This window comes from Talpa europaea (assembly GCF_964194135.1).
Source record: "Talpa europaea genome assembly, chromosome: 2".
Lineage (NCBI taxonomy): Eukaryota > Metazoa > Chordata > Mammalia > Eulipotyphla > Talpidae > Talpa > Talpa europaea.
In genome coordinates, this window is record NC_140068.1 from 68,148,724 (window position 1) to 68,725,439 (window position 576,716).

The 576,716-nt window shown below is 36.6% G+C and overlaps 2 protein-coding genes and 1 pseudogene across 7 annotated transcripts; 2 read left to right on the forward strand and 1 right to left on the reverse strand.

Moving 5' to 3' along the window:
• Nucleotides 1-3,358: 3,358 nt before the first annotated feature.
• Nucleotides 3,359-482,583, reverse strand: KCNQ5 (potassium voltage-gated channel subfamily Q member 5; the record flags this gene model as incomplete). 5 transcript variants are annotated; one of them, XM_084228520.1, is made up of 15 exons in its annotated part: nt 3,359-4,321; nt 5,169-5,295; nt 7,561-7,692; nt 24,607-24,715; nt 54,127-54,347; nt 57,835-57,891; nt 62,523-62,549; nt 66,789-66,883; nt 75,943-76,038; nt 82,791-82,901; nt 95,160-95,285; nt 95,553-95,728; nt 128,456-128,582; nt 166,032-166,122; nt 482,183-482,583. In XM_084228520.1, the coding sequence occupies 15 exons, from the start codon at nt 482,581-482,583 to the stop codon at nt 3,359-3,361; spliced, it is 2,859 nt and encodes a 952-aa protein (XP_084084646.1). The 5 variants fall into 5 exon arrangements, with proteins under 5 accessions (XP_084084646.1, XP_084084647.1, XP_084084648.1 ...); XM_084228521.1 differs by lacking the exon at nt 62,523-62,549; XM_084228522.1 differs by lacking the exon at nt 57,835-57,891.
• On the forward strand, nt 140,995-141,974 carry LOC311167503 (small ribosomal subunit protein uS2-like; annotated as a pseudogene). Its single transcript has one exon. The product of its transcript is annotated as a small ribosomal subunit protein uS2-like (transcript).
• A 10,069-nt stretch (nt 482,584-492,652) lies between the features above and the next one.
• Nucleotides 492,653-493,253, forward strand: LOC311167505 (small ribosomal subunit protein uS19-like; the record flags this gene model as incomplete). Its single annotated transcript, XM_084228527.1, has 1 exon — nt 492,653-493,253. The coding sequence occupies one exon, from the start codon at nt 492,653-492,655 to the stop codon at nt 493,088-493,090; it is 438 nt and encodes a 145-aa protein (XP_084084653.1). The 3' UTR covers nt 493,091-493,253.
• Nucleotides 493,254-576,716: the final 83,463 nt, after the last annotated feature.

Below are 576,716 nucleotides of genomic sequence, written 5' to 3' on the forward strand. Positions count from 1 at the left end.
TAAAAACAATTCACACTCACTGTTTACAGATATCTTTTTAATGTTTTACTTTAAAACAAATAATCCCAGTAAAAGAGAGCAAAGAAAATTACATTTTAATGGTAGCTTGAAATGGATACGATATTCCTGATCTATTTGTTTTCAGGAAACAGACAATTGCATTGTCATACATGAATTTTAGAACTGCTCACTTAAATGCACATAATTATATTAAATAAATTTCTCTTACAAAAACACAGCCATGTCATTTAAGGCAAAATATATCAGCTTCTGGGGAGATAAATTAACATTTATGATATTTTCAGATTGAATGAAGTGATCAATTAATCTAGTTGTTCAGGTTCCATCATTCCTTAAGTTTTGTTTGTAAATGGGCTTGAGGATTAGTCATTTTGTGCCTGATTTCCTCCTCTCAATTATGTTTGGTTTACCTGCAAATTAAGGACTTTCAGAATTACTGCGTCAATGGGAGGTGAGAAAGGCACCTTAGAACAGGAGAAATTGACTTAAAAACTCAATGAAGTATCTTACTTTAAACAAAACTTGTAATCTACAGATATTAATTTAGTTGAACAAAATGCAAACATTTAGATCAGACATAGCAATTTTTTTTTAGTCAACCTCATACAAGGGATGTTTACAATTAAGTGTTAGTTTGATCAACCCTACATATTGAAGAAAGCAGGAAAACTTGAACTGAGAAAACACGTGGCTCCTCAGTGCTCAGCTAAATTGTGCTTCAAGACACCCTTTGGGATTGACCAATGGGACTTTGCTAAGTATAAATGGGAGACCCCTCTCAACTGCACAGAGGGACACAACAGACAGAAGCCTACAGTTTTCACACAAAACAACTGTCTTTTAACATCCAAAATTTTTTGTGCTAGAGTAAGTTAGACACAAAATGGTCATGGCTTCAATGCAGAAAAGTTCTTCACAATGTTGTTTATCGCATTTTTCTATGATTAAGACCTCAGTCATGTGCTTACGTTTTGTTTCTGAACCTTCGGTTTTCAGCAACACTGGATGAACTGTTTTGTGTTTGAGGCCTAAAGAGGCCTATGGAGGGGATCTCCAATACATTCAGAATTCCTGCTGCCAGTGGGGTTTGACCCAGGACAGAGTATGTCCAAGAACTGGTGCTGAGTTGCTGCCTGCTTCCTCTTCCTTAATTTGTATTTGGAGAGAGCCTGCCAAGCACGTGGCAAGTGTCTGGCTTTAGGTCAGTGGAGGTGTGCGTATGTGTGTATGATCTCCTTGGGGTCACTTCGGATCAAGTGGAGACACGGTGGATGAAAACCCACCGTTTACAATTTACTGTTTTGTTTTGAAAATGAAAATAATTATTTTAGAAGCTTGTTAAAGTTTTTTTAAACTGGTGTATAAAATTTAGATTCAATCTTCTGGGTATCTCCAGCAGCCAAGAAGATTTTCTGAATGACACACTCCAGGGGGGCATGCTAGAATACAAGCAAGGCGAGAAAAGGAAGCTTTTAGAATCTCTGTGTTTATCAAAAGGGGCAAGGATTTTAAAACACTGAGAAGTAAATTTTAGGTAGACTGTAGAAATTGTTTATGTGGGGACAGAGACTGATTAACATATGGTGAAGTTCAGAAACAAAATAGCAGGAAATGGATAAACAGCTAACAGAGAAGAAAAGTGGAGGTAGCAGCAGGGATGGAGAAAGCTGGCCAGTGGGGAGTACTGGGTGAGACTGGCAGATTTCAGGGTCTCTTTCATTGGCTAGCCGGTTGAAATCCCTGCTCATTCTTTCTGGTTGCTGGAGAAGTTTTTCTGTAAGCAGCACTCTCTGTCAAGGAAGGAAATATTCCTTAAGTTCTCCTGTGCTAGAGTTTAACAGATTTGAAGTGCTATTTCTTTTCTCATTGCCTTTTAAAGCCATGGCCTTGGCTGAAGTTCTGAAGTTCTGAGACAGCTAGACTGGTTTCTAACAAGTGGTCAGTGCTGCTTGCTTTCTGGCTCCCCTTGGAGTTTTTGCCGCCATGCTGTATTTCCTCTGATTAGCAGACCCTGGTTTCTAACTACAAATGTTTATACCAGGAAACAAACCAATACTTTCAGATTTGGGGCAAAATTCTTGGGGAGAATAAAATATGTTCACTACAGTATAAAAAGTAAAGGAGGTTTAGTTTTAGCCTTTCATATGCAGAATGTACTACATAATAGCAAAAACCATTCAGGGCATTTTAAAAATAAATACCTTGCAAAATTCTGTTTATATATAAGAATGGATGTCTAGGTAGTTGAATTCCTTAGCAATAATGATTTTTCAAAAAATCGAGTTCTCTGATTTTGGTTTATTTCTCTCCCTCTCATTGCCCTTTGGAGGGAGGTGGGGGATGATTTTCTTTAACTTCACTTACTTTCTGGTGTTGTATCTGGATTCTTTTCGAGCCTTTTCCATCTCGGTCTCATTCAGACCTGTCACTCGCTGGGGTCCTGCCTGTCTAGGAGCTTAGCCGGAATGGGTGCTCACGTTTCCCCCTTTGAGGGCAGTACTGACAAGTCTGGAAAGGCACCACCGCAGAGAGATCCTCCCAGCCACACTGGTCTCCCCACTGCTTGGGTGGAAGTCAACCTCTTAGAAAGCTGACGTTGCCATCAGGGAATATGTTTCCATGAAGTTGAATGTGTCAAATAGTTTCTTCGCCCCACTGGCCCTGAATTTTATTATTTGCACATTTTCTAATTGAAGAACATTCTCATCATAAAGAACAACATGAAAATGATGTGCAAAATTGCTTGCTACAGCGGCAAATCACCAAAGCACACAAATTGACATTCAAATTACATTAATAATAAAATGGCTGAATAAGAATGCGTTGGCAAATATATCTTGAAATAAGCAGCCATTTCTATTATTCCCAAATTCTGCTTTACTCAACACCTTGTTAGCAGTTGTTGATGATAGTCATTGTGTTTAAATATACATCATAGCCGAATTTGAGAAATGTATTTTGTATTTAATCACAAAGCAGAAATGCCTGAAATTTGAAGGTGTTTACTCTCATAATTTAAAAATACAGAGTCAAATCTTTGAAGTGACCCAATCTGGACATTTTCACACACCCCATAGCATTAACAGTGTTTGGTTTCTCAGGATTTTTAATTCAAGGTACGTTAATAAACGACTGGGTTAATGTTGATGTACCTTGGAATTTCAGCCATCCCTAAACATGCATTTTCATGCAATTAAAAGATAACGAGCTTATAAACTGCCTTTCATGTTCTTCCTGACTCTTGCAATTTCAACTTTTTAGAAGGACTTTCAAAATAGTTCATGCAATGATATGTATGGCTAAAGGAACTGCTATGCCTAGAAAGGAAATGAGGAACTTATTTCAGTTTGACATGAGGCAAGCTGAGGGCATCTGTACTTTCTCCTGCCTTACAAATGCTCTGAGATGATCGTGACCTTCCAGTCCTTAGTGAGTCTGATGCAAAAGCAGATTCCCTGGCCGGCTGTGGCAAGGTGTCGAAAGTGTCTGTCTCTGTCTCTTCAGGACCCACTTCTTCATCAGTTATAAACAATTTGGATTCCCTCCATTTGGGATAAAAATCTTGGCTGCCTCTGGAGCCACTTGACTCACTCCCTGAAAGCTGTATATTCAGTTCTTCTGTTGACCTGATCAGGTTTTGAACAGACAAAGATTTGCCCAAGTCCTTGGGCACCACGGGGCGGACAGACAACAGAGTTTCTCCTCCCATGTCAAAGCTCTTCCTCAGAGAGCGGTCCTTTGTCAGATTTGACTGTGCAACCTGAACCTTTTCCTTGGAGGCAACAAGGCAGGTGGTGACATCAGAAATGCTTTCCTGTAAGCCTGTGGGGTTTGGGTGTAGTGTCTCTGGCCTGGGCAGATGCTTGATGGCTGGGAGAGGAGGCGGGATCTGTAAAGTTGTTGGGGCTGCTGGCTTGGGTGCCACATTTATTTGGTTTGCAATGTTGTTGCTGGATGCCATGGCAGAGCCATCACCTTGACTCATGGCCGCCTGCGGTGCTTGACTGTGCATAGTAGGGCTAAGTGTGTAGAAAGTCTGAGCACTGAACTCATTTGGTGTCAGAATGAACTGCAGGCCTCGAGAGATGTTGGCACTCGCTGATCTGGATAAGCAGCCACTGTTTTGTGCGGAATTGGACAGGTCTTTGCTGTCCACAGGGCTTTGATAGTCAGATGTCTGTTCACATTCAAAAGGGGGGATCTGGAATGAGGCCAAAGTGAGGGCTGAGGCTGAGCCTTTCCGGAGGACTTGTTGATATATGTCTAGCAGGCAATCCAGCTTTGATTCAATGGACTGTACCTAAAAATGGAGAAAAGAGTTACATGTGAGTGTAACTGTTATTAAGAATGGCTTCACTTGGATTAAAAACAAAGTCAGGGTGTGTCAATACAGGTTAATGTTGAATATAAAGTATAATGCAGTCCTGACCCTTAGTATCTTCTTAGAACACAACATCTAGCTGTGGTAGGGGAAGGGGAGGACTCAGGAGGGGATGGATGCTTTGATCTCTACATAATCTCCATCAGCAACCATTCCCTGCATTCTTTAAAATGGATAATTAACGTCCTCAAAGACTATATAAGCACTATACAAATGCAATTCGAAGACTCCTCAGTGCAATTGGACTGCCTTTCCTAACCCTATTTTGTGAAGATATTTAAGGGCTCTAATGCACTCTATTAAGTTCAGGGATTCTGAACTTAAAAATAAAGGTACAAAATGCTCCTGAATTAATACTCGGAATATTTATGAATAACCTGGAGGAACAATTTGATTTCTGGAAAACTGTCTTTGTATGAGAAGACAAAATCTCAGGGTTCACAAACATTCGGTATACTAGTGAGGTTTTTTCTTTTTAAAGAATAACCTAAAAGAGAGACAATGAAAACAACCAAAACACAAAATGAAACATAGACCTTTGTTATTTTACTGTTGAAAATCAAGTATTAATGAGATAAAATTTTCCATTTCTTATATGCAAATCCAAGTGTTTAAGAGAATACTGTCTATACAGAAAGTTCACCTTAATTCACTCTTTCTTGATTTTATTACCTTTTCTATGTATTATTCACTCACATGCATCCAACTGCCTCAGATCAGTTTTGGTTGAAAAGTTAAAAATCAAATGAATACAATTGAGTTGTACCTGTTTTTCAACCTTGACCACTCGGCCGAGCATACTGAGGTCATCGGTGGTCTCATGTTCTGCTGTTATTTTCTCTCTACTCTTCTTATCTGATGTGATTTGTCCTTTTCCAAGAATTTGATCAACACTATCAGAGAAAAAGGAGATCTGATTATGAGTCTGATCAGGGAGATTGCCCTAAGACAGAATGAAGTGTTTTGAAAAGAAGATTAAATACAATTATCTTTAATTTATATAAGCAAAAATAAAAATCTACTTGTTCCAGTTGATGTGCTTATTTTCTTAACATGAGAATTGTACATGTGATTGATTTGCTCACCAAGATCCATGATTAAATCACTGTGGATAATCTTCTGGAGGCAAACTTGACCTAAACTACAAAGTAATTGGTCTATTTCATCTCCCACTAAGCATTTCCTGAATTCAGCTACTTGAAATATCACAAAATCATAATTATGTTCATTTTATGTTAATAGAACAGATTATTCAATGAACATTTGCTGTACATTTGATAGGGGGGAGATAGGCAGTTAAAAAAAATCTATAGTTTCTCATCCATTCCAAAGAACACCTGCACCCCTATGTTTATAGCAGCACTATTTACAATAGCTAAGCTTTGGAAACAGCCCACGTGCCCAAAAATAGATGACTGGATCAAGAAGATGTGGTACATATATACCATGGAATATTACTCAGCATTCAAAAAAGATAAACACATGCAATTTGCAGCAACATGGATGGCGCTGGAAGGGATCATGCTCAGTGAAATAAGCCAAACAGAAAAAGAAAAATACCGGATGGTCTCACTCATAGCAGGAATCTAGAAAACTTAAATAAGGGACCAGGAAAATGAATAACTATAAGAAAGTGAAAATCAAAATCAACAAAAAACTATGAACCAGAGACACTTTTTGGGGGGTGAGGGGCGGGAGGGGAGGGATTGGGGTCAGAATGGGGGGGGCTGCAATTGTATGGGGAATATAAAAATAAAATTTATTATTTAAAAAAAAATAAAGTATATGATAAAAATAAAAAAAATCTATAGTTTCTGTCCTTTGGAATTCCAATTGGACAATATACGCAATATGAAGTAGAAACTTAAGATTACTTCTGCAAATTCTGAAGCAATTCAACTTTCTCAAAATCTTGGGAGCTGTAGATAGTTCTATTTAAGGATTAGCCACCTAGGCAGAGATTATACCATGACCACAATGAGTTAAAAACAATTTCCAAGGAGAGTTGAACAGCTTAAATGAGAATTATTTTCTTTTTTTTTTTTGGGGGGGGGTGTGTGTTTTAGAACAAAATTATCAAGAATATTGATTCAACTTTCCAGATAACTTTGTCTGCACAGAAATACAGGTAGAACCTACTTTCTGCCATGACATCTAATCAATTAAACTTCAAGGACTATTAAACCCCCCAAGGACTGGGGTATGAATTTCTGGATGTCCACAGTTCCTGGCACACATAGCATGGTCTATAATTATGAACAAATTGTACTTTCTATAATTGATGAACAAGCATTTTACTATGTATATGCCTCACATTGGACTAAATGTGCTGTGAACATACAAACAAATGTTTAAGATTCAGTTCTTATATTTTTAAGAACTATTCAATCACAAAATCACAGTGATTTTTGACTGACACAAGACTTTTAAGAAACTGAATTGACTAAATATTTAACTTCAAGGTAACAAAATCAAGAATATGGTTGCACTAACAAATTGAATTCCTTTCTTTTAATGAAGCAGTAAGATGCCCCCTAGAAAGGTAGTATGTATCGAGCAAGAAGGAACGGCTCTTTCTTAGTCAAGAACAAGGAGAATAAACTTGCAACCAGAAACAATACAAGAATAACCATTCATTTTGTTGGTCTTGACTCTGGCACAGCATACCAAGATTATGAGTGCTTTTATGGTCTATAGTAGACTCTAGAGGCTGTAGAAGCTCTGAAGGAAAGGTTTGTCTTTGGGGGTGGATAGTTGGGTGAAGTTTATGAAGGAGAAAGACTAGCTTATTTGTGAAGGATGGAAGGATTTAGATAATAAAAACCAAACAAACAGCAGCAGCCATCATTCACATGACATCAGCACAAGCATTAGCACTTACTGAGCATTCAGTTAACTCATTCAGTCTTCACCACAATTCTATGAGGCAAGCACTAACATTATCCTCATTTAATAGGTAAGAAAACTGAGGAAACTGATAGAAACTTTTAATGTCTGATTTATAGTCTGAAATAAAAACAGTGTTATAGACAAAATAGTTGTTTATTATAAATTAGTAAGAAATATGGAATTCAAGCATTTTCTCTACTACAGAAAAGTCCTTCCCAGATAGTTTCTGTGCCTATTCCTTTACAACAAATAACACTTTCATTGCTTACCGGGTTTGAAGACTTTTAATTCTACACAACATGTCCAGATGACCAGCAGAATATTGTTCAATGACATCTTTTACATCATATGGGCGTAATGTTTCTTTAAATTTCCGTTTTGCAACATGAAATTTCATAATTCTGTAACAGCAACATATTTAATATTAAGTTCCATAGCTTCACTAAAAGAAGTTAGCAAAATAGTTTACTGGTAAATGTACGGAGTCCTGGGGAAAACAAGTCATGTGCCAAGTTATTTTAGACTTTCTAGAAATGCAACATGAAAGCCTAGGAAATGAGTAGATGATTAAAGACTATCTTGGGTGAGGCGCATCTTGAGGGTAGGACAGCACACCAGAAAAAGGACTAACTACCAAGTGTTGCATCTTTTTAATGTCTGCTGAAATCCTGAACTGAAATCAAAGTCAAGAAGATGCAATCCTGCCTTTTCCATGTGTCCCCCAGAAGTCCAAGATACAACACCTAATGAGTGTATCCCTTAAAAAACACAAGTTGTTGGGCCTCCCTGGTGGCTCAGTGGTTGAGCGCTGGGTTGCGAAGCTGCCCGCAGCCTCTGCAGCGCCGGTTCGATCCCCGGCTACTCCCCAGCCACAGGAGGAGGGTCCCACATGGCGCGCAGACCTCTCCTGCCGCCCGCTGCTCCCCTCAGCAGTGTACTTCGGTCCTTCTGCCTGCTCTGCTCCCCGCTCTGGCTCTGGTGAATTCTCTCACCCTCCCGCCCTTCTGACTGTACCCAGTGCTTGCATAAATAAATAAAAAAAAATTAAAAAAAAAAACACAAGTTGTTAACATGGTTCTTAATGTAACAATATGCATTTTTTGGAAATGCAGATGTGTCCGTAAACCGCTCTTATTCTCACTAGAGAAATGTACATTTGTAAAGAAATTTATGAAAATTTTGTTTCATAAATCATTTCCGTGGAATACTGCTCACCTACTAGCTAAGTTCCTTCTGTTTCAAACATAGCATATTCATTAACTAAGCTTAGATGTGTAAGATTTTCCAGAATCACAATCACTTGTTACAATGTCTCCCTCAGTATGTACCCTGTGCTTTATTTTTTTAAAAAGATTTATTTTGTTTATTTATGCATATAAGAACTGGGGTATAGGCAAGAGGTGCAGGGGTGAGGTGTGTCTGAGAGGATTCATCAGAGACAGAGTAGGGAGAAAGCAGAACAGGCAGATTGACTGAAAATACTGCTGAGGGGAGCATCAGGCAAGACAGGAGAGGTCTGCTGTGCCATGTGGGTTAGCTCCCTGGCTAGGGATCGAACTCATGCTTCATAGTGCTGAGCCTTAACCCCTTGAGCCACCAGGGAGGTCTTGTATCCTGTGCTTTAAAATAGTATTTTTTTCAATGAATTCCATGCTGCCATAAATAGCTAAACTGCCTAAGATGACTAGTTACTGCAATAATTTGGTATCACCCCTGATGACAGCAAAGAAGCCCAAGATTTTAATGAGTCTGAGCAGCCATACTGTGGGTATAAATGTTAAACCAGTGTCTTTTCAATTGTTTGATCAACATTTATGGATCCCAGACTGTGAAACTGTCAACTAAACCCTAGAAACCAGAATTTATTTTCCCTTAGTGGAAAGTAGGACTATTAGGAGCAAATACAGAGTTTAAAAAGTAAATACTTATGACCTAACCTAAGTGATAGTCCCTGGCAAGGAATTCAAATTGCTTTAATGGTTAAAAAGTCCCAAACTCTATCCTGTAATGACATTGATTTCAAAGTAATTATATCCTAACTATTTCTGAATTCATAAATTCTTACTCTCTCTCTCTACCACATTTTCTGTACCAAATCTCTTCTTTATTCAGAGTACATTTATTTTTTGTTTATAAAGAAGAAGTAAAGTTATTAAGTGACAGTAGGCAAAGGAAATTTGTGTTTTAATTTAACTTCTTAGTATTTAGTTTTGGTCCCAGATCTGTCGACCAACATTTCGATTGGATCTCAGTCTCCAATGTGGAAAACCAAGGAAAATAGTGAAATAGGTATCCTGTGAAATTTTTGACTGTGAGTTGTTATTTTTTAAATATCTGTATCCCCACACTAGTTATCAGCTACATGAAGGTGGAATGGAACGGGCCTTTTTAATTCAACAATCAGTGCTTAATAAACCTTAGCAATTACTACTCTATTTTAACTCATAGTAGTTACTAGTATTATAATTGTATATAATTTATGTGCTCAAATCTCAGCACAGTTCCTGAATCACAATTGAGAGAAACATTTGTTGAGTTAGAGGAAGAAAAAAAAGAGAAGATCCTTGAATCTTGGTAATATTAAGCTTAAACCAAAAGAGCAAAGCAAATAGCCCACAACTCTTCTTTGCTTACCTTCAAAGTAGATAATGGTGCCTGGAATGGCAGGAGAACAGGAAATCATCTTTACTTTTCCTAAGTGGTTTTGGTTGTTTGTGTTTTCAGTGCCATTAACACTTGTTTGTAGTGACTTATCTTCAATAGCATTTGATAAGATATTCTTATCTCCCTTTTATACTAGGGAGATTGCAGTTCCAAAACTTAAGTGACTTTCCCCCAAACAAATAACCAATATGAGCAAAGTCAGCACTAGTTCTGCTTGGTTCTCACCCCAGCATCACCACCTGATTGCCTGCGGCATCGTTTCTGGAGATGCTGAGAAGTTTGACAGCCAACGCTTCTGCACTGGTAGAAGCCCCCCTCCATGTGGAGGGGCAGGCTTTGGCATAAGTCAGAGTGTTCCCACTGGCTGTATGTAGCTCAGGCATCTTGGCAGGTGGGATGCTTTCCCATAGGTGGACCCACATACTCCCAAACTGAATGACCTCTTTTGCCATAATAGGCACTTGGCCTTGTTTCTTGTTAGGGAGTTGAGTGAGGTCTCTATGGTAACTTATTTCAAAGTGCACACTGCTTTACTCTTTTAACAAATATCTTAACAGAAGGAATGATACGATGTCATTCAATAGATAATATTATGTACTAACCCTTACGCAGTCATAATTTATACAGACATATAATTTACTCTCTGTGAGTGAGCAAATTAAAAGAAAACACATGTTTTATAATTTTGATCAATATTAAACAGGAAACTCATCTTTATGTTGTTTCAGTGTGAACAGATGATGACAGATATGCAAAGTAGGGTAGATACAAAATTATTTTTTTTAAAGATTTATTTATGCATACAAGAGCTGGGGTACAGGCCAGAGATGCAGGGGGTGAAAGGATTCACCAGAGACAGAGTGGGGAACAGAATAGGTGGATTGATTGAAATACACTGCTGAGGGGAGCAGCGGGTAAGGCAGGAGAGGTCTGCTTTGCCATGTGGGTTTCTGTCTGGCTGGCCGGGGATAGAACTCGCACTGCAGAGGTTGAGGATTGCTTCATAGTGTGGTGCTTAAACCCTTGTGCCACCAGGGAGGCCCTAGATATTAAATTCTTAATAGGTTTACCATTTATATCTACACATCATATTATTCTTCAGGTGGTATCTCTTTCCTTCAGAGCTTTATTCATACATTTTTTACTGCTTTCATGCATCAGAATTAAATAAACAGTGAAAATTGGATTAATAAGTATCATTTAGGTTATCTGGAGGAGTTCACACAGTGATTATCTGGAGGAGTTCACACAGTTCACACAATGAAATAATTATATTAAAAACAAAAGTAATACATACCTAAAACTCATGACTTCCTAATTATGTTACACGTGTCACTCTCTGTTTTTGAGTTATACTCATCTGTACAGTGGAAAAAACTATTTAACAAAGTTTTACGGTACATCTCTCCCCAGCCTTTTACAGTGATGTTACATCAGTAGCTTGAAATCAGCTATAGTAGAGTATTTATACCACAGAAATTGGTAAACACAACAAATCAGGGCTTTTGCCTTGAGGAGAGCTGGTTGTTAAGCATTTACCAATGCACTGCTGAGTGTATCAAACCATCTTATCAATTAAGGATTGTTTTCTAAAGTGGAGATCAAACAGATTTTCTTAATTGGATTTGCTGTGCATTGAAAAAGAAAACAGCAAAAGGGTCTGATATGAGATATGAAAATCATAAGTCAGGTAATATGCTTTACAAATGTGAAGACAATTTTTAAAAGCGTAAGTAATTTGGAAATCAATAATACATAAAAAGAATGACAATAGTTATTTTGCTTTTGCTTAAGGGCAGCTCAAACATGTACTGGTAGCTCTCAAATCTTTCCCTTCTACTATAATATTACAAAGAACAAACCTTTCAGACTGCAAGTAAGAGCATATTAACTCCCTCCCAAAATCCTTCATTAGTTTCCCATGGCCTATGGGGTAAACATCACATTCCTTAGCACATTCCATGGACTGGCCTCTGCCTCTCTCACCTCATCCTCTGCCACTTCCTCCTTGGAAGTTGAGATTCCAGCAGCAATAAAATATGTGTAGGTCTACAAAACACCATTCAAGCAATTATGTACCTCAATTATTTGCATGCATTCTCTCCGCTTCCTGAAATCTACAATATCTTTAAGATTCAACTCTTCAGTAATTTCTTCATTGGAAATTTCTGTGATTCCTCTAAAGCAGTCAACCACTTGTCTGTTACCTCTATTTTATTACCTACAGACCATGTTGTAATTAGGAGCTTATCTATCAGCCTCCACAGGTCGTAGGAGGCAACCTTCAGGGCAGGGTTAGGTTTTCTCTTTTAATCCAACATTTGGTACAGAGTTCAGTGAGCATGAACAGTTTGTTTACTTTTCTAATTAATTTTTTTTTTTAAAAAGCCGTAACATTTATTGTGTGACTAACTGTTTGAAATCCTTAAGATGAGATGGATGTTGCTACAGCTGCCCTTTGGTGTGGAGGTATCCTCGCTTCACTGAATCCATGCCTGCATCTGCCATATTCAGTTTTTAGATGCTTCCCTTGACAAGCCCTGGTGGTATTTCATCTTTTCTGCCTTTTAGCCAGGCAGCCACATCTGCCACAGGCCGACTTATGAAGGAGGGAGACACAGCAGCAGCACGATAGGAGAAGCTTGTTGCGGGGCTTCCCAAATGATGACGTTTCGTTCCCACAGAGCCAAATACTCCCAAACCATGCCTTTTCCTTCAGATCCCTGGTTTGTTGTTTAAAAGCTCTGCTAAGAATACAGGGTGGGTAACTCAGAGGGAAGGGGGAACGCCCACCTTCTCGCTCCAGATGCTCATCTCTATTCGTTCTTCTGCGTGCAGCCCACACTCCAGCCTTCCTGGATTTTCTTGTTACCAAAATGCTCACTTCTCAGGATTCAGTCTTTGGACTCTACCTAGAATGCTATCCATTCCAGCTTCAGTTCAAGAATTGAGTTCTCTAGGAAGTCTATCCCCACAGAGGTAAATGGCCTTACTCAACTCAAATACATTTTCCTGTAGCAAAATCTGTGACACTGTATCTCACCCAGTACAATTTACTGATGTCAGGGGCTGTGTTGTTCACCCCAACATCTTGCACAATCCCTGGCAAGTATTAGATTCAAAAATACTTGCTGAAGAAATGAATGGGGCTTAGTCACTCTTTAGTTGTTCCAAGGTGTTCTTCAGGCACATTGCAGGGAGAACATAAGAATTTGACTCTCTTCCATGAATACAAAAAAGTTTCTAAAGTAAAAATAAATGCTCATTCATTAGTAGTCAGGATTCTGCCTGATCTAGAAAAGAGTCATTTAAAATAGAGCTTCTTCTGAAAATCAAAAATATAACATTCTCTTCTCTTCAATTATGAGTAAAATTAGAACCCCACAAAGCAACGAAATCACAAACAATAGGATATCAATGAAGAAGGAAGTAGAAAGGCAAAACCACTGATATAACACCAGGCAGGAGTTTATAGTAGAACCTTGTGAGAAGATGCTATTGTCATCTCCATTTTTGCAGGTAAGGAAACTGATTAAGTAACTTCCCTGAGGTTAAACAGCTATTAAGTCAAAAATGGAATTAGAACCAGTCTGGTTGATCTCCTGTTGTTGTTAATATTAAACAAAATAACAACAGAAAAGACATGTTGATATGATACTGCTCTTTCATTCACATGTGCCTGGCACATAGTAGGTGCTCAATAAAACTTTGCAAAGTGACTAACTTGTTCTTACTGGTATTGTTGGAAGGCCCTTTGGAGGACTAACAAAGACTGAGGAGGAAGTTACACTCTTTTCTGTTCATGAGGTTAAATGGCATCATTGGAGCTAAATAGCAGCAAAGAACAAAAACGCTTTAGGATCAGTTTCCTCTGGTGCGTCCCTAAGAGGCTAGGAGCCTAAGAGGAAGAAACCTATGCACAGAGCTGACATGCCCCAGTCAGACCACTAGAGGGGGGAAAAGATTCACCAAAAACTTAGTAACAGCTTAAAACTGCAGGAAGTTGCTCATACAATTTTCTGAGCAGGCAGAAATAACTAACTCAAAGTTAAATGCTGGGTAGAATATATCTATATTTACACACAAACACATGTGCACTTATATGGAAATGGAGGTGCATTTGTTGTGCTGCCATGAGTTATAAAATCTTGCAGAAGTTTTATTCCAGTCCTCCAAGTCAGGGTAAAAACATTGCATATGAATATGCAGAGATAAGAACGATTAGAAAACAGAAGCAGCAGTGACTGCTGCCACCACCAAACAGATGGACGCCCCGGCCAGCAGCCAAGCCTTGTGCGGGGCGGAGAGGGCTCAGCCAACTGTGAACTGAAGCAGCTTGATTGACTGTCAAGACAGCAGTACTTCTCAAGCTTGGCTGCTCATTGTAGTTAGCTTGGGAGTTTAAAAAATACCGGTGTCTGGGTCCTACCTCCAGAAATGTTGTTTTAACTGATCAGAGACTCTATAAAACTCTTCAGGTGGTTCTGAGGTGTGGCCAAAATTAAGAACACTGAAATGAAGGCAGGATAGGAAGGTGGGGGCAGAATGATCTCCAGAATCCCAGCCTCCATGCAAAGAGGTGATGGTGGGTTTTGCTAATCAGTCTTTTAAGTCACAAGTCAGACACATAAGGCAGAGTCAGTGCACCTTGTGTCAGGTCTCTAATCAGAACTCAGATGCTCCCTGCTCCACCTTCCCTGAGCAAAGCCTGAGGTTTCAGGTAAGAAGTAGTTAAGAAGTGCCATTACTTTTTCAAAGGACAACTTTGAAGCGAGCACCAGTGTGGTACATCCATTCATTTATTCATGCATCAGAGATTTATGAATTACCTACTATGTTCCAGGCTCTGTCTAAATGCCAGGGATTGATGATGAAGAAATGAACCCTGTCGTTTAAGCACTTCCAGTTTAGTAGGGCAGACAGGCAAGCAGGTAATATATTCTGTTTTGTGAAGGGAAGGTGGTGGGAAACAGGCTGATGTGGGAGCAAAGAAAAGGGCTTAATCCAGGTTGGTAGAGATGAAAGGAAATGATTTCTAGAGGAATGACAGGCCTCTACCTACTTTGCCCCCCACCCCCATTCCTAGGGATATGTTACCAAATTTCTGCAGAAACAGTCCCTTTCCCCACATCTTGTTTTTGGTGTGGGTGTGTGTTTCTCTTCTCTTAGCTGTCTTTTTAATTTACGTTGCTTAGGTGGATCAGTTTACTGACTTGCATTCCATATCCCCCCTCTTTCCCAATTTGGAAACCCCTGATTTCTGACTCTGTGAGAAGCACAGCATCTATCTGTCTTAAAAGCATGGGATCTAGGGCTCATTTTTGTGGTAGCGCAGAATCTTTTGATCACTGACTCTCTCCCAAGGCATCACTGTCTTTCAGAGATTGGTCAAGGGGTGGTGTTGATCATGCAACAAACTCAGCAGATGACTGGCACTATGGAACTTGATAACTTGGGCCACTACGGAAGGAACATGTATTACTTATTTGGAAAATTTATGTATTTTCCTGTTAATACATAACCATGACTCAATAATACATATTTTCATTTGTGTATACAGTATTTAGACCTTGAAAACCCTTTAGAACTAGCCACAGAATTATATATCCCAGACTCCTGTACCCTATTCTTATCTTAGTTTGGCTACTGGTGTTTGGCTAAGGAACCCCAGTTTCATTTTCTTGCTTTTAACTCTTGATAAAGACTTGTAAATTAGTTTCACTTATATACAGTCTCTCAGCCGCCCTAACTGCTAAGAGTCAGCAAATGGTTAACTTTCCTCCTCGATTTGTGGCGCTGATAAGGTAACTAAAATTTTGGGATTTTGTTTTCCTAGAAGTATAAAATCTTATATAAACTTTTAAAGTGTGAAACAAATAAGTAAATAAACAAAGTGCTCATACATGTTAATTGCTCTTAAATAGTTTTAGTCATGGTATTGAATAAGACATTCAGTTTGAATTACAACCAAATAAAAGGTTAAAAATTAGATGCTGCAAAGTAAGTGAATTTTAGTGAAAACATCATTTAATGCAGCCTCAGAGATATTGTGGGCACAAGCAATTATCTTTAAAACAGAAACAAACAAAAAGAACATTTCAGGGAATATATTAGCTGATTTTAAAAATATGTGCTAAGTGATCCATAAAATGTTCTTCTAGCAGAGTCCTTTACTGTAACGTGTCATTGACTTGGCTGTCAAGGATGTCTTACTAGTGACTTGCAAACAAAGACTCATCACCTCTGCTAAAATAGCAGAGATGCCATCAGCAAAATTAAGAACTGGTGATGATTAAACAGCTTGTAAATTTAACAAAAACCCACAACGGCAAATATGTGCCTCTTCTTCTCTATTTGTGGAGTGTTCTTGTCTGAAGTGAGATTTCAGAAGGATTCAGAGTTGAGGATGCATTTTAGGGGATGGTCAAGAACATTTCCACACATGTCTTTCAGAAAAGGAAGAACATGAGGCAAGCCATTGGATAACCTTTTGATCCAACCCAGGGTTACAGAGAGGCCTGATTTGCATACCCACCTCAGAAACGCTGACATATCATCTGTGGTTTTTCTCTTTGCTGATCAGATCTGAGCAATTTTAGAAAAGTTGATGAATCTTTGCTAGTTATAAAGATGTTTTTGACACCTGTCTATACTCCTATTGGAGTAGAAGTGTCGGATCTCTTATTCAACAGTGTGCTGTTGACAATTTGTCTTCAAATCCTTTTGCTCTATTGCATTTTCCTCCAAAGTCACTGATGACTTCCGTGTTGCCATTTTCAAAGGCTCTCCTTACCCTTTGTCTTCTTGACCTCTGAGCAGAATTTAACACAGTCAGCCATTGCCTCCTGCTTGATTCTGTGTTGACTGTTTTTTCTTATTACTTCCACACTCTCCCTGGGGTGAGACTTGTATAAACCATTGATTTCTGTACTAATGACTACTATTTTGTCCCCATTCCAGGTTTTTCTCCGGGGCTTCAGATCTAGGGATCCTGCTGGGCCCTGCTGTGACCCCTCAAATTCAGTGCGAGGCACCATGCCCGGTGTCTATCTAAGCCAGCTTCTGTCTGAGCAGGTGCCCAGATATATCTTCCTTAATTCTTTCTGCTCTTTCACTCCATTGTCTCCAATCAGTACATTTCCAAATCTTATCATTTTTTGCCTGAAGAGCTCTGAAATCCTTCTTCACAGTCCTTTATCATAACTCCTGGCTCAGGTTCCCAGCAGATCCAGATATTGTAACATGAGTCCTCCCTTCCTAATTAATCCATCCATTACTCTGCAATCAGAGTCATCTCTCCAAGTTTTGAAGAAAGCACCATTCTGATACATTCACTTCTTTAACACAGCCAATGCCTCCATACATTCGTGCTTGTTATTATGGTTCCTGCTCCTATCCTCAGCCTCACCTCTCCTCCCCTTATCCCTTTCTATCACATACACTTTCTAATACTCTTACCTCTGGTTCCTACCACCTACACACACACACCACCAATAACCTATGTATCATACATATCATGTCTACCACACCTCTGCTTGCATATCCCTTCTTCCAGAAAGCCTTCCTGGATGCCACCTCCCACATAAGTGCTGACATTTTATCTGCCCAAGTGTCCTGGATTTCTTTTATTATAGTGATATGTTGCTCTGCACATTAATTAACTTTTCGGGGAACACCTTATGACTCTAATTAGGGACTCATCTTTCTTGTTAATGTTTGTCCCCATGCCTAGTGCAGAACAGAAGCTCAGTATGGATTTTCTGAGTGTAAGGCCCTCTGGGAGGAACTTTAAAGAGTCTGTTGTCACGCCTCTGTATGGGTAGGGAGAGAGAGGAGAGGTAATTTCCACCCCTCACAGTTGTCTTATTTCTTGGGAGGTTTCCTGGAAGGGCAGCAAACTCACCTAGAGTACAAGGGGGAGAGGTCTAATTGGAACATTGCTTCATGGTTGGGTGAAAACATTGTTTTCCCATCCCAGGTGGCAAAACTTTGAGTAATTCCTCTGACAGGTGGCAAGGAAATTACTGACAGTGTTTCCTGGGGAAGGAGGTGCAGGCTGGCAAGACTGGTTGGAACTGAGCACCCCTCAGATGAGAGAAAGAAGTGCTCCTGTCTTGTGAGGTACCATGGGAGCAGGTGGAGCTTGGGAGAAGGTCTGGCCAGAGCAGAGGAGGGGAAGTGGAGGCCACAGGCTGGGAAGGCACTAAGGAACTCTGACAAGTGGAAGGTTACAATAGCTGACATCTGCGTAGTGCTCACTCCCTACGTGCTCGGCATTGTTTGATGTGCTCTGAGAATGTTATTTAATCCCACTCTAATCCTACAAGGTCAATACTATTACCACCCTCCCTTTATTAATAAGGAAACAAGGCAGAGGGAGGATGTTGCTCAAGGTTGCAGAGACTTGTTTCTGGGGTCATCTCTCTTGAGCAGCTCTAGGGAGGGTGGGGTCAGGGCCAGAGTTAGCTAAACGGTGCCAGGAAAGTTGGGCTGCAGCTTCAAGTGAAGAGTTCTTTGAGTTTTCATCCCAGACTTTATTTATTCATTCAATCCTTTAGAAGGCTGATTTGGCGTGGGAAATAAAAAGTTTCATATAGGGCCTCCCGGTGGCGCAGCGGTTGAGCGCTGGGTTGCAAAGCTGCCCGCAGCCTCTGCAGCACCAGTTCGATCTCTGGCTGCTCCCTGGCCACCGGAGGAGGGTCCCACATGGCGCACAGACCTCTCCTGCCGCCCGCTGCCCCCCTCAGCAGTGTACTTCGGTTCTTCTGCCTGCTCTGCTCCCCGCTCTGGCTCTGGTGAATTCTCTCACCCTCCCACGCTTCTGACTGTACCCAGTGCTTGTATAAATAAATAAATAAATCTTAAAAAAAAATAAAAGGTTTCATATAAGTGAAGCGTAGCAGGTCTGGGCTTATTACATAGAGATTTTAAGAGAAGTGAAGAACATGATTCAGTCAACAGCTTCTCAAGGTCATTTCTCTTCAAAGTAATGAGTGATCTCCTCAGGTTGTTTTGGGTCTCTTCACAAAAAACAAAAAAAAAACAGAAAACAGGTATGGTGTTCTGATCCATTTCTCGATGAGTGACAGAAAACATGTTTATAGCAACGAGCTGACTAGAGAACAATTGCTGTTGAAGATCTCATTAAGAGTGGCTTTGATTCTGGATGTAGAGATTCTATGAAAAAAATACTGGTAAGAAGAGGGAAGCTTTCCACTGTAACATTTCCACTGTAACATTTATATATAATAGAGCTTTCCCAGGTTGTCCAATCCTTTATATGGCACTTGGATGCTGCCTTGGTGAATGTATATGAGAATTTAGTCAGTTCAGTACAGAAAAAATATTTCTTTTGTATTTTGATTTTTTTATTAATTTATTCCTGTACATAGAAGTGAAGTGATGTTACAATACATAAGTGATTTACACTGTGCAGTAATGTGTTATGAAATAATTTATCTAGAAGTCTTCTGTGTTTTTAAAAATTATTACTCTGTGACTCTAAGTATAAAATTGTATTGAATATGACTTTCACATTTATTTCAAATAAACGAGCGTTTGTTAATTATTGTGTGAAATTTTGCCCAAGATTCATATTTACATAGTGTTTACATGCCAAGGGCAAGCTTGGAAGTTAAGAGTCTATCTCTTCAGATATTCTCAAGTAATCCAGATGTTTGCTATTGTGAAGTAACAAATCCAGGTAATTTATGGGCTGATTTTAATTAAAAATTTTTAAAATCAAATTTTATTGACTTATAGAACTGTGTAATTTGGGAGTATGACTTCCCACCTCAGCATGTGTACATGCTTCCCTTGGCTTCCACCAGACCTCAGCGTCAATGCACCATCACGTTACCCCCAAGTCTCATCCCTCTCTTTTCTGGTGACCACTACATTTATCACAGTCATTTTTGTTGTGTTTTGGCAGTTTTTTTCCTTTGGTTATTTATATTTCACAAGTGTGTAAAACCATCTGGTTATTTTCTTTTGCTCTATGACTTATTTCACCTGGCATAATCACCTTACGATCTACCCATTTTGTTGGACTTATTTTTAACCCAAAAAATTATGTTGAAGTACTTTTTGAACAGCGATAAGAAAAATGGTATCTTACCATGTGATATGGCTGAATTGTATACCCCCTAGTGTCATATGTTAAGACCCTAATCCTCAGTATCTCAGTGTGTAACTATATCTGCCTTTAAATGGAGCCTTTAAAGAGGTAATTAAGGTAAAATGAGGTGTTATGTGAGGGTGTCTGTACAGTCTGACTAGTGTCATTACAAGAAGAGGAAATTTGGCCACACGATGTGTGGGCGGCACAAGGGGAGGCCGCTGAGGACACCACTACAGGTGGTCACCTGCATGCTAGGGACAGAGGCCTCAGAAGAAACCAACCCTACTGACACCTTGATCTTGGACATCGAGGCTCTAGAACTGTGAAAAAATACATTTCACAGTTGTTTGCTTAAGCCACCCAGTATGTGTTATTTTGTGATGGCAGCCCTAGCAAATGAATACCTCACAATATAGAAAAAATGGCGTGTGTAGAATATTCAAAAATTTATCATTTTATTTTCTGACTTCTTTACTACCTTGCCAGTCTTATCTTCCTATTTAGAAATTAATTTCTGAGTGGATAAAAAGAAGTCTCACATTATTTGAATTAAATCATTAACAAGATATAAACTTGTTAAAAATAAGTAGTCTTAGGCCTCCCCAGTGGTGGGTTGAGTGCCATGCTGTGAAGCTGTCCGTAACCTCTGCAGTGCGGGTTTGATTCCCCATCGGCCAGGGAGAAACCCACATAGCGTGGCAGACCTCTCCTGCCTCTCCTGGCCTGCTGCTCCCCTCGGCAGTGTCTTTGGTCCCTCTGCCTGTTCTGCTCCCCACTCTGTCTCTGGTGGATTCTCTCACCCTCCCGCACCTCCGACTATACCCCAGTTCTTGTAAAAATAAATAAATATTTAAAAAAAGTAGTCTTTATTGTCAGAGATGAGTTTTAAAACACATTTCCAGTAATTTTATGCACTTCCACTAAATATTTAGAGAATAATCTGAGGCATGTCTAAAAGAACTATACAAAATAAGTTTTCTTTTGTCTTTTAAAACGACTTTTGGAAATGCCTAAGAATAGCCATTGTTCATCACCATAGAAATTGATGTTATTCATTTAAAAAATGGCTTATAGTACATTTGGGTCCAGAATAGTACAGAGATTGTCCTTAACTATCTCATTGCCTGAGAATCTTTCATCTCACAAATAACTAGAAACTAAAAATGACAGATGATTAGAAAGTGTTAATAGCCAAAAATAAGATTTCCTAGCTTGCTCCTTGTGAATGTAACAGTACTATTTTCCATACTGTCATCATTGAAGTGGATACATATTTTCTGTTACAGATTTTACTTTTGATTTGACTCTTAAGAAGAACTATTATTATTATTATGAGCTACTGAAAGACAAAAGACATGTTTAAATATTCATATTAAATCATCAAACAATAAAAAAATAACAGGGAAAATGCCAAAACAAACTTGCTATTTTTGACATGAGCAATAGATGGCTCACACCTACAATCAGTAATGTTACTATAAAGCACCCTTTCAGGTGAGCTGTATGATGTGGGCATGTTCTGGCAAAAATCATTCCAGTCAACTGATGTTTAGCTTATTGATTTTATTAAACTTAGGAAAAGGAAACTTCTGCATCATGCTCCCTGTAAGATTTAGTGATATATATCTGCAAACTCCTTTCTAGAACTAATTTTATTGACTGATCTCTTAATCATGTGTTTTTAGAAATTAAGTACTATCCCAAGTTAAAGAATTTCCAACTAAGTTACTACTGAACGTAGTTCTATGCATTTCTGGAATTCAATCATTGAAAATGAAACTTAGAAGTGATTAAAAAAACCCCACTAAGTAGAAATTGGCCATGGGGGGAGTAAAACATCCCTCTAAAGTATCACAAAGGAGCAAGCAGAAAACTTCAGAGGTCCATAAAAAAGGAGAGACATACATAATAAGGTTCTATTGAAAATAAGACCCAAGAAGGAACTGAAAAGTAGGAATTCTGCAAAGGACTTTACAAGAATCAGTCAAGTTTGTAGAGGAAGTTATAGGAAAGTAAATCTTAAGCTGCTGCTAAAGTGCTTAGCTCGCAGAATAAACCTATTTCATATATATTTTTTTTCAGCTTACAATTCTTTTTATAGGGAGTGAAGCAAAAGCAGAAAGCTTCAGAAGTCTTGGGAAATGACACAAATTGGGTTAAGTATGACTTTATGAAACTTAATCTGTTCCCATTAGATAAGATTTTACAGCGCTTGCTGCAAGTCAGACTAATATGTGGATGAATGGTACCATATTCACTTTAGTGTCTCTGATAGACAAAATTAATGAATGCAAAGAATTTCAAGGTAACTCCTAGACTAGCAAAAATCAGATTTTTCCAATAGAGTCCTGACAGAACATTCTACAATGATGGAAATGTTCTGTATCTTTTTTGTCCAATACAATAGCCACTGTATCTACTGAACACTTTAAATGTGAATAGTGTGATGAATGAATGAAAAAAATCCTAATTTTATTTAGATTTAACTTTAATTAGTTTTCAAATTTAAAACCCTCATGTGACCAGTAGTCACCATACAGGACAGTCCAGTTCTAGATCCTTCCTACCCCACTTAACTGAAGGCTTCAGGCATTATTTTCCAATATAGGCTTAAGTTTCCTAGGCTAAAATATTTCTCAAGTCTTTTGGGTTTACCAGCAATGGGCTGATTATAAAATCTTCCAAACTGGGATGCCCTCAGAAAGACAAGGAGTGTTATTAACAACTACAGGGAGATAAGAGGTATAATCTAGGATGGTCCAGGGCATATAAGAAGGTATGGTCCCCCTACCTGTGGGGACTGCTGCTTGAAGATTCCATTGGGAAGTGGGTTTTATTTTCCTTTTGGGGGGTTTCTGTTACAGATAATGTTTAAGTATCTTCTGGGATACACACTTTCATCATACTATTGAGACAGGAAGGGTACCAGGACAAAAACAGGACTAGACAGAACTTTGCTGTCCCATTGTTTTTATTGAGCTGGTAAATAAGAGGTTAAATAAATCTGACTCCAGGCCCAGACACCTGCTACCATACATTTCCTTGGCACATAATTTAAATTTTTTTTCCTCTAGTCTGTGGATTCATGAGCTCTCTCTAAAGACCTTGAGACCAGAACAGTTCAAACTAGAGCTGTGGGCACAGTCTCTATGAGATGTCCACCCATGAGATGGTCATGAGCCTTGGAGGACAAGTAAGCTGCAGTTGATTGGCGCTCATAATTAGCAACAAGTAATGGACCACACTCCAACAGACAAATGCACTTTGACCAAGACCACTTTCCCTGCCCTCTAAGCCAATAAAGTTGAATTCCTTTGTTCTCAACCCCCAGCCCTAAAATCTATGTAGACACTTTCCCTGAGCCCCTTGGGGAGCCTCTTTTATTTAAGGAGCTCTCACTGGAGCTCTATTTCTTCCTCTGTCACTTTTCAATATTTTTTTCCTTTAACCAGCATCTTGAGTTCCTCAGTCTAACCTTAGGTTAGAGGAACTCAAGGGACTGGGTTTATTCTGGGGAACAGGGCACCAATTTTTCCAGGTGCCCCTGGATATTCGGTCTGGACCTGGACTTTTGGGTTCTCAACAGGTGAAATGGTGGGCTGAGGAAGCACCCTCATCATCTGGGGCCTGGGTGAGACACTCCCCAGTTATGCTATGATTTTCCTTGCCCCCACACTTATTTACCAAAATCTGTCTAATTCCTCCATATATGCTTTCCCAGCGATTCTCAGCCCTGGAATCATGATGTTAAATGACCAACTGAAAACAGAAGTAAACAATCAATCATACTGATAGCTTAGATTAGACCAAGTACCCAATCACAAAACTGGTTTGGGTATTTTAAGTTTTCCTGTGCTTTTTTTGGGAAAGGGCAGAAATAGCCAAAAAGATGAGAGGTATTTCTTTGCAATACAGTCATTCAGCATTCCTGACAGACAAGAATTCTCCCAAAGGGATTAAGCTGGGCAGACTGTGTATGCAGTAGTTTCTTTAGTCAAGATGCTAAATTTCAGGGGAGGGGGTGAGTGGATCCTGGAAATATAAATCTAAGTTGCTTTGGGCGCTCTCTTAGATTTCTGCCATCAGTAGAAGCATATTAATATCAGCAGTTACATTTCAGCAGTTAGGAGCAACCCACTGCAGAGTGCTTTAGTTTTCCCATTTTCAGAACTCAACCTGTTTTGAAATAAATGAGAGGGCCTTTTCTTTAATACAAAATATAGACTGTGGACTGGAGTATCAAGGCATAAAGATAATTAAAAAATTCCAATTGCAGCTACACACTAAATGTCCTTAAAGCAACAAATTCACATGGCAAGCCACCCACATTTTATAACGTTCTTTGTGTTGAATACAGTAGAGTTTTGTATTAAGAAAAAGATATTTCAAAATGTAATAGACATGTGGATGAATAGGAAAAGGGAAAGTAATTATTCCAGGAGATTTACCTGCAAGAAAAAGAACTTAGCAGCAGTAATTCAAATAAGCAGAGGTAGATCTCTGAATCATTTTGTCAAAGGTTTTCACCAACCTGATAGCTCGAATGACAGTTTTAAGTGGTGGGGTGAGGTCTTCTACTGATACATCACACTGGCATCCTTTTTCATCATATACATCATCTGTGCCAAGCGCTGTGTCAGCTACAAGAGAAAATTGCCAGTTAAATACCACCACCACCAGCAATTTGAAACATGCTGCTGAATTGCTCACACAGGAATGGGATGGGGTGGGGGAAACTCACAGACTAATTTATAAATCAAGATATGTATACGGTCAGCCAATAGTTTCCTCAATATTACTGTCTTCTTTTTTTATAACCTCAACAATTTGATGTGATCAACATGGCTGCCTTTCTGAGCTGTTTCCCATGGGGAAGATGAAGCTGTTGATACAATGACTTTCTGATAGTGGTGATAGAATTGTGCTGATTCACCCATGCTCTTTTGCCCAGTTCATTTGAAACTAACAGTCAGCATTTAAAGAACAGCTGTTTGGAGTTAGGGAAACAGTCCTTGGACATTTAACTGAGTGAGTTGTATCATAGAGCTTGAAGCCCATGACATTGGCTGCTACTAGCCCCATGCCCTGAACAAGTGTGCAAGTCAGATCCAAGAACACTGAGTACTTATCAGCTACTGGATACAGGCAGCTCAAGAGAGCTTGCTTAAGGCAATATAGTCAAAGCTGAGAGCAAACTGGATAAGAAAATCACTTCCTCATAAATTAAGGTTTGGAAAAGGGGTAGGGTTACAGCACATATCAAATTAGTAAGGATTTATAAAATTAATAAGGAATAAACATATCATTACAGCTTTATTTTCAGCAACAGAATATTGCAAATAAGTTAATATTCCTGTAATGCAGAATTAGTTAAAGAAATATTGGCAGGTTTATAGAATGGATTATTAGAAAATGTTACAAGTGAGGTTGAAGACGAGTAACTAGGAATATATCACATTGTATTACAAGAGATAAAAACTTGTACTATGTCTATCTGAGATTAAGAATGATTTTATTCTTTTTGCTTGGCTATATTTAAAAAAATTTCCATAATGAACATGTAGTACCTTGGTAACAAAGTAAATGAAGCAATAAAAATGTACTCATGGGAGATGAGTTTTTAAGCTTCCAAATATTGTTTAAGCCTCTTGAAATGTTGACATAACACCAAAGGACTAATACTGCTTTGTGCTGCCTTTGCTCTGCCCAGTGCTCACTTGCTATGTCATGAAAGGGAGGAGCTTTGCCATGGGCTAGTTGGGTCCTGGTTGGGTCCAACATCCTGAAAGGCTGTCAGGGATCTGTTCACTGAAGCGGTGCTTGTATTTAGAATGCAGTTAGTACATTTAGTTAAACTATATTACTGTGTTTATTGTGTACTGGGAGTGGAAGTGGTGATGGGGAGAGACATGATGAGACATGCAGGTTCTTCTTCACGGACCCCTGGCTTTCATACCCTCAAACCTAATAAGTGGGGGAGATAGAATTACTATCATTACGTCACAGTAATGGTACTAATAGTGTCGCACATTGAAATGTCTGCCAGGTACTTAGGTGAAACGTCTGCGTCTTAGTTTACTTACTACAACTCTACAAGTTGGTGTGATATAGTGCCTGGTTTTTACAAGTCAAATTGAGGCTCAGAGAAAGTAAGTGCTTTACCTGAGGCCATAATGATGGTTAAGTGTAGCTGGTAAGTCACAGAGCATGTTATCAAAATCTATTTCCCTGTGGCTCCAAAGCCCTTTACATTAAATTACCTAGCATCAGAATAAAGTCAGGGTTCAATAGTGGGTTAAATCTTGGCAAGCAATGTGTCTGGAAAGAGCAGGAGAAAGAGTTCACTACACATGCGGTCCTCTGGGTGCAGCCTGTCCCTGCTGGGTGCATTCACTACTTTACAGAGGAGTTTGCCACAGTTTAAATGAACATAAATTCATTAGCTTTGACTTTCATTCTGACTCAGTGATAACCTTGAGGGTAGCTGGCTTATTTCGCTTAATTGACCACCCACACAACACAACCCTATAGGTAGGCTCTAAAGCCAAAGAAAATGCCCTTCTAAGACAGAAAAGGAGAAGACATGGGAACACAGAAAAGATGCAAACAAAGACTGCAGGGGGCGGTCTACAAGCTAAGAACACCTAAGATTAGTGGCAACCACCAGAAGCTAAGAGAGACATGGGGTGGTTTCTCAGAGACTCCAAAAGGAACCAACTTTGGTGATACTGTAACTTTGAATTTCTGGCCTCTTGAGCTATGACAATATACCTTTCTGTTGTTTCAAGTCACCCAGTTTCTGGTAGTTAGTCATGGAAGCCCTGGAAAACTAATACAATTGGGAAAACTCTTCTTCATAGTTTTTAATTCTTCATTTGGGGACAATGATGACAAAGGTAATAATTGTAATAAGCAGTTTTAGAGGAATCTAATTATGTGCCAAGAACTTTGTTTTAAAATCCATGAGATGTGTATTATTATTGTTACATCCTCTTTTATAGATTATGAAAAATAAGGCATATAAGGCTAAGAAACCTGCCCAAGGACACACAGAGAGGAAGAGACAGAATCAGATATGAAATTCCAGCACTTGGGTTCTGGAGCTGCACTACTGAACTCTGCCTGACCCTGAGTCTCGCTCGACTCCTAGATTTACCTTTCTTGCCTCTCTTGCTGCATCTGGAGCCCTTTCTCCTGCACTGCATTTTCCCTTCACATGGCTGTGGGTGCTCCTGTCTGTCGTGGTCTCAGGTGAAGTGATTCCACAACCTTGAGTAATAGCAGGATTTGGAGCAGTGAGGTTACCATGGCCACGTGCTGTGTCAGTCCATTCCCCAAAGGAGACGTGGAAGTAGACAGATCCTGGAACTGCAAGAGGTGTGCATGGGTGGGAGAGCAGGGGGTGCTAACACACAGGCTGGGTGGCTGACAGGAACCTGGCTTCCATTTTGGAGCCGTATGACACATCAGATGTTAATTACCCAAAGGAAATATCAAATAATGCACTTTGTCAGGATTCTCAGCACAGAATACACAACAGTACTTTATGCCACACCTCAAAAGAGCATGTGACTGCTTTCCTTAACCTGAACTCTAGTGAGAGGTACTTCTAACACAGTCCCATCTCATGCCTCTCAGAAGATTGGGGACACTTCAGAAGTTAAGGGAAGGCTGATGGGGCAATGCTTGTATCAGTGATTTATTAAACACACTATAACATCACGATGATGCAGGCCCAAGAAATTAAGTAGCATAAAATATGGGATCTTTTTACACTGAGGTTAATGGGAAACTTTCCCAGCAGGTGTTTACTTTCACAATAAGTACAAAAGTAAAGATAATGAAACTACAGTGTTTGTACTCGTTGTAACTGGAAAAGGTTCTGTCCCAAATGATTATAAGACAGTTTCCACCTAGCCTAATGCTGTCCCTCCTCACCCTCGTCCTGAACCCAGTGAGAGCTTCAGGCTATTCAACTGGTTTGGGAACAAGGCTGGCAGAAGGTGGGAGTTAGTCACCAACTACATTATGTTCAAATGCATCTTATTGTGGAATTTTATTACACCACTGATAACTTGATTGTTCAAGGCATAAATTAAACTATCAGTCTTAAATTTTTTTTTTAAGTTTAGTCAGAGCAAATGAATGGGAAATATAACCTTGCTGGCAAGTATTGAAGCAAGGGCTGAATTAGGGATTTTTTTTCTGCTTCAAAGCCACAAAAATGGAGAAAATGCCATCTTTCTGCCACATTAAGTATCTTGAGATGTCAATTTTCTTTCAGTGAAGTTAATAATACATTAAATGCCTTTCTCATGATTCCTAGAAGCTTAAACCCTTGGTGAACTCTAAGGCACCTGGGTGGGGCTAAATTTTCAGCCAAGGCTGGCACTGCTTTCCAACCACATATCTGGCTCTTTGCCCTGGCATTTCGGAAGATGTGGGTTTTGGGGACATAAATTTATGTAAGCACTTATCTGAATAAAACCTGGTCACAAATGGCAAAATGCTCATGCACTGAGGTGCTTGCTAACATCGAGTTTCCTGTGGGCAATCAGCCTGGGTATGGTAGGTCTACCCTAGAGCATGGTCCATGCTTGGAGAAAAAAATAATACACTGCTTCTTCCTATTAATTAGCAATTTCAAGACTTGCTTTCTAATACTTTGTTTCCCTATGTTTTGGAAAATCTATCTTATGGTATTTGGAAAGGACTGCTTGGACTTTAGATGTGAAGAGAGAGGAAAGAACATTCTGGAAACTCTTACTATGCCCTAAGACCATTTTTCTGATCTCACTATGAAATTTTGTCATCAAGAAGGAGGAATTTATGAAAAAAAACAAACAGGTGGTTTCTAGTTCTCTCTCTAGGTCACCTCTTCTTACAGATTATATTTATTTTAATGTTTCTTGCAGAAACAGTTATAATGTATTTTGAACTTGGCAGCACATTAGAAACACCCGGGGACTGTTAAGGAAAATCTCAATAACTAAGATGCCCTCAAGACCAGTAACACTGGGAAACTGAGGCCTTTCATCCATTATCAAATTTTATTTTTTAAAGCTCCCCAGAAGGATCAAATGTGCAACCACAAGTGAGGGCAACTGATTGTAAGTGAAAAAGGATAATTTCTGGTTTCTCTTAGGCAGAGCTGAGGAATGTGTTTGACTGACCCATCATTAGGTTTGGACTCATGCTCCATGTTTCCCTGGGTAACACTAGTATATTTTGCACAGGAACAATTTGAGCCAATATATGTGCATCATAAGACAACAGGATTGCATGAAAAAAAAAAAAAAACAAACAAACAGGAAAAAAAAAATCCCTTAAGAAACAAGTCTTTAGGAACAAGGTTTGGCCTCAGCTTTCAGAATTCCAGCTATTGTCTTCTATCCCTTAGCCATCTGAAACCCACTTTTTTCAAGCCTTCACATTAGTTCTCTCATGAAAGCACTCACTACTGCTTTTACATATAAGAAGCTTACATGTTCACAGACCAGAATAAAATCAAACTGTCAGAGCCTAGCAGAAAGCATTTGTTTGGTCTGTGGAGGAATGATAATGTCCTGATGTTTGGGTCAATAGAAGAAATTATAAAAGAGGCAGCTGACAGCTTTGATCAAGAAGATGGAAAATGTTACTGCCTGAAATAACTAAATTACAATGCAAAGAAAAATGCTTGCTTAGGAAACATGGAAAGATATGAAAAGACTTAATACTTAAAATGTATAAGAAGCTTATCTGAATGGATCATAATCCAAAATATAAATATACAAAGAAGTCAGGAAAATGAATGATAATTATTCAATTGTACTAGAAATAAAAAATATATATAAATTAAAATTACATGAAAGTATGGACATACCTATGTAATTAGCAAAAGAAGAGTAACTAGAATTAACAAATTTGAAGTCAATCTGGTATGCTTAGACATTACTAGTGACAATATAAATCAGAACAAAACTTATGGCAATGAAAAAATTAAAAATATTATAATCAGCAATATTATAGTTTTATACCAGAGAAATTTTCTTTGGAAAATAATTTCAAAAAGAAAATAAGGCTGGTTTAATGTAATCATGTTTATTGCATTATTGCCTAGTATAGAGAAATAGTTACATAAATTTCAATGTTCCAGTGTAGGAAACTGCAAAGTATAGTATTTTACACTTTCCATAACAAAAATAAAATATCTTTTTGAAGTAAAGTATTTGAAAAAATAGAGAAGCAATTAGAATGAAAAAAAAAATTCTTCCCAGGTTCCAGAACTCAAAGGCAAGCACTATTATAATATATTTCTAATAGGAAAACTATAAGGGTTAGAAATTCACAATACATTTTTATATTAGGCATTTAAGAGAAACAAGCAATGCTTCTATTCCCTTTTGCTATGGGGAAACCACATTTAAGTGGCCAATATTAGTGCTTGTGATAACTAATTTGTTCCGTACTGATATGAATTATAATTTATTTTCCAAGGATTTCTTCTTTCTGCTGCTGGCTGTATTTTAATGAGCTTTCCCCTACTATCATTTTCTAACACCTTAAATATCACCCTAAATTTAGAGGTCCCATTTGAGCCATGTGCTAGTACAAAGGTAATTCCTCTAATCCAACTGGAATTTAGAATAACTGCTTGAGTCCTGTGTAGATGCACAGTTTCATTTCATTATGTCCTTGGCCACGGCCTCTAATTTTCTGTTCTGTGATAGATGCTGCTAGGTCACCAGGAGACGTACTACTTGCATCTCCAAAGCATTCATAAGGCACCCAGAAAAACACTCCCAATAATATTATTGTCCTTTAGCTTTTTCCTTTACAAATACTTTTCATTTTAACTTTGTTTTTCTCTCATTATGATAATAACACTTATTCACCATACAAACTTTGAATATTTGAATTTTTAATTAAATCATCAAGGATGCGAAAAAAATTCATTTACAGTTCTAATGTCCTGAGACAAATCCTATTAAATTTGTCCCATTCAGCCTCATCTAGCTCCAGATACATCAGACTAGCAACAGTTTCTTGAGGTGCTTTTCAAGCATCATCTCCTTTGGATCTTCTCCCAAGGGCTACTGTTTACACATGCTTATCCATTCTCCTTTTCTTTCCTTTATTTTTGGTTGATATCACTGGGTGTTGAATTTGCAGTGGAAAGCTTATTATTATGCATAGGGTTCCATAGAAGCAAGGGGCACTAAAAAATGGGAAGAATGTGAGTATATTTAGAACCATTTAAATTTCAGCACACATGCGGCTTTCATGTAATTTTGAAGAGTGGAATTTTATTTTGCAGTTTAGCAATTACTTTTAAGTTTTCCAGAGCAAAGAGGATGAGTTGTGGAGGAAGTATGCCAGAATTTAGAGCCAAGAGCCATCTCTGCAGTTATATGCCCTTTGTTTCCTACCTCCCTGAAACAGGAGGCCTGATCCTCGAGACTGACTCAGCCCTGTCTTCCTGTGTTGTGGACACAGATTTCTTACCACTGTTTCATTTTTTATTAAAGATTTTATTTATGCATACAAGAACTGGGGTACAGGCCAGAGGTGCGGGGGGGCGGTGAGAGGATTCACCAGAGACAGAGTGGGGAACAGAACTGGCAGACTGACTGAAATACACTGCTGAGAGGAGCAGTGGGCGAGAGAGGAACAGGCTCTTATTCTCTGATGTATCTCAAGCTCCTACATCAATGCCCCTGGAACTTGGGTAAGCAAACTAGTATTTACTGTGGGAACCAATAAGGTGAGAGTGACAGCCCTCCACTCTGCTCAAGCCTCTTGATTACAAAGTGTTATTCACTAGCTAATGTCTAGATTTTTGCCTTACTCTCTTCTTTTGTATGGTGCTTTTTTCTTTTTCCTAAAGATGATCATTCATACCTAGACAAATTTTGAAATCCTACTGTGCAAAAATCACTTTTTCCTCATGTTTAATTTTTATTGGATTTTAAAAATAGAATTTCCCCTCAGTGGCCTATGAAAATGTTTAAGAGGCAAAATAAATTTAAAGTAGAAGAAGAATGAAAAGACATAATGACCTCTATAAGAGAACTCACAAAATATCTGTTGAATATTGTTCACAGCACTTATTTTTAGGTTGAAATGCAAATTGTAGCCCACTTTAAATTCTTGGGTCTATAATTTTATTTAGTATATAAGAATTTTAATGTCAGCACAAAAATTAAAAAGGGATTTCTATCTCTAGTTGTCCATATTATTCATATTAACATGGAAAAAGGCAATTCAGAGTTACATGAATGGAAATGTAAATATATTGCAGAGAGATAAAGTGTAAATACATGTGTTACTTTTGGATATTTCACTTCCTTGTACTTTTTCAAATGTGACCTTTCTCCCAGTACCTTATCTTGTTAGAATGGTGGGGACAAATTGTGAAATTTCAGTCATGTGACCACTGTTTACTCAATTCTGAATCTTAGGAGATTTGGAGTAGATAGCTTATAAGGGAGTTCTTGTTAAGAATTAGGAAATTATCTCATTGAATTCCCATAGAAAAAAAAAGATAATGATAAAAGAAAATTAGTGATGAATCTTTGACAAAGGAGCAATGAATATGCAATGGAGCAAAGAAAGTTTGTTCAATAAATGGTGCTGGGAAAACTGAGCTGCTACATGCAAAAGAATGAAGCTTGACTACTACTTCACAACATGCACAAAATTCAACTCAAAATGGATTAAATAACTACATATAAGAACTGAAACCAAAAACAAAAGCCCAGGACCTGATGGATTTACAAATGAATTCTACCAAACATTCAGAGACGAATTAGTGCCTATCCTTCACAAACTCTTCCAAAAAATTGAGAAGGAAGGGACAATACCAAACACGTTCTATGAAGCCAACATTACACTAATACCAAAACCGAACAAGGACAACACAAAAAAGGAAAACTACAGGCCAATCTCCCTAATGAACACTGATGCAAAAATCCTCAATAAAATTTTAGCCATCAGAATCCAACAATGTATCCATAAGATAATTCACCACGACCAAGTAGGATTCATTCCAGGGGCACAAGGATGGTTTAACATCCGAAAATCAATCAACGTTATCCAACACATCAACAAAAAGAAATATAAAAACCATATGATAATATCAATAGATGCTGAGAAAGCTTTCGACAAAGTGCAACACCCATTCATGATAAAAGCCCTTGAAATTCTTGGGATACAAGGAACATACCTCAACATCATAAAGGCCATCTATGACAAGCCAACAGCCAGTATCATTCTCAATGGTGAAAAGCTGAAAGTACTTCCATAAAGAAAAGAAAAGAAAAAAAAAAAGAACTGAAACCATAAAATATATAGAAGAAAATACACACGAAACACTACATGACATGCACCTCAGTAACATATTTAAAGACACATCACCCAAAACAAAGACAGTGAAGGAAAGCGTAAGCACCTGGGACTACATCAAATTAAAGAGCTTCTGTACAGCAAAAGAGACATTAACCAAAACAAATAGACACCCCACTAATTGGGAGAAAATTTTCACACACAATACAAATGATAAGGGACTGATCACAAAAATCTACAAAGAGCTGACAAGATTCACAAAAACAAAGTAAATAACCTAGTAAAAAAAATGGGCACAAGAGCTAAAAAGAAACTTCTTCAAAGAGGAAATGCAACAGGCATATGAAAAAATGTTCAACATTACTTGTAATCAGGGAAATGCAAATCAAAACTACCATGAGATACCATCTTACACCAGTGAGAAAGCACATATTAAAAAAACTAGCAACAACAAATGTTGACGAGGATGTGGAGAAAAAGGAACTCTTCTGCACTGTTGGTGGGAGTACAAACTGGTCCAACCACTATGGAGAGCTGTGTGGAGGTTCTTCAACCTGCTAAAAATGGAGCTTCCATATAATCCTGCAATTCCACTCCTAGGTATCTACCCAAAGGACAGGAAAACATTAATCCAAAAGAACACCTGCACCCCTATGTTTATTGCAGTACTCTACTATAGGTAAGCTATGGAAAAAACTCAAATGCCCAAAAATAGATGACTGCATCAAGAGGTGTGGTATAGATATACAATGCAATATTACTCAGCAATAAAAAAAGATAAGCTCATGCCATTTGCAGCAACATGGGTGGAGCTGGGAGGGATCATGTTCAGTGAAATAAATCAGAAAGAAAAAGAAAAATACCGGATGGTCTCACTCATAGGAGGAATGTAGAGGATCCAAATAAGGGATCAGGAAAGAAAAAAATAATAAAGTAAAAATCAAAATCAACAGGCAACTATAAACCAGAGACATTCTGCCAGGCAGAGAAGGGAGAAGAATCAAAATAAGGTTGGGAAGAGCACAAAGGACCATGGTTATAGTTCATGGGTGAATGGGTAGTGGGAATTTCACAGGGACTATAACTGAGGTGAAAATGCATACATTGAAAATGATGGGAAAAAAAAAAGATGAAATGATGTTAAAAAAAGCTTAAAAAAAAGAAAATTAGTGATGTATTTGGGGATATATTTCTGTTAGATTTTTCCTAGGCTATTGAATTAAAATTATACCGTATTTTTAAAAAATCATGAAAAATAGACTTGCTTTCACTGACAAAAAAGCCCAGTTATTCATATTTGCAACATAGATTGGTTTCAAAATACTCTTGAACTTTTATTTATTTATTTTTAAAGATTTATTTATTCATACAAGAACTGGGGTACAGGCCAGATGCATAGGAGGGTGAGAGTATTCACCAGAGACAGCAGGGAACAGAAAAGGCAGAGTGACTGCAACACACTGCTGAGGGGAGCAGCACACAAGACAGGAGAGGTCTGCCCCACCCTGTGGGTTGCTCCTTGGCCGATGGGGATTGAACTGTCACTGCAGAGGCTGAGGACAGCTTCACAGAGCAGTGCTCAACCGCCTGCGCCACCAGGGAGGCCCTACTCTTGAACTTTTAATAAAGCAATATACCAGTTAAAAAGCCCATTTTAACATTTTGAATAGGTAATTGCATTTTCCTATGTATTTTTACTGAATTAGATGTAATTTATATAGAAATGTTAGCACAATTACAGACAGGTAGAATGCAAAATTTAGCTATACTTATGGCTTATATTTTATTTTATCTTACTTTTTGGTATTATGACATACTTAATATGAAACAGAAAGTTTGGGACCCAGAATAAACAGCCTAGTACCCAAAACAGAAATGAAGAGGTACATTCAAATACACTATAAGAAGAAGTGCAATTTACTTGTTTTTCTAAAAAGAAGTCTGTATTTCCCGTAAATATCACATTCTGAAATGTAAACCTCCCTCAGCTTGATGGAAGACTCAAAGAAAAGAGAAAATACAACTGGTTTTTGAGTGGACTTGATTACTCTGTTGCTGGCATGACCTAGTAGCAGTTTTCAGTATCTTTTTACTTTCATCCACAATAAGCAACATGTTTAATATTGGGACCTGTGAATGTGTGGGTGTATATGTATGCTCACAACACAAAATTAAGACAGAACTTCCCTTCTGGGTTAAGGTGGTAAATAGAACACAAACATATAATCTTCATCCCTCTGAAAAGCCCACTAAAGCTATAGTAATGAGATGCTTAAAAAAGACTTTTTCTCCATCTATAAATGGAGAAGAGGTAGTAACAAAATAACGTTGGAAATCAAAGCAGATGGATAAGCTAGGTAACTGACTAGCTGATATCAGAAAGAAAACTCTATGCGAACACTGGGAAAAGATAGGAGATAAGACTTACACTTCGGAAAGCTTAAAAGGCTCAGGAATCGGCAGCACGAGGCACCTCTGGGGTAACCAAGACAAGAAAGGTTGTGTGTGCAATCTGTTGCACACCTCATAGGCATATGCTCCTTTCCTTTTCCAGCAGGAGACTGACTGGAAATCTCTGGATGAAGATCACTGGACACTGTTGGAGGCTGCACATTATACTAAAACTGGAGTATCAAGTGACCATATATAGTTTAAACTTTGAGAAGCCACTGCCACCTGTTGCCATCATAACAATGGAAGCAAGGTAATTACCCACCAGATAGGAGTTTGGATAAGTATTCTTTGGGGAATCTGACTAGTCTAAGAAAAAAGAGCTAAAGATACTGACACTAGAAATTTCTCAAGAAATGACTGACTAAAGTCAACTTATGTGGAAGCTCAAAGGTGAAACCTCTCACCTCCCTGCACCTCTGGCCTATACCCCAGCTCCTGTAAGCATAAATAAAAAATAAATCTTAAAAAAAAATCGCTCTCCTTGTACTCTTTTTTTAGGAAGATAGTGGAGGATGTGCTTCATCAAAATGGAATGTTAATCAAGAGAGAAGACTCAGGTACAGAAGAAACAACATGAATCACAGAGTAATAGTGAAGGAGAACACAGTGTGATTGCAGAATATCACGTAGAGAGGGTAACTGGTTGAGGTAGGATGAGTGTGACCCAAAGGGCAGGCACATTGACAGCTGTCAGCTTTCTTACCTTTCCACTTCTTTATCTTTCTGTTTTACTTTTTAGGAGTTTGGGCCAGCTTCATCATCCAAACCTCTTGATGAGATTTATGTTTCTGCTGTAATTTCTAAGGTTCCTTGTTGCTGTTATTGTTGCTTTGTTGATGTTTATTATATGTCTATTCTGTCATTCACCAGTCTCTCTCTCTCTCTCTCTCTCCCTCTAGCCTTCCTCCCTACCTTCCTTTCTATTCTCATACCATTTTTTTTTTACCTGAAAAAAATATAGTTATGCACTGCATAACAATGTTTTGGTCAAGATGGACACATATATGAGGGTGGTTCTTCTGTATAGCCTAGATGTGCAGTAGGCTACAACATTAAAGTTTGTGTAAGTACAATCTGTGATGTTCACACAGCAACAAAATTACCTATTTTTTTTTTTTTTTTAGGACCGGTATCCTTTTATTTATTTATTTATTTAATTAAAAAAATTGTTTTATATAATTCTTATATCATTTTTCATTTTTGTACAATGTATGCATTTTCATTTTGGTTATATTCCCCATACAATTGCACCCCCCCCTTATTTTGACCCTAGTCCTTCTTCTCCCCGCCCCTCCTCCCCTCCCACCCCCTGTAGTGTGTCTCTGGTTTATGCTGCTTGTTGAACAAAATTATCTATTAATACATTTCTCAGACTGTATCCCCACTGCGAAGTGACACATGACTATACTAGAGTTTTATTTTCTGTAATAAGGGAGTAAATCAAAAAAGAGAAAAATGTGAGTACTTGTAGACTGGGGATTCAATGTAGAAGAACATCAAAAGGAATTAAAAAGAAAATGGCTGGGCAGCAGGCTTAGAGAGTAGCCAGATTAGCTAAGAGGATGGGATTTCCAGGATGTATTCTCCAAAAAAAGTAAAAATGAAACAGATCAGTTATCTGATGCAGTTGACTTTGTGGAAATTTTACTGAGACATTATTGGAAGTTGTACGAAGACTATGAAAGCAACAGCAATAAACTGGGCATTTATTTACTACAGGAAAAGCAAAAATAAGAAACAATAGTACTACAACATAATACGGAAGCATAATGTAGACACCGGTTTTGACTTATTAAAAAATTACAAAACCTAGATTAGAAGGGCAGGAGTTTCTACAGAAGGGAAACAGTGGGGGAAAAATAAGCTAAACTTTCATCTCCTAGAATATGAAGTAAAAAAAAAATGCTAAAAACCAATTAATTATAAATAAGTCACTAATATACATAAAATACTGAAAAATACAGAAAGTTGTAAATACCAGAAAAACTGTCAAAAACAGGAACAGTTCTTTCTGGAAATGAGAACCTTTTCAGGTAGAATCGGGAGTTGAGGCAGGAAACCATCATATTCTGTTATAGAGGGCTTATATTATTTGGTTATTTATTTTAAAATTTGTAGGTTGTAATAATAAATTCATATTTGTAATAATATATTAATATGCAATTGTAAGAAATAATACTAAGGTCCTTGTACCCTTTACTCAGTTTTCCCCAATGATAAGATCTTATAAAAGTATAACACAGTATTACACCCAGGAGGTTAACACTGATACTGCCAAGATACATTCCATCTCCACAAAGTTTTTTTCATGTTGCCTTTTTAGAGCTGCCCACTCTTCACCGGTGACTCCTGGCAACCACTAACCTGATCTCTATTTCTAAAATTTTCATTTTGAGAATGGTATGTAAATGAATCTTATAGTATGTGACCTTTTGAGACTGGCTTTTTTTTTCACTCAGGATTAATTCCCTGAAGATTCATCCAAGTTGTTGTGTGACTTGTTCACCATTATTGCTGAACCATATTCCATGGTATAAGTGTACCACAGTTTGTTTAGCTATTTACCTGTTCAATGATATATAGGTTGTTTCCAGATTTTAGTTAGTATGAATAAAGGTGTTAGGGATATTCATGTACAAGCTTTATCTGAACATAAGTTTTAATTCTCTGGAATAAATGCTCAGGAATACAATTGCATGCTTACTCTTACAAGAAACAACCAAATTCTTTTTTCATAGTGACTTCACCATTCTACATTCCTCCCAGCAATGGATGAGTGATTCAGCATCTCTGAATCCTCCACAGCATTTTGCGTTGCACTATTTTTTAAACAGTGGCATTCTGATATGTGTGTGGTTTTATCTCCTATAGTTTTAATTGGCACTTCCCTAATGGTTAAACATCTTTTCCTGTGCTGATTTGCAATCTATAATATCCTTTCTGGTGAAGTATTTGTCTTTTGCGCGTTTTCTAATTTTATTTTTAATGATTGAATTTTAGAGTCTTTATATGTTCAAGATACTAGTATTTTGTTGGTTATGTGTTTTCACAAAATATCCTACAAATGTAGTCTCTCAGTCTTCAGCTTGTCTTTTCATTCTTTTACCAGGGTAGTTTGCAAAGTGAAAGTTTTAAATTTTGATGAAGTCAAATTAATCAATTTTCCTTTGCAGAATAGGCTTTTGGTACCAGGTATAAGAAATTTTTTGCTTATATCTAGATCCCAAAGATTTTCTTTCATGTTTTTTCTATATGTTTTATAGCTTTATGCTCTGCACTTAAATCCATGATTCATTTTGTGTTAATCTTTATTATTTGACTTTTAAAACAAGCTGTATATATTACTTTGATAAAGTAAACATTCTTTAAAAAAAATCTAACAGGCTCATGAAATAATACTTGTTCTTACAACATGTGACACTTTCTATCTCCTATTTTTTTTTTTTTGTGGGACCCTCGCCGGTGGCCGGGGATCAAACTGGCGCTGCAGAGGCTGGGGATCGAACTGGCGCTGCAGAAGCTGTGGGCAGCCTCGCAACCCAGCGCTCAACTGCTGTGCCACCAGGGGAGGCCCTCTATCTCCTATTCTATCCTACCCCATACCTTCCCATCTTAACCTATAACCTTACACTCCACCTTGTTCATTTCATTTTAAAATGCTCATGGTACCATTAATCCATTTTCATGGCCTTCTACCATAGTTTAAAGCACTCTATAGACAGTCTTTCCTGTCTGCTATACATCACTCATCTTTGCTTTTCTTCAATATTTCTTTCTCTGACTTCTCAGTCACCATCTGCTCTTCTTTGACATAAAAGATAAAAAAAAACAACCTCTTTTTTTTCTTGTCCTGAGGTTTCTTACCTGCTTCTTTTCCATGTGTTTTCCTACTAGGTGGCCAGAAATGCACATGGTCTTGTAACCGCTAACATAAAAGTTCTAAAGTATAAGTGAGAGCACCTGTAAGTTCAGTGCCACCTACAGTATCTACAGTCCAGGAAAATGACAGGCACTCTCTTCTCTTTCTCTTTCAAGTTTTGTATCATTCTCTAGTCACCTCAGAATTAGAATACCTTTCTCAAACAACTAAAAATGGATCTACCATATGATTAAGGGATCCCACTCCTAGGAATACCTAAAGAACACAAAAATAGTGATTCAAAGGGAAACCTGTACTCTTATGTTTATGGCAGCACTGTTTACAATAGCTAAAATATGGAAAAAACCCTTATGTCCGTAACCAGATGAATGGAAGATGATGATGTGGTATTCCATATACACAAAGGAATACTAATTAGCAATCAAAAAGATAAACTCATGCTTTTTGTGGCAATAGAGATGGAGCTGGAAGGTATGATCCTAGGCAAAATAAATCAGTAGGAAAAAAAGAGAAATATCAGATGGTTTCATTTATATGTGGAATACAGAGAAATCAAACAAAGGGTCAGGAAATGACAAAATGTGCAAGCTGACCATAGATCTGAGACAAACAGCAGGAGAGGGGAAGGGGTCAGAACAGGGGAGTGGAGAGCACAAGGGACTGTGGTGATGGATCATGCGTGCTATGGTGGAGGGAGAACTATGGGGACTACAACTGAAGGGAGAAATCAAATACTGTGCAAAAATGAGCAATGATGTAAGAAAATAAATAAAATAAAATAAATAAAAGTGCCTCAGCTATTATTACAAACACTTCGCACATGGTCAATTATTGAAAGGAAGGTAAAATAGATTGTGCACAGTGTCTGCCAACCACAGGAAACTTGGCTGCTGGGGGATTCAAGCAAAATAGTAATCTAACTGTATTTGCCAAATACACAAACCAGCACTCTTGTAACTTGGCAAACTTGAATTTTATTGTGTTTGTTCTTAGGCTTGCTAATTAGCAAGATTCAGAAATACTAATTCACACTAATGGGAGATCTATTATGTAAGATACTACTGAACTCAAACATTTTCCTTTAAGATCAAAGATCCCATTTACACTGATTGAATTAAAATAATTCCTGCATTATCAGCATCTTAAATTATGTTCATTTTGATACAGATTTTGCTCAGATTCTCTATTAACCTTGCTTATTGGCTAGCAGGATTGCTGGCAAAATTCCATGGAATAGTTCCTGACACCTAATTAAAAGGAGTCATTCTGATTTGAATGATGATATTAAACACTAGAGTTTTCAAAAACAATTAATATGGTCTGTACTGCTAAAACTGCTGACAACACTATAATAATATCTTAATAACTGCCCATAAGGTAAAAAGGAAAAAAATGCAGTTTTTCCCTTTCTTCTTTCTAACATGCTACTATATTCATTATCTTTTTTCAAATGAGAACACTGGAGTATGTTTTTATGTGTTCTTCTAAAATTATTGCAACTACAAAGCAAGACAGGAATTTCATTATCTTTTTAAAAATCACTAAAATATCCACTTGACTGAATGCTTCAGCATTCTGTGATTTACCAATAAACACTTTTAATAATATCACTCTACGCTTCACTGATGCATGTCATATATGGTTTTTTTTTTACTATTCCAAAGCAATTTTTATCAATAATGTTTAATAAATTGACTTCTGAATCACTTACTGATTCTTACCTATTCACTATTCATTCACCAAGTAAACAATAGTTTCTAAGGAACCATATGTGCCAAGCACTGTGCTGTCATAGAGTAAACAAAAACCTTTCTTCCAGAGCAAATGAACTATTTTTGTCATCTTTAATAAAGGCAACGATTCTTGATAAATTGTAATAGCATGAGGTATAAAAAAGATAACTTCATTCTTCCTGTGATTATATAAATAATTCAACAGGATTCCTAAAACTCACTCTAAGGAATAAAGGAATAAAGTTTGTATGAATATATAACTTTTTTTTTTTTCCAATAGAGGCATGTTCTATTTATTTATTTGTTTGTTTGTTTGTTTGTCTGTTCTGTCTATACATGCACTGGGTACAGTCAGAAGCGCGGAAGGGTGAGAGAATTCACCAGAGCCAGAGCAAGGAGCAGAGCAGGCAGAAGGACCGAAGTACACTGCTGAGGGGAGCAGCGGGCGGCAGGAGAGGCCTGCGCGCCATGCGGGACCCTCCTCTGGTGACTGGGGAGCAGCCGGGGCTCGAACCGGCATTGCAGAGGCTGCGGGCAGCTTCGCAACCCAGCGCTCAATCGCTGCGCCACCGGGGAGGCCCTGAATATATAACTTTTAAACTCCACCGATAATGTTGCAAAAAAAAACCCAACTTCCACTAACCATACTTAGGAATTGTGATCCTAAGAATAGAAAAAGGGAAGATGAAAACATGTGAATTTATCAAGCATTGGAATTAAACTCATTAAAATTAATGTAGAAATTAGCATTAATGAATTGACATAAAATACCAATATACTCAATTTATTGAGCATCTCTTTTCTGTTGGGCATTATACAAGGATTTCACATACATTGTATGTCATTTTTATATACATAATTCTATTAGGTAGGTATTAATCCTGAGAGAGAGAGAGGAACACACTCACAAATGAACTCAAGGGCAGTAAGGTGAAGTCACTTGTTTCATTTCACCCAACCTAGTGGAAAAACTAGGATTTGAAGTAAGTTCTGATTTATTCTAAAGCTGTGTTTCTAACCACTGTGTTGGATTAATTCAATTTTTATAAAAATTCCTTTTGGAACTCACATACTCAAGGAACTGTGAGTCTTGTCAAGTGAAAACAAAAACATGAAACTCACAAATCAACCTTTTGTAGTCCCACTAGTAAATTATCTAAGTGTTTGTAATAAAATCAAGGTAAATTCATAGTCTAGCAGGACTGCTCTTATTAGAACAAACATCCAGGTAATCCCAGCAAAGCTAAGTGATTATAGCAAAAGAAAGGCCACCACATTCACATAATGTCAGACAGGATCCTCGAACAGTCAATAATTGAACTAGGTTAAATTAGAAGAGATTTATGGATTGCTTTTCCCATCCTAGATTAAGGTAAACAGTACTTCACCTTAGGTAGAAACATTCTGTAGCCATGGTAAGTGACTTAGAAAAACTTAATTAATCTTATCTCCAAAAAGATAAAATCTGTCTCCTTTGACTCATATTCAGACATCTGACCTCAAAGAAGTCATCATTTACAATGGTTTAATGAAGAATTACAAATCTGCTTATTCATTAATCAAATCTGCAGGGGAATTTTAGAGAGACTGGCCATTTTTTTTTTCCAACTTGCAACTTTCCAGTTATACTGCCTGAAAATGCCAATGCGCTAACCTGGATACCATTTGAACTAGCTTAGTAATGGATGGCAAAGTTTAAGTGTTGCTTTCAAAAAATAATGGTGCATTACTTTAATTGACATTTGCAGGCATCAGGGGAGAATAATTATGCATATAATGACAAAGGGACATGACTCAGATTTGCCATATTAATTGAGAAAGATGATAAATCATTTAGCTAACACTAAATTTAGAGCTGACTTTTACCAAGTTCCTTCCATCCATCCATCCATCCATCCATCCATCCATCCATCCACCCACCCATCTATCCATCCATTAATGATGTGACTTATGTGAAAGAAAACATATAAGCAGCATGGTAGAACATAAAGAGCTTTTGAATATTCTCTAAGTACAATTTCAGACCTCCAACACTGGTGTTAAGACTCAGCTACATGGGCAAGTTCTTTACATATCCTGGGTCTCCATTCTGGACTGAAAAATGACTGGGTATATATCAAATGACCCAATAGAAAATACCAAGCGAATGCCTGCTATATTCTATGTGTTAACACTATTTTCCTTCTCCTTCCTTCTTAAGCTCTGGAAGTGAAGGAAACTGCAGGGAGAATACAAAATGAATCAGACACTAACTTTAATAACTAACATACTGGTTCACAGAAGCAATAGGATACTGCAAAGAATAAAAATGAAATAAGCTACAAAAGACTGGGATGGTAGGTTCTGATACTTGCATCTCCTCAGCTTATAAGGTAACCCTGTCCTCATCCCTTGCATTTGGGTTGTCCTTGTGATTTGCTTTGACCAATAGGATGCAGTGGATGTTGAATTGTGAGAATCTGAGCCTAAGTGTCAATAGAACTTGCAGGTTCTACTTCCTTTTTTGGGGGGTGGGCAGTTATTATGCATTGAACATGCTGGTGTACTTTTTAGCACATCCTAGGTCAAAATACAAGATGTCATCAGGTATAGAGCATACAGCACCGCAGAAAAAGAATTAATTGTTCAGTGCAATAAATCTCAAGCTTTGAGATTCAGTGCACAAATAATTTTTTTAAAAACTGAGATATAATTGACATATATTATGTTAAATTCAGGTATACAACATGATTTGATATGTGTACATATTGTGAAATAATTATCACAATAAATCTAGTTAACATCTATCACCAAACATAGTTCAACATTTTTCTTGTGATGAGAACTTTTAAGATCTACCATTTCAGGCCTCTCTGGCAGCCTGGGGGTTAAATCTCAGAGCTATCACTGCTGAGGCCTGAGTTCATTCCCTGGCCACATGGCACAGCAGACTTCTCCTGTGTCACTTGCTGCTCCCCTTGGCAGTATATTTCAGTAAATCCTCCTGTTCTGCTCCCCAATCTGTCTTGGGTGAATCCTCTCACCCCCAACTCCTCTGATCTAAACCCTAGTTCTTCTACTAAATAAATAAATAATAACAAAAGAAAAACTTTAAAAAAAATCTACCATTTCAAGAATTTTCAAATATGCAATGTGGTGTTATTAATTATAGTCACCATGCTGTGTATTACATCTTCAGGAACTATTAGTTTTGTAACTGGAAATTTGTACCTTTTGACCTTCTTCATCATCCCTGACCCTACAGGTTCTATTTTTATTGTTCTTGGGAACCCATCACCACCCTGAAAACCACCATCAACCTGTTGAAGACTGACAGAATACATGGAGCAAAGGTAGGTTGGCCCAGATGAGGCCTCTTTAGCCCAGTCAGCTTACAGGCAACCCAGCAGCTCAATCATGAATGAACCAGCCAAGAGCAGAACAACAGTGGGTTAAAGGCATGGTTGCCATTAGATCTGAAGGGGAGAGTTTTGCAACAGCGGATAACTGATATAAATGAAAGAAGACATGAAGTCATGACATTTTTCAACTAAAACACAAAATCATGGGAATACAGGTTCAAAATAATTTTGAAAAAGATTAGTCACCGACTGACAATATGATGTGGTACACCAATTGCTACTATATTAGATTAATGAAAGATGCGAATTCTCTCTATGTAGGAATTAAGGGTTTCCTGTGTAAATGAATCTTTGCCACTGGAGGTACAGAGATTAATTTTCCCCAGGCAATATTCTTTTGAAGTTTCTATATTTCTATATTTCAGGAGTCCAGAAACTGTTGTTATGCATGGCAATAGAGGAAAAAAGGTGACAAGAGAAGAAGAGCTGGGAAAATTTAGATTTGAAAATAAAATAAAAGGAATTTGGGACAACGTAAGTGAGTTTCATACTGCAGCTAGCAGAAGGTGAAGCCTGGGTAACTTGCCTTTTTTCTGTGTCAGTCACCGTCACAGAGAAAGGATGCTGGCCTTTACCTAACCTTTTTTTCTTTACTAAGTAGAGCATACCATGAAAGTGATTAAATATAATTTTAAAACTGTGTCATATTGGTTTCTCTTTGTGAAAATAAATGTGTCTTTGAAGAAAATAATTTGAGAGATGTGAATGAAAAATCACCATGCATCCGAAAAGTACTTCTCAAATATGGGTTCAATTTTGTGATTTGTGCAATGGCTAACTTTGTGCTTATTTTGTTCAAATTTCAGAGGTCATCTACAGGTCATATCTGAAAAGTGTGAAGTCAGAAGATAAGAGAGATGCCTTTTGTTCCCCCCAGTGCCAATCGGAACTGTAACTACAGTGGGGCTGGGATGGTAAAACTTAGACAAATGATGAGTTCTTTGAAATGCAGTCATCATGCCTACCCTCTTTGCCCCTTTCATTGCTCAGGATAATGTCAGCCCTGAGCCACAACCCCCAAGTACTTGTTGGTTTGAATTGAAATCTGCCAGTTGAGGACTTATCTAAATTCTGTGGAGTGTACAACTACTCGCCATAATGGTCACTGGGCACATTTCTCAGGAAATTAAGGGATGCAGCTGAAAAGGGGGAAAAAAAGTGGACTCTTAAGAAAAAAGAAGCAATGCAAGCTGTTTTACTGTATCACAGAGAGATGATCTGAGGGTCTGGACAGAAAATGTGTCTCTGGCGTTCCTCAGCCAATCCTCTCCTGCCTCCTCCTTTCAGCATGAAATTGCCAGGGAGGAGAGAGGTAATGATTAAGGAAGTGTCAGAAGAATAGTTACAGAAACTCAGGTTTGGAAGAAGATTTGCTAGGGGTTGTTTGGCTTGACTTCCTTGAGGGTGCACATATTCATCTAAATTTGGTTTGAAGGTTTCCAGTGAGGGAATCCATTTCATTGAATGGAGGTTCTAATTACAAAACTGTCATGTTTTTGAGCTAAAAATTGGAATTTCACTCATGGTTCTGGTTCTGCTCTTTGAAGTAACCAGGGACATATCTTCAACCTCTCGAAGAAATTGAAGATGGGCCAGCATTCTAAAAAAAGTGCACTGGGTTAGAGGTTAGAACACTTTGGTTTTGCTACTGAATATCTGGTTTCCTGCTTCCTCATCTTCAATGCTCAATATTTTGTTAATTTTAATTTTGGAATGTTATACTAAGAATGGAATAGCCTAGATGTAATATGATCAAAGCTGAGGGCCAGACTGTGATTTTCTTCTTGAAATATAACAGTAGGACACTGGACTAGTGGTCATAAACCCAAATGCCTCTAGAGATTAAGCAGGTGTGGAAATGCTTGAAAAGGACAGGGGCTTGTGGTTAGTGTTCCTGCAAAGACAACAGGGAATGGTGGAAATCTATGACTTGAAAGGTGTAGCTAATTTTTTTTTTTTTGTGGGACCCTCGCAGGCGGCTGGGGAACGAACCAGCGCTGTAGAGGCTGCCTCGCAGCCCAGCGCTCAACCGCTGCGCTACCAGGGGAGGCCCTGAAAGGTGTAGCTAATTTAAAAGCATTTGTGAGAGCCAGTCTCTAATATGGTTCCGAGTGATACCCACCTCCTAGGTATTTACCCCTTTGAATAATCCCTTTCCATACTATCCAGGCTCTGTCTGTACAGCACTGGCATATGGAGCCAGTGAGGGTCTATCACTTCTGAATGAAGCTTCAGTTTTGGGTAATTCCTCCCTCTTGTAGTGTGAGCTCTCCGCCAGGGATATGTCACAAGGACATTCAGGTAACCTGTAGAGTGACTGATGTGGCAAGGAAATGAGGTCTGCTAGCAAATGCTCATGTGAGTTGGGAACAGATCCGCCTCCAGGTGAGTCTTGAGATGACCTGGTGCCCAGCCAGAGCATGACTGCAATCCTCTGAGAGACTGAGCCAGATGGGCCCAGCCAAGCTGCTACTAGATTCCTGTCCATAGATGATGAGGTTGTAAGTGCTGTTGTTTCAAGTTGCTAAGTCTGGGGTAAATTGTTATGCAGCAATACATAATATAGCGTTCTAGTTCATTTTAAAGCACCATCTCTTTTCTCTCCCCTCCCCTCCTCTCTCTCTCTTTCTCACACACACACACTCACAAACACACACACACACAGCTGTGCCAGTGAAACAAAAATTCAGAGCTCCAGACAACCTTGCATTTTCTCAATAAAACCTAGATATGTGGAAGCTGAAAAGATTTGGTTTAAGGAGGTCAGCTGGCAACTTAGTTTCTGCTGGAAGGGAAGAGGTGGTATCCGTTCAAAGCTCTTAAGTAGGGAGCTATTTTTTCTCACTAACAGGAAGAAAAAATAATTTTCCTTATCAGTATAGGGTGACGACAACATTGGGGCAGAACCTAGAGAAATATGGACAGAAATCCTGTTCTATAAAGAAAAGAGTACTTGGATTAGAATAGAAAGCCGGGGGGGACTCTAGTTTAATCAAAACAGAAACCCACGTCCCTAGTAATTAAAAACTAGGACGAGGCATTTTACAAAAAGTATTGGAAAAGGCAACCCTCATTAAAAATACAATAACTACTTAGTAACTCAGAGTCTGTAAACAGAGGCTGAGAGGTCATGTCCCCTTCCTACCCCCAAAAGTGAAGAAGAACTTTGGAATACAGAAGTATTGGGGGAACAGGAATAGGTCACACAGGACTTGGATATATCCCTGAGTGAAGAAATGACTGAGGAATTGTTAGGGGGAAAAGGCTGTCCTAAAGCTAATTCCATACAGGCTTTGTGGACTCCATCCCCACCCCAGGCCAAAGCCAAAGACACTGGGAACTCCAAATCCCATCACCACCAAAGGGAAGGTGGCTGGGACCTGAGGGTGGGGTTAAGCAGCCAGGTTTGGTATAAAGCCAGACATGTGGGCTTTGGAGGGGATCCCCCATTTTGGCTCTCCACCAGCTCGCAGCGTCTGGCCAGCTCGGAGAGTGCCTTTGGGTTTCCAAGTCGGCGGATCGGGTAGGACGCATTAAAGACTTTATTTCCCTATTTTCTTCCTGATTTGTACATTTCCTTAATTCCCTTTCCCTTGTAAAGAAACCTTTTATTAACCATTTGTGTGTGCCTGTAGTGGAGTATTAATAAGTCCCTTTTAAGCGCGTGGGTGAGGACCCACAGCCAGGCAACCTGTTTTATATCGGGGCTGCCCTATAACAGAATGAATGAGGAACCTGGACAACAAAAGAAGAGACATAAGGACCCGAACCGGATAACCCCTTCAGGTAACAGTTTTTACCAATTTCTTTAGTGAAGAAACTTACAGGATATTTCAGAATCCTTCAGATACTCTCTGTAGACTTTTGCATAAATTATGCTAGCCATTAAGGTGGTATAGAGTATAATTTATGAGGCATAGAGTATAAATTTCTAGAGTTTAGATCCAATCATTCTTAAAAACTTCTTTTGTTCTGATCATGAAAGAAAACCATCAGGTTTTGTCACAGACAGAGCTTACAGGAGTGGGCCTGCCCCTCTGTTAGAACACCCTGCCAGGATGTGTACAAACAGGGTAAGTAGGAGCCCTAATAGAATAATCTTTAACAAGAGTATTTTGTCAATACAATGCAGAGTCATTATCAGGCAGTTTCAGAAAGTGCCAGGAAGCATCATACATTGTGGAAAATTTGAATCAAAATCTAACTGAAGTTGGGTCATCAATATGGCAAATTAGGAAAAAATGTTAAGTGTAATGCAGTGCTTGGCATTTTGTAGGAACACCGAAAATGTCAACTGGGGAGACTGAGAAAAACATGAGGGAAGAAGATGTCATTGGGAAACAAGTGTAAAAGAGGATTACTATACGATGAAAGGCCCATGCATAAGTTAGTCAAATATAAAATGTCGGTAGAGTGTTATTTACGCTGTTTGGATGAAAGTACCCCACTGTTGGTACAGGAGACTGTTAGTTCATGACAGTTGACAAAACCATTGCATAAAATGTATCCTTTTTGTCAGTTTTCTTGGCCATCTTAAATGAATAATCTCAAGCAGAGCCTTAGGAGACCGGTAAGGCTGAGATGTGGAAGATAGAGGTTAAGAAGAGAAGGGGATTCTTATCTTCAAGAGTTGCTGAGAGTTCTGGGATCTCATGCTGTGCATTTCCACTCTTTTGCTATTTTTAGTTGAGACCCAGTTAGTCATCACTGGCCTGCGAGGGAAGGAGGAGTCCCAAATGCAAACAGCTTGCAGAGCGAGGCATCGTGGGGCTGGTGAGGAGGTGGTGAGGAAGGCACCGGTTTCCCTTGGTGGTGGTGATGGGGAACGTATGGCTGATTGTATGTGTGGAGGGATTATATTATCTAAATGCGAGTTTTAAAATTTGTCTCTAGGTTTTCTTTTACCCACTTTGTCTTTCTTTAGACGTTTAAAGAGTTAGGACAGTCTACGCTCACTGTCTCAAGGAAATGATGAGACAAGAGAAAGGAGAAAAAGAATTTTAAATCTGGTCTTTATGTTTAAAAAACAGACACACAGAGGAAATGACACAAGACAGAATGAAACAGGGGCCCCTCAGCGTGGACTGCAGGGGAAGACTGGAGTTTTCACACAGACGCCTAAGCAGTGGGAGCCACTGGAAAAATATGGTGGTTTTCCCTGTTGCCAAAAGTTGCCACCTATGGGCAGCCTTTCCCTCTGGCACCAGTCAGGTTAAATGGTCCAATCAGGCAGGTATCAACTAGGGTGGGGGACCCTAAATGAGCTAGAAAGCAGGGCAGGAGCCATCTTGAGACTCCCAGAATCCTCTGACTTGGTACCTGGCCTCTGAAGAAGAAGCAGTGGACATTTCAAAGAAAGAAGCCGAAGAGCTTTCCAGCAAGTGACCAGGCGGCATTCCCTGCCTCCAGTCCTGCTGCTACCACCACCACCTGGAAGGAGCTCTAAAGGTTTGGGCCTGGTGTCTCAAAGAGCTGCTGTGGTTGGTATGGGCCAGAAACTCACAAAGAGCTGTATCTGATCATCCAGCACCACCTTCCAGTGCTGCTGCCTCCACTGCTGTCTGGTCCAGCATAGGTACTTTTGTTTTCCCTCTACAGTATCCTTCAGTTACAGGCCCATTATATTACAAGTGTAACTTGGTTTTTAATTTAAAGGCAAATCTGAATTTCTATTATTCTCTCTGCTATTCATCCACTCTCCCTGAGCATGTTAATGGGCAGTGAAATGCCTAAAAAGAGAAGTAGAAGAAAAGGGTCCCAAAAATAAATGAGCAAATAGGTCTGGAATGATTGGGAATTGGCTCTCATGTTATACATTATTTTCTATGGGTGGTAAGTGGATTTTAGAAATACTTAATACCTGGAGAGGTACTATAAATACAAATGTATAATTGAAGTCTGAATTTATTTGAGAGCTACTTTATATATATTTTTTCTATAAAAAAGGAAACTTTTCCACAAGAAGAAATGTTGCGTTAAATCAGAGGTAAAGATTCTGGACAAGTGGATAAAATGAGTCAGGAGTCATGATCTCTTGCAGGTGGGAAGCAAACAGTTACTTCAACAGAACAGTAGTCAGACCTCCTGTCTCTTAGGGGTTTCAGAACTGATTGAGACAGGCATCAACCAGTCAAAAGCAATTCCTTTCTAGCCAAACAGAACTGCACTTGTATGAATGATGTAGAAGACAGATGGCAGGAGACCTTTCCAATTTGTGATCTCGTGAAGAATAGGACTTTTGTTTCTATCCGTCTGCCCTCTGAGACAACTCAGCAGTACCTGAAAACACTGTGATGGATGGTGCTGATATTAAGAGTCTTTGAAAAATGACTTCCCTCTGGTCAAACATCCAAGTAGAATTAATTTTCAAAATTCAGAATCCAGATACTATGAATTTCATATCTAGATGTGCTCAGCCAACTGCAAAGACTTCACAACACAGAGTTGAATGCTTTTTTGAAATCCAGTTTTAAAGAGTATGAACCCATTGCTGGTAGTGCCTGGGTTTCCAGACAGTGTGAATTCAGGGCTAGGGCTAAAGATAAGCTCACACACCTTGCCCCCCTCAACTTCCCCCTTCCACTTGGCCCAGGGGTGCTGTGATGTGGGTGATTAGGAGCTCTCTTATGGACTCAATTGTCCCTCTGAAGTTCATATATTGGAGTTCTATCTCTAGTAACTCAGAATGTGACTGTATTTGGAGGCAGGGCCTTTAACAAGGCACTTAAGTTCAAATGAAGTCATTAGAGTGGACTCTAATCCAATGACTGGTATCCTTAGAAGAGGAGATCCAGACACAGATACTCATAGAAGGAAGATGATGAGCAGACACTGGAAGAATGTGGCCATTTACAAGCTAAAGAGATCATGGGCTTCCAGTTTCCAGAACTGTGAAGAAATGTTCTCTTCTTAAGTCATCCAGTCTGTGGTTCTTTCTTTTGGCAGCTTCAGAGACTAATGCCGCTCCATTTGTAATGGAAGCTGCTAAACATGATTAGAGACTTGATGCTTACACTCAATGAGACCATTTGGAGGGGAATCGGCCTAAGGGGAAGGGTTTAGTGACCCCCCTCTACCCCGTTAGGCTGAGGGATCCTAGTATGGATGGAGGGGAGAGGGCAGGGTGTGAAAGGAAGGCCTAACTTTTTTAAAATATAAAATCCTCTTTTGCTTTCTTATTACAACAACTTTATATGTTCATTTTGGATATATTATGAAATCCAGATGAACAAAACGAACAAACTATATCTGAGTCTCACCACTTTGAATCACATATTGTAAATATTTCCAGACCTTTTCTTTTAGATCAATTTACACATACACACACACACAAGACACACACACGCACACACGTGCACACACAACAGCAAAGTAGAATTTTTTGTGATCATCTTTCTATGTCAATAATTTTTAACTTGTAACATCATATCTAATGTTTGATATTACTTTGTTATGTTAATTATATCCTAGAAATGGAACTGGTGGGTGGGCTGTGTCCCAACTTTGGCATATGCAAAGACTTCAGATATATATTGCCAAATTGTCCTCTAGAAAAGATATCCATTTATAATCAGAAAATCAATTTTGAGTCACCACTTGGTACATTACATTTGCATGACATATTTAACTGGAAGCTTGTGTCTCTTGACCCTCTTTACCCACTTCACCCCCACCCTTTATATTTGTCAAGCATGGTGACTACAGTCAACAATACTGTAGCATATACTTGAGAACTGCCAAGAGAGTAAGTCCTAAAAGTGAGTTTTGTATGGTGATGGATAGTAACTAGATTGCTTGTGGGAATCATTTTGTGATGTATTCAAACATCAAATCACTATTCTGTACACCTGGAACTAATATAATGTTATATGTTAATTATATATTCCTCAATAAAAAAAATGAAAAAAATAAAGTTTCAGTGTACCACAAAAATCCTGTAACTGGAAACTTTTCACTTAGCTGTTCATGGGTTTTCAGCTAACTTCTTAGGGAGAAAAATGTGGAAACCGGTGGCCATTGAAAATCCATGCCACCAGGGACTCAGAACAGAGGCAGGGTGGAGAAGAGTCCAGTCTGGTAGAGGGGGCACTTCCCACCTTAGCACAGTGACAGGTGGAGGGAAAGCCTGGTAGAATGAACATGTCCTGTGCCCAGATGGGAGCTGCAAACTCCCTTAAAAGGGGCCACAATGGGTCAGCAACTAGGAGTCCACTCAGTGAGTAAGACATCCACGGGGTTGTGGAGAATGAAGAAATGTGAACAGGGGAGTCATGTTGCTCACTAGAGAGTGGGAGAGAGATTGTCAGTGATCTCTGAAAGCATCAGGAGGGACCTGTGAGCTGAGGTTCCAGAGATTTCCCTGTAGAGAGCCTGAGAGCACTGTGATTATGACCCCTGGCTGTTAATTTTATCCCTTAGGCTTTCAGGGCCTGGGAAAATACAGGTTATGCTAGGGAATAAGAACAGAAGGACTGATGGGACTTTTGGAATTTTTATGTATTAATGGAAGATGCTATTTGATTTTGGTTCTTTGCCCAGTATGAGATCCCAGGGGGCATACTTAAAAGGAAAGCCAAGCTAATCTTAAATTAAAAAGAAAATATTTTATAAACATCAAAATTATGTGGCACTCAATAAAATGTGTTGGCAAGTAAACTTCTGCTACATAATAAGATAAATAAAATAGGTTAATTCCTTTTGGAAGAAGAACTTCAATTCTACTTCTCATGGATATGCACTTTCAACAGGAATCTTCCTAAGGAAGATAAGCAGTGGTCTCTGATTTGGTGGTAGGTGGCTCAAGCATAGTGGGAAAAGAGACTAGCACCTTCTTTGTTGTCCGGAAAGGTGCTACTGCCCTGATTTGTTTCAAGACATTCACAGGCTCCTGGTCATCTTTGGGCCTCGACCTTGGCGTATCAGGCATCACCTATCCATCAGAAGGATGATCATGTTGATCTCTATATGGACCTTGTCTGAGAAATAATAATATGTTGTAGATACCAGTGAAGAATTAACATTTTGTCTGACTTCTCTGAAATGTAGATTTAGCTGCCAAAGTTGCTTCCAAAAGTAAACTTATGTTCTGTACATTTGCCCAAGGCAATGAATAAATTTCCAATAAAACAAACAAACAACTCTTCCCCTGGGGTTGTTTCCTTCTATCTTCAAATGGTTCCATGGAGAATTAATTACTTCATAATCTCACTCACTATAGCCTAGCAAATTAAAAATGGTTATGGAAAAACAGGCCTTACCGTCCATCACTGGTTTTGGCTGAGAGCTTTTGAGGCGCAGCGAGGGCCGGAAGCGGGTTCGGTCGTTGAAGCTCCAGCTCTTCTGCACTTTGGTGGGGCTGCCCTCGGCTGTGATGTCAGTGCTTGGGGACCTCCGGTCGCCTACTGAGGCTTGTCTGCTCTTAATACTCTGGCCCCTTGGGCTAGCCATGCGCACTCGCTCCTTAAAACTTAGCTTCTGACTGTGAACAACAGAGGCATGATTATTACATGTCAAACAATTTCTTCCACTACACTTGGGTAAATAATTTGATGAAACTATATATGGTCATATATTTCAACAGACAAAATGTTTTCAACAAGTAAATCATAGTGATGTATTTTCCCATATTGAAAATTTTCTTTATTTAATTTCTCTAATTGCATTCATTTCAAGTCAACCTCATTCTACAGGTATACACACCCTTCCTGGATTCATCATAGAAAGGACAGAGATCCAGTACAGTAGATGATACACAATTACACTGGAAATAACCAAGATCTGGTTTGGTATTCAATTTTGAAGCTGATTAACCTTAACCTCAACTTTTGAGATTTATAAAAAGCTACTTTTTATTTGGGAGCATGTCTCTTTGTAATTCCTTAACATTTCTACAGGAAAACAGGGATGACAGTTACAGATATATCTACATTCTGCATGCAGTTTATAATCCAGGCAAGATTATGATATCCATAAATTCATGCAATCTCACAGCAGTTGATAGCACTGCATACATAACATTAAAGACACAACACTTAATACCACATTTCTTTTATGCTTACATTCATTCTTTTGAGACAAGAAACACACAAGGTAGAACAGCCTCTACGTATAATGAATGTGATGACTGATTAATGGGATGAGATATTATGCTCACTAACACAATTTCCTGCTATAAAACAGGTTATTGATTTGCTGTGGCAGCTACTGGTAAATTATATTTATTCAGACATTCACTTCTCAGATGCCAGCTAGGATTGAACTGTGGGTTGATAAAGGAAGTATTAACCACAACAAAATCTAAAGAGCCTCCCCATACTTTCCTAATTCTGAGATGTATGAGGTGGTGGGAGGGGCAGGTTGGAATAAGAGAAACTTGGGGTTTGGCATTCTCAGCTCTGTCATAGAGACAAAAGCAGCAATAGAGCCAAGTGATTTTTGTGGGAATCAAATGAACCATAAGAAGCTTTTGTACCCATTTGTTTGTTTTCTTGTTTCATTTATAAACCACAGTGTTATTCATCAGAAAGTGACACTGTTATTGAATGAGAGACCCAGGATGCTTCATGACCTAGGGAACTGAGGGGTAAATGGCCTAGGGGAGCCCCTGGGAGCAGCTACTCTGAGATGCTGCAACCTGTAGCCTTTGGGGGTGTGAGGGTGTGTTCTCAGGGACAAGGATTTTTTGAGGCAGGGCGAAGGCCTTGTCTTTTCCACTTACCGCATTGTCCACTGTCCCCAACTGCAGCATGCCAACAGCAAATGTGTTTAGTGGATATGTGTTTTGTAGCTAACAAGAGACAGTAACATTTATTTTTCCATGCTTAGTTGCTTAACAAATGATGTTCTAAAAAGACATCACATTTTATGTGTGTTTATATGAAAACAAATCTGATAATGAACTATGGTGATCAGAAAGTCATGGTAACAGTAAACAAATTGATCATGCAACTGACAGTTCCCCTCTGAAATGCAGACATAGCTAAATACAGCATGGCTAGCTGAAGGCACATGCAAAGAACAGGCTGGGCAGTTTTGTGATGGGGTCAGGTGGGTTCAAAACTTCTTTAAAACAATCCCGTAAGTTGAAGGATTTCTCTGTACCTGGCAAAAATGTGTTTAAATGGTAGATTACATTAAATGTCAGCAACAATAACATCATAAAACTGCATCTTCTTATTTTCAGGCTAGTTTTCCATGTCATCCAAAGCCTCCAAATTATTTAAACAAATCTTCAAAGGGGTAGTACTCAAAATGTCTACTTTTCTTTAATAGCAAAAATTTCAATTCTTTTTCAGGTCAACTCATCTGTTTCATCATTTAAATTTATGATGATCTGGTTCAGGAGCATATGCTCACTGTTGCTCTTTTCTTTAGATTCATGAATGGCTAAAGTCACTATAGCTGCCATCACAAGTGTCCTCACTCTATTTAATCTATTACCTTTTCTGCAACTAACAGATGTTAATTATTACAGAAGATTGGGTTTAGTTAATATAATACTGCTTTCTCAAACTTTCAAGACATATCACTTTCCTATGACAATTAAATGAAGAAGAATGATTAAAAACATCATGAAACCATTTAATGTCAAATTAGTTTCTCTTTTTAAAAATTTCAATTACTGAATCAGTAAAAAATATCTAAAATAAGTTTCAGTATCAAATATACCATGGTTTATTTACAATAACAAAATATTTAAAAATTGGTCCTATGAAAATATTAAAAAAATTACCTTATGAAATATTTTGATGTTATCTCTCTAAGAATTAAAGGGAAGTGAACATAATTTGAATCTTGGTATCATTTAAAGCACTTAATGTACCGGAATTCTAGGTTCCATTGTCCTTTTAAACTATTAATTTCTGCCAATGGCTAGTATTAAAATAATTCTCAATTACTCTTGTAAAGTGAAACTCAATATATTACATGGTAAATTAGAAAAACAATGTAATTTTTTCATCTTCTTTTGAGATAATTGTATTAAAGTTAAGACTAAGATCCTAATCCAGAACTTTTTAACCAGACAGAATTTTCCTTTCCAAGGCAAATACTTATTTTTGTGACCTCTTACAAAATCTCATTTTTATTAGTTTTCTTACTGCATTTCCCCTTTAAAAATCAACAGCATATCTTGATTAGATGACTATTAAACTGATTAACTGATTAGGTGGTTGTTACTGAAAACACACATTGATTAAAAATATAGGCTCTTCACTGGCCCACTGACATTTTCATTATTTTCTTGCTTTTTAGTGACATCTATAAACATTATCTTTGAGGAAGATTTATATATGTGCTTTTAGGAAGAATCCCAAGAGACCAACAAATAGGTCTCTCTTTGGAGAAAGTAACCAAAAGGTCGCTGTGGTCATTGATTGCAGCATCTTTCTCAGTCTGCAGCCCCACATCACCAGCTGAGAACCATACACAGGGGAGCCTCCCACAACCGGCTCAGTGAGGGAATTCTCCCCTGTACAAGTTGACCCAGCATGCAGCCTACTATTGCATGTTCTCTGCCAGGGAACTGTGTGACACCATCATAACTCCACAGTAATCCTCTCGGACTTAGGATGCGGTAGTTTTTGTTATACTTAATTAGGGTTTTAGCCTTTCATAGGATAAGCTTGCTCCAAATTCTCGCCCCAGGCACAATATGGCAACTGAGCCAGAACAATCCAGCGCGTGCAGCAGCTCAGCGGTTGCGTCACCACAAGGAGGCGCCAAGGGGCTGACTGCCAGTACTGCGCGGGACCCTGCCTATTTATTTGTCTCTGGGGAAGTCAGTATCAAAGCAGGCAACAGGCAACAAAGAAAATTTACAAGCGGGTTGAAAACCTCATTCAAGAAGTCCTTAGGAAGAGTGAGTCCTGAGTAGGGCTCAGATAGGGCGGCGGTATGGCCTGGTCATGCACCTGAGGTTAGTTGGCATTCTCAAATTTCATGTCAATAGCCGGGATGCTGGGTACCTCTGCTTCCGTGAGGTGTACATTCTGAAGAGCTTCTGCTTATTACTACAGACCTTACTAGGAGTGAGGGAAATAGAGCAGCACATTACTAAGCATTTCACCACTAGGAAAGTGCTTAGGGATTTTTCTTTTTTTGAAAAACAAAGCCATTTGACTATTGTTTTCATACAGAAGTACACAGACTGTTTAAACACTAAGCACTATTTTAGTCGTGCTGCTCAAAATATACCCAGTGCTGTTAATGGTTAAGTTGAAATAATTCGATTTGAAATAGGCATTATAAATAATGGTAGTCTATGTGTTAGCATCTGTTTTATATGAAAATAAGGAAATAAGTATTTTAGAATATAGCAACCCTTTTTTGCGAGGCTGCCCGCAGCCTCTGCAGCGCCAGTTGGATCCCTGGCCACCAGCGAGGGTCCCACCAAAAAAAAAAAAAAAAAAAAAGAAAAAGAAAAGAAAAGAAAAAAAGAATATAGCAACCCTTTTAATAAATAGCAATGTAATATAAATGGTTGTGGAATAAAGTCTTTCAGAACTTTAAAATATTTATAGGAATCAATTAAATTTAACTGTATTGCAATTAAAAAAACAAGTTCTTGATTTGTATGAAAATCTGCAATTATAGTTAATATAGGTAACCAATTGCCAGAATACATTTTCAAAAAGACAGAAGACATGACTTTAGGTTGCCAGTTTTACAAAAAATATTTTTTATTTTAAGTCTTATGATGTATTTTTAAAAGACTAAATCCTTTCCCCCATCAATAAATGTGAACAGAAGGAGAGACTATTTTGAAAAGATTGTTTCTGAAACATTTTAACATTTTGCCAATAAGAACACACATTGCTGAAAAAAACTATCTAGTCTCACTGAATTTAGTTCAGCAACACATGCAGATCATTCATTGCACAGAGAAGAAAGTAAATGCAAATAACAGGAAATTAATGCAGAAGAAATATAAGAATGCAGTCTTTTCTGTCAGTGTTCTAGAGTGCTCTCTCACATGTCTCCTCAGAACCCAATAAAGTCAACCACGTGGGGCAGTTCAGACAAATCCCTCAGTGGATCACAGCACAAGATTGTAATGTAATAAGATAATTTCCTTTATGCTTTAACTTTTAAGACATGCATCTTTATAACAGCCTCACAAATACCTGTTCAAGCAACTTTAGATTGACTAGTAAGAAATATGACAGGTTTCTATTAATTCCTTATAAATTTAGATTCTGGCAGCTTAACTGTGAAGCAGGTATTGAGTCAGGGTGACAGTGAGATTTACTGATAATCCCCAAACCTGTGATGGTTTGGTTAATTCTTGTAGCAATAAAAATGTATCAGGTAGGAAGAAGTAAAAGCCTCTTGTACAAGTGTGATGAGTTGAGTCACAAGTGATTTGATGGCTAACTGACCTTGTCAAGGAGGAAGGGAGGTGGATGTAAGAGCTCAGGATGAGAATACTGCCTTAATCTAGATAGATGGGTGTATAGGTAAATTTTGAAAGTGACAATTTATACCAATAGAGAAAAACTGTCGAGTTTAAAAAATGAGTTGGAAAAATTGCTTAATGGGATGATTTTAGAATAAAATCAATAAACACATTTGCCACCACAAATGAAACTAACATTGTTTTAGAGGGAAGACAGAAGAAAACAAATGACTGACTAAATGATGCTAAAGAAGTAGTATTTGTAGCCTAAGTAGAGGAAGAACACAGCAGGTTCAGTTGAGACCAACAGTAATTTGTACCTGACCCTGCACCAAAAAGAGTCAAAGAAATATTATTCTCACTTTTGTTCAGTAGAGCTCTTCATGAAACTGAGGGTTTGTCTTTTTAAAGAAAACTTTTAGATCTGTCACAGACAATACAATACCATCTTGGATCTGGATGTCTCCCTTTGTGGCCTAAGATATCACAGTTGAATTTTGTTTAAACATAGCCCCAACCTTGTAGTAGAAAGACACAATCTTCTCTTTTTAATAAGAATATTCCAGACTAGGGAAGCCAGATAATTAAGAGTGCATATGAAGGTGTGACATCTGATTCATTCTGCAGAGAGAAAAGCCCCTCTGGATCTGGCCTGGTTTACAGTGGTGGGCCTTTCCTTGAGGAGAGAGGGATCACTACTGTATCGAACTCATGTATACCTGGATTACTTCCAGTTCTTAACACAATGAAAAATCATTAAGAAGGGCTTAGGAGAATCCAGGCTTTAAAATACCTGGGAGATAACAGGTATTTTGACTCAAGTTTATCTATTCTGTTTATCTGAATCACTATCAATAACCCAATAGTCCTACACAGTAAAGGACTCTCACATGAGAGGAGTTAATTAGTCCATTTGAAATTGGGTCAAATATCAACCAGCAATATTCTGGACCTAGATCTGCTCTTCTCCAAGGGAGAACACTCATTTAAATGTGTTTCCTTTGGGCAGATTTTGCTGGTGTAAGGACAAATTTGTTATTTCCTCAGATGGTTCTATTGTTATTACAACAGTCTTCCTGCATTCATTATGTGGTATTATAACTTCCAATGACTGTGGACACAGTAAGGTAAAAATTAAGACAATATTAAAATGGGAGCTTCTGCTTATTTCCCTCATATTGTGGAATATTTTAAATTTTCTCTCCTTTTATATTTCACATCTTTCCCATTTTTATTGATGTTTGAATTTTCTTTATACAAACTACTTGAGCTCAAGAGCATTTTATTACTCTATCCAAGAATTACTCATTAAGGACATTTTTTGTTATAGTTTCACACAGGATGATGTCATCTATTGTTGAAGGATAGAAGACCTGAATGGGTGAAGTATGAAGATTTAATTCATGAAGTCAAGAATACCTTAAAGCAATGCACGATGTGTCTCAAGGTGGACATTTGACCAGAGAGAAGCAAGAAATCTCTGTGTGATTCTTTAAATCAACAACATAGCTCAGTGCTTCTGTATATATTCAAATGAGTTATCTTTGTAAACCACAGTCACAAACAGACAGAATGAATTTTAATGTTTTACATGTATGTATGTGAATATCATGAAATTTAAAACATTTGTTGGGTTGTCTTTTTGAATCTTAATAGCTGGCTGGGAGGTTCATTTGGGGATTAAGGAGCAATATTTATACTTCTGTCTTTACTTTCTGCCTTGCTAACATTTGGAAAATGTAATCTCATTGTGTCATCCCAAAGGAACCCCTCACTCAGGACTTCCACAGAGGTAACACTTCTGCAAGCACTGCCACATGATTTACAAACCCTCCTTCAGGTGTTCTTCTCCCTCTGCCTGTTTAGGATGATGAAACAGTAACAGGTGATTTTATTCTCATGTAGCTACAAAATTTGTGACAAAGATGGTCTCTTTGTTAGAGACAACTCACTCTTTGAGATAATTTGTAAATAGATCACTTCTGAGCCAAAGAAAGCTTTTAAATATCATCAAAGGGACTAAAACAGCTTATAATAGTCACAATTTATTTCATGTAACTTTTTCAAAGTAGAGTCACAAGAGAAGGATGGTGTGGTTCGCATGAATTCTAGACAAAGGAGGGCTAGAGGGTCAGAATCAGTCAGATCGACTGAGTTTCTATGCAAAGAATGTTCTAATGACCAGAACCTCTCTTTGGGCAGAAATATCTCTAAAGAAAGCAACTCTTCAGTCTACTGAAACTATTTCTATCCAGGAATATCCAATGCCCTTTGCTCTAACTCTCTCTATACCAAATAGGAGAAGCATTTCAATGTCACTTCCTGGGAGAAGTGACCCTGAAGGAGTGCTAGATGTTGCATCCCTACCCCATCTTATGTCCCATCTTAAATGAATGCATTTATGTTTCTGTTTGTGAATCCTTTACAGTGGTAATTGATATAAAGTAGAAATGGATGACCTGTAGCCTGATCACCCCAAATGAACTTCCAAAGTTAGTTTCAGTATGTAATAAAAACATATGATTGATGTCAGTTCAAGAGTACAAAGTTAAGGGAACAATCTTGGGACCCACACTGGCCTTCACTCAGGGGCCAGTTCTGGGCAGGATTTTACTCCCAAACCAGACCCTTACTGACACTCCCTGACAGAGATCAAGTGTTTTCTTTCAACTCTTATCCCCTCTGGTTCTAACTCTGCTATTTAATCAGATAAAGCATTTCCTTCTGAGGCATGAAAGAATGACTGTAAATTATTTGGTAACATTTCTGGGAGATTAACTTCTTCCTAAAGGATGGAGGGGACTCTTGTTTTGAAAGTAAACTGGAGATGTCACAGAGCACTTGTTCCTTTCTGTACACAGTGTTTCTTATGAGACACAATTTCTTACTCTAAGAGAAGGACCTTAATGAATGAGAGCAGAAGTAATTCTTCCAAGGATTTTAATACTTGGGTAAGACTTCTGTAGGATAAATGGTAGCAAGGAATAACCAAAGGCCGTAATTATTATTCATTTCCCCTATACCTCCAGAATGTTCCATGCCTTGCAGATTGTAAAAAGCAGTGAGTCAGAGGAAGACACTTTGCTTCCATGGGGTGTGGGAAATCAATAAAACAGCAACCTTTGCAGGCATCCTGTGAAAGGTCACTTTTAATCATCTTGAATTTGTTGATCGATTTTACTCACATGAGACACATTTAAAACATCTGTTAGGCACCAGATTTATAAACAAACATGTAGCAGAAGAGAAATCACAAACCTGCTTGATGTTTCCCCTTGTTCTTTCCTTCAGGTGCGTGCAGACAGAAGAGAAATGATGATAACTGGTGAATACATTTACAGTACTTGATAATGACCAAACTGAAGATAAGGTAATCAAGTACCTTAACTAATCCTTTTCTAGCAAGATCCATAGAAGCAATCCTCCTTATAATAAATGTGCCCAACTTTCTAACACATGTTCTTTGTGGAACAGACCTGACATAGCACAACATTTACTTAGCAAAACCATTACTGCTGACAGGTAACAGGAAACTATGGACCCTTCATTAGCCAAAGTTACCTAGTAGTAAAAGAAACTGGTTCTGATCTAATCACTGTCAACAAAGACTGAGAATGGCACTGGCTACCTAGTAGCTATAATCTTTGTGCTTTAGGCAGACCTCTGGATTTCTTAATCTTGATTCATTCATGACTGTGGTCTTGTATTTTAATCAATTGTGGAGGCAGATTTGGTTTTCACATTGTATAAAGTATGAATGACTTTGAAGTAAATTAGGCATGCAGAAAATCTATCAGAACTATTTGAGCCTGGTGTTGTGTGGTATTTTTTATAATCCATTTTAGCGAATTCAGGTCTGTGCAACATCATGTTGGATCCCTACTCCATAAGCCAAAAAGAAAAAGAAAAATACCGGATGGTCTCACTCATAGCAGGAATCTAGAATACTTAAATAAGGGACCAGGAAAATGAATAACTATAAGAAAGTGAAAATCAAAATCAACAAAAACTATGAACCAGAGACACTTTTTGGGGGGTGGGGGGCGGGAGGGGAGGGACTGGGGTCAGAATGGGGGGATTGCAATTGTATGGGGAATATAAAAATAAAATTTATTAATTAAAAAAAAAAGAAAATGAGCGGGATGTCTTCAGACAAGCACCTTAATTTCTTGTGGACCTTGATTTTCTTATTAATAAATTAAAGGTATTAGATAGATAATCTCAGTTCTGACATTGCAAACTACCCATGGCAAGCTCAGAGTTTGAAAATTTGCCATAGCTTATAAAATATCTGACTTATTCCCTAAAATATGCTATTTACCTGTTTTACTCTTTGCATATCCTTCAGTCCCTTTAAGAAAATCGAGAAACATATGTGCTTCTATAAATCTTTTTGCTATTAAAACAAATTAAATGGCAACTTCTAAGACCTCTAAAGTGTTTGTAACAGACAAACCAAACCAGAAAGGAGCAAGTAAGAACCCGCTGGGTTGTATCCCTGGTGGTTTCGAGCAAGTAAGGCAAGCATCCCCCTCATGCTGTCCCTCTCTCTCCCACATTGTTTCTCACACTTAGCTCTCCCACCCTACTCTCAGGGATGAGGTTGTGGACTCACAGCATCCCATTGTGTCTCTAAAGAGATATTGGCTGGTGATTTTCAATGACAATTATTGATGCTGTTGATGATGCTGTTGATCTCTCCCCTGATCATCTATTTGAAACTGCAGTCCCTAATGCTCCCTAAATCCCCTTACCTACTTAGCTTTTCTGCTTAGCATTTATTACAATCTAATCTATTATAAATCTATTATGTATTTATTTTTATTGTCTTTACCCAGTATCTCTTAAGTATGTACTTCCTGTGGGCTGAGACTCTAACATATTTGTTTTCCCTCCAACTGTTGTGTTTCTAGTGCGTGGAACCGTGCCATGCACATAATAGATGCTCAATGAATACTTGTTGAATGCATGCATAAAATGAATGAATGAATGATCTCATCTCTCAGAAATTCTGATACTCTGAAAGTTATAGGGAAATACATGATGTAAATAAAAAATGTTTCTTATTGCATTACTCTCCATTCAGTAAGCCAGTTAGTTATAAATATAAAAATATCCTTCTAAGTCACTGTAAATTATTCTCTTCACAAAAATGCAAAACTTTAAAGCTGGCTTGCTTTCTAAAACAAAGGTTTTGAACTTGGCTTTAGGGAGTCTGTGAACAAATTAAAATTGTAGGCAAAGGTTAGATTTTTTTTTGTGCACTGAATGGTTTTCTTTTTTTTTGGAATGAGTCCACAATTACAATCACATTCTCACTGTTTTAACACAGAATAAAACTAACAACAACAAGAAAGATTACAAACCACTGCAATTTGGAACAATAAGATATCCATGAAGGGAGAAATGTTAGGACATTCAGATTCCCCTGAACTTTGCTAGTTACTGCTGTGTCATTCTAGACAAATACCTGTTCTTCAGTAAATGAGGCTGCGAAGCAGAGGTTAATGAGGTGCAGGGAAAGGAGAGTAAGGGGGGGGTGGCTGATAACCACAGGGGACCAGGATGCAAGTAGGTGTTTGTGAAAATTCCCCACCACCACCATCTCCCAATTTTAAACAGGGAAATATTAAAGGAAAAGAGAGAAATTTTTTGAATAAAAAAACAGTTCATGCACTAGGGAGAATTTGACTTATTAAACAGTTTTTCAGGTTTCAGAATGACCTGCTTCTGTCACTTCAGAAACCTCTTTTGGTTTTTCAACTTAGTCGTCCCTAATACACACACACACACACACACACACACACACACACACTTAGTCTTCCCTATGTAATATATACATAGGGAACTTTCATAAGCACAAGAAGTGCAATTTCTGTATAATTCTCATTTCTCATTCCCACATAGTATAGATGGCAAAAGAGTTATGTCCCTTTTTTAATACTCTATCAAGTTCTTATTCACAGTAAGAAATATTCAACTAAATTTTAAGATGTACATGAAAGGAGGATTATCATCCCATGTTCATGCAACAGCTTCTCGGCTTCTATCCTTGCTAAGATGCTGTCCTCTTAAAAATTCTGGGGCTCTATGATTATCTCTGTCATAGGTGATAAGGAATCTTCTAGGATACATGTCCCAGAGGAGTTACCTTGCTCAGCTCTTGTTCTTCATTTTGTGACTGGGAAAACAGGCACAAGACAGCAAGATTCTACCCATTCACGATGGACCTGCTGTTCCCTGGCCACTGCATTTTGTAGCATCATAGCCTTCCTTGGCAGCTGTAATTCCAGGGAACAGTCATGGAGATGTGCCCAGCTTCTCCTCCACATGAGCTAGAGGTTTCTCTGACTTTGTCAAGTTAGGTATCTTGAATCTTGGGAAGCTACAAGGATGGTGGTTTTGTTGGGCTCTAAGAGGGAACAGCAGGCACTTAAAAAATACTAATCAGATAAGCCACATTTGAACAGCCTGTGGAACTGACTGTTGTAATCAATGCTGGTGACTCACAGTAAACCTTTTTCTGGTCTTATTTACTTTGGTTGTTTCGCTGAGGATTTCTTTAATTAGATAGTGATTGATTTAATATGTGTTGTTCAATTTAATATGAATTGGCGTCCATGATTCTGGGACTAAGGAATTTTTTTTTAAATTAAAGCTCATTGTGGCAATCATCAGGACTGTTCAAAACTTTTCAAGTTCGGGCCTCCCCTGGTGGTGCAGTGGTTGAACGCTGGGTTGTGAGGCTGCCCACAGCCTCTGCAGCACCAGCTTGATCCCCGGCCACCGGTGAGGGTCCCACAAAAAAAAAAAAAAAAAACAACAAAAAAAAAACTTTTCAAGTTCTCCTTTCTTTCCAGGCATGTGATGGCACTACATTTCCCCATCCTCACTGAGCCGCGGCATGAACAGGTGATTTGCTTTGGTCAATGAAATGTGAACAGAAGTAATAGTACCATGAAATTTTGGAAGCTGATTCCAAATTTTAATTTGATTGTTCCCATCATCTCATTGTAAACCATAATCCCATTAGAACCCTGATTCTTTTTTTACACAGCTACTGATATTAGTTTGATCTGCAAGTAAAAACTCAAGGTCCATCCTACAAAGGCATCCAGACTTTGAGGGACTTAAATGTGCAAAGACAGATTGCTCTCAAAGCCCTCCCACTTGGAGTCAGCTGATGAATGGAGCTTAACTAATCAAGAGCCATGGCGCTTACCTTTAGCATTCTGGTGGGCTTTTTGAAATGAGATATGTAATGAGATACACAAAATAGTAGAAATTTATCTCTATAAAAGTTTAGTTCCTTTCATCTTTAAGCTCAGTCTGCAAATGCTGAGGAATGCTATTGAGCCCATTTAGTTTTGGACTAGTCACCTGAATTGCGACTAAGCAGCTTTGAATCTCTCAAAGAGCATCAGAGAAGACAAGCCCCAAATCAACGCTTGTGTGTGCATGTGTGTGTGTATGGTTTATTTTCCAAACTTGAAGGACTGGGTACAGCATTGTACTGATACCTACTTGGTAGGGCTGCAGGTATGCAAGGCCTTCAAGTGTGGCTTCCAGGTTGCAATGGAAACAGATTTCTCATCAGCTGCATAACTACGCCAAACGCACTGCACAAGGACATGGAAAAGAAAAGAGAGAAAAGGAGATAGTATGAAATGAAAAAGGAGTATTAATTTAAGTTAATATACATTAAGTTAATATACATTAGGAATATTTCTTTGTCATACTTAGCTCTGATATATGCCCTACAGTGAAGAAGAAGACTTGGCGTGTTCAGTCAGCAGTTAAAATATTCTGTTACAGCGAGAGAACTGCCTGTGAAACAATGCCAAAAACAAAAGTACTAAAAAGTGTATCATAAAGTCAATTTTGAATAAGTTAGGGAAAGACATGACATTCTCCCAGGTAAACTACTTGAGCAGAAACATGCATTCAAATCTTTAATCACTATTTGCTTAGAGGCAAAGAACCACTGAAAATGGATAATGCAACTAATAACCTAACCTATAAAATAACTAGTAAACTAATGGTCACCAGGGCATGTTAATAATTTAGTGAAATTTTCTGAGGTTGAACTACATAGTACTTCAAATGCTAAAAATGAAGACAGAGATTAACAAAAAGCAAGTTTAAAACAAGATGGGGAAAATGTATTCTAGGGTACAGTTGGAAAACAATGATTTACTGTTATGGTCTAAGAATGTGTTTACAGCTCTTTAATGTAAAACATAAACTTTGTCTACTTCATATAATTATATCTCACAAATATGATACAAAGTATCTCATGCAATTCTCACAGATTGACTCCTCTTTTGTAGATGAGAAGATAAACATTCAGATAAATTAAGAGGTTTATACAAGGATGGTAGTGTGGAGACAGTATCTCAGAGATCAGCTTCTAAGACCTGCTTTTAATCTCAAAAAGCAAGAGGAATCTCAAAATTCCTCTCCTGTCTTTTACTGACTGCTGATGACTGGTGTTGGAAAAGCCTCTCTCTAATCTTTCCATTTGAGAGATTGCCTGAACTTCCTTTCCATATAGATTTTGGTGATTTTCTTCCTTTGGAATAAATGTGCTAAGTCTAATGACCAAGTGTTTAATCCCCTGACATAAATTTTTTTAATTGTAATTCATAAAACAAAGCATTCTATTCATTTACATGGATCCTCTACTACATAATCATCATTCATGATTTTGAAAACTACAGTGAAGAAAACAGTGATCTACTCTTAGTTTTCTTGAGAATATCACTGAATATATGTGTGCTGAACAGAAAGAGTTAAAAATGAATCTAATTATTTTGAAAAGCTGCTTGGCAGTATCTATTAATCTGAATATACACATATAAGTTGAATTCTCTGTAACGGTTACACTCCTACATATATACTCACCGAAAGATAAGAATTACAATGTTCAGAGCAGCACTATTCTTAATAAACCCAGACTGGAAATGATCAAACACCTATCACCAGTAGAATAAATAAATTTTGGTATATTAGCCAAATGGAATCGTATATGGTAATAATACATTAGTAATTATGCTCAAAAGAATGGATGACCTTTCCATGAATAATGTTGAGTGAGGGAAACGAGACACAAAAGAGTACATACTCTTTTGTGTGATTCCATTTCCATAAAGTACAGAAATGAGGGAAAACTAATGTGTGCTGTTAGAAGGCAGCACAGTGTTACCCTTGGGGGACAGTAATGGAGAAGGGTACTCAGGAGGTATTGATCATGGTCTGTTTCTTTATGGGTGCTGATTACCCAGGAGCACTCAGTTCTCTTAGGAAATGCGCTCTTTTCTGTATGCACATTATATTTCAATAAAAAATGTTCAAGAATTGACACGAAATACTACAAAAGACTAGTACCTGAGGGTTTTTTGTATGTTATTAAGAAGATTTAAATAATTGAAGCAGGATTCTTTGCCTGGAGTCTTGCTTACATGACTTACACTGATTTAACCTATAAATCTGTGAAAACTTATGCTAAGCATCCTGGCAACTTTATAGAGAATAAAATAATTATCATAGTAGCATCTCGAAATGTTAGTTTTTGTAAATGTTATTCAAACACAATTTATAGAGTGATTTAGAATAATAAATGAAAGCACATGGATTTATCATTGCAGCTTCTGGAGTGAGGCCAGAGAATATCTAATACTGTGATGGCATAGATGGCTGTTTAAATGAAATGCTTTCCATAGATGGCATCATATATATGTGAATTTAGGTATTTTGAAAGGAAGACTCATGTAGAACTAGAAACACACATCAGGTTTGTGCACTATCAGGGAGCAGTGAAAAAGATCCCAAACAACAATACCATAAAACCCAGGAGCAAGACATTACCTAACAATGCTATAAAGAATAGGGGGCAAAAAACCCACTTAGAAAATTGAAGTTTTTCTTAACAGTGAGACCTGGTTTCTTGCCCTTTTTCTATCAAATTGATCTTACAGTTAAGCTCTTATTCCTTTTGTTTTTGTTCCCCTAAAAATGTCTTATGTGTTACAGAAGAAGCAAGTAGCATCTATCTTAGGACTGCTATTAGTTAATAATCAAAATGCAAGTGGAAAGTGCAACTTTATTTATTACTATTATACTTTAATAACTTTGTCCTATCCTTCACATTCTCTCTCTCAGCTAATTGCTTCTGGTAGTTGAACCTCAAGGCCATAGCCATATGATCGAGTAACTGATGTTACTGTATTTAAAGCCAAAATCACATAGCGTTGGCAAGAGAAAAATAATGCCTTAGAGGAATTTAATTTGTATGGCATATATACTCCCAAGTATAAGTCAACAAAAAGAAAATGAAAACCACAATGAAAGCAGCAAGAAGCAAAATGAAAACCAAATTTATCAGATGACCCTGGAGCTCTAGGCAGCCAAATGAATTCAAAAGTTGGTCTATAATTATAAATACAATGTCAGTGTAATTAAGTTCTTAGGGAGTATTTAGTTTGTATTGTCTGGAGTATTACAGCTATAATACATTTGACCCTTTCTGGAAATTTTAATTTCAGCTGACCATCCAAAAGCATAATTAACTTGGAACTGATTATTTTCAAGGAGCAGAATTCAAGAAGTCAGAGAACTAAAAGACTTAGGGTGAAACCTAGCAAAACCTTTCCCTCTCTTGCTTCTCATTCATTTTTGTTAGAGGCAAAGCCTTCAATTATGATAATTGCTATTTCCATTCTTAATAATCCTTATTTTTAAAAAAATCTATTATTTTTACTGAGATAACAATGGTTTACAATACTGTATATGATTTGGGAGTATACATTCACACCTCTTCAGATGTATGTTACCACCAAATTATCCATAATCCTTTTCCACAGCTCATTTATACACTTGGTTCCCAACTACTTTGTTTCTATCCCACACTTCCCTTCTGGTAGTTTATTTTTAGATATGACTAGAGCACTAAAAAAGAGGTGTAAGCTCTGTATAGGTATCCTGAGTTTATTGACTGCTAGCTCCGCTTCACGGCAATCCTAAGTTACTTCACTAGAGGAAGATGAAGTTTCAATATGTAATTTTTCTCTTTTGGGTCGGTTATCTTCCTCATAGCAGAATCTTTTTATCTCCTCCCTTCAGGAAAATAAGCATACTTTAAACATTCATTTCACAAACTTTCACTTGACTCTCCCATTTCTGTTTCTAGTAATGCATCTTTGGCTCAACCCCGAGTTGGTCCGGCCTCTCTAGAAGTAAACTCCTAACATGGAGCTTTTGGAGTATTTTAAATGCTAATCCTATGGCATTAGTGTGTGTGTGTGTGTGTGTGTGTGTGTGTGTGTGTGTAGGCTGTACATGCACAACTGTTGCTATTTGAAAGGAACAACAGATTCTGATTCAGACACCAAGGATCTGGGACTCAAGTGACATAATGTATAAGAAGCCCTTTGCAACTAAAGAGTATTTCCCAAGTTTTAGGCATTATTAATAAAAGTTGTGACATTTAGGCAGGTATTCAAAATGTTACTGAGAGCACTTTCCTTTTCCAGACTACTTCACTTGAAATGAAAATTTAATTTAAATGAATCATGCAAAGATATTGACACAGCTAAATTTGCTGCATGCTGCTGGGGTTTTAAACTACCCCCCCAAATTCTGAAATGGTAGTTAATTCATTTGTCTCACCAATTGAATGACAAAACAATTTGGGCATCTCAGTGTCCTTTTAGAAAGTTAGTGGCTCAAGATTAAAACAAATGAGATTGTTTTTGATGCTTTGTGGTCAGCAAATCAAGGCAGGTTTCTTGGTAAGAAAATAAACTGAAAAGCAAATAAGGCTTGCTTTTCAATCTAGTGTGTCAATAAAAATATATTTCTATGATATATAATCAAGGCTTAAAGCTCTGAATTCTGGCTAAGGTTACAGCAAGGAAGAATATGGCCATATTTAATAATTATTATTCTTACATATTAGTACATTTTGATGGGGGGACAATTGCTTTTCAAATTAGTAGATTCTACTTTGATAAATGAAACCCTGATTATGATTTTAAAGGTATTCTTCAACATTTCAAGTGTTTCATTTCATATTTTATTTTGTTTAGAAAAACACATAGGCTAGAGATTTAAGTAAAAGAAAACTAATGATTTCACTCCATTAAAATCTCTTAACTGTACAGGTTCAATTACTGATCATCATAGCTGCTTTGTAATCCAGACCCATAAAATAAAATTTCACAAAATCCAAGCAGAACTGTTTAATTAGTCTTTTCTCTTGTTGGGTTACCTGACATGAAGTCCCTGCCTTGCTTTGATTGTGGACCTATTAATGCGTTGGATTCACTGCTTTGCTGCCAGAGTAGTAATCTATTTTTAAGTTCAGCTGGAGATTGTTTTTGCACATTTGATAATGGTAAGAGAGTTCCTTTTATTATTCCCCATGTCTGCCTTGTGCAGTGTGATACTCAAGAACCACATATTGATTATTGAATGCCTGACATATGACTACTACCACTGAGGAACTGAATTTCCTATTGTAATTAATTTAAATTTAAATAGACACATGTAGTTTGTGGCAGTTAACTACTAGGCAGCACAGCTCTATATTATCACAACAAATATACATATAAGAAGTTCTTCAAAGGAATTCACTTTCCTTTTTAAAATTTTTTAATTATATTTTATATATATTTTACATCATTATTACTTTTTTTTTTTAATAATGTTTGCTTTCTTTTCTCAGGTAGTCCCCCTAGAATTTCCACCACCAATTCACCTGAGCACCATCACCATAGTCCCTTATGTTCTTCCTGCCCTTGCCCTGGTCTTTTTCCCTCCCCCTCTCCTGCAGAATGTCTCTGATTTATAGTTGTCACTTTATTGTTGTTCGGTTGTGTTGTGTTTTTTTCACTGTTATTATTTTTTTCCTTGGTCCCTCATTTGATTCCCTTATATTCCTCCTATAAGTGAAACCATCAAAAATTTTTCTTTTTCCTTCTGACTTATTTCACTGATCATGATCCTCCTAGCTCTATCCACGTTGCTGTGAATGGCATTATTTTATCTTTTTTGATTGCTGAATAATATTCCACTGTGTATATATATATATATATACCTATATATACCACAACTTCTTGATCCAGTCACTGTTTTTGGGCATTTGAGCTGTTTCCATGTCTTACCTATTACAAATAATGCTGCAATAAACATAGCTGTGCAAGTATCCTTTCTAACAGAAAAACCAATCTAAAATTTTCCCAACAGTCCCCTTTCAATATCCAGAAGTATCAAGAGTCTGTACACCAAAGTGGTTGTGTTTTGAGTACATGTTGATTAAGGAAGTATACATTCAAAAGATAATAAATAATTTAATAAAGATTTCAAATAAAATATATTCATGACAACAGTATCTCCATTCTCCTGAGGTCAACTATTCTAGATATATTTAAGATGTGTTGATGGCACACAGATGCTACGGTGGTAGGACAACAACAGGGACTACACCAGAGGGGAGAAGTCAAAAGCTATCCAAAAATTAACAAAGATATAGGAAAATAAAACATTTTAAAAAAAAGATGTGTTACTAGTTCCATATGTAGACAGGACTTGGTGCCTGGGCAGATGCAAGAAAACCATGGAGTAAGTCCTGTATTCACAGGTTGGAAAACATTATTTTAAAATTAAAAGATAATAAATAAGTTAAGAATAATTAAAAGATAGAAATAGTAAGGAAACATCTTATAGTTGCAAACATCTTATAATTGGTTAAGGACAGAGGACTATCATTTCTGGGCCTCTGGGTATTTTGTGTGTACAATAAAGAGTGTGACACTTTTTTTCATTATGGTGATCATTATTTGGCTACAAATTTTAAACTTCAGGGAGATTTTCCTTCAAGAAAAAAGAGCTTTATCTTTGGTGCTCTTTTAAAACCTAGAAATTTAAGAAATAGAGACTCTAAGTGGTTTATATAAAAAGTCATGCCCAGTGGTTGATTTCTTTGTCAATACTACAGAATAGTTTGATTAAAAAAATTAGTATCTTCATTAATATCTTTTTTTTTTACTGTGTAACTATTTTATTTTTTTTTCAGGAAGGAAAACCATGTAATATACGACATCATTGTGTTAAACAAGATCATCTAAGCACTAGCCAAGATTGTTGAGAAAGAGGAAGGAAATTTTAACATACAGTCATAAAATATTCAAGTGCAGCAAATAATTCAAAACAGTGCAATCTCAGTTATGGATGATCAGGTAACATTGGACTCAAAGTGTCATAATTTTCCCCACTGGTGATTAAAAGAATGGACTTTTACCCTCTTTATTATTTTCTTTACTTAGAAATTTCTTCTAAAATTAAAAAATGGCTGAACAAAATGTTTTCATGCCTGCTTTCAAATTCCTTTTCTAGAGCTAGGTTTGGGAACCTTTAAGGGACACTGTGTTTTTCAATCCTTCACACCTCCTCTTGTGTGACAGTAAGAATAATTTACTGTACTTAATACCTCACATTAGCCAAGAAGCTCAAGAAATATTTCATAGCTTCAACCTTGATGTGGCGAAAGCACAGTCATAAAAGATAAAAGGAGCGCTGCAGAAGCCCTTAGGTATTTAAATTTGAGAAAGCATTGGCTTTGCATGTCTGCATCTACCAAGCCATGCTGTGGTCTTTAAATATTGACTTTAGCCGTGACATTGAAAGTGACCGTTACTTCATTAATATCTTAAGCAAGCACACAAATAGATGTTCATCATCACTTATTATCAGGGAAATGCAAATAAAAGCCATAATAAGCTATCACCTTATACTTGTGAAAATACTTATTATCCAAAATACAAGTGTTGGCATGGATATGGAAAGGGAATCCTTGTATATTGGTGAGAATATAAACTGGTGTAATATAAACTGGTGAGAATATAAACTGGTGCAATAACTATACAAATAGTATGGAGATTCACCAAAAAATAAAAAAAAAATAGAACTATTGTACTGTATGATTAAGCAATCCCACTTCTGGGTATACATTTGAAGGAAATGAAAACACCATATCCAAGAGATATCTACATCCCACATTCATTCAGTGCTATTTACAATAGAATAACCAATGTATGGAAATTAAGTGCTCAGTGATAGCTGAGTGAATAAAGAAGACAGGATATACACACACACAGACACACACACAGACACACACACACACAGGAATATTACTCAGTTATAAAACAGATGAATCTTGTTATTTGTGGCAATGGATGAATCTTGAGTGTATTATGCTAAGTGAAATAAGATGGAAAAAGACAGTGTATGTATTTGTGAGTAGAATATAAAGAAGCAATTATAAATATAAATCTAAATATAAAGTGAGAAATTGAAAATAAAGCAAGAAAACAAGAAGAAACTCTAAATGCAGTGAAGGCATTAGTGATTACTAGAGAGGAAGTAAGTTGAAAGGGGTGGATGAAATGTGCAGAGGGAGTTATTTATAGGGTGCTGGATGGAAATGGGGTTTTCTGGGAGTGAGCTTGATGTAGTCCAGATGTCAAATTATAATATATTGCACCTGACATTTACATAATGTTATAATGTGACTTCAATTGAAATTTATTAGAAATTCACTATCTTCTTTTAATCTTCAAATAAAAACAAACTCCTCATGATATAACTGAACTGCCCTCATCTACTTCTTTTGCTTGTTCTGATTCTATGCATATCACAGCCATCGGTGATCATCAATCATCTTCCTTACTCAATCCCCTACTCAAACCTTCATTTGAAATTAAAGCAATGTGCTTCTTACTACAGCATGAAGAGAAACATCCTAGTACTTGAGATTGCCACCCCAAACCACTAAGGTTTAGAAGGACAGGATCTTCCACTTCCTGAAAGGATGGGAAGAAGCTTTAGATTGTATAATCATCTTGTTTGTACTTAAATATGAACTCTACAGTATGGATCTGGAGAAAAACATATTCGTGATTCTAAGAAGGTTGTACTGCCAAAAGATATAGATGACAAGAGAAACATTCTTTTTAGTGCTAAAGCAAATCCTGAATTATTGAAGATAAAATAAAAGGCCAAGTGATCTATATATTATGAGCTAGCTTTAAATAATAAGCTTATTATTTCATATTCTTAAACACTGATGTATTCCATAACCCCACCAGTTTTTAAGATAGGATAACCAAGTCAAGTCACTGCTTCAGATGTCATTAAAAACTATTCTACAGGTACTAAAACTTAGCATTCTGAACAAATATGTTGTTATTCAGAGCAGGGGCATACAGCTGGCTGGAGAAAGTGATTGTAATGCAGGGAACAGTGCTGTGTTCTGCTCCATCACTTAATGATCAATTATGTTTCACCAAGTAATTCATAAGACATATTAGGTCATTTCAGGAGCAATACAACCGCTAACCTTTGTATGGCCTTCCTGGAAAAATTAATTAATCTGAACAATGCATGGACCATTTGGTGAAAATATATGCTATTTTTCTGTATCGAAGGAATGAACACTTGTTCAAATCCAAGACTGTACATTAAGATCCAGCTCCATTTTCAAAAACAAAACAAAGCAAAACAAAACAGAACAAAACAGAACAAAACAGTAGCTCTACTAAGCAACAAAGCACACAGATTGGAAAATGACCCAGCAAGCATTTACAGAGACAGGTGTTGCCTTCTACCTATTGACATTTACCTGAATGAGGTTGGCAGCTGGGTTCCTTCTTTTTTCAAAGTGTTTCTGTCGGTGCTGTTCTTGTACTTTTAATGCAAAACCTGAGCCAAGAATTCCCTTGAACAAAATACAAAGACCGTACTTTAAAAAAAAATTTTATCCTCATGACAAGAAAAACGATTTTTTTGGTAAGTATGCTTGGGGACAGATGTTAACTAGTCTTGTTGTGGCAATCATTTTGCAATATATACAAATACTGACTCATTATATTGTACATCTAAAACTAACAATGTTATATGTCAATTATGATTCAATAAAATTTTTTTTCAAAAGCACTGTACACATATTAAAAAATCCCTCTAAAATGAGTCTGAGAAAAGGCAAACCATATGTAACTTGTCTATAAACACATTACTTACTAAAGCAAAGATTATTTACCTCTATTATAATACCATGGGATATTGGCAAGTTGTTTGGCCAGACAGACAAGGAATATAACAACTTCTGTTCTTTCATAAATCAGACATTGTTATTTATTCTTTTTGGTACAGCTAGTGGTATCGTAATTACAAATAAAGATGATTTTCAGAGATTTAACTGGTCTTATTGAAGGGTACATGATTTGGGTGACAACCCATCTAGCAAGCAGAAAAGCACTGCAAGGATTTGCACAAAATGAAGGTTTTTATAGTCAGAAAGTAGATGGGACAGGATTATTGGCAAAAGAAAAGAAAAATTATTTTAGGCAAAGCTACCTTTTTTCAGGGGAAGGCAGAGTGAGGTATTTTATGCAGATTACCTCAGTGGTGCTAATCAGGAAACTCCAGTTTGATTTGTTTAAAGTTACATTTTGGGGAGAGGTTGAAACTGCACTCAGGTTAGGGATTAAATCTGGGTGGGGTTGTCATGAACACTCCATTTTGGGTCTGTTTATTTATTTATTTAATTTTAACTATTTCCCTTTTTTTGATCAGACTCAGTCTGACAGAGCTGATCAACATTTAAGGCATCAGCACCATTCCAAGCTACTCTTTCTCATATTTTTCAGTGATCCTTTATGAGATATTCACAGGTTATTTAGATCACTATTTCAAAAACCATAAACTTTAAGATTTCTTTTGTGTGGATTTCTTTGTCACATTTCTTTATACCTATGTTACACAAAATGATCTTATCCAGTGATAGAATTTGGAGGATATCATTTCTGGTTTGGGACAGAGGTGGATTTTAAATTTAAGACAGCTGAAGGGCTTGCTGCTGTGGGCATAGGAGCTTTTCTAGAACTTTGATAAAACTACTGAATTTTATATTTTCTGTTCTGAAGTAGTGGAAGAGAAATGTTTAAAATCAGTTCTAGCATAATCCTCCTTGATCCTAGAATTCTACACCTTCCAAAAAAGGACAAAATGGGAGGACAATTATCTAGATGAGACAAACAACACTCAGGTTTGAAGACAGAATGTTTTCCATTCTTTTTGTTTGTTATAGTCAAGACAAGAGCATGGGTCATTACAGAGCACATTCCTATTTTCCCAGACTTTCAATTTCATGCTTTCAGCATTCCTTATCTTTTGTTTTTGGCTCACCTATTCATATTTTGGGGTTAGTTAGATTAGTATGTCCCTTCAGAGTTTATATTAGTTCTTCGGCTGATCTGCTTTCTTCTGCTTATCATCTTGATCTGCCAAAACTCTGCCTCTTTGATATGCCCGTCTCTTTTCTCTTTGCTTTAGTCTAACATTTGTGTGGAATCAAGATGCTTTGTCTCAGCCTTCAGTTGACTTTTGGAGTTGCTAATGCAACCTCTGGGCTTTGTCTATAAGTGTCCATTTTAGTGGCATGGAATGTGGAGCTCTACTGCTTTCAAATCTGTGGACTTAACTTGGTAGCTACAAATTATTAGCTCTTTATTAAACTTGAAGAAGTCTAACCCTTAGGCTAGAGTAGGCCTCTTATAAGCATTGAGAATATTTACTAGAAGTAGGAATGGTTTTTCTTTTCTTTTTACTTTCAATGTAGCTCAAAGACAGTATAGGCGGTCTGGGAGGAGGTGGGCTTGTCTGCTTTAAGAGGTGTTAAGTCTCAGCTGGGTGACAACTTGGTCAGGGTATTTTTAGGCTCTAGATAACCTTTCACCTTCCTTCTTATCTTGAGGTTCCACAACTTTGAATACATCTGTGAAAATAACCAGATAGCCAGCAATGCAATTATGCTGAAAACACAATTACATGATAATACTGTTTGCTATTAGTGAGCAATGAGCTACTCCATTATTAATTAGAAGGCTACTATGAGATTAGATGTTACATCATAGGTCTGCTTTTTCATTGACTGTCTAAGATCTCATCTCACACAGGTTATGGCTGCACAAATTAAACTTCACAAAAACCTGGTCTGTATGACCTTTTTTTGAAAAAAGAATTTATTTATTTATTTATGCAAACAAAAGCTGGGATGCAGGCCAGAGGTGTGGGGGGAGCGGGCGTGGGGGCGGTGAGAGGATTCACCAGAGACAGAGTGGGAGCAGAACAGGTGGATTGACTGAAATGCACTGCTGAGGGGAGCAGTGGGTGAGAAAGAAGAGGTCTGCTATGCCATGTGGGTCACCTCCCTGGCTGGGCTTCAAACTCATGCTGCAGTGGCTGCAGATTGCTTCATTATGCTGTATCTTAACCCCTTGTGCCACTAGGGAGGCCCCTATATGACCTTCTTTGTAGATTTAAACGTTTCCTTCTAATTAGGACTTGTAAAAACCACCCTTCATTTCCAAATTCAGATCAACTTTAGTCATTTATAATTCCTAAATTTTTTCCCTGCTATTTAATATCATTTAGGAAAGATTTTTTTCTTTTCTTTTTTTTAATCATTTTACATGAAGCATAAAGAGACAAAAGAATAGAAAAATCAGAATTTAGAGAATATATTTAGTATGTGTATTATGTGTATATACATTATTATATATTGTGTATACTTCATTCATTTGAAGCCTACTTCAGATTGTCTACATTGAATTAACAGCAAAGCTGCCATTTTTGAGCACTTCTTATGTGGATATGAGGTCAAGGGTCCTTTTGGAAAATGACAGGCTCTACATAGCACAAACTTAGCATCTGCCAAACAAACTAACATGTATTGAAAATCACATTGGCATCACTTAGAAACATGTACTAGTGGTTTGTAAATGTTTCCTATATATTTTTGTGTCAGACTATATAACAGCTATTAAACCAGGTCTGCTCATCATCTGATTATGGATCCATTCCAATTTTCTTCCACCTCTCAGTACATAGTGCAATGAACCTAAACAGACATCCATTAAAATAAAGTCTAGTATGTTATTTATATATAATCATGGGAGTTAATATATACATGTATTATATTCATGTATGTACATATACATATATAACTGCTATTATTATATATGCTATATTTTATATAGGTAATACATACACACATACACACATATAAAATTTACATGCCAGCCCTTCATATGGCACACCAGGAGGTGAAAACTTAGAAACTGAGTTTTTAAAATTCATTTTCTAAGGTCACATGACTTAAATTTTTGGGTTTTTAGTTTTAGTTCTATGCTAAGAACAAACATCAAGTTGAAAGGAAACATGTTTTCATAAACATTTTTCATCTTTACCCACACATGACAAACAGGCTAGACTGAAAAATACTTTTAGCAGGAGAATCTAGCAGGATGGAAAGGACTGTCCTATGAGGGACCAGCTTGGTTCTCAGGGCACTGGGGAGGAGCTGGGGTTGTCTTTGCCAGCCCATCAGTCTGATGGTAGAAAGGGCTTCAGGGAAAGCGACACCCCCATTCCCACTCCGTGGTGCTTAGGAACCAGTAGGCCATAGGACCCTGTCTGGTGCCGAGAGTTCTGCTTTGGTGAAAGTCTATTCTCTTTCTTGGTCCTTGGATTTCCTGGGTGGGAGGAACCCCAAACTAGGATGGCCCACAATCCACCTCTATCTTTCTTAGCAAAGTGCCCATGCTCTCTCCTAAATCTCAGACAACACTGTGGGCAGGTCAGTGCACAGACACACTGGCATTTCCAGCCATCTTGCTTTTTAAAAAAGGTGTATTTGGACTATTAGTTATTCAATAAAGGGGAATTTGGCATTTTTTGTGAGACTTCATAGACAGTAAAGTCTATTTTTCTTGGCATTGTTAGAAAATATTCTCTGTGAGCAAATTTTTCAGATTTCCAACATATTTTAATTTATATTTGCATATAAAAATTATCGTTATCTCATTGGGAAATATTTCAAGACTGGCAAGTTAGCTCTAACCTTTAACCTAACAGGAAACACAGTAGAAACTCCACACACTGATCCAGAGTTTCATTATGGGCATGGGGTATTTCACGTGCTAGATGCAGCAGTTACCAGAGGTCGGTTGACCGTAACACTATTCCCAGGTCCTAACACATTTTGAACACTTATGTCTACAGATTTTCTTTTGCTCCTATGTTGCTATTCATTTACCACCTCTTTCTGCTGTAGTATTTGTTCTATCAACCTATCTCCACATTTTCTGTTCATAATCTTCAAAGAACTGTTAAACTATACAATTCAGCTTATCAGAATTTTATCTAAATTAAAAAAAGTTTAGGGCCTCCCTAGTGGGCAGGCGGTTGAGCACCACACTGTGAAGCTGTCTGCATTCTCTGCAGTGCAGGTTCAATCCTGGCCGGCTGGGGAGAATCCCACCTGGCACAGCAGACCTCTCCTGTCTTGCCCACTGCTCCCCTCAAGAGTGTATTTCAGTTGTCTGCCTGTTCTGCTCCCTGCTCTGTCTCCGGTGAATTCTCTCACCCTCCCGCACATCTGGCCTGTACCCCGGTTCTTGTATAAAAATAAATAAATCTTTAAAAAAAATAAAAAAGTTTATAACCTAGGCTTCAAGTTCTCCTCTGAGGACAGTGCTTTCATTGTCGTCTATTTAATAGTCCTGAAGTTGCTTACTTCCAGTTCATGGTTTTTGTTGGATCATAGAGACTGTTATATGTGAGGAATAAAAAGTATATACACAAAAAAAGGCAGATATTTTTTCATTAGTTTTTGGGGAAAAGAAAGTCCAAGGTTGCATTTTATGGTTTCTAAAAGTATTTTCCTACAGGGAATTTAATTACTGATTGACTCTGTGCTCTAATCTAGATTGTTGAGGTTGCCAGAGAAGTTGACAAGGTGCTTTTTGACTCTCTTTGATTTAGTCATTTCATAACAGGAAGCACATATATGTAGATTAATACTGGGAAAGGAAGTTACATTTCATGGAAATTTTCTTCATGACAAGCACTTGACTTACTTATCACATTGGTTTTCACCAAATTTCTCTGAGAGCATTAATTCTTCCTCCATTACATTGATGGAGAAACATAAGCTTTCTGTTATGAGCTGAATTGCCCCTGCTTCCTCCTCCCCTATTCACATGATGGAGTCCTAATGCCTAGAATCTCTGAATGTGAGCTTATTTGGAGATAAGGTCTTTATAGAGGTGATCAAGTTGCTATGAGGTTATTAGGATGGGCTTAATCTAAAGAACTGGTGTCCTTATAAGAGAAAATCTGCACTCACACATGTGCAGAGGGAAGACCATGTGAAGATACAGGGAGAAGATGAACCATAATAAAAGAGACTTGGAATAGATTCTTTCTTCATGGATCTCAGAAGGAATCAACCCTGCTAGCCCCTTCCAGCTACCAGGACTGTGAGAAAATAAATTTCTGTTATTCAGGCCACCCAGTCTGTCGAATCTTGTTGTAGCAGCCCTAGCAAACCGATATAGTCACATTGGTAGCAAGTGACAAAAGCAAATAGTACCTGGTTTTAATTTTAAGCTGAGGTCTAATGCTCAAACTAATGCAAGTTCTTTTCAATCTCTTCTCCACGATTTTGTGTGGTTTAGAGCAGAACCAGTCTAAGTACTGGCCACAGAAGGACAAGAGGGTCATTTGAACTCATTACCTGGCAGAGCAGGAGTCTTATGAGCTACAGACTGGGGATAAAAATCACCACTCCCTGGGCTTAATTTGAATGCTCTGGGTTCTCTCTGTGCTTGACAGGGGCTATGAGGTGAGTCAAATTATGTCTAGAACAAGACTGAGGCTACTGTTCCTTAGGCATAACTGCTGCCATATTTTAACACACCTTTTTGTTAACTCTCGTTGCTCCATGGGAGGAGAACTGAACAAAAATGAGAGTTTGGGGATATAGGCAAATGTAGTATTTTGACCGATTGCCTTTAAAGAAACAAGCATAAATGGTTAGGAAGGCAAGTCTCATCCATTAAGGAGAAAATAATCAAAAGCTTAGGAGAAGATAAATGTGCTCTTCATTCTGATAAGATGCAGAAACTGCTCATTAAGAAACATCAATGATGATGATACAAAGAATAAATCATCTGACACATTTAAAATCCTTTCAGGTAACATGTGCCTCACTCAAATCGATCTGAAGAGGTAAATATTCCACTTGTATTCATCTATCTCTTCAGCGACACATTTGACAAACTAAGTTGGAGGGAAAAGTTTAAAAAGATTATCTTTAAATATTTACAAATATTTTAAGTCAATTAGTAGCACGCTTACTGAGAGGTGATACCATCTGAATGACAATTTGGTCATAAAGACCTAGCAGGTAGAAAACTCTCAGGTTAAGTGTGCTTAAGGGAATACCATATTTCATAAATTATCTGATGAGATAATACATAGAAAAATCAGAAAATTTATCAGAAAAATTATATTTGTAAATGATACAGTTATAGATGCTCCCAAGCATATCAATTTGTGAAACTGCACACTAATGAACCTCTAAGCTCTAATTTAAAACTGCTTGATTTTTGCAAAGATACTCACGGCAGGAAGTGCAAAGAAAGAAATGCCAAGGAGTGCAAAGCCTGCAGAAAGCAATCTTCCCAGCCAAGTGAGGGGAGTTTTGTCTCCATAGCCAATCGTTGTCAATGTAATCTAAAAACAAAATAAATAGAACATGCAGCTTAAGTACTTGAGAGGAAAGTTAGGACCTACGAACAGGAGGCAAGCAACGTTTCCACTAAATCATTATTCAACAAGTCTTGTTGACGCATTTTATTACTGTGCTTTAATTTTCCATGACGCATAACAGAACTTGTCTTTGTTTAAGGAAGGGAATAACCTACATACTTGTTCCTCTCTTATAATGCAATTTTCCATCTTTTCTAAGTGTATTCAAAGAAAGAGTATTTATGAAAGTGGATAACCATCAGTGATACAGAAATGATAGCAACATGGATTTAGGACTGAATCAGTACACAAAACAATAATTTATGTTAATGAAGACTGTCCATTTATTACCTTGGCAGGCATTTCCTGAAGGCCTGGTGTGTACAAGGTACGTGTTATGATTTGCAGTGGAAAAATAAGAGCGGTACATAGTTCTTGTCCTACAATATTTACAGCATGAGAGGGGAGCCATGTCACACACAAATCATTAATGCAACAAAGTAGGGCAAGACAGCAATTATGATAGATGACAATTTGCTGTGAGAATTCAAAGAACAGATGGATTATTTCGCATTGGGGAGTTGTCATTAGACTTTGGAGGGGCGATATTTTGAGAGGGAGAAATGATAAAGAAAGTGATCCAGGGAGGGGGATAATTGGGTAGGTTCTGGAAAGTATAAGTTGCTCAGTTGGCCTGGAACATGGTGGATCTAAAGAGAATTAGTTGAAATGGAAGTTAACTAGAGATGCTAGAGATAAATCAGGGAATATTTTTGGAAAAACAATAATTAAATCATGTCTTGCCAACAGTCGGGCTGTTCCAGGGGGTCTGTATCCCCTTTAGAACACAGTCCCTGCTCCTCTCTGGGGCCCATGAGGTTCTGTATAATCCAGCAGGATGATGGGGTAAGTGAACTGAAATAGTGGGAATGGGACTATATGGGAGTGGAGAGTAAAGAGATGTGTTTAAGAGTTTTAGTAGATCCAGTCATCTATTTTTGGGCATTTGGGTTGTTTCCATAGCTTAGCTATTTTAAATAGTGCTGCTATAAACATAGGGGTGCAGGTGCCCTTTTGAATTAATGTTTCTGTGTCCTTTGGGTAAATACCTAGGAATTGCTGGATCATATGGAAGCTCCATCTTTAGCAGGTTGAGGAATCTCCACACAGCTTTCCATAGTGGTTGGGCCAGTTTGCACACAATGGAATATTACTCAGCAATCAAAAAAGATAAACTCATGCAATTTGCAGCAACATTGATGGAGCTGGAAGGGATCATGCTCAGCAAAACAAGCCAGAAAGAAAAAGGAAAAATACCGGATGGTCTCACTCATAGCAGGAATTTAGAAAACCTAAATAAGGACCAGGAAAAAGACTAATTATAATAAAGTAACAATCAAAATCAACAAGCAACTATAAACCAGAGACACTTTATGGGGGCGAGGGAGGAGGGAGTAGGATCAAAACAAGGGGGCTGGGAATTGTATGGGGACTATAAGTAAGATGAAAATGCATACATTGTGCAAAAATGAAAAATGATGTAAAAATATATAAAATGAAAAAAAAAGAACTTTAGTAGAAATACAACTAGTAATGGGCTGGGATGAAGGGGAAGACTACATCAACAACAACCTGAGAATTTCCAAGAGAAGATGGTTGTACCACAAATAAAAATCTGATAATGAGAGAAGTTTTGGAGCAAAGATGAAGAGTTTGGATATGCAAATAAATTTTTTAAATGTCATTAAGACCCAGATCTAGAAATGGTGAGCAGGAAATGAATGAGAATTTGATTCATGAGAGATTGATTCTGGCATGAGATTTGTGTTTTGGAATCAGGCATAGGGTGACTGTTGAAGGTTGTGAATAAAGGAAATTTCTTTCTTTCTTTTTTTTTTTTTTTAAAGATTTATTTATTTATTTACTTAAACAAGCACTGGGTACAGTCAGTAGTGCAGGAGGGTGAGAGGATTCACCAGAGCCAGAGTGGGGAACAGAACAGGCAGACTGACGAAACACACTGCTGAGGGGAGCAGCAGGGCAGCAGGAGAGGTCTGCGCGCCATGTGGGACCCTCACTGGGAGCCGGGGATCGAACCGGCGCTGCAGAGGCTGCGGGCAGCCTCGCAGCCCAGCACTCAACTGCTGTGCCACCAGGGGAGGCCTGAATAAAGGAAATTTCAAAGGGTATAAGGAAAGTGTTCAAGGACTCCTTACAAAACAGTCATTTAAGAGATGGAAGGGAAAGAAAATCAGAGAGGAATAAATATTTTTAAAAGTTAGAGAAGTAGGAATGCATGATATAAATAGAAATCCAACGAAGAAGACAGTATCACAAAGAACCAGGTGATCCCTCATGTCACAGGCCCAGAGGAAGTAAAGAGAACGAAGATTGTGAAAAGATACTGGCTATAGAGAGGTGGTCACTAGTAGTTCATTTCCAAGAAAGTGGTTACTTTGGCTGTGCCCTTTGACCTGAACTTTGGAGGAGGGGTAACATTCTGAGAGGTAAAAAACACAGAGGGAGAAAAACTCAAATCTTTCAAAAGCACTCAACTCAGCAGACCAGCCTAGAGGCTTCTCTTCATGCCTCACCTTCATGACTTTCCCTTACAGATGGCCCCTCACTGATAGGATGGCTTGACTTACAGATTTTTTTTTTTACTTTATGATGGTGAGAAAGTGTAACATGTTCAGTAGAAAATCCTCTCCTGTAATGCTGGGTAGTGGCAGCTCCCAGTCAGTCATGCTATCTTGAGGGCAAAGAACAGATACTGTACAGTGTGCTGCAACACTAGATTTTTTGGATATTGTGCTTTTGCAGCTTATCATGTCTACAACTGTAGGCTAGTGTGAGTGTTCTGAGCCTGTTTACGGTAGGTGAGGCTAAGCTGTGTTCAGCAGGTTAGGTATAGTAGATGTATCTTTGAATTATGATATTTTCAACTTATGATTCATTTATCTGGGTACAACCCCAGCAAAGTCAAGGAAGATCTGTGTATCTTTGGTGGCTCAACCTACTCTATTCAACATTTGAATATTTAATTCCTACAGTTTGGTTCTGGGTCTTTTTATTTTTTTTTTTAATAATGAAATTTATTTTCTGACATTTGTTAATTTTTCTTACATTTGTTAATAGTATTTGATTTCTCTCCTTAGGTATTAGTCCCTGTAGTTTTCCTACCATCACAGCACCCATGATCCATAGCACAGTCCCTTGTGCTCTTCTCTCCCCTGTTTTGACCCTTCTCCCTTCCCCTCGCCTGCTGTGTGTCTTAGATCTATGGTTTTTTTTTTATATCTTTGAAAAAATTTTATTCTTTTCCAACTTTCCTTTTTCTTTTATTCTTTTTTTTTCTCTCTCTTCCTAGGTATCTTAGAAGTTCTAAAGGATTTAAATATTATTTTAATGTTGAACACACCAAACTTATACTTCCAGGTCAGACTACTCTTCGGAGCTCTGGATTCACATATCTGCAGCTGATGTTTCTATCTGTATGGTACACCATCACTTAAACTTAACGCTTAAAACAGAACTCTGATTTCCACTCAAGTGGTCATTCCCTCCCATCTTAATCAAAAGCACAACCATCTGTGCAGTTGCTCAAGCCAGAAGCCTCAGAGTCTTCCTAATTGCTCCTTTCTCTTACTACTCTCACTGAATCTACCAGCAAGTCCCATTCCATCTCCCAAATATATTACAAATTCACCCATCCCTTTCTTCCTGTCTTCACTGCCATCATGGTAGATCAGGCTGCTGCCACAGCGGGTTAAGCACACTCTCTCTGCTTTTGCTCTTGCCTCCCTCCAGCTCCTTCTCTATACACCTGCAAGTGGTATCATTTTCTTTCCTCTTTATAGAAATCAATCAATGTCTACTCAATGAACTCAGAAGCTCCTAACTATAGTTCCTATGCTCTGTTCACAACCTGCCTCTCCAAGATCATCTTGTTTCACCCTTGCTCACTGCACTTGAACCACCTGTTTGCTCAGTATCTCAAATAGATGATTCTATTTCTTCCTCAGGGCCTTTGCACATCCTGTTTCTGCAGACAGAATTGTTCTCCCCATTTTAACAAGGTTCCTTCTTACCTTTCAATCCTCATCCAAATGCTAACTTAGAGCGGTCATCCCAATGCACTCCATCTATAAGAGGGGGTCTGGTCACTCTAATTCAGCTTCTTGTTTCTTAAAGCACTAATCATAAGTGGCAGTTGACTTTATTTATTTATTTATTCATTCATTCATTCATTTATTTATTTATTTCCTTTGCTAGAAAGAACATGTCTTTAGCTTTGTTATCATTCTAACATCTGGCATGATGCTCACACCAAGTGTGAGGAACTCAACAAATGTTTAGTAAATAAATTAAGAATCTTCTCAAGAACATAGATGACAAGTAGAGAGAAAAATACAGGGCAAGGCCTTCTGGAAATCTTTCTTGAGACTTTCTTGGATGGATTTATGTGGGTTTGCAGAGAGGATAGGCTGAAGAGGGGAGGGATGGTGGCTTTCTGGAAGGGTAAGGTATACCCAAGGAAGCAGAGGAACTGGCACCAGTGGGATGGCTGGAGGGGCTTGTCTTGCACTGTGAAAGGACACTTCTTCCAATGTGTGGGGTAGAGGTGGGCATAGTGTAAAAGGAGGGCAGTGAAAGAAAAGGTGGGGTGCCTAAGCACCTCATGAAAATGCATGAAATGCAGGCAAGGCTTGGGGCTATGAAGGTGAGAAGGTAAGAAGGTGCCAAATACAAATCAGCAAGAGACCTCTGGGTGGAGGAGGGAGAGGAAATGAGTAGAACAAGTAAATCTAATGTCATGAACAGTCTCAGTAAGGGGACTCAAAGAAATTCCTTGAGATTGGAGAAAAAAAAATCTCAGGCTCATTTATATTCCCATCAGATCTTAAATATGTGGGGAAGATTCACCTACTATACTTTTCTTTTTTCCCTGCAAAACACCTTAATCCTTTTATAGCAGTTTATTAGTGATAATAAACTGAAGGAGGAATTTCATGATCTGGTCACAGCAATAATGTTACATATCATGGTTTGCCTTACATTCTGAGGATACATTCAAGTTATTCTCCTAGGCCCAGTGCTCAGAGTGGATTTTATACAACTGCCTTGATTGTTAAGAGTAAGACATGGTGAAATGACTTAGGTGCATGCCAGTGTTTTCTCTGAGTATAGAAGAATGTCTGGTCTCTGGCCCTCTGACTCTAAGGCTGCCCTTCTCTGGGTGGGGTGGTTTTTGGGGGAGGAGAGTGTAATGAGCTTTGAGAGCCACACCTTGGACTCCCTCTGGGGTTGTCAAAGACCAGCCATCTCTCTCACATCTCTGGGTGAGGCTTCTGATGACTGAATTTCATTGCGGGCAGGAGACAGGAAAGACCACTTCCTCCACTTTGATTTCAAAGTTGCTCTGAACAGTGTTTGTTTGAAAGCTTTGGGACATTCTGTTGCCAGGGTAGACTTAGAAGGATCTAGTGGCAGGGTGGCAGTTTTGTCTCTTCCAAGCTAGAGTTCGCAGGGGTTTCCTTTATTTTGTGCCAAAGGGAGCATCATTTGACTTTTTGTGGCTGCCAAAAGGACAATTGGGTCTTCGGATGTGAACAGAGTGGTAGCACCAGAGAGGAAATGATGGTGTTTCTAAGACACACTTACAATAAAAAGACATGAGCCTTTCCCAAGAATTCTTATGACCCATCTCCTTGATGTAGCTGCTGATTTTCTAAGGCAATGATTGGGTGTATTTAATAAACCATCCTCAGATGAGGCCAGCACAAATACTCACTGATTTTCTGGACTTTCAGGTCAAGCTGCTCTTGAAATCCCAGTGTATCTCCTTGGAACACAACAACTGCATTATGGTTTTCTTCTCCTAAGACCTGGAATGCCCCGCTAATGTTTATCATATGCATATGAGCTGAGGTACAGAAGCCCTCTTGGTGCTCACCGTCCACACTTGTGCTAACAATAAGCCCATGTCTGTTAGATCTTGTAAGTCTTTCAGGGTCTGAACCCAGTAATGACCCATTTCATTTTGATCCAAAGTCAGAGAAAGGCAGGTTTGCCAGAATTCCAAAGACACCAACTCTTCAGGGAAACTGTGGAACAGCAGCTTGTTTCTGGGAAACCTGAGGGGCTGTATATGTGATCTTCAGGGGACTGGAGGAAATCACACCTGGAGGAAGTCCCCTGTATTGGGCATAATTCCATTGTTTGACCACCTTCCAGAGAGTCTAAGAGACATGCTGGTTAATGTGATGGATGGAGTAAACTTACTTTTCCTTCCCTCTCTTCCTGTGTTTATTTGTTGTTAACAATATTTCTACTCATTGTTTTTTGATTAATATTTACTATACCATTTCAAAGGTTACAAACTTTTGAATTTACTTAAAAATTTAAAGGATAGGGCCTCCCCTGGTGGCGCAGTGGTTAAGCGCTGGGCTGTGAAGCTGCCTGCAGCCTCTGCAGCACCGGTTCAATCCCCAGCTGCCGGCGAGAGTCCCACATGGCGCACAGACCTCTCCTGGCGCCCGCTGCTCCCCTCAGCAGTGTACTTCGCCACTCTGCCTGTTCTGCTCCCTGCTCTGGCTCTGGTGAATTCTCTCACCCTCCTGCGCTTCTGACTGTACCCAGTGCTTGTATAAATAAATAAATAAATCTTTAAAAAAAATTAAAGGATAAATAATCTTGCACTATCTCTTTCAGGACAGTTTTAGATAGAATATATGTTCATTAATTGAGAGGATGCCATTTATCATTCCACTTTATGACATGTGGGGGCAGCTGGCAGATACATTCCCAGGTTGTAGCCTGACATACAGATCAGGACCTGAGGGGGCTGGCCCACTTCAACCTGTTGCTCCACCTCAGGAATCCTGGAAATCAGCACAATTTCTCTGGTTGAATCACTTTCTTGAAGGTGATTTGGCAGATGGCAACAGCTCAGATAAATTCTTTTGCTCTCATATTCCATATGTTCAGTTGCAGTCATGCAGGTGAGAAAAGATATTTTCTGAAATTCTGTGGGTTGAAAATGTTGGCATAAAGGTGTAATTGTGTTAGCAAAGTCTAAGGTGGACTGGGGGCACCTTACTATGTCCAGCAATCAAGATGCTTCCTCAGGAATAAAACTGAAAAACAAATGCAAATTCTGGTCCTAGCTTTCTTGATTTTTTTTTTTTATGGGATAAAAGATGTGTTGTGGGACTATAACCTAGAGGTCACGTTGCAGGCTTTCATTTTTTTTTTTCCAATAGCAATATCAATTCCAGTCCAGGAATCATAAACCCTTCCTATTTTCCTTCAAGCAGCAAATTAACCAATAATATTTATTTATTGGTCTGATTTTGAGGATACGGTTATGCATAATAGTTTATAAGTAGTGCACTCATATGAACAGTTAAGAATATATTATTTATAGATTCCCACAGCACAGCATAACTTCCCCGTAAGGGAGTCCTTAGAGGAGAATGACTCATGTTGGCAGTTTGTTAGCATGCCTCCCCCCTTTCTTTTTCTCTGTTTCATATTCTCTTCCCTTTTCTCTTTTTTCTTGAGGCCACTTCCTGAGCACCTAGTTTCAAGCAGTGGGTTGTCATAGAACCTGTGTAGTTAATTTTGAAGTTGGTCAGCTTGAATTAGGAGATCAGAAAATTTTTTGATCTTCAAACAGCAGAATCTCCTGTGGGGGAGGCATCATGAGATTTGGGTTCTGCTGTGGTGACTAGCCCAGGGAATTAGCACTCCATACACTCTTCTAGCTCCTAGTCAAATGTAATAATAGTGGCGACTATCATTTGTCATGTGCTTGATAAAGCATGTCTGCTTCACCTAATCTCATTTAACACAAGCAACAATTTTGTGTTTGGGTAATATCATTTAATCAATTGTACAGAGATACTAAATGATTGCTTAATATCATACCTCCACTAAATCATAATGATGGTGGAGTTAGATCCCAGGGTTTCTGACTACAATTCTTCTGTTCCTTTCCATATAACCTGGGCTCACTGCTTATGAAATACTGAGTAAAAATGTAAGGCACGTGTGAAATGACATTATTAAAGGAAATTCTCCTTAGGAAAGAATTCCTTAAAGGGGCTTATGACCAATATGCTTTATAAACACAAGCAATATAGGTTGTGCTTATAGATTTCATAATAGCTAGGATTTGTTTTTGGTGAGTGAAGTCTGGGATATTTGTGTCTCAGGTTTTACTTGATAATTGATAATGTTCTTGACCAACTGGGAACTGAGGTGTTGATTATCTCATGACCGACTGGGAACTGAGGTATTGATTATCTCATGACCAAGTAAAGCTTTGATATCATTAACTTTTATTTAATATACAGAGACTGAGTTAGAAAACAAGAGCTTGTAAGAGTGCAGAAAACATTTTGTGCTGGTGAACTGAATGTAAGGAGGGTTGATTTTCTGAAGGGTAACTGGTAACTGGTATTATCAATAATATTTTTATTCATTCCACTCATTCACACAATTCTTATTCTTAGGTATTGTGAGGGGATGAAACACATGCATAATCTTGGGATGTATGATCTGCTGAATGCACAGTAGACTATAGTATACATGGACACTTCTGTGTTTTACTTAGAGAAAGATTGTCAGATTTTCAGGATGAATTTTAGGACCAAGTCTGGCTGATCCCAAGTTATTCTACATGCCAGAAGTAATCAATTCAAGCACATGGTCTCAGGTGGAAGCTGTATTCAGATGCTTATTCAAGAGTAGACTTATGCCATCTGTTGCTGGATGTGGCATGGGTTTTTTCTTTTTAAACCCATAATACTATCTTCATAAAAAAAGTAACAGTAAATAGGAAGACAAGATGACCTTCAAGAACAGGTCATTACCAGGAAAAGTTACTCAGGAAAATCAGATATTAAGTTCTTTGCTTCAGAATAAATCTAAAGCAAATCAAAAGGAAAAAAAAAAAAACAGAAAATAGAGCTAATAATTAAAACCATCTCCAAGAAAACCTTTTTTTCTTTTATTAAAAAAATTATTCCAGAATAAGGCTAAAACAACTAAAAACAAGGAAAATAATAATAGGAAATAATGTTAAATGGAGCTCTGCTCAGCAATCAGAAGATCCTCTTTCCCTGTAGCTGCCAATGGCTCAGCAAGGAGAATTGCCTCTCTTTGCCCCTCCTCCACTTCCTCTTGAGTCATCATGCCCCTTTGGTTGCCACTTCATCACAACCCGATTCTCAAACCCCTTATGTGCCTAAGCTGTGGGTCCTCGGTGAAGCATACAGCTCCTTGTGTGTTTTTTTGTTGTTGTCAGAAAGGTGCCTCTATCTCTCTCTACACTAATAGTAGCGGACACCTCTGACTGGGCACCAGCTGTGGTCTTAGCCCCAGGACCTTAATATCAGTTATCCCACTCACTCAGTGAGCAAGGTATTGGTATTCACTAATATGGAATTGTTCTCAAGGGTCAAGTTTCTCTGAATTGTTATGGGCTTTGAGCACTGATGATCACATCTTGGTATCCCTCGAAAAGTTGGAGGATAGCCAATAGCTTTTTAATGGAAGGAGCTTAGTAGTTAGTATTTAGAGTTCACTGGGATACTGTAACTATGGACTCTAAGTTGCACTTTCATATTTAATGTTGATACTTTGGGTTTTATAAAACAGTGGATTCTTTTTATTCACGAAAGCCTAGCACTTTAGAACACTCAATTCAGGATGTTTTCACTTCCCCTCTTACTCTGGATACTTCCATAGTTTCAAGACATTCATTGAGGAGATTTTTAACTAAAAAGTATCCAGTCATATATTTCACTAAACTCTTGATTAATATATAATCAGTGGTATTAATATTCACACTGGAGACCTAGTATATGTAATGGATAAAATAGAAAAGAAATGAATAGAAATATTAAGCCTTCTTGTTTGCTTTTTCTATTTTTTTAGGCTTCAGACAATTGTGTTAATCAGTCAGTTAATATCAACAAACCTGCTATGGACCAACAAGGCCTTTTTTTTCCCTCTAGAAACTTGACTTCTTAGAAGATTTTTACTTTCATATTCAAGATTAGACCAAAAAAAAACAGAGACATAATTAGGCCATTCAAGGAAACTGTTAAGTACAGGTTAAACCTCAGTCAAAACAGCACTACGAAAGGGGAATCAATGAAAGTCGCAGATAATGACCTTTGAAAACCTGCTAACGTGGGTTATTCTTGCAAAAGAAACAAGCTGGTGACTAAGTGAAGGGTATATTAAGAGTTTCCCACACACTGTTTAGCACACAATGCAGCAGTTCATATTAGTAAGAAGGAGGAAAGGAAGACTAATGCAAGGACAGAGAGCTGCCAGGCTGAACTCACCAACACCTGCATCTCAATGGGAAAAGATGTACCTAAGTGCCTCAGTAATTTAAATGTTGGCATTATTCAAGAGAAGCAAAAATTAAACCTAATTCAAATCATTGCTCTCAAGCCTGGAATAATAAGCTGTTTTCCCCTTGCAGGCTCGAAAAGGCTCCTGTGTTCTCAGTTTACACAGTTTCTCTCACCATGAGTCAGAGATTTTCATTTGCTCTCTACATATAAAAAGTATTTTAAGAATGTCAGATGACTGCTTTCTTTTGGGTTTCTACTTTCTTCCTTTCAAAATATCCATTATTGCTTGTGGGGAGTATTGTGTATATGTGTGTGTGTGTGTGGGGGAGGAGTTGGAAACCAAATTATTAAACAAACGGAATGTTTTATTACCAATGGCACAATCTTGTAGACCTATAATGATTTAAGAAAAAAGTCATAATCTTCAGGTGAATATACTTTCTGTTCTTACTCATTTTATTGCTGGTATGTAACCAGCAAAGATACCAATTTCTGCTTCATATAAGCCCTGACAAATTTTTCCTTGCCCTAACAAGAGTTCTAGTCCTTGTTGATGAGTTTTTGATGAACAATGGCCAATGCAACAATTTTCACTTAAATCTTGTCAATGTTTTAAACACAGTTTAAGAAAGTGATATATTTTTATTTTGACAACAACCTAGCATTTAAGAAGTACTAGTGTTAATTTATAAATTAATATAATTTTCTTAAACCAAAGAGATAGGGAATTTATAAATCTCATGTATTTTCATAGTATGTTTTTGGAATGCCTGAAAGAATAATATAAAAAGAAATGTACATTGTATAAAGTGCTCCCCTATTCCATGACATTCTTATTAAGGTACATGTTCCAATGACTGTTTTATAAATTCTTCACAATGTTGAGAAAATATTTTTCAGTGGAAAACTGTGTGTTGGTTAAAGTACACTCTTTCAGGTTATTGGATTCTGGTTTTAAGATGCTCTGCACCTTTCTTGGTCTTTGAGTTATTTTACAACTCTTTAAGCTGTGGGTAACTGGTATTAATGCAAAAGAATTCTTGTTTAGGCATGTAAATAAGTTCTGTCTAGTAGAGGTTTGACTTCCCTTACATACTGTAGAAGAAGCCAATTTTGCTTCTATTTGCACATTAATTTTAGTATTCCTGATTTTGTATTTTTTTTTGGTGTTCCTCATTTTAGCATTTCTGGTTTTGCTCTTTAGATAGTCCTTTGAACTGGATGTAATACCTCACTGGTTCCCTCAATTTTACTAACTTACATTTAAAATAACAATTAAATGAAATCTTTAGCATGTGTTTATTTTCTCTCTATTTGAGAGTTATGATTTTATTTTTATATACTTGGAAAACTATCCTTTCACAAGTATTAAAGGAAATGTAGGTTTTGAGTGTTAAGTTTTGAAAGTAGGTTTCTATAATTTCTGATCTTATGGATCTTCTCTTTTACACTTTTTGTGCTATAATTTTGTTCTTCTAATTTACATTCAGCTACAATTCCTTTTTTAAAAACTTAGATAAACTTTGATGTGTGGCTAACTGTTTCAAAGATAGGAAATTGAAATCTGTGCTCATCAGGTGAAAACAAACAATAAGGCTATCAACATTGTAGAATGTTGACATGTAGAAAAATGACATATTTTAATATTAGCAACAATCTGGTACTCAAGAAATACTACCGATGATTTATAAGAGAAATTAACTTTGTCAAACCAAAATGATAGATAATTATTAGTGCTGTATATTTTCATTCAACTTTCTTTTGGAAGTTAATATTCTTATTAAGTTCATTCATAGGAATCATTATATTATATTCAAACGAAACATTTCATATCATCCAATATATAAAAACTGACGTTTATACTTACTGTGCCCCACCAGAGAGCATCTGCATATGTAGAAAACTCTTTATTGGCATCCTTTTCCACCAGGTAGACAAGGAAAGATGAAAAAATAAGAACCAAAAATCCTATGTACCAAGCTGTGATCAGTTCCTAGATATAAAAGGAATGAAAGATTTTTAGATGTGAAAAAATGTATGAAAAAAGAAAACATCCCTGCATGATTCCATTCATTTTACAACTTCTTGGATATGTATGATGACTTTTAAATAATTCATTTGATATCCTGTCCCCAAATTGTTTTAACCAATTCCTGAAATTGACTAAGCTATCTTGTGAGAGGTTTATACTAGTATAGCCATCACTGAAAAAGTAAACAAAAACAAAAACCTTGTCTATAACTCGAAAAGCAAATCTTACCTTGCTGTGAGCATAAACCACTGAACCTAGTAATTTCCAAGTGCCGCCCCTTCGGTCCATGCGCACCATACGGAGGATCTGTAGGAAACGGAGACTTCTGAGTGCGGACGTTGCAAAAATATTACCCTGAGTTTTTGCAGAAACAACTGCTATTGAAGCAATAAGAACAATGGTATCTGAAAGAAACAGGTTGGAAACAGTCATAAGTAGCATGACAAGGAATTTTTACTTTTCAAACAAAATATCAGTAAAGGCTCACTTGGGTCTCTCAGGGGATCCCCAATCTGGTATATGTAGTGCTACTCGGGCTTTATGATGCCTGAATCTTGAGAAACTGAGAAGAAGACCTACCTATTCCAGGCTTTACATATATAATTTTGAAACATTTACTATTTAACTTTCCAACAGGTGGGCAATGAGCTTCAGAAAGTTCAATGTTAGGGGAGCCTTGGGGCTAGGGGCAGCCTTGCACAACTTGTATAATAGTTTTGTTGGCATTGCTGTTCTTTCCTCCACTTCCCCCAAAAGGGGCTTCTGCCAGGGCCCCAACACCTGGCTTCCCAGTTGATGGCATGAGTACCACAAGCTGTCTAGCTCTGAAAGTGCCACTTGGTAGAGTCATGTCTCTTGCTTTCTTGTCAAGTCTGTAGCTCCTTTTTGCTAAATATTCCCTTAACTTGAGGAGTCTGCAACCTCACATAAGGTTTAATAGAAGTGTCAACTATGCTGCGTACTCTGGGTTCTCTGAGTAGAGTACTCTTTATAACTGGTCAGTCAGTGATATGCAAGTGTTGTACACAAGTTAAATAATATTACATTTGTTACAACAGAATATGTAATTATGTACAGTGTATCTTGCATGAGAATGAATATTTAATATTTGACATATTTACATTTGACTTAAAATGGTCTTTCTTAAGCTAAAAGAGAAAAAATAGGTAATAAAAGCACAGAAAAGACAAAAGAGGAAGTAATTGCTCCAAGGGTAAATATCTGAGTGCTGGAAAGTAGACTTTGAAGTGGAAAGAGTGAACGGACACCTGTGAGTTTTAAAATGAGTTGCTTTGACCTTAACATCTTCTAATAAAATTTCCTTCTGGCTTTACTTATTTTTTTTTTTTAATTTTTTCCTTTTTTAAAAGATTTATTTATTTATTTATACAAGCACTGGGTACAGTCAGAAGTGCGGAAGGGTGAGAGAATTCACCAGAGCCAGAGCGGGGAACAGAACAGGCAGACTGACGAAATACACCGCTGAGGGGAGCAGTGGGCACAGCAGGAGAGGTCTCTCATGCCATGTGGGACCCTCGCTGGTGGCCGGGGATCGAACTGGTGCTGCAGAGGCTGTGGGCAGCTTCTCAGCCCAGTGCTCAACCACTGCGCCACCAGGGGAGACCCTCCTTTTGGCTTTATATGGGCTTTGTATGGCGGCATCCAGAGCCTGAAGAGGGGTTCCACTTCAAGGGTGTTGGATTTATAATGTTTCTGTTAATCTTCTGGATAAATTGCTATATGACTGTGTGTTCATTCATCCCAGTCCTTCTCCTTGCACTGAGAAAGCTGGGTCCTGGTGTGGACTGAGAGGACCTTCTGAATCACTTTCTTGGTGCTCCTTTTGGGTCAGGATTTGGAAAGGGGAATCAGCGATAGGCAGTACAAGGGGCTTTTTCTAATTGAATCTCAATGCTATATGACTTTGTGGTAGGGAGAACAGAGTCACAATGCATATTGGAAATGAGAAGGAAGTAAGTATGTTGACACAGTCACCAAAGTCATTATTTAACCAAATAAAAATCACTTACAAAGCAATATGTATAATGTGATCTTATTTTAATGAAAATATGTATTAACTAGAAAAACATGTGAGACTTTATATAGATTATTACTATTAATTATCTCTGGGGGGGTGAGAATTAGGGAGAATATGTAGATACTGGTACATTTCTTTTTCTAAGCTATTAATTTATGTAATTTTGGAATTATGTAACAAAGACTATGTTTTTTTTGGAATTAGAGGAAGAAGCTTAAAAAAGACTTAATTTTTTAAAAATTTAACACATCCCTTGGTTTATATCACTTGGAGGGATTTACCACTGAGTCAGTTCATAAATATTCCTTAAATGGCCCTGCTGGATATATATTTGCTTTGAGTTCTCATTGTAATTCTGCTTCCATCAAAGTGTATAAAGAGAGGAAGAAGGTACAACACCCCATTTACTATGTTAAAATAACGCAGCTAGTAGAAATAAGTAAACTACTAGTATGGATACAGAAAATACAGCCTAGAACTTTATAGTTCTAAGTGCTTTTCAAATGCTATATTATTTAATCCTTATAATAACCATGTAGGTGGTATTCTGCAGGTTCCATCTTGCAGGTGAAAAAGCCAAGGCACAAAGAGCTCATATGTGTTAATTTATTAAAACAGCTATAGATCTGCTAGACTGCAGCACAAAAATTCTGTTCTGAAGTTGGTTCATTATAGAAAACCTAGAACAGGGAAAAGGGACACTGCTGACTTGAGATAATTAAAAAAATTTAGCACATAATCTAAATGTTTGAATCATAATTTAAATGTTTGAAGTCACAAAATATGCAAAGGTAGACACAGATGTGATTTAATGCTCTTATGGCAAGTCAGATCAGATGATTAAGTCAGAGATCAGTAAAATGAATTCATAGATGAACAGCCAAATGGCACACTATGAATGCAATGCAAAAAATGCTCTGGTGGGATTCTCAGTGGTCCCCTAGAATTTTGCTATCAGTTCTACCTGGAATATTTCTTAGGCTAATATTTTAGAAGTTATAAAAAATCTTAACTTTTATTTTCAATTCTGTGTTATATTTGTAGTCTATGACTTTATAGAGTGGGGGTTTCACAAGGTTAGATACTTAGGTCCCAAATATCTAAAACAGTGCCTGAAACATGGCAGGCAATCAAATATTTATAGAATGAACTGAGATTAGAAAAACACTTAAAAAGTAGCATGAGCTTTGTTCTCTTGCCATTTCAGTGGTTTGATAACTGGGTTCTGATTTAAAATATTCAGAAGTCAATGAAGCCTGAATGCTCCCACAGCACTAGTTCATAGGTAAAATGCCTTAAGTTTTATAAAAAGCAAATTCACTAAAATTTGCTTTTTCCAAAATTGAGTAGGGCATTCTTTAAATACTCCTGAACTCCCCTCTTGCCATGGACAAATTAAATGAATAGCTCACATGAATTAATTCCCTGTGAAGGAAATTCATGAACTAGCTGAGGGACTACTATATTTTGGGCAAATGAGAAAATACCAACATGGAAACAGGAAGGAATGGCTGAGACACACTATTACCATAAACCCTACACCCATCAGGAGAGAACCCTCAACCCTCCATTATTCCCTAACAAGCAAAGTGTTTGGTTCCCACCTCCAGATCTCAACTTTTCAGACTTCCATTTCAGTGACAGTCCCCAATATGACTGTTTCCGAAATCCAACAGCCAGCATCTGTGAGGCCCAAAAGATTACAAAAAACAATAACAACTATAACAGAACCAGTTATAAAGGGTGTGCGCACTCGCTATAGCTGTCACTGTAGGGCTCTATGCAGACAAACAAGCAGAAATGTCATTTCCCAGTCTGTCCATGAAAGGACTGTGCATATTTTAAAAACTGCAGTCTGAGGGTCAGTTTTTTTCTTCCAATTTTATTGATTTGACAATCCCTTACACAGCTACATAATTTTGAGATTACAGCATCACACCCATATGTGCACATGCTTCTCACCCTCCAAAAAAGCTCTGGTGCCAATAGCCAGTTACCTTCCTCCCATATCCTCTCTCCCCCAACCCCATTTCCTCTGGTAACCATTGTATTTTTCAGAGTCTAAAAATTATTACTTTTTTTTCTGGCCAGTTGCTTTCCACTTTAATTTTGTAGCATCTAGGGTGCCTGCAACCCTTTCAGAGATAGGAGGAGCCTTTAGTCACCTACCCTGCCTCTTCGGCCACTCTACTCCAAGTTATCAGTATCTCTCTGGATGGAGCTTGCACACATATCTGGTGCCCCAGCTTTTGAGCTTTTAAGGTTGCTGCCTGGGGGAAGGGTTCCTGGAGCACTTGGCTCTGACAGACTTTGGGGCTTGCATTCAGGAGGTCCATAGGACTATCCCAAATCAAGAAGTCCTTAATGGTCTCAGGAGTACACCTCTCTTCTGTAGTGATACTATAACTATAAACCCACTGCTCAGGGAGCAGGCCAAAATGCCCCACTTCCAAGTTTTCTAGAAGGAATCTCACTAAAAGCTTTCCCAACTGCTGCCTGAGGGTCCAGATTCCAACTGGCCTATATCTAGGTGTGGACCATACATAGTCTTCCCTTTGGGGACATTATGTGCCTCGACACATACTCAACCAATGTAAGCCACTAAGAACAAAGAAGGTACACAGACAATCACTAAGGATTTGTGAGACAACCAGAAGTGCAGGCCAGGCCAATTGACAAGGTTCATCTCCTATACAGGACCATCCTGTCAAGACTAGGAGAGGTGGCCATGTTAGCTAATACATGGAAAGCAACACAGAGTCAAAGAAAATAGAGGAACATATTCCAAACAAAAGAATAACACAAAACTTCAGGAAAAGAAATAGAGATATGTTCATTGAGGTCAGAAGAAGAATGCATGAACAGAGCAAGAAATGGAATGGACAGAAAATATTAAAAAGTATCCAAAAGAAATCAGAGAGCTGAAGAATATAACTCAGAATACATTAAAATCTTTAACTTAAAACCCAAAACTGTAAAACTCCTAGGAGAAAAGATCTCTGATAGCTGTCTTTGAAGTGAGTTTTTTGTATTCAATAGGAAAAGAAAAGACAACAAAAGCAAAAACAAATAAAGCAAACCACATTAAACTAAAAATTGTCTGCACAGTAAAGGAAGCCATCAACAAAATGAAAATGCAATTTATAGGATGGGATAAAATATTTGCAAATCATTTATCTGCTATGGAGTTAATATCTAAGACATAAATAACATATACAACTCAAAACAATCTAGTTGAAACATGGGCAGAGAAACTGAATAGATGTTTTTTCTCAAAGAAGACATAAAAATGGCCAATGGGTATATGAAAAGATACTCAACATCATTAATCATCAGGGAAATGCAAATCAAAACCACAATAAGAGATCATTTTGTACCTGTTAGAATGGCTATTATCAAGACAAGAGATCATGAGTGTTGAAAAGTATGTGGAAAAAAGGAAACCCTTATGGACTGTTAGTGGGAAGGTGAGTTGGGACCACCACTGGGGAAACAGTATGCATGTTCCTCAAAAAATTAAAAATAGAATTACCATGATCCAGCAATCTCATTTCTGGGTACATATCCAAAGGAATTGAAACAGAATCTGAGAATTCTGTACAATGTGTTCATAGTAACCTTCATCTCAATAGCCAACATACGGAAGAAACTCAAGTGTCTATTAACAGATGAATAAAAAAGATATATCTACATATCTATGGCTGTATCCATAATGGAATATTGTCCTGTCATGAGAAAGAAGGGGATCCTAACATGGACCTCGACGGCATTATAGTAAGTGAAAGAAGAGAAAGACAAACATCGCATGATGTCACCTATATGTGGAATCTAAAAAAAAAGTAGAACTCATAGAAACAGACTAGAATTATGATTGCTAGAGGCTGGGGGTTGGGGGAAATGAGCAGATTATAAACTTCAATAGCAATAAGATGAATAACTTCTGGAAGTATAACCTATAACATGATGATTATAGTTAATAATAATGTATTGCAAGTTGCTAAGAGAATAAATCTTAAATGTTCTCACCACAAGAAAGAAATGGTAATTATGTGATGTAATGGAGATGTTAGCCAACAATCATTTTACAATATATAAGATCAAATCAGTGGGTTGTACAACTTTAAACTTGTAAAATGTTACATACCAATTATATCTCAATATAGCTAAGGAAAATTGGGTAGAGTTGCTTAAGATATGCAACCAGTTAATCATTTGAAATGCTTTTTGAAATAGAAGACTTGAAAATGAAGAAAACATATTTTATTATAAAGTGGGATTTATGGGCAGCCTTTGAACTTTATTGGCTTCAGATTCATTTGTTTCCAACCATGTGTTAAGCAGTTCATTGAGTGTTAAGCATTAAATACTTGTATTAGAAATGAATACTCATCCGATAATCAATCTATCAGAAATATTTATCAAGTACCTACTATGTATCAGGCATTGTGCTAAATGCTTTGGGCATATCAGTGGTTCTCAATGGAGACAATAATGTTCCCCAGGGGACATTTGACAATGTCTGGAGACATATTTGGCTGTCATAACTGAGAGGGTTGCTGCTATTGGCATCTAGTGGTAGAGGTCAGGGAGAAACATTTTACAATGCACAGAACAATAGCTAGAAAAAAGAATCACCTAGTTCCAAATGCCAATAGCGCTGAGGTTGAGAATACCTGATGTACATTGTTTATGTAATCCTCCAAACAACGCTCAAGGTAGGTAGTATTATTACCAAGTCCTTCTAACAAGTGAAGAATTAAGGCTTATATTGGCCTTAGTTCTAAGTAACTAAGGTCATACATTGAGTCATACAACTCAAGTGGCTGAGTTGGTCTTACTTGACTCCAAAGCTGTCTTTGAGAGGTATGCTGCACCATTTCTTGGCTAAAGAAAATCCAGGGTGAGATGGGGGTGTGCGTATGGAAGAAAGGGATAGGCTGCAAAAGTAGGTGGGTAATAAAGAAAGAATAAATTGTTATTGAATAAAGCATTCAGGGAAGAGAGAAGTGTAGGGAGGATGAAGCAGAAATAAAACAACACTAAAAACAGATGGAACTTTTATGTATACATCGAGAAAATGGGGCTAGAGAAAGAAATAGAATTGCTAATAAAAGAGGAGCTCCAATTACATGAAAAAAAGCATGTCATCCTGAGCTCTTAAAATCTACCTCTCCCTAAGGAAAGATATGTGAACAGTTGGGAAGTAGTGAACAATTATTGATTACAAGCAGTCCACGAGAAATGTGAAATACAGACTTACAGGGTATAAGCAAGTTAGTCCACATACTTACTTAATCACTTAGAATGACTTATGAATTCTTCAGATTTGAGGAGACTAAGAAGATTTGTATGAAGTAAATGCTGTAATGATATTTGAAACGCATAGGGACTATAAAAGAGTTTATTATTAGACTCTACTGGAACTTTGCTCCAGAATTATTTAGTCAGCAAAATCAATATAAATTGATTACTAATGTCTTAAAGAGATTAGTCACTGAAGTACTAAAAAAGCCCTCATTAGAAGGTGGATTCACATCAAACACTAACCTATCAGGACCTAAAGATTGGGTTAAAGCAAGGACAATTGTATACCTGAACTTTATCGACTGTTTTGTTTTTCCAATTAGAAAGCATATTTTGCTAAAAATAGATGACTGGATCAAGAAGATGTGGTACATATATACCATGGAATATTACTCAGCATTCAAAAAAGATAAACACATGCAATTTGCTGCAACATGGATGGCGCTGGAAGGGATCATGCTCAGCGAAATAAGCCAAAAAGAAAAAGAAAAATACCGGATGGTCTCACTCATAGCAGGAATCTAGAAAACTTAAATAATGGACCAGGAAAATGAATAACTATAAGAAAGTGAAAATCAAAATCAACAAAAAACTATGAACCAGAGACACTTTTAGGGGGGCGGGGGCGGGAGGGGAGGGATTGGGGTCAGAATGGGGGGCTGCAATTGTATGGGGAATATAACAATAAAATTTATAAAAAAAAAAAAAAAAAAAAGAAAGCATATTTTGCTATACCTAATTTAACATAGAAATCATTATGGAAAAAACTAAACAATATGGAGCAAACACAGCATGGCTGAACACTTCCAAATTAGTAATTGCAGGATAAAAAAGTTTTCTAGAGGTAAACCACACAGTGGGTACATTTTGACTTCTAGAAACTATCTGGAGAGTTTAGGCTTTTAAAATTTTTTGTAAATTATTCTAGAGTCTCAGAAAATTGTTCCGAAAAGTTAACATAAATTTCCTTTCTTGCACTTTAAACTCATTTAATTTTTTTATCTCTGGGAAAAACAGGATAACAACTATGTTATTACTCATGATTATATCTCCACAACTTTTTGTTTCCTTTCTTTGAACTATGTTCAATGGCCATACTATAAACCAAAACATTATAACTAATATATCAAAATACTGGGTGTGGGAATAAGGTTAAGAAGTACATTTACTTAATTAATGGATGACTTGTTAATGAATTTTAGGTTACTTTAAATTTTGCTATTATGATGCTGCTGAAAATGAACACCTCAAATATTTTTGTAGGTTTTCTTTGTGAGGATAAATTTCTCGAGATTGGATTGTTGGGTTGAATGTTGGCACATTTTGATATCAAAATGCCTTCCAAATGGTATTTACCAACTATCACTAACAATATATGAATGTACATGTACTTATGTTTTTCCTCTCCTTGATAACAAAGAGTAATGCAAACAGTGGTAATAGTAACAGCAAAGTTTACTATTTTTACTGTGAGTGTTCTAAGCATTTTCATATATTACATGTGATATTATAAATTTTGCAAATATGATGGGCAAAAATACCACTTCTGAAAAAAAACAGATTTTGGATTCCATGTCATTTAGAAATCATAGCAGTTAAGACTTTGCCCAAGATTATAAAAGTATTTTCATTTATTTAGATGCTCACTTAGATAACATAATTGTTTTTGTTATTTAGAATGCTTTACATGGCAGAGAGAGCTAGCTGTCCACCACAGATGTATTCCTCTCTTCTGAGATGCAGAACTATATTTGGGTCTCTCATCTCCTGCACCGCTGGCCTGCACCCCAGTTCTTCTACACCAAAAAAAGAAAGAAAGAAAGAAAGAAAGAGAGAATAAAATAAAAGAACTATGCCTGGGAAGTGGCTGTTCATCCAGTGACATCCTTTCCCAGGTCGGCTTGCCTTTGGGTGGGATGATGTGACTAGTCATATCTAACAAACGATGTGTGCCTCTTCCAGACTGAGAAGCACAGAGAGAGCCTTATTTACTCTTTGTTCCTCTCTGCCTGCTGTGTGTTGGCACTAAGGATGTCCTCCGGAGTCATTTGCTGAAGATGGTAGTGCCTTTACCAGCCTGGATTCCTAAATAACTGCACAGAGCAGAAACTTTCTTGAAACTCCAACCCCCACCTTCATTGGACTATTTGGTGAAGTTACTGAAATTTGGGGATTTGTATGCCATTACAACTAGCATTAGTCTAACTTATATAATGTAGCTTCATCCAATCCTATAGGATGGTCAATTGTTTCAAAATACTATCTAAATAAAAAGTCCATCCTTTTCCAAATGTTTCCATACTATACTCATTGTGAAGTCTATTTCTGGATTTTATTCTGTTCTATTGCCTATTGCTGCAGCAGTGTGATACTGGGCATCAGTAGAATACTATCCCTTCAATGTTATTTCTTTCTTTTTTTTAAAGATTTATTTATTTATACAAGCACTAGGTACAGTCAGAAGCGTGGGAGGGTGAGAGAATTCACCGAGCCAGAGCGGGGAGCAGAGCAGGCAGAAGGACCGAAGTACACTGCTGAGGGGAGCAGCGGGCAGCTGATGAGGTCTGCGCACCATGTGGGACCCTCTTCAGGTGGCCGGGGAGCAGCTGGGGATCAAATGAGCGCTGCAGAAGCTGCGGGCAGCTTCGCAACCCAGCGCTCAACTGCTGCGCCACCGGGGAGGCCCCAATGTTATTTCTTTAAAATATCATCAATTATTCTAAATGTATCTATTTTCTCAGGTGAATTTCAGAATAGATTATCAATTAGAAAACCCAGAATTTGGCTGGAGATTGCATAGTGAATTTACTGTCTCCTTCACATGCACTGAGTTGTTCAGTTCTGTTGTTTCTGTCTCCCTATCATTTCCCACTGCTACCTTCTTCCTTCCATTTGTCATGTCTCCTCCCTAGTTCAGTCCTCTGCTTCCTCTCTTCTGACCATCCCTACATCTATAATCTGGTCTTTGCTCTCCTATCTTCCTGTAAACTCTGCTTTCTTCTATTGCCAACCAAAATGTTAGTGATTTTATCATTTATTTAATCAAAAACTTATTCAATACATTGAACAAAGATCATGTTATGCTGCTTGGCATTCACCGTGCTCTATGCAATGCCGCTACTCGACCTGCAAAGCCTCTCCCCTCCCTGCCTGGCAGACTCTGACTTGCTTCAAGAGCTCAGCAGTAACATCAATTTGTCAAAGAAGCCTGCTTTCACACCACTAGTACCCAGGGCTCCAAGGTGCACTTCTATCATAATACTTAGCACCACTTTTACAGTAACAGTCTGTTTACTCGCTGGTCTCTTCCATCAAATAATTGAAGGTGTGCCAAAGGGCTTATTTTTCTTTGTAACTTCAGTGTCTAGCTCAGCACTACTAAAGTGTAGATGTTCAATACTTATTTGATGGACAATTATATGATAGGTTATTTGCTTATAGCAAGCAAAGAATTAGAATAAAATTATTTAACATCAAGGGTTCTAGAAATCGTATAGTTAATTAGCCCTCCTTTTGCAGTTGAGAAGCTGAGACATATACAAAAGTTAAAAATTCCATGTTAGAAAAACAACATGCCTGCTATGAGCTAAGCACTGGAGATAGAGCAGTGAATAAAACAGAAGAAATTTTCTGCCCTCAGGAACTTATGTTCTGCTGGGGAAGGTTGACATTAGGCCAATAAATAATACAATGTTGGGCAGTAACAGGGCTCTTGAGAAATGAAAAACAGGGCAGGAGCAGGAGTGCTCTCTGGGGTGAGATGGTCAGGGAAAATGTCTAAGCAGAGGACATTTGGGCCTAGATCTAATGATAAGGGAGACCGTGACCTTATCTAGGGGAAAGTGTTTCAGTTAGAAAAATACAAATACCCTGACACAGAAGAATGGTTGTGCTTTGAAGAGAGATGACGAGGTCAATTTACCTCGCGTTGTATGAAGAAGGGAAGGAGTGGTCTCTGGCAAGATCATGGCGGTTTTGGTAAGAGCTTGCCAAGTCCTTCTAAGTGTGATGGGTTTTATACATTAGAATGAAGGATCGGATTTGTATTTACAAAATCATTTCTGGTTGCCTTTGAGAACATATTAGAAAGGTGCTAGATGTAAGAGTGGAAGGTGGAGGCCGAAAAGAGATGGCAGCAATTTTGTAAAGTAAAAATCAAAATTAACAAGTAACTATAAACTAGAGACACAATGGGGTGCGGGAGAAGGGAGTAGGATCAAAACAAGGGGGTGGGAATAGTATGAGGACTATAAGCAAGATGAAAATGTATACATTGTGAAAAAATGAAAAATGGTATAAAAATTATATAAAAAAGAACACAGCATTATTAGCATATTAAATTTATCCTTAATTTCAGTGTCAGTCCCTAAGTATGAAGCATTTAATTAAAAAAAATTAAATACCAAAAAAATAAAAAGTTGAGGAGGAACCCAGAGGGGTTGGATTTGGGACATGTGATGATGGAGATGTCAGGACTTGCTGAAGAATTGATTGTGGGTGTAATACAAAAAGGGAGTCTATGGGTGACTTCAGAGCAATTGTGTGAACGAAGTGCTATTTACAAAAATGGGAGATACTATGGTGGTATGGAGGCAGAAAGGAGGGCTACTGTAGGAATAAATTTACAGTTTCTTTTTGGCTGTGTTCATTTTGAAATGCCCTCTAGATACCTGGTAGAAGTGGGTGAGGCTGAAATTGTGGGGTAAGGTCAGGACTGCAGAGTGAGGCAATAGAAATACAATTATTTTTGGTGCCATAGAAGCAATCCTCTCCAGTATTAGTAATCTACTAAAACTATTGTTTCAGAATTTGATCACAAATGCTTAGTTTCAGATGTAGGTTACAGGTTGGTAGATGTAAGGAAATTGCATTTTTGTATTTATAAAACAGGAAAGAAGCATTTGTGAGTTAGCAGGCGGCAAACACATTCTATTTAAGGCAAACTATAGTATCTTGAGTACATTATCTAGGTGTAATCCCATCAGTCCTCAACGAAGGTATGAAAAGTCACATGTATTTTTAGATGATTCAGAACATGTTTTAGGGCAATGACATAGCAACTTTATACTATAGTCCTTTTTATAGAAGTTACAAGAAAGGCTTTTAGAAACAGCAGTTTTGTACTTTGATGTCCTCAGATGTTTTGAATTTTCTCCTAGGACCTATTTTCATATATACCAAATGGCAGACTTATAGTCAGATTCAATTCAACAGAGCCCCATAACAGTATTTGACTAAAGCTCCAAAAAAAAAAAAAAATCTGGATTCCCATCAATGGATGATTAAGATTGAAACTTCTGCTGTAAATCCCCTACCGTCCCACAATGAAATTCAATGCTTCAATATCTTGTTCAATGTTATAACTTGAAGGTTTATATACAACAGTCAAAGAACTGTCATTACAGGTTTAAATTTACAGAGTAAGAACAAAATACCTAACTTCCTAACTTTCAATACTCCCTTTTTACACTTATTCTAAGCAGTTGAATCTTGGCAGCAGGTTATGGTTAACAGTGCCAGCATATGTCTTTTTTTTTTTTTTTAAAAGAAATGATATTTATTTTCAGATGACATGCAGGTTATGACTAATCATCACCTATTACTAAAAGTTTTTGAGAGGATATCTTCAGGAAGTTCTTTGAATAAGTTCTGCTATTTGGATTTTGCAGATGGAGATGCCACTTCAGCTAAAATATCACTAAGAAAAGGGACACCTATGGATGGGAATTCATTCTAAGTATTATCTGGGGAAATTGAGAATTATCTGGCACACCTGGCTGTCAATCTTTCTCAATGCACAGTTTCTTATTTTTAGAAATAAGAAATGGATATAGTTTAGGCTCCTGGATAATCCTTAGGGATAAACACTGGGGTGTGAAAATGGACTTTCCCTTCTGTGAAGAAAGAAAAGATATGCTTTAAAGGAGTGAATTTGAGTAAACACAAGGCAGAAATAAATACTTGACACTCATTATAATTTTGAAAATCTTAGTTTTTAATCAACTAGTTTTACAACTCTTTTATAACTATGTGCATGCTTGACTTTCTCTGTTCCTAAACAAATAGATCAGATTTAATAGCACATCTGAGGATTTAAAAATCCTTACCAAAATGTGCATTCATTGGCACTAATTAAAGGATGGTTTTTAGGATTTTTTTAATTTCATATTTGATTTAATTTGTTATTGTTTATAAATCCTGTTCTGATCTGTGCTTAAAAGGAAAGAAATAATGTCCCAGAGAGGCTTGTACAAGATAATACAGTAAGTTATTTCCAGAGACAGGATCAGAATTCTTGGTAACTGACTCCCAAAGTTGCAGCTCAGACTGAAACATAGTAATAAAAAATCCTCAGGTTATGAGGAAAATTCCTACTTTGGATTCACTTTCTGTTCATTATCAATTCCTTTCCTACTATCATGAGTTTTCTGAATAAGACATGCTCTGTTTAAAGGAGAACAAAAACAAGGTTTATTGAAAACATATGATGATACAACCTAAGAATCCTTTATAAAGAGGCTGGAGATGGCCTAACAGAGTTCAATACTGTTCAGGAGCCAGATGTTTTCCCACAAACTAAATATGGAAAAATATCAAGAAAACGTAAGTCAAAAATAGTTTCAGATGTGCACATTTTAACATTATGACCAGACATTTTAACATTATACTCCAGAAAAAACACAGAAACTTGATAAGAAAAGGATTCGTAAGTCACACGATGGCGATGTCCTAAGGATTAGCTACGGTATTTTGATCTCCAAATTCCAAACACAGATTTGGAGTCTGTGGTAGGGGCTAAAATCAGATATTTAAAACATTTGCAAACAGCAGAGTAAGAACTTGAGAAAAAGGCACAGTGGGGGCAGGAGTGCCTCCTCCTGTAAAGGAGCCTACAATCACAAACATGCACAGTAAGTGTTTTATTAAACAAATATCTTACATTCACCTGACCCAATTAAAGTAGGGAACTAAAAGACAGGCAAAAATTACTCTTCTGAAAACTCCTGCTAACTTAGGTAAAGGTGCTATTTTTCATCTTGCATTGCTTAGAAAATTGTCGTTATGTTTTCCTTTATTTTCTCACATTATTTTTACTTTGCGTGTGTACAGGGTGCAATAAGGGGAGAATGAATGAAGGTTCACACATGAATTTCTGCTAGTTTGCAATTTTTGACATTTTTATTAATTCAGTGCACATTTCTTATTGTCAGAATCTGCTCAGACCTGGGTATATAATAGTAAATTGGATGGACAGGACATGGATGGAGCAGGTAAGACAGATAAAAGGAGCATTAGCAAAGAAGACACTGAATCAAGTAGCCACTGTCATGGGTGATGAATGCTATGATAGGAGAAACACAGAGTACAGTTAACCTAGTGAAGGAGTCAGGGAAGTCCTCCTGGCAGAAATGTAGTTAAATCGTAATTAATAACTAGTGAAAAACAAAGCTGCAAAACCTGTCGTAAGTAACTTCACCTCCTTTAGATATTATAACACAGCAGTTTCTGAAATGATCACATCCAAGGAGCTCTAGAACCAAAAAGTATCTGTTTTGGTGACTCCAGTGGCTCAGTTGGATAGTGCGAGGTATTTATAAAGCAGTATGCTCCTGAACAAACAGGTATTTATAAAGCAGTATGCTCCTGGTTTGGTTCCTGTGCCCTTACTCCCCAAATAAAATTTATTCTTGGTAAAGATACACAGACTAAAATTTTAGAATGCAGCATTTTTTGAAATCAGATTTTACTGATTTAGCATTGTTTACAAAACTACTTAATTCCAAGAACTTCACACCTCCATAGGGGTATATACATCACTCACCCACCACCAAAGTTCCAGTGCCATCACCTCTATCCGTTGACCCACCCCTCTTCTCCTCTCCTCTGGTAACCACCCTGTTTTTCACAAAGTTCTAGAATTATATTTGCTCTGTTTTCCCAGTTTGTTTATTTGGTTATTTATATTTCTCATATGAGTGAAACCATCTGGAAATTGTCTTTTACTTTCTGACTTATCTCACTTAGCATAATTACTTCAAGTTCCATTGATGTTGTCATGAAAGAGAAGATTGCAGTGTTTTTTTTTAATAGCTGAGTAGTATTCCATTGAGTATATATGTCATAATTTCTTTATCCAGTCATTTGTGAATGGGCATTTAGGTCTTAGCTATTGTGAATAATGCTGCTATGAACATAAGGACGCATATATATCTTTTAGAATTAGTATTTTCATAACCTTTGGATAAATACCTAGAAGTGATATTGCTGGATCATACAATAGTTCCTTTTTTAAAGGACTCTCCATACTGCCTTTTATAGAGCCTGTACCAAATTACACACCAGTCAACAGTCAACAAGTTTGGTCTTCTCTACACTCTTGCCAACACTTGTAGAAACTAAATATTGATGGAGTTAATTTGAGGAAAAACAATCAACAAGCACATATCAAGAGATATTAATTATTTGATTGTTTTTTGTATCTATAGATTCTAGAATTTTTTAAAATCTCAGTGAATGTTTTCATATACTTTGGGTTCTATGTCATTAAAAATATTAACAAATAAGATGAAGAAATGACACTTTCAGGCACAAAAATTGTGTGTGTGGTTGCTGTCATATGGTAGCAAAATGGAGTTAAGCAGTGTAGGAGTCTGTCTGAGAGACCCAGAGCCCATGTTTTGGTAGGTTCTCTCTGCTGAGGTGGAACAAAGGGCAGGAGACACAAGGCCGGGGAGGTGCTGTTCCTGATCTCGCCACTAGAGGACAGGCGGCTACCGCTTCAGGTTTGGAAGACCTTCCCACAGGATTGGTTGGTAGTGGTGTTGGGCCAGGTGGAGATCTGGGAGGGAGGTGGGATGAGGTGGATGCAGTGCATGGGGTGACTGCCTGCTTACTGACACCTGACTTTGGAATGACTTCTTTTCTTGGTGCTCCAATTCCCATCTTTGTGGGACTGATGGATCAGCAGAAAGATGACAGTTTGGGGACAAAGGCAGAGCTGATATCAATGAACTTTTTCTTTAATAGAAAGATAATCTGCAAAAAAAAAAAAAAAAAGAAAAGAAAGAAAGATATTCTGCAAGGCACACAGAACAGTGCCAAGGTCCTGGTAAAGGCTCTATTACTTGCTGGGGTGCCACAACCCACACTTGGGCTGGCTGTTTAGAAGACTCTCTTCCCAATCTGTCCCTATGATCATGGACAAAGGGACTTCTTTTTGGACCAAGTCTACCCATTTATAGTCTGGAACGGGTTCTAAGAATTCTTGGTTATTTTCCCAGCTGAGTCCTGTATTGACCCCTTTATTTGCTGGGCCCCAGTTTCCATAGGGAAGCTATTATAATTTTCTTATTGTAATTAGTTGTATTAGCTATAATTCCTTCTAATTAGGAAGTTGTACTAGGGAGGCGCACAGTCTCTTCTAGCTTTGCCATTTAGTATTTCCAAGTCTTTGTAGAGATGCTGTGAGGCCTTCTCAGAAGGATGCCCTCTCAAAGGCAAAGCTGATACCCAGATGGTCCCTTAAAAATAGACCATCTTTCACCTTAGACTCCCACGGGTCCTCCCATTCCAGCTATATCCAGAAAAGTGGGGCAACATCTGGCCTATAGGCACCTCTGGGGAAGTCCACGTCTGGGGTATGAATGATTTCAAAGCTATTTAGAAGGTGAGGTAGCAGGACAGTGATGAGACTCCACCTCATAGTGCATCTGAGTTATCAACTCTTCATCTGAGTATCTCTGTTGAGCCCCTAGCAAGAGGGAGGGAGGGGAATAGTAAGCATGACCCCCCTAGACAAACAGCAGATGTGGCAGTAGGAGCACTTTGGTTTGAGTTGTGGTTCACCCTTCCCCAACTGACCTTGGCAAACTACTCTCTGAATCTACGTTTCCTCCTCGTTAAGTAGGGATGATAAACCCACCTCCCAGGGTTGTGAAGATTCATGAATAGCGTGTGCAGTTGTAAAGCCCCACCAAAAGTCCCCAGGTACGGTGAGGGGCTGGAGTCTTTTTCCCTGCAAACTGGGAAAGGATTGATGGGCACTTGGGATTTGTGTTCTCATTCCAGGCCTGGGATGTTGATGTGCTTTGCGTTTGTTGCAGAAATTCCGACTCTCTTGCCCCGTGAGCTTACTACTCAAATTAGCTTGGGGAGGCAGCAAGCAGGGGTGGTGCCCCAGGTAGGTGGCTGGCAAGACTTCTGCTATGTGAGCTTAGTACTCTACTTCTACAGAAGTGTGGTGTCCAGAGCTCTGGGCAAGGGGTTAGATTCCAGGATTGAGCAGAGATTATACCAAACCCATTACTTAATGATTTTTTTTAACCAATAACAATGATGAGTGTTTATTACATGGCAGGCATTAAGGTAAGCACTTTATATAATTATTTCACATAATCTTTTAAAAAATTATTATTGAGGCAACATGGTTTATAACACTGCAAATGACTGAGAGGGATAGCATCACACCTCTTCAGATGCATGCTACCACACCGCACCCACCAAGGCACCTACGGTCCTTCACCATAGTCCAAAGGGTCCCCTCCACACGCCTTGTTCTTCACCCTAGCTCTTCCCTCTAGTGGCCTCAGTTCTACAGTCAGATTTCTAGGGTTTGTTTTTGATTTGATTTTGTCTGATCATTTGTTATATTTTCATTTACCTTTTTGAGCAATTATTTTAAGGAAGGCATAATTAAAACTACCAGTTTAAATTGTGTGAGGGCATATTAGGACAGAGCATAAAACATCTTTTAGAATAGGTTTTGTTATGAGAGCTATTCTGTGTTATTTCCACCTAGGGCTGAGGATAATCTCCTGGAAAATTGTAAGGTAAGTGATCTTTGGTGTTGTGCTTCTTTGCAATCACAGAAATATCTTGAGTGCAAGTGAGATTCTGAACAACTGTATATAACATATGAACCAGTCACTCTACCCCAATATTGCTAGGCAATGATAATAATTAATACAGCCGACAGTGACACTGTGCCTATTATGGGCAGTCAACAGTTCTTTCAATCTAGTTTTTGAATAGCTACTATACTATATGATTTAAATATCAAAATAATAAAAAGAGGTAAATGAGAGAAATCTTGTTCTGACCACCATCCCCATTCACTTTGTCTTTATTCATTATCTTCAGGTGACCATTTTTATTCTCAAAAAAAAAAATCCTCTGATCTTTCTTATTAAAATTGAAAAAACTGCGTTGTAACAGCTGCAAATCAATAACAATCACCATGTGTGTATGTTGCATAAAGCTCACCACTGAAAGTCCAGTTCTCTCCACCATGCAATTGACTCCTTTTATCCAATTTATCCACCCACTTTCTCCTGCATTGTTTCTTTACTCAGGTAAAAGCAACATGAGTACATGCTCTTATTTTTCTCTTATACAAAAATAGCACTGTTACTATATGTGCAGTATTATAATTTTTCCCCTTACTTAATTTATCTTCTTTATTGTATTCTATGTATTATATTTTTAGTTTGTCAAGCTATACTGAATACTTACTATAATTTGATGGGACTAATAGAAAGTAGAATTCCCGGGTTAAAGAGTAAATGCTATGTAACTTTAGTAGATAGCAATAATTTTCCATGAGGATGATATCACTTTGGACTTCTGTGGAGTGTAAGTGCCCGCTTCCTTAGAGTCTCCCAAAAAAGTATAGGATCAGATTTTGGATATTGCTAATATGATGTGTGAGAAAATGCTATTTGCATTTCTCTTTATTGAATAAGATAGACTATGTTTAAAAGGCACACACATGTTTAAGAGGCACACACATACACTTTTATTTTTCTGTGAAGTCTCTGCTCATATTCATTTCCCATCTTTTATTTTCTACTGGGTAGTTGGATTCTTCTGACTTTCTGGAGCTCCTTACGGTTCAAGATGATTAACTTTTTGTCTCTGATAGTTACAAATATCTTCCCCACATTTGCATTTGTTTTTTTGACTTTGCTTGTTGTTTAATTTGCTTTTTAAGATTTATTTTTATTTATTTATGCACACAAAAACTGAGTTGTAGACCAGGTGGATCTACTAAAATACATTGCTGAGGGGAGTAGCAGGCAAGACAGGAGAGATCTGCTGTGCCATGTATATTATCTCCCTGGTTGGGATCAAACTGATGCTGCAGTGGCTGCCTATACCTTGATAGTGCTTTGTTTTATCATGCAATCTTTTGATTTTATGTAGTCTAATTTTATCAATTTTTAATCTTTATGTAGCTTAAATTTATAAATGTTTTCTCCTATGGCTTCTATATTTTTAGTTATGGTCAGGAAGGTCTTCCTGGTTTCAAGCTTACAAGAGAATTTACCAATGCTGCCAGCCAGCATTTATGGTCTTACTTAATTTAAAGCTTTGATTTATTTGGAGTTTATTTTAGAACATGATAAGACAGATATGGATACAACTTGATCTTTTCTTGAATAACTAGTTATTCCAAATTACTTATAACCAGAGTTAGGATAAAATTCATGTGTTTGAGAAAAGGACTTTTCTGGTGGTTGTGATAGAAGACTTCATGGGAAACAGGAGAATTAGGAGAATCTTAGGGAAAAGTTTAAAGAACAGGGAGATTTTTGTGAGTATGGGATCACGGAGGACAAATGCCCCTTTTTTAGATTTCATTCTAGAACCATGGCTATTGGGCCAGGTTTGTTATAAAGCACCATTGGGCCTTGTGGAAATTTTAAATATCTTTATCCCTAAGGGGGTCTTGTTTTGAAATTTTAACTATTATGATTATATATATTCTTTGGCAGGTAAGCTTAATTAATATTGGTCTCACTAAAGTTTGCTTAAATAAGGATTTTCTACAAAGTTAAGTTAGATTTAAGTAATGGCCCTTCAGGAATTTGCATACTTTTTACATTAATTGGTCTCTCAACACTTTATCTATGAAACATCAAATTTACATTCATTTATCAGAGCAAGAAGTACTGCTCCTTAATGAGTTATACTATCATTTGTTTCTTGACCCAAGTGGTTAAATATGAATTTCAGAAACTTCTGCTTATTAAAATAATTTTCATAGACACAGAGAGAAAGCAGAAAAAAATATTATTTTGAAAAAAATTATTATTTAAGCCAGCATGGATGTATTTTACTACTGTGCTATATTCTAGGCATTGCTGTATTTCAGAAGGAATGGTCACACTCTGGAAAACAGTTTGTCAGTTTCTGGTAAAGTTAAACACTTACCACATGACCCAGTAATCCCATTCCTGGGCATTTACCCTAGAGAAATAAAAACATGTTCATACAAAAACTATACGTGAATGTTGACAGCAATTTTATTTCTAAGAAATCTAGAAACAACCCAAATGACCTTTAACAAGTAAATGGGTAAACTAACTATGGTACATTCATATCATGGAATATTATTCAGCAATATAAAGGAGTATGTGTATGTGTGTGTATATGTATATATACATATATATACATACAATGACTAGGAAGGATCTCAAGAGCATGTTGAATGAAATAAGCAAATTTCTAAAGATATTACTGTATGATTCCATTTATACTGCATTCTAGAAATATTGAAATTATAGTAATGGAGAACAGATTAGTAGTTCCCAGGGATTAGGACCTGGGGGAGGGCAAGACTTTAAAGGAATAATAGAGAGGGACAGCACCATTAAGAGTTTTTTGGTTGATGGCAAAGATCTGTATCTTGATTGTGGTGATATTAATCTATGTATGTGCTAAAATTTGATCATAATACACATAAAAAATTAAATGCTTGCAAAAACTGGTGAAATGTAAAGAAGATCTTCAGTTAATAATAATACATGTCCTTGTCATTGTACTATGCTTATGTGAGATGTTGTCCCTGGGGGAAGCTTGGTGAAGGGGACATGGGTACGTGGGTTCATGGATACATAGGACCTCTGTACTATTTTTGCAACTTCTAAATCTGAAGTCAATTCAAAATAAAAAGTAAAATGGAAGTCCAGATCTTAGGAAAATGACTGCTGGGAAAAGGGATTGCACTTTTATGATACAAACATCTTTTCTTTTAGATTTTACATTAGCTAATGCATCTATAAAGTAGGATATTTAACTCAATGTGGTGCTTTCTTTTAACCAAGAAGGGGTATAGAGGGGTATTAATGCATTCTTTTCTTTCATGCATATTTTTAAAATTGATTAGTTTTAATTTTGACAAAAATGATGAATCTGCAGAATTTTCAATTGGAACCTTTATGTGTCAAAGTGAGGAAACTCAAAAAAATTTTTTTGCCAATTATGGTTGGCAGAATCTGGATCATCTCTTTCATGGCATCAGACACCATCTAGAACATGCTGAAGATACGGATTCTGAAAAAAAGCTGCTAGTCTATGTAACATGGTTTTCCATAAACCTGTTAATAAATTCATTTTTCCTGCTCCCTCATCATTCTTCCATGTGTAGATTAAATGGATTATACTGTAATTAAATATGACTCTCACAAGAGGCAGTGCTTTAGAGCAGTGAGCTTTAGGGAGTCTGGTGTTCTATTCCTAGCTTCGCTGCTGACTGGCTGAGCACAAAGCACCCCCACTTCACAGAGCCTCAGTTTTTCTGTGTATAGAGTGAGATAAACAATGTCTCAGAGGGATATGGTGCTGCTTTATGAGCTCTATATTCTAATTGAGCTCCAAATTTCTTTATAGAAAGGTGCTCTTAGAAAAATTAAAGATGTATTTACATTGTTGTTGTGACTCTTAATGGGAATGAGGCTTTACAATCTAATTTTAAAAGCCTCCTACTGCATAGTACATTATCCACGTTCTTAAATACGGCAATCAGCTGTGCACCAATTCACTCTGTGGTATTTATTAAAAAAAAAAAACACTGCAAAGACATACTTTTCAAAGCCATGTGCAGCGGTTTAGCTGTAGGACTTCCACTGAAGTTAATGGGACTCATACTGGCAAATTCCAAGCACCACTTTGAAAATTTACCCCATACTGACAATTTAATGCTTCTTATTGATCATAAGTCTTCAGATAACATCTCAAGGCAAAAAGGACAATTTCTCAAAGGAAATAACCTTTAATGAAATAAATCTGCATTACAGTCATCATAACTGGGAATATGCAGCAGATGACATGATGATATACATAGAATATCCTAAAGATGCCACTAGAAAACTATTGGAAACAACAAATCAGTATAATGAAGTGGCAGGCAACATAACCAGTTAAGAAATCTATCATATTTCTAAACACAAACATGAGCTAGAAGAGAAAGAAATTAATCCTTTTTAGAATCACATCAAAAATAATTAAGTATGTAGGAATAAATTTAACAAAGGAGATGAAAGACATGAAAATGAAGCCTGTAAGAAATGGTTAAAATAAACAGAAGGACACACAGAAATGGAAATATCCCCTGTTGGCAGATTGGGAGAATTAACATGTTAAAAAGACCATCTTAGCCATAGCAATCTATAGATTCAATATAACCCTTATCAAATTCCAAGGACATTCACCAAGGAAACAGAAAAAAACATTACTCAACTGATATGGAAACGCAAAATACCCCAAATAACCAAAGCAATCCTGAGAAAAAGAAGAATGGAGGTATTATACTCCCAGTCTTCAAATTCTACTACAAAGCAACAATAATCAATGGTATGGTATTGGCATAAAAATAGATACACAGACCAATGGAATACAATTGAGAGTCCAGAAATAAATTCACACTTACATGGATAGTTAATTTATGACAAGGAAACTAAGAACATTCAATAGAGAAAGGAAAAATCTCTTCAACAAATGATTTTGGGAAAATTGGACAGTCACTTGCATAAGAATGAAACTAGATCACTACCTCACACCATACACAAAATCTAATTTAAAATAGATTCAACAATTGTATTTAAGATCTGAAACCATAAAATAGACAAAAGAAAATAAAGGTATTGCACTCTACGATTGGCCTTAGAGAGGACTTTGGTAATTTGCATCCCTGGCAAGGGAAACATAACCAAAAGTAAACAAATGGACTATATCAAATTAAAAAGTTCTTGCACAGTGAAAGCAACTATAATTAAGACAAAAATAGACTTTACTGAATTGGATAAAATATATCCAACAAGGGTTAATATCCAAGATACATGAAGGAATCATGCAATTCAATCAAAACAAATAACCCATTCAAAAAATGGGCAGAAGAACTAAATAGATACTTCTCCAGAAAAGACATACAGATGGTCAACAGGCATATGAACAAATGCTCAACTTCAGCTATTATTAGGGAAACAAAAATCAAAGGCACAATGAGATTATCAGCTCAACACATGTAAAAATGGTTATCATACAAAAGACAAGAAGCAATATATACTGGTAAGGGTGTGGAGTAAAAGGAAACCTGTATACCACTGGTGGGAATGTGAATTGGCAAATATGAAAATACTATAGAAAATAGTATGGATGTCCCTCAAACTATTAAAAATAGATCTACCATATGATTCAGCAATCCTTCTCCTAGGTAGCTCATGAAGAATACAAGAGCACTAATTTAAAAGGATGTATGTACCCTTATGTTCATTGCAGCACTATATAATAGATGTGATATGGAAACAATCTAAGTGCCTAACAATAAATGAGTGGAGAAAGCAGATGTGGAATATATACACAATGTGATACTACTCAGCTCTCACAGTCTGACAATACGGATGGAACTGGAGGGGATTATGCAAAGTGAAATAAGTTGAAGGGGAAAGACAAATACTGGATGATTTCACTTATGTCATATAAAGAAATAAAGTAACAGGTAAAACCAAATCAACCAAACCCTTGAATTTTGACAGCAGAACAAAGGTTTCCAGAGATGAAGAAAAAGATGGGAGCAAAGGATAGAGGAAATCTAATGGGCTTTGGTGAAGTGTTACCAGTATGGTGCTAGAGTGGGTGTGTTGTGATAACATACATTTAAAGAGATGTAAACCTCTCCTTAAATATAGGCAGTGTAATAAACCAATATTACCTCAATTAGAAAAACCCCACAAAAATCCAGAGTCTTAAATCACTATACTTTTTATTGCCTGATCAATACATAGTTTTCTTAATTGAAATTTTAAGTATTAGGCTTGCCAAGGGCCTATTGGATCTTTTCCTTGTTCAGCTTTCCTTAGAAGCTGCCTGCTATCAGCAACTACATGCCCTCAAATGGCCTGGTGTCTCACAGGGTATGACTTCTGTCTGTTGCCTCACCATCTCCTACTGCTCTTGTACTGCTCAATGAGCTCAGTCACAATAAGTTCATATCTCTTGTACAAACTAAGATCATTGGGTCTCAAGAACCTTTGCAATTAGTAGTCTGTGCCTAAATCTTCTCATGAATGGTCACCTTTTAATATTGAGGTCAACCTGAGCATCTACTCATTAGAAAGATTCTTAGGCCACCCAATCTAAGATAAGTCCCCACCTTCTATGTTTTATTTTCTTCATTGTCCTTATCTCTAGTTGACATTATCTTGTTTTTCAAAAATATGTCTGTATATTTTTTTATCTGTCCATTGGAATATTGGCTGTATGAGAAGGAGGACCTTGCCCTTTAGGTGCAATGCAGCCTCCCCATCTTCTAGAACCACGTATGGACATGGCAGACATTGTATGAATGTCTGTGGGATGACTGTGCCCAAAATGCTGGGCTATCTTTCACTCCTCTGCCATATACTATGGTCATGATGTTCTAGGTCCTTCTTTCCATTGCTACTTCTACTGCCATCATTTTTGTCCTATACCAACATAACTTATTCTCTTCCTCCAGCACATAGAAGAGTATATTCTTACAGACATGGACCATGTTTTACTCATCTGTGTATCCTTTTGATCATGTTTGGCACATATTATGTGCTGTCTCTGTGAATGAATTTTCTTACATAGCTTTTGATAGTACAGAATATTAGTACAATGTATCATAGTGCTCTGCTGAAGTTTATACGAATAGGAAATCATCTTAGTTATTCATTTTCCTCTAAGGGGATTCTCTCAATGGTGAAGTCATAGTAGCTAATCAAGCTTCTTTACAAGTTCAAATTTGTGCATCAGGTTAACAATTACTTAAACAGGTCTCCCAATAGTGTGTTAATATTAACAACCATTCAAAGGCATTTCCAAGAATAATATCACTTAACCTGGAGATGTTTCCAATAGGGAAATATCCAGGAGACTTCATGGTAACATTGCTCAAGAGCATATGCAACTTGATACAAGGCAATTTTGCAGTTCCATTCACACTTTAGGTAAGAAAGCAGCAATAGGTAATCTGATTTAGCTGATACAATAAAACTCACACTACAATTAATGTTATTTTGTAGTTTGGCTTCTCATTCTAAGATTTTGGATTACTAATAAAAATATAAAATTATCATTATCTTTGTAAATTGATGACAACAGACACAGTTCAATTAAATTTAATTTAAAAATATCAATAAATAATAATGGCACTCTTTTCACAGTTTGGGATATGCTGCAATTGGAAATAGGTAATTATCTTGGGTTCTTGGCACACAACTCTTAAAACCTTTGGAGTCTCCAGAGTCATAAGTGTCTTTCACATGCCAGTAAGATGACTATGGCTGGGACCCCCTAGATAACTTCAAGATATTGGATGACTATGCTCAGGTGCCAGAAATAGTAAGGCATGATTAGACAGTTGGAACTTTCAGTCATAGCCCTGGACCTCTGGAAAGGAATGAAGACCTAGGGATTGAACTCAGTTACTAATGGCCAAGAATCAATCAAGCCTATGAAAGCTCCATGAAAGTCCCTAAACTGTGGGGTTCTGAGAGTTTCCAGGTTGGTGGACACATTTTGGTGCTGAGAGGGTGGCACACTTGAAGAGCATATGGAAGTTCCATATTATTCTCTTCACCCCAATACCTTGCCTATGCATCTCTTCCATTTAGCTGTTCTTGAACTAAGTTTTTATAATAAGCCAAAAATATTAAGTATAGCATTTTCCGGAGTTCTGTGAGTCACCCTAGCAATTATGGAGGATTGTGGGAACTCCGAATTTATAGTCAGTGGGCAGAAGTGTGTATAACTTGGGCATATCACTGTGACTGGTATTTGAAGTCAGGGGACTAGAGGGTGAGTCTTGTAAGACCAAGTCCTTAGCTGTGGGGTCTGCACTAACTCCAGTTAGTGTAAGAATTTAACTCAATTGCTGAATATCCAGTTGTTATCTGAAGAACTGGTTGCTGTGAGGAAAATCTGTACATTAGGTATTGGTGTCTTGTGGGTAAAAATGGCTCATCAGGTAGGGATATTTTTCTAGAATGAAACAACAAGCAATAAAAACTGATTCTTTCACCTGCCATCTTTCTAACGATGAACAAGTTTCTTAAGTCCTATCTTATTTCTTCATCTATAAAATGGGATAATACTTACGTAGGATTAAATAAGACACTATATGGTGCTTAAAGCATATAGTGCATATAGCAAGTCTCAGTAAATATTAGCTCATATTAACTAAAGGAACTGAAATGGATTTAATGTTCAATGATCAATCAGTTCAACAGGATTTGTCCTTGCAATGCCAAATAATTATATGGAAGGAGTCTATATGTGTTGAAGAAGTTTGAACACTTAGAATAAGGTAGCATGAGAGTATATGACTGACAGGAAGTAGCTTGAGAGAATATAATTTCCACTAAAGGAGAGAACAGATTAGAAGATGTAAAAATGGTACAATTGAGAGCATGTTTCACAAAACAAAAATGGAAAAAGAAGAAAGATTGAGAAGCAGAAAAATAATGTATCAGATTTTTAGTTTAGAAGCCAGTGGCAGTTTTTGGAGTCTTTGATTTAACTTTTGGATACCTTAGCAGCTTAAGTTGCCTTTTTATTTTATTTTTTTTTTTTTTAATTTTTTTTTTTTTTTTAATAGAGGCATGCTTTATTTATTTATTTATTTATTCATTTGTTTGTTTTGTTTATACATGCACTGGGTACAGTCAGAAGTGCGGGAGGGTGAGAGAATTCACCAGAGCCAGAGCGGGGAGCAGAGCAGGCAGAAGGACCGAAGTACACTGCTGAGGGGAGCAGCGGGCGGCAGGAGAGGTCTGCGCGCCATGCGGGACCCTCCTCTGGTGGCCGGGGAGCAGCCGGGGATCGAACCGGCGCTGCAGAGGCTGCTGGCAGCTTCGCAACCCAGCGCTCAACCGCTGCGCCACCGGGGAGGCCCTTAAGTTGCCTTTTTAAAAATTGCTTTTTATCAAGATGAACTCAGAGATATAAAAAAGTGACCTTGATTATGTGTATGATTTTAATAAAGGCTTTGATTTTGTCTAGCCAAATAAGAAACTGGTTATTTTTTCTTATAAAAAATATTGCTGGCATTTTCCCGAGTGACTGTTATCTCATGTCAAAGGCATATATGCTCAATTCATGGGGGAAACATCTGCGGTGTGGTTTGCCACTTTTGTTCTCTGTGGAAATATTACACCAAAGAAAAACTGTTAAAGAAATAATAAGAAATCAACTTATATTTAGCATCAAATACAGATTCAAGATTAATAACAGCCTGGTTTTTCTGCTTTTCTCACATGTACTGCAAGATTGAAAAATTGGGCCCTGTTCTGTGTCCTTAGAAAGGGTCACCAAGAAACCCAAAAAAGTCATTGTTAGAAGTAATTTGTTGACTTCCTGACACATTAGCTTCATTATCCTGATGTAGGTACTAGCCTTTAGTGCCGTTTGCAATTTTCAGGTAAATCATTAATGAAAGTTAGGAAAAAAATGAAATCAGTCTTGGAGGCTATTTCATACATTCTCAATAACTAAGGTCATTGGGAGAGTGATTTATATTTGAATAAAGCATCAGTCCAGGTAAATGAAGGGCAACTCATTCCCAAATATTCTTAAGTTGGTAATGCAGCAACTTAAGCTAAAGGTATATTATTATCTACAGCTGAAGGTATATTACTTCAACAGCCTTAAATGTAAATTGAACACACAAAGATATGGAAGAATTTTTTAATTCAATATAATATTTTACTAGTTTCCAAAGTGAACTCCCAAAACCAAGCAGAGACAAATCATGACAATTGAGTAAAAATGGTGAAAGACATGACATAATTAAAAAAAATTAAATAGATATTTCTCCTTTTAGAGTGCAGTTGTTTAAAATATACTTTCCAAAAAAAAAAAAAAAAAAACCTAGAAGGTAACCATAGATCTGAGGCAAGGGAAAGGGAAAGGAGGGGTCAAAACAGGAGAGGAAAGAGCACAAGGAATGGGGGGAATGGATCACCAGTGCTGTGGTGGGGGGAGAATGACGGGTACTACACCTGATGGGAGAAATCAAACATTGTCAAAAAATTAACTACTACATAAGAAAATAAATAAATAATTAAAAAAGTAAAATTGGAAAGAATAAAATATGTAAATTAGAAAAGAACTTAAAAAATAAAAACTAAAAAATATGTGCTATCCAAATATAAGTATATAATGATTTGATGATTTTTTAAAAAACCAACAAGTTTTTCAAATGCTCTTGGTTCCAGCTAAAGTGAGGGGTTAAAGAGATTGAACAGCCCAGGAGGAAAATTCTAATCTTCAGGAATCAGCCCACAGGGTATCAGTCAAACTGTGTAGTGTGTAGAGCTCAATTAGTGTGTAGAGCTCAATACTACGTGAGCCTTGCTAGGATCACTGTAGTAGTTTTAGTCTGTTTCCAATCAGAAAGAATAACATTGGTGTACTTACAGAACGCATTTCCCACATTGAAGCCATAATCTCTGTATTCTTTCCCTGAACCCTCAAAACTTATGAAAATATTTGGGTGTATATTTGGCACATTCAGAGTAATCACATCTTACAAATACATGAACAAATTGAGGGATCTAAGCTACATTCCCAAACTCAGAGCAGTTATGGACAGATGAAAGATGCTATTCCTTTTTTCATTTCACCATGGAAAATTAGGTTGAACATGGAATTACAGGGCTGATGTTATATTGCCTTTTCCTGGTGACATTAATCATTTTTATGGACTTATTAAATAGGCCTAGAAGGGGGTTCAACAGTTATTTGGTGCAGTCTGCTGCCTTCAGGCAGGTGACATTTGGTTCTTCTGAGTAGATTAAATTTTACTGACCTCATAATGAACAGTCATATTTAAACATGTTACATTATTATATCAATTCAGCTGGACCATGGATCAAACTATTACATGTACATTAGATAAAAAACTGAAAAAAAATGCCTAGTTATCCAAACTATATGTATAAATCTTGTCTTTGTTCGAATGGGAATTCATTATATATTTATTCATGAAATTTTCTTCCAAAGTAATTAATTTACTAGAGGTAAAATAGCCAAATGAAGAAAAGGCCTGAGGAGTTAACTGCAACTATACTTAAACCATATTATACTAAATTTGTAAGGTCACTATTGATTGGTCCAAAGGTGACTAAGATTACAGATACCAAATCATTTTTAGAGACACATATCAAGAAACTGAAAGTAGGGCATCCTCGGTGGCGCAGCGGTTGAGCGCTGGGTTGCGAAGCTGCCTGCAGCCTCTGCAGCGCCTGTTCGATCCCCGGCCACTGGAGGAGGGTCCCACATGGCGCGCAGACCTCTCCTGCCGCCCGCTGCTCCCCTCAGCAGTGTGCTTCGGTCCTTCTGCCTGCTCTGCTCCCCGCTCTGGCTCTGAATTCTCTCACCCTCCCGCACTTCTGACTGTACCCAGTGCTTGTATAAATAAATAAAAATAAATCTTTAAAAAAAAAAAAAGAAACTGAAAGTATCTGGAACAGGAAGAGAAAGATTAAAGGACTAAGATGTACTGATATATCCATATAGGAAACAGCTATCAAAAGGCAACAGGCATCTGGGAAAAACCTGTCGTTTTAGCTTGGAGGCCAGAAATACACTGGCATTGCCACTGGAATTTGAACACAACCAATTTTTAATTGGTTTTAAAATCTGGAATGGAACATTCCTGCAGTCATCCATGACCAACGTTATCCTGTAGAAGCTGAGTGAATCTTGGCCAACCAGCTATCTGCTTTGTTAGTTGTTTTGCTTAGGGCCTTTATAGGGCAGAAAGTACTGGTTGTGCAGTAGTTACACATCAGGTTACAGTCCTTCATGATGCTGCTTGAGCAGAGAATACAAAAAGAGAAACAAAATCAAAAGCCTGCATGAATATGCTGTGGGGCTGGGTGGGCCTGCAAAGCTGAGTTACCACCTACTTTCCTCCATACCTTATGGTAATGGCTTCCAAAATGTGCAGCCTATTCTTGGAGAGGAGAGGCAGCTGGACAAGGAGATTACATTAGTGAAGGCCAAACAAAGTATTTTAAGATTGATTTAGCTTATATTTCCACTAGATTTACTATTGTAATCCAATACTTCACATACAGCCAAATTCCCTTAAAGTCTGGTTGAATGAATGGTGACTCTTAAAATATGCTACTATGAAATGACCTCAATGGCAGAAAGTGTGTGGGGATCCCACTTATTTCCAAGATAGTGCTCTGCTGTAGCAAAGATGGAATAAAGGACTTTTAAGAGTGTCCATGGTTGGGAGATACTTTCTCTACTTTCTCCTTAAATTGGCCCTGCCCCTCTCATAGGAACAGGGATAAAGAGAAAACTAAGAGGATTACTCAGCCATTTTTGGCCCCTAAAATAAAATGAAAAAAACTATTTTAGATGAAGAAGATATTCTTTTTTTTTTAATGATTTATTTTTATTTATTTATACAAGCACTGGGCACAGTCAGAAGCGCAGGAGGGTGAGAGAATTCACCAGAGCCAGAGCCGGGAGCAGAGCAGGCAGAAGGACCGAAGTACACTGCTGAGGGGAGCAGCAGGCGGCAGGAGAGGTCTGCGTGCCATGTGGGACCCTCCTCCGGTGGCCGGGGAACAGCTGGGGATCGAACTGGCGCTGCAGTGGCTGCGGGCAGCTTCGCAACCCAGCGCTCAACCGCTGCGCCACCGGGGAGGCCCAAGAAGATATTCTTGACTACTTTATAAATAAAAAGTACACTCTCTCACTTTAGAAATAGGTGAAATAAGCAAGCACCACCATGAACTTTAGCATTTGGATTTGAATGGCTGCCAAAGCAGTGAGAAGGAATAAAGAGCGAGGAAATCAAATGCTGATAAATAATAATAATACAGTAATAATAATAATAGATTTTATATATAAGGTTTTCATTTTTTTCCCAAAGGGAAGGACATTCTATTTTAAAAAATAGGCTATGTTCTCGAAAAATGTCTTAATAAAAGATAAAGAGAGGCGAGGAACTGCTCTAGGTTAAAGGAGACTAGAGAGACACAAATACTAAATGCAGTATGTGATTCTTGATGGATCCTGTGCTGGAGAGGAAAAAACGCTGTAACAGACAATTGGAATACAGCCAGCACATTAGGTATTACATCAATGTTCAATTTATTGAAGATAATATTAAAAAATCCTTATTCTTAGGAAATCAAAATTGAAATTTTTAAGGATTAAGGACAATGGTATAGGTTAAAATCTTAAAAAGTAATTTTTATTGAAATATAATTTACTAGTTTTTAGTTTTAAGATGTACTTTTAACTATATTACTGGGAAATGCAGGATCTTAACTCCAGAATACTGTATGACATCTTCATTAAGAAGTATAATTTGGCACAGCAGACCTCTCCTGTCTCGCCCGCTGCTCCCCTCAGCAATGCATTTCAGTCAGTCTGCCTGTTCTGTTCCCTGCTCTGTCTCTTGTGAATCTTCTCACCCTCCTGTGCATCTGGCCTGTACCCTGATTCTTATATGCATAAATAAATAAATCTTTAAAAAATGAATTTTAAAAAAGAAGTATAATTTCAGGGCTTTCCTGGTGGCACTGGGGTTAAAAGTCAGCACTATGAAGCTATCACCAGCCACTGTGGCATGAGTTTGATTCCAGGCCAGGGAGCTAACCCACATGGTGCAGCAGCCCTCTCCTGTCTGCCCACTGCTCCCCTCAGCAGTGTATTTCAGTAGATCCACCTGTCCTGCTCCCCACGCTGTCTCTGATGAATCCTCTCACGCCTGCTCAACCTCTGGCCTAGACCCCAGTTCTTGTATGAATAAATAAAAATAAATAAATCATAAAAAACTATATAATTTCAAGCTGTTATCCAGGTGAGGGAATTCTTCTAAAACCACAGCAGTGAGGGTGGTGCAGAGATGGGGGACTTCAGGTTGGAGGGACTCATATTTCAGAGTGTAAGACACATTATCAGGGCTAAAGTGACCAACTCATAAATTCAACCATACTTGTAATCATTCTTGAATCATGCTAATTAATCTATGTTACCAAGGCTAATAAAACATAGCTATCCACTCCAGCCAATCAAGAGAATAAAAAGGGTATTACTCATATTGTAAACTACTAAGGGGACTTTTACATTTATTGTAATCTATGCTTTCCTAATTGATGTACCAACATTGGTGGCCCACATATTTCAGCATAACTTAATTGCTACAAGAGAGTGTTCCACAGCCAGATCATCTGACTCAAATCCCAGCTCCATTCACTGCCTATAAGCACTATGACATTTTAGCAACTTCACCACTCCTTGCCTCAGTTTCCTCATTTGCAAATGGGGATAATAAAAATACTTGCCTGATAGTGCTGTGGGAGGATGAACTGAATCAATACTTTTAAGACGTAAGACTGCCTGGCCCATGGCAAATAGTCCACGAATGTTAGCTTTTACTATTAACTGTGGCAATATAGGAGACAGAAGAAAATGATGTTGTGTCATAAATCTAGGTGTCTAGGACATTGATACTCACCTATAACACAGAAGGGCTTTCTGGCAAACCTCAGTCTTCCCTGCCATCCTCTATACCGACAACAGCAACCTGCAGACCAGATTCGAATGATGAACTCCAAACCAAAGACGACAATCATCACGAACTCCTAAAATATCCAATCAAACATGTTAGAGAGAGGTACTAGGAAACAAAGCACAGCAAGAAGCTCTATGGATATTTCTGGACATTTAAGGACTTGATCTAAAAACATCTAGATGTTCTTTAAAAAAACTATGTTTAATGAGTTAACACTTATTTACAACACCGTATGTTTTAGGGATATAGTTTCACACATCTATAGTTATATGTTATCACACTACATCCACCACCAAAGCACCCATAAATCCTCCAGCATAGTCTATTTGCAACCCCCCCCCCCACTTGCTGTTAATCCCCTACCTCCCACTTCTGGTAGTCAAAATCTAAGGGTATGGTTTGGGTTTGTTTTGTCTGTTCATTTGCTTTGTTTGTTATATACCACACATGAGTGAACCATCCAATATTTGTTTTTTCCTTCTGACTTATTTCTGCTTGTCAAAATCCCATCTAGTTCCATCCATACTGTTGCAAATGGCAAGGATTCATCTTTCTATCACTGAGTAGTATTCTATTATGTATATATACCATGTTTTTCTGATATACTACTTTGTCCTTAGATACTTAGATTGTTTCCCCAAGTATACAATAACTTGGCTATTGTAAATAGTGCTACAATGAACACTGGTGTATGCATATACCTTCAAATTAGTGTTGTGGCATTCTTCAGGTATATAAATACCGAGGGGTGAAACTGTTATATCATTTTTTTTTTTTTAATATTTGAGAAACCTCCATATTGTTTTCCATGGAGGCTGGGCCATTCTACATTCCAACCAATAGTGTAAGAGGGTTCCATTTTCTCCACATTCTTGCCAATGCTTGTTGTTTCTGGTCTTTCTGATACAGGCCATTTTCAAATGTGTGAGATGATAGCTCATTGTGGTTTTGATTTGAATTTCTCTAATAATAAGTAAAGGTGAACCTTTTTTCATTGCCTGTTGGCCATATGTATGTTTGCTTAGGAGAAGCGCCTATTTAACTTTCTGCCCAGTTTTTTAAATTTTTTTTTATTATTTTATATATTTTTTACATCATTTTTCATTTTTATAAAATGTATACTTTACCATCTCAGGTATAGTCCCTGTGGAATTCCTACCACCAATTTACCTGTGTACCATCACCATGGCCCCTGACTCTTCCCACCCCTGTTTTGATCCAACTCCCTCCTCTCCCCCTGTAGAGTGTCTCTGGTTTATAGTTGCCTGTTGATTTTGATTTTTACTTTATTAGAATTAATTTTTTCCTGATCCCTTATTGGATCCCCTACATTCCTCCTATATGTGAAATCATCCAATATTTTTCTTTTTCTTTTTTGCTTATTTCACTGAGTGTGATTCCTTCCAACTCCACCTATGTTTCTGCAAATGGCATGAGTTTATCTTTTTTGATTGCTGAGTAATATTCCATTATGTATATATATTACATCTTCTTGATCCAATCATCTATTTTTGGGCATTTGGGTTGTTTTCATAGCTTATCTATTATAAATAGTATTGCAATAAACAGAGGGATCTGCCCTGTTTTTGATTGGACTTTTGCTTTCTTGTTGTATAGCTGTATGAATTCTTTGTAGATATTGGATATTAACCCTAGTTGGATGTGTGATATGCAAAAATTTTCTCCCATTTTAAGGTGTCTTTTGGTTTTAATGACAGTTTTTTTTATTTTGCAGGAAGTTTTTTAGTTTAATGTAGTCCCATATGTTAATTTTTGCTTTTGCTTCCTTTGCCATTGGAGTTGAGTCCCCAAATACATCACTGAAGCCAGCATCTCAGACTGTTTTACTTATGTAAAATACTAGTTATATATGTTGGACATGTATAACATATCCTTTTCTCCAAATCAAACCAAACCTGGGAAACATCTGACCCTCACATTGTCTGCATTTACTATCATGGGGTGTTATTCCTTATATAATACTTTACAAATTTAGGAGTTAGTTTTAATACATTGCAGGCTGAATTATCCATCTGCCTTATCTGGAATATACAGCATAGTTAACTCTAGCTACCTGGTAACATGTGAAACATCTGAAATGAAAGACTGGACTCTGAAAGTAGCTTTACAGAAAACAAAGGGCTTCATTTTGTTGAAAGGAGTGACATAATTCCCAAGGCTTTATGAGTTGATCTCAGAGAAAAAGAAATAAATATTTAGAAGTATTCTAAATTCTTTTATTACAGTGTCAAAATATCCCTATAAATAGAAAGTCTCAAAAACATTACTCTCTCTGTGTGTGGCATATATTTGTCATATACAAGACCCTGAATTCTCCAGATCTGAAGCTGATTAATTATCTTGCTGGCCTTTGGTAGATGCTGCTTAGAAAATAACACCTGTTTCAGCAAGATGACTTTGAGGTTATTTAGGAAGAATTGTGAATGAACCTTGGGAAAAGGCCAACTAAAGTGGCTCATTAAGCTGCAAGTCATAGAATGAGAAACCAAATGGAATCTGTAAGAAGAAAGCATCTCTGAAGTAAGAACACCATAGACACTTTGTTGCCCCTATAGGGGTAGGCAGTGAGCTTATTAAAATCAATTTTTCTTTAAAGAACGATTTCTCCTTCTTTTGTTTTAAATGAGGGTTGACCCAGCATTTATAATATAGAATTATTTATTAATGATTTTTATTTTAATTGCTTAATTGTTACAGCGAGATGAGGTCTTTATTAAAACATTCACATAACAGAAATATAGAGCTTAGAAAGTAAAGGTCCTAATGCATGTCCCATTTTCCCACTCTGGGTCCAGGATAAAAACTGTTATCAAATTTAGAAAAATGGCATTTTTGTTGCAAGTTTCCGGCAAAGGTCTGTTTCTTTAGATAGAGCATGTGATGATGTGTTGCACTTTTGAAACGCCTAGTAGAGATTTATGATTCTATCCTTCTGTTATTTTGCTCCAAGTAATCTAAAAACATTTCTCATGATGGGAAATAAATCTCCAATATCATTGCTGCCTACTTATGGTGTCTTAAAAGTAACTATGGGATAAATCTCTGACGATGACTTCATATACACATAGCCAAAACTATGGCCACCATACACTCATACAAGGGTGTTGGCTTCATTTTGGTTTTGAGAATATATTTAGGCAGTCAATCCATTCATTAAAGTGGCTAAGATGCCAGATCACCTGCTTTTAATCCAGCACATATTTCCAGATATAGAAAGCATGCTGAAGCCTTAGATGCCCATGCAGTTGTGTCTGTGCCCAATCCAGACTTAATGGAAGGTCTACTTTTTTAATCCTGGCCTCTAACTCCTACTTGCGCCAGGAAGTTTGGTACTCTAACGCGAAAGATCATATTATAAAGGATACGCTGAAAGTCCCAAATGTTGCCAAAGCAACCAAATACTACCAAATAATGATTTCTTTTTTCTATGGTAACAGATGCCACCAATGAGATGGATGGCCAGTCTCCTAAAGGTGGGCTGTCACGTACCATTTCTGTGCAACTGAGGCAGAATAATTGTTCAGAAATATTGCTTGCTACAGTTTTTTTCCTTTTCAAGAGGTTAGAAAAAAAATTCTTCATTTCCAAATAAAGTAAGAGGAAGTTGTAATTGAATTTCATGATGGGGGTCACAATTTCTGCCTTGGGGGAAGCAATACTAGGGCCAAAATTTTCCTCTCATTACTAGACCATTGCTTAGTATTCCCTCTGATGGTTTGGTTTTAGACTGTGTGAAAAACAACCTAAAACATCTCCAATCATTGAACAAGCAGGAAGAAGAGATGAGATCTCAGAGGTCAGCAGATGATTGTGAGGGCTTCCTTTAGGCCCAGAGTGGCGGAGTGTGGGATGCACTCCCCCAAGACCTCAGGTCTAGGTGATAGGGAGCAAAGGTATGAAAATTACTTTGACCAGTTTCAGTCTTTCCATTCCTGAAATTTCCATCTTATTTCAATTAAATGGAACAAAGTTCTACTGAGCAGGAGAAGGGAAAAGTCTCCTTAACCTGACATATTTAGAACAGGTGAGGAAACCATCTTTTCTCTTTTCCCAGCTTTTTTTGAGGTATGACTGACAAATGAAAATGCATAAACTTAAGGTTTACAATGTGGTGTTTTGATGTACATTGTAAAGTAATTACCGTAATCAAGCTAATTAACATAACCATTCCCTCACATAATTAATTATTTTGTGTGTGCTAGAATACTTAAAATCTATTCCCTTTGCAAATTTTCAGTATACAATACAGTATTACTAACTATAGTCAACAAGCTGTACACTAGATATCCAGAACATTCATTTTGCTTAACTGAAACTTGCAGAATTGAAACTGAATTAACTCCTCATTTTCCTTAGCCTGCAGTCACTAGGAAGCACCATTCTACTCTGTGCTTTTATTAGTCTTTTTTTTTAAATGATATATATATATAACATGCTATTTTATTAGTTTCAGGGGTACAACATAATGACTTGATTCTTGAAAATGAAGCTTACTATTACTAAAACAAATTACATTATATTTTAAATAAAATAATTTCAATTTGCTCTATAAGTAACAATCTTAAAATTTGTTTTTACTTGCAGTACCAAGTACTGCAAGTACTGTTTTTCTTATCTCAACTATGCAAAGGTTTATTAAAATTTAGGCTAATTTAAAAAATTGAGCTCTTGAAGAGTAGTTTTATAAGGTTTTAAGATTTTTTAAAAAATGACATTCTACTTTTAGGTATAAAACACAATCACTAGAAATAGGTATATATTATAAAATGATCACCACAATTAGTCTAGTCAACATCAGTCACCATACAATTTTATAAAAAATGTTTTTCCTTGTGATGAGAACTTTTAAGATCTAATGTTTTAGCAACTTTCAAATACACAATACAATATTATTAATTATAGTCACCATGCTGCATGCCATACCACCATGACCTACTCATTTGTAATTTGAAGTTTGAATCTTTTGATCCCATCATCCATTTCACTAAATCAAAAGGGTTTTTAAGATTCCAAATATAAGAGGGATCAAATGGTATTTGTCTTTCTCTGCCTGACTTATTTCATTTATTACAATGCCCTCAAAGTCCATTCATGTTGTTGCAAATAGCAAGATTTCATTCCTTTTTATGGATGAATATTCTATTGTATATATACATATACAGATATATGAAAGAATAGAGCATATTTTCCTTATTCATTGGTCTATTAAAATTGATGCTTATGTTATTTCCATAACTTGGCTATTGTAAATAATGCTGCACTGAACATGGTTGTGCAGTGTATTTTTGAGTTAGTGCTTTCATTTGCTTTGGACAAATATCCAGAAGTGGAATTGCTGGGTCATATGGCAATTCCAGTTTTAATTTTTTGGAGGAACCTACATAGTACTTTTCAGAGTGGCTGCATTCCCATCAATAACACACAGTTTCCTTTTCTCACCACTGCTTGTTCTTATCTTTTTGATAAAAGCCATTCTAGTAGAAATCATCATCCAGATCAATGTCAAGAAGTCCTTTCTCTCTGTTTTCTTCTATAATTTTATAGTTTCATCTGTATATTTATGTTTTTAATCCATTTTGAGTTGATTTCTATATAGGTTGTGAAAGATCTATTTTCAGCATGTGGATATTTAGTTTTTTCATTCATGAGGAAAAAATCAGCAAATTAGGAATAAAGACTTATTACATCAATTTGACAAAAGACATCTACAGAGTTTATAACTAACATTCCTTAATCAAGAAAGACTGAATGCTTTCTCCTAAAATCAAGAATAAGGCAAGATTTTGTTTGTAACACTCTTATTCAACGGAGTTGAATAATATAGTCACTACAATAAGGCAAGTTAAAAAAATAAAAGGCATAGGAATTGGAAAATCAGTCCTTTCAGATAATATGAATGTCTACAGAGAAAGCCATTAGGGATTGAAAAAAGGAAGAATCTCTTAGAACTGATAAGTAAGCTTCCAAGATACAAGATCAACATAACAAAAATAAATCACATGTCTGCATACTAACAATGAGGATGTGGAAACCAAAATTAAAAGCACAATATTATTTATAACCACTCTAAAGAAAATAAGGTGTTTATGCATTTAACAAAACATGTATAGTATACACATGTTGAAAATTAAAATCTTGATGAAAGATATCAAAGAAGACTTATTAAATAAATGAAAAACTTTGTTCATGATTTTGAAGTCTTGTAGATGTTGATTCTTATCAAATTGATATGTAAGTATAATGAAATTTCTATCAAAATCTTAGCAAATTAATCACTTCTCAACCTTTTGGCCAATCAAGTGCAAAATCTCAGCAAGCTTCTTATATAGAAATAAACAAATTTGCTCCAAAATTTATATAGAATGGCATAAGCCTTAGAAGAGCTAAAAACAATTTTGAAAAAGAATGAAGTGTGAAGAATCACTCTATCTGATATTATGGCTTATTATATAGTTCTAGTAATCAAAAGTGTATGGTATTCAAAACCAAACAAGGACAAGACAAAAAAAAGAAACTACAGGCCAATCTAATGAACACTGATGCAAAAGTCCTCAATAAAATTTTAGCTAACAGAATGCAACAATATATCCATAAGATAATTCACCACAACCAAGTAGGATTTATTCCTGGGACATAAGGATGGTTCAACATCCAAAAATCAATCAATGTAATTCAACACATCAACAAAAAGAAATATAAAAACCATATGATACTATCAATAGATGCTGAGAAAGCTTTCAGCAAAGCATAACACCCATTTATGATAAAGGCCCTTGAAACTCTCGGGATACAAGCAACATACCTCAACATCATAAAGGCCATATATGACAAGCCCATAGCCAATATCATTCTCAATGGTGAAAAGCTGAAAGCATTTCTATTAAGATCTGGAACAAGACGAGGATGTCCATTCTCACCACTGCTTTTCAATATAATACTGGAAGTCCTAGCCAGAGCAATAAGACAAGAGAAAGACATACAAGGAATCCGAATAGGGAAGGAAGAAGTCAAACTATCACTATTTGCAGATGATATGATAATATACATACAGAACCTCAAAAACTCCACAGAAAAACTAATCAAACTAATCAATCAGTTTAGTAAAGCAGCAGGATACAAAATCAACACACAAAAATCAGTAGCCTTCCTATACACAATCGGAAGAAGAAGAAATCAAGAAAACCATCCCTTTTATCATTGAAACAAAAAAAATCAAATACTTGGGAATAAACCTACCAAAAGAGGTAAAGTACCTATACAAAGAAAACTATAAAACACTGTTAAAAGAAATAGAAGAAGACACAAAGAAATGGAAAGACACCCCCTGCTCATGGATTGGAAGAATTAACATTACAAAATGGCCATCCAACCAAAAGCAATTTACAGATTCAATGCTATTCCAATAAAAATTTCAATGACGTTTTTCAAAAAATAGAAGAAATATTGATGAAATTCGTATGGAGCCATGAAAAACCCTGAATAGCCAAAGCTCTCCTGAAAAAAAGAAAAAGAAAGCAATGGAGGAATCACACTCCCAGATTTCAAATTATACTACAAAGCATAATAATCAAAACTGCATGGTATTGGAACAAGAACAGACACACAGACCAATGAAACTGAATAGAAAATCCAGGAAAAAAACCACAGATTTACAGTCAACTGATCTTTGGCAAAGGAGCAAAGAATATGAAATGGAGCAAAGAAAGTTTTTTCAATAAAAGGTGCTGGGAAAACTGGGTTCCTACATGCATAAGAGTATGTTTAAATTCTTGAGGGGTACAATATCACATGGATTCTGTGTCCAATGGCTTTAGCAGGAAGGTTGTGTTGGAATTTGGTGTGAACCATATCTCTGTGTGCATCGGCAGGCATTACCTTTCTCCTGATTATTTTATTTTGTTTTATATGCCACCTGGGGTCTTCATCTCAAATATAAACACCTTGCAGTTTTACAAGAGTTGTGTGCTCCCTCTGGTTCCAAAGATCCCTCTTATATCTAGCAAAGATGGCTTAGACCACAGCCTACCAAACATGCTTGTCATTTTAGAATTACCTTTCCCAGCATTGCTTCACAACCTCCACAATGGAGGAAAGAGCAATTTGGCAGTTTATTATAAAATTAATATGCAAATCCATATGACTTAGTAGTCATACTTGGATATTCAAGCAGAGAAATGAAAATTTATGTTTATACAAAAACCTGAACATGGATGTTCATAGCATACTTACTCATAATGCTCAAAACTGAAAATAACTCAGATGTCCTCACTATGTGAATGGTTAAACAAATTGTTGTATATCCATACTGTAGAATACTACTCAGTAATAAAAACAAATAAACTATTGGCATATACAAGAACTTGGATGGCTCTTAAGGGAATTATGCTGAGTGAAAAAAGTAAACCCTGAAAGGTTACAAACCATGCTATTCCATGTGTGTAACATTTTTGAAATAGAAAATATTTTAGGAATACAGAATATGTTAGTGTTGCTAGAAGTCTGGTATTGTGAGAGAGGAGTGAATGGGTAGGAAGGGAGGTGGATGTGTATTAATGGAAAACTAGAAAGATCTTTGTGATGATGGAATTGTTTGGTGTCTTGACTATTGTGCTAGATTATAAGCAACTCCACAAGTGACAAAATAACATAGAACGGAATATACACATTCTACAAATGTTTACAAGCAAACCTGGAGAAATCTGAATAGATCTGTGGATTGTATCTATATTAGTATCCTGATTATAATATTATCTTCCAATTTTGCAAAATGTTACCATTTGAGGAAAATGGGTAATATACAAAGACATGTCTGTATTATTTCTTACAATTGCATGAACAACTCTCTCAAAAAATCCATTGAAAAACAAGTCAGTGCCCATCATTTAGTCAATGGGGTGGGCTCATAAAAGGAAATGTGTTCCTCTTCAAATCCAGATGCTTAATCTGATATCACTGTATTTTGATTTAATGGTGTTTTCTAAACGACTCTTTGGATGTGGTCTCCTTATTTTATTTTTAAATGAGTAAAAAGTATACAAATCTGTTATTCTCAGTTGAAATGGTTTAGATTGAGGATGGTTTTTCTGACCCTTGCTGGGCCAACCTTGAGACAGATTTTATGCCTTTGCTGCCAGATAAATCAGCTCATTTTCTGTTTGTTTTTAACTGAAATAAAATGCCCAGTTTTTACTCAAATGGTTGCTAAAGAGGTCAGGGAAAAAATAAGCAGAGTACCAGACTTATTTGGAGGATATGTAATGTACTATAATGTAAAAATGGTGTTACTAACAATGTTTCTGTCTTTCCTACTGATGCCTTTAGAAGCTTGGTTTTGCAGCCCTCCACAGAACCAAAGGCGATGTTCATCATATTTCTTGCTATTCTTGAAGGAGTTATCTAGTTTTTTTTTGTCATTTGTCCATACAGAATTTTGGTAAGACAAAGAGCACCTTTCCTATTCTTAAAGACTAAAGAAGTGAATATAGAAATTAAAAAACCCAAGAAATGGTGGTAGAGATAGTTCTAGATCGTATCTAGAATATTGGTTAAGAATACTAATCTGGTTGAATCCTCTTTTCTAGATGTTAGGGAAGAATCTTCACGAATCACACAGAGAAGTATGATATTATTTCATCGATACATATGACTTTGGTGCTTAGTTTGAGATTTAAATTCTATTTTTTGCAGTTATTTTGTTTTTGAGTTACTCAAAGTGGTTTTAGATAAAGATTGATTTTTTGGGCACAAATTCACAAAGCCTACCAGCTCATGTTCTAGGTTTTTTTTTTTTATTATTAATTAACAGCACTGTTCATTAAAACATAGTGACCTTTATTTAATCTACAGGCTGTCTGCTGGGACCATTACTTTTTTCTGGTTTTATGCCATCAAATAGCATTTTTGTGAAGATGAAATGCTGACATTATAAACCCATGACATTTGCATCAATTCTGGAAGAGCTGTGGCTAATTAGACATACAAAATTGGAACTATTGCCTTTATTCATAATATCAACATAATCAATTTCCAGCTATTTTTATTCCCTTTTTTTGTGTGTTTAGACTTAAAGTAACATAGGGCTGGCAGGCCAGCATGCCTCCTCACATAATCCCTGCAGGAAAAGGATTTGTGACGTAAACTGAGTCGTAAATAGCAAAGAAAAGCATTAGTGTGAAGGCTTGCAGTTATAATTCTCTGAAATTTGGAAAGTTCTACCAGTATAATACATATTAAGGAAATGAAATTAAGATCTAGAGATGGCTCTACACTTAAATCAGAATGTGGAAACAAATATACAAAAATAAATAATGTGTGTTTTCAAAGAGCAGACAAAGATCATAACTGCAGGCTTATGAACCATTACCTAGAGACTATCACAGGGTATCATCAATGTAGCCAGCTTTCACCTTTTCCCTTACTTTTTAGGAAGTTACGTTAACTATTAGTATTAGAATAAAATTTAAGGGGATGAAATTTTTTTTTTAACCAAAGAACTGATTTGATCTGCAGTAAAGAAAGACACATCAAAACTTTCAGAATCCTGCCTGCATGGGGGTGATGTTGAGAGTATGACAGAACCTTACTCAATGGCTTAGTAGATATCGTGTCAGGGGCTGTGCAAGGAAAGGAGGCATAGAATTGGGAATGGCTCAAGATGGGGGAAATCAGAACAGGGTGTGAAGGGGAATTAATGCTCCCTGCCTTGGGAAACAGTGATTGAGATGGTTTTGAAAGCTAGTGTCATTGGCCTGGTCTCACTGGCTGGAAGACTTAATAAGATATTGAGCAATAAATTAATTTTAGGAGCACCAGGAAAATCCAGTGCCTTTGGTTGGTTGACTCCTGAAATTTCTCTAAAAAAAATAAAACCCCTTATTTTTATGAGTTTTCCACAGCATGTTAAACTGTAAATCTTCTGAAAAGTAATTCATTTTAACAATGCTTATATGATAATGTTCATTTATCCCAGAGGATTTTTAGAAGGACATAGGATGGGAGTACTTTGAAAATATTCCATTTCAAATGACTGATTTATGCTTTGTCACCATGGAAAAATCAGGGGCAGTTTTTCATCAGGTGTTGGGGAAACAGGTTGAGAGCATATGGTCAAGGGCAGGAAGTCGGTGATCCCTTGTTGGGGAGAAAAGGTCTAAGTAAAATATAGCTCAGGTCTTTCTCTCCAGTGCCTCAATAGTGTCTATTCATGGGGCAGAACTGTAGAGGTGTTCTTTGCTGGAGTGTTCAATTTAGCAATTCACACTGTAGGGCTTTCCTCACATTTTCCTCTTCCTTTGGTTGGAAACAGAAAGCAGGCTCACTGAGAGTTTTTTGGTTGTCTACCACCCCTCTCCCCACCCCAAACTGAACTACATCTTAATTGGTCTGAGGTTTATATATGGAGGTGTGTGTATGCAGCCACATGTGTATATAGCAGGGATTAGAACTAAACCTCTGAATCATAAACTCCAAGCTGGAAGATTTGAAAACAGTTTGCTGCCCTTTGAATATCACAAAGGAACCAGTTCTACTTGGAATAAAAGCTGAAAGCCCTGGATCAGGAACAAATAAGAACACCAACAGTCTATAAGAGGAATAAGCCAAACCAAGTTTTCATTTGATTCAATTCATAACTTGTCAATTTCTCATTATCCTGTAGGCTTTCTTTTTTATTTTTTTTATTTTTTTGTAGTTTCTTTTATAAAAAAATTATTTATTTATATATATTTTTACATCATTGTTCATTTTTATTTTTTTATTTATATATATTTTACATCATTGTTCCTTTTTATTTTTTTTAAATTTTATTTTTATATTCCCCATACAATTGCAACCCCCTTATTTGGACCCCAATCCCTCCTTTCCCTGTCCCCCCCCATAGTGTTTCTCTGGACTAGGCTTTCTTTTTTAAAGAACTGCATAATCTTGCTCCTAAACAATGATGTCCTGGCCTTGATCAAAGAGATTGCTCTTATCCTTTTGATTTTTGAATGAAGAATACTTCATTTTTAGGTGTTCTGCTTTTCAAGAATTCATTTTATAAAATATTAGAAGGCCCTCACTAGTTTGTTGAAGTTTTCTTTGGTTCAAACTTCAAGTTCAGAAAAAATTAGCTGCTTTATCAAGCCATTAAGATCAAAATTCTGCAAAAGAGTAAGTTAGCAGTAGAAAAAAAGAAATAAGTTAATTGGCTTATAGTATTTTTCTCACCTCCCTATTTAACATTATTGACACTAATTGCTATTGGAGAGTGAATGGTTTCTCACCACAGATGTTTTGGTGTCAGTGTGTGCTTATTTTGATTAAACTAAGTTGTAGGACAATAACAATAATTACTTAACTTCACTCCTATGATTTTTAGCAGTCAACAATTTTGTTTTCATTTGGGGTCCTCTGATGCTATCTCGTATATTAAACTATTTTTCCAGAATGATAGGAATTATCACTATTGAACAGGGAAGGTTTTTAAGACAGGTTGGGGAGCCCTTTCCGCGCTACCCAGAGAAGGGTCCATATGGCATTGTTCCGCGTTCTGGTCGTAACTTAAAAGGGGAAACTTTCACAATGTCTGGAGCCCTTGATGTCCTGCAAATGAAGGAGGAGGATGTACTCAAATTCTTTGCAGCAGGAACCCACTTAGATGGCACCAACCTTGACTTCCAGATGGAACAGTACATCTACAAAAGTGACGGCATCTATATCAAAAATTTGAAGAGAACCTGGGAGAAGCTCCTGCTGGCAACCTGTGTCATTGTTGCCATTGAAAATCCTGCTGATGTCAGTGTCATATCATCCAGGAATACCGGCCAGCGAGCTGTGCTGAAGTTTGCTGCTGCCACTGGAGCCACTCCTATTGCTGGCCGCTTCACTTCTGGAGCCTTCACTAACCAGATCCAGGCACCTTTCCCGGAGCCAAGACTTTTGGTGGTTGCCAATTCCAGGGCTGACCACCAGCCTCACAGAGGCGTCCTACATTGACCTGCCTACCATTGCTCTGTGTATCACAGACTCGCCTTTGTGCTATGTGGACATTGCCATCCCCTGCAACAATAAGGGAGCTCACTCAGTGGGTCTCATGTGGGGGATGCTGGCCCGGGAAGTTTTGCACATGCATGGCACCATCTCCCGTGAACACCCTTGGGAGGTCATGCCTGATCTCTACTTCTACAGGGATCCTGAAGAGATTGAAACGGAAGAGCAGGCCGCTGCTGAAAAGGCTGTGGCCAGGGAGGAATTTCAGGGTGAATGGACAGCTCCAGCTCCTGAGTTTACTGGTACTCAGCCTATGGTGGCAGATTGGTCTGAAGGCATGCAGGTGCCCTCTGTGCCTATCCAGCAGTTCCCTACTGAAGACTGGAGCACCCAGCCTGCCACTGAAGACTGGTCTGCAGCTCCCACTGCTCAAGTCACTAACTGGGTGGGAACTACCACTGAGTGGTCTTAGGCTGTTCTTCCAGAGACTTGAACAGAAAGTGGAAGTAAGGATAACGGAAAACAGTTTGTAAAATAAACAAACAAACAAACAAATAAATAAAAAGACATGCTGGGGAAAGAAAAAGAATGCATAGGGCATTATTTTATTTGAGTATATATCAGGCAGAATCCTCAATATTTTGGATTTTGAAAGGAATGGAACTTCAGGGTGGGAACAAAATGGCTATTGAAGGCTGAGAAGAAGCAGCTGGTGTTATTATTTATTCAATAATGAAAAAGGCATAGGCTGTATTGCTCTAGCAGCAGAATTCTGAGGACCTCAACTGTTGAGCTGTCCTATAGGGATGATGCTCTACTTGTTGGTAGACTGAAAACAGTGAGGAGAACCTGTAAAAATATAGAAATGTTTGGGGCCATGGCTCTTGGAGGCTATGATCAGGGTAGTGGTGGGGTTTAGCTAAATCAGATACTATCTTGCTTTCTTACCTATGCCAACAGGAGAAATCCTTATGTTTTCTTGGGTCATCAGATCTACCTTCCTTGTAGACCATCTAGTAGAACAACTTCATTTTCATTTGAAACAATCTTGAATTTCTCCTTGCCTATCTACGATATTTCTCCCTTATATGCATCAATGTGCATTTTATTATCTAGGATTGTACATTTTTCCCATTTCTGCAGCATGTGTTATTGCTGGTAGTGTACTATGTGGCAACAAGAGTACTATCCTCTAGAGAATGATGGAAGAAAAAAACATATACCTCTCTACATGTTCTTCTCAAGTATATATGGAACATTCTTTAGGATAGATCGCATATTATGTCACAAAACGAATGTCAATAAATACATGAAGAGTGAAATAATATCAAGTATCTTTTCTGATCACATGGTATAAAACTATAAAGGAACCATAAAAAGAAATCATAAAAAGGAACCATAAAAAGAAAGCTGGAAAAACCTTACGCATGTGGAAACTAAACAGCATACAACTGAATAACTATTGGATCAATGAAAAACTCAAATCAAAATTAAATACCTGAAACAAATGAAAATGAAGAAACAAGCTATCAGAACCTATGGGTTGCAACAAAAGTAGTGATAAGAGGAAGGTTTTTAGCAATACAGGACTACATAAAGATACAAGAAAAATATCTCAAATAAACACTGTAAACGTATGCTGAAAGGAACTAGAAAAGGAGGAAAAATGAAAGCAAAAATTAATAGCAGAAAGGAAATAAATAAAATGAGAGAATAAATAAATGAAATAGAAATCAAAAAGAAAATACAAAAGATCAATGAAACCAAACTGGTTCTTTGAAATGATAACTGAAATGACAAACCTTTAGCAAGGCTCCCTAAGCAAAGAGAGAGAAAAATTTTAGAATCAGGAATGAAAGAGAAGTAACAAAAGGTACCACTGAAACACAAAGGATCATAAGAGACTACTATGAACATCTATGTACTATTGAATTTATTAAAATTCAATAACCTATGAGAAATGGACAAATTCTTAGAATTGCACTACTTTCCAAGACTAAGTGAGGAAGAAATAAAAATCTGAAAAGACCAATCAAAAGCCAGAAATTTGAAACAGTTATCAAAAGTTTCTCAAGAAATAAAAACCCAGGATCAGATGGTTTCAGTAGTAATTTCTACCAAACCTTCAAAGCAAACTAATACCTAGCCTCAATTTTTTTTTTTAAATTGAGGATGAGGGAATGCTTCCAAACATATTTTTAGAGAATAAATTACTCTGATACCAAAAGCAGACAAGGACATCACCCACACAAAAGAAAACTACAGACCAATATCCCTGATGAGTATATATGCAAAAACATATACCAGATGATTTAACTCATATTTGGGCTATAAAGGAAACAAAGCAGAGACCCAGACCAAACCAAAACAAACCATTGGATTGTGACAGCAGAACTCAGACTTCTTGAAGGGAAGGGTGTATGTGGAACCAAAAGGTGAACAGGTCCAATGGACTCTGGTTCAGAGTTATTATTACTTTGGGGTGGTGGGTGTGGTGTGGTAACATGGGTTTGAAGAGGTATGAACCACCTCTCTTAAAACATAAAACAGAGTTTTGTATAATAATCCCCCAATGATTTCAATGATTTCCCCCCCCCCTCTCTCTCTCTCTCTCTCTCTCTCTCTCTCTCTCTCTCTCTCTCTCTCTCTCCCCCCACTGCACATGCATTTGTACATTCATTATATGTTCACTTGCACAAAAGGTTTCACAACTGATGTTGGGACTCAGTCAACTAGGTTCATGCAGAAGAAAACTAGAGCCAAAATTCTAAGAATGAAAATCTACAGAGGACCATGTTAACAGAACAGACCACCACTAATAGAAGGTGCATATCAATTCTCAGTACAATCTAAGATAAACATACAATGTTAACTGTCCCCAAAGTATGCAAATTAGTGGCATGATAATATCCCATTAACAACACTTTTTCAAATGAAGGAAAATTTGAGGTTTTCTTTCCTTTTGAATATTCAGATCACAAATAAAAACCAAATATATTCAAGATTATTTATTTAAATAGTTTCAATTTTATTAACCATGTGAATATTCACACTGTATACTTTATGAAGTCTGTCATAAGTCTAGGCTATTTTTGTCTCTAATTGTTTCTAGTTTCCCATCAAAATCATTTGAGACTAGTCATGCTATAAATCATGCACACTCTTAAATTGAGTAAGATGAAGATGTCTGTTCATGGATGATCTTGAACTAACTTAATGAGCTCCTCTTTCTGTTATTCATTAGAATCATTAAACAACATATTAAGAACGAATATGTCTTCTATACTTATTGGCTTAAAAAAATGGACTAGGGTCAAAATAAGGGGGGTGGGAATTGTATGGGGAATATAACCAAGATGAAAGTGCATACATTGTGCAAAAATGAAAAATATGTAAAAATATATAAAATAAAATAAATAAAAAATGGAGATAAGGATAAAAACAAGAAAGTTACTTGAGAAATGCTGAAGGGTTATAGCATACTAGTTCTTAGAATCCCTAAGCGTAAGAGACATAGCACTTGGCAAATATTTATAGACTTGATTTAATGGTGAATTATTCTGATGACTGAATCCAAGGAATAATTGGGGATGTCCATTCTCTCTACTACAGCCCATTTCTCTGTTGTGTTATTCACCAAGCCATGTTCTGATTCCCATTTGCTTTTTCTTAAGTTTCCATGTGAAAGAAAAAAAAACCTTTTCTAGATGTGGCTAGCCTTTATCTCAGACAAAAATGGTTCTTATTGTATATAAACACTCCTATTTGTCCATAATAGTATTTGGAATATTAATGCTGCCAAACACTTCTGCTCACATCATTAACATATCTTAATTAATGTACCACGGCCTGCTTGTCCCATATTATGCAAACCTGCCAAGTAACCTCTGATGGGTAATGGCTTCCATCCACAGGATGAATTGTCACCACTTGGGCTGATTTGGAAAATCACTTAGTGTAGGAAGGAACTGATCTGTCATAGTAACTGGAAACCCTGCTGGGCTCTCCTGCTCTTTTATTTGGTTGTAGACTCATTCCTACCTGGCAACATGACACTTGATTTGGAGACCAAATGGCAGTAGTATAATGATGTATAAAAGGATTGATTCACAACTTTAATTAATAAAGCATCCTATACACAACTTAGTTACTGACACCATGAAAATACAAATCCATACAATGGCTTTACAGGACACGAGCAAAAAGGCTGTGAGCAAAAAGAGCTGTCATTCAGAATAAGGCTCAGCCCCAGAAAGAATGTATTGGGGAAAGCATATTCCTTAACCATTTTCCAAGCAGCATGGAATGCCTGAGTAGATGTAAAGTGATATAACCGTGTCAAGTTGACCTTTTGTAGAATCTAGACAAAAGAAGTTCTGGAGCAAGGTGTGCTGAAGTTGATTTACTGAGTGTGGGAGGGAGGGGGCTGGTGTGGTTGGGCTCGAGGGAAAAACAAGGAATCCACAGAGGTGAATTCTCCTGTTGAAGCAAGGAGAGCCCTGGGAAATTTCCTTGGCTAAAAGGGAATCATCTTTCTTCTCTGTTTTATCTGCATCCCTTCTTTTCATCCTTGCTTATTTTCCAGACCAGTCCATGAAGCCTCCAGGAAGGATATACTGACAGGTCTACTCAAGGTAGCCTGACTGAGCAGTTGTATCCATCACAACCTCTTGCCATGATCAAAGTTCAAAAGCCTCATTGCAGGTATAGTTGAGGGAAGATGTCTCTTCTGTTCCCCCTCCTTGCAGCCTTGTGTCTTGACAGGCAGGGAACAGAATTCTATTAAAGCAAGGATATTCTGTGCCTCGCTCCCCGCTCCCCCCTCCACCGCCCATAGAGTATCTAAGAACCACTGAGTTTTCAAAGGTTAGCATTATATATCCAAGACAAGTATTTTTATCAGAGTTTTATTGTTCATAATGTTGAACGTTCTCATTTTTACAACTTCCATTATTTTACTCTGTTTGCTTACATAGGAAATGCAGACTCGTTAGAATAATGAAGATAAGAATCTTCTTCAAGAACATAAATACAATTCATCACTTCCATTCAGACTCCATTAATTCATAATTTGTGATAATTTCACTATAGCTTTTTGGGTAATACTGATTTTTGTATCATTTACTAAAAGGATTTATTAGGTAAATTAAGAACAGAAATGAGAGGACAAGGGGGAAGTTTTAATATATCTTAGAGAAAATACTTTTCAAGATCCTTAATAGCACTTATTTGCATTTAAACAATTAATGGAATAATTACCAAGCCATCTCATTAATTAAAGAAAACCCAGCAGGATCTTTATTTGGCAACAGTTTGTTAGCACAGATTTCGTAAGTATCGACTCAACGGAAAACTAGTAAGAAATGTGCCTCTTCCCAAATTCTAATTACACCCTTTCAATCATCTTGAGTTTCCCAAACACTGAGGTAATTGTTCCTAAAAGCTATATCTAGCTGCATAAATTAGTATGCAAATATCTATCAGTCTGACCCACAGGTAGCTTTAGATCTGGTAGAAGCAAGACAAGGTACATCAGAAGGAAAGGAGTACAGCTGATCCAAGAGACTGGAAACCCATTTCCTCAGTCCTGTCTACATTAGTTCCTGGCTCTGAATTTGCATGTTTTCTTCTGTCCCTTTTTGTATTTCTCCTGTGACCTGCCCTAGAACAAGTAGACTAACTTGCCCTTCTCTCCCTGATAGTAGCCCCTGGATACCTAATAAGCTACCAACTTCCCTTCCAGGGCTGCAGAACACCAGCACAGTCACTTGATTAGATCAGTGTTAAACACCGGGATAACTTATTTGATCATAGTAGAAGACTCAGGTCACAGGGCAGAAAATGGAGATTCCTTCATATTTCGTTCATTTATTTAGCAAAAGCAGGGTTCAGGAACAGGGGGTTCCTCTGTCATTTACTAGCTATGTGACTTTTGGCAATTCAACTTAACTTTTCTTACCTAAGTTTTCTTTTATATAAGATAGGGATTAAAAACAACTTTGTAGGGTGATTACCAGGATTTAAATGGCTTAATATTTGTACAGTACTTCAAACAGCATCAGTTATACTTTATAATTATGAAATAAAATAAAAGTAATCATTCAATATTTATTGAGTGCTTACTATAACCAGGTGCTTTTCTAGATACTAGAGCTAGAGAAGTCAACAAAGAGTAAAACATCTCTGTCCTTTCTTGATGCTTCTAGTGAGGGAGGTAGAAAATCACTCTAATACATTTTGGAGAACATTAGAAGACAAATGCTATAAAGATTAACAAAGAAGGGCAGGATGTTGGAGAGCTTCAGCAGGAGAGTCAGGGTATGCCTTCCTGAGAGAATGGAAGTGGTGAGGAGAGTGAGCCCTGCAGAGATTTGATGGAAAAGGGATAGCTGGTGCAAAGACCCTGGGATCTGGAGGAGGTAAGGAGATGAAGTGGCTGAAGGAGACTGTGTAAGAGGAGAGAAATAGCAGGTGAGGACAGATGGGAATGGAGAGCCAGACATTGAAAGGTCTTTTAGGTCATTTTAAGAAGTTTGGCTTTTATACTGAGAAAAATGGGGCTGTGCTTCAAGATGGAGGTTTAGGAAGAACCAGCTTGGCTTCATTGTCTCCTCATCATAGCTACTTTGATCATTCATGGGGTTTGGTAAAGTGGGGAATCTTGCTGAGAAGTACTTGGCACCCACATATGATCCAAGAAGCAGGACACAGAAACTGGGACAGGACCCAAACATATGTCTATTCTAGGCAAGATGAAAGGAATGAAACTCTAAGCTAAGAACAAGGCTTTCCTTTACACGTGCTAAAAGCAGTAACTTCAGAGTCTAAAAATATGATATCATATTCTCATTAGATGATTTCCCAAAATTCTAAGAACCTTCAAGTGGATACTATTCTGTTCATTGCCAAGTGCCAACCCACACCTCGTCACTTCTAGTCTTCACTGTGGCCTTAAACTGACTAGCTTCCAAGAGTGGCTCTGAGGATATGAGATACAGTGTTAGATTTGCTATCATTCACTGGAGGGAAATGAATACTTGAAGTGTTTTTATTTATAGGTTTGTAGGCTATAAAACCCTAAAATGCTAGCTTTATCCTTTCTTTTGTTCCAGTTCTTGCTGGTTATCAAAAGCATTCATTATGTTGCAACAGTTTTGGTGAAACTGCCATCTTATCCTACAAATTTGATAACTGTCTGGCTTAGAAGTCTCTGGGATAATAAAAAGATAATGAGATTCAGATCATCTTTTCCTTCTCTGACAGCTATGACAAAGATGGGTGGAAGAAACTTCAAATTTTCTCTTATTCTCCGACTTTGGGATGACATATAAAGAAGTGCCCACAAAGTGAGAATTTTATTATGGAGGTTAGGGACAAAATAGTAATACTGCCCTCCCCCCCACTCCCATTTTTCTACCAAAAGCTCACGACGTTAAAAGCATATGTTTTATAATTGGTACTATTAAGTGTTGAAATCTTTGAGTGTTGAGGAGGCTGTTTGAGCAATGCTGCGCTGTGTGGAGGAGGGTGGTCGGCGGCAGATGGGCATGAGTGCGCCCAGCATCTCTCTCCTCATGCTGGGATCTGATCTGTACGAGTTGAGTTAAATGTTTTGGTGATTTCTTTTTTCATTTGTTTGTTGGGAAGAGAAGCTACTTGCATATTGTTTTTGTTCATCTTAAATGTGATTCTTACAAAAAGTGGCTTGTCACTATAGTGGTTAGAAATTTGCATCTTATAAGTTAAAAAAATGTTATCCATTGATAGAAACATAAAAATGAATTCTGGCTCTGATTAGGGTCAAATTGTGCTGAGACTTTATTTCATCCCTCTAAGTTTCTGAATATTACTGACTCAAGAGAAGGAGTATAATCCCTCATTTCAGATGGATTTATCTTGGAGAGGTTCCCAAGCAATTCATTCTTCTCCTCTCTGGCTTCTCTATTCTCTCCCGACAATCCCAAACTTTTGTCAGAGGCTTAAGGCTAAGAGTTGACTTCTTATAGTTCATAGCAGCTTAGGCAAGTGGTTCTTAAAGGGGTAGGACATTACCTGTGAGGTGTTAGAAGGCAATTTTGACTGATCCAGTGCCTACTGGAAAGAGAACTGATACATGGGGAAGATGCTAGATTCCTGCAGAGCACTGATCCGCCACAACCTTGGACATTTATGTAGGGGAAAGGCACTAAGCCTGCCAAGGTGTTCCATTTCTTAAAGCATCCCATTGCCTACATCCTGTGGAAAAGGGGGAAGTGGCAGGTGATTGCAATTACCCTAAATCTTCATGACTTTTTTATTCTAGAGTTAGATCTAAGAACTGTTATCAGAGATCCCTTTTAAAAAAATTTGCTTTTTAAAAATCAAGCAATTCCACTGGATCCTCACTGCAATGTTGATCCATAGGTCCTTGGAAGAAAGAATGTTCCGTCTATACTTTTGTTTCCTTTATCCAGGACCACCAATTTCGAATACGCAAACTTTGGATGAGACTTTGGATAGGGACTGCTGTAAGCTAATACTCTAAATACTCTAAATGTTGAAGATGATGTAGAGAATTGACCCAGTGGTAAGTCACATCCTGGGAAGACACCTAATGAAATGCCTCGTCTGAATTTCAATAAAAGAGTGCATGGCATTAAAGCTACTAGGGGCACCAAACAAAGAGAAGAGTTAATACTGATTCTGATTTCAGAGTAGTTGCTTATCATAATGGTGACTGCCATGTCCTTATACAGTGTTCTCCCTGTCCATTTCTCAAGTGACTTCATTTTTCTTACACACCCATAATTTCTAAGTCTAGACATCCACACATTTTGGGCTACTGATAAAAATTTCCAGTATTTCCTGATGGGTCCTAAATGAATCAAATGTAATATATTTAAAACTAGCCTATCTTTCCTCTGAACATGTTGAATATCCTGTATCCTCAGTCTTGGGTAATGCCATCACTCTTTGACCACATTTGAAAGTCAGAAAGTGCGGACATTCTCTCACTTCAAACACCACGCTCTGTTGGATACCCTATTAAATGTCCCCTGGAATAAACGTTTCCTCTCATCCTACCTGATTATGTTTTAGTCATTAGACGACTCTGGGCCATGCAGCAACCTCCGCTCTTCCCTGTCCTCCATTACTCCATCTAGTTATCCTCTGACAAGCAGCCAGAACTATCTTTCCCAAAGTCAAATTTGATCATTGTGTTACTTAAAGACCTCCATTCTATGAAGAAATTCCACTTTTGGGAATATGGCTGAAGGAAATGAAAAGAGAGATCTGGACTCCAATGTTTGTGGGATTACTTGTATATAACCTAAGTGTCCATTGATGGATGCATGGATATCTGTGACAAATGCACAATGGAATATTATTCAGTCATAAAAGGAACTCGTGCTATTTGTGACAACATGGTTGGACCTTAAGGGCATTATGCTAAATGCAGTAAGTCAGGCAGAGAATCTAAAAAAATAAAAATAAACAAACCCAAACCAGAGCTGGGGGAATTGAGAGGGTAACCAAAATATAGAGACTTCTAGTAGAAAGATAAATGAGTATTAGTGATGTACTGTGTAGTAGGGTGACTATTGTTAATGCTGCTCTATGGTATATTTGAAAGTTGTTAGGAGAGAAGATCTCAAGAGTTCTCATCATGAGAAAATGTCATTATGAGACGATGGACAGTAGTTAAACTTATTGTATTAACCATTGCACAGTACATGTAAGTCAAATAATTTTGCTCTATACCTTAAATTGATACAATGTATATAATGTCAACTATATATAAAAAAACCTAGGAAAACAAAAATGACCACCTTTCAATTTCTAGCATTTTCACCAAGTGACATAACTTAGAAGACTAGGTGCCTCTCACTGTGGCCCTAATCTTCCTCTGAGATCCTAAAAATCTAGCCAGGTTGACTCAGACCTCTGTGATTCCAGATCCATCTACAATGTTCTCACCCCTGAAAGCTTTCTCAACTCACAGTGGAGAATGAGTCACTCTCTCTGTTGTAAGCAATTGTTCTTTTCACACATTTCTATTATATCATCATATTTCTGGATCACAAAGTCTCTAATTCTACTTTTGGTTCTTTCATTCACTTTTGGTTCTTTCTCTCAAGGTAAGGAATTAGATCTTTTTTAATTCAGAAAATTATTTAGAATTTTACCCTAGGTTAAAAATGGAGGAAAGTAGAATCATTCAAATGAGACTGGAGAAGAGGCAAGAGCAAAGAGCCTAGAACATAATAGGTACTAAGGAAATGCTTGTTCATTTCAAGGTTTAAAGTAAAATACGTGTGAAAAATGAAGCATAAAGTATTAACTGAGGCCTGAGGAGAGAGTGTTAACTGTTATTAGTTTGATTAGGCTCAGTTGATATAAAATGCTATCATAGGAAGCTATTTGGAGACATTAGTATCTATTTCTTTTGCCTCTAGAGATCATTAGTGAATGACTCAGTCATTACTGAATGACTTTTTAATTAAAATATGTTAGTGTTGAATAACAGGCTAGGTCATTGCAGTAATTCTCTCTTGTTATATGACCCTATTCATTTTTAATGTTGGCTACAGACTCATGTGATACTATAATTCATTAATGTTAATGATCAGCCTGCTTTGATATTATGTAAAATTATTTTCTTTAATAATATAAGTACTTCATTAGCCCAGATTCAGAAAATGAGGATGAGTGAAAACAAAAGAGGTAAAAGTTAGCAAATAATCATTTTATTTTAAGTTTTGAAACTTGTGCTCTACACTTCTTAATTATACTTGCCTTCATAGATCTTCCAAATGAATGAAAAATTGTTTTTGGAATTTAATATTTCTAAAAATTAAAGATTAATTGAAACCAGACTATGTTAATGACTCCATAGAGGCAATGAACTTATATACCAATTATTAAAAATCTTGCTGCTAGTAAAGGAGAACAAAATCTGGAGTTAATCATTCATTTCACAGTTTAGTTCTATCTTGCACTTCTTTTATTCCAGGCATTGGGGCTAAAGTGGTGAGCAAAACAACTTCTGGGTCACATAATATTCTGGTGAAAGAAACCAGTAATGAAAAAGAGTCACAAATAGGCAAGAAAATGTCAGTGACAGAAGCTAGAGGGATAACAAAACAGGCTTACTGCTTGCTTTTTGAGATTGGTCACGCACTTAGTTTTTACACATCTACCGAACATCTCCTATGTGGTTGGTACTGTGATACACAGTAGGAAATACAAAGACTTCTGACACAGCCTCTATTCTTACATAGCTTTCAGTCTAGCAGAAATAAAATTTATTTGGATGCTAACAATCCTACTGGAATGTTATGAAGTTTGTTATAGATGGTCAGCTGCTATAGATCATGCCTTCCAAGTAATCCTGGACCCCAGAACACAGAGGAAGGGGGCATTTCCTGGAGGGCCAGGGAAAACCTCTAGGATGAGAGGAGATAAGCTGAGTCTTAAAAAACAAAACAAAACAGGAATTACCAAGGTGGAGAAGTGAAGTGACAGAATGGTGCTTTTCAAATAGAAGGAATATCATTTATAAGGGGCACAGCTGCATTGTGTATGGAAAATACCAATGGTTTAGTATTGCTGGAAAGTAGAGTGAGACTGTGAGGATGTGTGCATGTGTGAGTGTACATGCACACACAGGTATGCATAGATGCATTCTGTCTGAGTGGGCAACTTGAAATTGCTGCAGAGAGAAGTTTAGACCAGTAGGGAGACCAGCGATATTAGAGAGACCTATGGGTGGCAAGGTAAGGTTTTGGTTTAGGTTAAAAACAGGAAAAGACAGAATAATCCAAATATCATAGGTTTTACATATTGCAATGTCATAATATTTCAAATTAAATAAAGTGGAAAAAGTTTACAATAATTAAACAATTATCTTACATTTCAAATAAAATATTCTCAAATTATTCTAGCAGTAACAGTCTTAAAATTTGTTTCTTCATGCTGCACAGCATAAAGTTTTCTCTCTAGACTATATGAAACTACATGCTAGGCATGATGTAGTTTTAAAATTTAGGCTAATTTAAAAAATTGAACTTTTGATGGAATGACTTTTAAACTTAAAAGATTTCTTTAACATAGCTTGATAAAGGGGAAAGTGAAAAGTTTGAGTGAAGAATAATCCAAACCATTTTCTGCTGATAGGTTTTTATCCTTTTGATTTATTTGACCTACAGGTGACACTTTCTGAACTTGGTGCTGCTGATGAGTTTCACTTCAAAGACCCTATTATTAAACAGAAAGCAACACGTTTCCGAATAGGCAGAATGGAGCAACTCCTAACCATTTAAACGCAGACTTTTCTGCTACGATGCAACAAATGCATTGTTGATGACATGACTAGTTTTAGGCAAGATTGCATACTATAAATGACAGGGCTTATGATAGAGTTAGGTCAAACCACTCAGAAGCATAGAACTTTATACACAGAGCTCTAGCAAAAACAGGCTTACTGTGTTCAGCAAGGCTGATATGTATTATACTCAGCTGCTTTTATTTGGGAAAAATTATCTCTAACTTCCATGCTGCATTGACATCATTACCCTATGTATAATTGTGTATGAGGTAATTTGCATTATGGAAACAGGAGGCAAGAGAAATGATGGCATATGGGAGGATGCCCAAAATTCTCCACCTGATTTAACTAGAAAAATAATTTTAAGGAACCAGCACAGACAGGGATGGGCAACATATGAGTATATCTGAGTACAGCTGGTATGGAATGAGTTCAGTGCCTTTGGCTTACAGCATATCTAGCACATATCTAGCAGGTGCTTAGTGAGATCTGATGAATAAATAAATGAATGAATGAAGCAGTGAGCAGATCAAGGTAAAAACTATATAGTCTGCAGAGGAGACTGAAGGAAGCGCTAATCCTCACAGCATTGTGTCTCTGGGTGCTGGGTGTTTACCATTTCTGACCTCCTGCCTAGGGCTCTCCATAGCTCTTTTCTGCACTCCACAAAAGATTAGCTTCTCAATCTGCTCACACAGTCTACTCGCCTCGTCAGTCTTCCCTGATCTTAGGACTCCAAGTCTGCCATTATCCTCTGCTCTGGACCACAGATCAAAATCAGAATGTGATCCAGGAGGAGCTTACTGGTGAGAAGCAGATGGCTTGGTCAACGGAGGCAGACAACCCTCTACACAATCATTAACTCACAAGTCCTCTAGTTATAACCATGAAGTCAAAGAGGTAGGGGAAGCTTACCATCCCCTTGATGTCTGCATAACACCTCTCCAACTATGTTAGAATTTCCCAATTCTTTAATATTACATTTCATGTTGATTTGTAGTTGGTTTCACCCTATTGAAAAAATAATGCTCATATTTTTAGAATAAATCCTTCAGAGATATTGCTGAATCATATAGAATTCCATTTTTAATTTCTTGATAAATTTCCATATCATTTTCCAAAGAGGCTGCACCAACTTGCATTCCCCTCATTAGTGGATGAGAATTCTTTTTCACCACATCCTCTCCAATTCTAATACAAAAAGACTGATGTAGGCCTATGTAACATAGCAGCACCATTCACAATTTCCAAATCATGGAACCAATCTAAGTTCCCTTCAACAGAAAAACAGGTAAAGAAATCGTGGAATATGGAATACTATGAGAAAATTGAAATAGTGGCTTTGGGGCAAACTGGATGAACCTCAAGGTGATTATGTTAAGTGAAATAAGTCAGAAAGTGAGAAATAGATAATAGGCCATTTCGTTCATCTGTAGAATTTAAATAACTAAAAACAAACAGAGGCAAAATGCTGTGGGAATAAATCTTGGACTTAGCGAGAGAATTTAATGGTTCCCAGAGGGAACAGGAAGGAAGGAGGAGGGAATGGGAGAGGTAGGTGGGGAGGGAGGAGAGGAGGAGAGGGACTCTAGGCATGCATGGTTTGATGAAGGGTGAATGGAACATGTACATATATGAAAAAGCAAATATGTAACCCCAAAATTAAAATTAAAATAAAAAATACCATCTGATATTTTTCTTCTTCCTTCTGGCTTATTTCACTGAGCATAATTTCTTCTAGTTCCATCCGCGTTGCTGTGAATGGCATGAGTTTATCTTTTTTGATTGCTGAGTAATATTCCATTGTGTATATGTACCACATCTTCTTGATCCAGCCATCTATTTTTGGGTATCTGGGTTGTTTCCAGGTTTTACCTATTGTAAACAGTGCTGCTATAAACATAGGGGTACAGGTGTTCTTTTGAATCAATGCTTTTCTGTCTTTTGGGTAGATCCTAGGAGTGGAATTGCCGGATGGTTTCACTTATAGCAGGAATATAGGGGAACCCAATAAGACATCAGTGTAAAAAAATAGTAACAGTATAAAACACAACAAAGCAGAAACAGACAATTATAAATCAGAGATATACTGCAGGGGAGGAGGAGGGAGGGGCATCAAGGGAGGAAGGGAGGAGCACAGGGGACTGAGGTGATGGTGCACGGGTGCATTGGTGAAGGAAACTCTATGGGCACTACACCTGAGGGGATGGGGGGAAGCAAATATTGTCTAAAAATAAACAACGATGTAAAAAAATAAAAAAAAACCCTTCCTGACAAAAATAAAATAAAATAAAATAAATAATGTTCAAGAGGTTCAGGGTAGGGGAGTAAGAGAACGAGTCCTGCCTCCCGTCTGCACTCCAGGATGGTGTGGAGTGTTTGGGCCTGAGAGTGCTTGGGGCTGCGGTTTGCATGCACTTGTTAAGGCAGTTTTGCAGTGCTGCTCCCTGAGGACTTTCCAGGTTTTTCTAGTATGCTGGGATCTTGCAGCACAGAACGTCCCTCAATTAGTCTTCAACCAGCCAAGGCCGGAAAGCCTGCCACAGTCACAGTCTTTTTCCTGTTCTCCATTTTCCAGTAACATTCTGTGAATTCATTGTGATTTATGGCTGTGGTGGAAGCCAGGTCTGCAGCATTTTCATTGAATCCAGTCTTTAATATTGTTTGTCAAGCTGCCATTTCTAGTTTGGAATTTTTCTCCAATCTGCTCTGCAGAGGTATGATGGGTCCTGCCACTGTATTTGTGACCCTGATTCAGGCCTGTGTGGGGCTGGGGATAAACACTCCATAACTTCCAGCTTTTGGCTCGGTACAGTACCAGATTAACATTCTGAATGTAGTTAGTATGACCCATATTAAAATAGTTTTTGATAAACTCATTTGTGATTTTTCATGAGAAAGCGATGACTTGAGATAGATCTGTTCTTTCATGGGCATATATTCTTAAAGTGCAAATTTAAAAAATGACTAATTCCTCTTTCATCTAATTTCATCAGCTATTCTCTATAAACCCATCATTTCAAGCTTTTAATTTTTTTCTTAGACATAGCCAATGGCTGTAGACAATAACATGCTTCATTCTGCTTCCAGGTTAATTCTACATCTTACCATATTTAGGATTCCAATCCCCAGCACAGAGGCTGGAAGATAGGAAGCATTTAAAATATATTTAATTAAAACTGCAGTGAGTTAAAAGATTGAGCCTAGAAAAATTAGAAGAGGGGGCACACAGGATCTGGAAAAATGTGGAAATCTGTGGGAATACATAGAATCAGAGACCAGCTGAGAAATGCACAGCTAGAATGCAGAGGTCAGAGCAAATTGTGTATCTGAAAAAACATAAGCAGTGAGGACACCAAGGACAATTGAGGTGTATAACCAATCTACAAGCTTTCTAGTCATTATCATGAAGTCAAAGAAAGTCCTCTCCCCCAACTCCCCTTTCACATCTGCATGGGAGAGAATCTGTTATATCGAAGAGATCTGAAGAGTATCTGAAATGAGGCAGGAGACAGCAATTTGGAGTTATATAGCATACAAGGGGCAGGGCATCTCAATTCTGAGAACACTCTTTCTCAGACTTTCTGGGAGCATATAGTAATTACGTAGGATTTACAGTTTTGATTTACTCTCTAAACTATCTACATTGCTCCAGAGTATCCCCCTCCCCTCCTTCACACTGCTTCTGTTTTGTTTAGGGATTCATATTTTTGCGTATGAATGACTGTGCTTCTTAAATGCCTTCAATCCTATGATTCCTCTACTCCAGTTCATTCTATAGTCAGACTCTGCAACTTGTTCTAATTTTGTTGCCATATTCATGATGCTAGGAAAATTTCAAAATTAATGCTGTACAATTAAACAATTGGCCAATATTCTTTCATCAAATATTTATTGATAATTTGCCACCAGATACCACTGTATTGAGTGCTGTTGCTGAATCAGCTTTGGGTTCTATTTTCAAGAAATTTACAGTGCAACTAGTGCCTCATTTTTCTCCCCTCTCCCCTTTGATTTACTATTCTTCAGGGGTTCTGGCCTTGCTCTCCCTTGGCTCAGCAGGCATGCTCCTGCCCAGGGTTTTTGTCTTGGAAGTTCCATCTGCCTGGCAAGTTCTTTGTCCTAATCACTGCATGTTTTATTGCTTCACTACATTGAAGTTTCTGCTACAACACTCCTCTTTCCAGTAGACTTCCCTAAACACATTGCGTCCTAGGGCAAATTAGGGATAATTAGGCAGCTTCAGGGGCAGTGCGCTTAGGCAGGGACTTCAGGAGAGTTAAGGAAGGCTCCAGAAATAAGGACAACAAATTCCAAAGGGGACTAATTAAACACTCCAACTAGGGGTAACAGGGCATTCCGAAAAAAGGATGATAAAGAAAACTATGCTAAGATAAGGGCTGGGACACAGAGACTTAGCTCTGGGCACAGAGACATTTAGGCAGTGAGTGAGACCACCGAGAACTAACCAGTCACAAAGAAACTGGTGGAGCTTTAGAATAATTAGAGAAAGAAGGTACATATTCCTAAGGCATGACTCCACTTGGGCTTCCTTGCCCCTCCCTGGCCTGGTTCCACCGGCCTGGGAGTCCCACTTTATTTCTGTCCCCTTTCTCCTTAATAAACTTTTTCTTTCTCTAAACAAATCTGCCTCTTCGCTTGCCTGAGCTTCAGCGAAGTTCCTGCTGCAGCTTCTTGAGACACCATGGTGGTCTAGTGGCTGGGACTCAGCGCTCCCACTGCAGCCTGGGATCCTTTCCTGGCTGGGAGACTAGGCCTGAAAACGTGAAATTATGGTATCAATACTATCTGAATACTCCTTTATTATCTATTCTTTTTCCTGCTTTACTCTTATCTATAGCATTTAATGTATTGATTTGCTAATTTGTTTCCTGTATGTCTTCTCTACAAAAGTATGAGTTCCATGAAGACAATGTTTGTCCTTTATGTTCATTGCTTTATCCTCAGCTCCTAGAATGCCTCATCCATAGTGGGTACTGCATATTGTTAAACAAATTGAAGGAGATACAATATCAAGCAGACAGTGCAGAGCAAAGTCACAGGGAAGAGACACCTTATTCCAGGAAGGAGGTGGGGGGGGGGGTTTGACCCAGGTCTCCAGTGATGTAAATGATTTAAGGATGCAAAGATCATAAGGGAAGGGGGGGTGCGTCATTCTATCACCCACCATATTGAATCTTTTATTTTCAATAGACCCTTTAATGTTTATCACACCACCTTGATTGAATATATTTTTGTGGCACTTCAAAAGGGCACAGAAGATCATCAGTGTGGGCCTGATTGTGTGTGGCAGTGACAGGGTAAAGGTGTTGGTTGGGCAGCTCATCAAGTCTCAAAACAAAATTGCACAGAGGATTTCTGTGGTATAGACAAAACCACTTGGTTAGACAGCAGTACTTGCATCAAAAATGTGGAAAGTGCTTTCTTTCCTTAATTGTACATAGAGAAATGGTCTTTTTCAGGCACAATTTCATTATCTTTAACTTAAACAACTATTTCTTTTGATATCTGAAATGCTTTTCTCAGGGCAACTTACTTACTATATTATTATCCCTTAGTTAAGATTCAGTGTAGGTGTTTTAACTATTCCTGCTTTTTCTTTTCAGTCATCAGCAGATTGATGAGGGTCGTCAGTCCCCATGAATCATTTTAAAATTTATTTGCATTTTCTTTGATGAAAGACAAGTCAAAGAAAATAATTGCAGTTTTCAATGCTCATTGGGATATTCTAAGAACTTTCTACAGTAAATTATAGGGATGTGATAAACATAAAGAACAACTGCTCATTCCTCATATCTGATTGCTTAATATCTCACACTGTATCACTTCTACCACAAACATAAAATTTAAATTCTCCAATGGATTCTTATCCTTACTCTGTTACCCTCTCTTACAATGTTTAATGCCACACTTTTATATGTAAAGACTTAATGTAACCTTAGTCCATGCAAATCCATGTAATTTTATGCACAAACCTTTTTACCTTGCAAAGAATAATAAATGTGTTTGTGGTTGATTCCCCTCCCAATTCTGACAGATGGGAAAAGGCAACAATGTCTCTAATTCTTCAATATCATGTTATATAATAGATAGTTATATAGCAGTTTTAAAAAAAACCCACATACACTCATAATTTAAAAAAAAAAAACCACAAGCACCCACATTAGAAAACGAAAACAGGCATGTAACAGATTAATTATGTAGTTGTTATTAGCTCTTCAAGGGGACTCTTCACTTTCCAAAAAAGGATTCACTACAGATTTTTCTTTAAATAGTAAGCTCCACTAGTGTACTTTAGATATAATTAGATCCGCCTAATTGGATTTGTACACATTTCAGGAACTGATTCATTGTGCAAAGAAATGGAAAACCCATGTTTGCTTTGCTACATGAAGCAAAACCAGCAAATATACATATGCTCTATCTAAAAGGTGCCAAACACCCAGATGTTTGGGAAAACCTGGATATTTGACCATGTGTTTGAGTAATATCCAGATGCTTAGCACTATCCTTTGTGGTCTGGAATCTCTCTAACAAAGTAGGGGGAGGGGGTGCAAATTCACTCAGACATGCTCTCCACTGCTAAAATTAATAATGACATTCCTTTCAGTCCTTTGGGTAGGCAATTTAAAAAATGACCACCTTCAATGAAACTTTTGCCAATGATACGTAATTTTCCTTAAGTAGAGGTTGTCTATTTTCAATGTGTTGAACAATCCACATTTAAAGGTCTAAAATGAATACTTTAAAATTAGTCTGGGCAGCTCCCTGCCCACCTGTGACTATGCAGGTGACTCTCTTTTTTCTTTCTCCTTTTCCTAATAAACCTGTCCTTTTAAAATGTAAAGAAACAAGTAAAATGTGGAAGGCAAAAAAGTTATCCAACAGAGAGGAAATGAACTCTGAACAGTATTGTTCTTATGAAGATGGGCTATGAAATGCTAAAACACATGACTGCTGGCTAATGAGATCAAAACAAACCAAAACAAAACTTTCCACGACCATTTCACCTGAAATAGGAGAATATGCCCTTCACAGCATGTTGCTAACCTAACAGATACCTCTGGCACTATAAGACATACCGTAATGCTTGACTACCCAATGATGATGGGGTTGATTGTTTTCACAAAATAGTATTTGTAATGTTTGATACAAAGAACTTCTAGTGGTCTGAATTGATACATTCATCTGTAATAACTTTGTATGTGGACACTTTATGAAAAAGAGACTTACTTATTTTAGGTAAAAGAGCTGTAGGCATCACTTCCATATGTGGTCCATAAAGAAGCCTAGACATGAGTGCTCCCTGGGTGGTGGTGCTTTGGTAGAATTATTAATCTTGACTAAGAAGAAAGAGAATGTGAGGTACCTGGATTACCTGAAAAATTCCAGTCTTATAAGTCAACCAGGCCAAGGATGGACTTAAAAAAAAATTGTATTTTTTTTATTGGGGTAAAGTTGATCACAACACTTTGTATGATTTAGGAGTATAGGTTCCCTTATCTTCAGATGTATTTGCCACACTATACCCACCACCAAAGCACCAGTAATCACCCACTATAGTCCCTGGGTCTTCTGCCTCTTTTGTTTGTTTCCCCCCCCCGCTCCTTCTGGTAGCCTTGATGATGCAATTAGATTTCTAGGGTTTAGTTTCATTATTCCCCTTTTTTTTTTTTTTTACATCTCACACATGAGTAAAATCATCTGGTGTTTGCCTTTCTCCTTCTGACTTATTTTGCTTATCATAATTCCCTCCAGTTCCATACATGTTGTTGCAAATGGCAAAATTTCAACTTTTTTTTAAATAGTTGAGTAGTATTACATTGTGTATATATACTATAACCTCTTAATCCACTCATGTTTTTGACCACTTAAGTTATTTTTAAGACTTGGCTATTTGTGAATAGGAGCTGCAGTGAATATAGGAGTGCCTATATCCCTTTGAAATTAGTTTTTTTTTTTTTTGCATTGGGTAGATAATTAGGTGATAAATTACATAGTCATATGTTAGATCTACTTTTAATATTTTGAGAAGCCTCCACACTGTTTTCCATAAGACCCATAAGATTGGGTCTACAATCCCACCAACTGTGCAAGGGTTCCTTTTTCTAAAGATGGAATCCTGGCTGTTTTATGCTCAATGCATGCTTATATAACTTAATTAGCCATTGTAAAAATTGGGAGGAATAAAGTTGATATTGTAAGTTCCTTGTTTTGTTTTAATGAGAAATACATAGGGCTTACAAAAGAAAGGTAATTTAACAATTTTAGCTCCCTTTGAGTTTTGAAAAATTTATAATTTACAGAAAATTAACACCAACTTTAAATTGTGCTTGGCTTTTAGGCATACAAGCTTTGCATCATTTTCTTGGTTTCCTAAGTGTTATCTACAATGAAGGCAGAATAAACAATCCTGTTCCATCTGGGGTTATCCCTGTCTACTGCTCCACTCAGCAGATGAGATGCTGAGAAAAGAGCTTATAAAGCCCTGAGCCTGTTTTCAGATACATTTCCCACAGAACTACAACATTAAAAATCTGTTTCATTAGTCACTAAAAATAAGTGGTTATTATGAACACATGCCACACACTCAATGTATGTTATTGGGTCTCTTTTAGCTGGATGAACTTGTTTGGGTAAAATGCTGCCATAATTAACAGTGTTTGTAGTTTAAAAAAAACAACTCTTACAAAAATACACGTTTTATATTAGAAAAGTATGATCTTCTTAAATGTAGCATCTTCAAATAATCCACAGGTCACTTGTTCTTGCATCCCTCAGGACCCCGTTATATACGGAAGAGCCAGTGATAACTTCTGCTAGCTTCTTAATGCTGGGTCCAGTTCTAAGCACTTGAATTTAACTAATCCTCCTGACAACTCTATGAGGTAGGGTATATTATTATCCACTTTCAATAGATGAAAAAAACAAGACACAGAGAAGTGATTTCCCAAAGTTACACCCTAAAGAAAGAGTGACAGAAGTATAACTTCTGGTGCCTGGTTCAGTCACCTTCACACATTCAAGTCTGTGCTCCTCTGCTCTGTGGAGAGAAATAAGGGAAGCTGGCGTATGGTGTGATACCTCAGTTCACAAATGAAAAGAATAAAAGAGCAAGTTAACACAGCTATCCACTTAGCTTGTAACCAAGGCCCATGTTTCAGAAGTTTATAAGTAGCTTTGGATATGCAATTCCGGATGAGAATGATCGGGGCCATCCTTTGGGGTGGAGGACAGAGAGCTGAAGCCTTCTTCAGAGACCTAGAAGATAAACTTAGTCCAGTCCTTGGCAATAGACTACATCTAATATGCTAGTGTTCTCAGGAAACAGAGGAATATACGTGTCAAAGAAAGCCCTGGGAAACTTGTCCAGGGGGACTGTTTGCCTACAGTTGTTCCCTGTTAGAAGTATGGGTGCCCAGAAATAGAATGAGAGTTAAGGTATATCTTTTACTACTAAAAATGGGACAGTTATTAAAAATTCTGCAATTACTATGCATGATTTACATATAATTCCTCCAAATTTATTCTTCTGGTGTATTTACGACCAAAGGAGAACAAAACTCTTCTGTAAATTTTTGTGAACATTTGAAAAGTTATTCCTGTTGCTATTTGAATGGCAACTCATTAGCTATGCCCCATCTTGGGAGCAAAAAACACTACTGGTCAGAACTATGTTCTATTCTGTTTGATTAGATATTGGCAGGATACACAGACTTTGAAATGGATTGTCTTAAATATGCATGTTAAAAGAATAAATAAGACATTCCTAAATGATTAAGGTATTTCTTGTTTTTCCCAATTTTCTACAACTGATTAAATTTTTATGATATCCAAATGAACTCATTGTTAAAAAATTAAAACATGCATGCTTTCTAATTTGCTAATTACTATAAAAGAAAAAGAAGAAAAACATAAAGCTATATTTGAAGTTTTTTGTTCAAATGAAAGTTTTGTAGAAAACATTAGTGAAAAGAATAACATCAGTAAAGTCTTAGTCCTGCCACACTGTCTGCATATTTCTAGGTAGGTATAAGAGTACAACTTTGGTGTAAGACTTACACACACACACACACACACACACACAAATATTATTCGGCCATGAAGAAGAAAGAATTCTTGCCATTTGGAAGATAATGCCTTGAGGGCATTATGATAAGGGAAATAAATCAGACAGAACAGAAAAATACTGTGTGATATAATTCATATGAGAAATCTTAAAAAGAACCCAAATGCCTAGAAACAGATGGTACACAGGGACTAGCTGGGAGAAAGGGAGGAATGGGTGGGGATGGATTGTAGTCAAAGAACACATTTCTTATTAAAAGACAAAAAGGTTTTACAGATCTAAGTTAACTGGTGACTTCAGTTAATTAGACTGTTGGAAATGTGAAAGTTGTTAGGAGAAAATATCTGGAAAGTTCTGATCCCCAAATGGTATGTTAGGTGATGGATGTTAGCTAACCTTATTATGCTAATCATTTTGTAGTATATATGAATATCAAATCATCACATTGTACACAAAATTATATGTTATATGTCAATTATATTTCCATAAAGCTTAAGAAAAAAAGACTAACTCTAGTTATTAAACTTTCATTAATTGGTCACTGCTCAAGAAGGTTAAAAAATCAAGATACTAATCATTTTGCATTTTGTAATAACATGAGCTTCTTAGGACTATTTAGAAATTTACTAGAAATTACTAAATTTATGTTTCAGAATTTTGGGAGGATATAAACCTAACATTTTGGTTATGGAGAAATCTTTTCATAGGTATTTTGATGCTTGATTTATTCATAATATATCTCATGGGTCATGCAGCAGGTCCAGTTTTTCATGTTCTGGAGTCGAAAAATCACATTTATATTTCAGTCTAAAACCCCTACTCATGGTTCTGTATATGAACCAAAAAGCCAGCTGTGCCTCAGACCTTGGGCTCAGATCATTTGCTGTTATTAATGGGGTGCATAAGGCTAAAAGCCCACTTGCTGCCCAAATGGAAACCTTGTAAAAGAACAAATCCCCAGTGTGCTCTTTGGTCTATCTGTTCTCTATCTTGGGTTTCAAAACAGAACCTTAGCATTAGCAACATACTGCTGAGCACAATTTGTATGGAAACAAATTGGGATAGATTTGTTCCAAGCTCAAAAATGATTTTTCCCTAATGTTGGTCTAAAAGACTTGATGAAGTCTTGGTAACTTCAAGCACAAGCTAGTCATCTGAAAGTATGGACAGAAAGAGCAGTTGTTCTGCTCAAGTTATATGAGTTGACATCTTTCAATTTCCACCTTCAAGGTAAGGATAATTTTCTCGTATGAGATGCTTATTGCTGTATACAACCAATGTGTTTTTTAGGGCACATAGTCATTTACCCCATCCTCTCTTTACCTATCTCTTCCTCTGTAGTCCTCCAGGTTTTACAAAAGGAATGAGTTGTTCCCATTTATTGTTCATTCAGAGAGTTCTGAGACTGTCAAGTCTGATATTTTTGGACTAAGTGAGTGGGTCAAAATGGATGTAAATGAATCAAACTTTCAATCAGATGTGATTTGAGTATAGAGTGCTATAGTTTAGTTGTAATAGGAAGTATAAGAGCTTAAAAGGCCCAGAATAATTCAGACTAAAATATCTTGGGGTCTTTTTCCATTTTAAAATGAATTGAGCAATTCTGTGTGGTTGAGGATTGACAGCATAATGGAAACAACAAACTGCAGAATTTCTCACCAGGTAACTGCATTAGTAGCAAAACTCATAATAGTCTGTTGGTTAAAAAGAATATGAAGGAGCCTTCTGTTTTCTTATGAGGTGCTATATTCTCAAAGTTTTTAGTCAATTATATTTAGATACTGCCAATTGTAGTTATTAGAAAATGCTCTCTGTCCTGTAACTTTCAGCAATATAATGAAAGACTAGATAAACATTATTAAAACTGCTTCCAAATAGTGCCTTCTATTTATGATGCAATTATAACACAAAATATCACTATGCATTAGCAATCCTAAACATTTCCATATGTTCCTCAGGACTGATTAATGGTTCAAAGAGTGGGCAAAGGTTTCAGTGGTCTTTGAAACTTTTATACTTCACTTATTTCTGGATACAACTTTCTGTGGGATAAAATGTATAGCATACATATTATAGACAGTTTTAAAATTATATAAAATTTATGAACATTTTTGCTTATATGTTCCACTTACCAGAATCAAGAGGCAACTGGAGGCCAATTTTGTGTGCTCAGGGATGGTAGAAAACACTGACAAAATCAAGCAACCAAAGACAAGGAGAAAACTGTAAAACAATAAAAAAGAGAAATCTCATAAGAACCTTGCCTTATCATGATAGACTCAAGTTCTTGTTTCTAATGAAAAGGCATCAGACCCATTTAAATTGGCATTGATTAAAAGTTCTGAGAGGGACTAGCCATTTTGAATATCAAAGTGCAACATGATCTCTTGTGCAAATGGGCCTCCTTTGCCTCTTTATTGATGAAGACAAAGAAGGTTGCATGTGCGTGCATGTGTCTGCATATTGCATTTAAATGTGTGCATCTAAGAATTTGAATTTTTCATAAAGTTATTTCCAAAGCAGGAATTCTGAGAAAGTTCTGGAAAGTGTGTTCTCAATCTTGTATCCTGGGAACGCATGCCGAAGCTGTTCTCCTTTCAAAGAAGCAGAATCTGCCTCACATTTGGAGCATGAACTATCAAGTGTTCTAAGTGGTTATTACTAAAGCCACTGCTATTTTGAGAGTCTAATATTGTTCATGAATCCTCATTTGTCATTCATTTATAATAATCATAAGAATAGAAAGGAAAGGAATGATTTCCTCTGCTACATGTATACTGTCCATTTTCTTCCAGTCAAACTGCTACAGAAATGACCACTTAGCACTGATTTTCATACTACAAGGGTAGGGAACAGAAGTCAGGGGCAGCTTCTCTACCAATCAATCTACAGACATTTTTATTCCCAGGAAATATGGAATTTCAGATTTTAGAGGGGGAGTTGAGTTCTCATAGAAAATGATTAATAGAAAGGGTAGGTTGTGGTTTAAAGTTGAAGCTACTGATCCTGAAATGTAAAATTTAAACAATGATATCTGAACTATTTGCTCTGGGTTGTATTTTCCACTTTTGCTTATTACTAAGAAGTTTATTCATTAATCTCCCTTAAAATATCAGTTTCTGTATTCCTTAACATGGCTATAGATTTCATCCCTGCTTTCTCTTGGTTTGCCCTGACTAGCATGCAAGTCTTTGTTATAGATTCGTAAGTCTCCCAACCTTGACGGGGAGTTTCCAAGGGCCTCTAGCCAGGGATTGGCAAATTATGGCCTGGGGAATGAATTTGTCCTCTAATGCCTGCTTTCGTAAATAAGGTTTTATTGGCACATAACCACATTCATCTGTAACACAATGTCTATGGCTGCTTCTATGCTATGACTGCAGAACTGAGTAGTTATAACAGATAGTATGACACACAAGATTAAAAACCATACTCTGTTCCTTTAAAGAAAAGGTTTGCTGACATGCTGGTAGCATGCATTCCTTTTTAAAAAAGTATCTATCTCAACACACAACCTAAGTGAAAGTTCGTAAATGCTTATGTTCTATATGGTGATAATAATTATAAAAGCGGGACATGGTGCTAACCCCACCTCACATGCATTATCTGCGTTATTCTCACAAATTGATCGAGCAGAAAATCAATATTCATGTTTTACAGACACAAAGACTGAGGACAACATTTTGTGACTCATCCAAGGCTTGACAGTATTGTCGACTGAGCATGCATAGATGAGAGTGGCAATGACATTCTAGACTCAGCAAGGCTTTTGGGGAAACTTCTCTATCCCTTAGAACCTAGAAGGAAGAAGTTATTCCAGATAGAAGAAATCTCCATTGGGAAGCAGTTTACTAATTAAAAGACCTCGTACATGATGTTAATTATTCATAATACTTTGACTCATGTATAATGATTCAAGATAGTTTGAATTATACTTCAAATTGGTTCTAATGGACTGAAAATTGTACATGAAAAATCAAATTCCAGTGCAATTACCCACCTACTTCCCAAACTTCTAATGAAAAAATGAAATTTAGGGATCATTAAGATATCTGGGAGGATGATGCAGCATTTAAATAAAGACAATGGCAGATATATCCTCTCTGGTGAGTGGCTTTTAGATATACCCCGAGTCCAGGCTCACCAGAACACATTAAGAAGAGCAAACAGGGGATTAGCTATTAACTAAAACAACTTCCCAATGGTTGTGTCCTGATCTCTGTGCTCAAAACATATCTATACTGTGGACTATTTTGCTAGTTCCTGCACTAATCTTTGGGTGTTGTTTAATCTTTTGCCTTCATGTCACTGTTTTGCCTATTTTCTTCCTTGAACTAATTTTACCCTCCTTTCTAAGAAAAGTAGTCCCTGCATTAGGATTTTCTTATTTCTACAGAAGTGCATTTAAAGACTGCAAGTGGAAGACATTCACTGCTCTGGTGCTCAGGGGACTATGGATGGATAAATACATACCTTCTTTCTTCCCTCCTTTTGTGCTCCCTCCCCTCCCTTCCAATTCTCAACCATTCATCCATTTTTCCATTCAGCAAATACTAGGCTGAGTCCTGGGGATATGAAAATAAGCAAGAGTCTTTTTCTTTTTTATCTTCATGGAATTTAAAGAAAATCGAAGTATACAGAGTAGTAAACAGAAAATTAAAATTCTGACCCACATCATGGTGGATAAAAAGGTTAGGATCACCTTCTCCCCCTTCTGATTTAATTTGATTAAAAGCTTTGCTTGGGCACATCATGGATGCTTGTAGAGCAGATTACATCCAGTTTCCAAAGCCGAGGCTTCAAGCACAGGTTCATTTAGCAAGAATTAAAATGAAGGGAAAGAAAACCATTCGGATAAGTTCTGCTAGCTCTGTCAAGTGTACCATGACATGTCACACTATTGTCTGTCACACAAACACACAATCCCCAGCCACTCATAAGAATAATGCAATGATGAATAATGCAATGAAGTAAGGGATTTGGAGCTGATGTATAAAGTAGATGTCTCACAGAGCTACGCCTGGGCGTTGGCAAATTAATGACATGGACCTTGGGGATGGAAACAACTGCACATGTCCACCTAGGAGATACTTTCTGTAAGCACTTTATAAGCTTTTCATGTTCTAACTGACCATTTAAGTCAAGCACACTCATTAAGAAAGCTTTGGTGCAGGGGATGACTTAAAAAGAGTGGAATCATCAGTTTAAAATAAAAATTGCTAATAGGAAGCAGATAGAGTCTTTTAAAAAAACTTTCAGAAATAACTTCAAAGAAAACTCAACTCTGACTATGTCTCCTTATAAATTGTAAGGTTTTGCTTTAGGAAGTGTGCTTTTCAGTACATTTGATGGAAGACTTTGCAAATGCATCATGCATTATGACTGGAGCACACGTGTAGCATCAGTGACCAGAGATGGCCCAAGCTGACCCCTGCTTGGAGGACAGGCTGCCCAGTAAAATCAAAGCCTCATCATCAGAGGAAATGCCTGCAGCCCATTCTTTTCTTCCAGCATCCTAAATTTACCTTTCTTTCTAAACTTGGCACTTTGTAATATGTCCTTTATGTATAATTTTTCCATCAATGAAGGGCATTTTGCATATGAAATCTATCCATAGCACACCCCAGCTTCTGTTGCAAAGAAATAAGAATTAAATATGATATTTCTAGTATCTTTAAAGGTGATTTGGAATATTTGATTGAAAATACTGCATGATTCTGCTTTCCAAGTGCAATGAGGCTTAAATATTAATAAATACCATCACTGTAATATATGCAAAGTTGCAAAAATTGGGTCATCATTTAGCAGTTTTAAAAAATGAAATATTATATTTTACATGTGTATAAGAGGAAACCAGATAGAGGAAACAGCAATTTCTGCTGTACGTACTGAGTCTCTTAAAAGGACTATAGCTAATAAGAATGAGCTATAAACAAAGCAAGAGAATCCACTGGCTGTTCAAATATGTAAGGTTGAAAATCCTCTCCTGGGGCCTGGGGATAACAAGATTCGTACTGCTTGAGTCTTCAGATTAAATACACTTACATTAAAAAAAATCCTTTTTCTTGGACTTTTCTCCCTACCCCCCCCCCCCCCACTTTGTTTTCTTTGGTTAATCTCCATCAGTTGGGTAGTCTTCTTACTCAGAGTAAAGCATCCCTTGTGAACCTAAAGGCTCCATTGTGGAGTTTCAGGCTTGTGGCCTCCCCTTCGAACAATTCTCACACTCAAACAAAGAGGCACTGTTCAGCCTGATCTCACCGTAGGATTAGGGAATCCTTGGGTTTCTGACTGAGTCTTCTCCTCCAGACAGGGGTCATTTTTAAAAGTTATGGCTACTGCTGTTGCTGATTCCCTGCAACTTGAGAAACTGAACCTTCCAGCTGGCAGAGCCCTCTGGGCACTCTGAGGCAGCACCGTAATGTACAGGCCACCAATGTTGGAAGACTGTTTTCCATTTTGAGTCAAGTCTCCTTATTTGGGTCCTGAACTCATCAGTCCTTGTTCCTGCTCTGAACCGTGGAGGACACACATTCCCTCCTCCTTATGTTAGTTCCATATTGGAGGTTGGTTTTATCATTTCCCCGTCAGTCTTCAGATTAAACACCAAATTCAGGTTTTTGTCTACTTGGTATATGAAACAATGTCCAGATATGTCACTCTCCTTGTCAATGTTTTATAAAGTATGCTCAGTCTGTTATTATATATATATCTCAAAGTGGGAAACAGGACCATCATTATCTTTCATTCTAAGCACATGATTTAGCATTTCGGTACCACCATAAAGTGTCTGCACTGCCAATTCTTTCCAGGGTATCCAGATTCAAACATTCCACTGTCCAATTATTAGCAAAAGTTTGCTTTCAAAAAGGACTGTCCTGAGGATATGCATTTGCTTATTTTCCTGTGCCTTTCCTGCCACATCCCACCTCTCTCCACCTCACCCACCCTACAATACCACACCACAGAGCAAAACTGACCACTGACAACCTGTGTTCTTGGACCTTATTGCCTAGGTCCTTCATGGAAATACTTTCACTAAATTGGGTTTAATTTTCTGCAATCTTCTTGACAAGGATTAAAAAGCTTTCAACCAACTTACTTTAAGAGTTTCTCTGGGGGCCTCCCTGGTGGCGCAAGGGGTTAAGCATCAGCACTATGAAGCTTTCCACAACTACTGCAGAATAAGTTTGATCCCCGGCCAGGGAGGTGATCCACATGGCATAGCACACCTCTCCTGTCTCAACCACTGCTCCCCTCAGCAGTGTATTTCAGTCAATCCACCTGTTCTGCTCCCCACTCTGTCACTGGTGAATCCTCTCACCCCCCACACCTCTGGCCTGTACCCCAGTTCTTATATATAAATTAATCTTTTTTAAAAAGCTTCTCTGTACTTCACTATGTATTCACTTAATGAGTATCACATGAAAAATTTCTCTCAGGATTTTACTGCAAGAAAAATATACATTGCTTCTGGACAAAATGATGGGGCTTTAGTGTATGGAATCAGTGATCTTTTAACATATTTTCCTTCTTTCTTTGGCTTCTAGGAAGCTCAGAGGTGAATATGTGACATATGTGAATAATGGCACAGATCTTTCTAGTATGCATGTTTATGGATTACTTCCTAGTTGACTCTTTTATAGCCGCATGTTATTTTAGACACAAGCATTTATAGGCATTGGGAACTTAGGCATGGTCTGAGCCTAAGAAGGCTTTCATTTTAGTGGGAAGACAGACTTTCAGTTACTTTCATTCACTTATACCTTATGAATTTTGTTAGCAGCTGCAAAATCTTTCTGGATGATATAAATTATTTGGGGTAAGCTTGACTAAATATGAAAGCAATAAAGATGCCTATCATTATTTTCCTTGAAATAAGAGTACTGATACAGCCGGAAGTTGATAATTTTTAAAAAAGCAAATGACACCAGTGACTAAAATTTATCTTAACGTAACTAACCTGTGGAATTGTTTTGTATTTGTTACTTTTACATTTTATGTTAGTCTTGATTCATTTATTCCCAACATTAACTACCAATATCTTATTCTAAGAATCTCCAAATGTCATACAACTGTCTTCAGAGTTTTCTTTCAAAGACTGTGGCTCATCTTTGGAATTTCTCACAAGGTAAAAATCCTCCCGAGTTATATCATCCTGACTGAATTTCTCCTTTCTCTCAAGGATATTATAAAAACACTTTCCAGTGCTTTGCTGGAATCAAGACATTTTATGAACTCTATTCCCCGATAACCTAGACATAAAATATAGGCTAAGTTGGTAACAGATATGGGAAATATAGAAGCGGGAAATAAACATACTTTAGTGCTTTTTGCCTCGATGAACTTCTGTTTGCTTTCTAGTCATCATAGTTGTTTTTCTGAATTTATTAAAAATAATTAGATTAATATTTGATGTGGAATATTTCTAGGAGTTTTTATTCCAGCTCATAATATACAAAGCACAGGGGTCCCCTACTTTACTCCTTTTTGCCACCCAAGATATTTTGGGTGCTCATTTGGCATTATGACATTAAAAAATTTACCATGGGGCCTCCCCGGTAGCGCAGTGATTGAGCGCTGGGTTGCGAAACTGCCTGAAGCCTCTGCAGCGCCGGTTCGATTCCCGGCTGCTCCCCGGCCACCGGAGGAGGGTCCCACTTGGCACGCAGACCTCTCCTGCCACCCGCTGCTCCCCTCAGCAGTGTATTTCGGTCCTTCTGCCTGCTCTGCTCCCTGCTCTGGCTCTGGTGAATTCTCTCACCCTCCCACACTTCTGACTGTACCCAGTGCTCGTATAAATAAACAAACAAACAAACAAACAAACAAATAAATAAATAAATCAATCTTTAAAAAAAATTACCAGTAAAAGTAGTCCAATTTCATGCACAAATACTTTGATGCTTATAAGTCAAGAGCTAGCAACATGATCGTATTAGAAATGACTGATTTTCCCACCATGTATTTTCACTTTCTCTGAATCATATTTGAAAAAAATCACTTTTGGCTTGAAAATTATTATTTTCAAAATACAATAATAAAAAGTTGGTTAGTATTTTAATTGTTTTCTCTCAGTTATTGTAACAATGCTGGTCCCGAGCAGTACTATATTGTTTCTATTTCCACTCCCCCCCCCCAGAATAAAAGACCTTTATGTGTGGTGGCATGTTCTGATCTATGAGTCACTTGAAATTGTTCTTAAAGATAGTGGTTCTTTTCTTCATTTAAATGTGTTCTTAGTTACATGTCTTCCATTTGAAAATAGAGAGTAAACATCTGAGTTCTTTGGAGGATTTCTGGCTAGACAGATTGGTTTCTTTTGATGCTTCTTTCTAGCTCCTCTTAGAGAACTGTGTCCAGGGTTTCAAATCTTTTGTTTTTACTATTATTGAAAATTGTTTCCCTAACTTCTAACTATGTTTCTTTATTTATATTCTGTCTGCTTTAGTCTGTGCATTTTATAAAATGAATTGTAACCTCCTTGAGAAGTGGCCACAAGAAGGGGAAGTTTACACTCTTCTTAATTGCTGTCCCATCTCGGTTCACATCATAAATCTGGAGTCCTTAAAGATTCTCCCTGGGTCTGGAAGGAATGATGTGCTATCAAAATGAAATAGAAAAATATCTATTTTACAATTGCTGTCAAAAGGTATATTTTCATCTTAGTAGATGAAGGCAGTCTGTGATTGAATGGAATGACTGGGAATGATCTTCCCAATAGAACAAGGCAACAGAGCCTGAGGTCTGCATTTTAGAAACACATCAGTCAGGTTCTTGCCTCTGCAATTTATGTTTCTAGGTCCTTTCTTTTTTTTAAGATTTATTTATTTATGCATACAAGAACTGGGGTATAGGCCAGAAGTGTGGGGGGTGAGAGGATTCACCAGAGACAGAGTAGGGAGCTGACAGGCAGACTGACTGAAATACACTGCTGAGGGGAGCAGCAAACGAGTCAGGAGAGGTCTGCTGCAACATGTGGGTAGCTCCCTGGCCGGCCAGGGATCAAATTCGTGTTGCAGAGGCTGCTGATAGCTTCACAGTTCTGTGCTCAACCCCTTGAGCCACCAGGGAGGCCCTCTATGTCCTTTCTAGGAAAAGATAACTGAAACTGAAAAACAGTGTATAATGTGTAGAGAAAATGAATTTAAAATAACAAGCAAGCAAAAATAGTCTTTCCTATTAACATATATTCAATGCATGTAACAGGATAGTGTTCTATTTAAGATTTAATATTTAATATTTTGTTATATTTTCCCCCATAGAAAACAGCACCATCTGAAGTTATCATTTGCTTGTTTATTTCTATCTCCTCTGCTAGAATTTAAGCTCCATGAAGACAGAAACCTGTCTCCCTTATTTGCCACTTTTTATTACCAGCAATCACAATCAACATAAATACTAATAAATTCGTTTATTCATGCAGCATGTATTACTCAAGTATCTGCCATGTACTAGACCATGTTCTAAGTGTTGAAGCTATATAACAGTGAGTAAAATGGACAGAATTCCATTTCTTATAGAGCTTACATTCTAGTAGAAAGATAGGTCATAAACAAAGCAAGCAGATAAGATGTATACAGAGTGAGAGACTGATAACTGGATGAGAAAACACACAACAGAGAAGTAGGATGGGAGGCAGATGTTGGGGGTTTAAAAGTTTGGACAGAGTTCCAGGGAAGGCCTTACAAAAAAAGATGCCATTTATTGAATTTCAAAAGTGAAATCCCAAGATCCATCAAGCCAAAATAATAGTGAATTTGGAATTTAGCCTGCAGAGGCCTTCCAGGCCCTGTTTCCTAAAATGGGACTGATTTTATCATGCTTATTTCCAGTTTTAAAACTTATGGTTCCTCTCTCTTGCTGTCACATTCAAACTACTTTCTGCCTTTTAAGATTCCCACTAGAACATTAACTCCCCCATTCTTCCAGAGAGACCCGCTGGGCAGGCCTGTCTCCTTTCTATTTTCTGTACAATATCATGCTGTAATATAATAATGTGATATAATAACAGAACTTAATCCTTCTGTGTGCTGTGTTCACTGCCTGCAGCCATAGTCAGCAAGTCACATGTCAGCTGGTCCCCAAGCTTATGCTTTCTGTCCCATCTGGAATCCTTTTTCCATATTTCTGCTTGCTTCTCTCCTGTAGTTGCTCTAAGCATAAAATGAAATTGTGTCAAACTCAGAATGTTTGTTTTAACATAACAGGTAAATAAGTACCAGATTGAATTAAAAGTGCCAATTGAGTATTGCACTAATACATAATTGCTACCTAATTTCTGCAAGTTTTCATTAACAAGGATAACAATCATGACAAAGTTAAATTAATTTAGCAATTAAAATCTCTGCTTATAAAGGAAAGGTTTTGAAAATGTAAAACATGAAAAAATGCCCAGCAAGTTATGAGGTGCTCAAATAATTGGACTGTGTGTCTAAGCAAACCCACTTGAAGAATGAGGATGTATTCGTTGGGTTTAAGCTTGTATGACAATGTTCTAATGTTCTCAACGTTAACTGGTGACAGTATCTTCTTAACATCCAGAGCTTTGGCGAGCTGGACCTCAGTGTTCCATCCCTCACTACTCTAGTTTCTGGGAAATGACTTGAGGCTGCTACCCTAAATAATCAGTAGTAGCACTGTGAAACTGCTGGGCTGCAGTCAGTACGTGGAAATGAGCCGCAGTTGAATTGACCAGGCAGAGATTCATCATTACAATGATCACTAATGACTGCTGACTGAGGCTGCTAGGCTAATGACCAGGCAATCTGCTAGTCCAGGATGGAGAAAGGGGCCACAGCAAAGGAACGTGCTAATTATAGCCAACATGAAACAAAAGTGATCCGTAAAGGGTGTAGAGGAGGCAGCATTTGTAAAATCTATGTGAATGTTCCTTTTAAAGTCACCTTTTTAGAGATAATTTCAGTGCTGACACTATGGAAAATAATCCAGTCTAATAGTTTTGATAATATGAACTCAGGTGGATTAAATTTTCCACGCTTTGTTTCAAAGGGTCTGTTTATGCTAGAAAGTGAGCTAAGGCAAGGGCTAAAAACATATGTTAAGACGTGTTTGACAATAGTTGCCTGGCCTGAATCTTTTTTCCCACAGGAAAGGTCTCAAATTTATTGGGCAAATAATGATTTAATCATTGTAATTTTCTGTGACTATATGACAATAACCACTATGTTACCAGAAAATGAAAAATAGAAGTTCTAAAAGAACATTTATTTGAATAGTATTATTAATAGGGAACAAAAGTAAAGGGGTGTAAAATTATTTTCCCCTGCAAGTAAAAAGCAATTTTAAAGTTTTATAATTGATAAAAAAATCAATTATGAATTTGAAAAGCAGATCTTCCTTGAAAAGTTTTGAGAGCAGTCATATTTTGTGAGAAATCTTAGTGCACATTTTTGGTTACATATACATACAAGAGGACTAACTACTTCTTATGCAATGACAGTTTTAAAGATCTCAGGGAATAAAAACATGCAACCAAATGGAGCCACAGGCTTTGCTGTGGTGGCTATGGGCCAGGGAATTGCTACTGATTTTCTCCACTCTATTTGGTCTACAGAAATAAAGTAGTCAAGTGACTAAAACAGCAGAAAACAAAATCTTCTTGGCAGTATACCTTATGATGTGGTACAACACCAGGAAAAAAATAAGCCCAGCAGCAGATGTCTCCAGAGAGTAATAACCATAAACTCTGAAACTACTACACATGTAAGTACCTGCCCAAGGCATGTGGGAGATACACCTTTCTCTTCTCATTGACCTAAAATGTACTTGGTGTTCTTGGTGACTGAAGGGAGCATAAGAGGCTGTGTTGTACTGGTGGAATCATTGAAGTATTTTATAAACCAGCATCGCTGGCAAGCAGTGGACAGACTCTAGGCAACCCACACTTCCGCCTCCAAAATATCTTTTCAGTTAGTTTTAAATGCTGTAGATACTTTTGAGGTCCAGTAAGCAATTGAAAGGACATGTTTTCTTTTGCTGCTGCTCTATAGGTAGAGACAAAAATTTTTTTTTTGGCCCAAATATTGAAGTTGCTGATTCCATGTAGATAAAAATACAAAAACAAAAGATGAGGCAAAAAAGTGGCTCCATCTACTACATTACCTCTGAAAATTCTATAGATATTTGCTAAAATTTTGTTATTGTTTCAGGTACACAGTTAAAAATAAAGCATGTTAAAAGTGATGGAAGATGTAAAAGTAGAAAGTGGCATTACGTGGATATTTTCCCTAAATCTTCAGTTTCCATGGGCACTCTTCCTTCTACCTTAAAATGAAAACATCAGTTTGCTCATCAGTTAGGTTACAGGAATGCATTAAACAACCCTTACATCCCCATTAGCTTAAAATTCAGTTGCTTCTGGATATTCTGATGTCTCTGCTTCTGTTCAGAGAACAATGGCAAGAAGGCCATTCCGTTGAAGAGCCAGAAATAGCTTCTGATTCCTGGGCCCTTCAAAATGTTTTAATGGAAAACATTGTTCAATTAATGAGACTGGCAGGGACCCAGAACTATCTGCACAATCTAGGGGAAAAGAACTACTTTCCATTTGTTGCCAGAAGAAATTCTAGGCTTTGTCCTCTCCCACTAGTTATTGTCATCTGCAGGAGAGGAAGAGAAAGAAGATTTACAGTAAGGATTGGCAAACTTTTTCTATAAAGGAAGAACAGTAAATACATTAGACTTTATAAGGCATATGATTGGTCTCTCTTGCAGCTACTCAGTTCTGTAGATAAAGTGTACAAGCAGAAACACATTATATAAATGAATGGGTATGGCTGTGTTTTAATAAATCTTTATTTATAGAAGCAGGTGGTGGGCCATTTGGTTCATGGGCTAGAGCTTGCCAACTTGATTTAGAATTAAGAGACAACAATGTGTTTTTTATTCTTAACTACAAGACTACTTTAATTCTCCTGCTCAATAGTCCATCTCCCAGAAAGGTTTAGTGAGTCTCCTTCTAATCAAGTCTTTGTGATAAAGGGCCCTCATGAATAAATTTCTTCCAGAATTTATTTCATGTTTAAAGGTTATCATTCAAAATAAATTAAAAATTGGAAAAAAGATTATTTTTATTATACAATGCTTTCCCCCTCTTTCAATTTAAAAATAACCAAAAGACAAATACATGCAGGCAAAGTGATATCATATACCTTGAAACTTTTTGGGAAGGACTGAATTTAATACTATTTTGAGATTGATAGAACTAAGAGAAAGCAGTTTCCTTTATTCTTATTTTGTCATTTGTATTAGATGAAATCAGTTGATTAGAAGACTATATATAAACTTTGTCTTTTTTAAGTTTTGCTTGTGGAAAACCATAATTGAGAAAAAAGCACTAGGAAATGAACTAGGTACTACTATCTGTAATGGGTATCGGACAACCTTTTCATTACTATAAAATTCCAAGAGCTTGAGAAGTTTCCCAGAGTATATCTCTTTGCCATGAAGCTTTGGGAAACAAAGCCATTTAGTGTTCTCAAGCTTCAAAATGATTTCTATAATAATTCAGACTTTTAAAAGATTTCCACAGAACCCTTACATTCCAATAAAAAATGCTTTAGATGCATATATACATACATACTTTAAAAAATAACTCTCTAACATTCAATGTTTAAAAAATCCATGGAAACTCTAAAATGTACTATAGACCCTAAGGCAAATTTTTCCTTTCACTGAGTAAAATACAAAAATTTTAGACTTGGATCTCCTTTATCTGACCAAATAACTAGAATCCTAATAATATAATATGGCTGTGATAACCAGTAACCTATGGCCAATAAAGTATTAATTGAAGGCCACGTGTTGTAGAAAGTGAAACAACTTTTTCTACTCACTCAGGACATCAGTGAATGAATGAATGGATATTGTTTCTTCTGCTTGCCAAAATGCTTGCTTTTCCGGTTGATTTAGTGAGCCGGGGAGATTTGGTAGAACTAGCATTGGATTAGATATTAGATGGCCTGGATTTCAGTTAAGCTTCATTACTTCCTAGTTTGGAATCTGAGATGGTTATTTTATGTGTCAACTGGATTGGCCACATGGTGCCCAGATTAAGCATTATCTAAGTGTGTGTGAGAGGTTCTTCCCAGATAAGATTAGCATTTGAATTGGTGGACTCAGTAAAGTAGACTGTCTTCTCTAATGTGGATGGGCATCATCCAATATATCGAGGGTCTGAGTAGAATAAAAAGGTGGAGAAAAGAGGAATTTACACCTTTTATTTTGCTTCATGCTTGAGCTGGGAAGTCATGTCATTGTCTCTCAACACTGAACTGTGATTCATACCATCTGCTCCCATGGTTTTGGGGTCTCGAGACTGAATTATACGAACACTGGCTTTCATGTGTCTCCAGTACAGATGGTGAGCCTTTTCACTCTCCATAATTGTGTGAGCCAATTCCTGATTATATAGAATACAGTTTATTTATATATATGTATATATAGATAGCATTTATTGAAAATATTATGAGAAATTGGTTTCATGCAATTATATATAATGTATGTATATATGTATATATATATGCAATATAATATTCATATCTCTTATTGGTTCTGTTTCTCTGGAGGACTCTGAGCAATACAGAACTCTTGGTGAATTCCCTGATATTCTCTGAACTTTGGTTTCCTCATTTGTAAAATGAGAAGTCTAGTACTTGCCGAGCACAGGTAAGATTTGTTTGTGTATATGATGAAATAAAAGCATTACACAAGCAAAGGGTGCTCTTGTGAGAGGATTATAAAGTCCTTGAGAGCCGGGCTTTGTCTTACATTGAATCTAAGAAAAAGTTACTGAACACCTACCTACTAGGTACCAGCATTACTTACCAGGAACTTATACAAAAACAGCTCAATAATTACTCATTGACTTGTATTAGTTAATGGCAAATAGATATTTACCTATTTCAATAGAAAATGCTGGTCCTTCTAGGATGGTTTATATTTCTACCCTAGATTTCTGAAAGGAAGAATCTGAAACCTGCTTTCACCCAGGGAAGTTTATGATTGAATTGGCAGTGATTTGCAGAGGTAGAGGCTGTGCCAAGTGCTGATATGGCTAGACATTCTCTTTACCAGTTACTAGGAAGGCAGTATAGCCTTTGATACCATGGAAAATCCATAACAATTGTTCCTATTTCTACAAAAAAATGCCTGTCACAAAACTCATTAGAACATATTTAATACCTCTTATAAAGTTTAATTCTTCTCAACTGAGTGATTAGATTTGGTATTTCTAAAATGCATGTGGAGAAAAGACTCTGTGATTTTCTCTTTTCAGATCACTGTGTTGATGTTGTGTACATGCGCATAGGTAACACACACATGGTGCTAATCAAACTACTAAACAGTCACATCAAGGTTTAGATATTTAATTCCAGGAACTTAATAGTTATTTTGCTTCTGTAATCATAGTGGGGGAATCAATGGAGTATAAAATATAAGGAGCAAAATAGAATTAAGCATGTTTGAATTTAGGAGGAATATTTTCTTGATAGCATTTTTCCCATAGCATGTCCACTATGCAGGTTGTTTAAACTCCTGCTAGGCACATATATATGCAGCAAAATACAAGAATACTAATTTAATTTCTGTAATGGCAAAAAAACCCCTTTAAAATGATCATAATTAAAGATCTCATTATAACATAATGAGATATTCATTATAACATAATCAGATATTCAGAGGCTGACATCCAGAGTCCTTGCTCACGTACTTGAATTTCTGAAATTCTCTAGATGCCCTTAGACAAAATAAAGAAAAATAAAAATATGGAAATATATATAGAGGAACAACAGTTGACTAATTTTGTGGATGTAATGCTGAATTCAACATACAGGGACTTCCTTTGACCTTTAAGGTATGAGGCCTGAGAATCTGACAACCAAGAAATAATTTATCATTTAGAAATGCAATAAGTTATCAGTCTTCTCAGCAAGACACAGAACAGAATGACACATAAGTGGGGGAGACCTGAAAAGGGGAATTCTGACACAAATTGGGGGAGTGATGAAAGTTAAAACAATATTCCAATACTATTTGTGAGCTGTCTTCCCAATGGAGGGGCGACCACTAATCAGCAAGCTAAGTTACTATGACAAACTATGTGAAATTCCCATTAATGTATTTCAGAAAGAGTCAAATTTCAGCAATTTTATATGGTTCAGTCTTACAGGTTATCCCTGCATTATGCTTATACTTTGTTGCATATTTAGTTATACATTGATACACATTCAACACAAAGTTCATATATATCATATCCCCAGATTCAAGAATAATTTCTTGGGGAGATGAAAGAAAAACTGACTTTCAAGCTAACAATAGTCATAAAACATTTTCTCTGTCTAGAGGATTTGTAGTTACTTGTTTATATTTTCAGATAGTCGTAGCTTGTATTTTAGGAAAGGTAGCTTAGTAAATATTAAAAAATACCTGGATTGACCATTTAAAAAATAAATATACTTAAAAATGAATACATTGAAATTGAGAAGCAACTAAAGTTTCTTAGAGAAGCCACAGTACAGTTGGAAAGCTCAGATTGGGTATTTTCTGCTTACTCAATTCAGTTTTAGGTTAAAACTCAATTTCACCTACTGACTGGATGACCAGCCAAAAGGAAACCTAGCATAGAGCTCACATTATTTATTCTCATCCCTGAAGTCAGTCATATTTGAGATATGAATAAACAATATGTGCTGCTGAGTTTGCAACACAGGTTCACCTCATGCTTCCTTATGTCTAACCAAGATATTATATTTGCACATCAGTTTGTCTGTATGACACATGAATGTCTATATGTGAGTGTGTGTGCCCTTGCACTAAACCTAAATTATGGAAGCAAAGATCTTAAATACATTTTTATTCAACCTTATAGGAAAATCTTAATGAGTTTTAGGGGAATATCTGATTATAAGAATATATAAAAATTATGACATTGCATTAAAAATATTGTAAAAATAGGGGCCTCCCTGGTGGTGCAAGGGGTTGAGATGCAACCTATGAAGCTGATTGCAGCCACTGCAACATGAGTTCAATCCCCGGCCAGGGAGCAACCCACATGGCGCAGCTGACCTCTCCTGACTCGCCCGCTGCTCCCCTCAGCAGTGTATTTCAGTCTGCGTGTTCTGTTCCCCACTCTGTCTCTGGTGAATCCTCTCACATCCCACGTGCCTCTGGCCTGTACACCAGCTCTTATCTGCATAAAAATGAATCTTTAAAAAAATTGTAAAAATAAGCAAGCAAATAATAAAGAAATATATAACTTAGAAAAAGTGCCTAGTAGTCAATGTTTGTACCTTTGCCTCCTTCACTCCCCCAAATAATCAATGTCAATAATTTGGGAGATATAACCTGAAATTCCCTTTCCTCTCCTCAGTGTTATACTTTTTCTCAATTACTTTCATTTAAGACCAACTTCCTCTGAGATTCTTTTCTTCATCAACTGGTATCATAATGATATATCTCTTCTCTATACTCTCAGTGCTTTGAGTTTGCACTTAAACCTTAATTAGAAAGTTTTAAGTGTCTCCCTATTCAGAATTACCCACGCTGTGTTCCATGGAGTGCCAATATCCCAAGACATTTTCATAGATCTGACTCAAAAAAGGGTTTCTCTCTCAAATAGATCTAGGGAATGCTTGGCTCAATGAGAGTAACTAGGTTTCTTTATCACAGGATTTCTGTGCTATCTAATGTGAATGGGGAAGTTCTGGGGGAGACTTTAGTATACCATGTTTCTAATCCTTGGACCAAAGAGCACTAGTCCTACCCATTTTAAGTGACACTTGTAATTCTTCGAACCCGGTACAGCAAACATTACATTCTTGAAAGCAGGGAATGTGTCCTTTATTATTTTTGAGACTTTTTAAAAAAGATTTATTTATTTATACATACAAGAACTGGGGTACAGGCCAGAGTTTTGTGGGGGGTGAGAGGATTCACCAGAGATATAGTGGGGAACAGAACAGGCACCTTGACTGAAATACACTGCTGAGGGGAGCAGTGGGCAAGTCAGGAGAGGTCTGCTGCGCCATGAGTGTCACCTCCCTGGCCGGGGATGGAACTTGTGCTTGTAGTGGCTGTGGTGAGCTTCATAGGTTGCATCTTAACCCCTTGCACCACCAAGGAGACCCTGCTTTTTGAGACTCTTGTAAGTGCATAGCATAGTTCTTAAAACATCAAAGTTCCCAATAAATATTTGTTGAGTGTTTCATATGGCTAAAGGAAATTAAGAAAAAAAAGAATGAAAAATGTTGAAAGGGTAATATGTACTAGAGACTCCCACCATACACTTTTCTCATTGACTTTTTTATCCTTAATGATAAAGGGCTGCCTTTTGGTTTAGAGGTACATCTTAAAATTACATAACATCAATAGCTATCACTATGCTGATCAAAAGTCATTGCAGAGAGAGGGTAGAGGGACTGGTTATCAACTCAATGTGAGAAAGAAAAAATTATTAACTAAAACTTTTGCAGGGCAATAAATATGTTTCTATTCTAAAGAGGGTTATAGAAAGGAGGAAATAAAATCCTAAAGTTAATACTATTAAGTATGTAACATTTAATTTTCTATGTATGAATAGGGTTTAATGGGAAATTTCATAATTGTGGACCTTTCTCCTTCAGCACTGCTGAAAAAAGGCCAGTGCTGAAACTTTGTTCCATATAGTAAAATGCAAGGTGGAAGAAAGTAGTGTACCTTAAATATATCTCCACCTTGTATATCAGTTTCCTCTATTACAAGATATAAAAAAAAACCCATTGTCATCCATTTTTTCCCTCCAAAAACAAATCTTCAAGGCACAACTGAGTGGATTTAATTAAACTCAGCTGTTGGCAAACACTTCCAATCAACCTGTGCCAGATTTTGAGTCATACAGGAAGTACTGGGATCCCAAACATGGCTGTATAAAGTAAATTCTTCTCCAAGAATTTCCTTTGTGAAGTTATCCTATCCCACAGTGCCTCTCATCCTGACCTGCCCAAGATTCAGTTATTATGGGTTTCAAATTGAGTTTCTATTTTTCTACTGAAGGTTTAACCTTAATATAAATATTTGAGTGTCATCACAGATTTGAGAGAAGGGTCCTTTTAAAAATAGGGAGAGGATCAGAGGGAGGGGAGAGGAGCACGGGGGACTATAGTGATGGTTCATGGGTGCATTGGTGAAGGAAACTCTGTGGGGACTACAGTTGAAAGGGGGGGAACAAAAATTGTTTAAAAATCAACAATGATGTAAAAATATATAAATAAAAAGAAAATTAAAAAATTTGGTTAACTTTTTAAAACGAAATATATCTTATGTTCATTGCAGCATTATTTACAAGAGTCAAGACTGCAAACAATGTAAGTACATGAGTGCCCATTAATGGATAAATGGATAAAGATGTGTCATATTCATATACATGTATCAGATATTACCCAGTCATAAAAAAATGAGTAAAATCTTGCCATTTGTGACAACATGAATGGATCTTGAGAGTATTATACTAAATGAAATGTCAGACAGAAAAAGACAACTACCATACCATTTTACTTACATGTGGAATCTAAAACACAAATAAATGAGAAAACAAAACAAAATGAAATCAAATAAAACTCAATAATACAGAGAAGAGAATGGTGGTTTCCCGAGGGAAAGGGATTGGGGGTGGGTGGGTGAAAGGGGTGAAGTGGGTTAAGAGTTGCAAACATCTAGATATATAATAAGCCATGATATTGTAATGTATAGCATGAAAATTAGTGAATAATTTTGTATATATGAAAGTTGCCAAGAGAATAAATCTTAAAAGTTATCATCACAAGGGCCTCCCCTGGTGGCATAGCGGTTGAGCGCTGGGCTGCAAAGCTGCCCGCAGCTCTGCAGCACCGGTTCGATCCTAGGCCGCTGGCAAAGATCCCACATGGCATGACAGACCTCTCCTGCCTCGCCCGCTGCTCCCCTCAGCAGTGTATTTCGTCAGTCTGCCCGTTCTGTTCCCCGCTCTGGCTATGGTGAATTCTCTCGCCCTCCCACGCTTCTGACCATACCCAGTGCTTGTATAAATAAATAAATCTTAAAAAAAAAAAGTTATCATCACAAGGCAAAAAAATTGTAGCTTTGTGTAGTGGTGGATTGTAATTAGAATTATTATGATGATCACTTTACAGTATATACAAATATCTGATTATCCTATTGTACAACTAAGGCTAATAGGTTATATGTCAATTTACCTCAATAAATATTAAAAAAGAAACATAACATTTCAGTTTCTAAGTTAGATATATTTGACTTCTAATGATAAATGTGTTTAAACTAATGAAGAAGAAAACATGTATTAGGCTTGTGAGGACAAAGTGGTGAAAGTGTATTATCTCTTCAGTCCCTTCAGGACTTCACAGGAAGGGCCATCTGATGGGTGGACTCAGTCTCACAGGACTGGAAGGCAGCACCTCCCAACTTTATCCCATAATGCGTCATTGAGGAGACCCTTAAACACCTGCTTGGCAATTCCATTTTGTAAAACCAAGAGGTTGATCTGCCCAAGTTCAAACATCGCTTCCAGCTAAAACCAAACCCATGACCATTTTTTTTCATGTGGTGAAATAATAATAATAATAAATACATAGATGAAGTGAGTTATTCTCTACTTACATAAAGCATTTTGTTACATTTTGGTAGCTATAAAATGATTAAATTCTTTTATACTTATCCTAGTCATGAGCCTTTCCTAAACATTTAAGTGACAGTGTCTACACCTAATAAATTAAACTTTAATAGCAACCTGATTGTTGAATTTGGATTTAAGAACATATAAGCACTGTTATTATTATTTTTTTTAATTTTCTAGAGGCATGTCTTATTTATTTATCTATTTGTTTGTTTGTTTGTTTGGTTTATACATGCACTGGGTACAGTCAGAAGCCGGGAGAGTGAGAGAATTCACCAGAGCCAGAGCAGGGAGCAGAACAGGCAGAAGGACCGAAGTACACTGCTGAGGGGAGCAGCGGGCGGCAGGAGAGGTCTGCGCGCCATGTGGGACCCTCCTCTGGTGGCCGGGGAGCAGCTGGGGATCGAACCAGCGCCGCAGAGGCTGCGGGCAGCTTCGCAACCCAGCGCTCAACCGCTGCGCCACCTGGGAGGCCCTATAAGCGCTGTTATTGAAAGATGGTATCAGAGGAGGCTCTACTTTGCACTGGGGAGAATAGACTGAGAGAAGTTTAGATAGGCACTAGACTCAGAGGATCCCTCATAAATGACAAACCCACAGCTGAGCGGTGAAAAAAAAAAGGTTTTCCACTAAGATCTAGTATAAGACAAAAATGTCCACTTTCACCACTACTATTCTACACAGTATTAGAAGTACTAGGTAGAAAAAATTAAGCAAGAAAAGGATATAGAAGGAATCCAATTTGGGAAAAAAGAAGTAAAGGTATCATTATTTGCAGATGACATGATAATATACATGAAAAAACCTTAAAGACTCTGATAAAAAACTAATTGAAACAGTAAATCAGTTCAGGAAAGTGACAAGTTACAAAATTGATACACAAAAATCAATTGCCTGTCTAGAGATAAACAATGCGGTAGAAGAATAAATCCAGGGAAAAAATCCCATTTCTAATTGCATCAAAAAGAATTAAATACCTAGGGGTACTTAACAAAGGATGTGAAGGGTCTATAAAAAAGAACTATAAAATGTTATTAAAAGAAACAGGAGATTCAAGAATGGAAAGATATTCCCTGTTCATGGATTGGAAGAATCAACATTGTCAAAATGCTCATCCTACCCAAAACAATATGCAGATTCAATGCAATACTTATAAAAATTTCCAATGGTGTTCTTCAAAAAACTAGAGCAAACATCACTGAAATCCATGTGAAATCACAAAAAGCCCCAAATAGCCAAAGAAACCCTGACACAAAAAGAGGAAGAATGGCAGTATCATACTCCCAGACTTCAAACTACACTATGAAGCTATAACAATCAAAAGTGTGGTGCTGCAACAAAACCAGACACACAGGCCAAAAGAATAGAATTCTGAGGTAGAAATCCCCCACACCTATATGTACAGTTAATCTATGACAAGGAAGCCAAGAATATATAATGGATAAAGCTTCTTCAATAAATGGTGTTGGGAAAACTGGCAGCCATCTGCAAAACAGTGAATGTAGACCACTCTCTTACAACATACACAAAAACATCCCCAAATGGATAAAAGACTTGGCTATAAGACCTATAACCATAAAAGGCACAGAAGAAGACATAGGCAAAACACTCTACAACTTAGCCTACAGAGATGTGTTTGTGAATTAGTCTCCAACAGCAAGGAAAACCAAAGTGAATATAAATAATTGAGACTCCATTAAACTAAAAAACGTCTGAGCAGCAAAGAAACAGTTACTAAAACAACAAGACACTCTGCTGAATAGGAGAACATATTTGCACACCATACATCTGACAAGGGACTGCTATCGAAGATCTACAAAGAACTCACACAAATCAATAAAAATAAAATAAATAACACAATCAAAGATTGGGAAGAGCTATAGGCACTTCTCCAAAGAAGACATAGAGATGACGAAGAAGCACATGAAAAAATGCTCATCATCATTTGTGGTCAGGAAAATGGAAATCAAAACCACAGTTAGATATCAACTCACAAGTGTGGGAATGGCCCAGTATCTAAAAGACCAGAAACAAATGGTGGCAAGGATGTAGAGAAAAATGTACGTATTGGTGGGAATGCAGAGTGGCCTAGCCCCTATGGAAGACTGTATGGAGGTTTCTTAAAATATTAAAAATGGATCTACCATAAGACCCAGAAATTCCACTCTTAGGCATCTATCCCAAGGAAACAAAAACACTAATTTGAAGAGAAATGTGCACTTCTATGTCAATTGCAGCACTATTCACAATAGCCAAGCCATGCAAATAACTTAAGCGCTCCAAAACAGATGAGTGAATTAGGAAGATGTGTTATATATACGCAATGGAATACTACTCAGCTATTAAAGAAGATAAACTCTGCCATTTGTGATAACATGGAAGGAATTTAAGGGATTATGCTAAGTGAGATAAGTCAGAAGGAGAAAGTCAAATACTGGCTGGTGTTACTTATATGTGGAATATAGAACAACAAAACGAAGGGTGAGATAAAGGCAAACTAAAAACAAACCCTAGAAATATGACTGTAGAATTGAGACTACTAGAGGGTAAGGGTGAGGGATATGAAGAAAGTGGATTATGAGGATAGACTATGCGTGCTTGGGTGGTGGGTATGGTATGGCAAGAACATCTGAAGGGGGAGGTCCTATACTGTTAAAACACAATGTTGTAAACCCCTATTACCTCAATAAAAAAACAAATAAAATAGTAAAAACATTTGAGCAGTGGTTAATGAGTTTGGCTACTACTGGGTCACTTTCCTCCTGCAAATTATTTGCTGATGGGATCAGTGGATAGTGCAACAGAAATGGACAAAAGATCATCTACTCAGATGACACATTTTCTATTCACAAACAGGCCATAACAGTTCATGGTGGAAATGCTGGGTAAAGGTCCTTAGGAAAGAGAAAAAAAAACAGAAGATAGCCACTGACATTCATTATTTGCGGTAGCTATATGGTCTGCAAAGTTACTGCAAACACTGATTGAGTGACCATCAAACTCTTTTTTTTTTTTTTTAAATAGAGGCATGTTTTTATTTATTTATTTATTTGTTTGTTTGTTTGTTTTGTTTATACATGCACTGGGTACAGTCAGAAGCACGGGAGGGTGGGAGAATTCACCAGAGCCAGAGCGGAGAGCAGAGCAGGCAGAAGGACCGAAGTACACTGCTGAGGGGAGCAGCGGGCGGCAGGAGAGGTCTGCGCGCCATGTGGGACCCTCCTCTGGTGGCCGGGGAGCAGCCGGGGATCGAACCGGCGCAGCAGAGGCCGCGGGCAGCTTCGCAACCCAGCGCTCAACCGCTGCGCCACCGGGGAGGCCCCCATCAAACTCTTGATAGTAGAGAAAACACAGGGTTAGGTTCCCGTGACCACATGGCTGCAACAGTTTTTTCAATCATTCAATTCATAACTATGTTTTATGTGTGTTTCTGTTTAAAGACTTCTAAAATTGTTGGTTCATTAACAGTGAACTCACAGCTAGTAGCATTATAACTGATGGCTGAAAAAAGCTGTCTAACACACATATTTTCTCCAGAAGGCACATCTCAGCTTTCTAGTGGTTAGGAACACTAGACAGAACTTTCACCCTACATTAAGGTACCATTATAAGTAGCGAATCATCAACAGAATATACAAAAAAAGGTGGCAAAAATGTGGCTGTGAAAAGACTAAGAAAAGGACCTTTGTTTACAAAGTGGGAGTTAAAATAAGAAGATGATTCAACTGGATGCATGTACGTGGGAGACCGAAATTTTGGATTGCTCTGGTAATGACCACAAAAGTCTCCTGAGTATTGAATTTCATCTCACAAATACATTTAAATGAGTTAACAGATTTGTAAATATGGAATCCATAAATAATGAGAAAGGACTATATGTAAAAACTGCATATAAATTTTGAATGTAAACATCTAAATTCCTTTATCTAACAAGCAATAAATGGTATTGCTATGATCAAGTCATGTAAAATATAGTTTCAGATAATACTTTCTTATAAATACAGTGTGCAGACATCTCTCTGAGGGACATTTGATGTATCTGAGGGTAATTAGTTTCAAGGCTTCTGGGAATCCCAAAATCCAAGGGTGCACAAGCACTTTATATAAAATGATGGTGTATTTTGCATATAACCTACGCACATCTCCTGTGTACTTTAAATAATCTCTAGATTACTCATAATGCCTAATACTATATAAATGCTACGTAAATAATTGTGCTGCTTTGTTTAGTGAATAATGACAAGAAAAAAGTCTGTATATGTTTGATACAGATGCAACCATTGTAGGTCTAACTACATAGCATGTGTTTTCATGGTTAATTGAATTCATTGATGTGGAGCCCCAGGATATGGAGGGCTGACAGTATACAAAATCCACAAATTTTTTCTATTCAACATAGAAATAAGATCTTTCTGTATCCTACTGCTTATTTTCACTGTGGATGAAGGTTATAGAATCAACAAACAGGAAAAACTATGGCGGCTGCAAGCACTATCAGGAATTTTAGAATAATGAGGTTTGCTCCTAATATTGATTAACACCATTTGGCTGTATCTCTAACAATAGCCCACATTTAATTGTAAGCTTATAGAGCTAATGCTGTCATTCTTAATGTTTCCCATCTTATACTTAGAAGCCTATCAGAGCACAATTGTAATTATTATGCCCCTTGATTGAATAAATACAAAACTACAAGGCTCCTACACTGTGACTTGAGAATTACTGTAGTAAAAGTAGCCAAGACATTATCATTGTAATCCATTTAAGTAGATATCCATTTAAAAATTCCCCACCCCCAAAACAATGGACAATTTCGGGAATTCAAAGGAAGCACTGAAATGCATCCTGACTGATTTGACACGAAATATAAGCTTGCCATCTTAGAATGAAGGGACATGATTAACAGCTACAGCAATTTAATTGAAGGTTTCAAATGATCTTTAAAACAAATGCTTTCTACTTTCATTTAAGTAATGTATAATGTATATTGCTAAACAATACTCTTACAGTTTAGGCATTGTTATGCTTTTAGTAATGCAGATATCAACTGGTTTCCTATGGCATTTAGTACGAAAGATGAGTCAGTCATACATTCAAGTAATTAAGAAATTGAATTCCAGTAAGACTGAAGTTTGTTTTGTGAAAAATAGGAGTTAAAATAAGTTAATAAAATCATATCTTAGTTGCGGGGGGAAAAGGATGTCCTGAACAAACTCCACAAACACAGGTTTTATGGTCCCCACCCCCACTCCAGACCAAAGAGATCGAAGACACCAAGAACTACAAACCCCATAATGTCATCGTCACTGAGGGAGGATTGCTGGGAACTGAGGGTGGAGTTAAGCAGCCAGGCCTGGTATATAGCCAGATTTGTGGGCCTTGGGGATCCTTGGTTTTTTGCCGGTTTTCAGCATGCTAATGGGGGCCCAGCTCAGCAGAGCTGGCAGGACACATTCACCAATTTATCTCTCCCTTTTTCTCCCTGAGTTATACCTGTCTTTATTTCCCCCTTTTTGTAAAAAAACCCTTTATTAACCTTTTTTGTGAATGCCTGCAGTTGAGTCTCATTATAAGTCCTTTCTAAGCGTGGGTGAGGACCCACAATCAGGACACCCCATTTCACATTGGAGCTGCCCTGTAACATTTTCACTCAAACTTTAAATAGATCATTCACAAACATAATTCCATATATGTAGCACATGTATTGCACTGGGATCAAGAAAATAAACTCCCCCCCATCTCCATTAAATAATTTCCTGCTTTTTAATAAAGGAGAACTTTCAGCATATTTTCCTTTAGAGCTACAGTTTAAACAAGTATCATTGCTTCCAAAGGAGATTGACTCCAAAATGTTTGAAAATACCTCCAGTCACTGGAACTCAAACAGAATATTTTCTTTTTCAAATATGTAAATTAATCTAGGTGCTTGGTTTGTGTGTTTGTGTGTGTAAACTGTATAAAGTTTTAGCTGGTTAAGTATTAGAATTTGGATGAAACTGTTTTTCCCTCAGGAAAGCATAAGATATAAATGTCATCACTTTAGAGGGGAAAAAGAATTAATATCTTTGAAAGAAAATCCTCAGGTAATAAAATTTCTGAATATAAGATAGCTGTTGGTTATAGCTGGGTATCACATAAATAACAAGCTTAATGTCAGTTGCAGGGGGACAGTAGTGACCCTGAGAAGCAATAAAATTGACTCCATCTGGTACAGACTCTGAAAGCCTCACCACTGGATGCTGCCACTGGCTCCTCATTAGTCTTTCAAGCTCCACTTTTTCTCTGCTGCCATGTAGTCTACAAACTGCTCTTAAATCCTCCTTTATCAGTCAACTTTTTCCTCTCAACAACCTTCACTGCTTTTCCATGACCTCTTCAACTAAAGAACATTTTGCATTCCTTCCAAGTCTATCACACATGACCAGACCTGGTCTTTCTGTTCTCTGTCAATCGCTGATCTCTACGCACACTCACAGACACACACACAGACAATTACTTGGGTGTGGCTCCCCATTTTCATGCTCATTTGGCATCCTTCCTCAAGTTCATACCTAAAATACATAATCTTGTAATCTCAACCCATCCAAAATTCCAATTCTATCTTTTCCAGTCTGCTCTACTAAGCCCTGACCCACAATGCCTAGTCTAGTCTTACACAACTTTACACATGATTATATATAGTTGCGTGTTGTTATCTAACTTTTCATTGATATAATTCTGGTCCACAAGCAGATGATGAAGGTCAGCATCATTCTTTCTACTATTTTGGCTTACTGAATGTCGTCAGCTTTAGAATTAAATTAATAGTTTAATTAATAAGGAGAGTCACTAGTCACTTGTGTTTCATAGGATGATAGCATTTTTGTATAAAAATAACTTATGGGGCAATGAAGTAGAATATTGAATGAAACATTTAATATTTATTAGAAAGGTAAGAAAAAGGAATAGGAAATCTTGATAAATATTTTTATAAATTGACATCATGGGTGATTTGAAGGTTGTCTAAGTGACTTTGTGTTAATCTTGACCATTTTTGTCTGTGATACTGTGATTGAAAATGGATGGTCTATTTGGACACTTCCTTTTACCTCCTCCCAGTCCTCAGTCTAATGTTGGTATCTCTCAGTGTTTGACAGGCTCAGAAATCACAACGCCTGTAGAAGGATTGTGTTGCTAAGCTTCTTTCATTGTGATCCTACTCTATTGCAGATGAAAACTTACCATACATAAAATACTGTGGGTCAAAGCATTCCTTTTCATTCTGGTCCATTTTTGGCAGGTTTTCAAAAACTCTTACCAGCAATAAAATCACTCCATGTTATATTTATTTGTGTTAGGATGTTACATGAAAAGAGCTACTGCTGAAAGTTTAGTTAAAAAATTAAACACACTCAACACACTTCTCAAACTTTTGTGCTCTGGGGTATCATCCCTGTGATTAGATTTAAATTGTATTGGGAATCTTCTAGCTCCTCAAGTTTATAAACTTTTATTTACCAACACTTTTGCTTTGTGTTTTTCGCAAAGCAATTTAAAAAATGTTAAAACTACTACTTTGTATTCTCAACTCTGAAATGAGAAAGTGTGATTTAGTCATTCCCCCTATATATATGAGGAAGAATTCTTGTTTTCCTTAACAGAGCTGAGGCATCAGATTGCTCAGATTACATAATCTTGTTACTCCACGGATTCTGATACACTGTTTTAAGCCATGTCTCCTAATTTATTTTTATGACATCCTTAATTGGTAGCTCAAGTCTAGAATGAAGGGTGTACATTGGATATCTCTGTAGCAAACTTACATTGATGCATGTTTCCCCCAAATACGGAAATCTGAACCTTGATTAGGAGCTATATTCCTTGGAAAGTTCTTTGGAGTTTCTTAACTCCATCAACTTATAAGAATCTTGCCCAAATATGAGTTAGTGTTAATTTTATGCATGTAAATGAAATAGCAAATATGAAACAGCAAAAATGAGAGCCAAAAAGCCCCTGGGCAAGATTCCCAGGCGGAGCATCTAGAATTCTAGCTCTGATTTGCAGGATCATTATTGTCCAGACCTAGCCTGAAAGCTAAATACATTTTATTCTGCTTATCGATGCAGGCTGTGCCTCATAACAAGACCAGAGATTACTAAACTCATTTTCTCCTGCAAAAAATCTGATTTAAAGTTCACATTTTCAAAAGGGAAAGCAGAAAATACTGGCTGGCTGGTAACAGCCTAAGTATTAAAATATAACTCAGAAGTATATGGAGGAAAGAGAAGGATAAATAATTTCCAAAACCTCCTCTTTACTTTTACTGCAGTAAACAGGTAGCACATACATAGTCTCCCATTAGGTTGTGTATTCATTGTTGTTACCAGTCAAATGGGTCCTAGCTGTGACAGAGGAACATTAAACATCCTTACCTAATGGTCAGTCACCAGATGTTTCCTTGTTTTCAGATGATATGTTGCATTTTGAAAATGTAAGAAATTTTGTTCCTCCGGTGCCAATTAGGGCAATTCCTGCTTTAGATTCAATGCAATGGTTACCTGACCTTTGACCTCAGTGTTAGACCTGTTCAACATCAATTGAATATATATTTATTGTATATCTCACATGTGCGGCCTCATTTGATTTTTATATAGTACTGTACATTACATATCTAAATTCTCTTAACAAATTGTTCAATATAGAGCCAATGATTCAATTTTAAAAGCTTACAGTCATACACTTAAAGTGATAACCTAGAAAATGTACATACTTTTGAAAGAGGAGGAGAGTGCTTTGTGCCCGTGGGAGTGTTGGGAGTATAAAGTGAATTTCAGGGGGTAGAGAGGCAAGATAGTATACCTCATATAAAAAAACAATTGTGAAATAGCATCCATAAATTGAACAAAATAACAGTTTTGTACTCTATATTCAATACGTAATTCCATCAAATCAACCGGTCATCTCCCCAATGGGTAAGTATGGAATGGAGATGAGGATGCACATAGTACTCCAATTGTTCATTTGCTTTATATTACTTCAAACTGCTCTCTTGTAATGGGTAGTCTCAGGTTTTTTGAGGGAACCATATTCATATAACACCATTCAGTTTTCAAGATTCTACTGACTAGTTTGGATACCTTTTATTACTTGTAAAGACAAAAACAAAGCTCCTATCAGGTGCCAGACACTCATTGCAGTAGGCAGTGGGTACACATGCGTCCCTAAAGCCTGTGAGGCCCTAAGAATCTAGTGAAACAATGTAGTCATCCTCAAAGAGGGCTCAGATTTTCTCTTTTCACAATTTGTGAAACTAAGCATTGAAATAACCTGGTAAAGGAAAAGGGGAACAAGAGTGAACTCTTTTCCTGAGATCCCCTTAAATGATCAGGTTTCTCTCAGATTTTCTGAAGAAAAGGTCGATCATGTGAAAAAATCTAGTTTATGAGTAATATACACACTACGTAAAATTTATAATGAAGGTTTCTTAAGCTACTGATACCATGGTGTGGGATGGCTGAGACATTTAAGAATGTCCTCATTAGCATTTCAGTGATGGCAATAATGGGTTTAGGAATAGGAGGACATGGAATCATCCAGACTTGTGGTCCTCCACTCTGGCCACACATTAGCATCATTTGGTGAGTGTTTAAATAAATATTCGTATTCAGACTTCCTCTAAAGATGAAAGCAAAGTGGAAACCCTGGGGGTGGGTCCAGGAATCGGAATTTTAAAAAAGCATCCTATGTATAACCTATGTATATCCTGTGTATAACCAGGGTTAGATCTACTGCTGTAGGTCAGCCTCACTCATCCTAAAACTTAGAAAACCCAGATCCACAAAACTAAGTGACGTACTCAAGACTCTGCTGTAGTCCATGTGGCCCCCTCCTTTGTTCCCTACCCTCTCCCTCTGGTAGCCTCCATTCTACAGTCAGATATCTAGGGGTTTTTTGTTTGTTTGTTTGTTTTTTTGTTTTTGAATATTTGGCTTTGTTCCTTTGTTTTGGGTCTATATTCCACATGTGAGTGAAAACCTCTGGTATTTGTCTTCTTCCTTCTGACTTCTTTTTCTTAGCATAATTCCCTCTAATTCTATCCATGTTGTCACAAATGGCAAGATTTTATCTTTCTAAAAATTGTTGAATAGTACTCCATTGTGTATGGTGGGTGTGGTGTGGTAGTAGACATCTGAAGAGATGTGAACCTGTACCTAAACAATTTACCTCAATAAAAAAAAATACAAAAACAAACAAAAGACGATAAAGCAGGGGCAGGGCAGAGCATGCATTATGTCTGGGACCCTGTAATTCAATGAGTCTGAATACCCTGTGCTCTAAACATCTGCTTTAATCTAGGCTGACTTTGAGGAATCAATGTTGGATAGTCTACCAACCATAACTCTATTAAATATTCTATAACATCTGACATTACTGAAAGGTAATGATGTCAAAAGTTCATCTTGGTGGGAGAGGAAGAAAACCAGTTTCTGTTCAGCCTGCCCTGAGCTTCCTCTTGTGTAATCAGAGTACCTCAGTTTTTGGGTTTGCTATCTAAGTGTTCATGTCAAGGAAAAAACTTAAAGATTTATTAATTTAAAAAAATTTAATTTTTTAATTGAAGTACCATTGTCTTCATCCTTGTCAGTGTTTTGACAGTATAGGATTAAAAAAAGCCTTAAAACACCAATTTAAAGTCTTTTCTCCACCCTCAAGGATTATAAAGGCTTGAGTTTTATTTAAATATGGTTTAAATTACACCTCCTCTCTTTGAAAGAATATTTATGCTTGAAGAAGCGTTAGGCATTATAGGCAATATAATTGTGAGGTTGCTAGATGATTTGGCTCGATTTGGATCTGCTTTCTGGTCTAGTCAAGGCTGTGTAGCTTTGAGCAACCTCTCTGAGCCTCAGTGGTGTTTTTTCATATATGAAATAAAGAGATTTTCACTGGGTTGTTGCAAAGATTAGTTGAAATGATGGCTCTAGTAAAGGTAATAAATGAATATAGCATTTTACATGAAGTATGTGTTCAAATTTATACTTTCATTCTCTTCTCTTAGTTGATAGTAAAGGTAAAGTTTCTATTAAATGGTGACATTTATCATCGGTGTCACCTCTTATTAGGAACTTTTCCTCTGCTGACAACTACAAGAGACAATAATAAAATAAAATAAAAAGGCAATATTTTATTCATAATATTTCAAAAATATTTTAGGGCTGGCCTTGATTTGAGGACTACTGGTTTTGTAAAATACCCTTTAAAAATATAATCTCGGGAGGCCTGTTTTCATGGTACTTTGATACATCACAGTGCTTCCAAAGTAAAAAAAGACAAAATAATTCCATTTCAAGATTATGAATATCCGAGATATTATTTAGGAATCAGGCTTATTTTCTTCTATATCAACCTGCATCACTCCTGAAGTAACCCACCAATATAAAGTGGGTTACATCATCAACATCTTGTTTTCTTACAAGCACGAACTCTACTTGTAGTTATAATATACTAGAGTGAGCCCACATTTTGGCAACACTCACAGCAATTAAAAATGATTTAAAATGCAAAAGGGCAAAATTACCATAGATCTACCAAAGTTATCTAGTTGCTCAATTTTTCACTTACTCAAAGTCCTCAATTTGACTTTTTATATTAACTTTAGAGGTGTAAACCAAACTATTCAGAGGGCTTTTGGATGATTTATTTGTGCTCTGCCATAATGTTTATGTATCCAATTTAAATTTAAATTTCACAATTACTCAGGCTGCACAATGATAAGAATGGACAAGCAGGTTCACCATTGGAATGATGGCTGTGAGTGATTATGTTAACTGCTAAAATAAAGGATGAAAAATCATGGAACAATTGCCTGTGAAAATAACCTAAACTAATGTTTAGATCGGCCCTAGTTCTCAACTTGCTGCCAAATTTCCATGATGCTACTGACTTAGCTGCCTTTGAAGAACTCTGCCAAGAGACTTCTCCTATCTGTAGGAAGAAAACAAAGGGAGACCTTTTCCATAAGCTAAGAACAAATCTCAGTTAACAAGGTCCAGATAAAAAGGTAGTAACACTTGACAAGACTGGGAAACTGTGAGCTTATGAGGTCGAGCACACACAGCACTGTAGCCCCCAGATCCCATCACACTCAACAAGCAGGTTTGCCCGTCCTTGCAAGTGTCGTGTGCTCATTCAACAGATGTCAGACACAATTTTACCACACATATGAAACCAACCATTTAAACCAACTTACTGAGCGAAATCTGCCTGGGTAAGCATTGCATATCTAGAAAAGCACACTTTGTGCCGTATCACATTTTCAACTTAAATTCTTGCTGCCCTTTACTACAGTGACATTTTCTATAACCGATGAAACATGAACAAGAAACAGCTTGTTCCAAGTTTACTAGAAGTGAGAGTGCTATCAACACACACACACACACACACACACACACACACACACATGCCTTGAAAAATCTTTTGAGAATACAATTACCCTAAGTTAATCCCACATCAACAAAGATATCTGCATTAATAACTTTTCCTTTAGTGGATTGCTAAAGGAAAGGTAGTGGATTGCTAAGGTAGCATTAGAATGCTACCTTAGAGATCTTAAATTACTTTCCTTCAGTATTATTTTAACTCATCCTTCATCATTGACTTCTGCTCCACCAAGCCTCCTGCTCTTCCTAGCACCCCACCTCCCTACTTTCCTCTTTAACACATCACTGAACTCAGACAGATCTGAATATGGTTCATTTGATTTTTCAGCTGAGTCTCTCTAATACAGGCCTATTTTTGGAACCAAAAGCTTGGTGTGGTCTTAACGAATCTTACATGTGTCACAGATAAAGAAGCTAGATAAAGCACCCCAAGATGAACCCAGAGACATCATATTTTCCTTGGTTGTACAGAGATCTGCCAAAGAAGAACTTTGAGAGGTTGCCAAGAAATCTGAACTTCAGCCATCTGTGTCTTTTTGTTAACTCAGTTTTGCTCCTGTTTTTGTTGCTGGATGGTAATTATGATTGGCGTCTCAGATATTACCCCAGGCAAATATCTGAGGTTCGGAAAGATGACATAAAGTATACTGATTGGAGGTAAAATATTGGCTGTGTTGCCTTTAATCATTTGTATTTTGTTACTATTCTTCCTGTCTATATTTTCCTTACATTTTTTCTTTTAATTTTTTTCCCTTTTGTTTTGAGGACTGGAATGGTCTTATGATTCACAATTTGCCAACTGAAATTGTTATTCATGAGAAGAAAATCTAGGTTTACAGCCAGTTGGCAACAAGTCAGACTGAAATCCACTGGGAAAATACTAATTAATCAGTTTTAGCAAAATATATGTGTCTTTAAGGGATAAAATGTGTGTCAGGAGAAGTTCTCATTATATAAGTTTCATTATTTCACTATAAGATCATGCCGAGAACACTTGGAGTATGTAGAGCCTAGTAGTAAGCCTGGCATACATTGGGTGCCCGACATATAATTGCTGAATGGATGGACGATAGAATCACATGGAACTAACCCAGGGCAAAGTTGTTAGTAAGCACTTACTACATTCAGGAGCACATTACTGGGTCCTCAGAAGAAACAGAAAGGTCAGGAAGGAGAACAATTTCTGGAATTTACAATCTGGATGTAACACGCTAGTCTGTGATTTTTAACTTAAAATAACAACATTGAGTTATTTAAAGAAATAAAACTTCAGTGAAGGCATGATTTTGGCAGGATGATAAAAGAGGGATGAATGTAGAGAAGATTCTTGAGAACAGTCTTCGAGAGCTTTGCTAATTAGTAAATTACTAAGGAAGGAAGGGAAGGACTTACTATCAGAGTGGAAAAGGGAATTTCAAAGCAAGTGGAATCTGATAATTTGGCTTTGAGACTCACAGTGCCTAAATTCAGTTCAAGCTGGAAAACAATTTACAAAATGGATTTATGTTTAGAATTCAGCATTGGTAAGGAAGGCAATATTTTTGCTATATTTTCTATTTTATGAGAGTGATTTCAACCACTATAAAAATATTTAATCTCTAAAATTTTAGAGGGCTTCTTGAAGCTATTGAGACAGACAGATTCTAGAATACTGTGGTTTAGCAGATGTCTGAGTAATATATGTTAAAGAGGCGTACAATGAATGCAAGTTCTTAAACTGGATCTAGCAACATGTCTAATAAAATTTCTTTTCAATAATGCACATGATGAGCCATCTCAAAAAAGAGAAAAAATATACTAGGCCAAATAACAGTGAGAGAGAGTTCTAGATGCTTGTGTTTTCTTTATGTGTATATGTGTATGTGCACAAGTGTGTCTTCTTGGAAAGTTTTCTTTGAGGCTGGTGCCTTTTTGTGACCTAGCAACTATCCTTATTCAACAATACTTTATTTACTAACCTCACTGACTTCTTTGTTCCCCTTTTTTTTAACCCATCCTTCTAACTTACTTCAACTTGGCAAACTTTCAATGGCCATTTTTTTTCCCACATGGACAAATTGTTCCTAAGTAATAACTTCAGTTGGGCACAAACACTATCCTTTCACATCTAACCACAGTTACACAAGCCAAATGATTTAATTTCAAAGACATGACCCCTATTTTATTTGGTGAAATGTTAACTAATTTCCATCAGCTCCTTCAATCTCTCTTTTAATTTAATGGATTTGGATAGAATATGACATTCTAAAAGTACATTTCTCTACACTCTTCAGGAATGAGATCAGCTTTGTCTTGTATTAAGAACTAAACTTTGCCTTTTGGTCTAGGTGCATAATTCTTATCCCTAAAAGGTATTTGTCTTGGATGTTCTATAGAAAATGGTATTGGATTAGGATAAAATAAAAACACTAACACCAAATAAGGTAAGAATAGGTACATATTTTCATGATTACTGATAGGTTACACATCTTAAGGGAGCATACAGAAGGCTCAGGGGTTAAATTAGTGCAAGAAGATTTTTTGGGGAAAGAGGATCTGGGAAGTATGAGAGAGAAAATTCAGATGATAGGGGGAATATTCCCATTCCATGTTCAAATGCTTCCTCTGCATGTGAAAATATTCAAATTTTTAACATTGAGTTTTCAGGACTTGCTAAGCAGCAGAAAGAACTGGTAATCAGGCTCCATATCCTCAGAAAAATGAATCTACATTCTCAGAATAGAGAAGCCTAGAGAAGATGGTTTTAAGGTCTTGGAATCAGATATCTAATTTAATCATTAGTTGAAACTTGATTTCACACGACCTTTTATAGAGTGCAGAAAGCTATATTTGGATAATTAATCTTTATGACATCATCATAGGCAAAAAGAGTCAATATTTGGGTTTCCCCCTTCCATGATATGGACTTCTTCCAAGTTATGAAAACATAGCCTTAGAATTCAAGAGGCCCATGTTATACTGGGATTGTTCTATTGCTCCAGCCCTTGGCATTTTCCAATCCTTCCCCCACACCTTCTGATACAGACACAGCTGTGGACTTACTGCCTACATTAGTATGGTCATCGCTGCAGTTGGTGCAAGAGTTTTAATCATGAGTGTCATCAGGTGAATACAGGGCTCAGTAGTTGGCTCATCCACTGGAACAAGGCAGTGAGATAACTGAGGGCTCTGGGACAACCCTGTGGTTGCTGTGATTGTGAACAGAGACTTGAAGTTAGAGTCTTAGTGACCAGTTGGGTTTTTCTTTTATTGTATAAACTGGTAATAATCAGTGAGGATTTTCTGCCAATTTTTGACAATTAAAACATTTTTTATGGGAATGGATGTTAAATAGACCTGTTGTGGTGATCATTTCAAAATATATACAAAATCTTATCACTATGTTGTATACCAGAAACTAATATAAAATAAATGTTAATTTTTTTTTTTCTTCTTGGGAAGAGATAGCATTCATTCAGTGAAGCAAGACTGTGCCCTGATGCCAGACAAGTGAATCACTACAGAGGATGATGAAACACTGGGTGACAGATAATCTTTTAATCAGTTTGTTTACTGCAACTGACTGCCAGTGGCATGTCATGAAGAAATGATATTGGATACTCTACCAGTTTTTAATACCATCTACTACTATCAAGACAGACTTAAAAAAATGGCAATAAGGGATCACGTTTCTTGTGGACCTTGGGAGCACAGTTTTGAGTGATTTTTAGCTGTTTCATTTTTTAGTGATCTGCTTTACCATGACAGTTGTTGAAAAAATATTCAAGAGAAGATTTTGTGATATTCTTATGCTAATTCTGCTCCTGAAAGAACAAAAGCAAATATCTTGCATCTCCTTTGGGAATTTTGAAAAGATAGAAAATTTTGAATAAAAAGATTGTGCAGGAGAGTTTTGAACAAAAACAATTTGAGAGAGTAGTGTTTTGAAAAAAAAATATTTTTCTTCCCTCATGATTAAATATAGCAGTGAGTGGATAACCATTTTTCAAAATAAATTTTGTTTATTCAGGTATGGTCAGGGTAAGGTCAATATTACTCTTGCTTCCCGGTATAACTTTGGTGGGAGTAGCAAACTAGACTCAATGCTATTATGATTAATAAAAATGAATAGTAAGAATGATTGTAGAAATGTTCACTCTTATTCCACTAGGAGAAAGTACCAAAATTGAATATGGAAAAATATTGACTTGAAATACATATAAAATGAGTGTAATATGAATATTCTTAAAGATGAACCAATGTAATTTTTTTGTATAGTTTGTAATAGCGACACTATCACATAAACACTCAAAAAAACTCACATTGATCATTATTGATGTTTAGTAATCAATTTTAAAGAAACTGGAGAGACACAAAAAAACAAGGGTATTTACAGCTGTTCTTGCCCATCACTCTGCTCAGAAGGCTCTGTTCCAATATGGTAGATCCAAGAGTCCTGCTCCACTTACACGGTTGGAAATGTTATTTGCCAGATATTATTCTATTCTGCACTGTTGGACTCCAGAACATGGAAAACAAGTGCTATGATATCTCCAAGAGAGGAAATAATACTTCCACTGTTCACATTTTCTATGAGACAGCATGGACAGATGATTTGTGTAATATTGTAGAGAATTAATAGTAATTGAGAGCCTCAACTTTCTAACCTAGAGTGCCTATTTGAGAGGACCAGGCTCTTAAGTCTGTATTTTACTTTAATTTTAATGAGTTAAAGATAAAAGTAATGTTTCCTGTTTTTTCCTGAGTCAATATAAGTAAATATGAACACTGCCAACCAAGGAACAATTTTGATCCGCTAGCAATGCTAGCCAGAAGAGAGTAAAAAAAAAAAAAATAGTTAAAAGAATAGGTGTGGGGGAGTAAAGATTGGAATGAGATATCCATGAAGTTATATGCTCTTTAATATTTCCTTTGGTTCATGTATCTCCTGTCATCCTCTCCTATATAATTCAAGAAGATAATGCTGTTAACATTGATTATTAAAGTCATCACATATAAAACCTTCATCTTTGCTTGAAAAACTCAAGCTCTTTCAAATCAAGCCTTCCTTTTAAATCCATTTAAAGAAAAGTAAAATGAACTATTGGTACAAGTTAATCTGTTAGTATAATAACTAACCTAAATACTTAAATACAGATAATAATGTAAGGGAAAATTTTTTCATAAATATAAAAGCATACATTCATTATATTACTTGGAGTAGATTCAACTTTCAGATAACTGGTAACCTTAGTAATTGCAGGGGTATAAAATGGTACAAATCAATCTCCACTTTTTCTTTATTCATCATATAAACCTTGAGAGAAAAAAAATTGGTATTTATATAAATCCATTAAAAAGAATAAAAGAAACATCCATTCCATGGGAAAAAAGAAGCCAAAGCCTAATAAAACACTTTATATTTTAATCACAGAAGATACTCGCTGCTCACACTGTTGAGGGAGTCAGCCAGAAGATTCAGAACAAGTTGTTCTCGTGATTCTTAATAGTGAAGTATGGTAATGACAGGTCAGTTGAATTTGTAAGCCAGCTGGTTTTAGAAAGGTGTTGGCTGTCTGTAAAGTTAATCCACTTTTTTTTTATTCTCATAAGAATGTCCTCAAGGAACCTTAACAAACTTTCAAATTTGTGATACTGTTAATCAAAGTTCAGTTCAACAGTTATTTTGAAATTAAGTTATCTGACCACTATGAAATTTGACCCTGAGATGGTGGGAAAGTTGATAATTGCTTTTACATTGACGTGATGCCACATTAATTGATTTTTTGGTGTTCTGGGAAAACACCAAAATTGGCATCTTCTCATAACATCATATAATTGGACCCCTAGGACTTCTATTAAGTTTTTTCCTAATGGTTGTTTATATTTCTACTGTATCTAAATTGTACAGAAGCCAAAGTTCTAGTTAAAGTGTTATCTATAAACAAAATTAACTGTACTACCTCCACGTAACTTATATGTATAACTTTCCAAGTTTATATGTCCACTGTGGCTGCAATAATAAATATCATTATTTAATATTTGACAAAATAAATGTCAACATTAGAGATAGTGAGACTGATAGACTGATAGAGACATATGACATAGGAATTCGTTATAAGATAAATCACATTTTTGGGGGATTTTTGAAGAACCAAAAGATTAACAGTTAATGTTTCTGGATGTAATACAATTACATCTATTAAGATTTTAAACAAAGAGATTTGCAGTATGAAACAATGCCTATTTCATGTTAAAAGCTTGGAAGAAACACCATGTCAAGTGGAATATATTTATTACTTATTTTATTAGTTCCCATGTTACAAAATTATTTTATTTTTCTCTGAATATTATTATTAGCTATGATCCATAAGCGTCTACTTACAAGGAAGGCGCTGGAAGCTCAGTAACGCAGTTGCAGTTAATATTGAGGTTCAAAGGTTATTGTGGGTTTTAGTCCTTTCGAAAAATAGTTAATCATAGTTTGAAAACTAAAAGTGCATAGCCTAGAAATATGAAGAGTTACAAAACTATGCTGGCCTGAAAGACCATTAAAGCTCAACTCTGTGAACTGAGCATGGAGACACAGCTCATAAAGGACTCAGAGTATATCATCACCCTAAGCTTCACTTTCATGTGGAGGAAATAAGAAAGAGCTCTTCCTTCCCATATATAGCTGAGACAAATATATCTGAAAAACCTGAAGGTTTCCATATGCAAGTTGTCCTATAGTCAAAATATAATGAAGAGCAAGATCAAGCACTTTACCAATCAGCAAGCCCATTTTTTATTTCGTTTTCTCCTGTTTTCCCAATTAGATTTAATAGATACGTAGGTGAGGAAGAAACAAATGTACTTGGAATTTTAGAATAAATAGCTATATTCAAGGATTCAGAATGGCCAGTAAACCAGGTAAAGAAGTTCTCTGGTTCTTCATGCTGTCTCTTCCTACTGGCTTTATTCTGCATTTGACTTGAATGTTTCATCAAATCCTTTCCAGATTTCCACTTGATTTCAGGAGACTTTGAACATGGATCATCACTCTCATTTAGATTAAATTCTTTGAAGAGGACTTTATTTTTGAAGTAAGGATTTTCATCAAAATAAAAATCTATTTTTTAACCAGACTTATTATCTTCAAGTCCTGTCACTTCAACTCTTGTCAAATAATATAGCACCTCTTCATTCTCTTTCCCAAGTAGTGCAGATACCTGTAGATGGTTGACGCATGTTGTTACTCAAAATCTGGGATTCTTGTGACCAATGCTCACCTCTTTTATTTATTTATTTTTAATATTTGTTTTATTTATTTATGCATACAAGAGCTTGGCTGTAGGCCAGAGGTGTGGGGGAGGGGGAGTGAAAGGCTTCACCAGAGATAGAGCGGGGAGCAGAAGAGGCAGATTGACTGAAATATATTGCTGAGGGGAATAGCCGTCGAGACAGGAGAGATCTGCTGCAACATGTGGGTTACGTCCCTGACCAGAGATTGAACTCATGCTATAGTGGCGGCTGATAGCTTCACAGTGCTGAGACTTCACCCCTTGGCCATTAGGGAGGCCTTGCTGACCACTTTTAAAATGATTGGTGGAGTCTGTTAGCTTTCCCCCTTCCTTTCTCTTTATAGTGGACTCAGACAACACTTTCTATGTGAATACGGACAGTTAGCATTTACCAACATGTATCTGTCTACTTTCTCTTAAAGAAAAAAATCTTAAAAAATTGGATTATAGAAGTTCAGCAAAGGATTGTTTTGAGATGTCTCGGTGGGTTAAATGGGCATTTCAACAACAAGGAAGGGCTTCTTCCTTTAGCATGTGTTAAATGTGGTGTTTAATGGATACACTTGCAATTTAAGATGATAATTTACCAGCCAGGGAGATTCCCACATGGCTTGCCAGACCCCTCCTGTCCCACCGGCCGCTGCCCTCAACAGTTCTGCCTGTTCTGCTCCCCACTCTGTCTCTGGTGAGTCCTCTCACCCTCCTGTGCCTCTGGCCTACACCCCAGCTGTTGTATAAATAAAAAAATAAATCTAAAAAAAATAAGATGATACTTTAAAAAGAAAACTGTCTCCTCTTGATGATTTAGGTCCTGCCACTTTATAGGAGAATCAGCAGAACCTGCAGGATCATATTTGGAATTGACATTCTCTGCTGTAATTTTGTTCTTATTGAAAATTTTCTATTTCACTGGATGCTAAATTTTAAATATTAAAAATGTACAAGTTTCTTTGTTTCAATAAAATTAAATGTGTATACACAAAAACAGGAATGTTAAATGTTAAAATAAAAGAAAGTCAGACAAAATATTTAGAGGCTTTCGATTTGTTTCCACTCTTCACAAATGTAGATGAAGATTTTTCTAATCAGTATATAAGAACACAGCACTTTTATTGTAGATAAATTGGCTCATGACCATTTAAATAAAGAGCAAGTCTTGCTTTGCTTGTGTCTAAGTTATAATTTCCAGTCCAAACCCTGTTCTTATGGGAATTACAGTGTTTTATATTATTTGAGGATGATGATGACTTTAAAAGTTAATAATAAAAGGAATGGGAAAGGTGCTAATCTCTTCTATGCCAATTACATTATTTTTATTCCTTTTAATGGATCATTAAATAATTTGTATAAAATGCAGCACTTCATCTGAGAGGTGTAATTGATTAATAATCATTGCAGATGGTTATTAATTCAATGGTTTTGTGGTAGGTTACATGAAATTATGTAGAGATGGTTCTTCATGATAATATTAATGTGATATACGTAACAAAAGAATCTATAAAAGGCAGTGCAAAAACTACTTTCTCTTTTGAATAGCAGTGGTCTTACAGCTGCATGAGCTCTGCTCAAGTAAAATACTGTATTTTCATGGAAAGGGCAGGGCCTTTGGATTGAACTGGTCTAGTCGTGGCCTTGTTTCCTCACAGAACTTGGGTCAGAGACAAGGTTTTCCTGAATCTCTATTTCCACTTCATTAAATGTAGTATTAAATGTATTTAATTCCAGCACTGCTGTGAGAATTAACTAAGATTGTGTCTGCTAAATTTGTGAGTTGTTACTATATGTAAGTTTCCTTTCTATTCTGTTATTTCTTAAGCATAGGCCAATAGATCTGCAGAATAAAGAAACACATGTGCTCTCCCCTTAAATTTTTAGGTGATTAAATTTTCTATAGACTCATGTTTTTAATATATATATATATAGATATATATATATATAAACTCATATAAATCAGAGACATCCTGCAGGGGAGGAGGAGGGAGAGGGATCAGAGAGAGGAGCACAGGGGACTGTGGTGATGGTGCATGGGTGCACTGGTGAAGGAAATTCTACGGGGCCTACATCTGGGGAGGGGGCAGGAAGCAAATATTGTTTAAAAATGAACAACCATGTAAAAAATTTAAAAAAATTAAATAAAAATAAAAAATGTGAACTCATGTTTATATATTAAATAATATTGAGTATTTTTCAATAGTTGGAATAGTAATATTGGTATAATAATGAATTATTTTTCTTTGTATAGTCAAAACACATAATTTCATATGAAAATCCTCCACTAATATTATCATTTCATGTGATATTGATAGTGGTAGAAAAAGAAAAACATTTTTAAAAAGACAAAGTGCAAGAGAAAGCAACATAAAGGAAGAAGATGAAGAGTCAAATTCTGTTCTGAGGAATCTGAAACTCTTAGTTTCTATTTGGAACTCTGATGGCTTTTCTCCATGCAGTAATGAACAGAAGAGGTTGACTATAAGACACCCACACATATACCAAAGGAGAAAAACATGGGCATTGCATTCTTTCCCAATAGGCTTCATTTAAAGATGCAGTTCCCAGAGATTCTGGAACACCTTTTCATCTGCGTGGGTAAAAAAAGCCAGTGACATAGAGAACTGTGGCCTGTATAATGTATCACCCTGCTAATGTCACAAGTGTTTAACAATATAAGATTTCAATATTAGTGTGGCACTGTTTCCCAAGATTAAAGATTCAAGTTGGAAAGGAGTTAATGACAATACGATTTACTAGGAGGTAAGTTTTGTGATAGCCAGGACCGTATCTGTCTTGCTTTTTGTTTAATGCCCTAAACTAGGTCATGGTATAATGCTAGGCATATAGTGAGATGGTTTATTGAATTATCAAGCATATTTACTAGGAGGTAAGTTTTGTGATAGCCAGGACCTTATCTGTCTTGCTTTTTGTTTAATGCCCTAAACTAGGTCATGGTATAATGCTAGGCATATAGTAAGATGGTTTATTGAATTATCAAGCATATTGACCTTGACTGTTTTATACTTTGGTGTGTAAAATTTTTGAAATAAAAAATGTGTGATGGAAAGGTTAATCCCAAGAGAAATAGATCATATCCCATAAAAGACAGAGTAAAAATTTTTAGTGAAAAAGTATTTAGTGAGATAAATAAGATTGTATGTAAAATATGGTTATAATTTTTATAAACCAACAATAGTAATTAATGCTTGTTAAATATTTATTAGAACCAACCAATGGTCTAAGGATTTAGGTATGTAATCTTATTAAATAATAGACCTGTATCGATGAGTGCATCAGATATTATAGGATAGTTGTTAAGGAAAGTTGTTTTACTTCTAGGTTTCTTAGTCTTCTGATCTGCAAAAAGGAGAAAAGAATAGTTCCTACCTCATATAGTTGTTGTGAAGGTGAAATGTAATTGATACTAGAACGTTATAAGGTATATAACCTCTCCCTCTGTCTCTCTCTCTCTCGAGTGCCTTTTACAAAGGAGGAGCTTTATAAATGTCAGAGATAATTTTGTATTATTATTATCAGCCCTACTTTATAGAAGAGAAAACTGAGGTACAGAGAAATGACTTGCTGAGGATGAAATAGCTAATAGGTATTGAAACTAAGATTGGAATCTAGGTAGTCAACTCTACATGAAGAGCTAACTTAATAAGTCTAATAATGTAAGAGTTTGTCCTCTTAAACTCTGTGCTACAGTATCTCCCCAAATGAGTGTGCTAAAATGTAGTTAATTCACTCTCAGTAATAAACTGCTCCTAGAATGTATTCAATACTTTTCAAATGATAACTTGACACTCCTTGACTAGCATACCATTTTGAAGATTTCTGATGAATAAGTACAGGTGTGTCTGTAGGTTATTAATAAAAATATGCTATTATTAATCCAGTTGCCTGATTAATTTTAAGAGCTAAAGCACTAGAAAATGATTGCTATTTTCTGTAATTTAGTCTTCAAATATTGTTAGTAACTAAAAATAAACTTCACCTAGTGAGACCAGCTTTGCATTCATTTGACACTAGCAAATTCCTAATATTCAATTCCCATATGAGGTGATGAATCCGCAACAAGTTACACATTCAACGACAGTTTTAGATGCATTCATGCAGATTTTATATAGCACAAGGAAGGGCAAGAATTTGTTTTAGTGAATGTATAAGAAATTGGTGCTTTTGTAAAACAATAGAACCATCCCTTTCATTAAAAAAAATTAGACAGGGCCTCCCTAGTGGCGCAGATGGTTGAGCACAGCACTATGAAGCTGTCCACAGCCTCTGCAGTGCCGGTTCGATCCCTGCCGGCTGCGGAGCAACCCACATGGTGAGGCAGACCTCTCCTGTCTCACCCACTGCTCCCCTAAGCAGTGTATTTTGGTCATTCTGCCTTTTCTGTTCCCCGCTCTGTCTCTGGTGAGTTGTCTCACCCTCCCGCACATCTGGCCTGTACCCCAGATCTTGTATAAATAAAATAAATCTTGAAAAAAAATGAGACAATAACATATATTACTAACAATGCAGACTACATTAAAATAGTAAATGAAAAGAAATAGTGTTTAAACATTGAATTGCCTCTTTAGTTGCATCAATGGTATGATCCTAAAAGAGAATTAAAAAAAAAAAATCCACCATCTAATTTCCAGATCTCCCCTCAGTGTGGTTTAACTCTCTAAGTATAAATAGCTTACGAAACCTGGCCATGTCAACTACTCACCTTGAAGAGAGAAAGACTGAAACTAAAGACTGAAACAAAAAGTCTATTTTCTATTAAAAATTTCAGCATTTTCCTACCTGAAATCAATGAAATTGCCTTATATGCACAAATGCAGGTCAAGGCGTAAGTGATTAAATTTCTGGCTAATTTAACTGGTTATTTCAGTGTCCAGCACTATCTACCTGGAGGCTCTACAGCTCCATAGTGAACATCTGAGGAAAAATTAATTCAAAGAAACCTGAAATTGTCTTTTTGAAACTTCAATTCTATATTCAAAAATTTCCCATACACTCAGAAAAGTCTGAAGGCAGTTAGTATACTGAAAGCACAATTTCTCTGCAACTCAGGTTATGATTCCTTCAACTCTTTTATCTGTCAATCTAATTTTTTATTTGTAAAATATATTTTTGAATCTATTCTGGATAGAATGGATAGACATAACTGACAGTAACAGAGCTGTTATTATTACTGATAACTTCCCTTCTCAATTTTTATGATATAAAACCCTTGATAAATATTTGTTTTCTGTATGTGTATGGGACTAATTATTGCCAATTATATGAAATTATATTAAGATAGTTTATGCAGGATAGGAAAAATAGGTTTAATTTTAATATTCCATTTCAATCAGTAAATAATTTTTATTATACTTCTTAAATGTATGACTGGAAAAAATTAAAAATGCTTGACTGCAAATGCAAAGGTAACACTTATTTAGAAACAAATCTCAATGGTTGTCTGTAAAGCAAAGCAACTATTTACTAGATATTGTGATATCTCCCTTAAGTCCATCAATCTTGCACCTCAGCACCATTGTTATATCGCTCTCTGAGTTACAGTGTCATCCTTGAAGTGGCTGCTCGGGTCCCAGGTCCTCTGTATGAGCTATCGCCTCCTCTGAGAATGCTGTTCCCTGTTTCAGACAGGTAAACACCTTCATAGTGTTCAGATGTAGCAAATGCCATGGTTAACTTTTTTTGCAGGTAAGGTGTTTCCAAATATCCTCTTATAAAACAGCTGACCCAGGACACTTAAGTATCAATACATTTGTAATTACACCTTCATTAGTGAGATGATCTGAAGAATACCATTATTCCTATTAGACAATAAGAGAGTCTGAACCAAGTTGGTTTGGACCCCAGAGTCCCTGGGGATAGAAAACCAGTGGTCATTATTGGAAAGAAGAGAGATAAAAAAGTGTGTGGGGATGGAGGAGGAGTATTAATGGGAGAGAGAGAAAGGGGATGAGGAGGACGAGGAGAAGGAAAAGAGGAGAAGAAAGGAAAGAAAGAAGGGAGGAAGATTAAAAAAATAAAACAAAATTAAAGACCTTGGGTAAAGGAAAGGAAATCATTTTGGTCTCATGACAACCTTACAGAACAGGGATTTTTTTTTTTTAATGATGCCCACACCCATTTTCCTATGGTAATCACCAATATTAGAAAAGGGATTTTTTTAAATAAAATTTTGTTGACTTATCATTGGTTTACAATACTATGTAAATTTTGGGCATTCAGCTTCCCAACTTTATATGTGTCTATACCTCACCAAACCTACCACCAAAGTTCTAGTGCTATGCACATTATCAAACTGACCGTGACCTTCCATCCACAATTCCCCTTCCACCAACCACCTACCTCTTTCCTTCTGATAACCACCATATTTTTCACAGAGTCTGAGAGTTATATTTGTTGTATTTTGTTGGTTTGCTTCGGTTATTTATATCCCACATGAAAGAAATCATCAGTGATTATCTTTCACTTTCTCACTTATTTTGCTTAGCACAATCTCTTAAAGTTCTATCCATACCCTTTTTCAATTGTTGAGTAATATTCCACTGACTATATAAACTACAACTTCTTTATCCATTCGTTCATGATTGGGCATTTAGGTTGTTTCCAGGTCTTGGCTATTGTGAATAATGATGCTATGAACATAAGGGTGGCATATATCTTTTCAAATTAGTGCTTTCATATTATTTGGATAAATATCTAGGGGTGGTATTGGTTAATCATATGGTATTTTTAAGAACCTTTGATAATTTGACAGAAAAAAATAACCATTTGAGTAATAAGGCATGAGTAATTCAGGTCAATAAAATGTTTCTTCTGGTAGATATGGCCACTTTTGGGGGGAAACAGCCCTATTTGGTTCTTCTTCAAACCTTTACTTCTCACTGTGACACTAAGGGCTGGCTTTTTGGTATGATTCAGAGTGTCAAAGACTGTAGTAGCTTAAAGAGATCTTGGAGATCATAAATCCAGCCTCCTTATTTTATAAAGAGAAAATTAAGACCCAGGGAGACAATTTAAAAATAATAAATATTTTTTCAAACCTAAAAATGACTCAGGGAGAAAGACACCAAGGAAAATAAACATTTTTCATGTGCTGCCCTCATTTGTAGTTATAAAATTGAGAAACCCAGTAAGTAAATAATTGTTTGCTATTAAACTGTCTACTCATTTTTCAAATTTTACTCATCTTCCACAGAAGTAAATATAAAGAAAAGCCAAATTTTCTCTGCTAAGTTTCCAGGGACCAAATACAAGGTGCCTAGTTGTGATAGACATCCATGTTGGTTTATGTGGTTTTGTTCCAGAGACACTACTGATTTTTTAAGTGTAGATAAACTTTATATAATAGATAATAACTTCAAATAGACAATAAGGTCTGTTAAATGTTTGTTGAGTGAATGAAAGAATGCATGAATTAATCATTGAGCATGTATGGTGCTCCTCTCATCTAAAGTGTACAGATTGGGGTCAGAATGGGGCATGTGCAGTTGTATGGGGGAATATAAAAATAAAATTTATTATTTAAAAAAAAAAGCCCGAGAAAGCCAAATAAATAAATAAATAAATCCTATGCTCTCTCTCTACCAAAAAAAAAAAAAAAATAAAGCGTACAGATCAGGCTAGAAAAAATACCCAGTATCTGTCAGGGAGGCAGGCACTTTGCTGGGAGAGGTTCTCACGCAGCATTTGTCTATAAGTAGTAAAGGAGTGAACCTTAGTAGTCCTTAGGACCTTAGGACTGAAACTATTGGTAGGGCTATTGATGGAAATACAAGAAAATTTAGGAGAGGTATAATCCAGCTTCAAACCAAGAACAAGAAAATCCTTTATGTTTTCATAAAGTGAAAAACTGCCTATGGAGACAGACTCTGGGATCTCAAACTCATTCCTTCTGAGTGGAAGAACTCCCAGATGTGGTGGCTATAAGGTGGCTGTTGTGCACATCACCTTCTACCCTGTCTGTTTCATGAAGATCTGGGAGACCTGCCAGGCAGTGTTCCCTTAGGCCAGGTCAAACAAATGAGTATGCCAGGGCAACAGGTCCTTAGCCCAGCTTCCACTTGCTCTCCAAGTAGCACTAAGCATTCTGTTATGCTCAATGAACATCAAATTGATATTGTCAAAAACATTTCCAGACATTTCCAGACAAGTCACTGCCTTGTTTCTTAAACTAAAGACATCTACATGCCAAGTGCAGAACAAGAGTTAATGAGTGTTTCCAAATTTTAGATATTGTATGTCTCTCAATAGAGCTTGAAATCTGTTCTGGATTTGAAACAGTATTAATATTAGGAGTACTATAATGTTTATTTTTTAATACTTAAATCATTTTAAGTTTCCCTTATGTATAACTGCAGACCAAGAGCTCCCACATTTTACCAGCATGTTGTAGCACTCTTGTTTTTATGTCAGTTTTCCCTATAAGATTAAAAGTTTCCTGAGAATAGGGACTATGCCTTATTTATTTCATAAAAACACTGTATTGAGATATTATACACATATATTTAATATACATGAGGTGTATACATACACCCCCCCCATGAAATTAATCTGTTTGATTCTATGATTCTTAATAAACTTATAGACCTGTGAAACCATCATCACAATCTTATTTTAAATCATTTCTATCAACCTAGTCTGAGGCAACCACCAATGTACTTTTTACCATATTCATTTTTGAAAGCCAGTGCTGCTAAGGAACTAAGCTTTATTGTCTACTAGGTACTTGGCATTAATGTATCAGTCATCTAGTAAGCATTCAATAAAAGTTTGTTCAATCAATGTCTCAATTGATTAATTAATTACTTGGATACTAGGGACACAGCACATTCTGCTAAGGAAATCTGACCTGTTGTATTCAAGTAATTTAATTATGGCACTGCACTTCATCAGACAACTTGTGAAGTTGGGGCAAGATGATGCTTCTTGAAAATGACAAAACAAACCTAGGGAGGATAAATTATGTGCTCAAATCACCTAATTGCAAGTGGTCAAATAAAAGTGATAGAATATTGAGAAAACTTGTGACCTACGTAAATATATTTGGACTTTCAAAGTGAGCTTAAAATAAAACTGCCCACTATCTTTAACCTTGAATTTATTGAATGTAGTACAATAAAAATATTTTTATTTTAAAATAGGTTTACAAATACAAAAAAAAAACATGGAGAGCTGAATAAATAACTTAGGCTTTCTAAAAACATTTTTTCCTGTTATTTGGCTAATTAAGAGCATGCAAGCCTCTTTGAAACACTTTGTGTGACTGGTCAGTCTTGTCTATTTTGGATGAGGAAGTATGATTCATCTCTTTTAATATAACCAAAGGAATATGGGAATTATTAAAAGGGATACAGAAGAAAAGGAAATTACTTTTTCATTAAAACACACTTTAATTTGATCACTATTTTTTTCAGTTTTCCTAATGTATGATGGAGTTTGCAAATGTTTGATTCTGTGGCAGAAGCAGACCTAACTTTCCCTGAAAAGTGGCTGTGGTTGATGCATGGCTGTGGAGGTTTGTTATCCTGTCCCTCAGGGAAGATTCTAGATGGTTTCAAGCACAGGATGGCATAGTTGCTGACCCAAACTGACTTGGGTTTCAGCTTGGAGCTGAATTTATTCTGTGCTTATAGAATTTCATCCAGGACCTTGAATAGTCTGTCCTGTTGCCTGGGAATAGCCAAAAGATGAGGGAATGGTAAATTTCTCTAGGGAGCAACAGTTCTAGTTCCTTTTTTATAGAGTATTATTTCTAAATTACCACAGTTTTATTTTACACCTTTAAAATCCCACCTTATGTATATAACCTATCTAAATGAATAACTGTTTTTATGAATTAGCTTATTTTGTTTATAGTCTCACCTCCTTGGGAACTCTTAACAGTCCCAGTTAGATTGTAGCTAATATTTAATACCAATTACTCAAAATGCACAATTGAAAACATGGGGAAATTATAGAGACAAGTAAATACATGAAAATATTTGTAATGCTAATATGGAGTCAAGAATTTGAAAACTAGAAGACAGTAAGCCCAAGAATGAGGAAACTAAGGTCTAGTATAATTAATGTGTGGGAATCGAAGTTGAGGAAGAGAGAGGCATGGTTTTGACAAGCCAAAACTGCTATAGAATTTATATTTTAACAAGCTGAGTAGATATAGCAATTTAAACATCATACTAATTTAATATCTATTAATTTTGGACCAAACTAAAGAACACCAAATATAATGTTTGCCATGGTAGGAAGAAGCTGCAAAAATGATCAGTTCAAAACTTCGTATGTGACTCATTGTAACACAAACTCTAAATTCTATGCTATCATTTCTAATTTTAGGAAAATCTTTCGCATAGATTTTTGAGTGAAATTTAAGGTTAGAGTTGAAGTATCTAATCATTCATTCATCCATTTTATAGTACATATTTCTGAGTATACTATGAGTCAGGCATTGTTCTGTACTCTGGAACTAAAGCCTGAATAAGTCACACAAGTTCTCTGCCCAATTCAGTGCGAAGGCATATCACTGCAAGAAAATCAATGAGTAAGAACTTCTTTTGCAGAATTTTAATTTTTTTTCCAGTTTTATTGAGTTATATAGTTGGCAAATAAAGTAGCAAGGATTCTCTCCATTTAGTTAGTTAACACATCTGTTATCTCACTTAGTTTTTTTTTTTTAAGTGGGCCCATTTAATTTCTGCTATCTTAACAATTTTCAATTGTACTTTATGGTGTTGAAAACTATAGTACCATGTTATACATTAGAAGTTTACAAGTATAATTGGGCCTCCCCAGTGGCGCAGCAGTTGAGCGCTGGGTTGCGAAGCTGCCCGCGGCCTCTTCGGCGCAGGTTCGATCCCTGGCTGCTCCCCGGCCACCAGAGGAGGGTCCCACATGGTGCGCAGACCTCTCCTGCCACCCGCTGCTCCCCTCAGCAGTGTACTTCCGTCCTTCTGCCTGCTCTGCTTCCCGCTCTGGCTCTGGTGAATTCTCTCACCCTCCCGCGCTTCTGACTGTACCCAGTGCATGTATAAACAAAACTAACAAACAAACCAGCAAACAAATAAATAAAGCATGCCTCTATAAAAAAAAAAAAAAGAAGTTTACAAGTATAATTAAGAATTTCTGAGTGAAATGCCCAATGAAGAAAATTATGAAACACAATGGGACAGGCCAGTGAGTGGGGAGCCTATATTAGATAAGATGGTCAGGAAATCTTTTATATAGAGGGACATTTTAATTGCGACCTGAATGGTAAAGACAGTTTTAAGGAAATCAAGGTAAGAAGGACCTTCTGTATGTAGTCTCTAGACAAAAGGGGAAGAGCAGCATGTCACTGAACTGGAGTCTAGTGTCCTTCACCTGTAATTTGGGAAGTGCTTAAGGAGAATTCCCATAAGGATATGCCAGTTCTTTAAGAACACCTTTGGTATAACAGCCAATGGTCGAAATTCAGGTTATGTTTTAAGTTTCATTGTCACTAGATATTTTGGGTTGGGGCTTGTCATTTACTACTGTGTGATCATGGACATTGTATTTAGTATTTTTGAATTTTATTTATAAAGAATATTACTCAGCAATAAAAAAAGATAAGCTCATGCAATTTGCAGTAACATGGATGGAGCTAGAAGGGATCATACTCAGCGAAATAAGCCAGGAAGAAAAAGAAAAATACTGAATGGTCTCACTCATAGCAGGAATTTAGAAAACCTAAATAAGGGACCAGGAAAAAGACTAATTATAATAAAGAAAAAATCAAAATCAACAAGCAACTGGTTTATAACCAGAGACACACTACGGGGGTTGGGGGGAGAGGAGAGGAGGGATTAGGGTCAAAATAAGGGGGGGTGGGAATTGTATGGGGAATATAACTAAAACGAAAATGCATACATTGTGCAAAATGAAAAATGATGTAAGAATTATATAAAATAAAATATATTAATAAAAAAATAAAAGCATTAATGAAGTAAAAAAAAAGAAATTACCATCACTATTGGTGTTGTTATTATCACCTATTTCCTGCTCCTCCATACCATTGTCATTTATTATTATTATTGGCATCATCATCATCATCCTCACCATTATCATTGTCCTGATCCTCTTCCTTCTCCTCCTCACTATCGTCATTACCTTCATTGTTACTGTTATCCTCTTGCTCCTCATTATTATTGCCATTGTTATCATCATCACTGCTTTACATGGGTCTTTATAAGTTATTTAGGGCTTTCTTACTGACCTTGCATGGAACACTCTGTCCCTAGATCTTTGCTTAGCAGGTTATTCAGACTTCATTTCAAATGTCACCTTTTCAGAAAAGTTTAATCACTCAGATTAATGGAGGACCCCACCCCAACCTTCTGATACCCTCTACTCCTAAAACATCCAGTTTTATTTCTTACTGTACTTGAAATTATCTGGAGTTATCTTTTCAATGGGAGATATTTTATGTTTATTTGTTCATTTGATTATTTATATTTTTGTTTACTTATTGTTTCTGTTGCCTCTTTCAAGACAAAATTCTGTGAAATCAGAAGCCTTGTCTAAAGATTAGAATAAGGACTAATTTATAGTAATAGTGAATAAAAACATAAGACTAAAATTTTCTACAATTACTGTTATTATTAGGAGAAGATTCATGAATACAATGCAATCAGTTTTAAAAAAAGGTAGTTTGTAACTTGAAGAGAAAGCAACTGATTTATACGTGGTAATTTTGAAGCACTATTGTTATTTATTTATTTTTTAAAAAACTTCCAAGGCTTAGACGTAAGGAGCGGAAGACAAGTACTGTACAACTCACTAAAGCTAATTTAAAATAATGAAGTAGAATTAATTACATGTGAGAAATGGCAGATCACGAATTGGTACACACAGCACAGACTGAACTAACATAATGTGGTCAGAGGCCAGGTGCAAACTTTAGAACGATACGGGGATAAGGTGTTATCTGCCAACTCCCACCACCCCAGAATGGACTACTCATCCTGTAAGAATTATGGATAAGATCTGACTAGAAGGAAAAGCATCCCAATAAATGGTAAAAACTAACATGATATAGAAAGGTGAAACATTCATCTACTTCAACTGCGAGAATAATCTCACAGCTCCCCTTGACTGCCATTTATAGTTCTCATAATACCTCTCTAGGTAGATACTAATCTAATAGGATTTTTAACTTAAATATTAAAATTCTTAACATAGCACATTCTGTTCAGAATTCTTTCCTATCTGAGCATCTGAAGTTGACTTTCATTTCATACTCCAAAATATATTGGCTTATAAAAATTCATATATTTTCCTTCTTGCTGTTTTATTGAGGATGAATAGCATTCAAGAATGGCACTGCATTTGTTTTTTCATGATCAAACTTGTTTTAGAGCAATATAATTAGTTTGTGTTTCATATAAATCATAGTCAATTGACAGACATATTCTTAGTTAAGAAAAACAACATTATACATTGGTTCATAAGACTTTCAATAAACATTTCCCAGGCATTTTTAAGAACAGTTTTAGTGCAAAATAAAGCATAGGAAAGCTGATAATGCTAACAAATAATGAGTGAATTCCTTGAAATAATAATTTAAAAGCAAAATTATAAAAATCTGCTTAAAATTTATACCACATATAATTTCTATTTAATACAGGACATGGATGTATTTTAAGCTATTTGATAGGATGTAGGATAGGGCATCTCAAATGATAATTATGTGTGCTATGTCAGTCTCAAAATGATAGGCAAGCATAAGGATATACATGAAAAAAAGTTATAAAGAACAAACACTGGGAAATTGGTAAAGAAAGAATGATGGCGGTCTCATTACAGAAAATGAGAATGATGTATGCATCTGTTGTATTTTTAAATATAGTTTTTATTTTTATCAAAGTGATAGATGCATTTTTTTTGAGGTAACATTGGTATACAATGCTGTATATGATTCAGAGGTACAGGATCACACCTCATCTCATGTATGTAACCACACCACACCCACCAACAAGGCCCCCCCCCACCATAGTCCTCCACTGTATTCCACTGGGCCCTCTGTACATCCTGCTCTGCACCCTTATAGCCTCAATTCTAGAGTCAGATTTAAGGATTTGCTATTGGTTGGGTTCTGTCTGGTCCTTTATTTTGTTTCTCTATACTCTACATATAAGTAAAACCATTTGGTATTTGTCTTTCCTTCTGATTGATTTCACTTAGCATTATCTCCTCCATTATTGCAAATGGCGAAAGCTCATTTATGTATTTAATAACTGAGTAGTATTCCATTGTGTATATATACTACAGTTTTTTTAAAAAAACTTAATTTTTAATTTTTTAATTTATTATTTACATCATTGTTCATTTTTATTTATTTTTATTTTTTTTAAATAATAAATTTTATTTTTATATTCCCCATACAATTGCAACCCCCCCATTCTGACCCCAATCCCTCCCCTCCCGCCCCTCACCCCTCAAAAAGTGTCTCTGGTTCATAGTTTTTTGTTGATTTTGATTTTCGCTTTCTTATAGTTATTCATTTTTCTGGTCCCTTATTTAAGTTTTCTAGATTCCTGCTATGAGTGAGACCATCCGGTATTTTTCTTTTTCTTTTTGGCTTATTTCGCTGAGCATGATCCCTTCCAGCGCCATCCATGTTGCTGCAAATTGCATGTGTTTATCTTTTTTGAATGCTGAGTAATATTCCATGGTATATATGTACCTTTGCTTCCACCCTCCTTCTCAGGTCACCACATCTTTTTAATCCACTCATTTGTCCTTGGGAACTTAGCTTGTTTCCATAACTTAGCCATTGTAAATAGCCACAATGAACATAAGAGTGTACATCTCCCTTCGAATTAGTGTTTTTGTATTGTACATGAATATAATTGAAAGAGTCAAGTAGTTTCCTGATCCTATGACAACTGCTTTGAAATCTAATTGACTCAACTAAATCTAAATAAGTTGCTCATTTGCTGCTTCTTGGTTTTTCAGGCATTACCTACTGACTTCCTCTAAGGAAGACCATGGAGCTTCCTTTTCCTTAATCTCCTTGCTATCCTTACAACACACACACACACACACACACACATACACACATGAGTTGGGACATATTTTTGATAGAGTCCATGTGTAGTATTTCTCCTATCAAAACATACAGTTCCTATTCTCAGTGGAGCTATTCACTGAGGAGTAAAAGTTTATTGGGAACTCTGACAGCTAGGGGGCTTCAGCATCTAGTGACAAAAACTTCACTTTCTCCTCCTCCCTCATTTCTGTGGAGCTCATTCTTTGTGCTTAGGCTTTAGAAATTCTCCATAGAAGTTTCATGCAGTGCCTGGTATGTGTGTGGTATGTGTGTGCATGCATGTGTGTGTGTGATCCTCTTTGTCAATGTTTGGTGTAGGGTATACCTGTAATAAATTAACATTATTTTACCTGCCTATTTCCAGTACAATAGTCCTCCCTTAATTTTGACTGGGACCACTCTCCAGAAAATGCACCCCTGCAGGATGTGGGAAAGTGAATTACCTGTTTACCTGGAGTTGAGCAGGGACTCTGGGGTTCAAATGCCTCTTTAACAAACTTGCAAGAAGCCTTTTGTTTAAGTCTCCCTTTACTTCCACTTCTAGAGGGCCTAGTAGCCCAAGACCTAAGCCTTTTGGTCTGCAATATAAATTAGGTTGCTTCTTGGCTTTCCTTGCTGCTGACTAAGGATTTAACTTTCTAGGTTCGGCTAAGTCAGTTACCATTTGTTCATATGCTTTCCAGGGTTATTGTTTGTGTTCTCTCTTTTATTGCCTGTAACCTAGTGAGTTAGGATTTTTTTTTTTAAACTATACTTATTTGGTTGGGATTTCAGAACGGAATCAGAGGTGAATGCATGCTTTCAATCTACTATCTTTAACCAGACATCCTGAAATTTCATTTTTAACAAAAGTGATTGAAATAATATTTAAGAAAAATACAGGTTTTATATGAGATATTCTAATAGTAACTTAAATGACATGCAAGCCAACATGATACAGATATAGGGAAACAAACTGATGTAATAAAAAGTAAACTTGTTTTAATAAAGGATGAATTATATTATCTAAAAGTGTTACTTGTCTCTACAAATTATTTCTTTAAAATCAAACTTTAGTATTCAACTAAAAGTGGGTCAAAAGGACAGCAGATATGACATAGTTTATACATTTCTGTTTGAGGACAAGTGTATGTTTGTATGAAAGTACAATTGCCACAATTAACATGAACAACAGTTCATCATTGAACTATGGTTCAATGATGAACTGTTCAACAAACTACAAAGCGCAGAAGACAGAAAGAAATGTAAAAGTTAAAGACTTTACTACTTAATTAAGTATAATAGATATCTAAAGTGATTACAACAGGAATTACCAGATCATTACCACTTCCCAAGTGTCTTTTCTAATGTATAAAGACACAGGACAGATTGAGACAGCAGACTTAGCTTAAACAAGTAAATCAATGGTTTATTCATTTATTGCCTTCAATCACTTTCACAGCTGGTAGAACATTTGTTAAGTTTCAAATGAACAGAAGCCAAAGTGTGATGTAGTAATTAAATTATGAAAGCAATTAATGTAAGCAACATATGCATGAACATTATCATGTAGTATTGCATATGGTTAATAAAAGTTAACACAAATCATCTACTTAACCTTATTTCAAGGACCATGGCACATGCATTTTGCATAATTCTCACATGTCTTAACTAAGGTGATTAACCGCATTATATTAATGACCTCAAAAAAGGAACCTAAGTCCTGTGATTTACTACTTGGTTAACAACATGGCTCAAATGCTCTGTTTTCAAGATGATTTAGAAAGTTAAGACTGGCTAAAAAAACACAAAAAACAAATCAAGGATCAGTGTTTCTGGAAATACCTGATATATTTCATATTTAAAGAAAAGCTTCCCTGGGCCTCCCTGGTGGCATAAGGGGTTAAGCTCTGCACTATGAAGCAATCTGCAGCCTCTGCAGCACGAGTTTGATCCCCAGTTGGCCAGGGAGCAACCCAAAAGTTGCAGCAGACCTCTCCTGGCCTGCCCACTGCTCCCCTCAGCAATGTACTTCAGTCAATCTGCATGTTCTGTTCCCTTGTCTCTGGTGAATCCTCTCATTCCTCGCATCTCTGGCCTGTACCCCAGCTCTTGTATGCATAAATAAATAAATCTTTTTTTTTTTTTAAAAAAAGCTTCCCTTTGTAAATTTTAAGGTTATAAAACACCAGAGTTGTTCCTCGCAGATGAATTTGAATTTCTTTTATTAAATTCTTTGATGTCTTTTCCTCTTTATTTACCTTGTTATTGAGAGACTCCATCAATAAACAATGTGGCAAATGTGTGTTAAGCTGCTTCTCTACATAAGGAATATGCACATATTTTTTGTATGTGTACAAAGGCACAAAAGCACATAATAATATATACTGTGATATATTAATTCTTTGTAAAAATGAATTAATATAGCTTATAAAAATAGCCATTCATCTAGTGAAATCAAAACAGAATAAGAAAATCAAATATACAAAAAGGAGAAGATGAATGATTTCTAGTTACTATGTGCATCAAATCTTACACAAACTTCCTAACATATATGGCAAAAAAAGCACAACACCTTATGTTAAATTACATTGGCTCCACGTAGATAACAACTGAACTGAATAAAATATGGTACCCATCCTTGGTATTTGCAGACACAAGGCTCTGTTTAATATTAACTTCCAAATGACTTCCTTGATATTTTTCATTGATTTCATCAACAATTATGTCTAATAAATTGGACACAATTTAATGTATCCTGAATAAAATGAACACTATTAATGTTTTAGATTTTCTATGTTTTTATGGTAAGTCATTTTCCCTTATGCTATTAAATTTTAACCTAATGTACCCAATATATGGCATAACCAAATGTCTATAAATTGATTACTTTCAGCTTGAAATCACATGAAGCATGATTTGGTTTTGTAACTCAAAAGATAAGATTATTAATTAATGTATTACAGATTTTAATAATCAACAGACTTTGCCTAATATCTCCTGATGTCCAGACAATTAAAAGTGCTTTTTCTGGCAGTCTCTGTATGTGCCTGCGGGAGACTTACGAGGTTAGAGCTGTTCATACTGTCCATTGGGTCTTATTCCACAGAATTTTATTTTTTCTTCCCTTTGGTTCTCTCCTTTCATCTTTCCTCTCCTCATTCACTTCAGTGAGATATTTGACTAGTGATCACTTTTAGCTCAAACTTATAAATACAGAAGGGATCTTAATTTCAGTATCATTTACAATTCAAACTTCTCAATTCAGTGGGAGATTAAGAAACTTGTTTATGGCTTTCCAACTAGTAAAATCGCCTCAGTTATGAGTCAGCACTTATGAGGTTAGTGTTTTAAAATATCACTTAGATGATTAATTATATAATCATAATGATGCTCTTGAATTCAAATCCGTGTGATCCTTTTATACTCCTCTATACATGACTCAGGATTGGAAGTTAGTTTCTTTCATTGCAAGGACCAAATTTTATGTCTTTACTTCTCCAATCTTAGTAAATTGCTTAACAAAAAATGCCTAATAAATATTGGTTAACTGAGTGAATAAATTAATGAATGAATAGTTCAAAAGTTTATTGGTGAAGAAGTGGGTTGGGTGCTCAGTGGCCTATGGTAGAGGACTGTGGTTGTTTTGGTTGTGGATGTGGTGTGGTAACAAACATCTTAGCAGGTTTAAACCTATTACCCTAAATCATATACAGTGTTCTAAATCAATATTACCTCAATTAAAAAAAAAAAGAAAAGTTTTCTGGCAGTACACTTTTTAAAAACATATATTTTGTCTAATTTTCTTCCTTTTCATATAAATTTATTCCTGGATCAAGTTTTCTAATGGTCATATTTTCTTCCTTCTCTAGTGCTTTGAAGGTATCAGAATAGAAATAGAGTCCAGTATTTGTTGAATACCTGTTATGACCAGAAATAATAACTAGACACCTGTAAGTCCAAAATTACTCAGCAAAAATAAGTGGAAAAAACCCTCTATTTGTTACCTATAAATAACTTCAAACAGATATTTATATACTTAATTAAAAATACAGATTGATAAGCACAATGCAATTCTAGATAGAAAATTCAATTAATGAAAGCAATGGAGTATGCAATATTAAAGAAAAGTAGAGTATGGTTGATTTGGCATTCATACTACTTATATTATGATCTTTAAATATTTTCTTTTCAATAGGAAGAAATTGACAAGATTCTCTTCCCTCCCTCTCTCCTGCACATTCTCATTTCACCAAACTAAAATGACTGTATAATTTGAGACACTGAAATTATTTGAAATTCTTATTGTGTTTTCTTATTGTTACTCAGTTGGGTGAAAAATCTTTGCTTGTGGAAATTTCTAGGATGTTCAGAACTCATGAAAATAGAAGACATCAGAAAATAAGACATGATTTGCTTTTTGATTTGTAGTATAAACAAATTGAACGGTTTTTCAAAATGACATATGAACAAGTCATATTTTCTGAGAAAATTTTTTTTAATCTTGTCATAAGTTGAAATATTTGAGAAGCTCAGTGGGACATAGTCCAGGGATATTTGCCACATTATTAAAATTACAGAATTCTGGGTTGTAAAAGTTTTAGCATTTCCACATAGTTAATAAAGAACCACTAAGTACTACTGAAACTACTAAAAACTTCCTGCTGTGGGACCAAAATTAGCCAGTTCTGTAAAATTTAATTCTCATGTCAATGTTATGTGAGGCTTCAATTTTTTTTTAATGAAGCCTCCAAGTCTTGACTCTATAGAAACATTTACCAAGGAGTAAAAATGATTTGTTGAACTTAAAAAATAAGATGTCACTATGGTAATAAGAAACTTGTTGAAACACATCACTTGTCCATATACATTTTTAATAAAAACACAAGTCTAATATTTCAGTTGAAAATGCTATATGAAAAGGTTTTAAATTTTCACAATTAGAGGTATTTTTACTCTTCACAGAATTAAATTGGAAAATCTAAGGAACGTTAGGGTTGTTTGCATTACCTCAGATATTGCTCATTATCTTTTAATTTAATTTGAGGTTCAGGGAGCAATCATTAGATACCATTGTTTACATAACTATAAGATAAGAAATAATAACTATAATTAAAAATACACTGACTTCGAGAAACCAGAATACAATGCCAGAGAGAAAGTAGAGAAATGGAAAGAACTGATGCCTCAGCAGACACTGTGGACAGATGTTTCACATAAACAATGTAAGCAGTGCAACTTTTCATGAGCTGATAATTTCTTGCAGCAGTAATATTAATTAATCTTTTTCTATTCACTTTTGTGTCCTGAACCAATAAAATTCTGTGGGAATGAGCAGTTTATCATCTTTCTGGCAGTAAATGAAATGAATGAAAGTGCATCCCTGAAGGCAAAAGAGAGCAAGCCGACTTTCAATCTCTGCTTTCAACTTCCGCCTCCCATCAGCAGAGGACCATTCCTGGGTTCACCATGTTGCCAAGTTGCAGCCTTTTATGGCTACCTCCTATTTACCTTGCCTTCCCATGTCTGTTCACCAAGGTAGACAGGATAATCATTATAACAACATTAAGTGGACCACACATCCAAGCATCTAAGTGTAAAACCCTTAAGTGGCTTCTTACTATATTTCATATAAAAAGTTATGCCATAGCCTCAGCTTACAAAGTTCTATACAATTGATCATTATCACCTTTAGCTTTATTTTCCCTTTGCCTGCAAAGTTCCCATTGGAGAATCTTTCTCAGGTTCTTTGACTAAGGAAGCAAACTTCTTCCTCACATGAATTCTTCTCTTCACTCAGAATCATCCTATATCCCTGGCTGTATGATGCCAACTTTCAGATTTCAGTAAGGTTACCAAACTTTTTTTAAACTGCAGTTGTATTCCTCTAAAGTCCACAGCATGAGTTCTAATTTTATATTTATCATTTTCCCCCTGTACGCTCAGTGTATTATAAACTCCATGAGTCAAATACTGTTTTGCATAGAACATGTCCAGAAGAATTGACACATAGTAGGTGTGCTTAATTAAAAAATAGAAGGATTCATAAATAAATGATTATTTGTAGATCTGCTTTGACAATGTTGGCCTCTGAAGGATATAATTACAAGATATAAAAGAACTAGTTGAATTATAAAACATAAAAACATCTGAATAATTAATTGATTTATGTTAGACAGCTGTTTTGACTGATTTTTACAAAATACCTTTACTGAGTTGACAACTGTGGATTGAAGATCTCTATTTGGGACCTCATCTAGATTTACAAAACTCTACATACATTGATATTTTGTCATTCTCCCCTTCTTATCTGTTGAAGGAAGCTGAATGAGAACATCCTTATGAATGTTGGACACAGTTATACCTTTTCTGAAAAATAATCATTAAACTTATTCCCTTTATTAAGAGTTGTTAATCTTTTACTGGAAGATAATTTCCAATGGTAGGTTCACATATTTATACTACATATTATCAAATAAAAATAAACATTTTCATGGTTTATAAACCTTACAAAGTTTTTCAGAAAACATATGAATGATATTTGGAGTCAGAAGATTTTACCCTAAAATGATAAATGATGAAAAGAAATAATTGAATAGCAAAGCATCCTTTCTTTTTTATATATGTTAGGGAACAAAATTAAAATTTAGCTCAGATTGTGAGCACATGTCTATGTGATCTTAAAAGCAAAAAAAAAAAAAGCAAAAAAAAAAAAAGCAAAAAAAAAAAAAAAAAGAGGGACTTCCAGGGACCTCCCACGACTTCTCTTGACAGGGCTCTTCACCTATGTGACTAAATCTCCTGGTTTAATACAGAAAATTCCTCCTTCTAGGAAACTCTTTAATTACAAGTACTGATTGAATTATATTAATATCTTTTTCTAAACTCATATTGACCTTAAATAGAAGCTACTGTATTCAAAATTATCTCTAAAGACAAAGACTGTATTTATAGTCCTCTTTTATCATATAAAAGAATAGTATATACTAGCTAACTAAAGCACAGCTAGAAAAATAATATGCTTTTTATTACATAATCCATATAGCATTTGTTATATGCTTAGATTTGTTAGGAAGATTATACATAAAATATAGCCACAAGTGGAAAGTTAGTTTTAATACAGAACTGAGACTGGCACCTCTCATAACTTTTGAAATAATTGCGAGGTACGTAGCATTACCATTATAAATGCTAAGTAAGCAAAATTTTTTTGATATTGTTCCCTGTGGCCCTTACCTCCCACTTTTTGGAGGTATCAAGAGTTTTACAATGATGGAGCCATATGTCTTGAATTTTTCTTTATATCCTTTACTCACAAAGTTACTATATTAAGGGTCACAAAGGCTATTTAGGTTTAGGTTCAGTGATTCAATAAGTTGGAATTATTAATATCCTGAACTGATTTGATCTCTTGTCAAAATGTTCAAGTCCAATTTCTCTATGACAAAAGATCATATGATAAATTTTGAGAATTTAATATGAATACTTATTAATTATTTGTAAAGAATTGAGCATCATTTAGTTCGGGCAATCCTTACACCAATCTGGTGGAATAGATTTTCTTGTTGTTCCCATTTTATAGAAAAGTAAAAGTTAAGCTCAAGTAAAGTTTCTTTAGCAAGTGAGGTCATAGAGTTAGTAAGTAGCAGAACCAGGGCTCAAACCCTAATATTCCTGGCTCTACTGTCTGGCTCCTTGCCACTCACTACATACTAGGGATTTGTAGAAATGCCCCTGGTCTGCTACCTCTGGCTTACTGCTCTTCCACACCTAACATTCTGTTGAGCCCAATCAACCTTCACACCATTCTCTAAATATGTCACCTGTGTTGCTACTTATATGTCTTTGCTCATACACATGACCCCACTGCTCCACTTATTCATATGTACAGCAGTGTCCTCCAATGATGGCTTTCCTGTATATTTTGAAACAAAGATTATTGCTATTTTCTTTCATACTAATAACATGAATATCCTTCCTTATGTTATGAAGTCTGTGGAACTTGGGGCTGCTTACCCCAATATGTGTTTAAGTCTCTTTCCTCCTCTGTGTCCTCACCCCAACTATTCACAGATAATATGCTTATATGGGAGAGCATTGTTCCCTATACTCTGAGTCTGTGGGGCAACACCATGTTTTTCATTTCCGTTTTAGGTCAAATGCCTGTTGACTTGTGAATCAAAACACACAATGAAAAACATTTAAAGTAAATGTTTGCTCCTAATTGAATGCAACTCAAATGGAGAGCTGAGATTATTTCTACTGAAGCAAGATAAACACTATGATAACAAGCAGAACTCTTTGACTCAATGGTTAAAGAGGATGGTTAAAGTGTGCAGCGAAACCAAAATGTTACCCAAAAATCAGACTAAATATAAATATAAAAAACAATTGGCTAAGATTAAGTAAAAAATGACTTCAATGGCTTCTAAAAGACAGACTGCAGTTAGGCAAGGGATTAGAACCATTAACATCATTCTAGGCAAAAATGTAGAACATAGAAAAAGAAAAGAACATTGGGTTTGTCTTCACTGAAACAAATATCAGGAAAAATTTTAAAGTTTCCTGATTGTGAAAAGATTCATGAGTGGCAGAAGTCTTCAGAAAGTAGCTCTACTGACCAACCAGTGATCAATACCAGGAGTCATGGGGTCTACAAACGATATGCATAAGGACACAGGTTGTCCTGGGAGGACTGGGTGAGCATCCAGGTTTAGAATGCTCTGTTATATTTACAGGAATCAAACTGTTCTTTTGATTAAGCAGTGAGGAAGAGAGACATAGATCATAACACAGGCAGGCACGCTGGAATGTGAGGAGGGAGGCAGGATCCCCACTCTTAGAGAGGTGCAAGTGGAGCTGCAAGGCAGCTTCAGTAAGCAGCTCAGCTTCAGCCCTGACTGGTGAACAGTCCCTGAATTGTAGGCTCTTGGATCCAGGCAACAGGCCCACTTCAGCACTGTAAATTACTAGTGAGTGCTCTTAGAACACATCCATCTTGGACATGAAAATTCTGACACAATTTATATGAATTCTCTCTAACCAAAGGCAGTTTCCTTTAATATTGACCAATGTTGGACCTCCCTGGTTGTGCAAAGGGTTAAGACACAGCACTATGAAGCTACCTGCAGCCACTGCAGCATGAATTCCATCCCTGGCCAGCCAGGGAGGTGGCACACATGGCACAGCAGACCACTCGACTCGCCCACTGCTCCCTTCAGCAGTGTATTTTGGTCAATCCGCCTGTTCTGTTCCCCACACTGTCTCTGGTGAATCCTCTCACCCCCTTCACCTCTGGCCTGTACCCAAGTTCTTGTAGGCATAAATAAATAAATCTTTAAAAAATAATATTGACCAATGATTTTTTTCTGAAATAACAGCCCAACCAGGACAATTTTTTAATTGTTACATTCTCATTCTCCTCATTCTCCCTCTCTTTCTCTCTCTCTCCCTCTCTCTCTTTCTCTCTCAATTCAGTAATTTTTTAATTGTTACATTCTCTCTCTCTCTCTCTCTCTCTCTCTCTCTCTCTCTCTCTCTCTCTCAATTTAGCAGAGTATCTACCCCTCTGGCCAGACTGAGCCAGATGCATAGGTTTGAATCATGGTTCCATCACTTATGAATTGGTTAATTTAGAGAATTTGGTTACTCTTGTTTTGTTTCTTCACCTATAAATGGAAAAATAATTGCCTTTACCTAATATGTTATTCTGAGACTAATATAAGGGAATGATCAAAAGGTATTAGAAAAGTACTTGACATACAAATAGCACTCAACTCTTCAGCAAATGTGACTTGCTATTATTATGATTTGTTAGTGCATTCTTGTAAACTAAACATAGCAATGGGTTTTGATAGTTATATTTTGGGATTTCTGTTTCACCCAAAACCTCTTTCTTTGAGGGTTGGCCTGGTCCTTACAATCAGTGGAATAGGCAGGGAGGGATAGGTGACCCTACAGGTGACCTCTTCTGCTGCTCATTACTGGCCTAGAAGCCAACACCAGAGCCAAGTCGTCTATTGGAAACTGAGTCATTTAAGGAAAATGGGTGGCAGGGGGATTGCTCTTGCATCTGGCAGAGACCAGGGATGCAGCTAAACAAATATCTTACAATGCACAGGGTCAAAATCAGCACTAAGACAAATGAAAGCCAAGAGTCCACTGAAGGCATGAGAACTGAAAGGGGGAAGGAGCAGAAGGCTGTCTATAGAGAGGAGGATGGAACTATTATTCTGTGGAAAGAAAAAAAATGAGAAAAACATGGAGAGAAACGGTGGTGGGGGTAGGATTGGAGGAAAGAGGGAGAGAGGGAAAGAAGAGAAAGGTAGGGAGAGCACTTGAGTCTTTGAAGTCCTCCCAGCTCCCAGCATTAGTCTCTTTGAATCCTTCTTTCTGCACTTCCCTAACTTTTCCATACTTCCAACTTATTTACATGACTTTTTGTTCTGTAACTTATGACAATACCATAGAAGTATATACAGCATAGGAGTTTCCAATTAACAGACGGGATCAAACAGACACCAAATTTTTACTGGATAGCTACTTAGAGCAGGGTAGTGTCATTTACCCATCACAAAATACTGGTAGATATTAGTGGGAAACAGGGGTACCGTGCTTAAAAAATTAGGCATGGATTGAAACAAAGTTAAGCAGGACTTCTGAGACATTTAAAAATGCTAATATGTAGTAAATATCTTTAAGAAGGGGAGGGGCAGAGAGCTTGCAACAGAACCCAAGATATCACTTTGTCATGAAGGCCTCTGACATGAAGAGCCAGTTTGGTTTTCAATTGGAGACAAACCCTCATCCTCTCCCCCATATTTCCTAGGAACTCTTGGCAATGTCTGGAGACATTTCTGACTGTCACAACTCGGAGAGTTGGAGTTGTTATTGCATCTAGTGGGCAGAGGTCAGGGATGCTGCTAAACAGCCCATGATGCACAGGACAGCTGTCTACAATGAAGAATTCTGATTTCAAATGTCAAGAGTCCCGAGGCTGAAAACCCCGACATAGCTTATATTAACTTGATCCAGTATTATTACCAGGAACTGGAGGGGTAAAAGGAGAAAAGGTGGGCAGCAGGCTTCCTGGGGACAGGCTTCCTTCCCAGGGCAAATACCTTATGAAAAGCTCTTAAGTTTCCCAGAATTTGTACAGGAATACATTCTCTGCAGATCCCTCATGTTCCCCCTCCAACAAAAACCTTTTCATGTCTCTTAGTGTTATTATAGTCATTCTTTTAAAAACTATTTCAAATTTACAACATAAAAGAGAAAGTAAGGGTGAAATAAGTATTGGTATTTTTTTTTCTAGCCTCATGCTTTCTGAAGATTGACTTCGTCTAATTTATTTCTACCACCTGCCATAGAAGATAAGCATGACAAAGGTGTCCATGGTTACAACTACAAGGATCATCCCCTCCCTCTCTTCTTTCTTCATCAGCAATTCCTTCTGCACTCTAGGCTCTTCTGGAGGTGCCCAGTCTCTCTTCCCAGCTGGCAAACTCATATCTATGCATGTAAGAACACTAATGCCTTATTCATTTATGACCAAGGAATATGTTCATGGCGTAGGAAGAGGACAAAGAAATGAACATACTCATGAAAGTATTAGGCATCTGTAATGGGTCCTTCAGGGCATGGTCTGCCTAGTGCCTCCCCAATCTGTCCTGGAGAATGTTAGGAGTTGAAGACGCAAGCTAGTATCAGCTTCATCTTAAAGGATGCCTTTCAGAGGCATTATTCATCATCATGAAACACCATTGCCAGAGACAGAAATGGTTCAGAAGGCATAGGGGTGTGGATTCTTTCCTTTTACCCAATAAAGCACTTTGGGACACTCCCCTCCTCTAGGGGACTAGTCTTCTCAACTTCCACAGAATTTCACTGTTTTTCTTGGAATGGTAGCACTGAGAGGCCTAGGAAGGACACCTTCACTGGGGTGCAGTGGGTGGCCTTGACCCAACATAATACTGCTGCCCATTTCTTCTGGCCCTTGGCAGTCAATTGTTAACCACTAGAGCTGGCCAACTGTATACAGAGTAGCTATACTCTCAGAGATGAGAGTACTATTGAGAGGTATTGAGAGTTTAGATTTTTTTCCAAGCTTAAACGAAAAAACATTTTTTCAACCTGCTCCTTAAAATGTCACTGTTAATATAATGAAGTATTGGGCCTCCCTTAATATAATGAAGTATTGGCGCAACGGGTTAAGAAGCAACCTGTGAAGCTATCCACAACCTCTGCAGCATGATTTTGATCCCCAGCAGGCCAAGGAGCAACCCACATGGTATAGCAGACCTCTCCTGACTTGCCCACAGCTCCCCTCAGCAGTATACTTAGGTCAATCTGCCTGTTCTGTTTCCCACTGTGTCTCTGGTGAATCCTCTCACTCCCCTTCATCTCTGGCCTGTACCCCAGCTCTTGCATGCATAAATAAATAAATCTTTAAAAAATATATAATTAAGGATTAAGGTGAATGGGGTAAATGAGGGAAGGAAAGAAAAGCTATTATATTGCAGAAGACTATTGAAAGGTACATCAGATTTACTAAGAGTGAGGCAAGAAAGGGAAGAATTCACTTCCACTGCCATGGAACCGGCAACAGGGAATTTGAGAAGGTTTACTCCTAAGATCCACAGCAGATCTGGAGAATCGGGCTGAAGGCAAGCATGCTCCGATTCCCGAGTGCTTAGGAAACAGTGGTGTCTTCACACAGTCTGAAGGAATAGAGAGCTGCTTCAGCCTCTCATTACAGCAATCTATTTTTAATACATATAATATTTTATTTTCTTACATCATTGTTCATCTTTGTATAGTTATTGTTCGCCTTTGGTGTGGCCCTCCCATCCATAGTTCACCCGGCTCCCCACTCCGATCATTGCAGCTCCTCCCTTGCTGCACACCCTAGATGGATGGTTGGCCCATGAGCTTTGTCCTTTTCCTGCAACCTTGTTCTTGTTTTTGAACCTTGTCTTTTCCTGGGAGAGGAGCTGTGCTACCGGATTGCAGCAGACTAGGCTGCTCAGGTCCCCAGGAGCAACTGGGAGGCAGTTGGCACGGCAGAGCCGTTCAGGAACCTACTGTAGGGCAGGTGTATGGCGTCGTTCCCAGCCTCCTTGATTCTGGAACTTCCTATGGAATAGGAGACTGTCCTGTTTTCTCCAGAGCAGTGTGGTCTCTGGGTTCTGTGCCTCCTCATTCACAATGATTGTCCAATTCCTATGACTGTCAAGTGATGTTGCTTCTGAGTCTTATAATTCTGGCATTGGGAACCTAACTTGCAGTCAACATCGGTGGGGTAGTTTCCGAGTTCCCCAGTGGGGACAGATTCCAGCAGGTGGTCAGTCCAGCTCCTCTCAGTTCCTTTTGTGTTTTCCAGACAAGCTGTATTTTATAAATTCTATATTGGCTCTTAGATTTTCTCCTGATAGGCCTAAAAGAACATGAGCTAGTATCAGCTTCATCTTAAATATTTTCAGGAAGGCATAAGAGATGGAAATTCTGGGTTATGGCTAATGCTAAGGCTAATGCTAAGGTTATGTAATGCTAAGGGTGAAACTGGAACTGTTTTTGCTTTGTGTTAGGTTTAATACCCATTACTAATCCTGTGTAAATAATAAAGTGGCTGGAAAGAAGACATGAGAAATTGCTGCCATAGAAACTGCCAATGATTCTGTCACTCTGTCACTCTGTCACTGCAGTGTTCAGAGTTGTGTAGAGTTCAGTTTTAATAATTTAATATTAAAAATAAATTACTTTTCTTCATAGGCTGATTCTATAGCTATGTCTCAATTCCCTAAGATTATCTATCAGGGATAAAACCAAAGCCACTCAATATCCACAGCCTAGGGAGGGATTGGATTCACATGTGGAGGTTTGTTTTCAAATTTCTGTGCAAATTCTGGTTTAGATGAGAACTTTGGAATTAATTACGATGGTGGGTGATTTTTTGTCATGTCTATGCATTTCATAGATCTTACATTTCAAGTCAATTCATTTTATGCGTTAATATTCAAACGGAATCTTACATAACTTATTACACAAGATTAGACATGAAATCTGAAGTACACGAATGAGTCTGTGATTTTTCTAATGGTTGGAGATTTTTGACAGCACTTAAAATTTAGTCAGTGTGTGTATATATGTGTGTGTATGTGTGTGTGTGTGTGTGACTCAGAGTGTGTATAAAACACAAGGTGAAGTACATCACACAGGAAAGGGTCTGCTATCCTTCGTATTTAAGGAATGTTTCTTTTGGAGGAATTCAGGAAAATAACTCAAAGAAGGGAGTCATTTGATTAATTTTTCTGATTTTCGTGTTCACTTTTCTTTTAGACAAGCAAAAGCAAAAATGCCCATATACAGGCAAAATAACCTAAATGGATGATTGGATAAAGAAGTTGTGCTATAGTCAATATAATACGACTCCGCTATTAAAAAAGATGAAACAATGCGATAGGAACTTGAGGTAATTATGCTAGGTGGAATAGCTCAGAGAACAATTACCAGGTGGTTTATCTCCTACGTGGAATATAAACAATCAAAGCTAATGAACTAACAAATCACACACACACACACACACACACAAGACTCAAAGACTTTGAAAAATAGGTGATTACCTGCAGGGAGGGGAAAGGGGATGATAGAGAGAAGGCTGAAGGGATCACTCTGATAGTGGGAATCAGACTGGTACTTTGATGATAGATGAGCTGAGGCTTAGTCACACATAGAGGTGAAGATATACCCCTGAAAATCATATAATATTGCAAATCAATACAATTTTATTTAAAAAATAAGAGGAAACACATCTTTGAAGTCAGACTGTCTCATAAATAGCCAAGTTACACCTTTAAATCAGAACAGAAATTCCTTATCATCTAAAAGTTCTACCTTATGTCTAACCTAAATATATCTTGCTGCCACCTCTGGCTACTTCTTATTTTGTTTCAATGGTTAAAAAACAATAGATTTACATGTTTGCTGCAGTATTTTTTTTCCCCAAAAGTCATTATTTTTTTTAGAGATTTATTTATGCATACAAGAAGTGGGGTACAGGCTAGAGGTGTGGGAGGTGAAAGGATTCACCAGAGACAGAGCGGGGAAGAGAACAGGCAGATTGACTGAAATACACTGCTGAGGGGAGCAGCTGGTGAGACAGGAGAGGTCTGCTGAGCCATGTGGGTAGCTCCCTGGCTGGGGATTGAACTCATGCTTCAGTGGCTGTGGATAGCTTCATAGGTTGTGTCTCAACCTTTGCACCACCAGGGAGGCCCTAAAAGTCATTATTAAGTCGCTCCTCTGGCATTTCTTTTCTTGACTAAATAACCCCATATCCATTACCTTTTTTAAATTAATATGTTCTTTTTTCTGGTTCCTGTATTATTCTTGTAACTTTTCTCCCCACATCACTTTTTAAAAAATGTACAGTCATGGAAAAGGCAGCATTCTCTAAGGAAAGCAGGGGGAGGGAGCCAGAGACAGCAAGAATGTTTATTTGGTCTGGGTTTTGCAGGTTTCGTTTGACCAGGAGACCTGCTGAGCCTGCATTCTTCCAAAGGCTCCCCTAGCTATCTCCCCCAACTCCCACCTTGCAGGTATATAAATACACAAATTCTCAAGTCCCTGGGCTGAGGCTTGAGTGTAGGCTTAGCCAATGGCTCTCTCAGGGAAAACACAGATTGGAAAGCCCCACCCCACAACTAATCCTCATAGACTGATCTCCCTGTGGAGAAGTCAAGATTTAGCTTGATTTAGGGTCTTGATGTTTCTTTCATCAGAGCCACAGGAGTTTTTCTGTTTCATTTTATGCCCCACTTACCACTGCTTTTACTGTGTTTTATAGATATATTTCAACATTCAAAAAGGGGCAAAGGAGCCCTGTAGCATGGCAGATGTGTCGGTGGGAAGCTGCTGCCTCAAAACGTGAGATCAGCTCTGGCCCCCATCTTGCCTTCTTATCTACAGTGAAAACATTGAGTTCACAAAGGCGACTTGGTCCAGAAAGTCACCTCTGTTGAGCCAACCCCCAAACACTTACTGCCAGTCATAAGACAAATTAACATATTTACAGACTAAAAATTACATTGCTTCCCTTTCTCATACTAGTAAACTGAGCTCACGCAGACTTACTAGGTTTTCTTTAGTACTTTTATTCTTTTATTTTATTCTTCCCTAGCTGGACTGAGTTAGTAGGCTCTCCAAGTGCCATCTGGACATGCCATCGCTTCTCTGTTCCAAGTTGCTATATTCCGAGTCCTTGGCCTTCAAAGTACACAGACCCTATGTAAAATGTCCCAAGGCTCTACATGAGAACAGGGGTACTTTGTGCAATTAATTGAGAATGCACACAACAGAACATTTCTCACATTCGGTAACACTTTTGAGTGGGTTTTTTATTTTTCTAAACACAATAGCACGTGTACAACTTTGAGAAACAACTGTACACATACAGAAGATTCACACTATCACAATATGGAAGGAAATCAGTGGACCCATGGGTTCACATATCACTTGCCACAGCTCAGTTTCCCAGTGGTCCCAGAATGCACAGTGGCCCCTTGTTTTATGCAGCACCTACATTGTCATGGTGTCACTTAATACTCTAAACCCTCATCATAAGCCCATGACCTTGAAGGTCAAATTTAAATCTGGGGCCTCCCCGGTGGCACAGTGGTTGAGCACTGGGTTGCGAAGCTGCCCGCAGCCTCTGCAGCGCCAGTTCAATCCCTGCCCGAGGGTCCCACATGGTGCGCAGACCTCCCCTGCTGCCCGCTGCTCCCCTCAGCAGTGTACTTCATCACTCTGCCTGTTCTGCTCCCCGCTCTGGCTCTGGTGAATTCTCTCACACTCCGGCGCCTCTGACTGTACCCGGTGCTTGTATAAATAAATAATCTTATTTATTTATTTATTTATTTATTTATTTATTTATTTTTGATTTATTTATACAAGCACCGGGTACAGTCAGAAGCACGGGAGGGTAAGAGAATTCAGCAGAGCCAGAGCGGGGAACAGAACAGGCAGACTGACGAAATACACTGATGAGGGGACCAGCAGGCCTGGCAGGAGAGGCCTGTCATGCCATGTGGGACCCTCACCAGCAGCTGGGGATCGAAATGGCACTGCAGAGGCTGCGGGCAGCTTCACAGCCCAAGCGTTCAACCGCTGCACCACCAGGGGAGGCCTATAAATAAATAATTGTTAAAAAAATTTAAATCTGAATTTCTATAATCTGACCACAGAGCTAACCTGAGAGTTCCCCACGCTGTTTTGACATCCCGAAGTCAGCTAAAACCCCAATCATGTCAAATTTAGTATTTTTATCTAAGTTAAAGCTATATATTATGAATGAAGAAATCAGAAGTATGTATTTTCAAAGAATTTCATGAAGTCTTCCAATGTAATATACAATTCAATACCACCAGTTTGCTTAACTTGGAGCTCCTACATTACAGTATTTTTAGTTCATGTAATGTTTTCAATATGACAAAGATAGCTCTAGAGAAGTTTTTCATTTGATAGAATGGCCATGAAGGCATAAATCATCTAACTTATTGATGTCTTTTTAAGTGTGCTAGACTTTTAAACATAAACTATCTAATTAAACTGCTCAAGCACTTCTTTGAGATTGTTATTATTAGCTGCATCATAGAAAAAATCAGATTCAGAAAAATCTGATGATTTGCATGCAGTTGCTAAGTTAAACTGTCCCACAATTTGAATTTAAACCTAAATTAGCATGAAGGATGGAGCCTGAGCATTCTGCATTATGTGAGGCTACAAATCTCTCTGATAAAATGAGCAAAAAGGACTACAGTTTGGGAAAATCACAATCAGCTCTGATACTAAGTAAGAAGCCTAGATTAACAATAACAAGGAGATGGAAAACTTTACACTCAAGTGGAAGTATCTACAAATTTAGTAAAAAATCTAATCCATTAGTGCTTATTATGAAATGTCATAAATAAATCCACCAGTCTTCCCTTTGCCTTCTATGTGCGTAGTCTTGTGTGGCTTGCAACATGTAAATTTACCCACGTCTCCTCCTCTCAAAAATAAACTATTTTCAGTAGCAGTGAGTATTTTGGATCCTACCCAGTCTTCATCTGTCAACATTTGGGATGATAATGCCATCAATTAATAGAAATATTCTGCATAACTCGCCAGGTGTGCTTCTGCTTACTCTTAGGATTATGCTCCAATTTCTTCCTCTCCTAGATGTTAATAATGAGAAAGTTCATGTGTTTGAACTTTGCTGTGAAGAATGAGAAAAGAGGGCCTTGCTGGTGGTGCAGCAGTTGAGCGCTGGGCTGTGAAGCTGTCCGCAGCTTCTGTAGCGCTGGTTCGATCCCCAGCCAGCCGGCGAGTGACCCACATGGCGCACAGACCTCTCCTGTCTTGCCCTCTGCTCCCCTCAGCAGTGTATTTCATCAGTCTGCCTGTTCTGCTTCCCGCTCTGGCTCTGGTGGATTCTCTCACCCTCCCGCGCTTCTGACTGTACCCAGTCCTTGTATAAAATACATAAATAAATCTTTTAAAAAATTAGAAAAGAAATGTGCACTACTAAATGGGGAAGAAGAAAATATACGGGCAAGGGGCCTTCCCGGTGGCACAAGGGGTTAAGCATCAGTACTATGAAGGAATCAGCAGCACCTGTTTGATCCCCGGCCAGGGAGGTGACCCACATGCACAGCAGACCACTCCTGTCTCACCCACTGCTCCCCCTCTGCAGTGTATTTCAGTCAGTCCACCTGTTCTGCTCCCCACTCTGTCTCTGGTGAATACTCTCAATCCCCGCAACTCTGGCCTACACCCCCAGCTCTTGCATGCAGAAATGAATAATTTTTTTTTTTTAAATAAAGAAAATGTATGGGCAAGACATTCAAAGCACAGGCACCATCAGCAAAACTGCCAGCTCAGAATGTGGCTTTAGTGGTAAAAGAGTGCAATGTCTTTAAGGAAAAGGAAACTGCTAACAAGGAAAAGCTCTTTTGTCAAGCAAAATCTAGAACTCCTTCTATGCTCTGGATTCACCATATAACATAAATACGCAGTTTGTTCTTAGATTTGCAGACTTTCAGTGGGCAATTAATCATAATGCACATTCTATGACAAACTACCATGATGATCTGGTAAATCTTTCTCTTGCCTGGACACACTATACTTACTTATCAATCACTCATTTGCCAGGCACCATTCCATTGTAGGCATCTGTTTTACTCAGCCATCACCTGAGCACTCTTTCTCCAAGTTTTATTTTTTAAGTCAGAAGTATTTTTAAAAATTACTCTGTTTTTTTTTTTAATTTTGGAAATAATTTACTTTATCACTAACTTTTTAAAACTGGAGTAACATTGTATTATAACATTATATTCATGTGTATGTACTTCCTTAAGTGCACTGCTAAAAGTCTAAATCTATCTATCATAATATTGTCCCCTTTTTCCTGATTTATCCGCTCTCTTTCCCCTTTTCTTCTGGTAACAACTAACTGGTCTTATAGTCTGAATTGGTTTATTACATTAAACATAATCCACTCTAGGCCCATTTGTCTTGCTGTAGATGACAGGATTTCAGCCTTTTTTTTTTTTTTTTTTTTTTTTTTTTGCTAGCTGAACAGTATTCCATTATAGTATATTGAGGAAGCTTCCTTCTATTCTCATCTTGTTTAGAGTTTTTATCATAAATGGGTGCTGAACCTTATCAACTGATTTCTCTGCATCTATTGATATTATCAAATGATTTTTCTTTACTTTTGTTGATATGATGTATTACAGTGATTGATTTACATATGTTAAACCATCCTTGCATCCCTAGGACAAATTCCACTTGATCACGGTGTATAATCCTTGTGATATATTGTTGAAGTCAATTTGATAGTATTTTATTAAAAGATTTTTGCATCACTGTTCATCAGGGATATTGGTTTATAATTTTCTTTTAGGTACTGCATCTGGTTTTAGTATTAGCGTAATGTTGGCATCATAATGTACTAGGGAGTGTTCCCTCCTCCTGTGTTTTTAAAAACAATTTGAGTAAGATGGGTATTAGCTCTTCTTTAAAGGTTTGATAAAATTCATTTTTAAAGACATCTAGTCCAGAGCTTTTGATTTGGGGAATCATTATCAGGGACAAAAACAAAAATGGAATAAAGAGAAGTAGAGAATTAAAAGTAAAAAAGGAATCAAGAAAGCACAAAATGGTGGGTAGCAAGCCAGGGACAACACCTGCAAGTGTAAAGACATAAAGAACTACAGTCTAAATTTCATGGCATTGTTGCTGCACTGGGAAATGGTAAAACGGAAGCTTTGCTAAGACTAATTTTAGGATTAAGGGAACTTCCTAGGAAATATTTTTATCTTATTAATTGATAATACCTTTAAAATAATGAGACTGCATGTGTCCTGTGTGCACTACAAAAACCCTATCTCTCCTGTTCACACCCTTTCTAGAGCAAGGCAGGAATATTTTCCTTGTATATTTTGTTTCTCTTCAATGATAAATTTAAAAGTTCAAGTACTAAAAACTTTCCATGTAATTTAATATTTACTCTCTGGTATGTTTTTATTATTACATATTTATTATTATGATATTGCATGACATTAACTATTATACTTTATATTTTGATAAAAAATAAACTGTGAAAATAGCTTATTATAGGCCAGGATAAATTATCTGACTTCATTTGGAGTAGAAATTCTGAACTTCAACTTTCATGTGCAAGACAGGTTAGTTCAGGGTTCTAAGCCATCAAAGATTTCTAATAGTAAGTGAGTTTTAGGTATACTTTTCTTTAAGGGAAGGGGGTCACTTAAAAGATGTAGCTCCAAACCCATGTGATTAAGAGAATAAAGGCTTAGTGGTGCCTTTCTCTGTGAATTATTTCTAACAACATTTTGTGCTGTGATACCAATGCAGATGTAAGCTTTGTCTTTCCTATGTGATTTTCTATGTGATTAGTATATCCAACAAACCACAAGTAATTATCGTGACCCTGGAAATTTTAATAGATGGTAACATTGCAGTAGTGTTATTTTTAGACAGAGCTCCCCAATTGCTTTCTACTTAATATTTTCAATAACGTTCTTCAAGCAGTTCACAGCCTTCAAGTTAGCTCTGAACCTACCTACATTTCACCATTGAGGAAGCATCCTGTACTACACCTGTCCATCTACACAGATGGAGAGTCCTAGTCTGAGATGGGCTCACATGCACAAAGCACTGGTAACTAGGCCATGGCTTTAGTTTATGTCTCCTGAACACCATTTCTCTCCCAACCTTGCTCTCATAACTCTCAGATCTTTCCAGGCTATTGTTTTACTGCCTCACAGAATCAAAAATTGCAGTGATTCATCCTCATTCAGGAGGGATATGTGTATTTGCTTGTATTCTAAAACAAAAGTACCACATAGCCCAGTCTGACCTAGTAATATTAATAGAAATGTGAGCAAACATTTCCTACTACAAGTGTCCTTATCCGGTGTGTATATTTATTTAACATTTCTATCATCAAGAATATGGAATTTTGATCTTTATTTTCCCCTAGACATTTGAAAATACGTGAAAGAATACACTTTACCCATGGACAAATTTTCCATATCCATCTATGTCTACAGAGAGCATTTATCAACAAAAACTAAGCATATAGACTTTCTAAAATTAAGAAAATCATTTGGAACTTATTGCTGGATGCAATAAGCTGTAGTGAATTATTCAAAAACAGGAGATCAAAAAGTGGAGGAAACACTTTTGCACTATAAAACCAAAGCTCTGTAAGTTAATATGTGATGATGAAATATGGAATTATTTAATTTGGTGACACGGGAAAGAATCAGATGAAGAAAATACAAATTGCTCTCTCTGCACCATAAACACTTTTGTAGACCAATGTTACTGCAATAAAAATCTTTGTCTTCTTTTTAAAATTAAATATAGCTGCTAATTTGAATATACAACCAGTGCTTTCCCCTCCAATGTTCAAAATTTTTTTATAAACTAAGAAAAATGCCTCTAATTTCATAAGTAGCCTGCATTCTACACAATTAGAAATATATGTATATATAATTTAATATTCATATGAAATTGAATATATAAAGTAGAAAAATCCTAAACAGACCTTACTTTATGAGCATCCTTGTGATATTTTAAATACTCAAATATTCTAAAATTGAAACAATCATATTTCAATGAGGAAGTTTTCAAACACAAAAGGTAAAGCTATAGAGGAAGAGTCTGATCTTAAATCACTTGAATGAAAAACATAGGTGTAAGAGAAAAAGTTACAGGTAATAAAATTTAATGGTTGTGAGAAATATCAGACAAAAACTGATAGTGTTCTCTAGAGAAAATAGCTTTGGGGCAGATAGAAGAGAAATGAGGTGTGATATCAAGTGAAGTTTTTTAAAATACAGAAAGCAGAACAATAATAGCAGAGAAATGAAAGCAAGAATCAAAGAGAAGATTAAATCAGAGGATCCCAAAACTTTTCCTTGATTAATCTGATTAAACATTAAAGCATAAATAATACATTTTTCTAAAGAGGAATGATAACTTTGTCCAACACCAGAATGAGGAGAGGTGATGGCTATGGCAACTCATGGGGGTAAACAACCCATTTGCACTGTGCCTTGTCCAGAGTTAGGGCCAAAACAACCATGAAGAGGTATTACTCCTAACTGGATGTTTCTTAGCCTCCTAAATACAAAAGAGAGTTACATCTAAAGGAAAATCTGGGAATTTGTAAATAGATTGTGGAAAATACAAAAAAGAAAAAGTTCCAAACTGCTGATAATCAGGAGTATTTTGTATTAGGTAAAATCAAGATTTAGAACATTATCAGAAGGACTTAAGATATCATGGTCATATTTAATGTATAATTTAAAAGATGATTGCTAGTGAGAATTATTACAGGCTATTTCTTACTTTTAAATGTTACTGAGTTCATTTAATGCAGAGTTCTATCATTGGTAATAAAATGTAAGAAAATATATGAATCTCTATCAAATATGATTCAGTGTTTTTACTGGTTTCTGACCTTCTGAGTCTGAACTTTGCATTTGCATTTTAAACAGGTTTGTCAGTTGCTCATTAATCGCTATCTGAGAACCACTACTCTAAATATTTTTTCTGGAGTTTAGTTTCCAAGCCGCCTGGTAAGATCTCACTGTATTTTTAAATACGTAACTAGATTCTCTGGACTAATGCAAAAACTTTCTGAGCTGTAACATTTGATAAGTCCTTTGACAATTATTGATTACTTTGGGGTCTGATTGCTTTAGAATTTGGGTTTTAGCTTCTAGGGAAATATATAATTCAAATACCTGTCTGACCATAAGTAGTAGTGTGACCAAGCTATATTCTCTTTGAGACTTATTGATCCTCTGAAGTTATTATGCCAGATTCAAAATGTTATTTTTGATAGTCAAAAATAAGAGAACCTCACACCTCTTAGAATGACTATTATCAAAAAAGACATGAAATAATAAGTGTTGGTGATGATGTGGAGAAAAATAAACCCTTATCACTATTGTTGGGAGTGTAAATTGGTGTGGTCACTATAGAAAATAGTATAGCCCCCTTGAAAAGTTAAAAACAGAACTTCCACATGATCCAGCAATTCCTCTTCTGGGTACTTAGCTGAAAAAGAAATAGAAACACTAATTCAAAAAGATATCTACACCCCATCTTCACTGAATCATTATTTACATAAGCCAAGACATGGAACTAACTTAAGTATCCATCAATGGATGAATGGATAATGAAAACTTGGCATATATAAACACATAAAATAGACTATTACTCAGCCATAAAAAGGAAATTTTGTCATTTGTGACAATCTTGAAGATTGATGAAACTTGAGGGCATTATGCTAAGCAAATTAAGTCAGACAAAGAAAGACAAATACTGTATGATTTCACTTTTATGTGGGATCTAACAAAAAATAACTCATAGATACAGACAATGAATTGGTGATTGCCTGAGGCAGGGTAAGAGTAGGTGAACAAAATAGATGAAAATGAGAAAGTAAAGAGCTTGAATTTCCCCGTATGTTTCTTCCTTAGCCTCTAAAATGAACAATTTAATATGAATAATATTCTTTATACACTTTATATAGTCTCCTCAAGTTAGTTTTCACCTTATCAGACAGATCTGACAATCTCCATGAAGAACCATAAAAATAATCAGCCTTATCCCAGAAGAATTGTCAACTAAGACAAAGCTAGAGGGAAATTAATTTTTAACGGTCTTTTAGTATTTGATTTTAAAAGAAAATTGGTTTTGTTCTTTCTTGTTTTCAGAATAAAAGCTGAGACATAATCTCTTGTAACAATTTGCATATCATTTCTGACAAAGATGCCATGACTGACCATCTATCAAAGCTCAGTGCCACTCAAGTTGATTTGCAAGAACCAAACTGTCACAGAGATAACAGTGATAGTGACTAGGCTGAATGATAGCAGAGAAACAGGGAAACTCCAGGTACCGGGTAACTCTGTGTATTGATGGCTGTTTTTTAAATCACTTCCTCTTTGAAAGTAATATTATTGACCCCATTGGAGGGATAGGAATGTGTGTAAGATACGTTTCCTGGGAAGCATCAAATGTAAAATACCACGTGTCAGAATAATTGTTTTGATCCATTTAAATTAACAGAGATGACGAATGTAAAAGGAACCCTGCTTCTGCCTGGAATAACTCTTCTTTAAATATTTGCGTGGCTTCTTCATTGTCTTTGTAATCTAGTTCAGATATTTCCTTCTGGGGAAGGCCCCCTTGAATATTTACTTGAAATTATTATCCCTTTTTTGCTCAGGCACAGTCCATCTTTTTACCTTTTATTTTTCCATAGTACTTATCACTTTATGTTGTGCCCTATAATTTGCTATGTTTAGTGTCTATCTTTCTCCATGTACACAGATATATACATATACACAGAATGTAGGTTCTCTGAAGGCAAAGATTTTTTTTGTTTTGCTCCACTGTATCCTGAATGCTTAAAAAAAGCATCTTGTGGGCTTCTTGTATAGATAAATAAATCTTTTTAAAAAAGCATCTTATAATATTAGTTAGTTGCTAGTTGCTGAATAGAATAAATGAATAAGAAAACAGGTGAATGAAGGACTAATCAGGAATGCAATGTGGTAGCAAAATAGGACATCTCTATCTATCCAAATGATGGATATTCACCAAGGTTAGGTTGTACAGGAAACCGTCATCATGAGAGAAATAAGTCCCATATTATATGGATTGACATAACTTCATTTTAGAGTTTCTGTCAGTATTTCATCATTCTCTGATTCTGAGATCAGAAACATGATTAATGACAAACCCAGTCTCGACCCTATCAAACTATTATGCTCACTGACCCCCAAACTGATCTCAAATCAAAATTTGATCATGATTCTCATCTGCTTCATGTTCTTCACTGATTCTCCACCTTGAAGACAAAGTTGAACATAGTATACAAACGCTACTTGTAACTCTTTTCTCAATATTGTTCACCCTCTATGGACTGACTCATATCTAAGGACTTGCAACTTTCCAAAAATGTTAAATTGTTTGTGTCTCTGCACTTGTTTTCCTTTATTAGCTCTATCTTGCTTATTTGGCCAACACCTGGGATCTTTTGAGTCCCATACAAGCATCATCTTCCTTTCTTTCCAGAGCCCTTCCCTGAATTGTCTAGGATGCATTATTATCCTCTACTTTTTGGATATGACAATCTTTGTTTTTCTAATTGTTAATGTTTACTTTACATACTAACCATCTTTATCTTTCACAATATTTTATTATTTGTTTTTTTTTTTTTTGAAGATTTATTTATTTATACAGGCACTGGGTACAGTCAGAAGCCCGGGAGGGTGATAGAATTCACCAGAGCCAGAGCAGGGAGCAGAGCAGGCAGAAGGACCAAAATACACTGCTGAGGGGAGCAGCGGGCGGCAAGAGAGGTCTAGCACGCCATGTGGGACCCTCCTCTGGTGGCCGGGGAGCAGCCGGGGATTGAACCGGCGCTGCAGAGGCTGCGGGAAGCTTCGCAACCCAGCGCTCAACAGCCACCGGGGAGGCCCTATTTTGTTTGCTTTTTTTTTTTTTTAATAATAAATTTTATTTTTATATTCCCCATACAATTGCAGCCCCTCCCACCCCCGCCCCCGCCCCCCTAAAAGTGTCTCTGGTTCGTAGTTTTTTGTTGATTTTGATTTTCACTTTCTTATAGTTACTCGTTTTCCTGGTCCCTTATTTAAGTTTTCTAGATTCCTGCTATGAGTGAGACCATCCGATATTTTTCTTTTTCTTTTTGGCTATATCCACTTCCTTCTTGTTAGGGCTTTTCTATGTTTCTTCTCATAATTTATCTTTACTATCACTATGTTATATTTTTAAGTTGGCTTCTTATAATATAGGTAGTTTTTTTAAAAAAGGTTTTTAAATTTTTATCTTTTAATTGCAGTATTTAGTATCATTTCAGAGATTCACTTAACATATGTAAAGGAGGTTGAGGAGGGAACCCTGAGGATGAATGTATTAATAAGATCTTGGTTATATCTTGGATCAAAGAGTATCTTCAGGCAAGAGCACCATTCCAATCACAGCATAAAATCTATTGCTAAAAGAATTCAAACCTTTGCTACTTTACATGTATCAGAATTTTTAACTGTCATACCTTTCAATGCCTGCTTTGTGTGGCAGAACTTTATCTCATATAAATTCTGAGAAAAATGAAGAAAACATATTGTAAATGCTCTTAATGGTATTGATTTATAATGTCAAGTGATGACAATAATAATTATTATGTGATATATAGTTGGATTTAATTTTGCTAATGAGCTTCTCTTAGCAGTAACTTATACATTATTTAGCCTCACTTGTGCTTGACATGTTAAGTCTCCTCCACACCACTTAATTTGCCTTATTTTATTTATATTTTAGCCTTTTGTATTCTTTGTTATGTACATCTCCTAATCTTTGATGGCAGCCCAGCAGACTGTATCCTCTTATTCTCACTTCTTATTTGCTGTGTGATGAGCTAGGCATTAGATTTTTCCCTCAGGTAGCAAAGGGAACTGTTCTGTTCAGTTCTCTTGCACTCCTAGCCTCTATGCACGCACAATGCTCTTTTTGATGTCACTGCTCTCCACTGCTTAAAAATACTCTATTCTTATTACTTCTTTCTTCTTTCCTAGTCAACTCCATTGCAAAGTGGATCTGTTTCACATTGGATTCTTCCTTCTTTTCTGTTTCCTATATCCTCTAAATATTTGGTTGTGAATTTTCAAGAGGAGTCCATAAAACCTATTGATAGATGCTTCAGGGATTTTTAATAGAACATGAGCTCAGCAGAAAAAGTAGTATTATCAGAATTTTTTAAATTAAAATTTCTTACTTTGTTTTACAAAGACATTATTACATCTAGAAAAAAACACATTGTTCATTTAAAAAACTGGAGACATCAACTGTTCTAGAAGGAAATGGTGGTAGAAGTAGAGGAAAACAGTGTCAAAAGAAAAATCATCTTATTTAACATTTTGAGAAGTGCAGAGAGCATAGATGCTATTCTTATTTTCATCAGCTCTCATCTAACAATGATGACCTTGTACACCTTAAGAGTAGAGAAGGAAGACTTGTGATCCTAAGGCCCACAACTGCTAGAAATCTCACAAAAGAGTGGGTTTTGATAGATCTCAGGCTGTGATTAATTACAGACCAACAACTGTGTGAGTCATAACTTGTTAGTCACATTAAAACCTCTCTAAATCAGCTGAAAATAAAATGGGATATAGATCTATTTCCTCCACACGAAAAAATAAAAGTGGTTTCCAACACTAAAGACCATAAAGCTCCTACAATGATGCATTCTGTTGTCAAGCTTCCCTTAGTACTTCAGAAAAATATCTCACAATCAACATAAACTCAAGGAATGCAAAGCAATGAGTTAAACCATCCTTAGAATGTGTGGGATGTGTGCTGATAAGGAGAAAAGAAAAGAATAATAGTAATATGCCCAAGATGCATAATTACCCCCAAACTCTCAATAGCAGATTTTAAAAGTACTGATTTTTTTTAAAAATGAATACCTGAAAGTTAAAGACAAGCCAAGTAAAAACATCAACATTTTTGAGCATTTAAATCGGTTTCTCTTAAGAACCTTATATTTTGTTGCGTTTTTACTGAAGAAAATAACTGTTTCAGATTCTCTCATTTCACTCTACAACATTTCACAGCATTTTTCTTTATTTTTGTGACATCTTGTGTATTGAGAAGTTCACCCAAGATTTGCTTATGCAAATTCAGACCTTTTTTTAAAAAAGTACTTCCTAGTTGATGCCTGTACCTTGCTCTGTATTACTAACAATTATGCAAATGAATCTTAGAACCACCCACATGCAATTGTAACATGAAGCTCTCTCTGTACAGTAGGATTAAAAATCAGAGATTAAATATATCTGTAATAGTGCTGGACTTTCAAAATATAAATTGGGATATTTTGACATTTTGAGTTGACACTCTTATATCTTATGAAATTGCTACTTAGTGGGATGATACACTACCCCCCAATTCTGTTTATTAAAAATTTTAGTGCATGCACAAACCTCCATAATAATTCACCTCTCTTTATCTTCTTTTATCAGAGATAACATAATAAAAAAGCTGAAAGTAAAGACTAAATTGCAGAATCACCCGCTAGAAAGAGTCTCAGAAGGTAATCTAATCTGTTTCCTGGCTTTTATTCCCAGTAGCATTTTGCTTATATCTTCACTTATAACACTTCTTTTATTCTGCCTAAAATTACCGTCAGTCACATCATCCTTTGTCTCCTTCAGCATACTAAAATCTCTTTGAAGAAACTGTATTTTAGCTTTTTTGGAATGTTTCATCCTGCTTAGTACATAATTGGTGCTCAAAATTGTTAAGTGGATCTAGGAAACATGGGTTTCTATATTGTTTTTTAAAAGCTTCAGAGAAAATAATCAGAGACACATTTGAGAAGAAAGTGAACATGAGCTTAAAATAATTTATGCTCGGGTTCTGTCTATTATTTCTATTTTTGCTCTTCACAGAAGTGAAGAAATTTATAAAGGGTATAAAGTTGTGGGTTCTAAGTGAGCCTGGATCTGTGTCCTATATCATCAGTCCCTAGCTGTTTGACCACGAGTAAGTCATTAAACTCTAGAACTTGTTTTTTCATCTCCAGGATGGTAACAATAACAGTAACCTTCCTTATATGGTTCTCCTAAAGAATAAATATGATTTAAATATAAAATATTTAGCAAAGTTTCTGATATGTAGTAACACTCATGAAATGTTGGCTATCATCATTATTACCATCCAACTGGATTATTTGTTAATAGTTTCAAAAATAATCTTTAACTCCTTAATTTCTTTTTATTCCATCATCCTTGAACCAACCCAACTGGTCTTTTTCTTCCTTTCCTTTTTTTTTTCTTTTGCTATTTGTCCTTTGTCTGCTTCCAATATTGCATCAGAGGTTATAGTCAAAGCAATAAGACAAGAAACTGAGTTGGAAAGGTAAAGAAAAAAGTTGGCATGACTGATGGATTTGATAATTTATATACAAATCTAAGATATATAAAACTGCCCATTAAAACTAAATTGGTAATTCAGCAAGGTGGTGGGATGTAAGAATGATACATAAAAACCAGTAATTTTTCTATGCACCATCAATAATCAAATAGAAAATGAAATAGAAAAAAATACTACTCACAACAGCAATAAAACCTACATGGTTCTGGACCTCTCTGGTAGCGCAAGGGGTTAAGCACCACACTCTGAAGCAATCCATGGCCTTTGCAGCAGTAACTTTCAAGTTCAATCCCCGGCTGGCCAGAGAGAAACCTACATGGCACAGCAGACCTCTCCTGCCTCGCCCATGCTCCCCTCAACAGTGTATTTCAGTCAGTCTGCCTGTTCTGTTCCCCACTCTGTCTCTAGTGAATCCTCTCACTCCCCACATTTCTGGCCTGTACCCCAGCTCTTGTATGCATAAATAAATACATCTTTAAAAAAAATCTACATGGTTCCCAGGCATAAATATATAAAGACAAGCACATGTTTGGGCTATTTACTGTTAAGACCAGAAAAAGAGTGAATGTCAACATAGGACAAACACATAGATATGAAGATAAATCAAATACCAGTTCTTTCCAAATTTTCTGTAAATTATGTCAATTTACAAACAAACCCTAATTGTTTTTTTGGTGGGAGGGGGGAAAACTAACAAAATGGTTTAGTAATTACATGGGAGAGTAAAGATCCAAAATTAGAGAAGACAGCTAAAAAAGAGAAAACAAGGAGGGAAGAGTTGCCCTTTCAGATGTTTGAAACATATAGTAATGGAGAATATTGGTGGGGAGTAGTAGTACATCTGTGTAAAAGAACAGATAGCTCACAAGACTACCTGAGTATACACAGATCTTAATTTGTCAAAAATAGAATGCAATCATAACAAAATGTTCATTTGTTTATTGGTGGCAGGTATACTGGCAATTATATTATCCATTATAGTTTTAATTTTTCTCAATATTTCTAGTGTAATATAATGTAAAAAATCAAATAATACAAGAAGAATCCCAGAGAACAATAAAAATAGTGAATTGGACATAAATGGGTTATTTATTATCTTTCAAATTTATAAATTTATTTTCATTGGGGTAACCTTAAGATTAGGTAACATTAGGATTCCCCCAGATCAGGTATTACCAATGTAGTGCACCCCTCTCTGAATGATCCGTGGTCTACCACGGTTGTACTTCCTTCCCTGTTTGCTCTTAGCCTTCCCCTCTCCCTCCTACCTCTGGCTGCTTCAGTAATGGGTTATTTAAAAAGACTGAATGGATAATGGTTGACTAATTAAACTTAAGAAACAAAACAGGTTAAGAATGAAAGAAGTAACATTGGGGAAAAAAGAATGAAAGTTTCTGCCAAGATGTTTCATAGATTCTTACTGATGAAAAAAACATCCTAACTTGAGATATGTGTTCTTTCAAGTAAAGTGGACAAAACAATGTGCATCTGAGAATGACAGTAATTGGTGATGAAATATGCTGCTTTCAATAAAACCTGGAATCAAATCATAAAAGTCTGCAGTAGAAACTCCAAATGGAAAAAATTTTACTTGCCAAAATCTAAGTGAAACAAAGGATAATTTATTTTTGTGCTATCAATAACAGTATCATGGGAAATTCACATTATTAGGTAAAACACCCAATTACATTTTTTACAATGGAAGGCTCATGATGCATCAGAGAGAGAGATGGTATAAAGCAAAATTAAGGGATTGAAGGGCTGCCCATGACTTCACTGTGATGCTATTGTCACAATGGACTTTCTGTAAAAGATTTTTTGAGCAAATACTATACTTACTGCCTCAATCACCTACCATACGCATAAAACAAGGTTCTAAATGCTTTCTTATAGCTTCTAAAAGTGAAATCTATTTTTAATGGACAAAGATTTTAATTGGTGGAAATAGTCCAAAAAAATGAGCTGCATGATGATATGCAGGCAATTCCAAACCAGATTCCCAAAACTATTGTTGTTAATGGCAACATTACTAAAAGAATTGTAGAATATTGTTTAAAGAAAATATTTAACTATAAGCTTTAGTACGCTTTTTTTGAGAAATTGTTCTATTTTGCACAAATAGTATTTTGTTTTTTTGTGAACTTATAAAGATAAATATTTCAAGGGATATGTAAAATAATGAAGCACATGAGCGCTGGATTCAGCTAGGGATTGAATTCGTGTCCTACCTGTTAAGTAGGATATGAGACTCAGTTTATACATTTGTAAAATGGGAATAAGTGAACTGTGAGGCATGGCAATTGTGTAAACTGTCTAGCATGGTGCCTAGTTTGTAACAGACACTCAATCAGAGGTAGCTTATTATAATTACAAGTGTTAATTTTATGATATTATTACTCATTTGACAACAGATCTGTTGACATTTTTCCTTCTCATTATATTATTCCCATCAGACTTGAGAAATATTAAGCTTTTCATTTTGATTGAAGTGAAAATAAATTTCACTGAAAGATCTCACTGTATGATTGTCAAATCATTTGCAATAAATAATTGAAGTATTCCAGTTAGGTCTTAGATCTATATTTCCCACTATTTCTACAACTTTATCACCCCTTTACTTTAAGATAGTCAGTATGCTGATAATTACTTCTTCCTGGTAAATTAATATGTTCACTTAACATTTTTTCCCAAATAACAACAACAATTACAACAACCAACCAGTGTTTAACTTATGTAACTAATTTGGTAAACTTACTGATAGTGTGTTTTCAAGAAAACTAAAACTACTATTTTATTGCTCTGAAGATAGTAAAGGTGGATCATGTTTTTTATTATTAAAATTTTTTTAATCAGTTTGGAAAAAGACATTCTTATTTATGTTAAATATGATTTTTAATGCTCAGGAATATCATAATTAAAATATTAAACATAGTATCAGTTGACTTTAGATTTACTCACATGCAAAATGAGGAGTTTTACCAAAAATACATTTTTGGAATCTATATGAGTGTCAGGGTTTATGTAGTCTTTTCTCAACTATTTAAATAGTTATTAAACTTTTGTAAGGATATATATGTGTGTATATTGGAGATGCACTTCCCAGTATATGCGTGCACCTATTAAAAATAAATACCTTAGAATGGTTCTAGTTGAAGGACCTTCACTCATCTCACCACCTCAGAAGCAAAATGGAATTTTTCCAAATTATTTTTAATGTGTTAAAACACTACTCCTATGAACATGCTTTGGAAATGTAACTAAATACTAAGATGGCCACTAATATGATTAAAGAGAAAGTAGAGCTTGGCTCTTCTAAGGCAGTTAAAACCATTGTGTGGCTGCCTTACTCAGTAATAAATCACATCTGATATCTGGAAGCAGAAATATCATGTAAGCATTTCTGTTCTTTTCTAGTCCATAAAAAGTCTGAAGATTGCATTAGAGTAAGACTTGTAGTGGGATCAAATGAATCTCACCCACACTATGCAGATACCTGCAGAACTGCTTTATTTAGTAGGGTTTGAGGTTGTTTTACAAAATTGATGAGGCACTTCAGAAAGGCCATATCATGTTTATGATATCTGTAACACAGAACCATAAATTATAATGATTGTTCTTAAATTACACAAACTGAAGAGCATGTTTTACAAGTTCCAATAAATAAGTATAAAAACAACAAATATTACATTTGAAAATCACCTTTTAATTGGTACATTTTAAGTTAGCTTTAGTAATATTAATGCCAGAGAGAAAAGGTAAATAGGAAAATCTGTTTCTAAACGATGTGCAAAAAATGAAAATCTGATCTCATTGATTAAAAATATATTAAAAGTTGGGCCTCCCTGGTGGTGCAGTGGTTGAGCGCTGGGTTGTGAAGCTGCCCGCAGCCTCTGCAGCGCTGGTTCGATCCCTGGCCACCGGGCGAGGGTCCCCATGGCGCGCAGACCTCTCCTGCCGCCCGCTGCTCCAGTCTGCCTGCTCTGCTCCCCACTCTGGCTCTGGTGAATTCTCTCACCCTCCCACACTTCTGACTGTACCCAGTGCTTGTATAAATAAATAAATAAATCTTTAAAATATATATATAAAGGCAATCACTTTAAAAAAATATTAAAAGTTATAGTAATTCTAGGCATGTTTACATTAAAGGAAAGCATATTTTTCCTCTAACTCTACAAGGTTCTCTAAGAAAATGGTGACTGCTCTCATTTCTGGAGACTTTAAGAGCAGAAAAATCATACATATCTTTCTGTTTTAGTACAGGAGCTATTTGTATTCTGTATTTAAAAGAATGTAAAACATGGACCAAATTTCAAGATTTTTTTTTTTATAAATTTTATTGTTATATTCCCCATACAATTGCAGCCCCCCCATTCTGACCCCAATCCCTCCCCTCCCGCCCCCGCCCCCCTAAAAGTGTCTCTGGTTCATAGTTTTTTGTTGATTTTGATTTTCACTTTCTTATATTCATTTTCCTAGTCCCTTATTTAAGTTTTCTAGATTCCTGCTATGAGTGAGACCATCCGGTATTTTTCTTTTTCTTTTTGGCTTATTTCGCTGAGCATGATCCCTTCCAGCGCCATCCATGTTGCTGCAAATTGCATGTGTTTATCTTTTTTGAATGCTGAGTAATATTCCATGGTATATATGTACCACATCTTCTTGATCCAGTCATCTATTTTTGGGCATTTGGGTTGTTTCCAAAGCTTAGCTATTGTAAACAGTGCTGCTATAAACATAGGGGTGCAGGTGTTCTTTGGAATTGATGTTTCTGTGTCCTTTGGGTAAATACCTAGCAGTGGAATTCCTGGATCATATGGAAGCTCTATGTTTAGTAGGTCCAGAAATCTCCACACAGCTCTCCACAGTGGTTGGACCAGTTTGCACTCCCACCAACAGTGCAGAAGAGTTCCTTTTTCTCCACACCCTCGCCAGCATTTGTTGTTGCTAGTTTTTTTAATATGTGCCATTCTCACTGGTGTAAGATGGTATCTCATGGTAGTTTTGATTTGCATTTCCCTGATGGCAAGTGATGTTGAACATTTTTTCATATGCCTGTTGGCCATTTGCATTTCCTCTTCAGAGAAGTTTCTTTTTAGCTCTTCTGCCCATTTTTTGACTGGATTATTTTCTTTGTTGTTGTTGAGTCTCATCAGCTCTTTGCAGATTTTTGTGATCAGTCCTTTATCATTAGTGTTGGGTGCAAAAATGTTCTCCCAGTTGGTGGGGTTTCTCTTTGTTTTTGTTATTGTCTCTTTTGCTGTGCAGAAGCTCTTTAATTTGATGTAGTCCCAGCTGTTTATCTTTGCCTTCACTATCACTGCTTTGGGTGATGTGTCTGTAAAGATGTCTTTGATGTGCAGATCACGTAGTGTTTCGCCTATATTTCCTTCTATATATTTTATGGTTTCAGGTCTTATGTCTAGTTCTTTAATCCATTTTGAGTTGATTTTTGTGTATGGTGTGAGGTAGTGGTCAAGCTTCATTCTTTTGCATGTAGCGACCCAGTTTTCCCAGCACCATTTATTGAACAAACTTTCTTTGCTCCAATGCATAGTCTTTGCTCCTTTGTCAAAGATTAGTTGACCATAAATCTGTGGGTTTATTTCTGGATTTTCTATTCGATTCCATTGGTCTGTATGTCTGTTCTTGATCCAATACCATGCAGTTTTGATGATTATGGCTTTGTAGTATAGTTTGAAGTCTGGGAGTGTAATGCCTCCATTCCCTTCTTTTTTTTTCAGGAGAGCTTTGGCTATTCGGGGTTTTTTGTGATTCCATATGAATTTCATCAATAATTGTTCTATTTCTTTGAAGAATGACATTGAAATTTTGATTGGAATAGCATTGAATCTGTATATTGCTTTTGGAAGGATGGCCATTTTAATAATGTTTATTCTTCCAATCCACGAGCAGGGGATGTCTCTCCATTTCTTTGTGTCTTCTTCTATTTCTTTTAACAGTGTTTTATAGTTTTCTTTGTATAGGTCCTTTACCTCTTTTGTTAGATTTATTCCCAAATATTTGATTTTTTTTGTTTCAATAACAAAAGGGATGGTTTTTTTGATTTCTTCTTCTTCAGATTTATTGTTTGTGTATAGGAAGGCTACTGACTTTTGCATGTTGATTTTGTATCCTGCCACTTTACTGAACTGATTGATGAGTTGAATTAGCTTTTCTGTGGAGTTTTTGGGGTTCTCTATGTATAATATCATATCGTCTGCAAATAGTGATAGTTTGACTTCTTCTTTTCCTATTTGGACTCCTTGGATGTCTTTCTCTTGTCTTATTGCCCGGGCTAGGACTTCCAGTATTATATTGAAAAGCAGTGGTGAGAGTGGACATCCTTGTCTTGTTCCAGATCTTAATGGAATTGCTTTCAGCTTTTCACCATTGAGAATGATACTGGCTGTTGGCTTGTCATAGATGGCCTTTATGATGTTGAGGTATGTTCCTTGTATCCCAAGAATTTCAAGGGCTTTTATCATGAATGGGTGTTGCACTTTGTCGAAAGCTTTCTCAGCATCTATTGATATTATCATATGGTTTTTATATTTCTTTTTGTTGATGTGTTGGATAACGTTGATTGATTTTCGGATGTTAAACCATCCTTGTGTCCCTGGAATGAATCCTACTTGGTCGTGGTGAATTATCTTATGGATACATTGTTGGATTCTGATAGCTAAAATTTTATTGAGGATTTTTGCATCAGTGTTCATTAAGGAGATTGGCCTGTAGTTTTCCTTTTTTGTGTTGTCCTTGTTCGGTTTTGGTATTAGTGTAATGTTGGCTTCATAAAACGTGTTTGGTATTGTCCCTTCCTTCTCAATTTTTTGGAAGAGTTTGTGAAGGATAGGCACTAATTCGTCTCTGAATGTTTGGTAGAATTCATTTGTAAATCCATCAGGTCCTGGGCTTTTGTTTTTGGGGAGGTTTTGGATTACCATTTCAATTTCGCTAATTGTAATTGGTCTGTTTAGGTGTTCTATTTCTTCTTTATCTAGCTTTGGGTGATTGTAGAGTTGTAGGAATTTGTCCATCTCCTCTAGATTGTTAAACTTGTTTCCATATAACTGTTCATAGTAGTTACTGATTATTCTTTTGATTTCTGCTGTGTCCGTTATGATTTATCCTCTTTTATTAATGATCCTGTTTATTTGTGCTTTCTCCCTTTTTTCCTTTGTGAGCCTGGCTAGGGGTTTGTCTATTTTATTGATTTTTTTTCAAAGAACCAGCTCTTGGTTTCATTGATCTTTTGGATTGTTTTTTTAGTTTCAATTTCATTTATTTCTGCTTTGGTTTTTATTATTTCTTTTCTTCTACTGGTTTTGGGGTTTTTTTGTTGTTCTTTTTCTAGATCTTTGAGCTTTGAGATTAGGTTGTTTCTTTGCGTTCTTTCTTGTTTCTTGATGTGAGCTTCTATTGCTATATATTTTCCTCTTATTACTGCTTTTGCTGCATCCCATACATTTAGGATATTGGTGTCCTCCTTGTCGTTCAATTCAAAAATTTTTTTAATTTCTTCTTTGATCTCCTCATTAGTCCAATGGTCTTCCAGTAGTGTGGTTTTTAATCTCCATGAGGTAGGAAAGTTCCTTGCCTTCTTTTTATGGTTTATTTCTAGTTTGATGCCTTCATGGTCAGAAAAGATGGTTGATATGATTTCAATCTTGGTGTATCTGTTGATGTTTGTCTTGTGCCCCAGTATGTGATCGATCCTGGAGAATGATCCGTGTGCGCTTGAGAAAAATGTGTACTCCGTTTTTTTGGGGTTTAGTGTTCTATAGATGTCTGTTAAGCCCAAATGCTCTAGGTCCTTATTTAGAGCTTTGGTTTCTTTACTTATTTTTTGTCTTGTTGATCTATCCATTGTTGATAGTGGTGTGTTGAAGTCTCCCACTACGTATGTGTTTTCTCTGATGTCTGTTTTCAGAGAGGACAACAGTTGCCTGATATATTTTGGTGCTCCTTCGTTTGGTGAGTATATGTTAATGAGTGTTATTTCTTCTTGAAGTATTGTCCCCTTGATCATAATGTAGTGACCATTGGGGTCTCTTTTTATCTTTTTTGTGTTTGAAATCTGTTTTATCTGATATAAGTATAGCTGTTCCTGCTTTCTTTTTTGGCCCATTTGCTTGTAGGATTGTTTTCCATCCTTTAACTTTGAGCCTGTTTTTATCTTTTTAGCTAAATGTGTTTCCTGGAGACAGCAAAAGGTTGGGTTTTGTTTCTTAATCCAGGCTGCAACTCTGTGTCTTTTTATTGAAGAGTTTAGTCCATTTACATTTAGAGTTAATATTGATATGTTAACATCTGTATTTGCCATTGTGTTTGTCTTTCCTTTGATTTTATTTATTTATTCTTTTAATAACTTTTTTTTTTTTTTTGGCCTTCTTTCATTGTTATTCGTCCCTCTGAGGTTCTGGCTTTAGGACTCCTTGTAGTATTTTTTGGAGTGGGGGTTTAGTTGCAATGAAATTCCGGAGTTTCTGTTTGTCTGGGAAGGTCCATATTCTTTCTTCAAAGAGGAAGGAGAGCTTTGCGGGATAGAGTATTCTTGGTTGGCATCCTTTTTCTTGGAGTCTGTTGACTATGTCCCTCCACTCTCTCCTTGCCCGTAGTGTTTCTTCGGAGAAGTCTGATGTCAGCCTGATTGGTTTTCCTTTGAATGTTATCTGTTTCTTCCCTCTTGCCAGCTTCATTATTTTTTCCTTGTCCTGGATTCTTGGGAGCTTTACTATTATGTGTCTTGCTGTATTTTTCCTTTCGTCGTGGAAGTTTGGTGTTCTTCTTGCTTCTTGTATATCAATTTTCAGCTCCTTCTTCACATTTGGGAAGTTCTCTTCAATTATCTCTTTGAATATTTTCTCTGTTCCTACATCTCTCTCCTCTCCTTCTGGTATTCCTATAACTCTTATATTTCCTTTCCTCATGGAGTCAGATAGTTCCCGAAGTCTTTCCTCGTTCTTTTTCCTTCGTACTTCTCTTTCCTTTTCTGTTTTGGTTCTTTTTATTTCTGTGTCTTCAAGATTACTTATTCGTTCTTCCATTTCATCTATTCTGCTTTCATTGCTTTTCTCAGAATTCTTTAGTTCTTCCATTAATTCTTTGATCTCCTGCATTTCTTTTACTTCCCTCTTTAGGGACTCAATTTCTTTCTTCTGACCATTGTTTTCCCTCTCTAGGGACTCAATTGCATTCTTCTGATCGTTGATTATTTTCCCCTTATCATTGTTTTCCTTTATGACTTCTGTCAGTTTTTTAATCACGGCAATTTTAAATTCTCTTTCTGGAAGGCTCAGAAATTCTTCCAAGTTATTGTCGTTGCAATCTGGGGGCTGGCTTTCTTTTTGTGGTGTGCTTTTTCTCTGGAGAGTTGCTAGGTTGCGTGTGGTTCTTCTCCTCCCTACTGTCTGTTTTCTAATTTGCCGTATGCGTTGGGACACTGTGTTGTTGGGACTGGCCGGCATCTTGGGTGGGCTTCTCTGCTCCCCTCTGGTTCCTCCAGGAGTCATCTGTCAGTTTCAAGCAGTCTTTACTGGAGAAAGGTCCCTGTTCTAAAATGCCGATGTGGGGACACACTCCCCTGTGCGCCTGGTCTTCCCCGGCGGTGGGTTCCTGCTCCCCCTCTGGGCTTGGACTGCAGGCCAGAGGGGGTCTGTCGTGGGTGAACTTCCCCCGCTCACCTCTGGCTCCTGAGGAAGCCTTCTGCAGGTAGTCTTTACTGAAGAAATGTCCCTGTTCTAAAAAGGTGATGTGGGACACACTCCCTGCGCATCTGGTCTCAGGCACACTCTTCTGCGCGCCTGGTCTGCCCCGTCTGTGGGTGCTCGCTCTCCCTGTGGGCTCAGACTACTTGTTCGGAAGGGGCCCGGTGTGGGCTAACTCCCCAGCTGGCCACTAGCTCCTTCAGGAGCCTCTGCTGGCTTCAAGTCGCTAGGTGGCGCCAGAGATCTCTCCTAGAGCCCTTGGGGAGCTGATTTTCCACCCCGTGGGACAGGGAGCAGAGCGGGGATGGTAGGGTACACCTCAACGGCTTTGGGGTGCTGTGTCTGCTTTGTGCCCCACCGTCGTGGGGAACCCACGCCCCTAATTTCGTGCCCCGGGTCTCAGTTCCAAAGCCCTCAGTTTCAGGACGTGGGCTGTAGCCCAGATCAGTGGCGCGTGAATGGCGCCTTTTGAATCCCGCTTCCCTGCCTGGGCGCCTTGTTCCTGCTCACTCAGGGAGGGCCTCCGAGGTCTCCCTGCAAGCCTAGGTCGCAGGCGCGGGGACCTGGGCAGCTGCGATCCGATCTGGATCAGCGCGCTGCTTTCTGAGCAAGCTTACCGGGTGGCAGGGGCTGTGTGCTGGTGCTGGTCTCCTCCTGGGGGGCGGGGCTCTCTTTAATGGCGCCTGGAGCTCACCTCCGCAGCGGATCCTGCAGGGTTCTCCACAGCTCCCGTTCACGGGGTGTGGTGGCTGAAATAGTTCCTTTCCACTCACAGTCCCACTTGCTGCGTCCGTTTTTCTTGTTGGCCGTTTTGGTTTGTTGTTTCCCTCCTCTCTGCCGGTCGGAGAGTGCCGACTTTGTGGGCGGGGGAGGGGAGCAGGGTTCTGCGCTTCCCTCCCTTCTGGTCCTCTTTTATGGCAACTTTCTTCTTCGGGCAGTTTGCTGGAGTCACCCGTTTATCTTCCGTGTCCCAGTTCTCACTGGGACCTGCCGCTTTTCCTCCCTATTAACTTTTTTAATGGGAGATCTTACTCGCAGCGTCTCGTCTCCTCGCCACCATGTTGCTCCGCCCCCAAATTTCAAGATTTTACTTTTCAGTTTTGGTCATGGAATACTCAATTTAAATACTCTGCAGACATGGTAGCAATAAGTATTTCATTGGGGTAGCTTTTAATATAGATTTCCTTATTCTCACACAAATCAGAAAATAAAAAAAATCCCTAATTGTTAAGCAGTAAAGCGAAGGTGTTGCTATATGGCTTGGATTTTGATCATGATTCTATACATTATTAATTGTGTGACCTTGGTCTACTTCCGAACCACACGTAGCTATAATACAGTAGCTAACAAAGCTTTTTTGGTATTAAATGAAATAATACAAATGAAGCACTTGAAAAAATAGTTGGCACCTATCATCTCTTGAGTAAATATCAGCTAATATTGTTATTTGTAAGCAGCAGTGCCCAACATTTGTTTTCGCTGAGACGCACAAGACACACCCTGTGATTGATTTTCTACTGAGTAGCCTTGCTTTTGCTCACATAACAAATATACTGGAAGTAAATAAGCAAGAGTGACCTTATTACAGAGATTACTGAATCTGTTCTAAGTTAAAATAAGAAATAATTTAAAGACCTCAGCACTTAATTTCAGTAGCAGATTAGTAACAACACATGTCACATTAGATTATGACACAGTATTGCTGAGAACACTTTTTTTACAAAGTAAAGGGAAAAGAAAGAAGTACCTGGAGAAATAGAGGCTATTGTTTTTAATAAGTTTAGTCGATTAAGTCACTTCCTTTTCCTTCCATCATTCCATCTATCCAACCATCCACACATCCACCCGCCTATCCATCCATCCATCCAAACATTTTTCTACCTAGCAAATATTTATTGAAAATCTGAATGGAGTTGAAAAGACTGAAGTAACTCTGTCAAGAAGCTTGACATGCTCCCCGAGTCCTAGGCTTATTTGTTTTGCTATTGTTTCTTTGTTTTTTACTCTTTAAGGGAAGTTTGAAACCTATGAGGAGGGAGCAAAGAGTAAAATTTCTCTTAATACTCTCAGAATGAACATTTTTTTCTTTAATGCCCTTTTTGAGAAAAAAAAGTGTGAGATTGCAGATAAATGCCTGCCCAATCCCAGATTCTGCTAGATGGAGAATATAGTTGGATCAAGAGAGGTGTGGAAGAGTGGGAAAGGCATCTTTACAAATAATCAGAGTAAGGTACATGAAAGACCATTTGTTTCATTTTTTTTTTCTCCCTGGCATTTATTATTCTGCATTTAATAGACCAACAAGGTGGCTTTTAGTTTACATTTGGGTTAAATACTGTTCTGTTTGGATTAATATAGCAAGTATGATTTACATGATTTTAGCTAATTTTGCTTGTAACTACTATAGGGGAGTTATATTCAAGGTAAAATAAATGTTTTTAACTTTAGGGAGTAACTATTTAATGGTTGATTGTAGCACATATTTATTCAATAAATGATAAAGGAATTGGAATCCAAATCATCACAGCATTTTCTAGATAAACATGTAAATGTATATATATCAAAGAATGTATACAACAGAAAATGGGAAAAGCTAGAAATACTATTCTACTTGTCTCCCAGAATTTCCTGTGAGGTTTTATATAATCAGTAAGAGTAAAAAGTTGGAAGCCAAATTATAGAAGTGTTACGTACTTAAATTACCACTTGTTCCAAATTAAAAGTAATTTAATTGAAAAGTGCTGTGGGTTTCTATTAAATGGGTATACTAGTTTTTCTTGAAAATGTGTGGTGATGATTATGGTTACAGTTGGTGGAGTTCTTAGGACTGCATTTAGTAGAGTATACCCACCAACACTGAACATTATTATGGGTGAAGTATCATCAGACCCTCACTGAGTTGATGTGTGTGAATTCTTAGGGTATGCACTTGGAAGATAGGAAAGCTATTATTTTCAAGAATATTGCCCTTAAATGTTAAAACAAAAGAAAAATTAACACAAGAAAACCAAAGCAGCAGAGAAATAACTATTGTCCTAAGACATCTATTGAATGTTTGACTTTTAAAAATATAAATATAATTTACAGTATAAATTACAATTATTTGTATGATCTACACAAAAATAAATATTAATGCGTTATTTGTATAATATGATTTTTCCCCTGGGTATAAAATTTCCATCTGGTTACATATTAGAAAAAAGAGCACTGATGAAATAATTTATCTTACTTTCACAGAACTATGATACATTGGTCTAAAAGTGAATGATGGCTTTAAATATTCAGATGATTTTTAATAGTGATGAGGGATTTATTGTAGTTTTTACCAAATTTTGGGACACATCAGCATAGAACTATCAAGTGTCATAAAATACATCACCAGAGTAGCAGAGTTATCCTGATGTCATTGTAGTCACAATAAAAAGTCAGTTATCTCATTATATAATGCAGCAATTATACCATGATTCCAAATTTTAACATTTTAAAAATGTAGTCAAACAAAATTATAATGAAAGTCAGAAATTTGGAAATAGCTATGCTTTACAGCATGAGCATGTGCATGCAAGTGAAATTTTGATATGGCCATTTTTATGCCACATATGCAGCAATTTTGGCAAAGTAACATTTTTATATTAAATTTTTAACTTCTTAAAATGACAAGTTCTTTGCACAAATGTTATCTTTAGTCTCTCTCTTTCTTCCTGACTCTTACCAAATCTCTGGCTTGTGGATGTCCAGAAGTCATACTGGAATCCATTTGTAGCTTTAGCTTAACTCAGCCTCACATACCATGAAGAGAAAAGATGAAGGATGGCAGAGTGAGAATGACGTCTCTTATGCTCATTAAATTTGCCCTTAAATGTATTTTTTTTTAATTTTACTTCTTGAAGTGACAGAGTGTCAAAGAGTCTATGTCAAAATGCTCTGTCTTACAAGTGCTATTCTTGTAGAAGATGAACAAGGAAACCTACAGAAGAAAGGACATACATGTAATTACCTACAGTAAGTGGAAAAACTAAGTATAAAAAAGTCTATATATTATTATGAAATAAGACTATTTAAAGATTGGAAAATACCAGGATATTTAAAGTGTTATCTAAACACTGACCTGATACTTGAATTTTCCACATACTGCCAGGTTCTCAGCTCTCACAAGTTTGCTCTGTGGTCAGGTAAGAGTCACTGAGACCTCACCTGAAATGTTCAACTGCTTCAGCTCAGTTCCCCAGATGGTAAGGCTAAAAGGAATTCTAGTTCAATACTTGTAAAGATTTGATCCATTCTATAGGTGAGTATTAATTCTAACTGGGTATTGTTCTTATATCTGAGACTAAGTGCTGACTAGAAACTAGCTCTTGATGTTGTTTCTTGTGCTTGAATTTCTATTTTCATTATGTTTCTTTGTCCCACAGAACACTACCTTTTAAACATTTTTATTTTTTAACTTCAACACCCCATTTCACCATAGATAGATCAACTAGACAGATAATAAACAACACAACAGCCTTAAACAAAGAATTAGAACACATGGACTTAACAGATATTTATAGGGCACTGCACTCCAAGAAAGTTGAATACACATTCTTCTCTAGTCACATGGGACATTCTCCAGGAGAGACGACATATTCAGTCACAAAACAAGCGTTAATAAGTTTATGAAGACTGAAATCCTATAAGTATCTCCTTTGATCACAATGGTATCAAATTAGAAATCTATCAAAAAAAGCTAGCAGGAATATCCTCTTACATGTAGAGCTGAACAACACATGACTAAATCACTTTTGGGATGATGAGGAACACAAAGAAGAAATTAAAAATACTCTGAGACAAATGAAAATGAGGACACAATCTACCAGAACTTAGGGGACAAAGAAAAACACTGTAGTAAGAAGAGTGAGCTATATAGCAATGCAGGCCCAAATCAAGAAATAAGAAAGATCTCAAATAAATAATCTCATCTCTCACTTTAAGGAACTAGACAAAGATAAACAAACAAAACCAAAAGCCAGTAGAAGGAAGGAAATAATAAAAATTAGAGCATAAATAAATGAAACAGAAATAAAAGACAATTCCAAACAATAACAAAACCAAAAGCAGGTTCTTTGAAAAATAGACTTCTCACTAGTTTACACTAGTAAATAAGGGAGAACACTCAAATAAAATCAGGTTTGAAAGAGGACAAGTTATAAAAGACACCTCAGAAACACAGAGGGTATTAGGAGATTACTATGAACATTTGTTCCAGTGGATGAATATCTGAGAAGAAAAACACAAATTCTTAGAAATATACAAGCTTCTGTGACTGAGGCAGTAAGACATAGAAAACTTGAACAGACCAATTACAAACAAGGAAATTTAAAGTCATCAAAATTCTCTCAAAATACGAAAGCCCAGGACGAGTTCCATTAGTGAGGTCGACCAAACTGTCCAAGACAAACTAAAACTTATCCTTCTCAAACTTCCACAAAATTGAGAAAAAGGAAAAGCTGTCAAACACATTTTTTTGAGGCCAACATTATCCTGATACCATAACCAAAGACATCACAAAAAAAGAAAACTGCAGACCAATTTCCTTGATGCATAGATTAAAAAAATCCTCAAAAATATGTTAGCACACTGAATTCAACAATATAATGAAAGGATTGTACCTATGTCAAAGTGGGATTTATGCCAGAGATGCAAGGATGATTCAACCTCTGAAAATCAATAATTGTAATTCACCACATCAACAGAAGGAACCAATATTACTTCAATAATACTTATAAAGTAAACCTGAATAAACATTTAAAAAATTTAAAAATTTTTATATATTTTATTGAGTTAATATACCCATCACCTAACATATTACTATTTTGGGGGTTGTTATCATGAAAAATTTAAGATCTAACTTTTCAGAAAATTTCAAATATATAACACATATCATTAACATAAGTCACCACGTTGTACATTAGATCCAGAACTTATTCTCATCACCTAAAGTTTGTAGCATTTGATCAACACATCCCCAACTCCATTTGATCTTAGCTCTGGAAACTACCATTCTAGCATCTGCTACCATAAATTCAGTTTTTTTATTTTCTACATAAAAGTGAGATAATGCTGTATTTGAGGTTACCTGACTATTTCACTTAGTATGCATAATCCCCTCAAGGTTCACACATAATCCCCTTCTTCATCCATCAATTATCTTCTTTATCCACTTATCTATTGATAGATATTTAGGTTGTTTCCATGTCTTAGCTATTGTGAATGATGCAGAGAACACAGGAGTGCAGATACTGCTTTCAGATCTTGACTTCATTTTCTTTGGACATATATTTCAGAAGTAGAATTACTACTTCATATGTTAGACCTATTTTTAATGCTGTGAGGAACCTCTATACCATTTTCTCTAGGAACCATACCAATTTATGTTTCCAACAAAAAAGCACAGTGTTGTTCTTTCTCCATATCTTCACCAGAATTAGATCATTACCTTCACATGGGAGCTTTGCTACTTCAGACATTATCTTTCTGATGTAGATTATCATCCATTTTGTTGTGTCTCTAGAGATTGCTGTTTCCTGTTTTTCCCACAAACGTGTTCCACCTGCCTATTTGCCTGGTTCCTCCTGATGCCAGTTCCAACTGCAGTCACCTGCTGCGTGTCACAACACTCACTGTATGCTATGTGGCACTGCCTGGATTCACTTCTTCCATTCCAGCTAGACATACTACCTCAACAACCACTGCTAGTGCTGGAATCAAGACTCAGGTCCTGTCTTTCTCAGACTTTCTCTGATAAAGATGCTTCTTTGTGTTGTCATTAGAATTTAATTTCTATTAGTTGGCCACCAAATTTCTTGACAACTAGTATTTGAGAAAGTCCACTTTATCTAAGGACAACTAATGACTAATAGCAACATTTTTATTATATGAACTTGAAATCAGGAGCTACATAACACGCATATTGCCTTTGAGCAAGTTAGAAAGGCACCAGTCTCAACACACAAATTTCAAACAATGGTCTCTGAATCCCACAGCTTATTCCATATAGAGGATTTGGCTATCACAAAGCATAGGGAAATTTCAGTTCTCACTCCCTTAGCTGAGTATCCTTATGCTGAATATAGTCCAGTTTACTGTGTGGTGGTGCATGGAAAGTCCTGATTCTGCTCCTTCAAGTCTCAAATAACAAGATGTAAATGGCTCTTTCCCACAAGAATTCTCCAATCATTTGGCAACAGCCACTTTATTTCCTCTGCAATTTTTCTTCTTTGAGTTAAATATCTCAGGCTTCTTCAGTTATTCCTATTCAGAAATATTTTCAAGTCCCTTAGCCTCCCTGTTGACTCTATTTGGAACATGCTTCCTGCAGCTCTATATTTTTTTTAAGTACACTCAAAACCAAACACAGCAATACTCCAGGTTGGTTTCATCAAAATGGAGAGGTGTGGTATTCTAATTACTCTTGTTCTACAACATTCTGTGCAGAGTTGGAACAAGCTGGCAAGAGAAGCCTTTAAATATCTAGTATTTTAAATCAAATAACTAGCAAAGAAAACAAATCAAAGTTTCATTATCTTAACATTTTTTAAAATGTTAAAAGATGTATAAAGCAAAAAAACTAAGCTGATTTTGTGTTATAAATCTACTGAAAACTTAGTAACATTTCTCTCCAGAAATCAAATGCTGATTTACATACTATCTTCATGTAGAGGGGGAAGGGGGCCTAATGAACTATGGTGGAGGATTATGGATGCTCTGGTGGTGGATGTGGTGTGGTAACACATCTGAAGAGGTGTAATTTTTATACCTTTAAATCATATACAGTGTTGTAAATCAATGTTACTTAAATAAAAAATAATGCAATAAAAATAGATTTAAAAAAGAAAAGAGGAAAAAATATAAATTGTTTTATAAGCAAATAATTTGAGATCATGCAAAAGGGAAATGGTAAAAATAAATAGGCTGCATGTTTTCCATATTAAAGAAGGATTTTCAAATTGTGCCTTCAGTAATACTCCTCATAGAGATCATGAAGTTCAAGGCCCTTAGGCAGTGTAGGTAGAGCACAGCAGTCTGAATCCTGAAACTTCTTTATGATTCTAAATTAATGAACTGTTTGATGATTTGGATACATTGCAAGGATTGCACTGAACTAAAAGATCTAATCAAAGCATGAGTTGCAGGCAGAATAATGTGTCTATTAAACACAAAGGTATCATTTTGGGGGGCTATTTTCGTAAAGCAGACTAAAATATACAAGAAAGAGAACCAACAGAGAAATAGCTGGAGAAAATAAAGTGGGGGAATCTGCGGTCAGTATAATGGAGAAATTTTGAGGTGGCATGATAAGTTCGTAAGCACGGAGACTCCAAAGTCAAATGGATGTGGTCTTAGTCTTGATCATTTCATACCATGTGGTATCTATCCATATTATATGATTTATCTGAGTCTTTGTATTACTGTTTTTAAAAATGGGCTTAGTAGTAGATATTTTAAAGCACTGTTGGAAGAATGAATTAAAATTACATCATATAAGCTCCTAAGGTATAGTATATCTTTAATAAAATGATTTATCTGTCTGCTAAGAAAATTAACAAGTGATATGTTACCAGGAGATAAGTAAAAAAGTGGCTAGGTGGATTCAGATGCTAAATTAGTAATTTTTGTTTGGTTCCAAGCTGGTTAGAAAGACCAGCGTTCACTTTAAGTGGATGGGCAATATAGTTTCCACTCACACAGAGTAGCTGTATACAACAACGCTTCTCTGCAGAAAAACAGACTTTCTCTTTCCATTGCTCTGCATTAAAGATTATGGGGACTTAAAAATTCCCCATGGTCAGGAGTTAAATAACTGCTACACATTGATATGACAATTTGGAATCCTCGTGGAAGAGGGTACATACGCATAGAAGACATTATTAATAATCTCCAGTTGTCAGTAGTAAAGTATGTAGCCAGGAACTAAGTAAATGATATGTCCTAATTTCAACACACTGTTGGTTTTGGAATTGGGGCCAACTTTTCATGACATGTCTCCAGCTGGCATACCAGTAGTGCTGGTTTTCTAGATGGCAAAACATCCTGTTCAGGATCCCTTATGATCAAAAGAACTCAGCATGGGGATTAGCCTGTCAAAGAGATAATGCACTGAATCTTTCAGAGAGTAGGTTTGTGACAGGGCCATTAGGACCCTGAGACAGGTTCAATATTTTATAGTGAATCCACTAATTGTGCTTAGTACCTTTATTACGGTAGATGAGGGAGAATATATCTGAGGTAATTTCCTATTCTTTTTCTGTATTTTGGTTAAGTCTATCTTTCAATATACTTTTCATGATAACTTTTAGACATAGCCACACTTCAATGACTACTGAGTCAATAGGTAGAACATCAAAAAACAAAGGGACTACATAATGACATGGAAAGAAATTATGATTCAGATCCAGAGGATTTGGGATTCAGGTGCAGGATTTACATATTTCACTACTTCAGACTCATGGTTCCTCCAAAGATACTGTCAATATTAAGTGAAGGACTATACGTAATATAATGCAGACCATAAAGGTAGACGTTTCTCAACAAGCGTTTCCTGGATCAAAGGCATGAATAATTTCTTAATTATTCTCATGGAGTGATTTTCCAAATAGCAGAAACTTCACTAGTTTATAATTTAAACAATGTTGAAAGTCACTCAAATGTGGAAAATTTGGTCTAATTCCTTTTTTTAAAAAAGATTTATTTATTTATTCATACAAGAGCTGTGTTACAGGTCAGAGATGCAGGGGGTGAGAGGATTCATCAGAGACAGAGTGGGGAGCAGAACAAGCAGACTGACTGAAATACACTGCTGAGGGGAGCAGTGGGCGAGTCAGGAGAGGTCTGCTGTACCATGTGGGTTGCTCCCTGGCTGGCTGGGGATCGAACTTGTGCTGCAGAGGCTGCAGATTGCTTCACAGTGCTGTACTTAACCCCTTGTGCCACCAGGGAGCTCCTAGTTTGGCCTAATTGTTAGCACTCTAATTTTTCCATTTCCATACAATATAAATCAGTCCCTCTGACTGAAAATGTCAAACATCTGAAATTTAAAAAATCAGGCTGAAAATTTTATTATTCAAAATTTATAAAAGTAAATGAAAAGGAAATACAAGTAATCAAATTATTAAACACATATAGATTTATACAGTTTTCATAATCTATATGCATATAGTCTAAATACATATTTATGTAAATCTATAGCATTACAGCATTTCTAATTTATTTATTTATTTATTTAAAAAGATTTATTTATTTATTTATACAAGCACTGGATACAGTCAGAAGCGCGGGGAGCATGAGAGAATTCACCAGAGCCAGAGCGGGGAGCAGAGCAGGCAGAAGGACTGAAGTACACTGCTGAGGGGAGCAGCGGGTGGCAGGAGAGGTCTGCGTGCCATGTGGGACCCTCCTCCAGTGGCCGGGGAGCAGCTGGGGATCGAACCGGTGCTGCAGAGGCTGCGGGCAGCCTAGCAACCCAGTGCTCAACTGCTGCGCCACAGGGGAGCCCCATTACAGCATTTCTAATTTAGTTAACACAAAAACTTCACTAAGATATTTGGGACAATGTGAGTGAGTGTGTGTGTGTGTGTATGAAACTAAATTACATATTAATGTCATTACTGACAGAAACTAGCGTTTTCAATTACCTCTGCATGGTTTCATAAAGTCAAATTCATTCAAGTTTTGGCTCCTGTTAACATTTTTAATGTCTAATGATATTACCTTATTGCAAAAACATCAGACCTTTTTGCAAATAACTAGGCTAATACTGAAAAAGAAAACAAAGTTGAGATAAAGACTTAACTGAGGTCAGGTACTGACCCAGATTTTCCAAGTAAGCAAACGTTGCTTCCGGAGAAAGTTTGGTATTTTAGAATTGGCATTAAGTTAGTAAGGCTACTAAGACAGTGCTTATTTAGTAACGTGTGCGTGTGTGTGTGTGTGTGCGCGTGTGTGCGTGTGTGTGTGGTGTAGTAAGTATACAGATTTGTAGTCTCATTGGTCTATTAATACTTTACTGATGATAAAAAGAAAGGCAGTAGCACAGAGAGCCAGGTAGCACTGGAAACAGAATTCAGGTTACAGAGACCAGGTGAGCGCGCATGCTGCATTTCAGGCACTAGGGAAAGAGAGTAAGAATGAGGCCAGTTTAAGTAAAAATAGAGAATAAGGGAGAATGATATATAGAGACACAAGAACTTATGACATGGGCAGCAAGATCTAGGCAGCTTTGGTACTTGGGCATTGAGCTGCCTGCAGAGGGAGGCTGCAATCTCTCCGCAACGTCAATAAGGAAACATATGGGCTGAGGAAAAAAAAATGCTGCTACCAGGCACCTATTATTCCCCTGCTAGGAGAAAGTGGTCAAAAGAAAGCTCATACTTCTATTGTTTACTTACAGTACACAATACTCATAAATTAACTGTGTAATATGATTCATTTTTATTAAATTATCAGTCATTTACATGTCTACATTACTTTGGGGTGATATTTTTACTCCTCCATATGTGCACTTGTTTCGCTTATCCCTCACCAAACCTCCTGTGTCATAGCAAATTAAATATTGACATTTTTACCTGTAACTTTTTATGCTACCCATGTTCCACCACTGTTTTAAAACATTAATTTTCAGAATATATAAGACATTCTAACAAAATAGAAAACAAACTCTAAAGAAGTATTTATTACAGATATACCCACATCAATAGGGAACTAATTACTTGCTTTATTGTCCAGGTAAGAATTTGTCAGTCTTTTCTTGGGTCTATCTATTTCCCTTTACCTACTATTGAACTGTTTTTAACAATTAGTTTTTTTAAATTTTTTAAAATTTATTTATACAAGAACTGGGGTACAGGCCAGAGGTGCGGGAGGGTGAGAGGATTCACCAGAGAGAGAGCGGGGAGCAGAACAGGGACGACCAAAAACACTGCTGAGGGGAGCAGCAGGCGCGACAGGAGAGGTCTGCCACATCATAGTTTTTATTATTTCTCAGAGTGGTTGTCAACCTGGCTCTTTCTTAGCAACTAAAGTTGCCCTTCCCTAAGTCCTTTAGAGTCTTTTCAGTAAATTGCACTGGGTTTAATAAGAAAAGTAATTGTGCAATCAAAGAAAAACAGGAATCTAAAATGTGAATTTCAGGGATGCATTATTGAGAAAAGGCAATTGCATCAAAGACAAACTTATTTCTAAAGTGGTATGGTTATTAGTGTTAAGATAATACACCTTACCTCCTGAGAACAGACTTGTTTGACTGTATAGAACTGTCTGGTAATTTGCTCACAAGGATCAATGTATTAGGGAGGGTCTGGAGAAACTGGTCACTCTGTGGCTTTATAGTGTGGGCATACAAAGCAGGTTTCCTCATACGTGTGGGATCATGCCTTTCTTATATTCCCATCGAACACATTTAAGATTTACCTGCTTGCTAAGAAATACATTCTTTGCCCATTACAGAATATATTTAAAGCAATTGAGTCAATTAAACTGCCATAGTTGCTTCTAGTTTTTTGTCTATGTTCTCCAGAAAAATCACACAATTTATCTTTTTTGGCTGTGCTCCTATGAATAGAAGTGCAAAGGTATTTAACCTAGAGGAAAATAAACAAGTGTTACTATTTTTAGATGTAAAAAAGACATTGGTTAGGCATTTTCCCTAGCTTATCAGTCACTTCAGGGTGCTATAATATTAGAAAGAACTTATGAAATATTTTGAGAATTAGTAAAAACATCTTTTGAAAACTATTTGCTGAGAGATTTGAAAGTTATTAAAAAATTTAAGAAGACAGTAGGAAAACAGAGGTTTCTGAGTACTCTGAATCACAGTGAGAAAACAAGTTATTTGCCATTGCCCTTCCTTGTTCAGTTATTAGTATATCTTAAGTAGATTGAAAACACTGAGTCAACTTCCTTTTAAATTCAGTAGACATGACATTCATTCCAACCCACTCACTCCTCCTTGGAGAGTTTGCCTTCCCACTCTCCCAAAAAACAGTTCTCTTAGAGAGGATCTTCCCAGTGAGCCTAATACAGCTGGGTGCATGGAGGTGACAACTGACCTGGGTCGAACAGCTGGATCCCTCTTTGAGGAATACGGAATTGGAGCATAAAGACAAGGGTCAGCTACTTGCATGTGGAAATTTGGTTTGACAGTTCATATAGAGTTGGAGCCAAGTTTAGCACCACTGCTAGCCAGAACTACACCCAAATTCAGAGATCTAGTAGGGCCTGGAGGCCATGAGCAGAGAGAACTGTTTTATAGAGAGTTGAAAAATAGAGTAGACACGGTGAGAGAAGTAGAAACAAGAAACAAAGATCCTATGTTTTGAGTAAATTGAGTTGTTTTAAATGAATTTCCGTATTTGACAACTAGAGAAGACCCATGCTTGTGGGTCTGAAACATACACCATTTTAGGAACCTATTTCAGAAGAAAAATTCAATTTTTCAACAATTACAATAGAGATTTCTGTACAGGACCCATGAAACTTTAGTTGGGGGCCCTGAAGCTTAAGCTCAATTACCTTACAGTCACCCCTGGTTACAATCAAGCAATTTTTGATGAAGACATGTGAGATTCCATTAAGAGTGCTGTTTTGTACTAGGTCAGGAAGAGTAGGGTTGTTTTTATAAAGGGATATTTTTAAAGACCCTTAATAAGGGACAGTCTGGGGAATCCTTTCCTTGGTCCCTCCTTCTTTGGAAGCCTCATGTCCTCATGGGATTCTGAGGGCAACACTCACTAGTTCATTCTCTAACTCCCCACATACCTCATTGGTCTTCCCACTCTTTCAAATTTTGCTGCTGATTTTCTGGGGATGTACTTGTGTTTAAATTATTCTTTAAGGGGATCTCTGTGGTTCATTTTCTGTATTTGGAATTTTGGTGATTGGTTTAAATAGTTAAAAACAATTTGCTTCCATTCTGAGTCATCATTAATAAAAAAAAAAAATTCATGAGGTACATACCATCCCCTGTCTGAATGGAGCTCTATTCTAGTGCCTTTCTGGCCACTCTTTTTAATCTCAGGAGACTTGGTAGCAATGCTTTTTGCTACCTGAACATGTGAGCTCTCAACCCCAAATATTCAGAGGACACCTTAGATAAATGTTATGGTATTATGTATGTCAATACTAATCTCTATGAAAATGGGGAAAAATTCAATTAAAGGGAAAGCTACTCAGAATAGAAGGTCATCTCTCTTCCCTCCTTCTATTCTCCCCCCCACACACGGAGAGGGTAGAGAGAGACTGATTAGAGGGCCATCAAGGGGAGCAGTAAACCAGAAATACATTAACACTAAGCCAAAAAAGAAATAAAGATCACAGGAATTAAATTCATACCCCAAAGTGTATGAAATATAACAAATTTGTTTTGAAGGAGGTCTTTATCTAGAACAAATGGATTCTTACAAAGAAAGTGAACACTGCTTGATCAATGTTTGGACAGTAGAAAATGAATAAACTGATTTTCTAAAAATCACTGACCTTGATAATTAAAAAAGAGAAAAAAAAAACCAAATTCATGGTGATATGCTAGCAAATTTTTTGGTATTATACTAAGTGCTTTCCATTAGTTGTCCCACATAGTCCTCACAACAGCTCTGTATTATTATATATTTTATAGATGAGGAAATGAAAGCTTAGTAAAGTTTAAATAAGTAAGCCAAACTCATACATTGAGTGAAAGTGAAGGCAGCATTCCAATTGCTTTATATTAAGACTTAAACTTTTCCCAGAGAAAGACTGAGAATTTTGTTAAAATCTTGGTGAAGATCAGATTGGACTAAAGTTTAAACAACAGTGGGATTCGAGTATTTGCTATGTTCTGCTAACTTGCAGTGCAGCTTCTGATAAAGACAGAGGAAAAATGGACAGTCTGGGAAAGGGTCACCGCATTTGTGAAAGGGTCACCGCATTTGTGAAAATTTATAATTATGAGTCTCATATGACTGGTATTAGATACTTGTCTCTCCACTAGGCCTTGACTTCTTGGAAAAGGCATTTTCTTCCCTTTACCTCTTGTGTAGTATCTTACACAGAGAAGCAGACCAATGACTACGTAGTAAGGGCAGGGACAAAAAGGGAAAGAGATTTTTTTATCAATAAGAATATAAAATTATAAATAACAGGAAGACAAATAGGTATTTAAAAATCAGGACTCTCAGAAGGAGGAAGTCATAAAGATACCAAAAAATGAGTACAAAGTTTGAATATTTTAGAAGCAAAGATAAAATCATATTGGAAGGAATAATGAATGATACAGTCAAATTGAAGGAAAAATATAAGGAAAAATAATTATAAATTATTTGTCAGCTATTTTGACACTGGAGTAAAATTAAATAGCTTTTTCTATCTATGCTTGTAAAAACACAGTATTATTTCTACCAGTAGATTTGCTAAAGCCATTGATTGATAGGATTTTTTTCTTATAACATTATGTAATAGGAGGATATATGTGGTTAAAAGGGAAAGTCAACTATTATAATAGGACTCTATTATCTTAAATAAGAATTTATGAAGAAACTAGCATTGGCACAATACAATTAACTAAAACTACTGACCTTATTCAGATGTTATCAGTTTTCCTACTCTTTTGAATGTGTGCATAATTTTATGAAACTTGAACACAAGTGTAGCATTGTAAAACCACCACCATAACCAAGATAGGGAACTGGAAAACATCTTTGAAAATGGCAGATTAAGGGGTAGAGAGAAGCCATATATTAGGAAGTTATTCTACAGATGACAAAAAAGAAAGAAGACCAGAATATTTAAATAAAAAAAGTCAGAAAATTAAATATAAAGAGGAAAATATGAACTGAAAAATATAAATATAAAAGTTGATGAGCAACAGTATAAAAATCACATTTTGAAAGTTACTAGTTTCAGAAGATTTGGGAATATAAATGCGACATGCTACACAATAAAGGAATGGTCAAATGAAATAAAAATATGCATATGTCAGAAAACAGCCTTTCGTCTTGAAAATAAAAAAGGGGTTGACAGAAACATAGGAAAATCTAATGTTATTGTGCAAATGCAAAACAATTTTTGAAATAAATTTCTATGGATGTAGAGATATAGATGTTAAGAAAAATGTTACAGAGTCATTATTAAAATCAAAACAAATGGGTAATACAGCTATAACAGGGATTTATAAAAGTCTTATGGAATTGTATATTTTCATAGTTGGTAAAAATGTTTATCTTGATGCTGCAAACAGTCTCTATGCTTCAGTCTCCATGCTTCTTTCTAACAGAGACCACCTCCTGTGACAAAAGTTGAACATCTCAACCACCTTCGCAACTAGGATTTGAATGTACTATCTACCCCTGGATGATGAATGTTGGGTGAAAGCTTGCTAGAAAGTATTCCAGGGAAGACTTTCTTCATGGATTAAAAAAGGAGAGTCAGAAAGAGGGTAAAGGGATATCAAGACCCTCTCTCCCCTCCTACTAAGAATATTCTGGTAGGGACAAGATACTCAAATCTGCCATAGATCTCTTGCAATTGTAAGGTGATAATAAGAGTTACAGAGAAGCTGAAACAAGTTCTTGCCTCTGAATTAATTCTGGATATATTATATCATTGGACTCATTATTCGATTAAGAAAAATCCTCTTGTTTTAGTCAAGTATATCTGAACTCTTCCTTCAGGCCAGAGTACCCTGATTCATTCAGGAGGCAAAGAATCACACAGTAATGCAGTAATCACTTTCTAAATATCTACTATGAATGAAACACTCTACTAAGCCTTTGACTTCAATATCTCTCTGAGTACATGGGTTCATAGAGAGTTATCTATGAGTACATGGAATAGAAATGAGCAAAAGCCAAAAGTAGACCAAAGAATGAGTTTCATCTTGGAGGTGGAAAAGACACATAAGACTTGGGGCACAAGTCTGTTCTAGGTCAATAAAACCATTATTGTTTTCTCACCTTGTCTTGTAAACATGCAATAAACACAAATTATTCCACCGGGCAAATGCTTATTCATACTCTAATTTAATTTAATGCTTAATTCAAAGGTTGACTATCAAAGTCAATATTGAGAGAATTACAATGATCTCATCTTGTAAACTTGTTCGGTGCTTAATACTGTTCTTTCTGTAGAAAATACCAACATTAGAAGTGCACAGGCAATCTTCGCTTCACACAGTAGTGTGGGGCTGTGGAAATGAGCAAACCTCATTATGCAAAGTGATCTTAATAATCAATAGGAAAGATTATGATTGACCCATTATCTTTAAAATTGTCAAAACATTAAACACTCTTTTATTGTGAGCTATAAAATTATGGGGAAATGAAGAAGGATAAAACATATTTGTAATATAACCTCAAACATAACATTGATATTAACTTTTTTTGTATATTAAATATTACTAGTTTGAATAGTGCTTGTTTCCTTCTTCTTATAATGTAATTTACTGTTTGGAAAGGCAATCATATGCAGTTTCTCACCCCATGCACGGAGTCATAAGAGTGTCCTTGGAAATTAACACATCTGTCACCTGATATAGTCAACACAGGTATATGTGTGTGTATGTGTGTGTGTGTGTGAGAGAGAGAGAGAGAGATGTTGACAATGTTTAAGATAAACGCAATAAAGTTCCAAACAACATAAACAAAAAGAGTGGCCTTGGTTCCCAAACATTTCCTATTTGAAGATAAAGAGCCTCCAAACCTGTGACGAGCTTGCTCTGCAGAGGTAATATCTTTCACTGTTCCTTTGTGCTGCTTAAGCATATATGTCAATGTCCCTTAAACACAGGCTTCTGTATTTAAAGCCCTATGGGAAGGGTCAGTATAGTGTCCTTCTATTGCAGCATGAAGTCAAATGTGTGCAACTCTAATGTCAGATATGGAGTGAATCTGCTAGTTATGAGAGGTCGATGTCCTAGGAGGGGCTGGATCATAAGCACATTCTCTCCTCTCTTGCCATAAGTAAATGCTGAGCCAGCACCTATTATTTGGGTTGTCTTTTGTCAGAATCTTGAGTCGTATACTAGTTTCATCCCTGAAGAGCACTTATCTGCCTTTTAACCTTGGTCGCACAACCTGAATACCCAATGGACTGTGAAACATAATATGGAAAAAACGCCTTTTTTTCCTAGGTTTAGATCCACTTCCAACAATTTGTACTTTTCATGGCATGAAAAACCTGAGTGTTCCTTTAATGTGACTTTTTTTTGCTACTGCCATTTCTCTGGGAAATATTCATCTACATGAAATCTGTCACTTTCTTCATGTATGTCAAGAAGTTCCACAGGCTGCAGTTCAAATGGGGCAGTATCAATATTCCCATAGTCAGCTGTTTCTTTCACACCCCATTTATATTTGATTTTAATTATGCTTCCAGAATTACTACTTTTATATCTTTGCTATAGTTTCATTTTTGTTGACCAATTCCTTCTTTGGATTATTCAGTTTTGTAAAATGTCATATGGTTTATCACTGGGAGACAAGAGGCAACAAAATTACATTTTTGCTTTCTATCATGAACTGATAACAGATTAGCAATGGCCAATCACTGACAGCCTTGAAAGAAGTGACCTGACTGGTGACTGAATATGATATGAATCTCTTATATAGTGACTAGTAGATCAAATAACTAGCTGTGAGTTTATGTCCTACAGAATTGCTCACAGTTAATACATCCTGGTTATAGGAATTTGAACCTATTTCTTGGGGAGTGCTGTTAAGTCACTGAGCTTTGGCGAGTGAACTTTGCATACACCAAAACTATACAAAGTGAGGACCACCAGTAGTTTTGCATGTTAATATTCAGAGTTAGTTATAAGAAACTGAAAGGCAGTTTATCTCAAGGAAACTGTGAACTAGAATCAAAAGAATGTCCATCAATCACACTTAATATATGAATAGTCCCATGCCATTAGATAAGTTTTTAAAGTATTACTATATTAAATATCATACAATCAGTATTCTTCTATTCTGTAACTGTCAAAAAATTTCCATTACTAGGAAATTATGAGGATTCAATGAGGGGAGGGGGGTCATGAGAAAAACAGCATGCACCACGTTCCTTTCCCCAAGTTCTCTATCATGCTGACAGTGTTTTTATCTAAGGAATAATGAAAAATATATAGAGACACATATGTACATGTACATAAATTACATGCATTATAATAATATGTTAAGTTTATAGATCATCTGATATCTATTTTATTTATTGCTATCAAGGACTTAGTAAAATTTTAACTGACTTACTTTTATTATTAAATATTTCTTAAAGCACAAGATTTCTAACTATGTAAAAACCTTTATCTAAGAAGCTGAAATTCACACAGGGGATGTTTGCATCTCTGACTCTTTTTTTCTTTTAAAGATTTATTTATTTATTTATCTATTTATTTATTTATTTATTTATTTATTTATTTATTAAATTCACACAGGGGATGTTTGCATCTCTGACTCTATTTATTTATTTATTTATTTATACACGCACTGGGTATAGTCAGAAGCACGGAGGGTGAGAAAATTCACCAGAGCCAGAGCGGGGAGCAGAACAGGCAGAAGGACCTAAGTACACTGCTGAGGGGAGCAGCAGGCGGCAGGAGAGGTTTGCGTGCCATGTGGGACCCTCCTCTGGTGGCTGGGGAGCATCCGGGAATCGAACCGGTGCCCCAGAGGCCATGGGCAGCAACCCAGTGCTCAACCACTGTGCCACCACGGAGGTCCTCTCTGACTCTTTTTTAAGAGAGGAGGTTCCCTTGAATGATGTCACTGTCAACCTCAAGTATTATTGTGAGAAAACAATTAAGCATGATATACGCATGTTGACTTCTCAGAAGACCTCTGAGGGAAAAAGTCAGTGACAGAACTGATAGGATATTTAACAGAACAAAGCCAAATTAGAAATACTTTATATAGCTATGTCTAAAAAATATTTAAATTGCTCACTCAAAATGTAGAGAGTAAGAGTATATACTTTGTTCAATTCATGAGGAACAAATCCCTCATTTTAGTTTCTTTCAAGAGGTATGGATATGAATTACAATGTCTTACACAGGATCCCATATTTTACCATTTGCTTAGTTAAGTCTCAAGGTAAAGTCAGATATACTGACAAATTCAAAGTAACAATTTTAGTTAAGATTTTTTAGGAGATAAGCCTTTAGAGAAATTTTTTTTTAAAATCTCATCAATACCAGAGGCCTGAAATATGCATGGTGAATTCTATAACTCAGATGATAGCAGAAAGTATTTCTATAGCTTATTATGCTCTTGACTCATAAACCACTTACTTCCAAACCCATGAAGTCTGTAACAGTGATTTTTCTCCCAGTCTGACATTAGCCAAAATTTCACCAGTACCTTTCTGGACTACACTAGGTATAATTTGCTTGGTGTCTTTTCAGAATGATTTGAAATACTTAACCAGGCTAAATGAAATATTTGGATTCTAGCTTTGTCTGCCAATATATGGACTACAATATATATAAAACCTTACTCTTGCTTAAATTACTTTTTGTGTACGTATATGTGCTTACTTATATGGTCAGAAGCAAAGATTACCTTTCTTCATTTGTATTGCTCTTTGATTTAATAATTGCATTTTAAAAAAACCACCGTTCTAGAAAAATAATACATATAATGTAACTAAAAGTTGAAGCATTCTTCTAGTTTCTAGTACATTTTTAAAAGGATTTTCATATGCCTTAAAATAAAGTTTCAAGTAGTTTTATCTTGTTTAAAATGATAGACCTGATAAAAATATTTTGGTCTATCATGGCATAGTTTCTTATCTTCCCATCAAAAGCATGAACTTAATTTGAATGTTTAATACCGGGTGAGGCTTAATGAGAACATAATAATTTTCACTGGGTGAGGTTTAGTGCTGTTTCTTTTCTAATGTGTGATAATTGAAGATAAAACAATGACCACTGATAAGTGAGTGCTTATATAGCACTTCTTGTTCCTCTGAATGAAGGAAGAGTATCATTATCCATGGTACAAAATGTCAATATCAAGAGCCGATTGTTCAATGAGGCCAGGGACACTGAAAATGATAATTATGTCTTTTCTTCCACAAGGCCATATAATTAAAATAGGAAAGTTGTGAAGCCATAAATGACACTTCTCATCTGGCATGATAAAATAAATCTTCTTGCTCCAGTTACTCATGTAACATGTCTTTGGGTATACATGTATATACACATACACTTACAAAAATACACATACATACATAACTTTTTCTTTACCAACTGCTTAGGAAGTCATTTAGACATAATTTCCTCAAGCTTTGACACTGAAAGAAGTTGAATAGAGAATACAACCTCTTCAAATGATATATCTGATAAAAGAATATTATAATTTTTACACTAACTATTAGTCTCTCTCTCTCTCTTTTTTAAAGATTTATTTATTTACACAAGCACTGGGTACAGTCAGAAGCGCGGGAGGGTGAGAGAATTCACCAGAGCCAGAGCGGGGAGCAGAGCAGGCAGAAGGACCAAAATACACTGCTAAAGGGAGCAGCGGGTGGCAGGAGAGGTGTGCGCACCATGCGGGACCCTCCTCTGGTGGCCGGGGAGCAGCCGGGGATCGAACCAGCGCCGCAGAGGCCGCAGGCAGCTTCGCAACCCAGCACTCAACCACTGCGCCACCGGGGAGGCCCCATAGTCTCTTTTTTTAATAAGTTTAAACTTTTTTCAATTACTTAGAACAAACAATGACATAATTTTAGAGCAATGTTGATTTTTTTTACATTAATGAACATATATTAATCATAATAAAGAAATATTTCAATCAATAAAGCCACATAATCTCAAAATTGTGCCAATGGATAATATTCTGATCATCTTGTATTTAGTATTGTCTCAATAAAGTGTGATTATATAAATTAGTATTCCATGTATAATGTTAGTCTATTAATTTGACATTTCAATACAATCAGATTTTTATGATATGATTTATTCCTCTCCTATATCTTTTCTCCCTCTTTTTCTAGCTTTTTTGGTTGTGGCAAGTACTTTTTTACTACATTGCAATGATCTGTATTATATTATAGGAGGAGAACTCATTTAAGAACTCAATTTAAGTCTTAAAATATTGAAAATTTAGCTTTTAGCTCTCACAAGCAGTTTGAAGTAACACTGATTTAATACATTATAGAGATTTCAAATATACAGCATTATAAATCAACATCTGTATTTTGGGTATATTTTGGTCACCACCGTAGTTAGTTTTAAATATTGGAAAGACTACAGAAAAACTTGTTACTTTATAATTAGTCCTTATGGGAGAAAAATGAGAAAGGGATAGTTTGTTAGCCACTAATATTATGTAGTGAAATAACTTCATCTTTATATATCTGTATTTATAGTTTACCATCTATCTATTATTTATAAGTATATATAGATTACTATGGTAAAATCTAGCTAAATTGACTTACATATGAACATAACCTATGTCTCGGAAGAGGCATATAAATTATTTCCAAGAAAAACAATTCTGCAAACAATAATTCTACAGAACTAATTATAATATTCTGAACTTTATTAACAAGTATAATTTTTATAAGCATTTTTTAATATGACAGTATTTACAGAATAACTTAGATTTTATGCAAACAACTGCAGAGGGCAGAGAGAAGTCAATGAGACTCAAATTGAATGTGTATCAAAAATCTAAATAATCTGTAATCTACTGTTGGTAACATTTTATATGTCATGTACATGCTGATTTCTTCAGAAAATGGCCTTTTCAGTAAATTGCAAGCAATAGGAATAATGGTGTAAGTATTAAACAAATGGAAATAAAGCTTTACTCAGAAAAGTATGACATATTATGAGTTGAAGTACCAGTAGCCAGACTTGTTTAGATCATAGGAGTCTTTGTTGTGTTGGTCCCAGATTAACAGCTGGAAATGAGCTCAGTTCCTGACTGCTGAGTGCTAATTAATGCTGCTAACTGTTGACACACATTATAAGAGGCACAAAATTGTATTTTTCAAAAAGTGTCATTGAACTAATAATTTTAGATGTATGCTGATATCTTTAAATAGTAGAGGTATTCAACTTACAAAATAAATTTGCATGTTGAACAAGTCTATTAAAAAATATGCCTAAGAATTGCTATCTAATGTTGGAACTACTTGAAAGGGGGATAACAATATGATCCTTAATCTGATAATACACTATTTTAATGAAATGACTTCTTAAATTGTTTTGGAATTCAATAGGACTTTAAAATTATTCACTTTGATTATATATGAATTACCTTCTAAGAAATCAATTACTTTTGGGTTTTGAATATATTTGTAAGAATCATTCTGAGGGCCTCCCCGGTGGCGCAGCGGTTGAGCGCTGGGTTGCGAAGCTGCCCGCAGCCTCTGCAGCGCCGGTTCGATCCCCGGCTGCTCCCCGGCCACTGGAGGAGGGTCCCACATGGTGCGCAGACCTCTCCTGCCGCCCGCTGCTCCCCTCAGCAGTGTCCTTCGGTCCTTCTGCCTGCTCTGCTCCCCGCTCTGGCTCTGGTGAATTCTCTCACCCTCCCGCGCTTCTGACTGTACCCAGTGCTTGTGTAAATAAATAAAAAAAAAAAAAAAATAAATCTTTAAAAAAAAAAAAAAAAGAATCATTCTGAACACAAGGAATGCTGGCTAGTCAAAACACAAGTTTGTTTTAAGGTAAAAATTATCATGAAGATTTGAGGTACTATATAAAAGAATGAAAGCAATTAGGAGCACTTAGTTCACGTAAAATATGATTTGATCTTTATATCCTTATTTTTCTACTGGTCCATGAGTCATGGACACATATTAATAAAAGGTACATCAGCTATCTCAGAATAACACAGCCGCAGTCCCAGGCAAGTAGGATCCAACCAGGAAAACCTGACTTGTTAGAGAAGCTCCAGACTCCGGCTGTGGCCTGGAAAGGCAGTAGTCTTCCATGTTTATATAACACATTTATCTGAGGATTTCACAAACACTCACTTGTCAATTTTCACAGCATCTCCAGGAACTAGATAGTGTGAAGGATTATTATTCTCACAGGAGAGTTGGGGGCAAGAGTCATGCAGAAGATTTGTTTGCCAGGAGTCACAATGAAATAGAATGCTTCTGCTGTGACTGTAGTAGACTCTCAATAAGACCCATTTAATGGAGCTGTCTTGGAGCGTGAACAAAGTAGTCATTGCTCTATCTTTCCTCCCTTCCCCCTTGCCTTCCTCCTTCCTTCCTTCTTTTATTTTCACAATGATAGTTATTTTATTTGTTCAAGGGCTCATATTCAAGGGTTAAACCAACCATAGACTTAGATTCTGTGAACCTAAATTCACATACTAGAAAGAAAAAAAGCAAACTGTGATCTATAAACAAGGATGAAAATAAAGGCTCACAATTAATTACATTTTAGTAAAATTTCTACAGCCTACAATTCCGAAGATCTTTCAGGTCTTTCTAGATGTCTCACAGGGTATCTGTACTTTTTTTGAGTTAAATAATCTTATCTTTCAGCTCCTGGTTGGTAACTGCTTTACATAGAAAGCAGACCTCAAGTAATTCTGAAATAAATAACATTGTAGAACATGCCCACTGTATGAGATGAGCAATCTCATATATATACTTTTTTAGATCCAAACCAAAGGTCAGACATTGAATTATCTTCCAGTTGACAAGACAGAACTGCTGCATCTGCCTGCACATGGTTGACTGAAGACTGTAAACTTCCCTAAAAAATCATAAATGTTTCTAAACAAAAATTTTCTGCCATGAGGAAATAAAAATCTTTTGTCTTAAAAAATTCTTAAGTTTTCAAGAAGGAAACCAGCAAAAATTGATATCTTTAAAAAACATACTCAGTAGACTAATATATTCTGATAAGGAATATGATGTATAAAAATATTTTTAAACATTAAAGTGTTTAAGATTTATTTCAGAATTCATTTTAGGATGTTGGAGACTAAAAATGCTGGGTCTATTTGTGAGTTACTGGCAGTAAATTCATGACAGGGATGTTCATGAGTGAGGAGCAAAGTCATGACAGAATCAGTTTCCTGCACTCTCCCAGTGTTGATGCAGCTCTCTTGAAGAGAACCTTTTTTTCCACAAACATGGAGAGCCAGGTAAAGTGAAGCATGAATGCCCTGTTTTAGTCTGACATTGCTCTCCTGGTCCCTTCTCCTAATGATACGTGTATGTGTAGTGGGCAATCAGGGTTAGCTCCTCCTCACCAGTGGTTTTTCACAAACCATCATGGAGCTTCGTGACGTGAGAGCTATAACTCACCCATTTCTTACAGACCTGTTTAAGAGCAGAGCCTGAAGGAATTCAGAATTATCTGACATCATTTTATCCATTTTAGCAGCACTGATCATTTACATCATTTTATCCATTTTAGCAGCACTGATCCTGAACCATTGCTTAGTTTCTTCTCTATTTGCTAGAATATTTAATGACTGTTTGGGGAACACTTAGATTAAATAACTCAAATTTCAAATTCTGTTGGACATTTGACTAGTTAAATTGATTTTTTCTTTGACTCAATACATGCTTTTTTACAGTGGCTCCGAGTCACATAAATATGTTTAACCTCATCCATAGGATATCTGAAGCTTAGAATGAAGTTTTTAGAAATTGCCCATTAGCCGTTTTTTCTGGGTTAGATAAACTTTTGAGGATAGGTGAAGAGTTTTTGAATCAGCTTAGAGTAGTCCTTTCATCATTCTAAATTACACAAGAATATGTTAATTCTAATCATGTTAGCTAAGTACTTATTAATGAATCAGCATTAATCAATTTTAGTGTTTATCACTGTCAATAGTAAACACAATATTTAAAAGCTTGCACTGAGGGTTTCTCATGAGATATGACATGAGGAGACTACGTTGGCCCTTCAGGTACCCAGCAAATATCACAGCCCTCGTGTCCTTGCCTTCTTTGGGGCATGGCCTGGACTAGTTTCAGAGATTTCCTTTGAAACTAATGGTTTCATCAGTAGTTGTCTTTCCCACCTTTTCTGAGATTTCCTTTGAAACTAATGGTTTCATCAGTAGTTGTCTTTCCCACCTTTTCTGGATAAAGATACAAGGAGAGAAATTTAAGTTTCTTTTCAGATAGTCACTGCTTATGATACATTAGTTTGTTTCTACGAGCAAATTTAATGTAACATAAGCTGTTTGGTTTCTTCTTCTAAAGAGGGGCTGACATCCTTTCTGAGACTCAGATGGTTTCAAGTTTCCACTGATTGACTCTCCAGTGAAGAGGATGAAGAAATTCCTCTGTAGCAGTTAGGCTGCTTTTTCCGTCTCAAAACTTTTCTTTATACAATGCAAAATATAAGCAGTTGGTCACAAGGCAAATTGCCACTAGCTAGTACCTTCCTAATGTCAAGCACAGAACAAGAATTGAGATGAGTGGAAGAAGGGACAATTGGGGGTGCAATCTCATTGGGAGAGGAAAGAGAGACTGAGCAGAATCTACTAGGAGCCCAAAAAATGTTTCTACAGCTAAACTTTGCAATGTCAATTCCCATTTGTGAGTAAAAATGCTTTATACTCCCTCTTTTATTTATTTATTTATTTATTTATTTTTTAATAAATCTTTTTTTTTTTAATAGAGGCATGTTTTATTTATTTATTTGTTTGTTTGTTTTGTTTATACATGCACTGGGTACAGTCAGAAGCGCGGGAGGGTGAGAGAATTCACCAGAGCCAGAGCGGGGAGCAGAGCAGGCAGAAGGACCGAAATACACTGCTGAGGGGAGCAGCGGGCGGCAGGAGAGGTCTACGCGCCATGTGGGACCCTCCTCCGGTGGCCGGGGAGCAGCCGGGGATCGAACCGGCGCCGCAGAGGCCGCAGGCAGCTTCGCAACCCAGTGCTCAACCGCTGCGCCACCGGGGAGGCCCCTATACTCCCTCTTTTAGTAAATCACTGTTGACCATATTTCTACTATCACCATCAGTGTTAAAGGACACAATTGGAGGGAAAGGCATTTTTCCCAGGGATCAACCTTGTCACATTCTGGGGAAAAAAATCAGTAGTTATCTTACTCTCTACCTATCCCTTATTTTCTAGCATGGAACAAACACTGAGCAAGGAAGAGATTTTCACACGAGGATTTCAAAAGAATGAGGCTAGTCTTGGGTATTCTGAATAATTTGTTTATCCAAATGAATATATACTCATCAGGGCTTCCAACTTAGTGTACTTCACTTTTGTAACAATGCTGTTATTGTTAAAAACATTTTTGGGGGACTGATTAAAATGAACTACAACCAATCCCTTTGAGTAGTTTGACAGCTGACAAATTTTCAGTCTTTGAGTCTGAATTTGACTCTTTAACAGCCAAACGTCATTCAGAGCCAACTTTGGTGAGGAAGCTGCATAGTCATACAGAAAAATCCCCTTTGGCTTTAAAACATGATGGTGGAACTATAAAGCCATTTGACTAAGTTATGTACATTAGTGGCTTATAAACTGACTCTACAGTTAATTTCCAAGGATCGTTCCATGACCATTTTGAGAAATGATGGTGTCACTAGTTTAAGTGTGTCCAAGAGCTTTATTTTGAAGTTATATAATATGAAATCAATGTGGGCCTCCCTAGTGGTGCAGAGGTTAAAATCTAAGTGCTATCAAGCTATCGCCAGTCACTGTTGGCATGAGTTTAATCCCCATCCAGGGAGCTAACCCACATAGTACAGCAGACCTCTTCTGTCTCGCCTGCTGCTCCCCTCAGCAGTGTTTTGCTCCTGTTTTGCTACCCACTCTGTCTCTGGTGAATCTTCTCACCCCCGTACCTCTGGCTTATACCCAAGTTCTTGTATGCATAAATAAAATAAATCTTTAAAAAAATATGAAACTGACATGATGTATTTGTTTGAAAATTAGCATCATCAATTTACCATCATCTTCTACAGTCGTTTGTGTTCAAAGTTGGAGTATCATTCACTTGCTATCATTTAATAAGAATTCATTGTATCAACATAATGTTAATATTAAGAGGAGGAACGCAGAGCCAGACTGTCTGGGTCCAAATTGAACTGTGACACTTTGTACTGTGTTGCCCTGGACAAATTACATAGCTTCTTTTGGCTTTTGGTGGGGGGATTCTTTTGGCTTTTGGTGGGGGGATTCAGTGAGTAAATGTATGTACTGCCTTACGTCCACAGTAAGTATTTCATAAATGTCTGTTGTACTGAAAGTTTTTTTTTTTAAAGATTTATTTTTTATTTATACACTAGCTGGGGTACAGGCTAGAGGCGCGGGAGGGTGAGAGATTTACAGAGACAGAGTGGGGAGCAGAACAGGCAGACAGACCAAAGACACTGCTGAGGGGAGCAGGGGGCGAGATAGGAGAGGTCTGCCATGCCATGTGGGTTGCTCCCTGGCCGGCCGGGAATCAAACCTGTGCTGCAGAGGCTGTGGACAGCTTCACAGTGCGGCGCGCAACCTGCTACACCACCAGGGAGGCCTGAAAGTTTTTACCAACAGCCCATTTGTGCCACTCACTGTGCTGCTGAGATTCTTGGTTTGGGATTAAACTCAAGCATTATAATAATAATGAAATAAATTCAAATAAAAATAATAATGAATAAACAACATCACTTTCATATGATTATTTAAGATTGCAAGGTTATAAAATCTTCTAAAAATATCTGTGGAAGGCTTATCTAGGTAATTGCATCAGTGACCAAAACATGACTTGTTATGACAATAGTAGCTAGATGACAGTTATTTTAAATTCATATATGCTAATGGCCCTGAAAATCCTCATTAAAAGCAACTGATGTTTTAATTTGAAAGCTCTCAGCATTTAAACTATAAAAAGCATATTACTTTCATATAATAATATTTGAAGTATGAGCTGTATAGAAATAATTTGTGTAAAATTCTATTACTATTTTTTTTTGAAATGTTGCACACTGTGGAGAGTAAACGGGTTTTGCATTAGTTATATATGAGACAGTGTTCTAATAAGACTTCTGTTTCTGATAGCTGAACTCCCATGGCCAGATCCCACATGTGACCCATGGGTATGTGAAGTTTGGCTTTATAGTTCAGTAGGATAACTTTGGAAGCCTTCTTTTTTGGTCACAAAGGAATGATTTTCAGTCATTCTTTTCAGTTGTATTTATACATTTGCTATAGATACTCTACATGTAGCATATAAAAATGCACCTAAATTTCTCATAAAATGGGCAGTATTAGTACTACCCTTCCAAGAGGATGTTGAAAAATAATAAAGTCTTTCCATAAGGTTTTACAAACAATAGTTTTAGTTTAAGATTGATCCTACTAAAGGTATGATTTCCCAGTTATTTTGGCAGTTGCAATTATGGTTTCTTGGTCTTAAATGCTTAATTAGGAGCCTTTGGAAAGTTTCATGTCAAGCTAAAAATATTTCTAATGTACACTCTGCTTACTCAAAGCTGCATGGAACTGCAATTTACAAAGGAAACTTGTTTCCTTAATTGTTGTGTCAGTCAGCAAAAGCACAGGGAGCAGGCACAGAATAATCTGTTTATATTTAGCTGTGCCAGTGGCCATGAAATGTCACAACCTTCATGTAATTTAGGAAAAGGTTAGGCATGTTATTTCTATAGAACTGATTGCTTTACAGTTTGTTTTATTTTTTAAAAATTATGTACTATTTCACAGGATTTTTTATGTAGGACTTTTATTTTTATCATTATAATTTTGTTTTTATACAACACTTGAAAGTGAAGATTTACATCAGGTTTTAGCAGATTCATATGTTTTTATATTTAGTAATTCACTACAGAAAGTTAGATTAATATAAAATATAGATTGATATATAGAACTTGAATTATAGAGGTTTATCTTATCTGAAATTCTGTTGTTTTTTTTTTTTTACTGTCTTTAGTGTTTGAAGAGTATGTTTCATTATAGAACAGATTTAGAGATGAATAAACTGAAGAGAAACACACATTTTCAGGATGACTCATCTATTTACCAAGTGTGATGAGAGAAAAGGAAAAACAAAGAAAAATGAGCAAACAAGAAGAACCAATGCTTTGCATCTCTATAGCACTCTCTGGCTTTCAAGATTTTCACTTTTATGACTGCAACCATTGCAGGGAGCACTTACAAGGTACTTTCTTATTAGATGAGTTCATCCTCCAAGAGTGTAGTGACCTGTGTTAGATGTGGTTACAAATTCAAGCTTGAGAGTTGGATGGATGTGGGTTATAATTCCATTTCTCTCACTTCCATCATTGTGACCTTGGGCAAATGACATAATGTTTCTGAATGTCAGGTTTGTCTTTTGAAAAATGGTGATTTTGGTAACTGCTTTATAGGTTGTCTGACCACACAAAGGAGTATTCACACAGTATCCACTCAGTGACTCATATTTGGTAACTCTTCTTGTTATCATTGCTAATACTTTCTAGTGCTATAAAGAATAGTAAATACTTTCCAGCTATTGTATAAAGATATAGTAGACTGGACATTGGAGATTTGAATAAGAGAGAAAGGCATTTCCCTCTCTTTCTAGAAATCATTTAAACAGACAATGTCAACATATCAGCTTGCTTATTTCTACATTTCCTTAACTTCCGAACATTATTTCTTAGAGCTGACTTTCTTCCACTAGAAAACATTTTGGCCTAATCGCTAATGAACTTTTGCTTTTTGATGTATAGGAATCTCCAGTAAATGGAATCCTATTACAGTTCATATTTATTCTAGAGATAGTTTTGATTAAACTTATTTTTGGTTTTATGTGTATTAATCAAGAGATAATATGATAGGGAACCTTGACAACCAAGTTCTAAAAACAATTATCTTTTTAGTACATTTATTTTATTCCGTATTTTATTTGAGTATCCCCACCCCTTAAATGTTTCATAATAAATATAGTAGAGAGTTAATTTGTTAATGATGCAAGTGGACATATGATTTCTACATTTTTTAAATTTCTATATCTTTTAAGAAATAAGTGGGCCTCGCCGGTGGCGCAGTGGTTGAACATTGGGCTGCGAAGCTGTCTGCAGCTTCTGCAGTGCCGGTTCGATCCCCAGCCGGCCGGTGAAGTTCCCACATGGCACACAGATCTCTCCTGCCATGCCCGCTGCTCCCCTCAGCAGTGTATTTCATCACTCTGCCTGTTTTGCTCCCCACTCTGGCTCTGGTGGATTCACTCACCCTCCCGCGCGTCTGACTGTGCCCAGTGCTTGTATAAAATAAATAAATCTTTAAAAAAAAAAAGAAATAAGTACTGGATTAAGTGTTCACGTAGCATTATGTATCTAAGTAAAATAAGGGGGATTTTCATGCATATATGTTTTCAGGGAATAATTTGGCATAACTGGTAGAGAAAGAGGGGTTTATAGTAAATAAGAACAGCATGCAAGAAATATAGCCCTATACCAGACTATATCAATTGCTATATTATAGCAGGCTATATTAATAGCAGTCATGGGAGGAATTAAAATAAGAAGAAAATTAGAAATCTAAAAGTATTTCTTTCAATACCCTAAGCACTTTGTAACAAAGGTCTAGATGGAGAGTGAAATGGTATTATCTATAATAGAAAAAGGAAGGGAGAATGTTTATAACATTAAGAGAGCTGAAAGAATGGATAGATTCTATTTGAGGAGGTCTTTTCTAACTAGCTTAAAAGTTTTTGACTTAAGTTCTGGATTTCATCATCAGAACTTAACCAAAATAGTGTGTTTACAAAACTAATGGGAATTATGATAGCTTTACATGAGGTCACCAGTGAACAGTATTCAGTGTGACAGGAAAGGGTGAACATGACACAGTATGGGGTTTAGTTGGAAGCTATGGCATAACTGAGCCAGCAGGCTAGCTTTAAGTTAGGTATTTTTGGCAATGGATTACTTGGAAAATGATAGCTAAGCTCTCTCTATAGTTACTGGAGAGTAGAATTGAATCCACTAGACTGGATGCTCTAGGTGAATGTTTCAGTGACAGTGAGTGCCAGGAACGAAATAAAAGTAAAAGTAAAACATAGTTGTAGATTTTATGTGGAATAGTCACTTTTAAGCTTAAAGGTGTGATTGTGTCAAAATAACAAAGTGTGCTTTCAATATGATATTCATACACTCTCAGGGCTGCGACATACAGAGGGTTATAAACTGCCAAGCTTCAAGGGAGCCATTTGAATCACAAACTCCATAGATTTATATGTTATTGAATGGGTTTCTGGCAAATGGCAGAAAAAATATTTTGTTCTATAAAATCAATATCAGAGTTTCTACTTCTGATGTGGAAGAGTAAGTTACTAACTGAAACTCCAAAAAGTAACTACAAATTCTATCAAAATACCAAAAACAACTATCTGAAGACTTAAGAGAGTGTACAAAAGTAGGCAATTTTGAAAGGGAGTAAAAACATGGAGGAAGGAACCGGCATGGGTTTAGTTTTAGATTTTTGTAGTTTTACCCTGAGGGTAGATGGTTGACAGGAGAAAGGAGACACTAGAAAGAGAGGAGAAATTTCAGAAAGGAGATGATCTGAGAAGAGGACCTTCAAGTTTTGTATATACACTCTGCCCAAGTTCCCTGCTACCTACTAAGCATGCTGTGCAGGACACACTCAAAGCAATCTGAACCCTGATCTGAACCGCACACCGCTATAGGTGAGACAGTTTGCAATTTGACTGATGCCAAAAATACTGCTTGCTAAAACAAAAACATCAGTGCCTTTCAGAGTAATCTAATAGAATCTAGAGTCTCTACAACACACCCACAATATCCAGGACATAATTCAAAACTGATAAAGAGCCAGGAAAACATGACTCATTTTCAAGGGAAAAACAACCAACAGATATCAACCCCAAGATGACCCAAATGTCAAAAATATAAGAGTAATTTTTATAATATGCTCAAGGTAATAAAAAATGCTGCAATGAATAAAATGGAAAATCTTAGTACAGAAAATTAAGTAATAAGATAGTATCTAACAAGTTCTAAATAAATAAGTATCTGGAGGAAAGGGTGTCTTTTACTAATTAGCACAAAGACACTATATGCACTAGCTATCAAATATTCCTAGACTACCTAAACCCTATGGTTCTTGGAAGGCCATAAAATAGTTAAAATTAACCCAGAGAAAATTCTTTTCAGGTGTTTGGAATCAGTCTGATATAAAAAGAAAACTAAAACTTAATTAATAAGCTAGGTGAAAACCAAAACATGCAAATTTTAGTTACATATTTTAAAAGACTTCCAGGAAGTACAGTATATAACATCATTTATACAGAAAATACCGATTACATAAATGGTATGAAGTTAATTGCTCAGAAATTTTGGTTCTGTAACCTTTTTAAAATATTGGTGTTTCTTTAGATATATAATACAAAATATATAAAATATAATTCATGAAGTAAGTAACATTTGTGAGCAATGTTATTATGTTGTTCATATATGTTAGTCACAGCAAAGATGGCAGTAATATTTGTGTATAATTACTGAATCTCACTTACTGATTTCATTTTACAATGTACTATTTTGTTTTTTCCTTAAACAATACAAAGGTCTATTTTGTGAACTACTTTGATGAGAACTTCTTAGCATACAACATAAGAAGCAAAGAAATTATTCAATCAATAGTACCGTGCACAGGAAAACAGTATTTGAAGAAACTGGGCAAGAGCTTTCAAAGAACTTGGTGTCCAGTGATATATGTTATTAGGTTCCTATTTATAATCATCTATCCAACCTGCAGTGTATCTTTCAAATATTATGGATAGCACACACATATCTAATAAATATTTCTGTTTGTAAAAGCAAGACTATTTTGTTAGTAACCGACAGCTTGACTAGACAATCTAATGAGACTCATCGTTTATCTCACATTCTGCTTAGACACAGCCAATAAAATTTCAACTCACACCCCACTGAGGAATCCAATGAAAGGGAAACAACTATGAAAATAAACAAAAACAAAAGTAATGACACCAACATTATCAGCGGTGTGTTGGTACATGTTTAGCAATGGGCTATCAACAAAACAAAATCCTGATTTGTAGCATTGGCCAATTTCTGCGGCATAAGTTCTCTATCCATGGCTGGTTTCAAGGCACTTAAGTGAAATGACAGTGAACACAGATTTGGGAGATAAGTGCAGTAACATATTACAATATAGTCATTCTATCCTAAAGACACAGTGGACATAAATAACCTCAAGAATTGAGAGTAAAATGTAGTAAATAATTAGAAAGTGATGGACTCTGGGTTTTTAATTACCTTTTAAAAATTCAATTTATTTAATTTTAAGCTTAAATAATTTAATTAGTAATAAGGCCATATTGAATGAACAGCTTGCAAAATCCCGAAAATTCAACAGTTGGCTCTTGTGAGTCAGAAAGAATAGGCTCTAGCACAAGGTTGAGTGTAGTATAAAGGATAAGTGGCAAGGCAGATGGAGTTGAAACTCAGCCACTTTCAGATATTACTGGTCAAATTACCTCTTCCCCCTATACCTCAGGGTTCTCATTGTATAATTACAGTATCTACTTTGTAGATTTGTTACAAAGATAAAATGAGGAAATACTTGTATGGCATTTTGCACAATGTCTGAAACAATGATTCTCTCTATGCATTATTATAAATCACTGTGTAACTATGATAACTGCTGAAAAAATTAAGTGAAATTTTTTGATGAGAAAATATATTTCTTATTTTGTGACTTACAGAGTCAATTTTACTTTTTAGATAGCAGACGATCTACTATAAAGAGCAGAGAGGGGGAAATGGTATCAATCAATATGATTGAAACACTGTTTAATTAGCTAAGTATAGTTAATTATAGTAAAACAGAAAGAGAATCCATACATTCTGTAATATATTTGCAGTAAGAAGCTGCACCTTAGGTATTCATTATGAGTAGTTGAGCATCAGACTGAAAATGAATGTTGAAAAGGATTCTGAGACTGTTTCTAGTAAAGAGTACTTTAATAAATAAGCAAAAGGCACTATGGTTAATGACAAGGAGGAAAGAAACCATTATATGCATCTAAAATCCTTGATGTGATTATCTATTCCTATAGTATTTGTAGGAGATTAATGTCATACCCTGCATGTAAAGAAGATTAAAAAACAATAGCCTTTGAACATACTCCTGAATTTTGGGGGTTTCACATATTTAACATGGACTGAGTAAAAAACATGGTGGTGATATGAAAATATTCACATAATTTATGGTCAGAACTAGAGCAAAAAAACAAAATGGTTTAGTTCAGCAGTTTGGGGGAGGAGGAGCAGCTGGAAAATGATATAAAACAAACAGGATTTGGAAGTAAAAGAAAAAACCACATACCTGGCTCTATTTCCACTTGAGAACAACACAACAAAAACAGTGATGCTGAAATATTATTTGGGATATATGTTAATGGAACATACACATGCATTTTAAGAAAAGATTACATAATGGCCTTGCCTTGGCTTTCCAAGCAGAGCAACAATCCTATTTTCACATGAAAGAAGCAAGGCCACTAGGTTCTTGCAATAGAAGGCCAATTCTAATGTTTCCTTATTCACTTTAAATGAATAAGGTAGATCTAATAATTGTGTGTCAGTTTTTTTTTTTTTTTTTTTACCAAGAGGCAGCTTATGTTCTGTGGGACTATTATGCATATTATCCCTGACAGGTATCATACTATCTAGAATCAGGTTTTTCAAATTATAAAAATCATTTCTTAGATTCCCTTCCAGGTATTTGCTTTAGAAAAAGAAAATCATTAATCCTATTTAAGTACTTATTTCAGAGTCAAATGAACACCCATAATGTTCAGTTCCAAACCTCTTACAGGAAAGTGAATAGGTGTTACTTCTTTTGAGCTGTACAGGTCTTGTCAAATTATTCTAATTTAAGGGTAGTTACTTTGCAATCAGTTTAATTCTTTTTTTATACATGCAAGCCACATTTAATGAAATAGTCTTTCTTTTTAAAAGCCTGAACAATATAGAAAAAGTGTAGAGGAGAATATAACAAACATTCATATATTCCACCCCTAAATTCACACATGTTGACATTTTGTCATTTTGCTTTTTATATATTCATTTGGTTTTACAAAAGAGCTGTAAAACTTTTGATCAGGTTGTTGCTCCTTCTATTCTTCTCTTCCTATTCCCGTACTTTCCTCACCAGATACAAGTACTACCACAAATAAGTATGTAGCCTTCTATTCTCTATTTTGTCTTTATTTTTGTATTTCCCCATACAATTGCAACCCCCTGATTTTGACCCCAATCCCTTCTCTATTTGTATGTCTTCACTACATCCATAATCCAAAATTCTTTATAGCCTTTTAAAATGTTTCTTAATAAATTTCATAAAGAATGTAATTTTACCATTATTTTGTAGCTTGTCTCTTTCATACATTCAACTTTATGTTTTTTGTAATTTGTTGATGTTGAAAAATAAAGATATAAAGATATAAGATTATTCTTTTTAATTGCTGTGTAGTTATTCTGTGATATGACTATTCTGCAGTTTATTTTCCATTTTCCAATGGATGGACATTTAGGTTTTTCTGAAAGCAATCCAAAAAAAAGTGATGCAATATTTCATCTTTAAAAACTTATTGCTTTCCAATTTCTAATTTAAAAATTTAATTTTAGTGCAGACAATTTAGAAACCAACCAAGTGAAAAACAAACAAAATCTCTTCCAGTTTCACCATTTAGAAAGTTAAATGAGTACTAATAGTCTTTAAACATTATTGTACTGAGCTCCCTGCAGATACATACTGTACACACATTTGCAAAATGTCATCCCATTATACAGACTGCTTATTGAGGGGTTCATGAATATTTTGACTCTTTCACATATACCTGTTGTTCTAATGTTGTTCTGTTTATAATAATGAATTAATTAGGCCTCTACTAAGGAGCGTTACAAAAATAAAATCTTATTTATAAGTGCAGAAACATGAGGGGCCTGGGCAAGAAAGGTATACCAAGCCCTGTGGATGGTCAGGGGCAGGCAGGTAAGAAGACTCAAAGGCAGGGTGGGACGGCTCAAGTACAAGGACATGCTTTTTATTTATCATGTGCACCTGTGACCATCTGGACAAATATGACCAAGCATGAGCTCATTCCTGATTTTCCTCCCAGTGGTTTTATTATCTATGTGTCCAGTTGTAATTATTTGAGAAAAATGAGTATTTCTTTGCTTTTTGAAAATAATTTGATCCCTAACTGGCATTCTTATGTTGAAGACTTAGTTTTTCTTTTTTGGGGAAATGGGATGGAAGAGTTGGAGACACTTACAGGAGAATTTATTTCTCATCTAATTGCTGCATGACATTCTACTTAAAAAAAAAAAAGAAATTCTGTTGTTGTCTTGAGGTTTCTCTGATTTGAATACTATACTGAAATAGGCAGTAGCCAGTGGGGAAGGGCTTTTATATAAGAAGTTCTACTGCACAATGGGATGCAAGTTGGGTCCCTAAGAGGAGAGGATATGAGATATGAGAGCATCTCTAGAGAGTCAAGGTAACCTGAGAGAAGAAACTAGCAAGCAACAAGCAGATGCAGGCCACATCTCAGTTGAAAGTTGAACTGACTTACCATGAACAAGTCTTGTCACATTATATACAAGACAGATTTATATATATAATTTTTATTTATGTACACACGTGTATATATACTGATATTTGTAGATACATATATAAACAAACATGGATACATAGATGTGTGTGTATATATATATGCACATAAATATAATGTATATATAAGTTTATTTTGTGGGTAGTATTAAAATAAGTATTAACTCTAATATAAAAATATTGCAGGACAATTGGAGAATAACTAGGAGATATTTAAATTAAACATAAGCATGCTTATATTTAAGCAAACAGGGATATAAAGGAGCTGAAATGAAAACATTTTCTTCAGAAATTAGAAGCAAGACATTTTCCTTTCTATTCATGATTTCTTACAATGTTCTTATAGTTTCTGAGGTAAAAAGACTGAGACACCTGACTTTCACTACTTCTAATCCACAAAAAATGACTCTTGTTTCTAAATTTAGTTCATTATAATTATCTGGTTACTCCCAAAGCATTAAAAAGGCTAATTGGGGGATCTAATGACTAACCTCAAAGGAAGAATGATGACTAAAGTATCCCTAATGTAATGAGTATATGTATCTTTGGATGGCTAATGCAGATTCAACCAGTGTCTTTACCTTAAGTTTGTAGTTTTGCATTTATATCCTGAATTGGTGTGTGCAAATTACAGCCTCCAGAGCCCAGTCTCCTTGCCATGGATCTGTGAAGGGAAGTGATGGAGGACGGGTTGCAGCATCAGAGAGCTGCTTATCAGCCCTGAAGTGTGATTGCTTGCTGGCAGACCTAAGAAGTCAGATGTTATCAGACAAGTAACTTGGCTACCCAGATCCCAAATACCCCTCCTGTATTTGCTGACTTTTGCCTGATTGAGGCTTTCTCTCTAAAATTAACAATATAACATTCCATAATATTATCTACTTTAATATACAAATGACTGGTGTCATTCATTTATTATTTATTCACTCATTTACTCATTTGTCAAATATAGCACCTCCCGTCTGCTGGTATGGGTAGCAATAGGGGTGACCCTGATAAACTAGTTCCAGTTGTCTGGGAATGAAGTAATTGGACTGAGAGAACCCCTTCCCTGGAAACCCCACAAAGCAGGAGGTCATGATTCCAAATTTGGTTGATTGTGGGCTCACTTTTCCACGTTAGACTGTGGGGGGAAGGGGTCCCATAAGTTTCTGTAAAGGACTGATACCTAAGGTCACACTCTTTGTTACTTTAATTCAGAGTGTATTGTCTTATTTACCAGACTTATTGTAATCTTTGCTCTTTGAAAGGAGAGAATCCCACAGTGGGATAGCAGCTGACCTTCCCACCTTTAGTTCAGCCCGTACCTAGTGACTCAGGTTGGCATTAGATGGTGCCCTTTGCTGGCACTATGCTGGTAGCTGGGGAGTTGTATAGCAAATAGACAAAAATCCTTCCCTCGAGGAGCTTACATTCCAGAGGGAAGCCAGACAACAAATACACTGTGTAAGCAAGTAGGACATACAGTACATCCAAAAGTAGTAAGTACAGTGTAGTGGGACAAAAAAGGAAAAGATAAAGGAGGGGAGGAGAACAGATAGGGTTGAGAGTGGCAGCAGTTGTCATATATCCTTTTTGCAGAGAGAAATGTAAGGTGTGATGGGAAAAGACAACCTGAAGGCATAGGATATTTGAAGGTGGGGTGAGCATTATGCCAAAGGAAAAATGGAGAAGGGCGTCAGGGAACACTATAAGTGTACCAGGCCAATATGTTTTTTGCTTCTTCTGTTTCTCCACAGGATGCTCTTAGAGCAAAGTTCATTTGGGGGTTATAGATGACAACATGGCCCAGAGGCCCTTAAAGACGTTGAAGCTTAAAGAGGTCTTCTCTTGTGTCATGTGTCAAGATGGAAATATACTGTCTCACCTGCTCACTTCCCAGAGAAATTGTGAGGATCAAATGAGAGAATAGCTATAAAGGTGCTTTGAAAGCAAGGAAAGTTCTCCACACTAGCAAGGAATTGTTATTGAAAAATTGTGTTAGAAATCAGTGGGATGACGGTTCCTGCATCCAAACATTATTAACTGTAGTATAAAATGAGAAAGAGAGATTGCAAGAGGGAGAGATGAAATGCAGGATTTAGTAGGTAAACATATATCAAACTCTTAGTTGACTCTATCCATGTGAAGTGACACCCTTCCTCCTTCCTCACCTTAAGTTCCTGCTGTTGTCTTGCACAGCTTAGTTCTTTGCCGGTTATTTTGTTTCTCACCACATGGCCAATTCTAGAGTAAAAATATTGGGCCTCTCCAGTGGCACAGCGGGTTGAGCGCAGCGCTGTTAAGCTGTCCGCAGCCTCTGCAGCACGGGTTCAATTCCCAGCCGGCCAGGGAGATTCCCACATGGCACGGCAGACCTCTCTTGTCTCACCTGCTGCTCCCCTCAGCAGTGTGTTTCAGTCCTTCTGCCTGTTCTGCTCCCTGATCTGTCTTTGCTGAATCCTCTCACCCTCCTGCACCTCTGGCCTGTACCCCAGAGCTTGTACAAATAAATAAATCTTAAAAAAAAAATTTGCCTTACCCTAATGACTAAATGTGTAAATTGGAGGGCAGGCTCATTTTGCAGTCTCTTCAATTACTCAGGCTATAGAAAACAATAGAGCACTGATGAGAAAAAAATGTGTCTTTAGAGAACACATAAAAAGTGAGGGCTTCCCTGGTGGCGCAGGCGGTTGCCTGCAGTGCTGTGAGGCTGTCCACAGCCTCTGCAGTGCCGGTTCGATCCCTGCCGGCTGCGGAGATGCCCACGTGGCGAGCAGACCTCTCCTGTCTCCCCTTCTGCTCCCCTCAGCAGTGTGTTTCAGTCGGTCTGTCTGTTCTGTTTCCCGCTCTGTCTTTGGTGGGTCCTCTTGCCCTCCTGTGTATCTGGTCTGTACCCCGGTGCTTGTATGGATAAATAAATCTTTTTTAAAAAAGCACATAAAAGTGTCAAAATTAATGATATTTTGATACAAGAAATAAAATTTACAATTTTCTAATTTGCTTATTTTGTTCTTTTTTAAAAAAAACAATTTTTTTCTTCTTTATTTCATTGCATCCCCCACCTAAATTATTAGATATCAGGAACTGATGCATTTGAAACTATTTCCACTGCTTAATTATTTCTAAAACAGTAGGTAAGCAGCATGCAATTAGTTTATGATTCATAAACTTAAATATTAATATTTACAAAAGGAAGCTAATTTCTTAAAACAATATGGGGCTATACCTCTCATGTTTAATATTTTTCTCATTGAAATACAGCGATCCTGCTTTAAACAAGAATTATAGGCAAGAAGATACAAAATGGTACTAACTAATAGAAGTAATTTGGAAAAATGAAAAGGAATCTAACAAAATACATTAGTCTACATCCCTTGGATTCTGAAGGAAAAGTAATCATAGGAAAATGTGGTGGGTGAAGAAGGCCATCCTGATTGATCTGAAGTTGATCAGCTTTACCACAGGTCATGTGTTTGAACATGTCGTCCTCAACATTCACAATCTCTCCATGAACACTTGGTTTGCAAAGTTAATTAGATATTTTTTCATTCCAGTGTTCTCTTTTGGAGTTGTGGAACTAGCATATGGTTTGGCCAACAGAGAGCAACTCAGTGGAGTGGCAGCAGCAGGGCACACAGGGAGCTGTGGGGCAGCTGGCTGACAGTAAGGGTTTGGGTCCGGGACTGAAGTGAGCCAGCGTTTGCCAAGAGCATGCCAGGCTCTCTTCTGCAGCTGTCATCAGATCATAGGTTGTTATGGGGGAAATGTGTCCAGATACAAATGCTGAAAAAATGCATAGGCAGAGTTAGAAAAAGTGTGACAGTGTTTTTTTTTTTTTCTTCAGAAATTCAATGTATATTTAGATGTGAAAATTCTAGTAGGTTCTTACAAGTACTTGTATTGAATGGACTCTGGCATTTTTTAGGTCTTGGTCATTGTGAATGCCACATAGTATCAAAAATATCTGAATTTTATTTATCCATTTTATGTGTGTATCAACAAAAATTTGATATGTCACCACCATGGTATATTAAGAATATGGCATAAATATCCTTCCATTAAAAAAATGTACAACTTGGGCCTTCCTGGTGACGCAGTGGGGTGAGCACAGTGCTGTGAAGCTGTCAGCAGCTTCTGTAGTGCGGGTTAGATTCCCGGCCCACCAGAGAGAAACCCACATGGTGAGACAGACCTTTCCTATCTCACTCATTGCTCCCCTCAGCAGTGTTTTTGGTCGTCTGCCTGTTCTGCTCCCTGTTCTGTCTCTGGTGAATTCTCTCACCCTCCTGCGCCTCTGGCCTGTACCCCAGTTCTTGTATAAATAATCAATCTTTTAAGAAAAAAGTACAACTTGTTGCTTTATCAATCATGAAGCACCTGCTTGTTGTGATTTAAAAAATAAATCCTCTCTTCACTTGAATATTAATGTGTTTATTTTCAATTGGGTATATAAAAAAGTATTATAATAGGTTTGAATTGACAAAGAAGTAGAGGAGAGTAGGCAGAATAATGCTACCCTTCTACGTCTCAGAAATGTCCATATCCTAATCTCTGGAAGGTGTGAAAATGTTATCTTACATGACCAAGGGAATTTGTATATATGGTTAAGAATTTTAGATTATTCTGAATTATAAAAATGCGATTTTAAAAAAGGTCCTTATTAGGAGAGAGGCAGAAGGGTTAGAGATAGAGGAGAAGTGACAGTGATCACAGAGATCTGAGTGACATAAAATCATGAACCATCTACCCAAAATATTCAAAAACACTAATTTGAAAGGAAACTATACTCCCATATTTGTTGCAGGGCTATTTACTAAATTATTTGAAAACCTAAGTGCCCACAGACAGAGGAGTGGATAAGGAGATGTGGCACATATACACAATGGAATATTACTCAGAAATCAAAATATTACTCATGCGATTTGTAGCAAAATAAATGGAGCTATAAGGGATAATGCTAAGTGAAATAAGCCAGAAAGAGAAAAATACTGATGCTGTCATTACCGATGTTGTCACTAATATGTGGAATATAAAGTAACTAAACTAAAAGTCAGATAAAGATAAGCTTAAAATTTAACCCTTGATAGCTGACTACAGAACTGAAGCACCACGGTAGGTGGAGGGATAAGAACAAAGAGAGAAGGAAGCACAACAGACCATGGTGTTGGACTACAAGTGATTCAATGGTGGCTGCACTATGGTGGTGATACTTTATGTGGGTATCCAAATACTACCTCAATTGAAAATAAATAATTAATAAATATATATGTATATACACATATATATATATATAAATGTTAGAGGCTCAGGAAAAAAACAGATAAAAGCTAAATTTACTTAAGACAACACCTAAAGAAATAGAAGCACCTACAAGTTCAGAGACACACAGCAAATCCTTTGGAGTTTATTACAGACATTCCTTGGGGCTAGTGGAGAGATTTCAGAAATGGAGTCACCGAAAAAATCACACACACAAGCATAAGCTGAGTGGGTGCTATGCACAGAACATTCGTGTCTTTCAGTTTCTATGTTGAAGGCCTAACCTGCATTGTAGTAGCATTTGGAGGTGAGGCCTATGGGAGGTAATTAGGTTTAGATGAGATTATCAGGTTGAGGGCCTCCCTCCCCCTAAAGATGGGATTAATTTCCTCATAAGAAGAGGAAGAGCAACAGAACTCTCTCTCCCTCCCTCTCTCTCTGCCAAGTGGATGCACGGAGAAAAGGTAGAGAGAGAAGGAGGGAGAGAGAGCTAGATAGAGTTTTCACTGGGAACTGAATTTGCCAGCACCTTGACCTTGGACTTCCCAGGCTCCAGAACTGTGAGAAATAGGAATCTCTGTTTAACTCTCTGTCCCTCCTCCCCTCCCCTACCCCACCTTATCCCCACCCAGGACACGATGTTGTGCCCTGTCAGCCTAAGCTGACTAAGATAGCAGACAGTAATAATACTTCATGGGCCTCCCTGGTGGCACAGGGGGTTAAGGTGCAGCACTGTGAAGCTATCCGCAGCCACTGCAGCAAGAGTTCAATACCAGGCTATCCAGGGAGCTACCCACATGGCACAGCAGACCTCTCCTGTCTCGCCCACTGCTCCCCTCAGCAGTGTATTTCAGTTGATCCGCCTGTTCTGTTCCCCACTCTGTCTCTGGTGAATCCTCTTGCCCCCCACATCTCTGGCCTATACCCCGGCTTTTGTATGCATAAATAAATCTTTAAAAAAAAAAGAGTAATAATATTTCATATGAGTGAAGTTCAAATTGGCACTGCAGGGCAGAGAGGCCCAGAAGCTGCATTCTTAGTCATTTCAGGAAGTTGAAAATCTTCCCCTATTGGTCTGGAGAGGGTGTACCCAGAAGAGGGCTTTATAAAGATTCCCGGAGGGTAAAAGGAGGATGGTGAGAAGCTTGCTAAGAGTCTATATCTGAAATTAATAGCTTTTTTGAGAGTAGCTGAGAGGAGGGAGGTATAAGGGATAAGACACGAGAGCCTAAATGCTGAAACTGAACTCCTTAGTCCTGGTTTATTGGGCGACAAGCACTGCAAAGAGCTTGGAGAGAAAAACTAGAAATCATTAAATAGAGTTCTGTGAGTCTTGTTTTGTCCAAAACACAACAGCACTTCAGTGTATACTAGGGTCCCAGAACCCAAGAACCACAATAAAAGGAAATAACTAAATTTTAATAAAATGGAAGCAAAGGAGATGGGAGTGTTGATTGGAGGAAAAAGTAATGTCAGAAATCACCACAGTTGGCTGGAGATATAGAGAAAACTGTAATATTTTTTTAAAAATCCTTTTTTTTGGTCACACTGCAATAAACACTATTGGGAAGGAAGATAAAAGACGGTGACATTTTATTTGTGATGGAATATTTAGCTCCAAATGCCTTTTACAATGACAGGAAATAATATATGAGACTCAAGGAAAGGCAATTTGGGAGGAAGACAAGTAAATTTGTCCCTCATTTATATACTGCTGTGGTTGATTTCAAGGAAAAGAATAATGTCTGTAAATGGCAAATGGCATGTGGCCATTTACAGAGAAATGGACCCCAGGATGGACCTCTGGTGTTTCTTCCTCTGAGTATGTCTTTGAGGGGAGTAGATGCTGGGAAAATGTGTGGAGCACCTTTTTTGGATAAATGTCAAATTAATGTCAGGTGATGACATTTCACCACAATTTACAACATACCTTTGCAATCCCTGGCACACCTCTAACATGTGCCCCTCCTGGTTACTAGAAGTCTTATCAGTCTTTTTATCTCAACATCCCCACATACTTTTCATGGTTCTTTTGAAGCCACACAGTCATTGATGGTACCTGTCACTTTTCCGGTCCTATTCTTGACACAAAATGCACATGCATCATTTGTATAGCAGATTCTCTTCCTCAGAAGTCCAGCTGAAATCCAGTGAGATCATTTAATATGGCTGTTCCACATTTATAAATTTACTCATAAAATATTCTAGCAATCACAAGATGAATGCACAAGATACTATTTGGAAAGTGCTAATTCTTGAAGTACTTCTACAAAATCCTAAATTCATAAACACTACATGTATACCGCTCTAAGGCTCCACTGGTGCCCCAAGGCAGATCTTCCTACAGAGGGAAATGATAGATTTCATTGATACTTCTGTTTGCCTGTGTCTTTTTGTGAGTCTTTGATTTGATGCCAGGGAGAGCAAAATACCCGCTGGTTTTCTCTGAACCTCCCCCACCCCGCAGGCTTACTCTATCTTCCTGTACTTAATGCATTTTATTTTATTCTCGCTACTACGAGAAAATGAGATATTCAAGTAAATCACTTATTACACCTACTTTTTTAGAATTTATACATTATTTCAGAACCTATTAAATCCATTTACCAAAAAAAGGAAAAAAAATAGTCACTTACTGGTGACTTGTAATGAATCAGATTATGAGATAGCTTGGTTAGCAATCTCCTCAATATTCCTCCCTGCCACTTCCCCTCCATTGTCAAGGTAAATGTTTAAGAAGAGTTGAGTGTTTTGCCTCTCTGAAATTGAATCTCAGCTTTAATTCTCACCAGCTTCGTGTTTTGTTAAGTGACTTGTCCTTTTTGTGCCTCACCTATCTCATCATGATAACGGTATTGTGGCCCCAGTCAGCCTGAACTTTCACAAACTATGAGGAGTTGAAATACAGAGTAATATATGATTACTATGATGGGGAATGATAATGTCTGAGCCTAATGTGTCTACATTCATATAAAGAAGATGAACACCAACACTCTAGCTGTGGTCAATGAGAAAAGTACACTGTCCTGCCAGAGGAATCTCTGTAAAGGGAGTCTGTAAAGCACAGGGCAGAGAAAGGAATGGGAATAGGGGAGACCAGAGAGGAAGCATAGAAAGGACCAAGACCAGAAACCAGATGTGGCATTCTCGCAAGTGAACAGATTACCCAGGAAGTAGAAGTTAGGGGCTACTAAAAGACTAACAAACAAGGAGCTTAGGTTACCTCCAGAGAAACTCACGAGGTACTGGGCCAAAGCCGAGCTGGCAAAACATGATAGGTGAGAAGTTACTCCACTGAGTGAGACATGCCATTTGTGATGGCTCATCTCAGCCCTTAACAAAGTGATCAGGACGCGACTAGATGTGGGTGATGAAGGATAGCAGTCTTTCCTGGAACAAGAAAATCCATGTAGAGGGTTCCATCAGTTGTACTGATTATTCATTTTAGATATTTCTGACTTGGGTTACCTTTGGAATATTAGATAATTCCCACTTTTGAACAGTCTTGGAAGAAACACAAACCAGCCTTGAGTTTAGTAGTGATTTTGGAAAAGAGCTTCAAGTTATGAAGAAATTTGAATCAAGTTAGGTAGTGTTACAATTTCAGTTTACATTTGGCATTTTTAGTCACAGATTCACTGTTTTATTAGTACCTTAGTTGCTGGATGACTATTAATCCTGTGGATCTATTGCACATGTTACTAACTTCTCAAGTTTTCAAATTATGAAATAATAGACATCAACAATAATAAGTGCTTTCTACTGCACCAAACAAGAATGCACAGACACCAACTTTCTTTTCAGAGTGTGTATTACTTCTAACAAATCACACTACTGAAGTATTACTAAGAAATAGGAAACAAGTTAACTAATTCTATTATTGAAAGTCCTAAAATATCTCTAAAATAATTAACATGAAAGTGTCAAGAGAATCACCCATATGGTTTAATTTTTATACTTCTGTAAGATACAAGTAAAATATAACATCCATTTTAAGTAATGCATAGATTTTAGTTAAATATTAACAGCAATGTTTATGTAATTTTCAAATTAGCTGGCCTTAGCTCTCATAAAGCGAATGATTAAAATAATTACATAGGCACTATAAACACAACTAAAATGTATAACTCTTGGAAAAACACTCTTCCTAGCATTTCTGCCTTGCAATATGCTTACTTTGTGTAATAAACAAATACAATTTCTTAAAATTATAAAGATTCCTTAATAACATACACAACAATACATTAGTGTGTATTAAGTGTCCATAGAATTTATTAAATTAGGATATTTATGGTCCTAATAAATAGACAAACCATTTGGAAATTAGTGTATGATTTCTCAATGGAATTTTTAAATTAATGAGCATTTCTTCACACTCAATACAAGTTTAAAAAAAGTAGGTGTGAATGCTTATTCACAATTTTTTTAGCTCCTGTAGTGTAAAAGGTGTAAGTTAAGCTATTTCAAAACAGCTTAGATTTTTGAAAAAATTAACTGATCAATATAGAAAAATAAAATCTGTCACAGTTTAGTGTGTTCTTTCAATTAACTGAAGCGATTTTGTATGATTTATCTTTAAGTATTCATTTAATGGGCTTGTTAGACACATTGGGCCTCACTTTCCTCAATTCTAAAATTAGGAAGTTGTCAGAGAAATTTCCCCAGCTTTACCCAACTTTAATTCTGTTTCCATGACTCTGTTGAGTGATTCTTTCTTAATCTTGGGCACAATTTTAATACTTTTTTTCTGAAGTATTATTTTTACTTTTATATTGTATTTTCATCTGCTATTTTGTACTTGTAGAATCTAGCTTTTAATAATATCTACCCAAATAAACATTTGAATTTTGGGGTCTTAGGTATTTAAAATGAACATACTCATTTTTTTTTTCTAAAGATTTATTTATTTATTTATTTATACAAGCACTGGGTACAGTCAGAAGCATGGGAGGGTGCGAGAATTCACCAGAGCCAGAGCGGGGAGCAGAGCAGGCAGAAGGACCTAAGTACACTGCTGAGGGGAGCAGAGGGCGGCAGGAGAGGTCTGCGCGCCTTGCGGGACCCTCCTCCAGTGGCTGGGGAGCATCCGGGGATCGAACTGGCACTGCAGAGGCTGCGGGCAGCTTCACAACCCAGCACTCAACTGCTGTGCCACCGGGGAGGCCCCATACTCATTATTTTTTATCACATGACTTAATCATTATAAAACTAGACTAAATAGGTTTATACTCAATTAAAGAGAAGTGGGAAGATATGTTTTCACCATTTCTATTAGTGCTAATAATAACGTCAGTAATATCACATTAAATGAAATTTTTGAATGTGATTTTAGAAATTGTATTATTTGTTACTGAGATCACACTGGTTTACAACACTGCATATGATTTAGGGCTGTAGGTGCACAGGTGTATGCTATCTCAGGTGTATGCTACCACATCACACCTCCACCAAAGCATCCATACTGCTCCCCTAGAGTCCACTAGGTCTCCTCCCTGCTTTATACCACACTCTCTTTACTCCCTCAATAACCTCAACTCTACAAATTCTAGGATTTCTTTTGGTTTAGTTTTGTCAGTTTCATTGTTTTGTTTCTTTATATTCCACATATGAGTGAAATCACACAATATTTGTCTTTCTCTTTCTGATATATTTTGCTTACCATAATCTCCTTCAGTTCCATCCATGTTGTTACAAATGTTAAGATTTCACCTTTTTATTTTTAAATGGAGTCCCATATATTCATTCTTGGTTGTGGAAGTAGGCAAATCTTCAGTATCTCTACCCTAATATTTAACTCTGAAGCAATTTTCACTCAACATTGGCAGTAAACATGTCCCAGAAGTTCCCGGACAATACCCCAAATATTTTTCTATATTTCTCAGATCAGTGAGGCAACTGTATGGACTTCTGTCTTTCACATGCAATGCAAGTTTTAGGAGCTCTGTTTCCTCTCTACTTTTTGCTGAATGCAACTACTCAGAGTCTGATTTTCTTTTTCATCTTTAGGAACTCTGTTGTGAAGACATAACTTCCTCTATTATCTCTGTTTACTAAGACAAAGGTAATGTAAGGACAATTGGAATAAAGAGATAAAGTAATTCAATCATGGGAAGTCAGACCACATCCATGGGCAACTAAATGGCTGGATCATAAAATGATTCATACACCACTTCTGAGTTGTTGGGAAACCACATTAATTGTTATAATTATCTATACATACCATGGATCTCATAAAATTAGAACATCAATTATGTCACTTCATTGGATATGCCACCACTTGCTTTGAGATCTTTCACCACCCACAATTAGTTTTCAAATTTACTCCCTTTTGGTGCATTGGGGACTTTCATATAGACCTGGTATGATCCCCATGTTCTTACAGTCTTTAGTTTTACTATTCACTTAAATTACTGACTTTTAAGGGAATAATAGAAGTAACATAATTCAAAATGTCTTTCCTTTTACTGCCAAACATCTTGAAAAACCTCTATACTCACTGCTTCTACTTTCTCTCTATACATTCTTTCTTAGTCTGGCTTTGGTCCTCACTGCCTCTCTGCTGTCCTGAAAGGCCACCAGTTTCCTCTTAGTCCACCAGCATCTCCTCTTAGGTCCCGTATTTATTTGTAACAATAAATTTCTTTTCTGCTCTTTCCTTCCTGACATTCTCTCCCTCTGTGACTTCCTTGATAATCCAAAGTGTTCACTTCATTTATGCTATTCCATCTTTATGTGCTCTTGCTCTGTAGATAGTGATGCTCCTTCAGTATCTCTCCATAGTCTTTCATTCTTAGGAACCTCCTCCAGTGGTAATAAATGCCAAAGTTTCAATTATGTGGATGATCTCTCCACTAAAAATCTCATGAGTTCTGGTGTTGAATGCACCTCCAACTTAACATATCCCTACTGAACTCATCATCTTCCCTGTTAAATCAGTTCTTCCTTTTGGGCTGCCCAACTCTGCTGCTGTCACCATCATCTGTCATTGGAGGCTCAAAATGAGTCACATCAATTTTTATCTTCTAAGTGCCTCTTGCACTTACCTCATCTCTTCTATCTTCATCGCCAAATGTTTCATCTCTCATCCCTAGTGTATTCATCCACAGGATTTACCAATTGATTTTAATTAATTGTCCTTCTGAAGTTCAACTCGAATCATGCTATTACCTGCTCTAATAGTCCTCCCTGGGTTTTTGCTGCTTATAGAAACTAGTCCAAATTTCAAGCCCAATTTTCAAGGTTCTGAATGGCCAAGAGCCAATTTACTCTTTCATCTCATTTCTCGCCACTTCCTTTTAGTTAAATTAAACTGCTCATAATTACTCCCATGCTTCCTGAATTTTCTAACCTTACCACCTTTGTTCATGCCCTCTTTGCTCACAAAGTCACACTGTCATGTGACTTTCACCCCAATTAAAAAGATACAATTAAAAATCATAAGAACCAGAAAAATAAAATAAAATACACAGTACACAGACTATATATCTATATATGTTTACAAAAATAACAAAACAATCATAAACAAAAACAAAAGGAAATGTTACCCTTCCTATTGTCATTTGGCTTGGGTTGGCAGTGTCCCTAGCACCTTTGTCAATTAACAAGATGAAAAAGGAAGGTCTGGGACTCTATTTCCATGCTAAGTTGTTCTACATGGGTAGAACCTCTGCATTTAAATTTACAAATTAAAGTACTAGAAAGGACTTGATAAGGAAACAATAGTCTTTGGTGGAGATTTAGCAAATACTATTAGTGGAAGAAAGTCACACAGAAATTAGTTTAATAGCATGACATCGGAGTTGCAGTAGGCAATATAGTGTAAAAATACTTAACTTCTGATGCAGGTGTTGTTCTTCACAGGAATGAGCCAGAATATTTTATATTATCTAAGATATCTTCACAGGAATCTACAAGTATAGCAATGATTTTATGACTTCTATTTTAAAGATGAGGAAACAGGGGCATGAAGAGCTTGCTTGAATCATTTCCAATCATTAAGTGGTAGAGTTAAGGATTAGAAGCCAGACAGTCTGAAAGCAGGTTGAGGAATGAACTGGTAGGTCCACACTGTGGAGAGGTACAATGAACGTATCCAATACATCCTATTCTCAGAGGGCCTGCATTCTCCCCAGCCTAGTCTTTGAGGGGGCTCTGCCATCTTCTACTTGAACCCTGGCCCTTTTCTGCTGCTTTTGCTGTGCTTTTCTTTGTCTTCTGCCCTCTGTACCTTCATTTTATTCTGTTCCTTACCTGGAAGTTCTGTGCATGCATGAACTTTGGGGCTTTGGGGCTGCATTGTGCTGGACTGTACTCCTGTTCTGGCAGCAACCCTGCCTGCCTTTTTCTGCTCGCATCCTACCTGGCCCCACAGGCTCTAGAATAGATAGCGCCATGCACTAGGGCTCAGCACTGTCAAAGAGTTCAGGATCACCTGCCCAGCTGGTACTACACATCCAATCCAACGGGGTACACCTGACCTAAGGTAATGTAAACAAAAACCTCCATTTTAAAATGTGGTACATGAGGACTACTAACTGCGAAGCTGAGAAAGATACACAGTTGGATTTAAATATTATTCCTCTATTCATGCTAATAAAGCACTGAAAAATCTTGTAAATTCATGTCACTGTTACAATACAACAAATGGTACCTAAGTAGGTTTCAAAAGTAACCGTTTCCCTACTTGGTCTAACATATTCTCAGGTGAGACCTTTACATAGGGAGAACCCTGGAAACAAGTCTCTGAAAAGGCTATTTGATAAGTTCTATTTGATTTAACTATATATTTCTCAGACTGTTTACTTTATTCCTGATAAAAACAAATACGACAAACTAAAAAAATTATTTTTTTGCAAAAAAAAATGATGTTAGATGAAACATCATAGTTCCTTATGAGTGAATAAAGAGCCTCTCTAGGTAAGGAAAAAAGAAAGCTTAATTTCAAAAGGAAAGCAGTCATATTTAGAATGTTTCCAAAATAGAGTGCATTATCTTATTCGCTATTTAGAAAGTCTTTATAGCTTACAAATCTCTTAGTGAAATATGGATTTTAACTCATTTAAATAAAATAAAATGTTTCCAAATAAAATGTCCCTCCTCTGACCTAATCATTCCATGACAGTAGGTACTGGGGTAAATCTTGGTTTGCTGCTTATTTGTAACTTGCTCTCATTTGTTTCTAAAACCTTTGCAATGTTTCCTTACAGTTAGAACTACAGCTTGGGTGCACTCACCGTGACTTTGTGACTTAGCAGTGGATTTCACCTTTGAAGCCAGTTCTATCAACCTCACTCCATTCTCCAAAAAGCTAATAATAAACCTCCGGTCTCCATTCCTGAGCAGGAGTGACCTTCCACATACAAAGTTTCTCTTCCACTTCTCACTGATTTTTATCGTAACGGTTCCAAGTCACCCTGCACATACAATTTTAGCATTAAGTTTGTGATGGTGTATACAGGGATTTTGCCAGTAAATGAATTCTGACACCAAAGGGTCTTTTAGCATAGTATAAATGATATTCTACACGGGCTTCCTGTTTAATAAAATTTCATTCTACAAACAAGATTTTAGCAACTATTATGTATCATATCACGTGATGACCTATGATTGTAGAAAGTCCAAAGATGGGTTTGGAACTAAGCACCCACAGGTTCACAATCCATTTGGGCAGTAAGACTCACAATCAGTAAGAATCATGATGTTACTATAACATACTGGTGACCATGCTGTTACTGTTACAAAGTATGGGAGTACAGAAAATTAATTGTGAGAGGAGCCTGTTTTAAGAAGACTACTGGTGGAATAGTAATCTTTTTCAGTAGGAAAGACATGTTTGAATGTATCATTTATAGTATATATCCACAAATAGAGGAAAAATAAATTATTATCATTTCCTAAGAGGGGATATATAGAACTTGAATAGCTGATAATATTCAAATGAACCTTCATGAAATTTTCTGAAATTCAGAATTTACTAGCTTTCCTTCCATGGATTCTGGACACGTAAGCAAAGGATTCTTTTGGGAAGAGAAAGAAAAAAACACCCTCCAGGATTTTTCTTTTCTACCAGAAATAAACGTTTCAGAACTGACTGTCAACAGGATTTTTCTTTGCTTCATACAGCACAGGGAATTATTGCGGAAGTTCAATGCCAACTGTGGCAGCTTATTTTGCATACAGGCTTCAACCCTGGCAACTCCCTGCTCCACTGCATTTTGAAGCCACCTGGCGAGATCTGTGTTTGAGCAATGCCACGTGCGACGATGCTATGCCTGAGCTTTAGGCAAGAAGACATTTTCTTGCCCTTGTATAAACACAGGGAAGTGAACCTCATCAGTTTATAAATATGAATACTCTGTACCAAGAAGAATCAGGCAAGTGTTCTTAGCATCTCCAGGTTAATGGTCATACTAATGTTGCCATGTTTTAGGAAATAGATGAAAAGATATTAACCCTTCAAAGTTGTCACTGTGGAAAATAATGTTAACTCTATATGTCAGAATGAAAAACACATGTTTATGCTTCAGATATTTTTTTCCTGTCTTCATTCTTAAACCCAAAGTAATGATTAAGCAGGCCCAAGGAGGCACTTTATTTTTATAGCTGTGCTTACAGAATGCCAAAATGGCACCTGAATGACTTTTCCCCTCTAATTGCTTACAGTCATAATTTCTAGCACTAACATTATAGTAGCTGGGACGGTTTTCAACAGCAAGCACGTCCTATTTCAAATACAGCAGAAGAAATAGAAAGGTTCCCTGCAGAGCTCGAGGGTGAGAAAGTTTGATACTGTCACTACTCCTATGATGGGAAAGGAAAATACATTTCTACTCTGGTCAGATATTAGAAATTCTGTTCTCCAACCCCAGCAGAAGGCTACTTGCAGCATACCAGACTATCAGGGATTTTGTGAAATAATATGTCATATTGGTTCTAGTGTTCAGATCTGTGTACTGTGTGTTTTCCACCTACTCCTTCCTCGAAAAGGATTCCTTTATTCAACAGGTTGAAGAATATTATTGGAAACAGGGACAGTCTCAAGTAAATGGCAATGTTACCAAAGAATTCAAAGCAAACTAACATACTTCCCTGAGGAAGCATGCATAAATGATATGACATCATTGTTAAAGGATATTTAGCTGCAGGAACCCAAAAGGAATCATTTGCTATTTCAGATACAGGAAAATGACAAACATGTTCAAGGGAGTAACAGCTATGCCCTGGGAGCTTACTGAACTGGAACACGCTTTAATGACATGTTAGCTTGAAACCTAACGTATAGTAAACATTTACTGCCCATTGTATATAATGAAGGAGTGGGGTAATGCCTTTTATCAGCGGCTGTTTCTTAATCATCCAGGGCCCATTAACAGTCACAACAGAGGGAAACAGAAACTGTGACATGTGCCTCTAAAAATACTGCTTATTGGCAACTGTTCTCTGGAAGAAGTATTTTGTGTTCATTGGAACCGTTAGTGTGTGAGTGAAATTTTCCAGCAGTTCACAAAAATACCCGGACCACATCAAGGGCACATCTGTGAACTTCAGAAAAAAATGAGAGTAGGGGGAAGCATGAAAGCTGGGTATCTCTGTTATTGGGAAGATTGTCACAAAATGTTCCTGTTTTGATATCATGAGGATTAAGTTGTAGGGAAATGCTCTATGTACAAGTTGCCATCAAATGCATTCAGCATCCAACACACACAGATTATTATTTTTACATGTGTTCTCCTGTGTGCAAGCTTTTGCCTAGTCAACACGGATGTGACTCAAAAAAATGTGGTGTCGCTTTTACAGTCATTTTCATTCACCACCTGGCTTGGGAAAGGCTCCTTAGTTAGTTCCAAGGCACAAGACATAAAAATAGAAGTAAAAAGAGCCTTTCATTTCTCTAGCTTTAAGTCAATTGATTTTGAATAGATACACCCAATCATCAGGATGACTGACACAAGACATAGAAGTAAAGCTATGGTTAATTAAAAGATACTATTGCTTTGGTGTTGGTTACATATCATTCAGTGAAATGGAGGGTTAACAGACAGGGTTTTTACTTGGTTAATACTGATGACTTGAAGTGAAATATTTCAGATCAAGGGCAAGGAAATCTTCTCACCCTCATGGGTGAGTGCTCCTCCTGGGTTTCCTGTTTTCACAATGCATTCAGTAATTTGAAGTTTAAAATTCAAAATCATTCTCTACCACTTAATTAGATATTTCTAAGAATCTCTCAAATCAGTCAACTTCTCTCCTTTCTTTTTTTTTTTTTTTTTTGCCACAAGCCTAGATAAGGTCACCATTGACTCCTCCAAATTCTATTTCCAGTCAACTCTTCGTATTACTGCCAGAATCTGGATCTTTGTGAAACAAGCATTTGCTAACCTTCCTTTGGCAATTTAGTACTCTCACGGTAATGCTGAAGTAATTAACAATACTTCCTCCATCCTATCTATACTACTTCCTTTTCTGTACCATAGCCATACTAAATTTCTGCCAGTTACCCCCAAAGACCACAGTCTTTTGTTGTATAAGCCTTTGCAGGTTCATATGCTTGGCCTCTTGCAAAGAGCAAATCTTAGGTCTTGTCTAAGATGTAAGTTATTCTAGGCGGTTGGGTGGGCAGAAGTCAAAGAACAGGTATGTTGGGTACATACCCCATTAACCTATGTATGAGTGCTAGACAATAATGCAGTATATCAGCAGTTTTCAGGGTCTTGTGAGTCCATAAAGGTATGAGTCCCACTTTCCCATAGATTTGGGGTATATCCTGGACATCTATTTGACAAGTTTCTTGAGGCAGCTATAATGTACTCTATTCAGACTTTAAGAACCAGTGCTTCACCTCAAAATTTATTAAGATAGAAGATAATTACAAAAAGATGTTGATTTTAGATAATAAATCAATAGATCCCAACTCCTTTAACAGTAACTGTGAATGAACACAGAAGAGAAAAAAAATCACATACTTTGTCTTGTTCTTTAAGACTCTTAGAAAAACCATTGGACCAATTGCTAAGAAACAAAGAAACAAACAGAGACAACAAAGAGGATAAGCAACTCTTTTCCTTTAGCCCTATACTAAGTTCTTTTAGATTCTAAGTGCTTATATCCATGAATATAATGATGTAATTCACTGATGATAATCAGTGATGCCTAGCAATTAGGTGTTTCTTTTAATATTAACATTTCCATATTTAATATTATGTCACTCTGAAAGGGCAAACCATATACGTTACACATTATCAAAGAGTTCTTATGTGAATTCTTTACTTTTCAAAACTTGCATTTACCTTAGTTCTTGAGAACTTACTCTTAACCTGCTACACAGATAGATTTTGTAATTAAGACATTAGTAAAAGGAATGGTGAAAGGATAAATTATAAATTGCTACCACTCTCTCACAAATCAATTTTATAATTTGTGTAGAGTAATTTCACTACTAGAAATCTATCCCAAGAAACTAATCAGAGCTACCCCACCCAAGAGTCACAATGATTTTAGTACAAATGTATTCACCATTGTATATTTTATAGAAATGAAAAATTGGAAATAATCAAAATGCTAATCAACATAAAAATTCCAGATGATAGATTAATAAGCCATCAAAATAAGTTTTGTGAAGAATTTTCAAGAAATGAATGATTATGTTGCAAAATTAAGTGGTATCTTTTTTTAATACTTTTGGGAAATTTCCATATGAGCTGGATAAGTCTACATTCCTACTAACACTGTACAAGGGTTCCTTTGTCCCTACATCCTCGTCTACACTTGTTTCTGGTCTGTTTGATATGGGCCTTTTGTACAGCCTTGCAGTGGAATCTATTGTGGTTTTGATTTTTGCTTCCCTGGCAATAAGTGACGATGAGCATTTTTTCATCTGTTGACCATCTGTATGTTTTCTTTGGAGACATGTCTATAGCTCTTCTGTCCATTTTTTTGATTGGGTTTTCTTCTTCCTGTTGTACAAATTCTTAGTAGATCATGGATATCGGGTTTTGTTACCTCTTGCATTTTTGCCTGCCATTTCTTGATCAACTGGCTCTACCTATATTGTTGGGCATTATGTCTCTATCTCCTTTTATGGTCATAAACATATTCAAGAAATTAATGCTAGTTGGCATGGATACCAGTCCATGCAAAATACAAGAGGAAACACTCTTGCAAGCTCCAGTCTTGCTCTGGCCATGTGTAATTTGTTAAGCTTCATGAAAGTCAATAAATAAAAAAACTGCTGCAGACCATCAAAGAGATGACGTCAATGTCCAAAATATTTCTGTGCTCCACTTCTACCCTGTCTTTATTTAGGACTCTATCACCTTTGCCTTTCATTAGATTTTTAGGTGCCAGGTAGAAGTAATGTGCATTGTGAAGCGTCTTTCAAAAATCCAGAAGAGTGACTGTAAGGGTCATGTAAATATGACTTCTAAATGCTTTTGCTTATATTCAAGAGTATAAATTTTATAACACTCTATGCTTTTTCCTCTCTGAAGATTCATGTATTTATAGCTACTACAGTTATCACGGGATGATTATTGGGCTTATATACCTTACAGACAAAAGTATAATTTTCAAGACAGAGAGGAGTCTTTCATAAAGGATCTCTGAATAACCACTTCAGGATAATAAAAAGATGAGAAAGATTGTGGATTTATACATTTAGTCAAATAATCAATTAAAAAAAGTTTAAAGAAGTATCTGATAACAACAAGTAGAATTAATACTTCCCAGTGTTTATGGTCTTCACAGTGACAACTAGGGATATGTGTATTTTAATCTTTGTAAATGTATAAATCATTTAAAGCAGTAACACAATGTAATCAAAGCTACAGAAATGGGGGTAGAGGAAGGTGTCTGGTATGGGACTAATATATAGGACAGGCCTAATACCTGTAGGGATATTCTGTATGGAATCACTGGGCAGACATAGCTAGTATAGATCACTAGCTCTAGTTCTACTTTTGGAAACTGAAGCCATCATAAACTCTTTGAGAATTCTACATGAGTTAAGGTCCTTGGAAAAATGTATATGCTCAGGTTGGTAAGGACCTTAGAACTCAGCAAGGAGGCAATGTGGTTACTTTGTCACCATTTAGTATCTGTTTCTGGGCAAGATTTTATCTTAAATACACTTCATAGATTTTTACATGTAGAAATTAAAATGTTGAGAATTAAGGTATATACGATGCTATTCCACATCTCCTCCGCTTCTGAAATGAAACTGCCTTTGAGACCAGGGAATCAATTGGGAGTATAATGTTAGGAACAAAGATTGTCTCCAGGACAACTACTGACAGCTGTTAGCTTAAGACTGGACTCAGTGATTGCTTCAAGAATAAGGTACTTCTGACAGAGACCAGACTAAATGTCCTGACAATCTCTTAAACAGCTCCCTAATTATCTCTGCAAACATTAACACTGATGCAGCCCTGAAATTGCTAGGGTTGTGGAAGGGTCATAAGGAAAGAGGATTTTTCACTATAATACAGTGATCATATCACAATTTCTTATGTTCAATACAGAGATACATGTTTATATGAGGAAAGAGTTTACAAGCAGAAACAGGTTTTATGAACTGAGCTCTAATAAGACCAGAATGATTGGGGTTGGGGGTCTGAGGTCTGGCTCCATTATTGACTAGCTTCTTGGACCTTAAAAGGATTCTCTACATGTACTTTGAGGCTTTCTAAAGCAAATACTTTGATTCAGAAGGACACAGAAATCCCATCTTTAGACATGTTTTAATTTTTTTTAAGGATTATTTTTTTTTAATTTATGCATACAAGAGCAGGAGTATATGCCAGAAGTGTGGGGCAGGGTTAAGAGGATGCACCAGAGACAGTGTGGGGAGCAGAACAGGCAGGTTGCCTGAAATACACTGCTGAGGGGAGCAGCAGGCAAGACAGGAGAGGTCTGCTGAACAATGTGGGTTAGTTCCCTAGTTGGGAATTGAACTCCTGCTGCAGTGGCTGTAGATTGCTTCACAGTGCTGAGACTTAAGCCTTGTGACACCAGGGAGGCCCTAGATACATGTTTTATATTGATTTTTGTTGTTGAAATGAGACTATAACACAAATAAAATTTTTTAAGTTACAATAACGATAAGAGATTTTGCCGTGCCTGCATAGGGGAACAAGAACTGGGTCAGTGTTTAATTTCATCAGCAGATTAAGTAAGAGGATTGTTTATTTCATTGCATAAAATGTTTGAGTAATCTAAAATTGCTACCAGTATTTTGCTGCCTAGGGGATAGGAGGTTAAATAAAACTTTATTAAAAGTGTGTGGCTTTACTTCCTGACACTCAAGCTGTAATTTGGGAGTGTCACCATGGGGTGGGAATGAAGGTAGATTTTCTTCTGTAACTTTATTAGTGTGGTTTTTAAGATTACATGATATAACATGCACAATGATAAGATACATCAGAGTAAACTGCCCCTCATTGCTTTAATCTGAATTTGGAATGGCCCTATAATGTAATACTTTAGGAAATTTTGACACAATAGCATAACTTAATAGAAATAATTTTTTTTTTCAAAACAGAATTGATATTTTTGCAGCACCCTCTAAAAAGCCAAAAATATGTTTCTGTTACACTATTTGCAAGAGTTTGATGAGCTTACTGTCGGAAGTGAAAGGGGTATGAAAAGTTTTTGACCCAGTGTCTGGCAATCAAGCCATGCCCGATGAAGGCAGTTTATCATTCTCACTCAAGACCAAGAATCAAGTCACAGTCACACTCAAAGACTATTCTGCCAACAGCCAGTTTCAGTGCCTGCCTCTATCCATTGTGCATACTAATCCTGGAGCTTTAATGTTCACTCTCAAGGAAAGTGTTTCTAGACAGGCTATAGAGAATACAGCTTGTTTTCTTTTTGAGTACCAATGGGCTGTACATTTTAGTTAAATTCACAAATGAATGCGTATTAAATTAATAAAGTCACTTGAAAGGGTAGGGAAAATTTTAAGCAGAATAAATAGGTTATCAGAAGCCAAGTGTGATGATGAGGGCCTTATGTGGGCCAAGCTGTAGTACTCAGTTATCAATGCAACAACTAGAAGATGTAGCTATAAAGGTATTTTGCAGATGTGTTTAACAGCTATAGTCAGTTCACTATAAGTAAGGAGATTACCTAGATAATGTGGTGGGCCTCAACAAATTAGTTGAATGACATGAAGAACAAAACTGAAGGTTTCCTGAGGAAGAGGAAATTCTATCTTAAAAATGCACCATCAGCTTCTACTGGTGAGTCCAGCCTGCTGGCCACCTACACATTTTAGATTCTGCCCTACCTCTTTCTCTCCTGGATCTGCTTCTCTGAAGTCTTGACTAATACACTACACTCTTCCAATTATGTCAATAATTGTTTGTAAATTTAAAAATATATACCACACACTTATAGGGTGTGTGTGTGCGTGCGCACGCACGTGTGATGTGTGTGTATTACTCAAGTAGTAGAAGGTCTTACATTAAATATACACAAAGAGGTATCTATGTGAAAAAACATTATTGAAAATAGGAGATGACATGGTCAAATTTAATTTAAAAATAAAATGCTATATTAAAAGGAAGGCAGTATTTGGTCTAATAATGTCAACATGCCATGAACCAAGGACGTGATCAATCCCTTTCTGTATCATCACCTGAGAATATTCACGTGAATATTTTTTTTTGCAAAAAATAACCCCCATTTATTATATATTTCACTTTTCCCCCTACCATCTCTTATATTTCCTTGTCTCTTCTTTCCATGCTCCCTCTAAACCACAGAGCCCTCAGGATATTTACAGATGTCCACTGGTTTCTGAAAGCCTTTTATAAACAGGAGGGGAGAAAAATGTGATGGAGTGTGGTGGAAGACTGTGAGCACATTGGTGGTTGGAAAACTATGCTGACTGTACCAGATGAGAGAAATCCTATATTGTGAAAAAACACGGATACTTAAAAACAAAAACAAAAGATTAAAAAATTAAAAATACCTCCAACAACAGTGCTGAAGAGAATGTAGGGGAAAAAGAACCCTATTACACTGCTGGTGAAAATGAAAATGGGTGTAATCAATAAGTAAAGCAATCTGGGTTTGCCGTAACAAAATTGAAAATGGAAATAATGTCTGACTCAACAATCCCATTTTTTGATATTTATCCCAAGAATATAAACTATCAACACAAAAATCAATACATTCCACAATGTTCAAAGCAGCATTACTTACAATACCTAGTATATGGAAACAGACAAAATCTCCATCAATGGACAACTGGATTGAGAAGTGGTGTATCCATACTATGGAGTACTATTCAATCGTGAGAAAGGATGAAAGGCAGCCATTTTCAATGAAATGGAGGGAATTTGAGAGAATTATGTGTAGTAAAGTAAGTCAAAATGATAAAAACAAATATTAGACATTTACACAGAGAACGTTCATGTTTATGAATTACATTAGTTATTACAATGCATCAGTGAAACCTCATGTTGAAAATGAAATATTAGCTTAAAAAGGGTATTTTTTAAATGTGGGCTATTACATCTAAGGAAATATTAGTTTAAAATATATCTGGATATACCTGTGAACTTTCAAATACTTCCCACTAGCATTAATTATATTCATCTTACATTTCTAGCTCAATAGTCTTGCTCTGTTTGTGAATTATTATTTATTCTCCAAATCATTGTGTACCACAGACTGCTTTATATTGTTACTTGCTATATTTATATTGTTAGTTGTTATAGTAAGTATTTTGTGTCTTGATTCCCATCTAGGCTACAAATTCCTTAAAAGATCATGATTTTTATATTACTTGTTTCTCCATAGAGGCTGGCATAATGTCTGTCATAGTAACATTATTATTTTAGTCACTCAAGAATTCATTAATGGTAACTAATAATGAACTAGGAAGAGCTTTAAAAATTGTAGATAGGATCCTAATAAAATATTGATATTTTTCTGCCAAAAATAGTAGCCAAAATTTGATTCCAATTTCGTTATTATTCACACTATAAACCTATGTTGTAGTTAGTAAAATAAGTCACTATTTTATCAAAGTCTAATTAAATTTCTCAATATGTAATGCATCCTATTCAATTGATTTAATTAATATCACTATAATAACCTATTAAATATATCATTAACGTAATTGGCTGAGCTCTAGTAGTATATTAGGGCATTGCCAATGTGTTATAACAAACAATGTTTATAGTTAAGATCCTAATAAATAAAAAATTGACATTCAGAGTTATAATAAGTTTTCATTTGATATGCTATCCTGACTAACTAGAATAGTAAGTAAAATTGTTAAAGCAGGTGAATTTAGGATTAAGTACAAATTTAGTTACTTCAATGAAGTTGTGCTGAGATTCTATGTTTCCGTTTTCCAAAAAGAAATTAGAATTAAGGTATATCAACAAAACACAAAAAGGCAATGAGTTCATAGAAGCTGCAATATCACTATTTGTTCTGGATAGTTCATTTTCTTGTTTAAGCTAAGTACTCATCTGCCTGAGAATAATCTCATTACAGTCAATGAACAGAGTCACCATTAGCTATTCTTGCCCTTTAATCCTATTACAGTATCTATTTGTATTTCAATTTTTGACCTTTGGAAATGTTAAAATCAGTATTTCCTTCAAAACTCAATATTACTGTCTTTAATATAACAAAGACATCTAATTATGTTGAAACTGGAAATAAACTTTCATGGGTCAGCAAAAATCAGTTTGCTACCTTCCTCATCATCTTGTAATTCCCATTTATGATGTAAATACCCCTGGAATGAAGAATCTGGCTCTTAGCACCAGATAGCACACAATATAGATGTGCTTAAAGAGCTGGGGAACATTCTGCAATCCTTTATATCCTTCAGGTCTTACTCCCTCTCATAATAATGGCAGAGCTATGGTCTGCAGCCTCCGATCCAGGGTGCTTCAGGCACTCTCAGAGATCAGATCCCTGACTTAGGCCTCTTCACCAGCTCTAATGAATGGAGGTAGCTTGTTGTAGACACAGATAAGTTTCTTGGCTCCTGTGATCCTGACTTGCTTTGAAATGGGACATCTATATCACATCTAATTGTGCATTGTTAGAATCCAAGCGGAAGATGAACAAAAGTATGGTTTATGTGGCTGTAGTGTAGTAGATTTTCTTAATATCTCAATATTCCTCCTAGATTAGGCTACTAGCATTTGGAACATATTGAATTTCATCTCTAATTTCAGGGAATTTGACTGAGGTTCTGGTAGAACTAACACCTCTCCTCTTGTGTACATGACTGGCCAATGAGTATCATCTGTATTTGCTTCATAGGCACCTGACCCAAATTGGTTCAAGCCACATCTCAGTCCTTTTTCCTTTTAGTTTTTGGAAAAAAAGGTGGTTTGATTTTGTTTGGATAGGATAATTTAGGCATGGTGCTTCTGTCAACCAACATATCAAGAATCTAAACAGTCTGAATTTAGAAGAAGCACAGCAGAGACAAGAAATGGGAAAGGGAGAGACACCAATCTAATAATAAAATTTGAGTCCTTGTATCTAGCTATGCCAAAGCAAAAAACAGGCTTGGACTTATCAGTTAAGCGAGCAAGCATGTTACCTTATTATTTTTTCTTCAACCAGTTTTATTTGGGCTTCTACCACTTGCTATCAAAAGAAGCTTAAGAAAGAATGGTTTATAAAGTTCGAGTCTAGTCATCTTAATTTTTTTTGCAATGGCTGGAAAATGCCATCTTTTCAGCAAAAGTCACCTCTCTCTGGAGGTTGGCTCTTCGCATTTTGTTTTATTTCTTCATATAGCAATACTCAGTCAATAAAAAATGATATACATGCTCTTCACTAAGTACTAACAAAATAATAACATATACTTACTAAATTACATGCAATTAATTAAATAATAGGAAATCATGTTTAAATTGAACCCTCTGAAATGGTAAACAGTAAAACTAGACTTAATGCTTAAAAATTGCCTACCAATATCTGTATCAGCAACATCTTCTTTTGTTAGTCTTGAAAAACTATAACCAGCCAACAAAGAATGGTTCATACTGAATTTTGCTAAAGTTTATTTTACATACAGTACTTAAAAAATAATTTTGTGTCAGGTTTATGACTGCTTTATCACTCAGTTTTTGTTGTTCTCTATTTTTACTTTTTGGTTCATTTTAGAAATTTTAATTTTTTGTACTTTTAAATGCCTAGGATTTGGCTCAGTGGAGATACCACTTTTGAAACAACTCTATAGCTAAAAGTGGATATAAACATATGTGTAGCATTTCAATGTTCATTTATCACTTGCGGATGTGTCCCGAGGGCTATAAATAGGAAGCATGGGTGCACCAGCGTGTGCTGACATTCATATGCAGACAAATCAATGTGTGCATCTACTATACTTTTTTGTTTCAAATTTCATGGTAATACTTCTTTGTGAAAATTTCATTACTACCATAAATTAAGTTCTGAGACTGTCACTTATTTAATAGAGCTTTTAAATAATTTTAACATTCTAACAATGTCAAGAATATTCACCTACTCATTTCTTCTTATTCCCTGCTCTCCAAATGTCAAGGAGACAGCTCCAAATGTGGCACTCTTGGGCCAGGAGATTCAAAGCACACATGGCATTCTCAGCACCATGTACAAAAATTGAGATCATGCATTTGAAGGGCTGGGCACAGGGCCTTACACACAGTAGGAGCTGAAATTAAGGCCAATTCTCCCACACCTCTTTCCTGTATCTTCCTTTTTTTGCATTAAAGTGTACAAGTGTTCAACATGGAACGGCATCCTTCTTCTCTTTAGAGGAGTATATATTTTAGGATAGTTCTTAGCACTGTCTCACTTAACTCTCCTTTAAAAATTCAATAATTTTATAATGTCCTTCTAATACCCTAAAATAAAATTCAGAAATAAAACAATTTTTCTAAACATATGATTCCCCCCAAAACTGTAATATAAATGAACCACAGAAAGTGATTCAAAATACAAGTATATTTCAATAGGTAAATATTTGAGCATGATACACTTGATTAGAATATATAATTATAATGTTGGACAGTGGCACCTAAACCCAGAATCCTTAAGGCTGCAACTACTGCAAATGTATAATAATAATACGGGCATGTTTTAGTGGTAACTCAAATATCACAAGCTGTGCTGAAATAAATAAAGTATTTTTTTAAAAACTGCAACCAACTCTTTGTTAAGTTCCAAGTAAAACTAACTATAGTTATCTTTTAATTTGCACAGAAGATGCATTCCTGAAAAATTCAGTAAGTACTAAAAATGTGCAAAATACTTATATATATTTGCAAAATGGAGTTAGGCTGAAGTTCAGATGACCATGAATAGGCTTTCTACCTAAATAAATGTCCAGAGAGATTTCAACGTGCAACTAGCCAGTGCACTGCAAAGAGACATTCAGCATGTCTGATCTCAGCTCACACATTGTAAAAACCTGAAAACATCTCATCCATATAAAATATTCTCCTGAGGTGGGTGATTCTACTCCCATGGAGAATAGAGTGATGCATTCAATTTCAAACCACATCTTTATTCGTGATAAAATATCTACAACACATTATAAAGTATTCCACACTCATCCCCAAATTCCTGTAGTGTTGCTGTCAACTGCAGTGAGGACATTACCAGTGTTCCAATGTACCCCTAAATATGTATGGATAGTCTGAGTTTTGAATGTCTTGAAATGGCCTTGAAATAGAGACATTAATTACATGCTTAGTTGGAGACAATGCAATAAGCTTCTTTTGCCAGAGTAATTGGAACCCTGCAGGTATGCTCTCCCAGTTGTTATATAAGAGCAACAAGTTTTAAGGCACTTTAAAAACCAAAGGCAGTTTGAATTGTCATGGGATTCCAAAGTCAATTGAAAAAAATCCTAGATTAAGATAAAAAAACAAATGACCCATCATTGACATACTCTGATTCATGACTCTGTGATTACCAGAATACAGTCATTTTTACGAGTCACATTTATCTAAAGATCTCTTTCATTCAAGAAATGATTTACTTTTGAGACACCTAGGAAAACACTGGTTCCAAAATACTGGAATTTGTAAAGCTTACTTCCTTGTGCTTCAAAAGGTAAAAGAATGACACAGTGTAGGGGTAAATGGTTTTTCAGACTTTTCTGTCCTCCCACTATTAGGATTGCCCTGCCTGATGGGGCATCTGTAGTTGTTACATTGTTACAAACTATCTTATTTACTTCTGTGGGCCATGGGAGAAATATTGATAAAGTTACCAGGAGAAAAAAAGCAGGAGAGAGGCAGGAGAGAGAAGGGGCGAAAGAAGCCAGAGAAGCCCAGAGTGAAGACTTGCCGGGAGCTTGGAGGCCTCTCAGCCTCCTGGACCCCTGGCCCCCCTGCCTGCCATGTACCTGTCTGCCACACTACATGTACAGCTCAATAAAAGCCTGAGAAAGCCATCGAGGGCTCCTTGATTCCTCCTTTACCCCATCTGCACGGATCATAGATAACCTGCTCTGTGCCATTCCTGCCACTACACATAGCAAAACCTTTCCCTACCAAAGCAGAAACAACAGGAAGCTTGAATTTAAGATGAAATTTTGCAAAAGTTTCATGAACAATGATTCTGAGAAAAAATAAACATGATAAAGGAAGAAGATTATAAGACATTTTAAAAAATGAAAGGGAAGTATTTACAGATTTTTGGAATATACAGCACCAGTTTTCTTCCCAGAGTCACACATGCATCTAACAATTTGACGGGCCATCATGACAAAGAAATAGAGGTTAAAGCAGAGCTTTTGTACTCAGAGTTTACAAGGTTTAATTTCTAGGAGTACATTTAGAAAGTGTATCATATTTATTTTCTTTTTTTTTTAAATTTATTTATTTATACAAGCACTGCGTACAGTCAGAAGCGCGGGAGGGTGAGAGAATTCACCAGAGCCAGAGCAGGGAAAAGAACAGGCAGAACGACGAAATACACTGCTGAGGGGAGCAGCGGGCGTGGCAGGAGAGGTCTGCTGCACCATGTGGGACCCTTGCCGGCGGCCGGGGATCGAATAGGCATTGCAGAAGCTGCGGGCAGCTTCACAGCCCAGCGCTCAATGGCTGCACCACCAGGGGAGGCCCCATATTTATTTTCTTTCCGTGAAAATACAGGAGCTTTTTTAAACTAATGGTTTCCAAATTGTTTAAGTAACAAAACCAGCTACCAACCAAGCATAGGCAGAGTCATTTGCTATGAATTTCTGAGGTAGAGATAAATATGTATTTTTCTGAGGTTCCTTTATGGCCTTTGTAGTCAGTCTCCTTCTCCCACTCTAGCCCCTCTCAACCACTGATCTACTCTATCTCATTATGGCTTTGCCTTTCATAATGTCATGTAAATGGAATCATATGTGTAGCCTTTTGTGTACGGCTTTTGCTACTTGGCATAACACTAATACTCCTAAGTATTAGTAGCTTGTATAGTATTAGTAGCTTGTTCTTCTCACATTGTATGGAATTGTATATACTATTACCAGTAGATGAAACATTTTGGTTGTTTCAATTTTTTGGCTTCTGCAAAAAAAAAAAAAAAAAAAAGATGTGAAACATTTGTGTACCAAAAAAGGGTGCACTTTTCTATAAGTCAAGAATTTAAATATTGCTCCAAGTTACATGTGTGCCTTTGAAATGGGGGAAGGGCAGGAGAGAAAGGAGTTAGAATACCTCAAAATGTGACATTTAGGGAAGGAATTTTTCTATTCGAAATTCTGGGTGCTAGCCTCGCCCAAGCACACTTTGTCATCATCCAGTGTGTACACACACACATACACACTACTATGCACTCTAGCTTACTTATTTATTTCTCTCATACGCAAAGCTATATTTCAGGAATTTGCATAAAAACACTCCCTCTGCCTGGCAGGTTTCTCCCTGAAGTCATCCAGTGGCTGGCTCTTCAGAGCTCAGCCTAAACATCACTTCTTCAGAGAAGACCCCTTGATTATTTATAGAAGGCAACATTCTCACCCACCACCAATTACTTTCCAAAACCACAACCTGTTCATTTCCCTCATAGCACTTAAGAAGCTTCATTGTTCTTGTTTGTTGACTAAGTGACAGTTGACTGAGATTTCTTTTTACTAGAATGCAAGTCACTAGGGGGCAAGGTCCTTGCCTGTCTTGCTTACCAATCTTACCTCTAGATCTGGGGTAAATGCTGGTACACAGAAGAGATTAAAAAACTTTGCAGAGGGGCCTCCCCAGTGGTGCAGCGATTGAGCACTGGGCTGCGAAGCTGCCCACAGCCTCTGCAGCACTGGCTCGATCCCCAGGTGCCGGCGAGGGTCCCACATAGCGCGACAGACCCCTCCTGCTGCACCCGCTGCTCCCCTCAGCAGTGTATTTCACCAGTCTGCCTGTTCCATTCCCCGCTCTGGCTCTGGTGTGTTCTCTCACCCTCCCGCGCTTCTGGTACCCAGTGCTTGTATAAATAAATAAATAAATCTTTAAAAAAAAACTTTGCTGAATAAACAAACATTGAATATAATTCTTTGGATCTAAAATTTCTGTTTCTTTCATATTTAATATTTTGTGCATTACTCTTAATTTCCTTAACTTTCAAATCTACTTCAGTTTGATCAAATAGGTTTTTAAACTCCATAGAAAGTTATTTTTCCATTTATACAAGTTATTTTTCTATATTTAATAATGTAGCCTGAATTGACTCCAACTTGCACTAGTCTCCCATTTTATTTTATTTTATTAAAGATTTTTTTTTATTTATACAAGAGCTGGGGTACAGTCTAGAGACACGGGAGGGTGAGAGGATTCACCAGAGACAGAGTGGGGAGCAGAACAGGCAGGAGGGCCGAAAGCACTCCTGAAGGGAGCAGCAGGTGAGGCAGGAGAGGTCTGCTGCGCCCTGTGGGAATCTCCCTGGCCGCTGGGGAATCGAACAGGCACTGCAGAAGCTGCGGACAGCTTCAGAGTGGCGCAGTGGGTTGGGGAGGCCCTCTCCCCATTTTAGTTCATGCCATCCTGACTGTGACTTCTCAGGTTTCACTGAATTTTTTCATTTACATAGAGAAACTTTGATTACTTTAAGAGGAGACCCTCTCATTACTCTCACTCTGTTGAGAGTAAGAGATCTGGACTTCAAGGAAGAATATAGAAAAACTTGTGTTTTTAAGCACTTCAAGTATTGCTTTAAGAAATTTCTAATGTTTAACTCATCATTGTAATAGCTCTGGAGAGACAAGTTATGCCAAATGTTTATCTTGACAAGTTCAGTCTAGTTCTGAATCTGTTTGGACTCTGCAGGATCCCCTCAGCTCAGTACTTATTCTATTCTCTTGCACTGGGACTGATCCAAGTTCATTACAAAATGGCCCTTTGTGAAACGTTAAGTTCAATCTGCTCACCACACTTAGCCAATGAGTTCTTTGCACCTACCGCCCCAAAACAAAACAAAAGGACATCCCTCTCCAAACCTTATCAGAGAAACAGCCCTATAAAATTTTACTAAGGTGATTTTTAATTATTGGGTACAACCTGTAAAATTTACAAATTCATGTTTTCATGTTTCTCCAATTTTCTAAATAAATAGAATTTTGCCATAAAGTTAAAATATTGACCAAAGCAATTAAGATAAAAATGTCTTCGGAAAAAAAATACCACACAAGAATTATGCAAATGTAAGATTTCATGTTTAAGGGGGAAAAAGAAAGACAGAGTTGTCTCCTATGGTTTTGTCCCTCATGAGCTGTGTGACATAACATGAGTGGAGTGGCTGCTTCATGTAACAATTTCCTCATTTTCAAAATGTGATAGCAATATCTACCTCACAAAACAGAATTAATGATTAAAGAACCATACATAAAATGTGCTTAGTTGCTTATCAAAAAGTATATTAAACATATCTATTCTATCACTGAGATTCTCTTTATATCCATACACTGAAATTAATTTAAGCAAGATTTCATATAGTGAAGCTCTGTGTGCATTAAGAAAATTGCACATCTTAAACTCTCAGGTTTAGAATTAGCTTAGAAACATTGTTCTTAAGGTAGAAAAACTGGGCTTCAGTTCCAAAATAGTTGAGGAGAATTGGGCCAACAATTTAACCTTTGAGTTTCATTTCCCCTCATATGCTGATCATAGAGTAGGATAGATTAGGGGCACCTGACCTTTGCTTCAAATTGTTATTACCTGGAAGACTGAAAACATGAAGCCCTGGTGCCACCCTCAGAGAGTTTGGTCTGGGGTGGGGCTGGGCATTGGAATTTTAGAAGCATCTCCTCAGGTGATTATTGCATGAAGCCATAGTTGAAAGCTTTTCATGCTCATTATCGTATGACTATTCCAGAACTGAAAAATAGGAAAGAATAATATTTTTAGGAACTATGCTTTTCCAAAGTATATAAAATGAGACAAGAATTCACTCACATTAAGTAATTTCCCATTTCAAAACTTTAGAAACCATAGAGGGGAAAATAAAAATATATGTTCAAATGATAAAAGATTTTTTACACAAAGTTTTCTTTAATAATACTGCTATAAGCTGCATAATTTAATAAATAAGAGTGCAAACTATTTATAGCTATAAATAATTTACAATCTGGATGCTTTTAAGTAAAAAAGGATGCCCTTAGGCATGCAGAAGGAAACAGAAGGAAACTTTCTATAAAGGAGTCATTGGGTGAAGCATTATTCTAGAAAGTACTATATATGGCAAGTCATCCTCACACAATCCTCTGGTGTAATTACTCTCCTCATCTCACAGGTACCAAAAGTCTTGCTCTGAGAGGTGAAATTTCCATGGTGCTTTCCAGGCAAAGTAGCAGAGCCAAGATTTGAATTTGGATGCTTTGATTATAAACTCATTATACCAATAACATTAGTCTGCAAAATTCCTCTCTCTTTATTTTTCTAAACTTCCATGCTAACTTTTCATTTATTCACTGCACAATTAGTGAATCTGTTCACCAAAAACTTATGTGACGGGTCAGGCAGGAGATTCAAGATACCCAAGTAAAACCACAATTGGAATGGAAATTGTCTAAGTCATAGACATTGAAGCAACCAAGAAATATTTTGGGGAAAAAAAAAGGAAAATCAGGTTGGTTTTGAGGAAGCTATGAAGGCAACATATAATGAATCAGATTAGACATAAACTACGTCATGTTAGAGAGACAGAATGACCCCAGGTGATGAGATGGATTAACTGATGAATACACAGGAAGAATGTGTCAATCAGCAGAAGCTGGTTAAATCTGGAAGTAGAGGAAAGTCATGGTCACAAAGGTGAATGTTGGCAGGTCTGGATGAGTTGGACGAATATGTTTTGGCATGCTGATGGAGCAGGGCATAGTCTAACTGAAGTTGGATACTTGAGTTGTTTTCTTGACCGGAGTGCGCATTCTTCATACAATCTTCTGGTTATTTTGGCTTCCTACCTAGATTAGCTATAGTATTAGAGTACACAAAAAATTTTAATGTCAGTACTTAGGTCTCAGAAGAGATTAAATCAGAATTACCTGGGGTAGGTGCTGGATATTTGTAATTCTTTAAAGCAACTTAAATGGTTCACATATATAGAATCAGATGAGAACCACTGGCAGGGTTTGGCAAATATTTTGTGTAATAAGCCTGACGGTAAATATTTTAGGCTACATGTGCCATAAGGTCTCTGTTGCAACTACTCAATTGTAGCCATTGTAGAAAGAAAGCAGGCACCGATAATAAATGAATATGGCTCCATTCCAGTGAAACTTTATTTATAGACACTGATATTTGAATTTCATACATTTTCATGTCATAAATTATATTCTTCTTTTGATTTCCTTTCAACTATTTAAAAGTGTAAAAACTATTCTTAGCTCATGGCTGTAAAAAACAGGTAGGAGGTTAAATTTGTCTTGTAGGCCAGGATGCCAAACCCTTATGATATAAATGCACAGATCTTCTGACACGTTTCTGAAGGTTCCCTTGAACCTTCCCTGTTTTATCTGCAGCTACAGATTTGGTAAAGTTATGCTTTTTCACACACATTGCTAAAACAGTCTAATAAAAATGTCTCAAGCATCCTAAAAAATAAAATAAAATCTCAGAAAAACAAAATACTAAGTTCTAAAATAGCATAATTTTAAAGTGCATTCATATGAGCAACAAGAAGAAAGATAATGACTGATGGGATAAATGAGATCTGAGAAGACACATTTCATTGCAAATGGACCAGGATGCTAGTTCTTATATATCACTCTCAGAATTTTGTCACCAGGAGCCAAGATTCTGCAGTAAATCAACTTTAGGACTTCAAATAAATCAAGTGTTTCTAAATCCATGAGGCTGAGATCTAGACTCAAGGCAATGATAAAGTCAGGAAGATAAATGCCTACTTTGTAACAACTAACTAGAGGAGCAGCTGGCTTTCCTCATATGAGACTGCTTCCCTCATTACCTTGTGCCATGAGCTCTGTATATAGACATTTATTAGACCTAATTAATGGGTTTTATCATAATCATTATTTAAGCTCCTTAAGCTCTAGAGCTGTGCTACCTAATATGACAGCCATTTGCCATGTGTGGCTATTGATCACTTGAAATGTAGCTCATCTAAATTGAGATGTAGTATAAGTACAAAACACACTGGATTCTGAAGATTTAGTGTGAAAAAGTAAAATATCTCACTAAGTTTTATTTGTAATAGTGATTATCATGTCAATATTATTTTGGTATTATTTTAATATAATATTAACATGATCATAATTTAAAACAATATTTTGGATATGGATATGTTGGTTAAAATAAAATAATTTATCAAAATTAATTTCACCTCTTTTTTTTTTACCTTTTTTAATGTGGATAACAGAAAACTTGTAGTTACCTATGGGACTGTTAACTGTATTTCTACTGGGCAGTGCTGCTCAGGGACTGGGGTTGAACTACTCCAAGCTCAGTGCTTTTGTGAGAGCTTGGAATATGATGATAGGTTCTAAGTGATTGTTGAGGGAAAGAATGTTACTCTTGATAAAGGCACACATTAGCTGTGATGCATGCATACAGGAAGGAACAGGAGTTGCAGACTCCAAGGAGGCAGTGACGGTTAAGCTTGGACTTGAATTAATCAGAGGCTAAAGAGGAAGAGAAATAAGAAAAAATATATAATTTTTATCTTCTCTAGTTTCTTTATGAACATTCTGGACTCATTAATTTTTCTAGTCACAATCTCAACTTCAGTGTGCCTCCAACTTTTGTTGCTAGAGTGTGTGCCTCAGACCAGACAAGCACATAGTGCCTGGGAGACTCAGGGGAGCATGTGTGGCGCAACAGGTTGAGCGCTGCACTGTGAAGCTGCCTGCAGCCTTTGCAGTGGGGTTCGATTCCCGGCTGGCCTGGGAGAAACCCACATGGCGTGGCAGATCTCCTCTGCCTCACCCACTGCTCCCCTCAGCAGTGTCTTCGGTAGGTCTGACTGTTCTGCTCCCCGCTCTGTCTCTAGTGAATTCTCTTGCCCTCCCACGCCTCTGGCCTGCGCCCCAGTTCTTGTATAGATGGATAAAACTTTTTTTTTAATATTTTATTTTATATAATTCTTACATCTTTTTTCATCTTTGCACAATGTATGCATTTTCATTTTGGTTATATTCCCCATACAATTGCACCCCCCCCCTTATTTTGACTCTAGTCCTTCCTTTCCCCGCCCCTCCCTGCCTGCCGTGTGTCTCTGGTTTATAGTTGCTTGTTGATTTTTATTTTTACTTTGTATTGATTAGTCTTTTTCCTAGATGGATAAATCTTAAAAAAAAAAAAAAAGGACAGAAAAATTTACCAGCGAGAACATTAAAGCAAAGAAAGTCTAACTAAAGAACTTTGGTATTGTTTAATTTCCTTCAATGGTCATCACCTTTATTGACTGATGTTTTCTCTACCTGCCCAGAGGTAGAAATTGCCATCAGAGATGTAGAGGTAGGAGAGTGGTGATGGCAGATCGCATATTCATCTTTTCACCTTCTGGTGAGCGCTAGAGGACATATTTCAGTTATTTATGGATGACATGGGCTTTTATGTTCTGTGGTAAACCCATGCAAGCCTTGTCACCCCAGCAAAGGCTCTAGTTAGAAAATCATTCTTCCCCACAGATAAGAAAAAGAAGCCTCCAATAAAAAGACAGCCAAGTCAACAAAGGAAAATTAAAAAGATGCCCAGAAAACTGCATAGAGACATATTAACTCAGAAAAGGAAAATGTCTTTTTCTCCTTGAGCTGTTGATTCAGAACATTAAAATGTAACTAGGTGACACTGGGTTATGCTGATATAGCTACACTTCTCCACTTGTCTTTCACCGAGGGATATCTCTGCTTTCCTTCTACAATTTCTTCACCTGGCAATAAATGCTTAGGATTTTTCTTGTGAAATAATTCTCTTGTTTCCTATATAAAGCCATGTGGGATCAGATGTAGAGAGAACAGGCAAAGGCATATCCCAGAGCCAGGTATCTTTACCTGAACATTTGTTTGAATGTGCTTTGCATATTTCAATGTCCAAATTTTTTTCCCCATAATGTTATGGCACTAAACACCACTGCTATATTATAATGCCATTTTCCATGGAGTACATACATAAACTTAGAATTTCAAAATTCTTGTGATAAAGCCCCTGGAAGTGGTGTTTGGGAAATCTATAACACCCTTTTTTGAGAGTCTGATATTACTTGTCATATTTCATAGGCAAGGTGTAGGCATATCTCCCGCTACCTCTCACCCAGTGGACACAACTTTAAGAATTGCCCTTTTGTCCTGATTCATGCCTGTTTTGTCCTTGTCCTCAGGATGATCCCTCCTCCCACCCCAATCTCTGCAGACTCTGAAGTCAACCTTTTTTCAACATTACCCAAGATTCTACACCAGGTCCTCACCAGGGTCCCTGTTTCTACTCTTCTACTAGAGAACCTCTGTCTTCAGCTATCTACAGCTTCTCTCTTGGCTTATTTATCTAAATCCTTACTCCTGGTCTGCATTCATTGATTCATTCATTGGACAAACATCTTGTTAGCAACAAGTCCAGTTCTAGGTTCTGTGGGTAATGCAATGAGTAGCTTGAACAGATAGAAAACAGATCATCGAAGAAATTAGCAAACAAGAAAATTCAATGTCACAAAATGAAATGGGAGATCAGATGACAAAGAGGGAGGAGAGTCCTCTCTGAGGAGATATTTCAGCAGAAACGTGAATGTGAAAAACATTCTCTTCATTGACCTTAAGACCTGCATCCTGCTTCCTAATATTAATTCATCAGAACAATAACCAAAAAAACTTGAGAGTGAATTTTCAAAGGAAAACAGCACAAGCTTTATTACAGTGAAGTTTCTTGAGAATTTACCCCCTTACGCACACACAGTTTATAGTACTCTTGCTCAGAGGAAATCATAACATGAATTGCACAGTCTGGGTTCAGGGTAGTAGATGTGGAAAGAACCTGAGAAAACCGCTGAAGTCACCAAATCTCTCTCTAGTATCAGTTTATGCCTCAAGTTTGTATGTGTGGGGTCTATGTGTGTGGGTGCCATTGTGACTGATGAAACTGAGTAAGCAGGCCCAGAAAACCATAAATGGTTTGTGTCTAGCCTTTCTCTGTGAAAAATGAATGGCAAACAGAATGAATTTCATACCATCTGTGAAACAGGTAACAGATTTAAGGGACATGTCAACAAGAAAATGGTTTGTAGGAGAAAGTATAAATGATGTGGCATTGAAAGTTAAGGCAATGTCACTGTATTGGTGAAAATTAAAATGATTTTAACTCCATTTTATTACATAGGTGTTACATGTCAATTCAATCTGGCTAGCTCTAAAATTCTACAATTCTATATTGTGGGAACTCAAGATTTCAAATAAAATGTGAAAGACTCCCTTTGTGTTTGATAGCTTGAGTCACTTGCCATGCACTTTGCACACAGTTCTTGATATTTTTAATCCTGAATAAGAGCAGAATGTAGTGTAAATCAAGGCATCGACAAGGCCATGCTTCCTCTGAAGGGTCTATGGACAAAATTCTTTGCCTCCGCTAAGCTTCTGGTGGGTTCTAACAATCCTGTGTCTCCCCTGGCTTTAGCTGCCTCACTCCAATCTGTCCCTGTCTTCACATTCTTCTGTGTGCCCTCTCCTTTTCTTATAAGGACACATTAATTGAGTTTAGGGCTCACACTTAGCTGGCCACCAATCCATTATGACTTTAACAATTAATTACATCTGCAAAGTTCCTTTTTCCAAATTAGACCACATTCTGAGGTTTGGATAGATGTGCATTTGGATGGGACACAACTCAACCCCCTATAGGTACCATAAGATCTACATTTAGATAAAAACAGCATAACTATGAAAAACAATAAACAATGGATAGAACACTGGTTTCAGTGCTAGGAAACTGGGACTGGTTCCTTCTTATCTGACTCCACTGTTATTGCCTTAGGCCCAGTTCTCAGCATCTTTTATCAAGGCCACCAGCTTCCTGACCATGATCTTGCCTTAGCCAGTCTGCCTATGTTCAAATTCTGCCTCTGCCACCTTTTAGTTTTGGGACCTTAGGCAAGTTACTCAACCTGTCAGTGCCATGGTTTCCTCACCAATGAACTGGGAATATTTATAGTTCCCTATAGGGTTCTATGATGATGAAATGATTGAATTCATGTAAATCACTTAAATAGTGCCTGACCCAGAGTAAGTGACAGCTTGTAATTTTTATAATTATTAGTCTCCCTGTTGTATAATCCATCTTGCCTACTACTGAACTAAAACTCAAACCATGTCTGTCTCTTCCTTAGAACATCACACTTTATTACCAGATAAAGTAAGTTCTTATTAGATGCAGTGCTCCAGATATCATAACTCTCCCAAATCTACCACCCTCCGCACCCAATCGTCACCCTACGTTCTGGGTGCACTGAGCGAAACATGATGCTTTCTCATGCCTTGATTTCACATATTCAGTCTTAAGTCTGGAACACCCCTGGCTCCTGGGGACTATTGACTCAGGTCTGCTTAATGGTCAGGGGTCAGCTCCCCAAGAAGGCTTTCCTGAGGCTTAGTCAGAGTGATGGGGTCCTCTCTGTTCTCTGAGCATATCAATCCCTCACATGTGCTTGTGCTTGTTTGCTGACAAATCTTCTTTTGTGGATTAGGAGTTCCCTGAGGCTAGGCAAGATGTGTTTTTGATTACTAAAGCTCTAAGTCCATGGAAGGAAATACAGCATGTTGGTTAACAACATGTGGTTGGAGTTGGGCAGACCCGTGTTCTACTTTTTACCAGCTGTGCAAACTTGGAGAAGTTATTTAACTTGTAAATTGGGGTAATAAACTACCTACTGGGATTGAATAATGGTTGCAGTGTATAATGCCAAGAATGTATTAAAGAACAATTAATAAATGCTTTTAAAAGTTCTGTTAGCTGAGCATAAATGAAAAAGGTCATACAAGCCTGCAGATTGTTGCTGTCAAAAATTAAGTCTCTTACTCTTAATAGCCTTATTTTAATCTTTTTTTTTTATCCTCAGTAATTCCCTTGCCAACACTCCCTAGTCTTCACCCAAACTCTCACTGCTATCCTAGGATTCTACTTAACTTCCTCATTTTTAGTAGATGAGTCTACCTCTCACTAGAGAAGAAATGAATAAATAAGTAAATAACAAAGTCTTCAAACATCATCGCCTTCATCTTTCTGCTGCTCACCACCCTCTCTGGAATACACACAAATACACACACACACACACACACACACACACACACGGGTCTATATATTCATTTTTGGCTATCCTTTCTCCCAGGGAAGGACTATCAGCCCTCCATCAGTGTATCCTTCTCCCTGACTTCTCCTGTCTCTTACAGCACTCTGCCTCATCATGCCCCCTTTCATCAATGCTGGCCTTTGCAGTGGGCATCTTATAACCTACAAATACGCTTAACACCTCATTGCAAACAAAATAGTTAACAACCAAAAAGCCTCCCTTAGCTCCGCTCCTAGATGTGTTCTTCCCTTCCCTTTCAATTCATTCAAACCTTCAAAAGATAGTCTATAAAACAGTCTTGCCTTCTTAATCTCATCAACCCCAATTAAGTACAATGAAATAATCTCACAGTCATCTATGTTCTCCTCACTGGCAAATCAATGGATATTTTTAGGTACTATTTTTAGTGGATCTTCTACATGCAACATACCACTCACTGGTCACTCTCTCCTGAAAACTACTTAAACATCTAGATTCTGGGAAACAACTCCCTTCCAGTTTTCCTGATAGATTTCTGACTTACTTAATTGAAATTTTTCCTATCCCAAATGCTGGTGACCTTATGACTTGCCTATTTGGTCTGCTATTCTTTCCACTGCTCTACTTATCTCAGAGGCAGTCCTTGAGAAATGGCATCCACTTTTATGATTTTTTTTCTTAACATACCCCATGACTCTCAAATTGATATATCTTTCCCAGAGTTCAGAGTTGATTATTATTAGCCTGGAATTTGAACTTCTCTGACTGATTCTATAGGCACTTTAAATTTAGCTTACTTAAAGTTGAACTCATTATCTATTCCCCTGATCCTCTTCCCATATTCCCTTTCTTTATAGGGAATACAATCATACATAGTCATCAAAGTCTAACATGTAAAGTATCAGGGTAGGGACTCAAGGTGGTGTTCATTTGGTATATATATGAAATCTAGAGTGGGCTTCTATAGCCTAGGAGTGAAGACAAAAGCTTTGGAAACAAATCCTGATTCTATAAAGAATCATCTTGATGGTCTATCTTGATTAGGTGAATACAGGGCAAGAAGATAACTTTTGTTTTAGGATAAGAGGGTTTATTATACGTTTTTTTGATGTTTACCCAAAACTGATTCATTTGCTGACATTCAAGGCTGTTTTCTGGGATGGAGGTGGACAAAATGAGTAATGGAACCCAGGGCTCGTGTGTATCCCTTGAGATTTTAAGTTGTAAGGACTTGCTGGGGAACCAGTTAAAGACTCCTTGGCCATCACACTCATCTATCCACTCCACTTGCCCCATCCCATCCAATGAATCATCAGTCATTTTTCTTTAATATCCTGAATACACCTTCTTCTTTCCATATTTCCCACCACCTTTCTAAATAAGCCCTTTACCATCTGTCTTGTGAGTAGTGCATTAATCTCTTTGACAGGGTTTCCAGCAATTAATCTTGTCCTTCCCAAATCTATACTCCACAAAACCATCTAAGAGACCTAACTTAAATTTAGAACCTTTCAATACCTTTCCATTTCTTACAGTATAAAGATTCAGTTCATTATGTGATACAAAACCGTCTATAATGAAGCATATGCAGTTTAACTCTCCTGGCTCCCTACTGGCACTATTTTGTAGTAACAGTAGATAGCATAGACTTTCCTCTATACAATACATTATTTCACCTCTTCTGTTTTATGTTTATATGATCAGTTTTCACTTGTAAAATCTTCTCCTGGCCTCCCTCATCTATATAAGTCCCGTCCATTTTCCAAAGGCTCAGGTGGTACCTCGCTGTGTCAGGTGATCTGCTCTTGAATTTTTATGGCACCCTGCATTCATGGTTACTGGTCTGCTATCATGTGGTAGGTATTCATCCATTCATTTGCCCGCCTTCTGAAGGATAAAGTCACATTCATTTTTATAACTTTAGCACTTGTCACAGTACTTGAAATATAATAGATACACAGTAAATGCTGTTCAACTGAATTGGTGAATTCCAGCTCTCCTAACAATTTATTATGACCCTGGGCAAGTCCCAAACTCTCTAGCACTCAGTTATTTCATATAAAGTTAAGGAGCTGAACTAATCTCTTAAATGTCCCTTTCAATTCCAACATTCTATGATGCTTCTATTATATTTGTTGAATGAGTGTAATGGAGTGAAAATTTATTTTTAATAGTCTGTAATTACTAACAAAAACATTCTCTATTTCACCACTCAGTTCTGCTGCATGAAATTTAATATTAAGAGTTTAACTTAAAATATCACTAAGTTATAGTTCATAAAGCTCCCACCCTAATGTGCTGAAATAAATAAAAGTAACTTACATTCATAAAGTTTAATCACTAGAAATGCATACAAACTTTTAGAGAAGGAAAAGAATAATTACCGTATTGTAGCTGGCTATTGAGTTATGAAACTAGATATCGTTTCCTACTCTTGTATTTTCTTATTATTAATAACTTGATTCTGTAAGTCATGTCTCCTAGCTTAAGTTTAGCCAATGCTTACTATGTGGGTAACTTTTTATTTTAAATAAATTTCATTTTGGAATAACTTTATACTTACAGAAAAGTCGCAAAGGTTACTACAGAGTTTCAGTACATCCTGCACTGTTTACCTACTGTGAACATCTTGCAATAGTAGAGCATATTTGTTATGATTAATGAATCAATATTGATGCATTATTATTGAAGTCCACAGTTTATCCAGATTTCCTAAGTTTCCATTCCCTTCTACCCCCAGTATCCTTTTTCTGTTCCAGAATTCCACCTAGGATATCACATTACATTTGCATGATATACCTTAAGTTCTTCTAGGCACTGACAATTTCTCAGATTTTCCTTGTTTTTGATGACTGAAATTTTGAGGAGTACTGGTCAGCTATTTTGTGGAATACCCCTTAATGTGGGAATTTGGGTTTTTTTCCATGAATAGAGTGGAGTTATGTATTTTGGAAGGAAGACCATAAAGGTAAAGTGTCATTCTTTTTACATCATATTATGGGTACATACTATTAATATGACTTATCACTGATGATATTGACCTTGATTATCTGGTGAAAGTAGTGTTCATCAGGTTTCTATAAAGTTACTTTTTTCTTTGCACCATGTTTAATTCTCTTTCCTCTGCTCAGTGAGCATCAACATGCTCATTATTATTTATTATTTACTTATTTCCAAAATATGCTTATTGATGTAAAGTCGATTTACATTGCCATATCTGCTTTGGGTGCTATAGGTTTAAATCTCTATAACTGTATGTTTTCCCACTTTTCCCACTACTAGTGCTCCATTAATTCTCCACTATGTTCCTCTGGGTCCCTTCCTCCCTCACTCCCAGCCTACCACCCTCCGCCACTGGTTGCTTCAGTTTTGAGTCAGATGTTAAGATTGACCCTATGGTTCTATATATTCCACATATAAGTGACACCATCCAGTATTGTTACTTTTTTCCTTGCCAAACTGGATGGAAGTCAATGTGCACAGTCTGTCCTCAAGGGGTTGGGGATATATGCACCTCCTGGAGGGCAGAGTATCTGCACAAATTATTTGAATTCTTCTGCAAGGGAGATTTGTCTCTTCTCCCTTACTTACAAATATATCCAATCACTTATCAGTATGGGCTTATGGATTATGGGTTATTTTCAAAATATCATATTTACATTAAAAAGAAGTAAAAGGAAAACAAAATAAACATGAAGCAGACAAGGGGACAGGGAACCAAGATGCATCAGCTTCATTGATGCTAATCTAATTCCTTTCAACTAATTGAAGCCCATGCAGAGTGGCTTTAATGGCTTCAAAATTACAATGGAGTACAAACTGCATAAGACAGTGCATTTTAATCTACAAGTCAATTTTCACAGACTGAACAAACCTGTGAAACTAGGACTAACTGAAGAAAGAAAACTACTGGCCCTCCAGGAACCCTCACATACTTGGCTCTCTTCCAGTTATGATATCCTTTTACCCCACAGTAACTCTGATCCTCAATTATCCCAGCACAGAGTTTTACCTGTTTTTGAATTTCATATAAATGGAATTATATCTTGTGTATGCATTGTGTCTGACTTCTTTCACTGTATCTCATGGGTTTTAGTGGAGTCTGAGTTAGCACTGACTGTGTGAGATACATAAGCTCTTCCTCACATTAGCTCATTTTGTAATTCTACCAACCACAGGAGGGAGGTAGGTAATGGATGGCCATTTTGCAAAGTTAACATGTATTAATATGGTCAAAATACAAATGTCTTGCCTGAAGCTATTTTCACTTCTGTGAAACTCATTTTTACTATTTTACCAGGATAAAAAAATGAGTGCACTGTTTTGTACATAAAGCTATTCAACCTACATTAAACTGTGCACATATGTTGTAAGTTGATATCCACTTTGTAAAATTTATCAATTATCTGCCTTATGAGTTTCCTCATTGCATTGTATAATAAGATAGATTATTGGAATGGCTGGTTATAAATTCAGGCCTACATTGTAATTATGAGTATGATCTTTTTTTTTGTTAAGGATTTATTTATTTATGCATACAAGAGCTGGGGTACAGGGTAGAGATGCCAGGGATGAGAGAATTCACCAGAGACAGAGCGGGGAACAAAAAAGGCAGACTGACTGAAATACACTGCTGAGGGGAGCAAAGGGTGAGACAGGAGAGGTCTGCTGAGCCACAAGGGTTTCTCTCTGGCCAGCCGAGGATTGAACTTGTGGTGCAGAAGCTGCAGATTGCTTCATAGTGCGGTGCTTAACCCCTTGTGCCACCAGGGAGGCCCTATGTATGATCTAACAATGTATTTTTCTGTGGTGAATATTCTAAAATAAAATTTTTAAAAAGATAGGTATTTCAGGGATAAAATATCTCAAGACATACATTCCATTAATTTAGGGTCAAATTTCATAATGCAATATTGAAAAATAAGTTTTCATTGTATTTTTTTATTTTGTTGAGGTTATGGTGGTACACAACACCATATCTGATTCAGATGTATAGGTTTATACTATACATCCATGGTACCACAGCCCACATAGTCCTCTACTGTCATCCATTGGGCCCCTTGCACTTTTTGTCCACAACTTTCCCCTACTCCTCTGGTTGCCTCAAAACTACAGTAAGATTTATAGAGTTTGTTTGTTTGGTTTGCTTTTGTCTGTTTCCTTGTTTTTTTTTCCTCCTTTTATTCTATATTTGAGTGTACTCATCCAGTATTTGTCTTTATCCTTCTGACTTCACATAGAATTATTTTCTCCAGTTCCATCCATGTTGTTGCAAATGGCAAGAGTTCATCTTTTTTTTTTTTTTTTTCAATTTTTACAGCGGGGTCATATTCCATTGTGTATATACACCATATCTTCTTATTCCACTCACCTGCCATTGGGCACTTAGGTCATCTGCATAATTCGGTTATTGCAAATAGTGTTGAAGTGAACATAGGAGAGCATATATCCCTTTAAATTTTATATTCTTTGGGTAGGAGTGAGATTGTTGGATCATACAGTAGATCTATTTTTAGTATTTTAAGAAGCCGCCATTCTATTGTCAATAGGAGCTGGGCCAGTCTATATTCCTGCAAATAGTGTATAAGAGTTCTTTTCTCCACCTCTTCACCAACACATACAGCAATATTTTTCACAAATTCAGAATAATAAGTATACTGAAATAGTAAAAAGTATGCACCAAAAGACATATAAAATGAGTTATTATTTTAAGGCAAAAAATCTTAACCAATTTGGAATTATAAATTATTTTAGAATTTGTTGAAAACTATAGACTATCTCCCCAGAAAACACAGCCCCCACCCACTTTTTTTGCATATAATAATTCAGGGATTCTTGAAGTCCTTGTTTCTTATCGATAAATACTCTGTCCATAAAACCCCTCCCCTACTGCCTTGTTCCTGCCTTTCCAGCTTCTCAACTCACTATTGAATAAATCTGTTATCAAAGTCACTATTGAATAAATCTGTTATCAAAGTCACAGAAGTACTGTTTTAATGAAGTCTGAAAAAGTTTCCTATTTATAAATCACATTACCATTAGCAGCCAATTTTAATTTACTGAAAACAACTTTGGTTTCTTAATGGGCTAACCATTCCTTTCTTCTTTTATTCAAAAAGTAACTTAATTCAACTGAAAGTATATTATTATTTTCTTGAGTTAGAATAAATGAGTATTTGCACATCTTGTATGACCCTTGAATGACTATTCACATTTTGAGATCTGCTTTTGTCAAGCCCTTCTAATAAGCACCCCTTCCTCAATACACATATATGCCACAGAGATTTTTCTCACTCTTCCCTTGCCAATCACATTTTCAGGAGGTGGCTGCTACTTTCTCCTTCTCTAGATGTGTTTCTGACTTAGTGCTTTTCTTTGATTTTAATCCCCTTCTGTCTTACACTTCTAGACTAAAGGTCCATTGAAGGCTGACAGGATTTCATATCTGTTTATGTATCTGAATGCATGATACAGTATCTGGCATTTTAGTAAACACAATAGTTTATGAATGCATAAATGAATGAAGGCAATTTTCCTTAAGTTGTACATTTATTTAAAATTTTGATTGTGGTGAGAACATTTGACATCTACCCTCTCAATAATTATATCATAATACAGTATTGTTAATGATAGGGACAAAACTCCTTTGGGGGCAATATTACTAATTTATGATTGTTTACCTAAAGTACGATTAGTATTTCAGTTTATTCTATGATATTTACACACAAGTACTAAATGCATCTTAATAGACAAGGAATTGGAACATCTAAATCCACAGGAAACAGGGCATCCTAAAGGTGTAGAAAATGAAACTGGCCTACATATATGAATATCTGTTCCTTTTACTTTAAATAATGATTGATTTAATATTGGATGTATTTAATTTAGAAGTAATTCAGGTCATTTTACTGTTTATATATCCTAAGATGACTCTTTGGTAGATTATATTTAGTCTCACTGCATTTTATCCCTTTCAAAGATTATAATAGTTTCATTATATTTTATTCCTTTCAAATCACTGAAGTAAATCTATTTGTCATCCTTTTCATTCAGACATGAAGTCATAGAAAATTTTCACATTCCTATACTGATGCTTTATGTATTTAACACAAAAGCAAAAGAGTAGGTGAGAAGTCTTATGTCATGTGAGGTTATGCCTGCAAGTCATATAATAGACTACCTGTCCTTCTGCCTCTTTCTGCTCCCTTTTGTTTCTATTTTGGGGTTATTGATAATAGACTGATTTCATCTAAAATAACTATAATTTCACCCAATAAAACTAGAATTTTATGGAATTTATGCCCCCTGAAATAAAAAATTCAGTTAAATGAACCATTGAAATCAATTTTTAAGCCACAACTCTAACATTTCTCAACCAGTTGCTTGAAATGGTATTGAGAGGACTTCTATGCTGTTGTACGTTTAATGATTTACAGAATTGTTTCCCTTATTGAATGTGGTTTTATAACTCATATCTACTCTAGGTAAGCTCTCTCCAGGAGAGTGTGATAGAAGGTGTCACCTGTCAGCACAGTCCCTAAAAATAGTTCTTAAATAGTTTGGCTGACTTTCCACTTGAATCAAATTAACAGCTGTTGAGTACTTTGCCTCACTGAAGTGTCTTGAACTTTTTATTCATTTTCCTCACCTTGAAACAAACCAAAGAAAAGTCTGTCATTTTAACTTCTTGTCCTTTATACATAATATTTTCAGATAAAGCTATTAAGTAAGTAGTTTCTAAAGGAATAGAATTGCATTTTAGAGGTTTTATTTCCTTCTGTACATCAGTGGTAGAAGCTCAAAAACCATATGAAGTAGATTGTGATGTAATAATAGAGGTCACTCATTTGTAACAACTTTAATTGTCTTCCTTCCAGTTATGTTGGGTAAAGGATTCCAGTCTCTATTCGAGGTTCATTCTTTTCCTATGTAGATTATGTATCTAGTTTCATCTAGTCTTGCACATACACTTGTCTACTAGATAACTCTACTTAGATATTTAATAGGCATCTCAATCTTTACATGTCTGAAAGTAAACACTTAGTCCTCAGCCCTTCCCCAACACTAAAGATATTCCATATTTTCCACTCTCCTCTCCAGCATCTGGTACCACTAATCACTTAATTGTTCAGGTAAAAGCCTTGGCATTTTCTCAGCTTATTTTCACAACCAGTATCTAATGTGTTAACAAAAACTCCTGCAGACTCTAGCTTTAAATTATCAGCATAATAAGACTACTTCTTATCACTTATACTGCTACCAACCTAGGCCAAACCACCATCATTTCTTGCCACCATCACCAGACTATTCTTTATTGTAATAGTCTCAAAATCGATCCCTCTGCTTCCACTCTTATCACATCAATCCACCATCTTTTCATCACATAGCCAGTTATTCTGAAATTTACAATCTCTCTCCAAAATCTTTCAAAGGCTTTTCATAAAATTTAGAACAAATTTCAAAGATTTAACCATGATCTACCTGACCCTGCATGATCCTCACTTAAGTAGTCTCTAGAATTCAACTCTTGCCACTTGCCTTTGACCCAAAAGTGCTCCAGTCATACAGTATTGCTGTAACTCTCCAAGAACACTCCCATCTTAGGGTCTTCTTGATATTCCTCTGCCGTGCCCTCCTTTCTCCAGACTATTGCAACACTTGCTTCCTCACTTCACTTAAGTCTGGTAAGAGGTGTTCCCTGACCAGCTTATCTAAAAGTGGTCTCATCAGTTATCATTATTTTTGTGTATAGCCTCTTCTGAATATAAACTCCATGAGGGCAGTTTTTATTCTTGCTGCATGCCCAATTCCTAGAATAGGATTTGGCATATAGCAGGCCATAAATAAATATTGCTGAATGAAAGAATGTTTGTGTTTATTACTACCATCCTAGTTCAAGTCACTATTGTCTCTTGCCTAACAAATCAATAATCTCCTAATGGGTTTTCCAGCTTCCACTTTTGCCTCTGATAGTCTAATATTCATAGCGAAGATAGTATTACATTTTATATATGCTAATCAAATCAAGTTAGCCCCCTGATTAAACCCTCCAGTAGCAACTCATCATACAATTCAATCAGAATAAAACACAATACATACAATACAATCATATGATACTATTAAAATTTCTTACTTGTGGTATCTGAGCTGTGTTCTGCCTATCTCTTGGTATTTTTTTAAATTTAAGTTTATTGAGGTAACATTGATTTATAACACTGTATATACTTTAGGTATATATGTTCACGCCTCTGCAAATATATGTCGCTACACTACATCCAGCACCAAAGCACCAATAATCCTCCACCATAGAACATAAAGGCCTCCATGCCCACTTGGTATTTTAAGCCACATTTCCACCTTTACCAGTACATGCCAATCAAACTGATCCTCAAGCACTTTAACTCATTCCCCAAAAAGAGCCATTTCTGTACCAACTGGTCCTTCTTCATGGAACACTTATGCCCAAGTCTTCACAGGGTCAGCCTGTTTTTTTTTTTTTTTTTTTGTTATTCTGCTTAAACATCACCTTATAAAAGGGACTTTGCTGACTACCAAATATAAAGTTGACACTAATCACTGACTCATCACTGTTTCAGTTCTCTGCATAGTGCTCATCTTGATAGATACACTTTTTATTTATTAATGATTGATTGTCTGCCTCCTCTCCCCTCCTCATCTTTAAGAGCTGAACGATTGTGCTCATCTTGCTTAACACAGTATCCATAGCACCTAGTATAGTAGTGCTACATGCTAGTGCTAAATATTTACTTCTGCATAAAATAGTACATATATTTTCATTTTATTTGATGCCAAACACCAATTTTGAACAGGATCATGTACAAAAAAGTTTCATTCAGGGGTTTTGTTTTCTTTTTTTTTTTTAATCTGTATTTTTGTTTTTTGTCATTCCAAATGAGTACAATTTTTAATTGGCTTAGTTCCTGAGTATGCCCTTCACAAATGCAGTCTTTCTAATTGCTTATTTACATTTTCTTTTAATATTTTAGATAGTTAATATAAAAAGGATGATTATAAGCCCTCACGGTTGTGTTGTAACTTAAAGTATGCAGGGTCATTATATAAAAGCAAACACTTGATCAGCCCTAAACCCTATATATATTCATTAGTGTTGTATTTTGAAATGAAGACTAAAACGTAAAGAAGTAAATGACTTTCCCAAGGATACAAAACAAGGAAAGAGTAGAGCCAGAATTCACCTCAGGTTTTTTTTGTTTTTTTTTTTCCTTCCTAAATATCTTGTTCTGTCTACAATCGTCTGTGATTACCTCTCAAGGGACTACCTGGGAACATGGAACGTTACAAATATTCCTCCATATATCTTTCTCCTCTTTAGGTTCTTCTCTTACTTTACAAACCTTAAGTAGAATAAGATGGAATTCAGAGAAAGAACTATCTGAACCCTTCCTTTTGAGACAGAAAGTACAACAGGAGCCTCTGACCTGAAATGAACACCTTTCCTCTGACAACATAATTTGTCCTGGCATTAAAGAATTAGAATTGCAAAAATTAATATTAAGCTTTCATATATGAAGAATCTTGACACGACAATAAAGGGGCACAAAGTATGACTTATAATTGACACATTATGTGTTTAAGGAAGGATTTATTGAGAAACACTGGAAATTTGCAAACTTTTGGGAAAGAATATGATAGCAGATGACTATATGTATGGGAGAAAGATAAAAAATAGGTTCTTGAACCTGTAATTTTAACTCCCATGCTATTTCTTTCAAATGTCTACTCAGATATTGTTTATAATAACTCATTCCTTTAAGGCCAACACATCCCGACTGTAGGGTTACTATGCCTGTTGAAAAAATAATTAATGTAAATTTGTTAATATTGCTTAGTGTGCTGTGGAAGTGACGTATAGTGTCCAGGGTATTAGCACTTTTTTAAAAAATAAACAAGATATATCCATATGCAGGAAAATTTTTATATATTTTATAAATAAGTGATGTATTACATTGTTTACAGTTCATAGATAACTAAAATCTTCCATTTATGGAAACAATTATTGTCATAAAATTGATCTATTTGGAATAACAGCTTATCAATATAGTTGTGTAGGGTTTTTGTGTGTGGGTGTTTACTATAAGCATTACTGAAATAGTTTAATACTACCCAATTATTTTTCATACACTGAAAAGATGGGGTTGAATGTTTAAATCAGTGTAAAAAGAAAATCTAACCAAGATGAATGAATGTAATATACATACTTAAGAAACTTGTAAGACACAGCAGTAAATGTAACTTGTCTGAACAGTACTGAATACTGCACATTCAGAGAATGTGTAGTGTTACTTATTCATTTAATCACAACACATTGCCATCTTCTTATTTGGGCAATTAATTTATTTTAATACCTGGGAAATACTGCCCAACTTTGGAGGTTAATCTAAATTAATGTTCTCATAATTTACAATCATATTACATTGTTGATCATGATTACACACACACACACACACAGACACACACATTACACTGTCTTTTATTCCTGGTATTTTCAGAATGCTTCATTGTCAAGCATTATTTGACCTCTGGGAAAGCTAACATTTTATTAAAATGATAAATGATCTGACAGCGTGTTATTACATGCGTTATCCTCAATTAAAAGATGTGGAGGGTCCAAACTAAAACGATAACATCCTAAGGTCACCCAGCTAGTTAGTGGCAAGACTGTTTCAAACACAGACCTATGCTAGTGATGTGATGCTGTTTCCCTTTCTCCTCCACCTATGCTTTGTCAGAACACTAAAGCCATGCCCTAAAACTTTTAAATATGGGAAGACACAAGAAAGAAGCATTTTGATTTTGATTCCCTATTCTCTCCAAAATATTTGATGTGATTTTTAGAGTTCTTCATATACAGAATGCTAGGAGATATTTTTGATTGGGCCCTTCCAATAGGTTTCTTTCTGGGAAATAGTGTATATGTTCTATAGGTGGGAGCTGGGGTAAAGGAAAATATTTCCTGATAAGCCCTTATCTCAGCTGTGGTGATGAGGAGGTGGGGGGGGGGTGTGGGACCCACAGCTTTCTCAGTACAAGCTTCTAAGTCTTTGTGATTGGGGAGGAAAACCAGGACTTTCAGCACCTGGCTTTGGTACCTCAGACATCATCTAAGAATTGTGGTGACTATTGCTTATCAAAGGTTTGCTTCCAAATGTTACTACTGTTATCAGGGATAAGAATGTCCTAAATGTAACTCCATGATATACCTGGGGATATGTGCGAGCTGTGATATTTTAGTTATTGCATCTCCTCCCCAATCCTTATTTAATGATAGAAAATACTAAGCAAGAAAATATGCATATAATGTTACTGCAAAGATATCTTGGAAAGTACAGATCAAGAGGAAACTACATAATGAAATGACATGAAAGATGTTTATTGTTTAACAATTCTTGAAGAATTATAAAAAGTAAAACTTTATAACCTTTTATGTTTACACTTGTGACTAGTTATTAAGAACCATGTATTAACGTTAATTATTATTTGTAATGTGACTTAATAAACATTATTAGAAAGAAGGTTAAAGGGGAAAGTGAAATCAAAGATGAACTAATGAATTTTTAAATGATTTCAGTCATTAAATTAGTCAGTTTTTAATCTATTGAAACTTAGGTGGAAAATAACTATAATTTTTACTGTATTCATACTTTTTGTGATCTCTTAAATATTTAAGTTTATCTTACTTGAGAATCTGTAAAATGATAGTGATTATAGCTATTTTGTTAAAGTTCTTTTCCCAAACATACTATAAATCCCAGAGAAAGGAGAAAAATAAATTGATTAATCTTGACTCTTACTATTTTTTGAAACTTACAGTAACATCTGAAAATGAAGAAATCAAGTCTGCTCAAGGGTTAAGTTCACAATGTCAAATTTCAAGTTTACATTCAATTATATCTCTACATAATTTACCTTGATATACATCCTTTAATTTCCTCAGAATTAACAGATACACCCAAAAAAAGGCAGCCCCCATGAGAAAAGGTCAAAGAGGGTGACTATCAACATGATAAAAATATGAGATAAATAATGAAATAAAATCTGGCCATGACCATGGAATTCAAACTAGGAATTAGAAACGCACAATTGTGAAAACTGAAAGCACAAGCACAAAATGTGAAGCAAAGTGGTATGCCTGCCTTTCTTCTGTTAATCTTTCCTTATGAAAATTTTCCAAGCACAGTCACTGCTGAATTTTTTCTTCCCTATAGATCAGTAGAGCAGATAAGCAGGTGCCTTTAGGGTTTAGTTTATCACTTTTGACAATAAATGCAGTTTTACATTATGAAGAGGAATGATGTGCGAATGGGCAGTACTCATTCAACCAATAACTGGTAAAAAAATAATACCCACCCATTTTAGCCCAGAGGGTTTCCATGGGAATCCTGTCTATATTAGTTTTGGCAGAGACGTGTGGCTATTTTTAGAGGATTTGAAAGCAACTAAGTATGTCTTTCATTTTTATTCCAAAGCTGATGTGGTATGTATGATTATGAACCCTCTCACCCCATGAACATACCACACACACACTCACTCACACAGTCACTCACACACACACACACACACACACACACACAGAGTCCTGAAAAAACTATTGTATTCAGCTTTAATTTGGGTACAGCTCAAAATCAAAAGCCAAGTCACAGGCTCTCTTTTTCCACATTGTTCAGGTACGGACAAGCCTGTCTTTTTAATTAGCTCCAACTGCTCTTAAAACTTTACCAAAGTGAATGCTACATTCTCTTTAAACCAAAATTTAAAACCTAAACCAAGAGACTTTCTTGGTACAGCATGAACTACTGGATTTGTTTTATTAATAAAAGTTACCTAGTATAGACAAAGTCCAGTAGTACACCTTCACTGTGAAGAGAAAGTCAGCATCTGGAAGGATTCTTTCCCCTTCCAATGAAACTTGTTCAGAGGAGTTTGGTGTCATTCTGGGAGAGGACTGCTGAGCATTTCCATTTGCTCTGCTTAGTAGTCACTATACTTCTCCTTGCCCCTTCACCCTTGTAGTAAGAGTTATCTTATTTGCACATTTTATCTACTTTCTTCCCTTTTTTCTTTCCATACTTTTTAAGTCTCACATGGACTTCAATTTGAAAAATGACTGTAGTGTGTATGTGCAACTTTATCCATTAAAGTTATTTTGTGTTTTTTTTTATTTTAGTTCTTTTCAGTTGGCTGTAAAATTTATAAAGTTTACTTCTTATCAGTATTTAATACTGTCAGATATACTACTAGTTTTGGCTAGCAGTTTCCCCTCTAGGAAGGAGTTCTCTCTAAAGGAGAGGATCATTAGCATGGACCAATGGTTTTATTTATTTATCCAAACCAAATTTTGAGAACAAAAGGGCCAGAAAAGGACTGTACCAGGTAAGCTGCAAGGCATGGCTATCTACCCATAGGAAATGGATTTACATTTATGTCCAGGGCAATGTTTCCACTAGGAAAAATTATTCCAAAATGCTCAGCTGCGTGGTCATCATTCTATGGGAGGGTAAGTAAAAATGGAAAGAGGCAGACTATTATTATATGAAGCTGAGTTGAGATATGCTCCTCCTTTAAACTTAGTCAAGATCACCTGGAATGGATGACTCTTTCTTCTACCATAATAGCTTTTTTTTTCTTTCAATCTTTGCTTATGACTGGAGCAAGATAGAGACAGAAAGATCTGGAGAAAAGGAAATTTGTTTGCTAAAACTTACATTTTTTGATCTCAGATATACAGCTCCAAGATTTATGGCTCTGCTTTTGGATTTAGAACCAATCTCTTCACATTCCCTGAGAGGAATCTCAATGAGAAGGTCATTTATCTCCTAAGGTTTTAGATTTTTTGCAATTCTGATTGCTGCTCAGTAGTGGCTCTGTGTGGAGAGCCAGGTTCATCTGTACTAAGAAGCATCATGTGGTGCTTTTGACTTTCTTTTGGCTTTCAAGTGTTTTATCTAACAGAGGGCTCTTGAAAGTAAAAGACACCCTTCCCCCATTTTCTAAAACTCTAGTTTCAATAGTATCTCTCTGATTATTCATGTTGAAGTTTCTCTCCACTCAGGGTGATGTTAATAACCACTTCTGCCCAACATATTTTCATTCCTCTCATTGTATCTTTGGTTTTACAAAGTCAGAATTCTGGAGAGGACTGATCTCTGGTATATCTCCTCTTTATAGATGTATACCTTACTTTTTATAACAATAAACCAATGGAAATATTAACAAACAAATATGCAACATAAGTACACAATCTAATTAAGTGAGTATATTCAAAGATTATAGACACTGAAAATATATTACAATTGCTTTAAGTCTCTTTTCTATTCCTTTATTCCCTTTGTACCTCTTTTCACATTTTCACATTTCACATAATACAAAGCCTTCTTGCTCTGTTCTGTCTCTCAGTTCAAGCTACAGCTCTCTATTCTATCTTGAATTCTGGTCTAATCTGAGCTCTCTGTGGTTATGTAATTGTTGAGGACACAAAGTGAAAATTTACACCTGTTCCCTTGAACCTTCCCTGGGTTATCTGAGCTACAGATTTGGTAAAGTTATGTTTTTTCACACACATTGCTACAACCTTCTAATAAAAATGTCTTAAGCATCCTGAAAAATAAAATAAAATGCACATAAAAACTACATACTAATTTTCTAAAATAGCATAATTTTAAAGTGCATTCACATGAACAACAAGAAAGAAAACTACTGATGGGAAAAAAGAAGATCTGAGAAGACACAAGTGAATTTCACATGGAATTCCATGTTATTAAAGAATATAAAAAACACTCAATTTTGAGACCATAATCTTATAAACAGTACCATGGGGCCAAGAAGAATGGATTCTTGTTTATCTTCTTCCTGCAATGCCAGCGGCCAATGATGATCTCCATTCTCCAATTTTCCTGCACTTGGCTACAAGGAGACTCTGGGCACCTGAATCCATGTGTGCCTCTTTCAGTTGTTCCACTAGTGGCTCTGTTTTCCTGTACTTGTGCTGAATTTGCCTCCTCCCCTTACCAGACTGGCAGCTACCTGAGAGCAGAGACAGGGCCACTGCAGCCACTGAAAAATCTGGTCTAAGTCTGGCAAATAAATATTTCTTGAATTACTCTGACTCAAATGCTAAGTTCCTCAAACTCCAAAAAGAGCTAATTGATATGGCTTGTAAATTCATAATTTTGTTAAATTTCTTCTTTTCTTAGAAATGTATTTAAATAAAATGTTAACTTCCCAACTGTATTAATTTTTTCATAGCAGAAAACTCTAAAAAGTTAAATAAGACCTGTACAAAGAGGATGTATGTAGTTTCCTTAAAAGATGCCTAAATGCACAATAATTAGGCAGTGCTATGTGAATAGCAATTTAGTAGGGCACCTTGCTTGGGCAACTAGGCTTCATCATTTGTTACTACTACAATTCAATTTGATTCACGTTCTTTTTTTTTTTTTTTAAGATTTATTTATTTATTTATATAAGCACTGGGTACAGTCAGAAGCACGGGAGGGTGAGAGAAATCACCAGAGCCAGGGCGGGGAGCAGAGCAGGCAGACTGACAAAGTACACTGCTGAGGGGAGTAGCAGGAGGCAGAAGAAGTCTATGCACCATGTGGGACCCTCGCCAGGCGACTGGGGATCGAACCAGCACTGCAGAGGGTGCGGGCAGCTTCGCAACCAGGCACTTAACTGCTGCACCACTGGGGAGGCCCAGATTCACATTCTTTAAGGCCTCACATGGGTGCTATATGAAAAGCTCAACTTCAGTGCTATATTACAGACCAAATAGTTTCTTTTATATTTTCATAAAAAATCTTAAATTTCATTCCAGTATAAACGAAGATGAAATTATTTTAAGGCCATTAACATCATTCTTTATATTTGAATTGCTGTATTACATTCTATACATCTGCAAGGTGACTTTCAATATGCAGAAGCTGCCCTTTATACTGATTTAATAACACATAAGTAATTCCGACATAATAACAAAGTTTTGTTTTTTGTATATTGTCTAGATTCAAAGGAATTTAAAACTATTGTATTTAAATGGATTTAATTTACTTTTATTAAGAACGTATGTTTATTTAAATAGACATGAATTGGGAATAATAAATATGTTTCTGAGATCAGTCAGCCATTAATCTTATGTATAAAACTTACAGGAAGACAAGTACAATGTTAATAAATGAGAATTTAGGCTCATCACAAGGTTAACCTCATCACATGCCATCCATCACCTCCGAACACCTCCCAACCTCAAGCCATGGAATTTACAGCACTTTCACAGTTACTGCTTTTTGAAAAATTATTCTAATGCCTTTATGTAGACCCTTTGGGGTCACAATAAAAAAAAATCTCTAAAATAAAAATACTTCATAACTTTATGAATTATTAGCCACTAACAAGATGTAAGATATCACTGGGGAATATATATTCTCTTCTAAAATACATATAAAATGGAATTCCAAAATGTTTTGACCCATTTCAAATCCCAAATTAGCTAATGCTTGCATTTGTTTAAGAGGTGAAAAGGGGAGACCCACTTGGACAGAGGGTGTAATGAAGCAGAAATCAAAGAAAGACTTGTCCCCCTCTATCAACAAACAACAGGCAGAAGATGTACACAATTATAACTTTCCTTGAACCCAATAGAGAGCTGAGGTGCAAGGCAATAAAGTAAACTAAACTCCAAAGAGTGACATGCCCTTCAAGAGGTATATGCAAAATCTTTCCTTTTTTTTTTTTTTTTTTTCTTTTTTTGGTGTGGGAATTAAAACAAGCCTGGGAAAAAACAGGGGACCTCTTTACAAAAGGGTAAGGAGAAACTGACCAAAATTGTAATGAATTTATAAAGGACAAATGTGGACTAATAATAGGTAGGAATTTCAGACTCAGGGTAGTCCCAACTTACTCATAAACTCTTGTCCACAGGCCTCCACTGGGTGCTCAAGAGGCAGACAGCCTGGGAGCAGGAAATTCCCGTCGCAGAGGCAGAGACATGCAGAGGCTGCTACTGGGGTCAGGCATTAAGCCAACAGACCTACAGTACAAGGAAAGTTAAAGGAAGTTCTTCATATACAATGTGTCCATATCAATGAAATTAATATGTTCTTTAACATACTTGTTTATACTTCTAACTTATTTATCTTGCGATGTATTTATTGCTTAAAGAAAATGAACTTGAAAAATCTATTTTTGTTTGCTTTTTGTTTTGCTGTCTTTTTAAAAAAATATTTTATATAACATTATGTAAGTCTCAGGTATGCATCAGAGAAATCACTATGTGTATATACTACACTATACAACATTTAAATTCACCACTATAAATTCAATTCTACCTATACCTAAAATCCTCTCATCTCTGTTAACTGCTCTTCTTTTTTTATTAATAGCTTAAATGCCTAAGTCCATTCTGCCACTCCTGAGATCAACTTCTCCTATTATCCACTCTACACTCACCAGTATTCCATCTTGTAGATTGATTACAGGGGAGCAATTAATTTGTGATAAGTGTTACTACTAAGCCTCCCATCTCGAATATAAATACCATAAGAAAAAGGACAATGTTTTAATTAATGATCTCTGTTCACCCAGCATCTGATTCTGTGTCTTGTTCAGGATAGGTACTCAACAAATGTTTGATTTTCCACTAAGGGATTACTGGTCATGCTGCAAAAATAACTTAACCCAGTGAGCAGAATAAACAAAACCCAAATCCCAAACAAACAAAAAGCAAAGGTTGTATATATACTTCCCAGTGACTTGGGGAAATATATACAAATATTCTGATCATTATTTATTCTTAAAAAGAGTCAATAACAATTAACAAATAGAGCTATACAGAGTGTGCTTCACATGTACTTAAGGACAGAGCAGGTATTCAGTGTAGTGCAGAGTAGGTGTTCAAAAGTCAACCCACTGTTTTTTGTACTAAATCACAGTGATGCCTCTTTCAGTTTCAACTATGTCACATTTTAAGAATGTTTTTTCATAGAACTCATCAAAGAAAAATACATATTTCTGATTCAAGGATCATTTGATTAAAGTGGACTATATAAAACTGACATTTGACTGTTTTTCACTTCCCAAAATGGCAATTTTAAGTGGTTCAAAATATTTGCTGATTGTATTCTTAATATGTATATTTTCATTACATTTCTCCATGTTATAATCAATATGAATGTGATCTGAGGACAGAAAAATGCACCATTTCCTTTCCTGTTCCCCTATTACTTAAAGAATAGACTCAACTACATAGTTATTTAAGACTCCTCAAACCTGGCTTCAACATACATTTTTCACCTATATTTTCTATACTTTATCTACTCTAAGCCCAAAGCATGCCAGATGATTCATTACCTAAATGCACACCCCTGTCCTTTTGTGAATCCATGCTTTGGCATGGATTGTACCCTCTTCTTGGAATTACCTTTCAACATTTCTTATCAAAAGTATGCCCACCCCTTAAAATTAAGCTATTTTTCTTTTTCTTTTTAAATAATTTATTATTTTACTTGTGGTAACAGAATTCTCCCCATTCAGGTGTTGATTAACACCATAGGGTACTCACCACCAAATCACCCACAGCACATCACCATAGTCCTTGTGTTCCCTTTTCTCCTTTTTCCTACCCTTCCTCTCCCCCCTCCCTACTCTGGCTGCTTCAGTTCTATAGTCAGTTTTGAAGAGTTAGCTTTAAATGCTGTTTCCTGCTCTCCCTCTACAACTCTCCTTTATCTCCCCCGCCCTCTACTTTGGATAACCCTTCTTATATTAAATTAGGATTTGAAAACATTTTTCTATTGAGTCAAATGGTAGCCTTCTTAATAATAGGAACCATATATACAAGCCATTTTTTGCATCCCATTACCAGCTTTATCCCAGCAAAAAATGTGAAACAGCTTTGGTCATCTGGCCCCCCTGAAGGTGTTTATGTTTAAGGAACATAAATTGATGACGCTCACAAAATACATGTTGAAGGGATGGAAATGGGAGGATAAAACAATAAAAGTTCTCTTTTAGGAAACTATAATCAAACAGGCATTTATGTGGAACAAGTTGCACTCTTCAAGAATCATTGTAGCTTTGCTTAGAAGACTCAAAAATCATCATAAGGTTAACATAACCAATGAATCAGGCACTTTTATTATGTATCTTTAATTCAAAGAATTTTAACTTCAAATTCGGAGTGCTAATGTATCAGAAAGAACCATATTTAATCACATAGAGTAACTTCACAATCTGAAATGTTAAAAGAGTTGTGACTTTTTTAATCTAAATGGATTTTTAAAAGTATACTGCAGCTACATGAAAAATCATTTCAACTTAAAAAAAAAGCTCATTGCTTTTCTTTAACCCAGCCTATGGCCCATATTACCATCATCTGGTTTTAATGTTAATAAAAGTAGTAAATCCAAGGCACATTGATAATTCATTGAGGTTTATCTGACCTGAGTATACCTAAAGTAGTGCTAAATTCACAAATCTACCATGTTGACAGGGCATTTTCTTTTTTGATATCTGAATCTCAAAATGACATTGAAATTGGTCTCTGGTAAATCTTTATTACTTAATTACTAGTAGTTAATCATATCACTTCATAGGTCACATATTTCCAGGGTATTCTTTCACACTCAATAGAGATAGGGCATTTGAACTCACAAAACACGCTTTTAGGAAAAGCATTTGGGAGCTTCATTACAAGGAATGCCAGTGACTCACACTGTGGTCAGGTTATTTGCTGCTTTGTACTTAAGTTTCCCTGTTGACAGAAAGTATGTAAAATTTTCTATGTGCTATTTTGGATATCATTATAATAACAAGATATACAGACAAAGACTTCGTGGAATTTAACTTCCATATTATGTATTTTGCAATAAAAATTATAGGCAAAGAAGTAATTATGAACTTTAAAATTGTTTTCACTTTTGGGGGGTAATTTTTTATTGAAGTCACAGTGTAATATAACATACAAATTTCACATGTAAGTCATTATGAATCAATATGTATATACAACTTTAAGTTCACTGTAAATATAGCTTTACCCATGAATGGTGATTATTTCTTTGACAGGCTACATTAATTTATATGTTTGTTTAAAATTAGATAATGCTTTCTGGAGAGACACATAAAAATATTCTGTGAAAAGAAAAACCAAATGTCTCAATGGTATGTCAAAAACAACTCTAAGTTAATTTCATAAATGGAAATAAAAACATTTTAAAAATATTGTCAGTGACTGTTAAAGGCATGATTATTCCCTATGTGGGCTATTTGTACCTTGTATTTTTCCATCCACCTACCTATGTTTGGCCAATTTCCCTGCTCATTTTCTGTGGAATGGAAAGAAGAGCAGAGCAGGAGAAATAAAATATAATGAAGTTCAAATCCTTCCTTTTGGCTGCCTGTGGGCTCTTGGAGGAAGTGGTTCAGAATGAGTTTTAAAAGCAGGTACTGAACCTTACAGAATATTAATGGTTTTAATTTACCCACATTATTCCATGTAAAGGGGTAGCTGAGGATTAAGCGACTGACCAATGGCATCTAAAGTTTATTTTGGGATCAGAGTTATGCTCTGATTCCTACCCACATCTAAAAAATAATCCGTTAATTAAAAACAGCTCAAGATCAGGTTACTGCAAACTATAAGCAAAATTCTCTAATCAGCTAGATAAGTTGGTATTCTGTTTGAACTTTTTATAGAATCTCAATCTAGATATCAGAGCAAGGATTGCTGTTAAATAAAAATACTTTTGTAGGTTATTCAAATTTTTCTGAATGGTACGGTTCTGTCATGGCAATTAGCAGTAAGAGAAATATGAATAGAAAATAAATATGTAACTTAGAATTTGTTCACGATCCAATAGTTAACTCCCTTTATTCAAGAAATTTGAGTCATGGGCAAACCACAGGTGGTCAGGGAGTGGGTGAACCATGACACATCTGTTTCTCATAAAACTAGACTGCCCATTCTAGAGTCTCTGCTTTTTCTGAATGAAATACATTCATGTGTGAACATGTCAGAGCCGGTGCAGGAAAAACACTAGTTTTTCCTGGCACATCTTGTCCTCATGATTTGCCTAATATAATACTTGGGCCTACTTACTTCTTCTCAACATTTAAGACTGATATTCACAGAGCTCTCCAACAACTTCTGTCTACTGAGGCCCATTTTCTAAATATTCTGTGCTCTCCATTATGAAAATCTGCCTACAGATTCTTTAGGAACAATTGCCTGATTTTATTATATTTTCATCCAAAATAAATACTAAATGTATTTTTTTTAGTATAGGCTTCATATTTTTTGATGCAGGTACAAATATCACAAAAAACCTATTTAAACCATGGAAGAGCAAGGCTTAGGAATTAAGTCTGCTCTTCCTTATGATGGCTGAACTTGAAGTCATCGCTGTTTCTCAAACTTTGATGTATGTCCAAATAACATGAGGATCTTAATAAAAAGCAGACTCTAATTCATGGGTAGGGGTAGACCTCAGGTTTCTCTTTGTAACAGGCTACCAGATGATGGTAATTTTTTAAGTTGAAATGATTTTTCATGTAGCTAGGTATACTTTTAAAAGTCCATTAGATTAAAAAACTCACAACTCTTAACTTTTCAGATAGTGAAGTTACTCTATGTGCTCAAATATGGCTCTATCTGATACATTAACATCATGAATAGAGTTAGAGTAAAGCTCTAAAATTCTATGGTCTATGAAAGACATTTTGAGTATAAAGGCTCCTACAGCCAGTCCTTTGGCAGGCAGGTTATGACCAATCATATCATATGAAAGCCAAACTGTGTTTATCTCAGCTTGATTACATCTCTGTTTCCTTAGTTTTTACAAGTATTTGCATTTAGCAAGAGGTAAAATGATTACAATCAACTGTAACAGTGTTCACAGACAACTTCTTTCTAGCCCCACCATCATTCCCCCTCTTTCCTGTTCATTTTTCTACGATCTTACAACCCACTTTATTCCTAATAAGATATTCTAAGCTTTTTAGAAATGTGCATATTATATACTGGGAAAGATGGAGGATTTTCTTTTGTGGGATTTTTCTAAGAAAATAGTGACGTGAAATCAAAGTTCCACTGAAATACAATTCATGTGTTATATAACTAACTGGATGCTAATGCCATTGGAGACAAAAATTATATTTTATAATTGTATTTTTATGATCCTGTATCTTCATTTTTTGGGTCAAATACTAGGTACTATGACATTCTAGTAAAAGTAATAAATTAATTTCAAAAGAAATAAAGTTGTAGTATTTAATGGTGATATTTGAGCTTGTCTTCTAACCTGCCATTGTGAAACAGAGGACACTAAACCCAGCACAGAAATTCCTAATCTTTTTTGTGTCATGGGTCACTTTAGCAGTTTCAAAAAGATGTGGAGTCATTTCTTTAAATTCATAAAATTAAAAAAATTTCATTGAAAAACAACAACATATAATTATCTGAATATTAATTTTTTATTCATTAAATAACAAGGTTTAGCAACAGGTCTAATAGCTAATATAATTTTGAAGTAGTGATTAGAATAAATGATATTTACAGTACTTTCTATAACTGTGATATGATTTAAAAACAATCTATGGGGCCTCCCCGGTGGCACAGCGGTTGAGCCCTGGATTGTGAAGCTGCCCGCGGCCTCTGCAGCGCCGGTTCAATCCCCGGCCACCGGGCAAGGGTCCCATATGGCGTGCAGCACAGACCTCTCCTGCCGCCCGCTGCTCCCCTCAGCAGTGTATTTCATTGGTCTTCCTGTTCTGCTCTCTGCTCTGGCTCTGGTGAATTCTCTCACCCTCCCGTGCTTCTGACTGTACCCAGTGCTTGTATAAATAAATAAATAAATAAATAAATCTTTAAAAAAATTAAAAAAAAATAAAATAAAAATAATCTATGGTTTCTTAAATTCATAACTTGTGGATAACTAATTTTCAACAAAGGAACCAAGAATATACAATGGGGAAAGAAAGGATAGTTTCTTCAATAAATGGTGCTCTGGGAAAACTAGACACCCACAGATCAAAGAATAAAACTAGACTATTATCTAACATTATACATGAAAGCTAACTCAAAATGGATTAAGGACTTGAATGTAAGAACCAAAATCATATAATATCTAGTAAAAACAAAGGCAATAAACTCCATGACATTGACCTTAGGAGTGTTTTTGTGGTCTTGATTCTAAAAGCAAGGAAAATAAAAATAAGCATAAATAAATGGGATATCAAATTCTAAAACTTCTGTGCAGTGAAGGAAACTATTATCAAAAAGGCAACTTGCTGAATGGTAAAAGATATTTCCAAGTCATATATTTTGACAAGGGGCTAATATTCAAAAGATATGAAGGACTCATATAAACTCAACAACAACAAAAATCTTAACCCAATTAAAAAAAATGGACAGAGGTTCTAAATAGACCTAGTCCAAAAAAAGAGATACAGATGACCAAGGCATATGGAAACATGTTCACATCATTAATCATGAGGAAAATGAAAATCAAGATATATGAGATATCACTTTACACCTGTGAAAATGGTTATTATGAAAAAGATACAAGTGTTGGAGAGAATATGGAACCTTTCTACACCATTAGTGGGAATGAAAATTGGCACAGACACAATGGAAAACAAAATGGAGATTCTTCAAATTATGATCCAGCAATCTCACTCCTAGGTATTTACCCAAATGACACAGAAACAGTAATTCCAAAGGGCACCTGTACCCCTATGTTTATAGCAGCACTATTTACAATAGCTAAGCTATGGAAGCAACCCAAATGCCCAAAAACAGATGACTGGATCAAGAAGATGTGGTACATATACACAATGGAATATTACTCAGCAATCAAAAAAGATAAACACATGCAGTTTGCAGCAACATGGATGGCGCTGGAAGGGATCATGCTTAGCGAAATAAGCCAGAAAGAAAAAGAAAAATACCGGATGGTCTCACTCATAGCAGGAATTTAGAAAACCTAAATAAGAGACCAGGAAAAAGACTAATCAAGACAAAGTAAAAATCAAAATCAACAAGCAACTATAAACCAGAGACACACTACGGGGGGGGGGGGGGAGGGGAGGGGAGGGACGGGGAAAGGAAGGACTAGTATCAAAATAAGGGGGGGGTGCAATTGTATGGGGAATATAACCAAAATGAAAATGCATACATTGTGCAAAGATGAAAAAAGATGTAAGAATTATATAAAATAAAATTTAATTTAAAAAAAAGAGTAGAACTATTACATGATCCAGCTATTCCATTTTGGGGTATTTACTGAAAGAATGTGAAAACACTAATCAAAGAGGTATATGTACGCCTATGTTCACTGCAGCATTATTTACAATTGCCAGTATCTGAAAACAAACTATGCATTTATCAATGGATGAACACATAAAGATTTAGTACACACAATGGAATGCTACTCAACCATAAACAAGAATGAAATCTTAACACTGGCAGTAACATGGATGAATCTTGAGGGTACTACATTAAGTGAGACAAGTCAAAATGGAGAAAAACAAATACCATACGATTTCACTCATATGTGGAATAGTAAAAAACAGACAAAAATATAGAGACAGGGATCAGACTGGTTGTTACCAGAAGGTAAGGAGGTTGGGGATTAGGAGAAATGGGTAAATTATAGTAATTATATAGTGAAAGATGGAAATTAGATTTTTGGTTGTGATCACATTGCAGGTGTCAATTTATAATGTTATAAACCAATGTTACTTCAAAAAAAATTCTGATTTCTATTGGTGCCAATACTATTGTTGCTTGTTACTTATATTCATAGTTGTAGGAAGTCTCAAATATCAGTTAGAGTTAGTAAAAATAAGGATGTATTTTTTTTTTCTATTCCAGTTGGGGACCTTGAGTAATGAACCCCTGAACTAGAGACAGAGAAATACTAGAATTATAAAACAACAATTAAGAGATCTCAAAATCCATGCCTAACGAGAGAGATATAAAAAAAGGAAAATATTCATACTGCTTGAAAATTAACTTTTAAAAACCTTAAAACCTTTATCTTCTTTAAGTCCAGTTTACACTATAATATCTCTTTTACTATAATAAAAGAGTTTGAAGTTCTGTTGGATAGAACGAAGTAGTTTTCATTTGCCCAGCTAACTTGGGTAGCTGCTACATTAGTATATATAAAGTATGGTATATATTAAACATTGTAATATAGCATAATATGAAAGGATACTGGGCCTCCCTGGTGGTGCAAGGGGTTAAGCACAGCACTGTGAAGCTATCCACAGCCTCTGCAGCATGAGTTTTATTCCCCACAGGCCAGGGAGCTACCCACATGGCGCAGCAGACCTCTCCTGCCTCACCTGCTGCTCTCCTCAGCAGTGTATTTCAGTCAGTCTGCCTGTTCTGTACCCCTCTCCATCTCTAGTGAATCCTCTTACCCCACACCCCCACACCTCTAGCCTGTACCCCAGTTCTTGTATGCATAAATAAATCTTTAAAAAATATATTAAAGGATACTGTTGGATCCCAATTTATTATTGGGTACTTGGGTTTCAATTTATTTTCCTAAATGGAAATTCCTAACTTTTTCCTTATTCCTATACCTAAAATTATATCAATGTTACTTTGAAAGAAAAGATGGTGCTCCAAGATTTTGCTTAGATTTATTTTTAAAAAGCACTTAACTAAGTGTACCTAATCTTGTTGAAAAGCAAGAGGGAAAAAACAATTCTAAATATCTTCATAAAAAGCACCTTATTTTCTTTTACTATTGCTTCATATTTTAGTTCAATGACAGCTACCATTAGTATCTGTCAGCAGTTCCCTGGCAAAGGAGGGGTAAAGAATGACTCATCCTTGATCACTCATGTCTGCTCTGGTTCATTTGAACTGCTTCCCAAGATTTTTAGAATAAAGATAAAAGTTTGACAGGTCCCAATGAGAAAATCAAGAGAAAGAGAAGAGCCTGCTCTCAAGGAACTAGGTCTTAGGGCAAGTAAACAATGACGCAGAATTTTAAATGAAGTGGCAATCAGAAGCAAGGGGAATAATCTTGATGAAATTGGCATCTGCAGTGTATTTTCGGGCTGCAACCAGAGGTTTTCCACAGGATTCTACAAAGATTGTGCTAAAGAATTATAGAAAAGTTTCAATAATGGCATTGTTATGGGATGAATTTTATTCTCCCCCAAAATTATATCCAGGTCTTTAACTTTGGTACCTGTGAAAGTGACCTTATTTGGAAATAGTCTTTACAGATATAATATAGTAAGGCAAGGTCACAATAAATTAATGTGAGCTCTAAATCCAATGACTGGTGTACTTATTGAGAGAAATTTAGAAGCAGAGACACAAGGAGAGACAGAAGGAAAGCAGCTATGTCACGACAGAGACAGACAAAGAGATTGGAGTTATGGCAACTACAAGTCAAGGAACATTAAGAATTTCTAGGAACCACCAGAAACTGGAAAGAGCCAATAGAATTCTTCTCTGGAGCCTTCTAAGAAAATATGACCTTATGACACCTTGATTTCAGATTTCTGGCCTCTACAACTGCAGGAGAATAAACTGCTGTTGTTTTAAGCCAGTCTGTGGTAATTTGTTACGGCAGGTCTTGAAAATTAATACAACCACCTCCTTTAAGAACACAGAACTGAGGCATCCAGAAGGAGAGGCATCTAGAACTGAGGCATCCAGAAGGAGGACAGACTATGGTGGAGGACTATGCATGCTTTAGTGGTGAGTGTGTTACAAGAACTACATCTGAAGACAGAGATGCTATACCTGCAAAATACTAACAAGAATGTAAACCAAAATGACCAATTTTTTTTAAAAAAAAAGTGTAGAAAATTCACTATGGCTAGCATCTTGGTGGCACCCTAATTTCTGTCCCATAGTTACTTTAATTCCAAATCAAAATATAGATTCAGTTTAAAGAGAGCATGGTTGTAATATCCCTATATACGTAGACTAAAATTTAGGAAAAGGAAATTTAGGAAAGTACCCTAACTGATCCTAGCCTTGACTGCTGCTATTACTGAATGATGATGGTAACAAATTGGGGTGGCTTCTAGAAACTGCAAGGAGTGTGAAAGCTATACGTAAACATTTAATCTTTTATTGATCTGATAGCATAATGAATTGCTAAGTCTGGAGAGCACAAGTCAAGCAATCAAATTACTAGAGGTGAAAAGAGTATGAAGAAGCCAATGGTTTTCTAAATGACCTTTTCAGTTTTGAGGACCAACTGCATACATAGAAATAGACATAATTTCCAAAATTTCTTTCATTGCAGGACTTTTCAATGACACAGCAATAAGATAAAGCAAAATAAATGTTACTGAGAAGATATTCTTTAATGTTTTACACTAATGTCTACTTACCAGGAGGAACTGGGGAGGGGATAAGGATAGAATATTGGCATGGGTGGCTTACGGGAGAGAGAGTGGAATATGAGCACACATAGAGGAATGAAAATGTAGCTCCCAAACTATAATATAAAAATACACCTAAGAAATAACGTTAGAGCTCACCACAGATATGCCAGCTTTGCTCTCCTGGAGTAATATAGAATTGCATTTCCTCACTTGCTTGCAAGTTTTGTGTGACCATTTGACTTACTTTGGTCAGTGAAATGTGGACGGTATTGGCATATCATTTCTGACAGAAAGTTTTAGGTGTCTGAGCAAGATTTGCCAGCGTCTTCCCCTTCATCTGGTGATTATGGAAGCACATGTTAGCATGAAGCTTCCATTAGCGAGGGTCTCAATGAGCTGAGCTGCTATAGACATGAAGCATGAAACAAAAATACACTGCTTTTTAAGCCACTGCAATTTGAGACTTTCTGTTGTTACTGCAGCAAAATCTAGCTTATTGTGAGCAATACAATAACAAAAATTTATAATGCATCCAGTGCTTTATTTTAACCTCAGTTAATACTTCATAAGATAGGCAGGATTTAGATTAGTAACACCAATTCACTAAAGAGAAAAACTAAGGCTTAGCATTACAAACTTGGTAAGAATACAAACTACAATTTAAGCCCAGGTCCAGCATTCTTTCCTTTATAAGTTGTTTGCAATAGATATAAAGTGAATTTAAGCATAATGCTAATAACAAGGCCAAAATAAGGACTTATAATAAAGGGTATTTGTTTATTGTGTACAGTATTACTCACTACCTGGAAATTTATAAATGTAAGTTTTTGAAATTGTCACCCACTGTATTTTATAATGAAAAATAAAAATGAAATAAAATGGGATTGTATTTACTACACCTGCGTTTTAAAATTCAAATGAAGCTGCATGTAAAGTCAGATTAAATTCCAATAAAATAAATTAACTTAAAACATAATTAAATAACATTCAATGACTAAAATAATAGTCAAAGTCATTATTTGCATTATAAAAGGTTTTACTAGTTAGATTTAATAATATTTTGAGTGCATTACCTAGGGAAAAATTAACTTATTTGTTTATTAATGCTTTTATGCATACAGTTACACTTTTTATTCATTTCCATACTTTGATCTTTAAATCTACTAAGTGTTTAATGACTGCTGCTACATTATCAAAGCGAAGAACACATTTTAGATCAAGGTAGATCAAAATTTGTTAAAATAATCAAAGGGTTTTTTTTAAAGAATTTTTGCAGAAGTTAGAACAGACTTTTCAAGCTAATTCAAAGCTAAAAACATTGATGGTTGGTTTAACCTCTGAAAAGATAATTTTCTTTATTGATTCATTCATTCATTCATTCATTCATTTATTTGGTATCCATCCCCCACTAATTTTTTTTTAAATTTAAGTCACATTGATTTACAGAAAAAGCGCATTTTATATTCCAGTTTTTGTTGACTGACACTTTTTTCAAAGAAACAAGAGTATTTCAGGTTTCTTTTAGTTATAGCACAATGGGCATGAAAATAAGCATGGCTACATTCCCTAGATGTGAGAGATAATCATAGCAGATTTGAGGCAAATCAGATAGTTATACTGTAATAAGTTTGTTATGTGCATTTCTGCATTCGAACTTCACTGAAGTCTCCCAGAGAAACTCCAACTCAAGGGCATGGTCTCAAAAGACCACCACTGCTGCTTGTTTAGAATATTTGAGTTTCAATAAAATCATTGAGGTCAGCTGCACTATTTATTGCATTTTACATTTAAAAGTATTAATTTACATTAGCAACAAAAGTATCTCACTGCATAATCATGAACATAAATAAACAGATATCAGTCCATGAACTAACCGGAAATCTTGAGCAGATCATACTTAGAGAACTGTAGTTATTTATATCAGATACTGAGAAGAAAGTTGATCTGTAGATATAAATTTACTGATATAAATAGCAGTAGAAAGAAGAGTAGGGAACATCACATTTGTATGTGTGAGCAGATCAAATAGAACTTTTGCAACCTTTATAAACTTTGAAAACTATTTCCCATATTGTATTACAAAGGCATCTATTATACAAGGAAAGTTTTGCTGAATTATGTTTTAAGAGAAACACAAACTCCATGATATTTGAATTGTACTGTATTATATATTCAAATATTACAATAAAGGATACTAAAGCTATCTTCTAAGCAGCCTTCCCCCATTACTTCACCCTTAAAAAAGATACCCTACCATTCTTCCTAACCCCATTAAATTACTTTAGATTATTTTAACAACCAAGTCTAAAATTCATCCACAAGCCAGGAACCTTCAGTTGCTTCCCTATTATACGAAAGTAGCTGAGTGTCAGGGGCAAGTATGGGATGAATGTCAGAAAATGAGGGGGGTGGGATGGGAGCAGGGTGGGGTGTAGGAGTGTGACAGAGTTCTATAACCAACTGGTATTAAATGGCCTTTAAAACTTAAAACAGATGATCCTATCCTCCAGAGTTTCTAGTAACCACAACTTTTCCTATTCTTTCTGACATATCTTTTAGATTCTATTTCTCATACAGCCTAACTAAGGACTTGCTTCCTCAAAGGTATTTGCTTTTGTTTTTTGCAGATTTGTAAGTCTTCCTGAAAAGTTTCTTAATTCCTACTTGATGCACAGAATAAGCTGTTTTCAGTTATTTTGAGCCTTTAAAGATTTATTTTTTTTTATTTATACAACAGCTGGAGTACAGGCCAGAGGCACAGGAGGTTGAGAGGATTCACCAGAGACAGAGTGGGGAGCAGAACAGGCAGATGGACCAAAAGCACTGCTGAGGGGAGTAGCGGACACTATAGGAGAGGTCTGCTACGCCATGTGGGAATCTCCCTGGCTGGCTGGAATTGAACCTGCACTTTAGAGGCTGTGGAGAGCTTCACAGCGCTGTGCTCTCAAGTCATTGTGCCACCGGGGAGGCCCTATTTTGAGACTTTATAGTACAAGACATAATTGCACATTCTAAGTCCTGTTTCCCCATTCTAATGCTCCATTTTTTTTTGCCATTTAGAGTACTATAGATTAGAAACACTGATAACACTTGGAAACTTTTAGAATGCAAATTCTCCCCTCTTTTATTTCTCTAGCCTAGTACATCAGGACTTCATTTTAATAAGACACCCTAGAGATTCATAAACTCATATAGGTTTGAGAAACAATGCCCTAAGAGACATTTGAATCTATCTTCCTCAGTTGAGAGACTGACTCTCATTCACTCTTAGGACTCTTTCTTACAGACTGGCTGATGAATGTGATTAAAAAGTTGAGGGGGTCTATCCTCCCAATTAAACCAAAGTCTTCCTGGTTATTCATCACAAAAACTGCAGAAAAGGGAAGATATGTGTGATCTTAAGTGACATTTGATAACCTAACCATGAGCTCCTTTTGAGAATCCATTTACTAGGAAATCTTACATCCAAGCTCAAGACAACCAGGACTCAAGTGATTGCCAATTTAATTTTTCTGAACATCCAATGCCTATCTCCTATCCCCAGGGAAACAACAAGCATATCAATGACTTTATGTGAACTCTTACCAGACTCTTCCCTATTTTATAAGTGGTCAGGTTCACTCTCATACTTTTAAGTCTGAGAGAGAGGGAGAGAGAGGACTCTGATCATATTATTTCTGGTGGTTACTATATGAAAAATTTCATTGTATTATAAACCCTGGAACAAGACCTTCACAATCACCAAGTCTTAAAGTAATGTCTAGGTTTCCCTCCCAAAAGATGCTAAATTGAAGCATCAATCAAATCATAATTAGAGGAAAGATGAAATAATTGGTTGGACAAAGAAAAAAGAACTGAAAGAACTTAGCAGCACAAATCCCTAGGTTTTTATCTGGAATTCAAAGTATCACATGGAACCAGCAGTTTGGCAAAGTTTTCAGAATACAATATCAATACTTCCCATAATCTGTCCTTCCAATTGTATAACTATTCCTAAAAAAGTCTTTGGGGCTTTCTCGGTGGCACAAGGGATTAGGACACAACCTAAGAAGCTATCTTCAACCACTGCAGCATGAGTTCGATCCCTAGCCAGAGAGCTACCCACTTGGCACAGCAGACCTCTCCTGACTTGCCTGCTGCTCCCCTCAGCAGTGTATTTCAGTCAATCTGCCTGTTCTGTTCCCCACTCTGTCTCTGATGAATCTTCACGCCCCCCCCCCCAACACACAACTCTGGCCTGTATCCCAGTTCTTGTATGCATAAATAAATAAATCTATTTCATCTCCCTTATGGACTGGTTGAGCATGGCTCTATCTACTAGCTACATTGTCACAAAGCACTGTTTGTTCTTTCATTGAGAATCTCTAGGCTTTTAGTCTTGTAACAGCTCTTATTAATTCAGATGACATCCGGTATTTAGTCTCCCAATAAAACAGCTACATATAGCAAATCTATCATTTGCAGAGAATTTCCAGTTTCTGACTAGTAGAGAACTTCCTCTCATAACAAACTGATCCTGGTCACTTCTCTGGGTTTCCTTCCTTCACTCAAAATGATTCAGTCTTAGTCTCCCTTGACATCTTTCTTATAAACCCTTCACTACTAGATCATTCATTCCCAGAGATCAGGTACTCTTATTCATCTACTGTTTTGAACTGGTAAGAGGTTCTCAATAAATATTTTGAATTGAGGAATGGATAAACTAAATTGCTCTCGGCAGAGGCTGCTATAGTCAGGGAAGACATCAAATTTGTTGAGAAGGCTCACTATATAATAAATGATTGCTATAATAAAAATTGCAAAAATTATTTCTCTAGCAACTACTTCAGTTTGGGTTTTTTTTTTTAAATTCAATTGGCAAAACCCTGAGCAGAGAACACAGATAAACTGTGAGCCTATATTCCTTACCCAAAAAAACACTACATTGTATTTATGTTGTTTTGAGCTGCTAAATTTGTGGTTGTTACATTGCAATAGATAACTGATACAATAGCCTAATCTTATAGTGATGTAAATTTTCTTAAAACATGAGTTAATTTTATTTTCTCATTTTATAGATTTATAGCAGATGAAGCAGACTCTGAGTGACATTAATTTCTAGGACCATAAAATAGTAAAAGAAGAGCTGCTGTGAGAATTAACAGGTTCTCAGCCCAAAGTTCTCGGCTCACTGAACATACCATCTGTAGCTCTGCTGCCTCCTCTGATAGAGAAACAAATTATTTAGGGGACTGTGATTTCCTTTAAATGTTGTGTTTGTAAAAGTGGTGTCTATATTATCACTTTTAAGAAAGAATAGGTTTTAAAATGGAGTTTAGTGAAGCGGCGCGCTCAGCGTTTCTGTTATGAAAGTTCAGAAGCAACAAAGACTAAGCAGAATAAAACCAAAATGAACAAATTAGTGGAAAGGTCACTGATAGAAAGGGAAGTGGTAAAATTTAAATGTGTCTCTTCTGTCTTATTTGTTGACTCCATATAAAACATCAAAAAAAGTGGCTTGAGTCCTTCAAATGGAACACCACTGTCAGACATTTTCAGCAGTTACTCTATGGAGCTACCCAATGGAGAACTGATTGCTATCACTCCTCACAATTACCCCTCTTTTCACAATTCTCATTAATTATTAATTCTTTTTAAAAAATGTTTTAAATAGACTTTTTATTTTAGGGAAGTTTTTGTTTTAAAGCAAAATTGAAAGGAAAGTACAGAGTTTCCCCCAAATTCCCTCTCTTGCTCCCACACATGTGGCCTTCCCTACTAACCACATCCAACACAGAATAGTGCATTAGTTACAAGTGATGGAACTATATGCCACAGCTTTATCACCCAAAGTCTATAGTTAATAATAGGATTTGCTTCTGGTGGTGTATATTCTACAGGTTTTGACAAATGTATAATGACATATATCCACCACTGTATTATCATCCAGAATATTTTCGCTGCCCTAAAAATTCTGTCTTCTCATGACATGCACCGCAAAGACATCTTTACAGACACATCACCCAAAGCAATAATAGTGAAGGCAAAGATAAACAGCTGGGACTACATCAAATTAAAGAGCTTCTGCACAGCAAAAGAGACAATAACCAAAACAAAGAGAAACCTCACCGACTGGTAGAAAAGTTTTGCACACAACACTAAGAAGCTAGACTTGACCAATGAACTACTTAGGCACTGTCCTTGGCCAGTTTTAGTGTCCCTTACTGCCCTGTCACACAACCATCATTTATACTTTCTGGAAGTCCTCTGAATACAAAGACAGAGATTATGTTTTAGTCATCTTGGTGATTTCTGTACCAGTTATAATACCCTTTGGAGGTTATATTTTACCTCCTTATTGAGGTTTCTCAAATCTAAAGAAGAAAAAAGAACATGAGGTTCAAATCCTTTACAAAACATTTTGGAGTTGGAAAAATCAAAGCAGTTATTTCTATTCTGCTCATGTTTTGCTGAAAACTAAGTTGTCCCAAGTGATCCTAAAAAGTGAAAAATAATCAAACTGTACTCATTTTATTCATGTTGCTATTTCTCTCTTGGTATCGTCTTTCTCCCTTGTCTAAAAACTTTGAGCAGAAAAGGAAAACTATGACATCAGAACTTATCTCCTTGAAATCATTCTCCTCTTCTCCCTTAGTAACAGAATCTTTATATTCTTATACAGATAAGGATAGGATGAAGTGAAAAAAAGTGTGGCTTCTGAAAGTGCAGCTGGTAGGCTTAGCTTGGAGACTCGTATTTTTTGCCTGTTTCTCCCTGTTCTCATGCCTAAAATGTGAAGATGGTGAGAGCTGTGGTAGATATCTTGAACCAGGAGGCAAATTTAGGATGGAAATCATACACTAAAGATAGTAGTAGGAAAAGAAATAAGCATCCTAGACTACTGATATTTATGGAATTGCCACACTAATGTATCAACATACATAAATCAGGTACAAGAGAGAAAAACAAACCCTTGTCTTAAATAAAGTTGCTCTTACAAGTGAGAACTATTATAGGCAGTGAAGTTTAATTGATAAAAATTCTTAGATCCATTTCTTTCATGCTTCTGAATGACAACTGTTCTGTTCTTCCTTGGCCTTTCTATATGTATTGTGCCTTGCCCAGACAAATTTGGTTTTTGTTGAATAGGTTTTTGTTGGATAGTATGACAACAGCTTGTTAGCACTCAACATGCCATACCTTACCACCTGTTCCCTCACTTTCACTTAAATCTTTCATCTGCCTGCTCACTACATTGTGGGTCTGTTTCTTCTAATCCATCAGGAATCTGGATATAGAATCAGGATTTAAAAAGGCTACTAAGGGGCCTCCCCTGGTGGCGCAGTGGTTGAGCGCTGGGCTGCGAAGCTGCCGGCAGCCTCTCCAGTGCCGGTTCGATCGCTGGCTGCTGGCGAGGGTTCCACATGGCGCACAGACCTCTCCTGCCATGCCCGCTGCCCCCCTCAGCAGTGTATTTCGTCAGTCTGCCTGTTCTGTTCCCTGCTCTGGCTCTGGTGAATTCTCTCTCCCCCTCCCCCCCCACCTTGTGCTTCTGACTGTACCCAGTGCTTGTATAAATAAATAAATATATCTTTTAAAAAAAGGCTACTAAGTCCTTCTTTCTCAGCATCACATATGCTAAGCCATAAATAGATTCAAAGCACTTAATGAGAAATATCTAAGAGCCATATGAAGAATAATTTAAAAATGCTTCTAGAGGACACAAAACAAACCTGAACAAGTAGGAATGCATACTGTATTCTTGGACAGGAAAACTCACCATACAAATATTCATCTTTTCAAAGTCAATTTAGAACTGTAATGGTATGCAAAAGAGAAGTCATTTGTTTTCCAGCTCAAAATAAGATAATTGTAAGGTTTATATAGAAAAATAAATAAGACCATTCAGGAAAATTCTAGAAAAGTGTAATGAAGAATGAATAACTCTACTATGTAAAACACCAGTAAGCCTCAATAATTAAACTAAATCCAATATAAAACTATTTCATGAATAAAAATGTAAACTTTAGGGAAAAAAAGATCAGAAAGAGACACGAATATATACTGAATTTTGGCATATGTAAAAGTGGCATTTCATACCTGTAGTGAAAAGTGTTGAGACAACTGAATAGCTATGTGGAAAAAATACTGAATCCTAGCCTTCTCTGTACAGACCTCAGAACAATTTCTAAAAGGATCAGAAACTACATGTAACAAGACAAAATAATAAAGGTACTAGAGTAAATGCACATGAGAATTCTTTTTTATAATCTTAAAGTATAGAAAGACTTTTCTATTATATAAAACTATAAGCCATAAAATAAAAATTGACAAATTAGTTCATGTATTAAAAAGCCAAATGTAAATCAAAAGTTTCTTAAAAACTTTAAGCAAAGTCAAATGTAAAAACTATTTACAATACAAAAAACCTAAAAAGGACTCATTTCCTTGTTCTATATGCAAAGCTCCTATAAAATATTCACTTACACCATAATCTATTAAGGGAACAAACCAAAAATTAACAACAACCTAATGGAATATGGTCCTGGTCTAAGAACAGTTAATATGTCTTGTAAAAAAATACAAACAGCTCTTAAGTAGATGAAATGAGTTCTTCTTCTTTTATAATAAAAAAAATTCACTTAGGAAATTGGCCAATTTCCAAAAGATTGCTAACACAAAGTTTGTAAGACTGCAGATAAAGTGGCCCTCTCTATGCTGTTGATGGAAGTAATATTGCTAAAAATTCCATTGAGGGTAATTTGGTAGTTTCTTTTAAATTCTGTTGCTCAACCTTTTCACTTTCAGATTTTTTTCCTACAAATAATTGTCACCAATGTGTGGAAAGACATATATACAAAAATATTTATTGCAATATTATCCGTAATAGCAAAACATTTGAAATAACTGCCTTTAATGGGGGGAGGCTGATAAACCACCTAGTTTTAAAAAATAATGAGTAAGTTCTTTCTGTACTGATACATAAAACTTATATATAAGATATGGTAAGTGAGAGAAAGGACACTTATGTTATGTTATTCTGGGTTTTTTTTTTTTAAGACACAGACAATAGATACGTTGGAAGGTATATTGTCTACTTTATATATTTGCATACTTTTTGACATTTTACCATTAAAATATATTATGTAGTCAAAGATTAAAAAAAATTTTTTTAAAGATTTATTTATTTATTTATGAAAGAACTGGGGTACAGGTCAGATGCATGGGAAGGTGAGAGGACTCACCAGAGACAGAGCGGGGAACAGAACAGGCAGACTGATGAAATACACTGCTGAGGGGAGCAGTGGGCAAGACAGGAGGGGTCTGTGGTGCCATGTGGGACCCTGGCCGGCTGGCTGGCCAGGATCGAACCGGCACTGCAGAGGCTGCAGACAGCTTCACAGTGCGGCGCTCAACTGCCTGCGCCACCAGTGGAGGCCCAAAGATTCAAAATATTTTTTAATAAAGGAAAATATGTGTAAATATCACTAAGAACTTTATAAATTTGAAGACGCGATTATGTTCTAGGAGCTGTAAAGAAACAAAAAATGTCAAAAATAAAAGAAATATTATTTTTCCTTACTTATCTTGAAAATCCTGATGACTTCTGGATACAGACCAAGGCAAGAGCTGATACAATCTCCTTTTCCATTTAGCTCACTGCCAGGCAGCAGCATCATTACCTAATCAAGGAACATTCTCTTCCTCCAGGGTAGGGACACCTAGCACCATATACATTCAATGGGATTTCAGAATTGCTACCAACCAGTGACTGCTTGTGCCTCTCATTTTCTTCCTTTTTGAGTGGAATGTTCACTCCACTGTTTTACAATTATATTTCTGTAGAGTGTGTTGGGACTGGAGAGGATTAGAAAACTTGTCTTTCAAATTCACATGTCTCCAGACCAAGAGCAGCTGCAGCTGAAACTGATATAAATCATAATAAAATTATTAATTTTGAACCCACCTTCATAAATTAATGATAATTCTGGTATGTTTAGGAAAGAAACATTATTAGGATTAAGGTAATTTGTATGTGAAGGCATGTGAATAATTGTTATCTAGAAGATGGAACATGGTAAACTGTATTATTGTTCCCAATTCCCCACTCTTTTCCCATAGCTATGCCATATACTACGTGACTTTGCAGAAACTTTCATTAGAATCAAGGCATATTTCCTTTCCTCATTGATGTTAGTCTTGACTATCTGTTTTATATGACCAGTGGAAAGTTGGGAGAAGTAATTTGTGGAGTGTTAAAGGTTTTAGTCTGATTGGGCTTTGGCAAATTTTCTCTGCTTTTGTCATAAGAAGATTAACCTACATAGCTTCTGGTTTAAAGAAGTGAGAAATGGGCAAAGAACCTAGACCAAACTTGCAACTTACATTTTAAAATTTATTTATTTTCTTGTATTTTTGTTAATTCTTGAATAGTATTGGATTTCTCCCCTCAGGTGTAATCCTGATGGTTCTCCCATCACCATACCACCCATGATCTACTGCCACAGTCCTTTGTGCTCTTCACTCCCATGTTTCACCTCATCTCTCTGTCCTCTGCTGTATGCCTCAGATCTTATAACCAGCTTGCAACAAACTTGCAACTTAAAGCAAAACACAGCTAAGGACCATCTAAATCAGCCAAACCCCAAGCAATCCCTACTGACATTTGAAGGAAAAAAAAAAACACTCCCTTGGGCTTGTGTTTTCTGTTATCCAGTGTTATGGTGGTAACAGCTAACTAATATATCGGTCCAGGAATCTGAAGACTTACTGAAAGGACAACAGTTGCTACATACTGATTCCAACCTATTTCTCAGGCAATTGTTGGGGTATCCCGTTGTATTTGTTACATGTTTACAAAAGCCCAAAAAGATCCAAAAACATTCTGAGGTCAAATGGTTACTATTTAAAAATAATGGGGGGCCTCCCTGGTGGAGCAGCGGTTGAGCGCTGGGTGGCTCCTGCTGCTCCCCTCAGCAGTGTACTTAGTCAGTCTGCCTGCTCTACTCTCCCCTCTGGTTCTGGTGGATTCTCTCACCCTCCCGCACTTCTGACTGTACCCAGTGCTTGTATAAATAAATAAATAAATAAAATATTAAAAAAAAAAATCATGGGGATATTCTCTGAGGTGGGGGGGCACTAAGTAGTTACATGTTATAGTTGAATTTTAATATGAAAACATTTTTTGCTTAGTATTTAGAAAAATATTTGAATATTATGAACTGAAAAATCTTACTTTCAAACTAACAAGTGAAATCTCCTCCCCCCAAACAGCAATATATATGATCAATCAGTTTGGGGGAATTCACATAAGTGTAGGAAAAATGATTGCTACTTCATTAAATGTATAAAGAATTTATACACTTTTTTTGAACATCAGTTTATATATTAAAGGCTTAATATAACTTATATTATCACCAATTAGATTACAATAAAACTTGATACTGCATTAAAAAGACTTTGACAAGATACCATGTTTCCTCTATTAGCTGATTTTTTTAAACCAGTAATGTTCAGGAAAATATCAGGGGAATACTGAAAGTAAAAATATATCCTTATTTTATCAAAACTAAATTTGCAGTATCATGTTTATTGCAGTGCTGTTTACTATATTTAGATTATGGAAGCAACCAAAGTTCTCCAAAATATATGAGTAGATCAAGAAGATGTGATATATATATATTATATATATATATATATATATATATATATAAATAAACACAATGGACAATAACTCAGTGATCAAAAAAGAAAAACTCATCCCATTTGTGGCAACATGGATGGAGCTTGAAGGGATAATGCTAAATGAAATAAATCAGAAGGAGAAAGATAAAATTAAATAGTGACACTAATTTATGGAATATAAAGTAACTAAACAAACAGTCAGATAAAGCCAAGCTGAAAAACCAACCCTTGCTAGCTGACTACAGAACTGAAGCTTCAAAGGCAGGGGTGGGAGAAGGGTAAGAACAAAGAGGGAAGGAAGCACAATGGTCAGTGGTGATAGAATATGGGTGAATTGGCGGTGGGTGCAGTACAGTGGTAATACCTAATGGGAGGTATCCCAATATTATTTCAATTAAAAATTAATTAAATTAAATAAAAAATCCTTATTTAATATATGTAAAATATTTTTATTATATTCTTTAAGAGAGTTTGTTAATTTCATTATGTGTGAACTAATACATTATTAGGATTATATTTAGTTGTTTAAATTTGTTGCAATGCGACCATGTTACAAGGTAAAACATAACTTGTATTTCTGCTCTGAAGCTTATGGTAAATTAAACAATGTATTTTCTACTGGACTTCAATGACTTTTTTTTTTTTAATGAAAGAGACTCACAGCTAGAGGGCACAGACAAACATTTTGCAAAAGTATAAACTGTTGTTTATTCATGAAGAAAACCACATGCCACCAGTTCTACAAAGTAGTATAGATTTTATTCAGCATTGTCTCTCACTTTTTAGCCATGGAACTCGTATGGTGGCCAAGGGGAGCGCAGAGGCATAAATCCCTCAACAAAGTAAACATTTTCACTTTGCCAGAAGTCTCCCCATTGCATTTTAAATCCTCTTATGCAGTGTGTGTGAGAGTGTGTGTGTGTCTCAAAGTCAGAATATCTCTTTAAAGCAAAATGGACAATTTCCCAGGGCACTGGGCTACTAGGCAATGTTTCCAGGTGGGAGCCTATAACAAATGTGATTACCCTTTCTGTATTCTAGGAAGAAAAGACAAAGAATAGACTGTCCCACACTGAGTTGCCTTTCAGGTAAGTTAATTATTTACAAAATTAAGTCATTTTTTAAATAAAAGTGGGCAAAGAAAAAAGAAGAGCCAATCTTTTCTTGACTTAAAAATAAAATAAGACAAGTGGTAAGTTCCTAGGCATGTATTTAGTATATTTAAGTATATTTATTCTTTTTCTTTATAGCAATTCATTTCATTTTTCATCTTGCTCCTAATGCCAAAAGTAGTCATTATTCCCAATTTTACCTAACATTTTAATATCACATTTCTTTGGTAATATGGAGCTATTTTATATGACTTAAATAAAAATGAGCAATTCCAAGCATTCTAAAACAATTAGAGTGCAACCAGGGAGAAAGTATCTACATAAAACATATAATCATGTTTAGAGATAAAATACTTGCAAATAAACCTGAGTTTCTAAATAAGAAATTATGTCAAAAGAAACTCAATTACCTAAAAAAATCATATTACGACATTAGCAGACAAAGGAAGTGCAGAAGATGTAATAGACCTTAATTTTAGAATAGTAGCTCATGAACTCTCATTTGAAAAATGAATTCAAATTAGCTGGAATAGGAGAGCTCTCATCTGCACTAAAATAGCAGAAAGGGTTGTAAAGGGAAGGTAATGATGAATGGCAATGTATTAAATCACATTTTTTTTCAAAATGGTTCCCAAATCTAATGTATTCAAAGTACTTAAAATACTAACTATTCATACAATTACCTGAGATGATAGAAAGAAAGGGAGGGAGGGAGAGAGGAAAGCAGGCAGATTTTATGTGTTTCCTGAACACTTGATAATTTCAGCATTGCTACAACAGTATGTCCTAAAAGCCCATGGGACTCATAAATATGATAGTTAAGCATGTCCTTACATATTAGATATGTACCAAATTTTCCTTCCATAGTTTCTCATATTATTGCCACATATAAACTAACAAGTATATCAAGACTTACAGAAAAAGAATAAGTAAAAAAGATTAAGTGCCAATTACATTAACAAAAGTTAACATGTACTGGACTCTTACTATGTTCTAGGTACTATGCTGAGACTTTAAATTTATCACTATAAACATTATTTTTCCCATTTTACAGGTGAAGAAACCTAATCTTATTTTCAGACAGCTAATTCATATGAAGCTAGAAGTGAAACACTGTGCCAAAATTCCATGCTCCTTTCATTATATCACTTCACTATTATTATTTCCATTGATTGCTATTGTTGTGATAATCATTATCACAGTTACTTTCATGGAGTTAGCAGGAAAACAAAACCATGAACACATTAAAATTTAAACCATGTAGTTGAATAGCTTTTCAAGACAATAATCATAATATGCTGAATGACAATTCATACTAGGGAGTCCTTTACTCTGATTCAGCTACCATGCCAATTCACCTTTAATGGGCCATTTCTGAATTTCACAATTCTATGAAGTTGATACAATTGAAGGCACTTTGACCTGAGACTTTAAGAATCTTCACCAAAAAAAAAAAAAAAAAAAAAAGAATCTTCACCAAGGCAGTTGTGATAAAATGAGGATTTAAACCCAGACATCCTGATTTGAGAGATTTTGTGCTTAACCACTCCTGGACAGAGATTCTTAAATCTCATATATATATCACACAATAAATAGCACAGGTCTGATTGCCTTAGGACTTCAGAGAAGGGAAAGTTGCTCTTGACTGGGAAGGGCAAGGAAGACTTTTCTACAGCAAGAGACAGGAGCTCCGAAAACTTTGTTGCTCTCACTGACAGAAAGACAACAAAGAAAGAATATGTCTGGTAGGTGGAAAGTGAGCACAGCTCAGAGATGAGAAAATACAAAATATTAGTTCAGCTAAAGTGGAAGAAACAGTGAGAGAGGAGTACTTTGAGAAAACAAAAGTATTAGTTTTCTATTGCTGCTATAAAAATTACCATATTTTTGGCTTACTGGTTGAAAGCAACACAAACCTACTACTTTAAGTTCTAGTGGTCAAAAGTCCAAAGTCAGTTTCACTGAGCTAAAGTCAAGGTAACAGCAGAGCTGATTCCTTCTGGAGGCTGTAAGGGGAAAAATCTGTTTCCTTTCCTTTTTCAGCTATCGGAGGGTGTGTGCCTTCCTTGGCTCAAGAACCCTTCCTGATACTATGCCAGCCAATTGCTTCTGTCTTTATATACTAACTCTGTGGCATGAGTTCAATCCTGGGCCAGGGAGCTAACCTACATATGGCTCAGAGAACCTCTCCTGTCTTACCCTCTGTTCCTCTTAGTAGTGTAATTTAGTAAATTCACCTCTTCTGCTCCCCACTCTTCTCTGGTGAATCCTTTCAAAAGATCCCCTCTCTCCTGCACTTCTGGCCTACACCCCAGTTCTACAAAAAAAATTTCCAACAGGTGATTCTTAAACAGGTGATCAAAGCTCACACTTTAAGGAATGCTAGTCTATGCCACTTAAATGACTTCATAGATGTACATTCACTCCATCCCCACTCCATGCAGGCATTCAGATCAGCATTAAAACATACACAAATCTTGAAAATCAAATGAAAGTTTTTAGTCGATTTACCAACTAATTGTTTGCAAGATTTGCCAAGGGCCTCAAATAATAGCAATGCAACAAAAAGACATGTTTAAGCATAAAGGAAAAAAAGTTACCTGTTTTTCACAAATGGAAAGAAAATAACTGAAAATTGCTGTGCATCTCACTTATTGGACGCTTAGGATGGACCAGGCACTGTTCAAAGGACTGTGTAGGATCAATTCACTTAATCCTTTCAGTCACAGCCCTCTGTGGCAAATATTACAATCTTCATTTTATGGTTGAGAAAACTGAAGTTTGCAGGGATTAAATAGCTTGTTCAGTATCAACAACTATAAAATGATAGAACTCGTACTTGGTCATTTGTTGTCTGGTTTGTAAATTCATGTGCCTCCTTCTTTGTTGCATTGTCCTCTGCAGGAAGCTAATTTACGAGATTAACTATTCTACTTATAAATTTAAATAGAAAATCTATAACACCTAATAGATATACCTCATTATTTTTATTTTTTAAGATTTATTTATTTATACAAGCACTGGGGTACAGGCCAGAGGCGCGGGAGGGTGAGAGAATTCACCAGAGACAGAGCAGGGAGCAGAACAGGCAGAAGGACTGAAATACACTGGTGAGGGGAGCAGCGGGCGGGACAGGAGAGGTCTGCCACACCATGAGGGAATCTCCCTGGCCAGCCGGGAATCGAACTGGCGCTATAGAGGCTGCAGACAGCTTCACAGCACTATGTTCAACCGGCTACTCCACCAGGGACGCCCCCTCATTATTTTTAAGAAGGAGAAAATTGAGAGGAGACAATAAAGATGAATAACCCAATTTTGAGATTTTACCAGGCATTAAGCTCACCATCTCTGGGAGTTCAAACAAATCTCTTAATCATCATGTTCCCAATCTGGGGGGAAAAAAAAATGGACAAAATAATCTTGAAGATCTTCTTTTGCTTGGTTTTACAGAAGCTTTATAACTAGCATTATGAAGCACATCAAAATCACATATATACATTGTTTTCATCATGTTTTTCTTGAAGAAGTACTTCTATATATTGGTAGAACCTTCTTTGGCTGAAAAATAACTACATCTGAATGAAATTAAAGAAAACTACATTCTCAATCTCTCTAGAATCTATGAGAACAAAGAAAAAGAGATTATTCTTTACCACTCACTTTTTCTAAGCATACAGCAACATAAACAACATGATAGAGCAGAGACCAAAAGGACTCTAAAGGAGTAGGCAAAAACTTCCTCCAAATGGCAACAATTAATTCATTAGACTCAAAAACTTAAGTGAATGTAGAAGAGTGCTTTCTTGGAAGTCCTGTCAGCTTTTTTATATAAAATATGAAATACGAAAAAGCATGCAGTCCATGGTGGATTAAAATAAATAAACCTACCTGAAGATTAAGTGAGCTGTACACTTATAGCAGTAAAAAGCAATAGAGAAGATAGTAAAACTGTAAAAAGTTGACATAATAACTCAAAAAGACAAGGTCTGAAGCACCTTAGTAAGGGACAAAGGACCCTCCTGAGGTCAAATGGAATGATGATGAGCACTGCCTTGGGTGCCAGACAGATCTCTGGCTTTGGATCATGTCTCTAACAATGACTTAACATTACTGAGTCACCACCAGAGTTTAGTTTAGATATCAGACAGAAGAAGGATAGGGATTAAAACAAATATGAGATTCTACTGTAGTCTGGGACAACGGTGACACTCTGACTCTATGGCATCAAGCCAGGAAAGTCTAAGTCGAGTTCAGTCTTTGAGGAAGTGTCTTGGGAGAGGTCTACAGAATAGCTGCCAGCCTGAGAGCTTCTGGAGATGGTGCTGAGAGCAACATTATCTGTCCAGTCCCTTATGAGTTGTTCCAGGAAGCAAGGGAGTTACAGAGAGAACCAGAGAGGAACCTATGAGAGCTACCCATAAGTGCCCACCAGGCTACCAATGCCAGGATGCCACCTTCACAGATAGGAACCTTGAAACAGGATGCCACAGTTATGATTTTATTTATTTATTGAAGTAACAGTGGTTTACAACAGTGTATATGATTCAGAGGTACAGGCTCACTCATTCAAATGTATGTTCCCATAAAAGTGCATGGCTTTGAGTCACACAGACCTGGCTTTGAATCTGACTTGGCTTGGGCATTTAATACCCAGGTGTCTAACTGGTAAAATATTAACCTCATCTCATTGGTATAAGAATTAAATGAAATACTGCTGGCATACAGCTGAACTTCAGTTAATTAAAAATGCTTTATCATTACTTAACACATCTGGGATGCACTCAGAAGAATCCATGAGAAAATGGCTATTAAGAAGTGGAGTTAGCTTTTAGAAGCAGCAGGCAAAATGGAACGTGAGGGATGCCTAATATCTACTCTGCCTATCTTCCATCTCAATGAGCTTCATCTTTACAGAAAGGAGAGAGTTTAGTCTCTCAAAATACTTCTCTCAGTGAAGAAAGATCACACTTCCATCAGAATACTGATAGCATAGTAGGAGCTTAAAATCTGAGTGGGTGTTCAGACTACTATTACTGGTTCAAAGAAAGATTAGCACAGCATCTAAGGGGGTACAAATGTGTTTTGTTCATCTTTGTATACTCTGCAGATGCGAACAAGGTGTTGATGCTCAATAAGTAGTTGTTGAATGAAAGAATAATGAGTAAAAGTTGAACAAATTCTCTCTCCTCTAATCCCAGTAGTATCTTTTTTTTTCCACACAGAAGACAATTGAAATCCATGTTTGAACTATTTCTCAGGAACTATTTTCAGGAAACAAAGTCAGAAGATTTTTATAATTCGATACTAAAAGAGCAACCAATAAAATACAAGCAGACACAAGAGCAGGCCTAAAGTAGGACCTATATTGGGGACTTATATTTGTCCTTAACTGTCTGGATACACCCCAAATATGTGAAAGGAATTCAAATAAGACCATAAGAGGGAGCAGAAGGGAAGATTCTCAAGACTTGGCATAGCTCCTGAATCTCCAAATGAAGAACAAGATAAAGATAAGGCAGCTGCTGCTTAATGCCACCAACTGCTGAAGGAAAACTGGCAAGCAGAGTAGGCCAGGAAAGGATGAGGCCTACATTTGTAACATAACTAACTATTCAAACCCTCTTAGAGATAGTTCATCAGTTCTGAGGAATTCTTTTATAGGTTCATGAATATCAAAAGGAATTCAGAAAAAATAAATGCTGGCTACCAGGACAACCTCAGTTTCTAAGGAAAGGCAACTCTGGGAAATTTTTTTAATACCAGACAAGGAAGAGAGGACTTTTCACAGCTTTCCACCAAAGTAATTTGAGAAAATGTGAGGGTGGTCCATGCAGGAGGCATTGTGTATGCTCTGGGGTGGCTGCTGCAGGTGGAAGAGGTGCACATATCAAGCACAACCCCTCCCTTCAGAGATTTTTGGCTAATGACTGGCAGCACAATGTCTGACTGTGAGAAGGAGAGTCATGTGAGGTCATGGAGGGGAAGACTCCAAGGCAGGATTCCAGCTACTGTTGGTATTACTGTAAAAAATGAGTAAAAACATACTAAACAAATGGCATTTAAAAACAAAGAAATTTTTAAAACACTTCCTCAGTGCTAGGAAACTCATTCATAAACACATAAACATAATTATTCATCTATATTTTAATTTTTGGTGGCTTAGATAGATGTTGAAAAAATCTAAAGACAGCCAGCCCTACAGACAGGGATTCTAAATTAATGACGTAGGTGATTCTGTGTCTATCATCTTTAAATATGTGGCTACTACTAAGATAGAGTCCTGAAACCTGTAGCCTTTCTAAAAGATTGTACTGGAAATATATGTTCCTATTCTGACACTTCATATGTGGTATTTTCTAAAATCATATGTCATACAAGAACATCTTTCCATAACACATTAGTTGGTAATTCCTGGGAAATTCAAAATGACCAACCATTCCTCTTAAACACATCATTTACAACACAGGTTAAAGAAGACTAGGTGTTAAGTATCCAAAATGTCTATATTTGCTTAAACTGGATAACTGGCACTCTTTTCTGTGACAGAATTTCTGAAGCACATCAAATTATGCCAGTCAGATTCCACTTCAATAGGTCCATTATTCACATTCTGTCAATAATTAGAAATAGTGCTTACAAATAAATTACAATATCTTCAAGAATCATTACCATTCTTCCCACTAAACTGCAAACTCCATGGGAGCTCTTTTTTGTTTATAGCTATTTTCCCAGTCTCTGGAACACTTTTTGGCATGTAGTAGGTGTTTAATAAACACTGTGCTGATCGAAAGCATACATGAATTTAAATTGCTCCTTTGAGATGTCAATGGGGAAGTGGTGGCTACAGTGGAACAAGAAGTTTATGTGTCACTGTATGAATAAGTATCTCTAAAATCTCTTCTATAAAGATTGCTTTTGTTAAAACACAATTTTTCATTCTTATCTCACTAAAATTGAACATTTTTTTCAAGCATCAAAAAACCTAAACGTGACAAGATGCATACCTGGCATCTGATATCTACTCAGCAAACAGTAAGTGAACACCCACCATATACTGCTAGTGGGCCAGCTACATACCAGTGAAACAAACAGATGTGATTTATGTCATAAAAACATGAACATAAATTCAGTCCTGTAGCTATAGACCCAGTGTTTACAAAATGTACCCTGGATAAATTTGTAGAAAGTAAAGCTTCTGTTGAGATTAATAATGAAAACCCATGCAGAAGCCATTAAAGCATAATTTTATCCACTGTTACTGGTTTTGCCAGAGCTATATGAATAATTTTTTTTAGATATGACTTCTCAAGACAGATGATTAATTGAGACTATACTACAATATTCAGGTGTTGTGAAACAGTAATCCTTTTAAAGAAGTCAACATCATGAAAACATAATTAGAATTTTTATCTAGTTATTAAGCCATAGCACAAAACCAAATGCCATTTTTAAAGGTATTTAATGTCATCTTATAGTTTCCTTTTTTCCAGCTAGAGCCATATCTCAAAGTAAGTAATAAAACCAGATTGATAAGTTCTAGAGACATAATGAACAGTATGGTGACTATAATCATTCTGTATTTTATATTAGAAATCTATTCAATAGTAGACCTCAGGAATCTCACCACACACAAACACACATAGAGAATATAAAATGTATGTTAGCTTGACTGTAGTATTCATGTCATTATATACCTATGTATATCACACTATACACCTTAAGTATATAATACTTTTAAAAAGAACAAATTTCAGCTCAGGCAGGAAGGAGGTTCTGTCCTTTTTACATTTTAAGGAGGGACCAAGAACTATTACTATTAAGTGAAGGCAGGAGTTGATTTCAGCAATATTTAGAATTGGCTTCTGCTCAATCCTCTTTTCATTATATACTTCAGGATCTTGTCTGAACCTCTGTACCAAGAATGTCTGCAATAATCAAAGGGCAGTTACTGCAAGTGGTGAGCCCACAGTGCACAGGACTGTTGTTACTGTGATGAACAGCCAAAGCTTGCTAGGTGAAAGCCAGTGCCCCAAGGAATTTGGCCTGGGGATTTGGGACAGGTCAGGGGAACTTGATTATACCATGAACACACCCAGAAACTGATCGGTCTGTGTGCTACAAACACCAAGTATGTTCTTCAATGATCTCACCGGTAGGTACAGGGACTGCAGTTAATCCTCCACACCCACCCTGCAATGACCTGCCTGAAATTGGCCACATTAAAGATGAATCACTCTCACTTACTTCGGTCCAATTAAAGATATATAGTCACTAGTAAACAACTTGCAATTTCCTTCTTTATCATAAAACATATTTAAATATCGAATTTGGCCCCAATAGAAAGACAACTATTTAATGACAGAAACTAATACTGCGTTATTTAGCTAAATTGTATAATTTTAAGACTTGCCTATATTTAAAAAGTTCCACTTAGGGGCCTCCCTGGTGCCGCAATGGGTAAAGCACCATACTGTGAAGCAATATGCAGCCTCTACAGCACAAGTTCGATCCCCAGCCGGCCAGTAAGCAACCCACATGGTGAAGCAGACTTCTCCTGTCTCTCCTGCTGCTCCCTTCAGCAGTGTATTTCAGTAAATCTGCCTGTTCTGTTCCCTACTCTGTCTCTGGTGAATCCTCTCACCCTCTGCATCTCTGGCCTGTACCCCAGCTCTTGAATGCATAAATAAATAAATCTTAAAATGAAAGTTCCATGTAATTTATAAAAGCAATTAAGCTGCTCACCAAGACTGTATTTTTCCTCTTTGTAACATTTATTTTTGTTTGTCCATTCCCTTTATTATCTCCTGTTAGAAAACAGTTCCTAGCATTAATTTGTTTACTCTAAATATGATAGCAAAAATTCATCGAATTTATTGCCCAAACTCCCTGGTGCCCATGAAAATGGACCTCAGGATATTAAGGGGAAATCAAGTTTTTGCTATTTTTGCACTGCCTTGACATTAGCAGTTATCACTTAGAAACCAATAGATATTTAGTCTGTATATGAAGGAGTTCTGACATATATCAGTTGATAATCTGCTGGCCATTAGTGAAAGCACAGTAGCTATCAAACAGTACTCAAGGCTACCTCTACCCATATTTATGACAGAGAATTTTTATGTCCTTTTGTAACCATACAACATTAGACATAAAGTACATAAGCAACTCCAGAACTACATCAGAGGAAGAAGGGAAAGCAAAAATTTTAATGATATTGCACAGGATGTTGTGTGGTGGTTTTCAGTTTATGGAAGACCCATTTCTATTTTGAACTCTGAAAATTGTTCAGAGTTGGTGTGAGCTACAAAATGGGCAACAAAAAACTCCTCCATGAGCTACAAAAAAGCTCAGACAAAATTTTCGAGTAAGAGAACACAGCAGTCACTGTAGCACTGCACAGTCAGGATAGCACTTTACAGAGTCTGCTGGAAGGAATCTACTAACTCCTTAGAAATACATTATTTGGTATGAACTTGAAATCTCACATGGGTAATTAGGTAGAAATTAAGACTTAGTAATTAGAATCCTTAATGAAAAAAAGGACTCACCAGGAACATATGTCTCTAAGGTGTTCAGAATCTATGCCCCAAATGATAAAAAGTGCCCTTACAGAGGAACAAATGAAGCCTGTGAGGGAAAAAAAAAAAAAAAAAAAAAGCTGCTTCAGGGAATCTGACAGCTCTGGGAACAGGATGGGCTCTGGCAACCTCAAGTGTACTGCTTTTCCTCCTCTCTTTTACTGTTCCTTTGCTGTTTTTCTGTATTTCTTCTCTTCTACCCGCCTGTAAGTGTCGGCAACTTCAGGGTTTCATTCTTGACCTGTTTCTCTTTTCATATTAAACTCTCTTCCTACGTAATACATCCACCCACACACCCATTCATTCATTCATTCGACAAATAGAGATTGAGTGTCTCCCAAATATCAGTACTGTTTCATGAACCTGGGATACATCAGTGGACAAAACAAATAAAAACCCTCTGTATACCTAAACTGTAGCAGGTTTCAATTGCTATCTTTATACCAGTGACCTCCAATCTGATATCTCCAGCATCCATCTGTTCTCTGGACTCCAAGTTCATCTATTTAATGACATTTCACTTAGATATTTTAGAAGCATCTCAAATTCAACATCTCCAAAATGGGACTGGTCAGGTTTAGAGGTAAAATTCTGAGTCCTCACTTCTAGAATGCTATCAGCTTCCTTCTCTCTGTGAAATTCAAACATGTAGGAATAATGCTAGTGCTGTCAGCTTCATTAGTAAATATATTAATCCACTTCTCTACATTTTCATTGCAATCATCAGGTTAATTAATCTCTCTGGAAATTTGTGAGTGGGGCTGGCCTGAACTGACTCTTCCCTGCTTCAATTTTTCTTTAGCCAGATTGTGTGTAAAAATGCGAATTGACATGTCAATTCCTTTAAGACAAAGCCAGAGTGCTTCAGAGTCTACCAGGCCATGTAGATTCTGCTTCGCTCAACCTCTTTCATCTCTTTATGTAGGGCTTTCATGTTTGCTTTCAGAGCTTCAGCCACTGGCTCTCTTTCAGATACTCAAACACACTATATGCTTCCCAAATGTAAAACCTTAGCTCCCATTGTTCCTCACTGCTTTACTTCAAGCGGTGAACTATTTATCCGTCAGTCGTCAGTCCATAGTTCACTAGCTCATGGAAACTGTATTAGTCTGATGTTGCATCTATCAATATAACAAAACATCAAAGACTGGGTGACTTAAACAAATGCAAATTTATTCTCTCACAGTTCTGGAGGCCATGCCATATGTCTGAACCAAGGTGCCTCTCCCTGAGGCCTCTTTCTTGGCTTGCATGTGCTTGATCATCTTGAAGTGTCTTCACATGGCTTTTTCTCTGTATGCATGAATTCCTGGTGTCTTTTCCTCTTTTTATATGGATACTGGTCCTATTGGATTAGGATCCCACTCTTCCAATACCCACTCTTCTCCACTGATTTGGAGGTCCAAATCAGTCCTCAGTGGAAGCCTCTCCTGATTTCCCAAGTTAGGTTAGGATCCCAGTTAATTGTTCTTTTAATACCTTGTATTTGTTACAAAGCACCTTACACAGTAATAACCAAAACTGTCTGCTATGTACAGTTCTGGACCTTTCCTGTCTCTCTTACCTTATCCTTCAGCACTGCCTCACTCACTCAAGTCTCATTGCTGAGCTTCTAATATGTCAGTCACTTCTTGCTGGACACTTCATGACTCATTCCTTCCCTTATTCAAGTCTCTGTTCAGGTTTCATTCCCTGAGAAGTTGTCCTTGACCACTATGTCTCTAATCACATTACCCCAACCTCCAAAACTTCTATGCCCTTACATAGCTTATTTTTATACCACCACACACCATAATAATCTCTACCTATTTATTTATTTTTATTTGTTTACTGTTTTATTTGCATGTCAAATATAAGATTCCTAGGTGTAAGTACTGAGTTCTCTAAGTCTAGAACAGGTGGACACAGGAGGCACTCAGTGGTTATTTTTTAATGAATAAATGACTGTTTATCTTTATGGTTAATTTGATTCTTCTATGTTTGCCCTATCTGACTGTAGTTCCTGTCATACAGTAATAATGTCTTTTATACTCACCAGTGACCAGGCACATAAAACTAGTGGCTGGCAAATACTATGTTCTTAATAAATACTTGCTGAATGAATGAATAAAAAATAAAAGCAAAAGTTGTGAAAATTTATAGAAAACATCTTGAAACAATCTGTAGAACATGAAGAGAAGTTTGTGGCATTTCTGGCTACTTCACAGTTCATTCTGATTTATCAGGGATGCACCCTCGGTTTAAACATGTCTTTTCTGGGCCAAATCTCTGTTAGGGGCCATAAAACTGCCATCACAGTGCTATGAAAATAACAAGAGAAAGAGAATAACAGTATTTTTATTTCTAGAAATATTTCCTTTCCAAGGAATAAGCATAATGCCAGATTATTTATTCGGATGGTCTTTTAGTTCACCATTGAATGAGATTCCAAGACAAAATTATTTGGATGTTTTGTATGGATTGAAATAAGTATTTCAAAAAGTCAGCAATAAAAGTACACATTTAGAATAACTCCTACTCCAAACCAAGTGATTTTTTTAAGTGAATACATTCTCTATGCCAGTTTTCTTTTTAAAGGATCCTCAAAAGGGGAATTGATCAATATTACATTTAGATAAGTATCACTTTGTAATTTGTAATAAATAGGTGTAACTTAATAAAGACTATATATGTAACGTTTTTACATATATACATAATATATATACTTGTAAAAATATTTTATAAATATTTTACATGTAGAATATAGTGTTTTCTTTTTCCTCCTAAATATTCTGGTAGGAATATGATTACTTGTTGAAAAGTACATGAGCCAAAAGAGAACATCACCTCCTGTCATTTTCATATGTCTCTTATCTAGAGCAAGTTTAAAAAATATTAGTTTATTAATAAATACATAATATTTGTATAATATATAAATATTTATATAATATGTAAGAAATAAATATGAGTGAACTGTAATTTTTTCTCTTCGTAATGGGGTAAAGTTCAAAATAATTCCATGTTTTTAAGGACATCTAAAAGCATTTTCCCTTTTACATTTCAAACTTTTTTTCTACCTCAACTCCCTTCAATTTCTAATCTTAATACATATGTGTTAATGTAAGTTGATTTTAAAAAAGCAAATCTATGACTGTGGTGCCACTTGGTTGTAATTAAAATTGGCATAGTAAAACAGTACATTGACAAGGCAAGAAAATTTATTGCAGGAAACATTATGAAACACAAAGGGTAAAAACTGATGTATAACAAAGATGAAAAAGTAAAGTTAGGAAAAATCAAGATAGCCAGGTGGTCCCTACTATATTCATTAGATGTGAGCAGAAACTCCCTTTCAATTGTGACAGCCAAAAATGTCTTCAGATTTTGCTAAATGTCCCCTGATGGGCCCAAACTTCTCAGCCAGAACTTTATGCCACTTTTGAAGAAAATCATATCACCTCTTCAAATTCTAGCTGCAGGTTTGAAGAATTCCTCTTCTTGCTTAGCCACACCTACTCTTTCCCTCCATTGACTCCCTGTCATATTTCCAAACGAACTGCCTTCTGCAAGGTTCTAAAGAATTCTCTTCACTCTATTTATTTCATTGGTTTCTCACACTCATTTCACCTTGTTCTACTTTGGGGCTTTGCAAATATGTTTTCCATGATATCAAAATGTACTTTCTCCAGACTTGAGTGTCCATTCCAAATTGTGCCTCCCAGGAAGTTCCCCTTAGACTTCCTACTGTGGACATGCTCAAGATCACTGAAATATTTATTAGTGACACAGGACATCTAGAACTAAGTGATGTAGGTCTTCTGTTGTACTGCAATGATACTGTATCTATAATATAGACTCAATTTTTTAAGAAAAGGAGCCATGTCTTAATGCTTCTCATAGTAGATGACGGAATGATCAATGAACTACACCTTTAAAACTGATAATAAAAAAATAGAGAAGAAATCTGAACCTTAAACCAAAAAGAACTATAGTTTGGGAGCTGATAGAGAGTAAAAGGCGAGACTTTTGATTGTGCTACTGATAGAGTAAATGCCTGACCATCAGTGATGGACAATGAAAATGTGTCTACTTGCTCTGGACAACTAGAAGAAAAATGCTTTTGTTTCAGATTTTATTAAGAAGTTCTATTGCAGTTGAACAACTAAACAGGTGCATATAAAATTATAAAAAATAAAAACTATAATTGGTACCTATCTTGTACTTGGTTCTAAAAAAACTATTATCAGGTTGATGTATAATTTAAATTTCAGGAGATTCAAGGATCATGGAATAAGGTAAACATTCTTAAGTATTTTATCTTAATCACAATTTACCTCAAGCAATTCTCTTTTTAATGGTTTTCAATATTATTCATTTAAATTGACAGATATAAATATTATTTCATTTCCTACTGAACACAGACCTAAACAAACAAACCTAAAACAAACACAAACACACAAAAGCAGGGTAACACCTGCAAGAAGAAGAATGTTCACATATGGAACACTTGTATTATCAAGACAAACTGATACTCTTCTCTATTAATTTAATTAGTTCTTCCACCTTGATAGTTAAGAATATGAACACCAGTTCTCTAGTGTGATTGGCAACTCTGGTGAGACACAGAATTTCACATTTATTAATGGAAATTGTCATGGATCATTAAACAGATGATTAAAAAGAATCATCTCAAGAGTTATGAACCCTGAATAAAAATGACAATTTAAAAAATGGTTTTGTGAATGTATACAAGCCATTTATGAAGTAGCCAGTTGCCACTGCAAATTGGAACTCTGGTTGCACACATGTCTAAATGGATATACACACATGCACACACAATCATAGTTTGTATGACCATGTTATTTAGACATCTGTTCTTAAAAAACCAAGAAGCAATCAAGTTAATATGTTTTCCCTATCATAAGTATAATACACATAGAATGATTATGTTGGTGTGGGTGTCTTCATGTCTTCAGTGGGTATTATTCATGTTATGAATGTGAATGAGCATAGAAAATTATCACATGTATTTCTAAGTATTGTTCTTCTGACAAGAAGGGGACAGATGAAGATGAGTTTCTAGTCATTCATGGTATGGATTATTATAGAAAAACTTTTCTTTTTATGAACATTTGCAGTAGTCATATTCTCATTTTTGGTTAAATTATGCCATGGTTTTAATTTAGATATTTTAGGCAGGGACCTTGATGTTTTCAAGGCCACTATGATATCAACTTAGAGTGCCACAATAGGAGTTGACTAAAATAAGCTCTTGCTTACTTGAGTTGGTATGCTTTCTCTTTTATTTAATTAAATACTAAGAAATGATTTGGGAATGGAAGGAATATTAAGCAAATGGTTATAACTTAATATGTATGAACTAAACACTTGATTATCTATGTAAATACAAGCATGTATATAGGTACTTAAATACATTCATGTATGTTCTCATATTTTCACAATAATAAAGATGTGTATACATAAAAAGAGCATATGCAATACAAAATAAAGTCATTACTTTGTATATTCACTATATCCCTATATTCACACATTTATATGACATATTATTCTATTTTATGTGTTTGGTTACAGGTCTGTTTACACTCTGGAGTATTGCAAACCTCTGAGGAATGGTAGTTACAATGTATCCTGAGTGTCCACCCTGCTGTGTCTGTAAATGAAAAAGTACCAATAAGTGTCTAATGAATGAATGAATATCTTTTTTGATTCCTGTCTTAAAACAGACATCTTTTAAATTTCAATTATGACAAGATACTTTATAAAATATTAAACTCATCAGGATCTCTCAATGCATGTATAAAATACATTTTTTATTTCAGCTTGTACTCAGAGAATTTTAATGCATCCGCTTTAAAAAGGAGACTAATAGCCAGATTTATAGGTTAATACAGTGTTTTTTTCTTGAATGACCCAGTAATTTATTCTAAAAAAGGAAAATACAGCTATACTTCGGAATATTAATCAAATTTAATTTTATAATGCCTAATATTTCTGCTTTTTGTTGCCATATTTAACCAAAATTCTAAGGTGAAATAATCAAGCTCTTCATGAGGTAAACATTTGTCAGTTACTGCAAAATAATTTATGCAAATATAATACCTCATTTTAATAGTTAGGTAGCTATTTATTACTTTGTTTAACTTCTCTCCCCCTCTCTCTCTCCCCCCCCCACACACACATCTTACTTTTTTATAGAGACAGCAGCACCAAAAGAATATTTTTTTTAATCTTATATTATACTTCTTATTTTGATTGTTTAGTTCAGGGAATTTGAGCTTGTCAACATTGTAAAAAATATAACAAATAGCTTTCAAATTGAAGTAATTAAGGTATAAAACCTGACATCTCTTTTTAATGCTAAAAATTAGGGCTGATAATTACTTTGGAATTCCCCTCCCTTTATTTTTTCAATAGACCACAAAATTATACAGGAGGAGAAATTTTTACAAATTTTTATTTATCTTCAACACTATCTTTGACAGTAAAACCTCAATGCATGTTTTATGAATAAGTTGTGCATTAAAAACACTTCAACATTTCAACTTGCACATACTTTCAACTAAGGAAAAACTTGTATTTCTTTTATTCTATCAGAAGCAATTCTACCATCATTATCTTGGGAAAGTTTGTCCTATTCATACTTCACAAACTGACAAAAGTAGTAAATAGATTCATATGAAGATATACTCTAGCTTTAGCTTCTGTTGTTTAAGTGATGATTGATAGGCATGCCTTGAGTTCTAATGATCCAGGCTATCTGTTCTCACAATTTAACCATCTAAATCAATGTAAGTAAGTAGTGATTTAAGACAGCCCATGGTGCAAATAGTAAAAAAGTTACCCCCATGTGGCTAAGGGATGGAAGTGGATGAGATTGGGCATCAAAAATAGAGTAAGGCACATCACACAGAAGAAACAGATTGAGCAAAGGTGGAGGCAAAACAGAACATAAGTCATTGGAGAAACGCTGAATACTTCAGTTTATTTTCTTTTTTCTTTTTATTCTATTTATTCTACATTTTATTTTATTTTATTTTAATAAATTTTATTTTTATATTCCCCATACAATTGCAACCTCCTTATTTTGACCCCAAACCCTTCCCTCCCCGCCCCCCACCCCCCATACAGTGTCTCTGGTTCATAGTTGTTTGTTGATTTTGATTTTCACTTTCTTATAGTTATTCATTTTCCTGGTCCCTTATTTAAGTTTTCTAGATTCCTGCTATTGCAATTGTATGGGGAATATAAAAATAAAATTTATAAAAAAATAAAATAAAATAAAATAAAGACACCAAGGAAGAGTAAAATCAGAAATAACATGAAAGCAGAGCTTAACCACTGTGGAAACAATGAAGTGTCTCTTTGTTTCCGAATTAAGGGGTCATAAATATATCCTCCAATGTAACTTCTCTGTAAATAACTTATATTTACTGTTATAGGACTGTGATCATCTTTTAAATGCAATAAACTTAATGGAGAAGAAGGAAAATGGAAAAAGTATTTTTTTATTTAAATATGTTATTTTATATAATTCTTACATCTTTTTTCATCTTTGCACAATGTATGAATTTTCATTTTGATTATATTCACCATACAATTGCACCCCTCCCCCTTATTGTGACTCTAGTCCCTTCTCCCCCACCCCATAGTATGTCTCTGGTTTATAGTTGCTTGTTGATTTTGATTTTTACTTTGTATTGATTAGTCTTTTTCCTGATCTCTTATTTAGGTTTTCTAAATTCCTACTATGAGTGAGACCACCTGGTATTTTTCTTTTTTTTTCTTACTTATTTCACTGAGCATGATCCCTTCTAGCTCCATCCATGTTGCTGCAAACTGCATGTTTATCTTTTTGATTGCTGAGTAATATTCCATTGTGTATATGTACCACATCTTCTTGATCCAGTCATTTATATTTGGAATCCAGTCCAAAAATGGGCAGAAGAGCTAAAAAGAAACTTCTCTGAAGAAGAAATGCAAACGGCCAACAGGCATATGAAAAAATGTTCAACATCACTTGTAATCAGGGAAATGCAAATCAAAAATACAATGAGATACCATCTCACACCAGTGAGAACAGCACATATTAAAAAAACTAGCAACAACAAATGTTGGCGAGGGTGTGGAGAAAAAGGAACTCTCCTGCACTGCTGGTGGGACTGCAAACTGGTCCAACTGCTATGGAGAGCTATGTGGAGATTTCTTGACCTACTAAACATAGAGCTTCCATATGATCCAGCAACTCCACTCCTAGGTATTTACCCAAATGACACAGAAACATCAATTCCAAAGGGCACCTGCACCCTTGTGTTTATAGCAGCACTATTTACAATAGCTAAGCTATGGACGCAACCCAAATGTCCAAAAATAGGAAAACGTATGTTTTACAGACTAAAGCGAACACAAAAAATTATAATAGATTAGATTAGCAAACTGGAGATACACAAAAATCAAATAACAGCATTCCATGGTTAAAAATAGATTTCTAATTATGGAAAAAGTAATTATAAGCAAAGATGAAATTTTACGTTTTAAATGAATGGAAATAACTTTCCCATCACTAATAACAACTATCTTTCAGGAAAAAAACAAACAAACATTAACATGTATGGTAAATGTAGCTATCAGAATACAGAAAGAACCAAGACAGTATTTTAAAATATAAGAATGAGATATAGGGAAAGCCTAAAATCACATTTATGTCCCCCTTGTATTAACAAGAAGCACTTCAAGTTACAAAGCTGCTATTGGCACATATTATTTTACATGTGATTTCTTTTGTAACATTTTAAATATAGTAAGAAATTCATTGCTACACTTGTCTAAAGTAATTTATTGAGCACTTCATACATATATAGGTCTGCAGGGTAATTACTGAGTAATCCCTGAGAAGTGAGAAACAATGCAATTTATAAGGACATAAAGAATATCTAAAAACAGGGCCTCCCTGGTGGTGCAAGGTGTTAAGATGCAATCTATGAAGCTACCCACAGCCACTGCAGCATGAGTTTGATCCCCAGCCAGGGAGCAACCCACATGGCATAGCAGACAGTTCCTGACTCACCCGCTGCTCCTCTCAGCATTGTATTTCAGTCATTCCGCCTGTTCTGTTCCCCACTATCTCTGATGAATCCTCTCGCCCCCCACACTTCTGGCCTGTACCCCAGTTCTTGTATGCATAAATAAATCTTTAAAAAAAGTATAAAAACAAAGATTTAAATAATGAGTGGCCTTGAGACTCTCAGGGAGGGACAACGATGGAGAGGTGACCACTCCTGTACACTGGGAATATGTCTGCCCTGATCAGATATTTCCTCTGTCTGCTGGTCATGAAAAATCATAGTAAAGGGCCTCCCTCGTGGCGCAAGGGGTTAAGACGCAACTTATGAAGCTGTCTGCAGCCTCTGCAGCCACTAGTTTAAGCACCTGGCTGGCCAGGGAGCAATCCACATGGCACAGCAGACCTCTCCTGACTCGCCCACTGCTCCCCTCAGCCATGTACTTCAGTCATCTGCCTGGTCTGCTCCCCACTCTGTCTCTGGTGAATCCTCTCACCCCCCACACCTCTGGCCTGTACCCCAGCTCTTGTATGCATAAATAAATACATCTTAAAAAAATTACAGTAAGGCTCTTGTGGGCTGCGGATGGGGTGGAGTGACATCAACAGATCTGAACCCTAAAATAGACCACTCTTGTAGCGATGCTGAGGATGGCATGAAGGAAGAACAATTCAGTTAGGCGACTGAAAGAGAGATGAACAGGAACTGAGGCAGGTCAGTGATGGCAGGGATGGGGAGAAGGAAAATCAGTGAAGTACTTTAAAAAGGAATCAAGGGCCTCCCTGGTGGTGCAAGGAGTTAAGCACAGCACTGTGAAGCTATCCGCAGACTCTGCAGCACAAGTTCGATCCCCCGCCTGCCAGGAAGCTACCCAAATGGCGCAACAGACCTCTCCTGTCTCGCCTGCTGCTCCCCTCGCAGTGTATTTTAGTAGATCCGCCTGTTCTGCTCCACAATCTGTCTCTGGTGAATCCTCTCACCCCCCACACCTCTGGCCTGTACCCTAGTTCTTATATGCATATATAAATAAATCTTTAAAAAGACTTATTGGGGATTAAAGCCTGAAAACTTGAAACAATAACATGAACAATTTTTCACTTGGATCTGCCAAAAATAAAGTGTATAAAATTAAATTTCACTGTAAAGTCACTGTTTTTTCAATTGCAATGGAGTCTAGAATAATGTACTCTCCATGACAATGAGAATGTATGTTTGCCTGTCAATGTTTCTGTGTGAATAAGTCACATGCTCAGGATGGAGAACAACAGTTCAACTTATCTGATGTTGTACATAGTCCTGGAACTGAGTCTTAAAGTATTTCCACAGAGAATGGAATAAAACAAAGAGTTTTTGTTCTTTGAAATTCAAAAACACATCTTTCTCTACTTGAACCATAGCTATTGCAACATTCCAAGAACTTGATGCATTACTATCACTTATAAAAATTAACCTATTTGCTAAACCTTTTTATGGTCTCCATAAAAAAAGAAAAAAATCTGTATTTCCTTAAACTTGGTCAATAATTCAGGAATGCCCACTTTTATTTCCCTAAACCATAAGAATTGGTGACTAAGTTTGGTTTTTATCTATCACTGAAGCAGGCTTCACATGGCTATAGAGATTTTAGTATTTTATCTTTGCTCAACTTCTCACTTAAAAAATCTTTCACTAAAACGCTTTTTCAATGAAAAAAATGCTTCAGTGAAAAAAGCATTACATTCGGCCTCCCTGGTGGTGCAGGTGGTTGAGCCACACTGTAAGCTGTCTGCAGCCTCTGCAGCGCGGGTTTGATCCCAGCCAGCCGGCGAGAATCCCACATGGTGCGACAGACCTCTCCTGTCACGCTCACTGCTCCCTTCAGCAGTGTATTTCTTCAGTCTGCCTCTTCTGTTCCCCGCTCTGTCTCTGGTGAATCCTCTCACCCTCCCGCACATCTAGCCTATACCCTGGTTCTTGTATAAAAATAAATAAATATTAAAAAAAAGCATTATTTTGTGAATATTTGCTTTCCTCTAAAAGAGTGTTCGAGGATATGCACAATTGAAGAAGCACAGTCAAGAAAGTAACATTGAGCTTGTTTTGAATTATTCTGTATCATAAAATGTGGAAAGAATTTACAATTAGTTAATAATATAGAGAGTATTTTAATAATATAGTTATATAAATCAGGGTTTATAAACTACATTTAAAGACTTTTACTTTTACTTTTTACTACATATGCATGAAACAGAATAATACTTAACTATGTTTATAATGTTGCCTATTTATAAAATGCAAAATTTGTTATTAACGCTTATACAGCGTTTTATTTGTATAAATTTTATCTACAATATTTGGTACTTCTTTTTGGAAGTAAAAAATGTTGTAAAACATGTTCAAAAAATGTTTTGAGTTTAAACTAAATGCAGTTTGTTTTAGGAAGTTCAAAGTTGAGATAAAAAACCTTAAACATTATGTAGTTTTGCTTAACCTTTCACAAGTATATAAACATAAAAAATGCAGCTGATTTTCTGGACTGCTTGTTAAATTTTCATAAACGCAAAGCTCTAATTAAACATCCTTTTTTCTAGAACTGGTACAAACATACATACTTCAATAAAGTGTACCAAAACAAATTTATCAGAGCATTTCAGTAAGTGAGCTAACTACAAAATCCCTCAGGATTTTGGTATTAAAGACCCAGCTTTTTTTTTTTTTTTGAATAAAATACAGAACATTCTTTTTAATGAATACATACTTTTTACTATTGGTTTCAGCAATTGTACATTTATGCATGCAAATTAAATAAATACATTTCTGAAAATAAAGACTTTCTATTATTAATCATATAAATAATACCATTGTAGCAATCAAGCATACATAACTATATTTTTTAATTGGTTAAATCAATTTTATTTTAAATATTAGGAGGAAGAATATACCCCAATGTTGATGGGACATCTACAGTATGCCAGGCTTTTTCAAATATGTTCTTATTTAATTCTTTTTTTGTTTGTTTTTTTTTGGTTTGATTTTTTTATAATAAATTTTATTTTTATATTCCCCATACAATTGCAACCCCTTATTTTGACCCCAATCCCTCCCCTCCCACCCTCTACCCCCTATAGAGTGTCTCTGGTTCATAGATTTTCGTTGATTTTTATTTTCACTTTCTTACAGTTATTCATTTTCCTGGTCCCTTATTTAAGTTTTCTAGATTCCTGCTATGAGTGAGACCATCCGGTATTTTTCTTTTTCTTTCTGGCTTATTTCGCTGAGCATGATCCCTTCCAGCGCCATCCATGTTGCTGCAAATTGCATGTGTTTATCTTTTTTGAATGCTGAGTAATATTCCATGGTATATATGTACCACATCTTCTTGATCCAGTCATCTATTTTTGGGCATTTGGGTTGTTCCCAAAGCTTAGCTATTGTAAATAGTGCTGCTATAAACATAGGGGTGCAGGTGCTCTTTGGAATTGATGTTTCTGTGTCCTTTGTGTAAGTACCTAGGAGTGGAGTTGCTGGATCATATGGGAGCTCTATGTTTAGTAGGTCCAGAAATCTCCACACAGCTCTCCATAGTGGTTGGACCAGTTTGCACTCCCACCAGCAGTGCAGAAGAGTTCCTTTTTCTCCACACCCTCGCCAACATTTGTTGTTGCTAGTTTTTTTAATATGTGCCATTCTCACTGGTGTGAGATGGTATCTCATGGTAGTTTTGATTTGCATTTCCCTGATTACAGGTGATGTTGAACATTTTTTCATATGCCTGTTGGCCATTTGCATTTCCTCTTCAGAGAAGTTTCTTTTTAACTCTTCTGCCCATTTTTTGACAGGATTATTTTCTTTGTTGTTGTTGAGTCTCATCAGTTCTTTGCAGATTTTTGTGATCAGTCCTTTATCATTAGTGTTGTGTGCAAAAATGTTCTCCCAGTTGGTGGGGTTTCCCTTTGTTTTTGTTATTGTCTCTTTTGCTGTGCAGAAGCTCTTTAATTTGATGTAGTCCCAACTGTTTGATGTAGTCCCAGCTGTTTATCTTTGCCTTCACTATCACTGCTTTGGGTGATGTCTTTGATGTGAATATCACGTTGTGTTTCGCTTATATTTCCTTCTATGTATTTTATGGTTTCAGGTCTTATGTCTAGTTCTTTAATCCATTTTGAGTTGATTTTTGTGTATGGTGTGAGGTAGTGGTCAAGCTTCATTCTTTTGCATGTAGTGACCCAATTTCCCCAGCACCATTTATTGAACAAACTTTCTTTGCTCCAATGCATAGTCTTTGCTCCTTTGTCAAAGATTAGTTGACCATAAATCTGTGGGTTTATTTCTGGATTTTCTATTCGATTCCATTGGTCTGTATGTCTGTTCTTGTTCCAATACCATGCAGTTTTGATGAGTATGGCTTTGTAGTATAGTTTGAAGTCTGGGAGTGTGATGCCTCCATTCCCTTCTTTTTTTTTTTCAGGAGAGCTTTGGCTATTCGGGGTTTTTTGTGATTCCATATGAATTTCATCAATAATTGTTCTATTTCTTTGAAGAATGACACTGAAATTTTGATTGGAATAGCATTGAATCTGTATATTGCTCTTGGTAGGATGGCCATTTTAATAATGTTTATTCTTCCAATCCATGAGCAGGGGATGTCTTTCCATTTCTTTGTGTCTTCTTCTATTTCTTTTAACAGTGTTTTATAGCTTTCTTTGTATAGGTCCTTTACCTCTTTTGTTAGATTTATTCCCAAATAATTGATTTTTTTTTGTTTTGCTAATAAAAGGGATGGGTTTTTTTATTTCTTCTTCTTCAGATTTATTGTTTGTGTATAGGAAGGCTACTGACTTTTGAGTGTTGATTTTGTATCCTGACACTTTACTGAACTGATTGATGAGTTGAATTAGTTTTTCTGTGGAGTTTTTGGGGTTCTCTATGTATACTATCATATCATCTGCAAATAGCGATAACTTGACTTCTTCTTTTCCTATTTGGATTCCTTATATGTCTTTCTCTTGTCTTGTTGCTCTGGCTAGAACTTCCAGTATTATATTGAAAAGCAGTGGTGAGAGTGGACATCCTTGTCTTGTTCCAGATCTTAATGGAATTGATTTCAGCTTTTCACCATTGAGAATGATATTGGCTGTTGGCTTGTCATATATGGCCTTTATGATGTTGAAGTATGTTCCTTGTATCCCAAGAATTTCAAGGGCTTTTATCATGAATGGGTGTTGTACTTTGTCGAAAGCTTTCTCAGCATCTATTGATATAATCATATGGTTTTTATATTTCTTTTTGTTGATGTGTTGGATAATGTTGATTGATTTTTGGATGTTGAACCATCCTTGTGTCCCTGGAATGAATCCTACTTGGTCATGGTGAATTATCTTATGGATACATTGTTGGATTCTGATAGCTAAAATTTTATTGAGGATTTTTGCATCAGTGTTCATTAGGGAGATTGGCCTGTAGTTTTCCTTTTTTGTGTTGTCCTTGTTCGGTTTTGGTATTAGTGTAATGTTGGCTTCATAGAACGTGTTTGGTATTGTCCCTTCCTTCTCAATTTTTGGGAAGATTTTGTGAAGGATAGGCACTAATTCATCTCTGAATGTTTGGTAGAATTCATTTGTAAATCCATCAGGTCCTAGGCTTTTGTTTTTGGGGAGGATTTTGATTACCATTTCAATTTCGCTGCTTGTAATTGGTCTGTTTAGGTGTTCTATTTCTTCTTTATCTAGCTTTGGGTGATTGTAGAGTTGTAGGAATTTGTCCATCTCCTCTAGATTGTTGAACTTGTTTCCATATAACTGTTCATAGTAGTTTCTGATTATTCTTTTGATTTCTGCTGTGTCCGTTATGATTTATCCTCTTTTATTAATGATCCTGTTTATTTGTGCTTTCTCCCTTTTTTCCTTTGTGAGCCTGGCTAGGGGTTTGTCTATTTTATTGATTTTTTCAAAGAACCAGCTCTTGGTTTCATTGATCTTTTGGATTGTTATTTTAGTTTCAATTTCATTTATTTCTGCTTTGGTTTTTATTATTTCTTTTCTTCTACTGGTTTTGGGGTTTTTTTGTTGTTCTTTTTCTAGTTCTTTGTGCTCGAGATTAGGTTGTTTCTTTGAGTTCTTTCTTGTTTCTTGATGTGAGCTTCTATTGCTATATATTTTCCTCTTATTACTGCTTTTGCTGTATCCCATACATTTAGGATATTGGTGTCCTTCTTGTCATTCAATTCAAAGAATTTTTAAATTTCTTCTTTGATCTCCTCATTAGTCCAGTGGTATTCCTGCAGTGTGGTTTTTAATCTCTATGAGGTAGGAGAGTTCCTTGCTTTCTTTTTATGGTTTATTTCTAGTTTGATGCCTTCATGGTCAGAAAGATGGTTGGTGTGATTTCAATCTTGGTGTATCTGCTGATGTTTGTCTTGTGCCCCAGTATGTGATCGATCCTGGAGAATGATCCGTGTGTGCTTGAGAAAAATGTGTACTCCGTTTTTTTGGGGTTTAGTGTTCTATAGATGTCTGTTAAGCCCAAATGCTCTAGGTCCTTATTTAGAGCTTTAGTTTCTTTACTTATTTTTTTGTCTTGTTGATCTATCCATTGTTGATTGTGGTGTGTTGAAGTCTCCCACTACGTATGTGTTTTCTCTGATGTCTGTTTTCAGAGAGGACAACAGTTGTCTGATATATTTTGATGCTCCTTCGTTTGGTGAGTATATGTTAATGAGTGTTATTTCTTCTTGAAGTATTGTCCCCTTGATCATAATGTAGTGACCGTTGGGGTCTCTTTTTATCTTTTCGAGTTTGAAATCTGTTTTATCTGATATAAGTATAGCTGTTCCTGCTTTCTTTTTTGGTCCATTTGCTTGTAGGATTGTTTTCCATCCTTTAACTTGAGTCTATTTTTATCTTTTGTAGCTAAATGTGTTTCCTGGAGACAGCAAAAGGTTGGGTTTTGTTTCTTAATCCAGGCTGCAACTCTGTGTCTTTTTATTGAAGAGTTTAGTCCATTTACATTTAGAGTTGATATTGATATGTTAGCATTTGTATTTGCCATTGTGTTTGTCTTTCCTTGGATTTTATTTATTTATTCTTTTAATAATTTTTTTTTTGGCCTTCTTTCGTTATTATTCGTCTCTCTGAGGTTCTGGCTTTAGGATTCCTTTTAGTATTTTTTGGAGTGGGGGTTTAGTCATAATGAAATTCCAGAGTTTCTGTTTGTCTGGGAAGGTCCTTATTCTTTCTTCATAGAGGAAGGAGAGCTTTGTGGGATAGAGTATTCTTGGTTGGCATCTGTTTTCTTGGAGTCTGTTGACTATGTCCCTCCACTCTCTCCTTGCCCGTAGTGTTTCTTCGGAGAAGTCTGATGTCAGCCTGATTGGCTTTCCTTTGAATGTTATCTGTTTCTTCCCTCATATCAGCTTCATTATTTTTTCCTTGTCCTGGATTCTTGGGAGCTTTACTATTATGTGTCTTGCTGTATTTTTCCTTTCGTCATAGAAGTTTGGTGTTCTTCTTGCTACTTGTATATCAATTTTCAGCTCCTTCTTCACATTTGGGAAGTTCTCTTCAATTATCTCTTTGAATATTTTCTCTGTTCCTACATCTTTCTCCTCTCCTTCTGGTATTCCTATAACTCTTATATTTCCTTTCCTCATGGAGTCAGATAGTTCCCGAAGTCTTTCTTTGGTCTTTTTCCTTCGTACTTCTCTTTCCTTTTCTGTTTTGGTTCTTTTTATTTCTGTGTCTTCAAGAGTACTTATTCGTTCTTCCATTTCATCTATTCTGCTTTCATTGCTTTTCCCAGAGTTCTTTAGTTCCTCCATTAATTCTTTGATCTCCTGCGTTTCTTTTACTTCCCCCTTTAGGGACTCAATTTCATTCTTCTGCTCGTTGATTATTTTTCTCATATCATTGTTTTCCTTTATGAGTTCTGTCACTTTTTTAATCATGACAATTTTAAATTCTCTTTCTGGAAGGCTCAGAAGTTCTTCCAAGTTACAGTCGTTGCAATCTGGGGATTGGTTTTCTTTTTGTGGTGTGCTTTTTTCCTGAGGAGTTGTTAGGTTGCGTGTGGTTCTTCTGCTCCCTACTGTCTGTTTTCTAATTTGTCGTATGCATTGGGACACTATGTTGCTGGGACTGGCCGGCATCTTGGGTGAACTTCTCTGCTCCCCTCTGGCTCCTCCGGGAGCCATCTGTCAGTTTCAAGCAGTCTTTACTGAAGAAAGTTCCCTGTTCTAAAATGCCGATGTGGTGACACATTCTCCTGTGCGCCTGGTCTGCCCCGGTGGTGGGTTTCCGCTCCCCCTCTGGGCTTGGACTGCAGGCCAGAGGGGGCCTGGCATGGGTGAACTTCCCCTGCTCACCTCTGGCTTCTGAGGGAGTTTTCTGCTGCTTTCAGGCAGTCTTTACTGAAGAAATGTCCCTGTTCTAAAATGGCGATGCGGGACGCACTTCCTGCGTGTCCGGTCTCAGGCACACTCTTCTGCGCGCCCCCTCGGCCCCCACCGTGGGTGCCCACTCCCCCTGTGGGCTCAGAATACTGGTCGGAAGGGGCGTGGCGTGGGCTAACTTCCCAGCTGGCCACTGGCTCCTCTGGGAGCCTTCTGCTGGTTTCAAGTCGCTAGGTGGCGCCAGAGATCTCTCCTAGGGCCCTTGGGGAGCTGATTTTTTTCATCCCGTGGGACAGGGAACAGGGAAGGAATGGTAGGGTAAACCTCAACGGCATTGGGGTGCTGTGTCTGCCTTGTGCCCCACCGTCGTGGAGAACCCACGCCCTGAATTTCTTGCCCCGGGTCTCAGTTCCAAAGCCCTCAGGTCCAGGACGCGGGCTGTAGCCCAGTTCAGTGTCCTCAAAAATGGCGTCTTTTGCACACTGCTCCCGTGCCTGGGTGGGTGCCTGGTTCGATTACTCAGTGAGGGACTTTCACCTCAGTGAGTGTCCCCGCCCATCTCCCCGCAAGCCTAGGTTGCAGGCGAGGGGACCTGGGCAGCCGCGATCCTGATCCACGTTTGCTTTTCAAGCGAGCTGCTTTTACGCGCAAGCTTACCGGCTGGCCCGGGGCTGTGTGCAGGTCTCCTCCTGGGGTCTCTGTTGTTCTCTAATGGCACCTGGAGCCATTCGCTCACCTCCGCCAGGGAATCCTGCAAGGTTCTCCACAGCTCCCGTTCACGGGGTGTGGTGGCTGAAATAGTTCCTTTCCACTCACAGTCCTGCTTGATGTGTAGTTTGTTCTTGTTGGTCGTTTTAGTTTGTTTTTTTCCTCCTTTCTGTTGGTCGGAGAGTGCCAACTTTGTGGGTGGGGGAGGGGAGCAGGGTTCTGCGCTTTCCTCCCTTCTAGTCCTCTTTTATGGCAACTTTCTTCTTCGGGTAGTTTGCTGGAGTCGTCCGTTTATCTTCCGTGTCCCAGTTCTCACTGTGACCTGCCGTTTTTCCTCCCTATTAACTTTTCTTTAATGGGAGATCTTACTCGCAGCGTCTCCTCGCCGCCATGTTGATCCACCTCCTCCGATAACTATATTTTTAAGACCCAACTTTTATTTTTAAAGATTTTATTTATGCATGCATACAAGAACTAGGTTACAGGCCAGAGGTGTGGGAGGTGACAGGATTCACCAGATACTGAGTGGGGAACAGAACAGGCAGATAGTCTGGTACACTGCTGAGGGGAGTAGCAGAGGAGTCAGGCCATGCCATGTGGGTAGCTCCCTGGACAGCCAGGGACTGAACTCATGAACTCATGCTGCAGTGGCTGCAGATAGCTTCATAGTGCTGCACTTAACCCCTTGCACCACCAGGGAGGCCCCAATACTCAACTTTTTTCAATTGTTTTTGTTTTTTATTGCTGTTATTGCTGCTGCTGTTTTCTAAAATAAGCTAAACAACAAATGAACTTAGTCCTCAGCTATGTTGTCAGATGACAGAAAAGTGAAAATGTCATTTTGTCTCAAATTTACCATACAGCTGATGAGCCTAAATACGTTCATGTTTTTTTCATTACCTCATTAATTCTACTAGAAGTCCCTCCATAGAGATTTAGCTAGGAGGTGGGTTTGCTCATCCATTCTCTACCTTGCAACCCAGCAATTGTGATGGATGGGCATGGAAGACCTGCCTGGGGCATGTGCAGATAACAGATCTGTAGTTTATGTAAGGTTCCCAAGGCACTGTTTGCAACTCTGTCCCTGATTTTCTTTTCAAGAAAGCATGTAAATTTGTAGTAGAGTGAATGGGATATTGTTTTAGGGGTAATCTTGTTTCCTGCTATAATTCATGTTGGAAAAATGCCTTTGTATACTTTAGCTTTTTATTGTATTATTTTACTATTATGAGTAAATTATTAGGAGCATATCTAGCAACTGGTACTGTGGTTGAGAATCTCAGAAATGGATACTGTGTTCTAAGATAGAAACGTCACCTAAACCTGATAATTTTTCTTTGAAAAAACTTAAATGGGAGGAAGTTGAATGTGCCTGAGTGGAGCTAGGAAGGTGATCATAGGGATGCGGTTTATCATACTATAATCATATTATTTGAAGAATTTAGAAAATGTTCAATGCAAAAAATTTAATAGTTACAGAGTTCTTTTAATTCAGTGAAGGGACTGGATTCTTAAACCAAAGAGAAATGGACTGGGGTCTCAGTTTTGTCAGCTGTGTGAGCTACCTGTACATTTCAAAGTTGAAATAATAAATAATACTTATTGCATATGGTTGTTTTGATTATTAAAATATCTGATTTTAATGTCTTTCATTTATTGAGTGCTTACTCTCTGCAGTTCCAAGTGTTTTATAGAAATTATCTCATCTATTTTTCAAACAAGTCTTTGATGGGTCTAGTAATTATCACCATTTTACATACAAAAAAGTATATACACAGAATAATTAATTTTCATGAAAAGTAAGGTATAATGTAAGGAAAGCATGATGCCAGAAAGAGACTGGATAAATGTTAACTGTATTGTTCACATAGGTTTAACAGTGAAAGCAATAAGTATAAAAGTATTTAACCTAAGCACTAGTGTGCTAAATTTCAAATTAACTGAAGTTCAAATTAGCCATTTCATTTGCAGCATAAATCAAACTAAATGGCTAAGAATGAAAATTATGTGATTTAAGCATTCTTAATTAAAAAACTTCAATTCATCAAATTATAAATTCTTGAGATCAATAGTCATCATCTGTTCCTCAATTATAATATTTATATAACTCACAATGAAATGTGGGATGGTGATAATTTTCTAATGAACTCGATGATACAAACAACCAAGCAGGAAATCTAACTTTTATAGTAAAAAAAATTTTTGACCTAAATTATTAATTTTAGAGGTTAAGAGAAGAATCACACAAGGTCTTACTCTCAGTTGATATAAATAAGGGAATTGTTTACCTCCTTTTTTGACCACTGGAGCAATTTATGAATCTCTAAATGACAGGTTGTTAGCATTTAGGTACTGATTGTGTCTTTAGTCAAGATTTGTTTGAACCTGAACATGGTCATCTGATAATTTCCTATCATATATAAGATTGGAGGGCTGCCCCCCATCACCCCCCTCACCGCCCCCGCAGTGGCACAGCGGGTTGAGTGCTGTGCAGCTGTCCGCAGCCTCTGTAGTGTGGGTTCAATTCCCCGCCGGCCGGGAGAAACTCACATGGCATGGCAGACCTCTCCTGTCTCGACCGCTGCTCCCCTCAGCAGTGTCTTTGGTCCGTCTGACTGTTCTGCTCCCCCCGCTCTCTGGTGAATTCTCTCACCCTCCTGCGCCTGTGACCTGTACCCCAGTTCTTATATAAATAAATAAATCTTTAAAAAAATTAAAAAAAAAGATTAGAGCAAAACTTTCTTCCTTGGGAATGTCTTTAAATTTTCTAATTCTGGCATTCATCATGGATTACAGTTTATTTTGCTGCCCTCACCTGATTTCTTTGCATATATCTTAGAAAAAATATTCTTCCAGGAATAAACCTTGAATTTTTATCCCAAATTTCAGCAGCAGAAGTCACTAAAATAAGCACAGCTGTGACCCATCATGAGTTATTTGATTCTATAACTATTCTATATAGCGCTTTCTTTCTCTCCTTGCATCCTACTTGCTCACTCCATGTTTCAAATGGTGCTCAGAAACACATAATTGGCTAAATATAGGGTATAAGTGAACAATCTGAATGACTGGTAAAAACAATCATCTAATAGAGCTGCAGAACCAATACACTGAAATACTGTTTCACAGGGAAATGGTCACTCAATGATTTTTGAGAAGAATGAAATCACAAAGTCAAACCCTTTTTGACTACAGTGATCACCTAATTTATACATAGTAGTTTTATAGAACAAGCTAGAAGTTAGAGTGATACCACCATGAATGCATCCCATCTTGTCAGAATGACCTAGACGAAGAATATTACATAAACCTATAGTGATAAATATGGCAAGATAAGGAAATGAAGATTAATACCATGATTGACTGACATGAGTCATCGGAAAGTGAGCATAACAAACCTGGTTATACTCATCTTCAATAAAGTTTTTGTACAATAAATGAATTCCAGAAGCACTACAAATATAAATTTGGAATATTGAATCACATTTAAGAAACTGTATGTGTCCCTATACAAAAGTATTTATTATTGTAAACCAGGTAAACATCTGTTTTAGGAAATCCCTAATTTACTGTATGTTTTAATAGACTAGATTTTCTTAAAACAGAGAAATCTTGAATAACAATGGTTTAGAGGACTTCTGCTAAGAATAGTTTAGAGTTCATTCAGCATTTGTAATATTGCAAAGTAGATTTTGCATGTTTATTAACTTGTGTCTCTTTTAAAGGTGTCTTCTTTTTCTCCTATAGTTTAAGTAAGCATAATACATTGGGTTTAAAATAGAAATAGAGTATATAAAAATTATGGTGATATAAGAAGCATGGTACAAGAGAAAAGACCTTGCTTTATCAAGTGTCCAATATTTAAAAATGCTTTACACTAACATTTTTTCAAGTATTATTTTACACATGCTTTTAAATAGTTTCATAAATTTTCTACAAATAATTTGTTTTATTAAAATGCTATGTTACTTGATGTATAGTATTCCATTGTTTCTCCACTATATTAATGGGGATACTTAGATTACTTACACACTTTCATTATGGAATTCATGCTATGAAAAACCTTATACATATTATTTTATATATTTGTGATAGTTTCTAAATATTTCATATAGAGGCAGAATTTCTGGGGCATACAGTATACATTCTTTCATATTTACTTAGTATTTCCAAATTGCTTTACTAAATATTTTTTAGATTTATTCTTTTACCAGCCATATAAGAACCTACACTGTTCATATTAACTAGAACTATACATATAATATGGATAAATCTCTCCAAATATTTTTAAATAAAACAATTTATATACAAGTTTAAGTTTTCTAAAAGCCATAGTGTATGTGTATTATGTGCATATGTATATATGGCTTATAGAAAAACTCATAAGTAGTGAAAGTACAAAAACAAGCATGTGTGGAACTGATAGACACCAACTTAAAGATAATGGCAGGGGAAGAGTGGACTGGAATGGGAGAGTAGGACTTTAACAGTTTGTGTAAACTTCATTTGTTTGTAAGAAAATGTGAAAGAAATGAGGCCAAAATGTAATACCATTTTATCTAGCAGGAAGGTACAAGAATATCTATTATTATCTGTGCTCTTAGGTGAGCTTAAAAATTCCCAATGAAAAATGAAAACATTATTGAGCTTAGGTAGAAATTTATGGCTTTTCTGAAATACAGACAGATGGTACTTCATTTGACAACAATGATCAGTTAAGTGAGCAAACATTAGACAGTACTCTTGCCATAAGAAAGGTGTAGTTCTAATGTAATGACAACAGCACACTTCTGTAGATAATTTGTCCAGGGATTTTCTCCCTATTTCCTTAAAGCTATTCTGTGAGCTAGTCAGGATGCCAATACTGTCTTTACTTCGTAGACAAGGAAATCCAAACTCAGTGAACTCCATTAATTTGCTGACAGTGAGTTACAGAGCTACTATGATAGGCCCAAGTCAGAACCAGAGCCCAAGACTTCTTAGGCCAGTGCATTTCTTCCTGACTCGGCCCCACAATGCCCCTGCATCTCTCAATCCAAGAGCAGAAATGACCAAAAAGGGATGCATCTGTCATTTTGTCAAGCATTCATGATAAAATAACAAAAGCCATTAGTGGTCCAGCTAGTGGCCAAGTCCTCCTCCCAGACGCAGTGACACACCATGCAAAGCCTCTCAAAATGCAATTGTGTCCATGCTCCATCTAAGGGGCACAAAGGTTGCATATTTCCTGTGTACTATTTCTCATGGAAATTATATCTTGTAATATATTGAAGAGGGCAGTTACAAGAAAAAATAATCCATATTTTACAAAAAAAATGTATAATTTCTCACTTTGAATGATTTTAATGTTTAAAACAGGGTGGGATTGTATGAGTCTGTCCTAGTTTTTGCTGGGCAAGAGCAGCAGGCATTCACACTTATGGTCCCAAAGGAACAAAATAAAACTAAAAATTTAAGCTAATCAATATTTCCCAAAAGTCAGTAAAAAGAATATATAAAAGAGAAACATGGAGTTCTGACATTTTCAGAAACTGAAGAATCTGAAGTAATATATTTCTTTCTTTACTATAATAGTTCTACTTTCAAAACTGAGGGCCAAATGTGAAATAACTTAGGTTTTGATAAAAGTTGAAAGAAAAAATCTTTAAAATCATAGTGCCTTTTTTCCAAATTATCATCAGTTGACTAGTTTTAATACCTCTGCTTATATGCTCATAATTGGGATTCAATTTAATCAATTAAAATATTCAACTATCTGAGTTAGTATAGCTGGAGTCTTGACTATGGTATTATGTATGACTTTATCAGTATTAATAATCAGTCCTAAGTCTACTCCTAGGGTTTTCTTTAATGCCATAATTAGTTCATTTTCCTGTAATACTTCCTTTTTTCTCTCCACGGAGAGGTAGTTATTAAGTTCCCTCTTTCACTCCCTAGAAAATCCTTTACTCCATTTCTAACATTTTTTTCCTAACAAAAGACCTTATGAAATTAACCTAAAGAGCACTAAGATTCAGATAATGTTCTAATTGTTAAATCTGTTGGTTCTTTTTCAATTTTCATTCTACTCAACTCCTTGGCAGCATTTGGGATTCCTTATCAACTCCTCTATCTTAAAAGCTCTTTTTGCTTGGCTCCTAAACACACTTCCCTGGTTTTCTTCTAATTACTCATTCACAGTTTTGTTTGCTTATTCCTCCTCCTTTTAACTCCAATCATGGATATTACTAAGGATTCCTTCTTTCTTTTCTGCTTGTCTTATTTTATCTCCTTTCCCTGGGTCTTCCCATTCATGGCTTTAATTATTATCTATACATTTGCAACTCATACATTTATATCTCCAAGTTTAATCTCTTTTCTGAAAACCCAAACCCAATATGTTCTTTATATTGCTACTAGAATATTATCCTTTTTTATAAATGATCACACTTTCGTTGAAAAATTAGAAGGACCCTCTGGGGGACAAAGTCCATATTGCTTAATATTGCATACGAAATTTTCTACATTATGTATTTTCTAGCCTCAGTTGTTTTTTTCACCTAAATTATGTTTGTTAAAGTAAAGTAGGTTTACATCTTTGTATGTGTTCTGGGGGTTATATATTCAAACCTGCAAATAAATACTTTCACAACCTGCCCTCTACCAATGGCCCAATAATCCTCTATGTTCCATTGTGTTCCTTCTTTCTCAGCTCCACTCCATCACCCTCCCCCTCTGGTTGCCTCAGTTTTGCAATCACATGTTAAAGAGTTTATTATTGGATTGTTTTTGAGTGACCCTTTGTTATGATATTGCTACTTGTCATAAACCTTGTACCACCTCACAGTAGTGCCTCACCAGACCTCCTTCTTTTTTCTGCATTTTCTGCACTGACCATATTTCTAATATTAAGAACATCAAGACACAAAGGCTGATAAACATATTCTTACCAGTATAGAAGGACCCATTCCAAGTTAGGACTATTAGGAAAAGCAAAGCATGCTTACAGGGCTTTCTTCTCTTTGTCCATAATCTTTGGATTATGTCAAAAATGTTCATGTTCCGTAGAATATATTTACACAGTCTTGGGTAAAGGAACCCATATGAATTCCTCCTGTAGGAGGAAGAATTCTCCTGTTGATTTATTACTTTAACCCCAAGTTATTTTCAGAAGATAAGAGGAAGGAGACATGTAAAGAAGAAACAGACCAGTTGAATGAACCTTGATAACCAAGGAGTGACCCTGCTGCAGGCAGAAGTTTCTCACACACATGAAAAATTAAATCTGACTTATTCAGTGAAAATAATTCTTCTTCTGTGTTCTGTTAACATCTAGTTTATGCTCAGATTATAACTCATAGTACATTTATCTATAATTACTTGATTTTATGTTCATTTTCACAAATCAGTCTGTGGCTCCTGGAACAGAGCAGATGACAATAAATTAGCAATGAACTCACCAAGAACAGCAATACCTAGGATGTATGTAATGAAGATGTTTCTTCATTATTCTTGTAATCATAACAATGGCCATATTAAAACAGCACAACGTGGTCAAAGAAATTATGAATTACCCTATAAACTATGTAGTCTACCCAATTAAACCAACATATTCATAAAATAATCAATTACTTTGTACAATTAGAAATAACTGACCCTATCTACTAGAAATTTTTCAAATAGGATAAATTAGTTGTGCTGGCTCATGCTATTTATGTTTAAAGATACAAGTTACTTTCCTAAGCAATTCCATCAGAATCTCATCTGTGGTTTTCAAAATCCACTAAGAATTAATGACACATTTATGTTACAAAAGAGAATCTCGCTCAACCGAAAGGTGCTAATTTTCTAGTTATGACAGGTTGAAATACAGAGTGCCCAGGAGACTAGAGTATGTGCTCAAAATGCCAGGTAGTTACCGAGAAAGTGCTGGTAATAACTCCTTTTCTGATTTCCACATCTCTAATATTCCTGTTTCTATTCCTTTCCTGATATTTCACATTTACGTGACTTCTTTCTCTGCAATTTAGCTCTTTATTTAGCTCACAAAGTAGGCATTATACTAAGGAGGTAGAGTATTCATCTTTTGGCGTCAGTACCAGTTGCCCTTAGCAACCACCACTTGAAGGGAAACCTTATTTTCATCTGGTAACTCAAAATAGGACTAAAGGGTCAACTGCAGAGCAATTGTGAAAAGCAGGTCTCACCCCATGCAAACTGGCACGTTACTCAATACAAGACCCTCTTTCATTTGGAGCTAAAGAATTTGGGAGTCTTGTTCACAAATATTTCATAAATCACAGGGTTTATAAATTGATTTCTAAACAAATTTTGTAAAAATAAAACTTGGAATCCATTTTAACTTGAAATCTCTTCATTATTGAGAGTACAGAAAGAAACCATATAATCAAAACAATTTAATACAAACAGGAAGACAGAAGAAAGGAATATTCATTTCAAATGTGTTATGTCAAGTACTCTGAAACTATAATTCCTTTTGAATTTACTGATCTATAATTTCATTTCAAGCTTCCAAGAACCTAGGTTACAAAGTAAAGCCAATATGCTGCCCGTTATTAGTTTATTTTTATTTTTTAAATATTTATTTATGCATACAAGAGCTGGGGTACAGGCCAGAGATGTGGGGGGTGAGAGGATCCACCAGAGACAGAATAGGGAACAGAACAGGCAGACTGACTGAAATACACTGCTGAGGGGAGCAGCAGGCGAGATAGGAGAAGTCTGCCTCACCATGTAGGTTTCCCCCTGGCTGGCTGGGGATCGAACTCATGCTGCAAAGGCTATGGATTTCTTCATAGTGCAGTGCTTAACCCCTTGTGCCACCAGGGAGGCCCCCCGTCATTAGTTTTAATAAATGCAAATGATTAAACTAATAAATGCAAATGATTAAACAGCTAATGATTCGGGATATTTTTGAATCATCTGATACTTAACAATTGCTAATCTATTGCTAAGGGAAAATTAGAGATAAATGCTAATTTTCATTCTTACTATCCTCTTTGAAGCCCCTTATATATAGCTCATTTAATACTCCATGTGATATTTAATATATACTCTATATTAACATTCTTTTATGAATCAAAGAATGAAAAAGTTTGTACATTTCCATTTTTTAAACTTAAGAAATCTAAAACAGACTTTTTCAGCAACATATTCCAGAAGTTATATGCTGCCCCATGTTAGAAATCAATATGAGTTTAGGGAGAGGGATGTTGATACCATAGCATTGTTTATGTTGACACCAACAGGTTTTTCTGTGCCACTATGTCTTTTTCTTGCAAGATGCCTAGTCATTGATGCTGGTAAAATCAATGTTTTCCATATAAGTCAATTCTGTTCAATATGTATGACAAGACATCTTACTACTGCTCTGTCCACAATCCTACTACTTAAGACATGAGTTATGCACTTATGAAACACAATTTAGGGGGAAATATAATGCAAAGAATAGTTCAAGTTGAAGCAGAGAGAATTCGAAGCATGTCACAAATTTAAGGTGAGTGACATAAATATGATGATGAGGAGGATAATGATGAAATTGTATTAATAAAATCTGGAATATGATTATATATAATTGCACAACTGTTTTCTAGAAACAGGATATTTTCACATTTTTGCAAGCTATTCCAGCTAAAGTTTGAAATCCACATGTTGCAAATTTAATCTTGCACTCTTTACCTCTTAGTAGAATAAAGAAACAGAAAATAAATCAGTTACTGATTTATCCTATGGGGTTTTGTTTTGTTTTCCAGTTCCCCTTCAGCACTACATTCAGGTTACATCAAAGACTATTGTTTTCAACTAAAAAGACTAAACATAATTAACCTATTTTATAATAACGAACCAGCAGAAAGAGAAGACAGGAAAACAAATTTACAATTGCACTAAAAAGAATGAAAATCAAAATAAAAAGACAACCTATAGAAGATCCACATTGTACATCTGATAAGGGGTCATTATCCAATATGTATAAAAACTTCATACAACTCAACAAGAAAACAAACAACCTGATTAAAGAATGGGTAGAGGATCTGAAAAGATGGCCAACAGGCACATGAAAAGATGTTCATATCTCTTATTATTCAGGAAATGCAAATCAAAGCAATGAGATGTCATCTCACACCTATGAGAACAGATATCCAAAAGACAAGACACAAGAAGTACTGGGGAAGATAGGGAGAGAAAGGAATCCTTGTACAATGTTGGTAGAAATATAAATAGGTGCAGCTATTAGGGAGAGCAGTATGGTGATTCCTCAGAAACTTAAAAATATTCTGTGTGATCCAGTTATCCCACTTAGAATTATTTACCTGAGAAATACAATAAAAGTAATTTGAAGGGATGTATGTACTCCTTTATTTATTGCAGCATTATGTACAATAGCTGAGTACAAGTATATATTGTCTGATTTTTTTAAAGATTTATTTTATTTATTTATGTATACAAGAGCTGGGGTACAGGCCAGAGGTGTGGGGGAGTGAGAGGATTCACCCGAGACAGAGTGGGGAGCAGAACAGGAGGATTGACTGAAATACACTGCTGAGGAGAGCTGCAGGCGAAACCTGAGAGATCTGCTGCACCATGTGGGTCACCTCCCTGGCCGGGGATGGAACTCGCGCTGCCGCGGCTGCCTATAGCTTCAGAGTGCTGAGACTTAACACCTTGTGCCACCAGGGAGGCCCGTGTCTTTGATTTTTATTTGAACCCAGCCCTCAGCTACTAAAAAAATCTGCCACCTCTCAGATTTATCTTTCCAAGTGGACTGCATACAATCCTCTGGGATGGAACTAGCATGAATGCATTTTACTGATAGATAGCAAGGATGCTATTCCACATTGTCCCCATATTCTTCTTGAGTCTTTCTGAGTTGCCACTCAGTGCTCTCTCACCTAGTCTCCCTTGTTACATATGTTTACCTTGTGGAGGTCCTGACGAGATGGGAGATGCTACCTGAGATTACAGAACACCTCTCTTTGTTGGAGACTTTGTGCTTATTTCCCTCTATGATGGCCAACTCCATGACAAGGAAATTAGGCTCATAACCGAGGTCCACTAGTCACTACCTCCCTGTCCAGACCCCAAACTCTGTTCTGACTGCTGACATTAGAAATCGCCACATATTTGGAGAGTGGTAGGAGTTGATGCTCAATGTTCATACTCCAACTGGAGGACTCCAGGGGTTGTATCTGTCAAGTTTATCACAAGCCTCAAAATTAATCGTAGTTAGACCATCAGTAAATTAAGAAAAATTGTTTAATGTCTTAATATAACACTTTTAATAACCAGAACTCTTCAAGTAGTTTTACTTGAACTATAAGAACTTAGTCACCTGGGAGGTCTTGAAGAGCCCTTAAGTGCTGCACAAAAGATGCTCTTTCTGAAAGAAAAAAAAAGCTGTTTCTTCTTTTTCATTTTACACATTTATTTGTATGTATTTGGTATGATGTATGAGTCAAATAACAGAGGAAAGACAATGTCATATGCCAAGAACTGCAACCCAAACGGAAATATTTTCAAAGCATCTTGTAGAGGAGGAATAGAGCAATGTCTTTAATGGGACTGCTAGGCCTTAAAATAAATGAGTGAATGTAAGATGATATGGAAGTCTACAGAGATATCAATCAGGTTCTTTGAAAGTTGGATCAGATTTGAGGGATCTTGTAAGAATTAGGTTAGCTCCCAACACTCCAGAAAATCCTCTAATCCTGGAGAACTCCAAGAATTTCCTATTTCATCCTTGGGTGAGAACTTCCACTCTCTGTGATAAACAAGTAGTGTTTTGACATACATGTAGAGACTCCTTAAGAGAAAATTACAATATTTTGGGGGTGATTCTAGATTTTACAAGTCAGAAATGGGCACCGAAGATATTGAAAGGAAATAGTTTCACAAGATGATTTCATTAAAACTCTATCACATCTTCTTCTGAAGAGCCCAAGATTATAGCATGAGGATGACAGCAAATCACAGGGATGTACTTAAATAGATAGCTATGCAGGTGAGGATCAGTAACAAAAGCAAACAAAACAGGTTCATTTGGGGGACACATTCAATGTCTGCATCTTTTAGACCACATGAAAAATATTCTCATCAATATTTTGGGTGTATGACAACTATAGTCTTGAGGTCAAATATCAATTACCCATCTTTGACTAGTTCAAAGAGATGGACTTTGGATTTAGTCAGTCTGTGAATTCTACCTCCATTACTTACTAGCTATGTGATATAGGGAAATCACTCTTCAGTGCCATACCTCTCTCATCTGTAAAAGGGTGATAATAAAACTTATCTTAGAGGGGTGTAAAGTCAAAAAGCAAAATATAGTTGCAAAGTACCTAGCAAATATTAAGTTTTGAATGAATAAGCGCTGCTGTTATTATTTCCTATCATCCTTGTTACTATCATCACAGCTTTAGTGACAGACAAGCATCATCACACAGGAAACCCTCTTGCCTGCTTCTCATCTCCTTACTATTGTGATTTCCCAAACAAGCAGGGCGTATGGGCATTCCCTAGGAGACTACACAGGTCACTCAATGTGCATAGTGAAAAAAAAAAATGTGCATAGTGGTTTACAGAAGCAAGTTACAGGGCGAACAAACCTTTCCTCACCAGTGCATGCTTTTTTACTCAAGCACTTTGGTATACAATTAGTAAGTGTTATTTCTAGCAGCTTGTGATTTGCAGTAAGTAATTGCAGTTTAGTGTTCTTTCTTCTATTGCCACTTGCTAAACACCCACTTAAAGTATCAGATCACAAAATTCACTATAAATTGAAATTTATGTTTCCTTTTGGGTAATCTGGGAATAATCCAACAAAGACAATGAGGAAAACATAATGCTAATTTCTACTCTTGGTTTCATAATACTACATTGATTATTTTCAGACTTAATTTGGTGTGTAACAAAAGAGATATTTCCTCTTATATTTTTGTTAATGTGGATTCTTTTCATTTGTTTCAACCAATGAATTTATACTACCAAATGTCACTCAGAGTAAGGATAAGCAAAATTAACTTACTGAGGCATTTTAGTGAGAAAAAAATTCTCCTGTTCTCAACTGCCTGAATAATGGAAGGCAGAGCTCTTTCTAAAGATTTTTCTTCTCACAAAATGTGGTTATATTTAATATCAGAGAGAAGGCAAGGGTGTTAATTATTACCATCCAGTTAGAAATTAGCATGGATTATATTCTCGCTCCTACTCTTCAGATTTTTAATTAATAATTTTTTATTAAGGTATCATTGATTTATAACATTATATAAAGTTTATACATATATAGCATTATAACTCAACAGCTGTATACTCTACAATATGGTCACCATGAAAAGTCTAGTTCCCATCCATCATAAATTGATCCCCTTTTATATATTTTACCCACCCCCAACCACCTTCACCTCTCTCTGGTAACCTCCAATCTGTTCTGTATATCTGAGAGTTTGTTTTTGTTTTTCATTTGCACATGAGCTTTATTTCTTCATATTTCACATATGAGTGAAATCATATGGAATTTATCTTTTTCATCAGATTCATTTCACTTAACATAATACCTTCTAGGTCTATTCATGTAGCAAATGACACTATTTCATATATTATCATAGCTGCTACTCTTCAGATTCCAAATGCAAAAAAAAAATTACATGACCCAAATGTTTATCAACTGACTAGTGAATAAATAAAATGTAGTCTATGCATATAATAGAATATTATTTGGCAATAAAGAGGAAAGAATACATATTGTTATTTGTGACACTACTGATGAAGGTTAAAAACATTCTTCTAAATAAAACAAGTCAGGCACAAAATATTACATATTGTATAGTTCCATATATATTAAATGTTCAGGAAATTTATAGAAACAATAGATTAGGGGCTCCCCGGGGCTAGGATGATAGCGTGCTGGGGGGGAGTGACTACTAATATATATGAGGTTTATTTCTGGAATGATAAACATGTTTTGGGATTACATAGTGGTGATAGTTGGGAAACTGCGAATATACTAAAACTCATTGAATTTTATGTTTTAGAAGAGTTACTTGTATGGCATATAAACTATATCCCAATATTCTACACAGAAAATTGTTGATTGTCACTTTCAAAACAAATATTCACTACAGCTTACCTTGTAAGGTTCAATGAATTCTCAAATGACACTACATTAGCAAAATAAGTTTGAAATCTTTATATGTAAGTCTCAAGTTGGTGCCCATAGTTTTATTAACAGAATTTCTTGCTAGTTTTGAATTTTAGAAAAAAAGTTACCTTGGGTAATTCTATAATTTTACTGGCTTTTCTCACAGAACAAAAGAAGCATTTAAGTTATATTTATTTTTGTTTTTGCAATGAAACAGAGTCAAAATGGAATTAAATAAGAATTAGATTCCATGGATTCTTGAAAGCAACAGCAGATCAAATGTGGAACATACCCAAAGTGAGGTAGAAATAATAACTTAGTACACTAGTAAAAAAGATCACACAAATTGAGGGGGCGGAGCAACATGGCGGCGAGGAGACGCTGCGAGTAAGATCTCCCATTAAAAAAAGTTAATAGGGAGGAAAAGCGGCAGGTCCCAGTGAGAACTGGGACACGGAAGATAAACGGGTGACTCCAGCAAACTGCCCGAAGAAGAAAGTTGCCATAAAAGAGGACGAGAAGGGAGGGAAGCGCAGAACCCTGCTCCCCTCCCCCGCCCACAGAGGCGGCACTCTCCGACCAGCAGAGACGAGGGAAACAACAAACCAAAACGCCCAACAAGAAAAACGGACGCAGCAAGTGGGACTGTGAGTGGAAAGGAACTATTGCAGCCACCACACCCCGTGAACGGGAGAGGCGAACCCTGCAGGATCCGCCGCGGAGGTGAGCTCCAGGCGCCATTAAAGAGAGCCACGCCCCCCAGGAGGAGACCAGCACCAGCACACAGCCCCGGCCGCCCGGTAAGGTTGCGTGCGGAAAGCGGCGCGGATCCGGACCGGATCGCAGCTGCCCAGGTCCCCGCGCCTGTGACCTAGGCTTGCGGGGAGACGGCGGAGGCCCTCCCTGAGTGAGCAGGAACAAGGCGCCCAGGCAGGGGAGCGGGACTCAAAAGGCGCCATTCCCGCGCCACTGATCTGGGCTACAGCCCGCGTCCTGGAACTGAGGGCTTTGGAACTGAGACCCGGGCGAGGCCCTCCCTGAGTGAGCAGGAACAAGGCGCCCAGGCAGGGGAGCGGGATTCAAAAGGCGCCATTCCCGCGCCACTGATCTGGGCTACAGCCCGCGTCCTGGAACTGAGGGCTTTGGAACTGAGACCCGGGGCACGAAATTAGGGGGAGACGGCGGAGGCCCTCCCTGAGTGAGCAGGAACAAGGCGCCCAGGCAGGGGAGCGGGATTCAAAAGGCGCCATTCCCGCGCCACTGATCTGGGCTACAGCCCGCATCCTGGAACTGAGGGCTTTGGAACTGAGACCCGGGGCACGAAATTAGGGGGAGACTGCGGAGGCCCTCCCTGAGTGAGCAGGAACAAGGCGCCCAGGCAAGGGAGCTGGATTCAAAAGGCGCCATTCCCGCGCCACTGATCTGGGCTACAGCCTGCGTCCTGGAACTGAGGGCTTTGGAACTGAGACCCGGGGCACGAAATTAGGGGAAGACTGCGGAGGCCCTCCCTGAGTGAGCAGGAACAAGGCGCCCAGGCAAGGGAGCTGGACTCAAAAGGCGCCATTCCCGCGCCACTGATCTGGGCTACAGCCCGCATCCTGGAACTGAGGGCTTTGGAACTGAGACCCGGGCACGAAATTAGGGGGAGACGGCGGAGGCCCATCCTGAGTGAGCAGGAACAAGGCGCCCAGGCAGGGGAGCAGGATTCAAAAGGCGCCATTCCCGCCCCACTGATCTGGGCTACAGCCCGCGTCCTGGAACTGAGGGCTTTGGAACAGAGACCCGGGGCACGAAATTAGGGGCGTGGGTTCCCCACGACGGTGGGGCACAAGGCAGACACAGCACCCCAAAGCCGTTGAGGTGTACCCTACCATCCCCGCTCTGCTCCCTGTCCAACGGGGTGGAAAATCAGCTCCCCAAGGGCTCTAGGAGAGATCTCTGGCACCACCTAGCGACTTGAAGCCAGCAGAGGCTCCTGAAGGAGCTAGTGGCCAGCTGGGGAGTTTGCCCACACCGGGCCCCTTCCGAACAAGTAGTCTGAGCCCACAGGGAGAGCGAGCACCCACAGCCGGGGCAGACCAGGTGCGCAGAAGAGTGTGCCTGAGACCAGACACGCAGGGAGTGTGTCCCACATCACCATTTTAGAACAGGGACATTTCTTCAGTAAAGACTACCTGCAGAAGGCTTCCTCAGGAGCCAGAGGTGAGCGGGGGAAGTTCGCCCACACCAGACCCCCTCTGGCCTGCAGTCCAAGCCCAGAGGGGAGCAGGAACCCACCGCCGGGGCAGACCAGGCGCACAGGGGAGTGTGTCCCTACATTGGCATTTTAGAACAGGGACCTTTCTCCAGTAAAGACTGCTTGAAACTGACAGATGACTCCTGGAAGAACCAGAGGGGAACAGAGAAGCCCACCCAAGATGCCGGCCAGTCCCAACTACACAGTGTCCCAACGCATACGGCAAATTAGAAAACAGACAGTAGGGAAGAGAAGAACCACACGCAACCTAGCAACTCTCCAGAGAAAAAGCACACCACAAAAAGAAAGCCAGCCCCCAGATTGCAAAGACAATAACTTGGAAGAATTTCTGAGCCTTCCAGAAAGAGAATTTAAAATTGCCGTGATTAAAAAACTAACAGAAGTCATAAAGGAAAACAATGATAAGGGAAAAATAATCAACGATCAGAAGAATGCAATTGAGTCCCTAGAGAGGGAAAACAATGGTCAGAAGAAAGAAATTGAGTCCCTAAAGAGGGAAGTAAAAGAAATGCAGGAGATCAAAGAATTAATGGAAGAACTAAAGAATTCTGGGAAAAGCAATGAAAGCAGAATAGATGAAATGGAAGAACGAATAAGTAATCTTGAAGACATAGAAATAAAAAGAACCAAAACAGAAAAGGAAAGAGAAGTACGAAGGAAAAAGAACGAGGAAAGACTTCGGGAACTATCTGACTCCATGAGGAAAGGAAATATAAGAGTTATAGGAATACCAGAAGGAGAGGAGAGAGATGTAGGAACAGAGAAAATATTCAAAGAGATAATTGAAGAGAACTTCCCAAATGTGAAGAAGGAGCTGAAAATTGATATACAAGAAGCAAGAAGAACACCAAACTTCCACGACGAAAGGAAAAATACAGCAAGACACATAATAGTAAAGCTCCCAAGAATCCAGGACAAGGAAAAAATAATGAAGCTGGCAAGAGGGAAGAAACAGATAACATTCAAAGGAAAACCAATCAGGCTGACATCAGACTTCTCCGAAGAAACACTACGGGCAAGGAGAGAGTGGAGGGACATAGTCAACAGACTCCAAGAAAACAGATGCCAACCAAGAATACTCTATCCCGCAAAGCTCTCCTTCCTCTTTGAAGAAAGAATATGGACCTTTCCAGACAAACAGAAACTCCGGAATTTCATTGCAACTAAACCCCCACTCCAAAAAATACTACAAGGAGTCCTAAAGCCAGAACCTCAGAGGGACGAATAAAAATGAAAGAAGGCCAAAAAAAAAAAGTTATTAAAAGAATAAATAAATAAAATCAAAGGAAAGACAAACACAATGGCAAATACAGATGTTAACATATCAATAATAACTCTGAATGTAAATGGACTAAACTCTTCAATAAAAAGACACAGAGTTGCAGCCTGGATTAAGAAACAAAACCCAACCTTTTGCTGTCTCCAGGAAACACATTTAGCTACAAAAGATAAAAATAGGCTCAAAGTTAAAGGATGGAAAACAATCCTACAAGCAAATGGACCAAAAAAGAAAGCAGGAACAGCTATACTTATATCAGATAAAACAGATTTCAAACTCAAAAAGATAAAAAGAGACCCCAAGGGTCACTACATTATGATCAAGGGGACAATACTTCAAGAAGAAATAACACTCATTAACATATACTCACCAAACGAAGGAGCACCAAAATATGTCAGACAACTGTTGTCCTCTCTGAAAACAGACATCAGAGAAAACACATACGTAGTGGGAGACTTCAACACACCACTATCAACAATGGATAGATCAACAAGACAAAAAATAAGTAAAGAAACTAAAGCTCTAAATAAGGACCTAGAGCAATTGGGCTTAACAGACATCTATAGAACACTAAACCCCAAAAAAACGGAGTACACATTTTTCTCAAGCGCACACGGATCATTCTCCAGGATCGATCACATACTGGGGCACAAGACAAACATCAACAGATACACCAAGATTGAAATCATATCAACCATCTTTTCTGACCATGAAGGCATCAAACTAGAAATAAACCATAAAAAGAAGGCAAGGAACTTTCCTACCTCATGGAGATTAAAAACCACACTACTGGAAGACCATTGGACTAATGAGGAGATCAAAGAAGAAATTAAAAAATTTTTTGAATTGAACGACAAGGAGGACACCAATATCCTAAATGTATGGGATGCAGCAAAAGCAGTAATAAGAGGAAAATATATAGCAATAGAAGCTCACATCAAGAAACAAGAAAGAACGCAAAGAAACAACCTAATCTCGAAGCTCAAAGATCTAGAAAAAGAACAACAAAAAAACCCCAAAACCAGTAGAAGAAAAGAAATAATAAAAACCAAAGCAGAAATAAATGAAATTGAAACTAAAAAAACAATCCAAAAGATCAATGAAACCAAGAGCTGGTTCTTTGAAAAAATCAATAAAATAGACAAACCCCTAGCCAGGCTCACAAAGGAAAAAAGGGAGAAAGCACAAATAAACAGGATCATCAATGAAAGAGGAGAAATCACAACGGACACAGCAGAAATCAAAAGAATAATCAGTAACTACTATGAACAGTTATATGGAAACAAGTTCAACAATCTAGAGGAGATGGACAAATTCCTACAACTCTACAATCACCCAAAGCTAGATAAAGAAGAAATAGAACACCTAAACAGACCAATTACAATTAGCGAAATTGAAATGGTAATAAAAAACCTCCCCAAAAACAAAAGCCCAGGACCTGATGGATTTACAAATGAATTCTACCAAACATTCAGAGACGAATTAGTGCCTATCCTTCACAAACTCTTCCAAAAAATTGAGAAGGAAGGGACAATACCAAACACGTTTTATGAAGCCAACATTACACTAATACCAAAACCGAACAAGGACAACACAAAAAAGGAAAACTACAGGCCAATCTCCCTAATGAACACTGATGCAAAAATCCTCAATAAAATTTTAGCTATCAGAATCCAACAATGTATCCATAAGATAATTCACCACGACCAAGTTGGATTCATTCCAGGGGCACAAGGATGGTTTAACATCCGAAAATCAATCAATGTTATCCAACACATCAACAAAAAGAAATATAAAAACCATATGATAATATCAATAGATGCTGAGAAAGCTTTCGACAAAGTGCAACACCCATTCATGATAAAAGCCCTTGAAATTCTTGGGATACAAGGAACATACCTCAACATCATAAAGGCCATCTATGACAAGCCAACAGCCAGTATCATTCTCAATGGTGAAAAGCTGAAAGCAATTCCATTAAGATCTGGAACAAGACAAGGATGTCCACTCTCACCATTGCTTTTCAATATAATACTGGAAGTCCTAGCCAGGGCAATAAGACAAGAGAAAGACATCCAAGGAATCCAAATAGGAAAAGAAGAAGTCAAACTATCACTATTTGCAGACGATATGATATTATATATAGAGAACCCCAAAAACTCCACAGAAAAGCTAATTCAACTCATCAATCAGTTCAGTAAAGTGGCAGGATACAAAATCAACACGCAAAAGTCAGTAGCCTTCCTATACACAAACAATAAATCTGAAGAAGAAGAAATCAAAAAGACCATCCCTTTTGTTATTGAAACAAAAAAAATCAAATATTTGGGAATAAATCTAACAAAAGAGGTAAAGGACCTATACAAAGAAAACTATAAAACACTGTTAAAAGAAATAGAAGAAGACACAAAGAAATGGAGAGACATCCCCTGCTCATGGATTGGAAGAATAAACATTATTAAAATGGCCATCCTTCCAAAAGCAATATACAGATTCAATGCTATTCCAATCAAAATTTCAATGTCATTCTTCAAAGAAATAGAACAATTATTGATGAAATTCATATGGAATCACAAAAAACCCCGAATAGCCAAAGCTCTCCTGAAAAAAAAAGAAGGGAATGGAGGCATCAGACTCCCAGACTTCAAACTATACTACAAAGCCATAATCATCAAAACTGCATGGTATTGGAACAAGAACAGACATACAGACCAATGGAATCGAATAGAAAATCCAGAAATAAACCCACAGATTTATGGTCAACTAATCTTTGACAAAGGAGCAAAGAATATGCATTGGAGCAAAGAAAGTTTGTTCAATAAATGGTGCTGGGAAAACTGGGTCGCTACATGCAAAAGAATGAAGCTTGACCACCACCTCACACCATACACAAAAATCAACTCAAAATGGATTAAAGAACTAGACATAAGACCTGAAACCATAAAATATATAGAAGGAAATATAGGCGAAACACTACGTGATTTGCACATCAAAGACATCTTTACAGACACATCACCCAAAGCAGTGATAGTGAAGGCAAAGATAAACAGCTGGGACTACATCAAATTAAAGAGCTTTTGCACAGCAAAAGAGACAATAACAAAGACAAAGAGAAACCCCACCAACTGGGAGAACATTTTTGCACCCAACACTAATGATAAAGGACTGATCACAAAAATCTGCAAAGAGCTGATGAGACTCAACAACAACAAAGAAAATAATCCAGTCAAAAAATGGGCAGAAGAGCTTAAAAGAAACTTCTCTGAAGAGGAAATGCAAATGGCCAACAGGCATATGAAAAAATGTTCAACATCACTTGTCATCAGGGAAATGCAAATCAAAACTACCATGAGATACCATCTTACACCAGTGAGAATGGCACATATTAAAAAAACTAGCAACAACAAATGTTGGCGAGGGTGTGGAGAAAAAGGAACTCTTCTGCACTGTTGGTGGGAGTGCAAACTGGTCCAACCACTGTGGAAAGCTGTGTGGAGATTTCTGGACCTACTAAACATAGAGCTTCCATATGATCCAGCAATTCCACTCCTAGGTATTTACCCAAAGGACACAGAAACATCAACTCCAAAGAGCACCTGCACCCCTATGTTTATAGCAGCACTGTTTACAATAGCTAAGCTTTGGAAACAACCCAAATGCCCAAAAATAGATGACTGGATCAAGAAGATGTGGTACATATATACCATGGAATATTACTCAGCATTCAAAAAAGATAAACACATGCAATTTGCAGCAACATGGATGGCGCTGGAAGGGATCATGCTCAGCGAAATAAGCCAAAAAGAAAAAGAAAAATACCGGATGGTCTCACTCATAGCAAGAATCTAGAAAACTTAAATAAGGGACCAGGAAAATGAATAACTATAAGATAGTGAAAATCAAAATCAACAAAAAACTATGAACCAGAGACACTTTTAGGGGGGCGGGAGGGGAGGGATGGGGGTCAGAATGGGGGGGCTGCAATTGTATGGGGAATATAACAATAAAATTTATTTAAAAAAAAAAAAAAAAAAAAAAGATCACACAAATTAAACATTGTTTCAAAGTAAGGGCGGGGGCGGGAGGGGAGGGATTGGGGTCAGAATGGGGGGGCTGCAATTGTATGGGGAATATAACAATAAAATTTATTATCTAAAAAAAAATAATAAAAAAAATAAAAATTAACATCTGTAAAAAAAAATATCAACTTACTACAATTATAATATGTCAAATATACATGTTTTAAGTTGAGGGCAACCACAAACAAAATAGTTAAAAGACTGTACAATATAGAAGGAAAAATGAAAACAATATTTAATCAAAAACACAAGGTAAGAGAAACAAAGAACATAAACTTGTGTGAAATAGTTGTATAACAGATATAATCCAACTATATCAGCAATTATATTAAACATAAAATGACTAACCCCAATACAATTAAATTAAAAAGCAATAATAATACCTACATGCTACTTACAAGAGACACACTTCAAAATAACACAGAAAATCTAAATGTAAGGAGATATACTGCATATTACTAACCAGAAGAAAGCTAGTATAGTCCAAACAATATCAATGTAGCTGTTAAAGCAAGACACAGTACTAGAGAAAAAGAGAAAAAAAAAAAAAGAAAACAAAGATAACTGGAATATCATACACATATTTTGAGAAAAAGCCTTGTTTTATATTTTGGTTTTCTAGCAACTAAGGCAAGGAAAATTTCCAGAAAAACAAAGAGTAAAACAGATTTTATTTAAAATTGTACACATATATGTATATATGTGTGTGCGTGTGTGTGTTACTTTTTCCTTTACTTCTTAATGTAATGCATTTGGAAGGATGTTAGTGTGAAGTTTTATTTTATACTTGAATAATAATGTGTAACAATGTGCTGATTAAGAGCATAAGCCAAGGAATCAGACTAATTTAAATTCTGACTCCCAATTTATGATCTTGAGAAAGTTTCTTAATCCAGACCTCACTTTCTCCATCTGTAAAATGAGGATAATAATAGAGGGTCGTGAGAATTCAATGGGACAATGCACTCATTTATTTTTCATTGTTTTTTTAATTGAGGTGATATTTGTTTACAACAGTGTATATAATTTAGGGGTACAGACATGCAGCTCTTCAGTATGTGATAATGGATCTAAAGTATCTAATATGATCTTGGGTAGGAGGCAAGCTAAAAGTATTGTTGGCATCATCTTTGCTTATCGTTGCTTTATGACCTTTTATAGAATCATTCCTTATTTCTGTGACACTTCTGATAGAATTGACAGATTTCAGAGAAACAATGTCACAAACCAATTCAACTCTGCAGTGAGACACTTTCTTCTGTTTATCTCAAAAGTTCAAGTTATAATTCCAAGAAACCACACATCCTTTTTGCTAACAGGCTAACCACAATTTCATAAAATATCTTTTTTCCTCATAAACAAAGTCAAACATAATATCGTGTTCATCTGATTACAAGCCAGAATTAGTTGCCACAGCATGGACAATAATCGCAGTAATTACCAAATACCCAGGAAAAAAAAAAATCACCTGAGAAAGAGATGTGGTATCCATCAGTGTAATGTAAAATGAAACATGAACAAGGCCTCTCATTCAATTTTGTGTGTGGATATTTGATTTGCAGTTCAGTAGTGTTATATTGAATCTATAAGTAATTCCCAGGGACTCACTATGTTTTGAACATGATAGGTACCTAGAAAAAATTTCTTATTCAGCTGAATTCCCTAGTACATACTAGGTATTACACATAGAAACCGAAGTTAAACAATGCACTCTTACTAAAACTTAAAATCTTATTCTGAAACATGTATTTAGAATAAAAAATAGTCAAGTTCTTAAATTACAAGATAAGGTGTAGTGAAGGCAAGGCAAGCATCCAATAAAATGTTCATACCAGATACATTTAGTCTCTGTGATACTAGATACAGATCACATTTCAAGATAAATTTAAGTAGTTTAGAAAAGTTCATGGTATGGCCAAAAGTGATGGTAATCTTCACCACAAGTTCCCTCCCCTCATGACATCTAATATAAACATTCCTATTTCATTCACAAAGAACTATCCACCGACACCATTCCTGGAGATAATTTCTTTTTTTCTCATTTTTTTTTTTAATTTAGGTAATACTGGTTATAACACTGTATATGATTTAGAGGTGTAGGATCACACCTTTCAGATGTATGTTGCCATACCACAATCACCACCAAGGCACTGGAAGTTCTTCACCATGGTCCATGGTGCTCCCTACCCAAGCTCTCCCCTCCCCCCATTAGCCTCAATTCTATCACTAAAACAAAAGGATATCCTACTGGAAAGGAGGAAATATTTGCACAGCATACATCTTTGTTTCTTAAGAAACAAAGAGTAAAGCAGATTTTATTTAAATTTTTTTAAATTGTACACATTTATTTAAAATTGTACACATATATGTATATGTGTGTGTGTGTGTGTGTGTAACCAGTGTACCTAAAGGCTGATGATGATATTTCTGAAGGACAGCACCTGGAAAGTCCCAGGCACTCCTTGGTTACTGATGAGTTTACTGTAACTGCCCCTGGCTTGTTTTACTTTGATTTAGGAAAAAAGGGCTAAGGAAGCTTCAATGATGTGTATCACGATGGGTATTTGATCCTGAGAACCAGATTTTTTTTTAAGATTTATTTATTTATACATGAACTGGGGTAAAGGCTAGATGTGCAGGAGGGTGAGAAGATTCACCAGAGACAGAATGGGGAAGAGAAAAGGCAGATTGATGAAATACGCTGCTGAGGGGAGCAGCAGGCGAGACAGGAGAGGTCTGCTTTGCCATGTGGGATTCTCCCAGGTCAGCCAGGATCGAACCTGTGCTGCAGAGGCTGTAGACAGCTTCACAGTGTGGCGCTCAACCGCCTGTGCCACCAGGGAGGCCCTGAGAACCAGATTTTGGCCGACTTGTTAGGGAGACAAAATGAACTGAGATGACAATTACCTCACTAATTTGATTTGGTAGTCCAAGGAGATAAGCCTTAAAAATTTCAAAGCCTGTTATGGAAACACTCTCTCTCTCTCTCTCTCTCTCTCTCTCTCTTTCTCTCTCTCTCTCTCTCTCTCTCTCTCTCACACACACACACACACACACACACACACACACACTCTCCAGGTCGAAAGCAAAGCTGAAAAGAAAAATACTAACCAGAAAAGCAGCTGTACTTGAGACCTAGATGCCCCAATTATCCAAAAGAGCTCCTATTGTTTGTGTCTGTATTAGTCTACATCAGGCTTTTGATTAAAAACAGAATGTAAGTTCTAGACGTATCAATTTAATCTCCACATAAAGACTTTTTAAAATTTAGTATTTGTAAGGAATCAGGATAAAATTATTACAACAAAGATTTCCCCCAGATTTAAAGAAAAGATCAAATCTACAGAAGACACAAAAATAAGATACTAATAAAAATAAAATAAATAGATACTAAAGATGTAATGCTGGTCAATTAATATCACAATTGCAATATAAAGAAATAAAAAGTAACAATTTCTTCACCAAGGTCTTATTTTCTATCATTTCCACACATAAATCTTTATATTCTTTCTAAATCTAGGAAAGACTGAGATGCTTACTCTAGAAATTTACTTTAAAAACTATGGACATAGACATCAATCTGCTTCTTCCTGGACTTAAAATGCAGTAGAAGTATACTTCTATGTCATCCATCCCTTCTATGTCATCCCTGATCAGGCTCTGACTCAGTATACCTGCGTTTACAAACAAGTGAAATATTTTATAATGGACTTTATTCTATTACTCCACAAGGCTGGAAAACAATATTTAAACAATCCAGGAAAATAGACAAAATAATTTTCATTCTTTTGGATGTATTGCATTCCCTATACTTCTCCTATTCCTACTTTACATGCTAAAAGGTGTGTGTCTCTTTGTTCAAGGAAAGAGTGGAGAATGACCAATCTTTTCAATGGAGTGCTAAATAGGATGTACAGTAGATAAAGGAAGGTTAATCACGTCCCAGTAGTACCTCAAAAATCAGTTCTTTTTGAGAGTTAATGAAAACAGATCCTAAATAATAGCTCCAAAGTTACAATCCTCTGATTTGTTAAAACAGTTACATAAGGAGCAATATAGAGTTTCAAAATCAATAAGAGGCTCAGACTAGATGTATTTTAGAAATAAAGAAAAAAAGTCTGTCCTAGTAAACTAGGTTAAAATGTCCAGTGATTTACCTCCTCAATTCTGAAATGGATCAATTCTTCTAAGACACTGCTCCCACCTCATAAAATCACTACTCTAAAAATTAATAGTATAAAGCTATGGGAGTACAAAACCCTGAGGCTAGTTTAAGAGGATCTATGGTGAAAAAGGGGAGATGAATGCTATAAAGGCAGAGTTTCACTGGGGGTCATTCTGGAAAACTGTGACACATAATCTTCAGAAGCATGCCAGGCAAGTTCACAGTTATTATCTCACTGGCAGCTCTCAATAGTGTCTCAATCTTAACCACTGATGTATAATTTCAGATGTTGTTGTATATCTGTGTAAGAAGCAAGACTGCAAGACAATGTGGGAGCAGACACTAGGGCCAGAATTGAAAACTGCAATCAGAGGTCCAAGACAAAGACTGGTTTTCCACAACAGAATTCAAAAGCACAATTCAAAAGCTTAAATATTACTTCACTCCAAGATAAGTTAATACAATTTAGATCTCCTCTAATTCTTTCTGGGAATTAAACTTTTATTAGTAATATAGGGCAATTTTATAATTCTTAGAAAGTACTTGTATAGAAAGTATAATTAACTTGAGAATTTAACAAATAATATCATGACTAAGCCATAACAGTATTTGGGATATTTAATTTTAAAATTCAAGTGTCCCCTAGGTATCAATATATGACAGCTTCTGGGAAATATAAACAGAGAAGGTTTTTTTGCTTTTTTCATCTCAGAAAGACCTGAGACAGCAAAAAATTACTATTGTATTTTTTAAATGTTGAACTATAGTGCCTTATATAATGGAAAATCTAAAGTGCAACTTAGTAAAGAATTTCCTACAAAACAGTAAGTCTTACTGAGACTCAAAAGACAATTAATCAAGACAATTAATCACACCAACTCCCAACTTAAGTTATTTTCATTCAGCAAATCCTGAATCTATCCTCCAACCCATCTTATTATTACCAAAGTTTTGGGAAAGTGAAAAATAACTAGAGAGAGACAGAGAGAGAGAGACAGAGACACACACACACACACACACACACACACACACACACACACAGAGAGAGAGAGAGAGAGAGAGAGAGAGAGAGAGAGAGAGAGAGAGAGAGAGAGAGAGAGAGAGGTTTTCCTTCCCCTGTTTCCAAAAATAATCTGTAGTGGCATTTATTATTCATTGTATCATATCAATCTTTAAGTTTTCAAAGTTACAAATGCCTATAGTTTACAAGATGTTTCATTAGAATGAAAGAAATAATTTCTCAATGCTTGTAATATACTGTAAAAGTAAGACTGATCAAAATTCTAGAAATAAAAACTTTTTCATGTTAACTTCTTCATACAACTGACTTGGGGAATTTCTGGTTTGAGGACATTTCATTTGATTTAATCCAGATGAAACTGCTTTGTTACTATTACATTAATATAGAAAATAATTCCCAATGTCCACTTGGTGACCTTCTCAAGTTATTGAATCAAAATAAAGGTATCAGAGGGTTAAAAATCTGAACAGAGTAGTTAGCCAACTGACTTTTACAGGAAGAAGATAAAGGATAACAATGCTGATTTCCAGTCTACGTGAACAGCAGGGTGTGCACTTTACTAAATGTACAATATCCTCACTCAAATCCTCCCTCTTCATTACTCTCCATTTCCACCTCTTTTCTAATGCAAATCCCTCACTGTCTGAATCCTTCCTCTCTAGTTTTCCTGTCTGCCTCCCTCTCTTCCTAGTCCACTTTTTTTGTTTTCTTGTCTTCTCACCCAACTCAATCATATTAAGTAAACATAACCTTGGAAAGGAATATGTTTCACTATTTCTATACTCATTAAATAAATTTCTTTCCAATATTTTAAAATAAAAATGGAACATTTTTCCAGGAGAAAAACACATTTAATGCACTTGTATTTAATGTGTGACTTTTCATTATTTATTTTTCTGTAGGTAAATAATCACTACCATGAAATCAAGAAGTCCCCTAGAATTCATATGGAAAGCACAGAGCAAAAAGCTGAAAAGGAGCACAACCAGGACTGTAAAGTTCCAGTCCCTGATTCCAAGGCAAGGCTGAAGATAAATTATTCCCAACTAATTTGGGACAGTGTTCCAAAACAGGATTCCAAACCCGGAAGCCAATTCCATTTTGTAGTGTTGCTCAGTATTGTGAAGTTATTCCCAACTAATTTAGGACAGTGTCCCAAAACAGAATTCCATAACTAGAAGCCAACTCCATTTTGCAGTGTTGCTCCGTTTTGCAAAATTATTTTGTTCAACAAATCTAAATAATTCATGATCAACTTTCCATTCTACTCAACATTATTAGCTTTCATAGTTTTCACAGGCTTGAAGGCAACTATTGGTTTATCTACCGACCTTCTCTTTCTCATGCTTAATGTCCACACACCATTGAACCTTTTCACATGTGCTTTTTCTCACTCCTCTTATTTTTTTCTGTAATACTATTCTCTCTATACTTTTAATTATGAAGGTGATAAATATTAGAAAATAATAATTATAATAGTGATAAAATCAGAGAAAATATAATAATTTATAAAGTTCTTTCTTGGCCATGGTGTCTTCTGATTCTAACAAATCCGTAACATAGGTATAACAGGAGATATGGTTCCCCTTTTCCCTAGATGAGACAAACTGAAACCCCAGAAGGTTGTCACTTTTCAAAGCATGTACAACAATGTAATACCAAGGACTAAACTGGAACTTTGGACTTCTGACACGAAGGCTTCTATACTTTTCATTAAAATACCACATTGCACAAAAAATAAAACACTAGGATACCTACTCATGCCAAAGCCCACTATGCACATAATACAATCTCAGTGTATCTTTTTGTCTTCTGTTAAATATGTATATTTAAACACTATGCATATATTTACCACAAATATTTCCTGCTAAGAATCTGCATGCTCATGTGCTCTGCCTTCATGGACTAGGTGCAAGGAAGCCTGTTGTCATGGTTACTTGGATAATTCTAATATATTTCCCCATGTATAAAGGTGAAATTACTACATATTTAATAAAATTGATGCTATTTCTTGAATGAATAATATTAGAAAATTTAAACCCAAGAAGCAGCACAATTTTGAAGAAATGAAAAAAAAAAACATACCCAGTGTCATTACCTGAGACGTTATATAAATGCTGGAAACAAAAGTCTAAGAAACCCTCTGGTTATTCTGACAAAAACAAATCTAAGCTTCTAATACAGCTTTGCAGTTTCTCACTGTAGCCTACTCTTGGAACTCAAGTCTATACCTACAATTTTTATCTCTCAGAAAATGACTCATTTGCTTACCCAAAATAAAAATTGTCTTCTTTTATGGACTAAATGTTTGTGTCTCTCCTAAAGTTGATATGTTGAAACCCAATGTGACTGCATTTGAATATTGGGCATTTATGGAAGTAAAGTTAAATGAGGTCATAAGGGTAGGACCCTGATCTGATATAAAAGAAAGAGTTCCTGTTTTCTCTTTTTGCCATGTGCAGTCACATTGAGAAGCAGTCCATGTCCAAGCCAGAAAGAAAGCTCTCATTAGGAGCAAAATCAGCTAGTCCCGGGATCTGGGACTTCAAGCCTCTAGAACTGTTGAAAAAACATGTATCTATTGTTTAGGCCACCAGTTTATGGCATTTTATTAAGGCAATCCAGGCTAAGACATCCATTGATCACTTGGAATAACTTACAAGTAATATTTCATTCTTTGACAAACTGGGCCACTTCTTAGTCCCAAATACCTTTACTGTCTTTCCTTATTCTAATCTCTCTACTTCATTGTTTGCTGTTAAATTTAATCTAATCCTCAACCATCTCATGAGATGGAGTTCCATCTCATCTCATATTCACCAAAAGTTTTTCTAGACTTACTACCACTAACAGACACACAGACAAACACATATAGAATAGACAATCAACCTTGACTCCATTGTATCAACTTTCATGTCTCAGGCTTAATTTACTTTATCATTTTCACCAAACTATAAATTCTTCAAAGGAAGAGACCATCTTTACTTATCAGTAATCATGTTTAGTCAACACAATTGAATTGTATTGATTTGAACTTTCACATTTCCTTAATAATGTTTAAAATTTTGAATTTATTCTAGGCTTACAAAAGAGGCAAAAACAGTACAGACTTCCTATATATGCGTCACCCAACTTACCCAAAGGTAACATCTTAGACAATATATTTATCAGAACTAATAACACTATTACATGATAATAAATTAAACTGCAGATCTTATTTGAATTTCACCAGTTTTTCCACCTAATGTTATTACTCTTATCCAGAATTCAATTCTGGACTTCTCTATTGGATTTGTATTTCATGACTCAGTTCCCTCAAATCTGTGACAATTTCCCTTCACTTCATAACCTTAAGGTTTTTGAAGATTATTGGTCAGTTATTTTGTAGAATATTCCTCAACTTGGGTTTTTTTACCTTTTCTTTTAGGATGTGATTATGAATTACTAACATGGACATCATCTACAGGGACAGGGGACTTTAATGTGTCTTTATTATCCTCACACTAGAAGATAGGACATAGCTATATATCTTATTACTAGTGAAGATAACTTTGAATATTTAGATAAAGTGGTATCTTCTGGGCTTCTCCATTGTAAAGTGACTGTTTTTTCCTTTGTAATTAATAAATATTTTTGGCACATTACTTTGAAATTATATAAACATTCTATATCTCTTCCAACTTTCATCATTCATTTTGGCATCCACTGGCAGATCTTGTTAGCACCAGTTATTTTGTGTGTTTACCTAATGGTGATTTTCAATTTTTCTTATTCTTTTCAACTATCAACTTTCAAAACAGACTGATCAACTTGTAGTCCTCCATAGATGAAAAAGAGGCAAAATCGCAATTCCCCTGGATATTAAAGTGATGGGTAAAGTTTGAATAAGAGTCTCAGGCATCAACACAAGTACAATGATAGGCCCATGGCATCCACTTCCAATGCAGGGACAGGTATCAGACTGATAACTTTGGTGGTTATTTTAATTTGATAGATCAAGCCCATTATACTCTTTTTTTCCTCCTTTCATGGTGAGGTCCAACTTTTAGCTGAGCTAGTCTGAAGGCTTACAAAGGTAATTAAAAAAAGGTATTTTGGGATCATAGAATAGAGATGAGACACATTTCCTATCAGAAACTGTTTCTTATATTGTTTTTGAATAAAACAGCATTTCATTAATTTCTTAATGAATATTGGCTGTTAAAGCAGCACATTTTTAAAAATTTGTATTAATTGTTTTATGTGGTGATTGATCTTTGCAAATATTTTAGGAACCTTTACTGTAGTTTATATATTTAAAATGAAACAAAGAATTTAGGAAGATAGCCCAAAAAAATCATTCTTTTAGTTAGAACTCTAGCAGTTCATCTTTGTTATTACACTAGTTAGAACTCTAGCAGTTCATCTTTAGGTGAAGATTACACTTGCTAATGTTCTTATTGGACTCTTTGCTACATTTTACTATAAATTTTACAACGATACACTTAAATTTTTAAGTCAAAATGTTCATAATAAAGTGGTTATGAGGAATCTGTAATTAATTATTAAAATATGTATCTGTTTTCATGTTAATATGTAATAAATCTACATTTCAGATCAACACTATATTTGTAAGTATTTTAATCTTTCCATACATACATAATTTCAATTATTTATTCAAAACAAAATTAAGGAATCTTTAAAGGTATAAATAAGATTCAAACTTATAAATCTAATTTGATTCAAACTGGGAAAAAAATCACTAGTCTATTAATTTGATGAAAAATATTAAATTCCCTTATATTTTTCAATGATTCTGCTTTTGACATTGATACTGATGAGTTACTAATGTCAAGAAGCTGGGATAACACTTGGTTTCCCCATAAAACAATATGTAAATTTAATTCATTTTTACATCATTTTTATAGACTGCTAAAATGAATATACTTGTAGAGTTGGAGTTTTTCTTATAATGTCTTTAAAGCCTTTATAATATCATGAGATATGGTTCTATTTCATTTTTCCTTCATTGTCATTAACTTCTGAAAAGTGAATATTTCATTTTATTTTTAAAATGTGAAAATAACCCAATAAAATCCCTGAAGATTCAAGTTTTCTATTCTCAAGGATAAGTTACAAGCACATGGGGAAGCTACAAAATTGTTCCTACTGTACTTTTACATTCATTCCTAAATTAACCCATTTAGGAACTCCTAGTTCGGAACTGTTTACTTTTATATTGTTTATGTTAACTAAGAGGAAGTCTGACATTCTTGTGGTTCACTAAATGACTCTGAAAGCTATTCCAATCAGGTAGAGAACCAGTCCTCCTGTTATATTTATCAGTGGCATGTCTTCTTGGGTATATTACTTGAAGGACAACAGGGTATACATTACATAACCTCTAGCTACACGGGCAGCTCTTGACAATTTGCACCAAAGAGGGTAAACAGGTGGAAATTTGAAAAGGTGAATTATTCATGAAAAATATTCTTATACTCTGAAAAATATACAGGTTAACAGATGGAATGGGGGAGGGGGGAGCAAGGAGAAGATAGATGATGGAAGGGAATAGAATTTGAAACTTCAGGAGGAAGCTTTGGCGGAGGGGTGAGTGAAGCATGTGCACATATGGAGATGTGAAGATGTATCCCCCAAATTACACAGCTATGTAAATGACTGACAAATTAATAAAATTTGAGAAAAAAGTATATAGTTACATGGAAAGGAAGGAAGTTGTTTCAGTGCTTTAGGCAGTTACCATCCTTCTCATGATGTCATATGAGTCCTGATTCAGAAAATGGTTTCTCATGTAATGTCCAGTCTACAATGTAAATAATCCATACACAGTTAATTAGAGGCTTGTGAAGGTTCTACCAATTCTCTTTCCAGAAATTCATGGCAATTCTTGGATAGATCTAAATGACAACAACAGACCTTCAGATTTTGGTTATTTTTAAACATTATATTAAACAAATGGATTTTGTCCCCAAATCACAATCTTAGAACTGGTTTTTTAAATTGCAACAGGTAATGTGAATATTGTCTTATGTAAAGGGGAGTGTATTTATTTGTAAGCAAGACTTGGTTGCATATTTTAAAGGGCTTTTAGTTTTAAAAACAATGTTTTTATCCTGAAATATAGTTGTACATTAGGCATAGTCTAACTATCTGATAAAATACCTATGTTGCTAAGTACTTCATGATGTTAGCAATTCAGGGAGATTTATGACAGTAACAACTTTAAATAACAAAACTTACTTCTTTACTTCATGAAGTTCATTTCAGTCATGTCCTTAAATCAAACATTTGAGCATATTATTTTCTCCACCTGTTGGTTCATGAGTTCAATTTATTCTTCTTGCTTCCCATGTAGCTTGCCAAATACTTAACAAAATTGTACTTCATTAATATGAATTGTATTCTTATAGAAACATTTGTATTTCATCCCATAAAATTTGAAAAAGTTGTTCTTTTGAAAGGAAATCTTATTTTAGAGATGAAGTTTAAAAATATTGCACTTTAGTGGTTAGTCCTAGACAGATCACTTCTCTAAATCTTAACTTCTTCATGTGGGGATTTATATTTGAGATTTATTTTTGACATGATATGCCAATTTCAGTTTGATTCTTAGTTTATATGCTTATAACAAAAATTTAAACACTATTATAATGAAATTCCATTTAACTTTTAGAGGAGTGTCACATCCTAACAACTTTGTATGGGGCAAAATTTACAGGAATAGGAGTGTGTTTTCAGACGACTCACTCTGTGCCTTCAATATAAAGAGCCAACACTGTAGGTGTCCAAAAATACAAAGGGAGTCAGAGGGCTCAATCTACTTGGAAGTACCTCTGAGGTTACAATGGTTTAGGTAACCTCCAGATTATCAAATCTAAATATAATTATTACTAGTGTTATAGATAAAATTATACTGTTCAACAAATAACAGGGCTTACTTCCTAGAGTCCTTTACGTTGGACTAGGGTTAAAATTAAGTAGAATTTATCACAGAACCATAGAGTAGATCCAAAGGTAGACCACTCTGAGAAAAAAGAATGGAAAATTACAAACATAAAATTGGGAATCTCAATTCACAGTCTAGGAAGGGGTTATGCAAGTGAGGAACTATGAAACTTATAGCTCATTCACTTTTCAGGAAATTTGCCTCTCTCTATACCCTATAAATGCAGACGTTTTGACACCTTTTTCCTATCTCAGAAATGGTCTTCTATGAATCCCACAAAGTCAGGTAGCAGACCAAAATATGTTTGGTTCTTTTATACCAACTGCACACAGTGTTATAAGAGGACAAGTTTAGCTAATTGCCATGTGATTTTAAGGCTTCCTCTTTCAGGGCTCACACTACAACTTCAAAGAAGTAGGTGAAAAGTAGGTGCCATTGCTCCTTGCAACCACAGCACCTTTCTTTACTAATTGGCTCCTGACTTGTCTTACACAACATCAGAGACAGTGATGACTGAGATTTTCTTTTATATATATATATATATACCATTATATATATTATATATATTATTGTATACCATTATATATATACCATTATACGTGTGTGTGTGTGTGTCTGTGTGTGTGTATATATATATATATATATATATATATGCACACACACACATATATATACACACCTTCTTCTTACTTTAGTTTGGGGTTTGATGAGAATTAATGAAGGCAGATCTCTGATGAGGCTGATCTTAGTTCTTGTAAAACTAGAAAAGCATCCAAACAGTGAATTCTGGGTAAGTTGTAAGATCTTTGGAGAAACTACTTCATTTTTTGGAGGTATTAATGGAACTCCCAATGACCTGATTACAGAACATTTCTTGAGGAGGCCAAAGAAATCCTGACGAGAAGTGTGTGGGATTAGCGATGCTTAAACTAAAGTCTGTAACATTATCTAGTCTTGAAGGTCCCAGGCGATTTCTATCCTAAAATTGTCTCCTACTTCAATATACTGGTGAAAGTCATCCATGCTTGGAGCAGCCACTACTGATGAGGGGACAGTCACAGGAGAGTAGGTGGGAAAATGCAGGATTTGGGAAGGGGGCATGAGAAAGAATGTATAAGGAAAGGGATGAAGAAATAGACCTCAGTAGAGCTCAGTTTCTTCATTTATATGCAAAAGATAAAATATTTTGAAACCTCAGACCAGAAAGGATATCCCTCAAGAAGTGAATTATGTTAAATACCAAGTATGATTATAATTGCAGTATACTTCACATCCTTGACAAATCTTAATGAAATGAAACTTTAAGCCTCCTTGGAAACATGACTATTTTAATGATCAGGCAGTTACTATTGTACTATGCACAGTTTTCTGGAAGACCTTTAAAATTTTCATCCTGGCAGGTTTTTAAAAGAGCAACATGAAAAGTTACCACTATGATTCTCTATGCATTGATAAGTTCAGAGAAAGTTTGGCAATTATCCTAGATCACTATTACAGGCATTAGCTGTCAAAAACAGCCTTCTTTTATCAACAATTAGAGTGGATTAAACAAAATAAAACAATAACAACAAAAAGGCAATCTCCTAAAATGGTTATGAGTGAGTCAGTTCTTAAGTTGCCAAAACCACTGTATTTGCTAAATGACACTAAGTCCTTTCTAGAGGTGAAATAAAAAATATCCATTAAATATATATAAATGTGCTTTTCTAAGAAGTAACCTGAGTTTTTCATCACTTACTTGTTTCAGTTTGATTATTTGTGAACATTACTTAATTTTTAATTTCTTTTTTGTCTCTCATGGGCATAGTGTAATATCATCTGTCTAGTAGCTGCTCCACACCTGCTTTTCAATAATAAAAACATTCCAGACAAAAGTTGTTTATGTCATCACATCACCACCACATTTTTGGGAAGTTAAAAAGAATGAGATAGAAATTAACTACAGTTATATTACCATACAGGGAAAAGACAAAATTTTATTTATATATGATACCTAGATACAAATATCTATTTTTCTATGTAGTAATTTTTTTCCTTCCTCCCCCACATGTAGTACTTTTAATCATTAAAAAATATTATACAGTAATTGTGACTAAATAATGTATTTAAATGATAATATAATTTATATTCAGCTATACCAGGGGGTGTGATGTGAATGCACTAAGAGAAAAGAAAAACAAATATTGCTTTCAAAATAGATAAACAACTGTGCCCCCATTAGGAGAGACACATGAATAGAGATCATGTTATACATAAATTCAGAAAGGAAAAGAAAATATTAAACAAACATGGATGAGAAAAGAATAAATGTATGGGGAATGATGAGCATAGTGCCCCGATATCACATACTCATTTTGAATGTGGATTTCTCTATTTTAGGTGCTAAGGTAGATAAAAATAAGCAAGTGCTCTTGAAGTCCTGCATCTCATGAAACTTATTCCAACCCATTATGAGATGCTATAAATAGAGAAAAAAGGCTGACTCTGTGCCAAGAAGTGTGCTAAATGCTTTACATATATGAACCCATAAAGAACACACTTAGGAAGGTCAAATAAACTGGCCAAATCACAAAGCAAATAAAACTAGTGAAGTTACAACCCAGCCTTTAAGCCTCAGTCCGTAAGTCTCTAAAACTTATATAATCACCTCTCTCCAGGGATTCACACACGGTGTGACACCATTAAATATTAATCATCATTAATATTAAAAATATTTCCAAACCTAAGTAAGTACAAAAAGTGTAAAGCCAAGCAAAGATATAGAAGCAGCCTAAATGTCTGTCGATGGATGACTGGATCAAGAAAATGTGGTTAGCTACACTATGGAGTGCTATTCAGCCATTAAAAGGGATGAAATGCTGCCATTTCAGGTGTAGTAAAGCGAGTCCCAATAATAATTCACACAGCCGGCAACTGGATAATGTAAAATACTTCTTAAAAATCAGTATATATCAATAAACACTGTGAGTGCTCTGAAGCCCAGGAGGTTGGAAGGAAAGGCATACTTGGTTATGAGGTATGGTGAAGAGAAAAAGAAATAAATGTAAATAATTTTTAAAAATAGTGATCAGAATAGGGCCTCCCTGGTAGCACAGGCAGTTGAGCGCAGCGCTGTAAGGCTGTCTGCAGCCTCGCAGTGCGGGTTCAAACTTGGCCGGCCTTGGAGATACCCACATGGCGCAGCAGACCTCTCCTGTCTTGCCCACTGCTCCCCTCAGCAGTGTATTTCAGTCAGTCTGCCTGTTCTGGTCCCCACTCTGTCTCTGGTGAATCCTTTTTCCCTCTAGCACATGTGGCCAGTACCCCAGATGTGCATAAATAAATAAATCTTTAAAAAAATAGTGATCAGAATATATCTAAGTAAGATTTTTTTTCTCTTAATGAATATGCCTCATTGTCCTTGCAACAACTGGAAGCATGGAGAAAGGATCTTTTTACCTCAGGATCCCTTACTTTAGAAGGACTTGGCTCAACATAAAGCCAAATAACTGGAAATATATGTAAAGAAGTCAGCTCCTATAGCATAAAAATCTCCTATGTGTTTTAAATGATAATGGAGCAATTTTATTATAATATTATAGATAGATGATTAACTTGTTTTTTTTCTAAGAGTAACTCTTGATTTGGGAATAGGACCTCAGGGCAGGCATTTAACTTTTGTTATTTTAATTATGTAATTGTGCAACAGTTTTCATGCTAAATAAATTGACCTTGTATAAGATTTAAAAAAATCAAATTTTAAAATACATTAAAATATGAAATCATGTCAATTATATCTGGTACTCCATTCAGTAAATTCACAATATGTGATTGTTATAATTTAATTAGAAATATTAATGACATAGAATTTTACATTTCTAAAACAATAAGGACTGAAGGATATATTACAGGTTTAGTTTTTAGCAAGAGAGTTACATCTCACTATATATAAGGAATTTCTTTTGGACAGCTATTTAGATGTCGATATTTCAATAAAAGAAGGAATATTGGGCCTCTCTGGTGGCACAAGGGGTTAAGACGCAACCTATGAAGCTAACTGCAGCCTCTGAAGCAAAAGTTCAATCCATGGCCAGGGAGTTACACACATGGTGCAGCAGACCTCTCCTGACTCACCCACTGCTCCCTTCAGCAGTGTATTTCAGTCCATCTGCCTGCTCTGTTCCCCACTCTGTCTCCGGTGAATCCTCCCCATACCTCTGGCCTGTACCCTAGTTCTTGTATGCATAAATAAATAAATCCTTAAAAAAAAAGGAAGGAACATATTAGGACTGGGTAATGGATGAAATTTATGCTTGCTTAAACTTATGGATAAAATCAGATGTCTTATTAAAATTTTGTCACCCATAAAAATAAGTCTTTTATACATTTTTACCAGTGTTTTTTACTATACACCAATATTTAGATTATAATGACTTAGTTACCAGTCCGATGAAACACAGTAACACTAACACTTTCCCACTGAATTATAAGTTTTATAAACAGATATCGACAAATAATTTCTTTTAACTTCTGCTAGTTCTCATAAGGAATAGAATTTACTGATGCATTTTTCTAACAATACTCATTACTTATACCTTAATAACAATACTTTAAAATAGTGATGTGCTTTTGGATTTAAAAAAAATACTACAAAATGATAGCAATCAAAATAGTTTTGGTATTGGACTAAAAACAGAGACACAGATCACTGGAGTAGAACTGCTAGCCCAGAAGTAACCCACACACATATGGTCAGTTAATTAATGACAAAGGAGCTTGAGCACACAGTGAGAAAAGGAAAGCCTCTTCAACAAATTGTATTGGAAAAATTGGACAGACACACACACACAGAAGGGAGGGAAGAGGGAAAAAAGAGAGAGGAGGAGGGAAAAGGGGAGAGGGGGAGAGAGAGAGGGAGCAAGAGAGAGGGGAAGAGAGAGAGAGAGATTAGATCATAATTTAACAAAAGACACAAAAATTAACTCAAAATGGATCAAAGACTTGGATAACAGGAGAACATATTTGCATATCACACATCTGACAAGGGGCTAATTTCCAAAAAAATGAAGTACTTATACAATCTAAGTACAAAAAATAGACAACCCAAGCATAAAATGGGCAAAAGAACTAAACAGACTATTTTCTAAATAAGACATTTAGATGGTCTACAGGCACATGGAAAATTGCTCAATATCACTTATTATAAGGAAAGTACCTACCACAACCATAATGAAACAACACCTCACATCTATGAGAAGCCTATATCAAACAGAACAAAAATAACAATTGGTAGGTAGTAAGAATATGAAAAAAGAGGAATACTCCTCCACTGTTGGTGGGAATGCAAGTTGGTGCAAAATGAGACACTCATGTCAGAATTTCAATGAGGAGTAAAGTGCAAGATCAACAGTAAAACCTAGCAATGGTAGTTCCAGTGCAATTAAAACAGTACCATCATTTAAGAGAATACTTGGTGGTTACTCTGTGAACTGCTAATTACTTCCTTACACAAACAGGATTTTGGGCCTCCCCTGGTGGCGCAGCGGTTGAGTGCTGGGCTGCAAAGCTGCCCGGAGCCTCTGCAGCGCCGGTTCGATCCCCAGCCACAGGCGAGGGTCCCACATGGCGTGCAGCCCTCTCCTGCAGCGCCCGCTGCTTTCCTCAGCAGTGTATTTCGTCAGTCTGCCTGTTCTGCTCCCCACTCTGGCTCGGGTGAATTCTCTCACCCTCCTGCGCTTCTGACTGTACCCAGTGCTTGTATAACTAAAATAAATAAATCCTTAAAAAAATTAAAAAAAAAATAAACAGGATGTTAAGAAACTTCAAAACAAAATTATCTTTCAAAACACATTATTTTGTTGTACTTTTTATTGATAAAATAGATTATCACATAACTCTTGCATATGACAATATACTATGTTAAGAATTAAACAGTTATAAAGAAAGAAGAGAAAACTGAGCTTAGATTTTGAGTGCTCATGCTCTGGAATCTGATCGCTTAGGTTCAAAGCATGGTCTGCATCACCATTGTCTGAGTGATCTTCAGAAAGTTATTTAGTGTTGCGTTAACTCAGTTTTTTCATGTGTAAGATAGGCATGATGATAATAAGAGATCGTGGGAAGGATAAATGAGAACAGGTATGGACACTTTCAGTAGAGAATCTACAACATAGTAGATGATCAACATAAATTAGCTGTTATGTTCTTATTATTTCAGTAATATCACTAGAAGGTTTTGAGTGAGAAAGTATCGATTACGATCTGACTTACGTTTTAAAAGATTCACCCATACCTCAGTATTGAAAATAGATGGAAAGGACAAGAATAGAAGCAGAAGAATTATATACACAGCCACTGCAGTAATTATCAAACTTCAGAGTGGAGAAAGTGGGGAGAAATGGGAATGTTACAGAGATAACAAGAAAGATTTTCTTCTCAACTGAATATGGGGTTTGAAAGAGTAGAGATAATTAGAAATTGGTGATTTTTAGTTTTGTTTGATTTTTTTTTGTGTGAAAGGGATTGCTTATTTGCTTGCTCATTGTCGGGTGTTTTTGTTTGTGTGACTAGAAAAATACTGTTTGAGGTGGCAAGATACCTACACAGGCACGGCTATGCAGGTGCTGATTTGGGATGAGATGACAAGAATGAATAAGAATTTGTTTTGTACATGTTCAGGTAGAGATGTCTATCAGACATGTGGCGATGTCAAAGAGGTACTAGGATAAACAAAAGAGGAGATGTCTGGGCGAAAGATTTAAAAGTAGAGTCACAACACAATTGATTAAATCATATTGTATAGAATTAGCCTCAAATATAAGATGGCAAGTTGAAAGACAGCAATCCCAAGTGGAGAGCAAAGCACAAGGTAAACCACTTTTCTCTTCATAGGGATTTTTAAAATCCGTTAAATTATCTGAATAATTGCTAAGCTGTATGCACTGCATGCTTTGGCATTGTATGAATGTTGTTAACTATGTCTGGAAGTCTTAACCTCTTTAAAGCCGCAGATTACTATAAAAAATTGATGATTCTAAGAAATGACTACCATGAAATGTGCCTAAGAACACAGGAAGAACACAGGAAGTGGCCAATTCTCAGGAAGTAAAGAAGTTTTGTCTCAACCGTTGATCCAAGGGTCACTAATCATTGCTTAGTTGGAAGATGCAAACATTAAAATAACTCTGTAATTCAAATTGGTATCTGTTTATAGTCTATAATACTTTAGCACTTGCTCATTCAGTCAGCCAGTCACTAGGAATAAATATGAAAAGTCAAAGTGTAGACTAGAGAAACACAGTTGTTAAAGTAGAAATCCCATATATTCTACTAATGGCTCTTCAGTGTTGAGGAAGCACAGAGAGGTTTTCAGCAACTGGATCCATGTGGTGCCAGCCAGATTGAGAAGAGGTAACTTTTTAAAAGAATGTAAAAGAATCCAGGTATTTGCAAGATTGAGTCTATGGACTGGAAGTATGCTAGAAGAGCGTACGCAGGAGGAGGACTTCTCTATTGGCTTCACTTTGACTCCTGTAACTGTTTTTTTCTTATTTTTAAAATGAACTGTCTTCACATCACTAAAAATTAAATAACTGGTTCTTTAAATGACAAAAGTGAATGTAACTAATTGACACAATGAAGCAAAGGATTCTACAAATTCTTTCCATACAGTTGGGAAGGTAGATTGAATCGTCCATCACCTAAGCACAGAAGAATAGAATTTCAGAAGTTCCAGGAAAGTTTCTTGAGCTGTCCATCTATCTTCCCAGTCTGCAGATGACCAAAATATCATAAATGGTTATAACTCATTTGAATTTAAGTTGTATATTAAAATGTAAACATTGTGAGAAGTTTGGTGATATTTACATCATAATGCAGTTGAGTATATCCACTTCTGAGGACTTTCCCAAGAAAAATAAAGTTGGAGAAGCTACAAGGTTAAGAATAACAACTAAGAATAGTAGATATGGGAATTCAAACTTAAACTAATATTATTTTATAAAATAAATTAAATTCTCTTGTAAAAATGTAACAATTATACAAGTTTGACAAATATAAAACTGTATATATATAATCATTTCCAAGAAAGCTATGAATTTCTATCCATAAAGCCATTTATTTGAGGAAAGAGTTTTATAGTCTTGGCACATCTGACAAATCTAAGCAAACTTATTAAGACCCTCCTAGGAACTACTGTGTGTAAACAAGACCCACAGTGTCAGTTTTTTCCCTTAGGCTCTAACAGTCTACGAGGTAGCTCCAAGAGCTTCAAAAGTAAAATCAACAATTTCTTTTGCTCTGAGAAAGTATTTCATGGAATATATTTTATGGAAAAGTCCCCAATAAGTTATCAATAAGATGAGCTAATGAAGAAATAGATTTTGAAAGAGAATGAGAAAACTGTCACTCTGTTAAATATTGAAAAAATTATACCATATTTTCAAAGACCTCACTCAACTAAAAAACATGATTCAATCACTAACAATCTGAATGGAGTTGAAAAAAAATTAAGTAGTTTTTTTCAATTCATCAATTTATCAGACTTTAAAATTTACCTTATTTCATAGTATTTTGGTCAAAATTTTCAAAACATGTTTTATAATGCTATATAATAATGTCCTGAAGTACCTAGTAACAGTGATATGTACCCCAGAAGCACTGGTCAATGTGTGAGTGATTATGTCCAGGCCCAAACTGTCAGATACAGAGACAGGGGCTCACATGGACATACATGCATTGGGTAGCAAAATCCTTCTGGAGCATAGATCTCAGGAATTTGAGATGATTTTTTTTGATTCATAAATTAAAACATTAAATTTGCTTTTTGCTAGATGAGAGAGAGGGATATAAAAGAAAAGACCAAGAATGATTGATAGATTGACCATCGATTCTTGTTTTTATAGTTATTTGTGTTAGACATTTTATTATAATTAAATGCATTTTAATGTTGCAAGCAGTAATGGATGAATAAGTAATATGATATCACCAACTGGAATGCTCTTTGCTCAGAGATTAGTCTCTTGGAAACTGAGATTTATGAAAAATAAATAAAGCAATACAAACATACCAATTATTTCTGTAAGAATATCAGGTAGAGATTCATTTGAAGACTTGTCCCAGAAGCAAACGTGATTTCTACTATGTAGTGAAAGAGGACAGCAGATGTCTTTCCAAAGTAAGTAAAACTCCTAGGACAACCAGTTCATAATACCATACTGCTTTTTCTTTTTTTTTTAAATTGAGGCAGCATTGATTTACAATGCTTTCTGTGATTCAATGATCTATGTACTGAATCCCAAGTAAGATTTGTCTGGACAAACAGAACAGACAGGACAAGCAGAACAGAGGGCAACTGACTATTTTCTTTTTACTCTGCTTTCATGACCTATGAGAAGATTCAATTAATATAGAACAAAAGTGGGGCTCTGCCACTGAGATTCATCTATGCCAAATCAGAGCACTGATTAGGCTGTGCCAAATATCTGGAAGCCAAGGAGAAAATTAAAACAAATATCTAGACATGGGCTCTATGGAATTCCACATGAAATGTTTCCAAATATTTGCATATTGGAAGACCCATATATAGAGTATTTCCTTTTAATTCCATCCTGGTTCAGACTTTCATTAACTGCTAGGTTATAACAATAGGTTCCCAGCCAGTTTTTCCAGCTCTCATTTGTCTTCATTTCAGAATCTACTATATGCACAGCAGTCATATCAGTCTTCTAAACTGCTGCTGCAGTAATATCATTCTCCTACTAAAAATTTATTAATGATACTTTATTGCCTACTTAATCAACCAGAATTCCCTCACAGTAGCACTCATAGTATGCCCTCACACCTCCCTCTCTTTCCTAATCTCCTAACCTCCCCCACTTTTATGTCCCTTTCCCTCCAGCTGAGAGGAAAATCATTCTCCAGAAGCCCCAGGCACCAAGCCTGTCTCCAGGTCTTACTTCTGTTGCTCCTGCTGTTGGGAACTTAAGATCATACTTCTTAGTCCACATTTCTAATTCTTCCCTTTCCGTGAACTTTTTTTTTTTTTTCTCTACTAGATTGTCTCTTTCACCTTAGAATCTATATCATCAAAGAAATGGTGACCAAGAAGCTCTCTTCTTCATGTTACAGTGTTTTATATAATTGCCTCCTTATGCTTGATGGTTGTGAGCTGCGTGGTCTGTAGACCCTAACACAATGCTTAAAATTGGGCAGTCAATAGGTATTTGTTGATCCGAACTGAATCTAGCAGTATCTGAGATCTCTTTTGGTAATTAGCTGTTGGAGTGCCAACATTAAAAGTCCATCATAATGATTCTAAAATGATTCTAAAGACCTTTCCCAGTTTTTTATGCCTTTTCCCACACATGATGACTGAAATAAAACAATTTTTTGAACTTAAAAAAAAAACTCATGCAATTAAACTTAACAAAGGAAGGTAAGCATTATTTACTAGAAGTATATCTGGTTTCCTAAAAACTGTGCAGAAAGTTGAAAAACTAAGCATTTTAAAACATTTGAACATACTTAATCAGAATTTAGGCAAAAGCACACTCATTAAAAAACTTCAATTATTTCACTTTTATGAGATGGCATCAGGTAATATGTATAATCATTTTCACAGATAACTGTTGTAAATATAAGCTAAGAATAGCTTTATTTTCTATCACCATAACTTAAAAGAATTATTTAAATCCTAAAAAGCACATTTAGTTCTCATAAAAGTGATTCTTCTGAGCATCCACAACTTTTTGAAACTCTGCTCCCTAATATGGCACTCTCTTGATAAATTTTCATTCTTAGAAATTTCTTCCTTCTTTTCTACTCTCCTATTGATAATTATTGACCAACTTTTCATGCCTCACAAATTGTTCCTTACTCCTAACTATCCCTCAAAAAACTGGCTCACAAATTTGTATATTTTCATCTTATGCTTCTCACACAAAAACAAGCATTTAGCACAGTTGGACCACAATGAATGTCTCCTGAAGAACAAGTAAACAACAACATAAAAGCTCTCATCCAATTAATGAGATGGCTATAGTACATTCTAACTAACATCACCTTTATCACTTTTAATTCATTATATCCCAAACACAATTCAGTAATTCCCCTTCTCCCTCAAGCCTTCAAACACTCCCAATTCCCTCCCCCAGGACTCCAATTTCCTATAATCCTTTTCTAATATCATGTGGTCCCAAAACACAGGAGTCACTTCTGTGTAATTCCTTTCTGTCTTCCCCTATCTAAAATGTTCATTATTCCTATTATTGTCCCTAATGTCTTATTTTTGTCTGTTTGTAATATTAATGGAAATATAACATCTAGTAGGTAATTATATAGGTCACTAAGTTAAGTTCTGTATGTATTATTTTTTACTAATTCTCAAAGTAACTCAATGAGAAGTTGCTACTGTTATTTCTATTTTACAGATAAAAAAGTCTTGCAAATATCTATTGAATATAAAGATATGTAATTGTGTAAGAAATCTGATGTCCAGATCGGCATAATTCCATCACATAGTCAAATATATAATACTTATAATTTAATTTTTCCTAGAACATTTTCTCTAATAAACATTGGAAATGGCTTTCTTGAAAAAAAAAAAAACACAAGATAGTTTCACTTTTGTTGTGTTGATACCACCCCACTGATAAACTGATAAACGGGAATCATGGAGCAGACTGCACAATGCAGGATGCTGCTTGAAAAGCAAGATCCTGGCCTTTTTATTGATAGAAGAATATGCAGCAACAGTTGTAAAGGGAAGGAGAACAAAGAGAAAAGGGAGAGATGAAACTAGAAGATGTAATATGTCATCTATAGTTTTAGAGGTCATAAGTTTTCCCCCAGGCACTTCTCATCTGCTTGATGACTCGGGATTGTAATTGAAATCAAGGCCTAAATCCCCAGCCATGGTTTAAATCTTATCAACAAGGGTTCCACTGATAAGCTTCTGAATCTAGCATCCATGAAAACGGAATCTCATGTTCTTTTACAAGGGTAATCATTGAAGGGATAGGTGGCAGTTATCAAATGGCACCATGGGATTGGAAACTTGTTGGTAAAAACAGTTCTCAGCACACTGCAATATACTCTGTGGTATCAAAAATTTAGGGATTACTCAGAAATACAGGCATACCATAATGCAGCAGATGACATTCTTATCACACTGGAAATGCTCAGAGGTGAGGCCATATATGCTACAATACAAGATCAATTATATTTAGATGAAGAGCATATACTCAGATATCAGATGTAGCTCTTCATGCCTGGGCTTGAGTTCTTGATGACACTGCTCTGATTGGTCCTTTGCCTCCATCAGGCAAGGAGCCTCTGACTCCTATCTACAATTCATAGACAGTCCCCAGACAGCAATAACTGGCTAAGTTGATAACGCAGAAGCAAAACATGTTTTAACATAACAATTGGCTTATGAAAATGCTAATACTGATTGTAAAATGGTGCTCACAGCCACAGTAGTCAAGCCTCAAGCCATCACAGAAATGCTGCAGGCTAGCCAGGATATTGGAACAGAAACTCGTAAGGCACTGGTCTTGGTTCTGCTTTACAAATCATAGCCCCTTGTTGTAAGTATGGGCAAACAGGCCATTTAGGATTAGCAGACCCACACACTTTACTTCTATAAACAATTTTCTTCAGCAAGAAAATATACTATTTCTGTATCCACACTCAGCAATGGGAATTAAATATATTTGCACTTGCAAAGTCAAATACCATATTTGCAAATATGTTACTGACACTGATATTAATATAGTAATTCTAAATAATTGTCTTTTAATGAGCAGTATAATGACCACAACAGAAAATGATCAAAAATACAGCAAAGTACAAAAAAAGGAATTTTCAGTTTCTCCTTTGGGTAGCATCCATTATTTTCTCCTCTGTGATTAGTACTGAAAAAAAATCAACATCTATGAAGCAAATTTCACAGAGACAAAGATAAAATTACATAAATAGAAATTGATTTTTTTTTTTAAGATCTTTAATCTTTATTTTTTTTTTTTTTATAAATTTTATTGTTATATTCCCCATACAATTGCAGCCCCCCATTCTGACCCCAATCCCTCCCCTCCCGCCCCCGCCCCCCTAAAACTGTCTCTGGTTCATAGTTTTTTGTTGATTTTGATTTTCACTTTCTTATAGTTATTCATTTTCCTGGTCCATTATTTAAGTTTTCTAGATTCCTGCTATGAGTGAGACCATCCGGTATTTTTCTTTTTCTTTTTGGCTTATTTCGCTGAGCATGATCCCTTCCAGCGCCATCCATGTTGCAGCAAATTGCATGTGTTTATCTTTTTTGAATGCTGAGTAATATTCCATGGTATATATGGACCACATCTTCTTGATCCAGTCATCTATTTTTGGGCATTTGGGTTGTTTCCAAAGCTTAGCTATTGTAAACAGTGCTGCTATAAACATAGGGGTGCAGGTGTTCTTTGGAATTGATGTTTCTGTGTCCTTTGGGTACATACCTAGGAGTGGAATTGCTGGGTCATATGGAAGCTCTATGTTTAGTAGGTCCAGAAATCTCCACACAGCTTTCCACAGTGGTTGGACCAGTTTGCACTCCCACCAACAGTGCAGAAGAGTTCCTTTTTCTCCACACCCTCGCCAACATTTGTTGTTGCTAGTTTTTTTAATATGTGCCATTCTCACTGGTGTAAGATGGTATCTCATGGTAGTTTTGATTTGCATTTCCCTGATGACAAGTGATGTTGAACATTTTTTCATATGCCTGTTGGCCATTTGCATTTCCTCTTCAGAGAAGTTTCTTTTAAGCTCTTCTGCCCATTTTTTGACTGGATTATTTTCTTTGTTGTTGTTGAGTCTCATCAGCTCTTTGCAGATTTTTGTGATCAGTCCTTTATCATTAGTGTTGGGTGCAAAAATGTTCTCCCAGTTGGTGGGGTTTCTCTTTGTTTTTGTTATTGTCTCTTTTGCTGTGCAAAAGCTCTTTAATTTGATATAGTCCCAGCTGTTTATCTTTGCCTTCACTATCAATAGAAATTGATTTTTAAAAATGTATTCGAATCTAAGGGGAACCTAGAGAAAACACTAAAGCACTTAAGGTGAGGGAAGACTCAACAGTGTACCTAAGACACACTGTACATGGCTTGCTCCTCTGATTCTGACAACGTGCAGGCTGCTTACCACACACCAGCAAGAAGGCATCACAACGTGGAAGACCCAGAAGATGTGAGAGCTGTAACACACTGTAATGAAAACCCAAGGGAGATAGCTGTTTCTTAAAAAAAAACAAACAAACAAACAAACAAACAAAAAAAACACTCTTAGGGAATAAACAAACCATAGTAAGCAATTGCTACTGTGATTTGCAAATTTTGGGAATACTCGTGAATGTCTGTGACTAAATGGTGCCAACTGAAATGCATACATCCTTCTTTAAAACCATCACTGAGGAAAGCAAAGATATACTAGGCACCAACTGGGGGCCTGGATATTTGCATTTCTCATTACATGCAGTCCTCATGACAGGAAGACGTTCTAACCATCCTCATTTTATAGAGGAGGAATCTGGCACCTAGAGGTTTTCTTGTTTAACATGCTTAGAAAAACTTATGAAGCAGAAATGAACTTTGTCTTCTGACTAGGATTCTATTTTTTACTGGCATAGAGCTTCTTTTCAGGGTTATATTATTTGTTTATATTAATGTGTGCCCTCTACCTTTCCAAGACTTTTAAGCAATTCCCTTATAGGGCAAGAGAAGAAGTAGGCTATGATATGAATCGGAAAAAGTCTAAAGAGTTCAAGGATATCCAGATCTTCTTTATGTTCCTAAAAATGCGTGCGACAGGGTAGAGAACAGATGAAAGCAAGAATCACTCCCAGTTCCATTCTGCTCAATTCTAGAGAAACACCATCAAGCTGTTTTTTATGAGGGTTGAAAGGGTAGGAAGGAAGGTCAGGGAAGGCTGGGGTAAGGGTTAAGGTTGGGGTAAGGGAAAGGCTGAGGGTTAGGGTTAAGAGGGTGAGAAAAATGACAGTGGGACTCAACTTGCAGAGAATGATTCAGAGGAGTTAATATCCCACTTTGCTGAGGAAGCACATAATCAAAACTTCATCTTCTGAAACTAACTAAAAAAGACAAGACCAGAAAACCTCCTTTTCTTTCTTTTTGCTTCTGTCTCTAGCACTTTTAAACTTGCCTACACCATTACAGAATATTTTGTTTAATTTCCTTTTAACATCCTAGTGAGTATTTGCAGTGTTTCTTAATTTATATATAGTGTGGTAGTGTTTCCACATAAGTCCCCTGAAAAATAAAAATAACAATGCGAGTGCCCATGTGTGATTCTGTGCTTTAAGATAGGAGGAGATGGAAGAAACTTACAAAAACCTGTTTCATACCTTATCCACCCCTTCATCAAAAAAATCTGTAACTCATGAATAAAACATAATGTGACTTTTGCCTCAGCGTTATAAAGATTGGTATAAGTTTTTAAAATGTTATTGTGTTATAAAGTTTAATGGAAAAATTTTCTTTCCCTTAAAAAATAAACCCAAATACCACAGACATTTCCCAAAAATTCCAGCTGTCTGCTTGCTCTCCTGGTGTCTCCAGAGCTATTTTATTTTTCTTCCATTGGTAGCTTAAAGGTAAACTCTTTGATATCTAATGCCATTTTAAAGAGTTTAATGGAATTAAGACTTTTTTCCTGGAGTTCTTAGTAGTTTATTTTCACATAATTGAAGCACATACTGCAAAATTGGGGTGTTTTAATTGGAAAACTTTCCCTACTAGCTAAAAAAGTGTCATCTCGAAGAAAAAACATACTTTGAAAGCAAAGGAGAGTTTAGTTCAACAATTTAATAAATATGCTAGACTAAGAATGAGTGTGAAGTTTTGGGAGGGCCAGACATGGGAGGAAATAATTCCTAATTTGTAACAAAGTCCAAGAGTATTTCTAGTAAAAATATTTTTACATACTACCATATCCAATGTATTGCATTTTTTTCTCTCATGTACCTTTTTCCACAGAAGCAATCACAGCCCACGTACATTTCTAAACAGAGAGCATCCATTTATGTATCCATCCATCCCTCCCTCCATCCCTCCCTCCATCCATCCATCCATCCTTTCATTCATTCATTCATTCAATTCAAATAAAAGAGTGTTCATTCCACACCGACTAGTGCCTGACCCTATGTTAGGCACTAGGGAACAGAGATGAATAAAGAAATATTCCTGCTCTTGAGGATTCAGAGCAGATAAGTACAATGAAGGGGCATATTAAATGAACATTTAATATTCATTAAGTATTTGACAAAAGATATAACAGCAAGGCTCTAAGAAGGCAGAAATCTCACCTCTTGCCTCATCTCCACACACAAGGTATAATCCATAGTTCACAAAAGCAATTCACAAAATATTCTCTCTGTGATGGCCTCTGTTCCTGTTTTCTCCCACCTTCCTCTTCAAATGACTTAACTTTAGCATCCTCCGTCCATTAAATTTAAGAAATGTGTCTCCTGATTAGTCTCTCCTCCATGACTAACAAGGATTAGTTATTGCTTATTTCATTCTCATAGCAGTCTGTTGTTTCTGCAAAAAACTGCAACTACTTGAAGGGAGGGACTATTTCTTTCATCTTTATATTACCAGTGCTCATCCTGTAAATATGCAATGAATGAAAAAGAAAGTAATTACAAGTGAGCAAGCCCCCTACACTAATAGAGTTCACTCTTTCCTCCCATAGACATATATTCCACCCCACCCCAACTACTGAGAACTACTGGTTTTTTTTTTTCCTTCTATAAAGGTAAGAATTTAAAATATTTTCTCTTTTAAATGGATTTTCCCCCACAGCACAAGCCATTCATTTACTCTCCTGGCAGAGAAAAATAGTAAAGTGTCAAAATGTCTAAGCCAGTTTGAAAATATTCTGGAATTTCTGATTTTTTCCCCTTGCTTTTTACACAGCTATATAAATGTGGGCCTGTTCTGAAAGTCAGCTTAAAACACACATTCAGGGTATTTGCAGTACTTTTTTTCTTTTTGCATTTCATTTGGCTGGACAGTTGTTTAAAATGTGGTATAATCAGACTGTACCTATTTATATTGGTAATTTCAAAATAGATGCCCATGAGTCACTGTTTTTATATACTTTAGCTAGTCAACTGGTTCAGAGAAACAAAATGGCCAGGATAAATTACTAGAACAACAATTACTAGATGAATGATCTAATACAGATGAAGTTATAAGAAAGAAGACAAGAAAAAGAAACTAACTAATGTCAGGTAAGTGTAATCAACTATATGATCAAATCAATAATGATGAAAATATCATTTCAAGAAGAATGAAGAATGGAGTTTAATACTATAATAGCGTTCTTAAAAATTTAAATCATGAAAAAAATGTATAAAAGTCAGAAAAAAAGACATAGTACTTGCAATGAAAAGATTGTATTGGATATATTTATGTCAGTTACTACAATATTTATTCAATGAACCAAGCTTCTGGGATTTCATTTCTATTTGCCACCTGGTAAATAAAAAAGTGTTAAGTTCATGTGGTCAGTGACCTTTTACTAAAAATTTCATTCTTTAGTCATATTCTGCATTGGTGGTCGGATTTTGATGCCAAGAATTTGCTTGTCATCTGAATTTCCTTTCACATGTAATTTTGCAGCTGGGTTACACCATCCTAGGTGATTACACATGTGGTGGCAGAACTGGCTTCTGGATTTTCTATGTCCAGTAGCTTCATACTCTAGAGAACCATTTAAGAACCAGTATGAAACAATTAGAGCAAGGAGAGACTCTGCATATTTTAGACATTTGTGTTTCAATATCTAAATCAACGCACCTATGGAGTTTGAGTGGCACAAACTACTGAAGCTCCATCTCCAGAATCCTGCATATAGTCATAGAAATTGCATCATTAATTGTCTTCACTGGAGGATTTAACCAAATTGATCTAAGGCAATGTGTCTATATATGAGGTCCTTAACCAAGGTTCTTCGATCCCGTGGTCCATAAACTTCTGGAAATGTATGTAATCGCGTGTATATGTTTACACACATTTGAGTTTTTATTTATGGAGACAGTACACAGTCTCAGATTTCTTTCATATTCTGAAAGGTGTTGTAGACACAAATCACTTGGAATCTCAGTCCTTGCAGCAGAAGTTTTGGTCAGGGATTTCTGATGCATTTGCTACTCAGGTGTCAGAACTCCTCTGTTGCTGTCCATATATGCACAGCTGCACAGCTGTCCTGTGTGCAGGACAAAGCCTGTGCTCAAACACAGCCATCTCTGTTCATTTGTTGGTTTGATCATGTGAAGTGGCTCCTTGATTCAATAACAAAGCAAATTTTCCTTGATTAATTAATACATCTAAGCACACAATAAAACTAGTTTAGAACTAAAACTGGATCCTAATCCATATCATCTGTTTTGAGAAATTAACTGAACATAATCACTCCCATTTCCTTTCTTTGGGATATGTCTCTACATAAACATGCTTACGCTTTCTTTTTCTCTTCTGAGATATTCAAACAAAAGGTCTGAGACTCATAAAATGAATGTTCACATACCCATCATTTGTTTTGTCATATTTCTTTCAGAATTAGGTCTTTTTAAAAAAAAATTAATCAGATACAGTTGCATCACCAGTATGCCTCTTCATCCATTTTCTTCCTTCTTTCCTCAGATTTAAATCTATCATTGTACCTATCAAATCTGAATTTTTAAAGAAATGTTTATAGCATATATCTAAACTAGTCTTAACAATATATAAGTATTGGCTACTAATACTTACTGTTAGTTTTCAAATAGTATATAGTTGGTCATGACTGTAAGAATATTTTTGTATTTTATTTTTCGCTTAACATTAGGTTTGATCAATACTGATTCATGCAACATTAGTTCATTCCTTTCAACTACTGCATAGTATTTTATTTTATGATACTGCCAGTTATTTATCCGTTATTGTCAATATGGATATATGTTTTTTTCTTACTACCAATGTTGCTGCAGTGGAATTCTGTGTTTCATGTGCCCATCTGCATGACACCCCATGATGGCTTCCCTGGTCTTTGTGGCAGAAGCAATCCTTCCCTATCCTCATGCACAGTACTACTGTTCTTTCAAGGTCAAAGACTCAGCTTATCCATGTCAGTCTCTATGGTGCTTGGCAGTATGCTTCAGTACATAATGAGTCTGCTATAAATATTTACTAAATTCAATTAAAGTTGATTTCTCCGCATGGTGGTTGTTGGTGTACCTGGCCCAACTTTTTAACAAGATTACTTATGTTCCCTGGAAGTGGCTCCTGTTACATACAAGCCTCATCCATTAAGCTGTCTTGCACAAGTTAAGTTATATTTAGTAGATCATTTACTGAGTAACTGAAAAATGAAATAAAAAGGGAAATGCTATTTAATTTCACTAAGTATAAGACATCATAATTGCAGTCAACATTATATTTACATTTTCTGTCAACATGGTCCTTGTCCACTATATCAAATAACTTTTTCTACCTGAGCTAGTTTATTAATGCTATTGTCAACACTGAGGTCTAAAGGGGGGATTATTGCCATAAAGAGTTAGAAATAGGGAAATAAATTTGCCCTATGATGACCAGACACACAATGGTCTCTTTTAATACCTCTCTTATAGTTGCAAGAACTCCTTGCCTTATACTGACAAAAGAGGGATTATATATGTATACCTGTGGATTAGGCAGTTGTCAGAAAGCTTGGGAGCTTGAGAAATCAGCTAATCTCGTTTCAAGGCCAGATGGCCTTTCTCTTTCCAATTTTTGATATCTCTGCTGTTCTCTGGATCTGTTCTACTCCTCTCCATCTCTTTACCAGGTTCCTCTGCTTGGCTCATAGTTTCTTTTCCTCATAATTTCACCTTGCACTCTCTCTTACTGGCTATGATCTATATAAATTCCTAATGATAACATCCTTTCATTTCAACTCTGCAGACAATTAATTGATTCACTAGGTTTCTATCAACCCCCTACTAATGGGGTAAGGACACACGATAGAAAACAAACTTTTCTGATTATGTCAGAAAGTAAACATATTCAGCTCTATGGGCCAGAGGTCACTGTTACAACTACTCAACTCTGGTGTCGTAGTATAAAAATAGTCATAAGCAATACATAAATTAATGTGCACAATAGTGTTCCCATAAAACTTTATTTATAAAAACAGGTGGCAGAGTGGCTATGAACCACACACCAAAGTGTTCTGACCCCTGACCTTGGCAATGACAGTATCAGAAGGGGGTATGAATGGGATGAATCTACTGACATTCTTAATAGGAATAGGCAACAGATCCCATATCTGTAAGATATCACCAGCAGCTGACTGTTCGAAGCTTATGCTTACCAATGCACCTTCTGATAATGGTTTGGTTTGGCACAGGGTTCTGTCTATGGGAAGAGAATGAGATAGATATTTGCATTTGAGTATTTTAACTCTTTGGAGAGCTTAAGAGGGTTAGTATGCATGAAGAACCACTTCAAATGTGACTAAAGTGCACAAAGTAATGGTCACTCTATCTCAGTGCTTAGATATGACAGAACAGTGATCTTCAAATAGGACTTTGCATCTGTACACTTGCTCTTGGGCAGCAGTATCACCTTATAGTGCATATGCATGTAACAAATGACAATGATTCTATCTAGTTACCAGCCAGAAGGCATTCTCAATAACTCAAGCAAGCCTGGACCAGGAGACCACACTCAGCTATGCATAGGTTCTGAACAGATACAATTAGAAACTGTGCAGACCAAGAGATATCCATATGCTTCCTTCTAAAACCTTTGTGGTTTTGCAGATACAGAATCAGCAATAACTGCAATCTGTTCCACTTATGGAAAACTGTCCTATTTGGTAAGAAAAATAAGTATTTGAGAAAGCTTACTATTTTTATTTTTAGACGTCCATACATTTACAAAGTTTTTTCTTAAAATAAACTCACCATTTGTTACTGAAGTTATTCTTTACAAGCCTGTTATTTTTTTTCAAATGAAGGGGTGTTTTCACACATTTTGATTATATAGGTGTATATGCATACAAACATTATTTAAAAGACTATTCTCAATATTTGAGGAGATACACAGTGAGACTGAACACTGTTGGCAGAAATCCAATTATATGAACTTTGAATTATTTTAGGTTGTAACTAACAATGGACATGGGGGACAGACTATGGGAGACCATTGATACCAATGAATTCCCACTATAATTAGATATGGGCATGCCTTATATTTCTTTTTCTTTACCCATTGTTCACTTAGCTGCAGTTAGCTTTTAACCAGGGTTATAATGCATCACAAGAAGTACCTGGGGCGAGTGGAAATCTCTATGTTAGGAAGAAAGCCTTTCAGGGAGGTGACTTTCTATTTAGGTTTTTTATAGGTGGTATAAGAAAAGAGCACCTGTCATATGCAAGGAAGGCAACAGACAAAAATGAAAGTCTTTACCCCTCTTCTGTTACAAGTTATGAATGGCAAGCTTAAGCTTGGAGAGCTTAAGAGGGCTAGTATGCATGAAAAACCACTTCAAATGTGACTAAAGTGCACAAAGTAATGGTCACTCTATCTCAGTGCTTCAATATGATAGAACAGTGATCTTCAAATAGGACTTTGCATCTGTACACTTGCTCTTGGGCAGCAGTATCACCCTCTTCAGTAAGCTCTCCCTCTTCTGTTACAAGTTATGAATGGCAAGATTTCAAAATAATCCAAGAAACCAATGATAGAAGCTGAGGACAAGCCAGAAATGGATGCTTTGAGTTGTGGATATTCTCAGGAAGGATATCCAGACTCAAGGACTTTGAAGACCACATAAAACAAGTGGGAACCAAATCTGAGGACTTACAGTCTTCTGCCACCACAAGAGTGATGAAAGGAGACCAGAAATTATAGAATTCTATCTGAAGGGAATTTCCACACCATAATCATATACTGACTTGATAGTTGGATCATTAATAGTATCTTTGTATCACTAATATTATTTGTTTCCCACTTATTAACTTTCACTCTGACAATCCTCAGTAAGCATTTTAGCAAATGTATTTGGCAGACATAAGTGCCCTAAGTTCAGGCATTCTCAGGGCGCTGGGACACAGGATAATATTTGGCAACACGAAATTACTCAGAGAACTCATGTTTTGAGCATCATACTCCTCATTTACAAAATACTCTTAATTTGCAAAATTATATTGACCAACTTTGCCAAGAGCCTGATTCAGCAGGTATTCACTCTGACAAATTCACTCAAATAAAATCATACCTCTAGAGTTCCTGAGAAAATAAATATGGTGGTTAAGAGACTGCAGAGGGCAGTAGGAGGAGCAAAGGAGAGGGAACAGAGAAAAAGCCATATTGTGTACAGAGTTTTTTTTTAAAAAAAAAAAAAATGCATGCAGGACAACGAAGTTTACATTGAAAGGTGTGTGTGTGTCTATTTGTATACAGGTGTTTCTTATCCTCACTGGTCACAGATTCCATTTTTACAAATTTATCTATTCTTAAAATTTATTTGTACCCCGGGCCTCCCCTGGTGGCTCAGCAGTTGAGCACTGGGCTGCGAGGCTGCCTGCAGCCTCTGCAGCGCCAGTTCGTTCCCCGGCCGCCAGCGAGGGTCCCACAAAAAAAAATTTATTTGTACCCCAAAATTAATCCTCCCTGTCAATTCAAACAATTCAGACTCAATGCATTAATGGTTATTTGAGAACATGGAAGGACAGTTAAAAATCTTAGTCTCCCTTCTTAATGTCCATGTTTCCCACTGATATCAAACAAAGTAATTCTCTACCTTCTTGTTCCATTTCTCATTTTATAAATGAGTATCCTTTTTCAAATATGTCTATTTATTGCCACAATGTTTTGCACATTTGTGGGGTTTTTGAGGGGTGATCTTAATGTTTGAAATGGCCCCATACTATACTCCTGAAGTTCTGTTTGGTGTTCTATTTTTTTAAGATTTATTTATTTATGCATATAAGAGCTGGGGTACAGGCCAGAAGTGGGGGGGGTGAGAGGATTTACCAGAGACAGAGTGGGGAGAAGAACAGGCAGATGGACCGAAGTACACTGCTGAGGGGAGCAGGAGAGGTCTGCTGTGCCATGTGGGTAGCTCTCTGGCTGGCTGGGAATCGAATTCATGCTGCAGAGGCTGCAGACAGCTTCAAAGGTTGCATTTTAACCTCTTGCGCCACCAGGGAGGCCCCTGTGTTGTGTTCTTAAGTGCCAGAGGCTGTGATGTGCCTTCCAGAGAAAATACACGTAAGGTAACGTTTTTCAGGCGCGAGCAATAGTACTATTAACTATGAGTTCATTGTTAATGATCTAACTAGATAGTAAGCAACGTGTCTTTAAACAGAAACACACATAATAATTAAGCTATGTATAGATGACTTGATGAAAATGTGACAAAGTCTCCAAGAATCTTAACCCTGTATTTATACTAGAAATGATTTGGTATTTGCTAATCCAGTGTTTTCAGTAGGTTTATTCAATATAACTCTCATGAATAATGAGAATCCACTGTGTATGTAATTTTTTCGATTTATAAAAGTGCATACTTACACATATTATATAGACTGTTGTATACCTTATAATTCATTGTAGAAAATATCCCATACCATGGTCATGCATATCTACTTTATTCTTTACAAAGGATGCAGTTTTGCCTTGGATTATTTTGCCATCATTGATTTAACAAGTTTCTGTTGATAGCATTCATTTTGTTTCTGTACTTTTTTAAAACAAAACAAAGCTTCAGGGAATATTTTTGTGCTTACATCTTTGCAAACTATGCAATCTCTGAATGAAGGAATATTCTGGTCTTTGTAACAAATACATAACTGCTGTGGCTGTCTTTAGGAGCCATCAAAAGTTTTAAATAGATTGATATTAATACTTGGGGTATAGATTTAGCCTGTGAGTTTGACGTTGAGTAGCAGCTACCACAACATGGATGTTTAGCAAATGTCAGACTCTGCTTAATAGATAAGGTCAAGGTTTAATAACAACAGGGTCCTTTTATTTAAGGGTCAGTGTAAGAGCTCTACATTTGTATACACATGTTTTGTATGGAAGGAAGGTCTTTTAAAAAGAGCCCTTTGTCTTGTGGCACCAAACCAAACCTCTTTTCTGAGGAAAAAAGTACTAACCATGTACAGAGAATCAAGCGCCTCCCCTTTCATTTGCTCCCCACATGGTCCACCACACACACCGTGTTTAGGTAGACAATGAAGTAATAGAGTAGTGAATGAAGTAGCTCAGAATCAGGACCAGCAATGAGTGGGTTATGTCCACTAAGAAAGAATATTGTAGGCATCCAAAAATCATGAGACTAACTTAGAGAAGAAAGAATGCTCGCAAAAATAAATGACAACCCTTCATGTTCTCCGAATCACTTCTAGCCACAAGATTCTTGAAGAACATATACAGTGCTCATCAATCTCTCAATATACATACATGACTCATGCAAACAATGGCCATTTATTGGTCAGCAATTTCAAACAACCACTAAAATTCCTTCTCCTCATATTTCATTAAACAAACCATTACCTTTCTAATGATATTACCAACCATAAAAATAAATGGTTAGATATAAACAAATGCCAGAAGTGTGGAAATCAAAATGAAGTTAATTTTAAGCATTCAAGCACAAGAAAAAAAAGTAAAGATATCATGCTTGCAGGGCTGGTGATCCGCCTCACTTACCATAAAGTAGAGTAAAGGTTTTCCAAAGTTAGGATCATCTCATCCTGCTGTTTCTGCACCTATCTAATTGCCCTGGCCCAGGCTCTCCTGGAATATAAGCACGGTGCCAGGCTCGTTTAACATGTCACATTTACATAGGGATGTTGAGTTCATTTGAATTTCTAGATGAATACCTTAATGAATTTGCCAAGTGTAATGAAATTTTGTGTATGTGTGTGTGAAAGGCAGGGGGGAAGGGTAAGAAGGAGGGAAAGGGAAAGATGTGCTTTGAAGTCCTCATGTAACTTTTATATTCTTTCCGACTCACACCTAGTTGTTCAGATTCTAGAGATACTTCTGTACCTGGACAGAAACCTGCAGCTAAGGGACTAAGTATTTATGTGTTTCTTCACTTGATCTACTCATTTTTCATTTATTGGAACCTTCAAGGAAGAAATCATTAAGTTTTAACACCCAAAGCAACCCTTCTTCAGAAATTTCTCTAGAAAAAGTCACTTAAACTAATGTGTTTTTGCTGACTTTTAGAAATTTCTAAATGACAGAAATATTTCTTTAGTTATTATACAGGATGAAAGATAATAAAATGCTTTTTAACAGAATACTGTTCATATAATAAGTAAACAAATGAAAGAATTTAAAATTAATGCCCCTACTCAAGTTCTAAAAACCATAGAGTATTTTCAATAGAGATAGGTCAGGACAAATCACAAGCGCTAACCTGAAGTCATTTCTGTAAGGTAATGACTTCAGGTTAACAGTGCTGCCCTGACCATGTCTGATTCTGAGCAAGTTACTCAACATTGCTGCAATCCTTATTTTCCATGTAAGTGTTAGAGAAAGTCCCTAAAGTTCCTTCCAGTTATAATTCTTTCACTGAATTAAAGCAGTAGTACCTAACAATCCTTTAAAATTTGAACTGGGCCTCTCCGGTGGTATAAGGGGTTAAGTCTCAGCACTATGAAGCTATCCACGGCCATCAAATCAGCACTTTGATCCCCTGCCAGGGAGCTAAGCCACAAGGTGCTGCACACCTCTCCTGTCTCACCCACTGCTCCCCTCAGCAGTGTACTTCAGTCAATCTGCCTGTTCTGCTCTCCACTCTGTCTCTGGTGAATCCTCTCACCCCCCTGCACCTCTGGCCTGTACCCCAGGTCTTTTATGAATAAATATTTTTTTAAATAAAATAACATTTGAACTTTAGGAATATACTTTATGTATACAGCAATAAAGAGATTATATTTACCTTTTTTCCTGAGAAAATTCTTTTTGTTCAAGCTCAGAGTTTGCACAGATAGCAGAAAATTTCCAGCTTTATAACCCTGGCACCAACTGCAATGCTGTTGTAAAGTAAGGATTATATATGTTTAATTCATTTATTCACTAAATAAATGTTTGTACATGTGCCCAGCATTAAGGGATTTTCTCCTCTAAAGAGACTGAAAGACTATTCTGTCAGGAGTACATAAACTATCATTTCCTGTTGCCAGCAATTATATAAGGAGCTTTCACATTTTCACATTTATCATGTCTACATTTATCAGATGGTTGGTGCTTAAAGAGATCAGTGATTTATTCAGTCACACATGTTCAGTGTGTGTGACTTATAGGGCAGGATTCACTCCCTTTGCCTTGGACACAGTTGTTCAGCCCTGATTTGTAGCTCCACCTGCTTTTTAAATTTCCCCTGTACACACTAGTAGAGAAAGTCTCAGAATCACACACACATACACACTCACACTGTGTCTTCTACCTGGTCATGTTCAACCGCATTAGGGTGTTTGCTTTGTTGAGAAACCATGTTATTCAACTTCCTGTGCTATCTGCTATCTTAACATATCCCAAAGCCACCAACCCAAACTTTTATTTAATATTCCACTTCTTTCATTCATTCATTCCATTTTACCATTATACTTCTTTCAATCCCTATCTGTCTTTTTCCAGGATCCTGTTCTTCTCAATTCCTTAAATCTTTCTACTTTGGGGGGAAGAGGGAGCTTTCCCTGTGCTTTTATGTAGGTGCAGACTTCCAGCTGCTGGAGAAATAAAGGTTTAGTTTAACTCTGTTGCTCCCTAATCTACCATTCTCCCTCTCTCTCCACCCATTTAAGTGTCAATTGCGCAGCCTAATCTGTCTCTACCTACTCCCCTCCAAGCACTGTTTGGAACCTTATCTCCAACTCTTGAGAACTGCTTTGCCCCATTATCAAAATTTCTCTTATGAATTGGAAGATTGCTTTCAAACCAGAATTCCCTGCTTTTGCAGGAGGTTCTTAGGACACTTTGCTGCATTCTGGAGTCCCCATTCCAGTTACCCCTTCAGAGACACCTTTCACCGTGTGTGCAGTCTTTTGAGATGTTGATCACAAGACAGCATACTACCTAGATTTTTGGTAATTCTGGCTCTTTTTCCAGGCATAATTTTTTTCCCTGTGAAACTGAATGTCCCCAGGAGCACATGGTAATGCAGATACTAACCACTCCTAGCTTGCTGAGCTTTCTTCTAGACCTGGTCTCTCCTTATTTATTCTGTCTTTCCACATTATTGCTTTTTTATTAAATTGAGGTAACATTGGTTTATAGCACTGTTATATATAACACTGTCAAAGAGATATAAACAGTTGACAGGTATAGATTTGTACCTCTTCAGATATATGTCACAACATTCACATCTTCATTTCTTTTCTTTTTATTACTCTCACCCCATTATAATCTTTGACACTTGGTCCTCTTGAGAGTGTTGTGTTGCAACAGTCTTTTTTATCTCTTTCACAAGTCCCTCTTCTCCCTAAATGCCAGATTTCCCCAAAATTTTCTTCCTACATTCTTCTACCAACACTTTTGTGATTCATCGTCACCTCAGCATTAGTAACAACCCTCTGTCTTTCTCTCCTAAAGCCCAAACAGGTTACATGTCTGTCTGTGCATTCTATCTCTCCCTAAAACAGAAGTAAGCAACTTGTGTTTGGTTACAGTCACATTTAATTGAATCCTTGAAAACTTTGATTTTTTTCATCCTTTTTTTGCCACCAAAAATAAAGAACTAAGGGCTCCAGTACTACCTTTTAACACCCCTTTTCTCCTTTCTTTCACATTCTGAGAGTTACCATTCTCTGTTAACAAGTATATTGCTGTACCAGCCCTAGACACATATTCTGGAGTTACCACTAGCTTTACCTGTGCTCTTGAAGCAAGAGCAAATCATAATCAAGAGTTTCATTCACAACACAGATCTACTGGGATTGTCTTTTAAATGTGTCATCATGTACTTTGGAAATCTATATTAAGATTTCAATGTAGAAAGGACTTTGGACCAACAACAAACTAAAAAAAAAAAAAATGTACACAGGTAATTGCCTTCAACCTTTTTTGGAGGAAAAAGTATGATCTCTCATTGATCTCAATTTGAATTATGGAATCTACTCTTGAATTAAAGGAATATTCTGTTTTCTCCAGCACAGTGTGATAGTTTCTTGACTATACTTATTTATGGTTGTCTAGGATACCTCACTTAGTGCCATCTATAAACTTACTTTTATTATCCATTTCCTGCCCTGAAGGCTGGAATAAGACTCCATATCCACAAGCCCTGGAAAAGAGCTCTCAGCAGCATGACCCAACTAGTTTGGAAACAGTAATTTATAAAGTAACTCTTCAAGACTAATACTGGAAGCAAAAGCTCTGGAACCATGTAAGGGAATCTTTCCTGCTAAAGATAACTTCCACTTTCAATGGCATGACTACTAGTCCCTCCTACTGAGAAAAAGGAATAATGGGTCACTAAAGCACAATCAAACCAAACTGGTGGCCAAAATGGTTGTCTGCAAGACAACATGATTAGCACAGTGATGAATATACACTTTTTCTTTCCTTCTGTGTTTCCTGTTCCACCTTTTGAAAGACCATCTGTATGCATGACTAGTGTGGCTGGGCCCTCTGGGTTGATTCTAAACCATCTCACTGTGTTTACCCGTTGGTAGATCTGAATCTAGAGGAACTGATCTGACTTTCTTCTAGAGAAAAACATTTGGATATCAAGTTGAATGTTAAAAAATGCTGGCCCTACACAAACTGACTGTCATTTATTCTATCAATAGTTGTCAAGTACTGTGTGATGCTTGGGCAGATGCTTGGGCAGAAGCTTGGGTTCAAAGCTATAAATGGGTTCTCCCAAAGACATTTGTGTTACCGTTCAACTTCTCTGCCTTTTCTATTTGATGGAGCAAAATGTTAGGATTTTATCATCTGGCATGATAAATTTAAAACTAATTTAATTTCACCTTATAATTTCTTTACCTTGCCTATATACTTCAGATACACAGTTAAAGCTTAAGGCATAAACTTAAGGTGAAGGATCAAGAATGTCTTGCAGACTAAAACAAAAACATATTGACTGAATATACCTTCCCCGTGAGGTATCACTCTCTAGTTGAAGAAAAGACCCATTTTCCACATGCCTGCAGAAAGATAGCCAAACAGTAAGGATCATTTCTTAAGTGTTCGAAGAACATGGTATGTGTTCGACACTCAAATAATGAATGAATGGAAAAATAAATGAATGAATTCTAGACACCATGGAAGACTTGGAATGATATCTATATTGTTACATTAGAAACTCAGAGTGTACACTGAAAATGAACAGGCGTTTCACTTGATTTTTTTTAAAAACCAAACTTTTGGCTTATGTTATTGTTCTTAATGCCTTTTGGGGAAGAAAAAAAATATCATCTCCAAACAAAGTATTATGAAGCAGCATTGGCTTCTTTTCTAATTTTAAAAATACTTTGGAGCAAATTAAACATACTCAGAATGTTTTATTAACTAGAACATTTAGTTTAACTAGTTTAATTACTACTCTTTGGAAATTACTATGATCAGTGGGAACTCCTGTGTTTGGTCTTTGTGTGGGAATGCCCTGAGCAGAACGCCCACATGCACAAGGAATTGAACACCAGCTCCAAAGTTTGCCAAGAGGTCAAGACAACTGGTAATCAGCAGTTCTCTATATGGTGATCCTAAAGTTTACCTAGTAAATCCCTTCAATAAAAGCAATAGCTAAATGCTGCTGGAGACGGGCCAACCTTTGCTTTTATCTTAAGTCAATACAGACAGATGGTTTTTGTTTTTCAGTAAATAGTAAACCAATATCCTTCTGGAGTAAAAATTCCTTGAGAGAATAGGCTGCTGTATTTCCATTCAGCCCCCCATAGTTCCTACTCAAACCCTTCCACATAGCATGAGGTCAGGTTATTGAACAAACAGAAGAATTGTGTCTAACTTTACAAATCAGAAAGTTGAGAAAGATATCCAGTGACTCAAAACATGCGGTGAAGAAACTGAATTCTCAATTCCATCCAATCCCAGACTCATTCAGGTGGTAGAAAAAACAGGTTTAGCGAAATGGGAGATCTAAACTTGGTTCCCGCTCTATAAATGGTTATGGAAATAGCTTTCACAAAGGAAAAAAAATACATGGATTTAAAAAAATAATCACATCTATTCCTATAATAACTTGCATTTGGAGTCCATGCTGAGTCTACCAATTACACAGGAAAACTGCAGCTCTCTGCTGTCAAATTATAGATCTGTTTCTTGGCTCACAGAATAAGGAAACTCCTAACAACTGTAACAGTCTGTATGATAAATATTTTTAAATTAACTGCTATTTACTATGTGTGGAAAACAGATTTAAATTTCTTTAATGTGGCTTTCTTCAATAATAATTCTATCTGGAAGAAAAATAATTTTTAATTTCTCAATGATATAGGGTAGCCAACTTCCAAAATTGGAAGACTGATCTTTTAAAAATTATTCCTTAAAAATTTGAGTATTCATCTAGAAAAAGCACACAAAAGATCAGACAAAGACAAACTCTAAGTCTGACCCTTGAAAGTAGACCATAGATCTGTGACAGTTATGAGAGGGGTAAGGGAAAATAGAATAGGGAAGAGAAAAGTGCAGGTAGTGTGGTGGAGAACTGTGGGCACTTTGGGCCCTTTGGTGGTGGGAAAACTATGGGGACCACACCTGAGGTGAGAAACCCTATACAGTGAAAAAATAAGGATGAAAAACATTGGGTAAAAATTGAGTATTAACATGTTTTAGAAATAATAGATACTAGAAAACCTCACAGCCATTTCAAGACTTCACTCCCTTATTTTCTAAGACATCTGAGCCTAACTAAAACTCCAAGAAAATAGGGTTCTCTAATCCCCACGTCTTTTTAAAGGCCTCTGTTAATTGCCAAGGTGCGATGTGTAAATTAGGTAGTACCATCTACTTACATAGCACACTCCTGAAGCATGTAAGCAATTATAGGGTGAGTGCCTCTCTTGATTAAGAGCAGATGACTTTAAGAGGAAGAGAAATCAAATTACACAGCATGGTAAAAAGAAATGAGAAAAAAACACCATTCCGCAAAGATAACTGTACAGAGAAAAAGAAAAAAACAAAAACACAGGAGTAATTTAGATGGGAGGTAGAGGGCAGCAGGACAAATGCAGAAAAGAAAGGAAGACATGCCCAGTAAAAATGTGTATGTGGGAAGAAAGAAAAAAAATGCAGAGCAAGGAGAGAGAGAGAGAGAGAGAGAGAGAGAGAGAGAGAGAGAGAGAGAGAGAGAGAGAGAGAGAGAACAAATCAAATATTTTACTGAATAGTTTAAAGGAGGAAAGAAAAACATGTAAAATCAGTTTGGAAGAAATATAGTGAGCCATTATAAAGCTTAATCAAAGCAATTGTTGCTATTTTTAAGTGAATCTTAAGTATACTGCAACAGAAGTGTAAATTGGGAATGCAATGTTCATAGGAAATGGTATTAAGAAGTTATTATAGCAATTTGCATCCTTAATATAAGTATTCCACAGTTTAAACTTTAGAAGAACTTAAGGAAATTCTTGTTCAAAAAGGAAAGCTAGCATATAAAAGGATCCCACTGGTGGCAATGATCTGGGTGGTTTGATTAAAAATAATGAATGAAAATCTGGATTTGATACCATAGGATATATAAAAGAAGAAGGTACCTTGGTCTCTTTAGACACAAACTATTTGTGAAGAATTAGATGAACAACCCAACTAGAAGACAACATAAGAATGAAATTAAGGACTAAAATACATGGTCCAAATAATAAAAGCTAAGGGAGATACATAAAGTTAAGGAAATAAGCCAGAGTTATTAATAAAAAATTTAATATAAAAAAGGGAATTTGAGCTGGTTAGAATTTGAAGACAGAGTAATCAACATTCCTAATACTATCAAGTTATACACGATTCTCTAATACTAGATTATAGGGATTTAAAATATCATTCAATTTTTTTCAACAAAAATTGATTATGCATATACTGCACTCTATACTAGATCCAAACATATTTTTTTGTAATTATCCATTTGATAGGAAGGGTCTTGGGCAGAAAATGGGCTCTCAGTCAACGTGCTTTGGTTCAAAGTCCTGTTATACCATCACTCAGAGGTTGAACTTGAACAGGTTACTGAACACCTTCTTAATATTCTGGTCTATTAAAGGCAGATTATTAATGCTAATAATACTTCTTAGTGCTATTGGGGAGATTAAAAGAGTTAATATGTGTAAAGCCTTTGGAACAATGTCTAGCACATAATCAAAATGAAAAATGACTTAACTGTAATTATTCCTTCAATGTTCCCACAGCTTATGTTCTCGTTTTCTTCCTTAGTCTGATATACCCTTCTAGCTAGTGCTCAACTTCTCTTCTTATATTCTTCCAAAACTAACTGAATATAGTCTATAGTCCCTGTTTCAACTCTTCACTTCTGATACATTTCTCAAAAGGATTCTGGTTTCTCCCCTAACCACTTCACTGAAGGAGAACTTGGTGAGGTCACATTAAAGACTTCTACATTGCCATAGCCAATGGAACTCCCGGGTCCTTATCTTACTAAACCACTGTCTACAATTCATAGTCGATTACTTTTTTAAACTTTCTTGAAATTCTCAGTTTCCATGACCATCTGATCATCTTTTTGTCTAGTCTTTCTTTATGTCTTGCTGTCTACTACATTTTACGTTCCCTTTCCACTTTTGTTTTGCCAAGTTTCCATCTTTGAACTACTGCCCTCTTTCTTCACATGCCATCCTTGTGGTTTTAATTCTTGTTTGAATTTTATGTCTTTTAAATCTTCATCCACAGCTGTGATACATGTGTAGTTGTGAGTTGCACAGTTGCTGAAAGCTTAGCATTTCCAAAGTTAAATTCATTTCATAACCCCCAAACACTCCCTCAACCTACTGCTCAACCTGCATTCTTTATCCGTTAATGGGTCCACTGTTTATCCAACTATCAAACCAGCAATCTGGAAAAATAAATCTGCCCCTCTTCATCTTCAACATTCACTCATTCATTAATACATTTCAGCACTATCACCATACTTTTTCTCCCTCTTCACTACCATTGCTCCAATCCAATTATCTCTTGCATAATTTGGAACAACAGTTTCAAAATGGGTCTCCTACCTCCAAATTGTCCCCTTCAAGTCATCATAATGAAGCTGGCAAAGTGACTAATCTAAAATGGAAATTCAACGATGTTAATACCTGCCTACACCCCATCTACCTCAAAGACTACCTATGACTTACAGGACAAAATCCTGAACCTTTGATGTAGTAAGACAGCCTTCTACTACATTACCTCTATTTTTCTCTCTAGTTTCACTAGCAGCCACTATGCTAAATATGGTTAAATATGTGTGCATGTATGTGTATGTGTGTGGCACATACACATTATTATATATTATAACACCTTGACATAACCTTGACATAATATTATTATTCCAATTTTACAGATTAAGTAGGTGTTATTAGAAACAACTTGCATGTAGTCATCAAATTCAGAAAGGTAAAGTTCATTATTTAATCCAAATCTAATCTGTTCCCTAATGGAATTTTCTTGAGGTCAAGGTCCACATCATTCCCTGTTTTGAAACACCAGCATCTAGCACATTAAGTTGTACACATAATGTCTCTTAATTAAATATTAAACTGAATTGACTTTAAACAAAGAAAGGAAAAATCATAGCATAACTATAAAAGGTCATCTTGCCACTAACTGAAGAAGGATAAAATTTTCTCTTTACATGTACTTAAATTAAGATATTTAAAGTATGATATAATCTCCATGTTATCAAGAGTAACTTTAGATTATTTTCACTTTTGAATTGCATTTTATTCAAATGTCTTTTTACCTTTAGAGCAGCTGAACAAGGTAAGTGTAAATATTTGCATTAATAACGTCTCTGCTACTGGATACAGTATATATAGTTATATGTTGTGTGTGTGTATGGACCTATATCTGTGTCTATAGGCAGACAGATATAGATCAGATACAGATATAGAATGGAAAAAGCTCAACCTATTTTTAGGTTTAAAAACAGATGATCTCGGGCCTCCCCTGTGGTGCAGTTGGATAAGCACCCCGCCATGAAGCTGTCCGCAGCCTTTGCAGAGCCGGTTCGATTTCCGGCTGGCCAGGGAGAAATCCACATGGCCCAGCAGACCTCTCCTGTCCAGCCATTGCTCCCCTCAGCAGCATCTTTGGTCCATCTGCCTGTTCTGCTCCCCACTCTGTCTTTGGTGAATTCTTTCACCCTCCCTCACCTCTGACTGTACCCCAGTTCTTGTATAAATAAATCTTTAAAATAAAAAAAATAAAAAGATGATTTCAATGACATTTAGGAAAGTCATTCCTTAGGCAAACTGAAAGCAAAGCACCAAAAGGATAGACTGAAACTCTTGAGACTCATCAAAGAATTTCAACAATTATTAAAAAAATTCAGCTGAGTGGCTATCTGTATCCCAGGTTGTAACCAAATGAAACTTCAAATAGCATACCTGCAAGTGGTTGAAGAAAAAAAATTAAAATAGAAACATCTACAAATCATTAACATAACTATGAGCTGTGGCTCTTCAATAATTCCACCTGAAGTTGTTTCACACCACTGGGCTAGGATAAAACATGCTCCACTGGCATTCTGAGCAGCCAAAATAGCCATTTGCAATTAAAAATTAAAACTGGCATCAATTCTTTGCAAGCAGTTATCAAAAGGTTTCTGGCTATCTTCCTTGTTTATAGTGTTTCTTGTATCAATACTTCATTCCATTTTAAAATATTCTTTTTTATGTTTTATTTCTTTAAGGCCATAATATTACCAACACTAATATTTTAATATTTAACACTTTGCAAAATTTCTAATTTTAATATGATCCTCAAATTCTATAGCATTATTTAATTCTTTAACATAGATTTATTTGAAGGGTATAGAGCATTTTTTATGTTACTATACAGTAGCACAAAGTACAGCTTGTATAGGCTCTCTTCATTTAAGAGAAATAGTGATTTTTTTTAAGGAGTGCAGGAAAAAAAATAAAATGCAAGCATTTATTTCTATGGATATTGACCTAATTCAAAATAAAATATGTACATAAATAATAAAGTCATTCATTAGATCTAATTGAGTCCTGACACTGAGAGCAACCAAAAGAGCAACCAAACCAATTTCCACCTTCCACCCAGAAACCAGTTAAGTATATTTTGGAGACCTCGGGTATCAGTAAGTGAATCAATCTGTAAGCATAGAATATCTTTTTGTGGTAATCACTTTTCTAGGCACTGGTAATATAGCAGAGAATAAGATAAGAGCCCTTGCTTTGAAAGAATTGGGTGTAACAGACAATAAACAGATTCCCCTCCCCCACCCACCAACAAGAAGAGCAGAGATCTAATCTACTTATGTCCTTAGAAAGATCATTTTGGCTACCATGTGGCTTACAGACCTCACTAGAGTTAGCAGTAAAGTTAAAGTGACCAATTTAGGAGGTAGTCCTGGAGCTCAGTGATCAGGAAGATTCATATCATTTCTTTATTGCAAACACTCCTCTATAAGATAGTATTTTAGACTATCCACAGTATTTTTCACCATCTTGGATGGATCACAGACACTACTGTGACATTTTAAGAGAAAAAGATTCAGAGACCCCGAAGGGCGAAATGATTTATTTCAAGTCACAAAGCTAATTCATGGGAAATTTGAGAATAAGGCAGTTAGTCTCCTACTTCTAGCCCTATACCTTTTCCCTCTAAATGAATCCCACGTATCTTACTTCTGAGAAAAAAAAACAAAAAACAAAAAAACTTTGGCTTACTATGAAGCTTCCAAGGAAAAAGTATATACTTACCACTAAGCAAACATATATTGAAGGTCTGCTAGATACAAGGCACTTTGCTATTTGCTTGAGACAGAGATAAGCAGATTTTTTGTGAAGGAAGTTCACCCTCTTGTAGGAGAACAGATCAAGTAAACCATAATAACACAGTGGGGCAAGCACCATTACAATGATATTGCCAGAATGCCACTGGAATCCAAGACAGGGACACCTAAATCATTCTGGGAGGGAAGGAGAAAGGTATGTCCAAGAGGAAGTGATGCTTGAATTCTGTTTGAAGAAACAGTAGAAATGGATAGCCAGGGTGCAAGGAGTAGAAAGAGTCCAAGAGACCAGCATGAGCAAAAGCATGGTGGCCAGTCATGGAATGGAGCAGTTCATTAAGTTAGGGTGCAGGGTTAGAGATGAGGCAAGAAAGATGGGCAGAAACCATGTCATGAAGGGTCTTGTAACCTACTCCAAGGAACTCGGAATTTAACTTAACACTATTGCCTTATGCTTCCCAACCCTCAACCACTCCTCAGTCTGTTACAGGGCAGGGCCCCGCAAACCTTCCTTCTCTAAATAGGTTCTGCCATCCACCACATCAACACAAAACAAATGAGACTTTAATGGGAAGGAACTTTAATACAATTAGGAAACAATAAAGGAAAGGCAAATAATATAGTTTCTAAATCAAGCACCCAAAGTTACCCGTCCCCTCGTAGGTAAAAGTCCATCCAAATGGGACTGGCCCAGAGCAAGGCCCCAAAGCCTGCCACAAGTCTAAAGCATCTTGCAGTGGGGACCCACAGAACAGAATCAGAAACAACCAGACAAGTCTGGAGGGAAAAGAACAAAATCAAAATCAAGACAAAAACTGCCATTGTCGCCTCCCTATGGTCTTTCACCCACATCTGTGTCACCCAGTCTATGACCAAAAGGCAAGCACAGTTTCTTCACGTGTCTCTCTGCTCCATGTGCCTCCTCCAGGTCTCCTTCTGGCTCTATCCTGCTTCCTTCCTTCCTCAGTCTCCTCTGCAGCTTCGTCTCTCTCTGCTCAGCTCCACTCTCCCTTGGGTGGGGCAGGAAACCTGGAATCTTCTCCTTTCCTGGGGGCCACCCTGTTGCAAGTCCACTTATATCACATTTACAACCCTCGTGAATACACTGAAGCTGCTATTGCAAAGGTCAGCAGCGACCTCCTTCATGACCAATCTAATTAAAATTAACACATTTTTCTAGGTTTTTCTGCAGCCCTGGAAACAGCTAGCCATACCTCCATCCTGCATACATCTTCCTTCCTTTGATTTTATGAAAATAAGGTCTGCTGCCTCTTTCCTTGAACTTGTAGTTATTTTGTCATATTTACCCAGGTTTTTCTTCAGGCTCTTTACTCTTCCAACCGCAGCTTGATGATGGTGTTCCCCAGGCTCTGACCTCCACCATATGATATCCTCATTGTATGGTGCATTTCCAGGCTACCTCAAGGGTTCTATTCATTGCTTTAACCACCACTGCCAAAGGCTTCCAAATATAAGTATCCAGACTTCTAGATTAAGTTCTACATATTTAAATGGATTCGTTCATTAAAAATTAGCTTAATGAATGCTCTGTAACTGCCAGAGATGATTCAGGCTGTGAATCCAAGATACAATTGGAAAAGATGGAGTATGCCTCAGTTAGTATTTTGTTCTTACTACCTACAAGCTCCGCCTAAGTGTTTTACAACACCTGAAACTCAAAAAGTCCAAATCTGAACTTATATTGCTTTGCCCTGTATATGAAGGAATAATACTTCCATTCCCCAAACCACCCAGTCAAAATCGCTCTTCTCATACTGAACATCAGTCTGATGGAAAGAAAATCTTCCAGTTACACCTCCTTAATATTTTTCTAATTAATCTACTCCTCCTCCCTATAGTTACTGCCTTAGTTCCTTAAATAATCATCTCTCATCTTTCTAGTCCATGGCACACAATAGAGTCCAAAAAGACATTCAGGAAATAAATTTATGAATACAAGAATATGAGAATGAAAGAAAAAGTTGGACAGTTGGTATCATCTCTTTACAAGCTATCGTGACTCCATTTTGCACCTCTGGTTCATTACCCAACCAACGAAAGACAGATCTTTCCCAAAAGTTGTTTAAATTGCATCATTCTGGGGCCTCCCTGGTGGTGCAAGGGATTAAGGCACAGCACTATGAAGCTATCAGCAGCCACTGCAGCACGAGTTTGATAACCCACAAGCACGAGGGAGGTGACCCACATGGCGAAGCAGACCTCTCCTGTCTTGTCCACTGCTCCCCTCAGCTGTGCATTTCAGTCAGTCCACCTGTTCTGTTCCCCACTCTGTCTCTGGTGAATTCTCTCACCACCACTACCACCCCCACCCCCCCGCACTTCTGGCCTATACCCCAGTTCTTGTATGCATAAATAAATAAATCTTAAAAAAAATTGCATCATTCCTCTGATCATCACCATTCAATGACCATTATTATTACAAGATAAAGACTAAATTCCATGGTTAGCATCTGAGAATATCCAATCAGGTTTGTGTGCTTTTTGACCTGCCCTCTTTACCTATGGCCATCTTTGTCCTGCAAATATTGATATGTATCAGTACCTAAAATGAATGTATTGATTTACAATTCCCTATCTCTGCCCAAGCAAATATTGTTCATTCACCCTTGCTTTTCTCATCTCAAAATTAACTACTCATTTGTCAAAACTCAGTTCATGCCTCACTAGCTCTTTGAAGTCTGTGACCTTTCTACCTTCATTTCCACTTCCTTTTCTCTTCAGCTTTGTACTTCTGTGATAGCACCGATACATTGTTTCACACTTGATCACAAACCTACCCTTCATCTGGTGCTGGAATCTTTTCCTCTCTGAGAGTGGAGGCCTTAGCCTTATTAATTAGAGAATTGGCAGGAGAAACTCAAATGTTGCAGATGGATAAATGAATGAATGAGTAGATGGTGAAGAGTCATGGAAAGAGTTAAGAAAGGGGAAATGATGTAAGATTTGTATTTTAAGAGCAGAGAGCTGGAAGACTGAAAACAGAAGCTAGGTGATTAAGCAGGAGAATGTTACAAATAATCCAATGGAAAGATATCCAGAAAGACAGAAGGACAGTATCAGCAGCAAAGGAGAGAAGGGAAGATACCTGAAAAACCTCTAAAGTGAACACAGAGAACTTAACAATCATTTGGATGGCCAATGTGAGCAAGGAGATTAAGGAGTCAAGGATGACTTCCAGGTTCCTACTTTGGGTGAGTGCACTGTGTTTCTAGTTTAAAATATCTAAAAATTCCAATCCATGGTACTATACTAGGCAAAGCTATATTGGACAAACTGATGAGTTACTTGTATCTGCTACACTGTTTCCTGTGCTCTTTCTCTGAACCACATTTGTTGTCCTGGCAAAAATTTATATATGGAATCTCATCAAGTGCTCCTCTTACTACCACCATTATTCTTCCCATTTTTTTTCCTAAAAAGAGGGGGAATAATGGAAAAACAATATTCAAAGAAGTATGTCACCTCATTTTGAAAAGCTCATCTAGTAAACTAAAGAACAGGTGAGGACAGGAATCAAGGCTGCCTGATAAATCCCAAAGAACTGTAAGAACAAGGACTACTAGTCTTCACCAATTTATAAAGATTGGATGAAAATATCTTAAGTAGGTTATCGCTTGCTCTTGCTAGTTATTTCACCAATAGGCTAGAAACACTTAAAATCACATTTTATACCATTATAATAATCATTTTTGCTTATCAAAAATGTTTCTTTACCTGAAACATAACTTTAAATGTACTTTTCTTGTTTCCTGGCAGTATAAACACAGGTTGACCAAGTAAATCCATCCCTGAAGTACCTCATTAATCACAGTGCACTTGCTCTTGGCAAGAACCTTAATGTGCTACAAAAATAGTTATTAAAGTAAGATTTGGGGATTCCCAGGATGGCAGGGAATTAGTTACACGCTCTAAAAATTATTTTCTTATAATTTCCTCTAGCATTAAGGTCTCGTTAGACTTACAATTGAAAATAACTTTGTTTTTTTTTTTAATTTAATAGATAAAGTACAGCTATGCTAAAGTTCATTAAAACCATGAGCAGCAATTGCCAAAGATGGCCTGTCCCCCAGGATCAGCTATAGTTGTGAAGAATCCTTTCAGATGATACTATCCACTCCCTCTTTGAGCTAATGTGGATCTAGCACCCCTATCTAATTGCTGAAGCATTACAGTTTCAAAGTCTAATGTGTGTAATACATACTTTCACTTAAGCACATACTGATAGTTATGTGATTTATTTTTTATTTACCATTAAAGACATTGATAATTATAATCTAGAGAATTATTCAAATCCCAAACTCCAAAAATTTTAAAATTCTGTAAGGTCACAAAAACTTGTTAAACACCAACCTATTGGGAAAACATACTACAATATAAAGTCTTATGTCATGTTCAAGGATAACACAGAAGATGCAAAATAGGAACACCAACCAAGAATGTGTCTCTAGTCCTCTCTGAATATACAATGCATAATTGACCAAAAATTAAAGGCCATAAATGGTATGAATTGTAAATCCAAAAGCTATGACTATTCTGAGCATACTCTTCTAAAAAAAAAAAAAATTACCCATACAATAAAAAAATTACCCACTGCTGCCACAGTGGGTACAGATCATTATTGCTAAATGTTTCAGTAGATCCAGACTGGCCAAAATAATGTACCAGGTTGATTAGGAAATAGAATTAATTATATGTCAACTCAGAGGGGATGCACATGAACAGTGTCAGTAGTGTTTCTCTTTATCTAGCATTTATTACAGTAACCACATCTACATCAATGTGAATCTTTCATAAGTGAATAATAAAAGTTATGCTTTTTGCTAAAATAATGAGGTAAGACAACGTTCTCCCTGTGTACATTGTAAGATGGAAAGTTGGCTGGAACATTCTACCTAATGCTACATGTTCACATCAATCTGAGACTGTAAAATTTTCCAGACACCAGAGCCGCGCAGATTGTAGACTCTACCAATTTCCTGACTCCTACAGTGGTCAAATTCCAGGTTCACCTATTTACAAAATCAAACCCTTCTTCCACGGTATTTAAAAAAAAAAAAGTCAGGTGAGAGCTGTTTGGATAGCATGCCTCATTTGAAAAGAAACCTAACTCACATGTTTAAAACCTATTTACTAGGAAACAAGGAATGTATCCATAAGTGCCCGCTACTTCCTCTACAGGTCTCCTAAGGCTGACGTATTTATATTTCATTTGAACGTAAAGAGGCAGAAGGAAAGAACTCAGAAGAGAAAAATGAGAAGAAGAAAAAAACACCTAACTATAGCCAGGGCATACAGCATAAACACTACCTAAAAATGTCCAGATTAACCTGTCTCTAACAAGAGACTGAATGAATGGACGTTGTGGGAAAAACAGTAGTAAACTTTAAAGCCACTGAAAGGTTTTTAATGCCTAAGGGGAAAATAAACATTTGCTTCCAATCATTTTCTCATTAAGCATTCTCTGCTAGATGGCGAAGCCTTACTTAACACACACACACACTTTGACTCAGCGCCACAAATGCCTACTTAACCCGCTGCCTGATCACTGTCCCGGGCGGCCCAAGGGCGCGTCTGCACCGCACCCCAGCCCGCGCCGCTACACCCCAGACGCCCCGCTGGCCCCCGCTTTCCCCTGGAGCGTCGCCTCCCCTGGCCCTGCTCGCGGCTGAGAGACCGCGGCCACCTTCGTGGCAGGAAAAGCTTCGTGCGCGGACAGATTTTCCGTTGCCGGTGGCTGGGGTGGCGGCGAGGCGTGTTTCCGGGCACTCTCAAAACCCAGTCAGCCGCTCACCCCACCAAGTAGCAGCTTCCTCAGCTCCGCCCCCGGCAGCGAGCACCCCGCGGTCGGCCCCGGCCTCCCCGCCCCGTCCCAGCGCGCCGGCACCTCCGCGCGCGCAGCAGCCTCACACCCGCGCGTCTCCCCTCGCCTTCCCAGCTCCCGGGCGCCCCGTTCGGTTAAAGTTTACGCGTCTCGGGACCTAATCACTCCCCATTATCCGCGCAGCCTGTGTCCCCCGTCTGGCCCGCTCTCGCCCGCGGCGCCTGAAGCTGCCGGGCAGCACGTTTGGCGAGCCGGGGCGAAGGTTCGGTCTGGGGAGCTGGGGCAGGGGGAGCTGAGGGAGGTGGAAGGCTCTCGGAGGAAGCCCCAAAACACGTGCAAAGAAATAAAAGCCACCACGTGTGCGCGCGCAAGTGTGAGTGTGTGAGTGAGTGTGTGTGAGTGTGTGTGTGTGCGCGCGCGCGCGCCCAGGCCCCGCCACGGAAAGGGCACAGCGAGAACCTGGGGGGCCAGGCGCACCGGCCCCCGGAGCGGGCGTGGCCGGGGGTCCGCGGGGGTCGCGGGTACTCACACGAACGCGTGGTAGACGAACGCCCAGCCGCGGGGTCTCTCCAGCACGTTGTACAGGTAGTTCTGCACCCGCCGGTACTTGACGTTGCGCCGGCAGCTCTGGCTACTGGTGTAAGACAGCGGCTTCCCCAGCAGGCTCATCCGGGCCCCCTGCTTGCCCCGGCGGCTCTCCCTCAGGCCGCCGCCGGCGCTGCCGCCACCGCCGAGCGCGGCCGCGCGGGTGCCCAGCAGCAGCAGGCCGTCGCCCCTGGCGGCCGCCGAGTTCAGCAGCACCCTGCCCCGGCCCGACTCCACATCCTTCATGCCGCTGGCCAGGCGCCCCCCGCCCGCCGCCGCCGCGCCGCTCTTCACCCAGAGCCCGGCGGCGCCGCCCTCCTCGCCTCCCGCGTGGTGGCGGGGCATGGCATCACCACGGGCACGGCGAAGGGGGCGCCAGTGCCTGCGGCGGGGGCAGCGGCCTCATGCGCGCCGGCGGCTTTCCAGAGGAAGCCGCGGCCGACGGGGCGCCCGCCGGCCCGCGACCTCCGAGTCCCGGGCGGGGAGCGGGCGAGCGGGCGGCGAGCCTCCCGGGGCTCGGGGCGGGGGCTGGGGGACGGCGCGCGGAGGAGGCACCGGAGTCCCAATTTCTGCCACCCCTTAGCTTCGAAATCGAAATCGGGACCTGTCAGGGACGTCACTTTGAGAGGGTTTCTCTTGCCCTCTCTTATTTCCGCGGCTACGGCTCCCTCCTTCCGAAGTGCCCCGGGTTGGGGCGGGGGAGTGCCGAGCGCTCTGAGGCGCGCTCCTACGCGCGCACACCCAGCCCCCCGCTCCCCCGGCTGCTCCCCCTTCGCGCTCCACGCCCAGACTGCGCCTGCCCTGCTCCCCCGGAGGGGACCCGGCTCCGGAGCCCCTCTCCCAGGCGCGAGTTTGGGTCGGCTCCCCCCGCGGCTGTGAAGCGGTCCGGAAGGTTAAGTCAGCCTCGTGCCAGGAGAAGAAACAGGGGATGCGGGGCGCTGCTCTCTCGCGCCCGGCCGGGTCCTGCCATCCTCCCGCGAGGGGTGTGAGCGGGAGCGGCCCTGCCCTGCCCTTCAGGTACCAACCAGTCCCCGAGCGGGCAGTCTGGGTGTGGGCGCCCGGGCTCCCGCGCAGCTGGCGAGTCCTGGGCAGTTCAGTGTGCAGACCCGCGGGGCGCCACCGCCACCCTGGCGAGGCGGGGACCGGGCATCTCCCCGCGACTCACTCCGGCTTGCGGGCTGTGACTTTCCATCCCAGCATCAGACAGCAAGTCCGCGAGTAACTGGACATCTTCCCGCCCGGGGGTGGAGTGTGGGCAGGGCATAAGACTCCCAAGTGGCCCCTCGGTAGTCAGGAGCTGCACCCGGGCACCGCCTGACAGCCGCTAGAAGTCGGGGAGAGCGAGCCGGATTCACTCCGTCAAGAAATTTCCATTTAAGTCCGAGAAAGTCATAAAACTGCGAAGTCTTGGCAGTGGTGGTGGCAGCTGCCAGTGTCTGGGAGAAAAATCCTAGAGGGCTTGGAGCGCCCAGGACACCACCGGCTTCTCTGCCCCCCACCCCCACCACCATGAACTGTAACTTACATGGTAAGGGACTTGTTGCAAGTTACCACTGACTAAGTCTCCCACCACCTCGGACACTCCTGGTGGCCTCTGGCCTTAAGCAGTATTTCATAGTAAAGCACAAGCAGTCAGACATCACCATCAGCTTGAGAAAACTGAAAGAAAGCCAGACCTGTGAACTTCTAACAGAGCGGGTCCCTCCTCTGGTGCTCCCCAGTATGAAAGAAAGCTGAAAGAACTAAGCTTCCACTACAAAGCCATAACGGATCTTTGCAAAGTGGTGATCCCATGTCCCTTTTTTCCTTCCAGAAGCCTAAAACCAAGACAGTACTAAGGCAAAAGTCTTATTTCAGCTCTCTCAGCTCGCCCTCCTGTGCATACACCCACGCCCTAGGCAGCTCTTTCGGCAGCAGCTCCATTAAGTGCTTTACTGTTACTTTTTGTGTCGCTATTGTTTGCAAGAAGCATCCTTCCCGGCTCCTAGTCACCTGTAAGAACTGGCATCCCTGCCTCCTTTTCCTAATGCCTCTCGGTGACGGGTTCTAACTCCAAGCCGCTTGATGCAGCTGGAACGTTTGCCACAGGACTGTGCTCCACCAAGCACTGATACCCAGAGCCACTCTTGCTTTCCCCTAATTCACTTCACACCCACACACTGTGGAGGTGCGAGAGAGATTGCTCCTTGCCCTGCTATTCGCACGCAGCAGATGAAGAAAGCGCCCTGGAGCAAACTCTCCAATCCTAGAGCAGCGCGAAGACCCTGGCTGCGCGCAAGGGAGGGAGGGGGGTGGCGGTGTTTGCCTTTGCTATATTTATACTTCCCCGCGGAGTTTCTGTGCAGGGACTTTCAGGGTGAACGATCTAGAGACTGAACACGACTCGCGTGCATGCGTGAAACTTGAAAATCTTGTTTTTTCTGCAGGCAAGAAAATGAAAACTATTTCCCCTTAACCTAGTGGTTTACCTCCTTGCTAACCAGCATGATAGGGTAGGTGAGGTCACTTCCATCTCCTGAGTGCTGCTGGGCCCAGCTTGCAGGCAGAAAGTCTTGGGAAGGCAGGATACAGACTCGCTTGGGGGGGGGGGGAAGAAAACCAGCTCTTAATTTCCCATTAATACTGTCCTGAAAGTGTAGGATTAATATTAGTGTCATCATGATGTTGATTATGCAAATGTCACTGGACTTTTTTAAAAAAAAATCACGTGTCCATCAGCAGTGTTGGGGGGGAAGACCTTTGGGGACATTTCTTTTAGAGTAAACTCCAATTAAAAAGCTAATCCAGTGGAGACCTGCCCAAGAGTTCCAACAGATAGTGTTTATGGGTTACTAGGAAGCCCAGAATCTCCTTTTTCAGTTCAGTCTCCCTTCCACACAGCAGGGCTCATCTCCAACAAAATATACACAAAGGAGCACATGGTTTTATTTCAATGTCTCTGCCTACTACCATTTGGAAAGAGGCTTTTACCTGCCTGCAAGTTCTAGCCCTCCTGACCTTGCAAGCTTGGGGGAAAAAGCAGAGGAGACTGCATGGTCTCTCCCACCAGTTCTCTATATGTACCTTGCTTCCTTTACCACTGCTAACATCCCTCCAAAAGCAAGTATTAACTGTGGGGAAAACAGTGTTGTGATTAAGTTTTGTTGTTGTTGTGCCTTTGAATATAGATGTTGCTAGGAAACTGCCTTTTATTCTTTTTGCTGAAATACTGAAATCTAAACATCAGAAGAGAAGGTAGGCAGCCATACTTCGAGGAGTTGAATAGCATAGTCTCATTTTCTGTGGATAATAATTGCATTAGAGCATCATAAAGAGGTATAAAAGGCAAAGGATAACCACCCTTTTCAAAGGCAAGTGTTTACTGCTAGTATAGAGCAATATACCATTGATTGACCCTCTACATGCTTTGGCAATTTCTACCATTCTTTGCACATTTTGTGAGATGCCTAACTGAAATTTATGACCTTGGAAACTTTTATTCTCTGAAGTCAACATGGAAATGGTTTCAATGGAAAATAGTTACTAGAAATATTTTAGTTTTTTCTATTCCATTAAATTTTTTCTTCTGAAGGGTACTCTAAAACAGAAATAATTGAAAATTCTATACAAGAGCCCATAAAATACTTTTAAGGCAAAATAACTAGATCTGAACTGGTTTCCAAAATGTCAGACACTCCATTCTGTTACCCTTTTCCTTCTCTATGCCTCCCCATTTTCACAAAGCCCTACCACCTCACATGCCTTCCCATTACGTATGTTCATGGTTCTCATCAACTAGTGATGATGTGACACTTTTCAGTTATATGAATGTACTTCGTTCTATTGTGAGATTCCTAGGTCAACCAGAGTGGTAATGATAAATGGAATCCTCAAACCATTGAGCGAAAAGGAAGTTTACAGATGAAGAAATGGTAATTTGTTCTTAGCTGCTGTTCAATGAATTGCCCAGGGCTCAACTATTTGATGGGTATAGGCCTAAAGGTAGAACTCAAGTCTCCTGAATACAATGCTCTTTAAGGTATACCATTCTTTAGGTTAGCTTTTAATTACCACCTATAAAGTCATAAAAAAATAAGGGTGGAAACTATAATTGTGTCTGGTTAGGCATCTTATTAGAACCACTAGTTTGCTAAACATATTTATCTCCTCTTACTATTTTTAATGTATCATTAGTGTACTCAATTTAGTCATGTTTAGTCAAGAATTCTTATATGAGGCAAAACACTACATGATATGCACATCAAAGACATCTTTACAGACCCATCACCCAAAGCAGTGATAGTAAAAGCAAAGATAAACAGCTGGGACTACATCAAATTAAAGAGCTTCTGCACAGCAAAAGAGACAATAACCACAACAAAGAGAAAGCTCACCGACTGGGAGAACATTTTTGCACACAACACTAATGATAAAGGACTGATCACAAAAATCTACAAAGAGCTGATGAGACTCAACAAAAACAAAGAAAATATCCAGTCAAAAAATGGGCAGAAGAGCTAAAAAGAAACTTCTCTGAAGAGGAAATGCAAATGGCCAACAGGCATATGAAAAAATGTTCAACATCACTTGCAATCAGGGAAATGCAAATCAAAACTACAATGAGATGCCATCTTACACCAGTGAGAATGGCACATATTAAAAAAACTAGCAACAACAAATGTTGGCGAGGGTGTGGAGAAAAAGGAACTCTTCTGCACTGTTGGTGGGAGTGCAAACTGGTCCAACCACTGTGGAAAGCTGTGTGGAGATTCCTCAACCTACTAAAGATAGAGCTTCCATATGATCCAGCAATTCCACTCCTAGGTATTTACCCAAAGGACACAGAAACATCAATTCCAAAGAGCACCTGCACCCTTATGTTTATAGCTGCACTATTTACAATAGCTAAGCTTTGGAAACAACCCAAATGCCCCAAAATAGATGACTGGATCAAGAAGATGTGGTACATATACACCATGGAATATTACTCAGCATTCAAAAAAGATAAACACATGCAATTTGCAGCAACATGGATGGAGCTGGAAGGCATCATGCTCAGCGAAAGCCAGAAAGAAAAAGAAAAATACTGGATGGTCTCACTCATAGCAGGAATCTAGAAAACTTAAATAAGGGACCAGGAAAAGGAATAACTGTAAGAAAGAAAATATCAAAAATCAACAAACAACTATGAACCAGAGACACTCTATTGGGGAGTGGGGGGCGGGGAAGGGAGGGCTTGGGGTCAAAATAAGGGGGTTGTAATTGTATGGGGAATATAAAAATAAAATTTAAATAAAATTAAATAAATAAGGGGGGTGCAATTATATGGGGAATATAACCAAAATGAAAATGCATATATTGTGCAAAAATGAAAAATGATGTAAGAATTACATAAAATAAAATGTTACTTAAAAAAAAAGAATTCTTATATGTAAGGGATGTGAACTTGAGCTCCTCAAGATGTTTCTGCAGCAAGCAGAAAATGGCCAAGAACCCAGAGCAACATCAAAGGTCTAAGGGTGGTTAAACTACATGAAGATTCTAAAACAGTAGGGATCCTAGTCCTGCTCCACACAATGAAGGAGGAGGCATGACCCCTTTCAAAAGAACTTCTGGTCCAAGGATGCAGAAAGCACACAAGTAAGAGGGTATATGGATGCAAAGAAAGTCTGGTAGGGGAGCAGATACTGGGAAAAGGGCTTAAAATATTTACCATGATCATTTCAACAATTATCAAAACTTATTTCTCTAGGAATTACTAAAATAATGTGCTGATCACCATTCTCAGAGAAAAAATAATTGCAGATGCTTACTGCGTGCTAGACACTGTAATTTGCAATAATTATTTCACTTGATTCTTGATGATAATTTCATAAGCAGATACTGAAATCATATCCAGATTATAGGGAAAGAAACTGAAGTATTGACAAAGTTAACAATGTTTCAAAACTAATAAGTAGTTAAGCAAGACTCAAATTTATGGGTGTTGAATGTAAAAATAGAGCAAATGAAAACAAAACCCCATTTTAATTACTAAATTTACATTAACTTTTGAAATAAAAAGTAAGCCAATTTTTGTGTGTTAATAATCTTCAGAGTTTCTCTTTCCAAAAGAAAAGTATTGGAAAGTTTCTATTAGTTTTTTTAAAGCAGGATTTTGGATATTATTTTAAACACAGAAATGAGTCCTGTTCAATTTTCCTGCAGCGGTAAGGACTTCTCTGCATAGATACATTTTTTGTATTGAAAATTTTAACAGTCCCAAATCTTGTCTGTTTCTTGAAACGACATTTATATTTTGTTTTCTCAAACACTACCTTTAATTTTATTCATAGAACCCAGTTCACTGTATTTGTCTATACCTGACTTCATTTTTTTCTGACACATTAGTATGACAGCACTATTCTCTTTCAAACAACTACTTAAACACTTCTTTCTGGAAGTAATTTGAATATAGTTATTTGATCTTTATAGAATTATATAGAAACTGTGTGAAGCAGTTGATACATAAGGAAAATCTCTCCTCTGAGCTAGTGTACTAGAAAATTCTGTTATAATTCTGTGCCCCCTAGTGGTACTGACATTTTACCATAACCTTTTCAAAGAGGAATTAAGAAACATCCTTAAAGAATATCCCAAACTATTCATTCTCTCAACAAGCAATCATTAATCATCAGTTGCTGTTCTAGCTGAGTCAGTGTACAATAATTCTGATTCTTAGCATGTTGATGAACCAGTGAGGGAGAAGAATGGACAAGCAATTATAAAGTGGCAATGAGTTCAGAGATTTGCTCAGGATGTTATAATAAGCTACAGAGTAGCTTAGCTGTGCTAAATCTTAAGGAATAGCTGGACTTGAGTGAAGACTTGAGAGTACGGTATTCAAAAGAGAAAACATTTGAGAAAATGTGAAATCTTAAGAACTGATCATGCATTTGTTACCATACACCTCTGTGAGGGAGCCATTTTCTTCACCCCCTCCCCTGCCCCCTCCTTAATTGCAGCCACCTTGGATTGCTAGACCCAGTATGCCATGAATCATACTTCCTGAGCAGGAGAGCTACTGGGAACTATGGGTGGAGCTAAGTAACCAGATGAATCCATATAACACAGAAGGTAGGAAAGCAAGCAGCCCTACGCTCTTGCTTCTCTGGCTTTTACTTGGATTCAGAGACTTGTAGGAGACTTAAAGGAAACACATAGAAGAGAGACATGTAGAGACACTTGGAAGAGCACATGGGTGAGAGGCGCGGAAAGGCTGAGCCTGGTGCTTGACAGAGACAATGGCAGCTATTATCCTGATGTGATATCTTTAGTTTTTTTTCTCCGTCTGTCTCAGCTATCTGGGTCCTGCCAAACCCCGCTCTTATGGTTCCCTGCCAGAAGACCCCCTAGACTTGAGGCTAGTTTTCACACCTCATGAGTTCAGCTTCATGTTAGCCTGTTTAGGCATTTTTTGCTCATGAGGGCAGGGGTAATTTTGAGAGATTTATTGGGAAACTATTATTTGGAATCCTTTCTTCTCTCTCTATGCACACTATAATTTTACTAAATATTCACACTAAAAATCTACTCCCTTTGTTTTTGTGCATACAAATGGCTGAATCCCTTTCAGGGCATGCATACCTGAACAATTTGGGGTCCCATTGTGCCCCTTGGTAATATACTGACACTTTGAGTAGTAGTTTGATTCTACTAGAGTCCAGTGTAATTTTGAAGGTGTCTATAGGAGGAGGAAGGAGACAAGGCAAGGGTCCCATAGCCAAGGAACTCTACAAGACGTTGAGATTTTATCCTGACTTGAGAAAGGAGACAATGGATGAAAGTTAAGTACTCTTCTTATTCCTACTTATAATTTCAAAAGAAGCTTTGTTAGCAATTCAGTTTAATGAAAACAAAATTTTGATTGAACATCTGAGTGGCACACACTATTCCACTTGGGGACGCAAAGATGAATTATCTATGTTGGAGGTTAGTGAGCACTACCAATTGAAGGACAGGTGCCAAGTCTTACTTTCAGTTTTCAGTAATGAGTATATGGGTGGATGGTGGTGAATCATTGACTTAACTAGGAAAGAGCATTTGGAGAGGCCATCTCAGTAAGGGGAAGATACTGAGTTTGGTTTTGTATTGAATTTGGTAGGTCTATTGAGATAGCCCCATGGAAATGTTGAGCTGGATAGATGAATCTGCAGCTGAAAAGGGGAGCTAGCCAGGAGTCAAAATCTGAGAATCAGTATATACATGATGGATGAAAGTGATAGGTTTGGGATCAGATTACTTGGGAAAATATGTAGATTAGTTTAGTAAGAAAGAGGACCGAGGACTCAACTTTGGTGAACATGAACACTTAGGGTCTAGGAGAAGTAAAAAAAAAAAAAGGAAAGAAGACTGAAATCAAGAAAACTAAGTAACTACTGAGAACCATGGCCACAATAACCAAAACAAAAGTCTCCAAAGGGAAATGCTGGGAAGAGATCAAATAAGATAAAGATTCTGGTTTTGTCAACAAGGAGGTAATTTGAGGAAGTTGTTTCTGTTTATTTGTTTTCTGACAGAAATGTAGTAGTAGAAATCAGGTTAGAGAGGGAAGAAAAAGAATTCAAAGATAAGGAAGTGGAGATAATGATTCTGAGGGGTAGGAGAGGGGTAGCAATAATCAGAGGATTTGGGTGTGAAGAAAGATCAACACAAAACCATGTTGATTCATCACCACTCTCACAAGGTCTATGGCTAAATATGAGCTGCATTTGGACAAGTAGGCTGAAATCTGGATTTACAATATTTCCCTCAGGCCTTAATTGTGAGGTCTAACACAACTTGGACAACTATTGGTTTTAGAAGTTGAGTTTAGAAATTTTATTGCATTTTAAACAAAAATATCATTTTTTTCTTTCTGACATTTCAGAAAAAGATCAATATAGTAATATACTTTTTTGCGTTAAGTTTTATCTGGAAGGAAGGTGCATATTGTGTAAAGATACATTTTTATTTGATTTTATTTATAGTAAAAGACTGAGGACCATCCAGGAAAAACGACAAGGAAAAAAAAGCCAATATCTTAAATATTTGACACAGATTTCAAGCCGTACTGCAGTGAAGAAATTGGCAGGACTGGGGGCACTCAGGTTCTTGGATTTTTAACAAGATATACATTTTTATCTCTTTTTTGGGGCGAAGATTCTAAGTAAAAGTATATTAATAAAAAGGCTATTAAAATTGTTTCTGAGGGGCCCCCGTGGTGGTGCAGGGGTTAAAGACACAGCACTATCAAGCTATCAGCAGAAACTGCAATATGAGTTTAATCCCTGGGCAGGAAGCTGACCCACACTGCACAGTAGACCTCTCCTGTCTCGCCCTCAGCAGTGTATTTCAGTAGGTCCCCCTGTTCTGCTCTACACTCTGTCTCTGGTGAATCCTCTCACTTCCCCCTCCCCCTACACACCTCTGGCCTACATTTCAGTTCTTATATGCATAAATAGACAAATCATTAAATAAAATTATTTCTGTAAAACAGTGACTTACAGACTAGTACTATTTGTTTGGTTACTTAGAGTAATATTTCCTGACTTTTTGAGACAAGTTACAAAAAGATCTGACCCATGGTGCATTGGGGGAAGCCAGTGACAGCCAGAGTTGTGAAGTCTGGGCCTCCAGCTGTTCTGGCACCTGCAGCACTGTGCTAGGATCTTCTGAATTACGGAAGAGTTAGAATTGAGATGCTACTGCTACAAAGAGACACTGGGTCTTGTGTAGGAATCTTGAAAGTAAAATAGTTATTTTGCGTGAAAAGCAAGTATCCTGAAACACAGAGGAAAAATGGGATTGCAACCAAATTGTTTTGTTTTGCTACTATAGTGTAAAATTTTGATGAAATACAATATAAGGTCAATGAAACTGGGAGTATTACTTGGCATATTTTCAAAGTTTTGGGTTTTGTTTCTGGATATTATTTTCTATGTGAAATTGAAGCATATTGAAAAATAAGAGGGAAAAAGTTGAAAAATATTTTAAGGAAGAAGATATTTCCTGATCTAGATAGAAGATTAAAAATGAAGAAATTGGGTGCCGCAAGACCTAACATCATTTTAGGGGATGAGAATAAATATTAATTGCTTTTAAATTCCTCAGAATTTAGAGTAAAAAACATACTTGTAAACTGTGGGATCCTGATTCCTGACAATTACTGAATTTCTCTATGTCTTCATTTCTTTCATGTTTAAGGATAAATAATATCTTTATCACAGGGCTTTTGTGGGGAATAAATAAAATAGGTCATATCATAGCTCTGATACATAGTATACATAATGCTTGATAAATGTTAACCACCACTACTAATATTCACACATAGCAAGATTTGCCTTAAGTTCAATTTGTGATTAATGCACAAATTGAAAATAATAGCTAAGGCGGTCCTTTCTGAAGAGGCGACGGGATGGCGGAAGTGGAGCAGAAGAAGAAGCGGACCTTCCGCAAGTTCACCTGCCGTGGCGTGGACCTTGACCAGCTGCTGGACATGTCCAACGAGCAGCTGATGCAGCTGTACAGCTCCCGGCAGCTGCGGCATCTGAACCGGGGCTTGCATAGGAAGCAGCATTCTCTGCTGAAGCGCTTGTGCAAGGCCAAGAAGGAGGCACCGCCCATGGAGAAGCCAGAGGTGGTGACGACACACTTGCGGGACATGATCATCCTGCCTGAGATGGTGGGCAGCATGGTGGCCGTCTACAACGGCAAGACCTTCAGTCAGGTGGAGATTAAGCCTGAGATGATTGGCCACTACCTGGGTGAGTTCTCCATCACCTACAAGGCTGTCAAACACAGCTGGCCAGGCATTGGGGCCACCCACTCCTCCCGCTTCATCCCCCTCAAATAGCCTGCATGACCAGTAAAGGCACAGACTTCTCTAAAAAAAGAAAACAGCTGATTAATATTCTGAAACATTAGCTTCTGTGATTTTTACCTGAAATATAACAAAAATGAAAATGCTGGAAATGTGAACTTGTAAAACAAAAGTAGATTTTTTTTTTTTTTTTTGAGTAAACTTGGAGATAGCACAGAAGTGAAATTTTACGTTTTGCAGATGATAGCTTTCAGGTGAACAATCTATAAGTTTAAAAGCAAATGCAAGCAGCCATATTTGATAATATTACCAGGTTATGCAGTCATAAGCATATAATTTATTACAGGCTACTAGATAGAACTATACAAAGTAAACCTTAAATATATAGCTTTGGATATTATACTTCAAATAGTAATATTCAAATGGTAATGAGTGTTTAATTCTTATTTTTTGATATTTTAAATTTTTCTTTTTTTACTGCGGTAACATTGGCTTAGAATACTATATATGATTTGGGGAAATACAATTACACCTCCTCAGATGTATGTTACAAACCACACCCACCAAGTTTGCTCTAAAATGTGTGTGAGGTTTCAGATGTCTGGTGATAGGTGTTGAATTCTTCACTCTAGAATATCTGAGAATTTGTTATTCTGGAGCTTTACTGGATGATAGTAGTTTAAGAATTTGGGGGACGTCTTAGAAAAATTCAAAAAAATATACCTGTTATTTTGCATGCAACTTCTACGATTCACAGACACTCTAACCAATCCATAAAATTCAGGTCTATTGATTCCAGATTGTGAGTTCTTATACTGTGTGCCTAAAGAAGTGAATTTTATAAGGATTCTCTGGAGGTTATCTTTAGGATGCCTTGTATTAGATCCATGGGACTACCTGAAGTAGCAGTAACTTCCTTGACTTAAGGAGTAAGCCCATGCTATTTCTTAGACTGCAGTTAAGAATCTCCTAGTGACACATCAAGGAGATCCTAGGGCCGAAAGGGTAATGGTCACCATAAAGCCCTTGCATTGGCTATACTGAGATTACAAATCTATGTGATGGCTCTTTCTGTTTCAAGTGTCAGAATGAGTCCTTGAACTCTCATTGCCTTCTTCATATGGTTATACTATAGGAGCACATTTACTCCATGATATTTCTCCTCCAAATTAATTTCTAGCATTTGAATCTCTTAAATCCAACTGTGTTATTGTTTGTATGTGTGTGGGGGGTGTATGCACGTGTGTGTAAACACATAATAATTACAATCCAGTGCTTTAAAATATTGCCGAAACTTCTACAAACCACTGGAAATCATCTTCTCACACACTGAAAGGAAGATTTTGGGTCCACCCAGAGCTTCAATTCTGATAATTGGATTACAATAATTTCTATGCTTATATTCCTTTCACCCTTGTTTGAAACATTCTCAGTTTTGTTCTTATCTGTCACTCCCAGGAATTGAACTCTGGTACCTGTGTCTCAAAATGATGGCTGGCACTCCCTTGCTGGCTTATCAACTTCCACTATAGTAGTTGCCTATCTTCCCACCTACTTGAACCTCTCATTGCAGTAGTCCTTTGGGAACATTGAGTTATATATATTCTATAACCTCCTACTTCATGGTTCTACACATGAGACTTACATGAAATAATTACTGCCAAGCAGGCAATTTTCTACCCACACCTGAAGCTACCATTTCCTCTATCCCTTGCCTGGTCGCTAAGTAAGTCTTTCAGTGTTCAGTTCCACAATGATTAGCTGTGTCATAACTAATCATATATTTTTTTAAAAGATTTATTTATACCAGGACTGGGGTACAGGCCAGATGCGCAGGAGGGTGAGAGGATTCACCAGGGACAGAGTGGGGAACAGAACAGGTAGACTGATGAAACACACTGCTGAGGGGAGCAGCGGGTGAGACAGGAGAGGTCCACTGTGCCATGTGGGCTTCTCGCCGGCCGGCAGGGATCGAACTCATGCTGCAGAGGCTGCGGACAGCTTCAAAGCACTACGCTCAACTTCCTGCACCACTAGGGAGGCCCTAATCATATCTGGTTTTAGACAAGACCCCTATATTATTCTCTTAGTGAGAATTTATTCAGTCATTAATTCATCCAATTATAAAATGAGTGCCTACCAGGTGTTATTATCCTTGTCTAATATGGACTGCAGTTTACTGTAAGTTTTCAAAACTTTCAAAATATTTTTAGAGCACACTTGAATTTGTAACATAGAAAGGTTATATAAAACTTGATAATTCAAAGCAACTAATGTTTTTAAATTATGCATTCATCCAGAGCTTATTCTTTTCATCATTGATGATCTTGTTCCCCAGGGGATATTTGCAACAACTGGAGACAGTTTTGGTAGGACCAGGGCAGAGGACGTGAAGGTTTTGGGAATATATTGCTACTAATGACCAGGGGGTAAAGGTCAAGGATGTTGCTAAATATCCTGCAATGCACAAAACAGCACCCCATGGCAAAGGATTATCCTGCCTAAAATGGCAACAGTGCCAAGGTTAAGAAAGTCTGTTTTGAATAAACTCTTTAAGACAGCCTTTGGAAATATTTAGATAGGATGTTTTGCTTGCTGTTATTTGTAATATGTGTTGGTCTATATACCACTTGTTTCTATATTTAGAATTTCAGTTTTTATATGTGCCTAGAGAAATGATGCTAGACTGTCATGAAAAATATTTTCCATCATATAAAATCTTTACATGTACACAGTGCTGGGGAAGGTCAACAGGTAAGTAAGCATATCTACCTCTATAATAGTCTAGAAGTTTAAAGCAATATCAGTATTATCTATGCCTAAAAATTAACATATGTTTCTGCTAATAGAAGCATAGGGATAGACATGGAAGAGGCAGCAAAAGAGTCAGGGAAAAAATGAATGGCCTGTTGGTTTTGACAGCTATTTGAGATATTCTTCCTTCATTGCATTAGAATATAGATCCTCCAAATGACAACACAAGTTATTCAAGCTTTATCTAATTCCATATAAATTTCATACAAGAGATATTTAGTTTTGGATGGTAAAAATATGCCAATCAGCAAAGTATAATAACTATGGCCTATAACTAACCATTTCAATCTCATGAGAGATTCAAATATAGGCATTTGTGTGGCTGCCATTTTAATGCAGGTATTTCCTTTGAGTATTACTGCAACTTTTTTGAGAAATTTGATAAAAACACCAACTCCAGCTCTAACCCCAATTTACATTCCTTATGATAATCATAAGCTTTGAAGAGCTAGATCAAATGTACAATATTTTTTTAATTTAGTGAATAATATATGAGTACAAACTTCCAGTTATAAAATAAATAAATCATGGGGATGTAATGTACAGTGTGGAGACTATAGTCAATAATATTATATTACAAATTTGAAAATTGCTAAGGAAAGATGGTAAATAGACATATTGTGGTGATTATTTCAAAATGTACACAATTATTAAATCATTATGTTATATACCTGAAACTAATACATGTTTATTATACATCAATAAAAATATATGAATACTAGTGTCGTTAATAATTTTCTTGCATCACAATGGTCTCTGGGTTAAAAGGAAATATTTTGGAATGGGAAGCTATCAAAAGGAAGGAAGTAATAATTTGTTTCCTTACTGTCATGTGATTGGTGAGGAAATTAATCATTTTTTTGTGGCTAAGTTTGTTTTTAAGCTTTCTTTTCTTAATTAAAAACAGGTTATTCATAGGTAGTATTTTTATTATGCATGCACACACATATGTATTCAGTTTGGTTATAGACATATGGGGACATAGAGTCTCTAAAATATTAGTTTTATTTCCAGCTTCACTGATCTATTAAGCTTCTTAAACTTTCTTGTTCTAGAAAGGAAAGTCAAGAAAAAAAAAACCTGCTTCTCAAAATTGAATATAAGAATCCTTCTATTTCCTTAGCATTGCTTAACAATGTTGTTCCAATTATTTTTAAATAAAAATGATCAAACATGTGTTACATTATTTCTATTATGAATCATACTGGAAACACCAGAGATTTAACCTGGATTAGTTTAAATCATAGTATCTCTATTTAACATATAAGTAAACTTGAACCATTATTTAGTCTCATCATCCTACCATGTCCTCATTTTCAGAATGGGAAATAATAAATAATTGATGGAAAAGAAATTAAGCTATATAAAGTATGCAAAAATGCCTTGCACCTGGCAGGCAGGGACTCTATAAATGTTAACAGTTAGAGATGCCATTTAGTTTTGTTATGGGAAAATAAAAGTAAGTTAATAGAAAATATAAAAAGTCAGAATGTGTTGGAATGTCTAACTATATTAACCATATATTTTTTGTCTAACTATATTAACCATATATTTTTTCTCTTAAAGGAACATGGTTAAGTGTCAAATCCCACATGGCTCAGCCATATAGATTAAGATATTTTAGTAGCTCCAAAACTAAAGGAAATATATGAAGATATTGAAATACATGGATCTCAATAGGCTTAGTCTCTGCCTTGAATTCCTATTGTCTTTTCAAAAACTTTTTATTCTAAGTCCCTCTGGGCTTTTTGGCAAGGCCATAATGAGCTACCAGTCCAAGAAGATAGATGTTCAGATTCCCTTTATTACTTTTCATAGAGCAGAAATTATAGGCTCCAAATACAAAATTCTTACCTCATTTGAGACACTGAGATGCTTGTGTGCCTCTGTTGGTTTATAGAAACATAAATTATAAGCAAATGTAATTTCAAAGGTAAGCAAACCAAAACCAAACAACAAGAAAAACCTACTAGGGAATTTGATCACTTAAGTTGGAGGGGATAATACTAAGAGGAATAAATCAGAAGGAGAAAGACAAATATTGCATAATTTAACATATGTAGTATATAAAGAAACAGAGTGAACCAAAACCAAACTAAAAACAAACCCTAGAAATCTGACTGCACAACTGAGGGGCTTAATGGACTATAGTGGAGGAATATGGATGCCTTCACAGTGGATGTGGTGCAGTCACATACACCTGAAAAATTGTGATCCTATATTTTTGTATTATATATAGTTTTGTAAATCAATATTTCCCTAATGAAAAAAATTATAAGAAAAGCACATTTTCAAATTCAAGTAGAAAATAAAGTACAGAACAGTATAGACTAACAGAAAAATCTTTAAAACTACTATAAAGAAAGGAAATATAATTAGATTTATATTGACTTCTCTGTAACAACAATGAAGTCTAGAAAACAATAGAATATTTCAGTGTTAAAAGAGAACATGTCTGTCGATCTGAAATTATATATTTAGCATAAAATGTTTTAAATAAAAAAATAAGAATAAAGTATCATCGGAGGTGGAAAAGGTGATTTTCAATAAAAGAAGTTTGCAATAAAAAAGTCTAAAAGATGTACTGCAGGTGAGAGTAAACCAATTTCATAGAATGTGCAAAATAAGGACAAAGGAAGTGGTGAGTAGACAGGTAAATATGAACAACAATGAATATGAAAAACAAAACTTCTTTTGAGGTTTTAAACAGAGTAGAACTATGATACCTAATAATAATTCAATGTAAACAGGAAGGTGTGATAAGATTTAAAGATTGAATAAGTTCATTGTATACAGGGAATGAAAATTGTAATTTCAGAATTTGAGAAGTAGGTATGCTGGAAATGTTAAAGTAACCAATAAAAGAATAGATAGAGAATTCTTACTTCTCAAATCTATTCAGAAAAAAAAAAACCGAATGAGATAAAAATCCAATCAATACTTTAAAATGGTAAAACAAAACAAAACAGAAAAAAGAAGCTGACAATGTGGAACACATAGAAATACACAAATAGCCCAGTAGAAAAAATTCCATATAGAGATACGCTTCACTTCTGAGTTCTCAATATTTAGGTTTACAATAATGGCTTACATATTTTTATTAAAAATTTATTATCTGAAATAAAAATCAACTATGATATATCTGCATTTGCACCATTAAGAATGTCAAGTTCAAGCAGGTGGTTTTACAGTTCTTCCAAAATTACCTCAGTGTTTTCCTGATAATATCTTATCTCTTGTTAATGTTATTTTTCTGAGGGCTTAGTTTCTGTGTTTCCTTCTGTCACTTTCCTTGGGGCACTAACATCTATTATAGATATAATTTAGATAGTAGTATTCTTACCATATTTAACATATGATTAGTTATTTAAGAATAAGTATTTAGTTATTTAAGTTTAGTTATTTAAGAATAAGTATTTAGTTATTTAAGAATAAGTATTTAGTTATTGTTTAGTTATTTAAGAATAAGTATTTATTATTAAGCATAGAAAATCTAGGTAATATGTGTTCAACACTGTACAGAATAAATATATGCTAGGCATAATACACCCAGAATTGTCCACTAAGCACTAAATAATAAGTCGAGCTTAAAATGTTCTGTATAATGCAGATATATTTGGTGCTTTGTTATGTGACTTATAGAGTATTTTAGTGATGTTTGGGGAAATTGTTCTGAATTTTTGTATTATTCTTACTAAATGTCTCAGCTGTATTTGCAGAAACATAAAAGTACAAAAATATAATTGGAGATCCAATTAAAAGACAAGAATTTTAGTCTTGATTAAAAATACATTAGGTAAAAGCTAGTCAAAAAGAATATTATGACTATGTAAATATCAGACAAATATGTTTTAGGACAAAAAGCATTAGTAGAGATAAAAGGGTAATTAAAAAGTGGAGAAAGGGCCAATTTTACTAGCAATATTTAGAATTTGTATTTGTATGCATCTATTTAACAATACATTTGAGATACATATACAGATGAAATGAAAAGGATGAAAAGCTATATGCATCTGAGTAGGAGATTTTAACACATTTTTCTAGTATCTAAGAGATCACACATTAGATCAGGAGATCTGAATATTCAGGAGATCTGAATGGCATAATTAACTATCTTAACCTGATGGATAAATTGCAAACTGCTCATTCTTTTCAAGGGCACTAAGAACATTCACAAAATTAGCCATGTATTGTGCTATAAGCTAAAATAGAAAACTTTACATGACTGGTTTCATAAATACATTTTCTGACCACAAATGATATTAAATTAAAAATTATTAGTAAAAAGATAAGACAAACTTGTACTTTGGAAAATTGAACACTTTTTTTTTAAACATAGGTCCAAGAAATCAAATCATAATGAAAATTAGAAAGTACTGAGACCTGAATGATAAAAAAAAGTGCTGCATATCAAACTTATGTTATGAGGTTAGTGTGGTTTGTAGAAGAAAATATAAAGCTTGAATCATATTAGTAAAAAAAGAAAACCTCAAAATGAATAAGTTAAAGAAATTACTGCATTCATCCTACAAAACTAGAAGATAGGAAATGATACAGAAATTATGGGAAGAAAACAGACATTCAACTGAGAGAATCACCACCACCAATAGTTGTTTATTTGAAGTGAATAGTAAAATTGACAAGCTCTGATAAGACTGAACAAGAAAAAAAGTGAAAAATAATATTAACAATGACAGGGGGGTATAGCTAGGCACTCTGTATACTTTATAAAGAAGTTAATATTAAATATTAGGCCAGTAAATTTAAAATGTCAGATGAAATGAACAATTTCTTAGAAAAAATAAATTTAAGTTAGGGAGAAAGAGGGGAATAAAACTAAACTGAATTTTTACTATTAAGAAACTGAATCAGTAGTTAAGTCTCCCCTCCCAAGTACCTTCTCCAAAAGGGTCACATATCTCACCTCTAATTTCTACCAAACTTTCAAGAGATAAGATAATTCTAATCCTACTAACTAAAGTGTAGAAATAAAGGAAATATCCCCAGTTCATTTTGTGTAGCTCTTCCTAGCTTGGTTTCACAACCTGAGAGTACAGTATGAGAAAATTACTGGCTAAACAAGTGAATATAAATGTTAAAATTCTTAACACCTGACAAATGCATGTCCATTCAGGACAGGCTTAATAGAGAACAAATTTTAACAACATACCATATTAACAAATTAAAGAGAAATGTACTATCATCTGAATGGAATTAGATAGAGGACTTGAAATTAAAACACCATTTGTGTTAAAATATTTGTCAAATTAAGATTTGAAAGTAAAAACATTCCCTAATTAAAGGTACTATCACCAAATTCAGAACATACCTGATGGTAAAACTCAGAAAGCATTCCCTTTAAGATAAGATAGAGGCTATGTTTCCTGCTATCATCACAGTTATATTATATTAGAGTAACAAGGCAAGAAAAGAAAAGGCAAAAATTTATAGAAGAAAAATTGCTGTCATTTTTCACAACTGGTATAATTTTTAATGTAAAAACTGCTAAAGAATAAGAGTAAATTTAACAAGGCTTCTGGATACATAAATAATGAAAAACCCCTATTTTATTTCTAGATCTTGGATATCAGCCCCTTTCACATACATGGCATGCAAAATTTTTCTTCCACTCAATAGGGTGTCTTTGTTTTAGTGATATTTCCTGTCAGTATGCAGACATTTTTTAGTTTCATGCAGTCTCAATTGTTTATATTCACTTTTGTTTCTCTTGCTATTAAAGCTAAAGAGGAAGTCACAAAAATATCTCTAACACCTATGTTGTGGAGTGTTTTCCCTATACATTTTCCTATATATTTTATGGTGTTGAGTTTTTTTCCAAGTCTTTTTCTTAAAGAATTAAAACAATTTTTTTTTTTTTGCATAGAAAAACTGGGATGCAGGCTAGAAATGCAGGGTGGGGGAGAGGATTCACCAGGAGACAGAGTGGGGACCAGAATAGGCAAATTTACTGCAATACACTGCTAAGGAGAAGACCAGGTGACACAGGAGAGGTCTGCTGTGCCATGTGGATTAGCGATCTGGCCAGAGATTGAGCTCAGGCCGTAGTGGAGATGGTGCTGATACTTAACACCTAGGCCATGAGGAAGGTCCTTTTTTCCAAGTTTTTAATCCACTTTGAGTTGATTTTTGTGTATGGCATGAGACACCTTCATACATTTCCAAGTGGCTGTCCACATTTCCTAACACCATTATGGAGTGGCTCACACTCTTGAATCCTTTGTCATAGATTAACGGTCATTAAAAGTACGTGTTAATTTCAGGGATCTCAATTCTATTTCATTGTTCAGTGTTTCTGCTTTTGTCCTAATACCATATTGCTTTTGATTATTATAGCTTTGTGATGTAGTCTGAAGTCTAGCAGCACGGTATCACTTCTCTTCCTCTTTTGTCAGGATTACTTTTGATATTTTGTGGTTTTATATGAATTTCAATAATTTTTTCTCTATTTCTTTGAAGAATAATGTTGAAACTTTGATAGGGATTACATTGAATCTGTATATTGCTTTGGGAAAGATGGTCGTTTTAACAATGTAATTCTTCTAATCCATGAGCAGAGAATATACTAAGCCAATTTTGGTAAGGGGAAGAGATAAACAATAGATTAATGATTGCTCACAAATCTTTATTATCCTTGATCTTAAAATTGCTAATATCTCGAACATAAAACACAGCTGACAGAATTTATCTGGAGATAATTTCACTAATGGATATACTAATAGACCATGTTAAATGGAATTTACTTATAGACATTCCACAATCATCCTTTGTCTTAATTTACATTCTCATTCTTTTATTAAATGAAAACATCCTACTGTTTTCAGTCAACATGATGGGCTACCAACCATTGCTGTTTTATTTTACATATTTAATAGGCACGTCTTTGTCTATATAGACCCTTGGGTGGTTTTTTTTTTTTTTTTTTTTTTTTTTAGTTTTATGTGGATCTTTATATCTTTTCAATTAGTGTTATTTTAATTGTTCCCCTCTTCAAGGAGCTTGTAATATATAACTCTACTTAAGGCATAATTACTAAGGAGCCATGTTTAGAAAGCACTTAGCTATTGCTTTCTGAAGTTACTACTGCCCTTAGCATTGTACCTACAGTTAATTGAAGATCAAGACCTGAGCGTTCTTGTGCAGGATTTTTGTCTTACTTGCTTATCTTCATGTATCCATTTATTGACTTTTCCAGAGCTCAGCAGAAGAAAACTGAAGAAAACTGAATATAACAATACGAGTCCTCATCTTTCCTTTTAGATAATTGGAAGGCAGTTTTTTAAAACTAAAGAAAAAATACTGATAAATTATTTTAAATCCCACTGCCTTAGAAACTTTTAGTAGTAAATGAACTTATGTGATTAATATGGAAAATAAACCTGCTCTCCTTCACCCCCACGCTCCATTCTGTGTTTTAGTTGTCTTTATGCCAAGAAGTTTTGGCAATCTGTACATCTTTTTTTTATAAACCTCAAAAGTAAATAACAAAACACAGACTCCAAGGTTGTGTGGCTGATTTTACAGAGTATTATGGCATGTATGGCAGTGATAAAAATTCTCCCAGATTTTCCTACTCCCACAAGTGCATCTTGGAAATCTTTCCATTACCAGTGTGTATGTGTGTGTAATTTCTAAATTGATATACACTTACATAACTCAAAACCATTTAAAAAAAAGGTAAAACATTATTTAGTGAGTCCTCAACATCCTGAAATGGTAACTGAAAAAAATCTAGATGAAATTTCTGCAGCGCTGGTTCAATCCCTGGCTGCTCCCTGGCCACCGGAGGAGGGTCCCACATGGTGCGCAGACCTCTCGTGCCGCCCGCTGCTCCCCTCAGCAGTGTACTTCGGTCCTTCTGCCTGCTCTGCTTCCTGCTCTGGCTCTGGTGAATTCTCTCACCCTCCCGCGCTTCTGACTGTACCCAGTGCTTGTATAAATAAACAAACAAACAAATAAATAACTCTTAAAAAAAAATAAATTTAAAAAAAAATTCTAAAAGCATAAATGAGTTAACAGAATTACCATGCCAAAATCTAAAATAAACTGAAAATTCAAAGGGTTAAGTCCAAAGTTAAAGCTGTTTTTGCCCAGAAGGTATTTGTCTATTGAAAGAAACAGTTATGGAACTGTACTGTGGTTTTGGCAGTCTCCTGAGGCAAAAGGACAGAATTCAAATATCAGTTCCTACCTTACTGCCTGAAAAGAGCTATGTTCTCAGAGCAAAGAAGCCCTTACTAGAACCTGCAGATTCGGTAGGTGACATTTTTTGTAGCACTCTAGCCCCTGGCAAAAGCAAATGCAAATGCTCTTTTGAGTCTTCAAGTTGTCCCTGTAATTATTTTTTTTCCAAATACATTGATCAGACACACAAGAAAATAGCATAAATTTGAACTTTCCAGAAAAATAAGCAAGAGATTCCTAAGGAATCTAGATATAAATTTACACAATATTTTATAATATAACTTGTTCTTTTTATTAAGGTAAAATTGACATGTAGCATTATATTAGTTTCAGGTGCACAACAGAATAATTTGTTTTTGTATTCACTGTAAAATGATCACCATAACGATTTTAGCTACCATCCTCAACCATACAAAATTAAGATTTTTTGTATGTGTGATGAGAACTTTTAAGATTTATTCTCTTGGCAACTTTCAAATATGTAATACAATATTATTGACTGTAATAGCTATGCTGTACATTACATTCCTATGACTTATTTATTATCTATCTGGAAGTTAAGACCACTTATTCTTATAAGCTGAAAAACTTATTCTTACAAGCTTATTATTTATTATAAATTAAAAAAAATTTAAATAGGGTTAAGAAACAAAAAAATTATATTGGCCTCCCCTGGTGGCACAGCGGTTGAGCGCTGGGCTGCAAAGCTGCCCGCAGCCTCTGCAGAGCAGGTTCGATCCCTGGCCGCTAGCGAAGGTCCCACATGGTACGCAGACCTCTCCTGTGGCGCCCACTGCTCCGCCAGCAGTGTATTTCATCTGTCTGCCTGTTCTGTTCCCTGCTCTGGCTCTGGTGAATACTCTCACCCTCTCGCGCTTCTGACTGTACCCAGTGCTTATATAAATAAATAAATAAATCTTTAAAAAAAATTATACAAAGCATACTGATATAAAAAAAAATCAAACAATCTTTTCATCCTAGAGCTATAACTGGAATTAAGAATTCAGTGGAGAGGTTCAACTAACTAGAAATAACTGAAAAAAAAATAGTGAATTGAAAAATGGATTAGGATAGACTAGAACTTTCCAGAATGTAAAATGAAGTGACAAAAAAATGGAAGATTCAAATGGCATGTTAAAAACTTAGACTGCATATATCTAAAATATCAATAGCATGAATTGATTAACATGAATTGATTTGGGTAGTTTGTCTCCCTAGATCCAGAAGACTGCAGAAGGCACATGGGTGTGGTTATACAAAGGCAAAATGAAGGAACTTTGTGTTCTTAAAATCAATCTTTATCTTCACTGGGATAAGGAACACATAAACCTACAGTTGTGATCTAATTATATAAAACTGGGGCCACCCCAGTGGTGCAGCGGGTTAAGCACAGTGCTGTGAAGCTGTCCACAGCCTCGGCAGCGCTGGTTCAATTCCAGCTAGCCAGGGAGATACCACATGGAGTGGCAGACCTCTCCTCTCTTGCCCACTGCTCCCCTCAGCAGTGTTTTCAGTCCGTCTGCTGGTTCTGCTCCCCATTCTGTCTCTGGTGAATGCTCTCACCCTCCCGCGCCTCAGGCCTTTACCCTAGTTCTTGTATAAATAAATCAATCTTAAAAAAAAAACAAAACTGAACACACATATACACACTACACTTAGAACAGGAGAGATGTGAATAAGGTCAGAGGGCTGCATAAATATTAATTTCCCAGCTGTGATATTATATTGATACTATAGTTTTATGAATTTTTAACATTGGGGAAAATTAAGGGATGAGAGTGTAAATGAGACTGCTCTGTGTTATTTCTACATGTGAATACAATTATATCAATAAAATTTGAATTTTTAAAAAGAAGCACACATCTTGGCATACAACAGTGGAAATGCAGAATATCTAATGTAAAGAGAAATTCTTAAACACAGCAGGAGAAAACAAAGGTAGATTATCTCCAAATGATAGCAGCTTTGTGACAATTCACTCTTTAAAAGCAACTAAGGAAGCTATGAGTTAGTAGAATAATATCTTCTGTGTTTTAAAATAGTTATCTTTCAAAATGAAGGTGAACTAAAGGCGTTTTCAGAGAAACAAAAAATTGAAAGTGTTCACCCCCCCCCAACAAAATTGTATTAAACATAAATTCTAAAGGATGACTAGCAATAAAAATGACACCAGGTGAAAAGATTTGAGGTCATGAAAGAATAAAAAGAAACCAAAGCAGTAAATATGTTATTTTGTGTGACATGACAAATTTTCAGATATATTCACCAGGTAACCAGCCTCAGTAACATTAAGACTGTGTGGAATAATTAAGACAGCCCAATGGAACAGAAGAGAGAGCTTTTAAACAGTCGTGCATATATGGATATTGGATTAACCAGTGGAGAAGGATACTTTTAAATAATTATGTGGAAAAAAATAAAAGTGGATCCCTGTCTCACACCATTCACAAGGTGGTAAAAGATTTAACTATTGAAAACAATTGTGTAATATAGTCATGACATTTGGGAAGGGAAACACATCTAAAATAATACACAAAAATCACAAACCATAAAGGAAAGAATAATAAATATAACTATCTTACAAATAAAATTTTGTTCATCAAAAGTTACTATCAAATGATTAAATGACAAGACACAGAGTAGAAGATATTTGCTATCAGAAAAAGGACTCATATCCATAACATACAATGAGCTCACACAAATCAATGAAAAGAGGGAAAATCCAATAAAAGATAGGCAAAATACATAAATAGGTATTTTCCCCCCAAAAGGAGTCCAAAAGATCAATAAACCTTTGTCAAAGTGCTAAACTTCATTCCTAATCAGGGATATGCCAATTGAAATCATAATGAAATCATAATGGGGTAACAATACTACCCCCTGCTGCCCACCACCAGATTGGCAAAATGTGAATTCTCTAAAACAAGAAAAAGAACTCAATTTAAAAATAAGCAGAATCTTTTAGCAGACACTAAAGATATTCAGACAGCAAATGAATATGTGAAAAGCTGTTCACTATCACTGGTTGTTAGGTAAATACAAATTAAGAATACAATAGAACACAATTACATGTCTATTCAAGTCACTATTGTTGGTGAGAACATGGAGGAACTAGAACTTTCATATGTTGCTAGTAATAATGTCCTTTTTCCTTCTTTGCAGCGTGGAATTTATCTGTCTTCTAGTTTCACTAAACCTGTGGGGTTCAGGGTTTTTTTGTAATTGTTTTTCTAAATTTTCCAGTAGGAAAAGAAGGGAAATACTGACTTTCATAGTCATATTGATAAAGGAAGTATTCCTTATGTTTTTAGGCACATGAATTAGTGATGGTGACAGGCTGATTACAGGTGCCCTTTGAGTACTAAACTTTCAGTGATTATATTGCATTGTATAGTGCTATACTGTAAACAGAAAAAACACTTTCCCTATACTATCCTATTTCTTATATCATGAAAATTAAACTGATACAATTTATTCAGCAAAATAGAGTGAATATTGCAATTGGAGAAATGACTAGAAAAGGAAGTCAAAATTACTGTCATCCTAATATAATATTCAATAAAATAAACATAAAAAATTGCAGATGGTCTTGTACAAGGCATGTGATTTTAGTGTGTTAAGGGGCAAAGAATGTTCACCCCAAAGCAGACTCACAGAGGAGAATGAAGAGATCACCCTCCTGTCTCATGAGGGCTAAACTCTCATCCTGCAAATCCTCAGGGGAGAGCTGAGTGTATGCTATTGTTATGGGATAGAACTAAAATTTAATTTTCAGACTTTGAACAAAGCACAAATCCAAGAAGACTTCAAAGTGCCTTTTCACATTTCCCACTGATAGATATTGGCCAATTTATGTTTCATAAAACACTAAAAAAAGTTCTCAGAAGCAATTTGTTTCTTTGGTTTTCAAGATACTTTCGTTTTGTTGATCCACGATTACCTAGAAATGCCCAACTCCATTCATTCATCTCAATAAATCCTGCATTCCTTTTTTGTTTTATAATCCTGACCTATTCCTGCAAATTTTACCTTATATTCACTTCACTTGCCTCACTTAATTATTTCTAGATCTTTTTGGTCTTCTTTAGAATGAGTTAAGGAGTCCCTTTTCTGAAAGGTAAAGAAGAAATATGAGAGCAGTTGATATGGTGAGTAGGTGAATTGGTCCAAAAGGGAAAGCAAAATGGAAGAGAAGCAGCAAAAAGACTGAACTCAGTGGGAAAATACAGCCTACACAGGAATATCAGAAAATTATTGGATAACATACCACAAGATCAAAACAAGAGGTTAAGTGTGTCAGTGTACAGGCTATCACACAGATCAGATTTACTCTCATGCAGGTGCTTTGAATGTTTTACATGTTCATCTGGTTGATTCTTATATAAAATTCCATGAAAGGAAATTCATCAAGTCACTATAGTGTATAGAGAATGGATTTATTAGATTGCTTGGGTGTAGTTGAAGCAGAATGAGGCAAGCACAAAATTTGCCTACTGGGTAGAACATACAAAGGGAGACTTAGACACACAGAACATGATATTTGATTCATGGCTTTATTAATCCTAAAGAGGAGGATCTTAGAAAGAAAGACATTCTGGAGAAAGAAGAGTTCTGTTCCTATTTGTCATAAGGTGTTCTTGACAAGAATTCCTAGGAAGTATATTTACACTTGTAGTAAACACTGAACTTCTACCTCCATTGTACACAAAATAACATTTATTCTTAGTGACTAAAAAAGAAAAACTATTTTTTTCCATAGAGATTAGGAAAGATTTTGATCAACTCTAGTCAACTGACTTTTAGAAAACTATTTTTTAAATGCCACCTGACCCTGACAATTTCTTCCAAGAGTTCTGATAATCTGTTTCTGCAATATATTCATTGCCTTGCAGAGCCTTTGATCATATTTGTCCTTGCAGTCTATTACTCTAATTTCTTTATCGCTTAGCAACTGTGATTTGTTTTATACATAATTAAACACCTTTTGCATTACCACAGTCTACTTCATTTGCAATATTGAGAAAATGCCTTGTGTACTTTTAAGTAGGCTATCATCTTAAAGCACTATGAGGATAGAATTCTTGTATTAATTATCTGCCAGATGAAGGTGGTCTACAAACATGGTGAAAGAAAAATATAATTCTCTGGAACAAAAAGAAAAATTAGCTCAAGGGATTGTTGCAAAGTAACTGTCACTAGTAGATATCTTAAGAGTTAAAGACTGCAATCTTCTTTGGGCATTTTATACTCATGTGTTTTAGGTAATCAACTCGACTGTTAGGGATTAAACTATGTAATTATACCAACAGAGCATGTTGCATCACACTTGTTACAGCAAGTGTGAAAATTGAGTTGAAATTTAGTACGTATTGAGCCTCTTGCAAGTGATCCAAAGAACAACCCACTAGGTGAGCGTGGAACAGCATCCATTCAATAATGGAGCCACTCATAGCAGCATACTTCTTCCAGCCTTGAGGATATCTAGGACCCTCAAATTAAAACAAGGGGACAGACTGAACCTGAATAGGCAACCATCTTACCACACCAGATCTTGCAGTAATGAATTTTAAATCAGCAAAAGACAACCTAAGTAAGGAAATGAAACATCAAAGGGATATAGTTAACTGATATACACCAGTCTTTAGAAGAATTAGAGACTATTTCCAAATGGTATTGTTAGGGGGGGTCCATAAGGTGCCATAGGGCCGCATACTTGGGCACACATTTCCCTGTTACACAAATAATCAAATCACAAGCAGATTTTTTTTTCCTCTCTACTTAGGTAGTCGTTAACTACATGTATCTTTTGAAATACTGCTTAAAATTATAGGCTCATCTATTTTTAAAATGTTCTTCTATATCTGTCCTTTTTAGTTTTTAGCTCAAATATAAGCCCTTTAATTACAAAAATCATTATGCATATCCCCCAATGTGTTATCGTTGTCATATTTTTGCCACTTTTACATATAATAAATTCACTAATTTTCTAAGAAGCAAGCTAATGATAATAGTTTCAATTTAGAAGAAGTGCTGCTTCATCAATCAGTGACTCACTGATCAGCTGAAGCCAGTGCTAAATATTTACCTAATGAAATTAATACATGTAGACTTTCAGTTGAGGAATTAGAGTACATTTAAGAAATATTTTTAGTCTTAAGAATCACAGAGTTAAGCACTATTATTTCTGTTTGCTTTAAAATAATTTTCTATGTCGGTATGCAAATGTATAAAATGTTTTCTTTCCACACATGGATTGTAATAAGATAAATATGATACAGTTTTTTCTAGAGTCAAAAACTCCTATTAACTGGAATAGTTTCCCTACAGTAGCCGGAAGCATGCAGCAGATGGCACTAAGAACATTTAGCAAAGCAGCCAGAAAGAGGTCTTCCTTAATTGCATTTCAGGGTCAGAAAATTGCCTGAAATGTGTAATACTTTAACTAACTTTTTCAAGATAAGTTACACAATAAAATCTTGAAGTTCCATGCACTGTTGTTTCTTTTCAGAAGGATTTTAATACTCAAAATAAGCACAGATAATTCCCTTCAAGAATTAGAATATTGAGATTCCAGAAAGAATCACAGAGAGGTCCAGAAAGAATGTGAGCTATCACAGCCATTACTTATTAATTCTGAGATTGAACACATTTTTTTGTTCTAGTTTTGGAAACATAAAATACAATGTGTATAATTTTTATATTCCCTGAGGAAGGGTGACTCATAATAAATAGCAAAGCAAATATCTGATTATTTCCAAAGTAATTTGTCCATATTTTCACTTTGCTCTTTCCTCTTTTGTAAGGCTACTGACTTGGTGCTGTAGATTTTTGGTCACTTTTATGCTCTTATTCTCTACCTTGTGCTTTATTTTTAATTTTTTTTAGCAACCTGGCTTTTATTGCAGGATAGATTATTAAATTGCAGTATCTTTAGATACCCAATAATAAATGACAAAATCATGATTAAAAACTGAAGTAGGCTAATGTCTGCAATTAGAAAAATAAAGATCAAGCAAATTTCTGAGTCAGTGTTCTGTTTTTAAAAATAACTGATTTCAATCAAACTTTCATATAAACAGTGAAAAATTCATTTTTTGTCCACAGGTAACTTATATAAACTGTTGCATCAATATTATATATTTATAGCAAAACCATAAGATGCAATGAATATTTAAATGTATTTCTATACAATAGGAAAATAGCTTTCTGTCCTCTTTCAGTAGCTGACATTTTTTTAAAACAAGTAAGCCCATTAGAGGATATGAATATACAAAGCCTGGAACATGTTGGTGAATCTGCATCATACAGGACATTCTTTTTCCATGCATGATCTGTGGCCACAGTTCTCTGTTAATTCACTTGATTTTTGTCATCCATGTATTCTAAAATAAACACAGAATTTTTCTATACTTTTTTGCTGTTACTAAGTGAAAATTTTAATCAAATGAATTCTCCATACAGTAAGGATGAGAATAAGTAACACATGCTGCAAAGTAGACATACAGAGAAGTCCTTGTCTCATATCTTATGTAGAAAATATTTCCTCTTGGAAGATTGTCCAGAGAGATAGAGGGAACACTGGTTGAACCTGAAGCCCCCTATAGCAAACTACATGTAACTGGAGGACTAACTTGATCATTTATTATTCATCATTTCTTAAAGATTCTCCATCTTCACACACAGGTTTTATTAATTTTTGCCTGCTCGTCCATGCTCAGCATGCACACTTATATCAGGAGACCATCTGCTGTTGAAGGGATATATTGTTTTCTAAGAGAAGAAAAGACACTAAGGTTTTATACACTTCTCCCTTAGCATTTGTTTGACAGGCTGAAAGAAGATATTCGTTGTTTACTTTGGGTCTTTTGATTCTATTCATGCAGATTTTCCAATAGAACAATAGAAACAAGAAGGTTTTTCAAGATGTGAATAAGTGTTCCATGTAAACCCTTCAGTAATACCTTTCCTTCTAGATGTATTTTTAATGCAAGAAAAAGTTTTAAAAACTTGTGTTTGTTTTGTTATCCTAGAATATTGTTTTAAGAAAAATTCCCAAGAGTATTAGGAAGGCAGAAAGGTTGCAGCTGACGCATGCTGTTTGATTATTCTGCTAAAGCAGTGGCAGCATTCACCAATTCTTGAGTGCTGGAAGATTGACGTTGGACATCTGCTCATGTTGCATTCTTCTGACTTTACACCTTCTAAAAAAAGTGATATTTTCAATGTATAAGGCATATGAAACATTTATAGATTAGTGAGTTCCTGTTGGGGTTCTTTCAATGCATCATAATTTAAAAATTGTTTGGGATTCAAATAACTAATTGACATCAGTGAGTAATGTATAAGCAACAGTGGAGAGCAATTTTACCATTGTCAGTAGCCTATGGGTAACAATATTCACACATTATTTTGAAGAAAATATGAATAAAAAATCACATAAGATTGTAGTAGGTTTGTATGCATAAAGTTATTATTTTTAATTTTTACACAGTTGGTTTGACATTTCCAATTCTTAAGTAGCCTACAAAGAATAAAGCTCTTGTAATTTAAAGATTTTTAAAATTCATAATCTTTGGGCCTCCCCTAGTGGCACAGCGGTTGAGTGCTGGGCCCGCGCTTCTAACTGTACCCAGTGCTTGTATAAATAAATAAATCTTATAAAAAATTAAAAAACAGAAAACAATTCATAATCTTCATTCAAAGTCTTCATAAAGAATTGTTTCATTACCCTAAAATTTCTATGCATTCAGTTTATTCACTCTTCCCTTCTCCATAACCCCTAGCAATAATTAATCTTTTTACTTTCTTCATAGTTTTGGAATCATATAGTATGTAGCCTTTTCATACGTACTGGGTTCTTTGACTTAGTGATATGCATTTAAGTTTCCTCCGTGTCTTTTTATAACTTGATAAATCATTTCTTATTAGCACTAAATAATATTCCATTGTCAGGTTATACCACAATTTATTTATCTAGGTACCTACTAAAGGATGTTTTAGTTTTTATTTGGTTTGAATTTTTTTAAGATTTATTTATTTATGCATGCAAGAGCTGGGGTACAGGTCAGAGGTGCAGGAGAGGAGAGGATTCACAAGAGACAGAGTGGGGAACAGAACAGGCAGACTGACTGAAACACACTGCTGAGGGGAGCAGAGGGCAAGACAGGAGAGGTCTGCTGTGCCATGTGGATAGTTCTCTGGCCGGCCAAGGATAGAACTAGTGTTGCAGAGGTTGCAGACAGCTTCGGGTACTGTGCTTAACCCCTTGGGCCACCAGGGAGGCTCTGGTTTGAATTTTAATGAAATCCAATTTGGCAGTTTTCTTTCTTTCTCTCATTGACAGTGCTTTTGGTGTTCTATCTAAAAAGTCACTGTTAATAATTGTCTGTTTGTTTGTGTTGTGTTGTGCTGTATTGTGTTTTGTATCCTGCAGGGAAAGGATCAGAAGGAGGGAGGGAGGAGCACAGGGGACTGTGGTGACGGTGCATGGTTGCATTGGTGAAGGAAATTCTGTGGGGATTACACAAAAAATGGTGTAAAAAATATATATAAATAAAAATTTTAAAAAATGAAAAAAACCCAAAAATCAAACCTGGCAACAACAAAGGATGACAAGGATGTGGAGAAAAAAGGAACCTTCTCACACTGCTTGAGGGAATGCAGACTGGCCCAGCCACTATGGAAAACTAAAAACAGGTCGACCATATGACCCAGTGATTTCGCTCCTAGGAATCTACCCAAAGGACACAAAAACATCAATTTGAAAGGAAGTCTTCACTCCTATGTTTATTGTAGCACTATTTATAATAGCTAAGATATCAAAAAAACGTAATTTTCCAAAAACAGATGACTGGATCAAGAAGATGTGGTATGTATACACAATGGGATACTACTCAGCAATCAAAAAAGATAAACTCATGCCATTTGCAACAAAATGGATAGAGCTGGAAGGATTATGCTCAGTGAAATAAGTCAGAAGGAAAAAGAAAAATATGGATGGTTTCACTTATTAGAGGAATATAAGGAAACTGAAGAATGGGTAAAAAAAAAGACAAAACTTTCAGGCTAAGTATAAATCCAAGGCATGCTGCAGGGGAGGTTGAGAGAGGGCTTAAAACAGGGGAGAGTAGAGCACAAGAGACTATGGTGACAGTTCATGGTGTGATACGGTAGTGGGAGATTTATGGGGATTACACCTGAGGGGAGAAATCAAATATTGTACAAAAATAAACAACAATATAAGAAAATGAAAAAATTTAATCAATAAAAAAAGACATTTCCTTAATATAAAAGCTCATAGAACTAACCATTTTGCAAGTTGCTACTGATACATTCATGTGATACACTATTGGTTTCATCAGGTACTGATATCTCAAACTTGACTCCCTAAGTAAAAAATATGGTTTGATTCTTTAAAAATAAATAAAATAAAAGTCACTGTTAGAACCAAGGTTATCTAGATTTTCTCTTTGAGGAATTCTATTGGTTTGCATTTTACATTTAGGTATGATCCACTTGGAATTAACTTTTGTGAAAGGTGTAAGGTCTGTGTATATTCATTTTTTTATATCTGGGCATCTAGTTGTTTCAGCAGCATTTGTGGAAAAGATTATGTAGGCTCCTTTGTATTGCTTTTGCTTCTTTGTCTAAGATCAGTTGACTATATTTATGGGACTGTATTTCTGGGCTCTCTATTCTGTCTCATTGATATGTTTGTCTTTTTTTTTTTTTTTTTGCCTATACTACACAGTCTTTATAATTGTAGTTTTATGTTAGCCTTCAAATTTGGAAGTTTCCATCCTCTGACTTTGTTCTTCTTCAATACTGAGCTTGCTATTGTGTATTTTGCCTCTACCTATAAATTTAAGCATCAGTTTGTTAATCCACAAAAATAACTTGCTGGGATTTTGATGAAATTGTAGTGAATATGCATATCAATTTAGGAACAACTGACAACTTGACAATGAATTTTCTGTCCATGAACATGGACTATTTCTCCATTTATTTAGTTCTTCCTTGATATCTTTCATTCAACCTTTGTAGGTTATCTTAGTACTATACATAATATGTTAGAAAAAAAGGGATTTTTTTCATGCTAATGTAAATGGTAGTGTATTTTTATTTTCAAATTCCATTTGTTCATTGCTAGTACAAAGGAAAACAATTACTTTTATATATTAACTTTGTATACTGTAACTTCTATAATTGCTTTTTAGTTATGGGATTACTTTTTACAGATTTTCTACATAGATCATCATATTCTCTGCAAACAAAAATAATTTTATTTCTTCCTTCCCATTCTGTATTCTTTTTATTTCCTTTTCTTCTCTTATTCTAAGAGATAATATGTCCAGTACAATGTTGAAAAGCAATGAGAGGGGACATCTATGCCTCATTCCTGAACTTAGTAAGAAAGTTTTGTTTTTCTTACCATTAAGTATGATGTCAGAAGTAGGTTTTTTAGTAGATATTTTTATCTATTAGTTGAGGAAGTTCCTCTCCATTTCTATTTTTTAATTTTTATTTTTAAATTTATTTAAATTTTCATGATGGTAACATTGATTTATAACTCTGTATATGATTCAGAGATATTGAATCACACCTTTCAGGTGTATGTTACATGGTAACGCACCACCAAGGCATCCAGAGACCTCTACCATAATCTATTTTGGTTTTATCTGACTGTTTTGTTTTTTATATACCATATATAAGTGACAACATCTGGCATTTGTCTTTCTCTCACTTATTTTGTTTAGCACAATCCCCTGCAGTTCCGTCCATGCTGTTGCAAATGGCAAGAATTCATATTATCTTTTATAGCTGAGTAGTATTCCATCATGGATATATACCACATCTTCTAAATCCACTCCTCTGTTAATGGACACTTAGGCTGTTTCCATAACTTGGACATTTTGAGTAGTGGTGCAGTGTACACAGGAGTGCATATATCCCTTTGAATTCTGTTTTTGCATTCTTCAGTAGATCCCTAGGAGTGGAATTGTTGGGTCACATGGAATATCTATTTTTAATATTTTGAGGAACTACTCTACTGTCTCCCATAGAGGCTGGCCCAGTCTACATTCCTACCAATAGTGTATGAAGGTTCCTTTTTCTCCACAACTACACCAACATTTCCTGTTTCTGTTTTTGTTTTTTATGTGGACAACTCTCAATGTCGTATCTCGTTGTGGCTTTGATTTGTACTTCCTTGATGAGTGATGCTGAACATTTTTTTATGTGCCCATTGGCAATCTGTTGTCCTCTTTGGAGAAGTGTCTCTTTAAGTCTTCTTCCCATTTTTTTGATTGGGCATTTTATTTTCTTATCCTCAAGCTCATGAGTTCTTTGTAAATTTTGGATTATTAGCTCCTTTTCAGATGTATAAAGTGCAAATGTTTTCTCCCATTTGTCACGATGCCATTTTACTTTAATGATAGATTTTTCTTTTAACTATAAAGAACCTTTTTAGTTAAATGTAGTCCCATTTGTTTATTTTTGTTTTGTTCTTCTTACATTGGAATAGAGTCCCTGGAAGACATCATTGAACCCAATGTTGTAGAATGTTTTGCCTGTTTTCTTCTGTGTTTATGGTTTCCAGTCTTACTTCCATGCCTTTGAACCATTTCAAGTTAACTTTTGTGAGTGGTGTGGCAATCTTTTATCAATGCCACAGAATCCTTGATAGGGGTTGCATTGAATCTGTATATCTTTCTATTTCTTTCAACAATAATTTATAATTTTCATTGTACAGGTCCTTTGCCTCCTTTGTTAAATTTATTCCTATGTATTTAATTCTTTTTGGTGTGATTGCAAATTGTTTTCTTGATTTCTTTCTCTTCTAGCTTATTGTTTGCATATAGGAACACAACTCGTTTTTATAAATTGATTTTGTAACCTGTCACTTGCTGGGTTGATTTGTTTCTTTTTATTATTGTTGGCTTTTCAGTAAGTTTAAATCCTTGAGAGGTACAACATCATGCAGATTCTGTATCCTATGGCCTTAGTGCGAATATTTCTTTGGAATTTGTCATGAACCATGCCACTGTTACCTTTTCCAGTATTATTATAGTTTTACTTGGTTTGCCACTAGGAGTCACTGTGTTGTTCTTTGCTTTGTGCACATAAGCACATCTCTTGCCTGGATAGAATTCAGTTTTATCTCAAATATAAACACCTTCAATTTTAAGAAGAGTTATGTGCTCTCTCAGATTCCAGAAACCCTGCTTGTAGCCAGCATAAATGGCCGTGGACCACAGCCTCCCAGCCATATTTTAGAAGTCCTGTTCCTTCCAGGTCTTCACAGGGTCCAAGTTGGCAGAAAGAGAAAGGCTGATTTATTGTTTCAGTTGCCTTTTAATGGAGTCTTCAGAGTTTTCTCTGTGTATTATCATCTCATCTACAAATAGTTATAGTTTTACTTCTTTCCTAAGATAGATTCCTTTTATATCTTTCTTTTGCTTAATTGCTCTAGCTAGGACATCCAATACCATGTTAAATAGTGGTGGGGAAAGTGGATATCTTTGTCTTGTTTCAGATCTTAGTGGGAAAGCTTTTATTTTTTCACTATTAGCTGTGGGTATGTCATATATGACCTTTCTTCTATTGGTGTTTGCTCTACCTATTCCCAGTGTTTAGAGGGCTTTTATTATAAATAAATGTTAAATCTTACCAAATGCTTTTTCAGCCTCTATTTATATAATCTTATGATTTTCTTTCCTTTTGTTGATGTGGTCAATTACATTGATTGATTTTTTTTGGATGTTCTACCATCTTTGTGCTCCTGGAATAAATCCCAGTTGGTCATGGTATATGATCATTTTGATGCACTGTTAAATTCAGTTTGCTAAGATTTTGTTGAGGATTTTTTAAAAATCTATGCTCATTAGAGATAATGGTCAGTGTTGGTCTCTGATATCCAAGAGGTTCTCTAGTTTCACCCCAGGTCATGGGATCCTCTTGGCCACATGCCCTTTTGGAGTAGCCTTGATTATACTTAAACCAAGTGTTTCAAAAGATAATTAAAGTTTGTCATATTTCTACACTCCAAGTGTGTGAATTAATGCCCAAATTTCTATCACTGACAGTATTGACCTCACATGGCTATGGCTATTGCAAATTATTGTTTTCATCTTCCTTATAGTTTAAAAATTCAAGTTGAATTTTATATCTGTATCTTGAGAATTTCAGAAGTGGAACAAAAACCACATTATAATTATTGGTGAAGTTGAATAGTTAATGATGTTTAATGACTACAGATATATTTCATTTTTAGAAGAATAACAAATGCAAAGGAACAAAAGACCATTTTCTGCTATTTTATATTCTGCTGTGCAGAGCCTCTGAACAACAAAATATCAAGAGCAGATATGGATCCTGAAATGGCACTCAAAAGCTGCTTCTTCAAAATGTGCCACTCTGGCTGGACTCTCAAATGCCCAGTTACTTTTCACTGTGACATTTACGAAGGGTCTAATTGTACTTTTCCATCCTTGATGGCTATCCAAGTGCCAAATTATATCACTGGCCAGAAAGATTTTCAGCATTTGTCTTCCCAAAGTGTGTATTTTAAAACTGTTTTTTACAGTGTTGTATTCAATAAGAACAAGTAAGCTATTGTCTTTGCCCTCAAGGAACTTGCACACTGTCAAGAAGGGGATACACAGACAACTAACCAATAATAATCAAGAAAATGATATACTTTTTGTGGAAACTTAAGGGGGTGATGCGAATAATTCTTCTAAAAGGATTAGAAAAAATTTTACAGATGAAGTGATATTAAAGTTTGCCTTGGCCATTGAATTTATTACACAGAAAATATGTTAGAGTGAAATAGGGGAGGGGATTAGAGAAGCAAACTCACATAGACCTTTGAACTTATGAGATTGTGCAGTTGGAGCAGGACCTTCTAATAAGGTTATTATAAAATCAACAAAGATACTCCCACTGGAAAAAAGGGAGTTACAACTTAGAATACATACTAGAAATACTTATTCTCTTCTCTCTCAACTTTATTAATTTCTAATGAGTATAAAAACCATTATTGAATATAAAAACACACTTTAGGACCATTTGACTATTTACTAGATGCAAGACATACTGTTAATTTCCATGTTACAGCTGGGGGAAAGCTAAGATTAGGAAAGTTAAATAAACTTCCTGTATTCATTTCACTAGTAAGTGGCATAAAAGGGAGACATATCCATGCTGTCTGACTTCAAAGTTCACTCATGCTCTTAGCTGCTACATCACACGATCTCCATTGTACAAGAAATGAGCAAAAAAGAGCAAGAAACCCAGATATACTGGTCCCTAACTTATAGAAGGATGCACTCAGTGTAGGGGGCTTAGCTCAGAAGGAATCTGCAAACACTGAGTTCTGATCACCTCATTTGTAATTTTTAAATTGCCATAGGAAACCAAATATGTTTCTTCCCTCAGAGAAAATTACAATTTTAGTAATTCTCATATTCAGTCTCATAAAGTAGGAGCTTATAATTCCTCACTTTTTTTTTTTTGGTGGGAGGTATAAGATAGTCTTACATCCTACACACAGTTTCTACCCTTAATATTGAGTTGTTATTTTCTTCTGTTTCTAATGCTTGCATTCTATATCAAACTAGGAATTCTCCACTGTTAATAACTGTGTGCTTCACTGCTGGGAACATGTAGACGAGGAACAGAGATGGGAGAATTAATTTTTGCTGGCTATTTCTGCTAGATAACTAAAGAGAGGTTGTGCTGGTAGCCAAGGGCATTTTTGTCTCAATTCGCATTTCTGTGACCCACAGTTTGTGTGGGTAGGGGTTGAGAAAGTGTCTGGTAGACTACCTGGTAACAGATGCAAATGATGCCTGGTGTGCATCACTCAAATCCTTGACTTCTAGGATTTACCAAAGCTAATCTATAATTGAAAATTCTTGTTCTATGGTAATATGATCACTCAGAAATATATCACACAGTCACATTTCTCATGAAGCTGTTTATTTTACAGGATAGATAGTGCTTTCATGTTGGAAGGACTAGTGAAATCTATACTTAATTCACCTGTTTCATACCTAATTGAACACCACAGAGAATTTCAAATAGTGAGTTATCCTTAAAAACTGCTTGAATTTTTCTGCAATTAATTATCTATAAAAAGATTAGTATTGAAAAAGGGCAGCAGCCTCCAACTCAATTTAATTTTTCTAATACAAATTATTCTATAAACATGTTTAAAATTTCAGTTTAGAGATATGCTGCAGTTGGAAATTAAAAATTAAAGTATCTTGGATAATCTCTATAGGCAAGTTTCAGCAAGTCTTACTTGAAGTAAAGTGAAAATGATTTATCCTTAAATATTAAACTTAAGAACTGTTGGTGGGAGTGCAAACTGGTCCAACCACTGTGGAAAGCTGTGTGGAGATTTCTGGACCTACTAAACATAGAGCTTCCATATGACCCAGCAATTCCACTCCTAGGTATTTACCCAAAGGACACAGAAACATCAATTCCAAAGAACACCTGCACCCCTATGTTTATAGCAGCACTGTTTACAATAGCTAAGCTTTGGAAACAACCCAAATGCCCAAAAATAGATGACTGGATCAAGAAGATGTGGTACATATATACCATGGAATATTACTCAGCATTCAAAAAAGATAAACACATGCAATTTGCAGCAACATGGATGGCGCTGGAAGGGATCATGCTCAGCGAAATAAGCCAAAAAGAAAAAGAAAAATACCGGATGGTCTCACTCATAGCAGGAATCTAGAAAACTTAAATAAGGGACCAGGAAAATGAATAACTATAAGAAAGTGAAAATCAAAATGAACAAAAAACTATGAACCAGAGACACTTTTAGGGGGGCGGGGGCGGGAGGGGAGGGATTGGGGTCAGAATGGGGGGCTGCAATTGTATGGGGAATATAACAATAAAATTTATAAAAAAAAAAAAAAAAAAAAAAGAATGCAAATTAAAAAAAAAAAAAAAAAAAAAAAAAGAATTATAAAGGGAGAGGTCATTGAATGCTTTGGTATCCAGTTTGCACAATATCCATATTAACTTGTAAAGAGAAAAAAATTATGACAGAAATTGATTTAAAGATTTAACACTGGAGAGATTTCAATATAATAAAGTTGATATATTCAGTAATGAAATAACTTCATTTGCAAACCTCCTAATTGGATTTTTGTTTCTTTATAAATTCCAAGCCACTGCATTTTATTATAAATGAAATGGTGTACCCACCTACATAATTATCACTTAATATTGAGCCCACACCTCTGGGCTTGTAGTTCATATAAATGTGGACTTTGATTATTGAACCAGGTCCTTAATTTATATGCTTATAAGTTAATACAGGTATGTCTCATTTTATAAGTGATATTCTGTCACCCTATCTCTGGGTCATAATCATAGTAAGTCCTCATTTAAAATTGTCAATATGTTCTTAGAATGTGCTGCTTTAAGCAAAACTACACATAATGAAACCAGGTCCTCAAATAGTAACATTTCTTTCAATGTTAGTTATGATTTTCTTTTTTCCATCAACATTATAACAAAACATTATTTAGGGATGTGATGTACTTGTTTTATCCAACCCAAAGAAATTCAAAGTGAGTTTTTTTCTTTTTTGACAAAAGACAAGAAAGCAAAAATATGTGTAGTTATGTGACTGGCAAATTAACGAAAAATGTAAATATAATTTAGTGTTTCATTGCCGTGAGCCACTGAGGGTCAGTGAGGACACACTGAGTGGTTCCAACACCCAGCTCCTTCCTAATTAGTTACTTCATTCAGGCTGTATGTATTTCCTATCATTCCTGTTTTTAGTGTATGTTAGTGTTATTTGAGGTTTTATGGGTTATTTTGTAGGTTTTATTTGGACCTAATTATTTGATGGCAATTACTTCTTCACTTTACTCCATTTTGGCTTATGAAAAATTTCACTGCAATACTCTACTTTCATATAGTGGGGAAAACAAAGTCATTTGTAACTAGTAAAATAAAGAATGGGATGCTATAATATTCTTTTGTTCGGATATATTAGAGACTAAAATTTAATATATACAGTCTAGTAATAGGTAATATAAATTATGAAAAGGTTTGACTAAAGAAAATAGCTTACTTATTTTTATCATTATTATTGTCAGTATCATGATTATTTAGAATGCTGGAAAATTTTAAAATAACTAATAATAAAGTGATTTTTCAGAATATTATTACCATCCAGGATAAAACTAATGATAAAACTGGGACATATTACTAGCAATTTCTCTTCATGTGCTCTCAGAATGAGAATAAAAGCAGAAAAATACATTAATTATATATAATTAAGTAATTGAGAAATAGATTACACCTTTTCACTTAAATATGTGGAGTAGAAAAAAGCTAAATGTTCTGGCTCTACTTAGCAATACAAAAAGGCAGAAAAGGAAATTGTAGCTCAACTATGTCATGGCAATTCCTTTGACATGTCCTTGTGTAAGAATTATGTATAGAAAAACTTAGAAATAAGCAAAGGACTTAACAGAATATACTTCTCTTGATTTCTGTTTCCTCAGTATTTCATTAAAATAATACATTTAGAGAGTTTTTTCTTTGCCATCAGCAGTAAAAATGCCCTCTGAGGCTGAAGGCATGATGGGTTTCCTTCGCCCTCAGGCACTTAGCATAAAGTGCCCACCCTGCCCTCCACAAAGCATAGGAGAGAAGGTTGCAGAAAGTGAGTGTAGGGCCAGGGTGGACACACTGCAGGTTTTCTAAGATCCGAGCAGACTGGGTAAAGGAGAGTCCTGGAGCCCTCGGTGGCGTTCTCAGGCTTTTATTGAGCTTTTACATGTAGTGCAGCAACCAGGACATGGCAGGAAGGGATGCAGGGGTGCAAGGAGGCCGATAGGTCTCCAAGCCCCTGGCAAATATTCACTCTGGGCTCCCTGTCCTTCTCTCTTCCCTTCTCTCTCCTGCCTCTCTCCTGCCTCTGCTTCTCTTGGTGAATATATCAGTACTGCAGCCATGGCCCACAAGAGTAAACAACATAACTAAATATAACAATGTACCAAATGCAGGTGCCCCTAACAGGCCAGGCTATCCTAATGCCGGGCAGAAAGGCCTGAAAATCATTTACCCTACAGTGAGAGATGCCAACCTCTCTGGTTGCAACTCTCCCAAGGGCCAACATCCTTGGTCTGAAATGTAGCAGGTAGAAAGATTTGGAACATGCAGCAGGCTTGTGGAAGGGCTGAGCTGGACATAATAATAAAAAGTTTGTTTTTCATGAGGTAATTTATGAGATGGGAGCAGGTGAGATGCTCTATAAAAATGCAAATGTTTAAATAGGAAAGGTAGAGGGTGAAGCTGGAAACAACAAAATTGTGGGGATGAAACACAGAAGAAAACCCATTGTGAACTGTAGGATAGTATATTTTACAAAGATGGAAAAGAGGCATAGTATGAAGAATGAGACTAATCATAGTGTCAAATGAGTCAAGAAGATCAATTGTCAGGTTGAGGTTAATTGGCATCCTCTGCATGTGTAGTCTGATGGACTGTTGAGAGTGGAAGCCAGATTGCTACTCTTTGAGGTGAAGTAGAGGTGAGGAAGTGGGAAAAAGCCAGCTTTGTCGCTGCAGCTATTGATTTATGCTAGTATTTCTATCACAGAAATGTTAGGAAAAGAAAGAATAGCTTTGTACCATAGTCCACAACAATGCAGTCACCTTGAGAATGTTTCTTAAATTTTAATTTGTTATACTGATGTCTGGGCCCTCACCCCACACCAGTGAAATCTGAATTTCTGGGAGTGGAACCCAGTTATTGATATTTTTAAATAGCAGGTGATTGTAATGTTTAGCTAAAATGAAGGAACACTGAATTAATTAGATAAGAATAAGGGTTCTGGGATCAATTTTGGTATATATACACACATATATGCATATGTTATGCATATATACTAGATATTACTATGTTTTATACACACACACATATACATATATATGTATATGTATGGGTATATAGAGAGAAAGAGCAAGCTAGCAAGAGAGTGATACACCTGCTTAATATTAGCTGTATCAAAAGTTCCTTGTTTTATTATTTTGGTTGCTGGGATTTTACATATGCATCTTTTGTCTTACAAACCATAGAAATTTATGATGCCCTCATAGAACTTTATAAGATTTCTCAAGTCACTGCTCATTTTCTACTTTGTATAAATGTCATTTATGGCCATGCTTTATTGTTATATGAAACTGTAAATACTAGATTCCTCACTAATACAGAGGGCGTGTGGGCATTTATAAATTGTTTGTTAGATGATGGTACTGGATGCTCCTGATTTCTTGAATGGTTTTCTATCCTTGGGTTTTACTCTGGCTGCCATTTTCAAAGCAAAACTTGAAAAGGAGAAAGTTAAACTGGCAAGGAAGTTTTTATTTAAGGCTATTGCAATATGGGAGAGAGACCTCAGTATGAACTAAATTCTGCTGAAACAAAAGGCTGGGGTAAGTTATTGGAAAAGTACTGGAGAATGCTAGGGAAGAGGCTGAACTCTGGGTATGTAACACTGAGTTATTCTTGAGTTTGCAAATGTTGTTCTCTGTGATTAGCCATCTGTTTGTTAATTGATTGCCCATCCTATACTTCCACAGACACTGGGTTATAGGAGCACTATTATCCTGATTATTATATATCAAAGGGAGGGTTCCCAGGTCCTTCATAAAGACATTGCCAAATCATCAAATTTGCTTTTGGTGATTTTTCTCATGTACTTACTATATTTTTTAGGCTGAAGTGTTGGACTTTATATACACTCATATTAAACATATTTTGTTGCATTTGATCCACCATTCTAGACTGTCAAGATCACTGGGATGGAAGATGTGCTTATATCTTAATAACTAATTTTCTCACATTCATTTTATTTGCTATACTGATAAAAATTACCTTCCTCCATCACCTGAGTCTAAGAAACCTGTTGCCTACTGTCACCAATGAATCAGCACTCTGAGGACATGGTCATTCAACAAGTTGCAAATTCACCTCATTGTTGTCCAATTTCCACTTACCTATTTTTTTATATATATAATGCTAAAATATTTAGGATTAAGATATGTGCTAGTAAAGCAACTCTTCAAAAATTCTATTGTTTTCTCATTGTTCCCATAAACCAACCCTTTCTATTGTATTATGTTTTTATTGAGGTAACATTGATTTATAACACTATGTATTATTTAAGGGTATAGGTTCACGCCTCTTCAAATATCCATCCATACCCATCACCAAAGCACCTATGACCCTCCACTATAACCACTTAAGAATGAAACCACCCAGTATTTTCTTTTTCTCATTTTGAGTCATTTCATTTAGCATAATCTTCACTTCAATCCATGCTGTTGGAAATGACATGATTTCATGTTTTTATTCTTTTATTCCTTAGTATTCCATTGTGTAAATATGCCTCATCTTCTTAATACACTCATTTGTCCTTGGGCACTTAGGTTGTTTCCATAACTTGGCTATTGTAAATAGTGCTTCAATGAAATAGGAAGTGAATAAGTGTATATTTCCCTTCAAATTAGTGTCTTTGTATTCTTCAAGTAGATATCTAGGAGTGGAATTGCTAGACAGATCTATTTTCAATGACATAAACCTAACTTTTGGAAATCAAAAGTTTTAAAGAAACAGATCCTTTATTTTATTCCTTTCTTCAACTCCCTGTGACATTCATGAGCATTTATCCCAATTAAAATTCATAGTACCCTAGTACTTAAGAAAAGTATTCCATTAAAAACCCATGTGGCCTATATGAAAAGTTTTTATAGTTTCTTTGGGAGAAGTTGGCTAGAGATTTTTTTTGGAAAAAAGCAAAATTTCCATTCTTACAATCATGGACAACCAAGAAACAGAAGGGCTAAGAGTCGTTTGTTTGACTTCTCTGCAGAGTGATGTCGTTCTCTGCTTTCAAATCAATTAGACAATAATTTCCTTTACTCTCCTACATTACTAGCTTTAAACATGTGAATTTTCATAAGTGGAGTATTTCTGAATTGGCATTCTGAGGATTTGTCAGCATAATAACCTCTTTGGGTGATCTGTTGAAATTTTTGTCATGTAATATTTTATGCATATAGAAACATGTAACATTTAAGATATAATAACAAGTAATAAAATGAGCACTCTTTACTCAATTTAAAAACTCAAATATCACCTATACCATTGTGATTTTCCTTATTGTATTCCATTGCCTTCCTTTTGGGAGGTAACTTTTGTCCTGTATCTAATATGGCTTTCTTTTGAAAAATATTAATATCACATATATAAATACCCCTAAACACTATATTTAGCTACATTTGCTTGTATATTTCACTTTTTCAAGTATGAGGTAAACATCAGAATGTTTACTCAGTGCTCAAGTGATATAGATATGCACAAGGTCCAAAATGGAGATTATACAGCTCGTTCCTTTTAGCACACCAACTGGCTGCACACTTGACAATCTGCTTCTGTTTGGAACCACCATTACATTAGGAGATGCTTTTGAAAACTATATAAGGACCATGTGGCCTATCCTTACCACTTGCCAGAGTCACTTCTTTACTTTTGAGTTTTTGAAAAGCTGCATGAAGTATATGCAATGATTTTGCTGATATTAATAAGTTATAGAGTAATAGTATTTACTCATATGTTGACATAACATTTACTTTGACCATACTATCTGAAGAGTAATCAAGTGCATTCACAACTGAAGAGTAATTGCTGTTATAAATGATTAAAATGATTGTTAAGTTCTAAATTTCAGATACTGATACTATGATTAGTTGTAAAGTTCTGTGGTTCTTTTTATTCCCCTTGATCTGCTATCTGGTTGCTTATGTATTTATTTATTTGATTCTCTCCTATTTAAATGATTCCTGCTCTTGACATCTGTCATTCCGTATCTGTTATTGTTTGGAATCTGCCTTCATGTCATGTCTGTATCTACAAGTCTCTCATTCCTGCTTGTCCAAAATGCAGAATGAATTTAAATTCTGGGTGTTAGGAGTCCAGATTGAAACCTTCTGAAGAAACTCTGGCCAGATCTAAAATAAGTTGTGTGATCACAAGGAGGGAGATGCAAAAACTTCAAGGATAGGGTAACAGATACATAGATAGACAAGGAGGAAGTGAGATGTGGAGACAGGTGGGGGTAAATTTTTAGTACAAGATGAAAAATAAGAAGAAAATTAATTTAAAAGTTAAAGAAAATCTACACTAACAGTTTTTGAAATTTTAACTGCTTGGTTTGCTCACAATCTGCACTGAGGACTGTGTTTCTATACAATTAAAACTGATTTATGGGGGAAAGGGGACAATGATATTGTGAAGAATAGAATTGGACTTCTTGTGGTGAACTTAATGTAGTGTATACATAAGCTGATTCACAATGATGCACACCTGAAATGTATATAATGTTATAATGCAATGTTATGGCAATAAAAATAATAAAATTAAAATAAGGAAACTCAGATTTAGGTTTTTAAAAATAGTTTTATAATGGACTGTTTGCTGGATTTACCCATAAATAAAATGGGGTTATTTCAATAGAGTTTCCACCAAACTTGGAATATAAATAATTGGTAATTTTGTTCACAACTTCTTGTTTCATTCATATTATCCTCCTATAATTTATGAACTCATGGCATCTCTTCAAGTGGACTATAAATCCTTGTTTGGCAGGATAACCCTTGTTTGGCACTAGGCACTTAATCAAAATTAATCTGTTGAATGTTAAACAAACATTCATGGAAAGGTGATTGCTGAGGCAGCCAGAATAAAGTAAAGGAATGCGAAGGAGTGGTGTTTCTTTATCACAAAACTGTCAGTAAACTTTCACTTTCATGGCCTCCCTGGTGGCTCAGAGGGTTAAGATGCAGCACTATGAAGCTATCCACAAACACTGCATCACCCAAATCCCAACCCTGACCAGGGAAATGACCCACATGGCACAGCAGACCTCTCCTGTCTCGCCCACTGCTCCCCGAGCAGTGTATTTCAGCAGATCTGCCTGTTCTGCTCCCCACTCTGTCTCTGGTGAATCCTCTCACTCCCCAGCTCTTGTATGCATAAATTAATAAATCTTTAAAAAAATTAAAAAATAAGCTTTCACTTTCAGTCAACATGATTTCCACCATCTTGCACTGAATTGAATTCTATGTGGGTTGTTAGTCTCGGCTTTGAGTTCTTTCATGCACAGAAACACAAAGCCAAGGAGTAACTGGGAGCCATGACAGGTCTGATCTCAAAGTGAAGCACTTTGTGCCACTGATTTCATTGGGAATTGGAGGAGAACATGAAAAATATAAAATTTGCAATTCTTTGAAGAGTAGACATTTTTAAGTGTGGTAGTCACACCACTGACATCTGCTATTTGTAGCCAAGAAAATCACTGTAGACAGTTGAGATTTAGAATAGCTGCCCTGGGTTCCTCAGAGAAATGATTATGGGTCTTTGGAAGACTCTCCTGATACAAAGCCATACATCTTCTAAATATGAGGAAATTCTTTTAGTTGGTGTTTCTCCAACTTCAATGTGTGTACCGCTTGTCCAGGGATCTGGGTAAAATGCAGAATCCAAAGATACTGATATTGCAAGTCTGGGAGAGGATCTGAGGTGCTGCCTTTGTAGTGAGCTTGCACGAATTGCTTCTGTGCTGTTTTGAGCCAACCAAACTTTGACTAGAATTGCCCTAAACAGTCACTACCTTCTGATTAATCCCATCAGGAAAAGAGAATGGACTTCATGAAGTCCATTCTTTATCACAACAAAAGCCAATTGATGAGGGCCACTCTGGCTGTTGTCAGTTTTGGTGGGTGACAAAATAATTGCCTGGGCAGAGAAAAAACCTTTGGGGCTGGAGTATTGATCAAGACTCACGGTTTCAGGGGGTAGTTTGGGATTAGAAGATCTGCACCGTCACTTCTTAGCTATTCTCCTTAGAAAAGTTACTTAACCTTTCTGGGCCTAATTTTTTTCCATATGTAACTAGAGCTAATAAAAATACCTCCTTTCTAGGATTGTTATGAGATATATAAATCATTTATCACTGTGTCAGATACTTGCTGAAAAAAGACAAGTTCTATGCTTCTAGTAAAATAAGTTTTGCCTTTTATGATATCTAATTACTTCTTCACAATAAAGTTTCTTGTATATTTTAGTGTGACAAATGCAAAATATTCACAGAGGAGCTGGAGATGTTTTTAAAAATCTATTTGATCAGAGTATATAAAGTCTCCCGTTAGTATTAGTTCAGTTACTATTGTGTTAACTACTAGGCAGTAGCTCAAGTTCTCCTGGGCCACTTTAAATTTGCGTTCTACCACTGTGGAAAGCTGTGTGGAGATTTCTGGACCTACTAAACATAGAGCTTCCATATGATCCAGCAATTCCACTCCTAGGTATTTACCCAAAGGACACAGAAACATCAATTCCAAAGAACACCTGCACCCCTATGTTTATAGCAGCACTGTTTACAATAGCTAAGCTTTGGAAACAACCCAAATGCCCAAAAATAGATGACTGGATCAAGAAGATGTGGTCCATATATACCATGGAATATTACTCAGCATTCAAAAAAGATAAACACATGCAATTTGCAGCAACATGGACGGCGCTGGAAGGGATCATGCTCAGCGAAATAAGCCAAAAAGAAAAAGAAAAATACCGGATGGTCTCACTCATAGCAGGAATCTAGAAAACTTAAATAAGGGACCAGGAAAATGAATAACTATAAGAAAGTGAAAATCAAAATGAACAAAAAACTATGAACCAGAGACACTTTTAGGGGGGCGGGGGCGGGAGGGGAGGGATTGGGGTCAGAATGGGGGGGCTGCAATTGTATGGGGAATATAACAATAAAATTTAAAAAAAAAATTTGCGTTCTAACTTGGGGGCAATTTTATTTCACAAATTAGCAATTCCAATGATTAGGATGTTGGTCATTTCTGATATCATGACTCCTGGGCATCTTTTCTAGCATATCCTCACAACCATCAGCTTGATTCTGAGTTCTTTCAGAATATGTAGTGTGTTTATTCATTCCTTTTTCCCTTTAAAGTACATGAGCTATTCCTATTGCCATGGGGATAGCTATTCAGTGACAATCAACTCTTTCCTTCATTTCATTCACTTCCATAGTGACTATTATGGCAGTTTTATTTTGTCTTTGATGTTGATGAAAAGAAAAAAAGTTTAATAGATTTTTTCCACACAATTTGCATTTATATCCTTTTATCTGTGTCTTGAATTTAGAAAAAACATTTGTTCACTGGATTATCTGAAATACAGTGCTGACTGTCACAGGCATGATTAAATTTAAATGTATCCTGAATACTTTCTACCAGACTAGACCCCTAGGACAGTGAAACACACATAAAAAGGACTTTTCTGTCATCATCAGGTACACCCATCACCTTTAAATTAACCCACAGAGTGTAAACAAGTAGTTTCTGGCAGGAGATCATAAACAAAACCAATCTCTCTTTCTTTATTTTCCACATGTCTGACCAGAAAGTTATCTTTCTAAGACATCACCCATTTTATCCTCTCTTGGTCCTTGATCTGTCCTTCTTCCTGCCATAGTCACTTTCCTGGATCCATTTTGAATCAGTCTCTGTGCCTCTCTGGTTCCTGTGGCTCAGCGATGAGTCATGGAAACTACTCAAGTTCTCTCTCTCTCTCTCTCTCTCTCTCTCTCTCTCTCTCTCTCTCTCTCGATATCTCTCTCGATTTATCCTGCCAGCCGTATCCTGTTATGTGTCTGCCTTTCAGCTGCCCTTGTGTAACAAGATGCTTTTACACTTGCCTTCTTTGGTGTTATTTCTCATGTTTAAATTTTCTCTCTTCTTTGAATTGCCAGCTCGCACCCTTTAAAACATTGCCTTTAGTTTCTTTTTTAAAAAGTAGTAGTTAGTAGTAAAATGACAGTGTCTCTCTGTATTATGAACAAGGAAATAGTATAATGTGCTAAATTTTATTAATTCTAATTAATGTTTCAACCTCAAACAATCTCATGATTATTCTTATCTCCTTTCAATAGCAGAAGGATACAAGTTTTCAGAGTCTGTGTGTACAAACTGATTTTCATTTATCGTAACAATCCACTATTTTTTTATGATTTTGGGTTTATTCAATTGGTTGGACTGATTTTCTAATAGGTGAGCCGTAATGTCAGTGGAATATTGGCTAAGTGCCATTTCAATTGTGACATAATTGGAAAACTATAACCAGTGGGCCAAAATCTGGCCTAACACTTCTTTTTTGAAAATAAGGTTTTATTGGGGCCTCCCCGGTGGCGCTGCGGTTGAGCGCTGGGTTGCGAAGCGGCCCGCAGCCTCTGCAGTGCTGGTTCAATCCCCGGCTGCTCCCCGGCCACGGGAGGAGGGTCCCACATGGCGCGCAGACCTCTCCTGCTGCCCGCTGCTCCCCTCAGCAGTGTACTTCGGTCCTTCTGCCTGCTCTGCTCCCTGCTCTGGCTCTGGTGAATTATCTCACCCTCCCGCACTTCTGACTGTACCTAGTGCTTGTATAAATAAAAAAAATAAATCTTTAAAAAAAAAAGAAAAAGAAAATAAGGTTTTATTGGAATGCAGTCATATTTATTTATGTCCTATCTGTGGCTACTTTCAAACTACAAAGGAAAAATTGTAACAGAAACTGTATGACCTGCAAAGTTTAAAATATTTATCTGTCCTTTAAGAAAATGTTTGCCCACTATGGATAACCCAACCCACCAATATTTCCTTGGTTAGGTCTTGAGGCAGAGTTTTTAAGATGGTCACTCAATGAACATCTCTTTCTCCCAAACTTTTGCAAAATTACATATTAACTTATAGGAAAAGCCAGCTTATCTTCAGAGATAGCTGAAAAGTTTTTGATGCAAATAGAGTTGCCATATGAAATACACAGGAATCTCAGTTAAATTTGAATTTAAGATGAACTACAAAGAGCTTTTCTTCTTTGTGATTAAAAATTTTATTTATAAGTAAAACTACCCACAGGGGAAAAAGACCAAATACTCTTAGAAAGTAGTAATTCATGTCATTAGATAAGCCTTTACAACTGCGATGTTACTAATAAATTTACTACATTCAAAAAGAAAAAAAGAAACACTTCAGATTTCACCCCAGAACTGCAATACTAACAGATATGATACCTGCTGTGGTGTAAGAAGAACACATCAACAGCAATCTAGATGTGTGTTCTGAGCATTCTAAGAAAGTGTTTATTTTGCATAGCTTTTCGGAGGTGGTAATCAACTGCAATGTTCATTTCATTTGTAGGATTTTCAATTTAATTATAACAAACGCAGTTCAGATTTCCTGATCTATCATAATATAAAGAATTTTTTTTTTTTTGGTGTAAGCATGTTCCGAATGTTGCATGGGATATATTTATGCTAAAACATATCTGCTATTTATCTGAAATCCAAATGTAACAAGACTCCGTACACTTTTTTTTTTTTTTGATAAATCTGGCACCACTATGTATACAGGGATAAAAAGAAGAAAAACCAAAGAGGAGTTAAAGCATGATCTACAGGATACTTTGAGGAGGTTTTAGTTTATTAGCACTTTATGATGTATTGTCTGATAACATTCCAGAGTTCTCCAATATATATTCATGCTTTGAATCAATATTGAGAGGCTTCATTCTTTATACCCAGGTGTCTGGCACACAGATGGTCTGCTTTTCGAACCAAGAATCCATGCTGTTTATTAGCAGTTTGAATTTTTCGATTGTACATCAGATTGCAGGAGGAAGAGGGCTTTTCAATACAACATGAAGGGGAATTACACAGTAGGACTTCATAGGTTTGATTTAGTCACAGGAGGAGAGCAAAAAATGGAAAAGTTTACAAAACCGGTCATTGGGGAATTGGCAAGAGTCCTCTTGCTCAATACTACTCTATCTGTAAGGAAAGGTGTTAGGAATTAAATTGTAATTAGGAAGGCTTGGGCAATGCTGGATATTAACTGAGAGAAAGGAAAATTTTTACATAGAAAATGATATATTAAAAAATGTCTAACTTAATAGCAAGCTTTTACTTAAACATATTTTAGAATGTTTACTGAACTCTGTGTTGGTTATCTACCTCATAGCCATTTTACTTTTCTAATTTGATTGTATATAAGAAAACACATTTATGTAGGCTGAGCAACATATTTGTTCCAATTTAAGTGACTACTAACTTATTGAGGGATTTTTACCTTTAAATTCTTGATTTCTCTTCTGAACAAACAAAATTAGATTTTGAAGTTTCTTGTTAGGTCTAAAACTTTACTTCTATCACATGCTTATGCAGATTAAATCAGAAAGTGATTATCTTTAATGTGCCCAGAATATCAAAATTATAAAAATAAGACTGATATCTATTCACATATCTGTTTAAGTTAGATGGGTCATTGGTTTAATAACCTAGATTTGCCTATTTCTAGCATATTGTCATGAAACATTTGTATGTCTGAAGTTCCAATCCTCTCCTTTTTAAAGCATTTTTGTGTCCTAGTAGCTTATGAACTATTCAGAGAAAATTTTGAAAGAACTGACACTTTCTCTGTTTATTCAGAAAAACTTCTTTAAGATAATGGAACTGGAATTGGAGAGATGATAATGTATTCTCTGTGTTAAGCATTTTTAAAAATATAAATATGAGAAGGCAAGTAACATATGTAAGTGTTCTAAAATCACGTATGTACTAAAACACTAATTTTATTTAATTTTTATTTACACAAATAATATATAAAGTTATCCTTGTCTAAAAGTAAAACATTCATCAATGAGGCAAAATTGCATTTGACCACTACACAAATTCTTTTCCCTTTACTCCCTCCTTTGAGGTTAGACTTGTGTATGTACTTACAGATAATTTTCCATGTATTTTTACATAGAGATTTGTCTCTCTACGGTATTTCATATGTGCTAACAAATCTAGTCTGCTGAGACTAGATTTACAAATACAACATCTGTTAATATCTGAGAAGACTGTGCTTATCAAAGACTTTTTTTGTATGGGACTTGATCATCATCAAAATGAAGAAATAAAGAAAAACCCCAACAAAATGAAGAAATCTGTATTGGTAGAATCAGCAGCAGTATTGTGCATGTATGTATGTATACATATGTGTATGTGTGTTTACATGCATATATATGTTAGGTTTATAAGCCTATATGTACTTCAGTTTCCTTTTCTGTAACCCATAGTATGACCATCCAAAACATCACTAAGGTTTTGTTTGGCTCTCATTTCCTTTTGGTCTATTATTTCCTGAACTAATATAGCTGAAAAAATGAATATATGACAGATTTTCCATTTTTCCCATGGTATTTTGTTAGAGTTTCTGTTTATGCAATGTAATATTGTTTGCAAAAGCTAGGCACATACTCCTTTGCTCAAAATAGATCCATCTCATTCCTGGTTCCCACAGAGTAGAAGGGAAGATCCAGTAATGTTAGTCATTCTTTCAGAGCAGCTCATAGTTATTCCCTATGCATTTTCCAGTTCATTTGGAGTTAATCCCACTAAATTCACCCTCTCATAATTGTTCTGGGTATGACTGTAATCCCCTCATCACACTGAATTTGGTAATGCTGGTAACTCACATATGATATTCTGCAATTTCTCAGAACCACAAATTAATCTTAGCTCTGTTACCTTTTCTCTATATTTACTTACCTCTTTCTCAAAATCATGTTACCTTTACTAAAGATCAAGACATAGATTTAAAAATATTTTAAATATTTTAGTTTGTGATGCCTGTACTTCTGGCTATGAATCTATGGCAGTAGGATTTTGTTGTTATTTTCTAACATTGTTTAAAAAGCTCCAAATAAGTCAGATCTGTCCTTACCTTCCACATCAAATGATGTCTGAGGACTATCAGGCAGGCAGAGAGAAGCAAAGGATTCCTGCAGAGACCTGAATACAGGGAACAATGTGTGAGTGTCCTGTTCTCAAAGATATAGGACAAATGTAAGGCAAACAAACATTAATAGCACGAAAACACTTATATATTTCAGAATGCAATGGAAAATGCTTTTGCAAATTTGTGACCTCTTTATAATTGTGTCTTCATTATTAACAATCCTGAGCAGTTGAATTGCCAATTAATCTTAGATTTTCAAAATGGGCCTAAAAAATATTCTACCATAATAATAACATTAGTATGTCATGGATGCCTCTGGCTAAGTTATCTTGTTTCTGACTTTGCAGGTGTCAGTACCTACCTTGCTTCATTCAGCTTTGTTGACAATCTTATCACCTGTGGTTTGCAGTTAAAACTTTATTACACTTACATGGTTAGATAGCAGTATGGACATGTGAGGGAGAGGTTCAACTTCTGAGACAAAAATATTCTTTAATAATAACCAGAAAATTCTCCAGAGGGAACACATTGAAAATCATCTAATGAAATATTTCAAATCAATAGGAATTTAATGTGTCTGTCTGGGATTTAATTTAACATTGACATTCTTTTGGTGTGTTCAAAGACACAAGTGGAATCCTTAGGGGTTGCTAAATACATTGCTTTGTGTAAATGAATAGTTTTCATCTATGTTTTGTGTGTAGTTAAAGCAACAACTCCTCAAAATTAAGAAAGACTATAAAAAGTATATCAGTTTATACCTTTTTGTGAGCCAGCAATGCTCCTAGAAACATGTGGTAATATATAACTCAGATATTTTTATGGTAATTGCTTTCAGATTTTAAGGAAATGAGTTTAAATGCTCTCTAGAAAACTGTCCAGTACTAGTCTGAGTTCCCTAGGGTGTAAGGGGTTTATTTCCAAATTCCTTTCCAAAAGACAAAACAAACAAAAACATGATTAGAGGTATGCTGAAGTGTTGTAGCTGATACAATTTTTAATAGTACTAATTTTCTCTGTTTCTGAAGTCTTATGCACCAGCACTTTTATAATATTGCTGTCTTCTTTCCAATATGGCAAATTGTGCCCTTCTTGCAGGACACTGTGTAAATGACAAATAAGCCTGCAATTCATTTTTTTCCTGAAGTCAGCAAGATAACCCTGGCCAGTGTCCTTGTCTCTCTGGGAGACTAGCTTGTTTTTGAGATTGAATGTACTGGGCAATATCGAATCTGCAAATTTGTAACCTCTTTATAATTGTGTTATGCTGCTAAAATAATTTTCATGAAATCGTCAAATATCATTATTTGACTAAATCTATACAAGTCCTCTACACTTCAGGTTAAATCTATCTTGCAAATTCATAATACATTTTCTCTGATGCTACACAATTTTAGGTCCCTACTATTACCTAAAATCAGACCCAAATTTTTATTTTAGTATAGGTCATAATTTTCACTTGTGTGGAAGTTTAATAATAGGATGATGTACAAATTATATGCAAAATCTTAGACTTATATTTAAAGGGTAAACAGATGATATAGTTAACTGGAAAGTAAATTTATTAGTATCTCCCTGATAGCACATGTCTTTTATGTTAATAAACTTCTTTGCCAACTTGAGATCAAATAAATTTCATTTAATAATTCATTGTTAATGATGGCATGTATACATGTTACATGTATAATTAACATGTATTTATAACATGTATACATTCTTGCATGACAAAGGGGTGCTGTTTATTTTTTCTCATTAAAATCAAGAGTCTGAAATCCTGTCTTCATAGTTTATATGGTTCTGAGAACAAAAATGATATTGAGACAGGATATCAGACTCTTGTTCATGGTTGCATCTTCCTTTTTAGGATACTATTTTTACTTTTCTCATATATTTAATAACATTTGAAGATTTCTGTTTAAATTTTTCTCTGTGCTAATGAGCCTACTTTAATAATGTTCATACTCGCACATCAACTTTTGCATATATAGGCTGACATTTTATACATTTGCTGGATGCAATAACTTAACATGTAATGACAGATTTTCACAAAGTGGTTTAGTTTCTTTTGCATGTGACTAGTTTTTGCAGCACAATTTGTCAAAGAGATTTTCCTTTCTTCATTGTATGCTTTTGATTCCTTTATTATAAATTAATTATCCATATATGTGTGGGCATATTTCTGGGCTCTCAATTCCATCACATTGATCTATATGTCTGTTTTTTTTTTCTAAATACCTTACTGTTTTGATTACTGTCACTGGGAGCATGATACATACTTTCTTATATATTTTCAATATTTCTTTTTTTTTTTTTTTTTTTTTTTTTTTTTTTTTTTATATTTTCAATATTTCTTTGGCTATGTGGGGTGGAGACTTTTGTGAATTCATGCAAATTTTAGAAATGTTAGTTCTATTTCCTTGAAGAATGCCAATGGACAAATTCTATTGGTAGCATTTTCCCAGTAACCTCAGAGGTTACCTGAATCCTCAACAGCAGCCTAGCTCTGATCTCAGCAGGTTCTACACACAGTATTTTCCCTCAGAAGCTCAGGCAAAGGCAGAGTGACCAGTGGTCTGTGGGTTCAGGCTGCAGGTGGTACTGGGATAGTGGTAGTTTTGGTAGCAGGCAGTTTGCCTACAAACTCACCAAGTACAGGAGGGGGAAGGACCATAGGTGAGTCAGCTGAAGGAAGCCCTAGGAAGGAACATGCTCCTCATGTTACAGCAAAAAGAGAGCCCTGGAAGGCCAATGAGCCAAGGTGGTGAAAGGGTAGGTGTTTTGTGGGGACAATGGGAGCTGGCTGCAGGAAAACCTGAGAAAGGAGTTGTGATTGCTACCTGCTCTCAGCAAGGCTTACAAAGAAAATTTTCTCCAGAAGCATAAGTTCCAGCATTGTTGTGGGCTAACATGTCCAGTCATCTCAAGAAATGACTGAAAACTGCAAATGTCCATGATGGTGAATACTCAGGATGACTTGAGAGGTCACCTTGACTCCTTATTTGATTTTAACCAGTTTGGTGATGTCAGAGAGCCAGTGCTACATAGACAAAAGAGCAACTAGAGAAGGCACCTAGCAGTGTCTCCCTTCACAGAAAGACTATCTCCCTTTCTTGCTACTCACACTAAGGTTTTAGTTTCAACAAATATTAAGTCCCCCAGTTCAGTCTATGGGCCCTTCATTTATCTATTCTCTTAGCATTCAGTCCCAGATCTCTGCTCTCCAGTTTCTTATTGTTCTCCAAAAGAACGTGCCTATATTTTCCACACCTGGATGAGATCAGTCCTCTCTTTCATATAGTTTTCTGATGATTGGACACCTGATGTTTTACTAATCCCTTAAGTTCCAGGAACTGGTTATGAATCCATGAAACCCCTCCTGGCCTTGGATCACAGAACCTGATAGTGTTCTTGGCAAAACTATGTATCAAGCTTCCTTAGTGTTTTTTTTTTTTTTTATACTTTTCATTATGGAGATGCTCATCCTTGAAACTTCCATTCTATTGAAATGAATTTGCTCCAATGTAGATGCAGGCTCCTTGTGTCTATGGGAAGAGGTTCTCAGGATCTTACTAGTCCACCATCTTGAATGTTAGGATAGTTTTTAGCAAATAGTATATCCCCCAATAACACTACATTGAGTGAGAAAACTAGTTTCTGTCCTAGGTTCAATCAAATATATTTTATATATGTAAGAAAAACTGTAAAAAGTATGTGGAAGGGGCCTCCCCTGGTGGCACAGTGGTTGAGAGCTGGGCTGTGAGGCTGCCTGCAGCCTCTGCAGCGCTGGTTCGTTCCCCGCCCACCGGCGAGGGTCCCACAAAAAAAAAAAAAAAATGTATATGAAGAGTGACCTCAGCAAAAATGCTGGAGTAGAAAATTTCAAGGTCATGTCTCATTACAGAAAACCTGGTGAAAAACTGTAAGAATCTCCTTTGTCAGACCTCTGTAAAATAGTGAACAGTTTGCAGCAGTCAACTGAATATTTAATCAAGAAAAAAAGGCAACTGAACACCGCTAGAAGAGCTTTATGACAATGTAATTTACCTTTGACCTGTCTCCACTTGCCAATTCAGTATTAGTCTTGAAGGTGGCAGTCCAGGGCCTCCCTGCTGGCACAAGGGGGTTGAGCGCAGCACTATGAAGCTATCTGCAGCCTCTGCAGTGCGAGTTCGATCCCCAGCTGGCCAGGGAGCAACCCACATGGCGCAGCAGACCTCTCCTGCCTCACCTGCTGCTCCCCTCAGCAGTGTATTTCAGTCAGTCTTCCTATTCTGTTCCCTGCACTGTCTCTGGTGAATCCTCTCATCCCCTGCACCTCTGGCCTGTACCACAGTTCTTGTATACATAAATAAATTAAAAAAAAAAAGGTGGCAGTCCATACCTTCAGTGTGGGGTCCTATGACTGTGGTGAGAAGAGAAAACCTTATTCTCAATAATGACTCTCTGTTTTGACTTATTATGGAGTCTTTGAAACCTAATGCAAAGGGGCTGCTTTTACTTTGAAAAGTGAGAACTCTTTCAAAGCAAAGAAGTGACGTGCAGAAGGCAGAGTTTGAAAATATTCAAAGGCAAGTGAACTACCTATTGTTATTTAAGGCAAATGATATTAGTTGAGGGAAATAATAGACACACCAAAATGCTGGGTATAAAGTCTGAAAAATGAGTACCTTTTAAAGAATAAGATTTTGAAAAGTTCCCACGTACACTTAGACTCATGCCTTTGTTTAGTGGTGAAATATAGAAAAGGAATCACTTTTTCCTAAGTATAGGTAAATATATTTGTCATTTCTTTTCAGGCAGTTCAGAGAAAATTCTGGTAACAAAAGACAATAGATAAGAGTCGTACATCTGGGATTAAGGCCATGATTGCCGGAAAAAAAGGAGCTTTTTTAGAGTTAGAGATGACAAATGCAACAATCACATATTATAAATTGTGGTTTTCTTTGGAAACCTTTAAATAGTATACTTCCTAATCTATAAAAAGCAATTTCATTATCCTTTTGCGTAGGAGGAATGAATAGATTACATGAACACTCAAATTTCATTTAATAGAAGAATCATGTTTTTCTGATCATAACTTTCTCTGAATTCATAAATTCTTAGAAACAGAAGTGCTCTTGAGACACAATTTGGTATTTTCACAGTATCATTTAATTCTATCCATTTTTTATAGATGGGTAGTATCACTAACACTAACATGGTTCCAAGAAAGTCAGTAGCACATTACATGTGGAAAACAAATTTACCTCTTTAGACAGGCACATCAAATACAGCATCAGCCTGGGAAACTATGGAAATATATCATCAATAATGCAAAATTTCTGCTATAAGCAGCACACAAATCTCTAGACTGAAGAAAGTTCCCAAGAGCTCTTCCTGATAAACAGAATCAATTGTTCTCTCACAACATTGTCAACACTTGGTTTCTATATAAATGTAAATAAATCATATGTAACGAACCCAAAAGTAACATTTATATAAAACTAGAATAAAGAACTTTTTTTGTTTATTAGATATTCTGAAAACTCTTCAACTATAAAAAAAAATAATACACTGGATAGAAAATAGGTCTTTCCAAATGCCCAGCTGAGCCTGGCAGAAGTTAAAAGCCAAAGGTCAAAAATTACGCAGCAGCAGACAACTAGTAAAGTAAGCATCCCCCCTCTGGCTGCTCTGAGCACCTCTCAGCACTCTCACCTAGAATGATCCTCACATATGGTGTTGGGAAAGGGAGGGAGGTGAATTGAGAAGATAATGCTTAGCACCTGGATAAAAAGGAAATTTGTATTAAACAACCTATTACAAAGCCAGAACCCTTGAAGGGCAATACCTACCCCTAAAGGGTAAACTACATAAATTAAAAAAAAAAATCTTGTCTCACATAGATGTGGCTCTAGATGGTAATGGGAAATCTCCTCAGGTGGGATAGAAACTGTAATTCTCAGACCTAATTCTTGCCCCAAAATGAGAATTTGGTTTGAAACAAATCTATATTGGAGGATTCTTTTCCATATTTACTAAAAACAAGCAAACCAAAACTAAAAGTAAAACAAAAATAAACTGGATTTTTTCCAGGAAAGAATAAAATTATAAATAATTACAAATAATAAAATTATGTAAATGTAAATAAATCATATGTAAAGAACCCAAAAGTAACATTTACATAAAACCAAAGAGGCAACAAATATGAATTCATAAGAAAAAATTTCAAAAAGATGAACAACAAAGTCCAATACATGAAAAGAAGAAATAATGGACCTATAAAATATTCAGGAATCAGAATAATCCAATGCAAAATAGAAAACATGTTTGTTTAATATGTTTACTTAAATAAAAAATATTCCTTAAGGCATCATCAAAAATGAACACACACATATACTCCTGTGAACGTGGATTGCTTTAATTTGGGTTGGCCTTATTATAGGTCAAAATTATAAACCTTTTATAAAACGACACTTTAAAAAGCAATTATTTGCTTCTTTTTTTTTTTAAAGATTTATTTTTATTTATTTATACAAGCACTGGGTACAGTCAGAAGCGAGGGAGGGTGAGAGAATTCACCAGAGCCAGAGCTGGGAGCAGAGCAGGCAGAAGGACCGAAGCACACTGCTGAGGGGAGCAGCGGGCGGCAGGAGAGGTCTGCGCGCCATGTGGGACCCTCCTCTGGTGGCCGGGGAGCAGCCGGGGATCAAACCGGTGTTGCAGAGGCTGTGGGCAGCTTCGCAACCCATTGCTCAACTGCTGCGCCACTGGGGAGGCAAGGGACCAGGAAAATGAATAACTACAAGAAAGTGAAAATCAAAATCAACAAAAACTATGAACCAGAGACACTTTTTGGGGGGTGGGGGGCGGGAGGGGAGGGATTGGGGTGAGAATGGGGGGATTGCAATTGTATGGGGAATATAAAAATAAAATTTATTAATTAAAAAAAAGCAATTATTTGAAGTCACTGGGGTAGTATAAAAGCAGGCAGAAATTTGAGGGGAATCATCTGGAAAATTAGAGATGACAGAAGTAAGGATTAGTAAACATGATGTTAAATAAATGGATTCAAAGATGTGATGTGTATATCTATCTATCTATATCTATCTATCTATCTGATGGAATACTATTCAAATATTAAAAAAATGAATTCTTGCCATTTTCAACAACATGGATGGCAATGGAGTGGACTCTGCTAAGTGAAATAAAAAGGAAAAAGACAAATAGTGAATGATTTCATTCATATGTGGAATATAAAGAAACAAAACAAATGAACTGACAAAACTAAGAAACAAACTAGAAATAATATTGCAGAATTTAGACTACTAAAGGGGGAGGGAAGGAAGGGGAATGAATGGAAGGGGTCCAATGGTCTATGTAAAGGATTATGGGTGCTTTTGTGAATGGTGTGGTGGTGACATACACATAGATAGTGTTGTATACTAATGTTGTCTCAATAAAATAATATTTTTAATATTATTTTTTTTTCTATCCGTTGAGCTTCTATGACCCAGAATATGGTTTATCTTCACATCTGCTCTATGGTCACTTAAAATGAATTTGCAGCTGCTGTTATGGGTGGTACATTCTATAAATATTTATTGTATCCTTTTCATTAGTCATTTTTTTTTAAATTTACTTTTTCCAGATTTTCCTAATTTTGCCTTGTGTCCTTATCTGTCTAGAATCCCACCCATGATACAAAATTACATTTTATCTCCTTAGACTTCTTTTTCTGTGACTGTTTCTCAGGCTTTTTTTGTTTTTGATGACTTTAAAAAATTTGAGGCGGACTAATCTGGTATTTTGTAGCATACTCCTCAATTAGGATTTATCTGATGCTTTTCTCAAGATTAAACTGGATTTATGTGCTCTGGGGAAGAAGAGTACAAGGGTAAAATACCATTTCATCACATCATATCAAAGATAAATATTATCAACATGATTTATTATTGTTGATGTTGAGCTTGATTTCTTGGCTGAAGTAGTGTTTGTTAGATTTTTCCACTGTAAAATTATACTCCACTTCCCCTCATACCATACTTTAGTCTTTGGAATAAAATCACTACGCCTAGACCACATTTAAGGATTGAGGAATTATGTTACAACTCCTTGAAAGCAGAGTAAATTATTTGGGGATTCTTCTGCATGGGAGATTTATCTCTTTTCCCCATATATTTATTAACTTGGTGATTTATTTATATCAATATAGACTTATGGGTATTTACTTAAAGTTTATGTTGTAATCCAATACTACTTTGTTTTGTTGCTTAAATTCTCCAGTTAGACCTCTTTGCTCCTCTGACATAAATCTTGTGTTAGTTTTGTAGGCTGCTTTAACAAAGTCCTGAAAATTTAGTAGCTCGAAACAACAGAAATGTATTCTCTCACAGTTCTGAAAGTCAGAGATTTGAAATTAAGATGATGGTATCACTATGCTCACTCTGAAGGTTGTGACAAGAATTCTTCTTGTTCCTTCCAGCTTCTTGTGGTTCTTGGCAATCTTTAGCATTCCTTGGCTTGTAGACCCATCACTCATCTTTGTCTCTGTCATCACATAGCATTGTCCTCCATATCTCTGTTCATCTTCTCTTCTTACTAAAACTCTAGTCTTAGGATATAGGACCTTTCCTTCCAGTATGCTTTCATTTGAAGTATTTTCAGCTCTGCAAAACTTATTTTCAAATCAGACAGCATTCTTAGCTTATATATGAATATGAAATTTGGAGTGACATTATTTAACCCACTCACTACCCAATCATCATGATATATTATTTTGAGAATTACTTAACATTCTGATTTTATAAAACACTTCAAGATGATGTTGTGTATGTGCTGACCCAGTTTTGGCTCAGCCATTTCTCTAGGGAGTCCTAAGCCCTTTTATTGGAGAATGTACTGGAAACCAAATTATGGGTGCTCCTTGTGGTTGTTTTAATGGAGAGAGGTTTTGTTTTTAAGCTTTCTCAATTGGCAGCATAAGGGGAAGTGTATGTGTATACTAATAACTGTGCACTTCTCTGGACATATTTCTATATGTAACCATTTATGTGTATATTAAATTAGAAATGTTTCCAATTCTAATTCATTATCACATGGTTCATTCTAGCTTTTCTTCGTGTTTCTTTGTAACCTTCCAATAGTGAAAAATTTGGCTCCCACCACCACCATTTGTTCACTTAATTGCTCAATTTTAATGTCCATGTATAGTTGCAAGTTCATTTTTAATGATATTCTCATGAGAAAAAATTTTATCAACTCATGTAAAGCACATTTACCCTCTCCCTTTTATTTTAGTAAAGTTGGTTCCTACATTTGCAAGACATTAGATTTTTCCTTCCTAAGGAAGGGAGGAGCTGGGGAGGGAGGGGGAGCTGCAAAGGACTGGGAGAGCAACAGAAGAAGGAAAAAGATGGAAGAAGAAGTCTAAAGGAGACACATGGAGCAGAAAGACATGTGAAGAAGAAGCCGCACTTGCTTCTTAGTCTTAGATTTGTACTAGGGACTTGGAAGGAGACATTTGAAACAGATGTAGGTGAGAGACCCATTGAAAAGCTGATAATAGCAGCCTTTATTTTGATTTTGATTTTGCTCTTTTCCTTCCAGACTTGCCTGGCCCCTCTGCCCCTTTCCTGTGGATCTCCACTAGAAATGTGTCTTTGCTTTGTGGCAAGTCTTTGGGTCTCAATGCCCCTGCTTTGGGGCCATTGTTTGGCTGGACACTTACCCATGAGGGGATGGGTAATTTTGGGTGCTTGATTTGGAAACTATATTCTTTCTCTTTTCTCCATTGTACACTAATTATTACACAATAATTGTATTGATATACCTTTCTATTGAAGGACTTAGGCACTAGAGTATGTTTTGTTTTGATGTGGTGGGTGGCAGAACCCATTTAGAGTAGGCAGGTTTGGGGATCCTGAGGTACCACTTATTCTGTCTTATAACATTGTTAGATTCTAAATTCTACCCCAGATCTCCCTGAAGTCTGAAATGTTTTTCAATTTCCATATAATAAATTTTACTTTGTGATTTGTCAAACGTTTAGTGTCCTGTATCCATTATTACTTTCCTAAAGAATGGTGTCACTCTAAAAAATCCTTCTTTGTCCTGTATTTCACTTTTGACTTTCCCTGAACTTCTGGCAACCACTGAACTTTTAACATCATTGTAATTTTACCTTTTTCAGAACGTCATATAGTTAGAATCTTACATAGTGATTGTTTTTTAAGCAATATCCCTTTAAGAATTATTCTTGTCTTTTTGTGACTTCATTTCTAAAAGCTATTTTAAAAATTCTCTGAATAATATTCCACATTATGGAAATAGCCAGTTTGTTTATTCACCTTGAGGGATAGCTTAGTTGCTTTCGGATTTTGACAATTATGAATAAAGTTGCTATACATAGCTGCATGCAGGTTTTTGTGTGTACACAGGCAAATACCTAGCAGTTTCATTATATGGCAAGACAATGTTTAGCTTTGTAAATGTTCCATATCATCTTCCAAAGTATCTGTGCCTTATTTCATTCCCACCAGCAATGAATGCAAGTTCCTTATACACTGTCTCCTCCCCAGCAATTGGTATTGTGTGTTTGGGGTTTTTAGTCATGCTAACAGATATGTAGTGGTATCTCATTTTGTTTTAATATGCAAAATACTAATGATAAATACCCAGAAAGTAGCAATGGAGAAATGAAGTAGCCAAAAAAAAAAAAAAGACATAAAAATTACATTAGATTTAAATGACTAAACACTCCAATAAAAAGGCAGTAACTGACACAACAGATTTTTTAAAAATCCAATTATATGTTATCTTTAAATGACATTTTAGTCAAAGGCACAAACAGATTGAAAGTAGAAGGATGGAAAGGATATACCATGCAAATAGTAACCAAAAGAGGACTGTGTGGCTTTACTAATGTCAGAAAAAGACAACATTTTTTAAGACAAAAAAATTGTCAATTTTACCCCAAAGTGGAGGAGGATGTCAGCCAATTTCCTGCGTCCTGCACCCAGAAGAGTGGGATAAGCAACACAAGGCAACCTGTGTTTATTCTCGTGTTAATATGTAGAGATCACTCTTGTAACTGTTAACTACAAAACTACAAGTTTATCTTGAATTAAAGGATTTGGTGAAACCACTTAACCTACTTACTGCTAATTTCTTGGTAAATAGATTTGGCACAGATGTAGTAAAATGGAAGACTAGGAATTAAAACCACACTTATCTGTGTTTCATAGAAACTATCTGAATATTTGCTTTACATGGATTTTTATTCACCTTTCAAACAAGCTAGTAAAGAGTGCCTTCAACAGCTGAGCAGGTGTTTATAGCTTGTGCATTGGCAGACTGGACCAAAAGCTTACGCTATGACTTATTTTCAAAATAAAGTGATCTGAAATTTAAAAAAAATGTTTCTAGAGACCAGGAAGGCAGTCTATAACAATAACAGACTCAATCCACCCAAAGGATATGCTAAGTATAAGCATATATGCACCTAACTACATAGTACCAGGGTACATAAAGCAAACCTGACATAGCTGAAAGAGAATGCAGGGAATTCAACAGCAATAGTTAGGCACTTCAATGTTTCACTGCCAAAGATGGATAGAACAATTACACAGTAGATCAGGCAGGTAATAGACTTGCACACCACTATAAACCAACTAGGTCTAACATACAGGTCCACTCAAGAGCAGAATACATATTCTTTTTTCAAGGTCACATGGAACATTCTTTAGGATATGTCTTGTGTTAGGCTCCAAATCTCAATAAACTTAAGAGGATGAAAATCACACAAAGTATGTTCTCTGACTACAATGGAATCAAATTAGGAAGCATTAACAGAAGAAAAATTTTAGTTGAGAATGAATATGTAGAAAGCAATAAGCACAGGCTAAGTAACCCTTGGGTCAATGAAGAAACTACAAGGGAAATCTGAAAATAGTTTGAGATAAATATATTGAAAACACAACACACCAAAACTTAGGAAATGGTGACAAAACCGGGTACAGAGGTAAAATTATAGCATTCTATCTATCCCCTTACTAAACCCAAATCAATAGAAACTTTCTCTTGAAATAAACTAGGGGAAAAAAGCAAACAGATGGAAGAAAATAAAGATTAAAGTTAAAATAAGAAGATCAAAATAAATTGAGAATAGGGAAAAATGGGCAAAATCAATGAAACTTAAACTTGGTTCTTTATTTTTTTTAAATTTTTTTAATCTAAATTTTATTTTTATATTCCCCATACAATTACAACCCCCTTATTTTATCCCCAAGCCCTCCTTTCCCTGCCCCCCACGCCCCCATAGAGTGTCTTTGGTTCATAGTTGTTTGTTGATTTTGATGTTTTCTTTCTTATAGTTATTCTTTTTCCTGGTCCCTTATTTAAGTTTTCTGGATTCCTGCTATGAGTGAGACCATACGGTAGTTTTCTTTTTCTTTCTGGCTTATTTTTCTGAGCATGATCCCTTCCAGCTCCATCCATGTTGCTGCAAATTGCATGTGTTTAACTTTTTTGATTGCTGTGTAATGTTCCATGTGCTTATGTACCACATCTTCTTGATCCAGTCATCTATTTTTGGGCATTTGGGTTGTTTCCAAAGCTTAGCTATTGTAAATAGTACTGCCTATACATTGGGATGCAGGTGCTCTTTGGAATTGATGTTTCTGTGTCCTTTGGGTAAATACCTAGGAGTGGCATTGCTGGATCATATGGAAGCTCTATGTTTAGTAGGTCAAGAAATCTCCACACAGCTCTCCATAGTGGTTGGACCAATTTGCACTCCCACCAACAGTGCAGGAGAGTTCCTTTTTCTCCACAACCTCGCCAACATTTGCTATTGCTAGTTTTTTTAATATGTGCCATTCTCACTGATGTAAGATGGTATCTCATGGTAGTTCTGATTTGCATTTCCCTGATTACAAGTGATGTTGAACATTTTTTCATATGCCTGTTGGCCATTTGCATTTCCTCTTCAGAGAACTTTCTTTTTAGCTCTTCTGCCCATTTTTTGACTGGATTATTTTTGTTGTTTTTGTTGAGTCTCATCAGCTCTTTGTAGATTTTTATGATCAGTCCTTTATCATTTGTGTTGTGTGCAAAATGTTCTCCCAGTCAGTGGGGTTTCTCTTTGTTTTGGTTATTGTCTCTTTTGCTGTGCAGAAGCTCTTTAGTTTGATGTAGTCCCAGCTGTTTATCTTTGCCTTCACTATCACTGCTTTGGGTGATGTGTCTGTAAAGATGTCTTTGATGTGCATATCTTGGAGTGTTTCACCTATATTTCCTTCTATGTATTTTATGGTTTCAGGTCTTATGTCTAGTTCTTTAATCCATTTTGAGTTGGTTTTTGTGCATGGTGTGAGGTAATAGTCAAGATTCATTCTTTTGCATGTAGCTAACCAGTTTTCCCAGCACCATTTATTGAACAAACTTTCTTTGCTCCAATGCATATTCTTTGCTCCTTTGTCAAAGATTAGTTGACCATTAATCTGTGGGTTTATTTCTGGATTTTCTATTCGATTCCATTGGTCTGTGTGTCTGTTCTTGTTCCAATACCATGCAGTTTTGATGATTATGGATTTGTAGTATAGTTTGAAGTCTGGGAGGGTGATGCCTCCATTCCCTTCTTTTTTTTTTTTCAGGAGAGCTTTGGCTATTCGGGGTTTTTGGTGATTCCATATAATTTCATCAATAATTGTTCTATTTCTTTGAAGAATGACTTTGAAATTTTTATTGGAATAGCACTGAATCTGTATATTGCTTTTGGTAGGATGGCCATTTTAATAATGTTTATTCTTCCAATCCATGAGCAGGGGATGCCTTTCCATTTCTTTGTGTCTTCTTCTATTTCTTTTAACAGTGTTTTATAGTTTTCTTTGTATAGGTCCTTTACTTCTTTTGTTAGATTTATTCCCAAGCATTTGATTTTTTTTTGTTTTGATAATAAAAGGGATGGTTTTTTGATTTCTTCTTCTTCAGATTGATTGTTTGTGTATAGGAAGGCTACTGACTTTTGCGTGTTGATTTTGTGTCCTGCCACTTTACTGAACTGATTGCTTAGTTGAATTAGTTTTTCTGTGAAGTTTTTGGGGTTCTCTATGTATACTATCATATCATCTGCAAATAGCGATAGCTTTTTTTTTTTTTTTCTTCTTTTCCTATTTGGATTCCTTGTATGTCTTTCTCTTGTCTTATTGCTCTGGCTAGGACTTCCAGTATTATATTGAAAAGCAGTGGTGAGAGTGGACATCCTTGTCTTGTTCCAGATCTTAATGGAATTGCTTTCAGCTTTTCACCATTGAGAATGATACTGGCTGTTGGCTTGTCATATATGGGCTTTATGATGTTGAGGTATGTTCCTTGTATCCCAAGAATTTCAAGGGCTTTTATCATATATGGGTGTTGCACTTTGTCAAAAGCTTTCTCAGCATCTATTGATATTATCATATGGTTTTTATATTTCTTTTTGTTGATGTGTTGGATAACGTTGATTGATTTTCGGATGTTAAACCATCCTTCATTGGCCTGTAGTTTTCCTTTTTTGTGTTGTCCTTGTTCGGTTTTGGTATTAGTGTAATGTTGGCTTCATAGAACATGTTTGGTATTGTCCTTGCCTTCTCAATTTTTTGGAAGCGTTTGTGAAGGATAGGCACTAATTTGTTTCTGAATGTTTGGTAGAATTCATTTGTAAATCCATCAAGTCCTGGGCTTTTGTTTTTGGGAAGGTTTTTGATTACCATTTCAATTTCGCTGCTTGTAATTGGTCTGTTTAGGTGTTCTATTTCTTCTTTATCTAGCTTTGGGTGATTGTAGAGTTGTAGGAATTTGTCCATCTCCTCTAGATTGTTGAACTTGTTTCCATATAACTGTTCATAGTCGTTACTGATTATTCTTTTGATTTCTGCTGTGTCCGTTGTGATTTCTCCTCTTTCATTGATGATCCTGTTTATTTGTGCTTTCTCCCTTTTTTCCTTTGTGAGCCTGGCTAGGGGTTTGTCTATTTAATTTATTTTTTCGAAGAACCAGCTCTTGGTTTCATCGATCTTTTGGATTGTTTTTTTTTTTTTTTACTTTTTATTATTTTTTAATTAATAAATTTTATTTTTATATTCCCCATACAATTGCAATCCTAGTTACGATTTCATTTTCATTTATTTCTGGTTATTATTATTTGGTTATTATTATTTGGTTATTATTATTTCTTTTCTTCTACTGGTTTTGGTTTTTTTTGTTGTTCTTTTTCTAGTTCTTTGAGCTCGAGATTAGGTTGTTTCTTTGAGTTCTTTCTTGTTTCTTGATGTGAGCCTCTATTGCTATATATTTTTCTCTTATTACTGCTTTTGCTGCATCCCATACATTTAGGAAATTGGTGTCCTCCTTGTCATTCAATTCAAAGAATTTTTAAATTTCTTCTTTGATCTCCTTATTAGTCCAGTGGTCTTCCAGTGGTGTGGGTTTCAATCTCCATGAGATAGGAGAGTTCCTTGCCTTCTTTTTATGATTTATTTCTAGTTTGATGCCTTCATGGTCAGAAAAGATGCTTGGTATGATTTCAATCTTGGTGTATCTGTTGATGTTTGTCTTGGGTCCCAGTATGTGATCGATCCTAGAGAATGATCCGTGTGTGCTTGAGAAAAATGTGTACTCAGATTTTTTTGGGTTTAGTGTTCTATAGATGTCTGTTAAGCCCAAGTGCTCTAGATCCTTATTTAGAGCTGTAGTGTCTTTACTTATTTTTTGTCTTGTTGATCTATCCATTGTTGATAGTGGTGTGTTGAAGTCTCCCACTACGTAAGTTTTCTCTGATATCTGTTTTCAAAGATGATAATAGTTGTCTGATATATTTTGGTGTGCCTTCGTTTGGTGAATATATGTTAATGAGTGTTATTTCTTCTTGAAGTATTGTCCCCTGATCATAATATAGTGACCGTTGGGGTCTCTTTTTACCTTTTTGAGTCTGAAATCTGTTTTATCTGATATAAGTATAGCTGTTCTTTGGGGAGTTGTTTTTATTACCCCGTGGGACAGGTGAACAGAGTGGGAGTGGTGGGGAATGCCTCAACAGCTTTGGGGTGTTGTGTCTGCTTTGTGCCCCACTGTCGTGGAGATCCCACACCCCGAATTTCATGCCCCTGGTCTCAGTTCCAAAGCCCTCAGGTCCAGGACGCGGGCTATAGCCCTGTTCAGTGTCCGCAGTAATGGCGCCTTTTTCACCCGGCTCCCGCGTCGGGTGCCTGGTTTCTGATTACTCAGTGAGGGACATTTACCTCAGTGAGGGCCCCTGCGCATCTCCCCGAAAGGCTAGGCTGCAGGCGTGGGGACCTGGGTAGCCACAATCCACATATCCTTTTCAAGCGCGCCGCTTTTCTGCACATGCTTACCGGCTGGCCCAGGGCTGTGTGTTGGTCTCCAGGAGTCTTTGTTTTTCTCTAATGGCGCCTGGAACAGTTCGCTCACCTCTGTGGCGAATCCTGCAGGGTTCTCCACAGCTCCATTTCACGGGGTATGGTGGCTGAAATCTTTCCACTCAAAGTCCCACTTGATGCATAGTTTGTTCTTATTGGTTGTTTTAGCTTTTTTGTTTTTTCCTCCTTTCTGTTGGTCAGAGAGTGGTGATTTTGTGGGTGGAGGAGGGTAGCAGGGTTCTGAGTTTTCCTCCCTTCTAGTCCTCTTTTATGGCAACTTTCTTCTTTGGGTAGTTTGCTGGAGTCACCCGTTTATCTTCTGTGTCCCAGTTCTCACTGGGACCTGCCAATTTTCCTCCCTGTTAACTTTTTTTTTTTAATGGGAGATCTTACTCGCAGCGTTTCCTTGCCACCATGTTGATTCCCAATTCTAATTTATGCCTTTTAAAACTCTAAACTTGGTTCTTTAAAAAAGATAAAAAAAAACTCAACAGACTATAAACTAATGTGATAAAAAAAGAGATGATTAAATTACTAAAATCAGAAATGAAATGTTACTACCAATCTTCCAGAAATAAAAGGTATGGTAAGGTAAAGCTATTCTATGAAAAAATATGCACCAGAAAAATAATTTATATGACATGAACAAATTCCTACAAAATCACAAATACAAACTCTTACTGATTCAATAGAAATAGACAAACTGTACAAATCTATGAAAAGTAGAGGCTGCATAATAATCAGAAAGTTTCTCAGAAGGAAAACTCTAGGTTAGTTTACTTCATTAACACCCCTACAGACTTGCATGCTTTTTTGGCTCTTTGCAGGATATACTTCCTCCTCTACCTACTTGAAATGCTACCATACTGTCTCAGGTATTCAAGTCTATCTGTTTTTCCAGTAAGCCAGCATACCCCACCACAGACAGGCACTCAGTACTAACTTTCTGGTCATCCGAGTTGTCTTTGAAACTAATTAATGTACATAATACTGTGGTGTGTAGGTTTTGATTGTCCTAACCCTTGTTCCAAAAACTGCTATTTTTAGTCTGTAATTCTGCAAAGCTCAAGTTTTTTTTTTTTTTCCAGGACCATATAAATGACTATGTCTATTTCTTAGGATTTTGTGAGAGTTAAGTAGGCTAATAAATGTACAGTTCTTAAAATATGCCTCATTAAACATTTAAGTGCTTCCTAGGATGACTTATTTTCCTAATGATTTTTTTTGGTTTCCTCTTTTTCACAATTCAGTATATGTTACCCCAAAATCACAGAAATATATCACAAAGTAGCAGCTGTGTTTATGGAATGAATGAATACTCAAAATACAATTTAAGATAAGTTTATCACAAATAAATCTCACATAGAAGCTGGATTGTGACTTGAGATTAATTAATAAAAGAGACTTGTATGAATGTTGTGGGATGCAAAGTTTAAAGTATTCACCAGGGCCTCCCCTGGTGGTGCAGGCAGTTTGCTGTGAAGGCTGTCCGCAGCCTCTGCCTCACCGGTTAGATTCTGGCAGGCCAGGCGTGGGTTGCACATGGCGAGGGGCAGACCTCTCCTGTAGTGCCCACTGCTCCTCTCAGCAGTGTATTTTGTCAGTCTGCCTGTTCTGTTCCCTACTCAGTCTCTGGTGAATCCTCTCACCCTCCTGCGCACCTGGCCTGTACCCCAGTTCTTGTATAAATAAATCTTTAAAAATAAATAAATAAAATAAAGTATTCACCATACAAACACAACTTTGATCTAGGCCTGAAATTGGAAAGTTCAGTGATAATATAAATTTTACATTATCACTTAGGATAAATGTGTCCATCGATTAAGAGAAGATTGTTTTGAAAATATAAGGTCACAGAGATATTGGTGTCCTATTGACAAACTAGGACTGAAGTGATAAACTACAGTAATCATGAAGAAACTTTCTGCAACTTTTGGAAAAACTTATTTTTTTTGAAGATTTATTTTATTTATACAAGAACCAGGGTACAGGCCAGATGCACAGGAGGGTGAGAGGATTCACCAGAGACAGGGCGGGGAACAGAATAGGTAGACTGACAAAATACACTGCTGAGGGGAGCAGCGGGTGAAACAGGAGAGGTCTGCTCGCCACGTGGGTTGCTCCGAGGCCGGCGGGGATCGAACCAGCACTGCAGAGGTGGTAGACGCTTCACAGCACTGTGCTCAACTGCCTGCGCCACCAAGGAGGCCCTTGGAAAAACTTAAAAAATCTTCAAGAGTAGAGAGACTGTGTGCTGCAGGTATCCACATAAAATTTTCTTTGGCATTAGAAATTATAAACAAGTGTCAAAGAACTTCAAGTTTGCCGTGCTGAGGAGAAATGCAATCTAGTTATAGTTATTGAAGTTTAAACGCATTGGTCTCAAAAGACAGATGTTCAGGGTGTTCTATGATCATCAGAAACTATTGAGTAAACATTTACAAGTCTTTTAGACTGATTAAACTCTTGATAAGCATATGCACACATTGCACAAAACACAATGAAAAGTAAAGTCATGGTTGGCTTAATGTTGGGGATACATTCCGAAAAATGTGTTGGTAGGTCATTCTGTCATTGTACACACATCATAGAGAGTCATGACACGAACCTAGATGCTATAGCCTACAACACACCTAGGCTGTATGGTATAACTTGGGGGTCTTGTCATATAAGCAATCCATTGTGGACTGAAATGTACTTAAGTGACCCATGACTGTACAGATAATTGTACCACTAGGCAGATTCAAGTCAGGGTAGAAATAGGGAGAATGACACCAATACCATGCACTCCTCTGTGCTCTTACCAACAATCCAGGCAGTGAAAAGTCAATGCTATATTCAGAGTGTTACAAGTAGCTTAAAAAAGATGCAAACCTTATACCAAGAAAGTCTCTCCACTTAGCCACAGTGACAGAAATGTAATGGTTACTAAAGAAAATACATAAGCTTATACCTCCAAAGACACAGGACTTGTGATGATTCCCATAGTTCTTAGTTTAGTGACCAAGAGCCAAGGATTCAGGTTCCTTATTGTTTACAGTCCTAGATGGAAAGTGGAGTACTATGGGCCACATTTAGAACATTTATTAGTTCAGATACTCTGTTTTCTGGTCATATGGGTAATCCTGTTTGTGCCTCTCTTTCACCACCTTTCCCCACTCTGCATTAGCTAAACTTGATAAGACTGGAGGCAGGGAGATTGGCTGTCCAGTCAGGACAAAATTTCTGAATCCTGCTTTGCTTTCTCAATGTACCTGCAAAAGGAGGTTTTGGCTTTATCTGTTAGCTATTCTTCTTCCTTCAAAATCTGAGACATGATCTGACGTAGCTTTTCCAAATCATGTAGTGAAAGAACAAAGAAAACAAGGAAAGACCAAACCAGAACAATAAGAACAGTAGAGGGTTACAAAGGTCAAGGGATAGACCAGGGCTAGGAAGAGAGGTACAGGCAAGGGATTTGGGGGAATTTGGAGAGACATATAGAAGTAGTGCAGCAAGGTGTGAGGGAGGGGTCAGGACTCATGGGATCTAAATATGCTGCTTGAATTCTATATATCTAGTCCCTCTTCATGGTTTTAGAGATAAATTAATAAAGACCTTAAGTAAAAATTAAATTCATTTTTTGCTGGCTGCTTTGCTCTAAGATTGAAACTTGGGTTCTCTGGGATCACAACCTGGGACTGGAGACAGACAACAAAGACCTGAACTTGGTTAATGGTTAATGAAAGTGATCAGTTTAGCCCCATATCCAGATGTTGCCCCAATATATCTTCATTTGCACAGCCTCTGCTTTTATTTACATTTTCATCCTGTTTTACTTAGAATATTGCTAAACCCTCCTTTCTTCTATCTCCTTGTCAATCCATCCTCTTTATTGTTCCATAATAAAGTCTTACTGGAGATTGCAATTTAATGTCCAAATTTTCTTACTCAGCACCTCAGTGGACCTAAAGATAATGTGACAGCACTACTTCAGTAGATCTCCTAAGCTGTCTTTATGTCTGCCCAAAATCTCTCCTGGGAGAAATATTAGACAACCATTTGACAGAGTTGAGAGCAGCAGGTTTATAGGAATTTAGGCATAGAAATTTCATCCTTTTCCCTAGGATGGTCCTTAAGTTCAAAGGAACATCTGGGATTTCATCAAAGAGGCAGAATAAAGTTATTAATCATATGGTAGGGGAGGGGGAAATTGCTTTGCTAAATTCACTAACAAGCTGCTTCTGCCAGAACTAAAAAGATAAAAACTGTGAAAGACTACTCAGAATAAGGGAGCCATCCCTCCCAGTCTTTTTGTGAGGAGACCCTTCCTGATGGATTGTGATGACTCTAGTTACGGAAGAGTCTTTCCCTAGACAAACCCGCACACCTCCCAGCATAGAAGCTGAGACATTACCCTCAAAGGCAAGCTGTAGTCAATTCCTCTCCTTAAGTCAGTTTTCCCTCCAGCCCTTCCTTCTTTTCCATGCACAAACCCACATACTTGACTTCATCTCTCATTGTTTTGGAGGTGATATAAGGAATATTAAATTACTAGGATGGCAGAACTTTTCCTCAAATATTTTAATTAAGATATATTTTTGACTTATTTTTCTCAATATTAAAGAGATAGGGAAGAAAATAAAATGGGGGTAAAACTCTGAAAGGTTTTTAATCAAAGTCATTTAGTTGCTCAACAAATATTCATGTAAGCCATTGAGGGATTGGGCAGTTAGGCATTTTGCTGGTTACTACACAGATAAAGCTAGATACTGACTAATGGAGGATTTAGGTAATAAATGGATAATACAGTACATGTTATATTCTATGAGCATTAAGAAGAGGACACTGTGGGAAGGAGCACAAATTAGAGACATATAGTTGAATCAGGATGGGGGAACATGCTGATAGTTAGGCATGGACTAAATTTTAGGTATGAGGTGCCATCCATTGGGCAAGGCACTGGGGCAAGTATGGTAATCTGAGGTGTCTATTGTGTATATTACTACATAGTCATGTCTTAGCATAGCTTATTGCAGCAAAGTATGTATTTTATTATATTTTTGCATCTTTTTCTTTACCCACACATACTTTTTTCAATAAATGCTTTTTTTCATTTATTCAAGGTAATATTTAGTGAGTGTCTGTTAAGGGCTAGGCACTATACTAACCTACTAATGATTCTGCTGTGAAAAAGACCATTAAGATTTCCTGGGGCATAGTCTATAGAGGCTCCAAACTCAGATCATGCAATAAGTGAAGCCAGTGAAGGATAGTGCAATAAGAAATGGTGAAGAATTTTTTCAACCTGACAAAATCTTCTCTGTCTATTGGCATTAAAATTCAGATTATTAAGCAATGCTGAGTCACTCACAGGATGCCAGTTGGTGACTTCTGCAAGATCAAAAGAGGTACTTGCTTCACACTTAAAATACAGAGGGGCCTGTTCTGTAACACACTTCTGGAGGATGCTTGAGTCATACAGTAGAACATTGGGGTAGAAGGAAGACAGACATTGGTTCTGGGAACCAGACAGATATGAGCCAACACTTCTATGCTTGGCTGTGGAATTTTAGTTGTCAACTCTAAAGAAAGCACTGGAAAAAGAAAAAAGAAAACACCTGCCATCACCTTTCATCTCACTCTTTGCTACCTATTTGCTAATATCAACTTCATTTGTCCTTGTGTTTCCACTTTACATTTCCGATGAAATATATAAATTCCATGAGAGAAACATAAAGGACATTTAGGAATTTGATGCTGATGAGCTGTAAGAAGACATTTAAAAAGTAATGGAAAATAATCACCAGTCAGAAACATGAGAAGAACCAGTCACTTCAAATTTTGAGGGTGATGTTGATGGAGGGCTCCTCCCAGTCTTCATGTGTAGAGAGGATATGTAATCTCTAAAACGTGGGGGGAGGAATGATGAGTGAATCTCTAACAGCCCCAAAGTCATTGGAAGAAGCAGTCTCTCTGAGGCAGCCTTAGGGCCAAAGTCACATTCAGCACAATGGCCTAGACATGGACAACGGCCTAACTGGCCCAAACTGAGGAGGAAGGCCTTGCAGCCAGGTGTCCAGGTGTCAGCACAGTGACAGGCAGAGGTGAGAAAACAGTAGGAGGTGGTAGAGTCGTGGGCTAGGGGAGAGGATGGCTTCCCTAGCGCCTTTCATCTTGGCCACTGCAACAGTTAGAAACTGCATTGCTAAAAAGCAGAGAAGTTCCAACATTGGGGGCAGAGGTGGAGGGTTTCCCTGGTGGCAAGAGAATCGGCAGGGTGTATAGCCAGGGAGGGTGCTGCTGTGAACCACGGGGAGTCTACTTGTGAGGGAGGGATGGCCTGACATTGATCTCTGCTGCTCACATGGCACTGCTGTTATCCCTTGCTCAGGGACTGTAAGCTTGGAAATGTTACTTACATATGCTGCCCCCTTTGAAATCTTTATCAAGAAGACAAAACAAGCAGTAATAATTTGAAAGTGAACACTTTTCTCCATCGTTAGAGAGTTTCTGGAAACTTTTCTTCATGTCAGAGTAGCTTTACCCAGACTGGGCATATATTTCCCACTCCATCTGGTAGTGATATACTTCCAATTGCCTCCCACTTGTCGAGAGGACAGAGCCAATAAAGGTTTTCATGAGTAATTGGTTTAATAGAGTATCTTGAAAAGTAGCCACATAGTCTATTAGAATAATTACAATACATTTGCACAGGAGCAACGCTTTGGTTGAATACATAAAAGCTTAAAAGCAACTAAATAATCACTCCATATGATGTTGGCAAAGGATGCAGTTTTTCTAAAAATATCTAGGCATAAAGTGAAATTTTATATAATAATGTTTTTTGAGAGATGGAGTTGTTGCTAGTGTGGGCTTATGTTTGGATTTGGAAACCAAACTTTTAGGTAGCTTATAGTCCAAATGCAGCCTTGAAGTGCAGGCACATTCCTCAGACTAGTTAAATATCAGCTCTCTGTTAAGTGCAGGTAATAGTAAATAGATACACGTGTACTTTTCTTCTCAGCCTAAAACCCAAGTGGCTCTCCGACATTTGCTTCCATATCTGGTGCATTCTGCTTCTAATGCACTTATAACTTTTTCTTTACTTTGCAAAACTGATGACAGTGCATGAACTATTTAGAGATTAACATCAAAATTCATTAAGAAGCATTTGTCATCAGATCTGGTAACATTATCTCACTGTTAGGTTCTTTTGCGAATTCTTAATTATTCAATAAAATGATTTATATCCATAGTTTCTTCCATGGTTGAACAAGGGTAACTACAAACTGAGTTGACAACATCTTTTCCCACATATTTTAGTAGTTTCTATTATTGGATACTAAGTTATTCTGTTTTACTGTACTTCTCTTAGCAGATCCCTCAGATTTAACACTTATAAGTTGAGTAATTACCCCGTATATATATTGACAGATCAACAGTCTCAAACAAGCAATGAACAACTTGCTACATATGTTCATCTCACCACAGATGCTACCCCTCCCCATTCTGGTTTTTTAAGTGCATCAAATATTAATAAATGCACTTGTGAACACTCTTACATATGTCTCTAAGATAATCTGATTTTGTACCAAGATTCAACTTTACTAGGTTTATAAAATCTTTATATAGGCAACTCTTTTCTAATAGAAAATTCCTGAGGGTGGCACAGTACTGTAAACACAGATTGCTAAAGGCAGCAAAGCAAGAAGATTGATCAGCGTGGTCTAGACTCAACCAACTATATTGAAAGGCACTCAGCCAGATAGTTACTATTTAGGAAATTCACAACTATGGCCAAGACTCAGAAGTATGGAACTAAAATGATGCCAGGGCTGTATATCTAATAAATTACCAGCTAAATTTAGTGTGATCAATGGTAGGGCCAATGTTAACAGAATCAATTTAGGATCCACTAAAAATTCACTGGCAGCATAAAAATCAACAGCCTTTCTTTCATATGAAATGGGGAAAAGATTCTCAACCATTAATGTTATACATGTATGCTGGCTTCCTCTGAGAAATGAAATGAATCCATTCTATTTACTCAGGTCAACACACTCTGTGAAGAATGCCCAAAACAATATAAATAAAGTGAGGCTTCAAGCAAATAATTTTTGGTAAGAAATGGGAGTAATAGGTGGGTGTGAAAATTTCAGTCTTGAAGCCAAGCCAGAGACTTGACTTTGGGTCCCAATTTCGTATTTAGTAGCCATGGATCTGAGCAGACATTTAATTTCTCTGAAACTGTGTTCAAGGATAGTGTTACCAGCTTTGTCTAATGCACAGGTTATTGTGAAGGTTAGACAAGAAGTCGGTATTAGATATTTTAGGCTTTCCTCCAATGTGGCTGATAAAATGATGACCTGGTGTCATTGTACTAAAATCATTTAACTAGACCATGATGGGTCTAGATCAATCATGCTTTTCAGTTACTAATTTAAAGATTCCTCCAGTGATGCTTGATTTATCTTTTCTGATATTGTCTTTCTTTTTTTTAATTTCAAATTTTATTTATTGAGGTAAAGTAGGTTTACATCTTTATATCTTCTCTGGGCTTTATAGCTTCAGAACTCTGCAAGTGTATGATTTCACACCCTTCCCATAACCAGTGCCCCAACAATCTCCACCATGTCCCACTGGGCCCCTCCCCGCCCCATATCTCACTATCTTACTAGTATTTATTATTTATATTTTACATCATTTTTCTTTCTTTTTTTTTTTTTTTACAATGTTTGCTTCTTTTCCTAGGTGTAGTCCCCATAGAATTTCCACCACCAGTTCACCCATGCACCATCACCATAGTCCCTTGTGCTTTTTCCTCCCTCGTTTTTGATCCCTCCCCCTCCCCTGCAGAATGTCTCTGATTTATAGTTGTCTGCTTATTTTTGTTTTGTTTTGTTATGTTTTTCACTGATATTATTTTTCCCTAATGCTTTATTTGGTTCCCCTATATTCCTCCTGTAAGTGAAACCATCCAATATTTTTTTTTCCTTCCAACTTATTCACTGAGCATAATCCCTTCTGGCTCCATCCATGTGGCTGAGAATGGCATTAGTTTATCTTTTTTGATTGCTGAATAATATTACACTGTGTAATATATATACCACATCATCCTGATCCAGTCATATATTTTTGGGCATTTGCGTTGTTCCAAGGTATTCTTTTGAATTAGTGTTTTTGTGTCCTTTGGGTATATCCCAAAGGTTGTGGAATACTAAAAATGGTAGATCCACTTTTAGTAGTCTGAGGAAACTCCATACAGCTTTCCGTAGTGGTTGGACCAGTTTGCATTCCTACCAGCAGTGTAGAAGAGTTCCTTTTCACCACATCATTGCCAACATTTGTTGTTGCTAAACTTTTTTTAATATGTGCCATTCTTACTGGTGTAAGGTGTTATCTCAGTGTGGTTTTAATTAGCATTTCCCTGATTATGAGGGATGTTGAGCATTTTTTCATATGCCTGTTGGCCATTTGCATTTCCTCTTTGGAGAAGTATCTTTTAAGTTTTTCTGCCCTGTTTTTGTCTGGATTGTTTACTTCGTTTGTGTTTAGTCATGTGAGTTCTTTGTAGATCTTTGTGATCAGTTCCTTATCAGTTGTAGGGAGTGCAAAAATTTTCTCCAAATCAGTAGGGTGTCTCTTTATTTTGGTTAATGTCTCTTTTGCTGTACAGAAGCTTTTAGTTTGATGTAATCCCAGCTGTTTATGTTTTCTTTCACTTTCTTTACTGTGGGAATGAGTCTTTAAAGATGTTACTGAGATATATTTCTTGTGTTTTACCTACATTTTTCTACATATTTTATGGTTTCAGTTCTTATGTTCAGATCTTTTATCCATTTTGAGTTGATTTTTGTGCACTGTGTGAGGTAGTAGTCTAGGTTCGTTTCTTTTGTTTATGATGGTCCAGTTTTCCCAGTACCATTTATTGAACAAACTTTCCTTGTTCCATTGCAAATTCTTTGCTCCTTTGGCAAAGATTAGTTGCCCATATTGTGCAGCTTTATTTCTGGGCTTTCATTCAGTAACATTGGTCTATGTATCTGTTTTTGTTCCAGGACCACACTGTTTTAATTATTATGGCTTTGTAGTATAGTTTGAAGTCTGGGAGTGTGATACCACCATTCTCCTTTGTTTTCATCAGGAGAGTTTTAGCTATTTGAGGTTTTTTTTATGGCACCATATGAATTTCATCAATATTTGTTCTATTTCTTTGAAGAATGTTCTGATATTTTCTTGTATAGTTCAAAGTTATGTATAATAGAAGCAATATAATATGGGGGGGGGAAAGCTTGGGTTTAAAGACAGAGAATCTAGCTTTAACTCTTACTCTGTGACCTGGCTAAGTTACTTAATTAAAATATGAAGACCATGATGACAATTACCATATGATAGTGATGATAATGAAGAAGATACTGAGGAAGAAGATAATGATGACAAAGGTGAAGAACAAACTAGGTCTTCTGAAGTGCTTAAACATGCTGAGAAACAGCTAAGCCTCATTCATCTTGCTATTGATTCATCACATTAATCTTATTATCATCTTTATTTAGAATGAAGAAATACAAATTTTAAAAAGAAAGTGACTTGCCAAATTAACCAGTATTACAGTTAATAATCACACTATCTGATTCTCTAATCCTTGCTATTATGCGCTGCCCTCCCACAAAATGGGGATAATAACCAACTTAGAATATCTGTAAAAGTCAGTAATTTCACTGTAAAACATATTCAGTAGTTAAATGAAGACTTGCTGAGGTTCTACAAACAAATTTTACTCTTAGACTCCAAAAGAAACTTGTTTGGGAGGGTAAAAACTTGTAAATATTTCTTCACTTTTTCTGGGATCGCTACTGAATTTGAAAATTTGAGGGTAAGGAAAAGATAATACATGGTAAGGTAAGAAAAGATTTTGAATACCTTATTCATCATCCTAAAGGGAGTTGTTGTTTCCCCTCCCACCAACAGAAGAGTTTCAGGAAGTCTCTATCAGTGATTAAGATTTTTTTTTTAATTCTAAATAAGAGGGGATGACACCATGGAAGCTCTTGGTTGTGATTTTTTTTTAAGTATTAAAAAAAAAGAGAATGGCTACTCGTCTTAGTGTAGCTTTGGCTTAAACCTATAGCGTTAATAGTTTAAGATAATTTTTACAAATCCCTTCTAAATCCTTATGATACTGTATGATGTCATAAATTTTTAATGATAATTTTTCTTTAAAAAAACAACTTGATGCAAATCCTTGAAACAAGTCCTTTTATAGCTAAAAGTTTGATAGGATTGACATAGAAATTTTAGAGACTAATAACATTTTGATGGAAATTTCTTGTAAGCAATCCAAAAATGTACATTTATGTTTACATACAATGAAGTAGTTTAATTTCAATTAAATTGGGTGAAACATATCATAAAACACTCAAGATCTGGTAAATTGTTATTTGTGAACAGATGTTGTTATGACAGTTTTAAAAACTTGATTACTTTTTAATGTGAAGATGGGATGCAGCTTCCGTGGTAGTTTTCAAGATCTTTTATAATGAAAGCTGACATTCCAGGCTGTTTGCTATAATTCCTTGGTGATATTGGTATCAGTACTGCTGTTTTTGTGGATAATTGCTTTTTGGGCATTGCTTTTGAAATCTTTTTGACATTTTATTCTCAATTAGGATAGGATACTTTAAAAATATACATGAAAACTGAACTTTGGAGAAAAAACTTTTTATAAACCAGCCAAGTTTTAAAATAAAAGGATTTAATTCTAACTAAAGAGGAATAATAGGACTGGCCAGTAATACATAAAATAAAAATAAAGTAGCCGATTCTAGTTCAGTGGAATGCCTATACATGAATCAGTTTTACCAGCCTCAGGAAGGTGGTAATGTATTTTTTTAAAGATTTATTTATTTATTTATACAAGAACCAGGGTACAGGCCAGATGTGTGGGAGGGTGAGAGGATTCACCAGAGACAGAACAGGGAACAGAACAGACAGACTGACGAAATACACTGCGGAGGGGAACAGCGGGCGTGATAGGAGAGGTCTGCTGTACCATGTGGGACCCTCGCCAGCTGGCCGGGATCGAACCGGTGCTGCTAAGGCTGTGGACAGCTTCCCAGTGCTGTGCTCAACCACTTGCACCACCAGGGGAGGCCCAAAGGTGGTAATATTTGAAAGGTTGGTTTGCATGTCAGTGGTGGAAGGTAGCTGATTTGTGACAGGATATAAAGGATGCTGAGATACTTAAATTCATAATACATAGTATCTACTTCTTTGGCTCAGGGAATTGATAACTATTGCTAAAATGCAAACATTAATAAAATTGATACTTTATTATCAATATTTATACATTGACTCAAATAATCTTTTTTAAGAGATCTGTATGCTCTTGTTTGGATATATGGGAGAGAAAGAAAGGTCTGGAGTATGAGGGAGTTTCTGGTATTGAAGGATTCAGAAAGTAGTATAGTAGTATAGTAGGGGTGAGAAGATACTCATTTTCTTGGATGTAAGGTAGATCCAGGAGGGATACAAAATAGAGACAAAATGCATTGAGACTAAGCCTTGTCACCTTTCCCTATAATAATGCAGTGCCTTCTGTATAAATTATCTAGCCATTCTTCATAATAATCAATATCTTTCTCCCTAAATCTTGGACTCATTGATTCTAACTTAACATTCTTAGACTACATAAAATTTTGTTTAGGGTCAAACATGGAGCATTTAATTTTGTTATACAAAGTATAGAGCAGCTGGAATGATGTATGTACGGGATATGCTATGAAAAGTGTATTGGAACAGAAGAGAATCCTCATATGTACTCATTCCCTAGTCAAGTCATCATTAATAACAATGTCAGCTGTATCCTCCACTGTGCAGGCCAATATGGCTTTGGGTATCCGAGGGGCGATGGTGGTAGGTATATCTCTAAAAAGGTGGTAAAGTGCTGATAGACTTTCATATTTCTTCTTATATTTAAAGGAAACCTTCGAGATAGGTGATCATTTCTGAAGAACAGATAGGAGTAACCATGCCCAAAGGAACATAGGAAAGATGATTGGATTGACATTAATCTAGGTATTTTTCTTAGGAACATGATAAAAGACTCTGTATTTCACCTGATCCATTCAATTGCTGAAATAAAAATGTCTTAGAAAAACATATCAATGGCTTATTAATCAAATTTGAGATAACAAAATTAGGAAGAATGATTAGTATGTTACCTTAAGAAGTAGTAATCAAAAATCACTTTAAAAGCTAGAATGTAGGAGAAAGCACAACAAAGAAATAAGAGAAGTTTAAGCGTAAAGTTGTATGTTTGGGCTCAAAGGTCATGTGATATGGCTTTAGGATAGAGGATATTTGGTTTAGCCAACTGTGAGCTCAATGAATAAAGAGCAGATATGTTCGTGAAGAAATGTGCTGCTGTGGTTTAGGCTAGGTTATAGGAATGAAGAATTAAAGGAGCATCTAAGATGGGTGGTCTTTGAGTACAGCGTTTTTATACAGAAGATGGATTAGGTTTCTTTTGTGTGGTATCAGAAAGCAAAACTAGAAACATTGAGTCCAAGTTTTGGGATAAAGATATTGGCTCACTGTGGGGCATTATTGTATGTGATGTGGAATCAACTTCCTGGATGGGGGCAGCAGTTATTTGACTTGTTTATACTTAAAGGTACCAAGTTATTCCAAAACTGTCTGAAATCCAAGGAAAAAGGGTGTCTTTGTAAATGTTGTTTTCCATTGTTAGAAGTGACTGAAAGATCATTTTCAAGGATGTGGTTTATCTGGGATCTATTTAAGTCTTTCCATCTTGAATTTCTGTGGGATTCTTCAAGGGGAAATTCTTTTTAAAAAAGGTAATTGCAAACTTCATTTAAGGAGAAAATGTCTCTTTCATGTATTTCCTTCATACAATCACTCTCCTCCAAATTTTGATCTAGTTAGTGACCATAATCACACTGTGTAAATAAACTTTTCCTTCACATTTGCAAGGCACAATTATATTTCTTTAAATCCATGTAGATATTTTAGCCTTTGAAAAAAATCCTGCCATTTTCTTGGCCTGTGTTGAATACTTCCCTCACCACCCAAACATTATATGACACTTAGTAGCTACACTCAACTTAGAACTAACTTTTAAAAGGTGCATCATTAAAATAAAGTTGACTTTACAAATGAGGAGTCTGCAAATTAAATGTTTTCGACAATAGCTTAAGGTCTGTGAACAGCATTTCCTTGGAGGTTGAGAAGACCTCACCACCTGGCACAATGAAGGGAATTTTAGAACCCTCCTCTTACAGAAAAGGAGGAAACTATAGGAATTATGTTTCTTTCTGACAGGGAAGAAAAACCAAAGGATGAAGAAAAAGAAAAATATTTCTGAGGATTTAAGGGAATTGAGTGAGAAATACTCAGTGTGATACAAAACAAAGTAATAGGAAATGTTCCAGATACTGGAAAACACTGAAGCCAGAAGTTAGTTTCTCAATGTAATCTCTCAAGGTTCCCTTCCACAAGGGTATATTTTGATTCCAAATCTTGTCTGGTTCTGTGTAGTATGTTACTTAGATGAGTTGGGTGAACCTAAGATCACTTACATGTAAGTGGAAAGGAAGCTTTGCTGTTAGGAATCTTATCTGAAATGCACTGGACTGAAAAGCAATTAGTAATCAATTCCTCTGAGAAGTCATATTTCAAAATGTTCTGCTCTCAAATATCTTAGATACTAAGATTGCCTTTGTAACTTTTTCAAGAGGCTAAGGAAAATGCAAGGGAAGTATTTGGGAATTCTTGATTTTTTTCCATCAGTATTTGCTAACTGCTGTCAGTCACAGTCACTTCCTTCTAATCATGTATCACTTAGTTCAGTTCTGTACATAAACGGCCACAAAATGTTTCAGTTGACCCATATCTAAGAACATCAAAAGCCTCTTACCAGGACAAGTTTTTCACATTCAGAGATTTGTCTCAAAATAAAGTGTTTGATTGAATTCATTGGGAATAATTTGTGTTTTAGACAGCCAAGACAAAGATAAAAGATAATTTATTACCTGGTGAAGATTGAACAGACTTTGTTTTTTTTAGTGTTTAGCATGAGTCCATCTGCTCAACCTTGAGCTGGGAAGTCTCTTGGGACTAAGTGACTCCCTTAGAATTGTCACTTAGGTGTGCAATGCTTTTTGCAATGTTTTCCCTTCTTATCCTCGGGAAGGTGAACACGTCTCCTGGTGTCAACGTGTGTGTGTGTGTGTGTGTGTGTGTGTGTGTGTGTGTGAGAGAGAGAGAGAGAGAGAGAGAGAGAGAGAGAGAGAGAAAGAACCTATTGAGTTTTAGGGGTTTGATGTCTTATATAGTAGCAAGAATGTGCAGGCAGCAGCTATCTGAAAGCCAAAAGGGTTCTACCTTCTTAAGTAAGGCTTAGAAAAAAGAACAAACCCTGGATTTGGGGACAGTTCAGAAAGTAGAGGCCATTGGCTTAGACTGGGGATCCTGGGCTTCCTGACAAATTTATATAGCTAGAGGGGCAATAGAGTTGTTAAACATTTACTTTGCAGCTGGTAAAGAGATATGATGGTAAGGGATCCCCAAATGCTCTGGAGCCCCTTAACCCTACATACAAATTTGGTGCAGGTTGGAGAGATGAACAAAAACTGATAACAAAAGATTGCTTTACTTGTACCAGATGGGATACAGAAGGACAAGGTTATTGTTTTTTCAAAAGGCTTAAACTTTATAAATTCTCTGCCCTCCAACTCACCCTCCTGTCCTCACAGGATCTCAGCCACAGTCACTAGACTTGAAAGATGTCAGAAATTTCTCCTGATATTCTGGCTCCTTCCATACCTCCTGGTCCTGGAAGACTGCACGCTCACTAATATGAATCATGTTCTGGTTCTTGCTGTCCAGACATAGTGGTACTGGGCCCAGAGGTGCTAGGAGTGTGCCCTGAGGCATGCAGGTGGGAATCACATCCCTGAATTTGCACGTTTGGTTCTCCAATGGATTAACACAGTGTGGCAACAGTTGAGACATTTGCATTTGGGGAAGTGAGAAGCTGTTCACCTCCCTGTGAATACTCTGCAGAGGGTACACTCCTCAGCAGCTGCATGGCCTCACATGTCTCTCCTGCTGGACGGATGCCAGGAGGAGCAGGAGAGAGTTGGCAAGCCAAACAGCACTGCAAGCCAATGGCAGACTGTGCTCCAGCAAGCAAGGATCCCTGTCCTTCACATGTGCTGAACTGATGATCACTAGGAGACCCTGTGGATGGTGCTGAGTGTGGCGTGGGTCAGGGTTTCTCATCCACTCTGCCAGTCTAGGTGGGCCTGTTTGTCAGTATTTTTCTTGTCATTGCTATTTGTTTTGTTTTTAGATTCATTGTGGAATTTATGTATATTTCATTTTTTAAAAGTCACAATATAAGAAATTTCACCTTTCCGAAAGGCAGCCTTTAAGATATACATAAAGTGCACTCAATCCAGGAAAACAAGTCCGGTTTGTCTGACCACCAGTGAGATGGACAAGCTTTAATTACTTCCCTCAACTAAAGCTTTGTTGAATTTCCCTCCTGGCTTCCACAGATTTGATCTCAATTCAGGAAAGTGTGAAAGAATCTTTTTCAGAAATTGCAATGAAGAAAGTTTGAGTTAGAAAAGGCCCCTCTAGGCCCCATCTTCTGTAGGGGAAGGGCCACAGTCCCAGGTAGCAGCCCAACCCTATATTTTTCTGTTTTTTAGTTGTTCGTTTGCATTGTTGTTCATATTTTGGAATTATAGGACTCTAATCTCATCCACTGACTAGAAACACATTGTTAGACTGGAGATGTTTCTAGTGAAAAAACACCTAATTTTATATATTTTTTGGTCCTTATTCCTTGTAGTCAGCAGAGATATCATTCTGTTCCAGTTCTTTTAGGGTCCAGGTTGTCATTTTACCTGCGTCTTATATTCACATATCCTTCAGATTAGATGTAGAGACCAGAGAATTGAGAATATTATTGGTGATTTAGTTCTAATCCTACCACTCCTCTCAGTCACAATATGTTATTTTGAACTTTTTAGGAGCTCCTGGGTGAGTTAAATGAGTAAAGATACTGCTTACCGTTCTTTCACAAGTTTGAATAGAGCTTATAAAAGTAGGAGCTACTAGTTCTAAGTTATCCCAACCTGAAGATGTGTTGATCTTAGAAGAAGGCAGCGAAGGATTTGACTTCTTCTTTGTAAAGGAAGCACTGCAGAGATGCAAAGCCCGAATACCCATTGCAAAATTTTCTTTATCTTGTCCCTTGTTCTTCAGTGTGAAAGATTGGCTTTACCTTAAGGCAGAATTCCTGTTTAAGAAAGAGGAAGGAGTCTGTTCAGACTTCAAGTCTATAAAGATGGCTGTGCTCTCTTGACGGCTCCATATGGTGAGGTTCCCAGAAAATTTTACAGTATGTGCACAGCACCATTGGGAGAAAAAGAGAGCCTGGGCTTGGCCTAGAAGAATGTATCTTTACCAGCATAGAGATGGGTAATTGCTTTATATTTGGAGGCTCTTCTCTATTGCAGGGTAAACCAGAAATCCAACCAAAGTGTAAAATGATGACTAACTAAGGATAGAATCAGGGATGGGGATCAGAAAATGGGATTCACTTTTCAGAAGGTACTGTTGAATGTATTAATCTCCATTTGGAGTTTTTTGCCCCTGAATAATGCTTGCTAATAATCACATAGAAATATATTAAACTATATAATTTAAAAAGTATTCTTTTGATTAAATTACTAAAATACATTTTACCTGTCATAATTTATAAAGTTTTTTTAAAAATACATCTGTGCTAGAAACAATCATATCTTGATTTTCAGTGCATGATTGATACCATTCCTTCAGAACAATTTTTTATATATTATATGAATTATTTATATATATAATTTCTTCAAATATACATGTATATATAATATTAAACTGTTCATGTCCTTTGACTCAGCTTATTCCGTCACAAAAGAGTTTTTATATTATTAAAATGATCTTAAAATAATCTGGGCATTATCTATTGAATAAACACTGGAAGAATCTGAAAGGTAGAGAGAAGGGAGATCAGTTAGATACCTCGGATCTGAGAAATAACACTGTGTGTGAGTTCCCTGAATCTTGTATTCTCAACTATATTCTGGAAAAGGAAGAATTTGGAAATGCCAATGCAGGCAGACATAAAGAAAAAAAATACCTAAGAAAATTCTCCTTTTTCAAGTCAAAGGAATAGTAAAGGGCCTAGCAAGATAGAATCTGAGTTGAATTCTCCAACACCCAGTTGGTGTCCAGGAATTGTTTGTTGTGTGTGTACAGGGATCCTTGCCCCCACACAGACAATGGAAATTGGGGTCCAGGAACTTAATTTACTATGTGGTTCCATTTATATGACATCCATGAAATAGTAACAGCATAACGAGGGAGTCTAGATTAGTGCTTTTCAAAGTTTAGGCATGCAGAATGAGGAAAGTGAGTGAAGTTAGAAAGCAGTAGAATAGTGAGCCTGGTGGTGATACATTCTGTATCTTTACTGCTGTGATTGTGCAAATGTATACATAAGATAAAATGCTATAGAAACATACACACACAAATGCACACACATACAAATATGTGCACATAAACTTGATTAAAATTTAAATACTGTGGGCCTCCCTGGTGGTGCAAGGGTTTAAGATATAACCTATGAAGCTATCCACAGTCACTGCAGTATGAGTTTGATCTCTGGCCAGGGAGCTACCCACATGGTACAGTAGACCTCTCCTGACTCGCCTGCTGCTCCCCTCATCAGTGAATTTCAGTCAATTTGCCTGTTCTGTTTCCCACTCTGCCTCTGGTGAATCCTCTCACCCCCACAACTCTGGCCTATACCCCAGTTCTTGTATGCATAAATAAATAAATCTTTAACAAAATAAAAATAAAATTTAATAACAGTGGATTTTAACAATATCCATTTTCCACATTGTATATTGTGCTATAATTATGCAAGACATTACAATTAGGGAAATCTGGGTAAAGGGCACACAGGGCCCCAAAGTTAAAATGTTGGAATTGCTTCTTTTAGGTGATAAGCTAGATATTGTTTGGGGATAGATTATATCAATAGCTAGTAGTTATCAAACACACACTATGTCAGGAACTGTGCTATGAGCTATAAATACAGTTTCTTACATAAGCTGGAAATGCTTTCATTCATTTTTCAGATGGCAAAAGAGCTCAGATTTTCTAATATTTTTAAAATTAATATAGTACCATATTCCATGGAACAAGATGGAAACCAAAATAAGGAATGCCTGCCTGTCTTTGTTAATATATCTTGCTCTTGCCATTGAAACCTATATTTCCTATGCCAGGAGTAAGAGCTTTCCATTTCTGATTAGAAATGGGTATGATGTATCATGGAAGGAAAAGAGGTACAAGATAGAAAATGGAAAAGACAAAAATGTAAGGTTATTTGAAGCATATTTGATCTACTTTGACATATTGATCATGATGTGTTCTAGTCTCACCTGAAGATTGGGAATTTCTTGAAGATACATTTTATTTACTGGAAGATTTCTCCCAAGATTGGCCTTGGACTAGATACACATAATTGTGGCACAGCACATTTGATCAAAATCAGTCAACTCATTTGAAAGTTAGTAGGAGAAAAACAAACTGATGTAAAATACTAAAAGGTCCAATTGATTTCACTATGTTCAATCAATAGCTTTTCATTTCCAATTCAGCGGGTAGTCTTCTTTTAAATATCCATGTTAACCCAGAATGACTGAAAAAAGTGTTTGATTTTACCACACACTGTTAACTGAAAATTAACCACAGGGAGACAGAAGACACAATATTCAATAACAAATCTATTTCTCTCTTTCTGAAGATCATGTGAAGAAAACTAGCTCTATAGTTTGGTTTATATATTACAAACTTAAGTACATTTTTTGTCTGATTTTTAATGTGTCCCTTAGTCCAATTAATGATTCCTTTCTTGATTAGAAGGATTTTGTGACTGAGTTTCAAAAACAATATCACTGGGATTATTAATTTATCATACTTTGCTAACCAAACATATGACAGTTTAGTTTCTGATCTTAAAATACCAAGTATTGATTTTATATTTTCATTTTTTTATTCATATGTAGAATAATCTCTGATCCAAATGTCAAGAGTAGTCAATCCCTCCACCTTTACCCAATGTTGGTAAATCTGTTCTTTCTTTCAGGAAAACATTAATTCACTTTCATAAATGCCAGCTATTATGTTAAGTTTTGGAATACATCAAATTTAATTACATCAAATTGTTAATATATGACTTAAGGAATAGATGGCCTACAACAATTTCAAACTGCTCAGATGAAAAATACAGTTCCTTCCATTAAGACTTCAAAATGTAATACGAGATACTACAAATAAAAAGATTTACAAGTTGTGGGGTTTCTAGAAGCCTTCCTGGAGGAAGTGTTCAAGATGATTCCAGAAGCATAAGTAAGAGGAGTCAGGTGGATAAAGGCACATGGGAAAGAAAATCTTTTCTGGGAGAGAAAAGGTATTTACAGAGGGAGGCAATGAGGCTATGATGAGGCTTGACTGGAGAGAAAGGATCAAAGTACAAACACTCTTGTTAGATTTTTACTGAGGGAATTAGGAAAGGTTACCTGATTATGAGTAGGAGAATGAAAGGGGAGATTAGTTATGTCATTCCACTTGCAGTGTGTGTGTTGGAGGAAGGTGTTTAAAAAGATGGGCAGGACTGGAGGCTGAAGGATCACTTAGAAGTTATTTCATCACTGAGGCTGAAATGTAAGCAATACAAAAAGCAATGGTAGTAAAAATGATGAAGACAAGCCAACTGAAGGGCAAGAAGGAGTCCTAGACTAACCTCATGTAAATTGAATGGGAGGGAGAAATCAAAGTGGAGATATCTGACTTGTGAAACTGGTGTGTACAAAGGAGATTTAAAATAGAGAAGAATAGACTTGCAAGGAAGCAAAGAGGGAGATAACATACCCAGTTTTACATATCCAAGTGACATATTTGGTAGGCAGATTGACATTATTAGTCTTTTGAAACTATGAGAGAAATGTGAACTGGAAATATAGATGACAGTATCAATAGCATAAAAATAGTAGTTAAGGACATGGGAATATATGCGATTGCTCTGGAAAGGAGTGGTCAAAGGCAGAATGCTGGAAATAGGGAAACTGCAGGGTGGGAGGGAGGAGGAAAGCCCCGAAAGAGCCTGGGTACTGAGTAGTAGGAAGGCAAATAGGACTGTGTGGGGTCAAGAAAGCAAAAGAAAAGAGAATTTAAAGAATAGAATAACTAATAATATCAAATAACATGGGAATAATATAATAATGGCAAAGGTATCCACTGATCTTTGCATCTAGGAGTCCTTTACTATCTTGATGGATTATAATTTTTCTCAAGATAGGAAGAACATTGTGGAGCAAATGGAAAGATAAGGAAGTAGAATGGCATGTTTAGGCTACTTAAAAATAAGCCAAACAACAAAAGTCAAATGTTTCTTTATATTTTTTAATAAAAGTAATATATTTTCATTACTGAGGAGTGAAAATCAAAAATTAAATGTGTACTCCAGAGAAAACACTATCAATATTTAAGTTTTAGTGTGCATTCTTCCAGAATTTTTCCATATTTGAAAATTTTACCTAGAGTCTTTGCTTGGAAATAAAATATAATGTGTCTTTAACCAATATTTCCTTAAGTACAGACTTAGTATTTCTGTCACTGTAGTTTATAAACTCTATGAAGGTAGGAATGGTGAATGTTTTCAATGCTTATTCTTTGTGCCTATTGTAATGTCTTAAAATAAAATTGCTGAAAGAGCAAATAGAACTTAAATAAACATCATAAGGAATGTGCAATACAAAAATAAAACCAACTTCAATCCAGTAGGATCAAATTTTAAAACATTAAAGAGGGATGCAATATACCTTACAGAAATTCACACAATTTGTTTTAGAGTCTTTGAGAATCTGCTTTGTTTTTGAACAATGAAAATTGTGACACTGGAACAAGCAACAGTGGCAAAGAATTTGCCTTATTCCAGAACATCTACTTGTGTATACATGTGTGCATGCATGATGCCATTTTTATTATTTTTAATTTTACTCAGTAGGCTTTGAACTTGTTGATTGTGATTTTGTCTAGATTGCTTAAAGAAAACAATGCTCACAGTTGGTGAGGAATAGTTATCCTCATGACCTCCAGATGTCATAGCTGCCTCTGCCTGACCCTTAAGTACTTGTCTACTAGGGGACAAATTAACAGCTCAGTTAATTTATATGATTTTCTGAATGTTGAAAGTCTAATGCCTATTGCTCATTCTCATTAGTTCTGTCATGCAATCATTCGATTGCAAAATACTTTCTAATTACAAACCAAAAGAGTTAGGACTTGTGTGTATTCAATCATGTACATAGCTACAGAAAAAAAGCAAAGGCAAAGGTAGGTGTGATTTTTTTATAAACAATGTAATCTCCACAGGTACTCAACTGCACTTGCATGATGGTAATGAGAAAGAAAAAGAGAAGAGTTCTGTGGCCGGCAGCTACATGATCCCTTAGGTATTGAGAACAGGGAAACAGAAAATCGGACACAGACTAACAATACACACCCCCTCCTAAATGTGACTGACCAGATCTGGACAAAACAAATTAATTGCATGCCCCAATACAGGGTTGCTATGAGAACCCCACAACACCTTCTAAGTAAGCCAGAATTGAGCCTTACTTTCCTGGAACAGATGGTATTGGTGGACTGAACTTCAAGGAAATAAGGAAAGCAGAGCAAAGAAAATAATACAGAGGCTGGCAAAGGATGTTGTAGAGTGTATTGAATAACAAAACTGACCTTTTTGGTCTATGTTCCAAATACAGAAATAGGTTAAGCCTATTTCATATTATTTCTGATGCCTGGAACTCCACTCAGTAATTGTGGTCTTGGATCACTAGAGAAATGAACTGAGGACAACTCAAGCATGACTTGATGATTGCTAAGATCATTAATGGTTGGGTTTTTTTGCTAGCAATGAGCAAAGTGGATATATGACAACTTGTGCTCAGGCTGAAAGAGCAAAGTTTGACAAGGTCAAGGTCCTCATTATGGGACCTTGGCTATGTTGATAAATGGGAAAACTGGGGCGCAAAATTTAAGGAGCTATTCACTCCCTAGATTATGCAAAGTTTACCTTGTTCTTGAGAGACACTGAGTGAGTGCCTCCCTGAATTTTCTTTCTTTGACTTCTCTTTTGCCCAGTCTAGTCCTGGTCCTGCCACATTAAAATATTTTCAAGGCATCCACCCATTCTGGGCCCCATCCCCTCTTCAAAATAACCCTTACTTTAAAATAAGTGGTATAGGAATTATCAAGAGAAAATAGATACATGTCTGCCCATAAGACTTTCACTCCAAATCTAAAGATATCTGTCCTTAGATGTTTCACTTGATTTTTATCTTCTTTTTAGCTTTTGGAATCCTGTAACAAAACAGCACATGCCTATTAGCCATTTTTGGTGGCTTATGCGAGGATAGAGAACATACTTAAGCAAGTAGCATTTGACATGAAGTTGGCAGAGAGAGTGACTATATTGCATGCCAGAACCAAGATTCTAAAAGATCTTGACAGGCTGAAATGATGGGCCAAATATAATAAGATGAAACTTAACTGGGATAAATGTCTGTACTTTGGTCAAACTTCCAAATAAACAAGTGCAAAATGAGAAAGAAGCAATCAAAAGGCAACTCTTCAGAAAAAGACTTAGAGGTATCATCTAAATAGTTTCAAAGAATCAATTGTGCAGTGTGCTTAATCTAAAACTAAATATAGATCCTCCCTGGTGGCGCAAGGGGTTAAGCACAGCACTGTGAAGCTATTCACAGCCTCTGCAGCATGAGTTTGATCCCTGGCCGGCCAGGGAGCTACCACATGGCACAGCGGATCTCTTCTATCTCACCCGCTGCTCCCCTCAGCAGTGTATTTCAGTCAGTCTGCCTGTTCTGTTCCCCATTTTGTCCCTGGTGAATCCTCTCACACCTCCCTCCCCTGCACCTCTGGCCTGTACCCCAGCTCTTGTATGCATAAATAAATAAATCTTTAAAAAAATAAAAAATAAAACTAAATATAACTTTAGACATTGTTGATAGAAGTCAATTATCTCAAGTGAGGGAGTTGATAACACTATTCTGTTCAAATGGAGTCACTCCCTCACAGAAGTGGGTAGAGAGCTCCTGTTTAGAAAAATCTATTAGTGCCCCCTTTGTGAGTGAGGTTAGTGGACTTATTTACAAGGGAACATGTGATGCCAAGGAAGGTAACTTTTCTGGATAATAAAACAATGGAATTTTCTGGGAAAATTATCTTTGTAGGTTGAGGCAGGGTCTAGCAATATAATGGCAGGTTTGAGACTAAGGGAAGAAGTCTACTGAGAACTTTCTTGTTAGGGAAATATCTGTGAACTTATAGAACAGGTATTTAATAGTAGAGTTCTTTTTGTTATGAATTATAATTTTCCATGAAATTACCAAATCTTCATTACAGATGAGTTACATAAATCAGGATTGTGTTTGATGGAACAGAGAAGGGGATTTTTTTTGTATGTGGGGAGGAGAAAGTTTGTGGACAATAGTGACAAGAAATTAGACTACATGAAGGCAAAGAATGAAGATTTGGCTAAGGACTTTGGGCAAGTGTTAATAGCTAGCTTTTGAAACTAACTACTCCCATAATCCAGTGAATTGTAAGCAATGGATGACTTGGCATGGATTTTGAATAATTTTATATTATGTAATCTAAGTGAAGATGGGGAAGTTGGGAAAATTGGATATCACATGAAAACTTATGATCTTTTCTGGTGGTCTGTTTTGTTTATTTTGCATCTATCACATACTGCCTTAGATATAGAAATAGCTAATAACTATCCATGGAGAGAAATGTCTGTTGAGAGAAGTAGTAGCACCTTTTATATGCCAAGGATGATGACACAAAAACAGTAATGAATAAGGCAGAGACTGACCTTAGAAAGCCTATAATTTTGTAGGGAGTCATTCCTGCAACTAATTATTTATTAAGACAGTTTTCTTGGCATTAGGCATATATAAAGAAAAAAACAGACAAGGTCTGTGCTTTGATGGTGTTTGCCTTTTGACTAGAAGCACAAGGATAAGAACTGACCAAGTCAAGGATTAAGAAAAACATTCAGCAGTGATGAGTGCATGGAGAGGACTGAAATGGTATAGAGAGATAGGCTGACTTAAGGCCTCAGCAGATTGGGTAGTCAGGGAGCCTAGTGAGTTATTTATGGTGAAATATGAATGATGGGAAGGAGCCAGCCACATGAAGACCAGAAATTGCAAGCAT